General features: G+C 40.5%; 12 protein-coding genes and 1 pseudogene across 17 annotated transcripts; 9 read left to right on the top strand and 4 right to left on the bottom strand.

Moving 5' to 3' along the window:
* Positions 1 to 11138: 11138 nt before the first annotated feature.
* LOC309878239 (cytosolic phospholipase A2 epsilon-like) lies at positions 11139 to 33412 on the top strand (the record flags this gene model as incomplete). The annotated part of the gene is made up of 21 exons (XM_082760517.1): positions 11139 to 11165; positions 11460 to 11543; positions 13757 to 13829; positions 14806 to 14942; positions 16006 to 16137; positions 19221 to 19261; positions 19682 to 19724; positions 20606 to 20669; positions 21261 to 21427; positions 21584 to 21676; positions 22020 to 22057; positions 23473 to 23608; positions 24231 to 24370; positions 25661 to 25883; positions 26558 to 26672; positions 27669 to 27806; positions 28306 to 28413; positions 29195 to 29386; positions 29872 to 30038; positions 30875 to 31055; positions 33092 to 33412. The coding sequence occupies 21 exons, from the start codon at positions 11139 to 11141 to the stop codon at positions 33328 to 33330; spliced, it is 2538 nt and encodes an 845-aa protein (XP_082616643.1). The 3' UTR covers positions 33331 to 33412.
* A 14640-nt stretch (positions 33413 to 48052) lies between these two features.
* LOC309878240 (cytosolic phospholipase A2 epsilon-like) lies at positions 48053 to 78829 on the top strand (the record flags this gene model as incomplete). The annotated part of the gene is made up of 21 exons (XM_082760518.1): positions 48053 to 48079; positions 48539 to 48574; positions 54252 to 54324; positions 57508 to 57644; positions 57934 to 58065; positions 58689 to 58729; positions 65122 to 65164; positions 65659 to 65722; positions 67001 to 67143; positions 67298 to 67387; positions 68054 to 68091; positions 69943 to 70078; positions 71834 to 71970; positions 73148 to 73370; positions 74322 to 74436; positions 75146 to 75283; positions 75554 to 75661; positions 76099 to 76290; positions 76762 to 76931; positions 77634 to 77820; positions 78621 to 78829. 21 exons carry the CDS (start codon positions 48053 to 48055, stop codon positions 78827 to 78829), a joined length of 2439 nt encoding a protein of 812 aa, XP_082616644.1.
* A 3881-nt stretch (positions 78830 to 82710) lies between these two features.
* On the top strand, positions 82711 to 107378 carry LOC309878470 (cytosolic phospholipase A2 epsilon-like; the record flags this gene model as incomplete). The annotated part of the gene is made up of 20 exons (XM_082760994.1): positions 82711 to 82737; positions 84281 to 84353; positions 91862 to 91998; positions 92397 to 92528; positions 93398 to 93438; positions 94285 to 94327; positions 94779 to 94842; positions 95688 to 95848; positions 96035 to 96127; positions 96783 to 96820; positions 97508 to 97664; positions 98156 to 98292; positions 99145 to 99367; positions 100567 to 100681; positions 101338 to 101475; positions 102186 to 102293; positions 103692 to 103883; positions 104366 to 104532; positions 106015 to 106198; positions 107140 to 107378. The coding sequence occupies 20 exons, from the start codon at positions 82711 to 82713 to the stop codon at positions 107376 to 107378; spliced, it is 2469 nt and encodes an 822-aa protein (XP_082617120.1).
* Positions 107379 to 111203: 3825 nt separating this feature from the next.
* LOC309878608 (cytosolic phospholipase A2 epsilon-like) lies at positions 111204 to 140291 on the top strand (the record flags this gene model as incomplete). The annotated part of the gene is made up of 20 exons (XM_082761357.1): positions 111204 to 111230; positions 112458 to 112530; positions 122160 to 122296; positions 125200 to 125331; positions 126359 to 126399; positions 126839 to 126881; positions 127480 to 127543; positions 128356 to 128519; positions 128789 to 128881; positions 129594 to 129631; positions 130088 to 130223; positions 132081 to 132217; positions 132677 to 132899; positions 133445 to 133559; positions 134051 to 134188; positions 136184 to 136291; positions 137371 to 137565; positions 138053 to 138219; positions 139380 to 139566; positions 139755 to 140291. 20 exons carry the CDS (start codon positions 111204 to 111206, stop codon positions 139961 to 139963), a joined length of 2427 nt encoding a protein of 808 aa, XP_082617483.1. The 3' UTR covers positions 139964 to 140291.
* Positions 140292 to 148092: 7801 nt separating this feature from the next.
* Positions 148093 to 179922, top strand: LOC309878607 (cytosolic phospholipase A2 epsilon-like; the record flags this gene model as incomplete). The annotated part of the gene is made up of 21 exons (XM_082761356.1): positions 148093 to 148188; positions 149582 to 149707; positions 157845 to 157917; positions 161530 to 161666; positions 162921 to 163052; positions 164522 to 164562; positions 165479 to 165521; positions 166284 to 166341; positions 166774 to 166940; positions 167059 to 167145; positions 168365 to 168402; positions 170417 to 170564; positions 171430 to 171566; positions 172107 to 172329; positions 172846 to 172960; positions 173915 to 174052; positions 175183 to 175290; positions 176488 to 176679; positions 177475 to 177641; positions 178905 to 179091; positions 179717 to 179922. The coding sequence occupies 21 exons, from the start codon at positions 148093 to 148095 to the stop codon at positions 179920 to 179922; spliced, it is 2619 nt and encodes an 872-aa protein (XP_082617482.1).
* Positions 179923 to 183749: 3827 nt separating this feature from the next.
* Positions 183750 to 201343, top strand: LOC309878606 (cytosolic phospholipase A2 epsilon-like; the record flags this gene model as incomplete). Its single annotated transcript, XM_082761355.1, has 21 exons — positions 183750 to 183776; positions 184423 to 184503; positions 186681 to 186753; positions 188297 to 188433; positions 188821 to 188952; positions 191217 to 191257; positions 191951 to 191993; positions 192405 to 192476; positions 192661 to 192828; positions 192971 to 193057; positions 194074 to 194111; positions 194377 to 194512; positions 195245 to 195381; positions 195806 to 196028; positions 196716 to 196830; positions 197212 to 197349; positions 198129 to 198236; positions 198878 to 199069; positions 199571 to 199737; positions 200114 to 200300; positions 200848 to 201343. 21 exons carry the CDS (start codon positions 183750 to 183752, stop codon positions 201054 to 201056), a joined length of 2511 nt encoding a protein of 836 aa, XP_082617481.1. The 3' UTR covers positions 201057 to 201343.
* Positions 201344 to 207326: 5983 nt separating this feature from the next.
* Positions 207327 to 250019, top strand: LOC309878605 (cytosolic phospholipase A2 epsilon-like; annotated as a pseudogene). Its single transcript, XR_014319584.1, has 23 exons — positions 207327 to 207531; positions 214039 to 214163; positions 214843 to 214944; positions 215304 to 215390; positions 220633 to 220708; positions 231480 to 231616; positions 232257 to 232385; positions 233007 to 233047; positions 233609 to 233651; positions 234046 to 234109; positions 235068 to 235237; positions 235362 to 235460; positions 236063 to 236100; positions 237361 to 237496; positions 238837 to 238973; positions 239362 to 239587; positions 241016 to 241130; positions 241579 to 241716; positions 243544 to 243651; positions 244741 to 244929; positions 245783 to 245949; positions 246499 to 246685; positions 249238 to 250019. The product of XR_014319584.1 is annotated as a cytosolic phospholipase A2 epsilon-like (transcript).
* A 3475-nt stretch (positions 250020 to 253494) lies between these two features.
* EHD4 (EH domain containing 4) lies at positions 253495 to 281274 on the top strand. Its single transcript, XM_082760995.1, has 6 exons — positions 253495 to 254142; positions 259912 to 260088; positions 263530 to 263627; positions 270097 to 270509; positions 273350 to 273514; positions 276070 to 281274. Exons 1-6 carry the CDS (start codon positions 253904 to 253906, stop codon positions 276604 to 276606), a joined length of 1629 nt encoding a protein of 542 aa, XP_082617121.1. The 5' UTR covers positions 253495 to 253903; the 3' UTR covers positions 276607 to 281274.
* An 8460-nt stretch (positions 281275 to 289734) lies between these two features.
* SPTBN5 (spectrin beta, non-erythrocytic 5) lies at positions 289735 to 386094 on the top strand (the record flags this gene model as incomplete). The annotated part of the gene is made up of 67 exons (XM_082761957.1): positions 289735 to 289845; positions 292897 to 293064; positions 294148 to 294264; positions 295120 to 295277; positions 296242 to 296470; positions 299321 to 299952; positions 300869 to 301007; positions 302456 to 302688; positions 303158 to 303311; positions 304111 to 304311; positions 305462 to 305668; positions 306535 to 306726; positions 307515 to 307667; positions 308230 to 308360; positions 310036 to 310287; positions 310980 to 311267; positions 311917 to 312163; positions 312940 to 313079; positions 314294 to 314393; positions 315654 to 315824; positions 315942 to 316106; positions 316887 to 317113; positions 317962 to 318148; positions 318954 to 319154; positions 320472 to 320588; positions 321288 to 321451; positions 322619 to 322751; positions 323558 to 323703; positions 324656 to 324770; positions 326790 to 326900; positions 328036 to 328215; positions 331807 to 332010; positions 333198 to 333347; positions 345711 to 345815; positions 346804 to 346989; positions 351076 to 351231; positions 351816 to 352007; positions 352654 to 352749; positions 354999 to 355117; positions 355852 to 355966; positions 356614 to 356727; positions 358277 to 358398; positions 359032 to 359194; positions 361076 to 361264; positions 362277 to 362354; positions 363847 to 364019; positions 365096 to 365186; positions 365822 to 365968; positions 367261 to 367398; positions 367936 to 368192; positions 368366 to 368552; positions 371517 to 371729; positions 372107 to 372303; positions 372919 to 373123; positions 373841 to 374035; positions 375076 to 375231; positions 375825 to 376042; positions 377033 to 377222; positions 377729 to 377905; positions 378800 to 378904; positions 380233 to 380847; positions 382053 to 382124; positions 383567 to 383653; positions 384012 to 384103; positions 384299 to 384384; positions 384887 to 385022; positions 385791 to 386094. The coding sequence occupies 67 exons, from the start codon at positions 289735 to 289737 to the stop codon at positions 385942 to 385944; spliced, it is 11649 nt and encodes a 3882-aa protein (XP_082618083.1). The 3' UTR covers positions 385945 to 386094.
* A 9311-nt stretch (positions 386095 to 395405) lies between these two features.
* LOC309878265 (cytosolic phospholipase A2 beta-like) lies at positions 395406 to 423501 on the bottom strand. Its single transcript, XM_082760548.1, has 21 exons — positions 423391 to 423501; positions 417082 to 417154; positions 416070 to 416246; positions 415267 to 415403; positions 414407 to 414538; positions 413171 to 413229; positions 411369 to 411411; positions 410093 to 410156; positions 409539 to 409666; positions 409308 to 409418; positions 408269 to 408306; positions 407215 to 407350; positions 406080 to 406216; positions 405612 to 405834; positions 404887 to 405004; positions 403733 to 403870; positions 402432 to 402536; positions 401699 to 401884; positions 398751 to 398917; positions 397870 to 398056; positions 395406 to 396303 (listed from the first exon to the last, which is right to left on the bottom strand). Exons 1-21 carry the CDS (start codon positions 423409 to 423411, stop codon positions 396059 to 396061), a joined length of 2625 nt encoding a protein of 874 aa, XP_082616674.1. The 5' UTR covers positions 423412 to 423501; the 3' UTR covers positions 395406 to 396058.
* A 14358-nt stretch (positions 423502 to 437859) lies between these two features.
* Positions 437860 to 455829, bottom strand: LOC309879070 (acyl-coenzyme A thioesterase 1-like). Of its 3 annotated transcripts, XM_082762372.1 has the most exons (9): positions 455205 to 455826; positions 453512 to 453714; positions 450060 to 452251; positions 445531 to 445717; positions 444872 to 444930; positions 444251 to 444399; positions 442624 to 442747; positions 438440 to 438599; positions 437863 to 438173 (listed from the first exon to the last, which is right to left on the bottom strand). In XM_082762372.1, exons 1-3 carry the CDS (start codon positions 455656 to 455658, stop codon positions 451649 to 451651), a joined length of 1260 nt encoding a protein of 419 aa, XP_082618498.1. In that variant the 5' UTR covers positions 455659 to 455826; the 3' UTR covers positions 437863 to 438173; positions 438440 to 438599; positions 442624 to 442747; positions 444251 to 444399; positions 444872 to 444930; positions 445531 to 445717; positions 450060 to 451648. The 3 variants fall into 3 exon arrangements, with proteins under 3 accessions (XP_082618497.1, XP_082618498.1, XP_082618499.1); XM_082762371.1 differs by having other exon boundaries at positions 437860 to 438599; XM_082762373.1 differs by having other exon boundaries at positions 437864 to 438599; positions 451618 to 452251; positions 455205 to 455829.
* A 361-nt stretch (positions 455830 to 456190) lies between these two features.
* JMJD7 (jumonji domain containing 7) lies at positions 456191 to 464933 on the bottom strand (the record flags this gene model as incomplete). Its single annotated transcript, XM_082762382.1, has 8 exons — positions 456191 to 457140; positions 458830 to 458989; positions 460042 to 460118; positions 461497 to 461592; positions 462300 to 462356; positions 463142 to 463395; positions 464321 to 464474; positions 464867 to 464933. 8 exons carry the CDS (start codon positions 464931 to 464933, stop codon positions 457052 to 457054), a joined length of 954 nt encoding a protein of 317 aa, XP_082618508.1. The 3' UTR covers positions 456191 to 457051.
* Positions 464934 to 465187: 254 nt separating this feature from the next.
* Positions 465188 to 561209, bottom strand: MAPKBP1 (mitogen-activated protein kinase binding protein 1). Of its 3 annotated transcripts, none has more exons than XM_082762368.1 (31): positions 561038 to 561209; positions 560161 to 560503; positions 535280 to 535371; positions 512723 to 512785; positions 512066 to 512123; positions 508867 to 509037; positions 506937 to 507074; positions 505916 to 506098; positions 504678 to 504838; positions 502254 to 502443; positions 501003 to 501149; positions 499895 to 500079; positions 499692 to 499783; positions 499197 to 499322; positions 497359 to 497429; positions 496782 to 496903; positions 495713 to 495788; positions 493940 to 494051; positions 493309 to 493372; positions 490196 to 490321; positions 483857 to 484005; positions 483132 to 483181; positions 482385 to 482621; positions 481260 to 481429; positions 479580 to 479725; positions 478916 to 479086; positions 478035 to 478113; positions 476192 to 476502; positions 474329 to 475390; positions 471025 to 471110; positions 465188 to 470039 (listed from the first exon to the last, which is right to left on the bottom strand). In XM_082762368.1, the coding sequence occupies exons 2-31, from the start codon at positions 560275 to 560277 to the stop codon at positions 469746 to 469748; spliced, it is 5049 nt and encodes a 1682-aa protein (XP_082618494.1). In that variant the 5' UTR covers positions 560278 to 560503; positions 561038 to 561209; the 3' UTR covers positions 465188 to 469745. The 3 variants fall into 3 exon arrangements, with proteins under 3 accessions (XP_082618494.1, XP_082618495.1, XP_082618496.1); XM_082762369.1 differs by having other exon boundaries at positions 474479 to 475390; XM_082762370.1 differs by lacking the exon at positions 471025 to 471110 and having other exon boundaries at positions 465188 to 465681.
* Between the last annotated feature and the right edge of the window lie 6969 nt (positions 561210 to 568178).

Raw genomic sequence — 568178 nt, 5'->3', positions numbered from 1 at the left:
TGAGGAACGGTCCCAAAAAGCACAGCTACACTACACTCTCTGCAGCCCCATGCCTCAGCAAATTGCATGCCAGGTGGCATGGCAGGTCCCATGGCTGTGTGATTGTGTCAGGGTAACACTGCATGGGGCTAGTTAGCTGTGAGCATGCAGAACTGGAAGAACAGAGAAAAAGTGACTTCTGAAACAACAGCAGAGAGGAAATGGAGTTCTAAGCTGAGAATGGTTAGGCTGCTGACATACAAGGGGGAGGTATCTGTTGAAGTGCTTCAGGGTGGGTACCTTCTGGCCTTGTCCTTGGTATACGTCGTAAGTTGTGTCAGCACTGAGCTACTGCTGCAGTTGCCTGGCTCAGGCTGTCAAGGAAACCTCAGCCCCACACTGCTGGCTGCTCTGCACTCCTCCTGGGGTGTTTTCTTTGTGTCCTGAAATTTCATCCTCAGAGTGATTGGATTATACAGTCTGTGCTTCTGTGCTGACATGCAGATATATACATGCTCTTTCATAATCATATATATATTTTTAAACATGTTAAAGAGACAGTGCTCTTTTACATGACGCTGCAATGTCTCTCCACTGCTCTTCCACACAGCAGCACTGGTTACATTTATAATCTTACCGTGTTATAACACAAGACCTTGAAGTACAGGAACAGTAACTTCATTAAACTGTTGCCATAGCAGGCTGCTATATTTACTGGACATGCCATTCAATGATATTACTACTATGCTATTTCCTGCAAATGTCTCAGCAAACCTCTCTGAGATGAACTGTCTCTGACAGAAGGATCTTTAAACTTCAGGGCCAAATACATCAGTTAGAATCAGGGTTAGCAACAGAGGAAAGAGCAGGGAAACCTTCTGTCGCTTAAGTGTAAACTTTGTAGATTTGTACATGCACCCCTGAGACAGCAGTAGCTGCAGATTTACAGTGGAAGACAAAAACATGCGCATTCATTTAAAATCTCTTTGCCAGAGAACAACAGTTGGTGATAAGTGTATTTTTCTGAAAGCTAAATTTCTTGGTAGTTTACGTGGTCTTCCCTGCATAAGGTTCTTGTGTGTGTAGTCACGCCTGTGGTTTTGACTGTTGCACATTTACCCACGATTGCAGTCAAGCTCAGCAGTGCTGTTGGTGTGTGCTGATTATTTTTTTGTTTGTTTTCTTGGTGAACTGGTTATTGGGTTGCTGACCATGGCATTCAAGTCAGCTCAGCTCTGTTAAGACTTGTGTAACGTCCTACAAATCAGAAATCGTGCAGAGAATTCTATGGAGACGAATTCATACCCATGTGGTTGCCTCGTGTGGTTTCATCTATGGGTGTTCATGTAAATACCAGGCTGAGTTTACCTTGAGGGTAAGCACGTAGAGCTGCAAAGCTTGACTAACTAGGTGTGATAACTCGGAGGAGAACGAAAGCTCTTCAGAAAATGATGGATTAATATTCAGATCCCTCTCTCTCTCCCTCTGTCTCTCTCTCTGTTTAAAGTCCTGCAATATCATTAGTAAGTAATAAAATTTTTACGTGCAGCCTTCAGCTTCACAACAAACAACAAATATCATTACATAGCCCCCATGGAATAGAGTGATATAGATTGGATACCTGCACCTTAGCAATATATTTCTTTCAATTTTATGTGATCCCATTGTAAAGGGGCTGACTGTATCTAAACCTAAACTCCAATGCAGCAGTTGTACTACTGTGACATTGTCATTGTCAGGGTTAGTAAACATATTTTAAATGTAAGCTGTGGAAATCGTTTTCCTTTAGTATTCCACCATTTGGACACAAGCTGAAGCTATATAGCAATGGAGATCCCCCTCCTGTTAAAATTATTTCCCAACTCACCAGGTAATTTTGTTGCTGCCAGGAAATTAGGGAAGTTGAAAAGCAGATTTGGAAATTGGAAGCTTGGCTGGAGAATAGCTTCAGAGTAGCTGAGGCTGTATTTTACAAGTGCTTCTTGAATGCTTTGTCTGCAGAAGTTAGCCTGTGTTTTGTAATGAGGAGTTGTATAAAATGACATCTAGACAGCTGTGTTCATTACTTTATTGTGAAGCACAGCAAGTTTAAGCATGCTTTATCTATGAATTTCACCTTGGTCTTTACTGTGGATTCATTACTGAAATTTGCATAGAGAAGTATGTAATGCTTTAAGGGAAAATATAATGCCATAGGTTCATTTAAAATGCCGCAGTAGTAGCTTTAAAGCAACATGTCAAGAAGAAATAGCAATTAAAAAAAAAATCAAGAAAAAGTATTCTGGTTGAACTGTTGCCAGATTAAGATAAGATTATCCTTGATTAGCTTCTCAGTCTGCCTCAAAGACAAGTTTTCTAAATACAAATTACTCACTGAAAATTTGAGATAATTTTTCTTCCTGTATTTTTTTTTTTATCCTGATAGAATGAACACTTTCAGTCTCTAATCATGAATTCTTATTTTTTTACTTCATTATATTTAAGATCCCTTCATAGCCAACTCTTCTACCTTCTGAAAGCTCTTCTATATGGTGAGGCAGTTCATTCACTCATTCTGAGACATTTTCTTCTTCAGAAACAGTAAACAGTAGTGGCAATCATGGTAATTTGTGTGGGACTAGAACAATGATATCATTTTGTGGACATCTTATGGACAGCTCTTAGGGCTCAAGAAGTTAAACCAACTGTATATATATATATATATTTTATCAAGATGAGTCTGAAGAATTGTGTCATGTTCAAGTGTCAGAAGAGAATTAAAACTGGACAAAAACTGCAAACATGTTTCTAGTGCTGTAAGTGATGAGGCAAAAGCACATGGAAGTGCATCAAAGGATGATGACAGGACAAAGAAAAGGGGGGGATGATTTGCAGATATGCTCTCGTTTCTGAATGGAACCAAATTTCATATGGCAGAATAGGAAATGGAGAAGTCACAGATTCCAAGATGTGAGATAAAAACATGAATGAAGTTCTTAGCAGCTTATAAGAGTTGCTGTGGAGAGAGGCTGCAGAAAAGTACCAGATATCCAACTTTCTGCAGGCGCCTTGGTAACAAGGTGAATGATGGATATTTTCACAGTGGCAAAAATGAAAGAAAAGTTTGAGGTGGGTAACTTGAGCACTGCTAAAACTCAGCTGAGAGCTGGTCAGTTGCCAAGAGCCATGTTATATCAGAAAAACCCTTTGGAAAACAAACAGTTTTCTTAGTTACAAAGGATTTCAGTTGTGAGTAGTCTGCTTGAAGTGAATTGCTTTTTGTTCTTTTTCTCTTTGGTCTCTTTTTTCCCGAGACTTACTCATTTCACAGCTCTTGCCACTGAAGTGGTCCTTGTATTGTTGTCCTTCCTTCATGACTTTCAGCCACTTTTCAGACCAAGAACCAGTGGAAATAAGATAGATCATACAGGATATTTAAAATGTAAACAGAGAGAAGACATGGAAAACATTTGGCTAAGTGACATTTACCTTTCAGAAGTAACACTAACTAATACTGACAGTAACACTTCACTAACTGAATCTCCTTTAGGACTATGTCAGAGAAAGCCACCTGGTCCGAGAAAGATCTGGGAAGCACACGAGCATTTGATATGCTACTCCAAGGAGTCATGCTGGAGAGCTAAACAGGGCTTACCTGTATCCTTTAATGATCTTTTGACAATTTTTGTTGAAAATGTTTTTTATGTTGGTGTATGCACACTAGAGGAACACTTGAGAATTTTAATGTTATTAGTGGAAACTATTTCAAGCAATGTATTTTGCAATGTGAATGAGGAAAATGAAAGTAAATGTCAATGTAAGCAAACACTTCTACTGATCATTATCTATTATATTCATATTAACACATAAGGATGTATGTCTGCTCATAAATACAGGTTCTGCACAGGTGCTCATAAATACAACTCCAAATTAGAACTCTTGTGGAATATCTACATCTTGTTGTATTTTACTACACTAGCTATTGGAGAATTGGCAGCTAATTCAGTTTTTTTCTCTCTTTGCTGAATCTGTCTATATATAAACTTTATCCAAAAACTGGGAAGATAATTCATAATTCTTGCTATTTTCACTCTTCATAGGGTTTTTAATACATATCTCTGACAAGTTTCTTCTTCAGGAGGAAATTCAACCTCTATGTTCAGGTTCTATGTCTTTAAGAATTAATTACTAACAACATGCTTGAAAATATCTGAAAATACCCATAAGCAGTATAGGAAGTCAAAAGTAGTTATGGATCCTCCTCTGCTCTGAGTGGCACAGAAGTATATATGCTTATTGTACTTTCTGATGTCAATAACTGTATGCTTATCTGTCTTTAATGTCTATATCTGATTTTTGCCCCTTGCTTTATACAATTAACCTTGATTCGGAGGACAATGGAAAATCCACAAGATGTGTTATGCTAATATTATGAGGCCTTATTATGTGGACCCTTTTTCACTTAAGAATAAGAATAAGATTAAGTTGAAAAAACTTCCTAAGGAATGCTAATTATTTTTCCTGATTCTTTTTTAAAGCATCAGGTCTTACGTGATCGTGTTCTCTGTGCATGCATATTCTCCTTGAACATTTTTTAACCTGTGACTGATCTGAACTTAATTGGTCTTATTTATTAAAGACAAATCCTTAGAAATCCTGTGGAAATAGATAGTTGAATAAAGAATTGAGATTTTTATTATTGACTCCCTCCCTCACAACAACCCCCTAGGAAAGCACTGCAGTATGCTTTCACAGTCTTCTGAAATACTGGTGAATCCACTGTTAAGATACCTTAAGCAATTAACTATAATGTGGAACAGTAGGAAAATATTATTTATTGGCATTATTATTATTATTATTTATTATTATTTGTTATTAATTTCTGACCAATAATCATGAAACTACTTGGTTGATGATACACCTAATTCAGTGGGATTTCTGAGGCCTTTTGTATCTGTTCCTGGTGTTGTGTGCTTTCTCTCCCTACAATCAGCCCTTAGGTGGCACTCTTTCATAGGAGATTACAGCAGCTGTAACAGCACCTGATCTCTCGACACCATCCCCGAGACGCTGCTTTTTGGAGGTCTGACAGTTCTGTTTGTCCAGAGCATGTGATGCAACCTTTTTTTTTTTTTTTTTTTGTGTGTGTTCTTCAGTTCTGTAAAGCTTAAATTGTTTAGGGATGGATGAGAGGATGTTTGCATAACTGATTATTATTATTATTGGTAAGGGGGGCTCTTTCACACGGACTTCATTAGGCAAATTTTGGGTGAACTGAGGCTGAAGTATGATAATCCCTTAACAAATGAACAAGATGGGAGCTTTTGAAATCAGGTCCACTCTTTAGTTTAATGCACCACTCTATAAATTAAATAGAAAGTGCAAAATGTCATGATCTGTTATGATCCCTTAGGAAATAAAGAATACACTAAAAACTAATTATTGCTTAGTGGAATCATGGGAAGAATTCCAGCATTTTGGAAACTCTTTATGACTTTTGCTTCTCTCCTATTCCCCCAAGGGAGAGTTGCAGGACTACTTCAGTTTACGTAAATTTTCCTTAAGTCCTTCTTTTGTGGCACCTAGTCAACTGTGGTAAAAGCTAAATTGCTATAACAAACCAAAGCCTCTCTTTTTCTCCTGTTAGGATGGGATAAAGGTCTATGATGGAGAATCTTTTTATTCCCTTACACAATGAAGGTAGGTACAGACCAATTCTGAGTATTGTGCTGCTGACCGACTGGCAACTCTACTGTCAGAAGACAAACTATACCTTGCAGATGCTGTGTGTTTCATCAGTACCTGTCATCCACTTCTCCTGAAAAAGAGGAAGGAAAGAAGAGAGAGTATCATCTTGTATCATTCCATAAGCACAGCTTTTGAGGTTATTCTTCTCAGAAAACGGTTGCATAGTGGAGAGTTATTTTGAGCCACTGTCTAACTGTCACAAGCAGAGGTGCTGCCAAAACTGATGCCAGCTATGTACCACTTAGAAGTCTAAAATTTTTCTAATAGGACAGTTTTTCTTCTTTTGTAGGAGTGGAGCAGAGCTCTGTATGGGGAGAAGGGGGTGGAAGAAATGATAACTCATTAGCTGCTGCTCCCTGTATAATTATATGATGTGACTTACTCTAAGGATGGTTCAGACAAAATACTTCTAAGTAACTGCATTATCCACAATAACAGATCAGATTCTGTAGGCCTTTTGCATGGCTTTTGCTTGGAAGAGACATAATAAACTGAAGTCAGTGCTCAGAAAACTTGAGTCTTTCCTGTCTGATGTATTTACTTCAGTCTGACATTATAACAAAAGAATTTGTGTGTGTGCGTAATATATAACTTCATTTCAGAAGTGAATAAAAACTTCTCCAATTGAAAACTGTATTTTGCTATACATTATATAAAAAGTCTAGTGTTGGATATCAGGACTGAATTTTATGGATGATTATTGCTCCAGAACAGCTGTCTTTTCATTAGACATTTTGTGGGGCCCTTATCTGAATTGCTCTAATTGTTATCTCCTGGAGAAGTTAGGTGTTCAGTGCTCAAGAACATCTCAAGTCAAACGGGTAACCAAACTAAGTGTGTCCAGTAAAGATGGTCTTCATTATTGAGGTTTGTCTGTGGTTTAGAGTGAAGAAGGCCTGGATGCTATTTAATGCTGAGAACAATTACTGCTCATTTTTCATTCTGTTGATAGAGTATGACACAACTTGTAGGGACTACCATGTTAACGTTGGCAAACAGCTGTTTCCTGAAAACAGGTGAAGTTCCTGTCTTCCCAGTTTAAGCAAATGTCTGTATTTATGTACTGTGTCTGGCAGTAGTGGAGCTAGCACCATACAGGCTGTTATGAAGAAAAGCTGTGTTTTGGACATGTGACTAAAACAGTGTGGATAATACACCAGTGTTTGGGCTGTTGCTGAACAGTGCTTGCATGTTTTGGTGTGTGTGTGTGTGTGTTTTTTTTCTTCTGTCATTCTACTTGTTCCCAGTGACCAGGCTAGGAGTATACAAGAGTTTGTGAGTGATCACAGCCTATACTGCTAGCCCAAACTGGCTGAAGGAGTATTCCATACTGTACAGTGTCATGGTGGGCAATAAAAACTGAGGTAGAGGAAGAAGGCAGTGGGGTTGTCTACCAAGGTAGCTGTTGCTCTGAGACTGATGGGGCATCAATCTGCTTATAGGAATTAGTGAGTGCTTTTGCATTATTTATTTATTTTTCCTCTTTCTTACACTTATTATACTTATTTTATTTCAAGCTCTGAATGTATTTACATTTGCTCTTCACATTCTCTCACCTGTCCCACTGGATGAGGGAGGAAGGGTGAGTAGGTGGCTGTGTAGGTGCTTAGCTGCTGGCTGGGGTCCATAGTTTATTATAATTATGTCAATGTGTCACTTCACAGTATAATTTGTTAGTCAGACGAGAGCAACAAACCCATAGAACCTAGACTATACTTTGCTGTAAGCTTTTTTTTTTTTTTTTCTTCTGGGATTTATCTATAGCAGCCTTATATCTTTTAAGTCCTAATTCTTTCTGCTTGAGAAGTTATGACACTTGCTTTATATGCATAGTGGAGTTCAAGTGTTAAGCCTGCCTGAATATGGCTGCTAATCTCATAATCTTGCTAGTGGGGTCAGACGACAGAAGATCTCAACTGGTCTTAAATCAAATCCTTGCATAAAAAAGTGTTCAAATAAAACAATTGAATAGGTCATTGCTAGGTGTATTTTAATTCTTCGTGGTTGCTACATGTCTACTAGCTGCCCACGTACAGATGTTTTCCAAAATTAAAAACAAAAAACAAACCAACAACTACAAAAGCAACAACAACAAAAACAGGTGGCGGGGTGGAGGTAGGGTGAGGAAAGTAAGCTTCTAGCTATAGGTAACTAACTAATGTGTCAGAGTGGTGGTAGGATGATTATCATAGTCACTGAAGAGAGTCAAACATTTCCAAGGAGCAGTTCAGCTTTTCTCTGCACTACCAGAGAACATTTTAGCCTGTTTATTTCCTTTAACTTGTGATGGTGACTCAGCTGCAATTAGAAATTCATACTCAATACATACTGTAATCAAGTAATAAAAGTGAGTGTCAAATTACTGAAGATGCACTGAAGATGTCTTGGGATTTTTTCTTCTCTTGTCTTAGTGTGATAAATCCCTTGGCCCTAAGGCTGTTAGTCCACATGCCTAATTGCACGCTTGACTGGTTGTGTGGATTTCATCTTGAGAGCCCCTAGCGTGGGTCCATCTTGTTTTCTATGCATTAGAGATAAATAGATGCTGTCTTTTGATCTCAGCTGTGTCTGAACAGAAAATCTTGGGTGCTGTGAGATAGCATTCCCTGAGGGGTGAATGCAGTGACTCTAGGAATTTTTTTTGAGGAAGGTGCTCCTGTGCATCAGTTGTTTTAGTTCACTTCTAATTGTGCTGAAGTACTTATGAAATATTCTGAGGAAAATGAACCAACAAATTTGCAAATAAGGCCCAAATAAGCAATATATGCCTTCTTTCCTACTGATTCATGTGTTAGAACAAAACCTTCATTCTAAAAGGATATTAGCACAATTGTGCTATTTAAGTGCAACAGACACTGTTAAGTCTAACAAGTTTCTTATTAGATTGTTACACAGCAAAGATGTTTCTTATGGTATTTTCTGTATATATCAAAGCAAGAAATGCTGTTTGATGTCTCTTGTTCCTCATCTTTCCCAAACACAAACATACAATTTTCAGAGCATCTGTTTAAAGACTTAATTTCTTGTTGATTTCAGTCACCGTCACTTGGGATTTTGTCATAATTGAGGTCAACAGAGGATTATGACTGATTCAGTTTGGGGCTGTCCTATTTGTGTCAGGTAAATGAAGTCTGATTTTTAGAGTAATTGCCCAGCCACTTTTGCTTTGGAGCTTATAAAGAACAAAAACATTAGTATGCTCAGAAATAAAGTTGTACCCTGTGGTACTCTGCATGTGCAGAACAGATCTCAGACAAAGAGGTCTCTTTAGCTTGTAATCAATAGCACCTTCCTGTCAGAAGGTAGCAGTCTTCCAAGGCTTGTTTTTCCCTTTTGCCTCATACTAGATGTAGAAACCATGTAAAAATTTGGAAATACCACTGATTATCAGTCTCAGACTTCTATACGAGGAAAGTAATTCTGAGCCTGTGTCAAAATTAATCTGGGATCCTGGTGGCAACTGGGAGTAGCCAGCTCTCACAGCTGCCTCCCTAGAGGCTGTTGATCCTCTGCTGACCCTACTGCAAATAGTTTGCTCCTCTGCCACCCCAGGCACTTGTGCTGGAAGTGTGTGACCCAGTTTAGGTACATGTGCGACTTCAGTCCTCATATTGCCAAGCAACTAGTACTGCTGAAGACTTCTGTTGTTATAATGGTACTGTTGTTATAATGGTACATTATCTTGTTTTTTTCTCGTGTGCCTTCTGACTCACCTGCACTACTGTTCATGATACACAGTGCTCCTCAAGAAACTTGTACCATTGCTGGGCTACATCTGCCCATAGTTGCTGGAATAGTTGATATTGCTTAATTTAATTTATCAAGTCCCCACAAGGCATAAATATGGAGATTGCAGTAAGGATAGGAGATATTAATTGGATGGGTGACTCTTAATCTTGAAGAACTGGAGAGAACCCACTGTCATCAAAACGAGCCATAAAATGACTTCAGAGTGTTTTGCATTGGCTGTTGTGTTCAACCTCTTGTTAACAGCATTAGCTGAATCTTTTCCTTTAAATTGATGTGTTGCTTCAAAAGCATTATTATATAATCAAAATGAAATAGTTCTCTGTTGTAAAAAGATTGTGCCACAAAAACAAAACAAAACAAACAACAACAACAACAACAAAACAAACATAAAACTCCAGGAACCAAACAAAAAAAAAACTGGGTGAGAACTCATCACACTTATTTGCATAAATGATAGCACACCCTAAGGCAGAAATTTTTTTTGTTCACTGCCTGATTCTATGAAAAGGAAGACTAATCGTTATTATTGTTTGAGTCTTTGTCTAAGGCAGCTGTCCCTTACAGGACAGTTAGAATAAGACACTTCCATTAGAAATGGTTGCAAGTCAGATTTCTTTTTTTAAATTTCTTTAAGTCCTGCTGCATCAAAAAGTGCTTTCCTATCTGATTTAGGAAACTTGGGAATGTCAAAAAAACAAAAGCAAACAAACATTTATTTCAATTGCAGTTTGTTATTATTTAATAATAGTAATTTAGTGATTTTAAAAATGCTTAATGCAGTAGGTGGCTTCTGTCATATTTTACTGATAGTGCTAGGTACTCTTGTTACTATGAATTAAGTGCTGTAATAAAATAATGTCAAACTATTCTAGTATGAAAAGGAAATCAGACGACAATTTAAACAATGTTTAAATATTTTGAAAAAATGCCACATAGTTATTTGTTCAAGCTTATATGTCTTTCTAACGTAAGTTAATTGAAAGTATTATGTTCACTAAAAAATACATTTCAATGGCAAAAGTTCCATCTGGTTCTGCTCACCCAATAACATTCCTTACATTACGGAAGTAAGAGGAGAAAAAGCTCTAAACTGTTTTCTTTATTTGCCACTGCATACAAGAATCAAGTGAGAATTCATTTTGTAGCTGTGATTTGTAGAGATATTAGCAAAACCCTTGCCGTGACAAGGCTGGCCAAGGTAGAGGTGGGGTGCTGCTGTTCAGAAGTTCAGATTGATTCACTTGATGCTGCCAAAGCACAGGTATGGGTTTTAGGATTAGAGAACTTCTCAACAGATGACAGTAGATGCAATATTCTCTTAGGTCTTCTCTAGTTTGTGAGGGTTGCAACTAGACCAGCATATCTTTCTGTGTGTGGTTATCAAACCTTACAGAGATGAAGAGCTATTTTATTTTGGTATTAGCCAAAGGCGAAGTGTTTGGCCTGTGTCTTCCTTTCCCCTAAATCACTGCAGCGGTAAAAGAAATCTTTATGTGGCAAAGAACAAGTACATAATTTGTGCTTTTGAAATCAGTGGGAGGTGGAGCTATGAGTCAGTCTATACAGCTCTTCTTCCCTGCCTCAGCTGTCTGGAGAATAGTGTGTTCCAGGAACCACCTGCCAGCTGTGAGGCATACAGACTGGACCATTATAGCTTTGCATTTTATGAAGTAGAGGTGCTAATGGGTTCATCAGCCTATTCACCTTTGGTAAGAGAAAATCAGCAGTGGGGTGGGAGGTTCTGTTTGGCTATTTTAGTTGAGGTTGATGAAAAGCAAGTCTTTGGTTTATTTTGGTCCTTAAATGTCAAATAAGTTTGTAGCTGGCAGATTTATTAGAGTAACTAAATAGTTATCACTGGTCAGATGGAGATATGTCATCTTGAGGAGGAGAAAAGACAAACCCCTGTGCTATTGCCCTGGTGAATCTTAGTAGAAACTGAAAACCAGGAATTGTTGACTGGTGGGTTTCCTCACTGGCCCCTCTTGTTTCCTCATCCCCAGGATCAATTCATCCGAGTAAATCCACACAGGAAAATTGGAATCAAGAAGAAGATTCATGGAAGACCATGCAGTGCTGAAGACAAGGTACTGTACAGAGGACAACCTCTAGGCTGCAGGGTATGAACAATGGCTGTAATATGTGGAGTCTTTCATCAGAAGCTACTGTCTGTCCTTGTACTTGACTGTTACTATGAGAGGTGTTATTTTTTAACAGTTAGTTAAGAGAATAGTTATTTCTTCTGTGACTGTGCTCTCTAGAGTGGAAAATATTTACTATGACTTGAGGGTTGGGAAGGTGAGGAAGATGATGAACTCGTGGTTTAGATACTGGGCAAGGAACCGGGAGAGCTAGATTTTAGTCTTGACTTCTCTGTGACACCACAATGTGACGTTAATCATACTTCATAACACCTAAGGCTTTCTTCAGATCATTCTTCTTTTGCTCTATGGAGATGGATTGGCAGATAAAATGCATTATTCAGTGACTGCTGTGAAAATAATTCTGACCCCTAGCTTTTATGAAATTGAGCTAATAAAAGGTGTTGAAAGGAATTTGAACATGGTGCATGCTGAGTATGTAACAATTTATTCCCCTTTCTGAGTAATGGCTAGTTTAAGTGATAGCTATAAAATAAAAATGGGAAACAACATTCCTGAGGGGGAGATGGGGATTTTCCTGCATCTGCTTCTTCGCTGTATTCAATGTAAAATTATGAAACTACCTGCTTGCTAGATCTGGGAGAGCAGTGAACTCGCTACCAGCTAGTACTACAGAATAAGAATTGCTTTTGTTTGTAGTTTTTGTCCTTCAGCTGGTTCATGAATAAGCTTTCTCTAAACTTCTCATTATGTACACTACTAAAACTGAGGATTGAAAAATTAATCCTCTGTATCTAGGATGAAAATTTGAGCTTTCAGAAATACTGATCACCAACTCCTGTCATTTTCTCCACATCCACTTTAGAAACATGGCTGCCAAAAATTCTGTTGAGGTTGATGGATTTCTTCAAAACGTGCTAGTTTTGGTCAAATCATACTTTGTGATACAAAACTATGGGGCTGAGAATTTTCTGATGGGCTATAAATAGCATTTAGGAAAATGACTTACTTTTTAGATGGTTAATCTATACCTGTCAAGAGACTGGTATATCAAAATGAGAGGTATACAAGGAGGTCCTAAGGAAGCAATTTCTCAGAAGTCATGATGCTTTGAAGATTTAATTGCTCCTTTCATTTTAATTGAGCTACTGCTTCTGTATGCAGAGTTTTATTTCTGATGTTCTTCAGGATTGTCTTGTTTTTCCTGTAACCAAGTATAATGTTGTATGCAGCTGCGATGGGGAGTGGGAGGGAGAAGACTAAAAATGGATAGGGCTGTGCAGCCTTCAAGCCATTGCCCTGTAGAGCCCTGTGCTGTTGGATGTCAATATGTTGTTATATGTCAGTGCACTGACACATTAGAGCTGCTTTACAGGGAGCTGGACCTTCAAGTGAAATGGAAGAATGCTTACCCAAGCCTCTGATTTCAGCCTCGTTCCTCCTGATGTAACTGGAAGAGTTCTAGAATCCCATACTGGGTTGTTCATTTCTAGAACCGTTCTCTACCTCATTTATTTGTTTATGTGTTTTTAAGGGTTGTGTATTTTGTTATAATAGCTGTAGTTACGTATCATGCAGCCAGATTGGCTGATAGCAGTGATATTTTGACTGGGGCATTATAAAAAGGAATGTATCTGTACTGCTCTGTAGTAATGTTATGTGGCACATGGGCTGGAGTCCCTACCCGAGGAAGGAGGGCATCCAGTGGTACCTGGGTGAACACATCGGAAAATGCTGTGTTGTAATCTGTTGTGCTTAGTCAGCCTGAAAGCAGAGAAGCAAACTCTATAGTTTAGAAGTAGCTGGACTATATAGGAGCGATTACATAATGTCTTCTTTGTGAAAACTATCTTGTGATATTTCTTACTACTTTGCATTAAAATTAAACTTTAAAACCTGAACCTTCAAAAAGCAAAGCTAAAACAAATAAAACAAGCAAACAAGAAAGAAAAAAACATAAGGTGAGTAAACAAAGCAAGAATCTAATTTTATATCATGTCTAGTCACAAGAAAGAAGTTATGCTCAGAATTTTTTTGCAAATACTTAAGAAGAAAACATATTCACTGCATTAATATATGAGAATGGCCTATGATTACTTATTTTCTAGGTGTCTTCTTTGCAATGTTATAGGAGAGGTTCATTTAATTGTCTGATTGCTTTTCTAATAATTAAGGTATTTTTCTAATTTTTTTTGCAGCCAGAAATACCTCACTTGTGTTGGCTTACTGTAAAAATTATATGTATGCGAAATCTCCGCAAAGCAGACCTGTGTAAGTATCACTGATGGCACGTGTATCTGTTATCATGGGAGTCACTACTGGTGAACTTCAATGCTCTTGTACACCTGTTTGGATTAAAACAGTGTTTGTTTGTTTTTTTTTTGACTGAAGAAGTTATATCTGTTTTCATCATCATTTACACTCAAAATCATTTAGAAAGCAGAAAAAGCCTGCTGAAATTCAAGGAACATTTGGACAGCGCTCTCAAACATGTGGTCTGATTTTTGGGTGGTCCTGTGTGGAGCCAGGAGTTGGACTCAGTGATCCTTGTGGGTTCCTTCCAGCTCAGGGTGTTCTATGAAAAGAACAAATTATATGTCAAGAAAGAAGTAATCCTTCCCTTCACTGGCCGCTATGTGATATTTCCTATTCCCTGACTCTTCAATGCCCCTTTGCCTACAAGTTGCCCATTTTCCTTTGGAAAGGGGGACCTTCATGGAAATATAAGAAAAATCAGTAGCTGTATTTGGTACCATTGTGTTTGTCTCTTCATTGCTATTTGGTTGTGGATATCTTGTCCGTTATAATTAGCAACATGTCAAAAAGACCCCAGAACAATATTATTCATTTTTTGAAGAGCAAAGTTCCAAGGTACAAAATCATACATGCATTTGATTGGAACTTGGCAAGCATTTGAAAGCTGTTATTAAAAAAAAAATAAAAAAAAAAAGGCAAGTCAGAAGATCCAGCACATTTTGTATTGTTAAAACTGAATATTTTTGTTTGTTACCAAATAGTATTGGTAGTTTAAAATATACTTTTGTTTGAAATTGACATAAATTTATACACAGTTAAATTGCTATAAACACAGAATATTTACCTTTGGGTCTAATGAAGTATTTAGGACTACTCAGAGGATATTTTTCTTCACCTGATTGAGTAAAAGATGATAAAAAATAGTACTGCTGTAGTAATTATACATTTTTTATTCTTTTTTTTTTTTGTTTTGTTTTTTTTGTTAACACAGTGAGCCAAACCGATTGCTACGTGAAGCTGTGGCTGCCCACAGCTTCATGCCAGGAAGCCCGGACAAGAACTGTCTCCAACTGCAGGAACCCTGTCTGGAACGAAACTTTCCACTTCATGATACAAAGTGAGGTGAAGGTAAGATCCTACTTCTAAGTAAGCATACAAACCTTGATGTGGACTCTGCTGCCCTGAGTGGACTTTCCAATCCTTCAGGGACTGGACCCCAAGAATTGAATAGGAGGTCTTATAAACTTTTTAAAGGTTTAGTGATATTTTCTTATGAGCAATCCTGAAGGCATTTTCACTCTGTGTTACTGTGAGCTTGTAATACCTGCTTCACATGTGCACACACAGTGAAGCCATTGTGAATTATAAGAGGTACCATGCCTTAATAAAGTTTTAAAACTATTTTTTAATACCAACTATTCCATCACTAAACTGCCACATTTTCAGAAGCCTAATAGGCTGCAAGAAATCAAACCTTACATGTGACAGATAGATTTATAATAGATTCATGCCTTTCCAGTGCTTCAAATAAGTGTAAGCTTGTAAGTGTTTTAGATCATTTGGGATAAAGTTGAGAGCTTTTTTCTTCCCATCCCAGAGCACTTTTTTAAAAAATAAAATTAATGTTTGTAAGGTTAGCAGAAATAGATTATCAGGCAGAGTGTGAGTAGCAAAATCTAGACAGGGAGTCAGTGACATATGGCTTAATAGTGCGGTGTCTCTTCAGGCTGCTATGAGTAACCTGAGCCCAGAGGAAATACAAGGAAAATCAATGTAATTTAAATCTTGGTAAAAGACTTTAAGCTGATGTGCTTTACCTTCCCTTTGTAAAGGGCTAAGTTTGCCCTCTATTATTACTTTCAGCTGATATGCTGACATTTTTAAAGATAGAAATATTGACTTCAAAAAGGTGTTGATGAGCACTGTGTAGTCTCTACTTTTTCCAGCACCATCATGCATATCACTTCTGCTACCTTTATTTTAAGCTCTTGTTCATTGGCAAATCTGATGATTTATCTTTCTAGGGTTGCTCCCTGAGTTTGCAGTCCGAGCTTCAGGAGCTGTGTAGCTGAGTGAAGCCTTTCTGCAGCCAGCTGGGCTCTGTACCATTGCAGAAACATTTCATGCCTTCCCTCTGGGATCTCTAGTCCCCAAGTAGGGCGTTTATGTCCTTCTTTGCCTCTCTCCTCAGAACATCCTGGAGCTGACAGTCTGTGATGAAGATACTTTGACACCAGATGATCAGCTTTTGACTGTTCGCTTTGATGTAGCTAAAATCCAACCTGGAAAAAAGGTTCAACTGAATTTTGTCTTGAATCCAGAGGTGAGAAATGAAAAGATGAATTAAACTGGGTGGGCAGACAAAATAATAATCTTGGACAGAATCTTCTTCTAACATATTAAACCTTGCAGTTACTTAATACAATGTTTAATGTTAGCACAGGAAAACTGTATTAAAAGGACCTTATTAAAGTACAAAGCTAAATGCCTAAGGTTTAGGAGAAGTCAGAAACAGTCTCCCTTCTGCTGTGATTACAATTTGATGCAAAATGGCCTTCCTGTTCTGATTTTTTTTTTTTTTTTGACATTTGAAAATGTTACTGTTCTGTATTAGAAAAGATGGCCATTTATGAAATGCCTTTTTATTTTTTTTTTAGGCATGTCAACAGGGAAAAATGAGGAAACTGATAGCTAGAGATCTTGCTGTTGTTGTGTTGTAGGAGATTGGCAGAACAGGGATGGAGACAAAATTCCCACTTGCCCCCCTTTCTGGGAAGCTGCCTCTTTGGCCAGTAGCTTGTTGGGAGAACCTCCTCTCAGCTTCTTCAGAAACTGTCCTGTTCTTTCAGGCATTATGCTTGATAAATGTCTATATATTCTAATGAAAATATTTTTCCCCTCCTTCTGGTAAAAGACAGCATTTTATTGAAAAATTCTCAGAAAGTGTATTTACAATATTTTTAGATGTAATATTTTATTACATATTTAGATGTAGTCATGTAATATTTTTACATGATTACATATTTCTTTTCAGGCAGCTGAGCCTATTTTCAGCAGAGAATGGATAAGGCTTGATGAGTCACAACCTCCTCAGTGTTTTATTATTTTCTTGTAGGTCAGTGTGTGCCCTGGGAGTTTTCTGTGCTGCATATATTTCAAAGAAAATTGGTTATAGTAAACAGAGGATTAAGAGTTTGTTATGCAGTGTTGGGTGGGTGAAGTAGCTGAAAGGACAGGTAGAGAAATCACACCCATCTGTTGAGAGGGCAAAATATGTACTCAGGTTACTTTCTGCAAAATAAAACACCTTTTCTGCTTGAAGGCTGTGTTGTAACCAAACTTGGGAGCTTTTTCATGTTTCTGACAAGGGGTTGAGTTCACAGCTCCTAGGAATTGTGCATGCACTGTTTCGTTTTAAACCACTGTGCCAAGCTGTCTGGAAAAGGCTCTTGCCTTTATTATATTATCATTGCTTTGGAGGACATGTATTTAGTCTTCTAGAAAGCCAGTCCTTACTAAGCATTTCAATATACCCACTTCAGCATGCTAAGGCCTTCCTTACATAAGCCTGATGTGACTGAGATCATTTGAATGTGTGATTCAAGCTGCGAGTTTGCTCTGAAGTGTGTATGGATCTGGCTTAACTCATTGGCTCAGCAAAATGGAAGCTGGGGAGATAGGGCACAGTGAGCTGTGTCTTGGGAATGTGTTGGTCAAGCTGTCCTTATTCAGACCATAACTTCTACCTGGGTGCCCATGAGACATCACAGATTGTGGTCTGAACATTGATTTTTAGAGCACTTAAGGTTAATTTTTAAAAAATGATTTTAGTATTGAAACATGCTGGGCGACCATAATAATAGTACTGCCACCTCTGCCCATAATGATTTTTCATCTACCAAGCTATCTTAAAAGGAGGGCTGAGGAGAGCGGATGGGTTATGTCAGAACAAAAGGACTGCTTCCTGCTGTGCCTCTTGCTCACTGTGTAGTCTAACAAGTCTTGCCATTTCTTTGCTCCAGGTTTCTCACCCACAAAAATGTGAATGGGAATTGATAGATATACAATTTGTGTGTATGTATATATGTGTATATACAGCAGAATAAGAAGGATGGGAGCGTAAGACAGGCACAATTGGATATATAATATAAGCGAAGTTCTTCTGAACTTTTTTTCTGCTATACTTTGGATGAGGTAGGAACAGACCATCAGCTTGTATAGTATAGACTGGTCACAGTCTGACGCTTGATGAAGTCTATCTTGTATCTGTGTAAGATGACTGCTTCCTAAAATCCATCTTTCAGCCTTCTGTTACAAACTGTTGGAACTGACTTAATTCTCATGAAATGGACACTTTGTGCAAAATGAGTAAGCAGAACAACCTCTGCTAGGTTATGTGTCACAGCTCTAAATCACCTGAAATTTCTGACTTACTGACACAAAGTAGTAACTACAAAAATACTTTTTGCCTTTACTGTAGTGGTGGTTTTATGCTGGCAGTATATTATCAGACTTGGAATGGTTTTCACAGTCTCTTCACAAAGTTAAAATATGCTGTATAGCCAGACTGAAAGGATGTTAGGCAGTAAATATTAGCTCTTCTGAATATGATTTATTTATTTATTTATTTATTTTTACCACATGGAGCTTGTCAGACAGATTTGTATCTTTCACTAATTGGTGTTTTCCTCTCTGTGGGTGATGTAGAAGATATCTCTGATGCATGTTTTTTTTTGCATGGTATTTCCTGCGTTGTCTGTGTCCCATACACAGGAATGACTGATTCAGCAAATGGCTGCAGTTAAGGAATACAGTTATTCAGTCCCTCCCATATGTTGATGTGTTAATTTTTCTTTTCTTACTTTTCACTGCTGTCATACTCTTTCCTCTTCTTTCAACTTGATTTGGCCCTCATGAACTTGTCTCCTTTGTCTCCCTTCACAGCTTCAGTTTTCCCATCCTCTCTTCTTCCCTTAATAGTAATGGTTTTCATTTTCCAAGCTGGTATCTTCCCACACTTCAGTTTTTAAGTTTTATCACCATACTCTGCAAATTCTTCTGTTTTAACCCAGGTACACTGACCACCTGGGTCCATTTATTTTAAGTATTTTCTTCTAAATCATTCACCTCACTTTGTCTGCATTTTGTGTCTTCCACTAATAAATGAACAACATGTTCCATGATACTTGCCTGGGTGAATAGCTAGTTCGCAAACATTAGAGAGGCAGAGAGATATGAAGCAAAAGGGTGTCCAATGAAGGCTCCATCCAGGTACACTATGACACCAAGGTTGTGGGAATAGCAAAACCTTGCAGGACAGGTTTATACAAAATCATTAGTTCTCCATCAAAAGAAAAAAGCTTATTCATTGATTTACCTTAAAAGAAAAATGCATTTTATTTTCAGAATCAGGAAGAACTAGAAGTGGAATTTCTATTGGATTACATGTGAGTAACGTCTAAAAGTTAAAGAAATTGTTATTAGAAGACTTGACGTTTTGGAGTGATAACGTAGCATCAGGGAACTGGCTCCATGTACCTATAATCAAACATCCCAACTTGTCCTCTTCCCAATAGTTCCCTTTGTATCCTGAATCTGGTGAAATCCCTCCTTGGGTGATAGTCACAGTTACCATTTATAGCTGGGGTATGTGTGTTTATTTTGTAACTCAGCCTTGGGAGAGATGATGCTGATCAGGGGAAGTAAGAAAGAGGAGAAGTACCTAAGAGCTGTGGGACTGTGACTTGGCACTTGGCATCTAGAAAAACTGTGCTCTGTCGTTAAAACATTAAGGCAACTGTTTGCATTAGAAAGGTTATCCCACATATACGCACTGCTAAATAAGCCTTTTCATTTTCTTTTTTCAGTCCTGGTGTATCAGAAAAAATAATTACTAATGGCGTACTAGTGGTAAGCTTTTTTATTTTATTTTATTTTATTTTATTTTATTTTATTTTATTTTATTTTATTTTATTTTATTTTATTTTATTTTATTTTATTTTATTTTATTTTATTTTATTTTATTTTATTTTATTTTATTTTATTTTATTTTATTTTATTTTTATTTTTTATGCTTAAGTTCTTATTGTAGAGCAGAACTGAAGGATGTAGTTGGAAGAACTATGCCTCTAGGCATAGCCTTTATTATTTTTCAGGTAAAGATTGTAAAGCTTTATCATGCTTGTAGTGCATTATGTGTTGGGAGAGGCATGGATCACTGAACCATTGAAGGGCTCACTGATGAAATGGCTGTAAACAGAACAAGGAAACCAGAGGAGCAAGTGAATCCAGTGTAATTGCAGAGTTTATCACTGGATGCCAATCTTGGATCCAAAGGCTCTTTTCACACCATGCCCAAAGTGCTGTAAGATGTCTTTGTGCTGCTACTTCCTCCTATGCAGCACTCTTGGGAATTTTCAGCTTCAACCCACAGGTCCTAAAGTACAGGCCCAACCGTTCAGCTGTTCTGCAGAGTTAGTAGGTATCCTTTAGCTCACTCTTCTGTAGACAAGAGTTAAAACTCATCTAGATGGGATGAAAAATTCCTTATCGTAGCAGTTGGGGACTTAATGATATTTCAATGTAATGAGATATATCCTCAGCCATCCCAGTTCCATTGACCACAGAACTGTTTTCATGATTCATAAAAACTGAGAATCAACCAGTGTGACTTCTAATGTTCACAGGACACCATGGCCAAGCCTGCTCTCTCCTTCACAGGACCCCTAGATCCTCAGTGAGGATTCTGAACTGTCTCTGTGATCGGTGATTTTATTGTTTATCTCTTCCAGTCTCGAGAAGTTTCCTGTGTGGAAGTACAAGTGGATGACAAAAAAATCAAGAGCCCTTACACAAGTGAGGTTATTGATTTAAATGGTTTGTCACTGCTTTTTGTGCTACGGAAGATGCAGATGAATCTGGAGTGTATTTGATTCATTTCAGCCTCCTCTGTTTGTATCTGAGCTGCTTGGGGATTGAGTGTTTCCCAAATTACCCACTTAGTAGGAAGAGCCATCTGTAGATGTCATGGCTGTGTAGCTTAAGGGAAACTGTGGAGGTGGCTGAGGAAAAACTCAGAGACATTCCTGCAATGTGATGGAATGGAAATATTGCTGATGAGGACAGAATAAAGAAGAGGGGAGACATAACCATCAAGAGTTGAAAAGACTATGATGGAAGCTCAGGGGATGTGAACACAACCAGTGGCATCCACTGGTCTGGCACAACCTCTCTTTTGCATGGCAAGGGAGAAGCTGAAATGCTGTATGTCCTTTTGGTGCTTATTCAGTCTGGTCCTTGTTCATGCTGATTGAGTAGGATGAACATTATGGGCCAAATTAGTGTTGACTGCAATAAGGCTGAAACTTTATTTGGATTTCTTTCATTTATTGATTTTCAGGGCCAGATGCAGTTAACATTTCTCTGTCCTCTACTTTTTGTTCTTAGGAAGAGATTTCACCTTCACAATGAAAGGATCCTATGAAGAAACCCAGGATGTTTCCACAGGTTCTTGCTGCAGCAAGCGAGACAGTCATACCCCCACCTTCCATTATGTCAAGCACAGTCAACCCCAACTGGATATGGTCTTGCCAAAGGGGCGTTTTTACTGTGGTGTATGTTTTTGTTTATTGACAGTGATTACAGCTAAACTAACTTTTGAGAGAGGCATGATGAGTTAGCTTTTTTTCCTGGTAGATTTGTACCTATGAGTTGTAAATTCTTTTCCTTTTATAACACTTTATTGTTTATTTTTTCCCATTTTAATTTAGCATGGCTCAAATAGGAAGGAAAAGGATGTAAATATTCCCCTTACTATGCCTCTGAATTCTCTGGACTTGGGAGAGAAAGTGACAATAGCGAGAGTGAGTAAACTTTGACAGTGTATGGAATTATTTCAGCAAAGGGTAAGCTATATCTATGTGATACCTAGTCCATTATTAATTTTCTTACTAAAAAAAAAAGTGATAGCTGTGAATATGCTCAGCTTTGCATACAGTTGGATATACAACTGCTATTCAAGGAAAAAGTAACATTACTTCAAATGCATTTTAAAAGCAGGATGTTTGTGTGCTGAAGGCCCGAGAAACAGATCAAAGATTTATCACTAGACTACATATCTGAATAACTGCTGAAACTGTAAACATGTGCCTTTACAAACTTTCAATACTGTTTCAAATTTATGGTGTTTTCGTTCTTGATTCACAGGGTGAATCTTATGAGGTGTCTGTGAAGGAAGGCCATGGGTAAATCTTACTTCTTTTGAATTACTTTGGCCATCTCCTATCCTTTCATATTATGTTTTTTAGCTTAAGGGAAGGTACAGCTTAAAATAGCTTATCATTTTGAAAACAGGAAAAAAACTAATTGATTAATGGAGGTTAAGATATGGGGAAGGGTTAATAAATCTGTGGTTTTGAATTGGTTGGTAAGAGTATAGCATACTCTTACCATATAGATGGTGTGTAATCATGGGATATGATGAGTCACAATGTTTTTCCTAATGTTCATACTTTGTAATGTTGATGCTTACAAATACCTCCGTTTTGTAACCTTTATAATACGTACATACATATAACACGTTTCTGACACTTTTCTAACATCATTATGCATTTACCAATCCTCTGCAGGATGTTTTTCAGTGAAACAAGTGGCCAGTGAGTAAATTCATTTATAGTCTGCCTTGCAGTGGCTTTCTGAAGGGCAACATTACCCCCTACTGATTAGTTCACTACATTGCAAGCAGACATATAAATCGGAAATTTTGCTGAATATTAATTATAACTCACAAAAAGGACAAAATAAACTCTTAGGGGGAAAATATGCTCAAAAAAAAAAACAAACCCAAACAATATCCCCCCCCCCCCAAAAAAAAAAACAAAAACAAAAACCAAAAAACAAACAAACAAAAAAACCAAAAACAGTAGCCATATGAAAATAAAAGTTATTGAATTATTGATGAACATGAGGTTCATAATCATGTACAGTTACAAAGGGAAACATTTAGGAGACATTGTCTATCTCCAGTATTTACAATCCAAATTAGCAGCAGAGATGAGACTAACACTGCATTAGGGTCAGGTTAATGTTTAATTTTTCCTTAGGTGTGTTAAGTTTCAGTAATTGCTAGGTCCACCCTGCTCTTTAGGAAACGTGTAGGAAAATAGCGCAAAGAGGTATCCAGATTTGGTGGCTTAGTGTGAAACAGATGGAATTCGGTTATGTTTCTTGATCTTCATCAGTAGGGAACTTGATTCATTTCACTGGAACAGGCTGCCCAGGGAAGTGGTGGAGTCACCATCCCTGGAAGTCTTCAAAAGACGTTTAGATGTAGAGCTTAGGGATATGGTTTAGTGGAGGGCTGTTAGCGTTAGGTTGGAGGTTGGACTCGATGACCTTGAGGTCTCTTCCAACCTAGAAAATTCTGTGATTCTGTGATTCTGTTTACTCACGATTGCATAAATTCTCCATAGTAAGGCAGAAATACAGGGCCTATGATATCTTGCACTCATTGGTATATATGGATCTTCATGTGCATAGAAATAGCTTTTATTTGAACTGGCTTACTCTTGATGCTGATTTTTTGCTTGATGTCTTGAGAAATAGCTTTAGAAATGTCTTACAGGTAATGTGTCTTCTTTGTTTTGGTCTTGTGCCCTAGCTACAAGAATTTAGATTTACGCTTGGGGTTTGATCTATGTGCAGAGGAAAAGGATTTCATCTGTAAAAGGAAGAAAATAGTTGCTGCTGCTCTGAAAAACATTCTTGAGCTTGATGAAGACCTGAATGAGGATGAGGTATGTGGGACAGTATCCTGGGGACTGGTATTCTGTCTCCTCTTTGAATGCAGTAGATATGTATGTACTTGTACGCCTATGCATTACAACTCCTCCACATTTTTTTTTTTTTTAGTCATACTAAGGTGTATAAACCAGATTCTCATTTGCACTAAGACTATATCCAAGAATTTTTAGCACAGAAGGTGAAAGGATGTCAAGATGTTAGTTATACCTCCTTTTTTCTTTGCCATTCTCAACCCTCCCTTAGGTGTAGGTTAGAGCAGCCTGCCCGCAGGACAAATGAATGGTGTCTGCTCAGTATCCACAAGGGGCTGCAGTGAGAAGCACACTTGATGCTCTGGCCTATACTCAGACCTAGAAAGCTTAATCGTAAGCTTAGGTAGCCATCCTTACAGCTCATGACTTACCGAAACATTACTGATCAGGATGATGCTTTGAGTGTTTCAATGCAAAGTACCACCAACATTTACACAATTCAGACATACACCTAAACACTGTCATGAATAAGCTGAATTGAGTCTAAACCTGATGAAATCAGGATATTGCTGTTACCTTTTCTGCATATGCATCACTTCTCTATTTCATCTGTTAATGAATGACTCTGCCTTTGTATGCTGAGCAGGTGCCAGTGGTGGCAGTTGTGACTACTGCAGGGGGAGTGCGGTCCATGACATCGATGTTTGGCAGCCTTCTGGCTCTCCAGGAATTGGGTGTTTTGGACTGTGCTTCATATGTCAGTGGTTTATCTGCCACAACATGGTAAGGAGAGTTTGTATTTGATGTTGGTGTTAGCAGAACATTAATCCAGTGAAGAACATTGCGTAGTGTCTGGAACAGAGAATGGGGTGTAATGCACATATTTTTTTAATGAAAAATCTGTATGACAAAGCTTATATGTTAGATGCTTATCCATTTTTCATTTTCCAGATTTACCTGGCAGAAAAGATTTCTATATTAAAATGGAGTGGCAGAGATATTTCAGTGTTTCCCTTCATGTGAAAAGAAGTTGTTCATGGCTAACAACAAGGAGCTCAATGGGGCCTGGTAGCCCCAAAAGCTGGCATTTTATTAGTACTGTAAGAATTTGCTTCCTGCAGGAGGACTTCTGATTGCTAGTGCAGACTAATCAGATCTTAATCAAGAATCAGAGAAGATGCTGTAGGTGTGCAAGAAAAGCCATGAAGCAGGAATTCCAGGAAATTGAATCTCCACAAGAACTCAGACCTGACCCAAGTGTGCTTTAGAGCAATCAGGAAGTGAGAGTAGGGAATGACTGTTTTCCCATTCCTTGTGCATCTCTCGGGTTGCCTACGTTGTGTGTAACACATCACAGAAATCCTTTTGTTATGTATTTATCTAGTTCAACTTCTATGCAGCTCTGAAAGGGAGAAATTAAAAGAAAAACCCTGGGGAATGCAGAGTGCAGTACATATGAAGTTGAATGCCTTGCATTGCAAACAGGTGTCTAGGGCTTTAAAACATTTTGTGTCTGGAAGGCTACTGTACAGAGAGAGATGAGACGGAACTGGCAGGGCAGCAGTCAGGATGAGAGAGGATGACTGAAATCTCCCCATACTCTGGGAATGGAACTGAAGAGTTTGGCTCACTGGCACACTGATATATGCCAGGAGTCCCGGTTGAACAGCTTGCTTCATTGAAGGATGGGCTTGTATTTGACCAAGACAATGTTTGCTGCTAAACTGCTTAACATTTCACACAGCTTCTGGAACAGCTGAGGGAACTGGCCTCAGACAGAAGCTGCAGCATGAACCTGGATGGTCAAAGGATAATTCTAGAAAAAGCTTGTGCTAATTCTTGGGTGATCTTTTATTACTCCTTTGATTCTGAGAAGAAAGAAGCTAATATGATTTTGAATACTTCCCTGCAGCAAAATATCATTGTATAGTCTAAATTCTGTTTGAGCTTTTGAAGGTAATAGTTGGAGGGTAAGAACCTCATATAACCTGAAACAAAATGCATATGCGTAATAAAAGCCTGTGAATTTTCATGTTCAATGTTGAAACACAGTATTCTTTTTATCATGAAAAGGACCATGGCAAAGTTGTATGAAGATGCAAATTGGTCACAGAAAGATCTCAGAGGACCAGTTGATGGTATCCGGAAGCATGTGATGAAGAGCAAGCTGCACTGTTTCTCCCTGGATCATCTGAAATACTATGAAAAGGAGCTTTGTGAGAGAAAGCAAGAGGGGCACAAGCTGTCTTTCACAGATTTATGGGGACTCTTCATTGACTCCATGATACATGATGAGGTATTATATATCCATCCCTTTTTCCAGAGGACCTCTAACTTTTCATGGCTAAAATGCTGGAATCAGTTATACCCTGATGTGAAAGGCTCTTAAAACTCCTGAGGGCACTTTCTTTGTCTTTTTAGAAGAAAAATAACATGATAAACCTACAATGTTAGCATCTGGGGGAAATGTCTGAGCACGTAAAAAGTCAGGGTGCTCATGAAATTGACTTTCCTCTTTTAATTTCAGATCAATGACCATTCTAGTAACACACAGAGGAGGGGTAGTGAAGTTCAGAAACAGGAATATATACTCATTCCAGAAAACAATACGGTGGTATTCAGATGGCCCTTGGTGGACTTTGCTCTGAAGCACCTCCAACATAGCTAAATAGCTTTATCTTTCCTTCAATCAAGTCACATGCTAGTGACCAAAGAAACACTCTTGCTACATTTCCCCTCCATCCCAATTCCAAAACAAAACCCCAGAAGTGTAAGCGACAACACTTTGGCAAGGTTTTAAAGTGTCCCAGACAGAAGAACGTGATCACAATTAAGTGGTCAAACAACTGAAGTATATAGAGCAATATCTGCTGAGGTTTAGTTGTTTCGTTGACAGTCTATGCTTAGATACAATATTAAGTCCATGCAGCATGCTCATCTGTTTCAATGACTTCTGTTCTTTATATACAGGAAAACACCTGTAAACTCTCTGATCAGCAGTTGGCAGTGAATCAGGGACAGAATCCACTGCCCATATACCTGTCCCTTAATGTCAAGGATAACTTTAGCACTCTGGATTTTAAAGGTAATGATTATTATACACATTTGTATAGATATAACAAGCTTCTTTTTAAGTTTGAGTGAATGCCAAAAGCTTTTACTGCAAGTCCAAGCTAATAATTTTTTGAAATAATTCCTTTCTTTTTTGTGTTTTCACATCTGGGTTCTGACCTGTATGAAAAACATACATCCTAATAATATGGTAGGGAGATCACAGTGCATAGACACTACTACCCTGCAAGGGGTGGAGAGGCCTTTTGCTGGCAGCCTTGAGAGCAACCACTGATCTTCCTCTCTCTTCCCTGCCTACTCCTCACAGTCCCTTTTACGTGGTGGTTTACTGCGAAGGCAGCAGTAGTTCAAGAGAGTTGTGAAAAGCAGAGGGAAGAAGGCAAGGAAGGGAGGAGAAAAGAAGTGGGAGTGGGAGCAGGAGCCTCTTAGCAGCCAGAGAGATCTAAGGATTTGTGCCAACAGTGGTGGCGCCAACCACTGACTATTTCCATGGCATTTTCTGGCTGAAATGAACTGGAACTGTACCCAGTCATCTGCTTCCAGACAAAATTTGCAGTCCCATTGTGTCCAGCTAAGATTCGGGTGGGTTTTGGTCAGTACAGCTGAGCTTTCCTGAGCTTCAACAAGGCAGTGGCTATCAGGCTAAGAATGAATGGTAGCTGGTGCTGTTACTGACTTGAAAGAATTAAAAATGCTACATCTAATGGACATCCTTAGCAATCAATAGACTTCCAGCCCCATTTTTTTCTTCCTTGTACAGAAACGGACCTGAACCCTTATCAGAATGTTTTTTTTCAATGTGTTAGTGGAGGAGGTGAATTAGATTGGTGAACCCACAAGCTTCACACGCAACACATTGAGGAACACCTGTTTGTTTCAAAATATGGTTGCTTGAACAGGCAGTCACCAATGCTGAAGCTACAGGCCTTATTCTTTAGCTTTTGATTCTTTGATGAGCTGTTCCTTTTGCCTTTGTTCACATAAGTCCTTCTTGATGCCTTATTTGCAGAATGGGTGGAGTTCACGCCTTATGAGGTGGGTTTCCTGAAATATGGGGCCTTTGTTCGTTCAGAGGATTTTGGCAGTGAGTTCTTCATGGGCTACCGGATGAAGAAAATCCCAGAATCCCGGATCTGCTTCTTGGAAGGTGATTTACCATCTCAGAAAAATGTCAAGTTTACAAACACATAGTTGGCTGCAGAGAATTGGCATTTAATAACTACTGGTCTGCAACTAGCAACGCTAGTACCAGATCATGTATCTCATGCAATTTAAACTTTAAGCGAACCAGCCAAAAGTGTCAGAAGAAGAAGCAAACTGCTAAGATGAATGCAATGAATTTGCTGGATTTTTTAGGTTGGAGCATACAGGAACATGTTAGAGCAAAAGAGAAATGAGCTTTTGAAGTATTCAAAATCGCAGTCTGACTCTTATGAGCAACTTGAATTTTTAAAATGGTCTAATCATAATCCAAACATTATATGGAATGGCATGGCATTTGATATTCATACTGGAAATCATACTATTTCATAAGTAAAACAGTGCTCTTTTAAACAACCACAGGGACTGAATCCAACTAGGTCTCCATAGCTGTGCTCTAAAAATTCAAAAGTAATTTTAAGTATGACTTTTTTTAAACTTTCAAGGCACATGGAGTAATATATTTTCCCAGAGTTTTATGGATGCTGTCTACCTCTCCGGTCATTCAGAAGACTTCTGGCACAGATGGACCCGAGACACTGAGCATGAAATTGGTTAGTTATTTGGATTATTTTTTGCCTGCATCTGCATCATCTTCCCACCTCTCTGAAATGTGAAGCCTGATATTCTGGAGGGTTCAGGCTTTGTGCCCTATTTTATTGGGGCCACCAAGTCTCTGGGAGACAAGAAAAAGTAGGAAAGAAACAGTTGTGCTGGAAAAGAGGAAAAGCATTGGTCTGCTCTCTGTGCAGCATCCCTGGGTAGTTCTGTTAGTCATGAGAAGGTTACTACAAGTCCTTTGGGAAGGGCAGGCAGGGAGCAGCAAGGTGACACTGAAACTCACCTCTGCCCAGAACAGTCTGCATGATGGTGCATGCACCCCATCAGACACCCCATCAGCAGGGCCATAGTTGTGGCTGTCTATCCCCTTCACTAAAGTTGACACAGGTGGTATGTTCTGCTTTGTGGGTACAATCTCCATGCTAATTTCTCCGTATTCCAGAGGCTTGAGCTCACCTTTTCCTGTGTGCTTGATAAGCTCTGGCAATCTGCTGAACACAGAATTATTATTATTTTTGTTTGTTTTGTTTATTTTCTCCAAGTTGCATGTTGCTGTAATAACCCTATTCTGTTCATTCGCTGTTGATGATTTGAGCTTGTTCTAATTAGGGAATTTACTGAGCTCAGCTAGTTAATTAGCAGTTCTTTTCATTGTCATTTGCTAAGGTACTCAGACAAACTCTTGATATTAAACAATCATCAATTCAGACTAATTCTTCATTATTATTAGAGACACTAATGCAGACATGGATCCTCTTCTTGTTCTTTCTGCAGAGGAACACCCAGCTCTTCCCAAGAGGTCTCATGAGCAAACAACTTCCTTATCCGTTCCCAAAGGTTGCCTTTCCAATACTCTTCGAGAAATGATGACAGGACGGCCAGTGGTTTCAAACTATCATAATTTCATCAAAGGCTTGCAGCTGCATGACAAGTATTTAGAGAATGAAAGCTTTTGCATGTGGAAAGGTAAGGGCACCTGTTTTTAGATGCAGCTTTGAGGGTGACTGGAGTGCTCTTAGTTGGTGAGGACAAATATTTGATAAGGTTTAGTGTAAAGGCAGATTCTGATTAATACTGTTATAACCAGTTAATTGCATAGCCTGGAAGCTCTCTGTAGAATTAGTTTGCTGAGCCACAGGTGGTTTACTTCTGATCTTATTTCTGTCTTGGAGAAGTCATAGCAGGATTATTTCAGCTCTGTTCCTTCTAGGAAAAGCCATGAAAGAATCATTTATAACTTTCACTGAACAGTCTAATGTATTATTTTGGATGACTCTGAGTCTCAAAACTGCTCACTTTCATTGATCTGAAGGCTGAGATATGGATTCTGAAATGATGTCAAATACCAATATAAATGTAATCTGTCTTTCCTTTCTTTGTTACACTGTTTTGGAAAGAAATCCACTTGCTCTTTCTGTAATGAATTGCTAGTATAAGTTTTTGGCTTTCAGACACAGTGCTTGATTCTTCTCCCAACCAACTGAATGAAATGGGTGACTACCTCAAGCTGGTAGATACAGCTTTCTTCATCAATACCAGCTGCCCACCCATTTTGAGGCCAGAGAGGAAAGTGGATGTCATTTTGCATTTAAATTACAGCGGAGGATCACAGACTCTGGTGATGTTTTGAAATGGTGGTTCTTTATCTGTATGACTCCAGCTAAATTTATCAGAAATATAAATATGTTATTTATTTTTCAGAAAATGTTCAGGTTTTGATTAATTTAAATGATTGTATCAGTGATGTTAGTCAACACTATGACCAAAATGACACAATCATTTTTGGGCCTATTTTCAGTAGCTTTTTGGGGCACACAGAAAGAGACGCACAGATAACCTATTCTGTGTATCTGTGCAGCTTTGTCATTTTGGTACTAAGTGTCTCAATACTTAGTTAACTAACTTTTAAAACGTAATTGGTTAATACTTAATTTTGCTACTTTTTGAATGAAAATTTGGAGTTTCTTTTTTTCTTTCACTTGGTGTTTGCATAAGTTTGTCAGGCTTATGTTTTGCTATCTGAAGAAAAGTGGGGTGTATGATGAAAATTAATGTAATTTATTTGTAGGAGGGCACGACAACATTGATTGTTAAATACACTGAATGCAAACACTCAAGAACCTGTGTTCTGTGAGATACCATGTGTAATCAAAATTTCCTGATCTGAATCAGCTACTGCACACACTAAATCAAAAAAAAAAATAAAAAAAATCCTTAATTTCATATAAATTTCAGAGAACAGTAATTTTACTTTAAACATGTACTTTGTTAGGAAATCAACCACATTTATATCACCCAAATGTATTAAACTCGAGAATATGCTTATTCCAGTGTATAATTGCCCTTATTTGTAAACAGACAATCTATGATTTAGAAGACAAAAATTTCAGTTATGGGCTATGCATGCTTTACTTCAACCTCTGTGTGTTGCACTTCTCCTCTTTGTCAATCCAGCCACTGGACCTCTTCTCAGAATACTGTTTGGAGCAAGGGATCCCCTTCCCCTCCACAGAGCTGAGCCAGGAGGACAGAGAACACCTGAAGGAGTGCTATGTGTTTAAGGACAGCTTAGAGGCACCGATCTTGGTCTATTTTCCACTTGTGTGTGATACCTTCCAAAAATACAAGGCACCAAGTAAGTTAACAGCATTAATCTTTTTTTTTTTTTTTTTTCAATTTTTTTTTGAGGTTGTTCCATCCAAATTATCCATTGAATTAATTTCTTTCTAAAATAAGACTGGAAAGATTCTTGGTTGGCTAAGTCACCATAGTCACAGAGTTGTTGTGATAGATATAACGTTGGCTAGCTAATCAGGGATCGAACAGAAGGGTTTCAAAACTAGAAGCATGAAGAGCTGTAGCTTGAGGCAAAACTCACTGTCTGTCATCTGGATCTGGGACTGTTTGCCTTCTTTTGATAGCTCAAGACAGGAGGCAACTAATAAGTGACATCCACTGACCACAGGATCACAGAATGGTTTGTGTTGGAAGGAACTTTAAAGATCACTTATTTCTAACCTCTTGCCATGGTCAGGGACACCTCCCACCAGACCAGGTTGCTCAAAGCCCCATCCAGCCTGGCCTGGAACACCTCCAGGGATGGGGCATCCACACCACCCACATAGTAAAGAATTTCCTCCTTATATCTAATCTAAACCTGCCTTCGTTCAGTTTAAAGCTATTCCCTCTTGCCCTACCACTACACTCATGACAAAGAGTCCCTCCCTAACTTTTCTCTAGGCCCCCTTTTGGCATTGGAAGGCTGCAGTGAGGTCTCTGCAGAGTTTTTTCTTTTCCAGGCTGAACAACCCCAACTCCCTCAACAAGTCTTCACAGGAGAGGTGCTCCAGCTCTCTGTGTCCTTCTGGACTCGTTCTAACACTCCCATGCCCTTATTGTGCTGGGGGACCCAGAGCTGAATGCAGTGATCCAGGTGGGGTCTCATGAGAACAGAACAAAGGGGGGAGAATCACAGAATTGTCTAGGTTGGAAGAGACCTCAAGATCATCGAGTCCAACCTCTGACCTAACACTAACAAGTCCTCCACTAAACCATATCGCTAAGTTCAACATCTAAATGTCTTTTAAAGACCTCCAGGGATGGTGACTCCACCACTTCCCTGGGCAGCCCATTCCAATGCCGAATAACCCTCTCAGTAAAGTTCTTCCTAATATCCAACCTAAATCACCTCCCTCAGCTAGCTGGCCATTCTTGTTTTAATGCAACCCAAGATGTGGTTGGCTTTCTGGGCTGCAAGTGCACCTTGCTGGCTTCTGTTGAGCTTCTTGTCAACCAACAGCAGTTACCACTACCACTTAACTGTCTTTTATAAAAGAGATGATAAAGGTTTACACTGTTAATGTGATTAGATCCTCTTATTACTTAGTTTACACGGGGAAAAAATTAGATTAGAAAGTGTGGAAAACATAATGGAATAAAGGTTTTGCCAGGGTATTGAGCTGGTGTGATATCTGTCATTTTTGAAAAGCTGTCCGATTATATTCTTTAATTCCACAATAGAATAAATAGTGATTTATTTGTTTCACTAGAAAAATTACTTGTCAAATTCAGTTTGTTTGCTGATTCTTTTGCATGCATCAACTCTAACTTCATTTCCAATTTAGTATGGGCCAGGAAACCTTCCTCAAAAATATAATAAAAATAAATAAATAAATAATATACTGCATTATTGGAAGACCTCATGTAGTTCATCTTCTCTCCTGTTCGCATCTATTTAGAATACTGTAAATCTCAGCAACCTGAGAGGGAGAATTCCCAATCCAGGGGCACTTTAGAGTAATTTTCTACCAGTTGGTAGTTAAAGAGCTGTCATCTGTACATACCCAATGGAAGAGTTAAAAAGACAAAATTCCAAATATGAAAAAATGAAATATTCCCATGGAAAACTGTAATTTTGAGAGGAAAGTGTTTTGCATAATGAAGTTGTTCTGCCAATCAATTCTGGATCAGCTGCAATTGTGTCCAATCAATGAAGTGCTGGATTTCGTTAGTACAGCAGAAGCAGTGTTTATGTGGCAATTAAATCTTTAACCATTTTCTTGAGAGAATTCAGTTTACTGGGGTTATCAGTATGTGTTTTAAACCATTGCATGGAAGGAGTTTCCCATCACAGTAGCCTTGCTGTGTTCAACTTTGCTATGTTTCCTTTAGATGTGGAGCGCAGTCCTGAGGAGATGGAACAGGGAAGAGTAGATGTGTCTAACTCTGTTGCTCCCTATGGCACTGGTTTGCTTACATATACTGAAGAGAATTTCAACAAGCTGTTGAACCTTTGCCACTACAACATCCTGAATAATAAACATTTAATTCTTCAAGCTTTGCAAGCTGCAGTGGAACGAAAGAAGCAATTTAGAAACTGCTCACAACCTCAGTCATCTAAACAGTCTTAAAAGTATATTTTGACAAATCTCATTAGAAGGAGAAATACAGACATCTTGTTAGTGGGCTAGTAAGTATCCAGGGAATGTGAATCCATACAGAATAAAAGTGCATGTTAGCTTGTTTAAAAAAAAAAAAAAAAGGAAAATCATTCATTTTATTTAGTATTGTGTGTCAGGATTAATGCTGGTTCTGATGTTAAAGTTGTAGGCAAATCATGATTAGTTTGTGAAACTTTATCCACTGTTCTAGTGAAAGGGAAGGCACTAATCAACCTTAAGTGTTCCATGTGGATATACAGAAATATAATGATGAGGTTTCTACCTCACAGAGGTCTATTCCAAATTTAATTGCAACTCTTGGTGGTATGTTATCTTTGACCCAGAGACCAAAGCAAAGATCAAGCAAAGCTTTCCTTTGCTCTTAGACATCTGCTTGTGACAGAAGTAAACCAGATACCGAAACCTGCTTGCATCTGGAAAAGGAGGACTTAAGAATGGAACTGCATGTGTTGTCCTCTATTTTCTCAGTAGCCATCTTTCAGGCAGAAGTGTAATCTTCAGTGAATTTACATGTCTGGCTGTCATTGTATTGAGTCTAAATTTTTGATGGACTATGATAGAGTGATCAACATGTGACAAGTAGCCTAATTTTTCTGCCAACTGTATGATAAAAATCATCTGATTGCATCAATTTTTTGCTGAACTTTTGTCTGGACTATTTATTGCCTACTAAGTTGATTTTGAAGCTGAAGATGACAGTTAAGGTTTTGACTCTTAGACTTACTGGGTTTGGAAAAACAGTTAAACAGCCTAGCCTTTGGACGTAATCATAGCTTCATTTATTAATCTTCTCTAAGCTCACATATGTCCGTGATGGCAACAAAACTTGTGATACCAATGTCCTTGACTTCTGCATTATTGTGATGGTCAAGGTGTAACTGCTGCTACATTTTTATTTTACCAACATCCAAAATGCATGGGGGAGTGTTCACAAGATTTTCATGTGTACGTTAGATAAAGGTCTGTTTAAGTAGATATATTTATTGGTCGTTCTGAGATCTTATTTTCTCTTGTGCATAGCAATACACATACTATGTAATAGCTACCATTCAAATACTAAATAACCACGCATAATCTTATTAAAAATGAGTCTTACAGATGCAATCATTGAAGTATGTAATTTTACTACGTTCTACAAACTTAGTTCATCTAGCGGCTTTACCTGGGAAAAAGTTCTTCTTGCTTCTGATATCAAGAAACCGAATACTGAGGGGACAAAAGCAAGCATGAGCTTTACTAATGACCTTTGAGGAAGGAAAAAGAAAAACTGCCACTTCAACAGAACAGTGGAAGAAGAAAAGTTGAAGGAAATTCTTGAGAGCCCAGATGAGGGTTGATAACAACAGTTTTATGAATAAAAATTACCAGTACTTGCAAATACCAAAGTATTTATTCAGTAATGGGGAGTGCAGTGTTTTGCCAATGCTGTATTCCCTATCTATGTTTTCAGTTATTTTTTTCTATACCCCTTTGCAGTCATTCATTGCTCTGGTATGAGTATAAAAAAAAATAAAAAGCGCATCCATATGCCAGCAGTATGGTATGCTGGCACTGCCCTGGGAGAATGGCACCTTGTGTATGCAACTTGTGCAATGGTCAGAAGGTAGTCATCTCTCGGAGATCTTTTTTTCACAGAATCACAGAATTTCTAGGTTGATGGTGAGCACAGATTGCCAATGGGACCACTCAGGGAACTGTTGACAATTGCATTCCCCTGACCGACCCCACACTGAGACTATATGATGTAGGAATAGAAGGTATTTTGAGCAAGTTTGCTGATGACACCAAACTTGGAGGAGTTGTGGACTCGAATGAGGGTGTAAAGGCCTTGCAGAGGGATCTGGATAGGTTGGAGAGCTGGGCGATCACCAACCGCATGAAGTTCAATAAGAGCAAGTGCCGGGTCCTGCACCTGGGACGGGGAAACCCTGGCTGCATGTACAGACTGGGCGATGAGACGCTGGAGAGCAGCCTAGAAGAGAGGGATCTGGGGGTCGTGGTAGACAGCAAGTTGAATATGAGCCAGCAATGTGCCCTGGCAGCCAGGAGGGCCAATCGTGTCCTGGGGTGCATCAAGCACAGCATCGCTAGTAGGTCAAGGGAGGTGATTGTCCCGCTCTACTCTGCGCTGGTGCGGCCTCACCTCGAGTACTGTGTGCAGTTCTGGGCACCACAGTATAAAAAGGACATGAAACTGTTGGAAAGTGTCCAGAGGAGGGCTACGAAGATGGTGAAAGGCCTGGAGGGGAAGACGTACGAGGAACGGCTGAGGTCACTGGGCCTGTTCAGCCTGGAAAAGAGGAGGCTTAGGGGAGACCTCATCACAGTCTACAACTACCTCATAAGGGGGTGTTGAGAGGCAGGAGACCTTTTCTCCATTAACACCAGTGACAGGACCTGCGGGAACAGGGTTAAGCTGAGGCAGGGGAAATTTAGGCTTGACATCAGGAGGGGGTTCTTCACAGAGAGGGTGGTTGCACACTGGAACAAGCTCCCCAGGGAAGTGGTCACTGCACCGAGCCTGTCTGAATTTAAGAAGAGATTGGACTGTGCACTTAGTCACATGGTCTGAACTTTTGGGCAGACCTGTGCGGTGTCAAGAGTTGGACTTGATGATCCTTAAGGGTCCCTTCCAACTCAGGATATTCTATGATTCTATAGTCACCCTGGAAATAAAGAACGGTAAATACCAAAATCTGGTTAAATTTGGAATTGAGAATCTGTTCCAACGAGATCCAAAAGAAACCCCTATGGGATTTTTGGACCGACTCTGAAATGCAATGGAAAACAAAACAAAGCAAACAAAAAACTGGAGAAAAGAGGGGCTAAGTTAGAACAAGGAAAATGGATGCTGCCAGACAGGCAAGAGATATTGCCAAAAGCTTATGCAAAGCAAATATTGGGACGTTTGCATGCACAAACACATTGGGGTACAAAGGCGCTAAGTGATCATTTACTTAAACAATTTGGTTGCATTGGGATTTTTGAAATAGCAAAGCAAATTGTACAAAGTTGCTTAACTTGTCAGAAGATAAATAAGAAAGTGTTTTGACAAGCAGCCACGGGAAGGAGAAAAAACAACTTATAGGCCTTTTGAGAAAGTACAAGTTGATTTAACTGAATTGCCTAAGGTAGGGAGGATAAAATATCTATTGGTAATAGTAGATCATTTAAGACAATGGGTAAAAGCTTATCCTTTAGCACGAGCTGCAGCACAAATGGTGGTAAAAATTCTATTAGAACACCTGATACCTAGATATGGGATAATCCACTACATTGATTCTGATCAGGGCACACACTTTACTTCTAAAATAATAAAATGATTATGTCAATCATTAGGTATTCAGTGGGAATACCATACTCCGTGGCACCCACAAAATTCAGGGAAAGTAGAAAGACTGAATCAAACAATAAAACAACAATTGGCTAAATTAATGATCGAGACACAAATGCCCTGGACAAGATGCTTACCATTGGCACTTTTAAACATAAGGACTAAACCACACAGTGAGACTGGATTATCACCATATGAAATGTTATATGGTATGCCTTCTTCTCGAGGGATGCCTCTAGGGAACAATGTAGTTAAGGATCATAGCATCCAGAAATGTATAATTATTATTGGAAGGAGATTACAAGAGCTAAGAGAAATTGGAATGATGGTTCAAACACCACCTTTAGGATTTGCTATTCATAAAATGCAACCAGGAGACAAGGTCTTAATAAACACGTGGAGGGAAGAATCACTGAACCCCCGACAGGAGGGATCGTATCTTGTTTTACTTACTACCTCACAGCAGAAAGGGGTTGGACCCACGCATCCAGAATAAAAGGACCAGTAACTACTGAAACTTGGAGGGTTGAGTCCGCTCCTGGGGAACTGAAACTCAAGCTACAGAAGAACTAATATTCTGGCAATGAGGCTCTGCATGAATTAAGGATGCCAAATAAAGGGGACAAGCGTAAAGGGAGGAAAGGGAGAAGGCAAGGCTGGAGCAGGACCCTCCACTGCTGTGTGTATGGTCTACCAAGGGAGGCAACCCCTATGGGTATCGACTGCTGAGAGAAAGGGCCTCGACCGGACTTCTCCCACACTAAGGACAGGTTGTCCTGAGAAAATAACATAAGAACCTCTTTTTTAAACCCATATAAAATTGTGATTCGTTTTCCAGGAACTGGATCACCCTGACAGGCTGAATGGGAACACAAACCCAAATCGACCCTGAAAGTGGGCCCAACCCCTTGATTGAAGGCGTTTGCTTATTATGATCCAGCTACGTGGGCAGAAGACGGATCCTGGGGCTATAGGACCCCAATATATATACTTAATAGAATAATTAGGTTACAAGCTGTAATAGAAAGAGTTGTAAATAAAACCGGAGATGCGCTTGGATTAATTGCAAAGCAAAATACCAAGATGAGAACTGCTTTGTATCAAAATTGCTTAGCTTTGGATTATTTACTAGAGAAGGAGAAGTCTGTGGAAAATTTAACCTTAGTAATTGCTGTTTAGAGATTGATGACGAGGGTGTTTCTTCCTAGTAGCTGGTAGAATGCTATGTTCTGGCTTAGGATGAGAAGAGTGCTGATAATATGCTGATGTTTTAATTGTTGCAGAGCAGTGCTTAACACCAAGCCAAGGACGTTTCAGCTTCTCACTCTCTCCTGCCAGCAGGCAGGCTGGGGGTGCAAGAGCTGGGAGGAGGGCCAGAATGCTCGGCGTTAGGCTGGTCATTGGACAGTGGGTGGTGAGCAATTGCATTGTGCATCACTTGTTTGTATCACCTGTTTCATACACATTATTACTAGTAGTACTATTATCTTCACTATTGTCGTCATTATTATTATTATTTTTATCTTTATCTCAACTCACAAGCTTCACTTTCCTGTTTCTCTCTCCCATCCCAGAGAAGGAGGGGGGGAGGTGAGCGAACAGCTGTGTGTTGTTTAGCTGACGCTGGGTTAAACCACAACAGAAGGAAAAGCTGTAAATGAACTTGTAAAAGAAATGAAGAAAATTGCACATGTCCCAGTTCAGATTTCAAATGGAATCGATCTAAGAGGATGAAGGGAGGGGGCTTTATGGGTGGTGATTGGCTTGCTAAAATAAGGATGGTTGTATTGGGGATATGTGGAGGATTGTTAATAATTCCATGTTTAATACCTTGTATTACCAGACTAATACACTCGGTTATACAAGGAATGCAAATATCTGCGGTACCTGTTGACCCAGAACCAGGGAAGGAGAAAACCCATTCCCTGATGATGATGATAAAAAAAAAAAAAAAAAAAAAAGATCCAAAATTGGTATCAATTCGGCAAGTATTGACTTGATTGGAAAGGAAAACATGAATCAATGCCATGAAAAAGGAGGTAGGGGATTGTGAAACATATTCATCTGATTCATGTCAATATGGAACAATGCTAGGGCCACATGGTATGATGAATGTAACCTTCTGTCCTACAGACCCTTGTATAAGCACAGGTCTAAGAAAAACAGAGTGGTTAATGTACATAGTTCTTGTACCTTGCAAAGGAATGTTTTAGCAATTTGTGTCAATAGAGAGCTTGAAGGGAAATGTATTTGTAGGCTTTTCCTTGAAGTCTCTGATATCTGCGGGGGGGGTTCAGAATAGCTGCTAACTATTATGACTATTGCATGGGACACTACGCAAGTCTCTGGTATCTAGCCAGGAGATTAAGGAGATGGGGAAAGCTGAAGAACGACTAAAAGACAAAGCTTGCAGGGGGGGACGCTGCACAAGTCTCTGACATACAGCCAAGTTGGACAAAGGAGAAGGACAAGAGGGAGGAAGACTATGAGCCTTCAGCAAGAGAGACCCCCAGAGAGACCACCGGAGACTGTTACGCATGCTCCAGTAGGAGGGTTTGGATTCCAGAAACTAATTATAATAGCCCTGTGGTTTTTTAGAAGTAGTTATGAATATGTGTTAGCCTAGGAGCATAAAAATCAGCTGCTTGATGTAACTGGTGTGCGTCTTGGTGGAGCAGAGACTCCCGGCACACCCAGCGCTGTTTGTTTACCTCTATTCCTTTAATAAATTGTAACCTTTGATTATAGTCCTGTTTTGAAGACTGAGCCATTTACAACAGTAGTGAGGACTTCCCCCAACCCTTCTCTGTCACATTTAGCTCCCCTCCCTTTCCCCATCAAACCTAGTTTAAAGCCCTGGTAATCAGCCCAGAGAGCTTGCTCCCCAACACACTTGCGCCCCACTTGCCCAGTCCTGGTCCCCAGATTTTTGCGCCAGGAACATGATTCCACAGAGCCTTCAAACCTTTCTGTAGCTTTAAAGATGCTGAAATGGTCCCTGGCTTAAGAAGAACTAATTCCCTGCCTGGCACTAGGAATCGTTGCTTAGGGCTAAAAGCTTAGGCTCTTGTCTGTTAGGTGAACAGCCAGGGAGACTCAGCCTCCCTTCTGTGTTGAGTTCGGTGCTGCCTAGCCTTAACATTTTCAGTACTCAGTAGCGTCCCTCAGGCTCTTGTATTTTGAGAGGGATTGCACTCCCCTTACATCATATGGGAATCCCAGTTTTCTGTCTCAAGGGTGAATGGTGTAAGGCACTTTTAAATCATTGCAGATCGTCGTTGTTGTCCATTGCCATGTAAATTAAGGCCATGCAAGTACCTTCTACTGTTTCTTCTTCCCTTTCAATTGTTGTCTGGTTTCTACCAAATATTACATATTTGGTGAAATGCCTTAAAACAACATTACTTTTTAATTAACTTTTTTTTTTTTTTTTTTTTTCTCTCTAGGTCTGCCAGTAGCTGACAGAGTAGAAAGGTGTGCTTCTCTCTCTTTCTTGTATAGAGTCAGAGGCAATGCCTGATATCCAGCCAAGATCGACAAAGGAGAAAGACAAGGACAAAGCCTGGGAGGAAGACTCCCCCAGAGGGACCACCGGGGACTGATAAGCATGTGCCAGTGGGAGGGTTCGGAATCCGGGAACTAATTATAATAACCCTGTCTTTTCTAGCAGTGGTAATGAACATGTATTAGCCTAGGAGCAGAAAAAGCTGCCACCTGATGTAACGTGTGTGCGTGTTGGAGGAGCCCAGACTCCCCGCGCACCCAGCGCTCTTTACTTGCCTTTTATTAACCCCATAAATAAATCTCATAAAGCTAAGTTGACTTGGAATTTATAACAGTATGATGAAAACTGTTGCACTCCAAGTTGGGAAGGGGAGAGGAAAATGTTCATGTATACGCGAGAATTGTACTCAAACAGCTGATTACACCTTTGCATACACCTTTTAAGGGAAAACTTTAAACCTGAGAAGCAACAGGCAGTTTTCTACGTTTCCTGATATGATAACATGATATATGATATAGGTATGATATCAAAGGATAATATCATACCTATAGTCTGCTGCAGGCTGAAAAGTAGCCTGTGCCTCAAGTACTGTTTTATGCCTTTGCTTTTGTTACTACATGCTGTAAGTCTTCAAAAGGGAAATGAAATCATCCTACCCAGAAGAAACAGCATCCAGAAGACACCTGAGTTGTTAGGGCCTGAATTCTCATTGAAACCAAAGGCAGGGATCTTGCTGACCTGAAGAGGCTTTAATCTCTTACATGCCTTTTGTATTTAATTCATTAGGTCAACTCTAACCACTAAGCCCCTTGTCAGGTTATTTCTATTAGCGATAAGGAGCAGTTGAAACCTTAAACATTGAAACCTAGGTTGATGAGCCTATTCCACAAGGTCTCATGACTCCACACATGTGAAGTGAAATCTGCCAGGTGGGGATCATTTGACCTTTACTATATAGGAAGCACGAGGAGTTATGAGAAGAATTGCCACTCCAGGGGAGTTTGAGGTTCAGGTTACTTAGGGTGCTTTTCTACTGTCCTGGTGAAATAGACTCAGTGTTCCTAAGTAGACTGCTTTTTCTTCGTGTTTTCTACCATCTCTGTGAAATAGTTTTGGACACTCTATGAGCTAGTAACATCGGCAGTGACTACTCAGAACAGGAAAAGCTTGGTGGTGCTACTTCCCTGTGAAGTTGTTCGGCAGTGAGTCAAATTCAGAAGCTGGCAGGTAAGTGTTCCTGGGTTAAAAATTTGATTTGGGTTGGGGAGCTTGAGGACTTCTTTCACCTTGTCTGTTTCCAGAGAACTTACATAAATGGATTCTCAGCTGGTCCCCAGTCCTGGTCCCCAGTCTGAAATAACATCATACTTTGTTATCTGTAAGCAAGTCTTGTGCAATAAGTCAAATTCATTATCTGTTATCTCCTGCCAAGCTTTGCAATATGAGTCAAACCAAACATCTTTCTTCATAATAGCAAGCTATTGTTGGCAGCGACCTCTTCGACTCCTTTTCTATGTTCTAGGATGGTTGTGTCCAAGAGCTCTTTTCTGTTTCTAAGTTGATGAAAATTTTTTCTTTTTCAGCCCTGTAATCTTAACTAGAAAGCCAATTTTTTATCTTTGCTGGACGTTGGCTAGGATAATTTCAACATCTGTTGCACCATTAAGATGGCAATAATTTTCTGTGAGCAATTGCTTTCATAAGTTTAATTTTAAGCAATAATGCTGTGGGATATAAAGAACTTTCTCTATCTTTAAAGTATTTTAAACAGTTTTTCAATAATCCTTTTCACAGTTCCAGGAAGATGTAACAGAGGCAGTGAAATTTGTTCTGGCGTATTCCACTGACTGGTTGTTGCTGGTTGGAACACTTTGAATTAGGCCTTGAGCTTTACTCACCTAAGGTGTGGTGGTGATGCGTTGGTGTGAGTATTTGGCAATAGGTCCAGAAAATTAGGATGGCTTAGAATGAGCTGTGGAAAGGGGGAATCCATTTTAAGAAATCTCGGCCTGCTAAGAAAGCCATTGAAAATATTAGAATGTCCAAATTGCTTATTTTAGCAGCTTGATATTTTGACTTGATGTTTTTGACTTGATATTTTGAGCTTGTTATTTTTGACTGAGGCAAATGCTATTATTTGTGTTGGGGCTAGGCTCCAAAGATACAACATTACACATGAGGTTAACATGTTCCCTGGTATTACCAAATTCAGTGGACTTACCTTAGTGGTTTATGAGTTTTCTTCACAATGGGCTCATTTGACTTGTCTGGAGAAGCAAAAGCCTCTTTTTCTGTCCTGGTAAAACTGGTTTGTGTTGCAGTTCATATTGCAGCAATACCTCAGAGTTCTGCCTGTGATATTATGCTGAAAGGCAGTGTAAAAGTACAGGGGAAGAGATGTTTGTTCAAATGGCTTGCTAACTGCAAATCAAAATTAACAAAAGAGAGAACAAGTTCAGTTACTAGTGTGGGTATTTATTTTTTAAAAGGAGCTGAGGCCCAGTTGTGTATCAGCTGTATTTTTGAAGTGATTCAGCATTGGCAAAATTGTTCTGATCTGCATCCAGATAGATGAACAACAATTTATTTTTTGAAAACACTCATCTGTGACCTGTCACACAAGCTCTGCTAAATGTGATGGCATTCTCCTGGAAACAATTAGCTGTGAATATTTATAGTCTCTGTTGGGACTCAAATATCTCTCAGGCTGACTGTAGATGTAATTAACATCTTAATTAGCTGATGATGTGAGGTGACTGTGATATTCTGAGAATTGGTTCAGGTTCAGATGGGCTGTAGATCTCTCTGTAAAGGTCCTGGTCTATGTGTCTTGCCACACTTATGCTGAAGGAGCTATTGGCTAATTAGCTGATGCCTCACACATGTTGTCTGACAAGGTTAGGGAAAACCTTGTTTGAAGGGTTTCTGAAGTGTAGAATGAAGCTAGGAAGGCCAGATAATCTCAGATTGTCCTGGAGAGAGAGATTCAAATCTACAGAGCATAAGAAGAGTTAGAGATGATGGTCGTGAGCTGCTGCTTTTTGAGACAGGGCTTGGATTTGAAGCTCTTCTGCAAAGAGCTGAAGCCAGGATTACATATATTGGGAATGGCTGGGTCAATACTGATGATTTTTGTATAGTAAAACCACCCAGTTATTTCCTGTGAGTGAGTAGGAGTGAGCTCTTTATCTCTGCAACACATATCAAGGGCATGCAGAATCATTTTTAATCAAGTTTCTCAATAGTGTTTTAAAGGCAGAAGTCCTCCTTCATATGTATCAGTCAGGTGAAATAATTTCTCTTGTCAGTGACTGATTTTTCACCTTTAATTCTGAGCAATTGGAATTCAGAGTTAGATCAAAGTACTCTCCTGCTTACAAATGAGTGATAAATGAATTTTTTTAGACTTTCTTTTCTAAGTTGCACCCATGGTCACTCTAGACCATTTGAAACATTTTAGCAATTTGTTTCAGCAGGTTTGTTTGGTTAAAATAAGATAGATATCAGTACTGAAAGATCTTTGATTTTGGAAAAAGTAAAACTTTAAAAACTTCTAGTTCAAAATAACTATGTTAGAATTTTTTATAAATGTGATTTAAAGAAAAATAGTTTCAGTTGAACAGATTATTTTTGTTACTGATATTTCTAAATTTATTTGTTTGTCTCAAAGATAATATCCTTTGCAAAATTCTGTATTCATTCAGCATCTCTCCAATGTCATGTTTTCAGATTTAGTACAGCTCTCCTCTTGCTTCTGTAAAGGTACAACTCTGACTCCAGGTGTTTCAACTCAGACTTTAGTGTATGATGCTGAAAATCATAGTGACATCTGATTTCTATTTAGTTAACAGACAACCTCCACATCTCTTTTATCATTCAACATCTCTGCAGATCTGTATGCAATGCACCATACAGGTCTTATGATTTCCACCTGACAGAAAAGGAAACAGTAGGCACTGATGGAATGGTTTCTGTAGCCCTTGCTTCAAGGCTATTGTAGAGTTTTGAAGGATAGGTGTGTATAAATATGAAAATATAATGCTGATGCATTAATATGAAAGCTATTTTTTTTTACGCTGTGCAATTGCTTGAAGTTAGAAGAAAGAGCATCTATCCAAAGCTGATTTTTTTCAGAGACTGAAATCTGAGGCCCTGGGGAAGGAGGTGGCACTGTTTATCCATGGTAAATCTTCTCGTGTGCAGAGATTATTGAGCTTAGCTCCATTGTGCAATTGGAATTTGACTTTGGACTGCTTTCTGTCTTGTTTGCTTGGCAAGATGAGGTCTGTATAGGTTTTGCAGCCTACATATATGTGTTTAAAAAAAAAAAAGACTAAAAGGCTGAAGCCAGAGAAGATCACAATCTGTAGACCTGACACTGTATTTATTTGTGAATTTGCATTATTTGTGAATTCTGAATATTTCTTTTCTAATGTAACATCTAGCTGTCATTTTGTAACACCTTCAGCACATTTTAAGATAGTTAACTACCTTTCTTGTTTCATTTAAACACCAGTTTAGGTGTTTAAACACTATTTAAGGCGATTAAATGATGACCAGCTCCCATTGTCATCAAAGAGGTGGTACAATTGTACTTCTCTCTTGCAGCAATATGAAATCCCCCATTAGTCATACATTTCTGTAGTCCTGGATTATCAGAAGGTGACAAACTAGTATATGAGGTAACCATAGCATGCTGGTTGCAGCTGTTATTGCTACCCACAACTTATTGCACTTAAGTTATTCAAATAACTGTATATATGCTGGAGAAGCTGGTGCTTGCCATAAGGCATTCTGGTTAATTTTGCCTCAGATCAACAAGGCATTTTTATTTACTCCACTTTGTCTAAATTAAGACAAATACAAAAGTGTGTGCATGTAGATGTGCACTACAAAGCAGATGAAGAGCAAAGGAAAATTATAACTTCCTTTTTACTTTCTGTAGTATTGCTCGGAGCTTTAAAGACTGCTTTGTGTTTTCTTGTCAGTAATATGGTCTCCGTAGTCTTAAAGATTAAAAAAGAGTGGAAGTAGCATATGTATGAAGAACACTATTGGTTTTATATTAATCACTCTGGAAATGTGATGGTCAAAAAAACCTGTACTGTTCCAATATATGGCTTCTTAGACTTTGAGTAATTCCACACATTAACTGCATGCTTGATGTTTGTCTTTGAAAGTCTCCTTAAGTTGTGGAGGAATTCAAGAAAAATGCAAAACAAACAAAAAAACTACAAGATACTTCAAGGTTTAAGTAGAAAAATTTTTTGAAATCATAATCCTATGGACAGATTTGTAGTTCCCTAAATCAACACTGGAACAAACTACAAAATCACAATTTGTTTGGGCACAGATTGCATAGGCCTTGAAGACACCAGTGATTACCTTTCCCTGAGGACAAATGATCAGCAGTTAAAGCTTTCTTACTGATGACAAGAACTTAATGTTGTTACTGGTGCTATGAGGATTCAGTGTTTAGTTCTTTCATTAACTTAGTGCATGAATGAAAATACTGCTGATCATAATTCTTGGCTTTCAAAGAGTTTTTGAAGTTCTTATCTTCCAAAGCCTTTTTGAGTGTCTGGGAAAAGCAGTGGTTAAGGGAAGGCAACATCAGCAACGAGACTTGGTGGTGGTGATGAGTAGGAGAGTTATTTAGGGGTGTGTTTTGGGTATGGGAATAATGATGCTATTTTGAGAAAGAGAATATTAAGCTGTTCAGGAGGGAAGGTGCAGGGATTCTGGAAAAAAATATCTGATTTGTGAAGTGGTGGTATCCTGTTCGTGGATCTTAAGTGAAGTAAGAGAAAGCAATACTGAGGCAGTCTTGTATTGGCTGTGAAATAGCTGGGATGGTATAATTGACCTGCTGTGTTTCATGGCTAAGAAATGGACCAGGTAATCAATTCTATTTGCATGAGGAGAGGGTAGGGCTCCTCTGAATCCCCCTTTCTCTGGGATAGTATCTGCTGGGACAGCTTGGGGAAATTGAGCTGAATAATCTATCCCCTTTTCATTTAATAAAGAATGTTTTACAGACATTCTAATGGAAGTAGATTCCTACTTTATATTTTTTTTAATATTGGATTTTCTGCAGGAAAATAGCTTTCTTTCTAAAGCTGGACAAACTAGTTTTGCAAGAGCAGAAATAGATGATTCTCAGCTGTGACTGCTCTGCATTAATTTGTTCATAAGCATTTAATACAGATAGAAAGTAATAAAGACAGAAGTTTAGGGAGAAGTTAAGAGAAGTCTGGTGTAAAGATAGTAACACCCATTCAAACTATCTTTTGGTCTTCCATTGAAAGAGCCTTTCAAGTACTGCAGTTTCAGGCTATGAGCCATTGTACTCTGATTCCATTTCTATTGAGAAGGCTGTGCAATGTGAGACTATGGAGCGAGTGGCAGGTTATTAGATGGTGTAGATGGAAACTATCAGGTTTCCACTGTGTGTTTAGGATAAGGCCTTCTGAACATTTGTCACTGGAGCATCAATATAGAAGGAAGAGACTTGTTTGTTACAAGAGGATTTTAGTCTAGCAACTTTCCTTGGACAACGTCCTCTCTTTCTCTGCAGCATTCCTTTGATACTGGCCTCCATGGCACAGGCAAGTACATTAGGGTGGAATCCACTGTAGTTCATGAGGTTACTTTCTTTACCCACATGAAGTGAATTAGTTACTAATATGAATGAGACTGATTTTAAAAATAAATTTGTTACTAAACTTTTCCTCACCATGTGCTCTGTGCCCTACGTGCATCCTCTGATGCAAGAGCGTACTTGCCTCCTCCTGTCATCAAGCACAGAGGAAGGAAAGAGTGTGGCAGAGCTAGAATCGCCTCTTGCACACTCTGAAATCTACCAGTCTGTGCACACATGCTAATTTAGGGTTATTGTAATATGCTGCTCTTACAGGCAATGAGTCAATTCACACCAGAGTAAAAAGGCAGCAGGGAGGGTTTTTTGCTCAGATGTTTCCCCTGTGGTGTCTGTTGGACCTCCTGTGAGAGTGAACACACACAAGAACACTTTAAAGGAAGCTCTGAGGATGAGTGAACTGCTGCGATCTCCAGGCCCATGTGGAAGAGCACAGCCCTCTCCTGCCTGACCTGTCAGCTCCTCTGTTCCACCCACTGCTTATAGCTCCTCCCTTCCCACTCATTGTATTTAAGCTGTAACTGTAAGCTCCTTTGGACAAGGATTCTCTTTTTTTTGTTGTTTCTTCCTACGGGTATACTAAATTTCTAGAAAAACAACACCAAGCACTTGGTGAGGTAACAGACTAGCACAGAGAAGCCCAAATATATTTAGAAAAGACAGTGTCCTGCCAATGAGTTTGCTGTGGCACTGAAGTGAGTTAATCTACCTTGCCAAACTGCATGCTGCTATAGGAGGACTGCCACAGGTACTTGAGTTTAGGGTTTGGAAAGCAGCTGTTGAGACTTCTCCCTAGTACCCTACAGTACTATGGTAGCTGTGATTTGGTTAGTAGCAAGCGCTTCACTTGAGGGTTAGAATTGTATAAATGCAAAACTTCATTAACAGTAGTATTTCCTAGAAAGCAATCCTTGGTCATAAAGTGGTTTCAGTGTCCCCCAAAAACATGACAGTGGGTAGAAATCTGTGTTCTACTGACTCAGCAGAAGTGTTCTAATAGGCTGCAAGAAGCAGGGAGGGGACTGCCTAATGACTGCAAGTAATTAAGGGGTGGGGCGGGACAGCCTGGTCATAAAATCCCTATTTCTCCACCTCTAAACTGCATGAGGAGTTCCTGCCAGCCCATCTGGCTCAGTATCTTTTGTCACTGGACTTACATGCAACTGGGGCTGCAATGGGATCAAATTTAAGTTCAAATGAGGTAAGAATAAAGGCCCACAGTAATCATAAATTGGGTGAAATTGTCTGATTTTTCCAGTTCAATTGGTCATAACAGAACAAGCTGTTTCAGGTGTATGGGCAAGCTAGGAAAAGCAAGTTTGCTCTTCCTTGGATCTCATGGTTGCAAGGAGTGTTTTTTTTTTTTTTTTATACTCTAACCTTATGTAAAACCTTGTGGCATGTATATTTTCAATATAAGTTTTAGGGCTAGCAGTGTTACTTACTGTGCTTGCTTAAAAGAAAAGCTTCAAGTCAAGGTAACAACAAGCTGGCATAGAGTTGTTGTTGTGGGTTTAGTAATCAGTAAAGCACCTAATGACTGTCATTAATACATGTAGCCCTAAGTATGTTTTTGAATGGGAGATGTTTTTAAATGTCAGTCTAAAATAGAAGTTGAACATGTAGTTTTCTTAACTTTGCCTTGTGTTGTTTTTCCTAGACTTTTACGGGCACCTCAGCGACAGCGGAGAGAACGGTAGGTAGTTATTAGTTGGCCCTTCATTAAATGCTGTCCAGTGCCGAATGTAAAGCACTAGAAAAAATGTTGGGAATTCAATGGCTCGGGGGAAAACTGTACTGGCCTATTTACTGAACGTGGAAAGGCTGAGATACAACTTCAGCTCTAGGTGAAATATTGCCTTGGTTTTCAGATGCTTATGATACTGTTGTGCTATATCTGGGCAGGTTTGTACTTCACATGTTTTCATTCTTGAATTCCTGCCCTCTTTCGTATATTGATTTCCTGGCCACTTGCATGGGCATTTTGCCTTCATAAGGAGGCTGTATTTGAGTGGGTCTTTCAGTTGCTCTTAGTGCTCCGGTGTTTCTTGTAGTTTTTCTTTGCATTGTAATGACCTGTTGTAGAACTTGACATTCACTGTGCAATATAGTGATAGAAAACACAACCTCAGAACATGTAAAACTGCAGTAAATGTGTCATGTTTTGTATCTCTGGTCTCATTAGCCTGGTAGTGGGAGGTGAGAGGGAAGAGTAACAGGGTGTTTTTTAGAGATCGAACTGAGGATGGGTACTTCGTGCAGGCAAATAAAAACTTCCTGGGCAGATAGTAGACGTTTATGTTAAGACATACTAGCATAGAGGAAAATATGTCAGAAAAGATGTTAGGAGTCAGCAAATGGGGGCAGTGGCATCAGAACAGGATTGTCTTCAGAAACTTACCGTGGGCTTGATGCTCTTGCCCTGCTCCAGTGATGTGGTGGTTTACCAGATGGGTTTGTTTTGAGCTTTGGTTGCATGTGATTCTAGTGGAAGTTTGTGGTGTTATGGAGGCTCTCCCAAATGATAATTTTGGTCCTTGTCTCATGAATGTTTGCTGTTATTCATGGTATCTGATGCCTGATTTTGCCTGAGAGCCACTTGATGCCTTCTGTGTTCAGTCAAAGAGAAATTATATGGCACGACAAGACTTTGTCTGTGGAGTTTATTCAAGATATAGCTTCTAAAATGATGTTTAGGCTTCTGTGTATAGACTCCCAGTCCCTCTATGTTAGTGTCCTATAAATTGTTATTGTTAGTCCTGTAAACTCAGCCTGTGTTTACAGGATCTTTTTCTTTTTTTTTTAATTTTTTTCCCTAGTGCTTTTTATTTCGTTTATAAGGTGGGAGATCTGTATAGTTCAGTTTGGTTTAGCCATGCTAAATACTTAAAAGACAAAAGTGAACATAGTAAATATGATATAGAGTAGGAGTTTCCTTTCAAGAAGGAAACTGACATCTTTCAGAAGTCTCTTTCAGGAAGAGCCTGACTCTTCAGGGCTCCCAGAGGCAGAAATCAGTAAGGGTCTGACACTTCATCCATCTCCCCTCCCCCCCTTTATTTCACATGATAGGTAGTAGTTGGTAAATATGTAAACATAGTAGGAATGGCAAATATATAAACATAAAATATCTGAGTTGTTTTGTGTCACTTCATAGCTCAGTAAGAAGAACAGCTTTTGTTACTGGTCAGTTTCAGGGCAACCCATGGAATGTCTGATTAAAACTTAAATGGCCATTTAAATTAAAAGGATAATATAAAACATTTGGTGGAAAAATGTAGGTAGTGACCCTAAATTTAGAAACAAAACAAACAAGCAAACAGTAATTTGAGTAACCAAAAAGTTGTTTCTTTGTATCATATCAAAATAATGTAGGCTAACATGTTCTTGACAAAAAGCCATGTTGAACTGTGGAAATATTTAACTCATTTTCTCTTCTGAGTTTTGGATTTGTTCTATTGTGGGTTTTGAGCTGTGGAGTCACAAACAGGAAGAGAATAGGAAAACCACATGAAAAAGTGGCTTCAGACTGCTGGAATTTTTACATAGCTTTTGGAAAAAGCCAGGCCTTGATTCAATGCTGTTCCATTTGTTCTTATTCTGGGATAACCCCAGTGAGCTCCATTGATTTTTAACAAGACCCAGCAATAGGATATTTTAAATTGGGTGGACTAAATACAAAACACACAGTACAAGGAAAGTGTTTCTTATGCATCTGACCTTGCCTGAGGTGGTAGACATAGTAACATAATTAAATGATTCTGTCAAATCCTGCCCACCCTTGAGGCTCCAAAACTCTTTGAAGTTAAAAGGTGCCACAGACCTGACAGAGGTCAGAACCAAGGCAAGAGGTCAGAACCAGACTTTCTGACAGGGCTGAGCATTTTCTTTGTTGGTCTTTACAAGTTTTTAGTTAGTAATGAAGTTTCAATTTCTTTTTTGAAGAGAAAGCTAAAGGAAGAGTACTATGCTCCAAATATATCTGACACACTGTTTTACGTGGATAATTGCCTTTTCACTTGATTTATCTTGGGAATGTTTTATGTGTTTCACTCTAGAATCCCCAAGGAAAAAAAAATCTGTAAAAGACAAAAGTCTTTTGCACTTCTGTAGACATGTAGAAGGAATTTTACTCAAATATAATGCTTTTACAGCCCGGTTAGGTTACTTGTGTTCTTACAGATAAACACTCATGGTTGTGAACAGCTCCATTGACTTCCCAGGGAACAGATATGTAAGGGTTGCACAAATGTGCCACAGGACTTAATTGAACTTTTATCTGACGTAGGATAGTGTGACCAAGTCCTGCTCTTGTAATCTCATATTTGAGTAGCTTCAACAGTGATTATTAAAATACCTGGCTTGTGTTTCCGGTTGATGAGGTAACAATCAGGTCTCAGACTAAATAAATAGAGAAGCCGAAAGTTGAGTCATGTGTAATAGCTGACCTTGGAGGCTTCTGGCCTCAGAATTCACCCAGCCTATGATATGTGGTCATCATTAGATTAAAGGGAAATATTTAAAGGGAAAGATTCAGGAGTTGGAATCAATGATCCTTGCGGGTCCCTTCCAACTCGGGTATTTTATGATTTGGAAGTCATTGTGTGAGAACAGATGATCCAGTTTAAGATATGCCCCTCAGTATTTTTTTTTTTTTCTGTGTGGCTTTGAGGAAGTTGCTGAGATCTAAATGTAACAAAGCATTGAGACACTTAAATTTAGGAGCTATAAGGTCTGATTTCTAACTTTCTGCAGCCCGGAGTGAGGCATTGAGGACTGATTTAATATATTTGGAGAGTTAGGTGCACCAGAAGGGGAACTGTAATAGCTGAGCCGGGAACCATGTAAGTAGGTATGTCCAGCTCATGGGGAAAGCTGAGCACAGGAGCATACATCTTAAATCCTATCTCTGTATGTTACTTAGAGCTGTAGTGAGACACCACTATCTACCCTACCTGACAAGTAATATATAGCCCTTGGGTTTGCTGAAATATCCTGCAACTGACACTTCAGGTGGTGCTTCTAAACTGTGCCCTGTGAAACTGTGCCCTGTAGTATGGTCTGAGCAGGCTGATGTTTCATCAAGTAGAACGAATGTGCCTGTGCCAGTGACTTCTCTGACCCTTCTGCTGGTGGCTCACTGGCCTTCAGCTCTGTCTCTTCAGGTCCCTTGTGGACCTCCAGGGAAGTGGGAGAGGGATACACCAGGGGTTAACCAGGTTGTTTCTCAGAAGCAGTTTTTCATCTCAGCTGCATTTTAGAGAGGTTGAGGGCTTCATTGCTGAGGACAAGGATCTGCTTCATCACATTGTGTTAGGGTATAATGTCATGTCATGGTTCCATTTGGTTAATTTTGTCCAAGTGTTGTGAAACTCTTCAGGATAAGGCTAGTTATGCAGCTGGAAAGACATGCTCTGTCCAAGTGTGTAGTGTGTATGAAGGAGACTGTATGAAGGAGATGGTTAGTTAACATCAGCAAAATAATTTTTACTTTTGCTTCTTGTGAATAATATCAGCACTTCAGATGAAAAGTAATCATGGTTGTGTCAAGACACTTTATATTTATCTTATTAGGGTGTAGTATGAATAGTCTATGAATATAGGCATGAGAGGATTTATGAGGAAATTTAACATTTGCTTACCAGTTGGTATATGTGGAGAGATTACACACACTTTTGGGACACAAAACATCCATTTCTGGTCTAAAATAGAACCAGTATACTCAAAGCTAAATATCAATTTAAAGAAAACGGTGAGATAAATGATTATATACATACACACACACACTGGTTTTAAAAGTAAAAATGGTACAAATGAAACAGATGTTAATATGGAAGGGGAGAGAAACATGTTAAGTAGTTATCCTCCAAGTGAAATGAGGAAAAAGTTTAATTATAGCCTGAGGAATAAGACACATTAATATTGCACACAGAATTGCAGAATGGTTTGGGTTGAAAGGGACCTTAAAAATCATGTAGTTCCAACCCCCCCCCCCCCCCCATTGGACGGGGCACCTCCACTAGACCAGGTTGATCAAAGCCTCATTTATCCTGGTCTTAAACACTTTAAGGGATGGGGCATCCACAGCTTCTCTGGGCAATCTGTCTCAGTGTCTCCCTGAACTCACTACTCTTTGAGTAAAGGATTTCTTTCTGTAAATCAAAACTCTGCCCTCTTCTAGTTTAAAACCATTACTCCTTGTCCTATTGCTACACTCCCTGACAAAGAGTCCTTCCCCAGCTTTCCTGTAGGTCCCCTTTAGGTGCTGGAAGGCTGCAGTGAGGTCTCTGCAGAACATTCTCTTCTGCAGGCTGAATAACCCAGCTCCTTCAGCCTGTCCTCACAGGAGAGATGCTCCAGCCCTCTAGTTGTCCTTGTGGCCCTCTGGACTCATGCTAATACTCCCATGCCCTTCTTGTGCTGTGGGCCCCAGAGCTGAATGCAGTGGTCTCAGGAGAGCAGAGCAGAGGGGGAGAATCACTTCCCTTGCCCTGCTGGCCATGCTTCTTTTGATGCAGCCTAGGATGTGGTTGGCTTTCTGGGCTGCAAGTGCACATTGCTGGCACATGTTTCATCAACCAACACCCCCATGTTCGTCTCTTCAGTGCTGCTCTCAATGCATTCCCTGTCCAGCCTGTATTTGTGCTTAGGGTTGTCCTGGCTCAGATGCAGGACTTTGCACTTTGCCTTGTTGAATCTCATGAGGTTCACACAGGCCTGCCTCTCAAGCCTATCAAAGTCTCTCTGGATGGCATCCCTTCCCTCAGGCGTGTCAACAACAACACAAGATGTTATGAGGTATTAAAAAAAATAGCATTTCTTAGCTTAAGGTGTTTGATAACCAGTAGAGTTGTGAGTTAATTCCCAGGATCGTTTCTGGAAAGAGTTTTGTATCTTTCTGATCGGAATTAGGGCTGAAGATCAGAGCCCTTGTGAGAAATATCTCCAGACTATAAGCTCCATTTCTGGATTTTTAGACTGTGTATGGAAGCTTGTGCTGCTCACTTACATCTACCTGCACAGCTACTGACAGCTACTCTTGTCTCACAGACAGTCTACTATATTGTAAGCCATGTGCGTAGGACCTGAGGATGCTGAGAAGTACGCTTTAGGGGTGTTCACTGTGATAGTTAAAGAGCAGTGTTAGAAAGAACTGATCCTTATCAAACTAAACTCAGCAGCTGCTCTCAACTCATAGGGGTTTGAAGTCTGCTGCTGCTTTAACAGACCTGAAAAAGGTTATGAGCAAAAAAATTCATTTAGTTTTTCAAACTGCTCTGGTTCTTCTAACTTCAGGGTTACAGCATGCGTTATTCTGACTATAGATTACCATACTCATCTCAATGTTGTCTTTTTTTTTAATTGTTGTGCAGAGACCGGTATCTCCTTTCAACTTGCTGACTGTAAAAATACTAAGAGTGAGGAACGTACGGAAGGCAGACTTACGTGAGTACTTATGCGATTGTCAAATACTTCTTACAGTTTCTTAAAGTAAATATTTGGTCATCATTATGGTCTTTAAATTGTGTGCCAATACTGTAAATAAATGTAAAATAAATGTAAATAAAGTAAATCAAAGATGCATAGTCCATAATATTTTCTCCAAAATCTTGCTGAGCATAGCTATAAATTCGTTGTCTTTTGGTACACTCAGTGTCATGCAATATGTCATAGTTTCTTAGGAAACCAACTGTAAATTTCAGTTGATGTAATATACATATATTTTGAGATGTTGTGTGGTGTGCTGGGTCAAGAGTAGGGGGAAAAGTTGTTGGAAGTTGGATTTGGTGGTTGCTGATAGGACTAATGTTGTTGGAAGTTGTGCAACAATTATTTTTGAATGAGTGATTACTATCAGAACAAATCTGTTTCACTCACCTGTGGTATTCTTTGTTACTTAACCCTGCACTTTCCACAGTGTCATAATAGTGAACTTATTTATCGGGTACCTCCTATTTTCCAGCTATAAAAAATTTGCTACAATTTACTGGATTCTCTATTTACTGCTTATATCTTGATGCTTGTTAATCTAGAAGTTAGGGATTATCAATTTTTTTGGTAATTTTTGCCATGTAATTTGAAAATATGATTTGATTAATAAGACACAGCCTTATAAGATGTAGGGTTCTGGGTTTCTTAGAGATTAAAGATATATTTTAATTTTTTTTAAAAGATATGGACTTAGTTGTATGCCCTGCCTCTTTATTTAACAACTACAACAAAAAAACAGATGTTCAAATGCCTAAATGGTGATTTGCATCAACCAAGTATGTGATCCGACTAGGCAGTCACTGCAATTGCATCTGCAACCCTGCATGCACAATTGTGTGTGCATTTGTCTACTCCAGGTTCCGGGCTTATGCTCCGGTTCATTGTGGTTGTCCTTCCCAGGAACAAATTACTCACAATTGCTCCTTACCACTGTGAATAGTATTGCCTTTCTTCATGAAGGCTATTAGTTTGTCTGTCACAACATAATGTCTTATTTCCTTGTGTTCAGGTCCCAAGACTGTATACATGTAGTGTCCTTATTCCCTTAAAATGTACTAAATTCCAAACTTGGGTTTGGCTTTCCAGAGATCTGTTTAAGTGTATTTGGCAGAGAGATTTGAAAACTCTCAAGCCAGAGTATTTTCTCATCTGAAAACTTATTTTTTGAGGAAACTCAGATTATTGTGGGGAAAAGTAAGATTTGTGTCTTTTTGTCTATAGTGGGAAGGATATGGCAAATGGGCTTTACCTGTTCTGAGACATTAAAAAAAAAAAAATGAGAATGTAAACATTTTGGTTAGTTTTCATCAAAGCCTCAGCATTTTCAAGTGCAGGAAAGTATCCCTTTTCTACCTGTTTATAATGGTAACCGTAGGCTTTTTGTTACAATGCTGAGTTAATATTTTCCTTCTGATTTAGCTTTCCTGATTTTCTGATTAAACTGGGGTGTTTCCCATTTCAGTGTTTTTTCATATTTTCTTATTGAAGTACTTGTGCTTAATTTATTGAAGAAAATCTTTCTTCCTGGTGTTCGAGTTTGCCATCACTATATATTTTACTAGTGAAAAATAAACACACTTTAAAAATATTTATCCCCTACTATTGTTACAGAGTAAGACAACTTTAATAGATGTAGATGTAGGCCTGGAAATTAGACTGTTTTGGACCTGACACTGATGCGTTATGGGTCCTGGGCAAGTTATTCAAGTTTTCTCAAGGGACTTGCTTAATCCTTATGTTGCCACTCTGAGGTAATTAATCAGTGTGTGTCAAGATCTTTGAAAATGGAGGCTGTAGTATTAATCACCAAGAACTGTTTCAATCTTCATCTGTCCACACTTGTGCCTCTGATGAAGGTCTTTGGTTTTGCTTTTCTGATCACAACTGGCTAAGGGCACCAACTGGAATTGCTGTCCTTCCCATGGTTGTTACCAAACTTTTTCTGACTGCAGTAGTATGGATTAACTGCATGATAAGGGCACAGCTTGGGAAAAATACACCTGCTAGAACAACCTAATTCTGTAGCTGTTACTAAAAGATAAAGAGGAAATATATGAAGAAAATTGTACATAATATGATGTAATAACACTGCTACAGGTTTGGGGCATGATGCAGGAATTAACTACGGGTTGAATTATTTGACCTCTTCTGACTCACAAGGTTCCTGTGAGAATCAGATGACTGATTAAACATTGCTAACATAAAATTTGGAGAATATGAAATGCATTACAGGTATGAGACCAAGGCCACTGGAGCCTGTATCAAGATTCTGTAAGTCACTTCGTGGTGATTTTCCCTCCAGGTGTAGGGAATACCTCCAGGTGTACGTCAGAATACGGTAGGAGCTAACATCTCTCCTGGTGTTTCCTTTCCCAGACAGGAGCGATGGCAAGATTTTCCAGTTCACAGATAGAGTAGTAGGAAGGAGTAGGATAAACAGTAACTTAACAGTTGTGCTGAAAGAAGAATTCATGAGAAAGACAAAGCTTCTAAAAATTCTCAGATACATTAATATGAAATTGTCACGTTCTGGTTTGTGACAAGGAAATCAAATTTTTCAGTTTTAATGGGGGGAACACTTTTTGGCCTAAATAAAGAAATGAATAAAATTTGTCTTCATTTAAATAAGCAGCTGGGGAGGGCATGCTAGAAGACAAGTCTATTTCCAACCCAGATCAAAGGCTGAGGTGTGTTGCCTGAGCTATAGATTAGCCATCCTAGCTCTGATTTGAGTCTATGTGGGAGAGGGCATATGCTCTTAACTATCCTTGTGTTATGGCAACATTAACCTACGCTCTGCCCCAGTCATTTGGACAATCATGAGTATTGAGTTATATGCAGCATGGATAGATGTGCCTGTACTACATGTGGAGTGCAGTGCTATTTCAAATAAAAAGTAATATTTTAAAAGAAAAATGAGTTTGACTCAAAGTGAAAAGATAAGAATGAGCATGACAAATGTGTGAGGATGTTTGTTTTCCAGTGAGTGCTCTATTGTATTATTTATTCATTAGTCTATGTAATTTAGGAAAAAAATCCCCTACTGTGTTATCTCAAACTTCCTAGTGTTAAAGGTACACATTGCAATAATTCTTTTTCTAGACGCATTGTCACTCTGCTTATCTTTTTGTTATGCAGTCACCCTTTCAGATTGCTATGTGACGCTGTGGTTGCCTACTGCCTCAACTGAGAAGGTTCGGACCAGAACCATCAGGAACAGCAAAAACCCAGTCTGGAATGAAGCTTTCTGCTATAAGATTGACCGACGAGTCAAGGTAATGAAAATAAATGTTTTTCAAATGTTTTTCACTATTCATTATCTGCAGATAGTAAATAGATGATGCAAAACTACAGCAACTACAGTTACATCCTCCTTTGGTATTCTGTTCTAGCTATTTGCTGCTTAATCATTCAGTCTTCAGAAACAGTAAGAAGCAATTAAATTTCCTCTTCTGAAACTGGAGAGGAAAAAGAAATCCTAGTCTTGAGATTTACCTGTCTTATGGAGCACTTTGAAAGATGATATAGAAAGAAGGTTATAAAATTCTTAAACTCTTTTTACAGAATGTACTGGAGCTAAAGGTTTGTGATGAAGACACAATCACCAGGGACGATGAACTCTGCACAGTTCTCTTTGACATAGATAAACTCACCGTAGGACGTACTGTTCGAGTGAAGTTTCAGCTGAATCCACTGGTGAGCAATGGAATCAGTGAGAACAAAAGCAAATTCTGTCATTCCACCTAAGCATATCCTCATAGTGTTTTATTACTAAAAAAAAAAAAAAAATTAAAATCTACTTGAAATGTATTTTCCTGCTATTATAAACAAGAATTAAAATCCCTGTAGCAATGCTCCATGCTAGTTGATTTGCATAAGAACAAATCTATATGTTCAAATTCTAAGCAGCTAGAAGTAATTGTCCTGTTGCCTTCATCCAGAATATATCAGGCACAGTGTGTTGGTTCTTGGTACAAGTTCTGAATTCTCATCCAGTTTGAACTGTCATAACAATAACACAACTGATTCTTTTTGTGGGAATCCAAATCTGAAAAATTGGTGTTTTAGCAGAATAATCAGATCGTACATCTTCATGCTTATATGAGCTCCAGATGTCAAAATAGTAGTTTTAGCAAATGCTTTTTCAGTATCTTGAATATCTTCATTTGGCAACACAATTTCTTTTGCAAAATATTCTTATGTTCAGGGAATTTTCCCAAGTGCAATTATAAATATACATTTTACAAATGATAAGCAACTAGTGTGAGGGAAGCTATGAAGAAAAGTAATATTCCATTCTTCCTTTTCCCTTCTTTCAGGCACGTGAGGAACTGGAGGTGGAGTTCACATTGCAGAACACGTGAGTAAAGTCCTAAATTCTATATAAACTGTTGTATTCAGTGTAAAAAGTCAGGAAAGCTGGTTCATCTGTGACAGCGCTTCTCAAACCTACATTCTCTGAACACAGTATCTAGATATTTTCATTTGAGTCTAGTAAATTGGGATTACAGAATACAGATTTTTAGGTTTTAAATATCTGAAAAAAACATTTTTTTGCCATGTTTGGCTAGTACTTCTGGGGTGACTAATACCTCCTGGACACCTACTTTCTCCAGTCCTCTTTTCCTCATTGGATTACTACATGAAGAAGGACAAGGAGATCTACATTATTCAAGAATCTTTGACCCTTAGAAGAAGAAATGCCAAGCCTTAATATCTTGTCTCTTTTGAGGGGAAGTTGCTTTTCAAATCCACAGAGTTTAAAAAAAAAAAAAAGCTTTCCTATAACTTGATATACTTATCTGGTTACACACAGGGAGATGTGGTAGACTTGATTATCAGTTCCAGCAAGGAGAGGAACTAAATATTCTGCATAAAGAGCAAGTTCACTGTGGGAGGCTGAGGACTGAGGAAACAGGAAAACTGGAGGAGCAGCACTAGCTTCACTTGTTCAGCTTGAAAGCTGGCAGTGGAGCTCAGGTGTTTAGCTGTTTAGGGAACATGTTTGCTTCAGTGAATTTATACTGTGGGGAAATTTAAGCCTGTTGCACCACCTGAAGAGGGAGTCTGAGGCAGGGTTGTATCTATCTCCATAATATGCTTTATGACTGAGGGCAGTTATTTGAAAGGATTTCTGTTATCAGTTTGATCCATGATACTGGACTGAAAGGGTTGTTAAAACTCCCTTAGAGGTGGGAGGTATTGTTGAGACCTTGACCAGGTATTTGGGTCACCTTGGGAGGCTTGTCATAATATCTTGTTGAAGAATTTGAATAGTGTGTTTATTCCTGCTAGAAATTAGGAATTGCTGGAGAAAGAGCAGTATTTCAGTATTACAAATGCAGAAGTCCCTTTTCACAAGAAAAAGGCTATCAGAGATTAAAAAAAAGTCCTAGATTCTCCTATTACAGCTCATGGAAACTCGCCAGTGTGGGTTGGTTGTTGTTTACTGTGTACATAAACAGTCAGAAGGCCCTGCACCAAGACAAATGGTGCCTATCATAACTTGGTGTCATGAAATCAATAATGGCAATGGGGAAGGAGCTGCAGTAGATATCCCACATGGTCTATCCAAGATATTTCTAGTTAGAGGATGACTTGTGAAGTTGGTATATAAAATCATACATGTACTCATGTTAATCCTGTTTTTTTGATAAGGGACATCTGAGCAGGTTTTTTGGCTTGGGTATTGTGCAGGGGTGGATTTGTATATGGGGCAAAAGCTGGAATTCTAGAAGCATGTGAGTGCTGGCTTTGTGTGAAACTATTATTTTGGACCTTGCAGCCAGCTGCATTTTCCCAAAGGCATGTTTTATAGATAAAGTCAGAGATGAACCAATTTCTGCAGTTTGTCAGAGTGAGAATTCTCCTGTTTGGAAGATGATGTTTGGGGCTATGCAAGTAAGAAGGACCCTTGGTAGTCCCAAGGAAGAGGTTTTCAAAAAAGGATTAAAATCATGAATCAGTTGCTACAACAAGAACACTTCTGATTCACTTCTTTATTCAGTGGATTCACTTCTTTATTGAGTATGGTACCTCAGTGACTAATGTACTAATTTTGACCTGGAGAAGGATTTTTTTCCCCCCTCAATGTAGAAAAATGTGATGTCAGCAATAATAAGGGAAAGGGATGGTAGACTAAAATTAGAGAACATGGGGTGCATTTACCTTTGTAAGACTTTTTCAGAGCTCTCTAGTTTGAAATACTGAAATAGCTGAGATGGGTTACCAGAAAGCTATGGACCAAACTGACCTCGTCTGTGTTGAACAAGCTCAGCAGGTTTTGGCAAGAGAACAGAGCCCAGTGGCCAAATTAAGATCTTTGGTGGTCCAGAGAGGGATAAAATGAGATACTAACTTTGAAACAAAAGCTGACTAATTCTCCCATTGAGAAGGACACCCATATTGAGAGTTGACACCAGGAAAAGGAACAGCGTCCAGGAACAACTGTGGACTTACCTTGTGGAGAGACTGAAGTATGTTTGTCACTGTTTTCCTGATGAGATGCTGTAGTACAGTCAGAAATAACAAATGAGACCTTGCTGAACGGAAACTGAGGAGGCTGGGTTCCCCAAATCAAGGTTTAAATCAAGGTTTAACTGTTGAAACTTGAGGGGAAACTGGTGGCTGGTGGGCCAAAACCAATGGAGGGGACACAACAGAGCTTTGAAAGAAAGTACAGAGGAAAAGATCTCTTCAGAAAGGGATCACTGGCTATTTAGTGATTTGAGAACCAAATAGAAGACTGTGTAAGTGCCTCTTCCCATAATTTTTGCAGACACTTTAAACAGCTAAGCTATCCCAAAAGCATTGCTGGTCTGAAGTGTTGACAGAGATTACAGATAATTTTCAGATGGGGATGACCAACTATAGCGATGACAGGAAGTATAGCTTACCATGCAGTGCAGTTTCCACAAATCTGATATTGTGATGAGAACAATGGCAATATGCTTTCATTCTTTTTTTAATATGGCAGTTTATCTTGGAAGTGATTACCATCAGCATATTGTCTGACACTATTTATCTGAAGTAGTTCCTTTCACATCTTAATTCCAGACTACAGGTTACCAATTACAAAAATTGCCGTATTAGCCCATTCTTCCTTTCTAGCACTTCAGATAAACAATATCATACATGAAGTGTAACCCCAGGCCAAGAAAGCTTCCTGGGTTGCACCTACAATAATGGCTTTGTCACTCACTTATTATAGTTTGCCTATTGACCTCACTGCAAAAATTGTGTTTTGGGTTACTTTTATGAAACACTGTTGTAAAAAGTCCCTCATGATACATCATTGATCTTTCTGAAATCGGTTCTGGCGTTCATTCCAGTTATCTTTGGCTTAAAATGTAAGAAAACTTCCACTTTGGTAACTTCGTTTCCACAACTGCGTCATGAATACCTTCTCTAGTTTTGCCTGACTTGCGTCACTGCCTGCAGTACCTGCAAATGCACCCCTCTTTGCTGCCACTACCTGTGGCAGGCACTGAGCCAGACGTTTGATCCTAACAACACAGAGGAAGGCATGCTCCTTCCTCCAAGTGCCTTTTCACCAGCAACCAAGCCAAGGGATTGCAAACACCCGTTTTATGGGCCCATAGCACGAGCCCAGCTGGCGTGAGAGCTGCTGCTCTTGAGCAGCAGTGACAGAAAAGGTAAGGTCATTGTACACAGGTTGCAGATTTGCATATCTTAGTGCTTCTTGTGTTAGTTTGTGGTGATTATTAATGGTAACATGGGCTTTCTCCCTTGTGTTTCAACTGCTAGGGTCCAGCAACAACACGAGCCTTTACGAATTGCTACGGGGACAGGATCCCGCTGGACTAGGTGGCTTCGCTCCCTCAACATCCCTCTCCCCTCTGACTTTTACTGAAGACTTAGGCCTGGTATTAAGTGGCCACAAAGAGACTTCTGATGAACTAAAAGGTACTTTGAATTTCCAAGGAGAGGTCTGAGGGGTGCAGGGTATTTCTGGGTCTGATGATTTTCTTTTTGGCCTATTTCTATTTTCCAGAAACCCTGAGTTGAGGAGGCGCATCTCTAACAGTTCTTAGAAGAATGAAGGACTACTCTTATACAACCTTTCCCATCAGCTCTTCCCTTCTCTTTTATTTTTTTCCAAATGTGAAAGTATTTAAAACAAAACCCACCTAACACAAATAAATGTAAATAGATGTACAAAAAGTTGTATAAAACTTGAATGTTAATTATTGAAATATGGCAAACACATGATTTTTAGAAAATAAAAACCTTTTTTTCTTTCTGTAGTTTGGCTGTGTTGCTTTGAGAAATTTCCCCCCCTCTGCATGTGGGGAACAGCAGCTCATGCCAGCAGTTTGGTTTGGGCACTGCTGACAAAACTCTGAGTGGGCTGAGTCTCAATCCACCAAGCGTTAAGTGTGCTGTTCATATTTGTATTTGTGGCAGGAAGTCACAAGTCCTCAAGGAGTACTTAAAGCAGAAGTTTTAAGTCAAGGAATGCATCCACCGAATAATTTTTGAGGCTAATAGAGTTTTCTTTATTGAAATCATACCATCCTCCATCTGTCAGGTCATCAGAAAAGTAGACAGCAGTGTATGGAAAGCAGTAAAAGAATGGGAATCTGTATCCATGAAAGAACTAAAATATTGTACATAGCTATCCAAAAATCCAGATTCTCAGGTGAAACAGTATGGTTTTATACTCTGAATTGGAGTTGTAATCTCAGAATTCATGTGGCTGTAACTTCCTGACAATGTTGACTGGTTCATTATGAACCAGGTATGACTGAAGGAGGATAAGAGGATGTGATCTGGAGCAGTTGTTGCAGATGCCTGGGATGTGAAATGATTCCCTGGGTCACAAAGTCCACCACAGTCTTAGGTACCTGTTCAACAGATATGCAGTGGGGGAGGCATCCAGGTGTCTGTTCCTGGCTTCCCCTGCTGCAGGCCACAGTGTGTTCCCAGTTCTCTTAACAGAACTGAGATCTGCATTATAAAGACCACAAATCAAAAGCTGTGATAGAGCAGAGAGCAGAAGTGTTAGTATGTGTAATGAGGGCTGTGTGATAGCAGACTGTTAGGGAAACTAACAGATAGTAAGTGTCCTGTGCTTTGAATAGCAGAAGCCTTCAAACTCAAGGTCTAAAAGCTGAAGGCATAATGTGGAGTAACCAACAGATGACAGCAGCTGGGCTTTACAGCTGTGTCCACACAACTGACCTCCTTCCTCCCTGCAGAGGGACTTCTTGTCTGTCAGCACTTAAAGCCTGTGCATCCTTGCTCTTCTTAGGAGTCTCCCGAGCTGTTCTGTGCAACAGTACGTGTTCTTCCCCACCCTGCTTGAAGGGTGGAAGAAGCTTTGGACCTCCTAATTATCAGTCTAACTTTACACTTTGCTGATACCAGTAACTGAAATAATACTGCGCTCTACTGGGTGCTTATCTCCATAGAGGGATATCTTTTGCTATCTTTCCACCTTCATTTTACCAGGATATGTAGGCTGAAATCTGTTAAACTCTTTCTCTGCTTTCCTTAAATTACTTAATGAAGTATTTTAGGATAGTGACACTGTATGACAGGTAATGTTAAAACTTTTTGACTACAAAATAAGTAAGTACAGAAGTTTGGATCTGAGAGAAATCTTGAATGGTAACTAAATCAATTTCCCTACAAACAGGTAGAAACACCTGTGTGAATTCTCTGTCTGATGTTCTTTGAACTCTTAAAATACACTTTCAGTATGGGATGATCCTACAAAATTCTTAAGTAATGTTTTCCAGAGCTTAACTGTTGTTTCTTTCCACTGTAAAGTTTTTCTTGAGTGGTGTTTGCTGCGTTTAGGTATTTTTTTGTCATGTGTTTGTGCTGGTATCTAATAGTTTATGAAAATAATCCAACAAATTTTTTAATTAAGTTATGAATCTGATTTTAAAGGAAACTTATTGAATAGTTTTTGCTGAGATTAAATACACATCTTAACTATATAACTGTGAGACTACAGGATGTATAATAAGTCTGAATAAATGACTCATGCTGTCTATGTCAGATTGAGGAGCTGCTGCTAAATCCATACAATTTTCTGTTTGCGTATTCCCTTAGGACTAATATAAGTTATGAGATATGACAATTTAATAAGATATTAAATTATAAGATAATCTTTAACGAGGAACTGCCTATGTGGTGTGTGCTTTGTTTTATTCTTTGAGGGAAAGATATTTATAAAAATTGGTTTCTGCAGTATATCAACCTACTTCTGCCCTTAAATGGGTAAGTGGAAACACATCTCACATTGTGATATGTTAAAATTTCATGTCTATATTGCAAATCTTCTTATAGAAGTGAATAAAATGTCTCCCACCTTAATGTTTCTGTGGAAATCTGGACAAATTCTTTTTTTTTTAGTATAAAAACTTGGGACAAACTGTATAATGCTTGAAACAATCAGGATAGATGCAACAGTCTCCAGTTCTTCTCAATCTTTATGTTCTGCATCAGTATTCATTACATGTTTTTCTAAAGCAATGATGAAAAAAACACAGCAGTACAAGTTCAGCTTCGTATTCTATTGTGAGAGAAGGATGGGATAGTCTGGTAGAATCTTGTTTGTTAACAGCTTTAAAGAATTTGTAAATGAGAATGAACTTTAAATGTCAAAGTTGATGTGGGATGGGGTGGGTGAGTGAAATGACCTGTGTATTAACTGATAGAATCAAATGTTTATCCAAGTTGTTCCGTGGATAACATTGCATTCTCCACTTTATTTTTCAGTTTGGACTATCCTGATGGCATCATTACTAATGGAGTACTAGTGGTAATGTTTATTTCTTACAGTCTTCCCTATGACTTCATAGTACTTTTAACTTTGGAAACTGAGTTATGCCCCAAAGCCAGTACTGTCAGCCATGTTGTCCTACTGAGAATAAAGGTCTGTAGTGGGTACAAAATTACTCATTAGTACCAATTGTTTATACAGTATGCCCAGAACTAACAATGGTTAATGAAGAAAGTGATAAAACACTCATAAAAAGAGACCAGTATCTCATTACACCTGTTATTTTGAATAGGTCTCATCTTTATCACTTCATTGGCTCTCCAGGTTCAAGCAGTTCATGAATTGTTCCTCTTTACTTTCCAACCTAGAAAAAATACCATGTCAGTATTATCCTTACGTCATCTGAGCAGATAATAATAGATAATAACTATGTTGCCCATTGATCCGCTAGAGGGGTTGGTGAAGGACAGTATGAATAACTTGCAAAGATATTTACACATCTCTTAATCATCATTTATCCTTTCTTATTGCAGGCACGTGAGGTTTCCTGTTTGGAGGTTAGAGTGGATACAGGCAAGCTGAAGCAGCAATCCACAAGTGAGGTTATTGCTTCATTAACCTATTGTTTTTGTGTTGTGATTCAGTTGTCATAACAGATGTTGAAAAACTAATAATCTGTTGTGCATGCTACTCTAGCTGTGTCACGCAACACTTAGCTTTGCCATGCTCAGAAAGATTGTATCTGCTAAATTCAAGTTATTCAAGTATTTGGTTTCCTAGCAGATCTTAAATTGATGCAAAACTAGTGCCATATATACCAGAATTAATTTTTTTTGAGGGGGGAGAGGGGAGGGGAGAAGGTGCATTCTCTCTAGTTATTGTCAGTTCAAAATTAAAATTGTTAACTAAGTTGAATCCTTAAATTATCTTATAATCAAGTTAATATAGGGAAGGCTTATCCTGTATGTTTAATTTGGGGTTGAGTATGCAAACCACTACCAAAACAGGACTTTGCCTGTAAAATATAGCCCTTATAAATATAGCAAAACTCCTCAATAGTCTTTAAGTTCGTTCAGTTAAAACAAACAGCTCATGTAATGGTGCTCATGGGGCAGATCTCAAGAAATCAGTTGTTTTTAGTTAATTCATGAGTGGAAAATTGACCTTTATGAAAAAAATTGTAGCAATGGCTGAGTTGTATGGTAAGAAGATTCAGTCTGAAATGTAGCATGAGGAGGAAAGGCTAGTTGCTTAAAATTATGCAATGATCCTTCAAGGGAACAGTATACTGTGTCTCTGTGAATGCCAACACTTTTCTGTGAAGAAACAGACTTTGCGTTGGCAGGCATTTTTGGTTTTGGTGACACAATTATCATGGAAGAGTAATGGCAGAGGGCATGTGTCAAGTATTTCTGTATGGCTTTGAGTCTGAAATGCCTGCCTAGGAAATATGACACATATATACAAGGTGAAATATAGGAAAGGAAAGGAAATATATACAAGGTGAACCAGAACAGACTGACATCAAATAAATGATTTTTTTAAATTGTGTGAATTATCCAAAGCTTCTTTAAACTGACACACCTTTAAACCTAAATTTTGGTTTTATGTATTTATGAAGAGCATAATGACACACTACAGGACTTCAAAAGTGTGTAATTTCTGTGTATTTATGATTTATACAGATCTACCCAGTGTTTTATATTATTTTTGATCTCTTTTGGCCACACATAGTCTACTTAATCATTGGGGTATAAGAAAGGTCAGACAAAAAGCATACGTGTTAAAGGCATATTTTATTTATCAGTTATGTGTGTTTGCTTGGAATAGTTAAAAAAATAGTTAAAATTCTTTGTTCCCTGCCTTTTTGTTTAGATCAGGAGCTTATGTTTACAGTGAAAGGATCCCATGAAGGAAGCCAGAAGATTTCACTGGGCTCTGACCCTGGTCTTCAGAACATTGTATTTCACTGCGTCATAAATGACCAGACAAGACTGGATATCACATTACCAGAAGAGGTATATTCCCCTTCTGTATGTTGGCATTAACCATAGTGAAATTAGCAGAAGAACTGAGTGTCAACAGTGAAGTCAACTAGCCCTCTTAAGAGGAGAAGTACTAGACAGGATAAACCTTTCACATGTATCCCCACTGTTCTTTACATTGTTTCAGCTGGCAGATAAAAATGAAACACAGAGATATGGGGTCCTTTCTTTCCCTCTGAATTCACTCCCTTTGCAGAAGGAAATAATAGTAGAAGAGGTGAGTTCTGTGAACCTTTTGAAATAAATATTTTCAAATTGTACTTAATTATAACCTGCTAGAGATAAGGTTACTAACTGAGCAAAGTCATTGTGTAAAATTATATGGATACTTATCCAATTTTTTTTTTAAATAAGACCATCCTATTCTCTTTTAAAGGAAGCAGATGGTAGCAATCACTGTAATAATAGTTAAATCTTTGCAAAGCCACATGCCAAAATTAGAATTAGGTGGTTTCAAGGAACAAAAGTGATGGTCATATGCACATGTATTCCAAAATTTCTTTATGCTTATTGGAGGTAATTCCACAATAACTATTAAGCTCATATTCTGGATTGATTTTTTTTTTAATTCAGATGTAGCCTAAATATTGATGTTCAGAGTGGTTTGTGTGTGTGTATATATATATATATTTTTAGTGAGAACTTTTCTGGTTCTTGTGTTTCTTCTAAGTATGAATGCTATGAGTTAGCGTAACATGCAAGTTCATTACTCCAAGCAAGCTTATTAGATAAGAGTGAGTTTGGTTCCAGAACAATATGAATCCTAGTCATATGAACTATTTTTTGAGAAGCTCTTTTCTTACTGAATGAGTCTTGTCTGAGCTTGAAGGAAAGAAACATTTTAAAATTTGGTGGTAATTAACTTTATTTTCTTGATTTCTAGGATCAGTCCTTTGAGGTGTGCTTGACAGCAAGAAAATGGTAAGATAGCCTCTTCTTGTCCTAGTGTGCAGGATTACTGTAAACTATTTTTTTTCTCTAGTCAGTGGAGAGAGGAAAACACCATGTGAGTGCTTTCTCCTGTAGTCAGGTGGTGCCTGAGGTAAGTGCAAATCCATTGTAGTTTCAGGATCATGCAAGTCAATGTGAGTTTGACTCTTTTTTTTCTTTTCAGAGTAAGTTATCTCATTTTATGACTACCATTCTTAGACATGAATAAAATTACACTTTTTGGATATTATTTTTGTTACCACTTTATGCAAATCTGTCTATTGGTACAACGAGTGAAATAGACTCTATCCCTCTTTGACTTTGCAAGCTCACCAAAACAAAACAAAAAAAAATCCAACTCCTAAACAATCAAACTGAAGGGCGGCCTGGCTTCTGCTCCTTCTGTTTCTGAGCAAAATGTGATCTTGGACCTGACCAGCTGCACCTCTACACCTTACAGGAACAGAATGGCAGTAGTGATGGGTGAAATTGAAAAGAATGAGGCTTTATGGTACAGCTGAAGACTCTATATGGTTAACAGCATCCTCACTATTGTGTGACATACACAGGGGAAGCAACTCTGATGTTCAGAGCATGGGAGGAGTCTGTGGAGATAAAATTCAGAGCATAGGACAGAGATCTATTTTATCAATCTCAGCCCATAACAAATCTACTGAAATTTCAATTTTACAGATTATAGAGAGAGCAACTGCACAAAAGAAAGTGCTACTGTTTTTACATCTACACTAAAAAAGTTGCTTGCTTTTTAGGTCAATCAAATCACCTTATTCTGTTCTCAAAATTAAGCTATCATGTACAAATTTTTCTGGAGAACAGAAGATACTGACATTAACCCTTGAAATATTTGTGTTCATGGAATACTAATGAAAGTAATGTTCAAAATAATATTTTGCAGCCACTAGAGGGGGATGTGATACACAAGATTTGGGCAATATTGAGTGCCCTTTTCTGTAATAAGTATATTTGCCTTTTTGAAAAGCACAAAAAACTTAATTGACATTTGTTTGGTATTGTACTTTTTTCCTGCAAAACCTTTGGCTTGTATTTCACACTTCTCAGGGGAGAGAATGCAGTGTGGCTGCCTGTGCAGAAAAATGATGGATATTCTTATGTATTTGTTGTATGAGGCTTACCTAGAAATCTACTCAGCATGCAGGTGAAAGGCATTACAAATCAGTGGAGCTGCAAGTGAGCATATGGATAAGTGCAGGTGAAGCAACCACCCCAAACCAACAAAGGCAGAACACTATGCAAAACTTATGCTCTCCCAAAGGGTCATGTGCACTGCCTAGGATTACTCATCTATTTATCCAACATAAGCAAAGACAGGCAATGCTGCAAAGCTTCCAGTTCTAGCTGGCTCTCATGGGACAGTCTAAGCAGCAAGGTGATGGTGTAGGACTTGTCCTGTGTTTTCAAGCTCTATCAAACTCATTGTTAAGAGCTTCACTTTCAGATAATGTTAGTGAGCAGTCAATACCTGAGAACAGGTGATGCTGGCATCAGTTGAGTTTTTCAGGATGTCGTGGTGACAGAAAGGAATGGATACAGGAAAAATCTCACCTACTTTGTCACTCTTTCTCTAGCTTGTGTGACTTGCCTTTTGTGCTCTCATCCACAAGAAATCTAAGGTGTCTTGGACACTCCTTTTATCTTCACTACTTTTTGCTGCCAATAGAGATGCTCCTTTTCTTCTATTTTTTTGATCAATATGTAGACTTAAAAACAGCTTGTTTGTGGAGTTCACTGACTGACTGCCCTTACAGGTCCTGAAATTGGCTATAACTGATGTGCATTGATTAGTCCTGTTGTCTGTTCCAGCTCAGGAGACCTGGATGTGCGCTTGGGATTTAGTCTGTGCATGGAGGAACAGGACTTCCTGCGGAAAAGGAAGAAATACGTTGCTGCTGCTCTGAAAAAGATTCTTAATTTGGAGGAAGATCTGAAAGAGCATGAGGCAAGCCATACGGTCCCTGGTAGTGATTCTTCTCCAGGGACTGGGGCCTGGCTCACAAACTGAAACATGAAAAACTAAAATAGCTTAATTAATCCTGCTGTTCTAGGCCACGCCCAGCAACCTAGAATAAGAGATTTGCAAGAGAAACCAGTATTCTGGTCTGTGTGGAGATGGCATGATGTGCCTTTACAGACCCAGTTTAACCCATTCCTGTTTATTCCTGGTATTGCTCATGTGTCTCAGGAAGAAAATTTATGGTGAGCAGATACAGAACAGCTGGAGGGTGTTGTTTGGGGAATAGCTTGCTCTAGGTCAGTAGGAGAGGCAAGGCAATATTCATGGCATTCATAAGAGGATTCTGAGATGAGGAAGCTAAATTTTTGCACAGAAACTATAGTTAAAAATACTTCAATTTGTTTCTGCAGCAGAAAAGATGCATTGTTGGGAAAACAACTATCAGAATAAATCTGTCAAGCTGGAAAAAAGAGGGTGAATCTTGTAGCATAGTTGAGCTGTACAGATTACATTGTCAATTAGAAGTTGTTTAGCTTTATCACTATAGGTCATGCTCCTGCTTCCATATTTATGTATAACCTTTGTAACTGCTTAAGCCTGGTTGGACTGTAGAAAATCAAGAAAGTACAAACTCACCAGCTGCAAGAATCTTCGTTAGTTGACAGTTAAAAGGGAATGCTTTTACATAGTGGTCTGAGTTTCCTGAGACATGGTAAGGCCAAAATGGTAAGACCAAAGTTTGTTTTTGAAAAAAGTCTAGTTTTTCTGGCACTGCTACTCATGTATTTAATCTTAAAATTTTGAAAATATCCCAACTCCCTTGTTTACCAACTTAAAAAAAAAAAAATCAGTTCAAAGTTATAATTAGAATTTTAATTTGTGCTGAAAAAGTAAAACCAGAACATATATTCTGATTTCAATGAAGATTTTTCCTCATTATTATTGTATAATCTCCTATATTTTAAGTTCTTACTAAGTTCAGGGTTAGAACAACATCTATTTTTGTTTCTTCTAGTTTTGTAAAAAGGGAGAAATATTTTCTTCGAGTTCTATTAATTGTCTTTAGAATAGTCAATCACCTGATGAAATTAGAAGTTATTACTTTAAAGGTAAAAATAGACATTTCCCATACAACATGTAAGCATCCACACAACTCAAGATGTTAATGGAAGCAAATGGTGTACTAGATTAGGAAAAGATTAAGAGAAGAACAGTCTCTTCAATTGCACTTGGAATTTAGGAAGGAAAAAAAAAAGCCCTGTCGATGATTGTGCCTCAGGACATAAAGTAATGTCTGGCCTGAGGTCAGGAAGGCTTCAGCTATTGTGTGGTTTGGCTGATTACAGGGTGCTGTGCATTCTTCTGAGACACCGATCATTGTTAGAGGCAGAATCACAAATCCCTAATCTGCCCTGCCATGGTAAATCCTGTATTTTTTTTTATGCTGGCTTCTAATAATACACCTTGAGAAGAATTCCAGGGTGATGAGATTGATTTCCAATTATGTATTAAGTAAACAGCCTCCTCCGACCCAATGTGAGTGGGTAAGACATGAGCCTTACCTCTCCAATCAATCAGATGGTGATGATGGAAGCCTTTTGCATCACACCCTTTTTACACAAAGTAATGCCATTGCTTGTTATCAGTGCCTGTAACCTATTATCTGATTTCTGCAGTAAGAGGTTTGTCTCTATTATGTGCATGGCTTTTTCTATCATTTTCCCTTGCTGTGTTGAACAGGTGCCAGTGGTGGCCATCACGACTACTGGGGGAGGGACAAGATCACTGACAGCAATGTATGGCAGCCTACTGGGACTCCAGAAACTCAATCTGTTAGACTGTATTTCCTACATCGGTGGTTTATCGGGTACCACATGGTAAGAATGACCCAAACAAGATATGTTTGTTCTCTGTGCTTGATATTATTGATTGTTTGTACAGCACCATCAACTTATGATGCATTTAGTAAAGCAGAAGATTTCAATTTTCCTGTTTCCACCTAGAACCAAGAAACAAACATACCCAATAAGCAATCAATCATCACATTCATCAGCTGCTTTTTTCACCACATTGACATGGTCTGTGCCTGATATTTAATGTAAATGCTGTATTACCTTTTCATATTTTATTAATTATACCTTAGACTGAACGCAGTGAATTTGTCTTTATACGGGAAATTGAAGAAAGATGGGAAGAAGAATTTATGCCTGCCATTTGCTGGTTAATCTCACTTCCATTTTGGATTTAGAGTGCATCTTCCTCTGGTAAAGGACATTTTTGGGTCTAGTGGAATTAATGTTGTTGAAGATGATCCCGAAAATGACTCTGAGCTACCAGCCTCAGACTGCAGTTATTGTTGTTCATTATGAAGTGCTCTCTTCTCCCAGTGGGTATACAGCAGACAATGTCACATTTAAAATAACTTAAAAGTAGATAACCATGTGGGTTCTAGCTAGATCCACTCCTCTACACTCGTCTGAAAGTGGAGACAATTTTTGCATTGAATTTTGTCAGTCCTTTATACATGTCCAAAACTTAATGGCAGGCTTGTCTAAGTATTCTTTTAGCTTCTCTGTATGCATGTGGAGATCTGAGTGTACCTGTCTGTGATTTTGAGGAGACAGATAAGACTGGTCATACCAGGACCTGAGAACTGCCTAGTCCTCTCACAGACAGGAGTCAGCAGCAGATACCTGGGAAAAAATATTAGACTAGAGCAAACTTGTAGTGGCTGTTTGCTAAAGTGTTTCCCACCTTCCAAAAAAAGGATTTTCTGAGGACTTGTGGAGTCAGTGTATTTAATAGCCGTGGGCAGTTTTTTAGTTCCTTGAATTTCTCAGATTATTCTTGAGCCCGCAAAGTCTTACCATCAAAGCAAGGAAAGCTTGGGAGAGGTTTTGAAATCCTCTTATTTCAAGGGTAAACAAGTGTGTTTAATTTTCAGTTGTGAACCCCCATATGAATTGAAACAGGCAAATAGCTTGCAAAAATGTACTCTGAAGCCAAACAACACAGTTAGTTCTCTTTCATTGTTCCCTTCTAATGTTTATTCAGGACAATGGCAAACCTGTATGAAGATGCTAATTGGTCACAAAAGTATCTGGAAGAGGCGATCAAGGAAGCTCGCAAGCAAGTAACCAAAAACAAGATCTGCTGTTTTAGTCTGGACTGTCTGAAGTACTATTATAATGACCTGATGGAGAGGACTAAGGAGGGACATAACACATCTTTCATAGACCTGTGGGGGCTTGTCATTGAATCCATGCTACATGATAAGGTATTACTCTTTTTTTTTTTTTTTTTTCCCAGAAGCCTGATGAACATCTGTAACTGTAAAGGAGAAAAAATAATTCCTGGGACACTGTTAAATACTACTAATGCAAATAATTAACTTAATGTTTGATTAAATGCTGTATATTGAGGTTCATTATTAAAACACTACTCTCATTTTAAAGTGAGGTTAACCTTGAAGGAGCCATGGCATTTCAAAAGTGTTCTCTCTTCTTGAAAAAGAAAAAAACAAAAACACAAACAACCTTATGAAAAATGTATTTGGAAATGTACCCTAATCACTTTGAACATTAAATATTACAAAACATGACTAGAAGAGGTGCTTAAAAATTAGAAATTATTTACTTCACTCACATAATTGAACATATGCTTTTACAAAGTGCCTTAGTTACAGGCTTTATATAGGGGGATTATTCAAATAGTAGGAAAGGCCATTCTCTAAATATGTTATAAAGGCTTAAGAAAGATTGATAGAAATATCATTACATTTAAAATAGCATAACTTAATAGTTTACTTCTGGTTTATGCTTATCCAAGGAAGTTTTACGTTGTCACGTGTGACTGCAATATATTCTTGCATATGAATATGCTTGAGAATGATATTAAAATCTGATAAAATCTGCTACCTGAAATCCAGCCAAGGAAAGTACCTTACCTTTCACTTAGCCATGTATTTATTCCCGGGAACTGTTTTTTTCCTTGCCAAATCTACACACAACCTCTCCGCATATCTCAAAATCTGAGAACCCATATAGGGGCTGCTGTTTGCAGGATACTTGCCAAGTTTGGAATATACCAAGGCAGATGCACTTCTGAACAGTATAGTGAGATGAAATCAGGAAGGAGAGTCTGGATAAAACTAATAGTTGACGTTATATAATTTCAAGTACAAGTTGTTTGTCACCTCATTCCATTAACCAGTTTTAATTAAAACCAGAAAGACGAACATAGACTCTCCGATCAGCGGCAGGCAGTGGATAATGGTCAGAACCCATTGCCCATCTACGTGGCCATCAACCTCAAGTCCAACTATAGTGCTCAGGCATTCAGAGGTAATGATAATCTAGTTTTCTCATACTTTTGTAATTTAAGTAATCTGAACTAAGACTAATTGGATGTAATCAGCTTCAATAATACAATAGTCCTTTTGTTCTAATCACAAAAAGATCATTTCTAAATGTTGCTAGGAGCAAAAATATATTTATACCAGACGAGATGCTAAACTCACAATTTATCCTGGTCACAGGAACATTTTAATTTAACTTACAATGTTTACACCTACTCCTATTTGGAATAGTTATAGAGAGAACTCTGAATTTTTAGGTCTAGTGGTACAAAAATCACTGTTTCCTCTGCTATTGATTTTCACGATATTTGTTTAATACGAACAGCTGAGTACATGATGCCAGATGAATGTTAGGCTTTCTGCCACTGTTGCCCTAAAGGAACCACGTTATACCTGAGCAATACGCACTTTTGGGCAATATTAACTGCAGAGAATGCTTACAGTTTCATTTAGACCAAGGTTTGTCTGCTGGAGACTGCTGTGTCAAAAGACTTCACAGCCTAGGACTACCCTCCCTTGATGTGAGAGGATCATGTGTTCTCTCAGCATACTGTGAGCAATATAGGTACAGCACTAGCTGGTGAACAGCACGTTATGAGTGACAGTGTCTTTTTAATTTGTACATTGTCACTATTCTGTTTAGCAGTAGTTAACACTTTATTGCCTTTTCACAATCTGGCTGTTGTCTCCATTAGAGTGGTTGGAGTTCACTCCTTATGAAGTCAGTCTCCTGAAATACGGAGCGTCTATTCCTGCAGAACATTTTGGAAGTGAGTTCTTTATGGGAAGGCTAGTGAAGAGGCTTCCAGAGACTCGGATCTGCTACATGCAAGGTGACTATTGCATAGAGGGAAAATTGGTCTACTCAAAAGAGAGCTGGTGCTAGTGAGCACATGGTTTGTGGAGGACAGCCCTGTGAAGACACCAGCAAACAGGTTGAGCAGGTGTGAGATTGCTTTAGTGAGGAGGTACTTAGCAAGTGTGCCCACGAAGATATCTATCCAGACAGAAAGGAAGTATCCAATGACTGAAGGTACGTATCAATTAAAATTCTTCCAAAACTACTCCATCAATCAGTTTATATTCTCTCTTTCACACTACAGGCATGTGGAGTAGTATATTTTCCATAGATGTGATGTATGTCTGGAATTTGGCTGCTGATTCAGAGGACTTCTGGTGTAGGTGGACCAGAGACAGAGTAAAAGATATCGGTGAGATATTTATTTATTTTTAGCACTAGAGTGACTGGCCCCCTAAGTTAGCCAATGTTTACAGCTGAGTGACAGTCACATGTTTTCTGGAGGTTTCCTGTTCAAAGGCCAGTACTGTTTACCTGTGTTTTAGCACTTGGATCTTCTCTGCACCTCACGCTGCTGCAGAGGTGTGCATCATTTGATGAAGCCTAGAGTGTGAGGTTGAGTTTGCCTTGATCTTGCTGCTTGCAGGTAGCTGTCATTTAATTCAGAGCTTAATTCTGAAATTCTGAGTTTGATTTGGGCTCAGTTATAAGTTTCAGGGCTAATAACTACATTTGGTTTACCTTCAGGTTTGGGATGGTGACAACTGTGTTTATTAGTTATTCAGTTTTTAAAAATATTGATTGTTTCAGGAAAGTGTCCTAAACTCAGAACTGCTTCCTTTCTTGCAGAGGAAGAACCCTTTCTGTCCATGAATCCTTACGAGATTGACACATGTCTACTCACTCCCTCATCCACTCTCTCCTCTGCTCTGAGAGATGTCTTAACAGGACGCCCAACAATTGCACAGTATCCCAATTTTATCAGAGGCTTCCAGATGCACAGCAAGTACCTGGAGAGCGATGGATTCTCTACTTGGAAAGGCACAGTAACATAGCGCATCCTTCAGTAACAATTTGGGCAGGTTTAGGCTTGGGAATTCATTTACGATTTCTGATGTGGAGATGAGAAAAAACATGACTGACTTCCTGAAACTCCACTTCTCCCTTCCTTAGATGAAAGAAATGGGAAACAGATTTCAAATGCATTTCATTTTTGTGTTTGTTTGTTTTGGGGGTAAATTTGAACTTGGTTGTCTGGGGATTGTGTTCCAGTGGACAATGCAAGCTCAACCTGAGGAGACAGGAATAACCTATTCTTTAGGGCCAAAGCTGTATGAGGTGTCCAGGAAGGAAGAAACTGTATTGTGTCATTCATTCCTGTAAATCAGTGCTGTTTGTGAGTCATCAAAGGAAGGCAGGGAAAACGGGGGTTCCATTCTTCCATCTTTAACTTTCTGTGAGGAGCAGTCAATCTTGTTTTTCACTTACTGACAAGAAATATTTGTATTTCAGACACAGTGATAGACTCCTTCCCAAATAAGCTGATGGAAACAGCAGATGATGAGCTCTCCCTGGTTGATACGGGATTTTTCATCAATACCAGCTACCCACCACTTTTGAGATCAAAAAGGGAGGTGGATGTCATCCTGCATTTAAATTACAGTGGAGGGTCCCAGACGCTGGTGAGAAAAGTCATGGCATCTGAGATCCTTTTCTGTCATCATTTTTTTCTTCTTCTAATATCAGTCTTAGGGAAAGGGACTGGCTGAAACTGGACTTGATTAATAATGAGAAGTAATATAATTACTGTTGCGTTCTTAGGGAGATTAATATGAAAATAAACATAGGCCTATAGTTAATATAGCTGTTAAAACAAATTGTTTTTTTTTAATGAGATCATAAGGTATGTTGATAATTGTTAATAGGAAGTCATTAGCAAACAATCACAAACCATGCAGAGGACAGAAAGACTGGGAAAGTTGTAAACAATGAAGAAGTCAAGGTGATGAGGAATATCTGGACTGATTGGTTCCTTCTCTGTTCTTTCAGTTTCCTTGCCTTTCCCTTCTGAACCCATTTATAGAACATGTTTAATTGGAACTGTAAAATCAGTCCTCTGGCTTTTGGCTGTATTTGCAAGTTCATATAAAGTGACTGTTTTCTTGTTTTGCCTGAAGCAATGAAGGAAATAAGATAAACTGTAATGTATGCTGTGGTTACAGCCATTTCTCTCTGAAAATTAACATCTTCCCAGGGGAAAATCCGAGCCTTGGAATATTAACATTAGCTGCTGAAGTTGTTTTATTTTTTTATTTTAAAAAAGCCTCAGAAAACTCTCGGTCTCTTTTGATATTTGATTCTTCTTATTTTATTCATTTATCCAGCCTCTGGACCAGATTGCAAAATACATATCGGGGCAAGGAATTCCATTTCCCAAAATTGAGATAAGTGAGGAAGACAGGGAAAACTTGAAGGAATGCTATGTGTTTGAAGATTCTGACAGTCCCCATGCTCCAACAGTGCTCTTTTTTCCCCTAGTAAATGACACCTTCAAGAATTACAAAGCTCCTGGTGAGTCATCTGTGGCTAGCAATTTTAATAAAAAGTCAATTTCCTGGTGTAATTTCATATCTAATATCTCACTACCAATTCTGACCTTCTTTCTAACTTTCTAATGTTGATATTGTCAGTCTCATCACTGACAAAAATAAATACTGTCTCATTACATCTGAACTGTAGGAACTACAGAAGCTCTCCTAATACATCTGAGATTAAAACCGGTGTTTATTCCACAGGATTTTTTAAATATAGCATGAGGGTGAAACTCCCAAAATACATACAGCATAGGTAGCAGGTTATCTACTCTATTGACATACACTTGTTATGCACCACTCTCTGCAAAAAGAAGCAGAACCTTCTGGAAGATTTCAGGGATACTTCCTTCATCACTTCAGAACTGAGTGGACTGAGATCTTTTGTTTTTGTTGTTTTTTATATGAGCTATGATATCTCTCTGAAGGGCCATCATTTCTTCTGATCTTTCAGTGAATGTTATTTCACCCAGTATAAGATGATCGTTTTTTCTCTTGCTTCCTCTTTCCTAGTTTGAGCAGCCAAGACTTTGTTGTCTAATGAGTGGTCTACAAATGCTTCTGCTGATATGTGCTGTTTTCCTTCCCAGACATTTGGGTGTACATCAGGTTTGGACAAGCTCTGAAAAACATGATACTACTGGACCACTTTTACATCCCTCTGGCAAACCCTCTTTTCTCCTCCAAATCTCCATTTTCTGCTATAATTACTTAAATGAATGATAGGAACCACATGCTGCAATAAAACCTGATTGGTGCATCTTGTGGTTTTTCCCTCAGGTGTGGAAAGGAGCCCTGAAGAGATGTCTGAAGGCAAAGTTGATGTCTCCACAATTCTCTCCCCATTTACAACAAGGGAGGTGTGTTTCAGTGAAGAGAATTTTGACAAGCTGGTGAAGCTGACTGATTACAATGTCCTGAATAATGAGAAGTTGATTATTCGGGCCTTGCGCATGGCAGTGGCACGGAGGAAGCAGAGAAACTATTAGCCATCATCTGCTAGTTTTAACCTTTCAAATGCAATATTTCTGGGGTTGTCTGTGATCTTGTGAGATTAACATGTTTGATACTTGACACTTTAATGTGTAGTAGAAAATGTGTCATCCTGAGGACTTGCTGGACTTCAATTCCTCCTATTTAATTGACTGTTCAGATGAACAGATTGTAATTTACAGTGGTTTAATCAAAAACAAGTTTCAAAGCAGCATATTTACATTTAGTTTTGTTACCTTGTTACTTTACCAATGGAGATATATTCCATGTAATTTAACATCATGTTTTCTGAGATAATGAAATATCGTAGCACAATAAAAATGTGAACCAAACCAGTATTCATGTGTGTTTTTCTGTTCAGCAGAACAGCAATCCCTTGAACAGGAGTTTCGCTCATCGATAGCTAATCCATTGTGTTTGTTATTGCTTATCTTAATTATTGACACCCTAAAACTTGTTATCTCTGATGTGATTGTCTACTATAAATTTTTTTAATTCAGCTGGCTTTCTTCACCTGTCTTTGAAAATAAGCTTTTTTCAAGTTACAATCAGTGTTAAAATATACAGACTTTTCACCATCCATTAAAAAATAATAATCAAAACCCACTCTGAATCAGGTCATCTTTGTTTCATATGGTCAAAAGTATTCTTTGAGCTGCTATTCACAGAACCACCTTTATATCAGCCTTAGTAGTAGTCATGTTTCCCAATTTTTCCTCCTCTCATTTTCTTTTAGTAGTTGTTTGCTTTCCTGTCTCACTCATCTTCACCTGCCTTGACTGTTCTTGTCAACTGTCTTCCTTCCAGTGTTCCAGAGGATGCGAAGTGGCTGCTAACTTCTTGCACAGAATATGGCAATGAAAGAAGACCTTTTGAGCAACCTTCCAGACATAGTTTTGCAGCTGTTCGATGCTTTTCTTCAAATGGTCTTTCGCAGAGTTATCCTGAAAGAGTGATTCCTCATTGTCAAAAATTGCAGAGGTTTTCTGGGGAAAGATAGTTGTCATAGGCTCTTTTCTCACAGTTCTGCAATGGCTAGATCACATATTCAGTCTTTCACAATAGCAGCCCTGCACTGTGCAGCTGTGATACACAAAGAGACTGTTCACAGCAGCTCAGGTGATTCTTGGGGTTATCTTCATTTTGATAACGAAAGGGTCTTATTGCTATGAATACAAGACCAAATCTCCAGTATAGTACAGGTGTTGAGATCAGGGGAGAGTCTTTAAGCAGTATGGCCAGCAGGGCTAGGGAAGTGATTGTCCCCCTGTACTCAGCTCTGGTGAGGCTGCACCTCGAGTACTGTGTTCAGTTTTGGGCCCCTTGTTACAAGAAGGACATTGAGGTGCTTGAGTGAGTCCAGGGAAGGGTGACGAAGCTGGTGAGGGGTCTGGAGAACAAGTCCTACGAGGAGCGGCTGAGGGAGCTGGGCTTGTTCAGCCTGGAGAAAAGGAGGCTCAGGGGCGACCTTATTGCTCTCTACAGGTACCTTAAAGGAGGCTATAGCAAGGTGGGGGTTGGTCTGTTCTCCCACGTGCCTGGTGACAGGATGAGAGGGAATGGGCTTAAGTTGCGCCAGGGGAGTTTTAGGTTGGATGTTAGGAAGAACTTCTTTACTGAAAGGGTTGTTAGACATTGGAAAGGGCTGCCCAGGGAAGTGGTGGAATCACCATCCCTGGAGGTCTTTAAAAGACGTTTAGATGTAGAGCTTAGCGATATGGTTTAGTGGGGACTGGTTAGTGTTAGGTCAGAGGTTGGACTCAATGATCTTGAGGTCTCTTCCAACCTAGAAATTCTGTGATTCTGTGATTGATTATGCTCTGAAGTGACAAATTTGTTTATATGTAATCAAATTCTAGGAAATAGGAGAAAAAAATACTTCTGTGCTATGGGAAAAACTGCTGATGGTGCGTCTGGAGCAGTTTGGGTGGTGAAAGAGAAGGACTGGGCCATGTTTTTGACCTATGAGAGTGTTCATTGTGTTCATGCTACTGCAGCACTTTGAACGACACAGTGTAACTGCGTGCAGTACTGCATGTGTAGATTGACATTATTAGTCCTGCATGGTATGAAGCAATGCTAATTATGGTTCAGCTTCAGAACACTAGAATCAGCTCAAGGGATCTGGGTGTTTCCCAGGGTTATCTTTGGTTTGACACTCATGGTTCCTAGGCCTTTTTTGGTGGAAATGAAACTGAGAAGAATGGAAGCTGTTTCTGTCTGTTTTACAAGGAAAACGTGTTCAACAACAGGACAAAAAAAAAAAAAAGAAAAAAAGACAGGCGCATGAGACAGCCTCAGCCACATTAACCCTACTTTTCATAAGAACTAATTAATCCATCTTTTAACTATGACTAATTACTGCACTGACGTAGCTATGCTCCTTCCCATGTCAGCCTTGGGGTATCCCTGCATTATGTCCTGCTGGCTGATACAAAAGCTGGCTTTTTCTTCTTTAAAGGGAGTTCCTCCCGTCCTCAGATCACTCCACAGTTCTTTATCTTCCCAATTTCAGTATCATCTGTTTGAAACAGGGTGCCAAAAATATTTTTTATTTATAAAACCTGCAATAGGCTTAAAACTGAGCTGTTTGCAATCTCTTTAGGAATACTTCCTTTGACTACTGCTTTTTGTGATCTGTTAGTTATCCATCCTTCATCTGTTTAATGTTTGGATGGTGTTTGTTGCACCCAGTTCTTAAGGTAGGGTACCTTTTAAATGTCAGACCTTTTATGACATTTAAGTTATAGCATGTCTGTGAAGTTAAATTTATCAGTCAATTCTCATTCCATTGCAAAGTGAAGTGAAACTATTTTGTGTTCCATTTTTTAATTAAATTTCATAATATCAATGGTAACATATTTTTTCGTTTTTGTCTTCCATCTCGTTATGTCTTGTGTATTCACTTTGTGTGCTCCCTCACTCAGGGACCACCTAATGTGATGCCAACAGTGCCCTGCACAGAGAGGTCTCATAAATGCAGGGACATAAAGAATATGCTAGAACACGAAGCATAATTAACATTAACTTCAAGTGACACCCTAATGTATTCTTTTTGAGATCGTTGGCTTCAACACTTTTAATTTATGTGTGCAAAATTAAAACTTTTGAGAACATGAGTGAACTGTTAAAGCTTTGCCCTTACTATGGAAACTCTTACAGTCTCAACAGCTGATTTGCAAATTTTCATGCACTATTTTTCACTGCAGTAACTGTTTGTCTGAATGAGAACTTCTTGCATAAGACCATCACAGAAGAAGCTGAAATAGGAATTCATAAGCATTCATAGGAATGAAAAATTGTCTTTCAGATCTGCATATAAGCAAATACCCATCTTCTCACTATAGGCAATAAAAAAATTACAATCATTTTGTCTGCACAATGATTTGTTTGGATATCTTTGGCCAAAGAAGCCCTTGACTCTTGGGCAGACAGATGGACAGTGCCTGATGCCAGCTGACTCCGCGCAAGAGGTGGCAGTCTGACAGCCCTCCATAATGCAAAAGCTCCGTGGCCTCCTAAAGAAGGAACAGGGCTGCTCGTAAGAGTACCAAATATTTGTTCAGTGCCCAGAACTCTGAAGGGAAGATCCTTGTTGGGTCTTGATGCCCCTCTGGCCCCTGTTCCCAAGGCTGTCCTGCACTGCCAGAGCTGGGTTGTTTGTGTGTCAGCTGCAGGCACTCACCTGCCAGCAGCGAGGAGGAGGAACTGGGGAATTGCTCAAGTGGCTGGGGTGAGGCGGGCTCTGAGTCAGGCACCCACACACCTGTCTGTCTGCTCCAGGCAGCTTAAAGCACGAGAAGCTGTCTCGTGGTCATTCCTCAGCACCCATCCACTGCTACATTTCACATCTGGCTTGAACGCGGAGAAGACCACGATGGGGGTGTTTTACAGCACAAGCCAGGTAAGAAAAGGGAAGAGGAGGCTCTGGGATGGACTGTGTAGGCAGCCTTGACAGTAGTAGGGATCTTCTGTGGGAAGTGTTGTTGTTCCTGTGTCTTCAGCTCCAAGATCCCTTCTTCAGCACCAGAGCTGAGAGCAATGGGTTTTGTACCCAATTTGAGAGCTTCTGCCTGGGTTTTGTGCCCAATTTGTGTTTTCCCTTGAGGAATGCAAAGGCCCTAATGCTGCTGTAATTTTACTATATTTTGTAAATCTCCAATTAAAAAAAAAAAAAAAGACATCTTTTTATATGTTGCTGTTGTCTTTCAATTCCCTCCAATGGGATTAGGCAAAACAAGCTACCAAGGCAAACCAAAGAGGCATTACTAATGTCAATGACTGCATAGGGAAAGACAAAAAGTTGATATTATGTAAGGAATGAAATATGAGCTCTCTTCGAAATTCTGGGAACTTGGGGGCATGAGGGAATGAATGGTAACACAGAAGGCTTTCGCTGTTGTACAGCTATCTACGTATTTGTTGCAGTGATATTCCCCGCTTTATGGGTAGTGTGCATGAGCACTCTCTTACATATTTGTTACATTGCTACAGAGACTTTATTCTTTGTTCCTATTTTTGTTGTTTGGTGATGGTTCAGAGCATTAATAATGCAGTTTTTTTCTCCTTTTATTCCTTTTAAAAAAAGAGAACACAATTATCTAGGGGATAAACTACCTCACCTTCAGACCCCATACTTTTGATTAAGTACCATGTTTGTCGACTCCTTGCTTTAGATGAGGGAGGATGACAAAATCAAAACAGTTCCCTGGCAGGTTTGTTAAATATCTTTGATAACCACTGATGTTTAGGTGGTTTCACAGGATTTCCAATGACACTTTTCTGTGACCTCTGCATAAGGAAAATCGGATAAACTGAATTATTCTGACATAAATAATTACAGAATAGTTGTTTTCACTGTCCCCTTTTGAGAAATCTGAGATAGGTGCCTGGAAGATATTTCTTATTCTTCATTGTCTGAGAGCCAGCGCTGATTTATGTCAAACATAACGATGGAGCTATATGACTATAAACCACCTGACACGCAGTGTCGTTACATCATGATATCATTACTAATTCCTGCCCTGCTAGATTGTCAACTATTTGTTGTGAAATATAGTAGATATATATGATATATCTGAATTTGCACAGACCAAGATGTGTATCAGCTGTATTAATAACACAGCAAGGTTCACTATCGCTTATTTTTCTGTGGTTGCATTGTAAGAGTTAGTCAGCCACCACAAGTTGAGGGTTTCCACAAGGTTCCTCAGAATGGAAAATGGAGCGCATTGGAGGTTTGGTCTGTGGCTGACTGTGCATTTGAGGTCTTTGGCCACACTTGGCTGTAAATCTGGGAAGACAGAGAAGATGATGCATAAGGAAGAACCTCAGTCTGGAAACATTGTAGATAGTGTTCAAATGTTTCAATACCAACCATCTATGACTATGCCTCTGTTCTTTCTCTCTGCATGCTAATCCCATGCTTTTTGTATGCTGTTCTACAGACAGAACCCTCTCCATGCAACTTGTTCACTGTAAAAATAATACGGATGAAAAATGCCAGGAAAGCAGACCTGTGTGAGTATCTTTATACCTCTGGATTGTCCATGTGCTTATAAAATTACCTGGAAAATTACTAAGTGTCACAAACATCACAGAGTATTTATAAAAGGAGAGGGAAAGACAGTGAAGAGGTTTGACTATGGTATGGTGAAGGTGAAAAACTGTAATTAGAGAATTTTATATATTTTTTATATATAATTTTTATATATCTTTGCCAGTGTAATGTGAGGTCCAGCTGCCAGCTGTAGTTCAGTAGATCTTTTTGCATAGAATGCATAAAACGCAGATTCAAATGCAAAACAAAGAACAGTTATTTAGTCATAAGGAATGATCCAATGAGAAGTTTAGATGGTGGTCACTTCTACGGTTCCTTCTTACAGTAATGTCCAACTTGTCCATAGCACAGATCATTTTATGTGAGCTTAGGACTGGATATTTGACATCTGTCATGGATTCATTTTTCACAGAAAGACTAGTTAAATATTGGAACAGGCTGCTCAGGGAAGTGGTAGAGTCACCATCCCTGGAGGTATTTAAGAGATATGTGGATGTGGTGCCTAGGGACATGGTTTGGTGGTGGTCTTGGTGGTGTTAGGTGATCATTGGACTAGATCATTTTCTGTGTCTTTTCCAACCTAAATAATTCTATGATTCTATGACTGTCCCATTTGATTCAGCTATAGGAGATGTGTGTTTCAAAGCTTAGTTGAGTGCTTGCTCTATTAGCTGTTTTTATTCTTAGTAATGTTTACAAAGTGCCTGGAAGTCAACAGGTATGTAGAACTTCATTAATGCTCCATAAATACCTGAACTGCAAAGCAGAAGAGTAAAAGATGTGAGTAACAATCACCTCCAGTCTGAGGAGATGGCTGATTGTCTTGTGTTCATTCGTTTACACAGATAGGAAAGTCTCAGTCCAGAATATTTCTGTAGGAACCACACGAAGTTAAATTTGTTCAGTTAAAATGATGCAGTACAAGAGATTTGTTTGCACCTTTCCATAGTGATTAGCCTCGAGTTCTGTTGTTCCTCTAGAGCCGAAAGGTATAGGAACAGAAATTTATCACTCATTTTTATTGACGAGAAGTAAGATACTTTCTTTTTGCTGAATGTATGGGGAAGAAGAGTCCCTATGAATTATTTGTATCATGTAGAAAGGAGATCTGAAGTTCAATTAGAGGCCAGACAGAAATCTCTTGCTACAGCTGAAATCTACTTAAAGGTACTGAAGTGTACTCTGAGCTGAAAGAAGTGTGGAAAAATACTGCCCTTAAATATCTCCCCAGATATTAATGTTCTATTAAGCTCTCCACATGAGAATGAGCTTACCAAAACTCCTCTATGTCTTATTCTCATCCAGATCAACACATTTTGTTTTTGTCTTCAAACTATTTTTGTTCTGAAGAGAGTTACCTATGTCTTGCTGCTTTCCTTCCCAATAGTAGAAATATTTAGGGCCTGGACCAGGTACTGAGATGCTTGAGCATTTCTGCTTCCCAGCCAGAGGCATGTTCCCAGCCTGCACCTCTGCCCAGAGGAGTGGTTTGAAGGCAGTAATGCATTCAGAGCATGGCCTGGGGTCTGGAGCTGCACAGGCTCCCCAGGCTAAGGCTGTTTTGCCTTACGCTGTGAAGCCTGTACTGGATGTTGCTTGCAAAAAAAGAGTGACAAGCATTTCACCACCAATATTGCCAAGCTATAATCTGTTTGAAATGGTCATGTAAGTCAAACCATGGATGGCACAAACAAAGCAAATACTGTACTTATAAAGGTGAATTCTTTGTTTGTTGGGTACTTCCACCGGGTAAGGAAAGAGAATCCCTAAAAGAACTGTCCAAGACGTATAAGAGAAATTAGGAATGATATTTTGGTATAGAAGAAATTGCCCTGTGAAGCAGGGCAGCCAGTCTTTTGGTATCCAAACTGGCATACTAGGAGATTTGCAGGTAGGAAGCACAGACAGGCTGTGAGTGTGTCAGTTTGTGAGTCTGAATGGACTGAAGCCTCCATCCAGTGGAAGACAAAGAAACAGGAATGATATGTCTGGTTTTTGGTTGCCTTGACTAGGATTTCATATTATCACTCCTGGAGTTAAGGACTCAACTAGTAATGTTGCCTCCCTTAAATTCAGCTTTTTAACCAGGACACTGTACTTGGAGGATTGCAAACTTTGTACCAGTCATGACACTGCCTTGCATACACTTAATTTCTGAATCTATTTTTGACTGACTGCTGTTTATTTCCAGAATCATTCATTTTTTGTTGAGTGTGAAATTTGTCAATAACATTTTTCTGGAAGGTCTGCTTTTAAGGCTTTCAGCATGTAGTTTGATATACAGACAGACTTGTTTAGGTCACATATTTCAATTGGGTACTCTTGATTATATAAAATAAACACGATTCGAATTTTAAAATATATTAATGTCTGGTTAAAGTTACTGGCAATGTAAAAGCTAGTGCAAATTTCATGTTGGTAACTATATGACTTTCTCTGAGAAGAAGGAAACTAGGAGACTTAAAATGAAAAATGCACAACTCACAAAATTTAGCTTTTTTGTACGTGTATTGCTGTGTAATATTTTAAAGTTTTTTTCAGTCATTGTTACAGTTCCCTAAAGATTAGCTTAGCACAGCCTTAGGGAACCCAGAAGCATGTGGGCATCCATCACCAGCTATGCTGACTTCTTTACAATACCGTTTTCCTAACAGTGATTTTTTTTTTTTTTCTCATTCATCCTTTTCAAGCTCTTTTATATCATTTTCCTTTTCCTGGAAACCTTGCTGTATAGAGGCAGGTGAAAAGTGTCACCTACTTCCAAACTTTAAATCAGCTCTTTCTGCTTCTCTCCAGTTATGCCCATCCTTTTGTTTTGGAGGTGAATCCCATTTTGTTATTTTCTCTCTAAAGATTATTTATTGCATGATTTCTGTACAGTCTTTGTATCACCGTGTTTAATACTCACCTAGTGCTTAGAATTCCTCCCTACTTGGTACTGCACTTTAGTTTCATTGTCATTCTATCTGCTTTATCTTCTAGATAATAAATGGAAATGGGAAAACCAATACACCATAATAGTCTCAAAACTTCACTAATATCTACTACAAAACAGATATTACAACATCCTTAATGGAAGTTCAGTGCATAATATTTTGATCTAAGACTATCTGAATTGCTTCGTTCTAATATTTAACCCTTAATTTATTTCATACATTCTTGTACTATTCCATCTTTTTCCCACTGATTCATCAATGTGTAAATTATATGTCAACACTAATTCCATTTGTGTATTGATGCATCAGTGACATTATTGATATCACCTGTGACTTTAGTGCTTGTTTATGATCTCCACATTCCCTCTTCCCACTGAACACACCCACATCCCCATCAGGCTCATTGGGGTTATTAATATTCCTGGACCAGCTACACTTGCCAGTTCCCAGATTTGGGTGTGGACCTCATCTGCATCCTGACTCCTTAATGGTGTGAGACTTGTATGTACACCAATCCAACACACCCTTAAAAACAGTATTTTTTCTGTAAAGAATTTCAGATTTCATGCTCAGCCTTTTCCAGTCCTTGGGCTTTTTTTTTTTTTTTTTTTTTTCCTGCAGCCATTTCACCTAGGGAGCTCCTCACAGCAGGAGACTATGTATGGCAAAAATTTGGGTGAGTTCAAGGCAGAGACTGGACAAACTCATAGAAGAAAACAAGTGCAATGAAATTTGGCTTAGGAAGTTTCTGAATTTCAAACTGTGAGGGCTAAGGGTATTATGTGATGCTTGCCCTCTAACAAACTTCCTCATACATTCGCGAAATATGGGTCATGGGCTCCTCTGACACTGATGTCTAACCTTCATAAGACCAAAGATCTCTCCCAAAAAAGGGCAAAAGGGCTGAAGAACACGATTTCTGGAGAGAAAAAAAAATAATTAAGTGGAATCAACAGATCAAACTAAAACAAAACAAAATACCTCAGAGTATTAAGGTTAAAAAAAAAAAAAAAAAGTAAAAAAGCAAAACTGTATGGAAATGTTGAGATGAGCATTTTCAAACCATCATTTCCTGCTTCCTGAAAACATCTTAGAGCCCTCAGTGGATGCTGAGGAGCACTGGGCTAACTGGACTGGCATAGAGTTAAAAAATACTCTTCAGCATTTTTTAAGTGCAATAATGATGTTTTCTGAAGTTTAGGAGGCTGGGGAGGGGGCTATTTTTTAGGTTTGATAATTTTGCAAAGTTACATTTTGGGTCTTTTTTTTAATGTAAGGCTTGATATTTTGGATATAATAATTTATAAAATTATGAAGTACATGTATAGTTTATATTTTATGGCATTGCAGTTGCAGTTCTGACATGCATGAAATCAATTCATGGAAAGATCCTTGAGATCCTGCAATGAAACATAGCCAGCGAAATACATTATTGTTTGAGGAACTATGGTCCAATATGATATTTATTAGAGGAACCCACAGACTTCCTCCGGTGTTTGGTTCTTGCACTGTTGTTATAGTTTCATTGTTATTTATTACTTACTTTACCATGATATTTAAGCAGTTGCAATTATGTACTGACAGCCTATTGTTCTAGATGCTGCTTGAAATCTCATTATAAAATAAGGAGATGCGGACTGATAAAGCCCAACAAGGGCCAAGAAAACAGAAAAATTGTTGTTTGGCAAAATCTCAGCAAAGGACAGCTTTATAGAGATGTGAATGAAAATGATAGTTTTATGGATACCTGTAGGGTGTGCCACCCTAATGAAGGGTAGGATGGGAGAGTGTGTGAAAGCTTTTTATTGATGTTTAGCTAGCAGGTGATGGAGATTAATGTTGAATGTTGCCAGGAGGCAGGAAGCATTCTCCCAGGCCTGAATGAATATGGTAAGTCTGTTAAGGGCCTTGGAAAGGTGTTTATTTCCACAGAAGTAACCCATGTCTTTAAAAAATCCCAATTAATTAATTAATGATCTAAAATATCTAAATTTGTACTCTAGATGGTAGCAATGCCACTGTACCCATCCATAGCCAGGTCTCTCTTCTCCCCAGTGCTGGATGAAGAATAATACTTTCCTCAGATGGTAGTGACAGTTTGTATTTCATGAGACAGATGGGTCCAGATGAAGAAAATCCATGATCACGGAGATGATCTGGATAAGCAGCTCAATGTTTGAGACCACATTTAAAAAAAAAAAAAAAAAAAAGAGGGGAGAAAAAAATGGTTAAAATTTTGGCTTAACCTTGTTTGAATGTGAGCTGTTTATGGGAGGAATGAGACTTCAGTTTGAGCCAGAACAGCTGGTGCCCTGCTGTTGTCTAGGGGTACAGCATTGGTACTGAAGCCAATGTTGTTTAGCATTGGTCATGTCACTGTAATGCTTTCTAATGGTAAAGCACAATTAAAATCCAGTCCTGCTGCTATCCTGGAAGCTAATTAGAAACTTAGTGTAATAACTGCATGAAGAGACTGGGCTTTCATAAGCACCTGCTGCCACACCTGCTTTTGGCAGGATATTGCCCCATCGTGATACCACAGCTGCCATCTCAAGCATGTTTCAACAGCTGCTCACATGTCATGGTCAATGGGAGGGACACAGGTTGCTGCTGGGAAGTTCTGACGGGTACATCATGTGTGAGCATCATTGCTGCTGTTCACCTCCTGTAGTCAGTTGGCTTTTAGGCTTACGTACCATACTGACGATTTGTTTGCACATGCCTGGTAATGGGAGCCTTGTATATATACACAGAGTCCCTTTATATAATGCAATGTGGTGTTTTGCTGTGTTATTGATGGGCTTGGGCAGAGTGTTCACACCTATTCGTACTTGCAGCCAGTCAGGCAGAATTGCAGGGTCATTCACAAACTTCAGTGGGTCCTCCTCCCAGAGGGGACAAGATCTGACAGCAGTGTGTAGATCTCAATCTGGAGTTACAAAGCATCAAAAAATGTTTTCATACAGACTTTTCCTCTATAGACATGGAAGTTTGGAAGCTATTAGGACTGTTAGAAACAAAGATGACTTAAGTCTCAAAGGGAATCATCAAAAAAAAAAATAAAATGTCTTTGTTAATTCTTCAGTTACACATAGAGTGCACTAAGGGGCCAAGTCATTTACTCTGTGTTTCCCAAAAGTCAGACCCCCTGATAAAACTAAGTGGGACAATGCTAAATCACAGAATCACAGAATTGTCTTGGTTGGAAGAGACATACATATAGCAATGCTGATGATGGGATTTGCATTTTTGGGCACTACTCCATCATGTTATCTTTGGTACTTGCATAAGTTATTGCTCCTAACAAAAAAAAATAAATATATTTTGTATGGTGGTCATCCTGGACCCTGGAGTGTGAATCCAAAGGATTGCTTATCTCATGATTCACATTTGCATTTTATTGCTTAATGACTATGACAAAAAACATTCACAGGCAGATTATTCTGACTTCATAATGAAAGTGCTCATTGATGATCTAAGCACTGCAGACAGCTGCTGAACACTGTTTCATTCTTAAGCCTTGGTCCTAAATATTCCTCACTTACGAAGGAGCTCATGTGGGAAGCCAAACTTCACAGCTAACCTCTTCATCAGGGAAAGGAAAATGAAAACCATAAAGTTTGCCCCACGTAGCAACTGGGCACATTCAAATTCATAGGTGAACTTTATGACTTGAACACACCCTTAATTGAAACAACAAAGCAAAAGCAATGCAATCTTGTGCAAAGCAGCAGCGTCATCTCAGTATGGTCTGGGAAGCACAGACAAGCTTTTTCATCTGTACATAATATTGCAAATGTCATTACTACTCTGAGGCACAAAGGTGGAGGTGACATTAAAAATATTTTAATAGAGCTTTACTGGCTAAAACTCTCCTTCAGGACAGCTTCTTAAAACAAGTGCTATACCTTCAAACTGCTCAATATTTCCAATTCCTTTCTTCCATGTGCTTATTTTAATCCACAAAGGATTAAATACAATTTATTTCCTCTGAAGGAATATATACATCTTTTATTGAAAGGCTTTGTTGTTGAACTCTCACAGTGTATATGTTCCCTTTAATCTTCCAAAGGGAAGAAGGGAGCCAGAGATAAGGTGTCTCAGCAGAGACCTGTCCTCTGACAGCAGTGGTCCTTCATAAGAACCTTCAGTGCAAATAGCTTCCACTGCCAATGTGTTGGCAGCCAGATGTGCTAGAGGAAGGAAAGGATACTCTGAAAAGTAGACGGGACAGAACTTACAGCCAGAGCTACCCCAGAAACATTAAGGCATGCCCCGTTATTTTCAGGGTTACTTTTCCCACAATGAAAAGAGGTAGCTCTCAAGAAGAAAAAAATGCTAGGATTTCACAAAGAGTGAAGTCAGCTTGGCTGTACAGCATTGACTTGATGGCACCTTATCTAGGATCCCAGCTCACATTCTGCATATTGTGCTTTGTACAGAGCTTAAAAATTCATACAGTGCTACAGCTTACGGGCTACTAAATGTGGCCCACTGGTTCATTGCTTTCATGCTTCCCTTCTCTTCTGCAGTAACCCAGTCTGACTGCTACGTGAGCCTAAGCCTGCCAACAGCCTCAGCGCAGCATTTCTGCACCAAAACGATTCCAAACACGAAGAACCCAACGTGGAATGAGACCTTCCACTTCACGATTCAGAGCCAGGTTAAGGTAGGAACCGCAGCTATCCCTGACAGTTGGCATTTGCCTTCTACCCACCTCCTGATGGTTAGGCTGAAGGCCCAGATGCCCCCTTCCCTGCCTAAAAGTCATTTTTCTTACCAGACATGAAATGGTACCATAGCTTCCCACACTGTGGGTCTTCCTGAGTTTCTTTGTGAAGTATTCATACTGTCTAACTGCAGTTATTTAGCTTTTGACACATGCATAAGACTGTATATTCCTGCATAGTCAATGGAGCCTGTAGAGAATAACTGCAAAACTTCTATTTTATTGTTTCCTTTGCATTCCTTCTTAAACTTCTAACCCGAATTCCTCCAGCTGAACGGAAGTAACTGTAGCATCTTATATTTGTTAAATCTCATACAATCTATTTCTTCTGTTCCCAGAACATTCTGGAGCTGAAAGTTTGTGATGAGGACAACATGACACAAGATGACCACCTCCTTACTGTTTTCTTTGACGTCTCCAAAATCCAGCTTGGAGAAAACATTCAGCTAAGTTTCCAGCTGAATCCACAGGTAGGGATAAAATTTAAAGACAAAGCTAAGGGGACATGGTCAAGCAAGAATGTTGTTTTCTCAGCTTTCATCTCACCTGCCCAGAATAGAGGCCTTTCCTACTGTCGATTTAGTCATCTGAATATGCCCGTCTGTTTCAGGGGTTGGTGCCCAGTTTTGCCTCAGTAATTACAGTAAATTTTGGGTGCTGCTTTTACAGATAGAGTTGGCCGACATTATCATGCTTGTTCGGTTACTCTACTTGATGTCAAAATGTTGAGAGCTTTAGGCTTTCCTTTGCAGTTGGAGCTCATGGTTTTGAGCTGTGACTCATGTCCGACTGATATAAAAAATAGTGGTCTTGACTTCATAACCAAAGTTCATTCTCCAGAACACCCTGGGCTTTGCATGCCCAACTGTGCTGCCATGTTAATGAGCCACCAGGCCCATTCGCTCAGGTTGTGGGTGAGGCTTGGGAGAGAGGCAGGATGATTTGTATGCACCAGAGAAATTCAGTCTTGGTGATGCTGAGAATTAGTGGGGAGCACTGAGAGCTTGTGAGCAGGAAAGGGGAATTGCAGGTGGCCTGTGAAGCAGTGGAGGTGAATCTAAGATTGTGGAAAGGCAGAGAAACTGTCAAGAGATCCTGCAATATGTTTGGCTTACAAAGTGTCAACTAGAAGCCTGCTGATATAATGGCTATGACATCAGAAGTATGTGATATGAAGTATAACAGATAAAACACAAAGAAAATGAAATCTGTGGTGTGTGCAGTTACTAAAGGTGGACACTGGCTTGGAGCCAGTTCCCTGAGAAGCACAGATTCCTGTAGGGTGTTTTTCAGCACAGAGGAATCCACATGCAGTGACTTAATTCATTTTCTTTCCCAGGGAAAAGAGGAGCTGGAGGTTGAATTCACAATGGAGAGCAGGTGAGTCAATCAACAGAAATGCAAGCAAACAAATGTTTCTGATATACAAAACATCTGTTTATGCTTGCAGCCCCTCCTAACACTGTCATAGTCTGAATAAACTAGAGGGAATTTTGTGTGTTCAGGAAATGCTTGTGCATTTAGCAGAGAAGGGGTGAATCCATACCAGGCACCCAGACACTGAAGAGCTAGGACAGGCACTGAGAGGGGCATGGAGATGTCTCCTGGTTGCTGCTGCTTGCCAGGCTGCAGGGGGCACTCTGTGCAGGAGGATGTTTTAAGTTTTACACCCCTCCTGCTCCTTCCTGTGATGTCTGTCCCAGATGTTTGCTTTGTCACAAGAATGTGCAAAAATACTTGGAATCTGAGTTGTGGGAATAGATTTACAAATATTTTTTACCGTGTTTCTATGCTAACTGTACATTTAATGGAGAGAATGTGAAAGAAAATCAGTCCTAGTGCTGCTGTTTGTAAGTTGGATGAATTCACCAGCTTTTCAGTACTGATCGCCCAGCAATATAGGGCAATAGTCTAATTCTGCCATTCCTATACTTTTGTGTCAGAAAATGATCCTGTCTGATGCAGCAAGGAGCTCCTCTGTTCAGCAGCTCTCCATAAATACAGTACCCAGGCTTAATGTTCAGCCTCAGAGAGGCAAATTGGACCAAGTGTCCAGCTAGAATTTCATATGCTGTTTACTCATGTTGCATGTCCAAAGACAGGCTTTTAAAGATAATGAAATAAAATAAAATAAAATAAAATAAAATAAAATAAAATAAAATAAAATAAAATAAACACTGGGAGAGTGCTAGTTGTGAACTGATTGTTTTCCATTTTGTCTTTTAGTCCGGATCCTCCTGAAAACATTATTACTAATGGCGTCTTAGTGGTAATTTTTATTTCCTAACTCTTTCCCTGCTGTATGGCCATGCTTATTGCAGAACCAGGATTAAAGGTGCTGGGCAGTTGCTCCGTAGAGTGGCATGGAGGCATTGGACATGGAGCAGGCAAATGCTGGTGCCAGCAATTCCCACTGGTGACTCTCCCTCTGGGAGAGGCCGCAGCTGCCTCTAGTGCTCGCCTCTGCCCAAATTGAGCAGGACTGGGGTGGAAGATCATCCCCCTTTGCGTGGGAACAACCAAGCTGAGCATTCTCCTTGGGGTGCCCACCCTGCACCCCTTCCCCTGGGCCCTTTTTCCTCATGCCAAATGCTACTTCCCTTGACCTGGTGGAGGGGTGACAGCCTGGCATCAGCCTGGGCATGTGAATAGGGGTTTGGCTGAGGTCAGGCTTGACCAACAGCAAATGCCTTTTCTCTTTCTCTGGTCATTTCTTCCAGTCCCGTGAAGTTTCCTGTCTGGATGTGCAGGTGAATGGTGGCAAGATGAGGAAGGATAGCACAGGTGAGCCTTTGCTGACTTACGGAGAAAATCTGTAGGCTGCTTTATGGTAAAAGTGCTCAGCATTTTACCCTTGAACTCGCTGGTTCAAAATGGTTGACAATGCAAAGCAAAATCTCAGCAATGTCAGTGACTGGAGGGGGCTGTAATTGATCAAAACCACAGAGATAATTGCAGAGTGCAGCCTGATGAGCTTGTTGTCTGGTTTTCCTGCAGAAGACTTTCCCCTATAATAATATCTTGTCAGATGCTTATGACTTTCCAAATTATTTGTGAAGGGTGTTGAAATTTTCTAAGTCCTCAAATGGAGCAAAATCCTGTTTCTGGATTCAGAGAAAAAGAAAATGGGCAGGATGAGGACTGAGCCTCTCTTCCTCAATTTCACTTTTAAACATTTCTTTAGGTGTAACAAAATAAAATGATGAAACATGAGACGCACACAATATATTACCAAAAGTACCTGTTGCACATTTTAAGTAGCACATCGGTATTGTGTTAAGCCTACGCTTGTGGACCTGTGTATTTCCTAAGCAATTTTTAAAACATTGTGCTCTGGCATCTCTCGATGGCTCCAACCTCACATGCTGTGGTGCAAAGAAGGGATACTTTCACACTGCAAACCACATTTTTTGGAAGGACTTAAATTTGAAACACCTTCATAGCCCCCAACATAAATTACTTGCAGTCTGTGGTGAATTTAGTGAGCACTGGTGGAGCTCAGATCCCCACAAGATGGAATATTCTTATAGCTAAGAAGTGTGGACAGACATACACAGTGGTTTTGGGTATTTCAGAAAGCAAGGCCTGTTTGTGAGGATGTGAGGATGTTTTTTCTGTCATCCCTTCAGAGAGGAAGTTTGCACTAACGGTGGATGGCTCATACGAAGGGACCCAGACCCACACACTGAGCTCCTGCCTGTGCCCAACTGCACCAGCCAGGTTCCACTACATCAAATACCACCAGTCAGCGCTGGCTGTGGCGCTGCCGCGGCGGAGGCGGCTCAGCAGGGTACGTGGTCACCCCTAATGGGCAGATGGCTCTTTGCTGTGTGCTTCTTTGGGAACCTCTGAGGTCTGTGTATGCAGGGAATTGGTAAGTGAATGAATGTATGTGAGGCTGGGGAGACTGCTTTTTACTTCTTTTTGTCTTTTGTGTAACTCTCCTCATTATTATTATATTTTTTTTTTTCTCCAGTCTATATCAAGCCAAAATGAAAGGGATATGAACGAGTCTGTGACTGTAGCTCTGAACTTGCTTCCTATACAAGAGAAAATAACAGTAGCACAGGTGAGAAGTGAGTTATTAATAAAACTCCATCCCAATACATACTCATTTTGGTGGGTGATGTGAATTTTACAGTCCAGTGACTTGGATCCAGTCAGGTACAACACATGCTGTAGTTGTAAACTGTGAATAACTGTCAGTGACAGTATAGCTATGCAATATTTATTATTATTATTATTATTATTATTATTATTATTATTAGTTGGCTTTTGTTCTGCATGTGGTTCCAGGCATGCTGTTCAACCCTGTCCTGAGTTGAAACTAATTTATTAAAGGAATATCTAATATGTTTATCAACACTGTATGTGAGCTAACAGTATATGTGACATTTAATACTGATAATTTGCAAAGGAGAAGTCTGAAGCAGAAGGCAAAACAGAACATCCACATGCCTGTGGTTCAGGTGTTCAGCTTTTAATGAGCTTCCTAGAAAACAAAGGGCAAACTATGTGTTCATTTGTGGAAAACTGAGGGGCTATGCTTCTATCCAGCTCAGATTGCACTGGAGCCTGTTACATACCTCATAACCCAGGCCATTCATTGCTTGACCACATACAGCAGCAAAAAGAGTAAAACTCAGCCTATAGATGGTGTGGCAGAGGAATATGCAGGATTAATGACCTGAGCATGCTTACATTGTTTCATTTGCTATTTTCAGGACAAGACGATCGACTTGTATGTAAAGGCAAATGAATGGTAAGTGAGTCTCCAGCAACGCCTTATACTGTAACTGGGAGACATTTGCAAGTACACAAAGCTCATTTGAAATCAGCAGGGGTCATAAAGACTCAGACCTTGGTAAGCAGAGATGTGTTCCACTTCTGGTCTCAGGCTTTTGATTGCCAGGTTCTCCTTAGACAGCGATGGATAACTATATTGCGGGTCCCTTTTCCTCCAAGTTTCTGAGCTGGTACTGCACTTAAGCAAGTAGGTCTCAGTTTGTGTTCACTATTATGCCCACAGATGGAGAGAGTAGTTCTGCACAGAAATAATATTTCTGTATAATACCAACAAAATAAAGACAAGGTGTGGTAGCTGTTTTCCTAGTTAACCATGGTGGCTGTTGACAGCAGTTACCTAGTTACAGGCACATATGGTAGGCACTGCTGAAACTTGAAAAATCAATTATATGAGCAAACAAAACCAGAAACGTGCTGTAGGTACCTCATTCCAATACCACAGCAGTACGTCATGTTCTGCCCTGCATTCCCATTTGCATTCTTTGTAGCAGCTACAGCAATTAGCAGAGGCCTGTCTGTGGTGTCGCTCTTTCTCATTTATTACATTATGTTGTCCATGAACCAGTTTGTAAACATACACACAAGCACAACTGGAGTTGATCACAGCAAGTAGTAATATATAATGTTGGTGCCCTGGTCTCAGGACCCAGGGTCTGTGTTTCAGGCCAAGAAACCTAGATGCCCGCCTGGGGTTTGACCTGTGCGCGGATGAACAGAATTTCCTGCAAAACCGGAGGAGGGTGGTTGCTGCTGCACTGAAGGATGTTCTTCATCTAGAGGAAGACCTGCAAGACCACGAGGTAGCTGGGAAAGGCACTGCTGTGGGATTTTTTTCTCTCTTCTTTCCCTTGGGCCTGGAGATGGCAACAGGAGTGTTTTCTCCCCTCTGTCCAGATGAGGCATGAGGAACTATGTCAGCAGATCCTTCTCCTGGGCCCTGTTTGCATCCAGGGTTATCTGAGCTGGATTGCTCAGCAATCTAGATGAGCAAATTCTCTATTTCCATTTGGCTTTCAAATGATCATTTAAATGAACTTCAAACCATGATTCTTGTTCATCTTTCTTAAAAATCTTTAATGAAGTGCACAGATGTTTAAATATATTCCACAGGGTGGCCAGAAACTCACGTTCCTTATAGCTTACAGAGCAAAATTGCTTTATCTCTAATCCATATGTTTTATTTTACTAGCATCTGGATGTTGCATTTTCACATCTGCCTTCTTTTGATGTGGATGTCCGTTGATGTCACTTTTCCACCTGTGCTTCATGCCCTTTTCTTTGTGTTGAACAGGTGCCGATAGTGGCTGTGACAACAGCAGGGTGTGGAATAAGAGCACTCACTGCCATGTATGGCAGCATTTTGGGTCTTCAAAAGTTGCGTGTTCTGGATTGCATTTCATACATCAGTGGCTCATCTGGCACAACATGGTGAGGAATCATTTTGATACTGTTGTTGAGATACTATGTGAAGCAAAACTCATGCTTTGTCTAGGCTTTGAGATCTCAGCAAGGGTAAAAGGTCATGAGTTACTGCTTCCATATAAGGCCTATGAATGCCAGGGCCTTCATAATAGGCCTTGAAAGGCCTGTTATGCACCACATTTTTCACAGAGTCATCATAGAATCACAGCATATCCTAAGTTAGAAGGGACCCGCAAGGATCATCGAGTCCAACTCCTGGTTCCACACAGAACCACCCCAAAATCAGACCATGTTTCTGAGGGTTTTGTCCAAACACTTTTTGAACTCAGCAGGCTCAGTGCTGTGACTACTGTCTTGGGGAGCCTGTGCCAGTGCCCAACCTCCCTCTTGGTGAAGAATGTCTTCCTAACACCAAGCCTGACCCTTCCCTGTTCCAGCTCCATGCCATTCCCTTAGGTCCTATTGCTGTCCCCAGAGAACAGAGATCAGTGCCTGCCTCTCCACTCCCCCTCAGTGATATTTGGTGTCTCTGAAGTAATTTATCCCTAATTAAAATATGAGACTTTACTGGTAGTGCAGAAATCCTTAATCCAATGCAAAATTATCCTGTATGCTCAGTTACTGTTGGACAGAAACAACATAGACAGCTGGTGCAGCTGTTTGTGTTGGCTTCCAGATCAAGAGGTTATGATTTATTGCCTTTAGATTTGCATTTCTGTTCAAAGTAAGCTCAAAGTAGGGGAGCGACCTATAGCTAAAACAATAAGAAGTGCCCAAAGCTCTGCAAAGTATATCCTCTCAGTTTTAAAGCCATCATCTTCATTTCTTTCCCCTCCCCATCGCATTTCCTGCTTACAGGACCATGACCAAACTGTATGAAGATGCAGATTGGTCACGTAAGGATCTTGGAGAAGTAATTATTGAAGCTCGGAAGCAAGCAACCAAGTGCAAGATGGGTGCTTTTTCCTTGAGAAGTCTGAGGAATTATTACAGAGAGCTGAGCCAAAGGACCCAAGCAGGACATAAGACATCTTTTATTGATCTGTGGGGACTCATGATTGAATCCATGTTAAATGATGGGGTAATGTCTATTCACCTTTCTTCTCATAAATTTGGTGACATGATCTTTATGATTATTACAAGAAAATAAAATCCTAGGAAGAAGTGCCTGGCTAATAACACTATACTTGGTATGCAGGCAGAGTATCTATTTACATTAATAACTTGGAGATGCAGTGTATGTCTACAGTGAAGCCTAAAGTGTGACTAAATGTAACAGAAATGCTTAGACTAGCTCTAAAGTAACTGGCATACTAGTTAACATTTGTAGCTGTCAGGATTCTTAGTTGTTTTTTATAGCCCTACATCTGATGTCTCTGCTGCTGCAATGTTTGCAGTGTTTATACAAGTCACACATTGAATGTACTGCAGATGTACCCCCCTATGTAGTTCCTGAATTAGTGCTAGAGTATAGATCCAGAGCTCCTGAGAGATCTTTGCTGAGGAACTGTCATTTTGCAGTGCCTTTCAGCTGCTTTTGATTTGGTCTCTCAGGACTGCTCCTTTCTAATGCTGTTGTAATGACAAATGCAAAAGTTTCCATGTAAACTTGCAGTCTGATGTTAACTGGAGAAAAAGCTATTTTATTTTAAAATCCCATAAAAAATGGTTTATATTTTGTCCAAGTGAAAAAAGGAAAAAAAAAAAAAAAAAAGTACTGCCCCTTCATATCAGATTTCACAGTGTGTTTCTGGCCTCAGTGCTTCCTAGCAAAATGTGTTAATATTTCATTTGACGTAAGTACACTCAAAATATCAATTTCATGTATAACATAAGCCATTAGTATTGGGCAGCACAGGGAATTTTCCCTCTGGGAATATTAAACTTCAGTATGAGTTTCAATAAAATTCTTGATTAGAACCATCATTAACATGCTGCCTTGAAGAGCTCATGTCAAATAGATGAAGTATATCATAATAGCAGAATTAGCCAGATCTGCCATGTTTGTTTTTTTCACTTACATTTGACAATACAAAGCTAGGAGATCATGTGAAGCACTTCATTACTGGTGCCATACAATGAATATAGAACATAGCTCTTTTTGTTAGTGAGAGTTATTCCTACTCCCATGATTTTCTTGTCCTCTGTTTATTGGACATATGGAAATAAATCTAGGAGGAAATTCAGATAAATAACATCCCATATTTACTGATGTCTTTATGGAACTGATTAGCAAACATTTTTTCTTTTCTTTTCTTTTTTTTTTTTTTTTAAATCCAGAAATGCTACCACAGACTTTCTGATCAACGTCGGGCAGTGAGTCAGGGCCAGAACCCACTGCCCATCTACCTTGCTCTCAATGTCAAGGACAAAGTTGCTACCAAAGATTTTAGAGGTAATGTTTCAATTCTGGGAAAAGAGCTGTGTTTTAACATAGGTATAGATCTTGTAAAGAATGACAGATCATTTTAAATTCTTGCCCAAGGCATAAGTCCTCTTGAGAGATGTAAACACTAGCTAGGAAGCCATAGGGTCGACAGCAACACTTTAAGGTTTTGTAAAATCCCGTCACATTAAGTGTGCACATTTAGACATTAACTTCAGACTGCTAACATGACATAGATCCATGACACTGCCTCATAAACACTATGAATTGTTAAAGAAAGTGATTCACAGAAGGTTTAAGTTCACTTAATGTATATTTTTCATGGCTGGCTAAAGGCAATAAATGCAATAGAAGCCAGACTGAATTCCAGTCCACCTTTCATGAGAAAGCTTCCTGCTTGCTAGATAAAAATAAACTTAAATTTTCTCTTAGCCCTCACTTTATTTTTTTCACAACCTTGTGGAAAGTGCAACAGCGGGTTCAATTGCCTGCTGGACCTGAGAGGCAGCAGTCAGCACAGTTTGCTTTGGGCATGAGCTAAACCAGCCCATTTCCAAGAGCTGACACTTGAAAGGTTCACTCACTGTCTATTGACATTGCCGTTTTTAGTAGCATTTTTTTCCCTTGGTTACTGGAACTAACATTATTGGCATGTGTGTTGGCAGAGTGGGTGGAGTTCACGCCATATGAGGTGGGCTTCCTGAAGTATGGTGCCTTCATTCGTGCAGAGGATTTTGGCAGCGAGTTTTTCATGGGTCGCCTGATGAAGAAGCTCCCTGAGTCCCGGATCTGCTTCATGCAAGGTGACTCACCAACCTGGGGGATTGAAAAAGAATTTCATACAAACACCAATGATTCTGGAAATTAATCAATAGCAAACCATTGTCCTGCGTGTGGTAGCAGAGGTACTGGGTTATGTCAGAAGTGGTTCAGTATCCCAATCAGTTACATTCAGCATGTCTCCTGAAATTCACTCATCTGCCCAGCTAGCTTTATCATTGGGGCTATGAAAATGAAACTAAAAAAGAGAAGTTATGTACCTTTGCAAGTGTGTTTGAAACATCACCATTGACCTTAAAGTGCAAAACTTTTTAAAAGTTGAAAGTCTATGAAACTTTGATAAAGCTGAGGGAAGTAATAAGAAATAAATAGAACATGAGGGAGGGGAATCAGTGAATGAGCTGGTTGAAAATATTTAACTATAGAAAGGAAAAGGAAATGAAAATAGGAAAATAGTGCAGTGTTTGTCAAAACATATGTCGTTCTAGGTAAAACAAGGTGGGAGGAAAATAACAAATTTCTTATGAATTTGTATTCTGAGTCAAGTCTGTCAGTGTATCACTGAAATAGATGTCTAGGCTTATGTAAAAGTTGGAAAGAAATTAATAAAAGAAGAAGTTAGAAAAGTGCTGTGAAAGGAGCAGAAGGCAGGCGATTTATTTATTTATTTATTTTTAAATCAGTTCCTTGTGTTTACCTCACTACTACTCATTATCCATCTCTGACTTCCTAGGAATGTGGAGTAGTATCTTCTCCAAAAACCTCTTGGATGCCTGGCATGCAGCTGATAATTCAGAGGACTTCTGGCACAGATGGACCCAAGACAAAGTGACTGAAATAGGTAAATCTCCAGTGCCTTTTGACTTATGGCCTCCCTCCTCCAGGCCCCTCTGATATGGGACGAAATAACATACCTCTGACACAGTAACTGCACTCACATTTCCCATGTTTTGCATTCATCTGTCAGCCTGGTGCTCTCAGTCTTGGGTTAGGGAAAGTACTGGGAAAATTAAGTGCTTTGATGTTACTGAATAGCCAGTGTTTTGCTTAATCTGAGACTTGCATTAGTGAGATTTGTATTAGAAGGTAAGGCACTATCAGACAGACCTTGATGGAAAGAAGATAAGGATGGCTATATAACATGATCTCTAAAGTGCTGAGTTAAAATACTTCTGGGAAGAATTGCTTCAATCAAAGCCTCATGGCATCTCTATTTGTTGAGCAGCTTGAGTGTTTTTTGTTTTTTTTTCCTTCAGTTTCTGTTCCCTCTGCATTGTGTATACTTCCCTCAAAATCTGACTGAACTGCAAGATTTAGCAGAGGTCCAAGGAAATTAGTGGAGTAGAGCTTTATTATGCCAGCTGAGAAGGGCAGCTCAGAACTGAAAGACCATTCCTTGAAAATACCCATGAACAACTTCATCATTAAAATTCAAGTGAAATCAGTGGTTTCATGTTGAATGGACTCATGTGGCATTTCTGTGGGCTATGTTTATTTTGGGAAAAACAAAACAAAACAACTATATTTGAGTTTATATAAATTGCAAATTTGAGTTGAATTCAGATGTGCAAACCAAACTGAACAAACTGTGTTTTAAGTCAAAACATTTTATTTAAAAATATTCAAGTTTTCTTTTCAAAATAAGCCTAAAATTTCAAATTTAGCCCAATCTAAAACCAGTAACCTTTTCAAATTTATAAGTGAAATGATTTTGCTTGCTTTTTGTTTGCTTGGAAAACTGAATTGTTTTGATGTCTACCAAAATCCTCTTGTTTTATGAGAAAAATGCTACTTCAATCAAATATGACCAATCACAGTTCAGAAAACAAAAGTTTATGTTTTATCAAGCAATTGTCTGGAACTCACTGCAGACCATAAAGCAAAATAACTCTCTACAACTTCCTTGTGAGAGGAAGTGGAGAGGGAGGTGCCAGTCTTTGCTCCCTGGTAACTGATGTCAGGATACATGTGAATGGGAAGAGCTGCACTACAGGACGTTCAGACTAGATATAAGGAAAAAATTATTTACTGTGAGGGTGGTCAAACACTGGAACAAACACTTTTTGCTGATGCTCAGCAACTTTCAGGTCCAGCCTTTAAAAAGGTGAACACAAAGAGCTCTAAATATATTGTTACTACTGTTGTAAAAGTCATTGATCCTTTCTCTTCTTTGCATCTGGTTCACATCTTAATTGTGACTATAATTTAGTTGTGTGTAATTTATGCCATGTACCTCTAGAGGAACAACCAGACTTGCCTGAGAAGCCCTACGAGATGGCTACCTGCATGTTCACTCCTACCAGCGGCCTCTCCACAACTCTCCGGGATATCCTGACGGACCGCCCTGCTGTCTCCAAGTACCACAACTTCCTGAGGGGCTTCCAGATGCACAACGAGTACATCCAGCATGAGCATTTTGCAAAATGGAAAGGTGTAGACAGCACTTCTGCTCATGAGCCATCGTGGCTCATCTGAGCGGGCACAGGGGTTGGAATTCAGATGTGGGATGTTTGTAAATCCTGCAGAAAACAGAATGGAATTTGTGGTCAACTGTTATTCTTTGCTGAAAGAAAAGAGAGGGAAAATGAAGTAACTCCTTACATCCCTCACTTCCAGTAACAGGACTGTTCAGTTTTGGGGTGATTTGGTACTGACAGTCCTTCCTGAGATAAAAATCATTGGGGTGGGACTTTGCATATAGAAAACCTGACGTGGGTTTGGTGCAGCTTATGGGCTTGGAAAGACTGATAAAATGTGAGTAGAGAGGCTGAAGGAAGCTTTAGGATTGTTGCATGACATCCAAAAATGAAGGGAAATTCCTGCATGGGAGAAAAGCTTGCCTTTCTTTTGTTTTCTAACCTGACAGGTGTCTTTCTGCTGTTTGTAAATAACTCCAAATCTGTCACTCTTTAGACACCTCTCTAGACACCTCTCCTAATGACCTGAGAGGCAACTCAGAGCACCTGGAGCTGGTGGACGCAGCTTTCTTCTTTGAAACCAGCTGTCCACCCCTAATGAGACCAGAGAGGAAAGTGGACGTCATCATACACTTAAATTACACAGGTGGATCACAGACCTTGGTGAGAAGTCTCAAAAATTACTTTAATAATGGCTTTTCCTTTACTTTCTTCAGCTTTCAGATAGGTGTCTGTAGAATGTTATCAGTAGAACCTAGTAAAATGGTGTTTCCAAGCCTTAGAAGAAGAATGGAAATTCCCAGAGGGAAGAACAACTCCATTTTTTTCCTCAAATCACTTTTGAAAGAATACTAAATGAAATACTCAGAGATCTCTGCTTCACCAATAAAGTGCAGAGTGGCACAATGAAATTATTATGGTTGAGCTGCAACTTCCATTACAATTTAACATAAGATTTTATAGCACAAATGTAGCTGGAAAAGATTTTTCTGTGATTCATATGTATAATTTATTCTGCATTTTCTTTAAATGTGTAAATTTTTATTTCTCTTTTAATTTTTTAAATGTGGTTTTTAGCTGTCCAAGAACAACCTAGAGAGTCAAGAATTTTGTCTTTTTTTTTTTTTTTTTTTAAATGAATGCATTTTTTCTCCTAATGCAGTGAGCTTGAAGCAAAACATCAAATGCATTTGCTATGTTTGAAAAAATCTGATTATAAAATGGCTATATAGATTTCAGAGATGGTATTTACCACTTAAGAAGACAAATTTAGACTTCCAAATGCATACTTGTAATTGTAAACCTGCTCCTGAAAGGCACCATAGAAAATGTGAAGTTCACTGGTTAAGAATCTGTCGTTATTTTACAAGTGGATGATACTGTCATGCTGCTCTTACACTGTAATGCCACATGAAAATTTTTTGTCTCTGTACTGTAGCTGAAAAAAACACCACATGTAGTAACTCATACTGCATTTCCTTCTGGTAGTCTGAACTCTTTTGGAAATATTTAATTCAGGTAAAAAACGGTGGTGCTTCTGTGTTTTGTCACATAATTTAACAAAGTTTCATCATCACAAATGAGCTTTGTGATAAATGCTTTTAGTGTTATATTTTGAAGTTTAATACTCTTAAAATATGTTAGCTTGAAATTTCATATTATTTCTAAAAATCAAAATTTAAAATGGGGAAGTTGATCTCAAAACCCTGCTAAAATCTATTGAAGTCAATTTACAAATTATAACTGCTATATAGACAGGTAACATGGCTGAAAATCCTTACTGTCTTGGACTGAAAATTTAGCTTTGTTTAGATGAAAATTTTTCTTAGTTCTCCTTTAATTAATGATGCTCTTTAACAATCTTTCATATTACCTGTTCTGTTCCTAAATCATTTCCATTTTAAAGATGTGCTTTGGTACTGATCTAAAATCTTCTTTACCAACTTAATATCACGTGTTTTCCTGCACGTTTATTTTCAAAAAGTTCCTTAGGCAAGAGAAGAACTAGAGACTGCAGGTTCTCACATTATCTCTAACCTTCCAATGCTATCAGGCTATTTTATGCAGCTTAGCATGAATTAAGCAGCAGCCTGATCTTGTGTATCTTTTCCATTTCTTACTCTGCTGCTGTTGGGCACTGACCAGCCTCTAGAGCAGGCTTGCAGTTACTTCTCAGAGCAGGGAATTGCATTTCCCAACATTGAGCTGAAGGATGATGAGAAGAACCTGAAGGAATGCTACATGTTCGATGGTGCAGACACTCCAGGAGCTCCTCTCCTGCTTTATTTTCCACTAGTGAATGACACCTTCCAAAGATGCGTAGCACCTGGTAAGTTAGCATTACCCAGCTGTTTTATTGACCCAATTAACTTCTTTACTTCCTGAGAGTTTCTTCTTTAACCCAATACAAAAATCCTTTGCTTGCTTGCTTTTTCCTACTGGTGAATACATTGCAAAAGGGGATGGCTCAAATTATTTGCAAAATCAGTAAAATCTTGGGCATAATTTTAGTTTGAATCTTGGTGCAGTTCAGTGAAAGAAGAAATGTGTTTCTCAAGTAGAGGAATGGGATCTAATTTCACCTTGTGATTTCCAAAATTTTACTTTAGGGTGTAGAACAAAGCCGAGTTTTCAGATACGTATTTTTATGACGTTCAGATCTAGGAAGAATTATCTTTAGAGTATAGATCTGTGGAGGCCCACTGTGCTTTCTGTTTACACTGTTTAACACGTTGATTGTATATGCTGGGAAATCGAAGCAATAGTACGTAAACTAAGACTTAATAAATGCAGTCACAGTGTTCTTTTGGACCACTGTTTGAGATACTGCCTTTGTTTTTATTATGATTTCCAAGGCTACTAATATTCTGCCTCCTCCTGCCCTGTACATCTCATTATTCCTTTTACCATAAGTATATATTCTACTCAAGAACCCTCATGGTATGACTTGATGACCTGTGAACTCTCAAAAAATGTCATGCCGTGAGTTGGCCAGTAGACGGTGCTGATTGCAATGGAATGTAGTGATACATTTATTTTTTTTTCTCTCTCTCTCTCTCTTTTTTTTTTTTTTTTTTTTTTTTTTTTTTCTTCTTCTTCTCTGTTTTCTAAAAGGGTTTTGTTTAGAAGTACATTTTTAGAGATCGGAGGGCAGCAATTGTCTTCATATCAGCCACATATGTGATCTCTCTAAATTATCCTTGACATAGCCTATCAGAGTACTATAATTTCCTGGGACTATACAAACACCTTCCTCTTTTCCCCTGACAGGCATGGCTCGTAGTGCTGCGGAAATGGAACAGGGCAAGATTGATCTCTCCAGTTTCTGCTCTCCGTACTCAACGAGAGAGGTCTCCCTGAAAGCAGAAGATTTCAACAAACTTCAGAGGCTGACTAATTACAACATAATGAACAATGAGAACATGATTCTTCAGGCCTTGCGCATGGCGGTGGCACGGAAGAAACAAGCTCTGAGCCATCCAGTATCACAAGCACAGGCCTCTGGTTGAACAGCATTTTCCTCTCTTATTAAATATTTATCATGACAGAACAGAATTATATATCAAATGCAATAGCTACTTCACTCTTCTTGGCAGGTGCCATCTCTTTCTAAGTAGCCTTCTCAAAAAAGAAAACTTGAAGTACTGACTTCAGAGCCACATGGTTTGGTTTACTGATATAGCTGCTTTTTTGGTCAGAAGTTTTGATATCAGACAGGCTGGCCTGTTGTTAACACCATCTCATTGTGATGCACAGAATGCAAATTCAGCTGTGTGTGATAGGGAAATAGTTTTAACTTTCTCTCTGTGGTATCTTAATGGTTTGGTTGTTAGTATTTTTTCATCTGCAAAATATTCTGGCATTTCATTGTGACTATTGGTAACAAATCTATGAAGCCCTCTTCAGACACAGAAGTTGGTGATTTTAACATGTAAAAATATTTTATTTGATTTTAATAACTTGAATTAAATGGTGTTCTACCTCATAAAACTTTTGTTGCCCTGATACTTTTTTGTTATGAATTGTCATGAAATATCACATGAATGATACTTAATTTTTCAGACCTGTGATGGGTGATAGATATATAGAGATAGTGACTTTTAGGTCTTCAATGTTCCTTCTTAACAATTAAATCAAACTGATGAATTTGTTTTGAATGGCTACTGCCATTTTCTCCCACAATAAGCTGTATTCTGTCTCAGATCACATGCAGTTATCTCCCTGAAAAGCTATTTTGCTTCAGGATCATCTAGAACTTGTTCAATGTAGTGAGCTGAAATATTATCAAAACAAGTAGCATGTGAGGAGGATTGAAAGGTGTATGATAATTGCATCCACTCAGTCGCACTATTGAAATGGAGTAAGATAACAATATTCTGTTCACTGCATCACAGTTGTTAACCAGCCATAAAATGTAAAATACATCTGCAAGTGCAAATTAAGATACAATTGTCACAGAGTAACCTAGTTATTTGACAAGTACATTGAAGTTCAGTGGCTGAGGGGGAAAAGCTGATTTAAGCACACACAAAAATGTAACAGCTCTCCAACACCAGCGTGATTACCAAAGAACAGATGAAGAGGTGTCCAAAGCATTTCCTGAGAATGCACTAAATGATGTGCGTACACACATGATGAAGGCAACCTGATGAGCAATCCATAAACAAAAAGCAGCACTCCTCTTCAGGCTGTCCAGGAGACTGGTTTGTAACAGAAACAGGAAATGGTTGTGTGTCATTCCGAAGAAGTGAGAGCTTGTCTGCCAAAGCATGGATGTTGATCAACCACCACTGCACCTGCATGTTTATATATAACAGAATAAATATCTTATATTTCTTCCACTTCAGCTAACGAGAAATTTCATAACTAAATCCTCTCCCCCTTTGGGCAATTGTTTAGGTATTATGAAAAAAAAATATATTAACAGTTTTGCTTTAAAAAATAAAAAAAGAAAGAAAGAAAGAAAAGGAAGAAAGGAAGAAAGAAAGAAAGAAAGAAAGAAAAAGCTCAGCTGCTCAGAGAAGGGAATCTACTGAAACACACAACAGTCAAGAACAGTCAAGAAAAGTCCACCATAGAGGGAATTGTAGTTTGTTATGAATTTTTCCTCAGAGGCAAATTACTGGAGAAAGATGAATAGTCTTTAGTCTTTTCTAGAACTGGAGCTGGTTATTTTGGTCCTAGACCCACAAAAAGGGTTGTGAGACATAGACAGTAGCTGGCAGCTGGCCAGCCAGGATGAGAGTCAGAAGAGTCTCTTACCTCCTTGTGCAGCCTGGCCTAAAAGAAGTAGGTAAGAGCTATAGAAGGGTCTTTTCTCTACTCACATTTACCAGCAAGGCATGTAGATATTTTCACTCTTATCTTAAATCCTGTCTGACATTCTATCTGAAAAGCCACTGATAAGCTCAAAATAAAGAACCCAAACTGTCAAAATGGGCATCATGTTTTAATCTTTAATGCCTACCAGGGAGGGTCTCATCATGTTTGTCAGAGTTGTCCTGTTACTGCAAAGATCTGAGTGTTGTATCAGCTCTGCCAAGTCTGCCAAGTCTCCTGGGGTACCCTGGTTCAAATGGTAAGGACCTGCTCACCTGGTTTTACCAGCCTCAGGCTAGTTAGAAAATACATATTCCTTAGAAAAGGGACCTAAGGGTCCCTCCTACAGACTGCTACACCTTCTGCATGTCTATTAACGGAATTTGAGATGTACCCTAAAATATTAGAAAATCTGAACCAAAACAGAAACTGTAGTTTCTTGGACATTGTCATTGTGTTTTCCGTTACTGGATTCTTCCTGTTCTGTATGCTCATGCTAGATGTGTCCCAGGTGCCTGTCCTGGGCCTTACCACTAGGCCTTCTAGCAGAGCCATTTGCATCCAGTGTCCAGGATGGGATCCCTCCAGCTCCATCCATGCCCTCCAGTGCTTACTGTAGGGGACACTCACACTGAGTTTAAGAGATCCTCTGGAGGAGGGGATAGAGGCCTGGACACTGGTCCAGAGTTTTTCTTTCCTTGAACTATTCAAGTCAGACTTTCCCAGGGGAAGGCTCAGGAGACAACAGCTCGACCACTGCAGAAGCTAACAAAACAGTCCAGGCTTACCCACTTCCTGATCAAGTTTCTCAGCTTTGGACAAACAGCCAAGGCTGCTTGTCTGATTCAGCATCTTTTCATGGATTTACTTGGTTTACCTGATTATTGAGCTTGGTAATGCTTATTTCTTACTGTACAGAGCAGGATGATTTGATTTTGGGAATGATTGTTGTAGACAGGCCAATAGAAGAAATTAGGATTTAAGGAATGTTATTATGATGCTGAAGATCTCTTACCAGAAAGAATGCCTTTGGGGGAATGTTGTAGGTACAGGATTGAGTTTTTTTTATTGTGCATTTTCCTGATGTGTGTAGAAGGGGAAGACAGGTGGTGGGTACTACCACCATTTTGTGAGAATACAGCATCAGCTCCAGCAGACATCAAATGGTGATTTCATACCAGATATCTGGGCTTGTTAGTAGTGGGATACATACACAGGTATTTACATATCTGCTGTTGCAGTTTTCTGCCAGAAAAAAAAAAAAAAAAGTGTCATTTTTATATCAATTTAATTACACTGTATCATGTTGAAAACAACTAGACATTAGCATTTAAGATGAATGAATGTATGCCCAAATTTGGAGGAAAATGTTTTTTTTTTTTGTTTTTTTTTTTGTCTTGGTTTACTTTTTTGCTTGTTTGTTTTCTTTTTTTGCTTGTTTGTGAAGGTCCTGAAAGCAGGAAAACATATAATCAAGCTGACCAAGTACACACATGAAAGGGGGGGGAAAATCTACCAGCGTGTAATTCTACCTTAGGAAAGTAAATCAAATTTGGTTGAAATGAAGAATCTTTAAAAGTTTTCTCCACAATACTTTTGACTGTTTATTGAATTACTGCTAAACTGCTGTTTTCCTTCATCCTACACATATCTACTGTTATCTTCTCTGATTTGTGCATTGTTAGACTGCCAGGTTATAGGTATCCATGCAAGTGCTGTGCACTATCACTCCTTAATCTTGATTTGCTAATAGCTCTAAGCATCTTGGTGTGTACAGCATTCCTCCAACACACACCTGTGGTGTTTAGCTATCAAATAAACTCAGCAAATTCCCTCCCCTTCTCTCTTCATACTTTCCCTTTCAGGCAATAAAGAAGGTGGGGCATAGATAAGCCACTTGGTGCTCAACAGGTGCCTCCTTAAAGTTTGCAGAGGTACTTCACGAGTCACTGCCAGCTGTTGCCTGTAACACTAACGTGACAACCATATCTGACTTGTATGCAGCTGGGAGCAAAATGGGATCCTACTGGAGTTCTCGTGAGGTAGGAAATTCAGACCAAAATTCATTACAAGCTGAAGATGACCTGGGGTGAGTTTGTGACTGGGATTCTGGTGTCTAGAATAGGTCTCAGGAGCTGTTAGTCCAACTTTATGCATGTAGTTATTTATGTCAGGCAGACCTATGGCTTTGCTGGTACTAACATCCCTGTGGAGACATTTTTGGTGGTGGAGAGAAAATCAGCTGCACTGGGTGACCCACACAGAGGTTGGGAAGAAGTCTGATGTTTCTCATAGAAATTTGCTGAGGACCTGGGCTGAATCTGTGGTTTGATGTAAGCATGTTGGGATCTTTCTCAGCACAGCATTTGTCAGCTATGAGTATTGTCATTTGCTGTGCCTAGGTAGCTGTGCTAGCAGCCACCTGGTAGTGGTTTACATAGGAGAGTCACAGACTTACAACAGTAGTTAATCACAGACACAAAGACAGAACTAGTTTGACGTTTGTGCATGGCTGACACCCAAGAAAATCTTGGTCTGTGAATTCTTTCTTTTTCTTTTTCTTTTTCCCTTTTCTTCTTCTTTTTTTTTTTTTTTTTTTTTTTTTTACTTTTTTTTTTTTTTTTCCTCCTCTCCTTTGGTGGAACATAGGCAGGGAAAGACACAAAACTCTCTATTGGGCTTCAGAAAGTCTCGTGCTCTGTCCTTTCCTCAGCTCTGAAATTAACTTGCTGTCTGACTATGAATGAGTTACTTAATCATTCTGTGGTTATCTTCATTAGCTCTAAAATGGAAATTACAGAACATTTCTGCATAACAGGGATATGTTAGCAAAAGTGTTCATTGAAACCAATGAAGGGCTCAGAGACCTCCAGTGTGGGACCTCCATGGCTTAACAAACAAGCAGAGTGAAAGTGTAAACAAAGTGGCTAAAGAAACCCTATGAATCTATAGGTTTATCATTTCAAAAGGACAGGAGAGTAATGAACTGAATCTTGCAATGGTCTTCACGTGGGAGAAATGTGCTCAAAGCGTGGTGGAATGGGGCCCCTCATCCTTTCTGCTCTTCCCCCCTGTCCTTAACCACTAAAACAGCCCCATGAGAATGAGTAAAGCTAGAGGCTTCTTAGTGATAAAGGGCAGGAGAACTAGTCTTCCAATTTTGCTGCATGGTGTTAAAAAGTGCAACAAACACTTATGGGAGTGCATGCTTTATGAAGCATAAACCATTTAATGTTTATGCGACTATTTGTTTTGTCATATTTCTGCAGTGTGAAGAATGTCCATGCAGCTCCCTCTCTGTAAAAGTCATAAGGATGAGAAATCTGAGAAAGGCAGATCTGTGTGAGTATCACGGTTTTTCTTTGATAGTAGTTCAGTTCAGAAAGCAGTAAGGCTAACCGAGCACTGTAACATGTATCTGTGTACAAAGTGTCACCATGGTTTCAGATATTGTTCCATATTTGAATATGTGCTATTCTTAAAATACACTCTTTTATAAACAATACCTTTCAGTTTATAGAAGTGTTACACTTAATGGAAATACCAAAAGTCAGCTGTGGTATACTGTGAAGTGTCTTAACTGTTAACAACTAAGTGTCAGTTACAGTGTCTGACGTGCTGTGATACAGGCTGTGCCCCTGCTTCTGGATGAAAATGCCAGCACTGATGATGAGTGGCTGCTACAGGCTGTGGGGTAATATGAGGAGCTCTGCTACCATCTGTCTGTCTTTTGCAGGCAGTAGAAGTACATTCAGGCACATCTATATTTCTATATCTTATTAAAAAAATAAAAAAAGACATTATATGGCTTATTGTCAAACAACTTTTTCTGTGAATGGTTTACTGAAATGCATTTGAAATACCAGGCTTGCAAAGCAAAAACAATATGACTGAAATGTTTCTGGGGGGTTGGTGTAGTGGGTGAGAGTGGAAAAGAAAAAATCTCAGTGGTTGCTCATGTAGGACAAACCAAGCTGATGGGACAACTCAAATCTGTCTCAGAGAGAAGACACAAGGCAGGACTGTAGCAAGAAGGAAGTGAATATGTATCTTTACATAGTAAGTAAACCCAAGTGAACTCAGCAAGAATATTTGCTTCCATGGAGACCACATGGCTTTCCAAAAAAATATTGGACTGGCCTCAAAGGTTTTGCTCACCATTTTAAAAGGCTAGTGTGTGTTGTTAAAGGTCAATAAATGAGAAATTATTCACTGTTAAAAAGCAAACTGAAACTGAGTAAAAAAAAACTTTTTCTTTTTTTTTTTTACTTTATAGATCCATAAGACTAACAGTAGCATCTCTAAATAAAATTACAAATAATTTCAGGTTTAGGATTATTCTTCGCTTATTTATTTTTTTGGAAAATACTTTTTGTGGGAATGTATTTCTCATGTAATTCACAACTTTACTCACGTATTTGTAAGTATTTTAAACATTTCAAACAAAACATATTTTAGGAAAAGCATAAAACAATGGTTGTATTTCCCATTTACAGTTATTTGGTTTATTTACTATTTTTGTATAATTTAAAGTTGTTAAGAGAGAGGGTGTTGGTGACAGAGTTGAAAGAGGGAGCAGAAGTAGTTCAAGCTGAAAAACCTATCTGTGCTTTGATGGAGTCAGTTGGATTAGGCCAAAATGTAGTTTTTGGAAGACCATGTGTCAAAGACAAGTATGCTTTGATTTTCTTGCTCTGTGGCACTGTACAGCTAAAGGAGAGCCCGTGTCCTCCTCTGTGCAGAGGAACTGCTACCCACAGCATCTTTGCCTCCTTAAATCTTGCACAAGTTGTATAATAGAGGATTTGTTTTTATATTACAGGATATCTATGTCAATTAACTATGATCGTGATTGCCTAGGTTTTTCCTTTTGTGTCAAACAAAAGGTCGTATTTGTATGTGGTGTGAGCATAATAACAAGAATTAGGATACTAATGTGTGTTGAAATCTGATATGAGTAAGGCTTACTCATGAATCAGAAGAATTTGCTCCAACATATGTAGGATATCAGGCAGCTACAGTCTAAGTAGTACACATAATTCCCAAGACAATGGCGTCCCAATTTCTGGACATATTTGAGTTTAGCTAAAGTTTTTCTATAAAAAGTTGTAATAATGGTGATACTAGACCAGCCCAAAGGTTCATCTGGTTCTGTAGTCCTCGGAAGTGGCCTACAGCAGATGCTTCTGGACAGGAGAAAACTAAGGCATGCTTTTCATCACACCACTCTCCCACAGATCTCCCAAGAGATCTGTGTCTCACAAGGTCTGGCTCCTGATTCAATGGTATTCTTTGGGGTGTTCTGTATGCTTATATTGCAATTAAATAGTTATGGATATTATTATTATTTCGAATCTTATTTGCCTTGCTTGGGCAGCAGAAATGCCTTCTAGAGAAATCCTAATATTTTCTGGCTGGCCTGAAAAGGCCTTTTCTACATATTATTTAGGACTCTCTCTCACACAAAAAAATTGCACCCTTGCATTTATTCCAGAACTGGCAGACAACTTAACATTAACAGCTGCATAGCTGCAGCTATCTCTTGTTTTTAAACTGTGAAAGCTTTGTGGCTGTCAGAAACGTACCCACTGCTCCAGCAGAATCTGGATTCACTGTCTAGATGGTGCAATTTCTCTGCAGCTGTACAGGATAGTGTGTGGATAAATGTGTTTAACTGCCTGAAGTTTGAACATCTGTCATCCAAACAGGCTGGCTTGAGACACAGGCAAAACAGGGAGCTGCGACACATTCCTAGCAGCAGGTACATGGCCATGCCTGTTTTCTCCTGGCAGAGAAGAGCCAACATTGCTGCTGCTGTTGGGAGAAGAGTTAGCTGTGAACTATAGCCAGCAGGAACCACCAGGTACAGGAGTCACAGGCCGAGGCCCATGGCCTGTCCACATTCCTATATTCCCATCAAAGTGCACAAGGGACAGGAACGGCTGCACTGGATCTGACCAAAGGTCTCTCCTGCTAAAGTCTGAGAGCAGCCAAAGGCAGGTGCCTCAGGAGGAGGATGAGAGTAAGGTGAAACAGTATAGTGTTCTCTCATCCTCCAAGCACTTCAGATGTGGTGATATCCCAGGCCAAACGGCATGTCTATGAATGCAGCAACTCTTCTAGTCTCTTTTTGAGCCTATGTAATCTTTATGTATCAACAACAATCTTTGTCCAGACTGGTTTCCTTGTCACAAAAACCTTTGCTGCTATCTCAATGCTCATCTTTGCAGTGGCAAAATCAGTTTGGCTGTTGCTTCTGAAAGGTTTTGAATTTGTTCTTCCATCCAGTGACTTTCTGTGACCTTCCCTTGTGTTTTTTTTCTGTCAGTTGGTGTGGTGGAGCTTGGATTTCAGAAGCTGCCACCATGTGTAGGAAGAGATCAGTTGTTGCAAAAGTCTTGTTTGTCAAGGGCTTATCCACCAGCCAAGATCTCTAAAAGAGAGAGCTGAGCCTTCATCCTCAAGTCCCTGCATTCATTTCTTCACAGCCCCCTTTGAAGCCACCTCTGTGCAGGACCCTGCATTTCCACCGTATAAGAATTTCTTTCTGGAAAGACTTCTCTGCAAGCCAAGTACAACTGCATTTCAACCTAACAGGAATTAGACCCATACTGTGGAAATTCCCCATTGTTGATATTGTTTTCATTGAGGCTGTTTGCCATACCATGTTTGCTACTTTGCATTTAGCAAAGTCCAAGGTTCCAGAAAGTGTTTCCTGAAATACCTGTGATATTATTTTTTTTATTTTATTTTTAAAATGACAGCCTAATTCTCAATTAGTGTTTTCATTACATAAATTATAAAACTTGTCTTTATATCTTGCTGTAGTGCTAAATCTGTCTTGTTGCTGTGTCATTTCAATAACAAACTCACAATACTGCACTGACCATTGATTTTAAGACTTGAAAGGCAGTATTACTAATTTTTTCCCTATATCATCTAAATCCTGGGTAACCCACCAAAGCAAGACTTTAGTTGCTGTGTTGTCCAAAAGAAGCTCTTTGATAGGAAAAGGAATGACTGAAGACATGCTAAACAAGCTGCATATACTGCTTGTTACCCTTTCCACTGCCTGTATTATGAGTGTGAGAAGCCAGCAGCATCTGTAGTGTGAGGCAGGCAGGCAGATAGTGTGAGCCAGCCAGCACTAATGCCTTAGGGTGAAATCAGTCTTCTGTTAAAATGAATGTGGTCATTGACTTTTGCTGTGGTTGAGGAAAATCCTTGAATGTGGCCCTATGATTAAGAGCATTGCTGCCCCTGTAAGACATCTCATCTAGGTTCCTCATGCTACTAGCCCCTCAGGAGGGCTGTGTTTGCATTGAGAGAAATCCTAAAGGCAACCTAAGATATAATGCTTGACAATAGGTCAGTGCTTGTACCTGAACAAAGACAGAGAAATAGTTATGTAGATAACTACAAAGTTGCAACAAGGCCTGTAAACAGTGATTTTCTAATTGGTTAAGAAACTGAAACAAAAACACATAAAAGAAGCAACTGCTGATCATCAGAAACTCCTCCCTGTGATGTCATACCTGAAGCAAGGCTTTTCTTACTGTAAATGAAAACTGTTCAGATCAGGATCAAGGTCTAATTGCGTAACTACTAATTGCACCTGGCCATCTTCCTGTAGCCATGCTGCCTTCTGTGTACCTTCTGTGTGCAAGAATAGAAAGCTGTTTTGGTGGTTAAAGGTATTATATACAATGTTCCCCCATGACTTGCTGTAGACTAGTGGTGTAGTCTTGGAAAAGGTGTTTTTACTCAGAGCATTAGTTCCTCATCTCTACACTAAGGACTGCAGAATGGGTATTAGGTACCTCACAGGGGCATTAGAAGGATAAACTGTTTAGTGTCTGAAGGACTGGTGAAAGGAGTCAACTTTTGATAAAAGTGTCAGGCTCATCCCTGTCTCAAAAACAAAAGCTGGGAGCAGCTACCATGCTCTAATACTGTACCAGCACGAGTGGTACTGCAGCTGTTGTCTTCCACTGAACAGGGGTGATCTTATGAAAGTCTTTTGTGGTGGTACTACATACTCTTGGTAGACTTCACTATCCTCTTGTTCAGAGGAAATACGTATCTAATGAGCAGTTGAAATGGGCTTTGAAATGTTTTATAATTTTTTAAATCTCTAAACCTGTTTTAAAACAGGTTGTAAGAGGGCGGAGGCAATGGAAATGAACAAGGGAGAAGCTTGGGTGGAGAATAGAGGCTGGAATGAGTAGGTGATAATGGCAGCAATGTAGAACCAAACCATGTTTTTTGACAAGTCACAGGTCTATACAGAGCTTCATGGCCCTTCATTCTTTCTCCAACACTTAGATTGCAGAGCTTTAGGCTGTGGCGCATGACTTTGTTTCAAACATGACAAGCTCATATTTGAGCTTGGAAAGTTCCAGCAAACCTGGATGGACATCTGAGCAAGAGCTGAGATATGTTTTATGAAGTGCTGTGCTTATAGCAAACACAGCACAAGACTAGTGTTCAGTTTCTTTCAAACATATGTAAGCAACTTCAGGGGTTATTAACAGATAATAGCAATGCCATATGTGCTTTGATTTCTGAATATACATTCTGTATTTATAAATTTCTTTGGGCTGAGTTATGTAATGCCTTCTCAGTCCTTATGAAGTTAAGCTGAGCAGTGCCTTTTCCCACGCTTACCATCTCCCACTTCTTCTTAAAAGTTATTGTACCTTGGCATTTTTGATCATCTTTGATAATGATCATATTTTTACTCTGTGTACTTGTTACTATTTTACAGTAGTGTATTTCATTTAAGAACAAAGTATACTTTGTTTGACACTGAACAGTGGCCACAACTAGAATATCAGCAGATTTGTTATAGTACTATTAGTTAGGTGGCACATTCCAAGAAGTTCATAAAGAACGTGAAGATTGTTACACGTATTTACTCATTGCACGACTTGCTTCAAGATATCTGAGATAGTCCTTTGATGAGAAGAAGGTACAACTTCCTACCTTCAGTATTTTAATGTGAAAAATATATTTTTTGTTCAGTGATTACCAACAGATTTTCTTACATACTATTAAAGATCCTGCAGAATCTGTTCTAATTCAGTCCTGGTTGCTCCAGTTTCATCAAGACAACAGTATCTGCAGATCATCCAGCTGTGCATTAAGCAATGTGACTGATACTGTAATCAATGATTCACTCCTTCCCGTACATGCTGAGCAGAGAGCGGCTTTGTTTTATGCATGCGTGCTCTTAGTGCTCCTTCACAGACATGAGATGAAGCATGCTGCTGAGGTGAGCCTTTTGCTAGAAGAGCAATGTGATAGGGCTTGTGGGATGTCAGAGTGCCCGTGGAGGTTTATCCCGAAGACTCTGAAGCAGTGCCAGGGAAAACCTTGCCCTTGAGGACTTTTATCAGTGATGTTCTCTAGAGAGGAGCTTCAGCCAACCTTTTTGCTGAATTGAGGCCGTTGATTACCTTACAGATAAGGGCCAAGAATCTTGAGGTAATTTGCTATTATGTGGGAGGCCAATGTAAAGAAGAGAGGCTAGATTTTATGTGGCAGTGGTAGTCTGCATCACTGAAAAGGCACGTGAGGGTTTCCACATGAGGCTATGGCTTCCCTCCCAGGTAATTTGTCTTGCTGTATCCAGCAAGAGGCAATAAAGTAGTGCTGCAATAGTAGCCAGTGAAGTTGAAAAGAGAGATTCACTCACAAATGTTGGAGATGGTGCTTATATCCTATTCTGCTATAAAATTGACAATCTTTTTGAACATCTGCCTGGCAAAGGTATTCATCTTCTATTTATCCAGGCCCAATCTTTACAACATTTCTCTCCAAAGTTCCCTTTCTGTTCAAGAAGAAAAAGTAGACAGAAAAGGTTTGGGGTGAAAATGTTCTTTGTAAGTCATATACATTCTTAATGTTTTCATTCATTCTTATTCACAGGAAAGTTGCTGTAAACTCCTAGATCAGTTGGGAGTGCTGGAGGATTCCAGCCAGAAGTGTGAACTCATTTAACTGTGAAAATGGGATTAGTTGTAGTCCTATGATAAAAGACAGTCTGGATGCTGTGTGTTTATCAGTGGTTTACTTCGATGTGAAAGAAGCTGACAGTGGCATCTTTGTAGAAAAGATATATACAATGTGAAGACTTGACTGCCAGAAGCAAAGCACATGGTACACATCCAAAGCATAGTATTTACATCAGGATGAACCACTGCTTTGATATAAATTTTTAATCCAGACCTAATGAGGAAATAAACTAAAAACAAACTGTAATTTCTGTCTATGTTATGCCCTGTATGTTCAAAATGTGGTTCATAAAATTGTCTCTCACATTTGCAGTACTTTTGCAAATAATGAGGCCTTTCATCATCCAAATATTATCTGGGAATCTTTCATTTGGGCTTGTGGTACAGTATAAGGATTTCTCTATCACTTCCTTCCCAGACAGTCAAGTCTGGGAGGGAGACTGGTTAGTTGGTTTCCATGTAATACAATTGATCTATATAATAATCATGCCATGATTATTCTGTTTATTGCCTTCCAGCATAAACATGGGCATCACGTGGCAGCAAGCCCTGATTCCATATAATATGTTTGTAGGTTCACCTGGACTGATCCTCTTCTCCTGAAGCAGGATCAAATTTACCTTATCTGATAAATTATCTGAGCAGGAGTACTGTCTGAAATGATTCATAGAAAATTTATAAAAAGGCTCTCGAGAGCTCGCTAGAGCACTTTTAGAGATGGAACAGTTTTCCTACTATGTCTTTTGTTTATTTCCACCTTGCCATGCAGAGACACTGATCATTGTCCTCTTTTTTACACTCATTTGGACACTCCATAACTGATTGTTACCCTCTTCTTTGTCATTCTTTGTTGTTGAATTAGCAAACTCAATTCCTTCAGCTCTTTCTCATATGCTAGGCTGATTAAAACAGTCCTCTTAAATCTGGATATGTTTCATTTCAGTAGGTGGTCACGGTTAAAAGTCTTTAAAGATGGAGGTAGAAAGTGAGTGGAAGAGAACTAGAACCTGGAAGACGCTGGGCATCCACTTATTCTTGTCCACGGCTGGGAGTGTATGCAGACATCTCAGTCTCCTGCACTTACACCTAGCATTATGTATTTGGGATCTGGTCCTAATGTTATATAAATCTATGTTGTGTTTGTAAGTTATCTGAAGTCCAACAGCAGTATAGTTTTGTGACATAATTTGTTATTTTTCATGCAGTGGTCTAGTTGTAATTGCTTGTTTTCATATTCAAATGTCTTTATCTACATTCTTGTCTTCAGCTATGTTGAGACTGAGGCCTCACAGGTTACTAACTGAGCTGCTGTTAGTGTAGATCATCAAGCTGTGGGAGTTTGTTTTGCTCTTATTAATGGTGAGCAGCCGTTTTAAAGACTGGAGTAACTTTTGCTACAGATCTACTGTGTTCAGAGAGGATGACAGATTGAAGAAATTTCCCACCACAGCTCTATCTAGATGCAAGTCAAGAGTGTAGCACTGGTTTCTTTGCTAGAGAAACTATCTAAAGCCCATCTTCTCAAACAAGCTTCTTATCTAGTATGTATGACAAAGAGATTTCCCAGACCACAAGTGAACAAATTCTCAGAAACACACATACCTTCTCCTCTTGCACTGCCTGAGGATGTACCTGTGCAAAGTTAATATTCTCTTTTTCACTTACTAAAAATCAGTGGAAGAATTGTAGAAAATATTGTGGGGAATACAGCTAAAAATGCTTTTATGACCTCATTAACCAATACATTGTTATCTAAAATTATATTACACATATTCAGCATTTAAAATTATAGTAATAAGTTTAAATTATCCTAATATTCCTTAAAAGTAGTATAGAGGTCTGTATTTGTAATGGTGAAGTCTTTTCTTCCCCACTGTGGACAGTAAGGGGGAAATTATCAAATGCATGCTGAAAAACTGGAAGATGTTTCATGTTCAGGTTGTATCAGAAGACTTGAAAGATAAATCATATGTAACATGATTGCAGAAATTGTTTTAAGCAATACCTATTCATTGCCACATGAGTAATACAACACGTTTAAAGAAAGTGTGGAATGAGAACCAAAGACTGACAGAAAGAAAAACATAATTACTGATAAGGTGCTCTTTTCTTGTGGGCCATCTGGTAATAATAATAGTAGTTATTTTTTGTGTGTGATGCTTTTAATCATGGGATGTCAAAGCAAGTTACAAAAGAGGAAATGATCATTATCACTGTTGTATTGATGGGAAAATGCAGATAGAGAAGATTAATTTAAATGGAAGCAATTGCCTGCGATGACCTAGCAGCCTGGAACAGAGCTGGGATTAGAGCCAACATGTCATGAGACCTTTTCCAGCAGGTTACCTGCTTGGTCACACTGCCTCTCAGCATATGTCCCATAGTCCCAAACTATCTCATATTACACCAAATCTGACCTGCTACTGTGATTACAAGATGAGTTCTAGGGGTTGGAGACAATAGAGACAACTGTGGTTGCCCAGCAGACAAATAAAATGTCTGTTGTGTAAACATGAGTACAGAACCTAGGATAGGTAAGAGTGAACAACAGTACAGAGGGAGTGAGTCCTGCCATGCTCTTCACTTCAGGGTCTCAACAAACTGGGGACACATCAATAATGGGTTTGTTAAATAAAAATAGCTCTTTTTTTTTTTTTTTTTTTTTCTCCTCACTAGTTCCTTTTACTAGGATAATTGGATATTAGGATGTATAGATATATTAGGATAGTAGCTTCTCTGAATCTCTGTTAATGACCAGAGTTTCAACCTGCTTGACAGAACAAGTAGTAGCGAGGGTTGTTGAGTAAGGATGTTTAGGAAAAGTAATAAAAACAGTATCTCCTTTTTGCGGCTTACTGTCTATGCAGTGCTATAAGCTTATGTTCTAAGATTTTTATCATAATATGTTAGTTACAACATATCTTTTTTTTTTTTTTTTTTTTTTTTTTAATACAGTTAGTCAAACTGACTGCTATGTAAGCCTGTCCTTGCCTACTGCTTCATCTGAGACTGTCCGGACCAAAACCATCAAGAACTGCAAAGATCCAATCTGGAATGAAACATTTTGCTTCAGGATCCAGAGCCAAGTAAAAGTAAGATACAGAGTGAATTTGTTTTTCTATGTGGACAGAGACCTCATTGTGTGATCTATACATAGGGTACCATAAAAATAGCTATGTGCGAGGGACTGGAGGGATGGTGGGTAAGGGAATGTGCAGTAGCATGCAACAGCAAAATTAAATTTTATTTTTGTGTTGTGTAGAAGACAGATGAGATATTTCACAACTATCAATATAATGTTCTTCTGCTTTTCACTTTTTCTTTCTTTTATTATTTTTCCTTTTTTTTTTTTTTTTTTTTTTTTTGAAGTCACTGCTTTTCAAGAGTAAAGGTGAGAATTTCAGAGTAGACTGAACAGCATAAAAAAAAGACACGTGAACTAAGTAACGAAAGCAAGCCTGAGTGCTTTTTAATTATTATTTCTTTGGAATTACCGCTTTTTTTTTTAAAAAAAAAAAAAAAAAAAAAGGCAAACAAAACAAAATTTTCAAGTTTGCAAAAGACTAGCTAAGTTTTTACCATGGTGATAAATGTGAGAGCTTAAGATAAGCATGAAGAAAGGTTGGCTTATGCCTAGGGCTATCAAACCTTGTTTTAAGACATGCACCTTTCAGTTCCTGGTGCTGCCGACAGAGCAGGTGAAGTGCAGTTCCACCAGGTGCTTGATCAGCAGGCCAGTCCCCCACCTATCTTGATCATCAATGACCAATCATCAATGCCAACAGGATGCTCAGAACAGCTTCACCACAGGTGAGGTGGTGCTGGTCCTGTTTTGTACACTTTTTCAGCTTCAACGTGTCTGCTGATCTGTGGCCTAACTCCAGTGTTTTCCTTGCAGACCTAAAAAAAAGTCCAGCTTCTTTCAAAATACCACTGAGGCACAATTTCACCAAGCCCTTCAGGTTTAACAGGAAGACAGAAGGCAAGGCACGAACATTTTAGCATGAGAACAAACACCCACTGATCTGTACGTCTTGCACCAGAACACTGGCACCTTGCAATGGCCTGTGTCTGACAAGTATTTCAAAATTGCGATACCAGATGTAATAGCCAAAAAAACATGGCAGAGCCAGTGGCTGCTGGAAGCTGCTTTAACTAGTCCTGCAAGTAGGAGTATTTTGGAAGACCTTCCATTTATTCTGCAGTTAAGTTTGTGGCAGGACGTGGCAGTAGCCCCAGCAATTTTTGGTGAGCGGCAGCAGCAGCATGGTAGTGGCTGCTGTCACTTTAGTGTAAACTGCACAAACATCTTCTGGAGATTTTGGACAACAACACATACTGGCATGTCTGCCACTGCTACCTCACTACTGTGTTCAAAAGACCAAGTTAAGGCTCTTGCGGGTTACTCTGCATACACTGGAATTCCTGTGCTCGTTGCCTTCTGAACAGAGCCAGAGTCTGCTGCTCTGCTTATTTTCTTCTCACTTGTCATGTGTATAGCTCAGGTATTCATCTTGCCAAATCATGGGAGCTAGAGCTCAGTAAAATCACACAACACATTGTCACCATGGAATATAAAAACATTTTGATGTTCAGCTGCTTCCTGTCAGGAACCAGTGTGTTTATTGGAAGGGATCTGTTCTGGTGAACTTCAGACAGATTACCACCCATGTGGATGGGCTTCCCCAGGCTGCTGCATGGCCTCCCCACCACCAAGCTGGCAGCCTCCTGTCCCTCTGAGGGTCAAGTTAGGACGGTGTGTCTCTGCCAGCGCTTTCACAAGGCACCTGGTGCCTTCATGTCCTCTGTCAGGAGCAGGAAACCATCCAGAGGCTGTTCTGCCTCCTACACTAGAAAATGTCCACCATTTTAGCCAAATAAGGACAGTCTGCTACAATAATAGATGTATCTATTACTGTAATATATATTTCTGTGATATATCTTTCTCATCCTCTTAAATTATATTCTTCAGCCTGTGAACCTAACTGTTGTGGCTGCTTGTCTCTGCTTCTTGCCAGTCTGTTTTTCTTAGAGAGGTGATGGAAAGAAATTCAGAGCTCCATAGATGACCGTGTCTGCACTGAGGATAGTATTTTCTGTTTGAACCACAGTGTGATGCATTTATACTTGTGCCCTTACAGGACAGCAGCCTTTCTGACAGCAAACTGCAAACTCATGTTTGCTAATACTTGACATCTCTCACTTACCAGCTTCTTACAGAAATGTTAGCTGTCAGTATTTCCCAGAATACTTGGGTTACTAGATCATCTTTCTTTAAGAACATTTGTGTATTGAGTTAGCTTTTGAGTTCATGTGATTTATTCTCAACTTTTAAGGCAATGAAGCTCACGTGATCACTCTTCTTGCGCATGTATTTGTGTGTGAGATTGTGAACCTATCCGTGTGTCTTTGATAAGCATCAAACCCGCTGGCAAATTTCACTTGAATCTGACAGATAAGGAGCAACCTCTGAGATAAGAGGTCCTTGTAATTTTCATGAAAATGAGCTGCCTCAGTTATTGGGGCCTGAATTATTTCCCCATTGGGAAAACAGCTGCTGGCGTTATGTTGCTCACCGCTGTGGGAGGCACCTCTGAGCCAGCTGGCCTGCAGCTGCAAGAAGCCCCTGGTGGAGCTGCGTCCCCTCCAACCAAGCCAGACGATGGGTGGCAGATGTGGGAGAGGAGAAGCTCCCTGCCATGACAGGAAGGATCAGGAGGTTGAGAGGTGCAGGATGAAATCCAGTGGAAATAGGCCTTTGTTCTGCTGCTTCTGTGCATGTTTCTTGCCAATTTAACAAAAACATATCAGTTTCCGCAGATTGCTTGGTAATTAGCTCCATGTGAGATCTGTTTAATAATTGTAGATGAAAAGTTGACCATGCTCTCTCATGTCGCCCTGTTGTCTGTCTTCCTTAAATCGCTAAGCACATCATCTTGTTCCTCCATAAGGTCTCCAAATTGAAATGTTCTTAATCCTCTATGTCTATTCACAGAATGTTCTTGAACTGAAAGTCTATGATGAAAATGAAATCACTAAAGATGACCTCCTCTTCACTGTCCTCTTTGATGTTGCTAAAATACAGCTTGGAGAAACTGTTCACTTGACATTTCGATTAAATCCAGAGGTGAGGAATAAAATACCTGTGGCCACAGAAAGGGAACGTACTTTTGCTATTACCTCCTAAATAACTTACTGTAAAGCAATTGTAGGTGGGAGGATTTATTTCATATTTATTTGTACTTTATTAATCTGAAAAATACCATTCAAACCTAGTTCAATAGAATGCAAAGTGCTCCTTCTGTTGGATATCATGCTGAAGGTTTTTGCTAGCTCTTATAGATTAGCTCTTCTAATAGATTTTGCTGGGGATGGAAGATCCCATCACCACTGAGCAAAGTTTTTCTGTCACAATTTCTTTTCCGAGGACCAGCACTTACGAGTTTTGGCATATGCAGACACAGATGTTGGAGTACTCAGTTAAAAACTGATAGACGGGACTGTAAATTTTTCATGCATTCCCAAATATAACACAAAGATTCATGCTGAGATGTTAAAGCTGGTAGATAGCCATCTGCTGTATTTCATTGCTTTAGTCTGTCTGAATACATATAAGATGACATCAACAAGGATGTTCAATTTAGATGTTTTTGTAGATATGCTGTTTCACTGACTTTTCTTATTGGATAAGTATTGGTATTCAGCTTACACAGAGGTAATATCGGCTGGGAGTCTATAAACTTGTTTAGTAGCTGATCAATGTATTATCCTTGTTATGGGAACCTTTCCCATCAGAAGAATCAAGAATGCCCAGTGCTATCCAAGACTATCAGTCCTCTGATAGCATTACCCAAAAAAAAACAATGCTTTTAGACAGTTTTAAGCCAACACTTCTGGCAGACTTAGGACTGGGGATTCCCTGTGTGACCATTGTACTCTGCCTCAACACTTAATGGACAAGCACAGGCAGTCTGAGGAGGGAGAATACCTTCCAAAATCACTCTAACTCAATTGCTTTCAATCATCTCAGCATACCCTAAAACAGGAAAATTAGATCTTAAGAGCTATTTCAGGAGTCCAAATAGTCATTAACAAGCATAGTTAGCAAGAAAGAAAATTAATTTGAATGCTTAGAATTAATTAATCTTTTACAGACACAAGAGCTGCTGGAGGTTGAATTTGCATCAGAGAGCATGTGAGTAAAATCCATATGGAACTGAAGAACTGTGAAACACGTGCTAGGGTTTAATGTAGTTTAGAATAGCATCATAGCCACATATGGTGTTTATCAAGTTAGCTGCATATTGGCAAAAACACTCTGTTCCTTATCTACCAAGAATCATCTTGGATGCTAATTTATTCTGATATTTCCTGGAGGAGGGAGAAAGATAATAAGAACTACAGCAAGTGTGCTAAATATTTCTTACTATTCATTACTATAAAAAAGTAAGGAAACCGTATTTCAGATATCTTTGCAAACAGCAATAAATAAAAATCAGTGGTGTATTACTGACTGTGCTAGATGAGACAACCTTTAAGGAAAATGTTAAAATGTTATTCCTGCTGTTCATTTAAAGAGTTATTTAGTACATATTGGTTCTGATAGCATTTTTTTTTTTTTTTCTGTCTTTCAGTCCGGTTCCTCCTGAAAGTCTTGTCAATAATGGTGTATTAGTGGTAATTTTAAACTATTTCTCTTCTCTTTCTGTTCATTTTCCTACTAGTGTTGGGAGGGATGAATGTGGGAGGTGCCCCAATATCTCACTGCAGGTAGAGCTGAAGGAGACAGAGGTGAAGGGGGTCAGACACTGGCAGCTGTCTGCCTGTGTGACTCTGTGGAGGAGTATGTATTTGGAAAGAGTGAACACAGTCACTGGGTTTCATTGGCTTACTGCCTCTGTGTCATCCCTTCTGGGAACTGCTCTAGGGACTCTCTCACAGCCATCTGTATCCTGGATGATGTGGATTTGACTGTTCCATCAATTCACCTTCAGGAGTCCTCAGCATGCTCCTGTTCCTTCCTTGGTTATCTCCTCTCCCTTCCCAGCCCTGTCCCTGGAGACAGACCATACTGCCACAGCCATTTCTCTTTCAGCTGAAACGCCAGCACATTGTCAGAGTGCCAAAATCTTTCTCTTACAAGCCTACCAAACACAAGGTGGGCTGTTTTTCAGACCCCAGCAACCTAGGTAGCCAGAAATATATAGCTGTGAAGTGACTCAGGTGTTGCTCATTTTTGGATATTTAACTGTCTCATCGTTCATCCTTTCTGCAGTCTCGTGAAATTTCCTGCTTGGAAGTTCTGGTAGACAATAAACAGATGAAGAAAGAAGCTTCAGGTTAGACTTTAAACTAGAAACAAAAATATGTTTGACTTTTTTAATTAACATCAAAAAATGCAACACAAAAAAAGGAAATGTGGTGACTGGGTTTTAAACTCTGCGAAGTATAAACCATTTGGATATTTCAGAACTATTTTTTTGTCACTTTCTTATCCAGTAATTTCCCTTTTTTGTTCTTACAGGAATCCTAAATGTCCCCATGATAGTAGGATGGGTATCACCTTAGTTTTGTTATGACTTGGGTCAACACTGGCCTTAGCAAAAGTAGTCCAAGCAACTCTTCAAGCATGCTGCATTTCTGTATAGGTCTACCTCTCTCTCTTAAGAACACTACTATGATATAACTGAGATGTAATAACTCAACACAGTATCTTATAATATCATGTAATATTATTGTGTAAATAGTATTGTGTAATAAGCACAGGTGTTGGATGGGTTGTCTGTGTCCATGCTGTGTCTTTTCTATGCTAACTAACTATCAAAACTAGGGTTTGCAAGTAGAGCATGAAACTTATTAGTGCTGTAAAATTGAAGTAAATACATTATTCTGTCTCAGCAGTTTACATTCTGCCCAGTTTTCCTACAGGTTTGAGTTTCCAAAACAGCTAATGCTGTTTTACAATCTCTTTCTTTTGTTTTGATTCGTTTCCTGTAATATTCCCTGTTTGGATAAAGATAGTCTAGGAACTCTTAAGCATTGCTGAATGGCTTGTATATAAAAAGAACAACTTCTAAATGACTGTTTAATGTTCTATTTCTGTGATCATAACCATTATTTTCTCTGTATATATTTCATCCATTTTCTTTAGAAAAAGACTTCTTGTTTTCAGTGAAGGGCTCATATGAAGAGAGACAGACTCTGTCACTGGTCTCTGCCCAGCAACCCAAAAAGCCCCTCATCTTCCATTATATCAAGTACAGTCTGCCAGAGCTGCGCATGGCTCTGGCAGAAAAGAAACCGCCCTTCTGCTTGGTACGTGATCTTCAGGTCGAGTGAGCACAGTAAGCTCATGGTTTTCCATACTTCACTAAGACAAACAGGAAGAATTTGTATTTTAAACAAAAATAATTTTCCGTGATCTTCTGCTCTGGAAGAGCGCTGTATCCATTAAGACACCTAAATAATAGATGTCAACTTGGAAATTGCTGAATGTTAACCCTATTCAAAAAGATAGGTTGGTGACAGTGCTTTTTTGTGGTATATATGTTAAATATTTCTCTACATTAAATTTTATTTTTCAGGGTACCTCATGTGAAGAGAACAGAGATTGCAGTGCATCCCTCATCATTCCTCTGGATTCATTTCCCTTCAAGGAGCAAGTAGCAGTAGCAAAGGTGATTGATACCGCCTCTTTAGAATAAATCAGAAGCTATGGCCCCAAGGTCGATGAGCATAAGTTAACTACACTACCGTGAAGCAGAAGTTTACATAACTAACTGCTAGGCTCCATTATCTGCAAACATTAGAAAACTATGCAAAATAATAAATGGCTGTGCTAGGGTGTGGAGGAATGTAGGAAGGGTAGAGTTCCTTTAAGATGCTATTTAAGATGTCTTTTGGTGATTATTTGAAGGAAAGGACTTGATTAAATAACACTTACTAATTAAAAGTCACACAATAAAGCAGACAATTCTCAGTTTATGGCTTGTTTGAAGATACGTCTGTGATTCTGACAATATGTGATACTCACATCTTGCATTTTTGTCCTATCTTTGTGTTGAAGTTTGCAGGTCCATGCATATGCAAAAAATGAGGCAAGGCAGGGCACACTGGCAGATCTTATGTTGTTTTTTTTTACTGTATACTGCTCTGTGTATCTAAAATGGCCGAAACTTTAGTATAAATAACTTTAATGAAAATACAATGGACTTGGAGAAGTTCTACAAATGGGATGGAATTTCTCATTGTTACAGTTTAGTGGCTCTAACACTGCTCTCAGAATAAGTGAAGGCCTTTAAATCTAACTGAAAAGAGAGGGCACAAAATCATCCCCAATACTTATATTGTGTTGTGTGTTTTTTTCATTATTGTTTTGTTTGTTTTCAGGATGAAATGATCAATTTACATGTGAAGTCAACTGACTGGTAAGAAGTCATTTGGGTTCTGTGGTTGTGAAAAAAAGATCTTTTCTGAATAAAAAAAATCATGGAGCTACGAGTTTAGAAAAATGTTTGTCTCATTTTCCTCGCTTGTAAAGAGTCCAAGATACTTATGTGTATATAAAAATGAAGGTCTTCAGGCAACAAATTCAAAATATTTCACTGTTTATAGTATCATTTTATGGACTGCAATATTTATGTTTGACACTTCTTGAAAAGCAGTGTGGGAAGAAAAAAAAGCACTATTTCTATTTTTTTTCTGTAAGACTTCAAATCCTGGTAACTTAGTCTTTTCTGGTATGCTTTTGTGGGGCCACAATACCATCTTTTTAAAGCATGATTATAAAGTTTATGACTTGTAAGCATAGGTCGAGACCTTAACTGTAAGTGATCATGTACATAGGCTTTTTATATCCTATTTAACTGTGGACTCTGTCTGAGGTCAAGAAACTTAGATGTTCGCTTGGAGTTTGATCTATGTATGGAGGAGAACAATTTCCTGCAGAAACGGAGGAAGTTGGTGGCTTCTGCTCTGAAAAAAGCACTTCATTTAGAACGGGACCTACAAGACCATGAGGTATGAGCAGCACTAATGGGGCTGGACTGTGTTGTGTAACAGAAATGAGTTGTCCGTAGCTGTTTGTATATTGTTCCTTAACCAGCACTGATGTGTTCAGTGCCCCACATATAAACAAGCTTTTTTTTTTTTTTTTTCTGCCTTACTTCTTTTTCATCTGTGAATCCTAGTCCTGGAGAATCATATTTATTTTTTTTTTTAGCTGAGCTTTCAATTACCAAGGCCTCAGATAGGGCATTTTATGCTGTCAGATTTTGAGTGGATAATACCCAACACTTGAAATGATAAGGAACACCATCATTATTCAGTGTTATTTATCACCAGCTGTTTCCAATGGTCACCATTTCAGCTGTACTGTTTCTCTAACAGCACAATGTTATTCAACATTTTTCTCTCATTTCTCCTACTTGGGATTATTGTGTCTAGAAATTGTGCATCAGTCCAGATAACCAAATCCCATAAACTCCCATTTGAAGTGCAAAATAAAAGTGAGTCTCAGAGCATAAGAGCCACAGCCCCTTCAGAAACAAATCTGAATTTCAAACTACGTTTTCCAGTTGGGAATCCAAGTAAAATAAATTTTCTAGTCTCTCAAAATGTCAATTTGATTATTTATTTTTTTTTTATTTTTTCCCCTCTTAGAATGACCTTAGTCTTTTATGTCACTTACTAGAGAAAATATTAGGGTGAAAACAAGAGGAGGCAGCAGGCACAAAATACCTCAGAATTTACCACTCAGTGAGTTAGGGTTTGCATTTGTTCATGTGCATGCCAGCATGGGGATGGTTGGTGTTTCAGAGAGGGAATATGGCTTGTGATCAGGCACTACAGAAATTAAGAATTTTTCATTCTGAGGGTTTCTTTTCACCTGTGCTTTTCTTTTTGCTCAGAACATCTGTGCCAAAGGCATATTAAGCATGATATGACAGTATGTCTTTGGATGCTATAAAGCACAGAATCATTTAGGCTGGAACACATCTCTAAGATTATCAACATGGTGTCCCTGTACACAAACTCATCACACAGTATATCAGTAGATTATTTGTCATTAGCATATTGGTTTGGGAGGTTGGAGGGTGGGTGGGGAGTCTAAGAATAAGATTTTATTTATTTATTTTATTTTATTTTATTATTATTATTTTTTTTTAAGGGGAATCACTTTTAGCTACTAATTTCGGGTTGTCCAACAAGAAAAGGGAATGTTTCCTCATAGTTAAACCCAAATCAGAATAATTTGCTTTGAGCTGAAATGCTCAATTTGGATCAGGTTAAAGAAGCATCACTAAGTATTTCCTTGATGTGATTGCCTGGAAATGTGTATAGGAAATGTCACTTGGCCCCTCTTCTCTCAGTGGATTTTACTTGGAGAAATGTCTTCCTGTATTATAATTTAGTTTTCTATGCAATCAGGCTTTGTGGTTCATCACTGCAATTACATACTGTAGGTACTGTATGGGAAATATAATCCAGAAATTATATTTGACGTACAAGAGAGGATGAGTTTTTCTGGTTCTCAAAATAGACCCCTCAAGAGATAATGTTACATGAAGGGAAAACAGCCTAAGATTGAAATGCCTTGGAAAAAAAAAATGAGCTGTTTCAGTAAGCCGGCATGTAAGAATTTAGAAGCCCAGTCCCTTTAGCTGAAAAATGTCAAAACTACCAAACTGTCCATTATTTTCTTTAAATTTCTGTATGAAATACCAATATCTCTTCTTTCTCTCCACAGTTTGGGGAAATGGTGAGATGTCAGAATTTCTTGGAGAACAGAAATGCTGTGGTTCATTTAGCTGTGACTACATGCGCTCATGAGAACTAAGTTGTTGCTTACCAGCTGCTGTGTTTATGCTTGAACAGGTACCAGTTGTAGCAGTCATGACAACAGGAGGTGGCACCCGGGCACTGACGTCTTTGTTAGGCAACCTGCTGGGTCTTCAGAAGCTGGATCTTTTAGATGCTATTTCATACATCACTGGGTCATCTGGCTCAACATGGTAAGGAGATCCACTCTATAGCTTGCTGTATGAGGTTTATTCTCTTTGTTTTGGTAAAGGAAGGCGTACTTTTTAGCCTCAAGCTTTTTTATTGTCACATTTTAAACACATTTTAAAGCATTTTAGTTTGTTTTTATCACACCAGATTTTTCAATTTCTACCCCCAAATCAACTCTATCTTAAAATCAACTCTATCTTAATTTCCATCTGCCTAATATTTGACAGTTAACTCAGAGTTTAATACATGGATTTAACAAAGTGAAAGAAATTATTTAATCATACATGGTAGATTTCTACGGGTTCTAAATCAAAAAAATCTTTTCTCATTCATAACATACTGCGCCTCAAAAGTGCTTTTGTTGAACCTCAGCTAGTTTGTTTAATGTGGTCCTTAAATCCAAGTCTTAAAAGTGAAAGCATGCATAAAAATGTGATAACATTCTTTTTTCTTTTCCCCAGGACCTTGTCACATTTGTATCAGAGCCCTGACTGGTCACACAAGGATCTCCTTGGACCAATTGGTGAAGTCCGCAGACACATGACCAAATGCAAGCTGAGCTGCTTTTCCCTGGAGAGCTTGAAGTACTATGACCGGGAGCTAAATCTGCGGAAGCAAGAAGGATACCAGATCTCTAGCATTGATTTATGGGGGCTTCTGCTGGAAAAGGCATTAAGCAATGGGGTAGCATGTCTGTATTTTTCATAACAGCTTCTGAATACTGTTGTACAGAAAATGAACCTCCAGGGACAGGTGATAGCATTGTCAGGCAGATGATTTATGCTGACTGACAAAGAGCATTTGACCTCACATACCTCTCAACATATAATTATGAGCCCAAAAGATACTCAGTAGAGCAAGAAACCTGTATCTCCTCATACGTGTATCTGGCCACCTAATACTAGTGTCTTGCCTTTGGTTTCTTTTGCTCTGTTCACCCCTGTGAGAACTTAAATAATCCATGTAAAATAGATGCACTTATTGAGAGGAATGACAGCCCACTGTACCACAAAACATCCTGTAATTCAACTGTAATTAAATAAGCCTTTGTGGGTGTGTAAATGCTTAGATCGTTCTTTGGTTAAAGAAATTGTTTGGACTCAAAATGAATGGAGAGAATAAGAAATTGTAGCTGGAAACAGGTATTTATTTTCCTGTAATCATGCAAGCACATACGCTGTCACAAGGTTTCTTGGTTTTCTCTTTCTCTTTTTCTGGTCAATTCTCAGAAAAACAACCACAAACTCTCAGATGAGCGACAGGCATTGAATCAGGGTCAGAATCCCCTACCTATCTACATGATCCTCAACATCAAAGATGACTACAGCCTTTCAGAGTTTAAAGGTGATGGCAAAACTGAGCTCTATCTGGACTCAGTGTACCTGTATTATCAGTTACTGCATGCCCTGCAGCCCCTTGAACTACTGAACCATAGCATTCATAACCAGTTCCTTTTCATCTTCCATTTTTAGACTTTGTGTCCAGGCTCTGAAAGGAACCCAGCTCCTGTGGGATAGGAGAAATCTGGGGGAGGTTCCTTAGAGCAGCCAAAGCACTCCCAAATCAGAGCCTTAGCTCTCTCTGCACATGGGGTAACTTAGGCTGACCCCTTTTGATATAAACTTTTATTTATGTTTATTTATGAACAAGTTTGGGAAAAATTACTTGAGTGAGTGGCTGAAACTGTCAGAATGATACCATTACCCTCAGGAAGGCCAGACTATGATCGCCTGATAGGGTTTGTCCTGCAGTTGCTTCCCTGCCATTTCAGAGCATTTCCTTCAAGGAAGTATGGAAAGGATTTTGAATTAAATAATAATTTGGTGTCTCTGCAGAATGGGTTGAGTTCACACCTTATGAGGTCGGGTTCTTAAAATATGGTGCCTTCATTCGTGCAGAGGATTTTGGCAGCAAGTTTTTCATGGGTCGCTTGATGAAGAAGCTCCCCGAGTCTCGGATCTGCTTCATGAAAGGTGATGTGCTCTCTTGAGAAACTTTGGATTGTTTAAAGAAGTGCTTAATTTATACAGTCCCTGCATATTGCAACAGTGCTCTGCAACATGCAGGACTGAAATATAATGTAAGACATTTTGTTCTCACCTTTGGGATGCATTCCTTAGGTGAACACTGGAGATAGGCTTTATAAAAAAAAAAAAAAAAAAATTAAAAGGAAATTTCAAATAACACTTCTCACTATTGTGTTTCTTATGAATGCTCATGCTTGAAGTTTCAGGGCATGTTCAATAGGTCATCAGCAGAGTTCCACAAAGAAAACATTTATATTTTGAAACTGGAATATTAACACCAAATTTGTCTATAAATGAGACTATAACAAAAGCAATGTTGTTATGCTGAAGTTATTATATAATATGATAATTCTGAGTAGCATTCCCAAATGTTATTGATATTTTTGCAAGTTTAATAGTATTCTATATTCTTTTAAGTTTTTCTTGCGTGATTAAAGTGGTGAGTTTTGCCATCTTTATTTCAGTAATGTGTGAGTTGCTCCCAGTAAAACATGAAGGACAACTTTGTAGTTTTATGCAATTCTTACTGTTTTTATTTTGTGCAGTGCTAGAATTCTCTACCACACCATTTTGTATGCTAGTTCATGGGAGTGAAGTTGTCTAAGAAGAGTCCTTCTGCTCTTAACTCTGAACAACAGGTGCATTACATGTAAATAAGCATGACACACAACGGGACACCAAGAATACCAGTAAGAAAGGCTTTAGTTATGACTGAAAAGCCCAGTTAAACAACATCATTGTGTTGTATTCCTTATTTGAAGTGCAGAGAAGTTGTGCACCTCAGTGTATGATGCAAAAGGAACCTAGAGTCATATTGGTACTAACATGAGAAAATACCTGGGCATGAGGAAGACTTGTAAGATAGGCAAGTACCAAATCCAGAACCTTAAGGTGCTGGAGATTGGGTTAGAGACCCATTTATGTTTTCCCATTTTCATGTGTTCTTCTGTTAAGTGCCTTGGGCTGACAACCAGAGATAGGAAATAGATCATGGAGCTATGTGGGACTGTGAAGCCTTCTGAGAATATCTTGCCTCCATTGCAGTTTAGCAATGACAGTGTTATCATTGTACCCAAGGTGGCCACGTAGCAAGCACACCCTGCACATCTAGTCTGGGTTGAGCTCTGGGTTCTTGCTCCCAGTACCTTAATTAGGCTGGTGACCCTAAAGCTGTAAGTGCATCTTTAGGAAGGATAGAGTAGAGAGTTAGAGCTATGTTGCCACCTAGTGATGCAATGTAAGTGCCCTCTTGGGATACAATGCTGGTAGTTAAGCATGGCAATTTAAGGATAAAAGTGAGGTGTAATTTGCAGGGAGAGGTAATGTCTTAAGTGCAAGGACAAAAGTGAGAAAAGGACTAAGGACAATGGGAATAAGAAGAGGTATGTGAGGTAGATTAGTCTCACTCAACTGGTGTCAAGAGAAAGTGTACAATGGACACTGAAGGTGTGTTGTTTTAGAGGACTGCTTTGCAGGCCATCCCAAATTGTACTCTAACTACTTGGATCCTGGCTGTTCAGGAGCAAACTCTAAATCTTTAATTATGTATACAGTTGTATATGACATATTTTATAGACCAGACTCTTACTTTATGTGAAATGGCATGGTTTTACTCTCTGAGAGATGCTTATAGGACAGGAATATGCAGGCTAGAAAAAGGTGGCTTGCAAAACATTAGCAATAACTGTATGTGACAATGAATTATGGTGGCTGAAGGCCTGGAACAATGTTTAAAACCATGTAGGTTCCTCTGGAGGGCAAACTGTGAGTTGCTATAAAAGAACTTAGTATTGTTTTTGGTTAGAGTTCAGAAACCTTGTGGCATTCTGAGACTCCTTGCAAGAGCTGAAAAGTTATGTTTTAAATCCTGTGGAAAAAGCAAAGGGATATTTTCCGTTTAAGTATTTCTAATGAGTTACCCTTTTCTCTATCACTGCACAGGCCTGTGGAGCAATGTATTTTCATACAACCTCTTGGATGCCTGGCATTCATCAGATCCTTCAGAAAGGTGCTCACTGAGGTGCACCCAACACAGGGCTGTTGATGTTGGTTGGTTATATTTATTTTTCTACTTTATCTGTTGCTTTACAAATATATAAATGAATATAACATCCAGATACATATAGAAGGAAATCTCTTAATGAAAGCTTTGTAAAGTTAAAGTTTTTTTTTTTTTTTTTTTTTTGTTTGTTTGTTTGTTTGTTTTTGTCACCTGGGGACCGCTATCTACTTGAGTTTACTCTCTAATGTCTGCATTGATCCATAGCAATGTTATTTACATTGGTCACGCTTGCACTGAATCTGTGTAAGTGTTGATTTGCTACCAAATATAAAACTACCAAAGTTTTAAGCAGATAATCTTTGCCAGGGGCCTTTCAGGAAACCTGCATGTTGAAACAAACTCAGTGCTGTGTTCTCTGTCTGCCTTGTCAGATCACACCTTTTTTGTCTGTTCTTGTTGTTAAAGATGTATCAGTTATGTGGAACTCTGTGTCCTATTTAGAGGTGTTGTCTGTATTCCCTGTGTTCAGATGTGATTGATGAGTCTGGTTCACATACTTTTCATCACTTTCTCCAGGGAAGTGTTGCAGAACCCTTCCCCCAGTAAATGCCACAGATGATAGAAAGTCATTGGCCTTCATTCCCAATCTGATAAGGTGTCATTTAGCACAATCCTTTTTTTCTGCTCTTTTCCAGGTGTCTAAATCTTCTGACAGCATTTTTTTTCAAAGCCAGTTTGGACTAGCTTTGAAAGAAACTGGCCTGGATTCTTAGCCTCTATTGATTTTCACAGAGGGAACCCACCTATGACTTCTATCAAACAATAGATCACTTTTTTCCGGCTTTAAGAAGTTTGTTTCTGTTCTCATTCTTCTTTTTTTTTTTTTTTTTTTTTTTTTTTTTTTTTTAAAAAGGAATATACTTTACTGAACATTGATTTTTTTTTTTTTTTTTTTAATTCCTATTCTGATATTTATTTGATTCTATGTTACCAAGTCTTACAAGGATCGTCTATACTTTAGCTGGTATTATAGTATACTATAGTTATATAATTATTTTATTACAATTTTAAGTATTGCAAAGAATACTATCAAAACAATAACTTGTTTATCTCCTCTACCTATCAGAAGGAGACGAGCCTTCTCTACCAGCCAGGAACCATGAGCTAGAGACTTACTTAGTCACCCCTGAATGTGGCATCATGGGCATTGTTCGGGAGGTCCTGTCTGAGCGAGTGATGGTTTCAAAGTTCTACAACTTTCTGAAGGGGTTCCAGATGCACAATGAATACCTTCAGAGCAAAAGCTTTCATATATGGAAAGGTAACCATTTCTGAATATTAATTTCTTCTGGTTAGATGGCTGGTATATTTGTTAGTGAAGACAAGGCAGATGATGAACAGGCTTAATTCTTCACTTTGGAAACAAAAATTTCAAGATAAGTAGTCAAATTTCAAAAGTGAATTTGTAAAACAGCTGTAATTGTGGCACAGCTCTGTTGTTACTAAAATTAAAATGTTTAACAGATACTCTAAAAAGTCCCTTGGTACTTGGGAAGGGCAGCTACTGCTTGTTGGGGATGGAAAGACAGCAGCAGAAGACATAAAGGAGCTCTGTCTTTTTGTTGTGGATAGATCTTTATCTTCTGAGTTAAGACAACTTCAGGAGTGCAGCAGGGTCTTGGAAAAAGTAATGAGTAGAAGTAAAAGAAAAGTAATTTCTTTCATTATTATTTCCTCTTTTATTAGCCAAACAGAAAATATATTACTTCTTTGGAGAATCACTCATCATAAGAAATATTTCCTTTTAGATACTGTACTAGAGAATTTCCCCAACCAGCTGACAGAAACAGCAGAGTTCCTGTGCCTTGCAGACACAGCAGGATACATTGATATAAGCTACCCACCACTCATGAGGCCAGAAAGAAAAGTGGATGTTGTCCTACACTTAAATTATTCTTCTGGATCACAGACGTCGGTGCGATGACCACTTTATTCTCCTCAGTAATGACAACTGTCTTTTCACCCTTTTTAAATCCTAAGGAGTCAGAATAATTTATGTAGAAGAAACTGATATTGGGAGAAAAGGATTATTGGTGTACAGCTCCAGTTTTCTATGTATCTGGGTCTCACACTATTGCTAATATACCACAGCCAGTCCCCTAAGGAGAACAGAAGTAGTACCAGTTTTCTAAATCTTTTATTTTAATTAAGCCTGTGATCAGTGAGCATTCTTATACCTATGTGCTCCTTGAACCTCAATACAGCTGTCTATGTACTCTGTGTGGGGTGTTTCTCTGGGACCGGTATTGACCACTGATGAGCTCATTTAATTTATTGTGATACCTCCTAAAGATATCCACATGCAAATTACAAGTAATTTGTCTCTCTTATACAATGGCTTGATTTTTATTTATTTATTTATTTATTTATTTTTCTAAGTCATGGAGAATAATAATTGTCCTTTATTTGAAACAGCAAGCATGACAAAAATAGCTAACGATCTGAACTATAATCCCTGGTACCAGATGGAGATAGGACAGAACTTCCTGAAGACTAAAGTTTTCATAAATGGCAACCAGATTCAGGAATAAAATTCCCATTTTCAGAAGTGACTTTACCCATCCCAAGATTAAGTTAACATTTCAGTCAATATGACATTTGCTCCCAGATGCCTACATCACTTTATATATCTAAGGCATCTAGGACAGTTAGAGGCTTTTAAATATTTCATGACAAATTAACTAAATTTTGTACTTCTGTGAATTGATGTTTTAAAAATATACCACCTTAAATTCCTCTCCATGCTGCTCATTTCAGGATTTTCTCCAGTAAGGGGCATGTTTCTGTGTCCTAAGTGACTGGGACACTCCTACCCCACAGCTATGAACATGTTATTTATCTTGCAGATAAAGGCTGAGAAAGGGGAGGCAGGACAACAATCAGGAGTGCAAGTTGGAGTCTTGAAATCTTGCTCTGTTGATAACCAAAACTTGATTTCTCATGAAAGAGACAAAGATCAGAAGAAACACTGGCAGTGAAAGCTGCTACCTGATCTTTGTTTAGTGCCTTTGATGGATGTGTTGTGCATTGTGAAGAGGGACAGAATTTCTGACCTTTTTTCCTGTCTGAATGCAGCCTTTGGAAGAAGCCTCCAAGTACTTCTTAAAACAGGGAATCCCATTTCCCAAAATCCACCTGAGTGAAGAGGAAAAGAAAAATCTAAAGGAGTGTTACATTTTTGAAGATGCAGAGACCCCAGAGGCACCAACAGTGGTGTTTTTCCCACTGGTGAATGACACATTCAGAAAATACAAAGAGCCAGGTAAGCTGTGGAACAGAGCTGGTCCTCCTACCACCCACCCACCCACCCTTCAGTGTCATCAGCTGCCATGGCTCCCATGGGGAGGAACGTGGGTGTCAGGGTAGAGAGGAGCAACATTGGTCCCTACCTGGAGAGGAGGATGTATGACCATCTCTATGTCCTATCAATAACTTTTATTGATTTGGCAGGTGTGGAGCGTAGCCCTGCTGAGATGGCAGAGGGCAATGTGGATGTTTCCAGCCTTTTTTCCCCATACTGCATAAACAGCTTTACCTACACAGAGGATCAGTTTGACAAGCTGGTAAAACTGACCAGCTACAACATTCAGAACAACAAGCATCTGATTCTTCAGGCTTTGAGTTCAGCAATAGAGCAGAAACAGCAACACAAAAAATGAATGCTGTCCGGAGTTCAGAAAGATGCCTATATCACTTTTTCTTCCCCTGCAGAAGAATCAAGACCTGTTGATGAATGAATATATGGACTTGGGAAAGTACTAAGACTTATTTTAGCCTGTAGTTCCTCTCCACCAAGTGGCAATCCTGGATAAACTTATCAAAAAGATTAATGATGATTAAGATCTTTTGCTTTATTTAAGCAGGTTTGCACTGCTTGTGATTTATTTTTTTTCATGTGTTTATCTATCTATCTATCTATATATATATGCAGTAAATCAAAGGTTAGGAAATATGGGGCTTATTGATGAGTTTTTTGAATGCATGAATGTGGAACAGCAAAATAACTGTCAAAATTTATTGCACTAGCAAAAGTTGTATGTGATGATAAATGAGATACAGTTGTTTAATTTATTGCAAATTCAATGCAATAGAAAAACGTGTAATAAAAGTGGACAATCTCAAAGAATATGAGAAAACTATATTTTCTTTTAATGTCAGCCTGAAATTTTATTGCATATAGCATGCAAAGCTAAACATAAAAGATATAGAAAAGCTGAGATTTCATGCGTAAAACTGAAGTTTTCCATACTTCTGAATTTATCAGTTTTATTATGCCACTGATATTTGGGTTTGGAAAATCCTCTGGAAGTGACTGCTTCATACCCTGTAGTGAGTCACGAAGTGCTCTTCTGGTGCATGTGTAAGTACCTGACCTGTGGTTGTGTTTTTCCTTAAATACTTATGGTGTTTAGAATATCCATCTCATCATCTACTTCCCATTAGTTTCAACTGGTCTAATAGTATTTCTTGTTATTATGGGATAGAGATTCTGTGAGAATAAAAACACCAAAACTGAGAGACATTCAGATTTTGTGGTAAGAGGACAAACTAACTGTTTTTCACTGATATCCATGGACAGTTCATGGGTGATTACATAACTTTTTGTTAGTCCTTGAATATATACAAGTAACTGTACTGGGTAGGGCTGGAATGTTAACTATACTGGGTCTGGCAGGAATGTTTAGCTGCCTAGCACGGTAAAACCACCACAGTAACAAAGGTTTTGTGCAACTACTATAAATAGCATAAGGTGATTTGTTGAGATTGCTTATTTTCTAGATGGAGACCAAAATAATTATTTGTTTTATGAATTATTTTAATAATGCAAGTACTTGGCAAACCTGTTTAGTTACAACAGAGAAGCTGATCTTACAAAAAAAAACAAAAAACAAAAAAAACAACAACAACAACAAAAAAACAAACAAAAAAAACCAATAAAATAATGCTTATGTCAGTATCAGCTGCACCTTAATTACTTCAAATTTAAATAAAACACAGTAACTTGTCTGTGTCGAAGTAACATGTTAGCGCACACACAAGAATATGAGTGTTCACCTTGAATAAATGCAATCACAGCCAAAATAGAAGATAAATCCTTAATTCAAAATGAAACAAACTTAGAAAAGGTTGAAAAATTCTCTCTTCTCTTGCTGTCATCTTCTGTCTCTCTCTCTTGCTTCAAGCATTCCTCTATGGCTTTTAGCCCTTGTCTTCTTCATTATCCCATATTCACCTCTGATGACCTCAGCCCCCTTAGGGGTGGTGTGTCCTTGCCCCAGCTTCTTTTCCAGGCCCTCACACATCCATGCAATTTGCAGCCCTGGTTTAAATCTCCACGGAGCTGCAGTGACTGTTTACATGGTTGTACTCATCAAGGGTTCCTCTCATTATGATCTCTGCTGCTGAATCACTCAGTCCCTTTCGGCATTGCCTCTTCTCTGTCCTAGCTCCAACTCCCTCTTGGGCTTCCCTGCTTGTCATTACGGCAAATCTATTTGGGGTGACACATATGTTTGCTACTTCTCCCACCTGCCTGTCTTCCAGATGGAGTTTTGGGCATCTTCAAAAGCTGCAAATGAGTTCCCTTCCCTGCCTTCCAAGATCTTTACTGACACCAAGTTTCAAAAGCCTTGCCTCTCTTTTCCCTTTCCTGCCCTTAACTATAGATCCATTGCTTCCCTTGCTGTGTTTTTGTTTGTTGGTTTGAGTATGCCACTAGAGCACCCCCTCCTCTGCTCCACCCTACAGGGGCTGAGCCTGTCCCCAGGTGCCCTTCCTACCCACAGGCGGTCTGGTCTGGCCTGCGCAATTGCTGCTAGTGGTGCTTCTGGTGTAGGTGAAGATCTTGGATGAGAACTGGATCTTCTTGTCAATCTTCCCTTTGCAATCCTCAAACGTCCTTGGCTTGCTTCTTGCAGGTGTACCTCTACAGCTTGCTCCCCTACCTACAGCCACCTGAGTCCCACAGCGAGGTCCTTGTTGTGACCCTGAAATACCTATGTGTTCTATGTTGTTATGGGCCCTGAAGAAGTTCTCACTTAATCCTTCGTCCTGGGGCCGTGGGGGCCTTCACCCAAATACATGTAACAACCCCACAGGCCATGCTTCTGAGCTGGGGTGTAGGACACCAGACCCCTCTTGTCATCTGCAGTTAAGCCCATTGCACAGCCTTGTTGCCCATGACTCATGTGTGCTCCCCTGGCACAGCAGGCCTTGTCTTGGCCTGTAAAGTCATGCAGGCCACTGCAAAATGAGCTGAAATATGTGACAAGGCAGCCTGTCTTTATGTGTCCTTCATGGGGAAAGGAGGGAGCACAGTCATTTGAGACAGCTGGTTTCTTCCTCTCTGAGGTACTACAATAGTAGCCATGGCTCCGGGTGACTGTTCCTCAGCAGTGGCCTGTTCTGACTCCCATCCAGTCAGCGCTCCTGATCCATGCTTAGTAGAGCTGCTTTATGACTTAGGGGCTGGTTAATTTGCTGCTTGCTTTTTATCATTAAATTTATTAATTAATTGAATTGAATGCTTGCAGAAAGTCCTGGTGGTCAGTTCTTCTTGCAAGCCAGTGCAGGAGCTTTGTGTGGCTTTGTCCTCTGGCATTTTATGTTCTGCTTCGCTGCAAATTGGGTGTTTTTTCTGTGTGCAGCCTCTGGGCTGTACTACGGCATTGAAGGAATGCAGGTGACAGCTACAGTTGTGGCATTTAAAAGCACCTTTGGTTTTGCAGGTTGGGAGTGTCCCTTTTTACAGGAAATAGGAGTAATCCCATGAAATCATCCCCTTAAGGCAGGAAACAAACTAGAGGGGGAGATGCTGAAAAAATCCAGGCCTGTGCTGTATTTCAGAGTTAGGCACTAATATCATAAACAAGATTTTTCCCTAAATATTTTAAAAGGCAGAAGTCTTGACAGCTGTGGCAATAGGAATTACATACACTAGCACAGCAACCTTCTTGTAATGAATATGTCCTGCATCTTTTCTGTGTCTGGCTTTTCCTTCTTACCTATTCATTATCTGGAGGTAAGTGAAGGTATTAACATGCAATTGCACCTTTGCCCCAGCCCTTCCGATTATCACAGAGAAGCATCAAGCACTGGGCAGTTCAGGAAGGTGAGTCAGCTTGTAGGAACCTAAGGAAAACAGCAGTGGGATTTCTGAACCCCTTGTGAGGTGTATGAGTACACAGACAGTCCTGTCAGGTGAGCGCTGCTGAGGAAGCAGGATCAAATGGGATTCTCAAGGTACTTGAGCCACTGTGTTGTTTTGTCTGCTGTGGTTGGCAGCACCATTTAATGCTGTTCTGTAACCCATAGAGTAATCAAACACAAAATATAAACTGTCTGAGCGAAGTGAGCAATTTGTTTGTGAGACGACAGGTTGCACCACATAAATGACGGGAAATATTTGCCACAGCGGATGCAAGAGAACAAGGGTGATAGAGCAGGACTCCCTTCTGTGAAACCCTGTGCCAAAACCTGTCCATGTGTAAAACTCTGCTGTGTATGTGCAATTACCCATCGTGTTACTAGAGAGAGTGACAATGCTTCAGAGGAGGCCATCAGGATCTCTTTTCTAACAGGTTTGGTTTCCGTATACCCCCATCATAGTATACTGGTCCACTGGTAGCAATGGGTGACAGCTGTGTCTTTTATGCCAGTGAACACTTGGACCTTTGAGCTCCTCCTGAAAGGCTGTTCTTTGAAAGCGTCCCATCTAAGCCCATCACACCTGTAGCATTCATAAAGTACTTCCCCAACACCCTCTCCACCTTTCATATCAAAACTCTGTAATGTTTTGTCATGCCTCCAATTTCTTGCTCTTTAGGTTCTGAGGTCTCCTTTCCTTTCAGCCCACCATTTCTTATTGTATTTTCTGTATGTGGTCAGGTGTCTCACTGGGATATTATGGCCTGATCCCTGCTATACTAATGCTTGTAGTGTTCCTTCTGGTTCTAAGTATGACCAAACTCCCATCATTCAGACCTAAAACTGAAGTCATGAGAGAAAAAGGAGAAAGAAAACAGATGGGATAAAAGGCAAGGGAGGGAAGACAGGAAGAAGGAAAAAAATATTGGATCATTTGAATGTAAGTGAAAAAGGGAATTATAGTTATGTGGCATTAGGAGAGAGAAAAGAAAGAAAGAAAGATTTTGGAAAGCCAAGAAGTCAGTGAGAAAGGAAATATGGCAGGGAATTGGAGGAAGGGGAAAAAAAAAAAAAAAGGAAATAAGGAGGAAATGCGGAATGAGAAGGGGATGGAGACAGGCATTTTAAAATGGAGATCAAGGTATATCCTTCCTCTGCTTTTTTCAAAGACGTCTTGACAGGCTGTTCCATTAAAAAGCATAACAACTAGAAAACTGTAATCCAGAAAATGTGATGGCATTAAAAACTACTACCACTGAGATTCTGGCTGCTGTGCTGCACAGAGTCCAGATATACAGGCTGTGAGTGCTTGCCAACTTGCAGCTCTCTCTTCTTTTCTCTGCCCTTAACGCACTGGGAAAAGCCAGCCCCTAGCAGTATGACTTTTCCTGCCAGCTGCTGCGTTTTGCACTTTCCCCTCTTTCAACTAATAATCTGTAAATTAGTTGTAAATACATTAAATGTGTGCTCCCCTCCTATTTCCTTTCTCCTGATGTGGTAATGGATCATCCTTTGAGGCTGATTACTATCAGGTAGGGAGCTGCAAATTTCTTCACATAGTATTATGCACTTTTAAATCTTAAGCAATTAATAGTTACTTCTTTAATTTTGCAATTTTTGCTACTCAGCTGGCTGACATCCAAAATTATTTCAACCAGTCTTGAAAGCAAGCCATGCTCCAAATTCCTCCCTGAGCTGTAGTTGTTTTGTTTGCTATCTACTTCGTAAATGTATGATGTGGTTTGTTTTTGAGACTTAACTGATGATATAATATTTCAGAGACCAGGATCTGTGGGAGATGGTATGGGCAAAAATTGCGTGAAAAGGCCTGTAATTTGATACAGATCGAAGTGTTTTGGTTAAATGTGCAGAAAAGCCTTCTGTAAATTCTTAGTGTAGAGCCTCAAAAACTACCTTTCTGGTCATTCTGATCCATGATTGCTGCTGATACAGGAACTGATGGCCACAAACACAAACACACGGCTAGTCTGGGGCATGGGAGGAACTGTCACACCAGTCACACTGCTCCTCTGGAGGTTTCCAGCTCATAAGGAGGTGGCAATCTTGCGTGTAGTCTGAAGAAATATGGAGGATGAACCTCCTCCTGAGTCTTCAGAAGACTTTGGAAACCACTCTTCTAGTTTACTCTGTTCCTGGGAAACCTTCTCCAAGTAGGGAAAATGCCCTTGGATCAGTTAACTACAGACATAGAGGACTTTATCACTGTACAGGTAACTACTGAGGACTGTGTGTTTTCATAAAATTTGAGAGACACAAAATGGAGCATAGGTCTCTGCTTCATATAGGCTACTTTGGTATGTGTAAAAGTGCTAGGTTTTATCCAGTACATCAGTAACTGTAACATGAAAGAAACGTACTCAAGCATTTAACTTTGAGTGCAGTGATATAAAAAAAAATCATTGATGATGCCAGTCTCTTTACTCAGAAAATAATATCTCCCAGTATTAAAACTGTCATGCCCTGATGCATGCAAATGCTGGTGTATAAATGTGATGGATATAAAGCACTATACTTTTATAGTATAATCATCATGTCCTAACAGGAATGTATTATAGCATTCTACAACTGTTTGGCTAAAGACTAGTTTCAAAATTAATTTCCCAGAAGATTTCTTCTTACCTGTGTCAAGGGTAAAGATGTAGACAACAGCAGTGCCCCTCTCTCCAATGAGTTTCCTTTCCTCTCCAAATCTTCCTTCACTGATGATAAAAGTGATTGTCTAAGACACTGCTCCTCCTGTGGGAAGAGGATGTAGCTGAGCCAGAATGGCCATTTGGTTTTGCTCTCCATTTTTTTGCGGAAGTGTTTATGTGTCTGAGAGCTAAGAGTGCTCACAGCTGGTCTTTTTTGTATTTTCAGCTTGTCAGAATGACCCCAGGTAAGGTATGGCAAGCACTCAAGGAAGAGAGTAGCGTGCTGTTTGCTGCCATGACAATTAGAGTTAGATCTCAGGCAGTTTGGTTACCTGGCTTTATCTATCCTCAAATTACGGAAATATGATTTGTAAATGAACAAAATAATTCCACTTGGAGTCTCTGCTCTTCATTCTATAAATTGAGACCGTCCAAATTTGTACAGTCAGATTTTAAATTAAATAACATTAGTTTAGTTGTTAATGCAGCCTCAGAGTTCTCTTCTTTTATGGTGTTGTCTGTGGAGCCAGCCAGGTAGGAGCAGAATAACTTGGTTTCACTGAAGGCCATAGAAATCCTTCCAGATGGTCCTATATGCATATAACTGGGCATTAACTCTACAGACATGGAAGTCTGTATGCAGAATCTGGGTATTCTTATCCACAGGTTTCCTTGCTGAAAGGATTCTGAACTTTCTTAAGATTCATCACCTTTAGAGGGATTTCCAAATGAACATCATCATTTATGCTAATGGTTCTCTGAACTAATCAGCCTTGGGAAAGCTGGCCTGATCTAATAACAAGTATACAAGTATTTTTATTGTCCTGTGGCAGGTCTTCCAAGGTCAGGCAGGTCTTCTTTTCTGGCAAGGCCAAAAAAAAAAAAAAAAAAAAAAAAAAGGAATAATTGTTCTTTGCATGCAGCTGCAAGAGTTCTCCAGGATGCAGCTCAGTCTGTGACCTGAGGCCAGAAGATGCTCCTGCACTTTGTGGGCACAGCTATTTTTCATGCTGGAAATGCAGATGCTATGACACAGCCTACTGTTACTGGAGCTGCTAGTTTGTTATTCATTTGTTTTTCTGTGTTTGAAGGTGGTAATTTCCAGTGGGTATGCCTAGAGATGTTCATGTGCTCTTTTGTTAATGCTCTTTAGTTGAATAAAATCTCTGTAAAATAAAGCTAAAACACTGGATAGTGTATTACATTCACCTATTTACCTTGATACACTTTTCCAGCAGTTGCTGTCTAAAGTTCAGTTGCATTTCTCTGGAAAATGTACCAAAACATAACTCTTACCTGATTTGCACAGTTGTTGCCTATTTCCTTGCTTTTTTTTTTTTTTTTTTTTTTTGTCTAATTTAAGATACTGCTGGATGCAGTAGTCCTGGGTAATGATTGTAGCCATAGGCATTTACCTTGAAATCCTTGCTAACCGTTGCAAATGTCCACCACTTTCTCCCTGCTGTTGCAGACAATCAGGGACACCTCCTCCACACTCCACCCTCATCTCTCCTACCTACAGCTCATTTCTGCAAACCAAAGACCTAGTCTTGGCCTTGCTTCCCAAGGGGCAAGAATCAGGGGCAACCCAGGAGGAGCTGGAAGCAGCTGGCTGGTGCAATAAATAGCCTGTTAAGTGGTGGGGTTGACACTTTTGGGGCAGGGGTGGTGGTGGTGACAGCTCCTGTGGGGTGCAGAACTGTGCCTCTTTGCAGGCATGACAAAAGAGTGGCAGTGATGGAGGGACCCAGGGACAAGTACAGGATGAGAAAGGTGCCCTTGCTTCCTGACTTAAGAAAGGTAACACATCCCTTCCAGCTGCTGTTCTTGTCCTGTAGGAGCCTTCCCTAGAGCAGTCATCCTTGGTGCTCCATCATCTCCAGCAATGGGAGGGGAGACCTTTACTTATAGAGATGAGATGGGTGGGGCCTCAGGTCATTTTATAAAATAACTTGTCATTGACTCCTACAGGAGTAAACCCTGCAAACATGTCTCAGGAACTGCTTCCCGTGGACGTGCCCGAATCGTTCTATTATATGTATCCAGGGAAGACCACGATACCATCAGATACCAAAGCATTGGAGGTAAGATATCAGCTTTAAAAGTTTGTTACAGGCCCAGTTAAGATGTATTTGACAGAAAATAAAACCTGCTTTTATGATTGTATTGATATACATGGTATATTGATATACGTGGTACTGTGCATACTTGCTGTCTGGTGGGACCAGGTGGCAATGCCTCTGCATGAAGGAGTTTTAAGATGAAACATTTTTTCATGGTGATAGCAATGTGGTGGCAAAAATCATCTTGCCCTCCACTGGAGCCAAAGATTTCAGCTTTACAGGCAAAATTAAAGTCTGCCTATCAAGGAGACAGAAAAATTAGAGAAAGTGGAAAAAAATAACAGACAGAGACAATGTTTAGGAGAGTGAATTGTCAGCGTAAACCCAGACCCACTTCCAAATAATATAAATAATAAAAATAAATAAAAAATGATTTCCATGCTTCACATTTTTCAGGAAATAAAAGCCGTTGTGTTCAGTACAGCTTTTTCTTCCAGAATCAGATATAACTCTTATTAAAAACAAAGCATGTGTGCATCAATAACAAAATTTTGATACATTATGATTAACATAAGAACCTCATTTTGTTCTTGTAAAAGAGCTACGGACAGGATAATGCATGTGGAATGGGAAATTAATTTAATTTCCCCATTCCCACTTCGCTCTATTTCCCATTTTGTTTTTCATGGTTTGTGCCATTTCAAGATTTGCATTTAATTTTAACTGAAGTATGTTATATATTTTTCTCTGTGCTCTTTGGGTAAAGACACGTCCCTTCAGGAAGTACTCCGCAAACAGAAACAAAATATATCTGTAGGAACTGTCTCACAGCGGTGTTTTCCTATGAAGCATTTCAGAAATGGGCACTTTACATTTTAGAAGTGTTTTGGGACTTCTGTATCCTGGGGGGGGGAAGGGAAATAAATATTATATTTAAAATTTTGCAATTACAATATGTCTCAAGAATGAGGTGTGAACCCAGAGTAGACTGATTGGGATTATTTTTTTCATCAATATTTATTGACTCCTGAGAGTGAGAGCAGGTTGCCAAAAGATCATATTGAAAGCAAAACAAAACAAAACAAACAAACAAACAACAACAACAACAACAACAAAAAAAAAAAAAAAAACCTTTATTCACTGAATAAATTTAAGGAGTTTTTGGTTATCTTATGACTGAAACTGCTCCTCCTTCATTGACTTGTTGAAAGTGCACCCCTTTACCCCCTGGATTTTGTGCCCGTGTGCACCAAACCATGTGGTGGTTTGTTCATTATGCTGAGCCCTGTGCCACAGCAGGGTGTAACCAACAGCTGTTCTAATTGGGGTTTAAGCATGAGTTATTGCAAGTAGGAATTAATAATCTATCCTGATAATGCTGTTGTTGTTTTAATGTTATCGTTTATTTCTTCAGGATGAAGACGACTCAGACTTGGACTCGGACTCTTTGGATTCTTTTGATTCTTTTGATCCTTTTGGAGGTAGTAGGCCTCAAGAACAAAATGAACGAAGTACTGAACCAGGCAAAGGTGATTTCAAGGTATTACGAATAAGAGAACTTTGAACCAAAAAGAGAAGAATGTTTTGTTTTGCTGAAAGGGGAGAAGGCTCAGGCAAATAAATAATGATGGCAGGAGTTTGAGTGGTACAAGAGAAACATCCCTAAATTTATTGTTTGGATGGTTTTATTCCACTTACATTTATGATTTTCAGAGTTTGCTCATTGTATTTCTCTCTTACCTGTTATTAGAACTATGCAGAGTATCTGCACACTGTTTTCATCCACTTATTTGTAAAGGAAATCCATCGGTGCACTTTCTTTTTCATCAATGCTTTTCATAACTGAAATGGTCAAAAATAACAGTGATTCCTGTTCTGCTGTAATGACTTTTCCAGTGCAACCTCTAATTTAGCAATTTATGGGGAAGTCCTAGATTATCGATCCCTGTCTTTTCACCACTTCTATGCCCCATCAAAAAAAAACTGTAATGGGGAATTTTATGAAAAGAAGGATGTTTGAATGTACTAATTTCAATGAGGGTTCTCATTGTGATACTTTGCCATTTGTGCAGTAAATACAGGCATTGTTTCCTATCTGTCAGGATTAGAGAAGTGTAAATGAAGATATGAATCACATATAACAATGTTTTCCAAAGAACTATCTGATTCTGAGCTAGATAATTTACAGCATTTTGCATTATAATTTATTTAGACACATTATATTGAGACAGAATAAAGCATAAATAGGAACTTTATCTGAAAGTTGAAGTAATATTGTAAATGAGTAGGCAGGTGAGCTTTGCCATATACTAGATATACATGGAGGTAGTCCTTGTAAAATATAGGCAACAAAAACTTTTAAAGCAAATTCACATTCGCATCCCAAGTTTTTTTCTTTCTTTGCATAAGCTACATTTTTCAAAGTTTAGCTTTTCTGTTTACCTAGTATTAGGATTTGTATTAAAAAAATAAAATCAGTCATTTAAAGATTTTACTATATTTTCTCAGGATATATATATAGACCAGTTTGGGGTCTTCTGGGATTTAAATCTTGCAAATATTTAACTTACAATCTCTGTTATCTCCAGTCTATAGGGATACCAATATTTTGAAACATTCATTAGGTGAAGAATTTTCTAGATAGAAAAAAACATGATGAGAAAAAATGAATTGATAAGACTTTAGTACAATGTTTTCTACTTACAACTGATAAGAAACCCAAAGTCATGAAGAGGGAAAGCAGAAAGATTTGAACTCCTGGGCTATAATTACCCATGATAATTATGCATACAACAGGTAACTTCTTGTCTTCATTTCTTAATCCCACACAATGATATGCTTGTTTTTGCATTATCTGCTCAGGATATAGGCTTAGATCAAAGACATTTCAGGGTGGTGAAATTTTGAGGAAGCAGATGTGATAGTAGTGGACCAAAAGAAGCATCTTATGTGTATGGGATCATAAACTTGTAGATCACTATACTGCACCTGTTTCTTACAGAAGGATTATTTTTCACATTTCAAAATTCCAAAAAACATGACAATCCATTGGTGATGGACAGAGTTGTTGTTATTGCATCTGGTTACATGATCACAGTTTTTTCTTCTATGATTAGAACATAGTTCTCTATCCGATGTGCTTGTATGATTATCATTTCATTATTGCAGCATATCATGTGTTTGCACGAAGGACACATCACATGGTCTTATGTAAATGTTATGCTCCAATGTAAGTATTTTATCACTGGAAGACTTAAATGAAGGTTGATGGCTGCTAAGAGGAGTGAACTGTTAAAAATATCTATTACAGCATATTCCAGCAAATGCATGTGCCTTTACGCCAACATGTTGATTTTTATCTGCATTAAGAAATATATATTATACAGGCTTTGACTGGTACTTTGCTCTATGTTAAAGCTGCAGTCAGAATCAGATATGGCGTTGCAGGCATCAGTGCTTATATTAAAATATTTAAGGATTGTAGTAGGTTTCATACAACAATTCATGTGGAGGAAGGGAAGTGAAATAATGGATATTTACTTCTGAATACAACATGAGACATGTCCTAAAGAGGTTAAGATACCTCATACTTTCAGTGAATGATACTTCATTTCACTGCCAGGCAAGGACTCCTTGTTCTTTTAGGGTTTATACTGCTGTGAGAACAGCAGCACTTTACCAGAAGAGGGACAGGTTAAACTCTTCATCCCTGTGCAAAGCAGGAACCCTGGCTTCCACTGGGTTTTGGAGCTGGAAGCAGCTCCTAAGATCATGGGAAAAGTGGGGAGCTTCTTCCCTGCCTCTTATACAGGCTAGATTTAGTTATGAGAAGCAGCAGCATGTGCTGTCACTGAGCTTGGAGGGAATCAGGATCTGAAGCAGGCATGAGGTCCCTGCTGCTGAAATGATGCACTTCAGCATGCCTTCTGCTTCAAAAATAAGACAAAGGAAGCCACTTCCAATTAGCTCTTAGCTTTGAAATAAGGTCTATCTTTGACATTGAAAACGTAAAACATGTCTGCCTGAGACAGACCTCTAGATTCCCCTGACAATCAGTAGTCATACACAGAGATTTTTCAGAGGCTGATGCATGTCCTGTGGTAATGTCTGCCTTAGGATGAGACTCCAGAAATGCCTAACAGCTGTCCAGTGTAAACACCTGTTTTAAAGCTATCTGGAATTACGTGTGACGAGTCTCAATCCTCTGTCAGATGACCCAGTTAATGTCTTTCTCTCATGTTTATTCTGGTTATGAAGAGCAAAACAGGACAAAAGAGCTGTGTCTTTTCACTGATGGCCTATCTTATTCCCCTGGCTAAAATTCTATATGTGGAAATAATCCTGTATGTGTAGTTGAGTGTTTTATGTTTTCAAATGGACCCACTTTTCAAAATTTGAAGAAATCCAACCATTGAGTAAGTGGAAATACTAAAGATGGAGAATGATTTTAAGAGTACTGATGTATCAACTAGCTTGAGTTGTCAGTAAAATAGTAAACCTCCTTAGAAGCTGGGGTCACAGTGCACTGACATGTTGTGCTGATTAGTATTTGAAATCCTACTTTTTTTTTGGAATTACATTTTTAAGCACGGCAACATGTGTACACTCTTATTCCTTGGAAGTATTCAGAAGCCCATGATGGATATGTGTATGAGGAAGTAATGATCTGAAGGACGTAATTCCTGTGGCCAAGTCTACACCTGTCCTGCTTCTGCAGGCACAGGTGAATTTTCCCTGTTGACACCAGTATTATCATGGCTGTATGAATGAAAGGAGTGTTTCTGTCTGGCTGTGAGGGTGTTTGATTCCAACAACATCCAACCAAGACTTCTGTTGAAAAGAAAGTCTGATTAGAAGTTATGTTCCTAAAACATGCAAGAAGCAACTTGTGAAAAACAGCCTGTGGCAGCTGTATTGCTGGCATCTGTCCCCTTGGCACTCCCCAGGCCCCTGTGCAGCCGCAGCGCCAGTGTCTGGAGGAGGCGAAAGAAGGAAGCAATTAGAGCAACTGCTTTTCCGGTGTGGAGCCTGGGTTCCTCAAGAATGAGGAAGAACTTCAGAGACATCACCAAAACCAGCAGCCAGCCACGCTTAACCCAGGCAGCACACCACGGTGGGCTCCCCTGTCATATACCATGGCAGTGGTTGGTGGGGCCTGGCTTGACTGAGTGCATGCACAACCTGAAGAACCCCAAATAAGCCTATAGACATACCCTACAGAAACCTGTGGATACACACTAAAAGAGACCTGATTCACAGATAGCTCAACATGGGCACTTCTTCACACAGCACCAACTCTAGATGCACTGTCAGCAGAACAGTATTTTAGTTCCTTTGATTTGGTCCCTGGCTGCCATCTAGTTAAATTAGCAGCCGGAGATGAAGAAAGGAGTGCCCTGGTGACATCCTGTGCATGATTTCATCTCAGCAGAATGTTTCTCTGTGCCAGGATTGCAAGGGTACGTTAGTAAAGGCAGGGAAGTTATCTTTGCCAGGAAAGGCTGCTGTGCCAGTAGATGACACAGGAATGGATAGAGGTGTTACTATTGGGTGTGCAGGGAAAATGCGTGGGTGGAGAGGAAGCTCTTTTCATGGTTTTCATAGATAACATTTTTTTTTCAGCTTGATATGTAGAAGTGGCCTTTTTCAACTGTTATAAAAGTCAATTTATTTATTTATAAAGGGCAATAATCAAGACTGAGAATGTGTTTTCTGCCCCTTGAAGTTCAAGAGCAAATTCTCCTCTGGGGTCAGTGATGTTGGATGACTGTTTTTTATTTTGGGCAAGCAGCTATCATATTCTGCTAGCTGATCACATATCTATGGTAAACCAGGCAGCTAACACAGAAAAACAAAATATGCATTGATCTGATGTATATTTGACCATACTGTTATGAAACTGTGAGGCTCGGGTAATCTACAGTAGGCATGGTGGAGTAGTGAAATCACAAGCTAGGAAGATGCTGCTAGCAATAGCCCATGTTGGAAGAATCTGTTAGATGAAGAAGTCTAAAGGCTGAAGAAAGGCATGGAGAGAAAAGCAAGTAAAAAAGGTAAAGAAGACTAATCATTCTCTGGTCTCATGGATGCATTAGGAAGAACTGTCATTTTGGAGCTCCATAGCCAACTGCAATGTGACAGGATGTATTATACAGCTAAAATAGTGGAGTATTTACACCAGTGCTTCTTGAGATGGATGCATGCCACACATACCTACATGTGAATATGAGTGTGACTTTAGAGAGGGCTGGGATAGACATAGGGACACACAAATATGTCAGGAATGTAGGCTGCCTGGAATCCCTGGAGTACTCATGACAGAGAAAATTCTGTTTTCAGATTCTTACTAGATTGGATGGGAGAAAGTTGGATCATTTATATGGTGCAGGAATCCTTTATTTCCACCAACACAGTAACTTGGTGCCAAATTTCATACTACAGTATTCTTTCTTTTGAGAAGTGGTGGAAAACTGGAAGAGAGTCTGCTCTATGTTTGGTGAGGCTGCTGTTTGGAAAATCCCAGTAAAACTTTGTTTTCCTGGGAGTACAAATAAACTAGCAGTGTAAGCTTCGCTTATGCACTGGCATCCCAGCATGCTACATTGTTTGCAGTTCTGTTATATGAATATGTACATAAAGCACAATTTGGGAAACACTGAAATGAAGACAGGCTAACAGGCTGACAATCAATGAAACAGTCACAGAGTAGCTAAATCAGTCTTGCTTTTGTTAAAAGCAAAACTATGAGGTTACATTGCTAAATTATGGTTGTCCCAGGCAGGACTCTGCTTGGGGTCTTTCACCATGCAAGGCAATGCTAAAAACCCTTGGTGTGTGGAACAAGGTGACAGAGCAGCAACACTTTTTTGTAAAGAGATCATAGTAAGTTTTAAGTAAACTAGATAACAGAACTTACATCCTTCACTTTATGCATGCGCAGCTGGTATTTTCTTTGTATAATTAGATCCTAAATTATGTTAAGATTGTCACAGTTTAAATACAATTCCTTTGTTTGATAAGTTACTGAAATTAATTAAAATAGCAAATTCTCCAGGGAGCAGTAGAACTAACGAGATCTGACCACATGGTGATTTCAGGTCTCCTTGGTTTTGGTACCAAGGTGGGGCTGCCTGGCTGCTTCCTCTCTGTAGGTGGCTGGCTCATAGCATCTGCTTCTCCCACAGTGCAAGTGCAGCAACTGACTTGTACTGCTTCTATGAAGCCACTGATTCTTTGTGAAACTTCAGAATGTCTATTAGCAAAACCCACATGTCTGAGAACCAATTTCCCCATGTCAAATGGGGAACTTTGGCCAAATTTGACATTAGAAAATCATTACATGGGAACCAGGGAATAGGTGATCAGATGGCAGCAACTGAGTAATGCATCATTTAAAAAAACAAACAAACAAAACAACAACAAAAAAAATCAACCAAACCAGTGTGCTTCCTGAATGTGTCTTATCTAAAAATCTCAAACTACTTTGCAAATATGGAATCAATCAGTTCTTACTCAAGCAAGTGAGCCATTTGCTTGAGGAAGTATAACTGGAACTGATCCATGAGCTGGCAGCACCTTGTGCAATCTCTGAACTCTCCTGAGCAAAACTGTTGCATGTGAACAGCTCCATGCTTATGCAGATCCTACCAAACAATGAGTTTCTGCCTTCTAGGGCATATCCTGGCTCCAAGGTGCCCAGACTCGTTCCTAACAGGTGAGTGTGGTGATCCACCTTTGCTAATTACCCAGCTGAGAAGAAGATAAATAACTGGGTGGAGAACTTTGTTAATATAGCTGTACCTTTTCGGAAATTTGAGCCTGTGTAGAGCATGGAGTAGCTCTGAGGACATACCACTCTATCAGTTATCACTTGCAAATTTGGCAGTTTCTGTTATCTTCCTTGAAACAGAAGGCAGGTGAATTGCTGAGAGTGAATTTCATGAAATAAAAGTACTAAAAAAGGCAGAAAGCAAGGATTTCTTGTGGCACATACAGAAGGGACAGCCAGAACCCTTTTTAAGATCTCAGTGTAACATTTTAACATAACATGATGTGTTATGGAAGACAAGAGAGTTTTAAACACAAGCAGAAAAAGTATTTTGTTGTAACAGAAGAGGGCTAATTGTCTTCCCATCTGAAATTAAAGTCTTTTTTTTTGTTCTGTTCTATTAAAAAATAAAAATAAAAATTGGCAATAGTATACATATTGTTTTAAGCGAGGTTCTTCCAGCCTCTCTTTATCTGCCTTAACATCTATTTTGTCTGCTTGTTTATAGTCATTCTAGGAAGTTTCTGAAGTGCTATAGAAATAGAAGGATGCTCCTACATGAGAGGAAATCGGTTTATAAAAATAGCAGTTGTCAAACAGAATGATTTGGAGGGCTCTGCTGTAACCGCTTATGCAGGTGGAAATGTTTCTAGGAGTGTGAGGAAACGACCATGTGTTACAGTAGCAGGAAATGCTGATTTATTTATTGGCTTTGTTAGAGTAGCCTTTTGCAGACAGGGCTGAGCCAGAGACAGCTTTTTGGAATGAGCCAGCAGGAAATTACCTTCCTTAGGAGAAGGAAATCACGTTATCCTCTAATAATAAATAGGAAGAGGTGCCTGCAGTCACAAAATCTGGAGAGACTTGTTTTATAGAAGATTGTGGCTGAGATATTTAAAGGGGCCAGAATAACTTAAGCACTTTCCTTTTTCAGGGTTTTTGAAGGGGGTGTTAATTTTTATTTTTTCCCAAAGGCAACCAATACCTAACTACTTAAGCCCTTACATTCTCTGGACATAATTCTCAGTCATTAGTTTATGAGGTACTTGTGATTTAGAAAAGCTCAGCTCAGATTATTGCTCTTTTATTTGTTTGTTCATTTTTTATTGTTGTTGTTTGCTTGTTTTTTCTTGGAGAGTTGTAACGAGAAAAAAAAAAAAAAAAAGAGAGAGATTATGAGATGGCTTTCTATGTTTTTGAAGCAGAAGTCAAAAACACCTTTCAGAGCAGTGGTTAGCACCATGCAACAACAGCTGTTCTCCGGAGAGATCTTTTCAGTGCAATGGGACTTCATAGGTGAATACTACAGTGATTGTAACTTTGAGGAAGATTATCAGTATTTTGACAACTACATCATGGTGCTCACCAAATCATTTGTTGTATTCAATAGACTTATTGTAGCTATGTTCTATAGCATTTGCAATCTTTTTGCATACAGTCTCATTTGACATGAATATATTCCTTTCTTGTTTGCTCTAATGAGCCAACCAGCCTCTGAGTGACACAGTATTAAGACAGAATGTATAAAATGTTCAAATAAGGCTTCTTTAATAGCAGAAGCTTTTGACAAATAAAAAGAAACGACACCTGGCTTGGAATGCCTTTAAATTTCAAATTGCTGCAGGCTTGGAACAGTTATAGGAAATACCATTTTGTATTTCTCTGTGTTCTTCAAGCCAACCAAGACCATGGTAAGGCAGGGGGTACCGAGCAGTCTGCTCTAACCCACTACAGTTATCCTTGCACCATGTTTTTACTCTGTGTTGTTGCAGATTTTCATCTGCAGAACACTGAGAAGGTTGACATAATTTTTACTGACTGTATTATTGTTTAGTAGCACTTGATTAGGTTGCAATTTTATTTTTTTTTCTGAAATTTTATTCATACTCTGTTTCCTACCATTCTCCAGATAGAATCATCTCCCTGCTACCTGCTGACTGTGAGGATCATCCGAATGAGAAATCTCCAGCGAGCAGATGCTTGTAAGTATCCCTATTGTTCCTTCAAATAGCTCATTTTCTTGAAAGTACTTAGGAGATAACTGGACACTGTAAACACAAACGTAAACATCAAAAAAGTAAAGTTGATGGCATCACTAGGATATATCTAAACAAATACATTACTTTGGGATGCCTGCTTATTAGATAACTATAAGAATCAAGATCTATTTTATCCTACAAGGATAAGTGGTTAAATGAAAATATGTATTTAGTATGGAAAACAGCATATCCTTCAAAAGAAGGTAAGTGGTATGTCAGAGTACAGGCAAAAAGCTTTCTTTTATAACTATAAAGCAACCTTTTGCAAGTATTTCTAAAATAATCCAGTGTTTATTTAAACTAATTGTTATAAACTAGGTCAGTCCTTGTTGCTTCCTGCTGTTTCACAGAATGTTATTTCAGCGGTATCTGGTTGAAAAGTGAATGCTCTTTTGAGGATAATTACTTTCTCCCACAGAAAGAAAAATTTCTGACATGTACCGATGAAAAAGACCATATTCTTATGCCCACCAGTAAATTGGTAGTTTTTCTAATACATTTATAAAAACTGCAATTCATGAATTTAGATGTTCTTCCAATGTCTCTTGTCAGTTTCTAACAAGCAAAAGTGATACTGAGGGATTGCTAAGTAGACATTGATCAGTGTTGCTGACCCTTGCTGCTGTGCCTGTTCATCCTGTAGCCCAAAGTATACCTCTGTGTGGCTGGTACATATAAAACCTGGAGGAATAGAACAAAACAAAAACCAGCACCAAGCAAGAGAATGAGAGCAAGATCCCCTCTCCAATACTCTGTGGTTGTCTTGTTTTTCTGCAAGGTGTATCAGAGGACTTCCCTGTGTCACAGCTCTGAGTGATATATATTATATATTATATTATATTATATATATTATATTGTATCATTGGGTCACACTCTCTGCACTTGCACCTTCCTCCCTGTCCATGGCTGTGGCGCATGTGTGATGATGCAATAAAAGAGAAAAGTTTCATCAAGGACTTGTTTAAGCTCTTCTGCATGTCAGCTGACAAGATGAAATCACAAATAACCAGGTTGTAGAAGAGGATTGAGCAAGCAGAACTGAAGCAGTATTTTGAATTAAATGCACAGCTAACTAGTTTGCCTGCACCCACTCATATAATTAAAGATTATTTGATATGCTTTGTATCTCAAAGTACAGTTAATATGCAAGAAGGATGAATCACATCAGTAGAACAGAGTACTTTGTAAATCAAGCAGGCATTGATCTCCAGTGATAAACCAAAGTCATGTAGCAGTCATACAGAATTACATTAAAAACATTTTAAAATCATTATCATTACCTCTGGGTGTCGAAACATGAATGCCTGTTTTTGCAATTTCAACATTGTTTGAAGCATTATCTGCATAGGGTTTCCCAGATTAAAAACAAAAAATAAAATAACAGTCCTACAAAATTAAATCAATGCTCCTAAAAAACTTTGAGAGGGATATATTCACTAGGTCCACCACAGATTAGCTTGTTGCTTCTACTCTGTAGAAAGGTGCAAAAGGCCTATTGCCCAGCAGTAAAATGATTAAGAATTTCTGAATGTGCCCCATCCAAGACAGACATGCTTCTTGGAAATGTATAGACTGAATACTGGAGTTGGACAAGTAGTAGACAATTAAAAGTTATGTTTTAAGACAGGAGGCCAGCCTTAAAATCTAGGCACTAAATCAATTCTGTATACAAATGAAATAAAGACAAGCAGCTTTCTTTGCAAGAAAAAGGTGCGGATGAGACAATTTGTCCCTCCTTCAGAGTGGTATTTATGTGCATAAGCAAGGCAAAATGTGCAAGGCAGCCAGGCTGGCAAGGCTGACTAGACCAACCCTCACCAGTGAGACATTTAAGATTAGCAGCCAATGTTTTCAATTTTAGCAGTTTCCTAGCAGCTTGCTGCAAATATGCATCAACTTTGTGCTGCAGTGGTTCTCTGTTGTCTATTAATGAAGCACTTGATGCTGCTTATTGTTCATCTGCACTCATGGGAATTGTGAAGACCTGGGTATGTCTTCCACAACTGAATGCAAGAAGGATATGCATATGAGTAGAGCAGAAAGCAAAGGGTTATAGTATACAGACAAAATATCTGAAATGACATCCCTGACAATCACTGTTCCCACTGTCATCAGTCTGTGAAGCCCACTATGTTGTCTGTGAAGGGGAAAAAGATGCTACTAGGATAATTTCTTTTGCTTCTGCTTGTGGACTTGAACACAGAGTAGACAGGTAGCCCTTACTAAACCTTTTTCTTCCCTTTGTGATTTTGTTCTTTAAGAAAAGGAAGAAACCTGAATGTTGAAGGTGGAATTTCCTCTTGACTAGCACAATCAGCAATAAAGTACAAGGAAGGGGGCTAAGAGAGAAGAGTGGTGGGAAGGTAGAAGTGAGTTAGAGCAGAAGATAATACTCCAGACAGGACAGTTAATCTGCTTTCAGAACCTAATAATACATACGTGTATGTGTATTTTAGTTCAAGATGAGATATAGAAGGTGGGAAAGACCAGGAGAGAGTTAGGGCATGGCAAATATTTTCTAAGCTAACTTCTATCAGAGAAATTTAATTTTTTGACTCTTCAGGAATAAGTTAATTTCTCCTCATTTTTTTTAGAAAAATTACAGCAGTTTTTTTTTATTATTATTATTTCTGTATTATAACATTAAAACAAGTAGAAAAAATAATAAAAATAATAAAATGTCAATTGATGAAGCACAAAACATTATGTAATTTCTCAAGCAATTTCTGAATTTAAGTTCTTCATGCTAACATGGAAAGAAAAGCAGGGAGCTTTTTTGAACAAATACACTTTCAACAACATAAAATGCATCCTCCACACAGTTTGATACACAACAAATGGCTGTAGGGAGACGTTGCAAAACCTCAAGAACAAGGAAAGAAAAGCAGAAGACAAGAAAAAACTCCTGTTGCAGCCCAGCAAGTTTTTGACTTTCTGCATGAGTAGATATGCAAGCTCTGTTCTCCTGACCTACCTGCAGAGTCCTTACCTGCTGCTGCTGAAGGGTACTCTCCATTTATTATCATCACTTATCTCTCTCAAAAGTTCCTTATCAAAGGACACACATTCTCAGAGTTACTTTTTTCATTATGTATCTGCTCATTTTACTGTTAAGAAATGTCTGTGTGAGAGAATGTTTTGTAGTTCTGAAGGCTTCTTCAGTATTTTGGATGAACTGTATGAACATACTCTTTGCACAGAGCACATCATATACTTATGTGTAGGTATTTGAGATGTGCTTTAATTTAGGTGACTTTGAGAAATGGGATGGAATATCCTTCACTAACAGGAAACTCTGATCCTGTTTTATATACATCACTGTCATCCATACCTCACATCAGAAAGAACAGAAAACACCTTCTGTTCTAGGTCATCTTATTGTCTGTGCTTTTTCCCTTTCAAAAGAGTATCTTGAAAAAGAACTATGTAACCTCAGGTGTTTCTGCCTCTAAATAAATCACACTTAGTGTTGGTACAATAAGGTCACCTTTTCAGTCTCATGCAGCACTGCTTACTTTGCCACATTAACAATGCTCTGTCTCTTTTCCTACTCAGTAAGCCAGGCTGATTGTTACGTGTCGTTGTGGTTGCCTACTGCAACAATTGAGAAGTCCCGCACCAAAACCATAAGAAACTCCAATGACCCAGTTTGGAATGAAACCTTCTACTTCAGGATCCAGAGCAAGGTCAAGGTAAGGAGACGGAGTTGTCTGCTTGAAGCGTACTGAAGATGTTTGTGTATGGTGGGTCCTATCTATCCCATGAACCATGCCCAGGAATTGTTTAAGATACAGTATAAGATAAGGGACTGTTCAAATTGTTGATCATTAAAGATGGCTGAGTGCCCATGCCTGGAAACCTTTGATGGTGCTGTTTAAATTGCTTAGAGAGGCATAACCACAGGGTTCAGAGTTAAATTAAAACAGCAAACCTTAGACGTTAAATAAGCAGTAGTAATTCTATAGAGTTTGTTGGAAATGATGTAAACAAGCAGAGGTCTCAGAATTCAGACTTTTTGTAGAACTTCATCCCCACATGGCCTTTTCTTGCAACTAATACACTGTGAAGGGAAACTTCATATCATGCTAAAGCTCGGTGGAACTTATTTGCGCATTAGATCCTACTAATGCACGTATAAGACAAAGGTTTGGTGTGTAACTGGTTTGCCATGCATCTTATGTGCTGCTGAACAGTGTGGAAGTGCAACAGCAGAGAGCACCTGCTTCTGAGATTTCTCCCCAGTATATTTTCTGCAAAATGGATAAGTAAGCTTATCCATCTAAACCCTGGTTTACTGAATGTGAACTTGTGGGCAAACACAGCTTCTCCTGTGTCGTGGAAGCACAGTGTCTGTGCCTCATGGACATGCTACACCACACTCCTGGTGTCTCTCGCCTACCCAGGCAGCTTTATGAACCACATTGAATGAATTAAAAGCTGCTCTTTGCTGTTTGGGACCCTATTGGTCTATCCCTGGTGGGACTGTGTTGGAAGCATACAGTGTTTGTATTTTCAAGTGCCGATCTACAAAAACTGGCTCTTACAGGAGTATAACATGATGAAAAAATATTTTTTATTCAAGATGTTTTCAGTCTGCATAGCCTGATACAGTGTGTATGAATGCTAGCCTAGTGTTACCAGAGGGACAGGGACTGAGCACTTTTTTCAAGTTTTAGGCAAACTAGAGACTCTTACCAGTCAGTGTAAGGTAGATAGAGAATCTGGGAGCTGAATGAGCTGTCATGTAGATATAGCAGATATATTACTCATGTCGGGGCAATTAAGCTGAAATGGGGAAGAATTCATATTCAAATTATAGTATGTTTCTCCCAAGAAAGATTATACTTAATTCCTCAACTTTTGTTCCTACGCACATTCCCAATATTCCTAGAGCCAGTGATGTCCAGACTTTAGAAACTCTAAAACCCCTCTCCTTCTCTTTCCAGAATGTGCTGGAGCTGACAGTGTATGACGAGGATTTTGCCACTCCAGATGACCATCTCCTCTGTGCGCTCTTTGATACTGCTAAACTTCCAATTGATAGAACAGTGCTCCTGTATTTTAAGCCCAGCTCAACGGTGAGACTGTGAGATCAATGCCTGCATGATCGGGCAGAATGGAGTGTAGAGGGCACACTTACCTAAGTTTTCAAGCCTTATCTATAAATTGTAATGTATTTCTGTTTCCTGGCTTATGTGTTGCATTGCTTTGCCCTACTTCCATGTCTCTGGCAAACCATATTGCAGCTCTTCTCTGTGGTATCTTCCACGAAGAAGTCCTTTTTGGCTACAGCTACTTGTCGGCATTAGTTAATATTCTTGGCACAGTGTCCTTGTTTTATTTCCTGTGAATGAACTCAGGGAGTGTCGCACTAATTTGTCACTGATCTAGCAGCTATGTGACTCCATCACTTAAATCAGGTAGGGGTTTAAAATACAGCAACCAAGAAACCAGTGGGGAATTATACAATGATTCCAAAATCTTGGGGTGAGATTTCTGAATCCACTGTGGTTCACTTGCCCCAATAAGGGGTACTTTAATTGCCATTCAAAATATAAATACAAAAAACGTAGTCATAAATCTGGATTGGAGAACCCCTCCTTGTAGTATTTTTATAAATGGTTAAAGAATATATAACTGAAACACTGTGATACGTGGGGGAGAGATCTATCTAACTGTGCTATCTCTGAACAATACCAAGGCTGCACAGCTGCTGCAGAGTGAACAATCTGTAAAGATTTTTTTTCCAGGTAATTCATAGCCACTGCTGTCTGCTCCTTTGATTGCATCTCCTTTTACATCAAAAGCATGCCAGGCAGGAAATCTGAAGGTGCCCCTGTGTGTACCTCAGCAATGTCCTCTGCTGTGCGCTGCAATGTTAACTCAGCCAGTGATAAGTACTAGTGTATTGTGATTAGTGCTGGTTTGTGGCTGTGAATGACTGATTTACCCATCCATAAAATGGGAAAAAGAGTCTTGATTCTCTTTGAGATCTATGGATAAGATCAGTGAAATATCCTGCAACTTCTTGCTGCCATGGGCAGATTGATTCTGGTAACTAAACTAGGTCACTCACCTACCTCATACTTATCAACACTGCCTTACTGTGTGTTGCACAACTGTGACTGAATCACTCAGTAACACCAGTCTCTGTTTACTACATTAACATGATGGTGGAAAGTGCCATTAACTTTCAAGCTAATAGCAAGGACAGGTCATTGTTGAGGAACAATGACAGGAACAGGTAGGGGAAAAAGGCTGAATTGAGACAACAGAGCAAGTTGCAAATTCTTTTACTGGAGCAACTTCACAGTATGAGATAAAAATACAGGTTGTTTTGATATATCTTGTAGCAGGAAGATGTGAAAAAATAATTATTAAACTATCTGGTATGAAATGGTTATTTCAGACCTTCCAGTCTGGTATGTTTATCACAGGCTGTATATTGTATCCAATTACTTCAGTATTGCGTACTGGAGACCCAGTTTTAGACAAGGGAGAAAGCATTACACAGCTACTTCATTTAATTTCTTGTTCTTGTTTCCAGGCCAAGGAGGAGCTAGAAGTTGAATTCAAACTGGAAGCCATGTAAGTGATTGGCTGATTCTTTAAAGAATTAAGAAATCATTAAATGCTAAAACACAGAAACAGCACTAGAAGCCTCACTTTGTGGGATTTCTGTTAAAAAGTGCTAGATTTTTCTTCACTGCTGCAGCCTGCACTGGAGTGAAACACCTGGCTGATCCCACCTTCCAGCTTGTTCTGTATGTAGCTGCTTTCAAAATGCATCTCCTAACATTGTCTCTTCCATCCCCAACATCAGGATGTCTTTTGTGGGATGTTTCAGAAGACTTTCCAAGTGCGTGTGCATGCATGTCTATCCATCTTTTCATGCCTGTTTTTGTATCTGCACTGGACAGGCTTCTGATGCTGGTTAGGTTTCCTTTGTATCTCAGCCTCCTTTGATTTTTCCTACAAATTCTCTTTCTTCCCTTCTCAATACACTGTCAATGTTTGATGCTCTAGTGCAGAGCTTTTCCTCCAGCATGATCTGTGGTTTTTTTTTTTTGTTTGTTTGTTTTTTTTCTTCTGTAATTCATATCCTCCTTCCCTTCAATTGTATTTGCATACAAGCAAATACATAGAGATGGCCTTCCCTACAAGGGTATGCTGGTTTATTAACGTTACCGATAAAAATATATGTACTCTATGTTCTAGTTACAGGAAGAATTTGACTGCCTAGCTGCAGTTTCCATTTTCATTTTTCATGAGATTGCTCTGCAAAAAAGTAGCCATGATGCAAATCACTCATCTTTGGTATTGGGGCAAGTCCCTTCAGAGCAGTGCTCAGTTCAAGCAAGTGTGGGAAGGAGCTTCTTGTGTAGTTGCTGGGGTCCTGCAGGCAGTCATTCTTCTAAATGGGGAAAACGAGCAATGCCATGGACAAAGATAAGTGGGCATATGTTTAATCTAAAAATCCATGTTTTTCTTTTTCTTATCCAAGGTCTGGTCCTCATGAAATCATTGCTACCAATGGAGTCATAGTGGTATGTCTTTTTTCTAAGAATTTTTCTGTAACTATTTCCTTAATACAGAGGAGAAGGAAAAGTGCAGTTAGGGAAACTGTGAACTATAAGATACACAGTATGCCAATTCTTTTTCTTTCACTTGTATCCTATTGTCTTCTGTTTGTCCTCTATTTCAAGATCCCTCTCTTCCCTTCCTCTGGTATGAGTACTGCTTCAAAAATGTACTGCTCCTTATCAAAGCGCAGTCATATGACTGTGAAGCCACTTGCTGATAACCTAACCAGCTCTTTTCCCCCATGGGAGATGAGTCATGCCTGGTGGGTAAGCTCAGCACTAAATAATTAGATTGTGTGAAAGAGAAGCAAATGCCATAAAACAGAACAAACAACAACAACAAACCAACCAACCAAACAAAAAATCCACACCATTAATAGCAATGCTTTTTCAGAAAATGCTTTCTGTTACTGACTCTAGATCTCTCAGCACCACATCTTTTATTTATGGTTTTCCCCATGTAATCTTTTGTACACATGCTATTATCCTGAAAATGCTCCAGATTTTCTTCTTTGATACCTTCCTCTTACTGTGCCAAATCATTTTCACTAGAGGATGCTCTACAAGTCTCTCCAAAGCTTTTCCCTCTTTTTAGAGGCTATTAGACAGAAGTCCAGAAAAGACAGGTGATTAGACACTTCAGGCCATTAGACTTTCCTAAAAGCCAACTGATTGACAGCTCTCGTTAACGGATGATCTTTCTCACTTATTCTCTGTCTTTTACAGTGTCGTGAACTTTGTTGCTTAGAAGTTGAAGTGAATGAGAAGGAGCAGAAAAAATCAAGTAAGGTTATTACTTTAGTATCTATTTAAAATAACCACATGCCTACCTGATGAGAGGATGCCTCTGTCCTGTAATGAATGGTGAAACAAATAGTATTTGCATTATTCAGTGTGATTAACACCAAGCAAATCCATTAGGTTGTTATAATCCTCAGTGACTGCATCTCATACTCCCTTAGGTGAGGAATAGACCAAAAAGGCCTATTAGAACTGACAAAGTTGATATCCTGGTTGTACCTATCAGGAAGACTATTCAGAGTCCACTTTTTAAGAAAATAGTCCCAGCACTTTTTGCACTCCTTTCAGAATGTCTTCCATTCGACAAAGCTGTGGTCTGATCTCTATACCTCTGCTGTCTGCCTTTAATCAAGACTGCACAATTTACCAGTTAAATCATACTGATGTTACTCATGTGCTTTGTTTGCTTTTTTAGAGAAAGAGCTTTCCCTTACTGTGAAAGGTTCCTTTGAAGGGACACAGGATATCATACTGGGCCCTGATGGAGTGGTCAGCCCATCAGGTCCCACCAAGTTCCACTACATCAAGTATGCAGAACCAACGCTGGATGTCATGTTGCCAAAGAAGAGGCGCTACCACCCTGTATGTTGGAAATAGCCTTAATATTGAACTGGCCATGAGTCACATTCTAGGAGGTGGGAGGAGGCAAAGAGGGGTAAACCCATGACTGTTTTGGTCCTAAAGCATGTTGTTTTCCCAGTGGACCTGTAGGTTCAGTACAGAAACAGGCTCCCCAGTGCTGATGCTCAATTCGCTGCCCATGGGAAGGAAAACGACAATTGCAGAGGTGAGCATCACTTCCAAGAACAAAAGGTTGCTCAAGTAGAAATCATTCTTTCTGTGAGCCCCCATAATACTGGTCCACTGGAGTCCCTGTAGATATCTGCTCAGAAGGTTAGAAATATTCTGAATTTTTCTCAGACCTTGAACAAACAGGAGCTCTGTTTCTCTGGTTGTTTTCTCCATGGAAGCAGGTTGTCTCTCCTTTGGTCTCCATTACGTGTGATTAGCAGGAGATGCAGCAACCTGCAAGAATGCCAGAAAGTATGATTCCTTCACTTCACAGGATTTCTCCCTGTTTACCCCAAGACTCATGCTTTTACTTAGTGTCCAGATAGAAATTTGCCCCTTGGAGACAAATTAGGAAATAGTCTATAAATATGCCTTCAGTAGACCATGTACTTCAAAGGACTGTATATAAAAAGTATATTAAAAACAAACAAACAAACAAACAAACAAAAAAAACACAAAACAAAACATTATATATAGTGTCAGAATTTTAAATAATATGATAATATTGCTCAAAATAAACATGTATAATTTTGACTGAAACAAACAGAAGAAAATATTAAGAAATAGAAATAAGAAATATAATAAGAAATAGATCCTTTCTTATAAAATATTGTGTTTCCTCTAAGGAACACCTACATATATCCATATTATGTGGGAAAGTGTCATCCAAATACTAACCGTTAGGCTGTGAAGAAGTCGAACTTCAGATTTTAGTGCCATAAAAACATCCCCTCAGAATGGAACACCTTTTGTCGGTTAATCAACAATATGAAGGTTGTAATAAGGATTTTAAGGCAGGGTGAAATCTTGGCAGTAGTGAGTGCAGAACTGCAGTCTCTTCACTGCAGGACTGGGCAGGATGTCAAAGATTTGCTGATTGTTACAGCATAAAGAATGGGAAGCACACAACAGTGGTATTTCAGGATGCTGCGAAAAGCTCTTGAATAACACACAAAATGGGACCTGCTACATGAGCATTGTGATCCTTTGCACCAAGATTTTTAATGTTTGTGTTTTTTTGTGGCTTGGAAGAATTTGGGATCTGTGTGTAGGAATGTTCCACTGAGGATAAATGAATGAGTATGGGAGTATATATCTTAGACATACAACTTTATCATTGTCAGATATTGTTGGGGTAAGCTCTGACCCCAGGAGAGAAAGGAGAAAAAATAAAAAGAAAAATAAAATAAAAATATACTATTCTTGTTTTTCAGGAGAAAAGATTTGATTTGAATGTGAAAGCAGAAAGATGGTAAGGGATCTTCTGTTCCTAAAGGTTTGAGCTGTTGATTTTCACTTTGTTTTAAGCACATGGAAAGGACACAAGCAGACATCCTCAGTGTGAAAACTAGAATGTACTTTTAAGAAAACATAAAACACACATGTAGTATATTATATATAATTAGTTTTAGGAGACTTTGACTTTTATAAATAAATGTTGATTAACATGTATTTATTTTAGCATTATTACTTAGTCTCTGACCACAGATTGTTTTTGATCAATTTTCATCTCTGAAATTCAGAAAAAGAACAAAATTCAATAACGCAAACAAAAAACAGAATTTAAAACTTGATCAGAAATTATGAATAACAATAAATTATAAACATTGTTTTCCTAATTGTCAGTATTCAGTAACAGTGAACCTTGTATTCTGTAAAGTCCAGCTATTCTGTATATTGAGCAGAAACTAAGGTAGACAATAAGGCTAGTGATTTGACTTCTATAGACACGCTCATTAATACACAGCAGTAAACATGAAGTTTCATTTTATCCATAGCTATATGTAACATACAGAACTGGGCAAGTTGGTCTTTTCATTTTTCGTTTTGTGCCTGTCTATGAAATAAAAGAGAAAGATAATTTAATTTTGAATTAAAAAAGAATTTCCTATCATTTCATTCAGAAAGGCAAGTAGTCAATGACAAGAAAAATGGTGTTACTCCAGGACAGGAAAAAAAAATCCATCTATTTATTTCACATTCTGACAACTTTAAAAGTGTTTTGTTTATATCCTGATATCCAATAGAAACAAACTTTTGCAGCTCCACCTAACTCAGTTCTCTTTGTGTGTGCTCAATTTACAAATATAGCTGTAATCATCTCTTTGTGTGTGCTCAATTTACAAATATAGTTGTAATCATCTGGCTGGTTTTATCTAAATCTGATGGAGGAAGAATCTCATAAATAAATTTCATTACTAGTTTCAGTTAAATTATGGACTTAGTAGAAGAGAAAAGTTCTGTCACTGAAAGTAAGATCAAAATCCTGTTATTTTATGGTCTCTGTCCATGGCTAGCTAGCCAGCCAGAAAGTCCATAGGTAGCTCTGGCCTTGATACACTATGGCAGGTCTATTGCCCATTGCTGAAGTCTTGTAGGACAGGAGTCAGGTTAGTGAGCAGAAAAGCATAAATGCTCAAACGGGAATATATTAAAACAGTGAGTTATTAGGAATTACTTATTAAATTTCAGATTTGATGACAATAAATCTTTTATCAGAAGAACATTGTGCTTTCTGATTTTTGGGTAAAGCTTGCCATGAAATACAGGTGGCAGCACTGACCCGTGAGACACCTTGTGCAAGTGCAGACAGACCAGAACAGCAGGGTTGAGATCCTGCCGCACTAAATTCGGTGACAAATCTCCATCCATCCAGTGGCTGGATGTCACCAAGGTCATCCTTCCAGAGACGGCAGGGCAGGGTTACCTGGCCACCTGCACCTCGTAGATAGATTTTTTTTTTTTTTTTTTTTTTTTTTCTGCAGCCATGCTCACCGCTAGAGGGGGATGCATTCCCACTTGAGTTGCTCAAAATGGGACACTTCCTTCAAGTTGGAAATGCCAACATTTGACAATTTTATTTTAGATTTAGAATGAGAAAACATACGTTGGAATAAAAGTAGATGTCACAGAAGTACATGTCATAAAAGTACATATCAGTACACTTACTTAGGAACGTTTGCACTGATTTTTGAAATTTGTGGTACTTTTAGTTTTCAAATATTCATTTGAATATTTTGTTTCATTTTAAATTGCTGTGCCTTATTTCTTCATTAGTTATTACTAATGGTATATAATGCTACCAGTTAAGCTTACTAATTGAAATATATTTTCTTACTTTTAAAAATACTGAGAATATTCTCTTTCTCCTGTCACATTGCATAACCCTGTGTGAAGGGAAGGGCACTGTAGAGAATCTTTGGTCTAAATCCTAAGATTGGTCTGTGTGTGTTAACATGTAAAATATATATCTGTTTTTACCTTAGTAATTGCTCATGCCGCCAAGATCTGGACATGCGCTTTGGGTTTGACTTATGTTCAGATGAGATGGCTTTCCTGTGCAAAAGGAAGAAATATGTAGCAAGTGCCATGAAAAATGTTTTTCACCTACAACAGGATCTGCAGGATCATGAAGTATGTTGGGGTGGGGATAGGGGGGGAAGAGGGGAATTTGCATTGCTAGTGCCTTTGTGTTCCTTTCTAGATAAGTGGTCAGCAAAACAGGCTGCATGTGTTTGTTGTGTTCTGCATGTGCCTTTTGCTGCCAAGTTCTGTTATTTTGAGAAACAATGGTTGCAGTAGTTGTATCCTATATGACTCCCAAATTTGAAATTTGTCAGATCTGCGGTGTGTTCATTCCTTCCATCCTATTCTATAGCTGGCTTTGTTCAGAAATACAGTGTGCATGTTAAATACATCACATAACAAAGATTTATTCTATTGTTCAAATTTCATCATTTTGTGAGAATTTAGAATAAGCATTTCCATTGAATGCATTTTATAATATCTTTTCTTGCAATTTTTAAATTCCTCAAAGTAAATATCCTGTATTTTAAAGGAACTTCATGATACTGATGAGTAACAACATTGATGAAGGTAGTTTAGCAACACTGTGTGAACTGGGTGTATTTCTTGGTGGGGCTGGCATGTGAATTTTTGAACAGCAGTAGTAGGTGCATGATACAGAACAAAGTGGCAAAGGAATGGAAAATATAGAGAAAATATATTGTTGCCTCCACGGAAGGGTTTTATCTTGTTCCTCTGAGTCCTCACTTTCCCTAAACGAGAGATGACCAAAAACGCAGGTTTGGGTTAGTCTCTAATCCCATGTTTATCCAAAGGGAAGCAGCAGTAGTAGTCGTTGCCATTTTGGAGACTTTCCTTCCTGAAAGGAACCTGTGCCATGAGATCAGGACCCAGACTGGGTACAGTGGCCGGACCCCATGGCAGTCCATTGAGTGCCATCAGTGTAAATGTCCCATCTTTCTCTCTCCGACAGGTCCCTGTTGTAGCTATCATCACGACAGGTGGTGGGCTGAAGTCAATGACAGGACTATATGGCAGTCTCATGGGACTCAAGAAATTAAATCTCCTGGATTGTGTAACATACATCAGTGGGCTGTCTGGCACCACGTGGTAAGGACAGTTTGTGCAGGGCAATGGACTAAGCTCTTTGGGGGTAATGCTCCTGCAGGGATGTACCATCATAGGGTTGCTGGAAACTGCCAAGGAGTCTGCTACACATAATCAGTACCTCCTCCAAAAATAATGGTTCAGTCTTTTTTCATCTTAAAACAATTTTTAGGCCCTCAGAGGATACAGAAAAAAAGAGACAGCTGCTGATGTGAACTGATTTACGATTCTTGAAAACAAACAAAAATAATTATAATTTTCTGCCTAATTTTTGCTTCAAGTTTATATCTGGCAATTGTTTTGCTAATGGTGCTGCCAAGTTTTTTTTTTTTTTTTTTTTTAAATTCAAAAATGTTAATAAGTGTGTGCCATATCTTTCAGGGCCATCTCTAAAAGAACCATAGAAAAATTGGAGAGCTCAATCTGCTGAATGGAACAGCAAAAATAAAGCTGTATGAACATAAATGAATACCTAAAATTCAGAAAATTTGAACTCTTCTTTTGCTCCTTTTAGTTTTTGTTTTCTGTGTTGTCTTTCTCCAGGACTATGGCCAATTTATACAGAGATGCCTACTGGTCTCAGAAGGATCTTGACTCGCATATTGCTGAAGCACAGAAACAAGCAACCAAATGTAAGATGGGCTGCTTTTCTATGGATCGCATGAAGTATTACAATAAGCAGCTATGTCAGCGGAAAGAAGAAGGATACAGGACATCATTTATAGATCTTTGGGGACTCATGATTGAATACTTACTAAATGATGGGGTATGATGTCTATCCCTTTTCTTAGAGAACAACATTTTATTTTATTTTATTTTATTTTATTTTATTTTATTTTATTTTATTTTATTTTATTTTATTTTATTTTATTTTATTTTATTTTATTTTATTTTATTTTATTTTATTTTATTTTATTTTATTTTATTTTATTTTATTTTATTTTATTTTATTTTATTTTTACTTTTAATAAATAGAGAGAAAATTAGCCTGTCAGTTGAGAGGACATACCTCAAAACAGAGTGGAGTTGTCCATGTCAACAAATGCTCAATTTTTTTAATTTTCTTCAGTAGTCTGCCTAAGGAGAAATGCATCCTACATATCAATAAATTAGGTTGTGAATGCAGCCACTTGGAAAGTGCCATTAGGCTCTGACTGGTGTTGAAATAAAATCAGAGGTGATCTCAGGCAAGCCTGCCTGAAGTGCAGATTACCCATACAGAAAGATTTTGAGATGTATCGTTTCCACCTCTCCTCACAAAACCATTTTTCTTCAAAACCAGAAAGACCCCCACAAACTTTCAGAGCAGAGAGAAGCACTGTGTGATGGCCAGAACCCACTGCCCATCTATGTGTCAGTCTGCGTCCGGGACAACTACAGCACTCAGGATTTCAAAGGTAAGGATGATGTTTCAGATCCCATGGGGTTAAAACGGGCAACATGATTCCTATGATTTGATTTGCTCTTCTCTGCTTGCTAACACTTAGAGACAACAGCCCCGGTCTGTTTGCCAATGTCCAGTGATATTTTAAATATGAAGAAAAACCAGATAGTTATGACAAAGATTGGGAAAGCAGCTGATCTACTCCCAACTTTGTCTTTTTCTTCGCTTGTTTTTATGTTTGTTTTGTTGTTGTTGTTTGTTTGTTTTGTTTTGTTTTGTGAGGAGAAGAAAATCAGATTAAATTTTCATGTTTAAGGTGAAAAAAAATGACTCACTTCTGAAGAGAAAGGAAATTATAGCCTATGATCCTTCTGTACCAGACTTTGCTTGCACTGCAGTTATATCAGACAATAGCATCTTATTTGTAGAGGACATCTGAGAAGGTCAATGACTAGTTCTGTCTTCCTTACTACAATACATAAAGAGCATAACTGGTCATTTAAAGCAAAACCATTCTTGAAGAGTTGGGTACCTGTCTTAGTACATACCTGAATTATTCAAGGGAGAGAAATGTATCCTATTCTGTTAACTGTCTTGGTAACTGTGGAGGTACTTTCACTGTGGTATATGTAAGGGCATCATGACTGTGGTATATGCAAGGGCATCATGACTGGTGCAAGCATGTGAGGTGTTTTAGAGCTGGAGCCTTGCCACGTGCCCCATATGTGCCCTGTCCCACTGGCACCACCATCACTGGCCAGACTGCTCGTACCTTCTTGCGACTGAGGAAACCCCATTGCCACCATGTCTGAGCTCAGCTGCCTGGGTTGGAAGGTGGTTGTTCATAAGCAAGGCTTTGCAAAGACAGCAGAGCAAACAGAAGTCAGGCTGGGTTTTGTCCTAGCAGTGTCATACCAAGCAGAGAGACTGGAAGAGCTCACATTGTCCCTTTATGGCTGTATTGCAGAGTGGGTAGAGTTCACCCCTTACGAGGTGGGGTTGCTGAAGTACGGTGCGTTCATCCCTGCAGAGAATTTTGGAAGTGAGTTCTTCATGGGACGCATGTTAAAAAAACTCCCTGAATCCCGGATCTGCTATCTTCAAGGTGATATATTGCATTGTCCTGGCACAGAGGCACTTGGGGGATGGAAACTGAAGATGTGGAGGAGTGTGTCCAATGCTGTTAACCAGTCTGCGGACGTTTCTGGTCAAACATACTTACTGCTGCTGTGTTATCACATGCTGGGAGATGGGGTTTTATTGTAGTTTATCCAAAAGGCTACAGTAAAAGATCTCTCATCCTTTTTAAGTTTCTTATCACTGTCAAGGTATGCTTAATCTTTTAAACATTATCTTACAGATGAGATAGATGAATCCCCTTAATTCTTCCATTGTAAGGCATGTTTCCCACTTATTTTCTACTCTTCTGATTCCTTTCTGAATGCACTCCAATTTGTGAACGTTTTGATGCTGCAGGAAACATGCAGCTGTGTTTCCACTGTGAAGTATAACTTAAGTCCAATGTAGGGAATCTAATCTACTGAAAATGCAAGGTGTTTGGGGTTAAAGATGAAACCAGAAGCAAAAGGTGTCTGAATCCCTTTCATCAATGCCTGAGTTGTACTGATGGGTTGTATGAAAAAGCAATAAAGTTGCTTTGCCAAGGAGTTAAGATGGAGTAGTCAGAATCACAAACAAACCAACAGATAAACACATAGCAGTGCAAGTTTTTGGTTTCAGTCATCTCTTCTCACACTCTTGCTGCTTATAAGCTCCTCAGTTTCAGTACACATGATGTGGTATTAAATAGCCAGCAGCCCCAGGGGATATTGTTAAAATACTACCTCTCCGGTTGGCCCTTTTTACCTGGGCCACTACTGGGAAATTCATTTGCCAAATACTGTATATGTATGCATTACCCAAGTTCTTATTTTGCTCCTTGAATGACTGGGTTTTGCTCCTAGGCCTCTCTCCCACTGTCATCTTCCTTTACTGTGCAGCAGAGCCATGCAGTAGATGAGGCACAAAACTGACAGCAGTATGAACTGAAGTCTTCAGTTAGAGATGATGCAGTAGAAAATTTAGATAAATTTAACAGCCCAAAAGTTCAGAAATACTTGAATTATGGGGAAAAAAAAAAAAAAAAAAAAAAAAGGAATCCAGAAGATCAAAAGAGAAGGAAAAAGGCAGTTTCTTCTTAAATCGTATCCTTACATTCAGTAATTCCGTTTACAGGTATGTGGAGCAGTATATTTTCTGTGAACCTATTGCAAATCTGGGGACTGTCCCACAGTTCAGAAGACTTCTGGAAGAGATGGACCCAGGACAGAATAGATGAAGTTGGTGAGAAATTTTTAGACCTTCCATTTATGGTGACTCAGTCTTTTTGATGTCTTTTGACATCATCCTTTCACCTAGTTTGAAGACAGCAAACTTGGATCCTACTACAAGAAAGCGACTTCCCCTCACATCATAAAGCCTGAAAGGGAGAGAGTAATCAGAGAAATGCTGCTGTAATTATTAAAACGCTACCGACTGAAATTCTGTTTTTAAGAAGAAGCTTTACAGGGGTTACACATTTCACAGGAAATGTTTTGGCATTTCCCATTCTCACTCAGCCATACAGAACCAAGAACTGGTGGCAAAGAATAAAGTTATTTTTACTGCCTGTGCAGGGAATAAGCCTGAATATCAAATAGCTAATCAATATTTCCTGAATTTAGATTTTATTACTCAGTACAGTAACTATTGCATTATTGCAGTATTCATTGTAGCACAAAAATAAACGAGGCCCAGAGGGTATTTTCTGAAGCAATACAGAAACCATAGTTTTATTGCTAAATCATTTAACATGATGGCAGCTATAATTACAGACATCCTTAAAACAAAGAAATATATCTGTGCAGTGAGAAAAACTGCCAAGTCTCTCCTGTTGCACTGTCAGCCAACTGGTCTGGCAAAGTAGGCTGTGATTTTGAGAAACCACACCCAGTGCCATTTCTGCTTTTCACCCACATATGCTTCCATGTAGACACCTTGGAAACTTCCTGTAGTTTCTAAATATGTATGGATTTCTTAGGCCTTCCTGAAATGCTTTTATTCTCCTGGCTAAGCATGTGCTCATGTAGCTGTGGGTGATTATCTGGTAGAAGCTGTCCACCGTTGATACAGACCCCATGGTGCCCTTTTGTTGCCCTTCTGACTGAGTGGGATATGTGCTTCAGTCCCGTTTTCTCCATGCTTGCCTCTGTTTCATGGTATCTTCCCATGTGGATGTGCAACCTTCCTTCTGACTGGAAATTCTCTGAATTGCTTAGTTCCCTCAAAGTGTAGGTTTTCCAGAACTGAAGACTGCTTTTGATTAATTGTCTTTAGCCCAAAATTCAAGACCATCTGCAGAGCTTTGTATAGCAGCCACTCTTCTGCTCTAGAGTGTTAGTGAGCCATCTCAGAAGAAACCCCGAGATCTATTACACATCAGGCCAAACAGAGGTGAAATGAATTAATCAGTCATTCATCCTTGCTTCTCTCCTGCTCCAGATGAAGACCCAGTATTGCCTACGAGGCCTCATGAACTAAGGACTCGCATGTACACTCCTCCTGGGCCCCTGTCCATTGCTCTTCGGGGTGCTTTAACCGACCGCTTTTCAGTTGCCCAGCATCACAATTTCCTGAGGGGCTATCAGCTGCATAACAACTACCTTGAGAATGAGCACTTCTGCCGATGGAAAGGTAATAGGAATGCGTATTTAAGGTGTATCATATCCAGGTGACTTTGGGGTTGAATTTAGGAAAGAAACCCAACAGACTTGAGATGGAAGAAAAAAAAAACACACACTCTTTCAAAAGTGCCTGTTGTTTGTTTGTTTGTTTGTTTGTTTCTGGACGGAGAGAAAAGACTAAGAGTTGTCAAATATTTAAGTTTGTTTTTAAATATTAGTGTATGTTTATGCGGTTTAGCTGAGATGTCTGTGGACCAGACTGAGTGAGCAGACTTGCTACTGACAGAACCAAATTTAAGGTAGGAAAGAGCAAAGAGAACATGGGAGACATCTTAATTCAGCAAGGCTGTGCCTCTATCTTCAAATGCAACTGGAATATCACAGAATATATGATGTATGAGAGAAAGCTTGAAAGGAGTGGGGCTTTGTAGTCCAAATGACAGTGGAACAAGGGGGAAGCATAAACCTATATGTAAAAAAGGACAAGGATATTTTGTACTTCATATCAATGATAGATGAAACATGAAACAATGTTTGAAATGAAGCTATAAAGATTTATTTTAAAGGTTAGATACTGTTTATGGATGCTAATGAGTATGGCATATTACTGGAATAGCTTGGTTGGAAGCTCAATATAGAAGATTTTTAAGAATAATTTGGGTGGCATTTTGAAGTCCCTCCCATGCCTATATGACATTCCTGTATTATGACAATGAAATTAAACCAGGTCTGTGAGATGGTCAGATCCACCTTGCATTTTTTCTCTGTCAAAATACCAAAATATCATTTCTTATTTTCCTTTTAGACACTGTGTTAGACTCACGTCCCAACCAGCTGATGCAAAATCCCAATCACCTGGGTATGATAGATGCTGGATTTTTCATCAACACCAGCAGTCCACCACTTTTAAGGCCACAGAGGGAAGTGGATGTCATCATATATTTAAGTTATACTACTGGATCACATACAACGGTGAGGAGGATCTTGTTACAGTGTGTTGTCTCTCCTTTTGCTTGTCTGTAGCACCGAGAACTACTAGTTATTTCAATTGTTCAGTTTTTAATTACTGTATCCCCTTCTTCAAATGCTAGAGGAGGTTATTGATTTCTTTTTCAATGGAAGGAGAAATTAATCTGCTAAATTCTCTAAATCCTCATTTCAGACTCTTTGATGTCAGTCATTCCTTTAAATAGATCCCTCTTCAGATTATCTTGCTATTAGGAGCCATGGCTTAGAGAAGGACTATGGACGTGGACATAGGAGCCATGGACACCAGAGAAGGACTTTTTGATGGAACTGTTCTTCCAGGGTTATGTTTTTGACTGTAATAATTCTTTCCTATTTCTTCCTGCTTCTCCTGGAATCTCTCTCGCTGACTTATGAATGTACTGCATTATTCAAGAGGATATCAGCACAGTCTCTTCCAGAATGATGGGAAGAGCCTCTAAAGATTTATGCTGTATTGGGCAGATTTCCAGATCCTGCACAGGAATATGCGTAAAAATAAGGAGCGATTTCTTTTAACTTAAAATAGAATACAAAAGGGGCTAAGTGGATAGTCAAGGGCAGATGTTATTTCTGGGCTGGGAAATAAGATATCACTAGGAAAATTCAATTACAGGCATCTTCCTGCAGAAATTCCAGTTTCTTAGAGATAAAACTAATTAGCTGTCTACAAAGCCTTCCAGAAAAAGAGTTTGGGTATTTACACCTCAAAAACTGAGTTTTGTTAGAAATTTAGTATTATTTATTATTTAGGCACTGTATAGCCTAGCACTTCAGAATTTCTCAGTAAAACACTAATCTAAAGGAACACTGCTATAATGCCTGCACAGGCACTGATATAATTGCACATTCAATCTTTATTATCTCCTGGCTTCTAAGCATGTGGTAAGATACCTTAAATGTTTTCTTACTGTGGTTCATTTTTCTGATTAATTCTATGCAATGGGATTTTTCACTTGCTAACACTACATGATTTTACTCTAAGCTTCTAACTGCTTGTGTTTTTACAAAGCAGCATCCTGCATGAATTCTCTAACTCTGAAATTGTGTTTACAGCTTGTGATTAGTATTTTGGTTACAGTATGTGGTATTTCTGTGTATAGCAACCCTTCATAAGAAGGAACCCACTCTCTGGATTTAAATCTCTAAACCTGAATGGTAAATAACTAGTTTTGGACTTCAGGACATCCAAGCTGAATTTTAATGCTGATCATATCTGTGGTACTCTAGTCTCTAGATAAGGCGTGCAAATACTACTCGGAGCAGAAAATCCCATTCCCCAGAATTTCTTTGAGTGATGAAGATAAGAAAAATCTAAAGGAATGCTATATCTTCCAAGATTCAGATATGCCAGGATGTCCCATTGTGATTTTTCTTCCACTTGTGAATGATACTTTCCGAGAGTACAAAGCACCTGGTAAGTTAAAAGTGGTGGCAAAATATTAAATAAACAACAACACTACCCACTTCCCTGACTCAGAAAGAGCCTTATTTCCCTGCTGCTGGCTGTCTTTTCGGCTGGTTTCATCAGGGAGTGCTTTAGCTAATTAGATTTTCTTTCTCCATTCCAGTCAAAGTTGCTATGTCATCTTTGTGGCCCTAAAAGGTTAGACACATCCCTTGTCTTCTGCATGGTGTTTACCTTCACGTCACTCCCATTTGTAACATAAAGTGTTGCTAGCTAGTTAAAAGAAAAAATCATGGGAGAAGTATAGCCCCCTGCATTTGTTCTGTGTTGTCCAGGGATTTAATTCTACGTTTGAGGATGCACATTGTCAAGCGTGAGTGGTAGGGCACCTGGCTTTCAGGCTCAAATCCTGCAATGTCAAGATCAGTCTTCCCCCTCACCCCCAGTGTTATCCCTCAGTTTTCCCTTTTGCCCTCATTGCTTCATGCACACAATGTGCCTTTGACTAGGAGTGGCCTTGAATGACTGAATTATTGGGGCATTTAAACACAGTGACTTCTCTCCTGGAGGAAAGCCCCCCTCTTGGGGGCTTGTTGCATACCTTGCTACAGCAACAACTTATATTTTTCTCCAGGTGTCAAGCGCTGTTGCTCAGAGATGGAAGGAGGACAACTTGATCTGACCAGTCGCTGTTCCCCCTACTGCATGTTCTCGGTCAGATATACTGATGAGAATTACCGTCGGCTGCTGAACCTCAGTGAATACAATATCCTGAATAACTCACAGATGATTATGCAGGCCTTGCAAACAGCAATGCAAAGAAGGCAAAACATGTGCTAATCACACATCTGATTGCCTATGTCTTCTTGGTGGAGTTTTTCATGCTCTAGCACACAGGAAGAATGTAGCTTTTTGAACACTGGCCATTCTGCGCTACAGAAAGAAACTGCCCCAGGTGGCTTAGTGTTTATTTTATTTTATTTTATTTTCATTCCCATGAAGTGGCTTCTTTAGGCAAAGACGTTGCCTGGAAAATCTTTACATATGTTTTATTCCCTAAATTAAGGTTGTCTGTAGAACACTCTTTACCTAAAATCCTTGCTATATTTTTTAAATGGTCTTATTTTAAGCCTAATTTATTATATGACATATAAGAAAAACATTTTCTAACACCAAAGTGCTACAGTAATACAACCCAGCTAACAACTGACAGGCCACAAGAAGGGGGTATGGGTGTCAATGTCTGCTCCCTACAACTTTTCTTCATGGAACACAACATGCATCCAAACCTGGAAAAATGAAGAAAACCTGAGGCATGACTGGAAGCTGGAATCAGATCCCTGAGTTGACTCTATTTTGCAAGTATACTGAAGAGCAGCTGAAGAGGTGGGAAATGTAGTAGGGACAAGTGTGTGCACACAGCCAGCCCTGTGAATCACGTTCATCTCAGAGCAATCTTGGACTGTGAATGCACCACACATAGATTGGAAGGAGCAGTCTACGAGGAAGTATTGTAGGAGTTTTCTTGTTTTGTTTTGTTTTGTTTTTCTCTCTCTTTCTTTTTTCCATTGCAAGATATCAGTGGGGCGCATCAGAATTTCCTTTGAATTTATGTCAGTTTTGATTGTGTTGATATAAAAAAAGTCAAAATTTTATTTTGAATCTTTCAAAATAAAAAAAAAAATGGGATTTTTTTCCCAGTTGAGTTAGTTCTCATACTGAACTTCTTTTCTTAAATGAAAAAGAAATATGTGCTTGAAATGAATATATTTAACTTCCACTAGAGCATAAAAAACAAACAACTTTGTTACGTAACTCAATGGAATTTGTTTAAATAGTTCGGGACGTACCTTTCTTCATATTCCCTTTTATGGAAAGTGTCTTTTCTGAACTCTTGAAAGTGCTGAGGGTGAGCTGTAAAAATTATAAATCTATAACAACCATTGCATTCCAGGAGCAAGTCAAATTGAAAATACACATTTATATTAATAAATTCTGTGTCTTGATGACAACTGAGAAAATTTGGGGAACTGGGGAAAAAAGTCTATTCAGTGAGAAAATCTATCAGCTAAACAAGTTACCTAGATGTCATAATCTGAGGCTGAAATAAACCAGGGAAAAATGCTTGGGTAAGTTGAAACATTTCATATTAATATTTTCCATAACATCTCTGTTTTGAAACATAAGTTCTTTTTAATAGATAGCCTACCTCGTAAGCCCAGGGAACCCAACCTGAAAATAACAAGCTTCATTTATAATCAAATAATGTGTTTGGCTTGGTGCAAAATGACTTTCTGAGGATTCCTATTTTGGCAAGGAAAAATGTCAAACTTATCTTTAAAAATGGGTTCAAAAATGACTTTTTCCAACACTTTTGTCATTTAGGATGTCAAACAAAACTATTTTTTGTGCATATGTAGTGTGATATTGCAAGCCTATAAATCAGAGTGTAAACATTAACATTTAAAACCCTTTGAGTTTTGAACTAATATACACTTATGCCAAGTTTTTTGTTCTATTCTAGTTTCATGAGTCATAATCTAAAATACGGTGCTATATGCTCTGCATATAACCCTGGGAATTGCCTCCACTGGAACCTGAAGTCTCTGGTGTGAAAAAAATAAACACAAGTTTTGGCCATAAATTCACGTCACCTCCAGCTCTTAGGAAATGTTATTTACATGCAAAAATGTTGTGTATACAATATTGGACAATAAAGGCTTGTTTGCAAAATGAAAATTCTGCCTTGCTCCACATATTCAGGCATTTTAGTAATATGCTTCAGGTTCACAATGAGTTCCTTGTTCTAGGAAAGCAAAATTGTTTTTAGCAAAGAGCATCAGTGTGTCCCAAATAATTGCCATGAGCATTGTGAGCAAAAGAATGTCTCAGAGACTACTGCAGGAGTACAAAGAGAGCTATGTCCCTCCCTCCTGCAAGGGCTGTCTCTGATGTGGAACTGCAAATGCAATTTGTGAAAATGGAGGAGTGATTGCACCTTTCCCAAATGTCCTACCAGGCAGCCTCAGTCTTGTGTCACCTCTGCTGACATGCTTTCTGCTGGACACCCCAGTGTTTTTAGGACTACATGGTGCTCCACCAGGCTTCTCCTATTTGGTGTGCCTCATTTTCTGGGGGAAAGTGGGATGGCAGAGCCCTGCTGTCCTCCTCTGAGAGTTTTTTGGCACTGTGGAAGTGACATATTCAGAGCCCCAGTCCTGGTTTTTAGCTTAGATCTCCAGGAAGGTGTCATAATAGGGTATTGCCTTTAACTGTGGCTGAAAGATGCTGATGTTGCCAAGGGTTTTCTATGATCTAATGAAAAATGCATTTCATCAAGCTACCTAATTGCAACTGGCATAGAGAGGAAACACGCCAGGTAGGTAGACACAATCCTCTGCTGTGTTGTGAAACAACATAGCCTATAGCAAAAATTTATTCTACCGAGGTGACTGTGATGACTGGTGATATTTGCATGGGAATGGGCAGCATGGGAATGTGCAGAGGAATTGTGTTGGCTAGTAACAATATTTAACAAGTAAGCCCAGGAATGCTCAGGAAATAGATAACTTTTTGCTCATAGTTAATACACCAGCAGAACAGGGATGCCGAAGGATTCTCTTACCCCAGTGATTTTCCTCTGCTCTAACCTGCTGAAGGTACAACAGCCTTTGATGCTCCCTTTAATCCCTTTCCAGTGAGCTGGGAGCCCTGCTTGTAACATAGGGGTTAGCTGGGTGCTAGCAGAGGCCAACACAGGTGTTCCACTGCAGTGGTGGATTTGTAAGGGAGCCCAGCAGTCCTCCCACTGGTGGTGCAGAAGGCAGTGGGTGGACAGTGCTGAGTTGTGCCTCTGGCTGGCAGGGTTTATTGGGTCAGTCACAGGAGCCAGGTCGCAGCCAGAGTCAGTCTGAACTGGAAAGCAGCACAGAAGTATTTACAGGGGTGGAGCTAAGCTAAGGAAAACCATGGCTTCGGGACTCTTCATCTAAACAGAAGTAATAATAACAAGCCATAGGAAAGGAGGGGAAAGGGATACAACTGCTTGGGGAGAGACCCAACCATGTTGGACCTTGGCAGAGTAGAGACAAAACACCATGTGAGTGTGCCTGCTCTGTACACCTAAGCATGGGAGTGCACAGAGAGGTGATACAGAAACCTTTCAGCTGGCTTTTGCAAACTGTTTAGTATGAGAGCAATGGTATTGTCCTTTTTTTTTTTTTTTTTTTTTTTCTCTTCCTCCTATTAGCTGTTGTATCCTGTCTACTTACTATAACAGATTAACTGCATTTAGGTTATGTACTGTTTCTGCATCTTACTGGGGCTTTGCTAAGTGGAAAGTTCACTGCTCAGGTTAAAGGGCATTGTTGGCCCCTTGGCCAGTGTTGGGCAAAGTCACTCAAACAGCATACTTCCAGCCATTGTACAGAGAGAAGTTTTTATTTTATTTTATTTATACTACCACAAGTTCAGTTTCCTAGCATAAGAAAATGGGAGGGGAATAGCTGGGTTTAAGAAATCAGGCAGAGGTGGGGCTCTGAGTCAGTTTATAAAATAGTTGCTCACCTGCATTTGAGACATTTAAACTATTGGTGCCTCTGGAAGCTGGGAGATGTGAAGTTGCATTGCCAGAGATAACGCTGGACATGTATGTAACAGCAGCCACAATGGAGCCAGGTGGTGTTTTGTCTCAGGTAAGAAGGGTGAGAGAAAACGAGGCATCTGGGACTTCAGCAGGTTATGCTGCATATCGTGTACAGATGGGACTGCGTTCTTGACCTATTAATGACTGTAAGTGACTCTGCACAGGAATATGAAAGTCAGTGCTTCAAGAACTCATTATGGAAATTAAAAATGAGAGCAAGCCATGGAAGGAAAGGGAAACTGCTTGGGGAATAAAAGTTTGATTACTAAAGGAGTATTTTGTATATGTTGGGGTTTTCTTCATTTCAGAAACGTGCCGTATGCAACCTTAGAAAAAAGTATTGAGTAGCATAGGGATGCACTTTAAGGTGAAGAATTAATTACAGGGTGTGTTACTAGAGGCAGGTTTGCTGTTCCTTTAACAGCCAGAGCTAGGAGCAGTCGTCCCTGCCTGTGTGTCATGCAAAGGGTGGACCTTGCTTGGCTGCTACGCCCCTGCCCAGCCTTGGTGGGGCAAGCACAGTGCGGGCAGCGGTGCTGGGCACAGCTGGAAGGATCTTTACCTGCTGAGGGCCCGTGGGCAGCACCAACCGTGGGCTCCCCTTCATTGCTCTGCAGTTGTGAATTCCTAATGAGGATTGCTGATACGAGACAGGATGGTTTTTCCAGGGGTAACGTTGGCCCTTCTTGTTACAGGAGCTGATCACCCAAACTGGTGCGCTAGAAGGAATTATGCGGCTGAATCCTGATGTGGAGCAGTGGACTTTGGCTGCAAAGGTACCATAAAGGAGAATTTTAAAAGAAAACTGTAGAAGAGACTGTTCTGCTGGGTGGAGCCCGGGTGAGAAGAGATAGGTTTCAGTGTCTGCTGAGCAGTCTAATTAGGTCTCATAACCCATCCAGCTGCCTCCACAAAACACCATCCAGCTTATCGTTTTATCACTTTGCTTACACAGTCTTGCTTCACGTTCAAGTCCTGCTGTTGTTTTCTATCCTTGGCAAAGGGAAAATTAATCCTGTTTGGATAAGATTAATAATTTTACAAGGATGGATTTGATTAGGCTTTCTGCTCCATATGTCTTGCCAAAGCATAAGGACAAATTTACTGCCAGAGTAGGTAGCAATAACTGTAAAATCAAACCACTTACTCCCACAAAGAGCATGTCACAATCCTGAAGAGGCTTTTCAACACCTGATTTCCTGGATTAATCTCACTTCTGGCCTCTAAAAAAAAAAAAAGAAAAAAATAAAAATAAATAAATCCCAGCTAAGCATGTTATGTGAAACCTTTGCTCTTGGAAACCATAGGACCAGATGTGCTTAAATAGATTTTTGTGATTTTCCTCTCTAGTTTACTCCATTTAATGATAATTAGGAACAGTGCCTAAGGAATAATAGTTATTAGAGTAATAATTAGGAACAGAGCTGAGTTAAGATGCAGAGCAGCGAGTGTTGTGCTTACAGTTTAAGGAACAACCAATCCTTTCAGCTGCCAATGGAGTTTTCATCTATTCATGATTTATACCTCTGTTGTGCCTAAGCCAAGCTTCGCTGGTTATGGCAGGGTGTCACATGCCTGAGCACTTGGCTCAATCTGTACTCCCTCTCTGCTGCTTTTGTATCAGCACAGGCCACAAGGGTCACTCCAGGGAACCCAGTTCCTTGAACAGTTGAGCCTTTCCAGGAGAATGTCTTCTCCAAAGCCAGCCACTGGCTGCTAGCACTGACCCTTCCTCACTCTTCTTCCTCATTCCAGACTGCAGCCCCTTGCCTGGCATCCCTGGCAGCCCAGTTCCCCTGAGGGGCTCTGTGCTCCCCACTTTGCAGTTGTAACCCACACTTGCCTGCTTTTCAACAGCTGACAGGCAGCTTTGTAAAGTAGCTTTATATAGCAAAAACAAGGTCAGCAATTCTTATAAATCTGCAAAGAAGGCTTTAAAGTAAAGTAAAAACTGACTAAGCAGAAAACTACAGATAGTACAGGACGTATTCTTCAATATCTGCTTTCGCTTTCTGTCACCTTTGCTCTGTCCTCACTGAGCATCAAGGGCTTTCACAGCGCCCTCAACTTTCTGCAATTACTGTACATTTTGGCTATGTTATGAACCTTTTCCACCTGTAGCTCCCTCATTTCTGTAGCTTTGGAATTAGGTTTTAGATATGAATGCAAGTGGATGGTTGTATCCAGAGCTGCTCTTTGGATCCTCAGCTGGGGTTTGACCTCCTTGATTTGTGCACACAGCCAATGGCAATGCAGCTGAACAGCACCAGTGCTGTTGTGGCTTTTCCTGGGACTGAGTGCTTTGGTTACATTAAGGTTACATTTACCGTATTCTTCACTAATCTATTTGTTAATTGCTCCCAGTATGGACAACATATATTTGTTAGCTCTAGCTGCAGTTGGGGCTAAACATTATGGGAGACACCACATGGGCATATATTCCATCAAGCCTATGAATACTGATACGGTACTGGGAGTACTGTATGTTTAAAGAGCAGGAATATGAGAAAATCATATTCTGTAGCCTAGGAGTCCAAATTTGTGTAATAGCTGGATGGGAGCTGATTCCCACAATGATAATTTTATCACTTGCAAAAAGCCCAAAGCAGCTTTTCATTTTCTACCTTTGAAATTCAAAATATCTCCCAAAATGAATCTAAATCATACCACTTTGTGTAGCTGGATTTTAGTTAGAACGCAGAGGAATTCCCTATAATTATTTAAATCTGCATCCTATGCTATAACAGAAGAGAAACCTTTCAGCCTAGTATATGATTTAGATAATACTAGAAAAAACAATGTGCTGACCATTTCTAAATTACCCAGAAAATTCAAGTAAGTTGTTTATGATTTGGGTGTTTGTCTCCTTTGATCATTTCTAACTCATAAATATGCTGTTTTCCTTTAGGATTCACGCTAGTATTTTGTGTGTGGTTTTATATTTTTCTTGCAGACAGAATCATCTCCATGTTACTTACTGACTATAAGAATCATAAGAGCAAGAAATATCCACCAGGCAGATGTCTGTAAGTATTAAGTATTTGTAGTGCTCTTTACAGTGCCTCCTACTTTTCATGGAGTACAAGATAGTCCTGCTCCAAGAAAAAGGGCTTTCTAGGTTTTTTCTTGGATGGGAAAAGTCTCCCACTGGCATGCTTGTGCCAGCAATGAACACAGTGTGTTTCTCTTCTTTGCATTCACCCCATTCTGTGCAGAGATGACTGTATAAGGTCACAGCTGGACCTAGTGCACATATTTCTGTGCATCCCTAAAGGGAACAGGGAAAGCAGCTACTCTGTTAGAAGCAAAAAATGCAGAATGATCTCATATGTTTTCCTCTGGAGAATATTCATCAAACGAAAGACACAAACCAGTTGGAATAACGGAACAAGCACTGAGAGTGGAGTAGTATTATCTCAAAGTTAGCCCGTACTTAAAGCTTCTAAACGGCAGCTAATCCAAAGTACCACACCCTGATTCCCTGAGTACCAGCTTTTGCAGATTAAACACTGTTAGGTGTTGTTACTATTTCTAGGTTCAATTCTGATGGCCTGCAGCTGAAATGTAATAGAAGGTTATAGCTTTACTTAAGCAAAAATCAAGAAGCTTCTTTTTTTTTTTTTTTTTTTTTTTAAGTTCTGTCTGGCTTAAATAGAAGCAATCACTTTGTTTTCTTAACCCTTCCAGGCATGGGGTGATATGGTTGTCCTAAATTACTACTTGGATGAAAGGCTTGGAAAACTACCCTCTGCTATAAACTCTTCATAGTTCATTTTACCCTCCTTCCTATTCATTTGTCCAAGCGTCCTTTGGCCATGTTGGTTAATATATTGGGATGTATTTCTCACTTGCTACACAATTCTCATCTGGTAACATGATAATACTACAGCTTTGACCTTGCAATTTGTTACTAATTACAACAAATCTGGCACTTGACACAAGTACCCTACATCACTAATATCACATCTAATTTCCTTCCAAACCTGCTGACAAAGTCACTGTGGTGTTGCTGAGTAGCAACTTGTATATGTTAATAAACAGACAGTGCAATTTAGCTTCTCTCAAGGCAAGTACTTGTGTCTGAAGTCTGCTCTTCTGCATTTCTGCAGTGCTAAAATTCAAGAGAAACCTCAGTGTTTATTTGTTCTCTGGATCCCCGCTCCACAGTCCAGCTCTCTGGTTCCACCAGAACTGTCCCTTTTGCAAGAGCTAAAACTGGCTCCCAGATTTGAAAGATAAGCAAACTGGTAGCCCATGTGATGGCATGGGGTGCCACAGACTCTTTTTTTTTTTTTTATAGTGGGCTAATCTGACTGACATAGAAGGAGAAAAACCTTTGGTTTAATGCATTTATTATATTTTAATTACATTTATTAATGAGAATAATGATGTCCCTTTCCACATCTTTTTTTCTCCATCCTTATTACCTAAATCATAACATTTGTGTTGGACAAATATGACATCATGTATCACAGTGTCTCTCTTTGAAAGCAAAACTTCATGTTCAAGTCATTTATTCATCTAGAGCAAATTATGACTTTGGATGTGTTTGTGTTTTTTTCCGTACAGTAAGCCAGACTGATTGCTACGTGAGCCTGTGGTTGCCAACTGCCTCAACTGAGAAAATTCAGACAAAAACCATCCAGAATTGCAAAGATCCAGTTTGGAATGAAACCTTCTACTTCAGAATCCAGAGTCAGGTCAAGGTACTGAGCTGGGACTTCACTGTTAACTGTGATCTAGGGAACAACTGCCAAGTTTCATCCTTTTGCAAAGCAGACATATGTAATTTTCCTGTGAGGCAAAGAAATATGCAGACAAATGTGAGAATAAAGCTTACTCTTATGATGTTTATCCATGCCATGAAAGACAAGTATATCATTTAGCCATGGGTAGAATATAACCTTCGAGATGTCTAATTTCTCCTCATGCCTCCTTGTAGGCAGACGTGCATGGAGTTCATTTCCCCTTTTCCTGCTTCCATTCCTTCTCTCTTTCTTTACTTCCTCTGACTCAACACAGAAGCCAAATAAAAAAGGGATCCACTGCTTTAAATGACTCCTGTCATATTTACAATGTGCTTCCCTTCCCAGAATGTGCTGGAGCTGGGGCTGTATGATAAGGATGTAGTTACTCAAGACGATCACCTCTTCACAGTGTATTTCGATATAGCCAAACTTTACCTGGGAGAACAAGTCTTCATGCACTTCAAGCGTGATTCGCAGGTGAGTTCTGAAATAAGATATGGAATTGGTTGAAAAAAGCATTTTATTTTTTTTTGGTCTGCTTTTCTGTCTAAAATGTTATTTGCAATGTCTTTCTTTTTTCCATCTTGTGTATGGTTTGCCCTGTCACATAAAAGGGAGTAGCTTTTCCACTCTGACTTGGAAAAACCTCTTCACTCCTGCATCTGTAGGCATACTGAAGTTTGATGTAGATGTATTTGACCACAGAAACTAACAAACTGTAAATGTCTCTGCAAAATTGCCACCTTATTGAGCCTAGCCCAGCTGAGGATCCTGCAGGAGTGTGTCCACACCAATAACAGTCACATGATGTGTTTGTCATAATTTGTTACTTAACCTAGTAATTAAGAAGTAATAGCTCTGTGATCAGAACCGAATGTTGAACCGGACTTGTGGCTAATTACAGGCAGTGGCGTGGGTGTTTAAATAAGGTGTCCAAGTCACGTCACTCAGCTTTGCAACAAGAAACGTTCCTGTGTTCCTCCTGAGTGTCCAGGGAGGTTCTGAAAGTTGTGTTTGAAACCTTGGGGCCAATGTTGTACAGCCACTTAGGACACACTGGAAGGGCAGGATGCACTGCATGGTGGCAGGGGATACCCATCTTATCAGAAGGCTGGGTGTTGGGACCTTGATCCAGTGCAAGCAGCACTTCTACCACCAAAGCTGAGGTGCTGAGAGATTTGAATATTCACTGCACATCTCTGTGGAGAATCTTCATGTGCTTTCAGTGTTTCCCAGGGAGATCAAAATAACAATAGTTATTAATGTGTAATGAAGTAAAGCCCTGCTGCCTCTCTTAGGTAGGGGTCCCTGCTGGGCACCTTGTGCATGAAGGGATGTTTTGTGCTGTGAGGAACACCTCATACCCTGGGTGGAAAGCATGAGGAAGATGGATGCTTTCTCTGTGTGAGATCACTGGTGCCATGCTCTGCACCAAGCTGATCCACGTGCAAGGCATCAGCTGTTGCACCTATATGTGCAACCTCGGATATCAGCACTTCAAATCCAGCCAGCCCGCATGTTAACCATGGGAGTGGTATTGTCTGATACCAGGAAGGCCAATTAAGTGTTTTGTGAGTCTCTGCTGTTGATTGTTCATCTGCCAGTTGCAGTGGGCCTGTTTCTGAACTTGCTTTGGCCAGAGGGTGAACTACCCCCAACTTGCTCAATTCAGTAGCTTCACTGAATATCACACTTGTCAGGCAGGCTTTGTTGTCTGGGGACACCAGCAAGTGTCACACTTGAGTAACCAAATATCAGGATTGAGCAAACAGAGGTTAACAGATGAAAAGGTGCATCCCGTCTCCCTGTGTGTTCAGCCAGAACCTCTCCTTTTCCACTTCCCTCCTAGTCTTTTGTACATCTGTCATACATCATCCAGTTGATCTTATCTACACACATCCAAACTCTGCTTTGCACTTCATTATCTCTAAATGCCTTATTTGAACGTTTCTTTCTTTGCAAAATATGAGGAGTAGTGCATGGACTTCCACTAGCCCTTGATGGAAATAGAAATATTCTGCTGGTTATAATCTAGCTCATTACAGTCTATGTGATTACAGGTGCCATATCCAAACCTTTCATTACTGCACTTGCACAGCTACAATAGTTAGAAATCATGATCTTCAGGCCTTCATAACATTTTTTCCCTATATATAATGAAACCACAGAGCAGTTGTGGTGGAGTTTAGCTGTCCAGCAGGGAAAAACTACCACACTATATTAAGAACTTTTTGATGCCTTCAGTGTAGTAAGTATTCTTGCCCTCTTAGAGCAGATAAGTAACCTACAGCATGATCTTGTTTCTCTGTTGGTCATTCCTTCTGTCCCCACTTATGCTTTCCTTTCTTCAGTGCCACCTTCTACTGAGGAATTATGCCTTTCTCTCCCACCCACAAAGGAAACCTTAATGTTAGATTTACCTTTGCCCCAGTGCCCTCAACATATTACCAAAGTGGTTGCCCTCTTCCACAGCTGCTTTGCATGTCTCTATTTTCTCTTCTTTCACCAGAAGGATTTGGCTGCTCACCTTAGCAAACCCTCTTTCTCCCTGCTGGCAGATTTGGTGAGAGACAGCAGCCATAAAGAATCTTGAGGCTCAAGACAGGCCAGAGGTGGCATATGCCCGTTTTTTAAATGCTCTGCTAGTCATGAACAATGTATTTACCTACATTATGAGACTTGTATTATGAGAAGTGCCAGTAGACCAGTGCCAAATGCTTTTTCCTTTCTTTATTTTCCAGAGGAAAGAGGAACTAGAGGTGGGATTTGCATTGGATAACATGTGAGTAAACATGAACTGCAACATAATCTGTAGCAAAAGGAAAGAGCAATTCCAAGGCATGGAATAATCTAGCATAATTGCCCAGAGTGCATCATTCCTTGATGATGCTGATGACTAACAAGATTTCCCATGGAATCTGTGGTATGAGCTGATGAACTGGTGCATGCCAGGTGACCTTCCATGAACTTCAGGCAGGCAGGGAGAGTACTCTAAAATCTTTTCTTTGCCTACTTCAATGAATACTATTTAAGAGCAGAATACTGGGACTGCTGTTCTGTAATGTGCTTCCGTTGAGATTTGTAGGGAGATTTGCCTCTATTCAAAGCATAACAGAACATGGAATAATCAGTGGATTTTTGATCTCAGACAAATTGCAATTCTTTAAAAACAGGATTCAGCAAAACTATCTGCAGTCTCATCTTGGGGCTTAGCATAAACTCATCGCACAGTATGGCCCTGCAGTACCCTTTTTTTTTTTTTGCTCAGCCCCAGGACTGGACTAGCTGGTACAATAACTGTGCATTGACGGCACAGTGAGGAAACTCGTGTCACAAGTCTCCCGGATTTTTTTCTTTCAGATCCAATACAGAGCTAAAAATAAGAAAGAAGAAAATGAGAAGAAGGGTGTGGCTCATAAATTAAACTGTAATTATACTGAGTTATTAAAAATGTGTTTTTCTTTCTGTTTCCTAGTTCAGGCCCTCCTGAAACCATCATTACTAATGGAGTACTAGTGGTGAGTGTCATGTTTCGTCATCTTTCTTGTCCTGTTGCCACACTTGTTTCACTTGACTCACAGTCATCAGGCCACTGTACCCTTTGACATAACAAAGCTGGTGCTGAAAGGTGGTGATTTCCCTCATTGTCATCTGCTTCATGGTACATCTCCTTACCTTCTCCCTTCTGCAAGCCCTGTTCCTCCACACCACCACTGCCAGCCTTGCCCTATGTCTGATTTCTCAGAGATTGCTATTCCAGCCAGCATTTGAAATCAAGGTTGTGGTTTAGAAAAAGTTTTATTTGGGATACAGTGCACTGTCTATGTATCTTTTATATCATCATCAGTATGAGCTTGAACTGGAAAGCAGAATCTCAAACTGGAAGATTCCCTGTCGGTGAAGTATTTTGTTGCTCATATTTCTTACAGTCTCGCAAAGTCTGCTGCTTGGAAGTTCAGGTGACTGAGAAGAAGAAGAAAAGTGCGAGGAAATCAAGTGAGGTTACTTCTCCATCAGCTGTTTTTAAATCATGACATGCTAATGTTATGAAGGCAAATGGCTTATTGTAAGACTGAAAAAATCAAATCAAAACAAGAACAGTCTTGCGTTAGGTGTTGTAAGGATTTCTGTTACTGGTTTTGATAACAAAACTGTTATGTCTGTTTCTGTGTCACTTCTCTAGAGAAAGAATTCTCCTTCAAGGTGCAAGGCTCATACGAGGGCACCCAAGGCATTAGGCTGGGACCTGATCTGGTCTTTGGCTCCCCCTATCCTGCCAAATTCCACTATGCCAAATACAAGCAGCCAATGCTGGATGTTACACTACCAGGGAAGAAACCACCTCCCTCCTACGTATGTTATTACTGGACTTCATAAAGCATAGCAGTGGCATGTAGAATAACATGTGCCATAAATAGTAACATTGATTTGCTTCTGTGTATAGAGAGTAACATTGCTTTATATTATAAACCTGAATGTATTTATATCTTTTCAGCACCCTCATTTGTGTGCTACAAACTCAGGCTCTCCAAACATGGAACTTCATTCCCTTCCAAGTGGAAAAAGCATGATATTAGCAGAGGTGAGTGCCTGCTTGTTTGAGGGTTGAGGAGCCCAAGCCTGGAAGTCTGAATCCCCAGTGAACAGTCCCTTGGAGCTCCACCTGCAGGGGTCTCTTCCAGCTCTTCCCTGTCCTTGCCAGTGCATCTCCCTGCCATTGGGAAGGCTGATCTCACTGCAGAACAGCCTGGTGACTCTGCATGGGGCTGGGAGTCCCACCCTCTTAGCACTGGTGTGGGTAATGGGAATCAGGCAAGCAAGGTCTGCAGATCACAGGCCTCAGTTTCTACCTGAGGAAACTGGGAGCTCCTGACCCATTTGATCATTTTGAAATTCTCTGGTGATAACCAGGGTATTTTTAAGGATGAAAGCATGCGAAAAACAATGCCACAATTGAGTACTGGTGGGTCTTTGGGTAATAATGCCAGACTGTGTCTTGTTCTCTCTGAATGGATGTGGGAATACATAGGATGTTGTTACTCCATCTTGACCTTAGTGCTAAATTTGGATAATTTGCTTTTCCTCTTCTCACACGTGTGGGGTACCTGAACTAACAGAGGTAGTGACAGTCTCTTGCTCATGCTGACTGTGCTTTGCAAAGCAGTTTTAGATCCATACTTATAGAAAATCCATTTAGAATCAAAGGAACACAGCTTTTGTAGGGTATAAACTGCAGAAAAAGAGGAATAAATGCTGCTGTGTAAAACTGTAGTGGGGCTGTAACCTGACTGTTTGGCTCTTGATAGCCCAGAAGTAATGTTGGCAGGGGGCTGTAAGGTACAAATTATCATTACCTTCCTCTGTAAACAGCAGTTGGCCTCAGATGTTGCATTCACTACAAAATATTGGGAACTACTGAAGAAAATCTCTGACAATAAACCATTGCAGTAAATTCATATAGCCTGCTGAATTATTCAGCAGAACTTGATTTGTAGCTGCATTGCTAGGACAGCACAAGATAAAACTCTTTTTGAGGCAGCAGGGAGGAGTGCTAAAGCAGGTTATTACGCTTACATTGTTTGCATTCTTGCTTTCCAGGATAAAGGATTTGATTTACATGCGAAGACAGAAGACTGGTAAGAGACTTCGGACAGCAGGCTTCTCTGAATTTATCTGTTGGATTTTATTTTATTTTTTGAAATAGCTGCCTGGAAATTTGGGAATTTACCAGTTCCTCTTTCAATTGTTTCACGTGGCACGGAGTACCTATTTGAGTGTAGGAAAGAATCTTCCTGTAAATGCAGTACTTTGTAAACTTAGTAGATTTATTTGTATTAGAGATTATGAGATTGTCTGCCAGTAATAAAATTCAATATGCTTTTTTCCTGATCTCTGCTCCAGCCCAGACCACCTTGATGTACGTTTAGGGTTTGACCTCTGCGTGCAGGAGAAAGAGTTTCTATTCAAAAGGCAGAAGTGTGTTGCTGCTGCTCTGAAGAAGGTCCTACATCTGGAACAGGATTTGCTGGACCATGAGGTCTGTGTGGTGAACATTCAAAACATCTAATGAACGCCTAGTTTGATATTGAATATTCATTATATTAGTAGCTTGGGTAGCTCAGAGGCACCAAGGGTCAAAGCTGTTTTTTTCTGCATCAGACCTAACCTGGATAAGTTGAAAAATCTGCACTCCCCTCTCCTGGTTGCTTCTCACTGCCATGGCAGTGAAGGGTCCAAATAATGCACCTTACTTTGGTGTACTCTGATTTTCTCCTTTGCTATGTCACTGTTCCAGTCCAGGTGTATTGCTTTTTCTTCCAGTGCTGTTTTCCTTGACAATGAGTTGCAATTTCTAGCTTAAAATTTACCATCAGCCTATGCTTGAAATTTCCCATCAACCTCTTTGGCCTGTGAGATTTCTTTTTAATTCCCGATTTTACAACTGATGCTTTCTCTCTTTTGTGACTTTTGTTTTAAATGGATGCATTTTGTTTTGTTTTATACCAAGCAAGCGTTAAATGCATTAGAGACAAGTGTCACTTATCTGAGTAGAAAAATGTCATTATTTTTATTCCTGTCATCCTTTATAAAATAAATGGTATTTTATGTTTCAGTAGAAATCAGTTAGAAGGCTGTTTGTGACTGGGTGCTTTTGGTGGCATCAGGCTGTCCATAACAGGAGGTCTCTGCTGAGGGCAGGGCATGCAGCTTCTGGTCTGGCTGCAGCCCGCTGCCTGACACCAGCTTTTTCTGTTCATGTGTTGCTCAGACCCCAGTGGTGGCCATCATGACTACAGGAGGAGGGATGAGATCTTTGACCGCACTGTACGGCAGTCTGCGGGGGCTCAAGAAACTTCATGTCCTGGACTGTGCCACATACCTAACTGGCTTGTCTGGTACAACTTGGTAGGTAGGACTGGGCAGCTCTTCATGGCCTTCTTCCTCTAGACACTGATGCACTGAAGTAGGCCAGGGCTGACAGTGGTGGTCCACATATGATACCTGCTCAGTTGTCCTGTTTTTTGTTCTTCCAATGACAGATTAAAATCTTTTAATGGGGGAAAGTCATGTAATTTACAACAGCTTGAAAATTAGTGTTTTTCTAAAAACAACTTATGGAAAATTGCTCAAGACATTTTGTCAGAGATACTGATTGTGACTTTTAAAAGAGATAGCAATAATTTCTTGGGGAGCACACAACTGAAGAGTAGAAGACTTTGCTTAAAATAATATTAAAAAGAACTTAAAATAGAAGCATGAAATGTATTATTGCTTAATCAAACCTTGTTTGTTTGTTTTTTCCTCTCCAATTTATATTTCCTTTTCCTAGGACCATGTCAAACTTGTACAGAGATGCTGACTGGTCACAAAAGGATCTTGATAAGCAAATAAGCGAGGCTCGAAAACATATGACAAAATGCAAAATAAATTCCCTTTCTTTGGAGTACTTGAAGTATTACAAAAAGCAGCTGTGCCAACGGAAAAGAGAGGGCCGCAAAACGTCTTTTATAGATCTCTGGGGGCTTGTCCTGGAATCTTTGTTGCATGATGGGGTACAGTATGTCATAAAGCAGAGTTTACATTGCCTTACATTTTTCTGAAAATTAATTTCTAGAGATGATGTTTTCTTTGTTCTCAGAAAAGTCGTTTGTTACAAGATTGCATGTATGCAAGCACCCAGATAGTTTCAAAACATTTGGTGGCACTCTTTTAGCTATCCATCCACAGTGGAAAACAGCATTCTTGCTTTGAGATTTTGAATATCTTTTTCTGAGAGAAATGCAAAATTAACATTTTGAAAAAAATACATTAAGATTTGTTGGCATATTCTTGTAAATATTTTGTTTAGAAATAGCAAAATTACAGACAGTATCTTAATGCCCATGAAAGGTATTAACAAATGGACATGCAAACTTTTGAAATATGTGTGAGAAGTCTTACATAAACTTGCAGCATAACACATTAAGCTGCTTTATACCTTGAGTATTGGTTTCTGCTCTTGAGCATTTCCTTCCACTTTCATCCTAATGGTCATCAAATAATCTGTCATCCCAGGGCCTGCAGTTATTTCAGTAACAGTGCTCTCAGGAATTTTGGAAAATACAGAACATCTCAGAATTTAACTCCAGCACATGTAATATATTAGAGGCAGGACTTTTATTGCTCTACAAGTTTAGATCCAGAGAAAACATCCTTCTGCTATTTTTTGTCTCAATATAACCGTATTTCTGGAATCACAGAAGGACAACCATAAACTCTCTGATCAGCAACGGGCCATTGATCGTGGTCAGAACCCTTTGCCTATCTATACTGCAGTCAATGTCAAGAACAACTATAGCACTCTGGATTTCAAAGGTAATTATGAGATTTCTGAGAGCCATTTGTCTTTATATTTAAACTGGTCAATCCAGGGACAGTCTCTTTAGGTAGACTAAAAAAAACCTTCTCTGTTAAAGAGCAGAACTTCTTCTGGTATATATTGGCATAATGTCCTTGTGGTAAGGTAGTTTGACCTTCCACACAACAGACTCAAAAATATTCCAAAGACTTTTCCTGTGCACTGGTTTTCATTGTCATCATGCTTATAACTCCTTGCTCTTTGTCTGAAATATTAGAATGAACTGTAGAAATTATTTTCATTTTTACATCCTTTCATTCCCATGTTGACAACTTTCTTATCCACAGTTAAGGGGCTGTAATAAATCATTGTTTTCTTCTTTGCATTCCTTTTCACAGAATGGGTAGAGTTCACCCCTTATGAGGTAGGATTGCAAAAATATGGAGTTTTTGTTCGCTCTGAGGATTTTGGAAGTGAGTTCTTCATGGGTCGGTTAATGAAGAAGCTCCCTGAATCCCGGATCTGCTTCTTAGAGGGTAAGCTTCTGATTTTTTTATTTTATTTTATTTTTTAGTTGTGAGCTATGTAAACTAAGCAGTAAAATAGACATCAGGTGCATGACAGGAATGTAGCTTCACTGGAGATAATAAATATCTCATTAGGAATTAATTCTTAGTATAGTGGATTCAGTTTATTGTAAAAAAGAAAATTTTGAATGACAGACAAATTTTCTTTTTTTAAAGCTAGTTTTCAGTAACAATATAGTACTGCTTCCAGTCCAATAATAAAATCCAGGTCCCCGGGAATCCACTACAAAAAGGTGACCTCCAGAGCAGCTCCAAGCATGTTGCCTCTTGCCTGTTTCACAGGTAGTCAGTAACTTGTGTGCTTCCTATTGTCAGTCTACACGAGTCTTCATGCAGGTTCTTCACTGCATCATGATGTGTTTGAGCATGCTAGGTCACACTCACTCCAGAGAGCCTGCCTTGGCCACACAGTGGCTCAAATGCAGTCTTCTCTTTGACTGGCCACTTGACTTCGGGTGAGAGAGAAACTATACTATTTTAGCCTAATGCATACATTTTTCTTAAGTCACGTGAATTCATAAAAATGTCACCATCCATTAAAATATGTTCATAAGACAAAACTTGCATACCAAAATAAGGCTTAAAAAACAACAGACAAGTTAAAATGATGCAGCATTTATTTAAAACAAGCAAAAGAAAAGCATAACCTTTGTGAATTTTATCTCATGATAACAGTTTTGAGATTCATGATGTGAGAATGCTGGATTTGGAATACTTTTCTTTTACAGGCATATGGAGTAGTTTATTTTCATTGAATGTGTTATACATCTGGAATTTGTCCCACTCATCAGAGGATTTCTGGCACAGGTGGACCCAGGACAAAATGGACAATATAGGTTAGTTATCATACTTCTTCCCTACTGTGTATTTAGTGTTAGATTTAATGTTAGATAAACTGTCATACCCATCTGCTACGTGAAACGTACACTGTATATTTGGCATTTTTTGAAGTGTTTCTTCAAAGGTCACATTGCCTTTCTGAAGGAATCATTTTCAAAGTCTCATATGGTGAAGCATAAAGAAAAAATCTTCAGTCCTGTGTATGTATTTATTGAGGGCTAAACACTGATTTGGCAGAAGAGTAAAATGTTTGGGATTAATGAGACTGATCTGTAGATTATTAATAAAGCAAAAGGATGTTGACTACCTTAAGCAGGAGCTACTGTAATGCAAACAAGTAAACAGTTATCCTTTTCCAAAGCCTGCCTTCAGTCTGTTCCATGAGAATGTCTGATACAGATTTTTATTGATGCTGGGTCTTGTTTTATGTCCAAATCTGGACTGTGTAAAGAAATGATATTTGCTGGCAAGAGTAGCATTTCATTTTCTTTTTCTACTTTGTCATTTGTGCTCATCAAATCTCTTCATCCCAGGCTTTTTAAGTAAAGAAAACACTTATTTTTATTCCTTATTTTTGATATTTTGGAGGGTTACCTTGCTCTAGGCAGGTAAAATTTAACCATCTCTCACTGTGCAGAGGAAGAACCTCTTCTACCGCTGAAGCCCCACGAGCTGAAGACTCGCCTATTCACCCCCGCTGGCCCCCTCAGCAGCGTTATCCGAGACGCTCTCACTGACCGCTTCTCTGTTGCCCAGGAGCACAACTTTCTGAAAGGCTTTCAGATGCATAATGACTATCTGGAGAACAAGCATTTCCGCAGATGGAAAGGTGAAGACAGCTAAGAAAAGCAGGGGAGGACCTGTGTGCCCAAGAAGAGAATTAACAAACAAAACAAAATGAAGACAGATTTCATATTAAACCCATTTTTCATGGCTAGAGTCCATGTTTGGGCAGAATCGCTATTAAATCAGTCAGTTGTGGCACACTGGGATGTAGCTTGGTACAGCTGAGCTCCACGCCAAGAATGCCAGCAGCACACACCTTGTGAGGTTGGGACACCAGGATCTGATGGTGGTCCTTGCTTCCTCTGGTTGAAGACATGACACACTTGGTGGTAGGCAAAAGAAACACCTCCATTTTATGTTGCTAATGCAGGTCCATCGCTGCATGTGGCTGGGGTTGGGAAAGCAGAAGAGAAGGGATATGACAAATCCCCCTTCCCAGAAGACAGTCACCAGTTAGGGCTCTGCAGTTGTGGTCTAAGAGCAGAAAACAGGTTAACCAGTTTTGACCAATTGCACTTACAATCATATATATATTTCTTTTTAGATACGGTGTTAGACACATTTCCCAACCAGCTGACACAATCAGAAGAATACTTGTCTCTAGTAGATACAGGATTTTTCATCAATACAAGCGTCATGCCACTTCTAAAACCAGAGAGAAAGGTGGACGTCATTCTGCATTTAAATTACAGTGCAGGATCACAGATACTGGTGAGATAAACTGAAGCAGTCTCTATTTCTTCTTCAACTACTGCATATCTAGAATCTTTTAACACTTAGATGCTTTCTATATTGCTTCTAGTGGAAGTCTTAACCACTAGTACTTTTAGCTTAATTCTGCAATGCAATGCTCCATTTATAGGTTGTACATATTCTCATTTGTTTTTCCTGTACAATATGACTGTTCTGTGCTAAGAACTCAGGGAAAACAAATACCTTCTCTCTGCTTTTACAGTGCTTTGCCATGGGGGTTTTAGAGCTCTCTCACAACCAGCTTGGAAAATGTCCGCTTTGGTACTGGACTCCAAAGAAATTCTGAGTCTTTCTTCTTCTTTAAGTCTTGGTATTGCTCTGTTCATTGATCCAGGCTCTGGACCAGACCTGCAAGTACTGTTCAGAACAGGGCATCCTATTTCCAAAGGTGGACTTGAGTGAAGAAGACAGGAAAAACCTGAAGGAATGTTACCTCTTTGAAGGCACTGAGACTCCGGGAGCACCAGTACTGTTATTTTTTCCACTAATTAATGATACCTTCCAAAAATACAAAGCACCAGGTAAGGAATCAAGCATGTTTAAAAAAAAAAAAAAAAAAAAAAAAAAAAAAAGTTGATGGTCAGTCTATTAAGGGAGTATATTTAATATTCCAACTCCTAAACTTCACAGTTGACTCATTTCAATAAATCAAACCTCTCTGTTGCTGAAGGTTACTTTTTTTTTTTTTTAACCCAAGGCAGATTTACTGCCTTGGCTGCACTATTTCAATCCCCAAGCTGGTTAGTTTGCAGGTCATATTGATATATCTACATGAACAGAGAGACAGCTCACAACTGCAGTATAGACCCATATAAGAGTAATAATTACCATTTTTCTGCCATCATCATATGAAGCAGATAATATCCACTTGAGCCAGGGATTGAGCTGGCAGTTTGAAAAAGAATTATTAGTTTAAACAAACAAACCAACATTCACACAAGAACAATTTCTATTATGAACTCATTCTGTGATGGGGTATCTCCTTTCCCTGCTCTGTTGTGAGCTTACTTGCTTATGACCAGTGTAATTCCCATCTGTCACCGGTGATTTGTCACCTCTTTCGCTTAGGTCAGAAGCGCTCTGAGTCAGAGATGGAAGATGGCAAAGTTGATATCTATGGCCGCTGTTCCCCTTATTCAACATATTCAGTCACATATACTGAGAAGGCATATGACCGTCTGGTTCAGCTGGGTGAATACAACATCCTGAATAATGAGGACCTCATTATGCAGGCCCTGCACACAGCAGTGGAAAGGAAAAGACAGAAGAGGAAATAATGGCAGAAAAGAGATGATGCTTTTGTACTCCGTTGTGACCCCCTGAGAGACTGAGACTCCCTTACAATTGACCAGCAGGCTTCAAGGGATTCCTGCTCAGATGAAGAGGAGACTGAAGAGACACTTTATTTCCCAAAGAATTTCACAGCAACAATTCATTGCAATTGAGCTATGTGGAGAACAGTTAGTTACATGGTGTACAATATGGAGAATCAGGTGGAAGAATGTACAAAGATGATCATGAGTATGGTGCTAGAAGCCTTGAGAAACAATCTGAAATGCTTAGGTCTAACGTGTTCAGGGCACACCACATTAAAGGCATATTTTATTAACACAACTTGTGCTTTGTGTTTGTGAGGTGGTGGTGAGGCCAGAAGCAGCCTGTGGGCAGGTCTGTGGCACAAGGTAGAGAAGTGTCTAAAGAGAGGCACACATCACCCCTGAGGGTGGCTTTGGACAGAGGCAGAGGAGGCATGGGCCATGAGTATGAGATCAATGAAGAAAGCAAAACAATTTTTTGATGAAGGGTTCCACTGCTCGACCATCAAGCTTCTCTGTGCTCTTCCTCCTTGCTTCTTAGCTACGCCTCCTTCCTTCCTGCTCCTGGTGTGAGGGGTGGTAGCACAGCAAGCAGAAATACAGGCTGAACAGAGTAACACTCTGCTGGCTTTAATCCCCCTGAAAATTAAAGAAAATACGTGCAGGCCTTTGAATTTGTCAGCTCTGTCTGTCCTCACTGTTGGCTGGATCTGTCATGTGCTCAGCAAAGGAGAGAAGTAGCCTTATGGGATGTAAAAAAAATGCAAACCCAGATCACAGATTCATAGCAATCTGACACTGCAGGTGAATTTCTGTGCTAACATGTAAATTAACCTACTTTGAATAAGTTCTTTGAAGGTAACCCATGCTTTAGGATGAATTAATAACATAAAACACAATAGTACTTCACAGACTGAATGAGTTATGTTTCTCCTGGAGCACCCAACTTCTTAGTTTCTAGAAGACATTTTATAAAAGAAATTTCCTAGGTCTTTATTAGATCTCTTTCATCAAACAAAGTAATATTGAGGGCCATAATAAAAATAGGACCAATGGGTGATGTTTATAACATGTAAAAAAAATCACAAAATATGTTTGATTTTTTTTTTTTTTGCCTGTTGACATATGATTTTTTTTTTTTTAATTGTGTAGTATTTTGAGAAGATTAGTTTGGAAGGTAAAAACACAGCTTCTTTACACAGAGCTTTTGATTCTGCCAGACCACCTATTATGAATTATCAATGACTTTTCAACCAGACCAATTTTGAATACATAAATATATTAGCAAACAAGTCAATTATGTGTTTAATTGCTTCCCCCTCATAACTTAACCATTCATAATCCATCTTTTCTCTGTTGCCATTTATGGCTAATTTTTACCGCACTTAATGAAAAGGTTTGTTGAGTTTCTCAGTGTGTAACAGTACATACAGCAGCTACAATGTGCAGCCTACTAAAAGTACCTGTTCAATGTTAAAATTCTTTGGATTGCAGAAGGACTCAATATTGGGTTTACATGGAAAGTATTGGGTTTACATGTAAAGGTTTTGGTTGTGTGGCCTGGGTGGCTTCCAGCCATATTTCAAGACTCATGTGCAGGATGTTATCTTTACTTTCCAAACAAGTAGATAAAGGCACATGCAGCATTGCTTGGCTGAGTTACATCACTCTGAAGCTTTAAACAGAATCATAAGAACCTGAAAGAGGGAGCAGGACTCATTGTTCCTGTAATGACATGCCATCCAAGGACAAAAGGGCTCTGTGCAACTCCCTGCTTTAAAACACAGGGTAGAAGGAGTGTCAGAGAGTGGGACAGAGCCATCAAGTGCTGCCTTGCTCTTCTAATGGGACTTCTCTGAATACAGTCAAGCTTTTATTTCTGTACTTCTGAAAAGCTGGAGCAGCAACATTGTGGTTTGTCTAGGTAAATCCTCAAAAGACAGTTTTGTGGGTTATGAATGGGTTTAAGCTCTCGGCTCTTCTTTGGTTCACCTTTACTCCTCTGGAATGAAACTCTGACAGTTAGTCGTCTTCTAGTCAGGCTGGGTGGATCCTCTTGTCTTTGCAATCCTTGTTTGTAAGTCCATAATATTAAGTCTTTAGCAAAACTTTGAGTTTTCTAGGGCATGATTTTGCCAGTGTGGTTTGCTAAATGGGCCTACCAGCTTGTACTCATTTAAACAATTCATTTTATAACACTTTACAACGCTTTTCAATTGTTTAGCTCCACTTGGCTTCTGCTAGGCTGTGGAAGAATGAAGTAAAACAATGAATACAGTTTTGTATTTGTACAGGAATATTCATATTATTTCTTCCCGTAGATTTATAGACAGAGCCGTAAGTACCATCAGATCATGTTGTCTGACTTGTCAGATGTCAGAGCTGGTACCTGCCATTAACACTTCACTGTTAATCCTGATCACCTGTGGCTAACTGAAGCCTTTATTGAAGGAAAATAACCTCTCTTCTTTTAAAGGTATCAGGAATGATGGTGTCACCACATCTCATCGAATTATCTTTTAATGGGTGATCATCTGAAAACAGTATACACCATGGGTTTGTTCTCATTTAGTTTAGCCAGAGTCTAGGCATTAGTTCTTATTAAAGCTTTTTCTAGTAGCTTAAAAGCCATTGCATAACCATTGTTTTTTCATTGGGATCAAGTTTATAAAACATGCCCAGGTTACATTACAAGCTTCTTTTTTAAAACAATTAGATTCAGCCTTTTAAGTTCTCACTATAAAAAGTCTTTATTTGTTATATCCAACCATAACTCTATTTTTGCACTCCCTCCAACTCTTCACAGACCCTTTATCCAGTGCAGATTCTAGTACCTTTCCCACAAATGCTGTAGAATGAGATGAACAGCACCTTGTTATTCTTATATTCTTACATATAAATGACTTCCTGGGTTATACATACAGAATCCAGCTGTCCTCATTTGCCACTAGAGACTTCTGCTGAGTTGTTTATCTTCTATAAGCTGGTGAATTACTGTTTTCTAAACTACAGTCTTCCCTTTCGTAAGGGGGAGTAAATTGTAGCATACATTTGTCATTCCTGTACTCATAACTTCACACTTCAGTGCATCAGAATTAACTATGGTTAATCAGGCCAGTTTATCAAGAAGGTCTGATTGTTCTCTTTGATTGCTCTGTCTTCAGTATTACTCAGCACTCCATTAATCTTTGTTCTACTGCAAATTTGCCCAGTCAGGATGTCATGCTTATTTCCAAATCACTCGTGAATATATTGAAGACAGTTTGAGACTGTTAAACTCTTAAAAATTCTTCAGGCCCAACAAACAAACAAACTTTTTTCAGTGATGTTTCTCACTGAGGACTAATTATGAAATCAGCTAACAAATTCTTAACCTTGGTAATACATACTTTTTTCAATCTTTGCATAACAAAATCTTTGTGCAATAAACTATAGAGATACAGCATAGAACTATTATATCAGTTTCTTCTTCTTCTTCTTCTTCTTAAAAAAAAAAAAAAAAAAAAAGTTTTGCATTGAAAAGCTTCCAGAAGGTAGCTCAGGGCTTAGCAAATCTGCTAATGGTAATCCCAGAAAGGTTTATTATTTTTCATGCAATCACATTGCATCACCAGTTTACTAGCTCATGCACCGTACTGGTGGAACACCCTGTAGTTTTTTCACCTTCCTTTACAGTCTTATTGCACTCTGGTCACTGAAGGAGAGATCCAGTACCCTGGTTTGCAAAATCAATGCATTCATAGGAATTTTTCACTTTGGCTTTGGCAGTATGCTGGCATCACATGCAGTACATACCTAAGATAAGGAAATTAAAGAAGAATTTCTATGCATTATTCAAATAAAAGTTAGACTTACACAAAGCTTAATAGAAATCACAGAATGGCCAAGGTTGGCAGGGACTTCTGAGGATCATCTAGTCCAACCCCAAAACAGATTTACAAAAATAAAAAGAAACGCACAGTTAGGCCTACCTTTATTAAGATCAGCTCTCAACAGCTTCTCTCTCCTTTTATTTCATAGCTCTGAACTTTTTAAGCTGTTTACCAAACCATATGGCTTGATATTCAGTTCTTATACAAGCCAGATAGGTCCCTTATTTCTGCCTTAATGGAAAGGGTTTGAGACATCATTTTTAGTGCAAATAGGTGTCCTTATACATACATACACACACATGTATGGAATCTGACTGGGTGGAACCATCTCCTGTCCAGACAGTAAACAGTACTACTTAATGACTGTCCTAAGGCTAACCCATACATCATCGACCCTTTTTTTGGGGAAAACACTCCCTTGTGTGATGCAGTGCAGTCTTCAGTGTATAATTGCTTTATATGCTGAAAATTGTATTTCATATAAAGAATACATCAACATATGTTACACAAAACATATGAAGACTAAATGAGAAAAATATATGTTATTTAAAACTAGCTCTTGATTGAAAATAAGCATCACTGTTCACTGTTTCAGGGATGATGATGTATTCAGCATGTATAACTGCCAGCCTGTATTTTGAGGAATACCAAGAGAACCCAGAGTGGTAATATATGATAACCGATTTTCATTTAATCAGATATCATGCCCACTATTCCACGTTTACCAGGGCAACCAATCTAATAGCACCCTATAACCACCTCTTGCTACTTTTGAAAACTTGCACAACATTCAGTTTCTTCCACTGTTCTGCTGCTCTCCAGTATCCCAAAACTTAAAATAGAGGAACTGTGGACAGTCAGGAATCTTCCTAGACCACAATTTTAGAACTAATTGGTATGAATGATCTCTGTTTAGTCTTAATATATGTCACTTAGTGGCTATGTGTCACAAAGCAGTTCATCATATTTGTTGATGGAACTTGTTAAGTTTCTTTTCTTCCCAACATAGAACAAAAGTGTTTTATTAGCATTCCTGCTTTAGCTGCAGTTAGTAATCATTTCAGTATCTATATGAAGTAATGAGTCTAGACCTCTGATGAGATTTTGCTTTTTCCATGTATACACGTCTTTTATATTTACAAATATGTTTATTATTGTTAACCATACAAATCATGTTTTTTCTATACTTAATGACTTATGATCTACTTTGAATTTCCCGTGTGTTGTGCATTTCTCTTTGACACCCAGCTGCTGCTTTCTTACCACTTCTGAAAGAGGCTGGGCTTTCAGCCAAAATTGTGAAATTAGGATAGCTCGTATCATGCTGCTGAGATTTCCTCAACTGCAGCAGGAGAAGATAGTTGTGCCCCTAAGACATCTAATTCTGCTAGCCCACCCTGACTCTTCCCACTGGTTTGCAGCACACAGCTGGAATGCTGAGCCTCCAAAGCAATAGGGATTCCTCCTTGTCAATCACACAGTTTTTTTTTATCAACAGCATGTCTGACCTTGTTATCATTCTGTATTTTTGGATATATAAGGAATAATTTGTTTTCCTTTTACCTCATATCTCTCCAACATATTCTAAATGAGTAGGCTTCAGTAATTACACCATATAGGGTCAAAATATCAAAAACATGTGAAAATTGCATGTAATATCTGTTTAGATGGACTGCTTTACTAACATGTGGCTCCCCTACATTTATTACAGTGAAGATTCATCAATGCCCGACCCCACAAATCTATCTTTCTTTAATTTGTGTTTTCTTGATTTGACTTAAGAGTCATGGTTGTCTTTGATGTCCTTAGGTTATAGCACAATATCATTTTGCAATGGTGATTTATCTCAGCATGTAATAGGATGTACTTATATAGTTGCCTATCTCGATCTCCTGGAGACTGTTTCTTTCCTTACGCATTTCTGAAACACTTCCTTAAGATGTTTTGCAATTGCTTCTTTAAAGTCTTTCCATGTGGAGCTGTTAACATAGTTTAATCTTTTTGATCAGCCCTTTTGTGAGTAAGTTGCCACACTAGATTCCTGCACAGGTTTGTATTTTGTTCAGCGGGAGCACGTGGAATGATAGCTGGACTCTTTTGCCTGCCTGCCCTGAATTCTTCCACACTTGGCTCCCCAGCCAGCTGTGGAGACTTTTAGGACACCCTGAGAAAAGGCTTTGTTTTGTTAGCAGCTGTGTGGTGTCAGGCATGTAGCATCACTGAGAGCACATCCCATGCACCGCTGGCACAAATAGTGGATGATAGCTCATTCTTAGATGAAAACATAGATGGAATGACTGTGTGACTCCCATCAGAGTCTGGACCTGTTAAACACTGCTTACATGACCTACCAGGTGCCATGAAAAAGCTGGTACTCCATGCTCTTGGTGACAACACACTGTATATAGGACAAGAAACAGCACTATACACGCATCTTCAGATTGCACAAGGGGTCACAAGGCTTGAAGTCAACATGGCAATGGTAAAATTTTTGTGCCTTTGTCACAAGAATGTCGACTGGGAATTTCAGTGGGATGAAGTGAGTGCATCACTGGGAATTTCAGGTGAGATGAAGTGAGTGCATCACCAAACACTTTGCTTCCTCTTCAGTCTGTGGGTGAGACAGAAAGTGTTCCCAGAGCTTGACACCCTTGCCTTGGCTGGGTATGCCTCCCCCAGGGAACTCCTTTTGCCATAGCTTGTGCTTTTTCCCAGGCTGCAGTACACTCAGGGGCTCACAGCTGAAGGAGGAGAGGAATGAATCTTTTAGGGCAGAGTCTCTTGGTTGTTTCTGTCCCTCTCAGTTCTTTAGGATGGCATTTATTCCCTTGCGGTACTGCATCAGATGTGGGCCTTGATCTCACAGTGCACTGGTACTGTCATATCCTCTTCTGTAACAGAAAAATGACAGAAAAGTTAGGAATTTGGTCATGCAAAAACTTGAGCCATTGCCATGTGGAGAAAAGCAGTCTCCTGCTGTGTGGTGAAACACTCCGCCTATGTCAGTCTGGGCTGAAACCACAAAGTAGTCAGAAAGCTGCCATGCTGGCCTTTACACTGAGGAAGTAAAGGGGAGTCCATTTAGCAATAGGGAAAGCTTTGAGAAACTGCCAAAACCAGGAACAGACCTTTCACCTGCATCGGGGTCCCCGATCCAGCCTAGGATTCTCAAACCAGAGTCCTCATGATAAATCACCTTTCTCTCTCTGTAGTCAGAAAATGGACTGGGAAACAACAGCTTTATGTATGGACTAGGTTCTTGTAAGTACTTTGTCTCCTGGAGCTAACTGAAGTAGTCACTGAAAATTTGATGTTGACAATAGCATATAATGTCTGATACATTAGCCAAGAAGAGGAGGACTCAAAGGCATCAGGTGAGGTGCTAGGTCAGTATTGGGATACCAAGACACAATTAACTTACCACAGCTGAAAATGGTTAGAAACCCTTTACTTCAGGATAAATGGTGTTAGCTGTTACAATACCTTTTGCTGCTTGATGGGAGACTTTGGTGATACTGGTGAGAACTAGGCTCCTACTTAGAGCACACCTTAAAAAAAGGAAGACTAACAACTTTATATTTTAGTTCAGTAGTGAAGGGTGTTGCACGTGTCAGCTATAGCAGAAAATAGATTACGTTTTCCATAAGAAAAGGGGAAAAAAATTTTTTTGAAGACTAAAGAATGTTACAAATCTGTGTTACTGCCAGTATTTGTCCAGGACGTTAATACTTGTCAAACTGTTCCTGAATTATATGCGAGTCTGAATTTTCTATGAGTCTAGCAAAGTCAGTACACATAATACAACAAATGTCTATAGCCAATATTCATCCTGAGAATGAACATGTAGAGCTCTCCTAAAAGCTGGATAATGCTGGTAGATTAAAACATCCCTTTTTCTGGTGATCTGACCTTATTGTCCAAATTTCATCAAGCCGTTTCAATCTTTCTTTTTTAATGTAGTCATATTTGAATCATGAATATATATATATATGTACTTATGGTGACCAATTGTTGTGGTTCCGCTCGAGTGGGCAGCCAAGCCCCACCACAGCCACTCTCTCACTCCCCCTCCTCAAAGAGGAATGGAGAGAAAATATGATGAAAAGGTCTCAAAGGTTGAGATAAGGACGAGAAGATCATGCAGTAATTATTGTAATGGGCAAAACAGACTCGGCACAGGGAGATAGTAAGATTTATTGCTTATTACTAACAAGCTAGATAAGTGAGAAACAAAGGAAAGAAACCAAAAGCACCTTCCACCCCCATCCACCCTCTTCCACCTCCTCCCCCCGGGCGGCACAGGGGAATGGGGATTATGGTCAGTCTACAGCACTTCTCTGCCGCTCCTTCTTGGTCACTCTTGTCCCCTGTGCTGGGAGGTCCCACCCACGGGATACAGTCCTTGATGAACTGATCCGGCATGGGCTTCCCACAGGCAGCAGCTCTTTCAGAACTGCTCCAGATATGGGTCCGTACCACGGGGTCCATCCCTCAGGAGCAAACTGCTCCAACCAGGCTCCCCCACGGGCAGCAGCTCCTGCCAGGTCACCTGCTCCTGCGTGGGCTCCTCTCCATGGGCTACAGGTCCGGCCCGGAATCTGCTCCAGCAGGGGTCTTCCACAGGCGGCAGCCTCTGTCAGTGCAGGGCCACCTGCTCCACCGTGGTCTCCTCCACGGGCTGCAGTGTGGAACCCTGCTCCACCATGGTACTCCATGGGCTGCAGGGGGACATCCTGCTTCACCATGGTCCTCACCACAGGCCGCAGGGGACTTCTGCTCCGGCGCCTGGAGCACCTCTCCCCCTCCTTCTTCACTGACCTTGGTGCCTGCAAGGCTGTTCCTCACTCGTCTCACTCTCCCAGCTGCTGTGTGGTGCAGCGTTGTTTTTTTTCCCCTGTCTTAAATATGCTCTCACAGAGGTGCAAACCAACATCGCTTATTGGCTTGGCTCTGGTCAGCAGTGGGGCCCTTACCAAACATGGGGCAGCTTCTAGATCCTTCACACAAGCCACACCTATGGCCCCCTGCTACCAAAACCTTGCCACGTAAACCCACTACACCAATTTATCTTATTGAATAAAAAGTATATGGTTGCCAACAGCAATGATGTTGATCAGGCAGAGTTTCACATTCATTAACATATTTGAGCCTGATTCTTGTTCTTATTTGGCATTGTTTTCATAAAGGTTTTTCCTGATTTCTAATATGAACTTGAATTTTTGCTTTTACTCAGATTGCATTAGTAATTTTGGCATGCCTGAAGCTTCATATCATTATGAGTCACAGGAGCTGCAGTTTCCTGTATCCCTGGGGAGTAGAAGATGGCTGCTTCTAGCAAAGATAAGCATCAGGAATAAAACAGAAGGGTTTTTTTGGGAAGCTGAATCCGTTTGTTCTACTGTATTCAGAAAGGTTGCCCAGGAAATTTGAGGGAAAGGTGTGCTGAAGCAAGAGGGGCTGGTGACATTGCTATGGTATGATGTGAAAGAGTAAATAGGGATGATACATAAAAGGGAGTATGTAGGCTACAGAGGAGCTGGAAAGGATGTAAAAGATGTTGAAGCACGTTACTGGGAGAATGAGAAAGGGCAAAAGAAAACACACAATCTAGCTGATTTTTTTTTTCTTAGCTGAGTTTAATAATCTTTGAATAATTAACTCTGATTCAATTCATGTGTTTGAGCAGTAATATTATAATTGGCCTAGCTCAGTCATTGGTTGTAGTTTTAAACTGTGCTGATGGTAGTCTAAGACACCATCAGACTGGTTAGGAAAAAGGGAAAATACAGGAAAGAGCCTCAAATGACAACTACCTTGAGGCAGATAAATGTTGGCTGCTCTGCATCTTGCCAGGAGCTCACAAGCTGACTGACGGGCCCTGGAACTGCTGTGAGCATGAGTACTGAAGGGTGGCCTGGCTCCTTGAGCTGCATTAAATCTAACATCTGTCCCCTGGGGCTATGCCCCAGAAGTGGTGAGTGCATTACCTTTGGGTTCTAGGTTGTAACACTCCTGTCCTTTCTGTCATTCTCTTTGTAATTCCCCATTTGCCCCAAACATGTCTCAGATGTTCATGGGGCAGCTGTTAAGCTTCCTCAGATTGTGGCCTGGGTTACTACAGGAAACCAGACTTCATAATCCCCCTCAATATCCCCTGGCCATTACCTACAGCTGCACAGCCTGGTCTCTGCTAACATTAAAGCTGTTCCTGAAATGAGGTGGGAAGGGGATCTTGGAGCTACCACAAATCTACCACATGATCCTTTAAATGATTAATATAATTACTATTATTATTATTTAAAACTTAACAATTTTAAAAATCCAGAAGTCCTTAAAATTGTAAAATTTTAAAATTTAAAAATGATCACAGGGGCCTTAGGCCATCCCATACTCAAACATGGAGGGAAGTTGGTACTCAAGACAAAAAACTTAGTGGTACGTGCAGCATTCTCCACTACCTGGTTATCATAAAACCTCTTGTTATGCCAATGAACCTGGAAGAAGATTTTTCATTTACAAGCTGATAGAGCTTTTGCCTAAGGGTGTTTTGCAGCTTCACCTTGCAACACTGAATCATGTGTTAACACAGATGGAGTTCCTCAATGTCTGCTTCTCTAAGTATCAATAGCTTTGGAAATGAGTGATTGAAGAGGATATGTTGATTGCTCAGGGTGGAATTAATCTCACGTATATTTAGCTATTCGGAAGCTAGGTGATCTGGATGCTTTTCCAGTCAAAGGAGAGAGAAGAACATAATGTAGATGGGCTTAGTCACTGCCTGGAGATACAGTACTTGCTTTTTTTTTCTCCATTCAGTACATAGGGAGCACAGACAACAGGCTTTAACTAGAAGTTTAACTTGTAGATGACCAGATTTAGGTACGGTAGAGACTATCCTCAGTGCGTGCCTTGTGAAAAGGTCATGCTTGTTTCTAAAAGAATTGTACTTCATAGCAAAAGGGAGTTTGAACTTTGAACAAATTTAGGAAATTCAGTACTAGCACCAGCTTTGAGTCAAAGGTACATTTGGCTGCATCTGACTTGAGCTTAAAGAAGAGGTATTTCATATATGGAAGGCCTGAGTCAGGAAAGATAAGTTAGTTGTTAGGCAACAACAACCCTTAGTCATGCTCCTAGGGGATTCTGGAGGTTTTTATCCCCTTCATGTCCTGTTCCCTTAAAACCAAAGGTGCAATCTGACACATAAATGAAAACCACCTTTCAAGCAAAAGCCCCGCCCATTAGCTTACACATATTGCAGAAACAAGACCTGGAGCTAATAACCTTTGTGGGGTACAGTTACAGAAATTGTTGCTAATGTTCCAGTGGCTCTATCCTGATATGATGGCTGTTCTGTGTACTTCAATCAGGAACACAGACTGTAGAACAAATTGAAAAACTGTATACTTCTGTGTGTACATTTGCCTTTCTCTCAAATTTTTCTGGTCATCGTTTTTACAGGGAGAAAAACAAGGCAGAAGATTTTGGCATTTCTTCCTATCTAGAGAGGTGATGGGTGTAAACGCTCATGTGAAGCAAAGCATGAGCCAGGGAGTAGGAGAGGCTCTGGATCACTGCTTTGAAAATCTTCTACTCAAGGGCTTATAAGGGCACTTGTTTATTTTGTTTATTTTATTTCGTTTATTGCTGTAGTTTATCTATTGTTTATCTGTTTATCTGTTGGAACAGGCTGCCCAGGGAAGTGGTGGAGTCACCATCCCTGGAAGTCTTTAAAAGACGTTTAGATGTATGGTTTAGTGGGGACTGTTAGCATTAGGTCAGAGGTTGGACTCGATGATCTTGAGGTCTCTTCCAACCTAGAAATTCTGTGATTAATTTCAGTTTCAATTAAGCAGTTCCTGTTCCATCTAAAAGTTTCAATATGATAAAGGTGAGAAAATAACTTCATAGAAAAAAAAATCCCTTGTACCATGTAATCAAAAAAAAAAAAAAAAGTAGTTCCTTAATAATATATACACATTAGAAAATGCAGGCATAAAATTAAACCTAAGAAATCAAATTTTGCAACTATGTAATACTGCAGGGAAGATGATCAAACTGTCTTACTTGTTCTCCTTGTAACACCAGCTTTTCATCTGAATTCCTTTGTGCATATAGGAAGTGCCTGCAACAAGACTGCTGGAAGTGACTAGGTTTGTGTCTAGTTTCTGTCAGCCCTGGTTCTTGTACAACACTTATTACCACAGCCAGAGTGGCTGTGATTTCATACTTATGCAGGTGTCTAATAGGAAGCATCATGCTTTGTCATCCTATTAATCTCAAGTTGTTTCATAAGCTCTAATTTTAATCTTTTGAGTGGATTTTCAATATAAATGTATGTGTACCTAATGATGCTTGCATAATGGATTAGAAAATTTAATCACCAAGCTTCCTCGGTGTGTGCTGAATACATGCAGATCCTAACTACACAAAAGGTTCATAAAATGAAGAGGTTCAGTCCATTAAACTCCAATAATCTCCTAGTAAGGCCCAGTTGGCTGGTGATTTGGATATGGTTGCTCAGAAATGTGAATTTCCTTTGCATAAGGAAAAAACAGATGAACAAAACTGGACTGAACAAAAGAAAAATGAAGCATCCTGCTTTCCTAAGACATGAAATTTAGTTTTCTGAAATACTTCAAGATTTTTTTAAGGTGAAATATTTAAGTCTCATTTAAACTTTCTGAGATGCATTTTATATTAAGTATAAAATGCAGAAATAAGTAAGGCATTTCAAATGGAAGTGTGATACATTATGTTTTAGGTATCACAGAAATGTTGCTTATCAAATTTCTCCCTTCTTTCATTTCTTTTGAAGTGGAAAGCTATTAAAACATACAAGTATACAAATCATGATGCAACTGTACTTTTATAGTGGAAAAATATTACTTCAGGAAAATTGCTTATGTATGAAAATATTAAGAATTTTCTCTGATGATTCCCATCTTCCCCTACTCCCTCACTGTGTGTCCTCAGGAAGGACTGTGTCCTCCCACACTGCCCTTAAGTGTATGTCTTCTCAATACATTGTTCTTGTGTGTGTTTTGTTTTGTTTTTTTCTTTTCTTCCAGAGCTGTATGCCTCTTCAGGATTGCATCTCAGCTCCAAATCACAGGATCACAGACTAAATCTGTTCCTGGTTAGCTCCTCTCTATCCTACCAGAGGGAGTGAGGAACCTCTGTCAGGTAAAGAGAGGTAAAAGAGCTGTGTAATGAGGAAGGAGATGTGTGAGGAACAAGGAACACAAATGGTGCTGAATACAAGTGGGTTAAGAGGGCAAGTCACTCAAAAGATCTGTCTCTAGGTCTCCATCCTCTTCCTAGTAAGCAGCTTAGTAACAGTTATCCACAGCTCACTGTTTCATGGTCATTTCTGTAAGTCCTTAAATAAGGTACTATGTGAATTATATTGCCAATCAAAAAGTCCCCTGGCATTTTTTAACCAAAAAGTTGTCCTGCTACCTTGTGACTTCTCTCCTTCCATCTCTCTGTGGAGGCAATAATGCACAGCATTTTTCAGGGTCTTTTTATGAAGATTCTAGTTAGAAATGTCTCTTAGGCTGGTATGGTCATTGTTTTTAGATTAACACTGTAAAGTTTCCTCTCACAGGTTGAGGTCATCAGTCAGATTTTTACTGTTAATACATTTCATCAAGCCCTAAAGTGAGAATACTTTCGTCTCAGCACACTCTGTTCAGTCACAAGAGCTGCAGATGAATGTTTGCACCTTACAACAAACTTACTCTTAGGACAAATAATGTGGGTGGAAATTTTTCCTGTTTCAGAAATCATGGAGGGGTGGAGCTCTGACTCAAGGTAATAAAACACCTGTTCAGCAACTTCTGACACTCTTCAAGGCTGTAAATATGTTTCAGGAGACTCTGGAAACTGTGGAACCTAATATTCATGTGTCATTTGCAGCACCTGCTTTTAATGCAGCAGTGATTTCAATGGCATCAACATCTGCCTTTTCTCAGGTAAGTGGAAAACAGAACAAACCGGGCAGGAGTCTCTGAGGATTTGATTCAGATTTGTCCCCAGAATACAGGCAGCTCAAGTCCTTCCTTATCAGTAGGACATAAGTCTCCAAGGAAGCAAGATTGTGCTTCCTTGGTTATTTACAGCTGTGAGGATCTGGAGTAAAAACCTTTCCATGTAGTGCAGAAATAGCTGCTACCCTCCTGGCATGTTTCTTCTGTCTGCCACCTTGCTGATGTGAATGATGAGGCAGTGTATATTGCCCATTCCACATTGTAATTCAACATGAAGGAGTTGAAATAAGTGGAAAAATAGATTTTACTATATTTTTGATTCTTTGTCCTTCTTCTCTCAACAGCATCCCAGCAGCAAATCAAACCCATTGAAAAATGAAGAAAGAAAATGGGTGATGCAGGCTATGGCACAGAGTGACGTTCATGCCAAGGTACTAACTTCAACAAATTAATAATAGGACAAAAAACTTTATTTTTTGAGAAGGACAGGGCTTTTTTTCTTCTATATTTGGTTCTTATCAGAGATTTACATGCTTATTTAGAAATACGAACATTTCATGGAAGAAAACTTTCCTTAGTTGAAACATCAGCATTACATTCCTTTATCTATTTATAAAAAGTGTATTTTTACATGGTTTTATTCCTTAGAGAAATTCCATAGGGAAAATGTACTCAATCTGCTGTTAAAATGGGACTGAGTTTGGCCTTCTTTTAATACTCTATTGACTTTAATGGAGTTATAGCCCTGCATGAATGGAGAATGTTGCCAGTGTCAGCAAGTCAGAATTTAACTGTCCTTTGGGTTTTCATCGTTAATGCCAGTTTCCAGGAAAAGAAAATAATAATCAGAATATAGAAATGGTGTCTAAATATCACCGAGGTGTGAAATTTGATGTAAATGGTGAAGTAGCATAACCAATACTGACATTGCATTGATATGTTCGGAATTTGCTCTCTGTGTGTATGCTAAAGATCATAAAGGGAATGCACTAAAGCAGGAAAAGCAGCTATTCAGGAGAGCAATGACCCAATCTCAGTTGCATTTCTGTAATGATTTGCTATATTTATACTGATGTGTTTTTGTTTTGAAATACCCATAGATAAAGGCATCCAGTCCTCTTTTACCACTGATGTAGTTATATGTATATTAGGTTGTTAGACTTCAGCACACTTTTGAATATATGTAAAGTAACAGAAAAAAAAAATTGTGGTCACAGGCCCCTGCATGTGGGGGTCATGTGACCCTTTCTACTGCTTGAATTAATTGTTCTTGCAATACTTTTTCCTTATCGAGTCAACCTCCAAAAGTTCTTTTGCTCCCTACAAGTGTTTAACAACAAAGACATTCTCAGGCACTCTTTATTTGACTGCTGGCTCTTGAACATGTCTTCTATCCCCTGTAATGAAGCTTGGCAGCAACCTGGCATTAAAAACAGGCTTGTGTGAGCTGGCCAATTTCTGCCTCTTACTGGCATTGGGTTCCCTGGGCAGCTTTTGTTTTTTCTCTTGATTTTTGTAATCTAAATTTGCCATCTCTGAGAAGAGGATGAACATTAATGGAGAGGTATTATAAAGGACAACATGTTTTTTTAATGTTAATTCTCAACATTTGTCTGAGTATTTGTTTCAGTTTGAGAGGACTTCTTATCACACAGTTATATGTTGAATAGATACTGGACTGGTTTAGAAAAACATGCCCAGGGGCTGCTGCACAAAATTTAGCTCTGTTCACTATTCACAGCACAAAGTTAAAAATCCCCCACTGCTAAAGTATCTGGAAAATGTATCAACTTTGTGACACACACCTCACCCACCACCCCCTTCAGATTTTAAAATGAATGAGAGCATGAAGAGAGCATGTCCGTAGCTGTTTCTGGGAGCCCTGAGTTGATAGTTTGCCTTCTAGCACCTTAGTCATGAATACAGGAAAGATGAAACATGCTAAAAGAAGACCATAAATAGCTGTGAGTAAGACAATCAATAATAACAGTAAATCTAGCAAATTTATCACTATTACCTGTTAGTGCATTGTCTTAGACCTCTACAGAATAATTTGCTGTTTCTAAAAATGCAAAAATTGATCAACAAATTATCGGGTTAAAAAGACTAGATGTTGGCTTACCTGTAAATGCACAGAAAACAAACAGTAATGCAGGCAAGAAACCAGTAAGCATAATCTCAACTTCATATCAGGAATTGCTCCTGGCTTAATATAGAAAGTTGTGCTGAAAGTGGCTATTTATGATAATAAGTCACTCATAAATAGTTGATTACATTACCAACTCCCTGAATCATTTTTTTTTATTGTAACATGAATGATAATCATCAGCAGCAACCAAAGATACTTGATCACTTCTCTGAGGTTCACATCACTAGCTCTTTCCTCTTGTTAATTCCTTGAATCTTTTTTTTTTCTTTCCCAATCTCCTATTTGTGCTGTATATGCATGACTGTATGCTGGGTATGCTCTGACTGACAAAGCCTGTATCTTGCTGTTTCACAGGACTGAGATTGCTCAGCTGATACAGTGAGATTTTTCTGTGACACAGGCTACCTACCTCCTCTTGTGCAGTGTTTCCATACACAGATCATTGGCTTTTCTCTTATGCAGTACCCGCTCAGAGGTCTCCTTCTGGAAGACAAATAATTCATAATTTTCTTCCTTCTCTTGGAACGAGCAATCCTCCTATGACACCAAATATCCCCATCCACATTCTTATTGTGACTCCATATGAAATGAGGTGTTTGAACCCTTGCACAGTCTTTGATGCTATCTAATCTTTGCAGCATTTTACTTTTCATGGAAATGCTTAATACATCTTCATAGATGTATGTTCTGTTTATTGTTTTCTTCCTAATATAATTCTCCCATATGCTAGCTCTTCTATCAGTCTATCTTCATTATGTGCACAATATGAAGTCCCTGTGGAGCGTTCTTCACATAACATCTCTTCTAGTCCACTGCAATGATGTGTGCATGACACTCAGGAATGAGCATATGACTTTTTGATGTAGACATGTCTTCATACAATCCATATTTGTCTCTTTCACTCTATTCTTTATAAATAGTCATGGTAATTTATATGCATCCGACAGCCTATAAAAACATGAGTTCCAAAATGCTAGTTGAAGGGCTGATGCCACAAGTTTATGCTAAAGGAAGCTAAGAGAGCACCAATGCTAGATGTTCTAGTGTTTCCCTTCACTCTCATTTCTTTCTCTTGAAATATATCTGCTGAAGCTTTTATTTATTTCCCTAGTTTGAAAACTCTTTTTCAGAAAGGTATTGAAACAAATGGACAAACCAAATGAGTCAGCCAGTTTCATTAAAAACCAGACCTAAGAATAGTCTTCAGGTGAGAAGACGGGTATTCCTAGTTGATGGAAAAGGAGCAGTCCAGCTGAGTAGTGTGGAGCTGTTTCAGCCCAATTTCTGATAATGCTGAGATCTTTACTCCCTGGTTTAAAACAAACAGCACTATAAAATATGAGCACCCTATTTAGGACAATTTATCAATTTCCTATTTAGTTTTGGTATAAACCCAGCCAGAAGCTAAGTAAGTGCATGTATATCTTCCACTCCTAGTAGCCTGATAACAAGAATGTGTTTTTTCAGCACTTCATGGCCCTCTTGATATTTTGGGTGTGCTGATTCTGTACATCACAGCAAAAATTATCAGGATTTTAACAAGTCAATTTACTAAACCTTCAACTTACTTTCTGAAGTCAAGATTGCTGGTTATAAGCTTGAGCTCATAGGCAAAGCTTTATGGTTATTTTAAGCATTTGTTAATTTTTCATCAAATTACCCAGCATTTTTTTCAAAAAGTCATTTTTGCCATTTCAGGGGATAACTTCATAGCTAGACTATTTCTGTAATTTTTTTGAAAATCCTTTTTATGACCTTCATGTCTTCCATCTTTCTAGGGATGGAAATGCTTATATTAAACTAATTTTTTTTCATGATGAATTCCTCATGATCCAATGCTTTACACACTTCGGCTAATGTACTGTTTTGTCTCACTGATTTCTTATGCTTTGACCTTTTAAGCAGTCTTTGACTTCTATCACAGTAGCAGCAGTAAATGTGCTTTCTCTCATTTCGCTTGAGAGTTTCTCCCTGTTGTTTTAATTAATGTTTATCAGTTAATAGATGACACCTAATTATTTCATCAGCTTCCACCACCACTCCTCCATTTTCTCTTCAGATAATCTTTTCAAACTTCTGGTCATTAGCTTTCACAACAGCTTCTTTCTTTTGTTCCCTATTGTTTTTTTGAAGTGACTTTATTAAGAATTACTGATCTGTTTGTCTTCAGCAATTATCTAAATTACTTGTAGTGAATATCAGTGACTACCTTCAAGCCTCCATAAAGTGGCTACCTTTTTCTTGACTTTGATACATACTGAGCCTACAGTATTGTTTGGAGGAATATCTTTCTGAAATTTTACAAGTCTCCTTGTAGTTAGTTTGGTCTGTTTATAACCTCCACCAGCCCTTGCTATTAGAACTGAAAGCTAATACCTCCTTATTCCCAAATCAACCTCACTGTAATGCCAAAAATTGTATTTCTATTGATGCTTTACTTGGTCAAATAAATCACTGTTATCTTGTAATCTTGACTGTCTCAAAGTCACTTTTTAATGTATGCTTTATTCTATTTATATCTTTCTCTCTCTGGAGGTGCACAATCCAGAATCTGCGGATAATATCTTTGTATATAGTTAAATCCTCCTTATGGATGGTAGCAGTCAGGCCTGGGGATTTGACAGTCATCAAAAGATGGTTATCTTTTCTGAAGATGTAAATCCCTAAAGCACATGTGAGTGGCACAACTTTTATAGACCCAGTTGGTTAGGCCTAATATTTTCAGCCGGAAATTGGAGTTAACCTTCTCTGAGCTGGCCTGTAGTCACAACCATGTGTTTTGTTATATTTTGAATCATAGAATCATTAAGATCATCTAACCCAGTTGTTCACCATTAACGGGATAGCTGTCCATCCGTTAATGGGATAATTGCATCTGGTAAGGAAAACTTGTATTCCCACAAAGCAATCTAGGAATGTTTCTCAGAATGTATGGGTTGTCCTGGTGGCCCAATACTTTAATACTCTCTCTAAGGAACTAATGCATGTTTAAGCAGCCTTGCATCATGAAACTGATCCTCCCTTTTAAAAATAAAGAGAATCTTAAAAACAAAAGTCTCTCTTCCCTGCCCGCACATACACCACATCCTCCTCCTTCCAAGAACTGCATTTAAAAGCAGAAATTTCTGTATCAGATTTGATTCTAAGTAGAGCACAACACAGGCTCAATAGTTCATCAAAATTAGGGCATCTTTGATTCATGGATTCACTGAGTTTTGTATTGTTGTATTGGATGCAAGCAAACACTTGTATGATTTTGTCTATCTGGCTAACTGAACTTTCTCAGCTTATCTACTCTTAACATTCTTATTCACCCTTTCCTTCCACAGTTTCTGTATGGATCTTTAGGTGACTGCAGACGGGGAATTGGTGAAGAAAGTGTTTTGTTGCCTACTTTATTAGTGCTGTAATACCAATTAGAAAAGAGGACTTCAGCAGAACCTGGGTTTCTTCAGTTTGGGATGTGTGTATTTATTGTAATGAGAACCAAGCTTTAAACCACATCTTCGTTATCTTTTTTTCAGCAGGAAGAAATATCACCTTACTCCCTGCTCACTGTAAGAATAATAAAGATGAGAAATGCTCATCAGGCAGACTTCTGTAAGTACCAGATTCTTTATACTGATATTATACACATCTAAAATTACTGAATCTCTGTTGGTGCTAGCTACTACACAAATGCAAACCACAGAGGTCATACTATCTAAGAATTCACAATCAAAGTCAAATTCTGCCACAGATTATCTATTTCCACTTTCAGAGTTTTTTGGTTTTTTTTTTTTGTTTGTTTTTTTGTTTTTTTTTTTTTTTGTTTTTTTGTTTTTTTTTATGTTGCCGTGTTGTCTTTTTTGTTGTTTTTAATTTAGCAACAGGTCAATAATGACAGGTTGCGTATCGATTAAAACTTGAAGACTGGCATGTCAACAAAGCATAGAATTCTACATTGCTTTTCTGACATGTTGGCTATTTCAGAGAGATGAAGACATTTTAACGCTAGTTTTAACACCCGGGTGTTTACATCATATGTCTATAACAAATGAGTAGAATACAGGTCTGAAATACTTAAACATCTTTCACTCTCAACTCTGGTGGGATTTCTCAGAGCACGTCTCCGAAGTCCAGTGAAGCTGCATTGTGTATATGTCCCAGGCATCATGACATCAGCCATGATGTTATGAATATTTCTGACTTCAGCCCTACACTGAAAGATGTATAACAGAAATCTGTTGGGGACTGAAGTCCAATGCACTTTATAACTTACAAGCAAAGTATTCTGAAAACGTGTGGTATTTGTCCAGCCCTTACTGGGTGCTCTACTTCCACAGAGTTTTTTCTCTCTGCAGAGTTTTCTCCTGCAATTTCTATGCCAGCCTCATGAACTTGGCAGGTCACTAACAACCACAGCTTTGCATATTCCCTTACCATACTGTTCTTCCTCCTCTTGCTGTGCATTCTTTGCTTTTTGGAGATGGGTCTGAAGAGTTCACTAACATCACAGCCTTTCCACTGCTCAGCATCTTGTATAACATGTTACCTCACTGTGTCTTCCTACATTTTAACTTTTTTAGTACAGTCTGAAGATCCATCAAAGTAAAAAGTAATTTATAATTACCATTTGCACACAGCAAGGTCAATTATTTACACTGCTTCAGAATGTGATGGCTTTGGTAACTGCACCAAAGCTATCACAGGAACTGGCCGTACACTGCATGTAAAGGACTCTCAGATTGCCTTGATATATTCCTTGAAGTTAGAAACTCTGACAATATCTGTGATAGTCACAACTTTTCCAAGTAAATAAGATCAGGTGTCTATGCTGCCAGTAAACCAGGCAACTCTGCTCCAGGTTACTATGGCCTGGAAACCCTAGCAGCTTTTGCTTCAGAAGACTCCTTGATCCTGTCCTCTAGTGATGAGTCTGGTCCAAAGATAAAATCCATCTCTAAAGATCCTCCTCCTCATGAGGCAGTAGGTCATCAGACAAGACTTCAAGGAAGGCTAAGTACATGGCAGGATGACTTTTTTTCTCCAAGTGCTACTTGACTTCCCCTAGTTAATTCAAGGATAGCAGCATGTTCACACCAAATATTACCACTTGTTTTTAACTTCATCTTTGAAGGAACAATGTTGTACAAAGATTTGTCACCATGTTTTTGTATTTCGTTCACTTTGGAGTTTCAAGAATTTCAAGAACATGGACGTTACTGTTGTCGATCTTCCATCCAAATAGAAGGAAGTGTTTGATTTGTATGGTCTGTAATTCTGGGTTGCAGAGAATAGAATATCATAGGATAGCAAGGAAAGTGTAATTAATGTCTGTACTTTTTCAAAGTTATAAAAACACTGCACGTTTGCAAGACCTTACCTTTATTCCTTTGAAGTGATAATTTATTTTCTTTTACAATCACCCTTGTAATGGCAAGGGAATGACAAGATAAGAACCATGATTCACCAGATTATGCAAAGAGAGTGTATAAAGTAAGATTATGCTGTGTTCTCAGAAACTAGTTTTACTATACTGACCTTGTCCTCCATCCTGAGGACCGTAGGATTTCAGAGAAAAATCTTGCATGATGAGATGAAGACATTTAGGAAATTCCCATTATCACCTAAAGTATACCAGAAGTAGGGATCAAGATGTGTGAGCTCGGTTTTTAACTTTGCCAATAGACATCCTGAATAAGTGTAGGCAAGTCACTTGAACACTCTGTGCCTATACTTCCCTGTCCATAAAATATGGATAACAAAATGTGCTCTCACAGGCATTTTGTCCACCTTGTAAGTCTTAGAAACAGTGAGAAATATCTCTGGATCCTTTTGTAAATTACCTTTTTTTAAAAATAAAAATATTTAGAGACCAGTATGTGACAAAAAGGAACTTCCTAAATTTTCTGTCAATAATTCGTCAGCTACTGCACAGCTCTGGGTGTGTTTCTTATGTAAAATGGACCACTGTAAGCCAGCATGCAGTTGAACAAGGAAGGCAAAACAATATTAAATAGCTCCCTGTTGATTGAGCAGCAACCTGCCTGTGCTCGCAAAGAATTTGAAGTCTCCCAAGGGAAACTGTATGTGACCATGTAATTTAAATTCTTTGGTATAATGCAGATAGATACCTTATAATTTTTGAGATCTTGACTTGGAAGTCATATTGATGTCCTTTTGATTTAATGTTTTGTTTTTATAATTTAAAAGTATTTTGAAGCATCAGAAAATTAAGCTGCATAAGCTATTGTATACTGATGAGAATTACAAAATGAGGCTGTTTACCTAAGCCTCATCTCAATGATATGATCTTTTCCCCTGGAAAACTGAATAAGTAACTGGTACAGAAACTCTCATGCTGTGAGATATCAGTGGAAGGCTGAAAATTTTTATCATGATGTATTTCAGATTTCCCTAGATTGTCATCTTTCAATTACCAAATCCAGGAACAAATTACCTTTCCAACAAAGTTCAGCAGCTTCTGTGATGCTTTTTCTGCCAGTCTTTCTAACTACACACAGTTACCAGCTTGCTCAATTTTCTGTTCACCTCTGCTTAGCTAAAACATGCTCTTTCCTTGATTTTTCGCTGTTCACAAGTATAGTCATGCCAGGCTCTTAAGTCATCAGAGTTTTTATTTATTTATTTATTTTGAGTTGCCAAATCTTTGCTTCAGGGAACACCAATTTCTATGTACTTCCACTGATGTTCTTTGCTATTGCAAGCACCCAACTTCATCCTATGTGTTTATCAAACGTGCATCTTGAAATCTGAGGGATGTGTGTTACATAAGCCTGGGAGGGAGTCTTAGCTTATCCTGAGATCTGTTGCTACACCTTTGCCTTTAGACAGCACATGCTGGTGTATCTGGGCAATGATTTCACCTGTTTACGCACAAAGACAAATCTAAAGGAAAAAGAAAGCAGCCCGCTCCTTCTCAATGGATCGATTATCTCTTTTCATGTATGTGCTGTTGCTTCACCACTTTTGTGGGCTCCTCTATACTTAGTTAATGCTCAGCTGTGACGTTAGCTTCTTAATTCATGCAACTGGTTTCTGGCTTGTTTTATGCAGATGTTCTTAACAGACGTGAGGTAATTAGTTTTCACTGTATTCCTAGCTGACTTTTATGTCAATTCATAATAATGGGTTAAATTGAAACACAAATTCCTGGGACTCCTTGAGAGGTGCTAAGTTAAGATCACTTCTACTTATCCTGCTGACCTGTCAACACCAGGCTCTAATATTCGTATGCAGTTATGCTAGGTTAGTGGTGGGCAGTTCAGGAAACAATATAGATTAAGTTTGTCAGACCTTACAGTCTGGTACCTGCTTTGCAATGGGATTCCCCTCCTTAGCCCAAGGATTGCAGACAGTCTTGGGCAAAAGAATGAAGGGGGGACGTTCACTTGTTCTTCCTCAGGTGAAAGTGGGCAGCATGGAAACTGAGTCCACCCAACAGGGGGAAGCAGTGAAGGAAGCCACCAAAAACATTTCACTTCAGGGAGGGAAAGGCAGATGTTTTACATGAGCCCCAGAGACTTTTACAAAAATTCTTATTTCCCAACTCTATCAATGGCATCGCTTCTCCTAGGGAATTCCCCACAGTTAAGGGGAATATCTGGAAACAGTGCATTAGCTGCTTTCCTGATTGCTAATGTCTCATCCAATGACTGTGTTTGCCAGAAGGATAAGGAGCTAGGCAGTTGGAGAGGAGGAGTGTTGTGGCTCATGTTCTCTAACACCCTAAAGCTGCTTTCTGAAACAGATGAGTTACTGGGTGTCCATGCAGAGCTGTCCCTAAGCTCCCAGCCTGGTCTGCCTTCCCTGTCGTGAACATTTACTTGTTTTACAGTATCTGTTAAAGCACACAGCTGGATCTGACCCTCCTAATCCACTCCGGTAGACACAGTTGTTGAGGGCTCATCTGGCACACCTGAAGCCCTAACATTAAAAGAGGGGAAGAGGCTTAAGGTGCTTTGAGTGGAAGTAGATCTCTCCCAGGTCCTTGGGCAGTGCTTGTAACACAGACCTGCAGTGATGTGGCCCTCCTCACTATGATTTAGTACAACGTGAAAGATGAAAACCCTCTTGGACTCCACTGGATTTCATGCAACCTTGAAAAAAGAGGTCTCTGTGACAGCCAGGTCTCTTAACCATGCCCAATAACTTGGGTATTGGCTGATAGAGCAGGCCAAGAGCTGATCTTTGTTGCTGGAGAACACAATCAAGCTCATTAATGCAGCATGGGTGGAGAGAGGAGGTGTCAAGTCTGGTTTAACGTAATCAACCTTATCAGTGTTAAGTGTCTGCAATTCCACCTGAACTGCAGAGGTGAATTTGAGCTGTCCGTAATAAGAAGATACTTGGCATGATTTTCAGATTGCCAGATGATTTCTTCCCAGAGACAGCACCTTTTCTGCTGAGTATGGTCCTACTGGCTCAAGAGGCTATGGTTAGGTGGGTTCTATGACATGGCTGTCAGAGCTGAGGTAGGCCAAGGTGAAATCTTGGGTGGGTTGAAACGTGATTGTGTTTATCAGTTATCTTTTCTAACTATAGAAATCAGGTGCATGTGTAAGCAGGAACAAAGCATGTTGCAGCTAAATGCCTCCTTAAAAAGCTGGAAGTGATCCTGTGTCTTGCTTCATGTTTGTGCTGAAGGCCATGTTTATGTTTCTCAGCTGTAAGAGGATACCTGTTCGCCTGAGCTGGGGGGTCAGAACAATTGTGATGCTCCTTTAACCTTCCTCTTGTTTTTGGATCTTCATTTCATTTTTTCACCTTTGGATAAAGAGAGACTTTGCATGTTTTAAAATGAGGAACTCAGAACTGTTCTTCTCTTCTGTAACTGTTTTGTGGAAGCCCTTGTATTATCCATTCTGGAACGGTACCCCTGCAGTCACAGTGCCTCCAAATCAAAGTGGTTATTTTTGCGAAGGAAAATAACCAAATGCAGGCAAATCAGGGTGAATATGCTTGGTGCAGGTGACACTTATGCCCCACAAATGTAAGTGGTGCCAGTGGTGCAGGAGGCAGAAGTGACCCAGGGTGCAAAAGCCTTGCTCTGTGATCATGGCAGGTACTGCACCCAGGAAGCAAATCCTGACTTGTCACTTGTCTTATATGCCTGTGCAGGGTGTAAGGCCAGTTCACGTGGGGACTCTGTCCATTTCTGGTAAAGTACTGATAAAGTATGGTAGATCTGTGAGCCTTTTTAACTTCCATAGGCAAGCTGCAGAGAATAATAGTACACTTACAGATGAGTGTTGCATCTGGATACTTGGAGAGACAGAGTTCAGTTCAAATCAGCTTTTAGACGGATGAAAGTTGGAAGTAACTTCTTAACGTTGTTTGCATTATACGATGTTGGTGAGGGAAAATGTCCCTGGAGACCATGTCTGCCAATTGAGAAATGTGTGTGGCTGTCTTCCTCCTTTCAGGTGAATTGCAGTGAACTAGATTCAAAGGAAAACAGTCTGTGCCCATGCAATTCACTAGGAGTAATCTTTTTTTTTTTTTTTTTTTTTTTTTTTTTTTTGCAATTGTCATTGTGGTAACAGGACAGATGTGATTTTGTAGGTTGTTTACCGTTCTTGCAAGACTGGATATTCTTAAATGCTTTGGTCTTCTATGCTCTAATTTTCTTACTTGCCATAGAAATGAATGATTTTAGCATGTGATGGTTAATTTTGAGAATGTATCATAGGACTGTACTTTCACAGTGCAGCAAACAGCTGGTTGTGGTTCTGAACATCCAGGTTCAGTTCTGAATGTTTAGCCCATTTTTAGCATGAAGACAGAGTTGAGAAATAGTCCGCCAGCACACAAATGCAACTGAATCAGAAGTTGAAAATGGGGAGAGGATAAAAATGACACTCAGTAGTGACATCTGAAGAGACCATGAGTTCAGATGTCTCAATATGCCCATGGGGTGATATTATGTCATCAGGGAATGAATTTGCAACATGTGCACTGACATAAGAGTTTGGTATGGCATGAAATTGCTAATGGTGCCCAGCAGTATAAAGTTACATTAAAATAGAGCATGAAGAAAATGCAGATATAATTTCTTTTATTAGCTCATAGGTAGCAATAAATAAACTGGAAGATTTTTTTTAGCTATTTTGTATGTTTTTTCAAGGATAAGGGGGAGCAAAAAATCTTGTTAATCAAGTTTTCCCGAGTAACGAGGGTATCATAGTCTTCATCAACCATCCTGCTATCCTGTTATTTTTGTTGGTCTCAAAGTTTCCATAACAGCTTAGTTTGACTTTGTGCAAATTGCCACTTCTACAGAAATACATAAGCTCAGTTAATGTCACATCATGGGGATTAGTTAGTATTGTCTGTGCAATTCAAGGAAAACAAAGAAAATGACAGGAATTTGGTGGGAAACAACAGCATATGACCACCAGTAGGGACTGTAGATAAACCGTGGCACAGACTAATGTGGCACAGTTCCCTTTGTCCATGGGAAGAGAATGTGCTCTGTCCTAGTTCCTTCACCTCACCTTCAAGGTTAAATCTGTACTCAATAGTTACTAACAATTATACATAATTTGTCTGTGACCGGCTGAACATAATCACACACAGAATTAGAGTAGCTGAGGTAGGAAGGTGCCTTTGGACATCATCCAGTCAAACCCTCTGCCCTAAGTAGAGTCAGCTAGAGCAGGTTACCCAGACCTAAGTTCTATTGGTTTTGAACATCTCTAAGGATGGAGACTCCATAACCTCTCTGGGTAACCTATTCCATTGCTTGATGACCCTCACAATAAAAGAAATAAACAAACCTTTTCATTGTGTTTAATTGGGATTTCTTATATTTCAGTTCATGCCCCTTGTCTCTCACCTTTCACTGGGCACTTCTGAGAAGAGTCCGAATCTGACTTCTTCACTCCTCTTATCCCCATCAGGTATTTTTATAAGTTAAGATCCTGCTGAGCTTTTTCTGTTCCAGGCTAAAGAGTCCCAGCTGCCTCAGCCTCTCCACGTACATCAGAGGCCCCAGTTCCATGATCTTCTCTGTAGTCTTTTTCTGGGCTCACTCCAGTGTGTTCATATTTCTTAGGAAGATCAGAAGTGTACTCAGAACTCTAGATGTAGACTTAACAGTGCAGAGTAGAGAGGAAGGATCACCTCCCTCCATCTGCTGAAAACACTCCTTCTAATGCAGCCCAGAATGATCTTGGTGTTGTCTGCCACAAGGACGCAGTGTTGGCTTATATTCAACTTGATATCCACCAGGACCCCTAGCTCCTTCTCTGCAGACCTTTATTCTAGCCATTTGGCCCCTCAGCCTGCCCTGGTGCATGAGGTTGTTCCCATTCACGTCAAGGACCTGGCTTTTCCCTTGACGAACTTCATGAGGTTCCTGTTGGTCCAGTTCTCCAGCCTGTTCAGGTCCCTCTGAATGACAGCACAGCCATCTAGTGTGTCAGCCACTCCTCCCAGTTGTGTATCATCTGCATAATCCATCCTATCATCCACATTGTTAATGAAGATTTTAAACACTATCGGCTGCAGAATCAGCCCCTGGGGTACACCTCTAGTGACTGGCCTCCAGATGGACTTTGTGCTGATGATCACAATTCTTTGAGCCTGGCAGTTCAGCCAGTTATTAATTCATCTCACTGCCTGTTTATATAGCCCACATTCCTATAGTTTGTCAAAGAATCATCAATAGCTTATTTTAAGTAAATATTTATGAAAACAACACTTACATGGAAAAATAAGTTCAGAAAGTAGCTTCATGAAAATGTTTTGTTGGAGGAAATGTTTCTGGAATTTACAGATTTACTGATGAAACAATAACAAAAGAGATTCATAAATGTTGAGGCAGTTCATTTGTGCTTAGCTCAGACTTAGCATTGTCAGCTTTCTCAGTTTTATCATAAGTCTTATTTTATACATTGTATGGTTGAAAGCTCAAATTTAAAAAGAGATAGAGCATCTCAATTCTCATTAAGAAGAAGAAGAGAAAGGAACTGGCCTTTGCAGTTACAGCAAAAATACTGTAATGTGTCCTTACTGTACCCTGCAATGACCAGAAACAAAAAGGAGAAAAATGCCTCAGATCAGTGTAGCATTTCTGAAGTACATTGCATCTCAACTACTTTAATGATTTCAGGGAGGCTGGACTTGTATTTTTGGAATGCTTAACAGCAGCAGTGATAAGGTGTTAATGAGATGAGTGAAGGTCTGGATGGCCTGAAGTCATGTTCAGATCTAGGCTTTTGTACAGGCTTCCTATGTGCTCTTGAGAAACTGTAGATCAGACCTGTATCAGGATGAGTACATGGCTTGGCAGGCCATCAGACAGCCCAGTAAGGGGAGCTATTTCAGTGTATCAGACAGATTGGTAATTACAGCCCTCCAGCATGTTGTAAATAGAATCCTACACTGATCATTGCCAAAGTCAATATTAGTATCCTTTCACTTCAACTATGCAAAAAACTGCAATGCTGAAATATTGTCTGTGGAATTGAATTAGGTTCAAAGACAGAAAGGCAACTTATGTCCTTTGCAGGAAAATCACCTGGCATTTTCAAGAAAATCCTTTAGATTCAGTGTAAAGTGTTACCTAACTATCTCCCCACCAGAGAGACATCATCCTTTAGGGATGTCCCAGCACTCCTCTAGTGGCCTCTGGGTTACAAGTGATACCTTAAATCTACGCAAAATATCCCAAAGCAGTATATCTGATATTACGAACACAGAAACTAGGACTAACTCTTAACTTTGGACATGATACATTTTGCCTGTAATTTTGACTGTATCACAGACTGAGAGAGAACACCTCAAACTACTTGCCTGTACTTCTCCTCCCACACATCATGTCTCTGCCAGCTTCAGAGGGTTGAGTGATTTACAGCACTTTATCAGAGGGGAGGCAATGGCCTCTCTTGAGGAACTTACTCAAGACTTGGTCTGTGTTTACAGAAGCTAAGTATTTTTCTTTCTGCCTATGGAATAGGTAGCTCTAGTGATTGCTGTGGGACCAGAATTCTCCCCTTCTCCTCTTTTCTCACCAAAGCTTTTGTTTACACCACAGAGTTGGTCAGCCTTTCCTGGAAAAGTTCCTGTCCAAGATCAAAGAATCTCTTTGGTGTTTGCTTGGCTCATGATCTATGGGATCTGATCCCTTATATTAAATGCACACTCTCTCCCTTCATCTACAAGCTCCAAAGTCTTTCTGCCTCTTCGTTTTTCTCTGGGAAAAAAGGTGGAGTAGTAACTGTTATGCAGGTCTTCCAGGCATTAGCAAACACCAGGAAAAGAACCTGGTGGCTACCTAATGACCTACTGAAGTATGTAAATGTAGGTCTCTCCCTTCTCACCCCACCTAAGGAGACAATACACTAGGTGGGAGGGATAATTAATTTTTCCATTATAAATGGTTAATAGCTATGTAGGCCTGGCATTTATTATCTGAATCAGACTGAAACTCTGATTCTTTTAAGATTTCTCACAATTCTAGTGCAGATACAGAAGTGAGAATTCAGGAAGACAATTTTTTAGATCATATTCTAATTTTTTTCATGCTCTACACACAAGGATTGCATATCAAAATATTTGCATGCATTAAGTCCCTACAAATATTTACAAAGTAAAGTAGGTAAAGTTAGGAAAAGCCAGCATTAAGTTTGTTTCTGCTATGTGAGCACATAGGGTCTCCCCAGCTTCCTCAGTTGGTTCCTTTGCTGGTACCTACTTCTGTTGCTGTTTCACCATTTCAGCTGACATTAATTTCTTTGCATCCTGCTAGTGCCAGGCTGGCCTATTCAGTGCTGGTACCCTCAAACATCTCGCTGGATGAGCAATGGTCTGCTCTTGCCATTCAGACAACTCATATCCAGTTCCTCTCAAAGTCTGGGGCTCTGCTCCATCAGTCACACCACTGAGTCTGAGATGGGCTATGCAGGGTGTGGAGATTTTTGCTTTTGAGATCTAGCAAACACTTGAAAGTATTCACATTTTTTCAAAGGTTGATAGTGTGGCCAAATGCAGACAGCTTTCTAGGTGGCAAATTTCTTTTCCTGCCAAACTTCCAGAGAGCAATGTTGATAAGGGGCAATATAAGATTTCTGGCTATTTATATTATTGTATCCACTGTCTAGAATTGTTTGTTGTTGTTGTTGTTTTTTGTTTTTTAAATGTGAGACTGATCATAGTTAGTCAAATATTCTGCTTATTAAAATAATGCGATGAACAACAAATTGTTTTTATCTAGCTGTGTGATTCCTATCTTACTCAATTGGCTTATGTATATTAGGAAGTACTGGACATCTCTTATCCATGTTTGAACTACAGAACATTTCTATGCCTCCATCTCGTGTGTCATGCTTCCACTGCCAGGTATTTTGTGTCTGTGTTTCCTCAGTAAGCCAATCTGATTGCTACGTGAGCCTCTGGTTGCCAACCGCTTCAGATGACAAATTCCAAACCAAAACCATCAGGAACTGCAGAAATCCTGTGTGGAATGAAACGTTCTACTTCCGGATACAAAGAAAAGTCAAGGTATCATAAACTCTCTTTGTCTCATCTGCCTGTAGTAGCAAGCTGGAGTGAAACATTTTTTGCTTTTGCTGGAATCTACTTCCCTCCTAACAGATACTTATTATTTTTATATCAGTACTGTCAGCCAGACCTCCTTGCAAAAGCTGATGGGACTAATGACAGAGTCCTCTTTCAGTGAGAGGATGCGAAATAGAGATATTAAAGCCAGGAAGCTAACTGGTAATTACACTACTCCCAAATAGCTATGAGCAAAGCTGGCTAAAAGTGGAGGACCACAGAAAGGTGGCCTTGAAAGGTATTAGTATGAAGTGACGACTACTGCTCCTGTTGGTATGGGGCAAAGTAGGGTTTCAGGCTGTTCGTATTACTTCCTAAAAGATTACAGTTTTGGTGAGAGTTACTTCCAACCAGAAATGATGACCCAAAAGAAATCTCATTTCAGCTTTAATTGATGAGACTAGAAGCTGCTATTTATAAAGGAGATTGCGGTCTTTATCTTATTATTCCTTGTGACAGTTGGTCATCTTTTCTATTTCCTCACTCTAAAGCAGATGCTGAACCTGGAATAGCTGCAGAATGTCATACTTCTGGAGGATGTTCTAAGGAATTGTAGCTTTTTTTTTTTTTTTTCCCCCCCCAGAATATCCTGGAAATCACTGTTTCTGATGACGACTTCATTCATGATGATGACCAAGCAATTATTCTTTTTGATGTAGCTAAAATCTCCCTTGGGAAAACTGTATTTATGGCATTCCCACTAAATCCAGAGGTAAGAATTAAGTCAGAAGTTAACCAGAGGGGAAAGAACGTGACATCTAGACATACTAGAAATGTGCTGTCTTTTCTGTCTCTTAAAACCAGGAACAGATTCCAAGTAGAATAACAAAATTACTTAAAATCTGGGAAATTGTACACTGGCATATATTCTGGCCAAATGCCCCAAATCAGATGCAGTTTTAGGGAAGCTTTGCACTTTGACTAAACTGACAAAAAACAACAGAGTTTATCTAATCATCACAAAGATTATAAAAAGAAAAACAATCCAAGGACAGCAAAACCAGGCCTGTTTCCACAATATTTTTCTAAACACTAACTAAGTCTTTGCATGGCGTGCTCAGTGTGTGGTAGCTGGCAGACAAAGTGTGAAAAATGAAGGTTTAGCAGGGAGACTTGTAAACATCCTTTGTTCTGCTACTGCAGCTGAGATCTTTTCCTTGGGGAAGAAAAAGCTGCCTCTGTTCTCTAATGCTGACAATAGCAAGCAAGAAACAGAATGTTGTTACTTATTAAAGAATAAAGGAAACTGTGCTTGCAAAACTGAAGGCCGCGTTGCAAACCTCTGCACATACTAACTGAGACTGTTTCTTTCTTTTTTTTCTTTCATTTTCAGAGGAGGGAGGAGCTAGAAGTTGAGTTTCTGTTGGAAAGCATGTGAGTAAAACCCCATTATTATGGGAGCAGCAGCTCAGAGAGGGGTGCATCAATGCAGATAATGTTCTGTATACCCAGTATCATCTCAAAAGACAGAGCTTTCCTTTTTCCAGACTCATTGTGTGTATCAGCAAGATGCTGTAAGAAAGGAAAACGCCATGATGTAGAGAATGATTTCATGATATTTAATTCCATAACTTTCTTTTGAAAGTGGTATTTACATAGTTCAAAGTTGGCTTTCGGTCAACTAAGTCTATAGATTTACTGGAGTCTACAGATTCTCTGGGCAGCTTATGAATGAGGATATTATTGCTACCTAATCTGGGACACGTGTTAGTAAGGCCGTTACAGGCACTTTCCAAGTGCTTTATTGCAATTGAATTATTTCTTGTAGGTTAGCTATGTGGCCTGTAGAGAAAATGTGAGAGTACTTCTAAAAATGATAGAAAGAAGCAAGTAAAAATAAAGTGTTCAAGAGCGAAAAATACACGTATGTCCTGTTTAAAACAATATCCTGATTTATCATTTATAATATACATACTATTTGTTTTTGTTTTCTAGCCGAGATCCTCCTGAAACCATCACCACAAATGGGGCAATAGTGGTAAAACATAAAATATTGCTTGTTTTGTTCTCTTGCCATTCCTTACCTTAGCTGACTATGATGGTAGTGCAAGAAACATTGTAAGTTGTCATTCTTCAGTGACACTCCTTCCCTTAGGAGATTTATTTTCCCTTAGAGGAGTCTTCAGATTACTATCATTTCCTCTTGTTTTTTGTTTTTTTTTTGCACCCACGGAAAATTACAGTGTGCTGAGCGTAGCAACTTCTTCCCATGTAACAGTGAAGTTAAATCTCTCTTTCACTGTGTCTGGAATAAGCCTCCAGCAGGTTCAGTGCATGCATTCAACAAATGACCCCTCCAACACTTGCCAGCCCTGGTAGTGAGATGGCTGGATGAGTAATCTGTTTCTTTGTCCTGGTCATGTTTGTTGCAGTGTCGTGAACTAGCCTGCTTGGAAGTTGAGTTGGAGAGCAGGATAAAAAAGAAGCATTTTTCAGGTAAGCTTGCTAATTCATTAACTGAATATTAGTGATTTTACCCTCTCTAACGGTGCCTAGTAATTGCATCATCTAAATGCTAAAGCTTTAACTGACCACATCTAAAGCGATCTGCAAAATCTTTGCAATAGGGAACGCTGCCAGTGCTGCAGCAGATGTAGGTTCATGGTTCTGACTGCACAGGGAGCCTTGTGCCAGACACCAGATGCCTGTACAGAGGGCATCTAGGCCCCAAGCTGAGATCCTGAAAATCTGTGCTGTAGTACTGCTAATCCCTGAAGAAGCTTATTTCCTTGGTCACGATAGTCCATGACCTTAACTTTCCTCAGAACCTCTGACAGTTCAACTTCTGCACGTGCACAGAAACACCTCATTTTTTGCAGGGGTTAGCCGCTCAGCAGCTGGCTCACACCTGACCCTGGTCAAGATCCAGAATCTAGAAGTTCCTCTACCCACCTCCCCTGAGGGTCTGGATCTGGTAGGCAATCTCAGAGCATGCATAACATACTCCGACAGGATTAGCTGATCTCTTCAGATAAATATGGCCATCTACTGCAGAACGTGATCTTATTTTAGGGGACTGAGATCTTCTGTTGCTTCTTACTTGGCCTGGGATGAGGATGGTTTACAGAGGAAGGTACCTCGCTGTGTTTACTGTGTCATGATGCAGCTGCAATAGAAGTGCAGCAGTCTAAAACTCGCTGCCATTCACATCACATTCATGTCCAGCTTTTTGTTCGGCCCCCTATAAAGATAAAACCACCTGTAGTGTTTGGGTCTTGGATAGCTTTCAGATGTCAGCTTTCTAAGTATGTAGGAAGAGTAGAAGGGGATTGTTCAAATCTACATTTTTTTTCCTTTTTCCCTTTCTCTCTCTTTTTTTTTTTTTTTTTTTTTTTTTTTTTTTTTTTTTGCAACTAAAGGTAACTTTTGTGTGTGTTTTATCTCATTGTTTTAGAGAATGAGCTAATGTTTACAGTGAGAGGATCGTTTGAAGAAACCCAGAGAGTTTCACTGGGTTGTGGCTCCTGCTCCCCTATCCCAGATCCCACTTTCTTCCACTATGCTAAATACAAGCAGCCCTCACTGGATGTCACACTCACAAAGAAGAGGAGGCTTCCCAGCTGTGTACGTTACCTCTGAATGTGGTAGTCAACACAGACAGTGCTGTAAACTGAACTTTATGTGTAGGTAGGCAGCAAGAGAAGAATATTTCTGTCTTAACCAAAAGGACCTTCGTGCTCCTTTTCAGTGTGCTTGTGTGTCATGTGGAGCAAGGAGGAGCAGAAGAAGCATCCCCCTGACTCTCCCTCTGAAGTCTCTCCCCTCCGAGCGGGAAGTAGTCGGTGAGGTATGTCTGCTGGCCCTTGGGGCTCCTTCAAAAACTTCCAAAAATTGTTGCTAGTTCCATAGGTAAAGAAACTGAAGACCACCTCTCTGATACAGAATCAGTTGTTTTCTAACCACCCTTGTGTATAGTGTGATGCACAATTAAGTAAATTGTTTGGAGCAAAATGAAATATGAAATCCAGGAGACAAGGAGGAAGAAAAATGCCTGAGCTGCTGTTCACCCTCCTTGTATGGTTCATGTTCTTACCCAGGCTGAGGTCACTGGGTGCCACTGGGACCGGGGTGTGAGGCTTAGCCCCCCAGGAGGCAGACCAAACAGCCTGTTCAGCCATGCTTTGGGGATGCGCAGCCTCTCAGGCTTCTCCTGGTATCTCACATTGTTTTGTGAAACACCGCAGTTTCTAGACCAATGTTTAATGGTGGAGCCTTTCAGGGAGGTGTACTGCTGCAGCTCTTCTCTTATTTGTGTAGTTAAGCTTACTAAGTTCAGAGCTTTGTAGATATAACAATGACCTAAAATAACTATGTCTCATTCTGATCAGGGAAAACAGCCTATTTTAAACAAAATACCAATATTCATTATTTTACCTTTCTCATTTTCAGCACAGAAAATTTGATTTCCACTTTAAGCTGAAAAAGTGGTAAGATATCTTATTTGTCTTTATAGATTCGTAGAATCATTTAGGTCAGAAAAGACCTGTGAGATCATCAAGTCCAATCATCACATAATACTACCAAGTCCACAACTAAGCCATGTCCCTTTGCATTTGGAAAGTTGTCAGTCAAATTGCAATCCTTTTGTTACTGCCACATGTGCCTTGAATGCTGGCTTGTTTTCATTTCAGACTATGTAATGAAACAGACCTAGTACACAATACAGAGATTTTCAGGCCCTGTAATTTCATGTAATGGGACTATACAAACGAAGGAAAGGTTTTATCAAGAACACAAATCTTCTGTTGATATCTTACTGTAATCCAAGTTATTCACTAAGGCCCACTGTAGGCACTCACTGAAACCTCTAGAAATTATTTCCAAATGCTGATTTGCAAGAAAAGCATCATTTCAAAACTAATAGAAAGAAATCGCTTCTGTTCCCCAAGCAGAGACCGGGGAACTAGAAGACGAAAGCCAGAGTACCTGGTTGACCCTAGGTTATGAAAAAAATTGACACAATAAATGTAACTATGTATATTTTAAGCATCTATTCAAAGAGATAAATGCAAATTAACTCAATCAAATGATTGCTTATTTTTAAACAAAGAAAATGCATTATGTATGTTTAAAGCCTTAGTAAACTTCAGAGGATGAATGTGTTATGTTTTCTAGAAGCTTCTTTTCTCTTGCAAATTCAGGTGCATCTTCTATCATGCTGTTTTCAGCGTATATTCTATGAGACAGACATACCATTTACAGTTGTCATTTAAAGGTCTCTCCCTTACCCCACCTATGAAAGATTTTCATAGCAGCTTCCAAACTCTTACTGCACTACTTATAAATACTCATAAGTGACTTTAAACACCCCCACGAAAAATGAACTTGAAAGTCCTTGCTTCACAGGCATCAGTGGACGTTTGCACAACTTTGAAAACGCGTTTGAAAGCCACCTTTAAAATACTGCCCTCTTCAGGCTTTTGGCTTCATGTCTGCAATGGAGCAATTTTATTAGTTGGTAGCTGTATCTAATTTCAGGCATCTTCAGTAAGGAGGGGTGGGGAAGCCTCCTCAATCCAAAGGAAGATTTACTGTCATTCTCTAGGAACGAACTCAAACATTTCATCCTTTCCTATTCTGCATTGTATAGATGTGATGGTGAAGCATATGTAGTTCTGAAGTAGAAACAATTCAATTACTGAATTAGACTATAAGCATGATATGTGGTACCTGATGCTGTGTTCCAGCCAGGAAGACTTAGACATACGCCTGGGCTTTGACCTGTGTGCACAGGAACAGGATTTCATTTGCAAAAGGAAGAAGGTTGTTGCAGCAGCTCTGAAGGACATTCTTCAGTTGGAGGAGGACTTGCAGGATGATGAGGTAGATGACTTCTCCACAGCTGGGTGTCAAAATGTAACATTTGTGTTCAATTTTCACTATTTCCAGGAGATCGGGAAGTTTCTTATGCAAGCTATAGCTGGCTTTGTTATTCTAGAGAAGAAATGAGTACTCGTTGGCAATATCAATTAAAAAAAAATAACAAAAACAAAAAAACATGTAGCCTTGTTCCTACAGGATCCATCTCTGTATTGAATAGCAGTCCACAGAATGATGCAGAGGTGGGCTAGGTGCTTTAAGGACTGAAGCCAAACCTTTTAGGATTCACAATCATCTCTGCCAGTCCTAACCCATTGATTCAGCAGTTCTCCTCACAATTCAAACTGGGTTTTGTATTGTTATGCATTTTGTGCTGGCATCTGGCATCTAGGTTCCTGTTGTGTGAGCAGAGCATGCTGCTTGTCTAACTTTAACATCTGCTGCAGCTAGAGCATACACTTGATAAATGGGAGTGATAGAAGAGTGCCTAAGACAGGGAAAAATCAGGCTTCTCTTTCTCTTTTTTAATGATAGCACCAAGACTGCATTGCAAAGCCTGAACTCGCATGCAGAGATGGCAAGTTTTCCTTGTTTTGCCCCAAACTGAGCTCAGCAATTTTTTTCACAGCTGGACCTTTCACACACAAGACATTGCTTTTAAATGCCAGCACCAAGCTGACATTTCCTTCCCCTCAGATGCAGAGGCACACATACTTCCCTGCAGAACCCAGAGTCTCCTGATTTGTGAACTCACTCCAGTGCGTGGTGTCTGTCTTTACTGTTAATTGAGCTAATTCATATTTGAAGGTTAAACTTAAGACTACCAGACCTTGAATTTCTGTATCATCACAGGAAAAACAGTATTTACAATTCAATTGTATACCTAGTATTTTGTGTGCATACATGGTAGGAAGGGTGAATATGGCTCCTCTTTCCTGTGCTATTGGTTTTACAACAGAGCACTGAAATTTTGATGTCTGAGGTCATGGTTTTCATGTCCTGTTGCACAAGACAATCACGGAGTGGTTTAGGGTGGTGGGGACCTCTGGAGGCCATCTGGTCCAACCCCTCTACTCAAGCAGGGACACCCAGAGCAGATTGCCCAGCAGTACATGCAGGCATCTTTTGAAGGTCTCCAATGATGGAGACTCCACAATCTCTCTGGGCATCTATGCTCCACCTATGCCCCATTATAAATTCAAGCCTTGCTTGTCCCTGCCGACCAATGGCATGCAGCATCCTTATTACTTTATCAGTGTTGTAATACTCTCTTTTCTAAGCACTGGCATATATCTCCTTTCCCCCACCACCTCATTAAATGCATGTGTTTTGGGATTGAACAGGTACCTTTGGTGGCAATCATGACAACGGGTGGTGGAACCAGAGCTCTGACAGCCATGTACGCTCACCTTCAGAGTGTGCAGGAACTGAATGTCTTGGACTGTGTCTCATACATCACTGGTTTATCTGGCACAACATGGTAAGGCCAACATTTGCAAAGTTTTCATACGAGTTTTCTATACATGTTGTCGAGAAGTGATCCAAAGAGTCAGAGTGGTGAGACGTTAGTTGGAGCCTTGTTAAATATCTAGTGGTTTTCTGCAAAATCAGAAGCCGTCATAATATTTTTGGCCAGTATCAAGAAAGGGCTTTCATTTTACTGCTGTGATTTTTTTTCCTCATTTCCTTCATTGGGTATTTGCTAGCATCTGGAATTAAAGCAGTCCTGATTAAAAATGTGGATGGTACCACACACACGTGTGCTTTGTGATGTAAATCAAGTCATTTTACAAAACCCTTCACTACTTTCCAAAGCTCAGCTTCAGAATTCACACTTTTCCTTCTGTTTCTTTATTTACTTTTTTTAGGACCATGGCAAACTTGTATGAGGATCCTGACTGGTCCCAAAAGGACCTTAAGGAAACACTCAATGATGTCCGAAGACATGTGCTTAAAAATAAGTTCTTTACTTGTTTTGCCCCGGATCGTCTGAAATACTACTTGAAAGAGTTGTGCCAGCGGAAAGAGGAAGGACATCAGATAAGTTTCACAGACCTATGGGGACTCATCATTGAAACCATGTTTCATGAAAAGGTACAAAAGAAGTGCTTTTCTCTTCAGATTTGCATACGTAGAAAATACATCAGTGAGGGCAGACTGTAAATCACGGTGTGTCTGAGGTTGGAATGGACCTCTTGAGGTCATCTGTTCCAACGCCTCTGCTTGAGCAGGGTCAGCTATAGAGAAAGTTGCTAAGGACTTTGTCCAGTCAAATTTTGAATGTCTGTGTAGGTGGAGGCTCCAAAACACCTTTGGGCAATGCATGCCAGTGTCTGACCACCCTTACAGAAAAGGAAGGGGAAGTTGATTGGTTGGTTGGTTTTCAGATAAATGCAAAATTATGTGCCTTGACAGCATCATTCTTTGTGTTTGCTGACTGTATTACATAACCTTAACATCACACCTGGAACATATAGGGTGACAATAAAGATAAATAATGGAAAATGAACAACTTTAAAGTGAATTCACATGTAAATATTTAAATGAAAATCCTGCTGTCCTTGTTAAAAAGCACTATGCGGTGTGACAAGGCAAAGAAAAATTGCAAATGAAAATTAAATAAAGTATCTGAGTCATAAGTGGTATTGCTTCACCTTGTAACCATTTCCACCAAGAGGCAAAATACTGATTTATCTAGTATTCATGAATATTTCCTTCCTGTTTATAATTTGAAAACTACTCCCACCATATTATGAATAACCCCACCATATCCAAATTTCAACCACACAGCACAGTGGGACAGACTTTGTAAGGGTGTGGGTTCAGCAAGGACAGTTAGTGTCCCTGCAGTGCCACAGCCCTGACTCCTGGACTGGCATCAGCTGAGGGAAGACCGGTGGCCTTGATGGCACAGTCATCCCTCCAAGGGCTGTTCCAGCAAGGAGAGAACACCTGCAGCTCTTGCAAGGGCCCCTTTCAGGAGGAGCTGAGGTCAGCTCCTTCTCAAGCCTTGGCACCGCTCCCAAACCATCCTGCTATTTCTACCCTCTCTAACCACGCGAATTGTTCCGCAGCAGAAGCAGTAAGGGTCAAGCCATGCTGAACATTAACTCTGACTGAGCTTTGGCTCTGTCAGAGGTCTGAGGAAAAGAGGATTTTCTGGGCTGTAAGGACAGAGGTTACTCCTTCTGAATGAAATAGTCCATGCCAAGAATGCTTTTCAAATATTTCTAGTATTTTTTTCTGGAATAAATAACATGAATAACAACATTTTCTTCCTACTTCTGAAATATCATACTTTTTTCAGCATATGAACTTAAAGTATTCATATCACAAGGACTATTTGTGTGCTGCAGTGCTGAGGCAGAGGAGGGTCAGAGATAGGGATCACAGCATCTCTCTGAATTAAACTGGTGGGGCACATCCTAGTCAGAGTCTCTTTGTCAGAGCCCAGGCTTAGGCGAGGTGGGAGGCTCTTTGTGTCATCTGACTGTCCTCAGCTATTGTCCTTCTTCAAAACAGGAGGACTGCCATAAGCTCACAGATCAGCAGCAGGCACTAAATCAGGGTCAGAATCCCCTGCCCATCTACCTCTCTCTCAATGTGAAGGATAAAATCAGCGACCAGGACTTTAGAGGTAATAATACTCCTGAATTGCATTTAACTTTTAATCTTGGTAGGGTTCCCTTTAGGACTAGGTAAATAGATCGATTCAATGCACAAATCCTCTAAAGGGCCAATCCACCTAAGAGTTGATTTTTAATAGTTAAATTTTTGAAGGCCTTAGTATATCCATCTGTATACAGGATCAAAACCAGGATGGTGGAGGATATTAACATGAAATTACCTGCTAAGTGTTTCTGTAGAAAGTGTCAGAAATCTAAACTTTGCAGACACGTTTAGATGTAAGGGGACAATTCACTCTTTGTATTCAACACTGTGAAATGAAGAGTGAATAAAATGGCTGTTTCAAAGTGTGGTACTTTGGAAACCAGTATGTCTTAAATTGGCTAGTATCAGGTTTTATTCAACTATTTTGAGCCTATACTGCTGTAATCATTCTGTTGTGTGCTTTTTCGTTTCAGAATGGGTAGAATTCACTCCTTATGAGGTAGGGTTCCTGAAATATGGTGCCTTCATTCGTGCAGAAGATTTTGGTAGTGAGTTCTTCATGGGTCATCTGATGAAGAAAATCCCAGAATCCAGAATCTGCTTTTTGGAAGGTGATTTGTCAATCTAGGGAAACATAATGCAATTTATTATAGTCCATCCTGAGCAAATCCCTCTTCTGAAGTGAAACACAGGGGTTTTTTTTATTATTATTATTTTGTCTGCTAAAAAATATGGTAAAATATTAGAATTGTTAATAGGTCATCATCTGCATTTTCTCTGCAATTCTTTTCAGCTGAACAGATTTATTTGATGTCATATAATGTTATGTTTACTGACGAGGCCTTCGTAATATTTATGTGTCTTTGACAGCATCAAATGTTGTGTAACATTGCAGTAAATTCAAATCACAAGTCTGTTTTTAGACTGAGACTCTAAAATACAGTCTTTTATCCAAAATGTTGCAGCTGCAGCAAACACTGATTAATACTCTAGGATAGCACTTCCATTTTGGATTGGCAGCAGGTCCTAATAGATAGCATTTTTCTGTCTTGCAAGAGAACAATAAAATTAGTAAGAAATATATTTTTTTTCTTTGCAAAAGCAATCTCTTGCCTCATTGGTCTTCTGACTTCTATCAGTTGCATAAAGGAAGTTTCAGGGGTTTTTGGAGAAGTTAATATTTTTTTTTTATTATTTTTTTTTTTACCTGTGTGGAGATTTCACTAGAGTTCACAGTGAGGCACAAGAAAGCAGTTTGCAGCTTAAAACCTCCTGTTCCCTGAAGAAGTCAAACAAAGTGCCCAAAACTCCTCTTCTGTGGTCAGAAATGTCAGCAGGTCACTAGCTCCCTTTGAATGTGTCTCCCCTTAGCACTCCATTCATCGCTCCTGTAGAGCAGTGCTGGGACTTTTCTACCCCAATTCCCTGCCAGTGACCCGGAGTCCCCTCATTCAGCAAGTGTTATTTACTCCCATGACACAGTTATTCCAAAGCTTTTCAGCAAATGAAGCAAATTATTTCGCACCCTGACCCCTGAACAGAGCAGAGACTGACTTAGGTAGGTCCTGCAGCTCTTCCGTGCACGGCTGAGCCCATTCTTCTGCCCACAAGCTGCTATTACTGTGGTCAGGCTATAACCAAGTTGCTCAGGTGTAGCTTTTTCCATCCTTCACTCAAATTTTCCCCAAACTGCTATGTTTAGTTCCACAATTTGGAGGGTACAGGGACATGCCATTGCACACCCACCACATGTAATCACAGTGGTTGTTTTCTTAGCCTGAAAGATTGCAGATAGATAGCAGCCTGGAGTGCCCTTAAGTTCACTACTTGATTTATGTATTTTTTTAACCATTTAATGTAAATTAGTAGAGGGAAGAACTTAAGAATATAGCCCAAACACACCCCACCCTCCAAACCAGAGGAGGAATCAAAAGTTTCATACATTTACAGTTCCTATTTTCAAAACCTTCAAGTCAGCCTCCTCGTTCTGAGGGAGATTGCTACAGGAATCTTGAATGTTTTCTGTCTGGCAGACCTTCATGATAACTGCATACCTGTAACAGGGCTATGCCCCTAATAAGTAAAACCTTTAGAATTATCAATACTGGGAATTTGGGAATAGTAAATGTTGAGGGCAAGTAAAAATATTAGATTTACTTGACACAATGTTATTTGCCATATAACAAAAACGAAGGTGTTAGCAGATAGACTGAAAATACTACCAGTCCTGCTCGTATATACCAATAATTTGAATTCTTTACATACACTATGTGTTCATATACTGATACAGAAAGATAGTCCCTTTTTATTTGCCCACAAGGATAATGTAATAAGAAAAGTTTGCTGGAGAATGAAGAAGGTAACGAGGATCATTATGAATGAAAATGCTTCTAGGTCTTTACTGGTTTTCTTTCTACCAAATATATTCTATACCACAGGGATCTGGAGCAGTGTATTTTCTTTGAATCTTATGGATGCTTGGTATATATCTGTTCATTCTGAAGACTTCTGGCACAAATGGACCCAAGACAAAATTACTAACATAGGTGGGTTACTTTTATACAATAATGTTGTTTCTGTTTCTCTCTCTCTCTCTCTTTTTTTTTTTTTTTTTTTTTTTTTTTTTTTTTTTTCTCTCCTATGTGCTGCTGTTCTCTCGCTGAATTTTTCAAAGCCGTTGTGGAGTTCCCTCTTCTGGGCTTTTTGTAATCCATATGAAAAAACAGGAGGAAATTCATGCTATGTATTACCGCACAGTAATCATTTTAGTTGTGTGAGGAAAAGAATCCATGGGATCTGTCACAGGAAAAAAGGGGGAAATGGCCTTCATACAAGCTATTTTCAGAGCACAGGGGTAAAACTGGGGAAAAAATGTCCCTATATAATAAGAGAGCCTGGAGGCCTCCCCTAGTGATCCACAGGATTACATTTTGTCTCTTTAAACCTGGACTGTGGAATGAAGCTTCACAAAAAGAAAAGAAAGCACTATTCTTTTCTGTCTGGAGTCTACAAAGCACAAAGACAAACTTAAGTACTATTGTAGGTCATTCAAAATGACTCATAAGGATGAGATCTGCAAAACTTGCTACCAAATTAAGAAAGATCTGCAGGGTAGGATTTCAAGGGGAAATGTATAATAAACATACTCTAGAGGGGGAAAAAAAAAAAAAAGGATGAAAAGGAAGAGGAATGTAGCAAAAATGGTGATTTATTTTATCTTGCACTTGTAGGGGTTGTTTTCTGATTGTTAAAACAAGGAGCTTTTATTTGCTAGTAAGATACATTGTGTTTATGCCTATTTTATTTGTGTGGTGGAGAGATTATCTGTAATATGAAGTAGCAAAGGACGACAGGGTAAATGCAGGATGCAGTAACAGGTAAAATCAAAGAAAAGCAAAGTAATTTATAGTAGAAGAAATTGATTCATTTACAATACAAACAAGACTTTTACCACTATGGACTGAGAATAAATGAATTTTTTCAAACTTAGCTGAAAACTGAGATTTGTGGAAATCATGGTAACAAAGAGAGCAAGAAGTCAAAGTTTTCCCAAACGTGTTAAAGCAGATTATGATTGCATAGATTGACCTCCACAGTGATAGCACATAAAAGAACTGTTATCCTTTCTTTTGCAGATGATGAAACCCTATTCCCTACAAGACCAAATGAGCTGGAGACTCGAGTGGTTTGTCCCACTGGCAGCTTTTCAGACATCTTCCGAGATGTCGTCATGTTACGTCCAGCAGCTTCAGAAATCCCTAACTTCCTAAAGGGCCTCCAGATGAACAACAACTACCTAGAGAGCCAGTTTTCTACATGGAAAGGTATGGTAACAACATCCTGGTTTTAGGCATATTTTGAACTATCCTTTAAAAATGAAATGATGCTGAAGGGATTATTAAACTGGCTTTTAGTTATGTTCCCATTCTCTGATAATATTTAAAACTGTCACTGAAAAAGGTGAATTTAGTCAGTAGGAGAGGCTTCAAAAATAAGTTCCTAAAAAATTCATGAAGACTAGCAACTGATAGGCCCTGATCAGTCAATCAGCATACATCTGCTGCCAGCCAGCCAGCTACACATTTATGGCATAGTTCTGGTGCCATCATACGATGTCTCTTGCCCAGACAGTACTCAAGGGGTATTTGATGGAGCCTTGTTTCAAGTTATCTTCTTACCTGTAAGCAAGATATAATGTTTATAACGGTATTCTCTGTTGCACCATTAGGAATCTGTACTGGGTCTCGTACCAGATCTTCTGTGTTCCACAAGGAGCTGTGGCTGCCTACCTTAACACCTTTGTGCCTGTTCTCACAGCATCAAACATTTTCAGTATTCAGCCTGTTGAGACAGTGAGATGTTATTTTAATTTTTCCCCTATTAAAGAATTTATCCTCATCGGTCACACACAAAAATAAGGGATGGAGTTAATTCTGTTCTCCTGACCCTCAAGTTAACCCCTTTTACTTACATGAAAGCAAAAGAAATTGCAAAGTAAATAGTGGAAATAGGAAGTCAGATGAAGAATCCAGAAATGACTGTACAGTAGCTATCAGCTATGGGTCAGAAACATACAAAAAGCTAATTCTCCTTTTGGCAATAATTGATTTTCTTCAGCATACAGATGCATCTCTTGTATTGAGCTCCTCCCCTCAAAAACTAATCCTTCTTCTCTAGACTGTGAGCTTGACTCTCGGCCCAACCACCTGACAGGAGCAACAGACTACCTCATCTTGATTGATACAGCATTTGCCTTTGCCACCAGTTACCCACCACTTACAAGACCAGAAAGGAAAATGGATGTAATTTTGCATTTCAACTACAGCTCAGGTTCCCAGACAGGGGTGAGCCTTGTACATTCTTCTTTACTGATATCTCTGCTTCATCATTCAGTTCCCAGAATGGCCAATCCTCTACTCATAGAAACTCTTTTTTCAGTATCTGTGCAGCACTAATAAGCTAACATTTTGCCAGGGTCACATGCATTTATTGAGTAGTACTTTATTATCAGTAAGTAGGCATTTATTAAACTGAATCTGCCCATTTTATAAGTAAATGTATTCTTGTTGATCTGCAGTCAGTTAGATGTAGAATGGATACAGCTAAACACATTTAAATTTTTAATTATTTCAACTACTGTAACACCTAATCTGAAAAGCAGAGGGTGATTCAGACCACCTGCTACTTGGCCTTCCAGAGCTTGGTTTCACATACAATCTACAACACCTAAATTAGGTACATGCCATAATCTACCAGAACTTGGCCCTTACTCCACAAGCAATCCCAGCAAAATTGGGTTTGGACAAATTCAAAGTGTTCCCAGTATGTTCTGATGTGTTTTTTGTTTTTTTTTTTGTTTTGTTTTATTTTGTTTTCCTATTATGGCAAACCAGCCTCTGAAAGAAGCCTCTAAGTACTTTGCAAACCAAGGAATTCCTTTCCCTACTGAGGTGCCAGATGATCAGGAAACACCAAATCTGAAGGAATGCTACATCCTTGGTGACAAGGAGAGTCCAGAGACCCCTATTGTGATATTTTTCCCTCTAGTAAATGACACCTTCAGAGACTACAAAGCACCTGGTAAGTTTACAGCAATTCATCATATCATCAGAGGCTGTAGGCTTCTATTTTTTCTTTTTTACTTTACAATATCTGTTGTTCAGACCATCCTGTAAACACTTGCAGATTCAGACTCCCTTTTCTTAGATTTGAACCATATCAGGGGGATTAAAATACATAATTTTTCCTCAACAGTAGAGCAGCAGCTGGGATCAGCCTTGAGCATAAATGCCCCTCTTCAGGTTTGGGGTTTTTGTGTGTGTGGATTTTTTTGGTTTTTCATGGGTAGGTTCTAGAGATAAACAGTGAAAAGTATACTCTGTTTATCTGCGATGGCAGAAATTAGCAGTGCTATTTCCTCTCAAACCTCTCATCCTTTCCTGTTAGAGAACGCTCTTGGGAATCTAAGGATTTCATTGTTTAAAATCATTTCCAGGCTTACTGTTACACAGATAACCTTGAAAACAAAAGTGTGAACTGGTGAAGCGATGAAAATATAGCACTGAGACATGCAGACAGTTTCTGTTTGCTTCAGTGGGTTCTACTTTGAAACTTAAGAGAGTTTAAAGAGCAACATTGCCGGTCACTTCAAAACAGACAAATACTAAATTCTGGTACCGTATGCCAGACCTACATACTACCCCTGTTGGTGCCAAAAGTCTCAGTTACTGCTTCTCCAGATGCTAAAATCCCTAATTCATGGTATGAGAACACTTACTTTTTAATCACTTCAAGGCCCCACAGTATACTGAAAACCAAAAGATAGATGGACACCTGAGAGGTTAGTTCCTGCAGTTGCCCTTTGTAGGAAGAATTAGAAAAAGAGAAAAGGAGAAAGAACTAAAGCAGGATTATCTCTGTTGAATAACTTCTCTGTAAACTCTGTGAGGGAGTTTACCTCCCCTCTCAGCTCAATAATTAGCAGAACCTAAGGATGTTGTTCCTAACTCTGCTACCTACCTGTATGTCAGATGGTGTACAGGTGCTATATGGCAACATAAATCATCAGAGAGTCTCAAAAGGGGTTTTAGTAGGTGTGTAGGTGTTTGCAAAGACCTGCATGAGATATGTACACTTATATGCATAAATTTGAAGCAAGCCTGACTGTTTCAGTTGGTGGCTGCAAGCTGAGACTAAATGGAGAGAACAGGTCCTTATCTGGCCATCACACTTCAAGTCTTAGCTGAGCTGAGAAGGGCTTGACATGTCACAGAGTCACAGAATGTCAGGGATTGGAAGGGACCTTGAAAGATCATAGCAGCTGAGATCAGCTGTTGTTCTGACTTATGGTGACTTATTAAGATGCTAAAAAAATAAGGGAGGAGATGTGCATTTTATATCTTCTGCATCCATAAATTTTTTGAGATTTGTGATCCCCGGATAAGTTGTGGATATTTTTCTCCCAATACCAACAGCCCACTGCAGAGGTCCCTACAAATATTTGCTCTGTGAGATCTTGCAAATAAAGTTCTGCACTGCATTCTGCATTAGCTTTGGATCTGCTCTCTACTGCTAAGTGAATTAAAATAAGTTAATGGAATTTTTTCCATTAACTTATTTTTCAAATTATCATATGTGATGGGTCTAGCATTTGAAGAGATGATGCTTGTGAGACTACTTGCCTAATTATTTTGCTTCGGTCAGTGATATGTGTGTTGATAATACTGGGGTAATGAAATGGGCATGAAAAGTGTCCCTGCCAAAATTCAGTGATTCAGGGACTACTAGGTTCAGTCTCATTTCTGACCTTACATAAGGCCTGTAGTTTTTTTTATAGTAGCAGGTAGCTCAAGGAAATTATGGTAAACATTCATGCCATCTGCTTCTGGGTTATATCCAGATAAGGGCTCAGTGAAGTCTCTGAGTTTAGACAATAGAATAGTTTTTTAGGTCTGTTTTCTGTATCTTTTACAAATTCTTCCCAGTATGCAACAAGAGTCATTGTAGCAGATTGTGCTGGGTTGAAGATAATCTGTAAGGTCATTGAAAAGGGAGAACTGCCTTTGGAAAGTTTGAACCACAGAGTTGCACATATTTACAGCAGTAAGGGAAATAATAAGATGTGGAGACAAAGAAGGAACAGAAAGTTGCTTGGAAAGAAACTCTGCTGCAATGAAGTCCTTGCTGCAGTTACCTGCTTTGGGAGAAGGTGAGGAAAGAGGGAAAGAGTAAATGCAATTTTCTTGCCCCCTTGGCTAGAAATGTAAGGTGCTGCGATGTCTGGGAGGTGGCAGTAAGGGGAGGCTGGGGGTGCATCAGCACTGAGGGTGACCTGGGGACCAGGCTGCTGGCTAACCCTAGGGCTGGAGGATGATACAGGGTGGAATGCAGCCTCCCACCCTGTGCTCAAAAGAGGAGCTACTGTGCTTGTTATCCTTGTCCTAGCAATTCCACGAGTACCCAGAACAACCCCTGCTCCCCTCACCACCACCAGCTTCTCCACACCCTGCTGCTAATCAAATATCCCAACAATAAAATACCTCTGAAGTGATCAATAGTGTGTTCATGCCCAAGAAACACCCTGACCCTAATCGCTTTTTTGCTTGTTAACCAAGTCCCTGTTTGTCATTTAGGGATGAAACGTAGTCCCTCAGAGATGGCAGAGGGTGATGTTGATGTTGCCAATACCTGTGGTCCATACTACATAAACAATCTGAGTTATTCAGAGGAAGATTTTGACAAGCTGGTGAACCTAAGTTACTACAATGTCCAGAATAATAAAGACTTGATTATTCAGGCTTTGCGTACAGCAGTGGAGAGGAAAAAGCAGCAAAAGAAACAACAACCACTGCAGAAACCACCTGGTGGTGAGGGTGTGTGTGTGCCCAAGAGACAGGGATCCCAGCATCTAGCCAACAGCACAGCCCTAGGGAATATGAAATAAAATATCTACGAGTCCTGTTAATGAAGAAGAAAAATCACAAGGATCTTGATTAGAAAGAGAAAAGCTAAAGAATGCTAAGAATGCTTTGTTTGTCATCAGAAATGCTAGAGCCTGTCTGCCAGTGAAGGAAATAAACACAGAAGGCAGAGCTTTTCCTTAATAAATTAATGTGCTTCCCGCGTTGACAACTCCAGGAGAGTGGCTAGGTGAAGCTGCGCCATGCTCTTAATTGCAGAAGTGACCTTTCAGGCCAAGGCTGAAATCTGTGGATTGTGAGGAAGTTGATGCTGGCAGTGTTTGTGTTCTACCTGTGCTATAAAAAGAGAGGATTGTAAATCCAGAATTGTAACAGAAAACAAAATCCATTGTTTCAAAGTGAAAACCAAGAAGACGGCTATTTGTAAGCTAAGGATTCTTTATGTGAATGTAAATAAATATTAAACTTTATATAATAAAATACTTTTTTTTTTTTTTTGAGTCAGAGTTAACAGAAATAAACGTTTGGTGTTTTTGCAGCAAATATATGTTAGAGCAATTTCTTTTAGGAGTTTCTTCCTGTACCAGAAAGATGACTTGAACAACATGCAAACTTAGCACATAGCTGCTGAAAAAGTACTGAAGAAGAAATAACACTTGCTCCAGACCTAGATGTGAAGTTTCCCAGGATCCTGGGATCATTTGAGTTTAAGGATCATTTAAGGACTATTTCTACAGCAACTGACTGATTTATTTCAATAGACCAGATGTAAGTGTTACTGATATATATTGAAGATTTAAAAGTTTAAACTTTTTTGAGACATTACATTTGAAAAGACATGAGAAACATAGGCACAGCTGACCTAAAATTGTATTCTTAATGTTATCCAAATGTGATTTTTTTTAACTTGTTGCAGAGTAATCCAGTGGAAGTAAGCAGACTATTAACTTTCAGCTTTCTTTGATGGTTTGATTGTCCTATTAACATGGTTCTTTCATATGAGCAGTCTGTTTTCCTGAAGCAGATATAGCAGGTCTAATACCATTTAGATAAGGAGCTGGAACCTCATCTGAACTCTATAAAGTGCTCATCCACCTGTGGGAAGTGGGAATCAGGCTCTCCTGGAGCACAGAGAAAGACATTATTCTGTGTGGAGAGAGTCCAGGAACTTTAATTTATCTGCAAAACAAAATACAAGCCATTTATAAACCTCTCCATTATATTATGCAGGAATATATTTGAGAGGAATATGCAGAATGGGAGAAAGAGAGGAAGAGTTCATTTGATTATTGAGCAAAACAGATAGAGCATCTCTGATGGGTGAGAGAGAGGCATGAGATTCTAATTGCCTAAGTTCAGTGTTGCTCTGTTCTCAATGCTGAACACAATTGCAGTGCTGTGCTTTGACAGATGGAATCCCAGGTCTCTGTTTATCCTTTTTCTAATGTAAGTTTAACTGCTATTCAATGTTATTGAATTATTTATTCAATGTTATTGATTGACATGTACCTACCAGCCTGCAGCCCCTTGGTATGTTTCCTACAGGCTTTCTTGATCATCTGTTCTGCTGTCGTTTATTTTAGCAAGAGATCCTGTTGTTGTGAGTTGAAAATGGAAGTCTTAGAAATCCCTCTGCCCTCAAAGTCTTCCCCAGGTGGTGCACAGAAATGTAACCCTTCTGTCTCCCACTTAGGTCAGTGCACAATTACCTCTCAAAGTTTGCTGCAGGAGCCTGCACAGCTCCTGTATGGGCTCTGTGCCAGGGTTTTCCTCCTATGGAAACCAAGGAGTGAAGGTGGCAGTCATGCTGATGCATGCTGGCTTTCATCGCAATATTGGACTGGACGTAGCCAAAGGGCACAGCCAGACCTGGGAATCTGGAAGCACTCCCAGTTACCCATATACAGTTGGAGCTTTATTGTCTGAAGGGCAAATTCTCTCGCTGACAGCAGGAAGCATCTAGGCAGGAAGTCTGAAGACAAGCAGAGCTAGATGTGTGAGTGCAAACACCTCCTGGCCCTTCCTGCAGCTTTCCAGCTGCCACGAAAGGGTCACAGAGAACAATGGACACTTTGCCCCATTTCAAAAAGTATACAGCGGGACTGAAATGATAATTCATGGCTCTGAGTTCCCTATATTCAACAAGAATATAGAGGAGAATGACAGGGGTAAACAAAGGGGTAATTATCTGTCTTTTAAAACAGGACCCAAGGGGAAAAAGCAAAACTGGTAAGCCACAGACTCTAAGTTAACAATGTAAAGTAGTCCTTCACACACCATGTCAGTATGCTATAGACTGTTTTGTCTCTGGATATTGCTGTTGATAAATGTTTATGTGGGTTCAAAAAAAAAATTTTTTTTTTGATTGTGCATTCACTGGGCAATCTTTAAGGGCTAAAAAAATACAGGGGCTCTGCATCTGCCTCAGCCCTGCACTGAATCACCAGTTCGCAGAGGCTGGGAGGATAGCCTGAGAAAGTATTGCAACACTCTTGCCCTTTTTCTGTGATGCTCTCCAGTCACCAAATGCTGTCTGCTATAAAAGACTAGTGAGTAGGTGGCCTGACCCCAGACCTAGGTTTTCCACAGCTCAGATATTTTTGAAAATAATAAACGCTCTGGAGTATTTGGAACTGCTGAAAATGTGGTGACACAAGAGTGGTTTAAGAGAAATTACTACACCATGTTAGCAACACACAATATTGCTCTTTGCCCCATAATGCTGACAGTTAAATAGACTGCTTTACACCCAGCCACAAACCATTTGAAGAGGGAAATCACCCTCTGTCCAGAAATACTGAGAAAACAGACAAAAAAAAAAAAAAAAAAAAAGCAGTTAATAGAAGCCTGAATGCATCAATGAATTCAATCCTTCATGTGAACGCAAGTGTCCTGGCATCTACCATTTCAGTTCATCTTATGGAAACCAAAAGGTTACTTGTAATGATGTCAGCTGAAAGAGACCAGAGGTAACAAGGGGAAGATGGAAGTGCACTGATAGCAATTACATTTAGCAACCTAGGGGGAAAAGTCATAAAAATGAGAGGAATACAAAACCAAAATACAAAAAAAGGGTATTTCAAGAAATGAGGAAGCTGGCCAACATGCCCTACACAAAGTGGTATAAAATCTTTAGACTCAGCATGGAAATTGCAACAAAGCATTGCAAAACACATGCACAGCCCTAAATAAAATGTGAAGCAAGGAGCCAAGAAAAGGCAGGGTGGCTGAGCAGTATTAAAGCCTAACCTCTCTTCTTTGAGGAACAGTGTGGGGAGGAAGCAGACAGGGAAAGGGCACATCTAAACCTGCTGGTGCATTTACAAAAGAGCAAGAGCACACAGAGAGAAGGTAATATTCATGATGGAAATTAGAAGGAAGGGAGGTAAATAGCTAAAAATGTGACTTAGGAGGCGTCCAGCAAAAAGGGGTTGAGATTGTAAGGATATTGCAAAAGATGCAATGAGGTAAGACTGCGACACAAAAATTGTATTTCCAACAGTGTGTTTACAGACTCAGCAATTTTTATTTATTTATTTTTTTAACTGGGAGACCAAGCTTTCATTTTTTAAGTAGAGAGAGAACATATTAATTTTACTAATGTAAAATTGATGAACTAATACTATGAATGTACTAGTGCAAATCACTAATATAAAAAATGAATTTATGTAAAATGAAAAACTAACAGTGTCTGAGCGAGCATGCTATCACATTCCGTTAAAATCTATTGCAAAATTGATGGAAAAGGTGCTCCACCCTTCAGGCTACGCATATTACCGAGGGTAAAACTAATGGCCAGATACATTACGCACGTCCCCCAGCCAACCATGAGCGCTATAGGAGGAATTTCCCCTGCGTTTAAAATAGCTGCCGAGCGCAGTGCGCGCCCCGCAGCCCTCCCGGGGCCGTCAGCACCCAAACTCGCCAAGCATGCGGGCGGCTCCGCCTTGCGCTCCCGGGGACCCAGCTGAACCCTGCGGGGAAGAGGGGCGGCAGATATAATAAATAAAAAAATAAGAGGCGGCTTTGGGACCAAGCTGTTTCTGAAAAATAATAATAAATAAGTAATAAAAACATAATAACAAGAAAATAAAAGATACCCAGATACCTCCACTCCAAATAAATAAATGAAAATATATATATATATTTTATTATTGGAGGGGAGGGAATAGCAAGCTGGGAGCCCCTTGGTGGACGTCTCTGCTTGCAGGTGCTGTGGGTTGCGGCCACCCCCCCGCGGCACCGGCACCGCCCCGCCGGCGGGGCAGGGCCGTGGACGGGGAGGAGCGGGGCTCGGCACGGCTCAGTACGGCTCGGCTCGGCGCGGGTCTGTTTGGCTCAGCACGGCTCGGCACGGCACGGAGCTGGCAGCAGCGGGATGTTCAGCTGGCTGGGCAAGCAGGGCGGCGGGCGGGAGCGCGGCGGCGGAGGCGGCGATGTGGTGCAGACGGTGACCGGGGGGCTGCGGGACCTCTACCTCCGCAAGCTGCTGCCGCTGGAGGAGCACTACCGCTTCCATGACTTCCACTCGCCCGCCCTGGAGGAGGCCGATTTCGAGAACAAGCCCATGGTGCTGCTGGTGGGGCAGTACAGCACCGGCAAGACCACCTTCATCCGGTAGGTGGCGGACCCCCAGGGGTGCCCCCCCCCACACACACACCCGGCGATGGGTGCTGCTGCACCTCGGGGTGCCTGAGGGGCTGTGCTGAGGATGGGGGCGGCTTCTGGGGCTGAGTCTCAGCTGCTGTATATTGCTCTTACTTCCTGCTTCAGATCCTTCTCTCGATTTCATGTTCTGCCGGGAAAGCGTAACCTCGCTGTCTACTTCCTGTTAACTTTGTATTATTTTTTTTTCTTTCTAAATTATTTCGGAGGAAAAGAGGCTACTGTCATCACCGGCCGTGCAACCTTATGTCCGCCCCTTCTTTCCTTAAAGAAATTTAATACTTAGGTTGCATGTGGGAACAGGAGAAACACAACAGCGTTCATGCTGCGTCCTCAGAGATCTCTTTTCCCCTCACACTCCTGTTCAATTGTGTTGAAGAGGAAACATCACTAATTGTAAATTGTACAAATGTTTCATTTCTAATTCCGAAGGTTCCTGGCAGCCTTGCTATGGCACTTCTCCTTTTCCAGTGCAGAGGACTCCCTTCCTCACACCCCATCAAGGAGCAGTGTTTCCCTTTACTCACCTTTTCAGATGTTTGCAGAGCCTGTCACGTTTCGTGCCTGCTTTGCAGCCAGCTGGCCGCAGGCTTGAGGTTCACCTTGCTTCTTTGCTGGTGGTTTCTGACTTCTGCTAACATGCCAGATGGGCTTGCTCAGAGCAGTGTGCTAAAAATAGATATAGGGCTGTAATTAAGAGAAACTTGGTTTCGGGATCCCCATTGGTAGCTGAAAGGAGGTATGTGTTTGTGGAGTGGGTGGTTTGAATCTTTTTCATGTTTCTCAACCCGTGCTGACTGATTCATTTTCTTCTTTACTTGTATTCAAATTCTAGCAGCCCTGGTAGGCTGGGTGTATTTCCAGGTAAGTGATCTTACCTGGATTAGGGACAAAGGAAGGCGAGGGCATGGGTAATGTGGGACAGAGTGGTCCGGAACAGAGATGTCCCAGAACCTGTTCTGCCTGTCAGCTGACTTGCTGTGTCATTTGCAGTTTATAGGAAAATTTTTTCCCCTCTGGTTTGCCTTGGATGTGAAATCACATTCTTGATTTATGGATGTTTGATGTTCTGTCCTTTGCAGCTGCCCATATTTGACTGAACATAGCTCAGTATTGCACTCAGGAGCACTAATAGGCCTTGCACTGCTTCACAAGTACTTCGGGTGCTGTTGCTTTGTGTGTAACTTGTTACCTCTTTAATTGTAAAATACAGAATAATAGGGCTGATCGACACTAATGGATGGTCTGCAAGAAGAAAGAAATATCATTCATTACAACTATTTCCCACCTTTTCGGTGTTATTTCCCAGGGAAGTGAGACTTCAGTGGTCTCTGCTGGGAGTAAATATCTGGACGCATTTTGAACCCTCTGGTGAACATCAACTAAGTTTGACTGATATAAACGTTAAAGATATCTTATGCTTTTTATCGAAATATCTGACTGAATGGAAGAAGCAACTTCTACTGTGATGTGCCCTCCTTTTCACCCAGACACCCCTTTCTCCTGTCCCCAGTTTACATAGATCGCAGTGTGGTATAATCCCTTACTAGGTATTGGAGAATTTGGGAATTCACAGGAATTGACCATTGAGACCCTGTCTGTAATAAAAGAGTTGATATTGCTTCTAAAGAACCACAGTCACCATTAACACCTTCCCCAGGGAAGCCAGATAAATATTCATTACATCAGGGTTTGCTGTAGGTAATAACTGTAGATAATCATTGGCTGCATTAGCATGAGAAAACTCTCCATTCAACATGGACAGCAACTTATGCCAACGGTGTAAAGGTTATGTCACAGTGACTGATATTCAAAATCCAGTTTAGAGGAAAGGGAGAAAAAAAAGGCAATGAAATGAGAAGTGAAATTGTGTATGTAAAATAAAGCGAAGACTTATAAAAGAAGAAATACTGTAGTGGCCAGGTCAGCCACAAATTAATTTCCTCCATTGTAGGCTGATTTCCCATGTGTTTTTTGTTTTTTTTTTTGTTTGGTTGGTTTTTGTTTGGTTGTTTATAAAAAAAAAAAAAAAACATACTCTCTCAAGATTGTTAAAATTCATGGTTTATAACTGATAGGTTTTTCTAGAAGGTAGTTAGACTATATCTTTTTTTCCTTTTTTTTTTTTTCTTTCCAGTAGCCTTTTGGCAAGGAAACATTATTTTAAACCTTAATTAAAACTGCTTTTTGTTTCACGCTTCTTCATTTCATAGTCAGGAGGACACACTAAATCTATTTTTGTGTTTACTATCATGTTTATATGTGAACCTACAAATCTGTTTAGCTGATGAGTATTCATTTGAGATTAACTTTTTGAGGCTACCTAGCACGAGATAATTTGATTTAGAAATTACCGTGAGAACTTCACATTTTCATAGCTCTGACACATCCACATCCACCCAGTTCCTTCCACTTAGTCTTCATGGAAAACACTGATCTAGTAATGACTGAATGCCCTGAGGGATTAGGATAGAAAAATAAACACTTCCAGGTTTCTGTCAGCCTTTCTGGTTTTTCACTCGGTGCTGTTGTTACTGGTTGCTCCCTGAACAATGCAGTGGAACTGGCCAGTTTTGCTGTCTAAGACGTAGTGCGCTAATGCTGTTTCATTTAAGTATCTAACAATGCCAACAACTCAAGTGTATTGAGGCCCAAATGGCAATACTTATATGATTGTTTTTTTAATAGGGTGGGAGGATGGGTGAGAGCCAAGTGCTTATCTTACATGTAAGCTGCTTGGCATTGTACCTGCGCAGCTTCTGTAATACTCCCAACTTCTCATGGCTGCTTTAGAGGAAGAAGTGGTGAAAGGAGGGGCAGGAGAAGAGAACTGCAGTGTATCAGAGACGGGATCATCAGTGCACATTTATAATCACCACATTCTTTAATCTACAAGTGTAAGAGACTAAGTGATGAGTTTTTTGTTTTATTTTTTTATTATTATTTTAACATATCAAGATGAGGAAAAACAGAAGTGAATTCCTCAGCTCGCCAGATCGTGCTTTTACTTTGTTCAGAGGTATTACTCAGAGGTTAAAACAGTAAACTTCCTTCTATTTAACTCAGCTGGAGCTGAGTTTTGTGAAAGCTCCCTTTTATATCTGTAATATCTAGAGCCTGCTAATGGTGTGCAATCAATTGTATGGCAAGAATGGACCACATCATTTTTTTTGTCGGCTCTTTCTTAATTTCTTTGGGTCTGTAGAACTTCTTTGTTACTAGCACTGTGTATAAGTCTTATTCAAGGTATTTGGAACAGAATTATTGCATTATAGCAAACATCTTCTGTTAGTTTTGTAACGTTTAAAAAAAAAAAAGCAAGGAGGATTTGTGGTAGCATGTAGTGTGGAGGTGGACAGCCTTAGGAAAGGAGACTTAGCTTGTCTCTCCATACATCACATTGCATCCTTGCCCAGTGTTGGTCTGTCCACCTAGGCTGTGTTCATGTGTTAGTATGGCTTAACTGAAGCATGCAGGCTTCAGATGATTATCAGTATCCGCAACTGTGAGTAATCTTTGTAAACCAGTTTCCTGTAGTTGGGCTATAGGTCTGGCAAAGGGATGTAGATGAATGTTTGCTAGCAAAGCAGAAAGTTTATAGCCCAGGTAAAAATAAAGGGTGAAGAGCAAGTCCCTTGAGTCAACAGGATGTCTGCTGTTTGATCTAGACTGTCTTTGGGACAAATGCTATTTTTAAGCATTCTTCCTGTGAATCTTTTTGAACTCCCTCTCCGCTGAAAATTCCTGAGAAGGGTAAGTGGTCACAGATGCTAAAAATCCAGGTAGCTTCCTGTGCTAATATAACACTACAAAAACATTTGCAGTTTTTCAGTTTACAGAAGGTTGGTCTTCCCTTTTATGTGGCTAAGTGAAACCGATATTTTCATAACAAGAGGAAGTGTGATATAGCTTGTACAACCAGCACTCAAGATCTGGGGTATCTTTTTGGCTGTTCTGGTTCTTGACATGTGACTGAGAGGGTGTCTTAATGGAAAATACCTGCCTTACCAAGTGCTTGCAGTCTCTGAATAGCTGCAGCAGGCCCAGCGCTCTGGCTCTTGGGTGGGACTCAGTATTTGGAAGGAGCTCTTGCCTTCCTGCATTGTTATCTCTGAAAGCCTGGCTTTTAAAGCTGCATCCGTGAAGTTAACTTGGAAGTATCATTGCAAGTCAGTAGCGCTTTATTCAAATTTGTTCTATGTCTATCATTTGAATTTGCAGGTAATATGAATTTGCATTGTTCAAGTTCTGAGCTGAAAATACAATGTTGGGAATCCTTAAGGGTGCTTAATACTTTGAACTCCTTGTAAACTCTCCAAGTGTTGCATGTGGCCATGAGATCATTTTTTTTAATCATATAAAAGGAAACTGCCATTGAAGTGCCATCACCAATGCATGCCAGGTTCATGAGCTTTTCTGATGGGTAACAGTGATACTGTGGATACTTTGTAGTATGTATTTTGCAGGAAGAGCAGCCTGGAAGTCCTCTCAAGCCAATGAAAACTTATGAAACTTAAACAATGGTAGAACAGTTATAGTACTGTTAGATTAAGGTCCAGACCAAACCTATTACTTAAAGGCCGGTGTTAATCTAGACATGCTCAAAACTGTGACTGGTGCTGTCATTGGATGTGGGACCAGCACTGACAATTTACGCTTAGTATTTCAAGGTGATAATTTTTAAGATGGTACTGTTGAGAATGAGGACAGTAGTACTCATACATTCACATTAAAACTAAGCAGGATTGTTTGGTCCTGTTTGTGAAAAGTGGAAAATGTGAGAGTGTAGGCCTGGGCTTGGCAGATAGGCTTGTGGCTTCTCTTGCTTCTCATTTGCCATCCAGGAAGGTATGCAGGTAGGCTTTAAGTACGTATTCTGTTTCCAGTAAGCTCTAGCATTTAAATATGTGCATCCTTCATCTGAGATCTTGCCAGTCAAGACTTGATGTATCAGACTTGGCCCAATGGGCATGTGCAGTCTGTGTCTCAGCAGATTGCTCAGAGGGGGGTGCATGATGGCTTCTGTTTGTACAACACCTCCTGATTTGGTGCATGTGGGATGTATGTTATCTTTAGCTATGGAGTTCTGTGGGTCTAACTTGTTTTACCCTGTGTATCAGAAAGTAATTGTTAACTAAAATAAATAAAACTGAATAAAAGCTCCTTTTCCTCAGTCTCAAATAGAAGTAACTGTATTGTCTCCTAACTGTATTATCTCTGCTGTAGAAAGGTGAGTTCAAGGTAGTAAAAAAGAGGATGTTGCAACTGAGTTCATTGAATGGTTATGTCTGTCAGCAAGCTGATGTTGCTCATGTGCTGTGTTTCAGACCACTCCCTTTCAGTGCTAGCAGCACTTGTATGGGATTGCAAACATGGACAAAAAACAGCAGTGTCTTGTAGCATAACCTACAGCACTGTGATCATTGGTAGAAGCATCCATGCATCCATTTGAGTGGCTCAGGTGTTGCAGGTGAGGGAATACTTTGCACCATATTTTTGTAAAGTGACTGACTTGATCCTTGTATCTAGCTGTTGTGAAAAACTGGCATTCCCCCCCCCCCCTTTTTTTTCCCTAGCTAATAGAAACAGTGAAATGCAGAGAAAACTTTATGATTCTAGTGTGTGGGTGTCCTTGGGAATTTTCAAGGGCATTGGAGTTATTTACTTTTCTCCTAGCTCTCCATCATATAGTCTCTTACTTTACATATTCTCCGTCTCTAGATACCTGCTTGAACAAGACTTCCCAGGCATGCGGATTGGTCCAGAGCCTACCACAGATTCTTTTATTGCTGTGATGTATGGAGAGTCAGAAGGAAGTGTTCCTGGAAATGCCCTGGTTGTTGATCCTAAGAAGCCATTCCGCAAACTCAGCCGTTTTGGAAATGCTTTCCTGAACAGGTGAGATCTGGTTGGTTGCTGTCTTTTGATTTTAAGTCTGAATTTCTACTTGATACCGCCTTCAAACATCAGTGCTGTTTACTAAGTCTTTTCTGCTGTATTCATATTGAACAGCATGAAATAAGTATTCAAGTACAAGCAGAAGCAGTGACAGTTCAAGTGAATTAAAAAAAAAAAAAAGGCAGTATGAAGTCGCATTAGCATACAGCTGACTCTTTTTTTTTTTTTTTTTTAAGGCATTATGCTAGCTGGAACTCAAGATCAGTTTGGGCACAAGTTTCCCTACTCAATAAAACTCATATGGAAGTACTGTTGTTTAAAACCTACCATCCAAAATAAAAAATCTATTTCCTTTGGTGCTGTCCTGTTCCTCTGCGCTAGTCCCTTATACACTAGAGGTTTTCGAGTAGCTCTTCAAAATTGTGAATTGCAGAGAGATGTAAAAAGGCCTGAAAGAATGGAGAATATTTGAATATGGCTTTTGAAGGAAAAAAAAATATATTCAAGCTGTTAAGTGCTTCGTTTTGGTCATTTTCAAGCAGTCCAGTAAAAAGTTTGAAAACCAGATGGTTTTCAAGCAGTGCAGTAGACCAGGATGATTGTTTCTGGATACCTGCTGTGTATTTGCAAAAACAGGCAGAGTTGTTAAGGAGCTGTGAACATTGCGGTAAGTAGCTTAACGTGCAGTTGGAAATACTTATTTCCATTTTGAAGTTATTAATAACTTTGGCATTGTGTGAGCAATCACCTTGTTTTCTTCCTGTATTTGATGGTGATTTGAGATGGAGGCCTGCTTTTGCTAGCCAATTAATCTAAATTGGTTCTCTTTTAACAATAAGTTTTCCTGTTTGACCGATAAGCACTGACATATGTGTTAAAAGTTCATCATGTAAGGTCTTATCTCTTGCTGTGCATATCCACAGAAGAAAGTTTATGTTTATAGCTACTTATGGCTGGCTTGGCTACCAGTTTGCTGAGAGATAATGTACTGTGGGAAGCTGCAGTCAGGTCCTACTTTAATACTTCTGGGGCCCCCTTCCTGTGAGGTGTATTAGCTAAGTTCAGTCTTCCAGATCACTATTCTTTCTTACCCCACCATTGTATCCTAGGCTATCTATGAAAACAGCTAACATAATTATCCTGTAAATAGTATTTTTCCATAACAAACAAGTACTTACACTGAACATGTAATAATCCTATGTGTTTGGTTTGGATGTAAGAGTTACGTAATGATTTTTTAAATGATTTCTCAATCCTAATGTTTTGTTTCATGAATAAGCCTAAGGTAGTACTTTTACATGGCTATGGACACTTAACAAAGCCAAATGTCCTTTTCATCTAAATGTAACGTGAGAGAAGACAGCGTCTGAGGTAATGGAGAAACTGAAATACAAACAAGAACACAGTAGCACAATGAAGACTTGTACTTACTAATTAGCTTCATCAACTTACTGATACTATCTTGCCGCTTTTTCTGTGACCTCTTCTTATTCCCCTCCCTTGTATCTGACTGATTCTGGTAGATGTCTCTGCAAGGCTCCTGACTGTAGAAATTTGTCTTTTATTTTTCCGGTGTACTTGTAAGGGTTGAGAGGGAGGGGGACAGGACCTATGTGTGCCTTTGGATTCTGACTAAAGTAAGTGAAAAAAGAACATTGCAGTATACCAGAAGGTTATGGAGAAAATTACTACCACTGAGGAGAAACACATGGTCCCCCTTTAATCTAATGGGTGTCTGAATGGATGCAAAAGGGAGAAGTTCTTGGTTGGATAAACTCTAGATTTTCCAAAGGTAATCTTAAGGAAAAAACAAACAAACAAACAAAATCAACAGGTGATTGGTGATTGCAAAGTTGTTGATTTTATTTTTGCAAAAAATGTAACTTTAATGTTTCCAAGGATAGCCTAATATTGCTGGTTTTCTTTAATAATAGTCTTATAATAATATGAAAAGCATGAAAGCATCAATGTGCTGCAAGAAGATAGTCAACTCACTCAGCTAAACTATTTTTGTAAAACTTTTTTTTATTGGGAAAAATATATGTTGTTTAAGTAGTTTTGCTTTTTATGATGTAGCACTTGAAATCACACCTTATGCAGCTTATGTAAGAAATGATATTTCAGAGCCAAATCTCAGTGTCAAAACCAGATATTCAAATACAAGTAACATTAATGTTTTAAGTTGTCAGAAATACTAGTTTGACCTAAGATTATTGACCCACCTGTTGTCTTCAGATAATGGATATATTCAAAAAGCTACAAACAGTTAATTGTGGTTTGAGTTTATCCTTTTATTTCATCTCTCTGTCTTATGTATTTTCTTCCTTTTCCACTAATGACTTCTGTCAAGTCTGCTGTGTGTTTCCATCTCTGAGGCCTGTTAGCTCCCTGTTTTCTTGCATGGCCTTTTCCAGCTGTCTGCATTTGGGCGATGCCTGCATCAAAATACTACAGCATTGTTCAGCTGAAATAATGGTGCTCCTCTTCCTGTAAGATAGCTTCAGACACATCTCAGTGATACTAAACTGGGCTTTCTTTGAGATAGTGATAAGAAAAAAAAAAAAACAGAGATGAAAACTCAGTCATCAGAATCTTGCAAATTTGTGAAAGCTACTTCATGTTGTTCATGTTAGTGATATATGCTTTTGTAATGGTTGTTGTTGTCAAATGTATTTTCTTTGTCACTTTTGTGCATCCACTGTGCTTCCACAAAATGTTTGGTTTAACACAATGTGTCCTTTAGGCAAATTTTAGGAAAATTTTAAAAATCACTACTTTATTCAATAGTACCTCACTGTTACATTTTTAACTAAATTTCTGGGGATGATAGCTTTTTATGTTGGCCACTGGCGTTTTGCAAGCTTTGCAGATGCTAGGTTGCACAGTGTTCTTGTCGGTATGGTCTTCAATCACTACCTGGTAAGAAGATTAAACTCTTATGCAAATCTTTTAAAGGCAGTTTGTAATGAAGTGAAGTAAAGTTTTTTTTCAATCACGAATTATCCCAGAAGCATCAGAGTTTGGAGTGCAGGTTTGGCTAGCCAGTAACTAGAAGTTAAGCTTTTTTTTTTTTTTCTTTTTAGAATGGTGCATATGTGGCCCATTTTGTCAGCTCTTGCAACATTTGGAATTTTATCATCACTTAGATAATACAGTTCGTATGGTTCTGAGTTTTGCATGGCTTTCCACTGTTTTCCTTTTGTTTTGATGTGTGTTTTTTTAAGAAGCCCTCCAGTTTTCTTTTTTGGCCGCCATACATGTTTAAAAACAAAATGGCATTCATTAAGGACTTCAAAAACTTTTTTCCTTTTTTTTTTTTAATTTCACTTCAGTCTTTCTAAAAGCTAATACATAAAGAGGGCAAGGGACAATATACATGTGAGCTAGAGCTCATGCTAATGTTTTGGTTTTTGTTTTTTTTTTTCCCCTCCTTGCCTGCAGATTCCTGTGTTCTCAATTGCCTAACCAGGTGCTGAAGAGTATCAGCATTATTGACAGCCCAGGCATCCTCTCTGGAGAGAAACAGCGCATCAGCAGAGGTGAGTTGCAGGAGCTGAAAATAACTGAGCACACTGACTATCAAAAATGGTCTTAAATCTCCTCCTTCTGCTTCTCTGTTTTGGATTCCAGCTCCCTTTCTCCTCCACCAAAAAAAAAAAAAAAGTCTTTCTCCTTCTCCACTTGAAGGGAAAGTAATGCTTGGCAGCATTCAAGTACCTGCTGTCCCTTCCTTAACAGTATGGAAGTGAACATGAAATATGCAGAAAACTGAGGCATCGTGTTAATCAGACAGTGAAAAAGCAAGCACTTGTGTGACAAAATTCAGTGCTGACAGGGATTGTCAAGGAAGTTCTAACCTTGCTGTGTGGGACAGGGTTGTGTTTCACTCTGGGGTTAGGTTTCACTGGTAGTTGTGTGTTGCTTAAAAGACTGTGGATCTTCACTGCCATCTAGAATTGCTCTTGTGACTTAACAGAATATACAGCTGTCGTTTCTTTATTGTTCTGAAACTCTATTTCTTGATGGTATTTGCCTTATCAAGTGTTTTTATGGCCTAATTGACCTGCCCTTACATACAGTAGACTTTCACCTAGACAGTGCTGAGTCATAACCTTAAGCTTTCCTTATCTGTTAACAAGGTTTTAACTTGACTAGTTTGCGTTTCACCAAGGTGTTTTTCAATGTGTTAGGGATTTTTCTTGAATACGTATCTTGGTATAGTTCTGATATCAAAAATGTGATTCTGCTGTATGATGTTGAGCTTTAACCAGTATGGCTGTACCAATATGGTACAACCACAAGGCTTTAGGAGACCAACTTTCAGTGCTCTGTTCTCTGTACCCCAAGTTTGCAGGGCAATTGCTGCTGAGGTTTAAGGTTTCATATAGTTAGATGCCAGTGTTCCTGGTGTACCTGCAAGTTGCTGTATAGAGCTATTGCACGGACTTACTATACACTGTTATGATTAGGCAATACTGTGCTCACCCATGTTTGAAATATTTCATAGGTACGTTTCCTGTATATGAATTCCAGATTTCTTATGCAGTTCGAAAACAGGTGGTTTTATAGAGAGCAAACTTGATGTATCCTGTGATGCTGCACTGCAGGGCCTGTCTGAATGGCTTTTGGAATGACTTCAACATACGCTACAAGCCTAATTTAGTACGTTTTGAAGTTTGAGTTGTTCAGAGGCCCTGTTTAAATCACTGTGTACAAACGTAAGCAGGATTCTACAAGATGTTTTCTGTTTTACTTAAATGTTTCTCCACTAGAGAAAGTTTTGTTCCGAACTATAACAAGGTGACAGCTTGTAGGCTTCACTGTTGGAGCTGTCATTTCCTTTCACTGGAGGTGATTAGATGTAAACATGGGGAGTCTTTACTTGCCAGGAAAGGTCTAAATATACTGGGTGATTCTTTAGCAGAATTTCTTTTCTGACAGCTTAAGATTTTGTATTTCAAAATTTTACATTTTTTTTTGTTTAAATTTTCAGTATATTTCTATTTCATTTTAGACTTGAGTTTTTCTTATGAAACTTAATGCTGTTTTCTAAGGGATATATGTAAGGTGAGATTTTTTCATAATGCAGTAATGGAATGTGACATGAAATAACACCCAATAAATATTATTAGTTGCTTTCTATTCTGCATATTGCTGGTGTCTATTCTTATCTGAGTCTTTCAGTTACATTTCTAGAGAATTAGTGGAAATTTACAGGACCTCAGCTTTCACTCCTTTCCTAGTAAAAGACTGGAAGAAAGTAAAGGCACTCTGCAGTAATGCAGAGCTTCCTGGGTGTTTTATTTAGAGCTCTGTAAAGCTGGCAAGGTGTCCATAGATGAAGGAGCTGATCATTTTCTAAAGGAGCAAAAATGTACACTTAGGACAATATTCAAAGCTGTCTTTCTTCTGACACACCTTTCCTGCTCCTGTTGTCAGTGGGAGAATGTGCCAGAGGCTTCCTGCCCGTCAGCTCACTGCCTGCGTAAGTGGCTCGACAGGAATGTGCAAATGCGTGCTGGCATTGTCCCCTCAGACAATAGCTGTCCCTGTGCTGCTGCTGCCCTGTGAGTGCACCAGAAGGTTCAGCAGCATCACTGGTGACATTCACAAAGTAGATTGCAGACATAAACGTGTGTGTGGTCTGCAAGGTTTGGAAGGAATGATGAGTGTGAGGAGAGGAGGAAGGTGAAGCAATGGCTAGCAGGGTATGGGGAGGAACTGATTTGAGAAAGGGAGGAGAATTTGATTCGTGACTGTTGGAATGACTGTAGGATTAAATAAATTATTCAGAAAATGTGGTGACCTTTCTTCTTGCATTGTTCAAGGACCACGCCTTGATAATTTTACTGCAAATGTCAATATAAATGCCTGGTGACAGGAAAGGAAATGTACATTCCTCTTTCCCCTGGGAAGCTGACTGCTACTGAACCTGAAGGCAAGGGTTTAAAGAAACATGGGGAAAAAGATCAGAAAAAATGCAGAACATTGCTCACCTTGCATTTTTTTAGAACCAGAGTTATTAAGCACTGTTAATTTTCTCAGTTTAGTCAGGCTTGTGAAAATGTTGTTGGGAATTATGAAAGGTGACGTACATAGTTCTAGTATTGTGTCAGGCTTTTCTTTCCAGTGAGGCACTGTCTGTTCTCTTTAGGACTATGCTGCCAACAAGAGTGCAGTAAAAGTGTCATATGAGAGTGCTGGATTGAGACAGGTTTTCATTGACATAACTGGAACCTTACCCCAGGATTGGAGTGTTTAAAAAGAATATTTTAAAAATGCTTCTTTGTGTAGGACCAAGCTGCATTTGAAAGAGTGAGACAGTTTAGATGCTTGCCTGTTGCACAACAAGAAAAGAACAGCAAACTTTGGGGGGTGGGAATAGCTGTTCTTGTCCAGGTCCCAAATGTGTGTGTTCGTAGCCTTTTTTTTTATAGTTGTTTTTGTGGTAGTTGTACTGCACCAGTGGGTGGGATCGCTCCACACTCTGTCCACCCCTGCTTCATGAACTAAGTGAGTAATTGTTCTCTGGACTTGGCAGCTCCTCATTGCAGCACTCATCCAAGAGGTAGCTCACTGCTGCAGTAACACCAGCCCCAGGGGTGGAAGAAGTGGACAGTCTGCCTGTCCCTCCTTGCAGAGAATGGGTGGAACCCATCAAGTCTCCCTGATTATTTTCTGAATTGCAGATTTGGGAGATGGTATTAGGGCAAGTTGGAAATTATTTACCTTAGACCCCAAAGGTAAAGTCTATCATTTGTCTAAATCTTTATTATTGACTGACGCAGAAAATAGACCCGCGCTTGTAAAGATGATTGCATAGTTTTATCTTTGAGTAGAGCTGGTGGCTGTCATGTGCTGGACTGGTACTTTGCCCTGGGCCAGTAACACATGAGAGTTCATAATCATTGTTCTCATCAGTGGTTGCAGAGCTGGTAACCTTGCACAGTCTCTCATCAGCTTTTTCATATTATTGTTTTCATTGTTTTCTTTTGCTCTCGTCTGGCTCCCTGTTGAGCCCTTTACTGATGCCCAACCTTTGTGCCTGTGCTGGAGGCAATGGCTGCCTCCTTCCTTGCAGCTCAGGATGAGCTCACAGAGTTCTTCAGTGCTGCTGGTGGATTGCTGCTCTTCGTCCTTTAGCTGAGTATGAGGGTGACTTGTGACTTTCTAATATGTACTTGTAAACAGACTTCATAACTACTGAGACAGATAGTAGCTGACAGTAGTTGTGGAGACAAACCCTTGAAGAAGTAGCAACAGTAGGGCAGCAAAAGGCTGAGAAGCATCAACACCGATTTATTTTTTTTTTGGTCATGTTTTCCATACTCATCTGTGTTGAACTAGTACTGCTCAATTTTGAAAATCCAACTCCATGCATGTACACTGCATGTGACAGGATCCTAAGTGCATTGTGACCCAGTGCTCTTCTATGCTTCCTTTAAAGAGCATTGCTTTGACTGATGGAATAGATGCTGTGTTGCACTCTCAGTGGGAACAGGACAGAAAAATCATGAAGTCAACCATGTGGAAACCCTTGGCTGAAATATTGAAGTATATATTGCTGCCCTATAGTTCAGATACACTCTTAATACTCTAACTGCTGAATCTATGAAAATGGATTCACTTGTAATTGCAAGTTTTCATTAAAATTAATAGATTGTCAGATCTTAGTTATTAAATTGTCTTTTTCTTACAAATTTTAAGCAAGCAGGTTTTTCTTCCCAAACCAAATGCTTCATTAATTTTTATTTCATTCATATTAAAAGAAATGTGTTTGTTTACATATTCTTACTGAATATGCAAGTTGTTTGTAGTTCAAAATCCATCAAATGCATGGTGGGAATTTATATATTTATTTATTTAGCCAGCCTTTTAAGTCCACTTTGTACCATTAGTGGGAAACTTACTAGAATTTAACTAGTTTCATTTTGCAATTTTACATATTTAATTTCAAGCAGATTTCCTTCTATATGTATGAAGTCCAGAACAGGTTGTTGCATAGTTCAGATATGTGCAGTGATGCTACTGTGTTGTACAGAGAAGTGGCATAAGACTTTTTTCTCCCTTTCTTTACTGCTAAATTTTTACAGAGATAAATTATAGTGATTTTAATAAAATTATGTTAAGTGAGAAGAGCTCTCTTCCAGCTGTGTTTTGTGCAGCTCTCCTCCTTGCCCCCTACTTTTCATCTCTTGGTCATCTCTTCTAGACCTGGTCGCAGAAAAGAATGTAGAAAATCTGGATAGGACAGGGGTTTTGCACTTCTTACAAAGCATTTCTTTTAATGGGAAAGGTGGTGGTTTTGTTGTTGGTAGTGGTGGTGGTGTTTAGCCAGTTAATAAGTCTGACCTGCATCCTTTTGAGTCCTAATAATACCTTATTACCATTGCCTTCACCTTTCTGTTTGATGTGACTGTGCTGGATTTTAGTGGCAGTTGGTGGGAAGACAGGTAACTGGGGACATTTTCGTACTGTTAACTAGAAATTCCAGATTTCATTTCATATGCTAATTGTCATTTATAAACAAAAGATTTAAGGCTGAATTTTTTCCTATGTTGATAAGCATGTAGAAGTATGCTTCATAAGAAATCTGGAATTCCCCATTTTCCCCATTTTTCTCCTTGTTTTCTAATAGAGCCTCACTAGGGCCAACAGAAAAAGCTGATTTGCTTTTGGGTTAAAGACCAACAACTTGAAGGTATAGTGAATAATGACTTGACTGAGCCAGCATCGTTTTAAGCAAAGCTAAGCAACTTCACAATGTCCCCTTATTCTTTTTTTGAAACAACGTAAAAGATACCGGGCAGAATGAGGAGTGGAGAAGAGGAGTTTTGCTTGTGTCTGGACAAGAAACATGGAGTATTCAGCTAATTGGCTCATGTATGAGTGGTTTAAGTGATTTTGTTAGCTGGGGGAGTGCAGGTCTGAAGGCTCATATTACATGGTTCAGAAATGACCAACGATGCCCTGGAGAGTTCACTGGTGATAACTGAGCTTTCTTTGTTGTCAGTGCTTAAATATGGAGACAGAAGTGTAGTTTCTATTTGGGTTACTTTACAACAGTCCTTGCATTTTGACTGCTGCCTCTTTTAGTTTGTGTCTCTTTCTGAGAGGAAAAATAGGGCCAGAATATCATCTCCCAGTCAAACCTTGCTATTCTTTACTCAAACAAGATGAGTCATGTGCATGCCAAGCCCAATGCCACATCATTTGTGGTGACTCTTTGCAGATTAAATGTGTCACTTCTGAATAAGAATTTCCTGAATACTGTTTGCTGTGTGAATTAGGTTACCTTCTGCATTTAAAAAAGCATTCAGACAGGTCCTACAAAAAGACTTTTCCTCAGAACATCAAAACGTCTCTTTCAGATGATCAGAAAGGTCTTGTGTTCTCTAATCTGTCACATCCTCAAAGCCATCAGCAACACGGACTCATTACTGGTAAATTGCATTCCCAAGTTTGCTGTGGCAGAAATAACAGCAAGTGTTGCAATGCAAAGAGATAAGAGTTTGGAAATGGTTTTATAATCCAAAAAATTTTGGTTGCTGATTTAGACTGGGGTGCTGCATTTGCAGCCTGTTATTACAGGCACACAGAGCTACCAAAGTGGCCAGTGTTAACAGTGAGAAGAGAGATTCTGGTAAGAGCCCCACAAAGCTTCTTAGCTTGCTCTCAGTGCTGAAGTCAGAACCCTCGGAAGAGGCAAACATGGGTGTGAGATGATATTTCACAGCAACGTGAAAGATAACAATGTAGATAATGGGTGGCAAGGTTCAGGAAAATCAAGGTCAGTAACCAAAATAAAAGGTGTTAATAATGAGACCTGTTTAAGGGCATGTAGGATACAGTTGTATTGACCTGTCCACAGATACTCTTCTCCAGGTGGTCTGTCTCCCCTTCTCCCCTCGGCAGATGCTATGATCCCCTTGTTCTGCACCCCCATCCCTACCTTCTGAGACTCACTGCTCCCAACAGGAGAACTGTAATAGTGCGTTCTTTCCTCAGGCTATGACTTCTGCCAAGTCCTTCAGTGGTTTGCAGAGAGGGTCGACCGCATCATCCTCCTCTTTGATGCCCATAAGCTGGATATATCTGATGAGTTTTCAGAGGCTATAAAGTCATTCCGGGGCCAGGATGACAAGATTCGAGTGGTACTTAATAAGGCTGACCAGGTGGACACACAGCAGCTGATGAGGGTCTACGGTGCACTCATGTGGTCCTTGGGAAAGGTGATCAACACTCCAGAGGTGCTGAGGGTCTACATTGGCTCCTTCTGGTCCCATCCTCTCCGAAACACAGAGAATCGAAGACTCTTTGAGGCAGAGGCCCAGGATCTTTTCCAGGACATCCAGAGTCTCCCGCAGAAGGCCGCAGTGCGGAAGCTCAACGATCTCATTAAGAGGGCGAGACTTGCAAAGGTAAGAAAAGATGCCAAGTTAATCAAATGAGTGATCTCTTCTGTCTTTTTCAGTGTGTCCTTTCTCACCTTTCCCAATCTTTCCACTCATAAAATGTGTGGTTTTCAGTAAATGGATTGTATTGTCAGATTTATATGGAAGAGGTCATAGAAGAAAATGGGAGGAAATAAAGACTTGTACTGGGATGCCTCCCTTACTTAGAGAAAGGCATCAGATCTTCTCAGGCCATTAGAACTATTGTTTGCTGAGAGGGGAGGTGTACAATTTTTTACGCTGCACAGTAAGGTTAACTTAATGCTGCTTTTTGAAGATAAACCTTTTTTTTTTTTTTTTTTTGTCACGTTCCTGGTGTTATGGTATTAAAAACTGCTATTAACTCAATCTGTTTTGTGTACATTTGTCAGCTTTTTATTTTCCTTCATTACAATTATTTTGGAAATGGAAAGGTATCTGATCGTTTTTAGGTGTTTTTATGTAACATAAAATAAAAACAGATAAAGGTGAATACAAAATACAGTACTCAAGGGGCTTGCTTATCAGTCAGCTCTGGAAGGGGAATAAACTGTTTATCTGCAGGACAGCAGCAATGTAATTCTTACAGCGTCACACTTCTGTCTTCTGCACTGAACTTTAAGTACTGAGTCAAAATTACAGCATTGTGTAGTATTTTTGTCCAATGTCTATACCTCTCTGCTCTGAATCCCTTCTAAAACATATGCAGCAACCCAAACCAAAAGAAAACTGTTAACTTGCCGTCAAATTTGGGTATTTTTGTTGTTGCTTGTTTGTGTGGTTTTTTTTTGTTGTTTTTTTAGTCCTGTGAGTCACTATCCCATTCTGATGAGAATTATTCTTATCTTTAAGAAACATATGTGCTCATTTGCAGGCCTTACACATGTGAAACTGTCAGTGCTTGTGAACTATAAACGTACTTTTCTGGTTTTGCTAGAAGAATTATTTTAAATATAAGACTATAAAATCACTTAAGATTATTTGTAAACTCTATTAGAAATATACCCGTTTCATAATTTCTGTCATTCTGGAGGACGTTCACATCTGCCCTATCAGAAAATTTCATGGATTTATGCAGAAACTATGCTTCTTTATGCTGTCTGTTTTTATGTGCTCTGTAGAAATTTGAGTATATTTGTAATTAAAATGCATGCATCCTCTTTAGATAGGAGGAAGTGGTGTTGAATGTGGATGGTCCATTTTTGCTTAGCTACTGTTCTGTTAAGTCAAATGTGAAAGTTTGGATCTTAAGACATTCAAAGAAATATTGGTTACACCATTTCTAGTGAATAGTGAATATATCTTCTTTTTTTTTTTTTTTACCCAGTAAGCTTCTAAATGAGTAAGTAAAGGAATGTGACCACACTTTCCTTGCATAGGTTATGTGTAAGGTTTTTCCAGAATAAAATAAGGCATGTTCTGTGGTATTTTGATGGTAGTTAATTATTGTATACATCACCATATCTGCATAATCATGTTTTTCTACTGCTTCTCTTTTGTGGTAATCTCTTTACCCATTACTCAGAATTTCACCTTTTTTTTTGTATTCTATGGTACAATAATGATAGACATTCTTAATTTTATATTTTGTGTGTGTGTGTGAAAACTGTGTCTGGGAAACAGTTGCATCTTTTTGTTTGTTTTTTTAAATAAAGAAGGGTTTGAGTTCTTTAATAGACTCATCCTGTTACAGAGGTCATTTGACTTCGGTGGTCCTTCCTGGGTCAGAGCTGAAGAAGGCATGTTAATTACTTCAAGTTGTAATGGATATATGTGCATTGCTTCTAAAAGAAGCCTGACCTAGCGCTTCCCTCCCTTGTGCAGCATAAGTATCTGTGCCTACACAATGAATGGAATAAATTAATTCACCCCAGTGAGAGCAAATACAGCCCACAGTTTCTGTCCTGGACCAGCTCACTTGCTGTGTGGCCACACAGATCCCTTTTGCTGGTGAAAGGCAGTGGGAGGGTGGCAAGGGAAGAGATGAATGGTTTGAGGATAAGGGTGGAAGGAGGGTACACGGGCAGGGTGGATACTTTGATGGCAGTGTCGGTTTATCTTGATCACAGCAGATGAAAAAATCAAAGAGGGCTGCAAGTATTGATGTGTTTTAGGGCTTGTCATCCTAAATGAATGCCTTCCCTAATATGCTGGAATGGCTCTACTTTTCTCCCAAGGCTTTGCAGAGCAGCCAAGGCATGCTGTTACTATAGCATACTAACTGCTTTATCATCCTTTTGTGGCTACATAAATATAGACTATGTGCTCACTCCTCTGGTAGGAAAAAGGTAGGAATGCCTTGTCACTTCAGTTAGATAGCCCTGCCACTTAACATGCTGGGATTACTCAAGCCATTATCCCATTGTTTCCATCAATAACTGGCAAGACAAGTAGAGTCGCAATTCTCCACCACTGAGACAGAGAGACTAGTACAGCTGATTTTTTCTGCATGATCCAGATATGTAAGTGACAGGACAGCATTTTAGGACCTTACTTTTGCTCTCACTGTTAGTACCAATACAGTAGTGTACAATGCTCCTTCTTAAACTGTGCTTTTTTTTCTTCCCAACTGCGTTTTTTTTTTTTTAATGCAGTTGCTTTCTCTCAGCTTCTCAAAGGACTACTGAAAGCAGCAAAAGTTAGTTGACACCTCTTTCTGTTAATATGAGGTTCCACAAACAATTGTTGGTAATATGTTGTCCTTCAAATGACTTACTCTTTGAGATGAGTTTATTCATTCTGCTTCTTTTTATGACCTGGGTGAAGAACACTAATGTTGTTAAGCTTATATGAGCAGTAGTATTGATTTAAACTTTGCTTCTTCTTAGGTACATGCTTATATCATCAGCTACCTGAAAAAAGAAATGCCCTCTGTTTTTGGAAAAGAGAACAAGAAGAAGGAACTGATCAGCAGGTTACCTGAGATCTATGGCCAGCTGCAAAGAGAATATCATATCTCAGCAGGAGACTTCCCTGAAGTCAAAAAAATGCAGGTAAAACTATAGATTACAGTTCCACTGAAATAATACTAATTTTCTGACATGATTGACAAATCAGAAAAGACAGAACAGAGAGACTCAGCATTCTAGTTTGGAGTCTTTGGGCAAATGGCAGAAGAGCAGAAGTGACAGCCACTGGTGTTAGCATGACTTGGAAGCAGTGAAGATGATTGGTAATTTCCTTAATGTGTGTGTGTGCATCCCCAGAAGACTGCAGAAATTGCCATAAGGAATCTGACCTGTTCTTTTACTCAATATTTGATTCCTATTAGCAGATAGTACTAAATGTTTTAAAAGATGGTACAAATAAAATGTTAGAGGGCTCGTATGGGCTAAGCTGTTTCTTGATCTGCGTCCTAAATGTGGGTATTTATATCACTTCTGTAATTCTGTCAGATATTTGGGTAGGTGAAGATGCCCATAGTCACACATCAGTCATATTTACCCTTCTCTGTTCTTGCTCTTAGTGATGCTGTTTGCCATTGAGTAACAAAGGCAATAGGTTACCTGAAAAGTCCAGCTTTAAGCTCTCGCTTCTGAAAACCCTGATTTTCTTTTTTTTTTTTTTTTTTTTTCCCCCATCCTTTAGAGATGTATTCTGTGAAGAAAAATTAGTTCTCAATTTATACTTTTATTGTTAAGTTTTTAATATCTCTTACCTCTTGTTTCTTTTTTGAACTCTGAAAATCTTACTACCTGCTTTTTGTCACTTTCTTTAGGGAACGACAGCCGTGCTGTGTTAGCCATGCTTTTCAATTTATTCCTCAAGCCTCAATTTGCAATCTTTCGATCTCAGATCATAGGCTTCTTGAATGATATTTGAATTAGAAGATATCTGATCTTCCAAGTCGATGTACTTGAGAGATCAGGAACATGCAGTTTGGTTTGACCTTGGCTAGTCAAGCATGTGATGGAGAATGTTTTTTCAGATTGATATTTGTACATTATTCTGACAATTTATGTGGTATCTTCACACTGCTAATCGTAAAGAGTGATGACTAGCTGTTTTCATTAACCTAACCTGTCTATAGGGATGCACATGTTTATTTTACAGATTAAAATATTTAACTTAGGGATCAATTGTCTGTATGAGACAGTATTTTGTAGATTTAGTATAAGATCTGTTATATCTAGATTTTCACAAGCAGGATTGTTGAGGAAGGGTTCATGAACTTAGGTTTTAGAAGGATTTGCATGGAAAAAGTGCAGGTTTTTTTCTTTACTTTGCCTCTTCTGTTTGTGATAGGAAAAGAGAGAATGAGTGACTTGTCAGTTTGGGTATTGAAACAAAATTTGCACAGAACTTTCAAACTAATAATGTATATCACTAAGCCTCAGCAGCAGATGGCAGCAAATATATACAAGAGAGATCATTCACTTCCGTACTGAGGAAAAAACAGATAGCAAACTTGACCTTTAGTTTCCAAGTTATTGTATATCATAAACTTAGGCTGATGAGTTGCTGTAAATCAGGTGATTGTGCATAAACTTCACCTGAACGGAGTGATTGTTGTTTGTTGGCAATATTTCCTTTAAGAAATGCAAAGTTCTTTGTGCATGAGTGAAGCAATTTGTAGTTCACGTTTCTTGGTTTGTATCATTACAGTTCTGTTATGTAGGGAGGCAGCTCCCTGAGATAGATGGGACTTGTCAAAGCAGTTTAACACTGTTTTCTTTTTGTTTTTGTTTTGTCTGTTTCTACTGTAACTCTTCTTTCCTGGATAGCCTTTTGCATTTAGAAATCAATAAATAATTGCCTAAACAAAATTTAATTTTTATTTTTTCTGACGTAAAACATGCTTGGGTCTGTGTTGAAATAGCACATATCACCTAGTTAAAAATCTCACTGAGATTAGTAGGAGTGTATGCACAAGTTGATAACTCTATAAATTACTTGATGACTTCTGGCAGCACTGCTATAAAAATGTTGCTGTTGTTACCCCAGCTCAGTGGTTTTTTAATTATTATTGGTAAAGGACATTGCTTCATGACCTAGTTACAAACAAGAAGTTTAATCTGTAAAATGAGATGAGACCTGCAAACTCTTGAATGTATTTGCTAATTTTAAACACTTGCAGAAGGGCTAGCAGGACTAAGGCCCTATTTGCCTACTTTCTTTGATGTTTGGAATAAAATCATCAAATGGAAAGTTGTTAGGTAACACCAACTGCCATGTTCTTATGCACTGCCATTTGGAAAACTGTTGTAAATTCGATTGAATAGAGGAACACTGTTGCAAAATTGTCTTGGTATATTTGATCAATGTATTTGGTGTGATATGTAAGTATCCACCTTGCTTCTCCTTCAAGAGAAATTTGAGTTTCAGTTTTGGGATCTATTTCAAAAGATTATTTTCGTTTGAAGCCCCTTCCTTAACTAATGTAACACCAGACTGATCTAGTGGTAGGTTTCCCTGATCATGGCAGGGGAGTTGAAATTAAATGATCTTTAAGATCCCTTCCAACCCAAACCATTCTGTGATTCTAACCTTTTCAGTGTATTGGAAGTTTTTCTAACAGCTGTCACTGAAATGTTTATATCTTTGACAGGAACAGTTGGAGACTTGTGACTTCACTAAATTTCACTCTTTGAAACCAAAGCTTATTGAAGCTGTGGATAATATGTTGGCAAACAAGATTGCCTCCCTGATGAGCCTGATCAGCCAGGAAGAAAGCAATATGCCCACAGAGTTGGTTCACGGTGGGGCATTTGATGGCACCATGGCAGGACCTTTTGGCCAGGGATATGGAGAAGGTGCAAAGGAAGGAGCTGATGAAGAAGAATGGGTTGTTGCCAAAGATAAACCTGCTTATGATGAGATTTTCTACACTTTGTCACCAATCAATGGCAAAATATCTGGGATCAATGCAAAGAAAGAGATGGTAACTTCCAAACTACCCAACAGTGTCTTGGGGAAGATCTGGAAACTCGCAGATTGTGATGGTGATGGGATGTTGGATGATGAGGAATTTGCATTAGCAAAACATCTCATCAAGATAAAACTGGATGGATATGAACTGCCTGGCACACTGCCTTCCCACCTGGTGCCACCATCTCACAGGAAACCTTTGCAGACAGCGGAGTGAAAAATATTAGAAGAGGATTTTGGATGTCTTTCAATGAATGTGTTGAAACTACCAAAATTTGAGTTTAGGCTTAAATCTTTAAACCTCACAGCCCATTTCACGCAAGTTACTGAAATTAGAAGCATAGTAGCAGGGAAACATTTGTGTAGTAGTCCCTGCTGACCTTCACTGAGACATGCTTATCACAAGTGCCTTGTATAAACCTATCATAATGCGTGGATGGTAAGGTGAAAATGTTTCTGTAGTGTTGCTTCCATATCTTACTGCCTCTACAGCCATAAAGCAGAAAAAAAATGTATGAAATCACTGATCTTCACCAAACCTAAGCACTTAGCAACCACGGGTTACTCCAAACTATTTATTTTATTTAGTGCAAGGAAGCTCTAAATGTTATATTCACCGCCTATGAGAGGAACATTTTCTACACTGAAAGCATACTTTAGTCATCAAGTGAATGTCAACATTTCTATAGGTTAAGAAAAAGCAGATATAAAAAAGAAATTTAAATTTGTTCTATATTTTTGTTGTTCTTATTTAATTTGGGAGTAGAGAAAGACTAAAGTTGTGGCGAGAATATTAAGTGCTCAGAATATGAGCAGACTTGTTTATGAGCAGACTTATTTTAAAACTCTGGTGCTTATAGCTAGAAAGTACAAAATATTAAAATGATTCTTTCAGTCTGTCATCACTGTCTTATCTGAAGAGCTGCTGCACTGTATACTCAGTATTATCTTTAAAAGAACTGAATCTCCTTTGTTCCTTGGATTTGGTGTTTCTTTTGAGGTTTCAGTTTAGCTGCGCTGCAAATTCCTGAATTTTTCAAAGTCGAAGCAGAATGTTTTCATACGCTTAATGAAAAAAAAAAGTTTCCATTGAAATAAAGCCTCATATAATGTTCAGAAAAGGTGCATTGTTGAAATTCAGCATCTTCAAAGCATGTTGAATTGTCTTGAGAAATTTTCATGGGTATTTAATTTTTATTTACTGTTAATTATACAGGTATCTATGTTATCTTATACTTTTCTTTTTAAAGAAAGGTTTTTTAGCTCTTTGTTTTGCCAACAGGTAGCTGACAACCACTGAAGAGAGATTTGATTGATATGGTAGCAGATTTGAAAGTTGGGGTCACCAACAGAAATCTTTACATATGACTGAAATAAGTCATAGACTGGTCCCTTCAAATATTATTCCTTTATTTAAAAAAAAAAAAAAAATGATCATTAATCATCATTTTTCTAATGACAAAATCAAATGTTGAACCCATTGGCTTACTGCTGTTTCCAACTGACTTTACAAGTACCTTAAAAGAAGGTAATTTTACCTTAAAAGAAGGTATATTTTTGGTCCTGTGAACCTGTCTTTTGGGGAGGGCCACTTCTTTTCTGAAATCAAACTTGGCAGTCAGTCAGTGTAGGTCTGTGTATGTGAGCAAGTATTGACTTGTACTCCATTTGTACTATGAAATGCCCTACATATCAAAGGTACTGTAACTTCAGGCACTTTTTCTTTGAGACTCAGTAAGTGTTAGCAGTAGTGCCTTCTGAGACAGAGCAAGCGAAAAAATGTTTTAGCATCTTTGCAGTGGGGGTAGGGAGGGAAGTAATTTGAGTGTTGTCTCTGAGTTAAGACTTCAGTCACATTTACGTGTTCGGATATGTAGGTGATCTAAGAAGAGCCTCAACTTTTTCTTCGAATTGTGTGTTTTTTAGGTTGTCAGTTGGTTTTCATACTTCAAATCTTTCTGGACCTCTTATCTTTCTGCATCTTTTCTATTCTGATGTGAAATTACCATGAACTTTGCTAGGACTCTTCCATGTGAAAACAATGAAGCTATTTTAAGTAGTGACATAAGAACACCTTCACCTTGCCAGGCTTCCGGGCCTGTGTCAAGGATATCCAGGCATAGTTAATCAGTCTTGAGGACTTGCTTGCTTTGTCTTACTCTTATTTTTTTCTCTTATAATTTAAGTGTAACAACTTTATTTCTGTTAGACCTATGATAGGGGCCAAATTAGCCTTAGCGCATCTCTGTGCACTTCTGTAGAGCTGTGAAACTTGACCAGGAGTCTACCTGTGTGACTGCATGTCTGCAGAGTAACTGATTCTCTAAGTAATTTATTTTTAGTTGAACAAAAAGTATTATATAGACTTCACAAGAGGTGTTAAAAAATAAGGCTGTTTATTTGTGGGTAGTTTCTGTAGTCAGTGACAAGTTTGTACACTAATGACAAACCAGAATAGCTTTGCAAAGAAAGCCACCAGAAGAAAGAAAACTTGTGTGTTGTGCCTAATGTAGAGTGGGCAAAGCTGAGAGGATCTTGGAAGCTGCTGATCTTCCAACTTTGTTGTATTTACCTTGCTCTTCTTCTGAACAGGGTTCCAGGGTGGGCCTGTGTTTGAATTCCCACCATGTGTAGCTTCCAGGACTGATGCTCCAAATGTTTTGGAGCCATGTGATCCCATGCCAGTAGAAATATCCTCCTGTAGAGGACAGGAGCAGGATAGTTTCTCAGTGATTTATATTTTTTTCTAGTTTTACCGGTAGTAAAATGGAGAATACAGCCTTTTTTTCAGACTCCGTAAGAATGTGCTAACTTGGACTTAGAGGGGACAAATTGAAATGCATTATTTTGATAAGTTAAATATTTTCTTTAGATATAGTTGAAATGTTTTGCTCTTTTCCTGCAAGACTTGAAGGGGAAAGGGAATCCACAAAGCATGTATAAGAGTAGAGGTGAATTCACTGTTGATGTGGAGGAATAGAAGCATTTCAGGACCAGCATGCAATGAATGCATATCTAGATATGTGGTGCAGTGCACTGGAATGTTAAGAGGTCATAATTAGCTGATAGAAATTCAAGTACATTTCATATGGACTTTAAACTGCAGTTTCATGTGCAGCTAAACTAATCTAGTAGAGTGCTGTTGCTCAGGGGAAGCAATCTGGATAATGCTCTGCTGAGTTAGTGAGACAACATGTAAGGAGCATGAGGAGAGAAGGGAGCAGGATTACCTTCTCATGAAATTGTGCTGTGGGTAGTTACTGGGAACAGCAGTGTGAAGTAATCTTTTTTTTGTTCATTTGATGTTGTTATTAATCTCTGCTCAACAAAGAACAAGATCTTGGATTAGTTGGCAGTTTTATGCCAAGGATTTTGATTACATTTGCTGAAGGATCATTCAAAACTGTCAAGAATTCATTCTGTGAAATTAGTGCTCGTTGGTGTAGTCTGCTGCTGTAAACCAAAGTAGACACTGCTGCTTTTACGTCTTCTCTAGCTGTTCCGCAACAGTTTTAATTCCCAACTGAAATTTTGTTCACACAGAAATCAATTAGATTTTTGTTTGGAAGAAAAAATGTGAGACAACTGTTCAAAACCACACTACAGGACAGCAAGACCCTTTCAAAACTGTGACAGGTTGAAAATGGAGAGTTTACAAAGATCTTTAGGTCAGGATGAGGTCCTTCTCCTTTGTTAAGAATGGTGTAAACTTTCATGGAATTTGGTGTCAAAGCAGTGGTATCCAGTCCCTGATTTTTCAACATTACTTATCTCCAGTACTTGAAGGGCACACTATTTTTCTTCCCACCTTCTTCCCTTCACCATATGCACTCAGTTTGATGGCTCTTTGTATTGTTGGAATTCAAGCAGAGAATTTGAAGTGTATGTTTTCTTGGGAATGTGTAACTTAGCATGGAGAGAATGAAAATGAATTTTTTTGTACTTCACATACTCACCTTTTCTAATACTTTTGTTGAATACTGTGTTTTCCCTTTTAAAGGCACTCAATTTATCTTTGAGGGAGTTTGATCTGTGCAGAGCGCTTCACTTTGTCCAGTTAGGCAAACAAAGCTGTAAGTTCATTATTGTTGCACTTTTTATTACACAATAAATTCCTTGCAGATACTGTAATATATTTTAATATGCTTTGTAATCATTTTTAGAAAGTGGTGATAAAAACTGCTGATTTAATAAACTAATATTGAACTACCTGACATTTTTGCTTGTAATTTTCTTTCTGAAAGTGAATTCAGTGACAAGAATTTTTTTTTTCAATTCTTCTACTTAAGGCTCATAAGCATAGTAGCTTTTTGGGAAGTTGTTTTTTTTCTCACCTCAGTTTATGCATCTACAATAGGTTATGGCTATTCCCCTTCTGTGTCCTTGAACTTGTTGCTGAAAATACTGCCAGCACCAAGGCTTGATTCCAGAATCTAAATTTATATTTTAAAAGGAAAAATAAAAATAAATAACTCCAGCACTTCTCTGTATAAGCTTTTTATAGCAGAGTGCAATTTCAAAGTTTCTCAATATCTAAGCATGGAATTTTCTTAAAGTCCAAGTATGGAAGATAAATCAACATAGAGGTAATTTCCTGTGCAGATTCAAAGCTTTAAACTTGAGATGTGAGAGGCATTTCTTTTAACTTAAAGGGGGACACTCACCTGGAAAAATAACAATAGATTGAATAGTCTAGCAAAAGTACTTTGCCATATGCTTTTCCAAAAAAAAAATAAAAAAAAAATCAATGACATCTTTCATGCTGTGCTACCTACTGCTTATAAATGACTAATGATATCAGCAGAATATTCACTTTAATATTGTGCTTAAATTAATTCCACCTACATCTCTTCTTCCCCTGTATACAAATTATTTATTTGAAGCATCTCCAGAGATGCATCTGCGTCACCGGGATGCTACAGTTCAGCTACTACTCCTAAGTTGCTGTAAGTTAAAGGGTTTTGTGGGTTGCAGTGTTAGCAAGCTATGCTATTATGCTTGTGGTGGGCATGCCTTATGTCACGTGGAGGAATGTTTCATGTGCAAACAATATGTTGTGTGTTCCTTGAGGCTACACTGCTGTTGAATTGCAGTGGTTCATTTCAGCTGTTCCTTTTGAAAGTCAGAAACACTTTAGAGAAGATGATATTTAATGGAGTTTGGAGGTAGGTTTTTTGTGTTGCTTATTTTGTGGGTTCTTTTTTTTTTGGGGGGGGGGGAGGCAGACAGTAGTATGGTATATTTCATACTCAGTATCCAAGATATTTCATACTTTGAAAAAATTACTGCACACTACATAGTTGGATGTTCTCTTCTAATCCTCAGTTTATATTTGGACAAGAAAAGTGGGTGGATGCCTACACTGTCATTTTGATAGTAAGTTTTGCAGTAGTTGTTACTTATCATATTTGGCACCCTTTAAGTGTGAAATATTTCTATTTCTGCCTACTGTATCATTTAATTTCTCCAAACCCTGTTTTTAGCTCCTACTTTTGGTGTATTTATAAGCGCTTTGGAGTAGACACTACTTTATTCTGAGGTTCTCTCATCCAAGGCTATATTATGCTTCAAGTAATAACTGTGAGCAAGGAAGATCTTTAGAAACTTTGGCCTGTAGGCTAGGCTGCTTCATTTATGTAGTGAATCCTAGGAAAAAGAGTTGGCTGTCTTGCTCTGCTTAGACAGATGGACAAATATACCTATTCTGGAGAAAGGTGCTTCCCTTTGCTCCCTATTCATGGCAATGAGTGTCTGGAAATAAATGCCCAAATCCAGCAAACACCTCTAATTCAATAAAACACAGCCAAGAGGAGGTGTGTGTGGTTTTTGCAATTATATTGAGCTTGTTTTGATCTCTGAAGGAAAAGTATCTTCTCCCATGGAAATCGTGATATTCTGAGATGGGTTCATCTCCCTTTCCCTACAAGACTGCAGGCTAGCACAGATTTGTACCTAGTGATAGACTGTGGATTCACAGGTACTTTGTCTGGTCCCTTGAACACTGGAAACTCCTTAACACTAGGTGTGACTTGTTATCCTGTCTGTTCTGTTCTCCATGATATAGCTTGTCCACGTTCTTTCCAAGGTGTTGCTTGCTCAGCGTCTCACATTCCACTCCAGCCTGGAGCTCTGCAGATTTCTAGCTCATTCTGCAGTCCTAGAATTAAATGAATTAGCTACACCTATTGCTATTGTACAGAGGCATTGGATATTACCTATCTATCACCTATTTATCAGATAATGCATTTCAGATGCACTGTGAGATTCTGTGTCTGATCATCATTTCTTATAAACATTTTAACCAAGGAACTATTGAAAGATGCTCCTGATGCTTACTGATTTCCAATTTCTGATCACTCTGTATTTTGTTTGAAAATACATTCATTTTTTGTCAAGTCTGGAGGGGGAAGGGGGTAGGGCTAAATTGTGAAGTTCTAGACTTCACAATTTCGACCTACAATGGACAGTAATTGCAATTTTTCTTCATTTTGCACTACCCTGTCTTACCTCTTATTAAGTAAAATATTCACTCTTAAAAATTTTAACTGTTTATACAATTCTACATTTTTGCCAGCTATGTTCAATTATTCAGTGTGACTTGGTGGCCTTCACAATGAAACTGGGACACATGGTCTGGGAGGGAGCTGTGATTATAATTGGCTGCTTAGGGTGATGGGGGACCAAAACCTGAGAGCACACCATGACATAATCCATTCCTGTGAGTAGGATGCAGTACTCTGGCACTAACGTTGGTAAGCACCAATCTGCACATACAGCTCACAATTTTGTTTCATTGCTAAATGCTTTACCACTCCAATATATAAATAGACCCCTAAAATAGAGCTGTAAAGGGGAAGAATTTTTGCCATTCTTCCTGCAGTGGTCTTCCATAGTAGCAATGAGTAACAATGGAAAAATCTGAACCACAAGGATAAAAATGTACTACTCAGATCTGGGATTACCAACACAGAGACTTCTAAGATCATTTTAAGTATGTTCAAAAAGTTAAGGTTATTCTGTCACTTGAAACCCTTTATCTATGTTTGTGTGAAATGGAAAGAGAATTAAAGTCGTCTGTCCCATGTGCACATCCCACAAAGCCTTTGAAGCTCTTATGTTAACTGTTTGAGGTTCAGAAACAGAAGGAAAATTTCAAGATAATATAAACAGCTCCAAGGAGAAAATGCCTTTAATTCATGACTAAACAAGCAAATGTATATTTTCTCTCTTTCAAAAAGATGACTGAATTTCTTCATGCCAGGAAAAATAAATCCATCTGATTTTGCTTTAAGCTGTCCTCTTTTTCAAATGCAGCAAGGGGCTCCAGTTCCTACAGATGATGTAATTCGACTGTTCTGCTTGAGTTCTGCTCCCCGTTGATGTCATGTAGCCTCTAGCCAACTATTCAAAAAAGAAAAGCCACTTCTAGTTTAGACTAGAGCATGGGGAGGCTGAGGCTTATAATAAGCCTGCATCCCGGGATGTCGGTTTAGATCCCTGCAGGCGAAGCTCAGCTTTCGGAGAAGCTGGGGCTCCATCCGCGGGGGCCCTGCCCGCGGGTGGGTGGCACGTGGGGCAGCCGGTGGCAGCAACACAGGAAGGCAGGTAGGTGGGGACGGCAGGGGGGCACTCCAGGGACCGGTGAGTTGGTGCCCCGTGCAGAGAGGAGCTGGGAGAAATATTTGGCTATTTAGGTTCAGCCAAGAGGCCTGTAAGTTCAGCTGAGAGGCCTGTAAAAACAGAGAAGCTGTATGGACTCGCGCCTCTCCTATGCTGCTTTTGACTAACTCTGTATCTTTTCCTCAGCCTTGATATCCCAAATAAGCGAGCAGCTTCTTGCAATAATTGCTTCCTCTAGTGTTCTTGGTGTTCAAAAAGTAGCTCTTTGTGGTAATTCAAGACGTAGTCAGGAAATACTCCGGGTTCACAGTGCATACCACTAGTGTCTACACTGCCTCAACAGGGATGAATTTCAGCTGTGGGCTGGAGCATTGCTGGGCCATCTCCAAGCCTCTTGGGTGGCCGTGCGTTAAAGTCATGCCAGGCAGCAGGCGAGGCTCTCACGGTAGACATGAGGAGAGTTGGGATTGTTCTTCTCTTTCCACCTATGCTGCAAATACATGCTCCTGATGGTTCTTCAGAAAGAAATGGAATATATGAAAGCAGCGTATTGTGTATTTGTCTTTAGAAGAGACAGTGCAACTGTGTGGGGGCAGTGGTAAGAAACCATCCCTGTTCCCCCATGTGCCTTGGCAAGGGGAGGGCTGCCTGGGTGCAGCGGGCTTCTGGCTCCTGCTTGCACTTACTTACCACACTGTGGTCTGCTAGGCTGGCCTGAGGGCTCCCTTCCTGCTCCACAGTCAAGGCCCAGATGTTTGTTGTGTGGAGATTTTTACATGTGGGAGCAACATTGCTTGAGACGCTGTGGGGGGCAGAGGGCCGAGCTGTCATAGTCCTCCACACGTGTTTGTACTTATTTTCTTTGAGATTTGGGGAACCTTCTCCTCAGTGGATCTCAAATGGGATTTTTCACATGTCCTCAGGGACATGTGTACTCAAAGCATGTCTGATGGAGGGTGACAGGCTGAGCCATACCTTTCATCTCAGCCAAGTGAACAAGCTCAAGTCTTCAGTGGACTGCTGAGAGCCTGGTACACTGACAGGCTTATTTGGTCACAGGACTCAGCTGTGAATGACCTTATGTAGGGACACATGAGCACACTAAAGCATCTGTACTCACCTATGCCGATGTATTTCCCTCCAGCCCAGACCCCAGCAGAATCCTTCATCCCAGTGGACATGGACAGTGGTGCTGGGAAGCCAAAGCTGCCGTCTGGGAAACAGAGCTCAGGAGGTGTCTGCAGGCTTGGGGCTCTGCTGTCCATATGTCTGTCCTCATGGCAAACAGGCTTGGGTCAGGGGTGGGAGTGGAAGCAGTGAACTCCATGCCTGCAACCCTGTGACGGTCGCTTTTGCAATGGGGGTTTAAACATTTGTCCCCCTCTCGGAGAGGGACTGAAAATTGGCAGATGGCTTGTGGGGCATGGAGGAAGACTATATTTCAAAAAGCGAATGAACTTTCAGATAGGTCAAAAGGAAGTTTCTCATCCCTCTGTGTTTTAGACAGTGGTGCCAGAAGTGGGGCAGTAGTGGGGTAGGGCTGGAGACTGAGGAGCCTTGGGGCTGCAAGCGATGCTGCTTCCGTGTGAGGTCTGTTTGATCTTCATGGTCTCCTCTTCTGTCTTAAGCAGAACAAGATCATGGGCAGAAAACAAAGGGTGCTGAAAAAAACTAACGTCTTATGTCTTCTGGAAAGCTGCTGCTGCTTTCCAGAAGGGAATCTCGCATCAGGGCACTTCCTTTTAAGAAACAAGGAAATGTTTCTGCCAACATGGAAAACACTCAAAATAGGGCAAGGCTTTGGGCCCCTGTCCTTCTTCCTGGGTTCAGTAGCAAGGCTTCACTCCACTGCAAAGGCAGCAAGAGAGGCTCATAATTAGTCTAAAGGGTTGATTTTTTGTTTGTTTCTTTTTAGGAATGAGCCCATTTGAGTAATGAAGAAAATGCCACATGTTCCAACAGTGAGTGCTCCCCCACCTCCACCTCAAACGTGGCCTGCACTTGAGCTGCCCTTGGCCTGTCCCTCTTCATCTGTCCCTCCAGGAACTGCACACAAACATCTTTGTACCCTTTCTCTTACCTTGTTAGGATATAAATAACTGAGGAAAAGGCTTTATCATTGTTGTGTAAATGTCCACCATTTTAACTCTGAACTGTGTGTGGAGAAAGAGAGAGCGAGAATGGAAAGTCAGGAGTTAGTGAAATTTTATAGCAGATCTTTGATTGTCTTGCCTTGTCTTGTCATAAAAAGCAAAGCCAGCGTTTCACACGTTTAATCATTAGATAATAATTAACTTGCAATGGGGAGAAATGTCTGCATCCAAACATTCACCTATGGGTTCTCTGCCTTCTATTTGACAAGAGCAAGGACCAGACATTTTCTCAACACAGAGAACCTGGCCAGCCTCTACCAGGCTTAAGCTTGTAGCCTAACCTTTACAAGAACATAGGTGTAACTGAAAGCAAAACAGAAAAGAGAAATGCAAAATTATAACCAGGCAATGAGCTTACAGAAGAGATGGAAACAGCTGTTAAATTTATATCCTCTTTCTCCTGTGATCCTATTCCTATTTAATGGTTAATGAGAATGAGATTGTATTAACTGGCTGGTAAAGAGAAGTCCAGAAATTTGTAAGGAATATTTTGAATAATACCTATAATATATGCATTCCATTTTTATTTTTAGCTGATTTAAGTGACACTGTGTACACCATTTCTCTAGGCTACGTATGAAGATACGGCTTTTGTTGATCAGGTTTTATCTGTACTGAGTTTTGGGGGGCTTGTTTGTTAATTCTTATGTGTTTCCTGCCCTTGCTTTGGATGCTAACAAAATTACGCTTGCCAGAAGGGAAAAGGCTGATATTCCCATACCTCATCTCAGCTGGACATCTTCAGTTACAGCTTCTGATTTCAGATGCCTGCCCATTTTCTAGCTGTGATCCCCAACAGCAACCCTTCAGTTCCCAGCAATAATGTCAGGTTAATGTGTCCTGTGCTTGTGCAACCTTGTCTGTGACAGCAAGGACTCATTTACTGGAACCATTTTCCCTGTTGTTACTTGTGGTAAAGTCCATCAGTAGGAAACTTTACAAGCATCTCTTTGTGCAGCTAGTTTGCTCCCAGTTTGCCCTGCCAGCAACAGGTAACTGTGCACATGAACTTCCTCAAAGGGGTGACTGGCAAATTCATAACTCTTCACAATTTCACCTTCTTGTTTGCTTTAGCCCATATAAACCACTTGGGAATTGCTCTGTTCTTTGTACCTTTTTCTGTGCTTTCATTTTCAGACTTCATTGTCAGGTTCAATTTCCCAGGCAAGAATTCATTTAGAAAAGTGGCTTGTGATCAGAGCTTTCAATGAAACTGTGAAAGACTAGATGTTTTTTACCAAAGCATCAACATGGTGGATGACTATTTTCACTATGTTATTAGCAATTTTGGTTCTGTTCTTATCCAATTCTTGTGCTCAGAAATAATCTAAAGCCTGGGATAAGCTTTACTCATTGGGTTCTAACAGGTTATTTCCTTCAGATCAGGTGAAAGGTTCGTAAGGAGATCATAAATACTTGGTCTCCGTTCCTGAATGCAAAGGTCACTTTGCATGACAACACTGAGCTGAATGTAAGAGTACAAGTGGATCTAGAACTGAAAGTCATTCTCCAGAATGACCAACTGCCGAATGTGAGAAAGACGTTCCTCCAAACCTCAGTAAGTCCAGACTTTTTGTACATTCTTTGATCTTTTTTTCTTATAATGTATCATTACAGTTAGATTTAGTTTTTAGCACTGCCTTTATATCTGGCAAACACAGATATTCTATTATAGATCTGTCTTCACGTAAATATTTACCGATGTTGGGAGCATTTATAACAGAATTTAATAAAACAGGTGAACTGTCTTATAGGTCAGTAGCTGAACAAGTAAGTTTCCTTTCCACCTAAATGAAATCTGTTCAGTCATTGTCCAGGGTAACTGCAAAGCCTGGGTAACAACTCTTTTATGAAAAAAAAAAGGAGATCACAAAGATTTTGAGAACCATTTGGGAAATTCAGAAATGGTATTATTATGTAGGTTTATTATGTGGGGGTGGGTTAATATCACCCCGTGGACACGGAAAGGCAATTCTTTGCATATCTGCTCTCCCATTGGAGAAGGTGGGCTGTGCGGAACTAGCCCAAAGGATCAGAGAGTATTGTGAGGATCTTCTTTATAGTTCCATTTTAAAGTTTGCGAAGTTCTTCCTTTCATAAGGCTTTCCTCTACGGTCATATGTGTTGCTGCTAAACTGCCAGGCTTCAATGCAGTCCCTGTTCTGAGAAGTCAAGCAATGGGGGTTAAGAAAGGAGAAAAAGAAAAATTGTCTGCACTTCCCACAACTTTCCATCTTGTAAAATTGCTAAGTTCTTCACATTTATTTGAGCATGGAAAACTATCATGCAGGCAGCTTTCCTATTTTCTGTGGTGCTGTTATTTCCCTGTTGAGGTCTGCTTACAGTAGGGCAAATGATGTTTTTTCAGTATTTTATATTTTATGAATTAAAAGGACACAGAGCAGCTCAGAACTGGGTCTCTGCAAAGCATATACAGAACCTCAGGGAAGCAGGTCACTCTCCGCAGTTTGTCACAGGTTTTAATTTTTCATTCCCTTCTCTCTTTGCAGTGGGGTGACAGCAGCAGACACGTCTCTCCTCTTCCACCGTTACAGCAGGTTTCTTGGTTTTGCAGCTAGATTGATATCCAGGTAATATTATAATTATGCCTTTAGTCCAAGGAGATTAGTGGCATATGGTCACAAAAGATGTCTGTATCTATGGGTCTTGGACTGATTTTTTGCAATGACTTCTTAACAGTGAGGTCACCACTGTTACAGATTCACCCCGTAAACAAAACAACTCTGACTGAGTTGTTCAGTTAAGCTGAAATCTGGCGTATTGCATTACAGACTCTAAAAGGGAAAACTCCTGCACTTTCTAATCTTCCTGAATATTCAGCTTGGGTGCTGTGGTGAATTTTTTCAGTGATATGGATGTGGCAGACAAGTCTGTGACAGCCTGGGGAAGAGCAATAATAATCCCTAACTCCTGACCCAGGGCCTGTCAGTGTGATTACGTACCTGTGTCACCATCCTTTCAATGAAAGACATGCAAAAATTGAACTTTTAAGAGGAAAAAAACAAGTTGGTTCTATTTCTTTTCAGAACAACTACTTGATCTCTTCTAGAATACTGTGATCTGAAAGCCAACAGCATGCCTGCCAGTCTTCCAAGAGCGTAACATACTTTCAAGCAGTGCTTTAGGTGATTTGCAGATCCCTCTTTTCTAACAGGGTCTAAGATCAATTCTCAGTCATATGCTTTCTGCACGCTCCAGGAAGGTACTAATGACTTTCAGATCATGGTGCTTCTTATGGGATCAAGTGGCTGGGGAGAGACTGAAAGAAAAAGGGAAAGCTGCGTAAATACATCTCATTTTCATCCAGAAAGTAGAGATGCATTCCAAAAGGGAGAACTCTAGTAAGTAAAAATAAAGTTGGGTGAAAATAAAGTGCAAAGTACAAGCAAGAGGAAATTAAGGTATTATGCTGGGTGTGGTATTGAATCTTGTACCTGTCAGGGCTAGGTTCCCTGTATATGTATTGGGCACATTATTGTTGTTTGTAGCTGGCCAGGCAGATCTCTTCAGTACTGACCACCTCACTGGAGTTTCTGACTTCCTAGGCCACCATGGATAGTGAATATGAAAAGGATCACATCAAGAAGCTGCAGGAGCAGCGTATGTTCATGCAAAAGAAAACCTTCACCAACTGGATGAACAATGTCTTCTTCAGGAATAACGTAAGTAGCTACTATGCTTCTATGCTTTTCTCGTGTTTGTGCGTGTGTGTGTTTGCTTGTTTGTTTTTAATTATTTCACCCACTGTAGTTTTATCTTATTTTTGCATACCCTTCCTTAGTGTCACCATTACACATGTACACAAGCAAGAAAGGCTTTGACTAACCAGAGTGCTTCAGCCTTTATCTTCCACCTCACATCCATCTTCATTGTCCACGCTACCTGTCTTCCCTGAAATTCAAGTTTACTTCTGTAGACTGTATACCTATAAACCTGTAATGACCTATTAAGACCCAAAATGGTCTTAGACTAAAAGAGGATAGATTTAGATTAGACGCTAAGAAGAAATTTTTCACTATAAGGATCGCGAGGCACTGGAATATGTTGGCAAGAGAAGTTGTGAATGCTCCATCCCTGGAGGTTTTCAGGACCAGGTTGGATGGGGCCTTGGCTAACCTGATCTAGTGGGTAGCATCCCTGCCTATGGCAGGGGGGTTGTAACTAGATGATCTTAAAGGTCCCTTCCAACCTAAGCCATTCTATGAATGATGTCACTTTTGTGACACACAATTTATCTGGCTGATCTTCCCAGAGGAAGATCTTTATTTGTTCTTGTTCTTCTGAAAAGTTAAGTATCTACAAATGTTTGGATTTCCCTAAACAATACCTCATTTTAAATTGACTAAGCAAAATTTAAGGAGTTTCTGTGCTGCCTGAGACTTCTGCATAGAGGTCAGTCCAGCCTGAGCTGCTGCTCAGTTCTGAAAAAGTTACTTTAGGTCTAGCAGCTTCAGAAATAGGACTGTGCAATTACAGATCAGTGTGCTTTCTGTAAGTAAAAAAGAAAGCACTTCCAGAAAGCATCAGAGGTAGCATATAGTTTACTTGTATGTGTGCAAGGTAATCCAACATATTCCAAAAATCACCAGATTTACTGCAGATTAACTAATTTCAGGCACAAACAACGTAGCTATGTCACAGTATGGAATCATCATCCGAGAACAATACACTTTTCTAGAGTCCATTGTTGATATTAATGAAAATGGACATTGGAGACACCAAGCAGGACCGGGCCTCTTTTAGCCATTCTAGCTTATGACTATTGTACAATGTTTCAGTATTATTTGATGCATTTTTTTTCAGTGTAATGTTTTAACTTGTTGATTTGTGCAAAGGCAGCCTTAGAGCACAACAAACTTTTAAAATATTTTTGTTCTTATTCTGAGAAAGGAACTGCAAAACATGTTCTTGTTTTGCTACCTGCAGAAAATTAAGCTTTTATGATGTAGGAAATTATTTCTATATAGCTAAAAATTGATGTATATATTTTGTAATTTTAAAAACATGTTCAAGTTCAAAGATTAAAATGTCAGTCATAACTTCCTGCACAGTACTTGACTGTGTATCATAAAAGCATGCAAAGAAAATTCTGTGAGAGCTTTGCAAACCATATACGGTAAGAAGTGATGCAGAAACTGAGAGCTTATCAAGGTCTTCTCAGCAATGTAGTAACCTCGTCAACACACACTTTAATGATCCTTGATAGGATCATACTACAGGACACTGTAGTATTCTCAGTCACACTGTTGACTACTTCAAGTCTGGTGTTAAGAATAGTACTGGACTGAATTTTTTAAGCATTCTGTGATTTATTTTTTTTGTGGAGACATGCAACAAAGCTACTACAACTGTTGCTGAGTGTGGCATAAAGGAGGTATAGGAAGACATAAATTAAAGTGGAACTATTCTTCATGAATAGAAGTGCCACAGAATATAACAGCTTTAACTTTTGTTATGGTAATATACCACAGGCAGAATTTTAAGATTATTTAATATAGAAAAAAAAAAGTAAAGATGGCAGCTAAACAGGGAGTTCTTTATGGAGATAGTCAGAGAAAGTTGTCAGTTCTTGTTCCACACAAAGTATAGACTTTTTAAAGTCTCTCTAAGCTGCTTTTACACTTGCAGTGATTTCTGGAAAAAAAAAAAAAGAAAAAAGAAAAAAAAAATCTTTTCAACTGATTGGTAATTGGCCAAGAGTGATATACATCTCTATGTTACTCATCTCTTATTTCCCTTACATCTAACTGCTCTGAATTTGGAAAAAAAAAAAAAAAAAAATTACTAAACTTCAGAAATATTTTCTCTCTCGCTCTTTTTTGGGGGGAGATGAAAAGATTATTTACCGTGATTTCAGAATCACAGTAAGTTATTGCTGGGTGTGTGGCATGGTTTTAATGTCACTTCTTGATGGCTAGTGGCATGAAGCCAAAAGGGAACGCCCAAGGCAAGCTCTTGTTAGATCAGAGTACACATGATGTCATGTTGTATCACCTAAGCATTGGGTGACCTTACTACTGGTAGCAATGAAATACATTTTTATACGAGATCTTATTATTTTGCTTAGTAATTGTGCCAAGTGTGAGACGCTAAATATAGAGACTTGAGGTGGTAGTGCGGATTTAAGCAGGTATTAACAGACTATTAAGATTATGGATTGTAATATGAGTCATAGAATAAAGCAAACCTGTTATATCTTCTGATTTCCTTTATTCTGCTTCACTTAATTTGGGGATTATTAGCTCAAATTTGAAATGAAATGCATTGCTCAGAATAAAAAGCTGAAAGTATTCATTTCAATTGAAACAAAAAATGTCAGCACTTCAAAATGTTTAATTTATAAAATTATGAACTTTTTAGTATTTTTCAAAATCTGCTTTTTTTTTTATTTGCTCAATTGTGTTTTGGTTTAGTTTGTTGGTTTTGGTTTGTTTGTTTGTTTTGTTTGTTTTGCTTTGTGTTGTTTTTTTTGTTTGTCTTTGTTTTTGTTTTTGTTTTTTTACTTCAGCCTACTTTCAGAAATAATGTCAGTCCTTCTGCAAATCCATTGTTTTGTGAATTAAGAGCCACCACTTATCTATCCTTCACGTATATGCAGTGACACACAGCAGACTTGGTGAAACAACAAGATGTTGTTTGTTTATTATTAAAAGTTGAGATTATGTGGGCCAAATGTGCAGCCAGAGTTGATATTGTGTGACTGGTCTTTTCAGGTAAATGTTGAGATAGAAAATATTTACATAGACCTCAAGGATGGCATCTATCTCATGAAACTCCTGGAGTTGCTTTCTGGAGAAACTTTGCCCAAACCAAACCGGGGAAAGATGAGAGTGCATTTTCTAGAGAACAACAGCAAAGCCATTACATTTCTTAAATCTAAGGTAAGTTGATACTGATATTGATATTATAGATGACAAAAGTTTACACATGTTACTAATTAGTCTAATGTTCATATTTATTTCCTTCTCTAATACAGAATGTTCTTTGAATACAGGCCAGGTTTTATTAAAAGAAAAAAATGTCATCAGATTTTTAGTTGTATGAGTAACGTGACTTAGAAATATCTAGAGTTCCTCCAAAACAAGTCACTCCTAAATGGAAATGTATTACATTTTGAAATGCAGATTTTAAACTTCTCATAAGAAAACTGGGAAAAATACATACAAATATTCATTTTCACATTAGAAAAGATGTATTTTCTCAGACTCACATTTTCTGATGGAAGTATTAGCCATGTGAAAAGAATGTGGACCAGTTTTAATATTGAATAGTGGAAAGCTATAAGACAAGAAGAAAATGGACTGGCAAATAAGAATATGTGACTGTAAGAAGGAGACCAGGGCTGCTGGGAGAAAAAGTCATAGGAAACACAAAGCCACAGGGGACAAGGAGGAGTTTACTGTGCTAGTGAAACTATCTGTTTTACTCATATAATTACATCACTTTTCTTCTGTTATTATTATGTATTTATTGGGGTTTTAGAAATAGAAGCTGTTTTATCCCGAAAGTCCAAACCTTATTTCCCTGGTAAGTGAAGGAGAGTTGCGGGCTGTAAAGAGTGGAACAAAGCAACCAATGAACATTTTTGTTCCTCTAGCAAAGACGGTGACTGGTCTCATACTTGGGCAGCTTCTCAAAATAGTCCCTACTGAACTCAGATAATTCTCTGAAGCTTGAGTAATTCTTGGTCACCTGTCTGCAATTTCTGAATATATTTAAAATATTTCTCAGCAGCCTTTTTCTTCTCAGTCAACTTAAAATATTTCATTATTTACTTTTTAAAGTAAATGTTATGTTTTCCCAGATGTTGGGGCAGAGCAAACATCGTTAAACACAAAGCTACCTGGTGTAAAAATTGGGAATTCAGAGCTCTGATTTGAACAGCTTCAGCAAGTCATTGCAGTAGTTTTACATATTCCAGCTGTGCTTAGTTCAATGCCTAACAGATATTGGTTTATTATTAGGTACAAGTGAAAGTAATCGGTCCTGAGAATATTGTAGATGGTGACAGAACCTTAATCCTGGGACTCATCTGGATCATTATACTTCGATTTCAGATTTCATCTATCAGACTTGACAAGGTAAAACAAGGTCTTCATCTTTTTTGTCTGGTTAGAGTAATGCAGAAACTTTGTAGAGCTTAAGGCCGGAAAGGACTATTTTGATGATGTTTCTTGTTCATTTTGATCATGCAGATCTTATAATATTACCCACTTACTTGCCAGCAATTTGTAAAAATAATTGAATCTATTTCAGTTTCTCAAAGAGGCAGAAAACTAACTTGGAGATATATAGGATATTCATGTTCATCACTCATTTGTGAAAATTGGGTACAATTTTCACTGGATTTCACTTTTTACTGGATTTGACTCCAGAAAGAATTTATCTGATGACAGTTACGTCTATATATGAGCTTGGGGCTGGTCCTTTTCTCTTTCTCTCAGGAAAATTATTACTGTTTTATTCTTTTTAAGAAAAAGTAGTTATTTAACATGTACTCTTAAGTACATGAGAGATAAAATCCTATGAAGACATTGTGAAATCAAAGTTAATGATTTCTAATAGATCTGAATACATTATTTTTTTCTGAATTTCCAATCAAAGCTAAGAAAGAAAATAAACTCTGTCTTGCTTTTTATTTGACTTTTATAAACCTTACAGAAGAATAAAAAAATAAAATTAAATACCTTCATTTTACATTATAATTTAGGAGTTCACTCAATTAACTTTTCCTTTGATAGAAAACTCCTACTTTCATTTTAAATCATTCTACCCTCATGTCAGTTACAGTCTGGAAGTCATGACTGTTAGAGGGGATTTCCAAGTAGGACAGAAGTAATACAAAGTGACCTTTGTTGGAAATGTAAGAGTAAAACCACTGATGCCACTTTCATATATTGTTCAAACTGATTTTCTTTTCCCTGTTGTCTTCACAGGAAGAATTTGGAGGCAGAGCTGATCATCTCTTCGCCAATGAAGCCTTACTAATCTGGTGTCAGCATAAAACTGCCAGCTATCCCAATGTAAATGTGAAGGACTTCTCTAAAAGCTGGAGCGATGGGTTGGCCTTCAATGCGCTCATTCATGCCCACAGGTAAAATCTGAGTTCAAGATGATTTGTTCTTTGTGTCTTGTTCTGGCACAAGTTGTCTGAAGGGACAACTGTCTGTATTATATGTATTTGTCGAGAAAGTGTAAAATTCTCTCCTTGCCCTTACTCACTGAAAACTCTTTTTTTTAAAGCAAATACACTGCCTCTGAGGGAAGGAGGGAGGAAGGAAGGACCAAAAGCTCCTGATTGGCTGCTTATTTTGATGGAAGTAAAATAGAATTTCTAAGGGAATATCACACTTCTGAACAATGTTGCCCACTCACATTGCTCATTTTCAAAAGTTGTTATTTTAGAGACTGTTTTTATTGTATAACTTCGAAGGGACCTTAAAGATTGTATAATTCCAACCACCCTGTCACGTGGCAACCATCCTACCACACCTCCCACTAGACCATGTTGCCCAAGGCCCCATCCAACCTGGCCTTAAATGCTTCCACAGCTTCTCTGGACAACCTGTTCCAGTGCCTCACCACCCTCATAATAAAGAATTTCTTCTTAATATCTAATCTAAATCTACCTTTTTTTTTCTTTCTTTTTCCTTTTTTTTTTTTTTTTTAATTTTAGTTTAAAACTGCTTTTCACTAACAGTTCTGCTCCATCTTCTAACAGAATGCCATGTTGTTTCCCTGAAACTTACCCAGCTGGGAGTCATCTCCCTGTTCAGAATTGCTAGTCTAGTGGGCATTGTTTTTCACCCATCAGTGAGCATGAGAAATAAGTGAAGGTCAGAGATTTGCTGGGAGTGGTATTTCAGTTTCATAAAGGAGAAATTTTTTCCTGCTGTGTAGATGAGATATGATTCTCCTTAATAAAGCTTAGGGTCAGACAGATTAATTTCAGCATTTCTATCACATTCCTTAGTCTAATAAACAGTTTATGGCTTATTGTCTGAAATAACTTAAAGCAAACAAATCTCTCTTCTCTCTCTGTTCTTCTCCATCCCCAGGCCTGATCTTATCCAGTATAGCTCACTGCGGCAGGACCAACCCATCAAAAACCTGAACAATGCTTTCAACGTTGCTGAGAAAGTGTTAGGGATCAGCAAACTGCTTGATGCTGAGGACGTGGCAGTACCCTATCCAGATGAGAGATCCATCATGACTTATGTGTCACTCTATTACCACTACTTCTCCAGAATGAAACAAGGCCAGACAATCCAAAAGCGACTTGCCAAAGTAAGTGCATTTCTATCTTCAGAAATTAAAAGCGAAATACATAGAGTTGTATATGTGTTGGAAATGTTTTTTTACTGCAAGCTCAGCTTCAGGATAATTTGAACTGAATCAAATTGCATAGCCATTTCAAAGACCTTCTATTGTCACTTGAATCATGAGGAGCATCTGTAGGCTCTGATTTCTAAAGGAATTGAAATTATCTCACTGGAAATGGATCCCGTTTTTGACTTCACCGTTTGTTTGAGAGCTGTTGTGCCTCTAACGCACCTGAAGCCATATAAATCTCACTAATCTTGGGAGAATTACAGCTAGACAAAAGCAGAGTCAGTCAAGAATTTTCTAATTTAATAGGAAAGATGATTCCTTATTCTGTGAGAATACCCTGAATTTCTATTTCCTGTGAAAATTCTCATCCTTTCTTCCTAACTCCTTAGTCAGGTCCAAAGCGCAAAGAGGTAAAAAATGAGCAAGCACAAAAGAAGGGAGAAATCTCCTAGGGGGAAAAAAAAAAAAAAAAAAAAGCAAACCACAGCTAAAATATGTATATATATTTTAATCAGTTTCATTATACATTTAGTCTTACATAGGACTATGAGTTACATTAAAACCACTTGCATCCTGCTAATGGAAAACTGAAGGAAGTTTGAGTAGATCTTGGCCAAAATATTGTTATTGTTCATTGAAGATCAGTTTCCTAGGAGATAATTTCTTTTCCACCTTCAGAATTTCTTCCTACCTTTGTTTGTTTGTTTGTTTTGTTTTTTCAAATATACAAACAGCCCACAGAAAACTTGTACACTCAGGTTGGGGCCTACACATATAACTGGACTTAACTAACTTCCTGTACAGTTAAGGGGGAATATCTTGCTCAGTGGGAGGCGCAAAACTGGGACATCCCTGGTGGTGACAAGGCAAAAACCTTTAGTGAAGCAGAGCTTGCTCGTCTAAGTGGTGTGGAACAAGAATAAGATAATCCTGAAATATGTATCAGTAACAGTGATGTTCTCTAGAGAAGTTTGAGATGGGAGCCAGACTTTGAATTTAATTAAACAAAGATTGGGTATAAGTGAGAAGAGTGGGATTAGACTGGACTCCATCTGAAACTCTGCTTTTTGGCTAGACTTAACAGATTTTGCCTCTTATGTGTTATTATGTCTAAGGGCAAACACAGCAATAATATTTTTTACTCTGTCCTTTTTTAGCTTTTGTTGCGCTCCATTTTTTTTTCCACTTTGTATAGGTATATTCATTCTTTTCTGTCTTTCTGCTTATATACTTTTTTCTGTTTCTTTCAGTATTTTTAGTCTGTCTCTAATATTGCTCTCCTGTCTTCCTGCATTTTTTACACACGCAAGCATAGAGAAGGAGAGCAAAGCAGATGGTAATCTCCTCATGTCCTTAGTCCCTTCAAATATGCAGCTCTGAATTTACTAATAGGATTGGGGAGGGAAGCCTGAATGTGTCAAGGAAGCCTTTGAGCTGAGGCTAAGTGGGTGACCAGGATGGCGGAGAGAATCACCCTGGGGAGATGAATCTGCTTTCTCCCACCCACGTGAGGTGACCATGCAATTACTGGGATCTTTCAGCAAGAACTGGGTACGATGGCAGAAAATACAGAAGGGAGCCCTGACACCATGGGCTACTTTTCCTTCGCTCAAGGTTGGTGCTGTTTTACTCCTCTTCCAGCACTGCGATGTTTATTCATCGCCAAGTGCATTTTCTGTCAGGTAAAAGCAGATTACCAGTTGCAAGGCATGGGTCTTTGCTCAGTGCCATCTCTTTTATTAATTTGCCTGCTTGGGGTGGGCAGGCTCAGGCAGATGACAGAGGCAGATGACATTGTTCAGCATTAGCCCTGATGCCTGCAGGGAGGCTACTGAGTTAGAGTGAGAAAAAAATATAAAGTAAAAATACAAAGATGGAAAAATGTGTAAAATGGAAAGAAAGGGTGAATTATTCCTAACACTTTTTATTTCACTATGGATTTAATGTTTGCTACATGGATAGCATTTACCTGAAGTTGAGATAAATGCAAACCAGACCACAGACGAAAGAGAGAAATGTCATGAACTTGAAAAATTACTGTTGAATCAGAGTTAACATCTTTACCAACCCCTGTTCAGCTATGATAAATTCTGTTTCTCTGATAATTATATAAAGCAAGATAGCTCCAACAGAAGAGATTGAGAAGGACCTGTTTGACCACAGGCTGCTTGTTGACATGTGAGAGAACCAAGATCTTGTCAGATGGTCTTCCCCACACAAGGTGGTTGAGCCTTAAGAGGAGGTGATTGGATATTGACAGATAAAATAAGATTGTTTTATTTTTATGAAAGAGAATTTTATAGAAGATCTTAATTCTGTTCCATTGTGAAACAAAAAATCTGAACCTTCAGTATGGGATTCTTGCTTTCTGGTCAGCACACATAGGAACTGCTGACAGTCTCCATGCACATGTTCTTAATTCCAAAATTATCGTTTTCTTAAATAAAGACTGAAATAAGATGTTAAATAATATTTATTTATCTGTGTCATTGGATAAATTGGAAGGGGTCATTCTAGGATTTCACCTGGCCTCAGGCATGACAGCTATTACCACCTTGGTGATATACCTACTACTACTGGAAGGCATCCCTGCCTATGGCAGGGGATGGGAAGTAGATTAAGGTCCCTTTCAACCCAAACCATTCTATGATTGTTATAAAAATGCAACGACTGTGGCAATCTGCTTGTTAAATGTTACCTCCCTGACGCATATTGCAGTATTTGGAAGAAGATGCTGCATTCTACTTACCCATCTTGTTTTATTCTGCTTCTTATGTGATTTGTATATTTATGTTCCCATTACAGATTGTGTTCCTCCTAAAGGAGATAGATGACTTGAAGCTTCTGTATGAGCAGATGGTCTCTGACCTCCTGAAATGGATTAAACAGAAGGTGATTGAGCTGGATGACCGTCATTTCCCCAACTCTCTTCAGGAGATGTGGCTACTCATGGCTAACTTCAAGACCTTCCGCACTGTGGAGAAACCTCCCAAGTATCAGGAGAAAGGCATGATTGAAGCTCATCTCTTCAACATCAGGACCAAGCAGAGAGCCAACAACCAACGACCATACCTGCCCCCAGAGGGGAGGACACTGCAGGATGTGGAAAAGCACTGGATTATCCTGGAAAAGGCAGAGCACAACCGGGGAAAAGCACTGCAGAAGGAGATGCTGAGGCTAGAGAAGCTAGAACAGCTAGCCCAGAGGTTCCTGAAGAAAGCAGCCCTACGTGAGTCCTACTTGGAAGACATGAGGAAAGTGATCGGGAAGCAGGACTTCTGGCCAGAGAGTGCAGACAGGATGGAAGCTGCCAGTAAGAAGCTGGAAGCCATTGTGGCAGATGTACTTCCCAGGAGGGAACGCTTCACAGCTTTGGCTGAAATGGCCAGAGTCATCAGCCAGGAGAACTATCACAGCAAAGATCAGATCCTGAAGAAGTGAGTTTTGGTCATGAGACCATGTAATGGTGAAGGTTGAAATTCGTTGAATTTTTGTGGTGTGAAGGAGAAAGACATATTGTAGCTATGAATGATAGCTCTGCTCCTCATGGGTAGAACTGGCAGGAACTTCTACCTGTGAACAGTTTCAGCAGATAAAATAAATGCTTTCTTCTCCCCTCCTCTCCCCCAAAATCTCAGACTGATTTGTAATGAAAAATGGTTTTAAGGTTTTTCCACCAGTATATGACAATATTTGCTCTTCCAAAAATCCTATATTCCATAAAAAATATTTGTGGGTATACTATTATTTTTTTTTCTCCAAATCAACACATTTCGTTTTTAGTCTGTGTTTTAGGAGACAGAGGTTAGTTCAATCTTCCCAAACTGACTCCAGTTCTCAAGTCTTGAGAAATTATGGCTTCTCTGATTATCGGTATATCCTGATTTTGGACTAGTTAAAAATATTATAAAAATAACTTTTCTTCTGGTTTTTCACTGCTTTTCCAAGATCAGAAAAATTCGGAAGCTAGTGGGAAAACTAAGAAAAACAGTTATAAAAGAGTAAAGCAAACTCCTTCTTAGAGGAGATTGTGACTTATGACATGGTTTAGATTACATTTTTACTTTAGGCAACCATTTAAAAAGCACTTTTTTTTTCCAAGCCTCTCCATTGTATCAGACAAAAGCAATGTCAGGTGTGAGAAACCATAAGCATCGATTTCTAAATTTAAAAAGTCAATGACAATTGATATGCTAGACAGAATTTCTCCTCGTGGCCACACTAATTAGATAACAAAGTCATTTTGACCTATTTTGTGGTTGTGGCCCATCCTCCTCCACCAGGGAATTTTTTTGCATGCTGCCAAGAGCGTTTGATCCAAGCAGGTCAGTCATTTCTCTCCTTCCCTTATAGGCAAAGCAGCATTTCAAAGCAATGGGAGGATCTTCTGGATCAGCTGCAAAAACGACAACACTCCCTGAATACAATGCAGGAGATTCTGGGCCTTCTGAGGGACATTGATGCTATTACAGAAGAACTGAAGGAGCTGCAGGTACTGATCCCTCTCCAACAGCACACAACTGACACCGTTACCAGTGTGTGCCCCTGAAAAAAAAAAAAAAAATTGTATTGCAGGGGCTGCTGTGGACTACAGTACTCACTTTCTGGTACCAACATAAAATAAGTCAATCATTTATAGAAAATACACCATTTTTACATGGGTGTCTAACTGTGAATTTCATCATTGCTGGTACCTACATGAGAAAAAAACAGTCTTTGTTACAGGGACTCTCTCTAATCAGAAAGCCAGATGTGGTATTGCTAGGAGTGCACTACAGGTTCAAATTATGTAGTAAAATAAAGATGGTACATCTCTCACCTAAATTTAGAAGTCTGAAGGTAAAAGAGGGGAAAAAAAATAGCCTCCTGTTTCCATTCCAGGTAATTCCAGTGAATTATCTTCTGGAAATACCTCCAGTGATTAGAGAGGTGGGAACTAGCTCAGGCATATGTCTGGGTTTTAGGTACCTAAACTTATAAGAGAGAAAAATTCTACTGCAAATGCACAGTGATTGTTGTTAGCAAGAATTTCCAAGTATTACTAGGGTGTCAGAGCCCCAGATCTTCTCTTTAGCATAGGAAATAACTTGTTTCATATTGATTTTGTAACGGCAGACAGCATATATACATTCTTTGGTCTTGCCTTGTTTTACTTAAACACAGAAAAATTCCGAGAACTGAAGGATGTGTTGTACCTAAATTGAAAGAATCAACAGGTTATATGAAGTTGTGCATTTCAAATTAAAGATAAGAAATATCCATAAGTTATGAATCTGTCTGTCCTAATGTTAGTCAGCAAAGAACATCTAATGATGATAATGTTGTTGGAACCATGCTGGCCTGAAGATATGAAATGAAAGATTGGTAAAGAAATGTAACACCCTACATTGGACTAATTGATGCAATTAGAAAGAGGACAGACTTTAAAGCATGCAATTCCTTCACCAAGCCCAAATAAAATACAATGAAATAATTACTATTTTCATTATTTAGAAAGCAAAGTCAAGTAAGTTTCTCAAACAAAAAAGCCCTGCATTCGAAATATACCATTAAATGGGTTATTGCAGAATTCTCCAAATACAGATTGTGAATCAGTCTGCATAGGGATGGGTGTATAGGAAAGGGCTATTCTTGTGCACAAGATTTCTGAGACCTTAAGTGCCAACAGAAATAACTTAGATGTAAAAATAGATACTTACTTGAAAAGACTATTGCTAAAGTAGATGATAGAAACTCTGAATTCTTGCCATTATCTTGTGAAATTGAAAGAAAAGTATGATTCTTCTAATTAGGCAGCTTTTCAGCTTTACATAACTGACATTGTTCTTTTACATTTAGAAGCTATCAGAGTCAACAGGAAACTTTGAACTGATTTCTTTTTGTCCTGAGCCCTTGGATGCATTCTCTGCCAATGCCTTTTGTTTCTCACTTTGTTTGCAGGCACTTGTGAATTCCCAGGACTGTGGGAAGCAACTTCTAGAAGTAGTAGATTTGCTGCAAAAGCACAATTTGGTTGACTCGCAGATCTCTTCCTATGATGACAGATTGACACACATCACTCAAAGGACAGCAGAAATCAGCAAGGACAGCACAGTTAAACCAGAAGTGCTTTATGCAAAAGTTCAGATGCTTCGTCAGCTGTATCAGAACCTTATAGCTCTGAGTAAAACACGGTAGGACTCTGCTTATGGCTCTCCTCTTCCTGATCAGGATGGTCAATCAGTCCCCCTTAATCAGAAGACACAGCTTCCTCACATTTGAATTTTTTTTCATTTCTCCATTTATAAAGACATAACACAAGCAACTTAAATGTTTTTCATTACAGCTGACTGAAAGAGATGACTCACTATTATAGATAAAGAATAGATTCATTCTCAGCATTTCTTTTGACTTACTTTGTGTAGTTGGATTATCATGTGGTTATCTCCTCATCTCCTAGAGGAAGAAGGAAATTTTATTTTGTTTCCCATGTTTTCATGCATGAATAGATTAAGCTATGACAAAAAGAAGTTAGAGACATTCAAATTTTCTGTTTTCAAAGTTCTGAAGCTTTTTGATTATGCTATTCTGTACCATTTTCTCCTTATTCTGATTTAGAATCCTAATTCTGACTTAGATATACTGTTTGTTTCTTTGTTTCAGAAAATCTCAGCTAGAAGAGGCTTTGAAGCTATTTGAGTTCTTCCGTGACTGCAAAGAGGAAGAATCATGGATTTCTGAGAAATGGAAGCTAGCAAGAACAACAACATTAGGGAAAGATGTCAGCCAGATTACTGCTTCCATTCAGAAGCACAAGGTATCTTATTCTGCTAGTAGTGTCTTTTCTTTGTATATAGCACAATTTCAGAACATCTATGTTCTTCAGTCAGTGCAGCACTTATAAGAAAACTATCAAATCACTTGTTATCTCAAGTGTCATGACCAGTGTCTGGAACTTAAAAAAAAGAAAAAAAAAAAAAAAAAAAACACTTTTTTTGTTTTTCCCAATCACTTTTCCTAGCCAGGAGAGATATGAGGAAAGAAAGAAATGGTGTAAAAAGAAAAGACTGATCACTAATAACAGCAGTTAGGATGGGAGCCCCATGGATAGCATTGTGTAAACTGTGTAGAAACAACTACTTTTCCTAAAAGCTTGCTGTGGACTAATGTCACAAGTTTAGCTATATGAGCTACTGCCTTTTTCTCACAACGAATTATTGTAAACAAGTGGAGAGACCTTGTTTGTCACTCAAGTGGACTTGAGTGACAAAACTGAAACAGGAGCCTATTTGGTAGTTTTAATGTGTGTGTGCATCTGTTTATGTATTTGCTGCTTCTGAAGGGCATAAGACACCTGAACTGGTGGACCACAAACAAATATCTCCTTCAGAGAAGACTGTATATCAAACTTGCCTTTGCAAAAAGTTAGATTACTTGTGTGTGAGAAGCAGGGGTCAATCATCTTAGGGTTCAGGGAAAAGTCATAGGCACAGCTAAGACATAGGGCTCTTGCAAGCATATGTATTGTAGTAGGTGAGAATAGGAACCCCCCTTTTTGTTCTCAGCTGGTGGTGAGTGAATGAGTTGAGCTCACTTGTCTCCTAACACTCTGCTAGGCTCTCGAAGCAGAATGCAACTCCCACAGGGCCATTTGTGCAGATGTAATGAGGAGGGGCTGGGAGCTGAGCCAGAAGAATCCTGCACGTGAGGATGACATCCTGAGACAGACAGACAACCTCCAAAAGTTGTGGCAGCAGCTCCAAGATGAAGTGGCTAATCGCAAAAGCCGCCTGCAGGCAGCAGCTCTCATCAAACAGGTAAGCAGGTCTTTGCTTATGGGAGACACAGATGTGGTTTGGTTCTGCCCCGCGTCACTGCATACAGGGCAACAGTGCAAGGAAGTCTTCAGGTGTCACTCAGTCATCAGAAAGAGATTTCCAGCAGTTCAATCTTGTCCCTCCTGCAAGCCAGCTAGGCAGGGGATTTGAGTGGTTTGTGCCTAGCGGAGTACTGTGTCTGGGGGTTGCTCTCAATTAAAAACTCTAATGGAAATATCTTGCATAATATTGCTGGTGTACAATATTTTTTGAAGGTGGGATCTGGTAGCTGTGTGACATTTTTTCTAAATTGAAAAAAAAAAAAAAAAATCAACCCACACAGAAAATCTAAACAGAACAAGCACACCATAAGGCTTGGATCAACCATGATTTTTTTTCAAAGCCTGGGAAACATCTCACTGTGACTTTCTGATCTACACAGGTCTTTTACATATGCAGACATTCACACACCTGCAGATAGGTAGCTCTTATACAATCAGCATTCACAGATCACATTACAGAATCTCAGGTATTCTTATTATTGTCCCTTTCCCACATCTTTTCCTCGGTCTGTTGCTTGAACAAAGCTTAACAGCTCTGTTCTTGATGAAGTCTAAATTGTCTCCTCTATCTAGTAAATTTAACATCATTATTGTGTTTTACTTCTTTCTTTTCCCTTCACTACTATGGTTTTTATTTTGTTGTTTGGCCATCTTATGGGGGAAAAAAAGATTTTGCTGTAGGCTGAGTTCATTGTTCATTGCTGGTTAATTTTTAGAGCCTTCAGAAATGAATATTTTGGAATTATGAGGTGTCTACCGATGTTGTACATTCCAGCTTTCTTTCAACACTGCCATTAAACAGCATAAACCTTTAGTTAGGTTTCTTTAAAGAGTTATAGAAGGCAATGTTTGAACCTATTTACTCACCGTGATTCTCTGAACTGTCTGTACTTGATATAATAAAGAACATCGATGACTTAAAGCTTTAGAGCCAACTTATTTATAGCTGTCACAACACCTGGTGGTAACCATATAGCTATAGACCTAATGTCATTTCTGCCTTATTTATTATTTTCAAAAGAGAAGGGAGTTGATTATGATACCTTCAGGATGAAACCATGTGCTTTCTAATTCTGTGTTCCCTTCAGTACTTTGCTGACATTGATGAAGCAAATTCATGGTTGCGAGAAAGGCAACCCCTTCTGGCCAGCAAGGACTATGGAAAAGACGAATCGAGTGCTGAAGCACTGCTGCATCGTCACTTGCGCCTGGAAAAGGAGATTACAGCCTATTCCACAGAGATGAGACGTCTGAAAGAGCAGGCTGATATTGCAGCAAAGCAAGCACCAGCTGCAGTAAGTAGATGAGGGGTCATGTCATATTTTGTTCATTTGTTTTATAATTATTAAAGCTGGCTAGAAATGTCACACAGAATATTTTTCAATTGAAAAAAAAACTGTCCTAATGTTATATATTTTCAGTAAGGCATCAATTTCAACAGAATTTTATTTTCTAAACAAAGAGAATAAAACTTTGTTAAGTTTGCATTGTTGCATTTCAGGATGGAATAGGTTATGTTTTAAAATTATCTTGTCTGTGATAGTTTTATAATTTTATATTATGGAAATTATATATATATTTTTTAATTCAGTAGAAATATTGAATTGGAATTGAAGCAAATTTTTAGATTTCAAACAAGTTCATTGACCAGTCTTAGCCTACCTCATTAATGTTCTGTGAAATGCTAGAAATATGCTCATCTGTATAATTATTTCCCTCCACTGCTCTACACAGATCCCATCTCACCCTTTATTCCAATAACAGTATTCATTTCAGCTAGCTTCAAAAAGTATTAAAAATTTTATATAAAAAAAAAAAAAAGACATTAGGATGCAGATTCTTTGGTTTGTTAGCAGTTTTTAAAGTTAAGAAAACCCATTGTTGATGCGGGCACAAAATGAGAATTTTTAGTCAGAATATTTTCAACTGACCTAAATTAAACTTCTTTAAATAAATTCTAAATGTCTTTCGGTTATTTGGTTAATTATTTCAAAATAATAAATAAAAAAGGAAACATTCAAACAAATACTGGAAATGTTTTGTTTAGAAGGTCTGAATGTTGTGGTCTGAACTAGCAAGTCCGAATTTTCCTTCTACGTGAATTTTTTTATCCAAATCATAAATATTCGTCCACTTGATTCTGTTATATTTTCCTTAACAGATGGTTAAGACAGAAGCCCCAAGTGACTTGAATCAAAAGACAACTAAGCTACCATTCAGTCGAACCTGGGCTACATCTGAAACTGCATTTCCTGGAAGCTCCAGTACAGATGTTCATTTTGTTCCAGAGAACATCTGGAAGACCCAAGATGAAATAGACTTACTTTATGAAAACCTACAGAACATGGCTGAGGTACAACATTTCCATTAATGTTATGTGTTTCATTAAAATAGCCAAGTCCAAAGCAATGCAAAGTGAGGTTAGGTGCTGTGCCAGCTGCTGCTCTTCAGTTACAATACTATGCCTCAATCAGGAACAATGCAGCTGCTATTCAGGGTGGAACTTGCAGGGTTGAGATTATCACTGAAGTTTTGTATCAAACTGCATGAGAGCCTGTGTATTCACTTTATTCAGGCAAACTTCCCATTTACCTTCCAGTCTTCAAATGTTTCTGAAGAGTGGATCCTTCTGTGTATTTTCTTCCTAATATTTGCTTGCTGCAGCTGATAGCCTGTACCTGACTGGGGGGGGGGGAGAAATAAAAGAAGATAAAAAAACTCCTAAATCTTTGGGCTGTCACAATGCTGAAAAATGTAAACAAATGTAATCTGAATTCTCCATATTCTCCTTTCATTAACTTTCACTCCTACCTGCTACACTCCTGCCCAACAAACCAGCAAAAACATGTTGTATGGGGTGAATCTTCAGTCAGTAGCAAGAAGCACAGTGGTCTTGCTGCCTGTCCAGGGCTGAGCACACTAACTGTTTCTCTTAAACTTATAAATCACTGTTGCTCTGGTAAGAAGTATTGTGAGTTTAAGGTAACACGTTCTATTCTCTGTCAGCAGTGTCTGTCACTAAACATCAAAACTAACAAGCTGCCACCTGTGTATTGTAGTTTATTTACATGCAAGGAACTTTTTCCTTCAAAAGACAAAGTAGTTGTTATAGCAACACCTAATCTTTCATCTGTTTTACAGGACAGGAAAAAGGCTCTGGAGGAGATGATCGGATATTACCGCTTCTGTAGCTCCTGCGAAGCATTTCAGTCATGGATGAAAGAAAAAGAGAACATTTTTCGGACTCTTCAGCCTCAAGCAGACAATGTGGAAGTCATGCAACAGAAATATCAGGTATCCCTTTTTGCTGCTTGCAGATGACCCCTTTTAAATCAGACTGACCTTGAGAGAATGGATAGACATCAGAAGTGAAGTTTTGAGAGTTCTTCATTTGTTGCAACTTACAGGGTTGTGCATAGATCAGATATTCCTTTGGTATAAATTAGGTCAAGCTTATTGAAGCTGATGCAATTATGTCTAACTTTTCCTGTGGACATGATATCATATTAAAATATCATTGTGTAAAAGGTTTCTTTCTGTGGTTTCTGTTATGGCACTTAAAGAAAAATGCCATGTCAAGAAAAAATCCTATTTGCACTTTCATCCCTGTGGGGTGGGACATACGTGCATAGACATAGTGTGCACACCAGGAGGAGTCAGAAGGACTATAGGGGAACTGCATGTGCAGGTTTGTATTGTGTCAGTAGGCAGGTAAATGAACAGCAAGGTGGAGATGTCACCTGTCAAAGTAGAAGATGAATGCCTACAAAAAATGATTGAGAACTGTGTCCATAGAATTGGAAAAAAAAAAAAAGAAACACTTCAAGTTCTTCTTCTTGTACCTTTTCTGTTTTAGAGTTTTTTAACAGAACTGGCTGCAGGGAAAGGTCAACTGGGAGAAATTGAAAACTTAGCTGCTAAATATGGAAAGAGCAGTCCTGGCAAATCTGCTGAAATCCAGGTTTGGTTGCAAGAGATCAATAACAGGTAAAGGTGCTACTGGGAAAATGGGAAAATGCAGAATGTCAGCTGGTGGCAATTGGAGAGCTGACCTTTTCATGCCTAATCTGAACTGCATTGAGATTTCCAGCATGATAGATTTTTAACTCCCAGAACTATCCTGAGGGGAGAGTTTTGTATGTAGCTGAAGTTTGCTGAGTTTGGTTCCAGCTGTCACCAACAGCATGGGAATGGGACAAAAGGGGCAGGTGCTGCTTACCTGGGGCCAGCAGTCTGGGGCTCCCCAGAGCCAGGGCCCATCAGGTACAGGGGAAGCTTGTAGTCCTAATGGTGACAGGAGAGGCTTCAGTCAGGATGGGAAATTCATCTTTGGTGAGGGCTGAGGGCCTTGGTCAGCAGGGTCATGCCTGGGCTGGGACAGGGCAGTGATGCAGCCAGGCTGTAGCTTGTACCCAACCCTGCAGCATCAGCCTCTGAGGAGAGCAGCAACCTAGGGCTGGGGTCAGCCCTGGCATCTCTCCCTTCACTGTCAAGTCTGTCCCTGCAACCACCAACAGGACAGGGCCCTTGGGTCCAGCAGCCAAACCCCAATGGGGGAATAAGAGGCCCTTGGGCTTGCATGCTAGCCTCTCCTCACAGCATGGCCATCCCCACGCCTTGCACAGACCTTCACTGGGGCAGCCTGCTCAGGACTGCCCTGGGCATGGCCAGGGCACGTGGGTTCCAGGCCAGATCAGAGTCCCCACAGGGATGTTTCAGGGGGACACATTGCTCCATGGACCAGGTCTCACAGCAACAGCTCATGGCTGAAACAGCCTGAGCTGACTGTCTGTACATCCTATGGGATGGGGAGCAAGGAGACAAGGGGATGGGGATAGGAGAGGGGCCCTGGCAGTCAGGGCCAGTCCCATAGGGAGGCAAACAGGGAAGACCCAGGATGGTAGCCAGGGTCAGATGTGAGTCCCAGCTGTCCCCACTGTCACTAGCAGGAAGAGGGCAGGCCTTGGCTGCACTAGCTGTAGGCTGGTCCCAAGCCCAATGTCATACATCCAGGACTGGGGGGTTTGCCCCTGACATTGAGATATTTAAACTGCAGCATTTTGCATGTCTGTGGCAGGGAAAGCACAATGCAAATCCATTCTCAGGTAACAGTAGTGGATTCAAACAGTTCTATTTATATTGTACTGCAGCAACTGATTTGATTAATTGGTTGGGGTGAGGGTGCCCTTCGCAAATATTGAAAGGAACAGTAAATCCTGTTTTGTCTTCACCATGTATGTTTGGTACCTGTTGTATACATGTTCCTGTACATCCACCCACCTGGAACTGTGAGGCACAGCCAGGTCCCAGTTTTAACCAGTGCTGCTTATTTGCATCATGTTAAGTGTTTCTGGTCACCTGAACAGGATTCCCTTGTTTGAGATGTCACTGTGATGAACTCTGAGTTTTCTGGGGAGCACTGTTGTTCACATCCTCAGCCCACTTAAGTTCTGATGAAGTCTGTTACATAAGACTTCAACGAATAGAAGAAGGATATATGCTTACTTCCTTGCTTTCTGAATTCAACTCAGAAACAAATCTCACTCTGGCTAAAATTTTGCATAAGAAAGGCTACACATTGAATCTGTTTTTTAGGTGGTGGCATGTCCTGAGGTAGTGGCTGAGGCTACATGCAAGTAATTGAGTTCTCTCTCTCTCCAAGGTGGGAATGCATGGAATTGCTGAAAGAGGAGAAGGGATCAGAACTGATTGGAGTGGCTGATGTAAAGACATTTCTTCAGGACTGTCAGGGCATCGGAGCACTACTACAAAACAAGATGGTACAGCTCAGGGATCTGGAACCAGGGAACTCACCTGCTGGGCTGGAGTCAAACAAGCGCAAACTGTCTGCAGTTGAGAGAGAGGTCCTGGTGATGGAGAGGAAAATTGAGTACTTGAGGAGTGTTGCAAAATCGTAAGGAAACTGCTCTTTGTTTCTATATTCCTTGTTAATTTTCTAAGATAATGTTGTAAATGATGGCTATGAAGAGAATGAGCAGCCTGTGAAGTTTCCCTTGGAATTTCTTTATAGTATTATTTCTATATTATTTTATATATATTGTTTCTATAGTATTATAATATAGTATATATTTCTTGAGTATGCCTGTGTGATTGATACAGTGTTTGTTTCCAGGCTTTGCTGTTGTAGAAGGAATCTGTAAAAACCACAGGATTGTTTGTGGCTCTGTCAAATTGCCTCTACTAATGGGAATTAATTCCACATTTTGTACTTGTTATCATTTAGGTCCTGAAAGACAGTGATCAGGGGAGTGAAGTAAAGATAACAGAGAATTGTGCACTAGGGTTTGAATTTGAAATAGGAATTTAACGATGTTTAGTTCTTTGAGTCTTCTTTACATTCACAATGGAATGAGTTAATTGAACCATGAGAATGTTACCAGAGTCTTTCAAGAGGCTGTACTTTATTCAGTACACCATTTTCACACCAATATTTCTTTCTAGTTTAGAGTATTTGGTGCCTTTGCTGACATTCTTTTTAACAGAAATGTAAATATTCAAATCTATTACTTTTTAAAGAGCCTTGTCTCAAGCTTTAAATGCTCGAAGCTGTTCATCCAATTAAATGTATTTGATTTCTTGCTGTAGCATTAAAGACACCAACCCCGCAGAGAGCAAGGCCATCACAGAGCAGGTGGAGAACATGGAGAGGCTTTTGACAAAGCTCAAGTTGGAGATCCAAAATAAGCGGGATGTTCTGCAGCAGGCTCAAAATCAACAGTCCTTCCTGCAAGACAGCCGCAGGCTTCTGCTGTGGGGAGAAGGCATCAGGGAGAAACTGAGCAGTGAAGAAATGGGTGTGGATGTGGCTTCTGCAGAGCAATTGCTGAGGGAACATCAGGACCTTCTGAAAGAAATTAAGTCTCAGAAGGAAAGGTAAAGAGATTCTATCAGGCTGGGCAGAGTGGAGTGATGTTACAACAGTACTGTGAAGATGAAACTTGTCTGTTGTGTATATAAATTGTGCATGAAAATTACGCTGTTTTTTTAAATGCTCATGAAACTTAATGTCAAAAGGAGATGGCTGAACACAAAATCCAGTTATTTTTTGCATTCTTATACTGATGGCAAGAAGAGTGAGATGTCTATTTGGAGTAGTGTTTCACAAGTTCTCCTGACACTGGAATAATGCCACCTGCACTTTATTTCATTTCACCCAGTTCTTCTCTTCCTAGGCCTTATGTTTCCAGTTGCTATCATCTTCAGTTCTGTTACTCTGTATCATTATAAAGTTTCAGATACAGAGCTGGCTCTTCTTGTCCATTTAATGGGAAAGCCTATTTCTATGGGGTTTCAAATCAAATAGGGAAATCCTTCCTACCACCTCTAGCCTGTATCCCTGAGCAAACAACTACATGCACTTTGTAGTGTACAATAATGGCTAGCAGGGAAAGAGCAAGTGGGATTGAGGAAAGCTTAGTGTCTAGGTACTGCTGAAAGAAAAATCAGCTATAGTAGAAAAGAATTCATATGCCCTCATGCAGTGAGTTATCACTTTTCTTTCTTTTTCTTTGTCACTGGGAAGATTTGTGCAACTGGAAGAGCTTGGGCGCAAAGTAATCCAAGAACTACCCAGTAATAGCAGGACCAAAGATGTCCTACAATACATGGAGAGGCTTGCCCAGGAGAACAAAGAGCTGGAAAAGATGTGGGAGCAGCGACAGAAAAAGCTGCAGGATGGCTTGGAATTGCAGAAGTTCAACAGGGAAGGAGACCGTATCAATGCTGCCCTCTCTAGCCATGAGGCCTTTCTCCGGGGAGATGACCTTGGGGTATGTACGGCAGCTGATTTTGTTTCTTCCTAATTCCTCTCCCCATCCAGGGAGTCGCAACAATTTTCTTAATTAAATCAGCTTCCTCATTCTTATGGTTATGGCATTTTCATACACTGAAACTCGACTTTCAGGTCTTATTCATGTTCTTATGTTTGTATTCATCATAATGAAAAGGAGACACATTGTCTCAAAAACATTTTTAAAAATAGCTAGAGTTGTAATCTATTGCTGTGTTTGCATGTCAGATGATTCAAAAACAGTTCAGTGACCGGTTTGGTGTCGAATGCTAAAAAAAAGGTTTTGAGCTTGAACATAATTAGTTTTTTTCATTGAAATAAAAAACTCAGTTTAGAAAAAAATACGTTTTTTCTTTTCAATAATTATGTTAAAAATGTTAAACCAAATGAAGGTAAAAACCAAATGCAGATAATATTCACAAGATCAGTGAAGGAGAATTTTATTCTCCCTCACTGGAGATTTTATTCATTATGGCTATGCTGGCATATACATGTAGATGCAGAATACAGATTTTCTTAAGAGGTGAAAAGGAACCATAATGTAGGAACAAATATAAGATGGAGAAACAGATATGATACAAGCCTAAACACATCTGCTGCTTGTTTATAGCCCTGAACGTGTTATGCATGTGCTAAATGTACAGTGTCCATCTGTCTGAAAGAGAAAGGGGATAGTAAGGTCCTTTTTTTTTCATTGCTACAGAAACAACATACGACCTAGAAAAAAAATGTTCAATATTTCTTTCTTAAATGCAGGACCATGTAGATGCTGTTCGAAGCCTGCTGAAACAACATCGTGAATTTGAACAAGTGCTAATGGCGCTGAAGAGACGAGTTGAAGCACTTAATGAAAATGGGGTGAACCTAATAGAAAGCGGGCACTTTGCATCTCACGCGTGAGTCCAGACTCCTCCTTCCTTTTTATTCCAAGGGGGGTTTAGAAAAGACAGGGATTCCACAGGAAGGATTTAGTTTTAATAAATTATCCAGTATGATTAGAGTGAAATGAAAATCTTTCTCTAAGACAGGATTCAGACTCCAAGGACAAAGGGCAATGGCTTTAAACTAAATAGGTTAGATTTAGGTTAGATGTTAGGAGGAAATTCTTTACTATTAGGGTGGTGAGATACTGGCACAGGTTGCCTGGAGAAGCTGTGGATGTCCCATCCCTGGATGGGACATCAAGGCCAGGTTGGATGGGGCTTTGAGCAGCCTGGTCTAGTGGAAGGTGATCCAGCCCATGGCAGGGGGGTTGGAACATGGTAGTTTTTTTAGGTCCTGCCAAGCCAAGCCATTCTATGATTCGATGTTTACAGACTGTGATTTGCTGGATGAGGGCAGGGAAAGGGGAGTATTTTAGAAAGATATAAGCTTCCTGTTCTCTCAGAACAAATAAGTGAAATGTTCTAGGTTAAAAATGGCATTTTACAGAACACTAGGGTAATTCTTCTTTTATCATAAACTATGTATAGTGTTAAAACTGCTTTAACATAATCACATTAAATGCTTGCATATTTCATTTTTTCTTTCACTTATCAGTATCAGATATGTTTATAATGTATACAGTATGCTTGCTGTTAAAAATTTACAAATGTCTTCACAAGGAGATAAATCATCAGGAACAGCTCCTTTGTGTTGTTGTGGAAGCTCAAGTGTCATCTGTAATTCCTTTACTGTGATAGACCCACTAAAATCTAGTAAAGGGAACTCTGCATAAAAAAGGAATTAGAAATTGAGGGTCAGAATGGACCTCTTAGGTCAAACAGACTGTGGTTTTGTGATCACAAGTGATAATTTCTTGAAAATTTCTTCCACAAATTCATAAAACTGCTCTTAAAACCAGATTTCTTGCCAAATCTACTACCATTAGAAGGCCATTCCAGAGCATCATTGCACAGCTATACAAAAGGAAGATCCAGAGCAGTTGGCAAGCATTAGCTATTTTCCAGATGAGTTGTACATGGTCGTAGGACAGGGTCATATATCACTTCCTCCTGTCAACGGATGTGTTGAACTAGATTCCAGTCATATTACACTAATGAATACAGTATAGCCATGGGCATCTATATGACTACTACTACTACATTGGACTTGTTATTTTTCTTGGTAGTATTGAAGAGAGAATGGCTACGCTCCGACGAAGATGGGAACGGTTGGTACAAAGCAATGCTGAGAGAAAACAAAGGTTGTTGGATTCCCTGCAACTGCAGGTAAAATGACTGAATCTGCAGATTTAGTCAGGCATGCATGAAGTAATTTCACCCCTTGGCTTAGTAGGAGACATATCTCAAACTGTTGAGCATTCCTACTGCAGCTCACTTTCCACTTTCTCTTTGGTTATGAGACAGAGAATTTCACTATCCAGGGAAGAAGTGATGCACTGGTGATAGATCTTCCAAAGCTATAACCAGAGCAAAATACAAAAGCAAAAATTGAGACATTGAATGCAAAATATCACCAGAATATTGTACCTACTGGATAGGTTTATACTACTCATTACTTAATATACTTCTGAGCCTTAATCATTTGGCAAAAATTAACATTTTACTCTAGATTAATGTAATTAGGGAGAATGTTTAAAGAAAGTGTTACTCATAACCGTCAATGGATGACTTCTGGCTCACATTCTGAATTCCTAGTGACAATTTTTCTTCAGAGTTGAGGTCAGGTTTTGCTACTGCAGTGTTACCTGTGCTTGTTCTCTTGTGCTTAATTAGTCATGTTGTGTTACAGTTAGAGAAGCATCAGGAACGAGATTAACTTTTTATTTTTTGCATTTTAATTTTGTTTTGATCAGGTCTTCATCATTATTTATTGCCTTTATTTGCTACACATGCAAAGAAGGACTTCACTTCAGGGATTTGATTTTCCAGGACACTTGATTGTGGCTTTCTGTTGTAAATGCAAATTTGGCAAGTTCCCTCTATGTTCCTTAGACTCTGTTCACAAAAATTTTTCACTCAGAGGGTTTATAAATAAATGAACAAACATTAAATATGATTATTACTCTTCCTATAAGGTGCCCTATGTGAAAATACCTACCAAAAGTACACAATACATAATTGGGACTCACCACTTTATGCTGGCTATATATCTTATTTACACTAACAGTACTTTTGGCAAGAACTTGGCTTCTAGTGCTGAGACACAAAGTTATATGGGAGGGTTACGCCACATATCGTTAAAATAGTGTGTAAAAAAATGCAAACCTTTGCTGACAATAGAATTCAACAGATTAGTATGTAATGTAAAAAGGGACTAAGAGATATTACTCTGAGGGCTTAAGAACTCAGTAGTTCAATGTCATAACTCCTTAATTAAGAGTGCTGATTATGTAGAACAACTTGCATATGAAAATACAACACATTTCCTAACTCTTGGAAAAATCAGGGCTTGATCCTAATGGCAAGGATGGCAAACTCACACAAAACCAGAAATTAAATCTATTTAATCCTATTTGTTTCTGTAAGGAGTTTAATCGTGATGCTGCTGAGCTTTTGATATGGATGGAAGAGAAGTACAAGATAGCATCAGACGAATCGTATCGTGATCCAACAAATGTTTTACGCAAACTGAAGTGGCATGAGGCTGCTGAGAAGGAAATGATGGCTAATGAGAAGCATTTTGCAACACTAATAAAGGTGAAGGCAGTTTTGGAGCTAAGTCTTCCATCTTGTACCAAACTTCATAGAAGTTGATCTTCTCAAAAATAAATAAATAAATAAATAAATAAAATAAATTGTGCTGTGTTTCTCCAGAAAGGAAATCAGATGGTTCAAGATGGCCATTATGCTGCAGTTTCTATACAGAACAAGATGTCAGAGCTACAAAAGAAGTGGAAGGAACTGTATGGCAAGATGACAGAGCGAGGTGACAAGCTGAGACAAGCTGGGCAGCAAGAACAGCTCATGGAACTGCTCCAGGTCAGGAGGTGGTGGGATGCAGAGGGGAGGGGTGGCCTAGAAACCTGGTTTCACTGTTGATATGGAGTGATTCTCACAAAAAAAAAGAGCAGAATACCCTCCAGGTAAAAGTATATTTTAAGGTGTTTGGACATCAGACAGATCACTGGACTTTGCCTACAGTCTCGAGAGAGAAGACCCCAATATAAGGCCAGTCAAGCACACTAAAGCTAAGAGTAGGACAACAGTGCCAGCATGGCACCAAGATGCAAAGCTGCTGAGCTCTGGCTCAGCACTGCACCTATGTGACTATTGAATACTGAGAAACAAATCAAAAGTCTCTGCAAGATTAAACTCTATGCAAACATTCTGGCTTGCTTGGAGTCGGTTTGAGGCATGGCACTACATTAAATAAGTAATCCAGGCAAATTGTATGAGAGGAACAATATGCTGTGAAGCTGTTTACAGATACTAATATTTAATGAAACTGTTGTTGTATAGAAATCAAAAGCTAAAATTTGAAGCCTTTGAAGTTTGTTTTATGCAATGTCACTGAAGATGGTTCAAAGAGATGATTTTGTAATCATGTACTTTAGTGGCTGGGAAAGAAAAGTACACCAAAATAGAGAGCAAAGCAAAGTATTCCCAGGAGGTGCCTCTTACAGACACCTGGCATCGTGTTACCAAGAAAGAACATACGAATTTAAAAATTGTATCCAGGAAGCTGTCATGGGAATAGCTGAGTGAAAGAAAATGGTGTTGCAAGGTCATTATGAGTGTGCAGTAACCTTTTCCCGGTAGGATGCCAAAAAGAAGATAGAGAAAATTGAGAAGGTTCTTCAGGAATCAGAGACAGGCCATGATCTGCGCTCCAGCCGTGATCTACTCAAGCAGCACAGACAGCTAGAAAATGAGACACATGAGCTGGCAGAGAAAATGAACTCTATTGTGTCTCATGCGAGGAAAATGGCCACCAATCACTTTGACTCCCAGAGGATTCTGGAGGAAACACAGAAATACCTGAAAAGGTGAGGTGCCATTCTCTTTCTGTTTCCACCCCTTGTGACATAGCATTTTTTGTTCCGCATTCTAGAAGATGCCTTTCTGTTGATTAAGTTTAAGCTATATTCAGGAATTATTTTTCCTACTGTTTCTGCCACAATAGTGCTTTGGTCTGTACCTGCACAGCTGCCTGTTGACTCACCTCAATATTTATTGCTGGAACTTACTTCTTGTCTGCTGCCCTCCTACTCTGGTCCACTGGTTACCTATAGGTCATCCAGCTGCTTGCTAAGAGGTGCAGTGATCCAGTATTCAGTAGTGGCTAGCTTCCTTAAAACATCACAACACAAGGCTATGGCTTCAAAAGCGTAAATCTTCTTTCCCTCTACTGGAGTGTGTTGTTATCATATAAGACTAAACTAAAAAGCGGACTTAAATTCTCTTTCTTCCAAAGAGCACTACTTAAATGGTTGGAAATTGAGGCATGGATTGTGTGTTAACTGTATTCCCCTCTAGATGTAGGCTTACGAAGTGGAAGATTAGAGTGTTGTTAATTGTCCACTAGCACTATATATTGCAGCTGCATGATCCATGCATGGCTATATTACTACAAAGCCTTATCAACAGTATCACAGCTTCATACAGTCCTGGTCCCATTTCCTCTGCCCTCATATCAAATCTCTTCCATACTTGCCAAAAGTAGCCTTCTGGAGAAGGGGTTCTTGTATGTACAGCCAGTACTATCCATTGAAGTTTAATTGCAGAGGTAGGTGTCCAGTGTTCTGTAATCATCCCTGTGGTATAATAGGCTAATTCCCTTTGCAAAACTGGGATAAAGCTTTTTTTAATGTATATTTTCATGGATGACCCCTAGGTTTGAGTCTTTACAAGCACCTCTTAACGAGAGACGTAAGTTGCTGGAAGCTGCAGTGGATCTTTACGAGTTCTACCATTACCATGACATGGAGATGAATTGGATTAATGAGCGTTTGCCTATTGCCCATTCTACCAACTGTGGGAAATCTTTGGATGTTGCTCAAAGCCTGTTGCAAAAACACAAGGTAACTCCTTTAATCAAGTGTATTATAGCATGTTGGCACATTGGACTTCAACTTGGTCTGCACCTGCAGTGTTCTCCTTTACTTCCAGGAAAGGCTGTTGCAAGCAAAATGTAGTGGCATGCTCTTGCTGAAGTATGATTTCAGCACATTGAGACAAGTCAGCAATGTGGTGATGATTTCCAGAACAAGGAATTCCTGTAGGATCTACAAAAATTGTCATATTTTACAGTATTCCAATTCTGAGAAACTTTATAACTCTTCCCATTAAAAGTGGATAAAAGCTAGTGTACCTCACACTAAATAGAGAGTTTTTTGCTTTGTGCAGTGGTCTTAGTAGAATATTTTAACTCTCATATACTCACACTATTTTAGTTCTATACTTAACTGCACTCATTGTACATGCAATGTCATCTTGAGGTAGGTGCATGGTAGATCCCGTAGGAGAGCCTAAAACATGGAAAGGAGAAAGGGTAGAATCAGGGCAGAGCACTGGGCCAAGGACTTTGGTGAGTAATGCTGAGGTTGGAAGGAAGTTAAAAATGCCTTCTGTCACCTTGCAGATCCTATCTCCTCCCTCAACAGCAATACTAACAGCAGAATATTATACAAACAGGAATAAGACTGGCAGCTCAGGCTGCAGCTGTTGTAGAAACCAAAAGTCCTTGTGCTCACTGGCATAGATAATTGCTACACTGTGCTGACCATCACCAGCTGCCAGTTTTGTTTATGACTAGGAGAACAGAAATGTCTGTGTCATCACATGCCCTTCCTTTCTTCCTCGATTTTCTTTTTTTCTCATTCCCAGGAATTACAGGCAGAAGTGAATGCTCACAAGCAGCAAGTCCAGCGGGTCCTGGATAAAGGAAGGACAATGATTGTGGGCCAGCATCCATCAGCTCAGAAAATAAGTGAGAAATGCCAGGAACTTGTGACTGCCTGGCAGGGCCTGGAGAAAGCCTGTGAGGAAAGGATGAAGCAGCTGCAGCACTCAGTTGGCTTCCAGGAGGTATAAATTACAGCAGAGTTCTCAAAGAGTAGCTTTTTCAGAGAAACAAGAGGACTAAAGTTTTGAAGTGAATTACAAACCAGCTTCAGTATCTCCCTTTACCGAGCCTGGAATTCACTTAAGCTACTTGGGGTGAGACTCAATGGAATGGAGGGCTGGGCTGCACAGCTGAGTGCAGCCTCCAGTCCAGAGTTGGTGCTCTAAAGGTTTAGCTTGGGCTCTGTACCCATCCCTTATGGTTGAGTGTAAGACACACATTTTTCCTAATAGTAGCTCCTTTCTCAATGTCTTTATACAGCATCAGGCTTTGACTTAAGTAATGCAAAGGAAATCTGAAAAGAATCGATCTAACCTGTGCCTGTTGTAGGCAACAAAATGACATTGAAAAACTGATAAAGCTCTTCCTTTCAGAACAAGTTAGGAATTCTATTATTTCAACATATTATTTCAACAAGATATTGGACCATACATTTAATCTGCTTAAAAAAGAGATTGCATGCAAATATTTATCTGGATAATCCAAACATTGTCATCAGTGGATCATTTGAAGTGCAGTTACACAGATGACACAGGTGGTTTTGTAGACAAACTGCATTTGCACAGAGCTCACAGGCTCATCTAAAGTACGCTCCCTGGAGAATCTGATCATCTGGCTCTTATTTCCTCCACCTGTGAAAAGAGCTGCCAATACTGTAGGCTTAATGAAGCCTGATTTTTATAGGTGATTTGAACTTCTCAGAAAGTGGGAGGAGAAATATCACACTGTTAGTAGTTAGCACCTACCCTTAATAAAAGATGAGTCAAATAAAAATGTCAATGTGAAGAAAGAACAGTAAGACAACTAGAAACTTATTGCCAGAGCTTTGATGTCTGGAAAGGACCTTAGTTATCTTGCACAGAAATCTTCCATCTGTGGCCTCCTTCATATGATTTGACGGAGCAACATATATATATTGTTGCTCTGATAGTATATATAAAATCCTTATAAGAGGTTGCAATTAGAACCATTTTTAGAATCAGGTTCCATTTGCCATTTAGAAAGCATTTTTTTTCAGGGGGTTTGCAAAGTTAACGAAGTCTTCCTTGGCTTCACTGCTTAATAGGAATAAAACCCAGCTTCTTCCAAGAATCCTGCAACTTAGTCTGGTTCATGCAAAATAGTAGTTCTTGGGATTAAATAGTCTTTGTTATTCAATATCACATTGCAGTAGACCTTACTGTAGTAAGGTCTCCATTTCAAATTTACTAGATCAAAAAATGATATGAGTATTATGGAAGTTGAAGTAGATGTTAATTTGCTTTCTCTTTAACTGATAGTTTCTAATGAATACTTCAGACCTGGAGACTTGGATAGCAGAAAAACGTCCACTTGTGACCAGCAAGGACTATGGTAAAGATGAAGATGGAACACTGAAACTCCTCAAGAAAAATAAGGTATTTCAAAAGTGTTTTTAGTAATTCTTGAAGAATTAAACAAGAAATGTTCAATGTTTGTGAATGTGGATAAGTGAAAGAACTGAGTTCCTATGTTGCTTTGAGAAGGAATTTCCACTCTGAGGTTTGAATTTATGCATCCATTGACAAACAAGTTTAACAGAGCTAGGATCTCCTTTGTATTGCATACTCTGAGAGTCTCGTGTGTAGTATATAGATGTTATGGGATGAAAGAAACACACTTTAGTGATGAATGAACAGTAGTTTGGCAAAAAAAGAGTGATAAATATTCTCATCTTATTTTTCTGAAGCCAAACTAACTGTGATCTGATATCTGCTTTTCAGTCTGAACATATGCATGAAGAAGCTTTTTTTTTTTTTTTTTTTTTTTCTTTCTCCTAGAATCAAAGATACAGATTGGGTGTTATTATTCCAGGAATACTTTGTTTTAAAATGTATCAGAAATTTCTAATTGTTTCTATTTATCCAATTTGTTTGATTTTATGTACTTTTTTTTTTTTCCAAAAAAATATTGAGAGCAAATTGTCTGAAATCGTTCAAGTCATGGAAATGTCACATACTTCCAGAAAGTTTTTCTTCTGTTTTAATGTCTCATTGATTATACCATAGGCTGGTGCAAAATTTAAAGCAGTAGAACTCTTGAACAAGTTGCTCTCATTCCACTCTTCTCTCTGCCAGGCACTGCAGCATGAGATTGCTGTTTACCAAAACCTGCTGAAAGAACTAAGTGAAAGCGCCCAAAATCTTCCTCTTGTGGGCTCTATCCAGCATGTTGAGGTTGATGCACCAAAGCAGCAAGTCCACGCAAGACTGCAGGAGTTGCAGGAACTAGCAGCAGCAAGGTATGAACTAGAAAATATGCAACTGACTCTAATCTAAATTGCCCCCTAGATCCTAGGTTTGATTCAAAGCCTGTTGAAGTCAATAAAGAATATTTCCAGTTACTTTGCTAGAATTTTGATCATATCTATCAACTCTCCTTTTTCTAATTGCATGCAAGGAATTGCTTATTTCTGTATTTGAATTCTGTGCACCTATGAGCTTTTTATTGTTACTAAGCAAAAGTGCTACGTTTTGTTTAAGGACTTTCACTGCATAGTAATGCACAGTCCACAGTAATGTTGATGTTTTACCTGTTGTTTCTATTTTGTTTACAAATTAAAAAGTAGAAGCATGAATAGAAATTCCTGTGAATTAGACATTCAGAGAAATAAATTTTATTTCTCTGAAATAGAAATAATAAAATATTTGAGTATGTTGAATGCAGAAATGTTCTGTGTTGTTTCATGCTTAACATTAATCTGGGTCTCATGGTGCCTTATTGGTGCTCTGGTTTGTACCTCCTGTCTGCATTTCCCTTGGTGGGATGGATACTCTGAGTGGGCTCCATCTCTTGTGATGAACATTTGTGATTCAAACAGAGGGAAGCCAGGTTCACCTTTGCTTGAATATTTGCACAATGAAAGGCAGTGTTAACAGATGGAAAATTAGATTTTTGTTTGCTGTGTAAGGCCTGTAGTATGTCAGGCTGTATTATAAGATACTCTAGGCAATCATAAATATGCAGCAAGTTGCAGCAGTTTTGCTGCATATGTAATGTGAGCTGAATTACATAGAATGTCTTTCATAGCACTTGCCTTCCTGGTGCACCAACTTTAGTTAGATTTCCTTCTCATTTTCATAAGTAACACAACCATCTTTAGAAAGACAGGTTCAAAAAAAAAGGTATTCTCATTTAAAAACAAACAAAACTGAACAGGGAGAGAGCTCAGCAAGGTACTGCACTCTTCTGAAAACTTCAGCCAGTGAGTCTGACCTGGCTGACAGCTGTCATCCTACAATTATCCTTTCCAGTTGTGAGAAACAAAGTCAGCTCTTTTATTAGAGACAGTGAATTTTGTTGATGAGACGCTTTGGGTATTAGAGGGAAGAGAGTTATTTATTGCCCTCCACTTTTTATTCCCACCATCTAATTGTATTGTCTTGTCCTTGTCTTGTTCCCCCAACAGAGGGAAAAAGCTGGAGGAGACTCTTGTCTTGCATGAGTTCATACGGGAATATGGAGATCTGCAGGACTGGATCACTCAGCAGAAACAAGCAGCAAGCTCTGAAGACTATGGAAATAATTATGAGCATGTCTTGGTGAGTTTTTTGAGCAACAATCTAAAAACAAGCAAAATGTATGCAGTCAGACTTTAAAAAGATTCTAAGGCTGTCCTTGAAAATGCAAAAGACAAAGAAAGAATTAAGTATAAATCACTAGGAGACAGGAAATGAAAAGGTTGAAGGGTGAGTGGGAAGGACTGACTGGTTATGACAGGCAGACAACACTGCTAGTACTTGCATCCTGTTACCTGAACTACATGAAACAACTGCACAGTAAAATGCCAAAGGGAAACCTATTTTTAATAACCATATATTTAAATGTGGTATACATTACGGATTTTTTCATTACAAGTGCTAATGAATGGATATCTACAGCTATGCCTTTTCATATGGCAGAAACTAGTATAAACTCAGCCCACTAGAAGTCAATAGCCATTTGTAATCTTAATTTTTAACATTTATTTCAAAATATGTTGTGTCCTAAGTCTTAAACTTGGACTACATTATTCACTTGAAGTATTAAATAAGCTTATGCATTCATGAAGTAAAAGTGTATTATTTATTGAAATTCATTGTACATTGAAAACGTTTATTGCTATCCCTGGTAATCATGTTTCTGACTTGTATCTGCATCACAGACTTCATGTTTTGCTAACAATCTGTAGCTCCTCATGGTCTTTGGTAAAATCTCTGGTAATATCCAGTCATTGATATCCTCCTCTGCAGTTTCTCTCTCTCTGAATATGGTCAGCTCATTACTTGTTTCTGTGACAGCTGAGTGGATATGTTTTGGAAAAAACAACTCTCAAAATACCTTTGTTGTTGTTGTTTTCCTTCAAAAGCAACTTTGTGCCAAATATAACACATTCCAACACCAATTGGAAGCAGCTGGGAAAAGAGTTGTGACTTGCCAGCAGCTGGCAGAAAGCTTGCTAAACTCTGGGCATTCTGAGTCCCGTGAAATCCGTCAGAAGCAGAAAGAACTAAGGTAGGAGACTTGTGTTAACTCTATAATGCTTTGTCCTTTCAGTTCACTCTTGAGAATGAAGTGAGAAGAAATAAGAAAAAGGCACATCCACCCAGTTCTCTAATTGTAAAATAAGTAGTTTGCTCACTTGACAGAGAATGGTTGCCATGCTTCATTTAAAAATAAGCTACTATAATTCAGACATTATCTATTTGCTGATTTGCCTTCTCACAAACTGCATTGGAGATGCTTTGCAAACAAGGGATGAGTGAACTTCCTTTGCCCTTTGAAACAGGATCACCTAAGTGTAGGGCTGGGTGTTCAGTTGAATCTTTATTGCTTTTAACTTTTGAGCTTGAATCCCATAACTGCTCTGCAGCTGTTAAGATGTTCTGAGCCCATTATGTTTGGCATTGGTCCAAGCTGGCCCAAAGGAAAAAGATGAACAAGTAGTTGGGTCTGATTCAGTCCTCCAAATCCTGCTGTGTCAGTTGTAGAACTGAGCATGGTACTAAGCCCTGGCAGTAGAAATCAAAAGAGAACCTGATTCAGTCATCCATTCGGCATCCAGGTTGGTGTGGCAGTTTTAGGGAGGCAGCTTCATGTAGTTGAGGAGCTGTTGTATGCATCTTTAGAGCTTCATGCATGTGCTTCATTCAGGAGTTTTTCTTCCCACTATCTTTCTCCCCTTCTCCCATATCGCTGCAAAAGACTGTAGCATATAAAACCTGAAGAGCATATTGAAGAGGGGTGCCCTTATGTAGGCATCAATTTAAGTGCCTGGAGCAGATAGGAGGACATGGGAAGAGTAGCATGACAAAGTAGGATGCCAAAATCACTTCAACAGAATTTAATAGCAGGACTGAAAAAATAAGAGGAGAACTTGTTCTTAGTCTTTCTTCAGACCATGAATCTTCTTTACTTTGAGCTTTCATGTCTTACATGTGTTCTTTTTCCCCTTGTTCCTTCCTAGGAATTCCTGGGAGGAGCTGTTGGAAATTACCAGATTACGAGGTGAGCGGCTGAAAGACGCCGAGGTGGTTCACAAGTGTTACCAAGATCTGACAGATGCTCTGGCCCATATTGAGGTAAAAAATATTGGTGAAGTCTCTCATAACAAATAACAAGAACATACATTTCAGCTTAGTTTGTATTCTTAAGATTCTCAGCATGCTTACTGCTGCCTTCTAAAAATATCTGTAAGAAAACTGTTTGATTACTCAAAGTGTTCAAAAATAATTCTTGGGTAATTTTTAAGCACCTGACTGGTCACCTTAGGAGAAACACTGGTGAAATTGAGTACATCTATAGTTGCAGGTCTGTGGGAGAAGCCGAGAAGACCAATGCTTGAAGTTGTCTCTCATTGCAACGCATATAGTAATGTTGTTTTCAGTCATCAAGCCTGACTAAGAAACAGTTTACTGCCTCACTGTTCTTCTTTGTACACCATTGTAGCTTTACGTGCTGAAGAAAGAACTCTCCAGTGGAAAAGGCATTGGTCTGGTTTACAGCAACATTAACTTGGAAGGATGTCAGGCAGTCATGTGACAACGCAAAGATATGGCAAAAATGAGTTCTTTTATTCTTGTTCTAGTGGCCAGTACTGGTAATAATTTTAGACTCCCAGTATGAAAATGAGGAGGGGGGCAGGCAAAGTCCCAATGAAAATCTTCAGACCTCTGTTTTATCTGAGAATCCTAAAGAATTTCTGGAGAGAAACCACATCCTTGCTGTACTGAGAGGTGTGGTTTCCCTAATGCGGGTGGGTGTAGGAGGGGGCAATCCAACAGAGCTTCCACTGTTCACAAGGTAACAGAGCTTTGCTGGGTTAAGTGCAGTCGATTTTCCACTTGCTTGTACTGGCAAAGGCTACCCTATTCAACAATGTTATTCCTGTTTTCTTTCCCTGTTATGAATGGAAAATCAAATATAATGTATTCTCCTATATACCAGCTGAGGTTTTCCGAGCCTTGCATGTATTTAACTGTAATAATGAAGTAGTTAATTCTGTAGCTGTAACAAGTGACGGTTCAGGAACACTCCAGAAACCAACTCCTGGTTTATCCCTATTCTGGATTTGGCCCAGGTAAACAGTATGCACTTCTTGTGTCACACCCTGTTAATAAACTTCATTGCTGAGAGGGAGAAAAATTCAGTCATGCCCATCCATTCCTCTGTTCCCTGCTCAGATGCCTAGCGGGGAATGCCTTTCCTTGTAGGAATATAGTAGTAGAAGACCTCTCTTAGGTGACCAACTGCCGTGCTGTCAATAGGCAACTACAACATGCATCTCCTTTTACAGCTCCTTACCAGTACACATTGTTGGTACCCCAAACAAGCCTGTGATTCTGTTACAGAAATTCACTTCTCCAGTGGTTAGAAATGTTCTTCTAATTTGCATCTAAATGGACCTGGAGCAAGTTTTCAACCATTTTATTCTAGTGACAGCATTGTCCACCAGCTGAAATGCATTTTTTTGTTGTTGTTGTTTTTCTTTGCTTGAAGCATTTCCAGTGCATGTCTGTGTAACAACTAAATCCTCCCCGAGAACCTTTGTTAAGCTAAAGAAATGCTTAAGTCTCCTCTTGTGTGATGATCATGCAGTTTCTCTCGTATTTAAAATAATCCTTCTTTGCATGTATTCAATTTTTAACTTATCTTTCCTGGATGAGTATAACTGAATTTTTATCTGAAGATGGTTCACAGATAGACCACCTGTGTCCCAAAGAATGGCCCGAAACTACCATCTGTCAATGCTACTTTAAGAACTCACTATATGTCTCTGCAGTGGCTATTCAAGATTGATTCACAACCCCAAGCCTGTAAGACATTCTCTTGTATTGCTTGACCAAGGAAGGACTTGAACCTTCATCTCTCACAGTGAAGCTGAGTAGCATAATCACTGAGATGCTTACCAGTGAGTTACTAGGACAGATGTGCTAGGACAGAACCCTAATGGTTTCCTTTTACAGTTCTCGTAAAAGTAACCCAGAAGGGTAATCCTTATCAGTGCAGTATGCATACACAGAGTAACTGAAGTAGACCTCTATGTGTTTTACCTATAAGTAGTAACTAACAAAGCTTGCTTTGATTTTAATCCTTGCTAGGAGAAGTCCAAAAGTATTCCAGATGGTATTGCTAAGGATATGAGAGGTGTGCAAACCCAGCTCCGGAACCATGTGGCACTGGAGCATGAGCTCCTTGGGAATGAACAGCAGGTAAGAAAGAAATCTGTGGCCTTTACTGTGTATCCAAAATCCAGGTTTCCAAGACAATCATAACATAACAAGTACTTACATTTATGAACTTATCTATAAAAGCCTGGCAAACCCTAAGGCCCTTTCTCAGAGCCTCCCGCTTCTTTAATATGTTCAAAGTCTGTAGGCAATGATAAAGTAGGTCATTTAAAACCTTACAAATAAGGGACAAATTATAGCAAGTGCTGACTGTTGCAGTGATTCACAAGGATGTTTTTGATGCTATTTGAAATGTATGATTATACCAAGCTTTATGATGTGTACCACCTTGTTCAAAGCATTCCAGGTGATTACAGGGGAAAATCCAGAATCTGTTTAATAAGTAGAGAGACTGATTGAACACAGAATGTGTTAATTGACTATAGAGGATTACAGAAAGAAGGACGGGGCAACAGTCTGAAAATTTCAGCAAGTTTAGTGGGTTAGGAGCGGGAATGTGAGAAAGAAAAGAAGGATAAGGCTTGTTGCACAAATTTATGAAAAATTTCAGCTCATGTTGCTTAAAAATCTTCCTTGTATCTAGGTGACTTGCATAGCTTTAACTATACCAATGAAATTAGTATACATTTCTATTTATCCCTTTGTTTTGCAAATGTAATGCTGTAGTTAACACAGCGTGTGTTATACTGAGATTACTGAAGTAGCTATCCCAGCATCACTGGCCGCATCTCTTGGCCATGCTGCAGATAATGCTAAAATTGGTACCACCAGCTGCTTCTTAATTTTAAAGGTAAAAGAGCATGAGATGAGCATGAACAGAATGTAGTTACAGTTAATCTATACTGTCATGGTATAGGTATCTATTATTTGCATTGCTCATATATTAACTATGATTAAAAAAAAAAAAAAAAAAAAGAGAGAGTGAATGTATCTGTCTAATTGAAAAATCACAGTTGTGATGAGCCATAGCAAACACTGGATGTCACTGTTATTCCACAGAACTGAAGCTAGGGATACTTCTGTTCAACATGAGAAAATTTAGGTCAGAGAATGTGGCTTGAATTGTAATTTAATGTATAATTAACAAATCCCTTATCACAATTTTCCTAGTATTGGAACTCTCTTTCCTACCCTCTTCTTTCTTCTCTCTGTATAGCTGCAGGAGCTGATCCATTCTGCAGATCATGTGCTGACCCGTTGCTCAAAGAAGCAGGTAGCTGACCTGAAGGCAAAGCAGCAGGCAATAGTGACCAACTGGAAGGCTCTGAAATCTAAAGTGGAACTGCGTAAGAAACTTCTGGAAAAAGCACACAAGCTTTACCAATTTCAGGCACTAGTAAGCACTTCTATCTTTTGTCCCTTTGTACATGGGGAAGACTGCCGTCAACGTGTCAATCATGGGTACACTAGTAAGTTATTGGTACAGGTATTACAGTGCCAGCTCCCAAAACAGCAAGGTTGTCCTCTTTAATTAAATACCATATATGATATGGGGAAAAAAAGCCAATCCTTTTTCATATTAATGCTGGATATTCTGTTCCTGTCTTCATATGGGGGTGAAGGAATTGCTAATGTAGATTTCTAGAATACTTTTGCTTTCCCCATATTCTTGAACCATTCCAGGTGTAACATTGATGTCAATTAAAGCTGCCTTTGGCAATTTGCATTCTGTTTCCATGTTTGCTGGAAAGCAGAGAATAACCTGGATAAGTTCACTTTGACAAAACTTCACATAAATTCATTTTATGATTGTGAGCTGGGATTAAGACTACTATGAGACTGGACTTGATGCTTTTGTTAACACAAGAGGTTTCTGCACACAAAGTTAATCCACTTTAAATCTCTTAAAAGTGTTGAAAACCAGCATTACCTGTCCTATTTCATCCACGAATACATTGTGTGGTTAGAGGATTAGAGATAAAGGATGCACTTTTGGAACTCTTTTTTTTTTTTTTTTCTTGAGGATTTTTTTCTTTGTTTTTTAACCATTATGACTTCATTATCCTGTGCAGAACTGTCAAGGAAGAGATAAAATGAATAAGACTTAAGAAAAATTACAATAGCTCTACTGATGTAGTTGAAAGGCTTATTTGTCCATCATCATCTTTCTGATAGTGACCTAGGGAAGACAGTAAGAACAAGGCAAACTTCTACTAATATGCATTCTGGGAGCATCCTGATCAGGAGGTGGACCTTAATGGATTTATTCATTAAAATAGAGCTACTCAAAGTTCACTTTGGTATTGATTTCTTTCATAATTAATGTCATAAACTTACTCATTCACTTCCAATACAAAATATCCTATAGGTAGGGGTACTCTGTTATTGCTGGAACCACACAAAATACAAACACTTTTAATTTAAATTTTGCCTGAAATCTGTGATGAATCCTATCTGAATGGCAAACCTATAACCTATTTCTTACTCTGGCAAAGTGTGTCCTTTCATCATGCATTCTTAACCCTGTATCAGTGAGTATACTTAAAAAAATATACAAATCCATCACTGTTTAACAGAGAAGGCTACAAAATGACAAAACCAGGTGACTACACTTCTAGTGACGTGCCTAGAGCTATGCCTCAGGTATCTCCCTGTCTCTTTGTTGTCAGTCTGCTGGCAAGAAATACTCCTGATGCTCTCAATTTTCACATTTCCCAGCAATAATTCCTGAGGAAATGAAGAGCTGATTTGGCAAATTTGGTGGTCTCATCCTTCTGTCTAGATGTGACAAGGCAGGATCATGTAGCCATTTATAATGGCTCTAAGAGTCACAGCAGCAATAAAGGGTAGGTTAGTGCAGCTCTACTGTAGAACAGTCCCCCAAATAATTGAGCACATAGAGGCATCTTTGCTGCCTTTCCTCTTCCGGCTGTGCCAAGAGGTCAACAAGCTTTGATAATGTTAGGGACAGCTGGCCAGTTTTTGTCATTGATATTTTTTTATTGATATATTTCATACACAGTCCATGGGGCTTTTTCTTTATGAAGTTGTACATAGATTAAAAAGCAGATCATAAATCAAGTTTTTCCATGGAGTAAGAGTTCTGCATAATCATCTACTGTACCTCCTTACATCCCATCAAGTATGATCTTGCTCTGATTAAAGAGCAAAGCTGGTCCTTACTGACAGCATACAGTAACAGCAGGAGGGCATCAAATCTTACAAGAAACTCTGTCAAGGAATCAGAATTCAGATGTAGACTCAAAGTGTTTCTGAATGGTCTAAGGCTTCTCTTCTGAGATCTGTGTTAGGATTTGCACAGTGTCAGTCACTCTCTGCTTAGGAGTTTCCTGTGGACTGATGCTGTGTCTATCCTTAAATATTGCTGGCATTGCTAGTCCAATAATGTCTAGTTGGCTCTTGACTAGTTCATTTGCATTAAGTATTCTGAGATGTGTGGATTTTTTTTCAAAATGCTTAGCTTAGATCTCAAAGAGTCTTAGACATTTGCACTGTGCCAAGTGCACTGTCAGCGTGTTCAGTGACGTTGAGCTGTGCATGAATTACAGTTCTGTAAGTCAAAATGACACCAACATGTGCACTATGTGGGCCCCTTCGAAAGGACCGTAGTCACTAGGAAGTCATGGAGTATAGGTGTTCCCTGGCTTTAGGTAAAGATCTTGGCTTAAAGCCTAAATTTTCAGAATCCCCAATTTGGCCAAGTTCAATTTTGTGGTACTTTTCTGAAACTATTTCCTTCCTGTGTGGGTGCTTCCCTACCAGCTTTGAGCTGTACCTGATTTTAATGATAGAGATAAAATCCATTGGTAAAATGGAATAGGCAAGAAGCCATTTCCATTATGTATTTTACTTCAGTGGAAAAGCCAGCAACTATTCACAAGCGAAATTTTTAGCTCTAAAAGAGCGTTTTCCTTCAGAACTTCCTGTCTGTAACAGTCTTCTAAAATACACTGAGAAACTAAAAGACCATTTACCACCTAAGAATCAAATCAACTAATCCAAACACAAATTAGAATGAAACTTAAACTAAATCATTCCATACAATCTACCATACAGCTCCTTTCATTCCTGTTTTGTTTTTTTTTAATGAAGTGATACGTAAAGGCACAGCATCTGTTACAGAGTCAAATGAGATACCAAAAGAAAGTGGGCTGATGAAAGTGCTATAAATCAAGTACAAAAAAAAAGCTCACCAAAAATGTCAAATTATTTTTACTTGTACAAGTTTTGTCAGTTGCAATCCAAATATAGTTCTCAGGGGTTTGTTAAAGAATTTTCTTGGTCATAATTACTTCAGCTGAATAGTTCAGATATTTTAAGATACCAAAAATGTGTTTATTGGTTCATCATATTTTGAATGTAAACTAGCACTATATCCTTTTTCCTTCCAGAATTGAGTTCCTATTTGAATCTGTTGTAGTTCCACAAGCCAGGAGCTAAATCTGCATACCTGATATGCATAAATATTTTTTTCTGAAATGTAACATGCCTTTTTTTCACCTTTATTAATGTGCTCCTTCTGTTTTTCACTTGAAAATTCTAATTCTCTCTTTTATTTTTGAATATGTTTACTATCTGAGTTTTGAATGGACTTGTATTAGCCCATTAATAAATAAATTTTATTTATTAAATGCGAGAATAAATAATAATAAAAGCGAGAAATGCTTAAGAAATGATAGACTGAAGGGCAATAAATGTTATAATGTTGTCACTGATGTGATACAATACAGTATGATTATGATGTTACAAATCATTTCTTTTAATACGGTACATAGAAATTACTACAGTCATTTTATCCTCCCTTGCTGAAGTTCATAGCAGTGTTATAAGTCCTAATTAAATATTTTCTTTAATTTCTGTAATTTTATTACATTTTATTCACTTATAATGATCAGGCTATGATTTTCTTGTCTGATAACCCAAGCTTGAGATCTAACCTCAACTTTCACATTTTCTTGGATTCCAGGTGTGGGACTATTTCTCATGGACAGCAGAAATAATAAGGGAAATGAGAGCCAAGGAGACTATTCGGGACCTATCTACTAGCAGCCTGAGACTTACCCAGCATCAACAGCTACTGTCAGAGATTGAAGCACGAGAAGAGAAGTATAACCATGTTGTACAGCTAGGACAGTCACTCTTGCAGGATGAGGAAATAGGATCAAAAGAGGTAATTGAAACTCCTTTGAGTTCAAAGTCAAACACATTCAGCTGCTCAACACAACTGTAACTATCATTCTGTACTATACAGTACTGTAAGCAAATGCATGTATGCACTCACATATATTAATATGCATGACCTACATTTGCCATAGTGTGTTAATTATGTTGGGCAAAGAAACATCTGTTCCATTTTCTACCTTACCAGTAGATGAGTACTAACATCTCCCGAGGGCCCACCACAGCAAAGCTGGGCTTACTGAAGAAGCTTGGTATGTTCTGAGCAGTGGAGATAAATCTACACACTTCCCAAACTGGGTTTTCACACAAATACTGTTTCATATCACAGTTCTAAATCCATACCAGACAGACTAGACAAAGACCTGTCAAACAAAAAATGAAAATAAGCATATCAGAGAGTTAAAACAGTTGGAATATTTTCTGTAGTAGCATTTATGCTGGTGTATTAACTCCCCTGACATAAAAAATGGAAATCAAAATGCTCATTTACTCATTACAGACAGCTTCTAAAATTCTCATAATATTATTTCTACTAGATTATTTCTCCCAAGCAATTCAATAACATCACTTGAATATCCTCAGCAGACTATGGAGTTCATGCAGATTATTCTTCCATCTGACAAATCCTGAAAATTCATGGAATGCTGCAATGTATAACTGTAGTAACTAGGAATCTAGTTTGCCTGTAGACAAAATGCAGAGATAATCATTTATATAAGATCTGTGGATATACAGAGTTTGAAAGCTGAAAAATTCTAAGGTTGAGATATATATTAGCAGAATATAGAATAATATGTTATATACACAATTTATTTAATTATCTGTCCTATCCCAATTTGAAGGGCTATAATTGCACTGTTATGACTAAAGATAAGGGAGAAGTAGGATTTGATTCCAGAAGGTACACTTGAGAAACAGTCACCTTTGTTTCTTCTTGGCTTGTACTACTATGTATGCTGTAACAGTCATTCCTATGTTCCTGAGATGAGGCACCTATCCGATTATCTCTCTGCCCAAATACAAGTGCTGGAACTTGTTCAACTTTTCTTTGTTTGATAACTTTGGTGCAATTTTAGGAGTTTATCCAACACTCCACTTGATCCTTTTTCTACCATTTTACCCTCCTCCATGGGGTATAAAGACCAACATGAGTCTTTCTTTGGAAATTGTTTTCAGATTCAGCAGAAGCTACAGTCTCTGTTGGAAGAGAAGGAGAATGTATACAGTGAGTGGAAACAGAAGAAGAAGTGGCTGGAGAAAGTACATCAAGAACAAATGTTCTACAAGGATTGGAATCACCTGGACAAGCTTCTGAACTCACAAGAGGTATGTGAATTGTAAACTTGAAACAAGAAGTTAGACTTGGCTTTCAAACTCTTCCAGACTAAAAGAGACATTATTGTGCCACTTAAAATTCTACCACTTAAAATTCTTGGGTCTGTGTATAGACAAGACACTGTTTGTTGTTACTTGCATTATGGTATCTGGAGACTAGCAATTTACCAAGAAGCCCCTTTCTTATGGGGTGGGGAATAGAAACAAAAATATAGTCCTTCCCTCAAAGCTAACTAATTGCAAATAAATGTCAGAGCTAACATATAAGACAGAAGAGGGAGACAACGGTCCAGTATTAGTCAGCTTTGGAGAGATCTTAGTATACCAACTGCTTAATCACTGGGAGATTGTTTTGTAGGCTGCAGGAAAAAAAAGGGAGGGGGGGGGAATTGTAAAGAGGGTCTGAAAAAGGACAAAAAAGATTGCTTTGCAGGTGTTGCTGGAAACCTCCTCTCAGGCTGAAAGTGCTGGGGAAACGTAACTAATTCAAAATGGATGTTGACAGAGTTAATCCAGGAACAGGAAGGAACTGACTTCTCAGTCTGCAAGGGAGTTGATAACAGTGTGGAGAACAACTATGAAAGAATTTGACCATGAGGAATAGTAGTTTCTGTTTGATGTAGTAGAGAAAGATGAACTAGTGAGAAAAGGCCTCTCATGAAAAGAGGGTTGATATAGTTAATGCAAAGCCAGCAAGATATTCTTTGTATGATCATTTTGCTGCTCTTGAAGTGAAGTATATTTCTCACCAATATTCAAGTGTCTTTCCTCTTTCTTGAACTTCCCTGGCTTCATGGGAGCTATCTAAATAGTTTCATCTAGAGTTCTGACGTTTGTTGTTACAAAACTGGGAGCGCAGAAATCAAGTGTCCTTTCCAGTCACTCCGTGCAAATTCATTAGTTGATAGATTGCTGTAACTGTGTTGAAACTTGGCTTACAAATGATATTGATGTGATGAAGGTTGCCAAACTGAAGGGTTGAAGCAAAGCTGAAGGAGTTTGTATCTCAACATCATTTCTTATTCCAGACAAATCATTCTTAGTTCTACAAGACCACTTGCAGCATAAAATAGTGTTTTTCTGTTTCTGCTGAATTTTCTCTGATTCCCACCAGTGCTTTGCCACTGACACTAAACCGTTTGGAAAATTGCACTGAACTGTGCCATGCCCATTCTTAACCCTTTGGGGCACATGAGCTTGGAGCCGCCTTCTGTTTCTTGTTGCTTGTAGGAACTACATATCTTTATGATTCCCTACAAGTGGCATGCTTGGCAAATACATTCTGCATTCTGAGTTTGTGCTGGGATGTGAAAGCAAGAGAATTTAACCTATCTTCAGGTTCCTGAAATAAAATAATACATAGTTCTGTCAAGTAAAAATGTTTAGTTGTTACTTAATTAACAAATGGCACTATTTGTATTATATCTCTCTCAATTCCCTTCCAAGCAGTGACATGACATTGCTAAACTCCTATATGGGCAGCATCCTCAGGAAAAAAGTAAACTCCATAAAATTTTGGCACCTGCATTCTTTCTCTTATCGTGAAACATGATCAGCTAGCATGCAGAGGCACTGTGACTATGGCATCTGCTTTGCTGTACATACCTCAGAGGTAAATACATACCATAACTGCTATGGGCTAGTGTTTCTTCTCACCCTCAGTCAAGAGTCCTGATTGTGAAAGACTATATTACACTTACATTAAAAGGGTTGCACCTGGCAATTTCAGTATGCTCCCAGCATCATCTGTACAGGTAACCTACAGTTCACATTACTTTTTTGTTCAGGTGAATTTACTGTTGCTGTATGCTGTGAGGTAGACTGACACAAAAAAAGGGTTTTCATCATAGACTGGGTAAATTCTCATGGTGGGATCAGCCACAGTCTGACTCTACCACAAGTTTCTTCAGCCAAAGCAAAGCCTGAGAATGAAGACTGTGACCTTGAGAAACATAATGGGCAGCTTTGGTGTCAGAATATTTCTCTAGTAGCATTTTCTCTAAGAAATTCCAAGCATCTGGGTACTCAGTTGTTCTCATTGTGGGTAAATGCTCAAAAAGTAGAGCAGTTAAGGTGTGGATGGGCTGTCCCTCCCAGCATCCCTTTGCACAGACAGCATTTTGTGGTCATGGAGAATGACAAGAAAATAAACATAGAGGCATGATGACAAACTGGTCTCGTCTGTGCAGGTGTAGAGAATAGGGGAGCCACAATCATTGTATGCTCCTTATGTTCCTTCCACTACTCTCTGCAACCAATTTTAAAAATAATAAAAAAAAATAAAAAAAGAATGCTGAGGTTGGAAAGAATGCGCTAGCTATGGAAAGAAGACTCATAAATGCTTTTGTTTATCATTTCTGTTTATATTTAATCCTCTGGAGATTACAACTGATTGAAGAACTATTGCTTTTGTGAGAGGTACGTGCATGACAAGAATTACAGTTGCATGCTGACAGAGTTACTGGTCTAAAACAGAAAAGTAAGTCGCAGCGGCATACACCATATACACAAATGTCTCTGAAATTGAAATTAGTGACCAAGTATCTACCTGAAGTTTACAAGGGAAATTTCAGAACACCATGGATTCCTAAACTGGTAATCTGGGTATCACAGTCAGCCATATGTCTCCTTCACTGACTCTGTCCCTACTATCACCAAGCTATTGCAGTGTCTAGAAGAGACTTTTATGGTTTGGTCCTTAGATTTAGCCCAGAAAATGTGTAAGTGCAGTTAGGTGGGAATAGGAAATACTGAATTTGTTCATCTCCAAAGATGCAAACGAAGAGATCCTCAATGAGCTGTGAGCATTCAGGATGAGTTTCAACACACACTACTCCTGGATGCGCTAATTAGGCCAATATTGTGAACAGCTTTCCTTTCAGGAATTATTTTCTTCCATCATGATGACTCATTCCTGTCATGTCCATTCTTGCCATCTTGGTTTTTTAGGCAGCTGCCCAGGAACATCAGCTTGCCTCCAAACCGGGGAGTATTAGTGAAAGCACATCTAAACCATACTTCACAAATTCCACTGCTCCCTGCTCATTTTGAATCACATTTTGCTGACTTTAAGTCAGTTTTACTGCTTTGAGACCTGGAAATATTGGTGATCACCTCAAAGTCCAGGGTAGTGTCAATCCACAGTGAGTATAAATACAGCGGGATGCAAGGTTAGGAAATTGCACTGATGAAAAGCCAGGGACTACAAGTTGGCATACAAATTAAACTGTATCTTTTGAAGAATTTATGGAATGGAACCAGTAAAGAAAATTATTGCAAGAAGAGGACCATTTTCTGTTTTTTGTGGAGGAACAGAAAGGAATTGCCTTCTGGATTCTACTCCTTCTACTCCTTCCTTAATATGCAGTGCATCAGCCTGGCCCTGAAACGAAATACCAATGCTATTTTGATTCATATACAGCTGAAATTCCTGTATTTCTTTTATTCTCTCGTCCCTCTGTGTCATAATTCTTCAAACAGGTTATTCCTGAGCTGCCAAACTCCCATCTGAATGAGGGAGGAATATCAAGAACTACAAAGCTGTCTTTTGCAGGTGCTGCCATCTACCTCATGGATCAATAAATACAATTGGACAGTGAACTGAGGTCTTTCAGCTCACGCTTTGTATTTTACTTCTCTGCATTTGAAGAACAATTGGAAGGGGAATCTATTATGTTTGGACAGAGCTCTGTTACTACTATATGGAGTTAAATTATGGCTGCATAGTGACGCAGACTTGCTCCCTAGGGAGATAGGCAGGAGGGTAGGAAAGGAGCCCTTTCAAATGTGGTTTCAAAAAGTATTCAGCCAAGACATCAATTGAAAACTCCCAAACCACTTTCCCAATGGGAATTTTGTCATTTGATGCTTTGAGAATGGACAGCAGCAAACATGCATTCAAAAATAATTCCCATCAGGCAAAGAAATGTAAGCAATCTCTCCACCCCTTGTGTTTCTTCTGACTGCTATGTTCAAGGCAACACTCATGTCAAGTCACATGCATTTTGCTGTTGTACATCTGCAAAATGTGTGTATAGAGCAGCTCCTGTCATCCCATAATTACTGGATCCTGTTTTCCCAGAACTTCATGTGCCTTAGACCAAGTCTCTCCCAGCAGCAAGGAACAGGGGAAGAAAGAAGGCAACAGAGGAGTGTTTAAGAACTGCTACTGAGAACTGCTCTCTCATTCGCTGTCTGTGCCAGTGTGACAGGTTTGACTTCATGCCAGCATCTTATATTACATCCAAGTTACTTAAACCTTCGAAGGATTTCTGCAGAATTTAGTCTAGGATTGTTTTATGCTAAAGAAAATAGAGCACATGTGGAGAAAATTAGGCAAACATCTATCTTTTTTTATTCATTTTTGTTATTAATTCAGTTGTGCCATTGCATGGAACTGTTGTAGGAAACTCTCCTAAAACCTGCAAACTGAGATCTTGCCATTCGGAGTGCAGACGAGCAACAGCCGAAAAAGAGAAGGAAGTAAAAAATCATTTTTGCTTTGAGCAGAAGCAGCGTCCTGTATGTTCTGTGCCTTTCTAATCTTTTCACAGCAGCAGATGCATTGCTCAGGTTAGCTGCTTTCCTTTTTTTTTTTTTTTTTTCATGGATGAAATAACAGCAAATTCACAGGCTGTCTCTGGCAAGCATTTTTGGCTCCCTCCTACTCTGTCTGCAGTCTCACTGTCAGAACACTCAGGGAGCAGAGCCTCATGCTCCGTAATTTATCTTTCTGCCCATCCCACTCTCATATCACTTTGCAGACGTGATAGGTGGTGGTAGCAGTACTAGAAGAGCTATGTGGTTTTATTTTGAATGTGGATTTTTTTTAATCATATTTTTTTTCCTGGAGAATGTTTATTAACCTCTCATTCCTTTGCTTCAGAAGAAGAATGGAAAGTTCCAGTACCAAAGGAAAAAGGATTAGGAGTTTCTTTTAAAAACAGGGGGAAAGGCAAACTTTTGTGGCTTTGGTTTTGCATCATTTAGGACTAAGCTGCAGAATGTCATGCAGGGACTGCAAACTTTCATCTGCACCCGTCTATGTCTCCACTGCAGAAGTGATTCTGTCTTCCAGCAGAATGACCCCACCTCCTCCTTTTGAATCTACTGTGCGGGACAGGCCTTTCCAAAAGATGCCAGCATCAGCTTGGCATCCTCCCACTGGTCAATCAGTTGCAGAGATGGCTCCAGGAAGTGCCAGCTCATCACCAAGCAGTGCGTCATCACCGAGCAGTGTGTCTTCTGGAGCTTATTGTTCAAGGCTAGATGTTGTCCTGGCACACACAGACCGGAGAAAAGATTTTGGGAACACCACTCACGGTGTTGATCCTTCTGATAAGACATCCAGGTTTTCCAGTCCTCCCAGAGACCCTCAGAGCCGTGGATATGGGGGTTCTGGCACTTGGTCAACACCTGCATCTTACAAGCAATATTCAGAAAGAGATAGAAGTGTTCATCCTGAAAAAGACAATCCCTTGAAGCTTGCTGTATCTTTGCCCTCTGATGTTCTTTCCTGCAAAGCTCCACCAAGCTGGACATCACGCCTAGATGTTGATCTGTCTGCTATTCCAGCTGTTTCAACACTCCACAGCAAAAATCGGCATGCGTCCTTGGAACCTTGTGATTCTCTCCCACTTCAACAAGGCTGCAGTCAGTGTAACATCCAAATGCCAGACCTCCATGCTTCAATGAAACTTTACATTTCAACTTGCAGCTTGACAGTAAAGCCTTTTCGAGCAGATTCCCGTGGAAGCAATCACATTCATTCAAGTCTTCTCATGCCACAATTAGAGAAGGTGCCTGAGACAGCGGCAGGTCTCCCAACAGGATCCCAGAAACCAAAACCAGTCTTCCCTTCAGGTGGGTCTCCAGCCCTTCAAATCACAAGGTTTCATGTGACTTCCTCTAAGTACCCTGGCTTTCCCCAGGAGTCTGTCTCCAGAGATATCTGGCTGTCCCCTGCTGCACTGACTGGAAGAGAAAATCCAGCTCATGGGAATGAGGTCACAAGCAACGACTTAGATCCAGAGCTGATTGTCTTTCAGAACCACCCTTCATCAAGGCCAGAGTTTGGGAAGACGCCATGTGATGGGCTAACACCTGCTCACCACAAGGTTTCCAAAATCACCCTAATACTTGCCACCCCTTGGACTGCAATGCCTATCCAGGTGGTAAGAGAATTTAGAAGAAGCCCAAGTCCAACAATCTTCATCAGAACACATGATTCAGATATAGCTGGTCCACCTCTTCACCCTGTGGGGATTGGGGCTGACCTCTCTTTATCAGTGAATCCAGTTTGCTGTTCAGGATTGCTTTCCACCCAGCAGCACTGGGCAAGATCTGGTTTGAGGCCTTCCCAGGAAACATGCACCCTAAAAAGCGTATGTCCTGATGACCTTTTGACAAACATACCAGCTCACACAGCATCCTCATCTCACAGGCACACAGAGGGTTCGTGGTGTCCATCTATTGCTGTCAACATTGCGTCCTTTGAATCTGGGAGGAGAGTGGTGAAGATTTCCATTCCATTCTAGGAACATTTGCAAACATATGTTTTAAGTTGCGTTAATCAAGGCCATGCAGATTCCTTCACATATGCTTCCTGCACTGTTCCTACTACCTGTAAGATGACTTAAGGGGCAATCAGAAAGCTAATCCTGTTCCGCTGTCACCAAGGCTGCAGTTGCTGCTTGATCCATCCTAAATGAAGCTGAGTGTTCTGATCTGATCCAGCACTTAACAAGTGTTTCCTTTTAACCAGTTGGGTACTGCTGTCAACTTAACATGCACAATGCTGTGAATGTACTTACAAGTTTTGCATAATTGGGCTATAGTGCTCAGCGCTTTGAAGGTTCAAGACTTTAGAGCCAAGAACTGGTTTTCCTTTCTGCTGGTCAGTCTAGGACCTGGGACAAATCCTCAGTGTAGTTTTGCTTACATTATTCTGTTACACTTTTTATTTTCTCATTTGTCATATTGTGCTGTATTTCTAAATGGTTAATTCATGGGCTTGTAAACTTTTAATGTAATCCTTGTTTTTAAAAGCCAGTATATTTAAGTGTGCAGGAAGAAATCAATTTTCCCTTTGAAAAAGAGAGATACCTCCCTTTCCTGAGGGAAAAGAGAGGAATTTAGTTTCCATTGCTTGTCAAATTTGGACGTCCCAGCAAAGTCTCTAGTGGTGAAACTAAGGGGATTTTAAGAGGAATTTAATCTGCCTTTGGACAAATGTATTGTAAGTAAATATTTTAATGATAATGTTGTAAGGGCATGGGATTCTGGTCTAACACCTACTGCTTACAGGATAGGGGCAGAGCTTGGGAATTTTGATGCATGGGATAGGTCAGAGGATGTAACTGTAGAGCACTTAAGGGAAAACAAACACTGACTGGTCTCTGTATTCCTCCCATATACCTTTCCAATACCAGATAATTATATTCTCATGCAGAATCCCTGGAAGTCTTCAAAAGACGCTTAGATGTAGAGCTTAGGGATATGGTTTAGTGGAGGGCTGTTAGCGTTAGGTTGGAGGTTGGACTCGATGACCTTGAGGTCTCTTCCAACCTAGAAATTCTGTGATATAATAGATAGCATGCGGGGGGGGGGGGGGGGGGGGGGGGGAGAGGGGGAGGGGAGAGAGATAAAATTAAATACATTTAAAATTAGAATTTTGCATCTGTATTGTGAAATAAGAGGCCAACAAAACAATGATGTCAGTATGATAGAAAAGGTGCATGTATTTTTTTTTTTTATAAACAACTTGGTGTGTTTTGTTCCACTTATAGCAAATTATCATACTACAAACATAACTTTTCCTGGAACAAAGCATAGTGTGCCTAGTCATGAGCTCTATGTTATCTCAGTATTAAATACATGTATTTACTTTGCTAAAATAATTGTAACAATTTTTTTCTTTTTGTTTTGTATTTACTTTTATCAGAAGAACATCAAATCAAACCTTGTTGTTGTCATATGTCTGGGCAGAGTTTGGACTTGATTACACACTTGAAGTGAAAGCATTTAAGTCTGGGAGTAATTCTGGCCTTCACTGCATGCTTAGAGATGAAAAATATTCAGTGGAGTTCCAGCAACCTCAGCAGCAAGCCCAGGGCAGGCAGTGGGGAGCAAAATATGTTAAGCTTGTAATACTGTGAAGAGCAGAAGTAGGAGAAGGGAGTGGATTCACACAAATACTTAAAATAGTTTTTTCTTCTAGAGACATAAAAATGACATTTCTTGGAAGACAGATTTCTTACAGGACCACGTCAGCTTCCATTGTGTCTATATGAATGTGAAGTTGTGCCATCCTGAGAGCAGAGTCATCCTGATAACTGAAATGTTTCATTTAGTATTTCTCTAAAAGGTAGAGCAGACCTGTGCTATCACATAAGAGTGTATATGGTACTATTTTATTTAAAAGGAACATCTGTTTTGAGATGCACTTTACATTTAGTTCTGTGTTAACTCATACAGAAGAGGTCTTATCGTGACAGCATGGCTGAATCTCTGCAGTTAGCTCAGAAATAGTGAAAAACTCCATTTGAAATAGAGTTAAAACCTCCATTTCTGTCCTTCACATTGTTAATAATTTGGCTATTTGTTACATGTTCTGTTTCAAATCTCAGAAATAGCCAAGTCCATTTTGTGGTTTTAAGTGTCTTTGCAAGTCTTCACTTAAAAATGAGTCCATTATATAGCAAGTGGACAAGTCTTCAGTGTTTTTTGTGGCTGACAGTTAAATTCCTGATGATGGGCTATGATTCATAATGGAAACAAACTTGAAAGAAAGTTTTTACCTGCTGTGTACTGTGGGAGACCTTGGTAGGTTACCTGAGGAGAGCTATGTGGTGTTTTTGTATTTGAAATTAACACATCACATTGAAAGCAGGAGTTTGGGGACCTGTCTCAGGCCATTCCCTGTGCCAAAAAGTGATGTAATTGGCCAAGGGCCAACATCATGGTGTGGGAGCCAGTTTTCATGCTGCTTTCAGATTGGTATAACAAATGCTTAAATGAAAAGTATTGCAGTTCTGATTCTAGCAACTGCTAGAGTAAGATTTCTGTTTAAAGGACAAATGGAAGCATTTTATCTCATCAGTTTGCCAGGTAGCAGTGCTTGTGCTGCTGGGGTTGATTTCTTCTAAGCACATTGTCATAGCCTCTCCTGCAATGCACGCAGCCATTTTTCTTTTGCAACGTTTTTCAGTATTAAAATCTGGGTTCTCGGGCATATTTGCATGAGCTTCTACTGTAGGGGCCTGGTATGAAGTTTTCAGAAGACAGAAGCATTTTTTCCACTGCTGTAACAGCCCAGGGAATGGGGCTTTGAATGCTCAGTATTATTTGTGTACAGTGATTTTCAGTAGGAGCAAAGCACTGAGCACTCCAGTGGCAGCTGATTATGACTCACTGTCCCACACCCCTGATCTCAAATGCCTCAGTTCTCCTTTCCAAGGAAAGTAACCATCTTTACCAGTAGATGTCCCTTGTCTTTTTTTCCCACCACAGATTATAAAAGCAGAAAAACTAATGACTATTCTTTCATGTATCACAAAGTTTGCAGTTTCTGCTAACAGTTACTAAATAAAGGTCCTGAACTGATATGTGGAAAATTAAGAGAATTTTCTTTCTCTTCAGGCAAATCTTTTTTTGACAAAAAATGATAGATAATTCACAAAATCTGAAAGAGAGACTACAGTGCCTTTAGCTTTTAAAACACAAATGTAGAGAAGTAGTATGTGCCTCTATACTTATATACAGAAAACAGGAATAAGTAGATTCCATAGATAGCTGTTTTTTTGTGTTGTTTTTTTTTTTTTCCTCAGTGTAAAAGTAGATGTTAATTATGTGTGAAAAATGGATGTTAATTATAAGTGGCTTAATACAGCAGTAGAACAAACAGACCTAGAGTCTGCATGTGGGGGGGGGGGTTCTTCCAACAAGAGCAAAATAAACTTTAAAAACACTAAAAAAAAAAAAAAAAAATCTGTAACAATTTCCTACACCTGATGAGTAGGATAGATCAGAAGATTTAAGTTTGAATCACAAAATATCTGTCTTCTGGTGGGATTTGTATTTAATAGAGAAGTATTATTGATAATGTATTTCTTTATGCATTCTGCTGATTTATGCACCAGACTTATTAAAAATGTAGGCCAGTTTTAAGTGGCCTTCCCCTCTTCCTGGAAGTGATGACTGTGATGAGATTTGCTTACCTGTCTTCTGGTACTTCAAGTGGATTAGTACAGAGTAGTTTGAACATCTGGTCAAGCATGATATTCTTCAGCGTATTTTTCTGTATGTGCAAAATATTCCTCTCATTAAGTCCCAAAAATGAACCAGGAAGTCAGGCCAAGTCTAGCTGTCAGTTCTCTAAGCCACAGTTCCCAAGGAGAATGAAGTGGTGGTGACGATAACAAGGTCCATCAACCAGCTGGAGGTCACAGTGACAAGGCAAGGTAATGAGAGCAGTCTGGGCCATCCATAAGGGCCAGCCTCAGGCCTCCCTTCAGTGCAGCTCTGGAAGGGCTGGGGCCAGGGCTGAGCTTCAGTGGGGCCCCCAGGTGGGAGCAGGGGGACATCCAGAGGGTTCCTCTGTGTTTTGTGTCACAGATTTGCCTGTGTTCTTTAACAGTCCTCTTTTGAAAATACTACCCGTTGTGTTGTTTCGCTCATTCTGTTCTGTTTCTTTCTGTGCTACTTAATTTTTTCACGCTACATCGCTGATCTCAAATCTTTCTTCCACCTCTGCACTTTACCCAGGTAGTTACTGGTTGGAATTTCTCATCTTTTTCCAAATATTTATAATTCCATTAGCTCACAGAATGGATCACATGGTGCCTTGTCCAAACTGAAAAATGCAGTCCCCTGTAGGAGACTGAATTTCAAAATTCTGTTCATTTGTGTTCACTACACTATAAACCTTGTCCAAAAACAATTTTTATGTCTCATTAGAGCATACAATTGTTTTTTGCTGTTGTTTTTGTTTGTTATTTTTCTTGCCGTTGTCTCACAGTTAAATAAGGGAAGTAATTGTGGGCAATTAAGTCCACAGGAAAAAACATACATGCTTAATGACCTGCAGAATATCTTTTTTTTTTTTTTTTTTTTTTTTTTTGTTACCAATACATAAATACATTGTTTTTTCTTTTGCATCTGACAAAATATTAACTAGTGACACAATGCATGTAGTAATTGTGTAATCAATTTTCTTAGCACCAGGAAGGAGTTAACAAACACCATGGTGCATTAGAGATGTACATGGATTAATACAAAATGTCCTAATAGTGTTAAAAGGGAATAGAGCAGAAGTCAGTTTCTTTAAAACTGCCTTTCATCTTTTATTCTTAGATCTTCTTATGTTAGAATTTGACAGGATAGACAGTAAATAAAATTAGTGCAGACAAGTTGGAGAAAAGTCCTGAAAAAATAACTAATGTAATGCATTTGGTAGAGGTGCAAGTTATGATATTTTTTCATGAATAATCAGCTGAATAAATACAGGATGGAGACAAGCTGGTCTGATAGGAGTTCTTCTGAAAAGGTTCTGGAAACTTATAATAGATTACAAGGTGAACTTGAGTTCAAGGTATTGAGTAAAGGATAAGCACCATACGCAGATGCATGAGGATGATTACAGCTTGAAAGGCAACAGCAGTTCTCTTCTGCCTTCACTACCTTCACTATGGCAGCCTCAGCCAAGTATTGCATAAAGTTGTAGGAACAACATTTCAGAATAAATGGAAAAGGAGAAAACCCAGAGGAGAGCAATGAGAATAATCAGAAGTCAAGAAGACAGCCTTTGTGGAACAATTGATCTGATCAGGGTGGCTTTATACTAGAGAAGATAGAAATCCAAGTATTCAAATAGCCTACAAATATGTGCAAGACTGAAGCAAATGTAAAAGGAATCATTTACTTTCTGTGATGAAGAGGGCAGAATGTAATAAGGTGAGGTGTTAGCAATGCATTTTCAGGTTAGATATTTGGAAAATCTTGTTAATAGGAAAGGTAATGAAACAGTGGAATAAATTGCCAAGGGAGACCGGAAAGTCTCTGCTGTTGGATGTCTCCTAAGAAGAAGCCATACAGACATCTATCAGACATGCTTTGGATTACAAGAATGGCTTAGACATCTTGAATCCACTGCCAGCCTGTGGTTTAGTGATCATGGTAAGCAGTGACTGGTCGCTTTACTTAGTTGGGCCTGCTATTGTATTTCTTGCTCAAGACCATGAAGCTCTACTATTTCATTTCCAATTATCAACTGTAGAGCTAATACCTCCTCTCACATTTGTGAATTGAGACTGTGATATTTAATCCACTGAGAAAAATATTAAACGTTTTTTATAGGTTTATTTGAAAAGCAGTGACTTCGGAAGCTCTGTAGATGAAGTAGAGCAACTGATTAGAAAACATGAGGCTTTCGAGAAGCTACTGGCATCACAGGATGAGAAGGTACAGTAACCAAACATGAATATTCTACTAATCAATGAGCTGGAATAATTGTGTGTTTGTTTTTTGTTTTGTTTTTAAATATGGCAACAGGTTAAATTGATGAACAGGTGTGATATGCCTGATATACTCAAGCCAGAGAAAAAATAGGGAATCTTACTGAAATAAGAGGCAGAGGAGTGGAGAAAAATATTAAACCATCCATGCCCAAATCCTGTCTATATTGTCTTGAAGTAGACAGGAAAACCACTTAGTAAATCAAATACTGGGACGTACCAGAGCAGATATTTTAAGCAGACCATACTGCGTGTTATGGATATCAGAAGTTTCTGCCTTTTTTCACAGAAAAACAGTGGCTTTTAAAGCAAGTAAAATACAATATTTCAAACTGGATGGTTTGACTTATTATTCAAATACATATTTGTTATGTAATATCTGTACCAAATTGTCTACCTTCTTTGCATCTATGGAAAAGATGCTGAATTGTTCACCCATACATAAAAGAATCTGCCTGGCAGTTGGCCAGCAGCTGTAATTCATCCATGCTAAGGCTAAACTCTCAAGCCTGGGGCTGTGCCTGGCTTCCCCAGATGGAATGAGCTCCCAGCCCTGTGCCAACTCCCTTCTAGGCTAATTGTTCATGTTGAGAGCTATCTCCCAACACCTGATTTCCACAAAGTAATAAAACCTAAGCATCCATGAGGGTCAGGCTTGCTCCATCACTCCTTGCACCATTTTATTAATGGGAAGGACTCCTATAGCGACAGTTTTTTTCATCTTTGTAGCCATGATGTGTTACAGAGAGCGATAACAAGGAAGTCGTAGATGTGTCATAGTACCAGGAGAGGTTGGGGGGAAATGCTGGTAAGCCTGTCCCTGACATTCTTGGATCTTTCCAGCAAAAAATACAATCTTTTAGGTATAGAAAGGAGCCTGTTTTGGTTTGTTTGTTTCAAACATAAATGTGACTTCAGATTTGTTGTCTTCTCAGATTATGTCTCTTCAAGAACAGGCAAGCAGGCTAGAAAAGGATGGTGGGCTGGATGGGCTACAGATACAGCACAAACTAAACACCATTCTTGTGAGGAAGCAACAGATCAAGGATCTCTCGCAGAGCCGGAGAGACAAGCTGCAGACTGCTCTTCTTCTAGCACTTTTCTACCAGAACTTGGCAGAGGTAAGAGGGATTTAGACTGGTATGAGGATTGAAGGAAGGGAAACAGCCTACCACTGTTGAATGAAGTGTTTGTTGTTGCCAGAGATTAGATGAATTGATAATCTGCTCTGGTATGGCAACTGATTGTACTGCCATGCTTTCAAGCAAAGGGGTAGGTGAGCTAATAACATTGCTGTTACTATACCATCATCGTGGAATTGTGCCGTTAGATCCACTTTACACATCAGGAGCTTTGCTGAAATAAAGCTCATGGAAAGGTAACTTCCAGCATATGTTTCCTTTGGTAGGAAAGAAAGGGATATCAGAGTAAATACAAAGTGGAAACCAGTATGGCAAGGGCACCAACCTTTACTAGTGGATGCTCACTGAAGGCCTTCGAAACAGTGCTGTAAGTGAGCATGGTTCTTCAGCTCCTGTAGGCTGGTCTGCAGAATATGTTAGTCTCTGTCTCCTGTTCTGGCCTTAGTGCTGTAACCAAGTAGCTCGACTCCTGGCACCACTGTTGGAAAAACATAACAGGTCAGTCTTTTAAAGGGCAGCACAATGTGTATGACTGAAAAATGTGCTAGCATCCAGTGTGCTGGCATAAACAACAGCGGACAGACCCAGAGGGACACTTACAAACACCCCTTCTGCCTCTTTATCTTTTAGAACATCCTCCATGTTTTATACAAAAACTGCTGGTACCTGTCACCTCCCAGCCCACAAAAAAGGCACATGTCCTGACAGTTCAAATTAGGATTGTTACCAAAGGCCTGTAACACATTTGCTGCTGACAACCAAATTAAAAACAAATGAATAAAAAAGTCATCTAAGGAATAAATGGCTGCTAAATTCCATTTGTAGCACAATATATTTGGCACATTATATCTTGCCATTTAGCACAATATATCTCACCATAATAATAAAATACTTAAATACCCTCTTTGGTTACACTAAAGAGCCAGAGTTGCACTCTGCTTTTTAAAATAAACTTCATCAGGAATTATTTACACAGTCAAATATTAACCTGTATTACTTGGTCATACCTTTCCTATCACATGAACCACCAGCTGGTCCACCTTGTGGACTAGCAGAGGGGAGTCGATGAACTGGACAACGCATTGCACAATGCTAATATTTTCAAAAGAGCAATGTACCTCTGATGGGAAGGTCACATAACTGCAAACACCCTTTCTGGTGGAGAAATTGTGGCTGCCCTCCTAGAGATACAATCAACCCTTTGGCTAGGAATACTTCTTCATTGCTTCCCATCTCTCTGTAATTGTCAACAGCGCTTGGGCTGGGGTCCTCCTTCATTCTGTTTTCTTGAATCACACGCTTCTAGCACAGCGTCTGTCTTGTATAGTGAGGAGTATTTCCCTTTTCTCAGCCAATTACTCCACATTAATTCAGCCAAGAGTTCTGTAGGGAGTTTTTGCTCTCAAGCCACTTGTTTAGTCCACCGATCTAAATTCATTGCCTACCACTGTAGAATGTGAATGCCACCAAGGAATTAAAAAAAAAAATGTGGTAATATCTCCCTTCCTCTTTGGTGAGTAGAATGGAATGTTTAACTTGATTGTAGTGATGTTCTGGGTGTGTATGGGTTCATTTATGAGCATAGTCCCCAAAGGAAAGTTAAATTGCAGAGAAGAGTTTTGAATATAGTTGAGAAATCAATGAGGTCATTGCTTATTTTTACTTTTTGGGAGAAGAAGTCCCATAACTCAGATCCCACTCCCCCAGAAATTCTCCCTCCTGCAGTCATCTGAAGTAATTTCTGTTGATCAGACTATTTTTTTTTATTTATTTATTTTTCTGTCAGCAGAAAGTAATGATCGTTGTCATGGTTAAAAGTCTCCTAGTTACTTTCTAGAAGGAATTACACAGGCAGCTCACAGGGTAGGACACACCGTCCTAGAAACTGTCACTCTTGTAGTCCCGCAGAAGTTAGACTTCTAGACTATCCTAGACTGTCCTAGACAATAGGACAGTCAATCCTATACACCTCAGTCTTAACATAGAAGGCAAATGAGCAGATTGCTACTTAGAAATATATGTATTTATGTAAGTTGTTGCAGAGGAAAGATCATAAAGCTGGAAGTCTTGACTTCTAAAGTCATCTCTGAATTTTAAAGTTGACTCTGAAACTTGCTCATTATATTAGTGGCACTTAAATTGCTTTCCCTTTTGCCCTCTGTACAAGAGAATAAATAACATTTACTTATTTGTTTCAGAGGAGTGAGAAAGAATTATAAATGCTTGGAACATGCACAGCTCTGTATATATTTTGAATATTTCTGTTATTAAAAATCAGTGTAATTTACAGTTTGTCCTTTTGAGATTACAGCAACTGATGTTTTGAAAATGTAGATTTCTAAATCGGTAGCGGACACACTTTTTTTTTTTCTGAGTCCCATAGAAATAAGGGTGTTCCCATGTACCTACACTGAGTATTACACTGGTCTCACTGTCCTTGTCTTCAATAAAGTGAAAATGTTTGTCCAGTCAACCATAACGCATTTCATAGAAAGGTATTGGAAAAACAGATCAGCCTTGCTTTACATCTGAATATGGACTTGGAGCCAGGAGAAAGATCTCTCGCTCACTAGAGCCATCCTAAGTAAGCCTGAGAACAAATCAAGTCACCAAGAATGCAAATGTGATTTTTAAAGTTTTGTACAGTCTGCCATTAAGCCCTTATTACAAAAAAAAAGTAGGAGAGAAATCACCCTTTGCTTGGCAGTATACAGGGGATCCACTGGTTTCTCAGTCTAACTGCATGGATGAGCCTCTCCCATTTAACAGAGAAGTCAGTTAAATTGACCTTAAAGTGTTAATGTGTGGCTGGGTAATGGGAGAAGGCCCTAGCTTGTGGGGAGGGTGTCAGAAATGAAAACAGCAGATGACAGTTTGCTGTCCCAGGCAACCTTGACATAAGGAATAGGGCTGCTGTGTGAATCTCTAAATGTACTTCGGAGGGAAATGTTTTCTGGAGAGTGTGCTGCTAGTGAAAGCTATTTCTGTTATTGTTTATAGAATTTCGGCAGCTGAAACAACACTTCAAATCATTAATTAACTGAGAAAATCTTCCAGTTTTCAGTTCTTGCATGTGTGTAGAGCATTTCCACAAGGACAGCCAAGACACTTTGAAACTGATGAAGCTGGCTTCAATTTGCTGTTCTTCTGTAGTCAAAACATTCGGGTACTTCAGTGGTCTGAGGACAGTGGGATCAGTTACAGTGCATGTCAAGTGTTCAGCTATGCGCTTTGATGGATAGAAAATATTTCTGTCAGTGCTAATGCTGAAGTTTAGCTAACTTAAAAAAAAAAAAAAAATGCAGTAAGGTCACTACCCTGTTGTCCATTTTATTCTGCATACATTTAAATCCCCTAAAAAAGAATTCCCTAAGAGAAGCATGTAACCTGTGCATTATTAGTCCTCGTGATCCACCTGATGGTCTGAATCTGATGTTCCTGACTAGAATATTTTGAATTTTATGAAGTATAAAAACAAATAGACTTGTATTTGCTTTCAAACAAACTAACTAGTGCTTCGACACATCAGGAAAGCTTAATTGCTTCACATCTTCCATTTAGGTCTCAGAACATCTCTGAGATCACGGGAATTTTAGCACTGTTTTGTAGGCAAGACACGGAATTTACAAGAATCTTAATCTAGTTTATAGGTAGGTCAATGACAAAGATGGGAGATGAAACTCAGAGCCCTAAATCGAAGGCCCAGTTGTCACAAGCTCATTCTAAATACGTCTACCATGTTAAGATTGCATATCTTCTCAAGGATCCTCTGTGTCTAATCTAGAATATTGACTAATATATTTATGGCTTGTGATAAAATTTGGGGTATGCAAGGAATTTTTTCACTATTATGGTCAGATAAAAATTATTTTCATTCCTACCTGCTTTTATTTCCTGTCAAGTAGAATAGTTCGGGAACTGGAAAGCTATAGTGTCTGTCAGCTCCCAGCTCAATCTTCCTAGCCCAGACATAGGCAGCTGCATTGAATAATGACATATCTTGGGAGGAGGCCCCAGGATGGCATGTAGTTGACATGATAACTCAGGTGTTTCACGCTGCTGCAGGCAGAAAACTGGATCAGTGAGCGCATGCAGAAACTAGAGGATCCTTCCATACAAGACCCCAGCAATCTGCAGGACAAAATGAAGCTTCTGCAGAAACATCAAGTCTTTGAGGCAGAGATTCTAGCGAATGAAGAAATCATCACAGCTGTTAATAAGGTAACTCTCGCACTCTGCTAGTGTTTTTACAGATTACTGCAGGTTATCTAAGATGGAATGAGAAAGAAGAGTAACTTGTTCACCAGCTCTTTATCAATTTTTCTACATGTGAGAAGAACCCAGTTTCTATGCCATGGAAATAGAATGCCATTAATTTACAACAGAGAGGTTTCTTAATTTCTCTCTCTAAGGGACTTAGGGACTTCCATCTTTTCTTATTGTCCAAATAGAAAGATATCACCAACTTCTTCCTTGCCTGGGGTGATTACTCCTATAAAAGGTAAATAGGATTTCATTCCCAGTAGCTGAACATACTCATTGATACTGGAGAAATCACACAGTTGGAGGGCACAATCATCTGTAATAGCTCCCTTTGGCAGGCAAATACTTAAATCTATTGTTCTTGATTCCCTCCAGACATAAGGCATTATTGAGCTTTATAATTTGAGACCTGAGAAATTGCATTAGTAATTGGTTGTGCAGGTTAGGAAAGTGAGAGTCCTTCTAGAAAAGTTATGTAACATGGTAATTGTATCAAAAATTAATAGTAACCATCATTTCTAACCCCTCTCTTGAATGTGAAGAAAGGAGAAGCCCTGGTATCAAAAGGCCACCCAAAATCAGGGGAGATCCGTCACCAAGTCCGCATGCTTCAGGAGTGTTGGGAGAAGTTGAAGAGAGCTGTTGCTGCCCGTGGAAAGATGCTGGAGGATAGCCGGGATTTCCTGGAATTTCTCCAGAAAGTGAACCAGGTGGAAGCCTGGATCAGGGAGAAGGTAAATGAACTCCAGTACTTAACCCAAGCAGTGCACTACAGTCTTGCTATCTTGCAATGAATGTGTGATAGATGTCTCATCTTCCAGGACATTTTCTTCGTGCCTTTTGCATGAGAGAATCATGATGTGCTCTACAGGCAATATGGAGGGAATAATCCAACAGGTTCTAAAAACATTCTGGAATGTTTCTGTGCCAGAGTTGATTGGACAGTATTAGCACATCTTCTCATGTAAAATGTGCACATAAAGAAATTGTGATTGTTGGTGGTGGTCTTGTGTGTCTCTGTCGAAATGGAATTCTAAAAGCACACTAGAATAGAAGGGACTTGAAGCATTTGGCAACTGGCATTGAGTTTCATTGTGTATCAAATCTGAAAGTTTCTTTTTGTAATAGTGAAAGAAGAGCCACTTTATCCACCAAGTTTTCTTTCAGAGGCTGTTTCATAATCAGTAAGAGATTGGAAAAGGAGTTGGGAATAAGTCTCATCATTATTCAAAAATCAAAAGAGTACAACTTCAGAAGTTGTACGTCAATGATTTATAGAGAACATCACAGAACTTAACTGCATCAGCATAAGCACTGGGATGTATTGTGTTTTTGTATTCTTATCCTGAATGTTTGCCTGTCTGCTGCTTCTTTCCCCAGGAAGTCATGATTAACATAGGTGATGTGGGAAATGACTACGAGCACTGCCTGCAGCTCATGAAAAAGCTGAATGAGTTCCGTGGAGCGACATCAGGGGTAAGAAGTGTTTTCCATGCCTGCTTCCACATTCCTTGTAAGGCTTGAAGCAGCAGTTAACTTTTCAACCCAGCAACATATCCAGGTAGTAAATACAGTTCCAGTACCCTAAGGAGATGAAAGATCGGGGAGGTAGGTAGCATTACCACTTTATAAGCTATTGAAATGGATACTGGTTTCCATCATTGTGCCTTCTGCTTTGATGTTGTCTAAACAGAGCCATCAGGTGCTTGTGATGCAACCTAAAATTTTGGATTGCATTATGTTGCTGAACAGCTGTCTGTGCGAGTCTGAATTAAGTTTTGAGCAAATTTCCAGTTTGCTTCATGTGGTATGCAATTCATAGTGAGTTCCACCCAAAGGTGGATTTAAAATGGTTGTTTCAGCAATGTTTGAATCTGAAGTCTGATACAAGCCTTCTGTGAACAAGCCCTTAAAAGCAATTTGACCACTTTTTTCCATTTCCCTCCTTTATTTCTCCATTCCCCTCCTTGCTTCCTCCTCTGAGGAAGGTCTGGAAGGAGACCTGTTAGGACTTCATGACTGAGGTTTACTCTATTGTTCTCTCTTAATCTTCTCTTTATCCTGTTTGCCTGTTATCCTAGTTGCCAGTTACTGTAACGGCAGCTCCCATCTTCTCTGTCACCTTCTGCTATTAGGCAACAGAAAATCCTCTTCTACACAAAAGAAAAGCATAGATATGCCTGGCATCTGGGAGAAAACCTTGAGCTTCCCCTTCCAGAGCCTGGCAGGATTTCCTGTGGCAGTGTATTAGTACTGGATCTGGGCGGAAAGCCAAAATACTCAAAATTCAGTACTACAGAATCAGGGAAGTGAAGGGCCTTCATTGGCCCTTCAGTCCTCATCAGCTGAACCGTGAGTTAGGGGAGGGAGCAAGAGTTGTGCTACAGGTTGTATGAGTCAAAAAGAAGGATGGTGAAAGAGACAGAAACAGCATGGTACCCTAGTCAGCATAAGACTGAAGAAATAAATCTTTCCTTTGACTAAGGCAGAGCTTCTGCCAGCTTGTAGCCACTGCTCCTGTACTACTTTAAACATGGTTCTTAACAGAAAAAGCTGAGACTGATATTGTCATAGCTGGTGCTTGATTATACCATGCTTTATAGGGTGACATGAAGAGAAGCAGGCTGGTCCTGGCACAGTGTGTACATCCATCCAGTCTAGGTTCCCCAACTAGACAAATGTGAGGGTAGGATGGTGATCAACTATCCCATGCTGATGGCTGCCAAATTTTCTACTCATGTTCTGAATACTATGCTGCTAGCTCCCAGAAGAGGAGACTGCAAGGGTTCTGAAAAAGTAATATGTCTGTCTTCTGGTTTCTATTGTTTACTTTGTGGCTGTGTATAATACTGAAATACATGTGGAAATGTGCATGTTGGTATGGATATAGCATAAATAAAATACAAATGGAGTAAATACTTCAATAAAAATTTGCTGGTATGTGGCAGCTGTGCTTCTACTACACCAGTGATTAATGTCTCCCCACTAAGCCTGTGATTTACTAGTCTTACAAAAATAAAGAATGTTTTTGAATCCTGGAGCAGTGTTCAGTGTTGACCATCCATCATGCACCAGAAGAATTATCGACTACAGTTCAGAGTATTTGTGCAAATATTATCCTTTCTATGGTGCATATGCTACACTGGAAGCAAGTTGCCTGAAAGGTTAAGCATACCTTTTAAAATACAGTGGTGTTGCTTTAGAAGAAAAAGCAGTGACACACCTTACAACCTGATTTATGGGTTGTCTAGGTTTCTCAGGGCTGTATAGTTTTTAAGGAACTTCTGAACAGAAGCCTATCTAGGGAAAAAAAAAGTGAGGAACTAAAAGCCACTTACCTTTTAGACAGAAGAACAATCTGCCAGATATCAGCTGTTTCACGGCAGCCACCTATGTAACTAACAGCTGTAGCTGTGTTTCCTCAACAGATGAGCCCCTGCTAGAATGCCTGTCTTAGAAATGAAGCTCTGAGAGTTCTTATCTAGACCTAGATCATTGCTGATTCTATGTATTGTCATTACACAGTGTATCATTATTAGTGTTCTTCCTTGCTGGCACTGCCTACTCACTTGGGACTGATAACAACAGCACGATATAAGAGCTATCTGAAATTTCTGGTAACAAGGCATACATCTTGCTTGTTGCTGTTATTGTTGTTTTGCATGTGTCAGACTCATTCACAAGCGTTTTGAACACATACCTTGGTTCCTTTTCTTGCTTTGAAGGAGACAACAGTAGATGATGCTCACATCAAGGATATCAATGCCCTGGCCATGAAACTGGAGAGACAAAACAAGGAAGAGACAAGGACAATATATCAGCGCCGGAAACAGCTCAATGAAAAGTGAGTATGCCTTTAAATGTTCAGTGTAAAGCAATAACAGAAAGAGAAGATAAGGTATATTAGGCAGGCTGGAATTTCTATATGCAATTTCTTTAGTGTCGTGACTACCAAACTTCAGGCACTGAAGCTGCCTTTCAGAACTCTAGGAGCAGTTAGCCAGAAGGATTTCTGATCCAGCAGAGCCAAAGTCATGTGTCTAGCCTTGGAGACAGACATACTATTTCAGACTATGTATTTCAGACACACTTTACAGACTATGTCCATGAAAACTAACTTCCCTGTGCACTGGTGAAGAAGCGTATTGCTTCTTGAGCAACCTGACCTAGTGGAAGGTGTCCCTGCCCATGGCAAGAGGGTTGGAATTGGATGATAACTTTAAGGTCCCTTCCAATCCAAACCATTCTATGATTCTGCTACTTCACAGTCCACTAGCTAAGAACCAAAAGTGTGAAGGTAGGGCTTGTAAGGTTATTGAGAGTTTAAGGAAACTGCATCAGGACTTTTTAGCTTTTAACCTGTATCCCATCCTGAAAACTTGGAACAAATACAACCAGATAGTTTTGTCAGACTAGTGCTTTACCTCTATGCTGTGTCCCTTGTTGTGAGAAACTGGGGGTCAGTACACACTGTAGCTCAGAAATCTAGTCTTTTACTTAGTTCTGAGCTTCACAAAACTCAGTTGTGCAAATTCTCACCTGTGAAATACACCCCTAAAATATTCTTTCCAATAAAAGGTGGAACAGTTTCCGTGGTAACCTGAGTGCATACAGGAAGAAGTTAGAGGGAGCTCTAGAGATTCATGCCTTAATCAGAGAAATCGATGATATCACAGAGAGAATTACTGAGAAGGTGAGTTCTCAGATTTACATTAATTGATATGGGAAAATGGAGGTAAAAATGCCTATTCTGGATTGTAATTTTGAGATTAATAGAAGAAAAAGGCTATATGATGATTTCTACTAATGATTTCATGGATGTAACTGAAGCTGTTTATTGAACTGTAAGTCAGTAGCCAAATATGTAATACAACTCCTTCAAGTTACAAGACCGTTGGTTTGAAATTTTTATAACAATTTCTACAAATATACTTCTTCATTGTCAAGAATTCCATTTCTGCTAGGGTTCTGAGAATATTTTTTTTTTTCCATATTTCATGAAATGCACAGTTATGCAAATTTGTACTCCACAACTTAAATATTGGGCTATTTTCATCTATGAGAAAAGAAGAGAAAATAAAGATTAAGAAACACGGGGAAGCACTACTGCCTTTGTTTTACATGTGAGTGCTCAGTGGCAGGATTGAGAGTATTCAAAGTTCTTTTTCCATCTCTTTAAAGAGCACAGACATACAGTGCTATGTTAATACTTAAAAAGACAATAAGAACATTCAGATAACAATAAAAAGAAGGGAAGAAAGAAACAATTTGAAATAATTAAGATATGACCCTTTTGCTTTGTATCATCTTTACCATTTACACATCCCCCTGTCCCTCCAGAGTGTACTGATACAAGCACTGGATTATGGGAAAGATGTAGAAAGTGTGGAAAATCTTATTCGAAGACATGAAGAGATGGAGAGGGAAATCAACGTTATTAAGTCCAAAATGGAGGTAAGAAGTGGAAAAGTACAGAGGATACTACAAAAAAAAAGTTCCCTTTTGCTTTTTGGGAATAGAGTGCAAACATCAATGTGATTGTTCAGATCTATGAGTATGAGCAAACAGTACATATGGCAGAGCACACAGATTTATTCTCAGTGTAAAATATTGTGCCAATTAATTGTACTTTACGCTGTATGAGATGCCATTCTTCATGATCGACCAAATCTAAGAAGAGAAGTCCCTTGTTAACATATTAGTTGATTCGCCGACTCTCCTCTACAAGCCAGATTGGATCGTCTTTTGGAAAGCATGGAATCCAAATTTAGCTCTCCATCTTTCTCCCAGTTTCTGGACTGACTTGAACCAAAATCCTGACTCTGGTTTTGTTTAAAACTAAAATGCAAAACTACAGTGCACATAGTTTTCTGATATAGCTGTCAAACCCAAGAATCTTAGGCTATAATTCCCTCTGTAATCTATAATCAGCTCTTGCCTTTGAAAAATGCCCACTTTGCATGGTTTAGGACTCATCTGAGTATTAAATATGGGTCTGAGTTCCTATATAATTATATATTTTTTTTAAAAAAGAATGTTTTCAGCTGAACTGCAATAGCAGAAATAATATACAACACCTCACCGTTTTCACTGTTGACCAGAGTAGTAAGGCTTTTCATAAGGAACATATTTTTGTGAAATTTCTCTAAATCTTTTCTTCACTATAGTATGCAAATGGTGACGATATGTGTGATACCTTCACACATTGTGACTTTCTTAGCTAATTCTCATATGAAATGTGGGTGATTGCCAGTGAGCATTCCACAGATAGCATCAGTAAAGCTGTAGGGGGGAGTTCTGCATGGAAACACAGAAAGATGAGGAAGTTTTTTAATGCTGCCAGAAATACCATTTACAAAGTATATCTGTGCTTTTCCTGTGGATTAAAAACAGCCTGGCATATTCTCCTTTCTGCCTAATTAAAATTCTATAGCACTATCAAATTGATGAAAATGAAGAAGAAAGATAACTTTAAACCTATTTCGGTGAGTGTTCTTTACTGTTTATCAGGCTGTGTTAATGAAAGCAGCATCAACCAGAAGTCCACATAGAAAGTGGTGTTTTGATGCAGCTGTTAGCTGAAATAGATACAAGAGATTTTTGAGTCCTTTGCTGAAAGGCAAATCTGGTTGCTTCTTTGTGCTCTATCTCCGTGGCTCCAGTTACCTATCTTAGTTAGATTAGGCTACCAGAGGTTATGATTAGCATTTCATTTTCCTCTGTGTTTATCACCATTCTGCAAAACTGCTTTCTTAATTGTAAAGTAGCATTTGTGGGTGTTTTGCAACATACAGTTATCTTTCCTTACTTGGATGATTGCTTGGAATTGTGTATGTTTTTTTTCTGCATATAAGAAATCTCTTTGTATATTTTGCTATTGTAATCTAAGTACCCACTTTTGAAAACTGGGATTTTAAAATGAACTACTTGTCCTGAAAGGCAATCTCAGGAACAAACATAAGCTTTTTGGCATAAATTCACCCCACTATAAATCTCCTCCCAGCCATTGGAATTGGAATCTTTCCGCCTTTCCACAAGGAATCCATCCATAAATGACAAACTGACTATGAAGCAACAGGAGATGAAAAACAACTGGCTACGACTCCAGGGACAGGCCAAACAAAGGTAAAGACTTCTAGTGGTCTGAATATCTCTTAGCAGGAGCAAAACTATTCCCTGGGGTCACAATTCTACTTTCCAGGGACTTTTCCAAAAGTTTTTGAGGGTCCATTACAAAGCATATACAGGCAGCTAAGACACCTGCATTGGAACAAGGATGACTTTGTACAGCAGAAGTTCCACAGATGTGACTTTGGGAAAGCTGGTCCAATGAGTTCCTAGCTTATTCCACTAAAATAACGCTACTAAAATGACTCCTATCTATCAGATTAAATCTGTCTTGAAGCCTTTTTGGAAGACTTATTTTTGGATGATTCTAGAAGGTATTTTCTTGAATCTCTCCAAAACAAGAAAGGCTTAGGCCTGAGTTGGAATTGTTTCTGGAAACAACAGCTATGAATGTTTTCACTTTTCTCTTCCTAATGAACTGAGGTAGAAAATAAGGTGAGTTTATTGTCTCTAAGGCAGCAGTCATCACCTGTGGTTTTGGTTTAGCGTGAAGAAAGTTAGGAGCTGCAAGGAAAAGCTAGAAGTCTTGAATTCACTTGAGTTGCTTTCTCATAGGATACCTTGCTCTGCAAATGGGGAGGGGACAGGAACTAGACAACTCTGTGTTGGCTAAAGCACATTCCATTGCAGGAAGGAAAAGCTGGCGGCCTCGTATCAATTGCAGAAGTTTAACTTCGAGATGAAGGAAATGCTAGATTGGATCCAAAACATCAGAGGTTTAATGGAAGCAGGAGGACTTCCTAAAAGTCTAAATGAAGTTGAAAGCATGATTGAGGAGCATCAGCAGAGAAAGGCAAGTATCATTCTTGCTTTCAATTGAATATACTGGGAATTCTTCCTTACAGAAATTAAATGCTGCAGACAGCAAGATTGTACTGCATGTGTCTGTCAATATTATGGTAAGACAGTTTTCAGTAACAGGTTAGTGACAGAAGTCACCTAAGAACTCACAGAACTCTATCCCGTGAGCTATTTAACAGTTGATAGGTCTGTAAAAAGTACCAAAATTTCCTCTCACCTCTTCTGCTGTCCAAACCTGTAGGTTAAAAGCTGATTCAGTCTCAGTGCTGATCTCTTTACTCAGGTTACTTAAAAGTTAATTGCAATCTAGCTTTGAGCTAGATTTTGTGATGCAAACTCCATTTGCCTCAGAGGAAAATAAAACCAGCATTGACTCACATGGGGCAGTAAATTACCATTGGATGGTACTACGTTTTCAGTTATGAAACATTTCATGTCCCAGTACAAATTACCACACAATCATTTGCAGACTGATTTGGCTAAAATTTTTGGTGGATTTTCTAAAAGGAGTGCTATTGTTAATTAACCTTAGAAAAAATGTTACTTCACTTTTTCACAAGCATCATTGCTACCTTCCAGCTTTTGTGTTATATTTTCTTTGCAGTTATGTTACCTTTTCTAAAAGGCATGTTCCCAGAATCATGTCTAATATTAATGATGAAAATCCAGTGCTTTGTGGGTCCCATCACTAGCATAATTAGTTTGTAGAATCTATTTCATTTTTCAAACCTGAATTTAGTATCAAATACCTGATGCACCCTCCTCTTTCAGTCTTCTTTTTATTAACAATTATTTCTCATGTCACAGACTCAGCAATTTTAGAAACAATAGAAAACACTTGAGGAAAAAAAAAAACAAAGCACTGATGAAATGTATTCTAAATTTAGGTAGTAGCAAGATCTAGGTCTTTAATATCTGTTAGTAAAGGAATCCCTTTTTTCTAAAGAGAGAGTCACACAGTAAAAGGCAGAATCCAGGGAATGTATTCTTTTGCACAGGGTTGACTAAACTAAAATTATAGGCATGACAAGAAAAATGGATTTATTTCTTATTCAGGTTAGTGGCTCAAACTATAGTCCTTAGGGGAGACTGCAGTTGAACACCAGGTACTAATCTAAGTTTTTTTTAAAAAAAAAAAAAAAAAAAGTACGTTACAGCCGTGTAGCACCATCACCACTCTCAAAAAAATCCCCAAAAGGAACTGTTCTAATTTCAGACATTTAGTAGTCCATGCCATAATTTTTAAGATGGTTTATGAGTTAATGTATTAATTCAGTACATGGTTATTTTTATTTTCAAATGGTTTCCATCAGGAATTCCATACTCAATTCATAGGTCTCATAGTTGCTTTTAATGCTTTCACCTCAGGGATTCAGTATACAGGCATAACTCATTCCTCAGACCAGGTGAAAAAGTTAAATATTTAATTTTATCACCATGAAATGAAGTAGAACAGTGTCTTTAATGTAATAATCTGATGCCAATTTATTTGGCAGGAGGACAAAAATTCTAGATACTGTTTGTCTCATAAGAACCACCTTTATGTAGGAAGACTCAGTGGGGTATACAGTATTATAGGTGTTCAAAACTGTTTTCATTTACGTGACTATTTTCCGATCTGTTTCTAATTTAATCCCAATTTTGATTTGCAGGAGACCAGTTGTTCCTAGAGCAATAAAGTCATTTATTGTCCACATTTATTTTCTCTTAGGCAATTCTGTACTCTTTCAGTAACATAGCTCAAACATGAATGATTTTCCATACAAATATTAGTGTTGGAAAGTTACAGTCTATATTCTTCCCCTTAAGGCCTGTATTCTGAATACTTGGCTTTCCATAAACCCTTGACATCAACCTTAGTAATATATTTTAGGAGGAGATTGAAGCACGAGTGGAAAGATTCAACTCTCTCAGTAACTATGGTCAACAACTTGCCAGTTCTGGTCACTATGCAACCCCTGAGATTCACCAGTCCCTTTCCAGACTACAGCAAGCCTGGTCTGAACTGATCAAAGCATGGCAGGAGCAATATGTAAAACTGTTTCAGGCACAAGATTTACAGGTGAGTAAAATGACATTCTACAGGGAATGCACATCCCAGTGACAACTTTCCTTGGTATAAACAGCACATTTATAACATGAGATTACCATCTATTGGGGATGAAATTATAATACCCAGTGTTTAACACTGGTTTCTAGAAGGCTTCTGAAGGCACAGGATTTTTATTATATGTTTAAATTTCATCTTTACAAATCAAAAAAAGAAATTTATATGGAACATGTGCTCATCTGCTTTTCAGAAGTTAAAAAACTTGGCAAAATTAGGTCAAACATTTATGTAGTTGAAAAAAGGCATGTACTAAAAATAGAATGTCACTATCCTACTAAATTCAATAACCTCCCCCAAAACATGGGTGGAGTCTTGTATTTTTAAAGAATTATTTGAAGAAAAATATAGCATGGACAAAATAATGTATTTTTCCCTGGCCTTTTTTCTAACATAAGAACTGTCTTGGCTGCAGTTTTCCAGAAACACATCCCTGAAATAATCATCTCACTTTACAAAATTTCTGCCCAAATAACTTGTTGGCAAAAGTTAGAAATAACTGAAACAGAGATCTTACAATGGGTAGATGTCAAGTACCTTAAATAACAGCTTGTCCTACTAGTCCCATCTAAAAAGCTTCATATATATGAGAACTCAGACCATATGGTAAGGGCTGCTTTTAAGCTTCTTTATGTATTACATTCTACTTAACTTCAGGCCATGTTACAGTACTGTTTGCTGGCCAGTTACCTTACACAGCACTCTCCCTACGGTATTAGCAAACATGCTACAATTACTTGTATTGTATCCAATGTCTTAGACAAACAGTCATATTATAAAAGAGAAGTCTACAATAATAGTTGTTACGCGCATGGTTTTGGCAGCATCTAATGCTTATTGCCATCCAGCATCCAGTGCTGTGTGGTTAATTTTTGCAATTGCCCTAGCAGTTTAGGGTTTTTTTTCAGTATACTCTGCCCAAGTCTACTTTACACCATGTTTATGACTGCTTTTTTTTCCTATACAGAAATTCTATGGCTATGTGGAACAGACTGAGAGCTGGCTCAGCAGCAAAGAGGCTTTCCTAGCCAATGAAGACTTAGGGGTAGGTGCTCCAAGAAATGATAATGTTCTTAGGCATCAGGCTGGAACTGGGAGCTGTGAAGTATGATGATGTGCTCAGAACCTTCCATCTTCTGAAGTTACTGTTTGGTCTTGATGATCTGGGATCAAATTTCCTTCCTCAATACTTTACACAGGATGGGTTGCTCAGCCCCAAGAGTAATTAACCAGTCTGACTGCTCCTATTGCAGAAAGAAAATAGACTGTGTTTCTCTTACTGAATATATCTGGCCCAAATAAATTTACTAGCGTTGTGCAGGTTGTCACCCCTGTCACTGCTGACATACCTAGTGTAACTCTAAATTAGATTCTTCAGGTACCAGTAACAGTGCAATAACTGGAACTACAGACTAAGGCATGGGGTGCAAATGCAATAACTGGAACTACAGACTAAGGCATGGGGTGCAAAAACCATGCAGGATGCTGGATATAAACTGTGATGTTTTACTCAGTACCTTGTATAGGTACCAAATCAGCTGTCTGTGCAGAAGCTACAATTACATCTCAGAGTTCAGTGTAGACATAATTAGTACAAATGGTAAAAAAAAAAAAAAAAAAAAAAAAGCATGTAACGCTATTGGCTGGTGTCTGTCTCTGTAAGTTTCAGCCTGGAGGTATGTATTTACAGTCCCTCCATTGAAGTATAAGAGACTTAGAAGGAGCCACCCATTTTTCCAGTCATATTTATCTCAGCAATGCAAAGAAAGTACTCAGTAATTTCTATTCCAATGACTTGTGTAAGCACCCAGAAGTTTAGATGTTTTTCTGACCCATTTGACATGACCTTTGAGACAATGTTTCTTCCGGAGCTTTATAGCTTTCTCTAGAGCAGAGATAAAGCAGAGTTTATTAAAGTAACAACATTTTGACACTGATTCTAAAATTAAAAGTGCAAGGGGGTGCTAAAAAAAAAAAAAAAAAAAAAAAAAAAAAGAGCTCTTGAAGCTTTGGACACACAAATGTTACAGGAAGTTAGAATGTGTTTGTCTCTAGATTAACTGTAATGGCAGACACCAGTCCTCAGATTCAAATCTGGATCTAAGCTCTTCCAAATTCCATGATCTGAAACTGAAGCTCTAATTTCAATCTCTTTCTGTGACATTTTTTCACATAACTTTGATGTCAGTTTGGCATCCCATATTTGCTGTCAAAAATAGCATCCGTCACAAGATTGATTTATGAGTAGGTGATCAGCTTTATCTTCCAAGAAGCGTGAGATGCTCTATGAAGCACAACAGTAAGCAGAAGCAGCAAAGCATCCAGTGTTTTGTTCAGTTTTGACCCTGAAATGATAGTCTCAGACCATGCATGGAACATTTAGGCCCCAAGATTCCATGCCAAAAAAATTCAAAGGCCAATACATTTTCTTGACAGCTTGCAAATGTGGGGTAAATGCCATTTAGCTTCTGCATTATCAGTGGTAGATGGAATAACTTTGACTGAAAGCAGCTTCTCTTTGTTGAAATTTCATCCAGGACTCATTGTCTAGTGTGGAGAGCCTACAGCGGAAACACATGCAGTTTGAAAAATCCCTGGAAACTCAGATGGAGAAAATTGATGAGATGGCTTCGTTTGCTCAGCAGCTAATTCAGAACAAGCACTATGACTCAGACAACATCACCAACAGATGCCAGGCCGTTCTGAGGAGGTGAAGTAAAACCCTTCCCATGTCTGCCACCCTTCTCGTTTGCAATGAAATTCTTCCAATGTGACTCTAATATATCCAAATGTTGTAAGAGAACCATAAACTAGTTTGCATTTACTTGACTTTCCACTGCAATCTGTGATCTTGCAAAACTGGCTTGAGACTAGTTAATGTTTAGTAAGAGGCTTCCAAAATAAAGTTAGGCAGAAGGGGGATGAGATTCAGAAAAAGGCAGTATTCCTGTAATTCTGTACCCTGGCTGGGCCATAGGGACAGTGCTGCAGACAACACACGGAGGCCTGCTGTGCCATTAAATATTTCATTGTCATTAAATACCATTGAGAAAGGTCATTTCATACACAACTGCTTTTTCACTGCTCTAGTGGGTTGATCTGAAAGCCCTGCTCAAATTATCTTTTTAGGGCATTTTGCAGTTCTTTCTGATTAGATCTTGGCCTTTTGTATGAATTACTTTATTTTTCCTGGCATGTTGCGTAGTGTTCATCTTAAACAAATACTAGCATTGGAAGTAGTTATGTTCATTTCTATGGTAGATGAAGAGATGTATGTAAAATTTACAGAAAGAAATAAGAAATCCTTTACAGTGAAAGCAAGCACAGAAAATTATTAATATGATCAAACTATTTCATGCCTGTCTTGACATGAATAAAGTGCTGCAGGTCCACATTTGGAAGAAAGATGAAAGGATGTCGTAGCTTTGGCTTGTCAGATATTTTCAGTGACAAATACCATTATACCCATAGGCTTTCCATATAGAAACCAGCTGACCTTATGTTCAGTTGTCCCCTGAAAGGCAGTAATGTGATTCCTAGATGCAGGTATCATACACACAGAATTTGTGCATACTTTAAACATATTTATCTGCTAGTAATCAAATTCCTACAGTGTCCTGAGCATCTTCTCTGACAGTCTGAATCATAGAAGGCTGCATATTATGGACAGTTCTCTCTTAGACACCAAGTGTTAGATCATGTGTTTTTTAGAGATAAAAATCAAAAGCCAGTATACTATCTAAATCACTCTGTGGCTTTTTCCTCACACATCTGTCTTCCTTTCAGAAAAGAGAAACTGCTGGAGAATGCTGCTGCTCGCAGACATCTGCTAGAGGAATCAAGGCTTCTGCAGAAGTTTCTGAAGAATTCCTATGAGGTACAATTACACAGGATTCACGGTATTCTGGTTCTTAAAACATACTGTGCTGCATAGGTCTGAATCCCTGAAGGGATTTACTGAGAGAAAAATCAAGGAACCAAGTCTGGAATTAGATTATATTGGAAAATATGAAGATAAGAGTGAAGGAATATTTTTCACTTTTCAAGTCACAGCTTCCCTCCATTTGGAGCACAGCAAAATCTGTAAGAAATAGGTGCTTAATACAAAATGTGCCATTATATCATAATTCATGGGAAGAGACATGTAAGTCCTTTTCTTGTGAGATATAGATGGTAGGGTAGAAATAGGGAGGTAATTGCCCTTTCTTCTGTATATACACATCTGTGCACACACACTTTCTCACTCTATAGGAAATATCTCGTGGAGGCAGATCCATTTCCAGATGACTGGAAAACAGAGGTATAGGAAAACAGATGCTGGTAAACAGAGGTGTAGGAGTTACCTCATCGTGAAAAACATGAGGAGCTTAGGGAAGCAGAATCACAGAAGGGCAACTTGTTTGTGTCCCCACTCACTAATCCTGTGTTTTATACATGCTAGAGGAGAGCCTGGCAGGTTGGAACTGAGACATACTGAAGTTCTTTACTATTTCTGTTCTTTCCCCTCCGAAGGTGGCTGCCTGGATCAATGAGAAGAACAGCATTGCCCAGGATGATAGCTGGAAGGATCCAAGCAATCTACAGACCAAACTTCAGAAGCACCAGGCTTTCCAAGCAGAGATCATGGCCAATAGGAATCGCCTGGACTCCATCAAATCTGTGAGTGAATCGTAGAATCATGAAGGTTGGAAAGGACCTCTAAGATCATCTAGTCCAACCTTTAAACTAGTACTAAAGTCCACCACTAAACCATGCTACTAAGTTCTAAATCTACACGTTTCTTGAAGACCTCCAAGGATGGTGACCTCCAGAAGCTGGTTGATGGCAAGGCTGGGCAGCTAGTGTGAAAGACTATAAGCAGACTGAGTTAGAGATCTCGAACAAGCAAGGGGAAATCATTGTCCCCCTCACTGATATTGTTCATTCTGTCTTTGAGGAGGTTGGGAAGCTTGTTCGTTTGGTCTGTCAAAAAATTTGTGTGCCCACAGGGTTCTTTCAACTTATCTGTTAGTGTTTAATGTGGGTTTGTTATCTATATTCACTGTGCATGCAACGGAAGGAGATAGGTGCTCTCGAGTGATTCATTCCACTGACTTTAGAAACTTCTCTCTGGTGTGAATCACACTTTGGAGGTATATCTGTTTCTTTCCAGCAGGGAACCTAGGTGATTGGATGCACAACTTCAACAAGTCAGATAAGCTGTATCCAACAGAAAAGATCAAGACAAGTTTTCAAGTGTTGCCTTTGCAGAGGCATGCTAGTAGAAGAGATATGAGGGAAGTCTGACAAGCTTTGTCAGATACTTGGCAGAAGCTGCGATCAGATGATAAGTTTGGAAGGACAGACTGTTACATGTTTATTAACCTTATTCTCAGCACAGTGCTTACTAGCTGTATTTTGCAAGAGATAACTAAGCATTAAAGGTAGAGTTCCTCATCATACTCACCTGTGTCCAGTATTGCAGAATCCTTTATGTTTAGACAACACAGACATGATAGGGGGACTAAAGGGTGAAACTACATCCATCTAAACTAGAGATTTTACTATCTCATGCAGTGGTTCACTTTTTTAGCATGCAAGAAAGGGAAAAGAAAGGGCTAGGTGGCTGGACAATCTCAAGCAATGATCATGGAATATGGCACATCATAAAAAAAAAAAATCATGGTTGCAAACTAGGATCCCTGCCAGCTTTTAAGCAATGTAGCTGTTGCATAATGAAAATTCTCTTTACCCTTTAGATGTCTTTTAATATTCTTCTGGCATTTCAAATAATTTTAGAGGTTATTACCTTTATCTCTTTTTCTTCATCTCTGCATCCTCCTTATGTCAGAAAGCGATGGCTGCAGCTGTCCTTTTACATAGCTGTGCCAGTAGACTTTGTTTGTTGAGGCAAAGGTGATACATTGTGATATATTCAGCAAAGGAAGAAAACTTGGTTCTCTCTGCTGTAGGAAGGGGAGAAGATGCTCCGTGAGAAGCACTACGCCCCTGAGGCCATTCAGTCTAGGCTACAAGAAATGGAAGAGCTATGGGAGGAACTGCTAGCAAGCTGCCAAGAGAAACGGGCCAAGCTGCAGGATACATACAAGGTAATGCAGGGGTGCCATTGGTTGGGTCTTTGTGTCATTTCCAGAGGTAGCATGGCTGCCTTGCTACACAATCTTACGTATGACTGAGTCACTTCAGATAATCACTTGATTCATCGAGACCATCAGAGCAAAGAAACTAGCAAGTGTGGACTGAACAAATGGAACTGGGGGAAGAACTGGGGATCTCTTGTGAGGGGAAAGGATTTGTAGGCTGTGTTCCTTTCTGCTGCCAGTTTAGACCAGGATTTAGATCACTGATTCTGTGAAATGGCACCCTTTTAAGGTACTGTGTCCATCGTTTGTATTTGTGCAACACAACACAAGTAAGATTAGCTCTTGGTGTTCTCTGCCTCTGTATCTGTATTCACTGTGACTGAATCCTCTTCATTTGGGCTGCCATCATTATCTGGGAAAAGGTCACCGAGCACTGGGAAGTTTTTCTGCATTTATATGTGATTCTTACCTAGAGGGGCTGAAATTGTATGTTGTATTATATATCCTAACAGTTTAATTGGACTTTGTCCTGCTTGTCCCCAGGCCCTTCATTTTCAGCGGAGTATAGAGGATGTGGAAAAATGGTTGGAAGATGTGGAAAATGAGTTGAAAGCACCATATAGTAGCAATGATCTGGTGGTTCTGAACAGTCATCTGAAGAAACAAGAGGAACTGGAGGAAGACATTGCTGGCCATAGGGACCGACTACAAGAACTTGTGAACACAGCTCAGGAGTTCCAGCAGCAGAAACATTTCCTTGCCGATGAGCTAGAAGATAGAGTGGATCAGCTGGTGCAGAGGTGTGTTAGTGCCTGGCCTGTCTCCTGCTATTGTTTACCTATTTTTCTCAGCCTTCTTCTTCCGTGCATCGTTTTTTTTTTTTTTTCTTTCTCTATATCATTCTGAAAAGAACCTTTTGCATTCGTCCTGTACTACTCTGCAGTCCTCATTAGGTTCTCTTTAAAATTTGCAGATACAAAAGTCTACGTGATCCTCTGCATGAGAGACGTGGGAATTTGGAGGCAAGCAGACTTCAATACCAGTTCTTACAAGATGTTGATGAGGAGTTAGCTTGGGTTCATGAGAAACTCCCCATGGCATCCTCCAAGGATTATGGCCAATCCCTTGCAACTGTTCAGAGTCTACAGGAGAAGCACCAGGTAACATCATAAAGAACCATGCTCAATCTTTAGAAGCAAAGAGAGAAAATTGGAATTCAGTTTGCCTCTGACAAACTTGATCTGCTGTGCTTTGACTCGCAGGATTCATGATGCCAGGGATAACTTCTATCCTTGGCTGGTAATAGTGATATTTTTTTGAAGGCTATGTCTATGACACAGCAGCATGTGGGATTCCATGCTTATCATTGCAGAGCTGTAGGGACCATACTGTATGCTTTTCTGTGGACACATTGGCACTTTCTGCAAACTGAGTTCAAAAACTGGCCGTTACAATGTGAACTAGATTTTGTGAACTGTTGTGCATACTAGCATAGCCTCTTTGAGTAACAGATGTCCTAATAAATATGCTAAGAAGCTTGTTAAGTACATCCAGGCAAACTCATTGCTCAGATGTCTGAGGATGAGCTCACAGAAAAACATCTCCTCCCCACCACCACTTCCCAGCTCCTTCTCCTGTGGAGGGAGGGAGTTAACAGGATGATAAGATCCTTAGCTGACCTTCTTCCCAGTGGTAACTTTCAAGATAGCTGCTGAGTTATTTCACAACGTTTAGATGGGCCATCAGAGACAGCAGTGCCTGGAATGCTGTCATCTCAAATACTGTTAAAACAGCAACTACCTTTCTAATCGTTTTTGAGTAAGGAGCATTGTCTCTTGCAAACACGAGGTGGAGAGGAAAAAAAAAAAAAACTGCTAAAAGTTTCCAGCAGCTATTGGTATTTAATATTAGCAAATGACAGCCCATTTAAGTGCTAGTTCAAGTGCCAGTGGGGAAAATCTGCAGTAGCACTGGGGAAGACAGAAGATCTTACAAGGAGGAAGTGTGCATGTATGTATAAATAAATATTGTAGGCACAGGCATTTGGTGCAATCTGCATGTCTAGAAATAAAACTCTGAACTTTAAAAAAAAAAAAAAAAAAAAAAAAAATTGGAATGCCCCCAGGGTAAAAGGTCAAGACTGGTACAGGTGGCATACTAGAGCAAGGATGAAGTCTCTTTAAAAGTAGATTTATCCTAGGTGTACTCACAGTTTAATGAAGAACTGTAAAATGTTTTAAATGTGTCTGCCAGAACATTCCGGTCTAAGACCTGTGGGTATATTCTGAATTGCTTGAACCTTCTTAGTATCTGATGTAAGTTTTCATATTTGTAAAAATTATGCATTTAAGCGAGATGCAATTGGTGACTCTACAATTAGACAGTAAGAGCAAAGGCTTGTTTCATCATGATTACAAGTATGCATGTTGCTATGTGGGTAATTACTCCTGAATATTATGGGTTTATTTACCTGTTAGGGAAGTAGGCTAGGTTTATGGAAGGAAGGAATGTTTGAGCTGTTTTAATTTGAGAAAATATTTGGGGTAACTTAGGGAACAGTGGAGGTTATGCTTTAGGCTGCAATTCTTTGTGTTAATTGGCCAGGTCTCAAAATATTTCAATAAACTTTGAGAATGAGAGATACAAACCATAATACCATTGTATAACAAAAGGCCATTTTGCTTTGTATTCTCCTGGAAGCAAGATTAAAATCTAGGCTTTAAATCTGAATCTTTTAGTAGTTAGTCTCTAAACATTTATTTATTTTTTATTGTTGGTTTACAGGCAAACAAATGTCAGAGGTAACATATTAGTCAAAAATTAAATGTGCTGTTAGTTCCACCCTCTATTGTTTGTCTTATTGAGCTTGATTTGTAAAATCAGTCATTGGTTTGTTACCAAAAAAGTGATAGTGCATGAAATGTTCCAGTGTAAAAAAAAAAAAAAAAAAATTACTGTTCTGTGTGCATTTGCACACAAGTATAACATACATAACATAGCTGCTTGGTTTGGAAAACAAAGTTTCCACTCACTTCCCCACCACCCCTTTTTAAAAATTCCTTTTGATATAAGTGCAGTGCTGTGAATACGTATTCCTAAATGTTCAACTGCAAAGTTGTTCTTCACACTGCTAGCTTATTATTAACGCACAGTACATGATGTTTTATAATGTTTGCCATTGGATTCTGTTCTGCTGGGGTCAAATATGGTGTCACTTTTCAACAACATAGTGGCTGTCTTGAAATTAATAGGGGGAAGTTAAAGGCAAGATTAGAATCAGAGCTGCTTGCAGCCAAGCCTGATACTTAAGTTGAAAGAGCAGCTCCTCTCCCCACAGGACATCTCTTCTACATTACCACAACACTGCACTCTGACTCTGAAACCACCTGCTTTATAGCTGAGAAAATCAATAGAACAATTATAGAATGCTGGGGTTTGCTTTGTGTTCAAGGTGCTCGGGCTTAGTTAGCCATAGAATGAACGTCCTTTCACAGAAAAATTGAAGGCATGGTCCTTGCCCACCAAAGATCATATGAAGGGGTATACAGAAGTATACATATGGTTTTGAAAATCTACTAGTCTTCAAATGTTAATTTCAAATAGTCTTTGAGAGCTGGTTCAGGTAATTTTTCTTCTTTCCTTGTCCTCTTTCTTGGCTGTCCGTTACTATGCATTTCAGTAGTGCTCACAATGGCTGTTAGGTAAAGCTGCATCTTCTAGAAAGGTCCTGGGAAATGATTTATACTGCTCAGCATATACATAAATCATTTGTTCTTTAGACATGTTTTAATTCAAGAAATGTGGTGTAATGTGAGTGAAAGTGGGTATATTTCAGTGGAATGTACAGGTAAGAGGTTTGTAGTTAGAATCTCTTCCCTCCACACTCTGAGGTGGGTACATGACAAGGTCCAAATTTTGTGGCTAAACTTGCTTTCTTTTATTGCTCCTTCACCCAGAAAAACTCTTCCACTCCCATTCAGAGTATTCAATCAGACTTTGCACATCTGACCCTTCTTTGTGTTTAGAAAACAGATTTATAATGGAATTGCACAATTACATTATCTGATAGAAAAATCTCCATGGCTCTCATTTTTGTCTGTCATTTTACTCTTTACTTTTTCCAGAATTTAGAGAATGAGATAAGCAGTCGGGATGCTTTGACCAAAGCAGTGCTCAGTACAGGGCAGAAGCTGGTGAGGGGAGGCCACTCAGCCTCTCACAAGATTATGGAACATATGAAGGAGCTTGAGACTTCTGTAGAAAACTTGAAGGCAGAGGCTCAAGAGAGGAGACAGCGGCTCATGCAGTCATACGAGGCTCATCGGTTCCTGACTGAGGTAGGGATGGTTTGTAAGAAACTTCTTTTCGTCTTTATTTGCTTAAAAAGAGAGATACTTGTATTGCTGAGTGGCTGCAAGTGCTGAGATAGGAGCAGAATTCATACTGTTCTCATTTTTCATATCTGGTAAATGTGGATACTATAGAAAACTAACAGTTGCTTTTGCCACATAACTGCAATTATGCATAAATAAGTAACCATAAGTATTGGGTTCTGCGTACGTATTTTTTGAAATAACATCTGCTAGATCAGAAGGCATCTAAGCTGCTTTTTGTTTTGACTGATGTGACTCTTTGGGTACCAGTGCTTTCCAGTTTTCTTTGTCTTTACATAAATTGCAGTTGTACATAAGCTCATCCCTGTATTTTTATACAGCTACTGGAGGTGGAGGCCTGGCTGGCAGAGAGGAGCTTCATTCTGGAGACCTCTGATTATGGAAAGAATGAAGAATCCACCCAAGCTTTACTTCGTAAACTTGAAGCCACCAAGCTGGACATGGAGGGTTTCAGGCCCCGGATTGAGAAAGTGCAGGAGACAGGTGCTCGCTTAATAAACAGCAACAACCCAGAGAGGTAGGAATGCAAAAACAGGCTTCTGCTCCAGGTCTAACAAAAATTTCTTTACAGAAGCTAAATATGGAAAAGTTCGTCCTTTAGTAGCTGTTTGGCTTATTCAGAAATACAATTTAAAATTTAATACAATTTACATCAATCCCTCCTTCACCACCATTACACACTTTAAGCCCCCCAAAACGGTTGATGATCATTTTAATGTTTTCATAACTGTTGTTTTTTCAACAACAGGCCAATTAGTACCAATCACTATCTTTGTCCACTATCTACTCTAAGGAACTGTCATCTAGTTCTCAGCTGAACTCTGATTATGTGTAACCATAAAGGTTCAGCAAGCACTGTGCTTGAGAAAGGAAATGGACGTTCTTGATAGTTCATTGTTTTTCATTTCCAATTTGCTTTTGTGTCTGGGGAGAAGGAAAAGAGCGGTGATTCATGTAAGATACTTTAATTTCCTTAACTAGTTGGTTTTCATGTGTTGGTGTAACTCACTCCATGACAGTGTCTGATCTCTTCTGTATTTTGAAAGTATTGCAAATCCAACCTATCAGAAAAGACAGTGTTCAAAAAGAGAAGTAAAACAAAGACATACCTTCTGATTCTTGTTTTTTGCAGTCCAGCCATACTTTCAAAGCTCCAGAGGATCCTAGGAGACTATCAGTCTCTCCTACAGAAGGCTGAGACCCAGAGAAAATGCCTGCAAGAACAATTCCAGCTGTATCAGTTTGAAAGAGAATTCCAGCTGGTGGATGCCTGGCTTTCCAGTAAACAGTCTATAGCAGAGTCCGATGACTATGGGCAGGACTTAGATGGTGTTGAGGTAAAAGAAAGTAAAAGGTGTTGCATGCATTGTGTGGCAAAGCAGGAATATATTTGCTAAAAAATTGTTGTGTAGCTGCTGAACATGAAACATGTTAGAGTGACAAAAACTAAGCAAACCAGCGTTCTCTGCAGTAAGGACTCAGACTGGTTGCTATCTGCTTATGAAGGGCTTTCAGTGGTAACATCCTCCAGTAGAAAAAATAGGTGCATCAGAAAGTTGGCTTTTTCATGGGCTAAGTGGCAGACAGAACATTTCACTTCTGGCGCTGTTTTAAATGTGACAGGACCTCATAATGTGGCCATAGTTTGCAACTATTTCAGTGGAAAATCCTGGGATGGAGCATTCACAGCTCTAGTTCCACATGGTACAGAAGGATATAGTTTCCTCAGTTCACTGAATTAATGCTTTCAACAGCTGTTTCATTTGTGTACAGGCTAAAGAGATTGTTTCCTAGCTTTTTGATTTGGGGATGATCTGTCAGGATGAGGGTGATTTTTCTCTGCCACATAAGATGTTACACGATCAAGACAAATGGTGCTTTCTTCTGACTCCAGATCATCTGGGTTTATCAACTGATTTGCATTTACAGTCTGCAATGCATAGCGTTTGTGTTACACAGTACAAAGAAAATGATTTCTTCTGCCTCTTTAGGCAGGAAGGAAGAGGCAGGAAGAAATTCTTGTATCTAAGTCTGTGTCCCCATTTATCCTATAGGTGCAGGAGAAGAAGTTTAAAGATTTTGTAAATGAAGTAAAACCTATGGGACATTCCAAAGTTCTCTCCTTAAATGATTTAGCAGCTAAACTAGAGAAGGATGGACACAGCAAGACAGACGTTATCCAGAAGAGAACAAAGCAAATCAATGAGATGTGGGAGAAACTATGCCATGCCATCCAGACAAGGACAGAGGTAGGAAATGCATGAATAGCTGGGACATTGATTTCCCTTCATTTTCACACGTCCTTCTTCTGTTTCTTCATTTCCTTCTTGATCCATTTCCATTTATAGCCACTGCTTACCCTACTGTTCCTGGCAAGGCTTATACATGAAAGATACTTATTAGCCTAAAGACATTCCATTTTCCTAAATTCACTACTAGCTCCAGTTTCCTTAAAAACTAAGGCAGCCTAGTGGTTTACCACCACTTACAGGAAGCTAGCTCTGGCACTTATTGGACTTTTTTTTTTTTTTTTTTTGAACCACTTCAACTCATTAAATGAGAGGAAAACTGCCAATATATTTTCTTCTGGGTTAGTGAGTTGTTGAAGTCAAAGAATGGGAATGGGAGGGAAGGTGACGGGGAACCCAGAGCCAAAACCCTTACCTTTTGGCAGCAGTTAGCTGTTAAATCAGCTCACTCCATTTTGTGAAACTACAGTCACAGATGTATTTAGAAAAGCAGAAATTGAATTCAACATTTTAATTTGGTTCAAGGAGAACATTAATGTCAGATGTCTTCAAGTGTTTTTACTACTGTTACGTACATATTTCAAATATGAAATAGTTTATGCCCACTGTTGTCTGCTAGCAGCAGTTAATGCATGACAATTGTTAATATAAAGTTTAAATTTAAAATAGTTTTAGAATAAATCTCATTTCAGAAGAACTAATTTTCACCCAACTCGCCTTATTTCACTGGAGCTTGGGTCTCTATTCAAAGCCAGTTTTCTAGGACACTTTCTATAGTTGAGAGAGGTACCTTTTAGAGGGCAATTGGTGCTCTCTGTCTTGATTGTTCATCTTACATGGGGTTAAATTGCTCTTTGGATACCTCTGTTTCTTTACGTTGAAAAAGAGAACTTGGGGAAATTATATGACTTAATGGGAAGGTGTTTCACTCCTGCTCTTGTTCGATCTGTACTCCATTAGGACATGATATCAGGGTTGCCTACTTTTGCACTGCAGACATGATATATTGTATTGCAATTAACGTTTTTTCTTTATTTCAGCATCTAAGAGCAGCCCAGCAAGTTCACCAGTATGATCACGATGTAGATGAAGTAAAGGGCTGGATGCAGGAGAAGGAGGCAGTGGTGGACATAGATGATTATGGATATGATCTTCCAGGTGTACAAACACTTCTCAGCCAGCTTGAGGGAGTCGAGGTAAGGGGATCTGTTATGAAGCAGTAGAAGAAAAGTGTAAATAAATTACAAGAAATGAAACAAAAAGAGAAGAAAATAATAATAAAATTACAAAAGAAAAAAAAGAAAAAACAGGAGATTGATGCCTGATTTGAAATCATCTCATCTACCTTGTTGGCAAGCCAGCAAAAGATACATTTATTCCACCTTATAATATCCTTTTTGCTTCAAAGAAGGGGGCCCTTTTCTTCCTGTTTTTACCATGGTGATATTACTACTTCTGCTTCTCAGGATAATCTTCTTTCTTAAAGTATATTCCAGATTGTTATTGTAATTGCAAAGGTGTCATTTGAACTGCAATAAGACACTCTGGCTCCACACTTAACAACATAAACAGTGTGTCTGTCTCATCTAAAGAAGGTTTTTTGATGTTTGATGAGGAATGTTGAAAGGTACTAGGAGGATATTGAGAGGAAAAATCTGGATGAAGGCATGCTTCCAGCCTCTCTGTTGCCAGTGGATAGGAAAGATAAGATATGCACCATCTTTAAAATCTGCTTTTGATAGATGTAATTAAGGACTTGGTCTTACAATCCATTCTTTCTCTGTTCCAGAGAGATCTAGGAGCCATCATGAAAGAGCTGGAACGGATTCGGGGAGAGGCTTGGCACCTCAGCCGCACATACCCTCAACTCAAGGAAAACATTATGGAGAGACTCACAGAAGTGGATGAGTGCTGGGAAAACCTGGACAAGAAGTTTCTGGAGAGAAAGGCGAGACTAAGCCAGGCAGAACAAGTCCAGCTGTACTTCAGTGACTGCAGGGAGCTGATGTATGTGTTGGCTCTTTGAGTTTGGCTGTGGGCCTTATTTCTGGTCTTTCCTTTGTGGGGTTTTCTAAATTACACCTTTTGGTTATTTGATTCCTGTCCCAGGTATTCTACAGCTTGCTTGCAAATTTCTTGGAATAATAATACACAGGATCTTCTCAACAGCACTTCCCAGAATATACCACACATGAAAGGTGACTGTGCCACTCCACTTCAGCACAGTGTGCACGACAAGCCCACATCTGTAGTCTGTTTCTTAGACAGTCTTGGAGAATTCAGTCACTCTGGATAGTTTTAATTCCAATTAAAAAAACACCTTTGATTTTGTAGGACTATGGGGGAGTCTGCTAGATATTCAAGTAATTTATTCACCTGTACAGACACCAGTGAGCACTTTTATTAGAGTCAAAGCAACTACGTTAAAGGTTAACCTTCTAAAATAGGTTAGCACTTGCTCAAATGCTGGAATTGTTTTGCACACATTTATTTAACCTTATTGCCCATATGCATATACTCTCCTGTCCATTCTCATGAGGTGTCAGTTTGTTGCAAGAATTCAATTGCTGGGAAATTCCACTATTTTTTTCTTCTTCTTTTTAAATCTGAATTTGAATGAAACGCCAAATGTTAAAAGCACCTACAAAGCATATCTTTAAAAAAATTAGTTAAACGTCTCACATTGTTTAAATCTGCAGTTGCAGGAGTTCCTTCTAAGCATTTGAATGTTCAGCGCTCCAGTATGTATAGATGTTGCAGCTGCCTGTGTTGTAACAGGCTATGTATTGAAACAGCACTGGAATTATTATAAAAGGTTATAAAAATCCATAAATGTGTGAGCAAACCTACATCAATACATTTACATATTCATGTCTTTCTTAAGCAAATAAGTCTGTGTATTTGTGTCCAGAGTCATGGGATGTGTGCATTCCCAATAGACTGAGTTTCCAATAGACTCATATTTCTTCCATTTCTACCCTTTTGACTGTTTTGTAGGGCTTGGGCCAATGAGATGCATGCATTAGTAATATCTGAGGAACTAGCAAATGATGTCCTGGGAGCTGAGCTGCTTATCAAGCGTCATGAGGAATACAAACGTGAGATAGAGAAGCAGTGGCTAAAATTTGAAGAAATGCAGCGGGCAGGAGATGACCTAATGAAGAATGGACATTTCATGTCTGTGGAGGTGTGTTGATGAGTTAAATGTTTTACAAGTGAGAGTGAACAAAGAAGGCTTATTAAATAGGCAGGATTTGCAGCTTTGTTTGTTTTTCAAAACAGAAAAACTAAGTGGGACAATTGTATGTATTTCTCTCTTACAAACATTGTGGACTTCATGTTACATGTGGAAAAGAAAAGCGCCTTATAAAATTCTTCCTTGTTCCTCCAAAAACTGATTTTGAATCTAACCATAAAACAATAATCACTGACTATGTGGGGGGAGTAGGGAGATATTGCTATTCCACAGAAAAGATAAACCACATAAATAAGATTTTGGCATCTAGCTACGCAAAAACTAGGATAAAATACATCACAATGCCATCAGCTATAGCGTGGGGTGAGGTCTCTGAGTACAAAGTTATCTAGAGGTCATCTTCTGGATCACGAAGGCAGATTACATTCTAGTTGACTGTCAAACAAAAGTCTGATTGGATCCTTCACCTCCTGGCATTTCCAATGTTCTTTTTCTAGATTGAAGAAAAACTGCTAGAGCTGTCAGAGCTGATGAAGAAGGTAAAGGAGAGCTGGAACATGAGGAAAGAGTTGTATGAAGAAAACTGGGAGATTCAATTGCTCCGCAGAGAGCTAGAACAAGCAGAAGCATGGCTGACTGCCAAGGAGGGCTTTCTTTCAGATCCTAGCTATGGGGTGAGTAAGGACAGCACAACACTACTGAAATGGACCTACAGACTGTTTGGAGCATGTTTCAGCTCAGGTCTGAAATAAATCATAATTAAACAGTAATGCAGCCTTCAGATTACAGGGGGGCAGAAGCTTGGTCCTTTTACAGACGTGAGCCTTGGACAGGTGCTGCAGTTTACATGGTGGTAGGTTTCAGGAGGTGATGGCTTCCAGGGGCTGCTAGAAGGCTGAGGAGAATTCCATCCCATTTCTTCACATAAAAAGAGATATTGCAGATGGTTCCACCTTCTCCCCATCATGGTGTGAGAACCTTCTTTGAAAGGAAATAGTGTGTGTTTTGTTTTTTTCCCCACCTTTTGTTGGGGCAGTAGAATGTTTTGCATAGACAGCTTGATGGTTAGCTTGTAAGTTTCTATTCTGTAGAATAAATAGAATTCTATAGACCAGCATCCACGTGTGTGTTTTTTTTCAATTTCAATTGATTATCTTATGATGGTTTTGAAGATAGGAAAACATTCTCACAAAATCAGATATTGGAACACAAGGACAGAGCAAGGCACAGGTTTAAGGCACATGTTGTCATTAGGGTAGGAATAAGTTTTGTGTCTAGTTCAAGCTGAAATCTAAGTACTTAATCTGCACGTAAGCATGGCTTCAATGGAAAAAGAAGAGGGTTGATATTTGAATTCTTTTTTTCATGTACAGCAGACTGCAAGCTACAAGCCATTTTTGTGTAAACTATGATTTTTCACACGCTATTAGGACTTCAGACGTTCAGTTGAAATAATTTTAGAATTATCATTTGGCTAAATGGAATGGGTAAATCTGAAAATCTCAGGCTTACTATTTCTGATGGACTTGATTTTGGACTTCTGTATCTGTTAATTTTTTTCCACTCAGGATTCTGTGTCTGAAGTAGAGGAACTATTGAAGAAACACCATGATTTTGAGAAGATGCTTGCAGCTCAGGAGGAGAAATTTGCTCAGCTCAGCAGGAAAACTAAGGTGAGAAGTAGAAGGCTGATGAGCTGTATATGACAGGATGATCTGGGTCCTTAGATGTTAGAATCATAGAATAGCTTGGGTTAGAAGGGACCTTAAAGATCATCTAGTTCCATCCCCCTTCCTGTGGGCAGGGATACCTTCCACAAGACCGAGTTGCTCAACGTGCCATCCAACCTGACCTTGAACACCTCTGGGAATGGGGCATCCACAACCTCCCTGGGCAACCTGTTCCAGTGCCTCACCATCCAGAATTTCCTCCCAACATCAAACCTAAACCTCGCCTCTTTTAGTTTAAAAATGTTCCCTCTTGTACTATCACTATCTGCCCATACGAGAAGTTGTTCTGCATCTTTCTTTATAAGCCCCCTTTAATTAATAAAAAGGACAGAATAAAGTCTCCCCAGAGCCTTTTCTTCTTCAGGCTGAACATCCACAACTGTCTCAGCTGTTCTGTGTAGGAGAGGTACTCCAGCCCTCTGATCATCCTCACAGTCCTCCTTAGGGCCACAGCTCCACATCTTTCTTGTGCTGAAGGCCCCAGACATGGATGCAGTACTCCAGGTGGTGTCTTTTCATACAACGTGTTGCTGTATGAAAAATGGGGTTTCTCACACAACAAAGATAGAGATTTTGATTCACTCAGAATTTCAGTAGGGAGCTGCAATCACCCGGCAGTGGTGGAGGAAAACTAAGGGCTGAAAATAAAGGGAGACAAAGGCAAAGACAGGCCTTTTTCTTTCTGGCATCAGAGTTCTACAGTAGATTGTGTTAGGTAACAAAAATATTCAGTCAACATCCCAGATTCTATCTCAGTGGATTTTTAAATCATTTTCCTGAAATAACCAGCAAAACACAGCTTTAATGTTTGGCATTAGGCTAAAAATGTGCTTAGTTGAGTCTGCCTTTTGCTCAGTACTTTTCCAGATTGGCTGAATGGTCCACCTCTCTAAAACCTTCCATGAGAACACCCCTGGATAATCATTGCTTCTACAGCAAGTTTAAAGAAGCAGTGGCACAGAAGAAAGTCACTATTTCTCTAGATGTTATTAAAGTCATAACCTCTAGACAACTTAGTAAGGGCAGGGAGTCTCTGGTTTTGAGATTAGCTACCATAAGCATCCACAGTTTAAGGAACAAAATAATGCTCGGGGCATAGCAATGAAATTCAGTTCACATGCTAAGAATGCCAATTCACAGTCCTTAAAATCTAGTGCCGGGAGAGAGTGTATTTGAAAACTATTCTTGCTTAAAATAAAAGCTTCTTAAGTAAGTACCCACAAGTGCACTTACACAGGTGATTTCAAAAATGGAATACTTGTGTCCTACAGAGGGAGATGAATCTTCTGAAACAAACGGATACAGAAGAGAGTGAGCAGAAAGATAAAAGCAAAATTGTACGGGTTCCCTCTCTGAAGAGGAAATCATCTGACAAAAGGAATCCACCACCAAAAGTGATAGAGATAAGGAGCACAAAGGAACTGCAACCCGTGCCCTTACCAGTCCAGTCCTGGAGGGCTCCACTTGAAACTATTTTTTCCCCAGTTGAAAAGACTCCGGGGGCATTCCAACAATTCACTGCTGGGGGAGTCCCTGATGTGCTGAGCAGCAACAAAACAGAAGTGAAACCTGAGAGGAGATTCAGTGAGATTATCACTCCACCTACACCAAAGATGGTGGTCCCACAAGCTACATCTTTGGAAAGTTACAGTTCTTTAACCTCTCCTTTATCTCCTACTCCCATAAGCCAGCAACGTAGCAGTAGTTTGTCAGAATCGTATGCCATAGGCCTTTTATCACCTCAAGAAAAGAGTGCTAAAGGCTTCTCCTTCGACCTGCAAACAAAATTATTGTCAACGCCACCTAAACCTGACCAAACACCACTAGACAAATCACCAAGCTTACTGCTGTCTAGGTCCTCCTGGGAGACAGAGACTGCATCTTCGGTAAGTCCCAGTGATTCTTGACTGCTAATCTGTGCTAGTTAAAGTAAAGAAATACAGAAAGTTCTGCAAGGAAGTCACAAGAAGCACTATATAGTGGGTATTTCAGTGGATTCACTCATGGATCCAAACATGAAGAGACATTTTATGTGCCATTGCAGTCAATACTCTTTCCAAAAATATAGTTGAATTAAGCAGATACATACAACTTAAAAGTGTTTTTAATTTGCTCAGCTTTATAGCCTAGGGCCTGACACCTGTAATGATTTCTGGTTTTCTTCCCCAAATTAGAGGACACGTAGCAAAACACTGAAAAAGAGATGTAGGAGATGCTGCCTCATAGAGAGGCAAAACTGATGGTTTACCCCTGCTGTCTTGCCTCTCTATGTGGTGCTTAGTGTCCACTGAGTTTAGAAATCAGAGAGAGGCAGGACTTAGTGGCATCTTTGCCAAAAGCTGATCACCCAGCACAAGACTCGAACCAGTAGCTCCTGTTTGTTTGCTCATCCAGGCAGGAAATGCACTGTTAGCTCATAGACAAGTAAAAATTCCCCTGAAAAAATGTGTTTGTCACATACCTGAGTGTACCAGTACAACACTCTACATTGGTGTAACTCAGCGTTATTGCAGGGGTATAATGAATACTTTGCCAATTTAAGTTGTAAATTGTGTTTAATAATATACAAATAATGTTCAAAGGTAAGAAAATTTACTTTTCTGTAATTTTTTTTTTTTTTAATCATGCTATCACAGTCAAACCCTTGAATGACTCTTGATCACATAACATTTGGATGGCAAATAGAGCAGTTGTATTGTAAGAATGTTGTATCTGTCCCTTGTAATCAATATGAAAATACCCTTTATTCTGAATAATAATAATGGTAATTTACACCTCCAAACGGAATAGTGTTCAAGGTAAGTGAGTGATTGGATTTCAAGAGGAACCTTTAATTATTATACTGTGATAGAGTAAATTCCATATGTAGGGTAAATTGTTTAAGAGGGACATGAATTCTCTTCATTTAGGTACTAAGTCAGACATGTGACTGCAAACTAGAGAGGATTTCTAGCTAGGCCACAAACATTAAGGCTAGAGGAACTAGAGTTCAGTTTCTCAGTGTGGAATTTACCTAGAAAAAGCTTCAAAAGTTGCTAACATGTTTAAGGGCTTTTTAAATGTTTAACAGCAATGTTCTTGTGTGTCTCAGGTTTCTACAAGTCTCCAGCACATGGAGGGATTCCTAGAAAAGAGAGACCAGCTTCTTCCAGGAAGACAACAGGTAGAAGAAAATGCCCTTACGCTGGGTTAATTCATCTTTGCTTGAGTTACAGTCCAGATCTGGTCAGACTTCAGGATAAAGCCATGCTGAAGGGGAGAGCAGGACTACAGGTTTAATTCAGTAACTACTAAAGAAGTGTCCATCTCAGCAGTGGACTGATCAGTGACTTTAGCAGTACTTGATAAAGTCCTTAACAGAAAGAGAGAATGAATTTTTTGCCTGTATTAGGAATCATACAGAACAGGGTCTGTCTACATGTGATGGATTTATAAACCGGAACTTTGGCTGTACAAACATGTTAAGCATGTCCCCCTTCAACAAGTTTCAAGACCCTGTTTGTTGGTAAAGGAAGTCCCCACTCCCATAGTTTCAGTGATTGAAACTTCTAACTGTACTAGAAGAGAATTAAGGCTCATCTTTAGAAGACATGCTTTGTTTAATCCAAGGTTGAATGAGACTGAAACATGAATTTTTATCCTGGGAAAAAAAAAAAATATATCAGGTCAGTAGAATATGGTCATAACAGGACAGGAACTTTTCTAATATTCAACACCTGTTGATGTAATATTCAACAATGTAGATATCTGAGTGTTTGCATGTAAGCAGGTTGTCTCGGGTTGTCTGACCCATAGAATATTTCCTAGGAAACCTTAAATGTGAAAGGTCTCTTTGAAAAACTGAAGCTGATATGGATTCCATCATCTGGAAGAGATATTTTGTTATTCCAGTCCTTTGGATATGCTGAATTTAGTCTGCTCTGATACTGAACTTCCATCTTACCAAAAAAACTCTGACATATCTTCCTCAGCATGTTTTCCTTCATTTCCTCTGAATCACCAAATTAGTCAACTTGATTTACTGGCAAAACAAAATAAGAATATGTACGAGTAAAAGGATCTTTAATCCCGAAAGGTCTCAAGACACTAGACTGACCTTGCACTGGTACACAGGTGGGAATGGAAATGGCAGTTGCTTTTGCACAGTGTTCAGTAGCATTCTGCAGGGGATAGTTTAGAAGATGAAGAAAAATTTGGCAACCATGTTAGAGTGAAACCACAGGCTTACCAAAACTAGATGGTGACCAGCAGGCACAGGCTGGTTCCACTTGGAAAAAAGTGGAGCTTTTAGTGACCAGAAATAGAAACAACTTTGATAGCACTTCCTCCAAGTTATTGCTGGCAGCAGCATGGTGTAGAGCATGCTTGCACCATGTTACATCATTTGTTCAGTCCTGACTCACAAAGAGCCCCTTACTGAATCATTCACACCAGAAACTACAACAGACTTCATTTTTCTAGGAGATAATCATGACTAACAGAGCTTCTGTTATCATAATCTGGGCAGCTCCTGGCCTACTGTGGAAGTTTCCCACAAAAGATTTCACTACTGCAATTAAATATATAGCTAATCATTGGATTTTATTATCATTTTTATTCTTGTAGCCGGGCTCGAGGTCTTGGAAAACCTTCTATGCAAAACTTGATGGACTAAAGCTTGATATCTATAATGATGAAGAAGAAGCATCTAAGGTAATTTCTTTTTTTGAACCTTTCTGATAAAACATATGTTACATTTGCTTCATTTTGAGATTAGGGGTAACTGGTTCTCTTTAAAATGTCAGTTAGGTCAAATTCTATGAGACTGAATAATAAGCTTTCATAAGTTTTCAAACATTCTTTCAGTTAAGAATCTCATTCTAGTATCTGCCTTCAAGATATAAAGCAATAGTCCATTGTTCCTCTGTGGTTCTTCCTATTCAGTGAGCCTGACCATGAAGTTAGAAGCAGGAAAAGATAGTAGGGTGTGTAGTCAGCATGCAAGTTGGTATAGAGTTGAATCATAGGATAAAAGGCAAACATATTTTGTTATGATTTCATCCTCCTTCAGAATATATCCGCGTTCCAGTCCCTCAGCATTGCTGGTGCCAAATGTGAGAGGCTGACAAATTACATCAGGAAAGAGAATACCTTCATGTTACGGTAAGTCTTATGGAGATGTGCACTAATAGAAATCTACATAGCTATCCTGTCTGGTTACCCCTGCCTACAGTCACCTAACACTGTATGTTGCTAGAAGACATCAATGCTGTGTCTTACAATGCTTGCCTCAGTCACAAGGACAGAAAGTAAAAGGTAGGACTAACTAGAATGTCTCTTCTACTATCGTTTTTACAGGCTGATAGATGGGGCAGAGTATTACTTTGCAGCACCTTCTCAGATGCTGATGGAAAACTGGCTGAAGTCACTACAGAATAATATAGGTACGTTCTCATTGCCCTCGGGATTGAACCATGTTTTTAGCAAGTGATGGTGAGAGAAAAAGAATGAGAAGGTGTCCTTAATGTGAGGCATTTTGAGCCTTACATTTTGCCTCTGTTAGACAGCAGGGCACAAGTAACTGCCACCTTGCGATGCAATGACCTGGTAGGTGACTTGGAGAATGCCCAGGGTGTCTTGCATAGCAGCCTGTCAGCTGTACTGCAGCCAGCGTCAGGTTATTGCCAGAGAGGGGCATTGCCCAACACCTCCATCCATCCTTTAAATAAAGGATGTTTTGGATCTTAATCAACAGCTTTTTCTCTGAAGCTAGCTCTTTTTCTGGACCCCTCACTAGGCAGTGGCATAGTGGAAAGGAAGCCAGGGCACCACAATTGTAATGGTTTTTGGAGATAACTGGTATGGACCCAGAAATTGTTACAGACACCAAACTCTGCCTCTAACACTACTTTGAAATGTTTTTATCTCTGTTCTTTGACTGCGTAGAACACAGAAACAGACCAGGTTCCACAGCAATGGTAAGGCCTTTTGCTCCAAGCACAGAGACCTCCCAGACAAGACTGTGGAACCTTCCAGACAGAGACTCTGCTGAAAGTCTAACCAGCAAAAGTGCACTCCTGAGGTAAGGGCTCTCTGCTGAAAGGCTGAACAGACATCATCACTGTTTGTACTGAGATAGTTTATAAAGAAGAGAGTACCCAGTGATCAAAAAGTCCTGCTCCTCTGTCATTAATGCAGTAGAATATTCTTGAGTATGACCCTGCCTCAATTCATTTTTGTCATTTATGATTGCTACAGCCAGTTTTCAAAACTGGGCTTCAGTGAAGACAGCTGATCCTGTCTGTGATTGACAACTTAAATTTGGGAAACCCAGAGGAATTCTTTTTATTGCTTACTGAAGGCACCAAAGTTACTGAAATGGATTGTCTAATCTGAAGATTGCATTATGTATTTGTTCCGTGGAGAGAAACTTGTTCCAATACATGAGGGAAATAGAGCAAAAAACTGAAAGAGGTGCCTTGGATTTCTTCTTGGAATATTCTCTCCAGCAGGGTCTGAAAGAAACCCAGACTCCTACATTAAGGAACCAAATCAGTTGCCTAAAGTTACGCTGTTTGAATACTTTCCTCAAAGGCCTTTTTGAGAATCCAGATACAGGCACTGAAAACACAGTAACAGCCAAATTAGGAAACTTGGCCTGTAGTATATAAATCAGTTTGTCGCATTTGGAGTCAGTAAAAATCTTCCAGGCTATAATGTGAAACCCTGGTCCCTCTGGCAGGTTGATTTTTGCTGCTGAGGTAAGTGCCTAACAAGTTCTTAAATATGCACAGTGACTTAAACTCATACAGATTGTCCCTGATTTTCTGGTGATGTTTGTTGTTCATAGGAGAACACCTTCTTTCAAAATCAAACGGGAGAAAGAGTCTGCAGAATTTTTCAGAGATTTGAAGGAAGATGGAACTGCAGTGGCACAAGCCTCCACAACCACCCTGAGCCTAGAACAAAGTGGTAATAAAACAAAGCTGCCTCCAACTTTATGAGAACCTGAAAGAAAAATAACATTTGCCTCAATGAATACCAGACCCTTCACCATTATATCGTAACTTCTGGAAATGTATTCATAAGTTTTAATTTAATCACTACCCTTCGAACTTACTTTAATTATGTATTAAATCTGGTCAAACCATTAAACATAATTAAACACAGCTGCATCTGGTATACTTTTGTGGATACGACAACTCTGTCACTTACCATATTACCTAAGTGATACATTCTCCAAGTTACCTAATGGAAAAGCAGAGGGAGGTTTAAGCCAGACTCACACGAAGTGACTTTGCAAGAGGGCAATGGGGAACCATGAGCAGAGCACAAGGTGCAAGCTGTCCATGAACAGCAGCCACCTGCAAGTAGCTTCAGAGATACCAATGGAAAAGTTTTAAGCTGTTTTTATGGTCTGTACATCACAAAAGCAGTAGTCTTAAGGGGAATGCTTTTTTATGTAGTTCTTACAGTGTTTCATAGTCTCCACAATCTTTCACTTTACAATACCAACCATAACCAACTATTCCCTAAATATTTGCCAGGAAAATAATTCTGTAGTTACTCATCAAACTAAAATCATGCATGAACAATCAGCCTTTCCTTACGAAAAGAGAGGAAAAGGGGGATAGCAAGGAGGAAGTCTAGGACCACCAAACACTGCTCTCAAAAAAGACCAAAATCAGCATTTATTTTACATTTACCACTGGAAGGCTGGATTGAGTAGGAAGTGTATAAGGTAGTCTTTTGGGGAAATGTAGGTGAAGGACAAAATCATACTATAGTACATTATCTGTAGGAAGTCTTATCTTGTTCTCATTACATTATTGGCCTTTTTCACTCTTAAATTCTTAAAAGTGAACAGTATGTCAGGTGTACACAAATTACCAAATGTTTATCCCCACAGTGCATACAGTTAAGTCCCAGCATAGCACAGCTGCAGCAGTAGTGTCATAAAGCCTGGTGACCACATCAGCAAGTCTGTTCTTTTTAGCAAGCAGCATAATTTTCCGGAAAGATGTTGCTCCTTGGGCTAACAGAAGTGTCAGTGGGACAGGCCCTCTGGAGGTCTGTAGTGCAATGTCTTAATCAAAGCTGACTGATTGTGAATACCAGATCAGGTCAGAGGCACATTCTGCACCTGTTTTTCACTTCTCTTTGTTCAACTGCATGAGATTTCTGTCAGTTTAGTCCTCAAGTTTTCTGAAAGTCCTGGACTGAAGATCCGCCATCTGTCATGTTCACCACTCCACATGTTTTTTAGTATTGTCCACAATTGTACTGAGGGTGTCCACTCACATTGTGCCCATCACCGATGAATTTGTAGAGCAACATTAGTCAGTACTGAACCCCAGGATACTCCATTTGTAACCAGCCAATGCCTAGAAGTAGAGCTATTAATTGTTGACACTGTAGAGGGCAGCTCAGCCAGTTTTCAACCCACCTAACAGTCTGTTCATCCTGCAAGAACTCCAAGGTTCCAAAATGAGAATGCTCAAAGAGACAAGGGAAAAGCCTTACTAAAAGTTGAGTATATTACACCTAGCTGTCCCCTTGGGAAAGCTGCTCTGAGTGTGCCTGATTGCCGCCTTCTCTTCCATGTCCTTGGAACAAAGTCCAGGAGGACTTGCTGCATCTTAGCAGGGGCTGTGGTGAGGGTGTTTGAGGGTGACTGGTCTCATCATAAATAAATAAATAGATATGGAACACTTCATTATTTTCCATATCATTCATCATTCGTCACTAGATTTTCCCACACGTTTATCACACTAATGGTCCCACACAGAACCACTGTGATGTCATTGATTTCTACACAGCTGAAAAAAAATGTAGCTACAGAATTTAGGAATTTCTGCAACACCACAAATCTGGGCTTTGTCTGAGTGGCAAACCTCCCAGGACAGAAACTCTGGCCATCAGATGAGCACCTCTGTCCCACACTGGATGCCATCTCCTGTCAATAATGCTCTTTACTTCCTTGATCATATGTCAAATAAGAAAATGGAATTTAAGTAACAAAGAGCACTCTGAGCCTTCACACAGCTACTGTGACTCTCCCCTTTCATTTTTCTGTTGGACAGGCTGTTAGCCCTAAGGGAAGGTCATCACAGTGCCTAGCAGTCAAAGCAAAGATAAGGAACTGGAACAAAACAATGAAAACTAGTGCTAGGAAATTGCTGGATTAAGTATATAGGTGCAGTGAACTGAATCTTGTCCTACAGGGGATGAGACAGAACCATCCTGACGGAAAGACACACAAACACCCACACACTTGTGTGAGATGCTTATGATCCAAGCTCCCCATCCCAACAGCAAAGCTGTTTTGCTAGTTCCTTCTCAGTGCCTAAAACTGAGGACCAGGGTGTAAAGGCAAGGACCCACACTTGTACACTGACTCCAGCTAAACAAGACATAGAATTTGATGGAAAAGTAGAGAAAATTTAAAAAAAAAAAAAGTTTTTAGTGTAAAATAAGAGCATAATCTGAGGGTATTTTCCGGATAAAATAATCTCTTTCCTTTAAAAATGCTTTGTGGTGCTGGATACATTATGACAAGTCAAAAGCATATCTGGGGAGGTGGGGAAAGAGGGGGGGATGATCTTACAATCACGAAGGAAGCAATTTTCAGACAAGACGTCACCATTTTCTGAAATTGCACTGTGGCAATCCAGGTGTCCATTGCTGCGGGCCTGTAGAAGACTTCAGTCTTTAAATTGTTGGAGCTTGATATTGACAAATGAAAGGAATTAGATGCTGTCAGGTCTGTGCCTCTCTCCCAGGGATCATCAGTCACGGCAAACTGCATCAGTCACGCCAAATTGCATTACTGGGGTCTTAGATGAGATCTGATTAAGAATGATTCCCAATCTCCATAGATGAAAGATAATTGCACTTAATGCTTTGTCTCATCTTACAATGGTTTAATGCCCTGGTTTTTGCCTTGAGGTGCTGATGTAAAGAACCCATTGAATTGGCTGTGCACAGTTAGGACAGCATCAGTCCTGACTGGCACTGCAAAATCTCAGCAGCTGAACGTACGCATTAGCCTCACTCTGTGAGCCAAGAAAATCCCTTGGCAGCCACCTGCGTGTCACTCCCAGGAAGCAGACAAATGAGAGAGCAGTCATTTCCTAATGAAATGAACTTTTCAGGGTTTGCCAGAATCTTGCAGGGAAGACATTCAACTTTTCAAAAGTGATTCACCTACTAGAAATGCAAAGTGCCATGGGATTAAATAATTGAGTGTAAACCTCTCATTCTGCACCTGACAATATACCAGTCCACTTCATTCTCTGACAGTGTAAATGATTTTCAACATTAAAAAATGGAAATGATCATCATATCTGATTGGGCTGTAGCTTTGGGGGTTAGCAAGCATGACGTTTCAACATGAAAGCAGCACATTTGCAAAAACTATTTTGCTAAACTATAAATTTTGCTAAACTATAAATTTTGCTAAAGTATAAATTGTTTCAAAGGTGTTGCATTTACCACTATAATGGTCAAATAGAGGTAAGCATCTCTTGTTGTTTGCCAGAGAGATGGGAGGGGAGGACTTGGAAAAAGCAGATCATAACCTGGGAAGCCTGTCATTATTATATGTAAGCATTTATTGCATTATTGCAAATATTAAATGAAGAATAGGCAGGGTTTGGTTTTCCTGTTATCCACACCCACAGATAAACTGGAGCTCACTAGTAATTACAGGGGCAATTTTAAAGCATTTTATAGTGTAGTGTAGCTCTCTCAATGCTTTTCCTAGTAGGACAGATGTAGTGGCCTGCTGATTTCACAGGCTGGATTGCTCAGCCCTCATGCTTTTACTGATTCTGGCTTCCCAAAGCAGAAGCCTCACGTGCCATATGATCCCAAATGAGGACTCCATCTGCCTCTGCACAGCTCTTGTTTCCTCCTCCCTATAAACCTGCATTTCAAGTCCTGTGTCCTTACCTGATCACTTAACTCCTGGCACTGCGAGGTGCACTGAGGAGGCAGCTTAGGGAGGCAAAGCCATTGCTTCCCGCAAGGCTTAAGCTGCTGTTGCTCAATAAGCCTCTAGTAACTGCCAACAGTAACTGAGGCTCTTAAACTGAGATGCGTGTGAGACATTTCAACATTGTTTATCCCAGAGAAGCTTTCCCAGCAGATGCCCCAAAGAGGGTGAGAGGAGATACACACCGTGATGTACGTCAGCAGTGGGAGGACCTCCCTCCAGATGCACTGGAAAGAAGGGAGCAGTGTGCTCATTCTGAGCATTGGAGATAAAATTACCAGTGTTGTTGTGACCATATGTCTTCCGTCAGTGCTGACTGCCAGGAATGGGCTAGGAACAAACTGAAAAAATGTCATGTAGTTATCTGAGGCACGAAGATCAGTTTGGCTTGCTAATCTTAACCTGATTGTGCTCTGTCCTTTGATACCTCTCTCCATTTTCCTCCTGCAAATAACCTTTGCCATCAGGAACTGATTGGTACCCCATAAATGTGGATTATTTCTATATTTTCTTTTAACAATGTCATTGCCATTACTAAAACTGCGGCTTCCGTATTCACCTGGCTTTGTCAAAGTTCTGCCTGGATTTGGCATTCTATAAATATATACTGGTTAGTGGGTTATCATTGCATGAAGTTACAGTTTTATGCTACTTTTATTACTCATATCAATTACTTAGTAGTGAATTCTTGAAACAAAAAGCTAAAATCCTTGCCCAAAGTATCTTGCAGCCTTTACTAGAATATATGGGCAATAACATTAAGAGAATGGGTCACATAGGATGGTAACTGAATTCTTCCACTGCAGGACTGTAAGAAGTTGTATGACATTTCTGTGGGGGATGGCTCTTGCCTTCTCTCCTCTGGTATTGGACGTTAAATAGTTCTCAGGCTTTAGTAAAAAAAAAAAAAAAACACTTCTGTCGTTGAATATGGTGCAATGTAGGTGTGCCATGGCTTAAATATAAATTGCGCATTTCTGTCAGGTAAATGTAGGCCAATTCCAGTCCTGGGCTCTCACAAAAAAAGCACAGTTAATGGTAACTTTGGTTCTGGGTGTGCCATGTAGGTTGGAAGTGAGGCAGCATAGTGCCAGGGTGGAGGAAAGACAGGAGATACAGGCTCGGTTCTTTCAAGGACTGATGTGCAAAGTGGTGTCAAGCAAGCACTGCTCCTATAACCCAAACTAAAACCCTACTGAATCTACTTCAAAGTTTATAACTATCATGTTTCTCCCCAGAACACCTCTAAATGTGTAGGGAAGCTGGGTGACCACTGCAGCAGGCTCTGCCGACCACCCTGGTGCCCCAATTCCTGCCCGGGCCCAGCCAGGACCCTGAAGGCCGCTGCGTGGAGGACTCCATTTTGCGCAGGCCAGTGCTGGGGCGGGCTAGCACCAGTACTGGAGCACAGCACCAAACCCATTAAACAAGCTAATAGTGAGAATTTAACATGATCAACTGCTTATACACTGCGTTAGACACATTTGGTTGTTTTGGAAGGAGGAGGTTTTGGACCTGCAATGAATATTTGCTACCACAAAACTAGCTTGCCATTACACCAGGGCTGCTAAGGTCATTTGTCTATTACGAGGCCCTATCTGAAGGGTGTGTTAGTGGCATGCTGTACCTGGAAATTTTCACCAGCTGTGGACAGTAAATCACTCCTTTATTTTCAAGATGGGAGGATTTACCAATCAGTGTGGTGTTTAGAAACCTAGCTCCTCCCCAGAGCAGGGGCACCACTGCTGGTGCTCTCCGCCAGGGAAATGTCCAAGCTTGGAAGAAAAGCCTCTGGCACAGGACAGCTGATGGCTTTGTGTTTTCTTTTTCTATGCCTCAGCCTGGATATACAATAAGATGATTCAGCTGCAAGTCTCATCTTCATGTACTTTAAATTCTTATGGCTAAGAGGTATAATAAATAATACAGGAAAGCGGCAAGCCTGCAGTTGAAGCTGGGCATGGATTTTTGACCACAGACTAAACACTGCCATGGTTGGAGAGCAAGTTTCAGCTCTCTGAGTCTGAAATAGTGTTTTAACCTGTCAGTATAAAGCATGGTTGATCTGAGAGGGAGAGGCTCAGTGTGCCTCAAAATGGTGTGCTGATGAGACCATTCACCTGAGAGACAAACTCAAGTCCTGCTGCACTGGGCTGAGCCCAGGCTCCTGAGGCTAATGAAGGTGTGAAACCTGTAGCACGGGGCTTGCTGGATTTTACACTCCGCTTCTTAAGGTACGCTGTAATCGTGAGGAATAGTGTCTTGTTGATATTTTTTTCCCTATTTATTGCTGTTTCTGAGTAACCTAGTGCAAGCAGGGGGAAAAAATGCACCCAGGACAGTACAGTGGCTAGGTTTCTTCCATGCAAAGTGAAAGCTAAAGTTTCAATTCCTTAGCTGCTCCAACAAGAACTTCAGGCTTGGTCCTTTTTTAGCCTTTCTGAGGCGTTGCCTGCTCTTTGCTGCAGTCTTCTTTTTCTTGACTAACTTTCCAGCGGGAGGGTTGGAGCATAGTACCAGGTTTATGTACGTACTTTTTATGTGCATGCAACATCTAGAGTTTACATTTCTGTTCTGACTGATTCCGATCAGCCATTTGCAGCCAACAAGGTGATCTAATCATCATTTTTTTTGGCCTGTCTGGCTCTCTCAGCTGCTGTACCTCTGCTGGAGCTGTTTCCAGTCACAAAAAAATACAGCAGATGAAAGTAATGGAAAAGAGATGAGTTTTCACTTAGAGTGAGTTGATAACTTTTAGCTGTTTTTACCAAAGAAGACTTTTCTTTAACTGACTTAGGCTATTGAAGCTCAACATTTAACTGATAACAGTAAAGTTCAGTGAAAGTCAGACTTCTGTCCCCATTTAACTCAAATCACCAAGAGTGAAATAGTGCCGGGTCTTGGCTGTGGCTCAGTGCAGCTGTGTTCCTACCCTGGCCTGTGCCATTCTGCTTGAGGGTTTATTTGCCACAGGAGGTAGAGATTTCCACTTTTTTCCAGCCTCTCAATGCCTTTGGAAGCCAGAACATCTTCTCTCTGATTTTTCTAACCAATCTTGAAGCCATTAAATGCCCTGCAAAACGCTCAGCAGAGGTGCCTAGCGTAAGTGGCGCTAAAGCAACTGAGAAGAATCGTGTCTTTAAGTGCATAAAGACTTCCATGGGTCTGGTGCTCTTTTGCAATATTGTATTTTTAATGAATATATTATTAAACAGTTAAAAGACATAATTTCTATAAAGAGTAGCTAGCAGTTATAAGAATAAACTTTTGTTTCCTTTGTGTTTGGCAGCTGAGAGCAAGCTCTGTGTTTCTGGGGGTTTTCCAGCCGAATGTTCATCTGAGAGCAGTGATCTGGGGTACATTTTGGATGAGGATGTTGCATGCATGAATTCATCTTGAGCAGTTAAATAAACATAAGTCCAGAACAGCACGGACCTGTTTATAAGCAAGCCACATGCCTTTTCATGGCGAGACGCAGACAGGCATTCTCCTCATTGTGCCTGCTCTGGTTTTCATGTGCTCTGGTCAAGCAGATCTTTGACAGAATGTGGCACAAGGACTGGGGATGAGGAACAAACGCACAGCATTTGGGGAACAAACACACAACATCTCAGTGGTCCGTTCCCTTAGACTCCATGTGCACTGTAAAGAACAGGACAAAGGAGCAGACCCAAGCACAGGTCACTGACCAGCTGCACGTTGCTGTAAGGATGCTCTGTAGTTTTGTGGTTTTTCAGGCTGTCTAAATTAGCGTGCTCTGAAACACAGCCCAGCTGTGGTCAGGGGGACAGCCTGTGCCAGCCACCACATCCTAACAGGCTGTGTGGACGAGTGTGCCAGGTCCGCATCCCACCACACTGCAGAGTCCTCAGTCTTCACCCTCACAGACACCCTCCAGGGCCTCCTGCCACACATACTCAGGCCAGCAACGTAATCCTTCAGCTTCATGCTACAATTCAAAAAAAAAACCTTGTTCAGGTAACCTGCTGGGTTACCAGAATAGCCTGTGTGGAGGATTTTTTAGGTCTCTTTCACATTTTAAGGTAAATTTCTGTTTGTGTTAGCAGCCCTATGCATACACCTGTTGTGCCCCAGTTATGAAGCATTTAAAGAAACCTAATTTTGTCTGCGCATCCGAGATGTGTTGCTGCTAGGTACGTGCTGTCAAGGTTCCTGAGCAAGAGGGATTGCTCCCTGCCCCAGTGCAGAGAGGACAAGGAGCTGGGCAGTGCTGTCGATGGTGTCACCCACTCCTTGTCCAACTGTCCCGCTCCCACTGCCTGGCTGAGGTGAGCAGGGGCTTTGTATACCTGGCATACTGAGCCACGACGTGCTCCTGTGCAAAGGTCACAGATCCTGCTTGTAGCAACAAACCTGCTGCCATCTTATTTTTCAGCTCAAAAGAGCTCTTTATTTCTTTCTTGCAGCCAGTATCTGGTGAGTTCTTTTCTTCTCATAGTCTGTACAGTTGCACTCACAGCTGTTACAACTCCTCAGGTTTTGCATGGTACTCAACTTAATAAATAAGCATTGTACAAGGAATAGCTCTGAGGCTTATTCACTGCCTTTATGCGCAGCAGAAGACAGCATTTAGTAGATACTGGGTTCAGACAATGAACAGCTTTTGTAAATGCTCTTCCTCTGAGCCTGGATACTGTCTTCATGTGCTAAAAAGGCAGACCCCCTGCTTCTCTTTGTTTAATTTTTCATTTTAAGTACAACTTATTCTAGATATCAAGTAAATTTCCAATATAGAAGAAATGTGCAAGATTTTCCTAGGAAATCGTTTCCATCTCCATGAATCTGCTGTGCTTGGATTAAATATGCCAGAAACAGGTCCAAATCCTCCAGTGCTATGAAATACGGTAACTTCTCAGACTTCTGTGGAGCTCTGTTTTGTATTGCTCAGCATCCTTCCCTACCATTTTTTAATATAGTGGAGGGCTATAAAGTTATTCCAAGCTCCTAGTTCAAGGCAACGTCTCTCACCGTACTCCAAAGCAAATAAAAACCAGGCATCATTTTTCCAAATATTTTCTTCCAGCAAAGACGTGTGAAAAATATTTTTTTAATTATTATTTTTATTTGTGCTCTGTTTTACTATAGCACCTATTAAAAATACCTTGCCTGTGATGTTAGGGATTGAAGACTGTAAAGTTGGAAAAAAAATCTTCTGGGTGTGAAATAGAATGACTATACACTCTTTTACATCCTACACTCAGTTCACACACATAAGGAACACTAGCTTATGTCTTGGTCATTATTATTAAATTAAGTGTACTTGTGTCTATGGTAACTACCCTCCCTGAATTTCTGGTATCAAAAGCTCTTGATATTTTAATTCATAAAGGCTCTACCCGTATAAATTAATATAATCACTCATGCCTTATGCAGAATTTTTCCTCCAGCCAAAACTCAAAGAATAACTCGCCCTCTGCAGCTCATGTCCTCTCTCCTTGAAATGTAACTGCCCCCCTCGGGACAGTCTGGAGCAGCATTTCTGTGCCAAACTCTTGCAGGGGAATGGAATAAAGGAATAACTTCTAGATCAGCAAGGGGAATCAGCCAGACAGAATGTAATGGTCCACGTTGCAGTTTGGCTATTATTCACAGGTATATATGACTCTTTGGCCTGACTTCAGAGCTGAGCCCACCAATTCAGTGCAAATTCTAATACTCAGCCTATCTGAAAATCTGGACATTACTGAATGCAAATGGCCAGGACTTGGTTTGTAATGAATCATTCCAAAGACAATGATAATGGGCTCAGGATTGAGGGAACAGGCACATGTAAAGAACTATCACTATCACCACCACCATTTTTTATAAGATTGGGAAGTTCCTGGAAGGTCTCTGCTAACCAGGACCCTCCATTCTTATCAAGTAAAACCAGAGTGGGAGTCTCTTATGGTCTGAAAACTTAGGGGAGGAAGGTTAAATAAACCCTTTTGAAAGCTAGGAACTTGAACAAGGCAAGATGAGAAATGTACAGGTTTCCTCAATTTCCTGCAAATAATGAACACTGTGATGTGTTGTAATGTGACTGTGACATGTTATGTGATTGTTGTGTGTTGTAATGTGACCATCGTAGCCTTCAGTAGGGAAAAGTACAAAAATTCAGCCTATGCATATTCAGCTCCAGAGTGGCTGGGGAGATTCCCAGTCCTGCCACTTCTTTTCCGTTCCACGGCGCTCTGGATTGCCTGGAGGAGCAGGTCTCTGTTGTTGAGGATGTTGTATTTACTTAGGTTCACGAGTTTGTCAAAATTTTCAGAGGAGTAGATTAGCCTAATGAGGTAATAGGGTGAGCAGCTGTTCTCCAGATTTACTTTGCCTTCTTCCATCTCTGAGTGACTGCGCTTTACCCCTGCAAAGGAAGAGAAAAGCCACCACCGTGAGCTGAATCTGGAACAGAACACCCCTGGTGTTGGAGGGGACTGATCTAGTTAGCAGAACCAGCTGTTAAAAACAGCCTCCAGGAGACTACACCCCACCACGCCTTGCAAGAGCCATTCCTGGTCAGCTGTCAAACAGTGTGGAGGTGCAGAGGGATCTGAGCTCCCCACGTCAGCCTCTCATCTTTCAGCACCTCTTCTCAACCTCAGCTCAGCCAGATCCCTTGCTGCTGCCAACATCCATCATCCCTGTTGTGGCAATCTTCTTGCTTAAAAGCAAGACACCCTAATTACCTCCACTAAGAAGCCCAGCAGCCTCATATTTATGCTTTTACAAATGTTTACCATTATACTTTCTTTCTTTTTTACCTAACTCCTTGAAGTCTGAATCAAATATGCCCCAACCACAAATGTGCTGTAAGATGACAGTCAGTGGGGCTACAAATGGACTGCCCAGGCATCCCCTACAATGTCTACTAGAACCACGTGAAAGCGGCACATGAACTTTGCTTGACACACAGCAGGCTTTAGTCTAACCCAGTGGTTTCTTGGCAGTGGGATGTCAGGGTGCTGGGCCCAGACTGTCAGTAGAAGTGGTTGTACTAAAAATGTCCAAGCTTTACTTCATGGAACCTCCTGATATTCAGAGAGCTGCATTATCTGTGCTGTCCACATCCATGTACACCCACATCTGCTCCAAGCACAGAAAAGCACAGTCTATAGTGTCATTGTAAATGGGCACTTCACAAGCCAATTCTTTTTCTTTTCTAGAACGTAGTTAAAAGCAGGAAAAACAAATATCCACATTCCACAAGGTGTCTCTCAGCCATCTGGAAATGAAAAGCTCCCCTGTTAAACTTAAAATCTACGCAAACAAGTTGCCAAGGACCCTCCTCCCCCAGCCACCCACATCAGCTGCTGGCTGTCAGCTTGATCGATGAATCACTGGCTGCTGGGAGACATGCAGGTGAGCGACACAGCTCACAGATTTGGGCCTGGAGCACTGAGAAGCTGCAGCAGCTGTTTTGCTCTGCATACTCTCATCTATCTTTCATTCAGAGTGCCTCTGAAACACTCACCTGTTTTACCTGCTAGACACTGTTCAGTAGCCTTACCTGATGGCACATTGCCATTTGGACCAGCTCCAGCTCCACCTAACGAGCCCAGTTTCCTCTGCTGGGCACCTCCTCTGTTTGTCTGCAGAGTTTCTGAATGTGATTTTGTTGGAGTATTTGTTAACATACACGCTCTCTGAGCATTCAGTGGTAAATATCATAGCAGCAAAGGAGCTTTACTTAACCTGGTTTGCTGCTATTCCTATCTTTCCCCAAACGTTCCCTCAGAGACAGACATTTTGCTGTGGTCCCAGAACCACAATATAGTTTTGGGTAAAGCTGTAAGGAGAGGGGTAGGAGACCAGGTAGTCTCACTCACACAAAGGCCATGCTCTCTCATAAAATTATTGCTAGAGAAGACAAATAAGATCAGTACTGTGGAAAGACAAATGACCCAAATTCAACTAAAATGGCTGAGCTTACCAGGCTCCTTGAATTCCTTAAAGGTGTCATTCACCAGGGGAAAATGAATTACTATGGGTGCTCTGGGGTCCTCTGGATCCGAAAACACGTAACATTCCTTTGGGTTTTTCTCCTCTTCTTCACTTAGCTCCACTTTGGGGAAAGGGATTTTTTGTATCTTGCAATATTTATATGTCATCTCCAATTGCTGTGGATACAGAATGCCAATGCCTTAAAGCCAACTCTAGGACAAGAATCAGGTTTACTGATGCATCATAGAAATACTGTGGCAACTTAATTTATTCCCTAGAATTATGCTGCAATGAATGCATAGACCAAAATAGCCACAGAATAACCCTACTTTTTGCCACCACACACCACAAGTCAGAAAACACTTCTCACCCTATAAAGTTTTTTACAGTTAGAGGAAATGACCACACTTAGAATTTGAGTATATGATCAAGACTTAAAGAGCAGCTTACTTCAAAGTTTTAATAAAGCAAGGATTTGCATATTCTGTCCTGTTGATCAATTCCCATGCCCCCCACCACACAAAAAAAACATGCAAAGGGGAATAATTTTCCTGACTACCCATGTGGACCTGCAGAAGCCCTGAAATATGTGATTAAAACTAAATAAACATGGTACATACACTACAATCTAGAGCAACCAACCTCATACAGTCCTCTCCCACAGAACACCAACTAACTCTATTACTCACCTCAGAATCTAACCCTTCTGGTATGAGGATCCCTTCTATGCCTTTCTCATTTAGTCATTTCTGAAGTAGATGGTCACTGTGTAATTTGAGCATTATCTATGAATTTGGCTATTAAATCTCACAGCTTTACAAGAAGAGTTTAACCAGGGCTGGAAGGAACAGAGCACATTAATCTTCTCACCTTGAACACATTCCCCAAACCATAATCAAGTGAGATAATGACGTCTACATTCCTTTCTGGCCTGAAAAGTGCTGCACCACTGGTGTTAATGAAATAGCCAACATCTATCAGGCAAAGATATTTCTGCAGCGGTGTCAGATTGTTAGGGAAAGAGTCCAGCACAGTGTCTGAAAAACATTTTGAATATAGTTAGCAGTTCATTGGTAGGAAAGAAGGAGTCAGTAATTCTGGCTTGCTACACAGTAAGGGCAGCCCCTTGGTTGCCCTCAAGACCAGGCTCACCTCCCTCCATAATGCGACCCCACAATCGTGGCCTCACAAAGGCAGGCTGTGAGGCAGCCAGGCAGAGGGCAGGTGAGACACAGACTCCGCTGGCCTCACAGCTGCTCTGGGGATTGATTTTTCACAGAATACAGACTTTTGCCGATTTTTTTCCCCTGCTAAGAACTGGGAAAAATGCAAACAACAAAAATAATTTCACAGTGTACCAACAAATCTAACAAATGCAGTACCTCTCTGCTCTTATGCATTGCTCTTTATTGCTTTTGCATTCTCTGGTGTAGACTCCTGTCCCTGGGTGAAAACTCTGACTTCAGCTTGCTTTCAGTGACCTCTCATATTAATTTTCTTAGCTGAAAAAACACCAGATCATGCATGCACCATCTCCTACCATCAGCTTAAAATACTGCTCGAATTAATTAAACCTCACATTAACTCAAAACACAGCAAAAAGTGGATTATCCTAGCTGGCGTGTTGAGATCTAAAGCCAGTTTCTAACAGCTAGATTCTCGTTTCTCTGCCAGGAACCCCACCAGCCACCCTGTAGACAGCAAGTCCCCTATTGTTCTCCTGGTATCATTTCTATTTCCATAGAATAAAAATTTTTTGCCATGGTTTTAAATATCAAAATAGTGTTTAAAGAGATTTCTTCAAGTTCAGAAAATGAGGCAGCAAAGCCCTGAGCAGACCCCTCAATCCCTGAAACATCTGTGCTTAGGTATGCTCAAAAAAATGTTGATTTCAGAAATACTGCAGGTAAGTTCCAGCATCTCACTTCTTTCAGCCGCTCTGCTGCCCTGGCCTCATTCTGTAGTGTTGATTTAAACCGAGTAGAATAAATCCAGCTTGTTCCATAGCCTGGAATGTTTGACAGCATCTTGAAGTAATAACTCATATTTTTCCATTCCCTTGGTGTCAGATCTTTACAAAATTATTTGCTTATTTTAGCATTCATGGCTGATAGGAATTCACAAATTCTGCTGTAAAGAGAGACGTTTGCATGCAGTCCCTTTTTAGCTCTAATTGGCCCGGTGAATATTTTTAGTTGAAATTACAGTGCCTCAATTTTCTTATCATGGAGATGGAACTGTGCAGTATTTATGGCTGGATAAGTGAATTAGAGCTAGGCTTTTCCTTGGGAGAGTCCCTACCTCCATTTCATACTCAAAAAGAGGCTTTGAAGAAGCTCTTCCTCAGGAATTCCCTCAAAAGCACAAACCCTACCGTAAATGTATTACAATGATTCCCTACTATGAGTTCTCAAATTTATCACCACAAAAATGAGGCTTTTCACAAGCCATTTAAAGTGTTGTTTTAATATGTCAGTTAACCTGAACTGCAGGGAAGTATTTCAACAGAACTATATTCTGGAGACCTCTCCTATCATGAGGCTACCATTTCTGCCCACAGAGCTGGCATTTACTCCTGCGCCTGTTCTAGAGATGGATCCAGCTCTGGTTTTAGCTTGGTCTCATGCAGGTAGACAAAAAACAATACATCATCTACTGTTGTTTCCCACTCCAGACTTTTATTTTCCCTTTTCCCACTCCAGACTTTGGCCTTCCACTTATTTTACTTTATTCGGAGAATATCTGCCCTGAGGTAATCTTTAGTTTTCCTCTTCCTTCAAATCCTCCTTGAAATCTGCTTCTACCTGTTTGCCTTTACAAAACTGCTAGTTGGTAAATGTAAGGACCTTTTTCTTAATGCTTGCTGACTGACAATTGTATCCTTAATCCGCCTTCTTAAAGTACTTGCTCGCTTCCTTCTCTCACTCACCCTTCTTATGCACTTGTTTTCTTAGAGTAGACTCTTCTAGGACAAAGACTTCTTGCTTACTGAACATGCTGAAAGCACTTGGCACTCTGTGGGCTCTGCCTTAATCCACAAAAAACTCCACACCTCTTGCTATTGTCAGCAAGCTTCAGGAAGCAATGGCAGCCAGACATAAACAGTGTTGTAACTTGCATGAAACAGAGGAGACAAAACACAAATTGCCAAAGAGAAGGACTTAGAGGAGGCAGAGCACACGTGTTTTCTTGCTGAAGTCAGATTAGCCTGACGCGTGTGGGGTCCTCCCATGCTGATATCTGCCCATGGAATAAATGCAAACGAGGATGCTGGGATTACAGGAAGATTTGTGGTACACAAAAGCTCAGCTCCATTACCTTTCACACAACATTTCATAGTTTTTGAGGTAAAAATATTATGACTGCTTACTTTGCCCTCCTGCAGAGCACAGGCCATAGGAAATTACTGTTCCATTTATACATCAAGTCTAGGTATCATGTTTGTTTAATATATTCAGTCAAAACCTATGTGACTCCACACAATTACCTGCTGGTTTATGCCCCTAATGTTACCTCTGTTTCTTTACCTCAAGAGTCTATTCTTTTTTTTGATTCTTTTGACTATTAAACCTATGCAGAATGACAAATTTCCTGTAGAAGAACATGCTGTGACTCAAATTACAGATCTCTTCAGCAGGTGGCCCATGGACTAGTTCATGATAACCAGTTAACCCTGAAGAAAGAGATAAAACCAAATTCCATCTCAGAAGACTTCCAAATCCTGAGAAAGTATCTCTAAATGTGAGATTTCCAAAGTCTAAAAAAAAAAAATCTGAGATGTTACCTGCACACTGCAGCTAACTCTTTGTTGCAGTTACCTTTCCATTCAATAAATTTTTTCTGATGGGCATAATCCTTATGAAATTCTAAGCCTCTCAGGAAGTTATGGGACTTTCCCAGTAGTGGACGCTTGGTCATAATGTCCTGAAACATTTCATACAACTTCCCTGACAAACAAGATGGAGGCTCGATGATAGTGGTATCCTCCTCAGGGGAATGTTTTTCTGAAATAGAGAAGGAAACGTGAGAAAAAAACATAAGCAATCTGTTTTGCTAGACACATTTGCAGGCTAGCTGTCCTCGCTGTCTTTCTGTGTGTCTCTTCCTTTCCTGTTTCTTGCAGTCTACTGAAAAATATATGCCCATTTAAACACAGAGATAGTTGTCTTTGCTTAAAGCAAGCATGCATTATTTTCTTTTATATACTTTCTTTGTACTTTTGACTAAAAACATAAGCCACCCTCCTCATTTACAGTCACAGGAGTCACTTAACAGACAATGAGCAAATTCTAAATGAAAAACATTTGCAACGAGCATGAAGTGTGCCCCTGAGTTAATGAAATAGAAAAAGAAATAGAAACAAATGAAATCATTCTGATACAGCTGAAAATCATAATGGAAGATCTACAGCTATGCAACACAAGATGCACTGGTTTAGGGAGAATGTGAGAGATTATTCACAAACAGTTGTAATAGTATAACTTCCTCAATCCTCTCCTTAATAGTAAGCATGGTCTGATGAAAAACAAGTATTGATTTGGAAACTCTTACCTATATCTACCATATCTTTGGCCCATCGTTCCCAGAATTCATTTGAATTTGAGGACCAGTATAAGCCATCCAGCAAATTCCTAGTAAAAATGTTTGTCCAAAGACCTGCAAATCAAAACAATTGGGAAAAGTACTTCACTAACATGTTAACCACTATTTCATCTTTTTTTATTACAAGTATCAATGCTACATATTTTTGCCAGATATGAATTCACTCCATTATGGTGCAGCTTATGTAGTAGGTCTCAGTGAGCTCAACCTTAATGATGACAACAATTCAGTGTTCTTCCTCAAGAGATAACTACTCCCAACCATTCACTGTATAGTTCAGCATAACAAAATACAAGGTATCAGTCACCCAAACTATGTTTTAGAGTGCTTACTGTGTACTTGTGAAAGAAATAAATTATAAGACTGGGGAATCACAGTGCAGCCATATAACCATAAGGTCTTTCTTTAAAATGATTTATTCTTTAAGTTGATCTAAGGCCTGTTTTTCTCTTTCAGGCATGTTTTGTTTCTGTGGAGTTCAACTAGTACAGGAATCAAAATAAAATTATCTCTGTATGTGAGTGTGCTTTTAGAAATGAAAGACCTATCCTCTGTAATAAGCCCCATGCCAGGTATTCATGTGAGGAACAAATTCAATCTCTAGCAGACTTCACAGTGAGAGAAATATGATTTTTGTCTCCAGTGGACTCTTGCTTTTGGTATCAAAAAGTGCAGTTCTGACAAGGCTTTCAAATCTACCTGGGGGAGATGGATTCCTCTGACTAGCTGCTTTTCCCCTTTTCTTTGTCTTTAGAGGCAGAACAGCCAGTCAAAGAAATTGGTGAAGGTTAAAAGGGATTCCTTCATCCTCGTGGGCAGGGAATATTACTGGAGATAGACGACAATTCTCAACCCACAAAGCTTAGATGGTACTTCCCTTTGTGGCTTGTTCTAGATGAATTATATTTTATTTTCAGCTCTTTCCAATTCCACAATGCACTGCCTAGAAAGAGGCGGAAGAGATGATGACTGGGTAGAGGAGGAAATCTTACAGTTTCCTCAACTTGCCTTCTCCACCTTCTTGTTTCACTCAGAATATGGGAAGGGGAACCCTGCCACACATGTCCCACACTTGCCCAGGGAAAAAGAGAAGACCGGAGAAAAGAAACTGTACAAGGAGTAGAAAGTGTTCAGAAGGGGTAAAAAGCCTGTTGAGCAGACCTGCTGGCAAGGGCTGTTGTACACAGACCAGTGGCTAGAACCATAATTTCTACCATATTGTGATTAACTATACTGCATTGCTAGGTCACCTTCCAGATAGCAGATCCGAGATTCCGGCAGCTTCTTCACTCGCCTTCCCATGAAGAACTCGCTGTCAAAAAATTCTGAACGAATGGAGGCTCCATATTTTGGTATGGCCACCTCATAAGGAGAGAACTCTGTCCACTCTACAAAAGAGTTGACATATGCCACGTTTACTGTCATACAGAATAAGAAAACAAAACCTAGGCCTGTGGATAAAGCTATCTTCAAGTTACATGAACTTTGCTGGTCTCAGCAGCTCTGTACTACTAGTAGCTTGTACTGCAAACTGTCTAGTTCCCTAAAAACTGAGATGTGATTCACATACAAAAGGAACTAGCTTTTTCTCCTCAGAAAAAGTCTAACAATAACTTCAGAAACCTAGATTTATATTTATAAAGATTCTGCGATCCCACTTGTCTCTAACTCAAGATCATCAAATGTACACCATGTAAGTGTGATCCAACCTTCAAGGAATGACCGGCATGAAACCTCTGCTAAACCAAACCTGTCAGACTACATGAAAGCAGCCTGAAGACACATCAACTCAGAATTAGAAAGTAACACAGCGTGGACGTGGCCACACAGTTTCCTGACTCAAGCTGTCCTGTATACGTATTCCCGTAGAACAGTAATCATGAACCTAACCTCATGTAAGTACTAAATGGTTTTTCTTTCCAGTATCTGCTCGCTTCAGTACCTCTTGCTGAATATAGTCTGTATCTAAAGAGTGTCACAACATGCCAATCACTGTAATCATACTCCACTCTAGAGATTTAGGTAAGTGCCAGTTACATTTCTCAGCACCTCTTCAAAATAAGGAACCATGATAGCCATTTTAAAGGTGTGAAACTAAGGCACAAAAAGATTATACAATTTGCTTCCACTCACTCACAATGTATTTGGCAAAAATAGAGCTTCATTCCAGATCTTCAGAAATGCCTTGTTTGTGCCTGAGGGTGTTATCCTGCAGATCTGCTTTTTCTAATCAACACCCAGCAATTCACAAGAAAGACAAACATTTTATTAAAAGATGAATCCTGAGTTGGGGCAACCAACAGAGGCATTCCTCCTGCATTCCCTTTCTAAACACATACACTCCCTCCCTACAAATTCTCTTTAGTCCCTACTCAGAGTCAGAAGAAACTCTAAGAATACTTACCTCTAAATTTGAAAGTACTGTACTTCTCCTCCTTGACATTGAGGACTGCATAGAAAGGCAGTGGGTTTTGTCCATGCTCCAATGCCTTGCGCTGGTCTGTGAGTTTGTATTTTCTTGGCTAATCAAACAGATAAAAATCACAGTAAACCTCTGGAAAAGCATAAGGCAAAACCACTGACAATCTACATGAGTACTGATAGACTACAGGTGTTTTATTACCCAGAGGAATCTGTGGGTCACATTTTCTTGAAAGACCTTTTCTTTCATGTTCCTTTCATTTTCCTTCCTGGTTGCCTTTTTGATATCTACTGACCTGTACATTAATATCTAAGTGCCTTGACTGTCTATGTCCAACAGATCTTTACTAAGGCTCAGACTAATGTTCACAAGAGGGCAGGTTACTCTAGCTCTTAAGTGTCCAACTAGAAACATTAAAACACCTGACTGCTGGGGGGGGTTGCTCAGTTCTTTCTTAAAATTGCGAACTGAAATTGCTATCCATTGGGCACCCCACTTCAGAGGCACCGACAAACCACCAGCTACTCTGGAAAATCCTGGCTATAGGATCCTTTGTCATTATTTACAAATCATACTGGAATGCCTCAGTTGCTCTGGATTTGTTCCTCTCATTATGTCATGCAAACAAAGAGGGAAGTGCCAGAGAAAACAAGTGGACATTTCTCAAATTTGTGGCAGGACAAGGTACGTGGCAGTGTGTAACATACCCGTTCGTGTAAGAACATTTCCTGAACAAGTGACCACAATGTTGTAAAAGATGAGACATGTCCAGCTTTTGCCCTTTCAGCAAGTTCCTTGTGATAATACTTCAAATGTTCCATAGACATAAGGTTGAGTTTACATTTTGTCACTTGTTCTTTTACTGCTCTGAGCGGCTCCTCCAGAGTCTTCTGTGACCAATCTGCATGCTCATATAAGTCTGCTAGGGTCCTAAAGAACAAAAATGCGAGAGAATCATCCATTTAATAATGAAAAATACTGTATTTACCCAGACACTTTCACCAAAGCAGAGAACTAGCTAGCTTAAACTGAAGTTATGATAGAGAGCCAACTTTACCAGGGAATTATGTTCACTTCTAAATAATGTAAGACTTTGAAATAAATGCATCTCTCTCATTATGTGGAAATGTGGTGTCATAGTCATTCCAAATACAAATCATATCTTCTGTACTCACCATGTTGAGCCAGAAGCCCCAGTGACATAGGTAACACAGTCCAACAGATTTAGCTTCTGAAGAGCCAAGAGGTGGCCAAACATAGCTGACATTGCTCTGAGGCCTCCGCCAGTTGCCATAACAGCTATTACTGGGACCTGTTCAAAACATAAATATTATCTTCAGAAAGTTACTCACTTGCCTACTTGGAAAAGCCTAATTGCAGCTCCTCGAATTTCTTCAGCAGACTTTATTGCAGAACAGTGAAATCAATGTTCAGTCAGTCTTTACCAGTACTTTATTTAAATTAACTTCCAGATACTCAGAGGGTTTTCATAATCTCAAAGCTTGGATGAGTTTGGAAACTGTTAAAATTCAGTGATTTTAACCCTTCTTCCTCTCTTTTTTCGTTATAATTGGAATTGCTATGATTTATAACAGATAATTATATGATTTAACTATAAATAATAAGAGTTCAGTAAACATAATTAAGAATGGATTCAAGGAAGTCCTGAACAGAGTTCAGGAAAAAGATATTAAGCAAACAAAATGATTCTTTGGACAGTGTTCATTCAACAAATAAAATTCCATCAAGAAAATAAATGTTCACTTTAAAATTCACCCTGGATCTTGGCAACAAACCATGCTTCAGCTGGAGCTTGTTAGAAAATGTTCTTTCTCCATTCTGAATAATTTTGACTTTTTGTGAAAAGTGATTGGAAAATGAAAAAAATATATAAGCCTAAAGAAGGGACATTACGGTGACTTCACAAATTTCCACAGGAGGTGAATTTCAAACACTCCTGTTTTCCTACTTATTTTGGATTGTCTGGTTGTCTGTGTTGTGTCTCACAGAACATACCAATGCCTCATATTGTGCTGACCTGCCGCATCACACAGTTGGAAACTCTGACCTTGAAGACAGATATATTCTGTCCTTAGGAATTTGGCCAAATGAAGAGAATGGAGGCCTGAATAGCTGAGCTGAAATTTTAGATGAGTATGGGATATGCCACTCCAAGGACTTCAGTTATGCTGCCATTCAAATCAATGGGTTTGTCATCAATGTGCAAAAACTACTAGAAGGTTTGTGGGGAGTTGTGCCAATCCAAATTCAATAGGTCCACAGCCCATGCTCAGATTCCAGCTCACAGACCTCATGTCCATGTAGATCTCTTTCCAAATGAAGAACCCTTTTCAGGGCACTGGCAACCACTCTCTTCCTTTTTTGCAAGAATTCCTGCTCTTCTCGGCATAGATCATATCCTAAGCGCACATCTAATTTTTCCGTGCTGCAACATAAATAAGTCCAGAGGCACAGGATTAGTGTTAAAAATGCACATGGATCTATTTTCAGCAACTGCAGTCTATTAAACATCATAAAGAATCACAATTCACTGTTCAGATTTACAGGCAGAAATGAAGATCTCATTTGCAAATAAATTAAATGTTTCACTTCTACACAGTCTCATTATTTTCTGATATTTCAGCATGTCTTACTGCCAGATTAGGACAGCAGATATGGAAAAGAGAAAGGATTATTTGTGTCCTCCAGTAGCTTTGTTAGTTGAATACTTTCTATGTTTCCTTAAAAGAATTTCTGAGCAAAAGGTCATTAGAACCTAACAAGGTCTTTCGTGGGGATTTAAACCATTGATTTCTACAGAAACAGTAGAATGAAGAAGGTATTCAAATGATTTTGTTTTTATTTTTTATATGTCTCATTATTTTACAGCATAACGTTTCATCTTCCCTAGCTTATGCTTGTTTCTATTGATAATACCATGTTTACAAATCTATTTTCTTAAGAAAATATGTCTGGTTTGAATAGCATATAGGATTTGGATGTTTAAATCAAGTCAAATCCCCTTCTCCCTCTGCCTTCTTCCTGCTTACTTGTCCCTTTTGAAGAAATCTCCAATCTCAGTCTTCGGTTCTTTGACGCAAAGGACATCTGACTAAGTTCCTCACTGTTTGAAATTCTCATTTATTTATTTGTTTGTTTATTTATTTTGCATTTTAACATGACTGTTGCCCCAAATCAATTTACTTTTGCTCTGTTGTGGTGACTCTTTCATGGTGACTTAACTGTCAAGGTATTTTGCCCTTAGTCTTGTGCATTCCTTATATCTAAATGAAGGATACTCTGCTCTAGAATTCATTGTTCAAAGAGTAATAAAACTTGTAGAGAAACAAAACAGTCCCCTTACCAATCATTTAGTTGGAGGTACAGCTGCAATGGCACATTCTGTAAACAAAGAAACATGAGCAGGAATGTGAATGACTGTGAAAATAAAGTTTAGAGATCCAGATTTTCAATGACTCCTGAAATGCCTCCCCACTACCACCACCCTTCAGTCTTTTAGAAATTGTAGCAGGAATGGGAAGGTAAGCAAATAAAAACCAAACATATTATATAGAGATGCTAGAGAGGCAGGAGGTATTGAAGTGGTTACCTGACCAGACTGTGAAACAGGACTGCTACTCACTGTCACCCCATGAACCAGCCTAGCCCAGCAGCAGTATCACACTGCCATTCTCTCATTCTTGAGAATTAAGAACAGTATCCAGCTAAAGACAGTGTTAGGGAGAAGAAATACAAGTTACCACATCCTTTCCAAAAGCTACTGGATGTAGGGCAATCAACTGTGAAACAGACATTCATTCTCCCATCTCTGTAGGAGAAATGTTTCCAAGTAATTCTTTTCCTCCTGTATTTGCTTCCCATTTGCTGCACCGTGTGAAAAAGGATGTCTGGCTGTTGTTAACAGATTCATCTGGTCACACAGCAGTGTCATTCCTGCTTTTAAAGCAACTCAAAGTTGTACCTGTCCACCAGTTACCATCAATACTGTTGTACATACAGGAATGTGCAAAATCGTTCTCTGAGGGTAAGATTCAACTCGTCTAACTTTAGCCACCTAAAACATAGGTATATAGATGGAGCTAACCACCCAGGCTTGATACAGACAGTAGAGACAGTATTGAACATTCTCCTTTAACTGTGTAACAACAGAAGAGGTTGGTCTTTTATTACATTTAAACTTTGAACTTAGGCATCTAGAAATGGCCAGGATGAATCCCCAATTACTGATTTTACAGACAGAAAAATGATATTTCTTATATTTGCATCTTGTCTTCTCACCCAGACTTACCAATTGAATTATTTTTCCAATTGATATTATGTTAAATAATGATGGTGACTTTAGTCGTCTCTCCAAAAGGTCATATAAACGGTGAGGTACTTACATGTCTTACAGGGAGGGTTACTTTCACTTTGTGTCCAACAGGGAGAAATTTCAGTGGTACTGTTAAGGTGTCACTTAAATTGTTTCTGTCATCTTCCTTATCAGAAACTTTCTGCAGAGAACAAAAAAAAAAATGTATTTTACTCACAGCAGGGCAGCAGTTCTCCACTGTTTTGGTGACACTGAAAATAAGCAAACAGTATGGGAATTGGCTTGGTGCAATGCACATTACCTGCAGCCTGGCTTTTAGAACTGGTTCCCAAGCCTTCACACAATGGAAGTAGAAAGTATCTGTGTCCTCTGTAGCTTTCTGTGTTCCTTCATGAGATGCAGGCACCGTAAGCACGAGATTTTTACCCTCTAGTGAAAACAGATTTGTTTAGAGAGTATTACCACTGTTCAGGCAAAAGAGCTAACAAAGTTTGCTGCAGACATTCTCTGTGGTAAATCCTCCGTAAGTTCCTACACTGACAAGTCTTCTACAACACAGAAACTGGTTGGTACTCCCGCATCTATCCCAAAACTTGGCGTGCTCCCAGAGTCAGCACTCTCTCATACCTCTACCAGTAAAATTTACTGTGCCCAAATTTGATAGCTTCAAGGAATTGGAGATCGGAGATCACAGAATTCAGAGTTACAACTGGAGGCAGTTCAGGGACTTTCACTGCACTGCATTTTATTGTCTTTAGAAGGTTAATAGTAGTCTTTGTAACCTGAAGTGCCTCCATCTGGATCTGAATGCTTATGATTTGGTTGTGTCCTCACTTCACAGGGATATCTGCATACCTTTCAAATATTTCCTGCTTTCATTACTGTCCACTTGCACTTCCAAGCACCAAACTTCACGTGACTGTAAAAGACAGTTTGAAAAGTTTGAAAAGTTTGAAAATAGCAAATGCCGTATCTGCAGCAAATAGCAAACCATCATGCAGCCATCTAGTAGCTACAATATAGGGCTAACCTGAACTGGTCTCAGTGCTGGCAGCAATCTAGCTGTACAAGAAGAAATTCAGAGCTCATTGTTTCAGAACAGTAGCCCAGTTATAATGCTTTACAACTAGCTTGTCCATACAGTGGTGCATTGACAGAGGTGATTATACCCATTGAAGTTATCCCCAAATTGTGAATCTCTGTACTACACACTGTTGCCCAAACTCAGGTACACATATATATGATAATTACTTAGGAAGGGTGGGAGGAAACCACCTGATGATGAGTTTTAGTGTATCATGGCCATGATTCGTCTACAAGGCATCTTCTTGTTGGTTCTGATCATGGATTTATTCCACCCTACCCGCCACCTGAGTCATTACAGTTCACCCTTAATAACTCAAGCCAGGACGGTTTTCCAAGCCATTTCAGGAACAACACATGCCAATCATTACAGCTCTTATGCCTCACACAGAAAATGAGGGGGAAAGAACAGAATATGTATTACTTTGCCACATGGGTATTAAAGGCTAGCATCTGGAAATCATACGCATGCCTGGAGTGGTTGGCATGAGGTGCTTTGTACTCCTTTGCTGCTGGGCCAGCCCAAGGAGATAGGTAATGGACCACATGCTGACTAATACCGCAAGAGGACTCTGTTTCAACAATTAAAATAGCTGTTCATTAAAAAACTCATTTCCTATAAAGCTGCTACATTAGATAACCTTCCTGTCATAAGCACATTGACTACTTATTGATGTCTTCTTCTATAGACTCATCCCTTTCAAACCTTTGTTCTTCCTGCCAAATGTCACGCTATATTACATGAAACTCATTTCACTTTGAATGCCAACCAATACAGGATGCTGAAACATTAGCAAACCATAACTGTTTAAAATACTGATATATGAGAACTTCAAGAAACACAGTTTCTCTTTTTGCATGGAGTGGACAACATTTATATCATAACAAAGGGGAATTGTTACACATTTTTCTTTTATACCGTGGACCGTGCTCGTATCAGTAACAGTAGCTTCTGCTCTCCCTGCAAAATACCAGATGGCCAGAGGCAAAAGTAGAAAAATAAATGAAGGAAAAGTCACTCCAAACTAAATTCATATTTGAACCTTACCACTAGGACATCATTGGTAATGACATACTCTGGAGGACCAGGACTAAAAAGACAGAAGCAAAAAAAAAAAAAAAAAAAAAAAAAAAAAAAAAAAGATGTGTGAGTACCTAGTATTTTATTTTTTTTAATAGCAGTTTTACAATCTTTTCTGCTTAAAATTGCATATCATTACATTAGTGTCATAATTTGTTTTCTGAAAGGTGTAATGTATGATCATCTGCTAAGTATATGAACCAAAATGCAGTTGCTAAACAAGAAGACAGGAGAGCCCATAAAAATAATAATTCTTAAAACTACAGAAGAAAAAGGTGTTGGTCTACGTGGAATCATGTCCTGCCCCTAACAAATGGCCACATGGTTTGGGGAAAGCAAAGACTACTATTAATGTACTCTCCAAATACTTATTAGGACAGATATTTCTGTCTGATCCAGATTATAATGTACAACTGGTCACCAAAGAACGGCAAATAAGGATTAGCTCACATCATATGTATGACTGGAAAACATACAGCTAAGTAATATAAAGTCTTTGTTCCAGATATTTTACCTTGTAAATCCTAGGTTTGTCGCTGAATGGAAGTAGTTATTTAATCCCATGAGTAACCTATAGATTCTACTAACATAATCTCTAATTAAGGCTAATGCTCCAATGGCACTATGTTACACACATTCGTAAGTGCTTCCATAGATCTGAAAGGACCATTGAAGCTATGTAGTATGTAATCTTTGACTTTCTGCAAAGTCCAGGACATTTTACCAAGCAGCATGTCAAGCACTATAACTTCTATTTCAGCAGTAGAATGTATTTACATATAAATAACTAGGTTTCACTTCCAAGGGTGGAGAATTCCCCACATGCTTTGTAACTTGAACTGTGAAAAATGTTCTTCTTATTTCTAGTCTGAATCTGCTCAGTCCAGTTTCCAGACACTTCATCTCATTCTGTGCTTTTTGTACATCTGGCTGTGATTGCTTCCACATTTGCAGGGGATGCTTGCACCATCACTTAAGGTGTCTTCCACAGATAAATTAAATGGATTTTCTGAGCTACACTGTGTTAACCAAGAATGCCAGACGTTTTTTCTGCACCTATTCCATTTTTAAGACTAAGAAGCCCTATTCACAGTTTCTTCTTCTAATCATGAAGTTAGTCAGTTTTAAACAGACTATATTATATTTTTTGTAATGTTAAAAACTGGACAGATAATGCTGTTTAGTTTGTTTTTTTGTTTTGTTTTGTTTTTCAGTCAAATCTGTGATAGCATTTAAAAGAGAGAGAAAATTTATCTTATGGGATTTGTTCTCTTCCAATGTTGATTACCAATTTGAGGAGGAGGGCCTTAATTTTACTATTTGTTAATTGCATGTTTTTTCAGTTTAACTATGCTACCACCTAATGATTTTTCTATTGCTGTCTACATCATTCTATGTAGATTTTGTGGTAATAATACATGTTTTCTGGTCTTTTAGAAAAACTAAAGTGTTCAAGGCATTGTTATATGAGTATTAACAGCTTGGAAAGGACCTCTCCTACGTCTTGTATGCATCTTGTGCACAACTTATTGAATCCTGCCAATGTTACTACATTTCCATGATCAGGATTTAGGTATCAAATATAAGGTAAGACTTGTAAAAGATACACTGAAAGATAGAAGTAGCTGAGAAAGCTAAGGTTAAAAAAAGAAATTGAAACAGCAATCTCAGCTCACTGCTGTAAGGAAGAGCTGGACGAATTTTGTCTTTCTCTGAGATATTATACTGCATGACAGAACTAAACCTTTCAGCTTTGGAATTTTACTCACATTTTTTCCATCCAGAATTCCACTTCCAAACTTTCCCATTTCTTAGAGCACCTCTCTTTCTAAAAGGAAAAGGATAAAATACATGTGGATTATTGGAGGCTGCAAGAGTTCTAGTAGAGACACATCAGAAAAGTGTTTCACTTCCATGGCTGATATCTCTTCTGCTAACGTTACCAAAAAAGCTATGAATGCAATGGAAACCACAGTCTCAGGAAAGGCAAGTAAGATTAATGTTCTCCCATCATTGGATATGTAGTAATATACATCCTTCCAAAGATACAATCAGAGAGGAAAAGCTCAGCTGAAACAGAAATATATCTTTCAGTAAAGACGGTCTGCCTGGGAGAAAAATATTGAAGCCCAGCAACAAATGTCACTAATTCCAGTGTCGTTTATATGTACAAATCATTTAAATCACATTCACATTGAATTCAGCAGAGATGAAGTGGGCAAGAGCGCTCCAGACTGAGGAAGTTATTGAATCATGTTATTTCCCAGTGACTCGGACAGAAATGGCTGAGAAATGGCCACCAGCCTGCAGAGTCACTAGGAGGATCCCTGTTAACAGCTTTCAGCATTTGGGAAGTAGCTGTTCTTGTAGGTATGGACTGTCTCCTTCCTGTAATAAGCATGTAGCAGTTCTTCAGCCACAACTCATGGAGATGTCACAAAGCTATCCCAGTTTTGTTCCCTGGAAAACTCTCTCTCATGGGCTCCTTAACAGAATACCAAAGATGTTAATAGAACAGGCATGCCTTCATTACAGGCTATGGAAATCTGAATCAACTAGAGGAAACCCAGCATGAACCCAAACAGGAGAAGCCTGAAAGAATCATTTAATTCAACTGGTTAGTGGATTGTCTTCAAGTTTTTAGTAAGAAGTTGTAATTTAAGAGGAAATGTCCTCTAAGCATGGGAAAAGTGGAATAAAGCTGAAAAGTAAGAAAGTTATTTGTGGGATTATAAAAGATGAATACGACTGTATTTACAGATGCTAGTTATTATCACTTTTTTGTCTGCACAGAGACAGTTGCATGGGAGAGAAGCAGCTTCATTTTCTGAATCTGTTAAAAGAGATTAATGAAGTCATAAAAATCCAGCACAATGATACCTGATTTGATGAGATATTGGTAATGATATCAATACGTGAGGATATCTGTTTCTGCAGACCCAAACCTACCTAACACAGAAGCCAAAATGGAAAGTAAGATCTGTCCATGTATTTTCAGTCCTTACCTCTGATTTCAAAGCAAATGTCTCACGGACTCTCTCTCCAGGTCTGACTCTAGCAACATTAAAAAGAACTGTGAACTGCATGTCATCTTTCGTAAGTGGATCTTCATCACACACTGCCAATTCTAAAACATTCTGGTAGTAGAAGAAAATAAATATGAACTTACTGAGCTGCTGTTTAAAAAAAAAAAATAATAAGAAAAGAAAAGAAATGATTACAGACTTTTGCTACTGATTTACTAGCACTGTGCTTTCTTTCAGGAGTCTGCTAATGTGGAACTCAATCACTAAATCCAACATTGGGAAACTTATAATTGAATAGAAGACAACTACTAACAGAGAGCTCCTACTATTCCAAGACAAAAAAGATGCTCAGTGCTCTGTGCCACTCTCTGATAACCTGTCCAAAGAAAACTATTCAGTTTCTTCGTTCCCAAAGTTCTCTTAACTGCATAGCTTAGGGTACGATTAATATCATCAGTTGAAGTCATCACAGTGCAACTTTGCTCTCTAAACCACAGCAACTCCTCTACCCTTCCCTTACAATCAGTGGAGGGAATGCTTTTTCTGTATTAACCATCCAAAATAGCCCAGAGATGAGGCATGCTACAGCAGTACTTATTTCTCTCAGGTGACAACAAGGGGAATCTAGACTAGCTCAGATATAGGTGTATATATCACAGATGTCTACAACTATCTGAAGGGAACACCACTCCATATGTCTGCTGTTTTGTGCTAATGAGTCAGTTGCAAATTCTGTTACTCAAGCATGTTTTTAAGTTATTTTGTACATTTGACCCACAGGGGTGAAATGTGAGGACTCCCAGCTATTCAAAATAGTAAAATCTCTGTTTTTTCACTACCTCAACTTCTCTCTGGATCCTAAAGTAGAAAGTCTCATTCCAGACAGGGTTGTCAGAATTCTTGATGGTTTTGGTCTGGAGCTTTTCATTTGAAGCAGATGGCAGCCACAAGCGCACATAGCAGTCTGATGCAGTCACTGCAGCAGAAAACAATTAAAATCCCAATGCCAATATTATAGATGAAAAGTAGGGCAAGGCCATGATTCTGGGGATTAATAAATACTTTTTTTTTTCTTCTTTTTTTTTTTATTAATAAGTACAGACATCATTGGTTAGAGGCAACCAAGAAAAACATCTTAGTATACTACCTAATTCCTGGGTAACTACAAGTTGCAAATACACACATGCACACATGCACACACAAGATACACTAAGAGCAGTGTTTCCTGTGTGAAGACAAAGAGGCAGAAAAGAGCCCACTGACCATTCATCAGGCATATTCCCTACCATTCCAGTCAACTGTGTTTAAAAAGAAGTTTAGCTGAAAGCAATGCTAGTTCCAAAAAGGTCTATTAGGACTATTACAGGAAAAGAGAACACGTATTACAGAGAAGACGAGATGAGACTGGCTTGCTGTCTCACAAGACAGACACACAGAGGGGACATGCCTGATGTCTAGAAGTGTTAGCTACCAAGTAAGAAGACCTGTTGCAGCTAAAGGCTGGTGTGGGTCCAAGAATCAAGGACATGAGTAAGTCAGAAATCTTCTCATTTCTACCCTAAACCTATTCTTCATTATTAGTGCAGTCAGTGCCTGGAGCAGCCATCCTTTGGGAAGAGCCAGGGTGGGAAAGTTCATTTACTTTGTGGAGCTTGACATCGGTGTGAAAAGAAATCTCCGAGATGGTGTCTTTCAGAGCTGGAGTCTGGACTTGACTGAAGATGTCTACTGCAGCCCGAGATGCCTAAATACTTCAGACTGGTATCAAGCAGTGAATAACAATGCCCCGCAAGGTTTTGGCAGGAAAGTGGAACTGTCCCTTCAATAGAGTAGATAGAACAGGTCATTGAAACTCTTAGAAATACAGGTCACGCTATCACTTTTCTAGTGTCCACCTCTGGACGTCGCTACATGGTATTTGAAGTAGAGTGAGAGTGTGAGAAAAGGCAGCTCAAGGTTCTTCTACTGGCTGAGGAACACAAAAGACACTGCAAAAAAACGACAGCCTGAATGGCTCATCCATCAGACACCTTGAGAAGGAGCCATAGGAAGCTGTGAGGGTGAGATAATGAGTAAAAGAATGTTGAATACAAAAGTACATGGAAAAAAATCTGTTTTGCCTGCATGTTCAGCATGTACTTAGGGCTGATCTGCAGAGGCTCTCCTTAGCCAGAAACTAGCAACATTATTTAACATGAAATACTCCAAATGACTCTGTATTGTAGAAGGCCTGAAATTCTCTAATTTACTTTTGACTATGGTGTATAATCAATCCATTTCAATAAATGGTTCCTAAATATATGTCCTGTGTGGCAAAACGCCTGCCCATGATATGATGTATGTTCACTAAGAACATCAAAACCAAACAACTCCAAGCAGATTTACAGATTGCAGTGCCCTCACATGGTCTACCTTCTCTTACTGGTCCAGAAGGTTCACCTGGGAGTCTTGGACTTTACCATTTCTCTGAAATGCCACTAGATATGACCTTCAAAGTAATGATGGCATAGGCATTTGATCTAATTATAGCCCTGGCATTAATATTTCTATTGCTCTGCTTTACGTACTTTATTTATATACCTTCAGAACTTAGGAACGTTGCTCACTGTGTAAACTCTACAGGTGACTAAAAGCACATGCAAACCACAACTCACACAGGTCTCTTGATTTGATGTTCCTGGCTTGTACGATTCTTACAGAGAGCATGTAGATGGGACAAATCTTCATCTGCAGAGAAAACAAATGCAATTAGTTTCATCGACTCATAATATAAAAATCCTATGTATTTGGAGTAGTACAGGGGACTGTCTGTCCTTGCTGTTTGCCTGTTTGAAGTGAGGGGACCACCCTCCTGTAGAAGTACACCATGCTAAGATGAAAGCATGGTTACACACTGGGCTGTTTGCTAAGTAGCCTGAGTAAGTGAAGACAGAAAAAAAAAAAAGAAGACAGGAACTCAGACAACGCTACAGAAAGCTTCTGTAGTCACCCTAGAGGTGTCTCTTTTCAAACAACCTGGTGCAGGCATGGCCATGGTGATGGTTGTACTGCCAACTTGCAGAGGACCTTGTGCCACAGATGGATCAAAACTGGGCTTTTGGAAGGCAATAATAGAAACACACCTGCCTGCCTGGTCTTGCGACAGTGCTAACACTGGACCTGGACTCAAAGTGCTTTAAAGTCTTCAAATTTTGTATCCCAGCTAGGACTACATCTGCATGATGCTCCTAAGTAGGCCAACTTCACCAAAAGGCATCTAGAGGAATGTACTACAGACTTTAAGTGACTGGATCATAGGCCCAGCTGAGGCTCTTCAGATGAAGAAAAAATGCCCTGCTTTGGAGGCATAATACCACAGAATCCCACATCATTAGGTGTCTTGAATACACCTAATGGAAATGGGACCATTGTTCTTCCAGACATGAGATTTATTTCTGTCATAGGCAACGTGTCATTGTAATGTTTATTTCAATTTACTTTTTCCTAACTCTAACAGAGAATTAAGCTTCCCAGCCTAAGCTACTCAGAAAATATTCAGCACATTTAAAAGATATTCTGATAATCCTGAATGAACACACATGCAGAGACAATAATAATTTTAATTAAGGAAAGTATTTCCTTCTTTTTTCAAATTGGAACATTTCTTTTTGATTTTATTTTCAGTGTTTTATCTTCTTTTTTTTTTTTTCATACTAGCTTGGCACGTCAGCAATAATAAGCATAAACAACAACCAGCCCTGCTAATATAACTAATAAATTAAAACAAGACCACACGATGATGGAAGTATTCCATTAGTTTTAATGGCAGTTTAAGTTACATACTGACTGAAACATCCTATCTATTTGTCTAAACCAGAGTATCCCACTGCACTCTAAGAAATAATGTGACAGTACTATTTTGAAAGCTAGCACCATGATTAGTTTTCTTGACACTGAAAAAATGATTACCTTCAGAGATACTAGGAGCTGGGGAAGGGGGAACCCCTCCATAGAAGCAGTCACTACACGACCTGAAATTCTTTTACAATGGGGTGGAGACTATTGGCTATTTTTATTAGAAATGAGACTTGCTTTCCTTCAGCTTCATTCAATTTTGTTTAGACGTAAATGATGTTAAATCAGATGCACACTATTTTAACTGTGAATTAGCACATTCAAATAAAGGCTTAACATTAAATATTATGATGCCAATTTTAAAGTTACATCCTTTAAAAAAAAATCAGGTTGATATTCAAGAGTCACCCAAGCAGAGAAACCTTGTTGGTAAACCTACAAAATCACAAATTACACTGTCTCTTGGATTCTTAACAGTTGAGTGAAACACCTTTTGTATAAAAATGCAAGACATTTACTCTTGTGGAACAAGAAACATTCCTATTATATTTTCCTCCAATTTAAAACTGAAATATTTTAAACATTCTGAGTTTAACACATTATAGACATTACAAGGTCCAGTGAGGACACTTCCAAATTACTCCAGTTGCCACTGAAATAATTTGACTTTAATTTTCCCATGCAAATAGTTATTTAATATGGAAGTACCAACTGGAACGCTCAGTCAGCATTCCTAGTAGGTTTCATTAACATGAAATATTGGATTCTGTAGCCAATTACAGGGCTGACTGTTTTTAATTAATATGTTAATTCTATGTTGTTTTGTAATCAACTTCCCCTTGCTCAATAGAAGCCCAAATCATTCTCAGAGTTTGCCTTCACTGAGAGAAATGGATGTTCGTATATAATTTGCTCTGAACTTTGTGTGATGAAAATTTCATAATTTCTTTAAAAAAAAGGTGCATCTGCAGTTCATTATCAGAATAGTCTCAGTTGTAATAGGTGTCATGCTTTTTCACCTTCTCCCACTAGAGCCAGAGAGCCTCCTGCCTCCTTCCTTTCCCTTCCAACAGCAAGCAGTTCGCTTTTAAATGACAACATCTGCCTGCCAAAGGAAACATCATCAAAGATGACTATCCATTACTTCAGATTTGGTGCAGGATTGTCCTTATGTTGTTGTAGGGGAAAAGATAAACAGGTTGAGACAGGTAAAGGTGGCCATGACAAACCCTATGGGCTGTGAAAATTCCCTGGGGAACCCCAAAGCCATCCTGCTCCCAAGGCTGCAGTTACTCCAGCCTGCAGTAACCGTTCAGATTCGGGCTAATTCTCTTTTTCATCAGAAAAAGGCTGAGCTCATTTTCTTCTGCAATGGTCCAGAGCAGCCTACTGTGTTCTGATTTGGGTGGTCTATAATAACATCTTTGCCCAAAAGTGCTGGCACTCCAGAACACCCTTGTAAAGAAAAATCCGTGTGGTTAGAGATACCATTTGTGATTTCCATAAAATGAGACACAATGAGTAATACTGTGATTAATGCAAATTGATAAGCACAGGCATAATATTCAGACAGCTCTTGACAGTCTTGCAGCTCTACTGATCTTGCTCCTTTCAGTTCACTTCCTTGTCGGAAACACATTTTCCGGTATAGGCACACAGAGAGTAACTAATCCCCTCTGGAAACATTCAGAGTCAAATGTAGCTTCCCAGAAGCACATCATTCTATTTTTGCCTAGAAATACAACCATCTTTACTTGCTGGAAAATTATAGTGCCACACTGAGGCTATGATAGAGTGCAGGAGTCAGCTACCTGTGTATGTTTGCATCCTAGACCGTAACACTCCAGACCAATAAATAGTGACATGTCCAGACTCACAAAAAGTAGGCTAAAAAGTGCACATGCACAAAAAAAAATCTTTCCATTTGATAGCATTTAGCATTAAACTACACTGAAAAGCAAGAAAAGCAAGAGAAAAAAAAAGCAAGAAAAGCATTAAACTACTCTGAAAGCAAGTTTTGGGGGAGCAATTTCAGGTCTAAAATAGAGAAAAGGTGATAAACAGGAGGTAAAATTAGCATGGAAGAGTTGCTACAGTTGCACGAAACATTAGACAAACTGAAAATTCACATCCGTTGCCAACCTCTCAATGATTGTAATAATATACATTTGCTGGCCTACTGTCTGGCTTCCAGAGAATAGTCATATGCCTGTCAGCTTCAGGAGGACACGTAATTAGCCTACTCTCCTGTTTACAGGTAGTTAGTCACTTCAGGGTTTCATGCCAAAAAGACAACTTTGACAGTATATGAGCTTCTCAAAGCTCATTAATAAGAAGTCTGCTGAGACTGTCTTTGGATGGCAGTGAAAGAAGCAAAACCTATTGAGAGCTCCACATCCCTGATTCCACTCCATATTGCCCCACCATGCTGCTCCATGAACAAGGCCTCATGGCTACCTTCACTAGGAAATCGTTCTTCTGGAGGAGTCGTTTCTGCAGAGCCTGGCAACCTGGGAACCTCCTCCCATCACCACATGTTGGAAGTCTGACTGGCACCTCACTATTGCACTTCCCCTGCCCCAAAACTAAGTAGTTCCCTGAGCAGAGCTACCACCATGGAGTAACAACAGGTTATATGAAGAGTTTTCTATGAGGAGTTTGCTCCCTGTCTTTTGGCATTCTGCAAATAGCTTTAGGGTTATCGCCCAGCTTTATCAGTATCTTTTAGGCATAACTAATTACCTGCTTTCACGCATCACTTTTTCTTTCCCCAGTGGCATACTAGAAGCAGTACAATGTGTTATGTAGAAGAACTCACAACAAACATAATCATTCAGCATATGCTAATCATTTATTTTAATTTAGATACTGATGATTTGGTTCAAATACAATTTGGAGACAATCTATTAAATTAAGGTTAAAGCTATAAGCTTAAAAAAAAAAAAAAGCTTCATGACCTTCATTGACCCGCCTGGTTCCAAAACACTCTCTTCCATATAGACCCTTAATAGCCAATGTGGGCTGAGTTTATTAGCCACTCTATCAATGAAAATACTGCTTGTAGTTTGCTCTTCTACCCAGATGCCTATTTCCATTAAAATTAGAGGAATGCAAAATTTTGTTGGGACAACCAACTAACCAAAGAAATACGCAAAACTAGGAGAGGGGATAGAAAGAACAAATATAAACACGTAAGCCTCATTTTCCTTGGGAATTACAATTATCCAAAATCTCATCATTGGATGTTGAACCGTTGATAAGTAAATCTAATTTGCTTTATGAACATCTACTGTAATTTAATGTTATCACTGATTAAGTGTTTGAAGAGTCATTGTAGATTTGGTATGCGTCCCCTCTTCATACTCTCTCAGTCATCTCTTTACATGTATAAGTGGGTTGCTCGAGGTGTGGTATTGGCAGAATTTCTGACTCTTACCACAGAAAAAATTATTTCCTAGTTCATAAAATAAAACTCCTAAAGACCATTTATTCTTGTCTGAGCAAAAGAAAAAACCCTGTTATGAAAGTTAAAAACATCCCCTGCAAGTTCCAAATGAATATTTTTCATCTTGGTAGCATATTTAAATGGTAAAAACCTAACTGGGAGACATTTATTAGGCCTTCCTAGATAGCATGAAGTATCCACACTTTCCAGACAATTTAAATTTTTAATTTAAAAGAAAAATAAACCCACAAAACCACTAGGGTCTGATTTCTTTCTCTGTTTACCCATTTAAATATACTGAAAAATGCATTTGCCTGACAGCTACCTACAGTACTGAATGAATATTCTTCCTTGGGAATAGAAGCTTTCTGACCTGAAGCTATGCTTGAACTCTAACATTTTGGCAGTGTTGCCTATCAAGCAGGATTATGTCTAAACTCAGAGAACAGCAGTTGCAGCATTAGGGTTAAATGCAAGAACCTTCTCTGTGATAGAGACTTTCTAAGTAAATTTTTATCTACGCTATCTACCTGTCTTTCAGATCCAGTGTTATTTTATTAGATACAAAATAGATACTTAAAATTGAGAGATAATATTTATATCTTAGATAGATATATAGCTCTGGATCTAACAGGTAGGTAGACAGAGTAAATACAAATTTTATCCAGAGAGTACTTTACATTTATAGTTTATATTCTTTGCTCTGAGCACCAGATGTTTGAATATTTTTATCATAGCATTCAGTCTGTCTATTTAAGCTACTGACAACTGAATCTTTAACTTCACCTGCAAATATTACTGCCTATAGCAAATATTCCTTAATCTTAACAATTAATGATTCTCCTCTTAACGATTAATGACTCTCCATGCGCTATATCACCTAACATTGTTTTCCATTATATCTAAACCCCAGGAATGCCCATATTCATTTTATATGCTGTAAAATTTGACATAGGGTTTGATTTGCAAAGAATGTTTCGTTTGCAAATTATTCACATTTTCCATTTCAGACATGGCATCCACTACCTTTTAAAGATACACGGGAACATAACTCTCAGCCGATAATTCCGTTCATTTATACAAAAAACTATCAGCTAAAATCTCTGAATGGAACTTACTATTGGAAAACTCAAGTCCAAACAAGAAATACTTCCACTAGAATCACACTCGCTGTAAACACGAAAGATAGCTAAATCAGCTCATTAGAACTCTCCCCTGCAGCTAAAGTAATATAAATTGTGCTTTGTTGCTAGAAAAAGGTGTTTGGTTTTTGTGGGTTTTGGTTTTTGTTTTTGTTTTCAGCTTGGGCAAGCAATGAACATGTGCTATCCTGAGAAAAGCATGCAGTAGGACTAAAGCACTTTCGTTTTGCAGTGAGGTAAACTCAAGGCCAGCCCTTTTCCTTCCTGGTGTTCATTCCAGCATGTACACCTTAAGATAGAAGAAAAGAAACGCATTTTCACCTTGTTTTTGCTTAAGCTAGCTCATGTATTAATTATGGAGAGGTAAAAGAGGAAAATAGGAAATTTACAAAGCTCAAGATAACCCTGCTACATCACACCAGAATCAGATTTCCTTTGCATCTCAACAAACACAGAAGGAGAGTTTGCTCGCGAGAGCTGGAACCAGAGTTCCCAATAACAAGGCGTCGGGTCACAGCAGAGTGGACCTGCAGTTCTCTTACCTTGGCTGGTGGGCTCCCCATGGCACGTAAGATGGCGACAGCAGCAGAAAACCCAATTTGGATAACAGATTTGTCAGCTGACAAACACGCTCTCAGCTTGTTGTTGCTGCTGAAACAACCTGAAGGACACATATAATTTATACAGGCACTGAGCTCCACCCTCTGCCTCCTCTGTGTGGAGAAGAGATTCTGCCTACGTCTGACGGGGAGATCTGCAATGTCAGAGGTGAGAGGAAAGCTGCAGTAATCACATCTTTGCTTGTCACTTTATTACCTCTTATGATTTGTTATTGCCCCAATACTGTCCTGAAAGGTTTATGGGTAGATTCTGCCATGTTCAGAAAGTCTCCCTTTGCCCCCATTTCTTCCATCTAGTCAGTAGCTGAATTTTCTGTATCTTTTAAATTGTTCCACAAAATATTCCATGAAAAAAAAAAAAAATGAAGGGAGAAGACAGCCAAAATTCATCTATTAAAATTTCTGTTGGGAGACCAATCCATTTCTGAAGGGCCCTTTTCAACTCTTCCTACAGCAGGGACTTGTTTTAATATATTATTGGGAATTGTTCTGCAAACTAGTAAATCAAGCCTCCTTTTTTGAAGTACCTAGTGGATGGTTACCTGGCCAGCACAGTGGTGCTGGTGAAACTGAGGTAAATATTGGCAGGGAAAGGGAAAGCTGTGTACATCTTCTGGCCTTTACCCCTTTACAAGCTTCTTATAAAAAGGACGTGCCAACTTGACATCTCCCAGCTTCTTATCCTACTCCCCCATCAGCTTACTGGTGACAGTGGTGGGTCCTGAAGCACCCTCAAGAGATGCCTCAGATACAGCTTCCTCCACCTCTCCCATTCCTCCTGTGGACTGCTGATAGACAGCCCTTGGGCTGCCTGTCAGGGCACTGCTCCAAGCAATCAGTTTGGCTGTACCATAATCCACATTTGCAATTTCATGGTGGATGTCCTGCAGATCCAAGCTGGGAAAACGCCTGGGGGACACCATAAGCTTGCAGTAAATGCATGCTCACCTGAACACAGTAATATCAGTCACAAGAAGAGATAGGACCAGACTTCACTAAACAAACAGTAGACACCAAATAATGATGGAAGGGGAGAGGGTCAAGAGTTAATTTTCATGAAATAGCAGCTATGAGTTTGGTTTGGGGCAAGATAAGAAAAAAATGAACTGTAACCTAAATAACTGTTTAAGAAAAATAGGTTTAGGAAAAATAGATTCACCTGAAATCTTTGACATTATTTACTACCTGGAATTCACATATGTAACGTCAGTCATGTTCAAACCACTTTTTAAATCATTCCACTGAATAAATAAATTAATTAATTAAAAAAAAAAAAAAAAAGATTACAAAAAGTCACCAATTTAAAATCAGTTCTAGTCAGATGCTCCTGGAGTTATGCAAGTTATAACCAACACCTCAAACTGACTTTTCAGGACTGCTGTGACTGGCAATGTAGCCACTATGCTAGACCTCAGGACTGGATGCAGGACTGATTACCCAAGCAGCAGAGTGGGAGCTTGAGTACTTGGTTGGGGTGACATCTTTGAAATACCAGAAAGAAAGATATCTGAAATAATGGTCTGTTGTGCATGTACAGCAAATCAACAGGCAGCTCCAAAGCTCTCAGGAAAATAAGCAAAACTCATCAGAAAGCAACTTGGGGTTCAGATCAATTAACCATGCAAGTCTTGTGCCCCTGCAGTAACACTTTAGATAGCTTCACCTGGGCATGTGTACTGCAGCAGTCATGACTGCAGTGCGAACAAAATTCTCTATACTTCCTCAGACACAAGAATCTGTAGCATCCCCTTTCCAAAGATTATAAAAAAAGTGAAGGAAAAGAGAGAAAGATCTATTATCCAGAAAGGAGTTTTGGTTTTCCTCCTCCATAGTGCTGCTCCAGCTTTGATCACAGTTTCTGCTGCTGTAATTGAATTGAGAGACCAAAATAGTAGGCTGACAAATTTACCTCCTAGAGAGAAGGCAAATGGAAAAACAGCCAGAGAAAAGTGAACTCTGCTCAAAAAGGGGTATGTCTGCCTGGAAACGGAGCAACACATTAAAAACAGAACAGCTGCAGCAGGGAGACCCAGGCCTTAATGGAACAGGAAAGAAGAAAAAAAAAATCTCCTAAATGTCTTCAAATCAAGGTGCAAAAGTTATTTTGGAGAGCTATGGAACTAATTTTTCCAATAGCCCCTCCAAGAAGTTAATGTTTCCAGTAAATCAGCAAGGCCAAAATGCATAAAACATTTTGTGTTGCTTGTCAACAAGCACACTGACAAGTACCACGTCCATTTCCTCCTGGACATGGGGGAGATGGGCTATGTGATGTCAGGCCTTACTACAGACACAAAAAATGTACAGGATGGGGAAAGCAAGACAAAGAAAGTCAACTGCATAAAGAAGGAAGAACAAATCTAAAAGGTTATATCCAGAGCAAAGTGGGCACAGCACAAATAGTAGACAGCAGAAGTGAAAACGCTTCATATACAACCTGTTGGCACTCGGATCACGCATACAAGAGACCATATGAAACAGAATCAGAATGGAAGGAATGCAGACCTATGTTGTTCCCAGTATGCAAGAAATAAAAGCTAATAAATATAATGTTCAGCTTCCTGCAACTTTTCCAGTGGGCTGCTCACTGAGCCCCTTGTAAGAAGCTACTCACAGTCACAGCTAGACTGTCAGAAACCAAGCTGTAGAATGATAGCAACTCAAAATGGCTCTGATTTGGATTATCCTACTGCTGGTGTAAACTTAAAAGATAATTGGGACAGAGCTTACACAAGGTACTGAAGCTTCACTGAATGTTTTTCATTATTTATCCTAGCAATGGCAACAGCAGAGCAAAATTTCTCATGAGAACATCTCAGCTTTGGTGTACAAAAAATACCTTCAGCAGAGCACCGCCTCCATAGTCCTTCAGTGTTGATCATAACTGCATCTCAAGCAAGGATGGCAATTACTGAGACTCTCTCCTACAAAAAAATGTCTCTTATGATTATGCTTGAGAACATTTCTTTATTCATCTCATTAAAGCTGTTAAGTAGAGATAAGTGGTGGATCTTCCTCGGGCTAGCTGCTGTCACACCACCAAGGAGACGGAGGTGGAAGAACATAGCTTTGTGGAGACTTCTTGTTGTACCAGACAGTGGCAGTGTGAGATGACAGCCACTTTCTCCTTGCCTCATAAATCAGCTCCTGCCTTGTTCAGCTCAGTGGCTGGGTTAGGAAAATTATAATACTCTGAAGAAATAATTGTTTATAGTCAAAGTAACAAAATAAATTCAAAATGTTGTCAGAAATTGGGGAAAAATACTTTTTTTTTTTTCTCAAGCTCATCCCCAAACTATTTCTTTCATATAGTGGTTAATTAACCACTATAAGAAATAATTTGCACAAAAAGTCCTCTTATTAAAATATATCTCTGTTTTTCAACTCAACATTGCCATGTGAAACTAGAAGCTAAAGCAAAGCTTCAGAAATGCCAGACTTTGAGATAATTCAAGACTGGAAAGTTTAATTTTGAAATACAAGCTAAGTTTCACTGTTCCTTCCTCCCACAATTCTGTTTGAGCAAAACAACACACCTCATCAGAAGTTATTTCAGATCTTTGAATGCTTTCCAACCATCCATTTTCATCACACCTAATGCTAATTAGAACAAAATACCAGGTTGTCTTTCTGAACAGCAGTCAGGTGATAGCAGCATTAATAAATGAACAGTCTTTCTGGCCATCAAGATCTAAACCTGTTTCAGAAAAGTAAAAGGTGCTATATCCTTTTACCCATCTCCTGAACCACTGCAATTTTAAATAAAGATATCATACAGTAAAACCAGTATCTCTGGCTCTTTATCTTGACCATGGTAAGAGAACTAATAATTTCCTTAGATATTTTGCAGGTGTGGGTGTACATATGGTGAGATGGTGATCTTTGTAGCTTCAAGATGGGAGGAAATTGATTATTATTTATCTGGGGTATCTGAGGACAGGAATGCTATCTTTCCAAGATACGTCAATATAAAACCACACGTTGAAATCCACTGTGTTTAAGTTTAGAAATTGTTCTTTTGTTTTAAACCAAGTTATTACAGAGCATCTAATTGAAATAATTGAGTAAGATATTTCAATGTAATTCCACTCAAGCCAGTTTCTGAGACCTTTATCTTCAGATCTCATTCAAATAGTCTGACACTGATGTCAGTATGAAATTGCTTGAGTAAAGACCGCAGAAGAGTTAGGTAAGCATTACACTTCACCACTTAGCTGACAGGAAGAACTGACTTATGTTTATGGTATTTAGTTTCAAATCATCAAGAGAAGGGTTTCTTTTCTAGTTGCTACCAGCCCCTTCTATTTTTTGAATAGTCACTTTTTCAGAATCAGGGCAATAACACTTATTTTCTCCTACTGACTTTCAACCTATATGACTGCAAGTTCTTTGGGACAAGACAAGACACTAAGGAAATGTTTGCTACTTAATGTTATTATACTGGCCAAGAGTAATTAAAAACCAAAGATTACTGTGATCTTATGACACACATAGCACTACTTCCTTTCTAACCCTGCTGCTGTGTCAAATCCTTATTAAGTCCTGTACGTGAATTTTTTCAAGGTTCTACCTTTACCCAAGTGCCGCCCATAGACGTTGGCTCAGAAAGGGCTAGAAGATATACAAGGACTAATTTAAAATAACATGCAAGTCATCAAAGGTTCAGCTCAATCCTGGCACTAATTACCCTCCAATAGCCCTCCAAAATTAACAAGACTAACGACAAAAGCAGGTATCCTCAGTCTGTCATTCTGTAGGTTAGTACAGGTAATGGCTAGACCTTTTAAATACAGCTGGCAGCAGCCAAACTATGTCCTAGGTTAACTAGTCCAGATGACTTTAGTGACATGCAAATGTAGGAAAAACACCCTAATCTGAGTTTAGAGACAGGGCAAAGAAACAGTAACAGCCAATTCAGGGTGATCTGAATAGATTAAAGTGTATCACCACTAACTTTGGAAACAACTGCAAAGCCCTTTGTAGCAAGCACACTGTTCACAAAGAAGTCGGTACTGGCACAGAATCCTTGGTAAACATTGGAAAATGTTCAAGTCATAGAAATATCGGAGAGTGAGGTTTTGTTTTGCAATAAAACTTGCTTAAGAGCTAGTTAGCACCAAAAGAGCAGGTCTGTCTCCCATCCCAGTCTGGAGCTTACAGAGTTCTACCCCTGTCCCAGTGTAAGCTCTGGTACCCTTCTGGCCAAATGCTAAGGTCATTTAAGGAGATGAAGCAATAGAAAATTACGTCTTTTTTTTTTTTTCCTGAGAAGTTACTGCCCTTTCTTAGTGGCATGCAGGCATTACCTCAGCTTAACTGGAACATAAAAACTCACCTTAAGTTCAGTAGTGGGAATCTGATCATGGGCAAATAACATAGTCCACGAGATCTGCCTAAAGCATCAAAATTCACAGGAAAATTAGTATCAGAGGTGGAAAAGACATTAGACGATTCAGTGCATGCCCCTGCAAGTAGATCATTACAATTTATTGCCCCCAGTCTCAGAAAGTCATGGGCCTTTCACTACTGCTTTGGGTGGTTCTTCCGAGGTTACTGCAAGGTTGTTAAAACTGCAAAGTGAATTTTCCCCTTCCTTTACTTATGTTCATCATTGTATCTTATTTATTTATTTATTTATTACTAAATTTCTATACATCAACCACACTGTGGGAGCAATTTAAAACAGAATAACCAGAGTTTGACTGAAAATACTAGAGCCATTAGAGTTTATGAGCCTTGCAAGCTTATTCACAGCAATAAAGATCCCTTTGACTCACTTCTGGTGGACTGCAACTTCTAAGAGCAGAAGGCTACTTACTTCATGGGGACTTATGGACTTTACAGAGTCATGGGGATTTAATACAGAAGCTCCTTCTGCATTGATCCTTATCCCTAGAGAAAATATTTCAAAGACAAAAATTAGATGTGTGGCTGTTCCTCCAGTCCACTTGTGCCATTCTTGTCACAAAAAGAAGTCAGAAAGTTTTCCTAATATTGCAACTGGGGATTCACTTTGCTGAGATTATTACCCTCAGCTTTATGAAAGCTGCTTTCTGTCACCTGCTCCCCTTAGCCCAGCACAGAAGGCAGATCACTGTGTAGATAGAGTCTGGCACTTGAAACATGATGAGCTTCTCAGTTCATGTTAGGAAAGCTACTCTACCCCGTGCCAAGGCAGAGTCATTCATGGAGCCCGATACTATCTCTGAATGTCTTTATGCATGCATATTACGTCTGCTTTAATTTTTCTGTTTCAGCAGCACATAAAACTTAACACTTGATTGCAACTTTAAATACTGTCATTCTAGTGGAAAACTAATTTTCACAGGCCCAGCTCTTTTTTAATTTCTTAATTCGTGTAATACTGTGGGACTTCTGAAGCTCCTGAGAGTTTTGTACATTGCTTTTTGAAAGCTGAGAACCCAGAATACTTCTGAGCTCCTACCAAAATCAATAGAAATTTATAGCCTCAGAGAATTAGGGTGTTTTTAACATTAGGCCTCCAACATTCATGGCTTATGTGGCAGGTGAGACATGATACGGCCAACATGCCAGAAAACTTTTGTGTAGATCATGACTTACTGAGACTGTTCAGAGCAGAAAATTAACATAAGCTACCTAAACTGCCTCCTTTCCCAAATGATCCAGAACTATGTGCCAAAGGTCCAAAATTAGGTCTCCTTGCCTTAGCCAGGGAGGGCTCACATTGGAAGAGATAAACTGACTCAAAGATTCTAGCTTCCAGGGGCAGAGATATGATAGAAGGCTAGATTTCAGATGGTGACCTCTCCCATAAATACCTCCAGGAATCAAGCCTCACCCACAGCCTATCAATGCAACGGAGCACAAACCAGTAATGGTGCTGCCTTTGCAACAAGAGCAGCTTGTATCCTACAATCTCTCCCAATGCAATAGATATGTTGCAAAGCAGCAGAGACCCTCACCTTGTATGATTCAAACCCACTAATTGCTGGTCTTCCTTTCTGTGTACTCACACACATACTGACTGCATTTGTCAGCCAAGTACTGGCAAGCAAGTTGTGAACCGCAAAAAGCCAAAATGTCCCGTGACTTGCCTGTACCAGTGCCGGGAACTGGAATGTTCATCTCTCAGAGGAAACCATGTTGGCACACCTCCCCTCACCCTTCCCCAAAAGGTTTCATTCCCATATATAGAAATAATATATTTTGAAACATTTCTGGGCTGATGCCTCAGTTCCCATGCCAGGACTCTGCCTACATTGCTGTTTCACTGCTATGTGGGTGGCCAGGCAGTCACCTGGGTGGGCTAAGATCTTTGAAGCTACAGGATCTGGCAAGGTGGAATTGGTCAATAACTGAAGGACTTCAAATGGGCAGCTCACTCAATTGCTGACCAACCTAGGGGATAGCTCCTGGTAACTGGGAGAAGCCAGCAGCATCATGGCATCACACAATGGTGGGCAGGCAGTGGAACAGGCCAGGTGGGTCCAGCAGATTTACGAAAGCATGACAACTTTCCAAGCAGGTTTCCATCAAGCTGGAGAACCAGCCAACCCAGCAATACAAAATCCAATCAACATTTTCAAAAGAATAAGCGTTGCATCAGAAAATGTATGATCAGCTCTATTCATCGAACATCACTTCCTCTCGCATGCTAAAACTGTGAATGGGAAGTACCTGGCTGTTGTTAACACACCTCATATTTCTTCCTCCTCCTCAGACTTGATACACAAGCGGCTGACAACATGGACAGATATGTGGAGCACAGAATGGATTGTGCAACAGCTGCGTGCTCTTGCTTACAGGAAAAAGAGGAGAGAGGAAATGAGAAATAAAAATGGTAATGCTCCCCCCACACTCCATTTGAATACTCCTCAGCTCTGTCCTAAATTCCCCACGCATCTTAGACAAGTTAGCAAGCAATTTGTACAGTGAAATGAAAGTAGCAACAACTGGTTCACCTGACACTTGGGAAATTGGAGCAACTCAGAGGACAGACAAACTAGAAATACAAAGAAAAATGATCATGATTCTGAATTACAGAATATTACAGGTCCTTCCTCTGAACAATTATCATTCAAAAACATCCTTTTTAGACACCTCCCATGTATGAATCCAAACACTGTATACTGATGTCCTGAGAAATTTAGTGTATTCCCCAGAAAGTGTCAGTACCATAGGAGACATCACTTTGTAGATGGTCCATAGAGCACCAAAACATCCAGCAAGAGTGTGGGTCAGAAATGTGTCCCACCCTCTACATTCATATTTGAAGATGCTTTTTGTACCACACAGAACATTGTCCAGACTTATGTGGCTCTGAATCAAATTAAATGAATGCTTGTATTACATTATTACAGATGCAGCTAAATGTTGTTCACTTGTCCCCAGCAAAACAACCTTCAAGTCTGTGTGGAATAACCTGGGAGTCACAAAGTTAATTAGTAGTTTTACCTGGCACCAGGGACAGTCTGTAAGAAGTTGTGACCAGGGCAGTTTAATTTTAATTCAATATACTACTCATGTACTATAAAGCGTATGCTAATAACTTAAACAGAATATATTATGGCATCCATTACAAAACCACAAAGCAAAGGTAGTGTAAAGCTATTTGATGCTTTCCTAAACGTGAACAGAATTCCACAGTTGTCTATTAACTGCCTCTTTTATACCTAACATTTTGAAAGAAGTGTACAGGTGAACCCATGCCAACCCATTTCAAGCTCTAGAGACAGGAACATGTGTTTGGTTGTGATCATTCCAGCTTCACTGCCTTCCTCCTCACACGTGTAATCATCACTATTATGTGGCCTGTCTGTGTTAGGACAGCATTTAACACAAAACATGCTGATGACAGAGCATCTCTGCATTTCTACTGCTACCTGTGTGATGCCAACCACAAGAAAAATTCTCATCTCTTACAAAATGTCTCTCAGTCCCTCACTTCTCCAGATTATCTAGGGGAGCTAGTTAAAATTCAGCCCCAAACCGACCTACAATAAAATTCTGAAACTTCAAAGTTGTCTGCATTTGGAACAAGAAGTGCTGAAAAGATTCACAGACGTCTTCCTGATCTGCAGCTACTTATAATTCATCAGTAGTTTTTGTGGTTAGACAGTATCAGCCTTTCTACTGTCCATTTAGCAGCTATCGCATGCATTTAAAGAGTTAAAAGTTTTGATCCTCTTAGATACTTGCATGTGTTTATCTCATGAATAGTCTAACTGATATTAGTAGGATAATTCACAGTTATAATTCACTTTCCACCTCAGGTGCATAAGTGTTTGATGAATTGGAGCACAACTAAACAATAGACAAAGGAGTATCACAGAAATCATTATTCCAGACTCCCCCCCCCACGCCCCCAACAAAATCACAACACATCACATTCTATTAGTTGGCTTAATTATTGTTTAATGCCTGTCCTTTCACTTCTATTTTCTCATTTGTGTTGGTGTTTGCGTTGGTGTTCATGTAACCTCTTTAGATTGCTTTTCTTTTTTTTTTTTTTTTTTTTTTTTTTTCTGAGCAACAGCTTATCTGGGAGCTTTTATTGCTTTTAGCAAATGGGGCTCACTTCTCTTTTGACTTTTCTCAGTGTCATAAATGACAATAAATTCTATTTCTGATCCTTGAAACCTGTGCTATAGCTAAACTATGTATTTTCCCTCCTACACCTTCCTTTCACATTGTGACCCCTGACTTTTCTCAGCCTCCACACCACATTTCCCTCCCACATGATCACTAAATTTAAACTAAGACTGGATGATTGTCTTTTATGTGCAGCTCAGTCAAACAAGTAGGAGCTTGGTTCAGAAATTACAGAGATAAATACATGCGTTGTATAGGTCAGACTAAATAACCAGCTATGGTTATGGCTATGGCCACAGCTTTAAAAATGCCTTTTTCTTCCTTCCACGCACCAGCCTTTCTTTCTATCTCAACATATATCAGGAGTCTGTGGTTTACTGGTATCCACAGGCAGTGATGGTGAATGTGCTTTATGAGAAAGGTTTCACACAGAGACAAGCTGTTCCCATTATTTCAAGGAGTCTCTCTCTGTAGTCTAACACTGTCAGAATCCCAATGCCCTCATATGTAGTGCAACTCCTCAACAAATAGGGAGTGACAGAACTGCCCAGGAGATACATGGCACAGGACAACGTATAAAAGCTGTCTCAGAAGAGGCCTGGGTTCCAGGGCCTGGGGTTCGTAAGGCCATGAGGGCAGGAAACACATTCCCTTCCCCTCCTTCACTCCTTTCTACCCTGAGCAAGCATTGTGAAGGGAGTTCCTGGAGACAAAACTAGATGGATTTCCTGAGCCAGTTTCCACTTCTTTATTCCAATTTCTATTGTTCAGGCACTAGCCCTTCATTTGCATCTCATCCGTGTCAGTGGGTTTCAGCCTTTCCTGTTTATTGTTGGTACACCATCAAGGCAGCAGTGCCATTAGGATAATTACAGTACTTTAGGATAGAACTCCCTCGCACACTACCAGGAGACATTTTGCACCTCGATAACGAGGTCATCAGTTTCCAAGATTCATAGAACAAAGACAAATTGTTTTGGTAACATGCCAGATTTACTCCCAAGATGGCCTGGACACCTTTTCCTGCAGTAGATCTCATCTGCTTTTCTGCATTACTGTTCATTGCTACTTTCTGCTTCAGGCTCTTCTTCCCCCAGGATGAACCATACCAGGCTTTAGTCTTTGCAGAAGCTCCCATACTCAGGGGCACCACTGGTATGGAGGCGAATGGAGAATTCCTTTGGTTAAGCTAATTAGAGAAGCAATGAGAGGGCAAAAAGAGAGGAATCACAGGCCAAAATCATATCAAAGTAAGTATTCTTAAGTGAACATTAATGAACTTAGTAACTACTAAGTTGTTGTTACATTGCAAATAAGATGAAATACAATTTATACTGTTACAAAGGTGTTCCTGGCCCCTAGTAAAAAATCAGTATTGAAACTATCACTGAGATGCACACATGATTCTCAACAGCTATGAAGACAGTAAGCTTCATACAAAGCACGGCGGCTGACTTAGGAAAAGCACTGTGAATACCTAATGTCCAAGCAATAAAAAAGCGCCCTGCACTGTACATGGGTGACAAGTCATTGCTAGAGTCAGTCATTTCTCCTCTCCATGAATTTTTAAGCTAGCCTACACAAATTGTCAGGGTGTTAGTGTAAGGCCTGCTGCTCCAGGCTCCCTCACCATTTTACAGAATAAACAGTACACACCAACACTTACTGCTACGTGAGATTCTGCAGTCTTTCAATACCCTGACCCATATATCATCTTCTTGGCTAAAGCTCATGCTGTGTCTGTACACGAGCATTTCACTTAGTTGTTGCTATAGCTGTACATTATGAAATTTCTTAAGTATCCAATATATCAGCTTTTGGCACAGCTCTTTTGAGCAGGTGTGTTGTGCAAAGTATCTGTCAGGACCAGCATGCATTAAACAGCATTTTGCAGGTCCCAGGAGCTGCAGTTTATATTGCTCTGAGCTTTGTAAGGCCAAGTTTCCTCTGGTCAGTACAGCCAAAGAATGTTCTGCATACACAGAAGGAGAAGAGAAGAAGGACTATAACTAAAATGTAGGATGAGTTCAGCACCACTGAATTTTTAAATCTCACGCTCGCATCCATTTAAGATAAAATTTTCCATACAAGCTTGCTCCCAAATGCAGACATCTGGAGAAGAAGTACTTCTGAGCTAAAAACATTTCTGATACATTCCAGGAGGACAGAAGGAACAGACACTTTATATAAAATATTTTCCTAACATACTCCTATAGCAAAGCTTCTGTGACCTTGTCATTTTTGCTTCGACAATGTCAGGTGGCTGCGATACTTTGGTAATTTAGAATTGCTAGAGAGTTTGTTACTAGGGGATTTGCTGCCACATAGTGACACCATGTGGCCAGTTGCTTAGCCCAGAAACTACACGTCAACGGAAAGGATAATGTAGAATTTCCTCATTTTTCTTTTGCTTAATTCAATTTAGCTTAGGGATGCTCAGATGCAACTAGACTGAATGGTGAGAGTAAACTTGGGCAGAACAATTTTCATCTGAATAGGTACACAAAAACTGGTAGATACCAGTTACTTATAGAACTATGATTCTGCTTTCTCAAAAAAGTGCACCTGAAAGGTGTGCCTATCTGTGGTTTAATTCTGCAGTGATGCCATAAAGAATTGCAATGAATTTTGGAAATTGATTTATTCTTGCCTTGTTCTCATGGTTTATTTGCATTCCAAGGGACTACAGATGCCTCCATTTATTCTTACACACATTTCTGAGGAGAGCATTTAAATTCACAAGTGGGAATACTGATGCTAGAAATGTTCTGAGTGGAAGTTATCACTCTGCATTACATAATGTGGTGACTGATGTGATGAATCATCTCTCCCTAGCACAGTTTGTTTTTTCCAAATCAAGCACTGCACATTCAAAATGTACAGCTCATGAAGAAGGGTAAGTAAAAGCAGCTTCACTTGAAAGAGAGAGATAGAGGCATGGAAATGATCAGGTGAAAACGCAATACAGATCACTTATAAACAAGAAGAATAATACATAAATAAACTCTTAATGGAGAACATATGTTCACTCAGGCCTACAAAAAATATATAACGTTCAGTAAGAAATGTGTATTTGGGGCAGGGTTCGGAATGTGTTGCTCTCAAGAGCAGGAAGGAAGGGAAAACCTAACAAACATAACTCTTGGTTGCATAGGCTTTGCAAAGTTAATGTTCCATAACTGCTGCTTTTTTTTTTTTTTTTTTTTGTATTGATTAGTTAAATAACACGCTGGTGTAATTTTTTGTTCAGTGTTAAACTCCAGGTGGACAGTTTATTTCAACACTATCAAAGTGCAGCTGAATTTAAATGAAATAGGTTAGTTTGGAAAGCAGTATAGTAAGATTTTGACCTGCATAGATAATAATTTACAGCTTGGGAAGAACAAGCTAGACACAGGACTTCCAGCTTGTTCAAAATAGGAAGCTGAGCTGAGGAAGTTTTACTGACCTGACCTCTCAACTTCCATCACCGTGACTAGTGAGATTATGCTGCCCTCTTGTGACATGCAAGTTTTTCTTCCCTACAGTGACAGCAACATTCCCCCTAGACTGGGACAGTGTACATGTTTCCCTCGTATAAACGTGCAACAACATGCTTTAAGCAGCTGAGCTCTCTTTTGTAGGTGGACCCATGTTTTCCTTCCTTAGCTGACTTACTCATGATCTGCACCCTTCAGTGACACTTCCACTACTAACAGAAATGCTGTCCACGGGCAGGACTGGGTAGAGACTGGAGGCAGCCCTGCAGAGGGGGTGAAACCCACAGTTTAAAGGAGTAGGGTTTTGTAATAAAGGCTACAGAATGTTCCTATACTGCCAAGAGAATCATTCACATTGGAAAGTAAAACACACACTTAGCATTTGCATATGACAATATATAGTAAAAAAAAAGACATACTGTTTACATCTGGGAAGAAGAATGATCATAACTGATTACAGTTTTGCACATTGATGATAAAGTTTTTCTCTCTGGCTTCCCAAGTGTAAAGCTTGTATGTTTATGATAATTTTTTTTTTGCTTAAAAAATTGTGTTACAATTGGCTTTGTTCTGAATCTAAAGGAGGTTGTTCCATCTGGTCAAATGATACACAACAGCTGTATTTCAAAGTGGTCATGCTGTTCCCTTGAAGCTACAGACTTCAGACTGCTTACACGGCATTTTGCAGTACCTGGTAAAAAGCTTAGTATGGCTGCAATCACATTGAAAACAAGTTCAGAAACTCTGTTAGAAACTCTGTTAGCATCCTCCCATTCCTTCGTGATAGCTCAACTGGACGTGCTTCCATCCATGTTCATTCCCAAGATACTTCAGAAGTGAAAGACCTAGAATTAAACATTGAAATGTTGACTATCTGAAATGCACATACAAAGAAGGATTTGCAGGTGCAAGCAGGCTTGAGCTCTGAGCTAACCAGGCAGCTGCTCTGAGCTGGGATACATGTTCAGGATAGCCCACGGAAGGCATGCATAGCTGAAAGGTTCCCTCAACACATCTGACTGGAGAGAAATCATCAGTCCTTCTCCACTACCAAAGCCTCAAACATCATTTTACACCCAAATCACTGACATATTTTCCCTCTAATCCTTCTATGCTGAAGTAAAACAAAGCATTCTGCATTCAGACTCTGACTAGAGCTTCCAGGACATATATATATATATATTTTCTTCAGGACATGGCATAGCAGAATGAGGATTCCCACTTAGCAGCTAAAGGTTATGTTTGCCTGTTCCTGAGGAAGCCAATTTTATTTCATTGACTTTAAATGGAACCTCAAATCTTGTGACAGTGGGGACTTTAGACTTCCTTATAATATGATTATAACTAAAATATTCAGGGAAATACACAGCCAGCTGAACATCTCTGTGAGACTTATTGGTGTATTTCAACAATCATAATAATGATTCTTACTGCTGTGGCAGTGCAAAGCTCCAGGCAGATTTACAGCTAATACATTTACAAAGTTAAGTCAAGAAAGAAAATGAAGTGTAAAGTCATGTAGTTACAGTCCCTCTCAGTAAGTCTGTGATGACAGGTGTAGACCTTCCTTAACATCATCATTTGTTCCTTCGGAGGTCAAGGAAGGTGTCACAAATTTCTTTCTTTCCAAATTGATTTTCTTTTCCAGTGTTCCTGCAATGAATGCAATTTGCTATGGTCATGTGAGGAACAGAGTCATTTACATTCTGCTGCAAGTTAGCTAAGATCCATCTGATGTGGCACATCACATGTACTATTGTTTCTGCAACTGAAGATGCTTTTTTCTCTGGAGAGCCACATTCTGACCTCCTCTTCAAAGCTGAAAGTGAATTCCAGTTCTCATGACTAACTGCTATGTCTGCTTTGTAAAAACACAATATACCATTTAGGTAAGCAGTCAAAGAATTAAATCATCTCACATCAAAGTCTGTTTTTAATATGCTGTATCCAAGTGATATAATGGAGTCCATTCTTCTCCCTTCCTTTCCAGCCAGCACCGACTGATACTAATGAAACATGCAGCATCAACTGGACATCGTTTCAAGTCTGCTGGAGCTGAATGTAGATGTTGATGACCACCTGGGGAATAAATATTCCTTTCATCAGCACATACACGCAGTCAATATACTCCTAGATAAATAAGTATAAATATACTTCTACTGATCTTTGGCTGTCCCCATATCTTTCATTACTCTCTCTTTTACAGCCACCTTCTTCCATAGCTAAGAAAGTATTTGATCTTTCTGCTGTATTTTGATGAAGTCTGTTCTTGCACAAAAGGTCAGCTGAAGGCCACAGTATCCATAAAACTCCAAAGCAAGCAGCCTTTAGACGACAGCCAGAACAGAGTTTCAGTGGTAAACAGTGGCTGCACCTAATCACTACACAGAGAAATGCCCTTAACCCCAGCATAACCTCCCATTGCTCCATCAGTGACTACATACCTATCTGGTAAAACATGATTTTAGAATATGGAAGGAGGAAAAATGAACATCCATACTCACTCGTAAGATACCAATCACTCTAGAACCCATCTAATATTTGTGTATGTGTAAAATCCCATGAATTTTAATTGGGAACTTTTTGGTATGTGATATTTCGTTTTACAGTAGTCTTGCAGTGAAAAATCCTGGAGACAGTGTTCAGGACTACACCTGGTGAGTTGAAATAAGAAACCTTTAAAGCAGACGGATAATGGTGAAGAGGCCCTGCATTTCCACTGAAAGAGGAGGAAGACCCACTTATAAGAACAGGAGGAATTCTGTTGTCAGAAAACCTCTAGGAATACAGACTATGCTCAAGGCTTGATGGTGTTTTTTGTGAGATGATAGTAAGGCAAAAACACAATGTATATCCATAGCTGGCAAGGACACATCCTCCCTCTCAAGAAGGCAAACTTCACCTGCATATGAAAATACTCACGTGTTAGTGATAAAGGTAAAAAAGTGTCCTATTTCCCTGCAGGAACCATTGCCATAGCAGCACTTGCATCTCCTTGTTCTGAAGGCCCAGCTCCAAACATACATGTTCTTTGTTTTTGGATAAATTCCACCTCTGCAACAACAGTTTGTGCAGGGCCTGCTACTTCTTCCTCGTTTCACAGGGAAGTCTTAAGAGATACCATAAGAACTGAGTAAGCCCCTCTGCCCTGGAGCGAATACAGTCTTTAAATATTTCTTATATATAGTATCCTTTCTGTAATAGTAGGATAGAGAGTTTAAAATGACTACCACCACTCCTCTTCCTTCTCTGGTACAATCTCCCAGAACAGATTCAGGTTGCTGCAGCAGCCCAGACAGCCAACAGGCTCACGAAGACTGAAGCCTATACAGGCATTAACTGAAGTATGTTGTAGTCTGAGAAGCTACTAATTGGACTAAAGTCTGGGAGCTGATAGTACCTTTCTTTTCCATGTACTTTATCATAATGATCTGAAATACAGATGCATTATAATCAGAGATACAAAACTCATTTTTATTAACTTTGCCAACAATGAGAACTCAAAATAAAGTTGGCATTCTTCAAATGAAAGGCATGAGGAAAGAAAGAAAGATAGAATTCAAAAACCTAGCAGAGTGAAAAAGGCTAAAGTGGAGGAGAATAAAACAAAGGATCAATGGACGCAGGAAGGATAAACATCAGAAGTTCAGGCCTCTGGCTACCCGGGAGGCAGCAGCAGAAGAGCATGGTGGTTTGGTCTGTGACTCTTCCCTGAAAGTGAATAAGGTGCTGTGCCTGGCCTGCAGGAGGTCAGAGCTGTTGGAGGCTGCTGCAGAATTACCAGCCAAGCAAACAGTGCTGGGAGATCTAAGCTGATCAAAACATCTCTTTTTTCAGTGAAACATTTTTTTGGATGATGAATGGCTTTTGAGAAACCAGAGCTTTTCTTTTCTCTCTTTCTGCTGAAAAGACTGTTTGACCTGACACTATCACTTCCAGAGGCATGAAAACAATGGAAACATGCTAAAAACAGAAACTTTCAGTTTTCACACATCTTTAATGAAAACCTAAAACACACAAAGAAAAATCTTGCTGAGAGAAAAGCATTCCTGATCATCTCTGCATGGAACCTTACACTGGAGAACCAGGGTCCACAGCAAGGACACAGACCTCTCCTGATTCCCAAGAGAACTGCATTTCTGCCCAGAGCATACTAAGTCACCTCTCAGCTAGAACTTCCCTGACTGTGATGAGTGCATGTGTTGACCCATAGAGAAATCACCCCGCTACTTTTCAGAGGCCCTTGTCTTCCAGAAATGCCACCTCATAAGGAGAATTTTGCACCATTCTACAGACAGAATAACAGGAAAGCAACTGAGACATGCAGAGGCATTAGTCAAGTCGTGACTGTATGTACAATAATTTAGCCTGAACAGCTGGCTAGGAGGTCATAAAAGAAATGTGTTTTACTACATGAGTGCTAAATGAAATGATTCTTTTGCCAAAGTTGGCTAAGAACAGTCATGGAGCGTACACAGGATTTATGAGACTAACCTCTGGATTCTTTCCTGAGCCCAGGAAATTGCATTCCTTTGAGGTCTGAGCTGACATTCATCAACAATGCAAAATTATGCTCTTTTTTGGGGAGCAGAAAAGGAAGGTAGAAGCACTGGAAAGCCAGTCTTACATGGAGAAATTAAAGGAGTAAAGAGAATAATAAATTACTCTCTAAAAAGTTCTACTCTAATCAACCCAGAGGAAGGGAGAAGTTGCACGTGCAAAGGACAGGGAGCAAATGTCTCCCTCATGTTCTTAGAAAGTCAAACTAATTTTTTCTTAAATTTGTAAAATAGCAGGTAGAGTGGTATTACCTGCTTCAGCCCATTGCTGTCCTACAGTGCTTGCTATATGGCTAGGCAGGCAGACACAATGATGAAGAAAAAATACCCAGAGAACAAATGGAACAGAAAATGAAACAGAGAGAACAGCTCTGGCCTGAGTACAACTTGAACTCTGCTTAGGAACTACTAGCATCTCCCAAAACCAAAGCATCTCCCAAAACCAAAGCTTTGTCTCAGGTTTTAAAAGGTGAAAAGGCCACTTAAGGAGGGGAATGGGGCTTTTTTCAAGCAATTTTTTTGTTAGTGGACCATGGTTCCTTAGGCTATGCAAAATGCACTTAGCCAGAGACAACTAAGAAAAGGAAAAAAGTTAATGTTTATTTCTGGTCCTCCTCACCCCTATCTTCTGAGCACAACATTCTAGATACAGAAAGGGGAAACACACAGCACAACAAGAGCGATGTATCCTAAAGAAACTAAATTAGCAAAAAGACTAACTTCACATTATATGATGTGTCAGGTTTTGGCTGATAAAAGAAAGGTTTCACCTCATGAAAAGACCGAATTTCAAAATGTGCTGTTCTGATGTAGAATAAAAATCAAGACTTTTTTTTCTGAACCCAACCATGCCACTATAAACAACCTGCTGATCAGAATAATAGTTTGGGAAGTGGGAAAATTTGATCAAGCGGAAGCATAAGTCTCAGCCTTCTAAACCCCATGGAGATCCCCAACTGTTAGCTTAACGGCAATTTCAAGGAGACTTTTACCTCCTTTCTTTAAGAGGATAAAACAGAGTTATGCAATTAAGGGCTAATCTTTTGTTCAGTGTGAGAAATAATGATTTTTTTTTTAAATACCTTTTTTACCTCAAGACACTCCAGTAACTAGAGAACAAAGGACCTTGTTATTTTCACGTCTGATTAGAGACTGAAAAAAATGAAGTAGATTTGTTCTCCTGGTTGCTACATCAACCTCAAAGTGAGAGACCTCTCTTGAGAGAATTTCTACAGCCTGCCACTAGAGCTTCAGTGATGGAAAGCAGTTATTACCTCTTCAGAAAAGCACTAGTTGTCAGCTTCCCAAGACAATAACAGTACTAATAATAACTGAATGCACAACCACTTAGTTATTAAAGTATACAAAATACAGATTTCAATCACTTGTTTCTAAGTAGGTATTGTGTCTTGCAGTAGCCAGTAATGCTGACACTCATTGTCCTACAGAGAATAAAAGGATTCGTGTCACAGCTGAGCAATTGGTACCTTGTAATCATACTTGTTCTCCTAATCCCAGACTAGCAGTGGTTACCATACACTCACCTCAGGCACCGCACAGTGAAACTGGCCATCTGGTCGGGATCTGGGCCATCTTGCTTTCACTTGTATATATATTGTATATATATGTCTTCTGGCAGAAGGAGATTTCTGCTGGAAACCTTACATTCTACAAAAAAACAAACATATAAGTAATTACAAAACACATTTTTTTAATCTTCTGTTCTTACTTTTCTTTCCACTCTCCATTCCCTCCCTCCTTCCTAATAGACATTTGTATATATCCCTACCCACCTGTCTACACAATCACACACTTCCTTTTATCAAGGGGAGAAATTTAGGGAGTATTGCAAAAACACTTGGTTATGAAAGTATACAAAATAAAGATTTTGGTTACCTTTATTTATTTTTTTTTTCTTTAGAAATGTGCAATATATATATCTATTTTAGTTGATTTTTGATTTTGCCTAGCTGAGTTATGATACTGATTTTGGGTATTGCACACACTGAAATTCCACTGCATGTTCTAGACTAGAGTCAAATATCTCTACATATTTTCCCATATTTTTTCATACTTTTTACTAGTAGAAACTAGTTTTAAAAAGCCATTGTGAGATAGTAGCAGGCAGCAGGGCTTCTAATGGATCACTTCAAAGAAATCAAAACCCTTAAGCTGCACAATACTTGTTTTCACAGAGCTGAAGGATGATGATACAATGTTGATGATAAGAAGTTTTGGAAATTATTTGAAAGAATGTAAAACAGTACATCAGTGTGGTGGTTTTACCGTGCTGGGCAGCTAAACCCCACAACCGCTCTCTCACTCGGAGGGGGAGAAGTAAAGCAAAGAACAACTCACGGGTTGAGATAAGGATAATTTAATTAAAGGGAAATAATTATAATAATTAAATAAAGACTACCATGAACTAAACAACTTAACTAAGGGGAAAATAAAAGGGAAAGGGGAAAAAGGGAGGAAAACAAACAAACAAAATAAATGAAAGCTATATGGAAGTGCAGAGGAAAGAAATTACTCTCTACTTCCCACAAATGAGCGATGATTGACCACGTCCTTGAAGCAAGGCCTCAACGCACGCAGCCGGTGTTCGAGAGGAGGACCGACGTCTTCTCAACGAGAGCCCACCCCTCCCCTCTTCTTCCTGTTTCCACCTTTTATTGCTGAGTGTGACACCACATGGTATGGAATATCCCTTTGATTGGTTTAGGTCAGCTGCCCTAGTGATGTTTCTCTCCTCACTTTTTGCCCACCCCCTAGGAGGGTTAGAGAAAGGCCCAATGCTGTGCCACTGCTGCTCAGCAGTAGACACAACACTGGTGTGATAACACTGCTGTTCCAGCTACAAGTACAGAGTACGGCACTGAATGGGCTGCTGCCGGGAAAGTTAACATTCCAGCCAGACCCAGTACAATCAGTGACTACAAGCTGAAGGCATTAGCCTTTAACTGATCACAAGAGCGATGAACACTCCTCTGAGGTAACTGAGACTGAAGAGAATCAGTCTTACAGGATATGCAACAGCAATGCTACCACAGCAATCATAATCAGCTTCATTGCGGTTACATTTTTACAGAATGACTTTCATGGTAAGTTTTGATTTTAAAAGGTCAAACCTTGTCCATGATAAAATCTAGGAGTGTTTGAAATAACTACCCTCCTTTTCCTGTGGGAATGCTCCTGACTTGACAAATCAAATGTCCAGATTTTTCTGTAGGATATCCTTTTGCACCTTCTTCATATTTATTTTTTTTAATAAGGTGATGTAAGTCATTTATGGGGAGTCTTGGACTGTAATAGCTCATCTGCAGAGAAGGAGAGAAGGGTACAAATAAGACAAGACACAAAGAGAAGCATCAGACCAGCAGTCAGCCTCAAACCCAATTTTCTCAAGCTTCACCTTTTTGCACTGTTCCAGTACAAGCCAACTAAAGCTACGCTGTGGCAGTTACAACATGTTAGAAATCTCCATAACTGAATTATAGCACTATGGCTTCTTACTGTCAATTCCTTTTCAATATCAGGAACAGCTAACAAGTTAATTTATCATAATCATTGTTTGGAATCTTACATCATAATGTTCAGTTACAGCTAATATGACTGAATGAAATTAGATATCATGTAACTTCAAAATAAATAAATAAATAAATATTTAATGAAAAGTTGCAGGAAAAAAATAACCAGACATATTGACTTATCAACATGTCTCTCCTTACTGTTCCCCATGCAGCTATTCCCTTACAGTTTTGGTTACCAGAGATGGAAGTCACTGCTCACCCAGTCATGGTCCTCCAACTCTGAGCTCCAGACAGCCCAAGATATGTTACTGTTAAATACTGAAACAAACAAACAAACAAAAAATACATTAAATGCCTCTGCCTTTTTCTCTTCCTTATTTGTTAGATGACCGTTGTCTCCAAGTATCAGTACAGTGTTTTCATTTGACCTCCTCTTGCTTTGGACATACTTGAAAAAAGCCTTTTTTGTTGTCTGACACCACAGTGGACAATGTCAACACAAGTTGGGCTTTGGCTTTTCTCATTTTCTCCCTGCAGAGGTGAGCTGCTGCTCTGTACTCTCACTGTGAAGCCAGACCTTTCTTCCAGTGGTCATATATTTTCTTTTTCCACCCTAAGAGTTTTTTTTCCACAGGCAGAGTTCTCTGTTCAGCCAGGCAGGTCTTCTGCCTTGTTTGCTTTACTTGCAACACAGTGGGATTGCCTGCTTCAGGGCTTTTAAAAGGTGGTTTTTGAAAAGCAACTACCCCTCATGGACCCCCAAATCCTCTAACTACACCACAAAGACTTATTTTTATCTGCATAAATTGTACCCCAATTGAGAGAAGAAGCCCCTCTGTATATGAATTGCCAATTACAAACTTCATTTGACAGATGAAAAGATGCCCTTATCAGCAAATAAGGACCTTTGAAACATACCTTTCAGTGGAGAACGACATAATCATGCTCCACTTCCAACAGACAGCACACACTCCGCTGGAACATCCCCGAAGATAAAGCAGCGTGTTCTCTCTGTAGCTCTTGACAGCAGCCCAGGGCTGCATGCTGGGGATTTAACGGAGGGTTTACTGAGAGTTGGTGTCCACTTGATGTAACAACCAGGTCTCTGTCAAGTCAGAAAAATACCAAAAATATTTAATTTCTTCTCATTTAGACACTGCTACTTCTATCACAAGAAAGAGGAATGCCCCAGGTGCTGCATGGAAGGACCAAGAGCTTGCTCCTGACTTAATACCACATGACTTGTGTACAGTTCAGCTGCTCCTAAACCACTCTTGCCCCAGACTGAAAAGGATTATTCCTCTTGTGCACATCATCTAGAAATTCCCATCTTCAATAATATCAGTATCATGTAAGTTCCCCTGGAAATAAAAGACACCTTGATTAAATCCTTGACGTGACAGATGGCCAAGATAGGTCTGTCTCCACACTAGAAACAGGTGAGAATCTGCTGAGCATTTTGAGGTTCTAATCAAAGGCACCTTAACACTGACTTATGGTGTGTTATATGAAAATAAGAAAAAGCTCCTAACCCTCACAAGAAACAAATGACAAGGTGTCATAAGGAAAATCAAAACCTCTTCCTCTGCTTTGCTCATGTTTGCTCTCTTTGCACCAGGTGATTATTGCATTTTCTAATCATTCATTATCACTGCACATGAGCAAGCCCTATTTTTTCCTTCACAGTTGCTGAGGTTTCTTTTCACCTATTGCTTTGCAGTAAAGTGTAGGATTTAGGAACAAGTAGGTGGGATTATGTGCCAGAGCATGAACAGGGGGAAGTAGCTGGAGTGTCCTTTGTCTACTGAAGCAGAACTTGGTGTGAGACTTCTGAAAATCTGAAACAGAACTCCATTACAAAAGCAAACAAATTCACAGTAATCAAAATATAAAAAATAAATAACCACATACAAACAAACATACAAACAAGAACTGATTTCTCTGCTTCGGCCCAGAAGACCATCTAGCCCAGCATCCTGGCTCTGCCAGTGGTCAAAAAAGATGTCCACAGAAGAGTGTAGGAACAGGACAAGTCTGTTGTGGTAATTCTCCAGAACCCTCTTCCAGGCTCATATAAGTTGTGGTTCTGGGTCTCTGAAGCACTGGTGTGATGGCAAGTCACACAGAGTGGGTTTGTTTGTGCAGCATTTAATCAGAGTGCGGGACCATTCTCAACGCATTCACAGTCTTTATAAAATCAAAGATGCTTTGAGGACCAATGGGAAACACAGTTGAAGTGGTTGAAGTAAAGGACGGATATGTTTTTATCTAACTGAGGATTTAAATCTAGCACTAGCAGTATTCTGTCAGTAGCACAAAGGAGCACAGAAGCTTGGCATTTGTGTCACACTCAGTGCTTGGCAGGGAGTGATGGCTGGTAGCAGGCCAAATGCAGTGAGTCCAGCTCACATGGTCATTCCCAAATTCTGCAGTGTCAAGGTCTGACCTCAAAGGCAGTGCTTCCTACTTGAATTTTTAGCCTTAGCATCCAGAATTTGTGAACAGAGGCAGCTCAACCAGTGCACATATTTATTAATCTAACAGCAACCTAACCTGCATAGGAGATTCTCACAGAGCACCAGAGATAGCAGACTGAAAGATTTGTCCTTTTATCTCACTCCAAGACAAACTGCATCACTTTTATGCATCTTGATGTACAAATTGAGCTGTCAGCTGTGTACTTCTCTGATGTCACACAGGAAGGGAACCTAGTCTTCCTGGGACTGCTGGCATTTTGCAGCTTCTGTCAACAGAAATGTAAAGTTGAGCAGGCTGGCCATGAACAAGAATGCTCTACAGATAGCTGTGTTCTGCTGGTGTGCCTAATGGCTTCTCCGGTGTTTTGTTCTTGCTCGGTTGTAACAGTTTGTCTTTTGAGACAACACTTGGCTCTTTACCTAGCCTTGGCTGTTCTGTGACCTACTGGCTCCAATGACAAGATCAAACCAGCTGATTACTGCAGCAGAATTTAGAATCAGCTGGATCAGTTATTGCAAACAGAACCAAAAGCTCTGCTAGAGTTACTCAGTTATCTTGGATTGGCAGAGTGCCACAGCAACCCCAAAAGGCTCACCTGATACCCCAGTGCATGTTCCTGCTACTTCTTCCTCTGAACGAACTAAACATTTTAATCTCCTTTTTTTTGTTTGTTTGTTTGGTTGATTTTGTTTTTTGTTTGTTTGTTTGTTTGTTTGCTTCATTTTGTTTTTGTTTTTTTGCAGGATCAGGTTTCTGATCAGCAAGCAGGAAAACAGCATAGCTGTCCCTTTGGGCAGCAAGACGTTCTTCAACAGCCTGGAACAGGAAACCACAAGTTTTAACTAAAGTGACTTTAATGTAGACATAAATTTAGTCTAAATGTAGGTGTTAAATGTTCAGTGGCTTAAGACACTGAAAAGATATAAGCCTAAATTAACAGAATGCAACTCATTTAATTATTTTCTCTAAGTGGTAGCTAGAGTCAGGGCACAGACATTTTTATGTTTAATGTACATTTTGCACAGCCAATTTTTAAAGACTGAAAAAACAGTGAGTTTTAGAATCCCTGTATTTTGTCTGGACAATGATAAATGACAATGATGTTTTACAGAAATTGCTGCAGAGAGCGTTAGTTCATTGGAAGCATTAATTTTCCTTCTAGCCAAGCTTCAGTCAGAATATCGCCCTTTCTGCACTGAATACTACACTTGGCTCAGATTCCATTTCCAAATGACATACATAAAGCACTAAAAAGTGCAGAATGGTGATTTTTTTTTTTTTTCTGAAATGGTAGAATTGTAAATTTCTTAGCAAAATACTATCATTGCCAAACTTTTGATTTTTGTCATTAAATGGTGGTCCTATCCTAGAGTTTGATAACACATGACCTGGTAATGTATTCGAGAACTGGGCAAGCTTTGAATTTAAAAAAAAAAATAAAGTCCCTGATCGTCTTTAGGCTACCAAACACAGAGGACAGAAACTGTCTTGTGACAGCAGGATGGGGAAAGAGCACTTCTAATTACACCTCACATATTCTCAACTTTCACTTCAAACCTTCTGCCCTGAGGCCATGGAAGAAGCTTGCTTGCAGAAGCCATCCAGCATCCCTGCTTCTCCCAGGTCAGAAGCTCCTGCTGTTACAGGAGCACATTTGCACTGAAATCTCCTTGTTCTGTGCGGATCCTAGCAAAATGCCACTGAAGTCTCAAATAGCCACTACTGCAGAGACACAGGACTTGATGTATAGGTACCTTCTCAAAGATATTTCACCTCTCCTGTATCAGCTTACATGTGAGAAGATTGCCTCTCAGTTTCTGAGGAGCCATGTCACAAATTCTTCTTATTAAGATATGCAGTGCTAAATGAAAGGACTGATAAAAGCATCAAGCCAAGATCTTTTGGTTCAGGCTAGTTTTTTGATCTGCTATTTCATCTGAAGCACTTTTCAATTACAAGCAGAGTACAAGTACAGCTTTCCCCGTCCCCTTTTTATTACTTTTATCAGTTGTGCTTGGCATGGTCTCTTTTGCAGCTGAAGATCTATTAACTTTAATTAAATTGTAACTTTCACATTGTTCTTGAATAATGTCTGTCATCTGTAACCCTGGAGAAACTACACAAAGCCGCCTGACTTTACAGGCTGTGATTAGTACAATCTTTGCCACTACCTTGGAAAAATGTCGTCTTAGCCCCACTCGTCTAACTCACCCCTTCAGCAGAAGAAATGTTAACAATTCAAAGCTCTGTCACTGCAGAACATGCTCAAGAACAAGCAGAAGCATTGTATTGAAATTAGGCCATTTCCAATTACTTGATGTTAGTCTCCTTCCAGCTTCCATTTCCTGAAGATAAGTTTCAAAACCAAGTTTCTAAAGAGGCCAGCTGATTTAAAATGAATACCCCATGCAACTGCGTTGGCTGACCTATTTTCTTGTTTGTATATGGCACAGAGCTGCTCAGCTAAATCAGCTTTTTCAGTCCTTCTTGCTGCTTAATCAGCCTTTTCGACCTTTCTTGCCAGCTGCCATCCAAGTGGTAAATAAATGGGCTTCAACTGGACAGCAAAGCTTTCATTTCAGACCAACAAAGAGGTTTTATGCGGTGCTGTCATCGCTGGGATCACCCCGCAGCTCCCTCCCTCCCCTTGTTGCAGCAATGATTTGCTTGAATGTGACTGCTGAAACCAGCAACGTAACAGACTATAAGCAAGCATCACTGACCCATTGTTCCTTTGCTGGCCCAAAGTATTTTTCCTTTTACCTGCAGTTTCCTATAGTTAAAGGAAATCTATTTTCTCAGAAGCTCACAATATTCTAATTCAAAACACAGGTCTGTAAACTGCCCATTGAAGGCTGAGAAAGTTCGTCCTCATCTCAGAAGGGATTAAAATAGTGTGTTGTCCCAGAAAACACACTGTACTGCATAAGTCTCGCTGTGTTCAGTAAAAACAGAACAAAATTATTCACCTTCTAGAGAATCTGGCAGTACAGCAGCCCGAGTCGGAGACAAATCTGGATGGACAACCCAGGGTTTTCTGACAGCTTTAATAAAACAGACAGATGAGGGAAAAGAAAATGTCCCTTACCCAAACTGAACTGCTCAAATGTGTTTGATTTCCCTTGGTGCTACACATTGCTCTTCTGTCAGGTCCCACCCACTCACCAAACATTTACAACCAGCACAATTTGTGCAGGACACAAGGCACACAGAGCACAAAGAGAGATGAAGAGGTAATAACATAAATCCTGATGGACCCCCACCTCCTGGGGTCAGAATGGGAGCTTTGACTGCTTCAGGAGGCAAATTTGCTCAGCTGATACCATTCGATCTCTGGAAAATGTCATCAAGCTGCTGTCTGCTGGTACCCTGCAATTGCAAGAGGTACATCCCAGCTGTCCTCACCATGTGTGGGCCTCAGCAGAGGGCAGGTTAATGTGCATTTCACCAGGAGGCAGCATCAGTCCTCTCTTTGGTGTGGCATTTCCTAGCTGCCAGTGAGCCCACAGCTCTCTGATGTAGCAGGAAGACAGCGCAGACACTCCGCTCCACAGGGCTCCTGGGAACTCAGCAGCAGCCATGGCATTATTCTTCCTCCCCAAAACAAGGATAAACTAAGCTTCAAGTTTCAAAAGCGGGTACTTAACACATCTGCATCACCCCCATCTTGAGCACTGTGCAGAACCCTTCTGCAAACTCCCCCATTCTTGTTCCTGACAAGAGGTGAGGACTCCTGTACAGAAACTCTTCAGCCAGGTGAAGGGATAGTTTGTGACTGCACCAGATTGCTGCCTGTGCATTTAGAGGCATACAGACAGTCTTCAAAGACTTCATTCAGATGATTTCAAGTAAAGTGTACATACACACATACACGTTGTATTTATTGAGTAGCACAGTGCAAACTTCCATCTGACATGTAAGGTAGCTGGAGTCAGCAGGAGATACAACCAGTGTAACCAGGGTAAGATTAATTTCTTCTGGGTTTTGAAGTACCAGAAATAAACATTCTCACTGCACTTCAGAATAAGTCAGAAGAGTGCCTCTTTATTCAGTTCACATCAGAACTGTAGCATCTTTTTTACTAAGGAATGTGAGAAAATGACATACCAAGAAGAAAGGTGAATAAATGTACTGATGTATTGCCCTGAGAAACCACTGTTTATATTTAGGGTAATTAAAGGTGTAATACTGAATAATTCAATGAAGGTCTCTGCCTTTGAGAGTATTTCCTGCTACCAAGGGAGAAGGCTGGAGGCTGAAAGCAAAGACAGCTTGGCACAAACACAGTCTGCATGACAGGATGGTGGGCTCTCACTGATGGCTCCAGCACAGACAGATCAGATGGCACCAGTCTACAGTGTAGCTGGGGACAGATGACACGTAAAATTCAACTCAAAAACAGAAAATTATTTGAGAAATGAAAACATACAATTATGCAACAATGGTGTTTAGAGAGAGGTAGGCTAGGAAGCTTTGAATAGTTTCCCAGGATTCTGGCCCTAATACAGTGAGAAATTAAATACGAACCCTGCCACCGTAGCTGACAGCGACACTTCTACTACAGATTGCTCTTAGGAGTATCCGAGTCCATCAAGTGTTGCCAGAAAAAAGCCTGTATCCTGTGCCACGCATCTTCTTGGGCTTTGGCGTGCTCCTTCCATTGTCCTCCCCACTGCACAAACAGCCCAAGCACTTTGTGGATGGACGCCTGGCACAGAGGCAGGTATGGTGGCTCCAGGAGGTGCCCTGCTCCAGAATAGGAGCAAAACTCCACCTTCCGTCCACAGTGCCGAAGGCGCTGAACAGCGTCCTGGCAATAGAGGTCACTCTTCCAGTTCGTGTCATCCAGCCCTGACAAGAAGAGGAACTTGGCCAAGGACCTCTCCATGGGAATGCGACAGTGCCACGTTGCGGGGTCCCTGTGATCATCTAGGATTTCTGAAAAATCTACTAGGTCAGACTCCTTACTGGTCTTTATCCTCCCCAGATCGTATGGGTGGGGAGGAATAGTGAAGCCATCCCCCCGCAGGGGAATGAAAGAATTAAAACCACTTCCAGATATGCTGACAGCTGCCTTGATGCCAGGTAGGAAGGTGGCCATGGAAAGGGCTAGGTCAGCTCCTTTAGACAAGCCCAAAACGCCAATCCCCGTATCCTTCACCTGAAACACAGTTATGGAACAACCATTACCAACTACTCATATCCTGGGCTGACATAACACCTCCCCCCTCTTCTGCTTCCTTATTCCTTGTATGATTAAAATCTTTTTACCCTTTTTCTGTTCATGTTCTCTCTCCCCCATATTGGTCCCTTTGCTGAACCTCCACAAGAATGAGCATGAATTCTGCAACTCCTCAGCATTTCTTCCCCTGTAGCACTTTTTCTTCCTGAAGAACTCCATAGACAAAGCCTTGTGCTTCTTCTGCATCCTGGCTTGACACTTTCTCTCAGTACTGTACATTTTATTGCTCTTGCCTCCAAAAGCTCATCCCAGCTTGCTCTCTTCAAGCCCCTTGTGGAAAACCAATTTTTCATGGGTTTACATGCATCGGTTTTCTTTCTTACCATTGTTTTTTCATACTCTCCTACAGCTGACCTGTTATCTTCTGTTTTGTCTTGGAACACAAGGCACTTGGGGCCGAGTAAGCCTAATTGTTTAAATCAACTTATTTATAGTGAGGGCTCTTCACACCAAATTCACATTGTAATGTGCATCTTGTAAGATACTCTGGAAGTTTTACAGCTCGATGAGGAACAACACCAACAGTTATGAAACAGCCATTATCAACTACTCATATCCTGGGCTTACGGGATCAACTTTGTGAAATTAAAATCACATTAAGTAGCGTTGCATTCAAAGCTTAAATTATATTTAGTTTCTCTTGGTCTCTATTGGCTTAAGTATTATGATATATTGCCATAAAAGTGTTTTTTCATCCCACATACATATCCTAATACCGCCCCAGCTTCTTAAAACATGGCATGCTCTCCAGTACTGTAACTGTTAAGATATCCTGCTGTTACAGCATTTTATTACCGTCCTGTGAAACTTACTCAGAATTAGAAACCTCTCTGAAATAGTAGAAAAAGACATTTATTTTTATTTATTTATTTATTTTAAGATCTTGTGCTTAAGAAGTTGCACTTCTAGTCTGGGAACTGCTTTGACATAAATATTATACAAATACTCATTTGCACAACACTTCATGGACTGTCATAAGGTGCTATGCAAAACTTTTATCCAACTACTTGCAAAATTGGAGTTGAGGCACATTATTTTCCACCTCAGATCACACTGTCTGAACATGCTCTCTCCTTTTACATCTCACAAACTTAGCTGCTTTCAGTGATATGTAGCATTTCACGTTAGGAAATTAGAGAGTTGCTTCTAGTAGGAAAAGTACCATTATTTATCTCCTACCTGCTTCTGCTTCTGCAAAAAGTGTACAGCCTCCTCAAAATAATCCAGTTCAAGAATCTCTGGCATAGCAGGCAGATCTTCAAAGGCCATGTAAGCCAGAGCCAGAGTCACAAAGCCCCTGCTAGCCAGAAGACTTGCTCTGTATTCAACAAGACCTCCTCCAGATCCATACAAATCGATAAGTCCGGGGAATGGTCCTGGTCCTGCAGTGAGAGATAAATATACATACACGATCACAAAGAAAACTTTCTAGAGTTGCTTTTTCAGTAGCACCCCCTCAACGCACATCCAGACTGTAGATATCAAAAGGAAATCATCCTCTGAAGCTTTACACATGCAGGTTCTCATTCTGAGGCACACACTCAATGTAACTGGACTATTTTTCCCAGCCTAATTAACTGAGATGATTATAAAGAAATTACTATTCCCTCTCCTGTATGATTGTCTCCTATACGGATTATCCCAAGCATTTCTGTGAGCAGCACAGAGTATGAAACCTAGTTTCCACAGTCCCTCTCCATTAGTCAGCTCTCTGCTGTGTAATTATGAAGATGAGTTCACCTTACAGCACCTCTCTCCCCGTAAGAACACTAATTTGGATATTTCTTCTCCTGCCTAGGAATTTATTATAGGAAGTTTGTATTTTGTGCATTGTTCTCCCACCACCAGTTTCAGCTGAAATTGGCCTAGATGTTGTCAGGCCATTGGGGACTGACTTAAGTGCAGTATCAATCACTATGTGCATTCTTTTAGTAACCGTGCTAGCAGCTTTTCCAAGCAGGGAATGCCTGACTTAATGCATCAACAAATGCCATTACTACGTGCACAAATTCAGGCTTCAGCCTGATCTGGGTAACCACCTCTGGGCTTCTCAGTTCTCCTTCCACAGCTGTATAATTTCCATTTCCTGCTGCTGCTCTGCCCATTCTTACCACCAGATACAGCTGAAATTTTCTGTAACAAAATTTGGTGTCACAGCAGCTACAAAGGACTTTTTATTTGCTCCAGAGCAAGATACTCACATTAAAGTACTGCTGAAGGAAAACAAACAGTTCAGGACTCGGAGCCTTACTCAGGATCCAGTCTCATCCTTGTCTCTATACAGAACTTTGCAAATGTGATGTCTGTGGAAGGCTTTGCCTTCCCTGTTTGTCCCCCTTCTTTTTAACTATCGCGTGCAGTTCAGCTGCTCAGCTGAGCAGGAACAGACTTCTTCCTTTGGCTTCCTAAGCCAAACAGAGAGAAAGTGACACAAGTCCAGAGTCCGTGGCAGCTGCTGGAGCAGCCCAGACCTGCTGTGACCCCAGCCCATGGCTCCCACCTCACCTCTTCACTCCTCACCTTAGAGCTCTGGCCAAAACCAGGGGCCTCTGCCCTCCCAGCTTGTCAGAAGAGCTGGGAAATAAGCACACTTTTCCCCAAGACCCTCAGCCAGGAAAGGTCCTGTTCCCTGCTCAGCTGAAGCCAGGAGATGCCTTGCATTGCTGCTGCTGCCCTCATTGCACCCCCTGCCTATGCAACGCCCAGGCAAGGCTTGTGACTGCCCTGCGCTGCTGGGGGGATGGCAGCGGCTGGACACGGTGCCAGCTGAGGGAATCATAATGTGGGCTGTGTGCCAGCTTGCTGATGGGCTGCAGTGCCCAATGTACGATGCAACTCACACCTGGAAATCCAGAACGGGATTAAAACTCACCAGGAGGGAGGAAGAGAGTTGCTTTAAGCCGACCTTCTCTGACTGGAATCCTCTTCACTCCCTCTGCTAAAAAACTTCGCTCATGGGTGCATTTTCCCAGCAACCGGCTCATGTCCCCGTGGCCCTCATACACCTCCAAGTCCACGCAGAAAGGGGTCAGGACGTTCCTCTTTGCCAGCCGCTTATAGGGCGTTTTGGAGCGCAGAGACCACAGCAGCCCCATAGGCTCCACTCCCGAGTAGCTGCCCCCCAGTGCTGGGGAGCGGGTCAGGTCGAGCTCCCCGCTGCTCCCAGCCCTGTAGCGAGCGTGGGCTTGGAAGAGCTCCCCACCCTCGTCCACCAGGCAGGCTCTGAGGGTGACCTCCTGGTGCGGCAGGAGACCTGTCACGCAGATCTGCACGGGGTCGTCGAACAGACACCTGGGGGAGGGCAGAACCGTCACCTGCACCGCCATCGAGCTCTGCTGGCGGGGAGCGGAGGCTGCTGGTGTTTGGCGAGACGCCGGCTGTGTCAAACGGGAACGGCAAGAGCCCGGCGCTTCTCACGCTTAAAATCTCTGCCAAAGTCCAGGGGGAAGCACCGGGACTGCTTCCTCCAGCCAGCAAGCACGGGCTGCTGGGAGATGTAGTTCGGGTACACCACACCAAACACCTCGTCTCAGGTGTCCTACAAAAACACAACTGGCTTGCAAGGACAGGAGTTGTCATTTGCTGCTGCTGTGCACTTTTATTTCTGGTCATATAAAGGCTAAATCCCTGAACCTCGAGTGGCAGAAAGAGATACTCACATGGCCTTTACCCCACACCATGGAAAGTTCAGCTTCAATCACAGAATGGGCTCAGGCGCCTTTGTCAAGGCACGGTAAGCACAAGCAAACTGGAAAATCTGGAGCAACACATTTTAATCTAGCCATGAAACAAAGCCTGTCTAATTCCTGTTCAGTTTGCAGTACTTTTTGAACAAGAACCACACGGTGAAATGATGTTTTAGGTTGCATCTGTATTTCTTAATTAAAAAAAAAAACTTTTTTCTTCAGAATTGTCAAACTTATCTAAAGGGTATCTGCATTTTCCCGATTAATACATGTACTGGTGACGTGCAGGTTGACCGAAGACATGGCAAAGCAACTCGAAAACCACCACTGAGGATGTAAGAAAATGCAGCTACATTTAAATACAATGGTGAACAGAAACTGGTAATAAAAACGTGTAGCTTAACAGGGAGCACAGCCACCACTGACCTTCGCACGTCCTTCTAGATGTTCTCCATGCATCACATCATTTGAGCAATGTCAGAAATTAGTACAGAAGTAAGCTTTTAAACTGACCTTTTATTGCAGAAGTTGCAACTTCTCACCACCAAAACACCACAGCAACTGAACTTAGTGATCACAACCGGTCAGGATTTTTGCCTTAAGCTGGATGTACGCGTTGGACTGAGGCAGCCCGATGCATGGGTGGCAGAGCAGATTCTTCCTTTGGCTTGTTACAAAAACTATCTGTAGACCTGAACAAATGTCATGGCTTCTGTTTTGGGACTTCCAAAACCCGGATTGCCACCTTTCAAATTTTATTCTGTTCACCATCACTGGGACAATATGCAAAGTCCTAAAAATGCTGATATCACATCTTCTACTTACAAGCTGAAAAATCCGGCCAATTGACCCAAGACTCTGAAATCAAGCAAAATAGCCATGGGCTGTTTTGACAGATGTTTTGACAGATGTTGTTGAAGATAATTCAGTGTTCAGTTCTTTTCACTCGAATCAGGTCTGTATTCCAGTCACAGATGCTGCTGACTGCATCACATCAGGGAGAAAGATTGCCAGCTCGAGTCTCCCACCTCTGCTATAACACTTTCACAGCTTTTGTGAGACAATCTAGCAGTTGATAATAGCTGTACTTTAGGTCATATTCCATGTCATACCAATAATTCACTGAGGAGAGAAAAAAAAAAAAAAAAGGCATTCCTAAAGCTGCAATGTAATGATTTACAAACGTTCACAGAATGTTTCAGGCAGCTCAGCTAGTACAGGCGTTTCCCTGTTAGTGACTGAACTTTGGATTGAGTAAAATGTTGACTACAGCCAAAGGTAACGTGAGCAAACATTAGAGTTCTTTGCTGCCGATGCAACTCTGTCAACTCAAACTATCTCCTCTTCAGATTCTGTCCTTGGGACTCCTTGGTGCAGAAACCGGCAAAATGTATAGGAACATGAAATGTCTCCTTCTAATTAGGCCACAGATACCAAACACTTCAAAGTTTAGTATCTGGATAGGAACCTCCCTTTCTCTGAGTGTGTGACAGATGGCAAACTCACCACTTAATCAAAATGGTGAGTAGTTAGGCAGTGCTTTATTTCTGAATCTCAATTTAAATTTGGTGTAACATCCGTTAAAAAACATACATATATATTAAGTCAAGCAGTATATAATGTTTTACTAATGCTTCTTGTAGGAGGGCATACGCTAGTTTCCAACACCCACCGGACCAGACCCAGAAAATACTGATTTTCAAGTGCATACAGAATGCAGTGCAGTTAACAAAAGGCTGAATAAACAGAGCAACCCTTTAGTGTTTCTGCTAGACAGAGAAAAAACAGTGGCTGGGGCTTTGCAACTGGAAACAACTCTACTTTTTCTGTCGTTGAGGACAGATATAGCAGTACTGGGAAAAGAGAACTGAAAATACTGGTTTGTAGCTAACAGGACTTTTTATCACACTGTTGCCAATACTGAAAAAATGGTTTGCAATATTTGCAGTGTAACACAAATACTAATGCTGTTATTCAAAATACTTTATTTACTCTGTCTGGGCAGGCAGGATTAATGCAGGTGAAGGACAGTGAAAAAACTTCTGCAAACCTTGCAAAATTAAGAGGACATAATGATAACACTCTGCACTACTTCCCATCCCTACCCCTCCACCTGCACCAAATAAGCAATGCTTGAAATTCTCGAATTTTCCTGGGGAAGCAGAAAAATAAAAAGCGAGATGATGATGCATCCTACAAAGAAAGAGATGGAAGACTTCTGATAAACTCAGGGGAGCAGTAACACAAGCATAGGCTTATTAACAAGGTAAAAGACTGGGTCAGAGAGAATTCCAGCTCACATAACAACAGAATAGCTTCCACGTTGTGTTTACATCCACGCCTAAAACTAGCGTTTCTGGTTTCCTTTTCTTCACCCAAATCCTTTTTGCTGATATGCTAATATCATGCACTACATGCAGTTTAATTGTGAAAGGTATGTAAATGACCTGCTTGCAGTTATCAGACTAGGCAGACAAACTACTGAGCTTCCTACCATAAACAAAATCTGGATCATGATCACTGAATTAGCTATTCTTCTCCTCATCTGACAACTACAAATGTATTTTTCCTGATACATCCCTGACTCTTGTTGACAATCATATGAATTACATGCAAAACAGTCTGCAAGAAGATAGCCCCATGGAAAAGAACAGGATCAGCATCTGTAGATACTCATATTTTCTCTTGAAGGGAGTTAGATGACATTAAAGGGACCTTTGGCCACAGTTATGCTTTGCTATGGGATCTCGTATCTGCATACACCCAGTGCAATTAATTCAAAAATATACCTGGAAATCTTGTGTATTTTACCTGCTATACAGCCGTGTGATTGCTGAACATGGTGGAACCAAAGAGAAGGGAGGTATAACATCTCACCAGCTTTCACTGTACACTTCAAAGATTTTGCCTGAGCATATTCTGGATACCTTTCTAGATCTGGGTTTAAAGGGTCCACAGGGATCCAGGGCACCTGAAAGCAAAAGAGTATGTATATGGTACTGACCATGGCAAGCATTTCCAGCAAGCTTCCAGGAAAACAACTGACAACCAAACTTACTAGTTACAAAATACGTGTTTTGCCTAGCAAAACATTACACATGCTACACAGTTTTCCACACTCAACTGAGAATAGGTCAACGATACAAAAACTTGCTTTCTTCAGTGAAGCATTTCTAATTAGGGAAAAGCTGCTAAATGTCAGCCATCAAATTTCACTCTCATGGCATACTTTCAAAACGTCTTTTGAAATTTTAGAAATTCCTTTCTTCTTCTAAAGCGCTCTGATCTACTTTGATTCCTGTCAACTAAACACCCTCCTTCCTGCTGGAACATCCCTGTTGCCTGCATTAATTTCTTCTTTGCCCTAGAGAGTTACAAACCTCAGCACTCCACCTTACTGTATGTATGACAAGAATGCTCCTTTTAGATTCTATGAGCAGCACTCTGTAAACAGAGAAAAAAACCCAGGCTCCAGTTCAGCTGTAGCATTAATCACACATTGCACAGGCAAAAAGAGAGAGATTATATACAAAAGGGTGCTGAGTTTTTGTAAAGTGACTTCAGATTTATATATTTAAATCAAATAAATATTGCTAGAACTAAGAGAACACAATTTATTCATTGAGACAGGCATGTTTTCTTGCACTGGGTGATACTGCTGTAAAGCAAAATACCTCCCTGAGTAGAGGGCTAGAAAAGGTGAACGCAGAGAACTGTATTAAATCTTTTTTTTTTTTTGTTATTCATTCATTTAAAAATCCTTTACTGGATCCATTTAAGTTTGGTGTAAGAGCGATAGCTTATGACATCAGTGGTTTCAGGTATGCAGTAATTTTATTATTTTTTTGTGTGTGGAAGCTGGGCATTCTTTGCAAATAGTAACGTAGAAGTGAAATATCTGGGAATTCTTTCCAGTAATGTGGGATTTCTAAATATTCATCAAAAAGCTTGGTTTAAGAGCTCAGCAGTGTGCAAAACTAGCTTTACTTTTCACATTGACTGTGTTCTTTATATCATTTTTACCTTATCTGCAGTCTTCTCATCCACAATTTCAAAAGAGCCATCTTCTGATACGTGGTAAATTGCTGGCTGATAGAGCTCTGGAACCACAGAAAGAATTAAATGGCACAACACAGAGTAGTACTCAGAGAAACTAATGGAAGGACATGTCACACTTTCACTAGGTGACAGAAAAATTAAGACAAAACCATTTTCAATTTTCTGCCTTTCTCTTTGTTCATTGCAATTTTTATCTAGTTTCTGGTTTGTCTTATTTTAAGTCAGCCAGAATACTGAGCTGCCTTTCTGTTTAGAATTCCAACCTTTTTTTCTCACAGAAATTATTCTATTCTCTTCCTCAAAACCTATTTTCCTCCTGGTCCTATTTTGTTCCAGTAACTATTTTGTTTCCCTTTCAGAAGTCATAAACACATCCCTGACTTACCCAGCATTCTATATTCTGTCCTTTCTTCTTAGGTCAGTCTAGCTAGATAGCCTTTTCCAGAGCTGTTAATAACTTGTGGCTAGCCTTTCACTTCTAATTTCACCCTATAGGGCTTATCACCTGCTTTAGACACTTTCAGAAAAGCTGCATGTTTTTCTTCCATTGCTTCAGCAAATGTGCTTTTGTAACTGCTTGAGAGCGTCTCCCTCCATTAACCTGATGTTCAGAAAGACAGAGTCACCCTTTTACTATACACTACAAAATGTAAGCATTATCTGGGTTCAATGCTTTAACAGTCACTTCTTTTACAAGGTATGAATCATGTGACGTGTTTCAATGTTGCAAACAAAATAAAAACAGTATAATTACAACATTAGAGCTGCGCTTGTACCTAGGTAAAATTACGTTAGTGTCATATAGCACTCTACATTCAGCCGATCTGAAGATTTGAAAATCAAAGAATGGGAAAAAAATATTAGGCACGGAGTTAAGCTGTCAATTGTCTAGATGACTTTTGTAACAGAACAAATGACTACTGCGTACCCAAGAAAACAACAAGAAGAAAGAGAAAACAGGCAAAGTAATGCTGTCATAAGAATCTCTTTGTTCATTTATGTCGCTTTCAGAGATTCTGTTAGTAACTTAAATATTTCATTAAATTACAACTTGCTTTTCAGTTTCCTGGCTTTTTTTTTTCCCTAAAGAAAAGAACGATCAGGCAGAATTCAAACCTGTTAAACATCAAAGATGGCAAGCTACGTAGTGACAAGATACAAATAATTTAAACATTCTAAAGCCAAAGAGATTGCCATGGGTGTCATTGAACCTATTATTTTTATAGGGCAGGAAAACCTGCCCTCAGAATAATGTTTGCATTACAAAACCATGTGCTGCATGCAATAGGAGATTTCTGTGTGCAGTGGAAAAAACAAAACTGCATAAACATGTTATCTCTGCCCCCATTTTCATGTCTTTCAGCATTTAATATCTTCCCCTTCCAGCCTCCAGACGTATACACATAGTAAATTATGTACCATATGGGATGAAGGGACGGTCACTCGGTGGATGCAGTAGGAAATGTTTCTCTCCAGATATCACACAGTACAAGTTCTCATAATGATCTTTATGTACTAAGATTTAGAAAAAAAGAGATGTAAAAGAGAGAAAAAGAAAATCAATGTTGTTTCCTTCGCTAACCTCCAAAACTACAGTAAACTGAAAGTATCAGCTTGTCTTCTAATTAGCAGGCTGCTTCCTCCTCTCGTGGCCAGTGGGAGTGGAAACCAGCAATATGATGTAGCAAACATACTCAGCCAATCAAGTTCCAAAATCACTTTATCAGTAATACACAAACACAGGTTACAAAAACGTGATGACATCCAGGATAGATGCTATCAGCCAACTGGTATGAAATCAACTGATTGGCACTTGAGAGCGGGCGGGATTTCTGGCTCTCAAATGCTCTTACAAAATCTGAAGTTCAGAATGGCCAAGCAAAGCACACCCTGTCTCAATTTCATATATTCTCTACTGCGCTGTATGAGAAGGTTACGTGTGGGACAACATCCTGTGGCCTGCCATGGATGGGCCTGGTTTGATTTACACCTAAGCTGGCCTCAACATCGACAGGACAGAAATCATCTGTCATGCCTGATGCAACATCCTGAAGATGCACCCAGAGACAGAGCAGCGAGAGGCTGCAGAAGAGCAGTTGAAAGAATGCATGTCAAAGTAAAAGAGAAAACATATCATTCTACTGAGCCACTAACTCAAATCAATTCTGCTTAAACTTGTGCTGAAAGCACAGAAAAGACTTACAGCGCCATACTATACCTACAAGATGTCACAGCAGCTGATTCCCCGAGCCAGAAATTCACAGCATCAGGCTTCTTCCCTGAATGGTTAGAGAGATGTTTTCAACAAAAAGGGAATTTGAAGCATCATGTCTAAAAGAATTTTAAGTATTTTTTTGGCAAACTGGTTTATTTCTATCTTTTAGCTACTTTCCTAACTATGACAGTTCCCATTATAAATAGCACTCTGTGAGCAACAGTAGCTTCTGCTCAGGAAGCTACTGTAGCACCCATCAGGCTTCACTACCCAGAGCCAAACCGAGGGTTACAGCCTTCATTTTCATGTCCTGAATCCCTAAGATTTAGCTCACAGAGAAATTGCAGCACATTTATGTTTAGTTGCAAAAAGAACATGAGCTCATAGTAAACTAACATTTGAAGGAAATGTATCCTGGAAAATAGAAACCAACTTAAATGGAACAGAGTTTAAGAGAAACAAACACCTGGAATGATACAAAAGTGAGGTTGTGTGTTCGCTCATTTCTTATAACTTTGGTAGCAACAGCACAAATTCAAGTCCAAATGTGACTCTAAACCAGAAAAAAAAAGCCACTCCATGGAAAGAGGTGCTGTACAGCACTACCACCATAATGCTTCATTGTGATGGTGACAAAACACAAGTAAGTTGCTTATTTTGGAGTAATGCAACCCCCAAACTAAGATTACTCTATGATTATTTCACCAGTTTTCCTTTCTAAGGGGATGAAACCAAACTGAGCAGTGGTAACCAGCAAAAGAACCATGTACGTGGCATGATTCGTGGCATGGTTGTTTTAAAGTTACATACAAAATATTTTACTCAATGCAGGAGAAACAGAAAGTTTACCGAGTGCCTCACTCATCCATGGTATGTCAGGCTGCACATCACAGACAAGTTCAGGGAACTCCTCGGTGAGGTTTGAACATTGCTTCTGCACATAGAATACGTTGGGAGAGGTCACTTTCTTCTCCACAATGTCCAGAAAGTCCATGAAAGGCATTTGGCGCTCCTCTGGCATGACAAAACGGTCCTGAAACACCGCATCTGCATAACCATTTGGTGTTACTGCCACACTCACTACCTTGGGACCTACTACCTCCCTGCAAAATAAATCAAATGTTTATAGCCAGACCTGTAATTGGCTCACGTATTGGATGCTGGTTACTTTAAGAACAACATGCTTCATGGGCAGCAAAAATAAGAAGCCTGGCTTTCCGTAGCTGCCTATATTTTGACAAGATTTTCTAGTGTCTGTTAAGGACTCTGCTTCAGTTGCTCCTTGCATTCAAGGCAACAGGAGTGTCTTTTGCCTCTCTGAATTCTCTCATCTCTACAAGCTGAGTTCATGAAGTATCTCCCTTTTCCTCAAAGACAGAAAGAGGGCCCTCTAGCCACTTCTCATGAATTGTGCCAGAGCCTGATATTCTCAGGACCACTCAATCCAGCCAAAGCTGCATGGCCTTATGTTCAAAAGCTATTGAGAAAGCATAGACGGGGACTGACAGATATACGTTTTGAGACTAATAGCCCATACTTCAATAAGAAATTTAGTTTAAAAAAACACGTATTTTAGGTCCAACCAAGAATTGCCTCAAAAAATAACTTGCTTTTCTAAAATTCAGACATTGTTAAAATGTTCCATTATTTCTTTTAATAAGCAGGATGCACTTGGTCACAAACAAGTCAGTCTGGTTTTACAGTGCTACAGCCCCACTCTAACTGAGGGGATATGGGATGGAGCACACGTCAGGACACTGGGAACGGACTCAGTTTTGACAACGTGAGTCTACTGGCTGTATGCAGTCAAAATATTCACCCTTCTACAGAATCTGAACTGCTCAGGGTAGGATGTTCACAGGATGAAATTTATACTTGAGTTTTGGACGTTGTGTAAAGTACTGAACACCTTCATGCAGATGCACAGGGGAATCTGAGATAATCTCACGAGTAAAAACATTAACAAAGGGCCTTTCAGTGCGGTCAACTTAAACTGAACATGAGTCATGCTCAAAAGCTCATTCCTACCTAAGGTATGCCGAGGTCCATTTCTTCAGAGCTGGCCAGTGGCTGATGGCATTCTGAATTATGCAGGGCTTGTTTGGACTCACCCACTCTCGATAAAACTCCAGCGGGGATGGAGGCCTATCCAGATACGGCACAGACTCCGTCCACCCCAACTCTGTCCAGGCAAACGAGAAGCAGTTTTACCCCACGTCCCGAGTGAAGCGCCCTGTATTAGAGCTCTAAGTGGCTTTAAACCCCAAACCACCGGTGGTCACTGACAGCAAGGCTCTCAGACTCCCTAAATCGCTCCGTTAAAGCCCTGACCTTGTTTCAGAGCGCTTCAGTGCCAGGGGCAGGCAGCCACCTGCCTTGCTTTGCCGCTTTACGCATCGCAAGTCAACCCCAAAGCAGCATTTTCATCAGGGGCTGACGGCGCCCGGGCCAGGCATGGCAGCCCCATGCGGTTGCGCCGCCAGCCCCGCGGCCTCCCCCTGCTCCCCGCCGGGCTCCCCCCGCTCCCCAGCGCCTCTGCCCGGAGCCATGAGGCCGCCCGGGCCCGGCGCTCACCGCGGGCCTCCCCCGGGAAGGCGGCCAGGCAGCCCCTGACGGCCCGCAGCGCCGCGCCCTCCGCCATGGCCGCGCCACCTCCCTCACGGCCCCGCCCGGCCCCGCGCTCCGCCCCCGGTCCCGGCCCCCCGAGGAGGAGTCCCCGGCCTCGGCTGAGGGGGAAAAAAAAAAAAAAAAAAAAAAGAGTCCGGAGGTGCTGCCCGTTGAGGAATGGCTGTACCAAATGCTCACGTTTTTATTGAAACGGTTTAAGACACGGAGTACAAAGGAATACAGAGTTAAAAACAGCTCCCGCAACGGGGGGGGGGGGGGAGGGGGAAAGCCTCACAGTGCAAAAAAAATAAAAATAAAAATAAAGAAAAACAAAAAGAAAAACCGAACAACTTTTTATTTTTTTTCAAATTTAAAAAAAAAAAAAATAAAGACATTTTAAAGGATTATTTTACTTGGAGGCAAAAGTATAAAAACACATTTATAAATAAAGCAAGAGGGCTGTTGTTGTTCATTGAAGGAGAAGGGTAGTGTTGAAGACCACAGGTAGAGCTGTCCGGTGCCTGGGGCATACACAAGACATGCAGGGTGGACATGGCTTATTCCTAAAGTTGCTGCCCCGCACATTTCCGATCCCTCGGTACAGCAGGTCACCCGCACGAACACAGAGCCCAGTGCCCGCTGTTCTCTACACCCCTCAGCCTGAAACACGGGGCGTGCTTGTCTTACCACACAGGACAGCCTGCTCGCTCAGGGGCCACACAAGACCTGCTTCTATTATTTTCTTGAGGTTTTCATCATTTAGTATCCTGGATGTTGCACATCTGGGGACAGGGAAGGGGGGAGATGACACCATATACATGCATGAATTTTACCAATGGTGTTTAAATACCTGTATTTTTTCCTTATATATAATTATATACATATCCTTTCTTTAAAAAAATTAAGTTTGTATGTTTCTACTCCTGTAGGGAAACACCCCAGTTCTCTGAGGTGTGATGAATTCTCCAAAATGGGGGATTTTGGCAAGGATGCTCTAAAGCCTACCCCAACCATCACCTGGGAGAGCTGACAGAAAGGAGAAGACAACCTGAGAGAGGAGGTGGAGGAAACGCACCAACATCGCACATCACCTGGGTGCTACTGAGGGAAAGGAGGAAGGCCTCAGCGACCCACGCCAGGAATGACACTGAGTTTGCTGCTCTTCCTCCTGCACCACTTCAGAGGGCCTAAGAACAAACCAAGGGGTCCTGCAGGCAAAGTGACACTATTTACAATCAAGATGGGGCTGGGGAGAACACAGCACTGTTCTCATTTTGACCAGGAATGTTGGGTATAAGGGAGAATGGGTAGATCTAAATTCTTTTTTTTTCTTTTTTTATAGGCTATGTTAAACAATTAACTTGGTTTAATACAGGTGCCTGGTTGTACCCGTGCTAACACCCACACAAACCAGTAAGAGGGATTCCAAAGCAGTAAAAGGGATAGACTCAAGTTTATTACCTCCTCCCATAAGCCTTTTCACTTCCCAGGCAACTACCACTCACTCACTTTTTCTCTACTTGGCCTAATGGACAGCCTGTAGTGAACCATACTCACAAGGTGCAACAAAATGTAACACATTTATGCTCTCTTTTTGCTGTAAACTAGAATTTTTTGGGATATTTCCTACTGCCAGCAATAGGAAGTTACCAGGGAAGAGTCAGTTGCATCTGTCTCAAACAGCAGCACTATCTCGTCACGCCTCTAAGCAACAAACTTGTGGCACTAGCATCTCCTTTACAGGACTTCCACTACCCAGTTCTTAACTGCCAAACCTTGGGCAAGCAGCTGACAATTTTGCCTTTTAATATGCAGTTACTTAGAGGACAGCAAGCAAAGAAACAAGAGGCCCAATAGGGCATCTTTAAAAAAACATCTTTCAATTCATTCTTCAATTACTGATCACCACCTCAGTCCTAAATCTACTTTCCTGAAGCCTTTCTGTACTATGTCTTTCATGGTTATTGGCCAAATGATGTTCCTCAGGCCAAGACTCTCTACTTCTACTTTGTTTTCCTGAATGTCCTACACATACTATTCTAATTTAAACTATACAATCATCCTCCAGCTGATCTACTTGCCCAACTCTTTTATCATCATTCTGAATAATTTACCTCTGGTTTCCTGCATGCAGCCATGACCCCCAAGCAAAATCCACTCCAGGAAACAAAACCCACTTTGATCAGCCTAAAAATCAAATTTGCTCCACGTCTCATTTCCAAGGAGCTTTGTTTTGTAACTCTATGCCAGCTTCACTGGCTGTTGCTCTGTGCCTCGATGTGAATTTCATTCCAGCCTCTGGCTCTCCCTGACCCTTTTTGTCACTACGTCGTAGTTGAAATAATAAAATGGAATAAAATTGCACAAGGAAGTAATATAAAGGACCCTCAAACCATTATCTCCAGTACCAAAAGATACCTGGGTTGAAGGGACTGCTATTTTACCTGAGTGTCTTGTGGCCCCAGTACAGCAAGAAATTTCTTGCATACTAGGACATACATGTTCACAGTCTGAAAGTGGAGGAACTAATCACCTTAAAAGCAAGCTTGGCCCACACTAACTCTGTCACAGACCCACAACTGCCACCATTCCACTCACAGCATCTCCAGCACAACTTTTCACTTGAGGAAACTGCCAGAAATTTCGTCTACTTTTCAACTTGTCTTTACAAACCTCTCTTGCACAACTGATTCAGAAGAGCGCAATGCTGGGACAGGACTAGAAGACAACACTTTTAAAGTTTCAGTACAAGCCCATGGAAGGAAAGGTTAGCAAGGACACCTGAAACATTTGATGAAGCAGATCTACGTTACAGGCAGAAAAAGCTGGAAAGCCCTGAAAGTGCTTGCCATGCTGCCATGTCCTGAAACATTCAGCAGTGGTGATCAGCCAGAAAACCTGTCAGCGGGAGAGCAAGAACTGCAGATAATTCATCCCTAGAGTATATTGAAGAAATAGGTCACCAGTCTGGCTGTCCCAGTAGAAAAAGGCTGCAATGCAGATCCCCAGTCACAGAAAGGACATAAAACAAAGCAAGACAACAGAGTGCATTTCAGAGAGCCACAGGATTTCAAAAAGATGCCAACCAGGACAGTAAAACAAAAGAAGATTGCTTTGGGCCCTTAACCTATGGAACAAAGTGACTGGCTACCTTTAGTGACTTCCAGATGCTGGCATTCTCTCACCCACTTGGAAGCTTCTTCTTGCATTAGTTTTATAAAATGGGATTACACTACTCTGCCTTAAAATAAATAAAAGTCTGAAGATGGAGGAAGAAATAAAGCGTTTTGTGCATCTGCCTCTGTTGTGAAAAGGAATGGGAATAAGGGGGAAGGTGCTGAAGAGTTTTTATTGGTTTTAATATTTTGTTTGTTTGTTTGTTTGTTTGTTTTTCTTAGCTTATCATTGACTAGTAAAGTATCACTGGACATTTTTAAGCCATAACAAACACAGGTCAGCATAGGTTTAGAGAAGCTCCACGGGGTGACAAGAGAATTGCACACACAAATGCAAAGAAGATTTTCTATTTATGTCAAGAAATTAATGAAAAGAGTCTGGGGGAGGAGGTAGGGGAATGGTAGAAAACACATTCAAAAATATCTTAGTTCAAAGTTCTAGGGAAACCATTTTCTGCAGGTAGGAGAAATAGATTTACAAAAGGAAAGAGAATCCCAGTTTTCTTGGGATGTAAGTACCGTTTTCCTGTCAAGCAAGAAAACATTTTTCCATCAAGACAGTGAAATCAACAAATGATATGAATGAGCAGTTGCACTGAAGATCTCTCAAATCCAGAGTTATGCTGTATGATATGGAAACCAGGTTTTCAATGTCACTTCTCAGCAAATAAATCATAACCCCAAATTTCCCAGTCATGGTAATATCAAAGTTGATATCCAATTCCTAATCGTGAAAGCTGGCTGAAACAAACTTTCATATTTGTATTTAAATCTTTTTAAAACGTCGTCAGGAAAAAAAGGCTGCAGTACATGAATATCAACATAATGTCAAATTCCAGATTAAAAATATCACTAATGACTTCATTAAGCAAACTCCAAAGCTTGGTCTAAGGGTTGCAAAGTCTTACCCCCTGGAGGTGAACACAGATAACAACACAGTATGGGGACTGTCTTGTGAAACAAGAGAAAAGCAGAGTAGTCAAGACAACAGTAAGATTACTCTAGGTAACAAGCTATGGCAGGAAAAGAAAGAACAGAAAGACAAGATCTAAGCAGAAACAGTTCATTAATTGCACAGACACTCCAGCCTGTCTCCCTGTTGGGGATTTATAATACAGAGATTGTGTCTCGCTGGGATATGGCAAGGGATTGACATTTTTTGTTAAAGAATAAAAGTAATAGTCACAAATGTGACATAGAGTAACAGTCAGAAAAAAATAAATTAATAAATAAACCCATAAAAAGTCTGCTTCTTGATTCTCCTGAAGCCTTGGAGAAGAAGGGAGTGGCTTCACTGGAACTCCTTTACATTTAGTCAGCAGTTCAGAATTGCTTGGATAAACGGGATTTTCTTTGTTTCTTTAGGTGCCAAACATCCTGATCTCCTGGCTATGGAGAAATTTCCAGGCAATTTCTCCAAACTCCTCTTTCAAAACTTTGTCTAGAGACAGGAATTTGAAGACGATTGGGAAAAAAAATATTAAAATTGTGGCCAGCACATTGCTAAGAATTACAGCAAGTCTGTTGTAGGGGCCTGCGGAAATCAATTTCTAAAGGTCTCCCCACCAGCTCTAGACCAGCACAATGATCGCATCAGTCTGAAGATCTCTCTGTGGTCCTTCTCTTGGGATTATTCCTGTGTATTCACAAGCACCTGAAAGACACTGCTTTTAAAGTTTTTTGTCCATCCGTCGTTCCACAGCTTGTAGCAATAGCTCTGAGTACTGTTCCAGCAAAGCTAGTGTCTGCTCATCTCCCAGACTCTTGGGACTTGGTAGATTGGCACCAGATCCATCATTTAGTGGCCTAGTGGTATCTTGAGACTGTGCCAGTACCTCTGCGACCTTTGGAAGCTCTTCCTCATCCTTCAGGGAATCCAATTCTTTCTTCATTAAGGAGAATGCTTCTGTCAGGAGGCCTGCTATTTTATCTTTGTCAGTAGAAGACTCTGTATCATTTAACACCTGAAAATAAAGAGGCAAAAGAAAAGAAAAAAGAACGCATTGGGTTTTGGATAGAGCACAAAGTAACCAGTTTCAGCCCTTTACAGTAGTGAAGCCATGAAGAAGATTAACAGACCACGTAACTGTCCTTTTCTTCAACATTTGAGACTGCCAATTTAGTCATACATGTATGCATCCAATACAGCTAGTCATACAAGCAACAGAGGCATTACTCCAATATGACAGAGGTGGAAAGTATATTTTTGGGTAGCGACCCCTTTATACTGGGCCTAAACAGGTACTGTTTCCCAGTTACAGCACAGGGCCACAGCCTCTTCTTTCTGTCTGCCAGATGCAGCTGGTCACAGGAATGCAGAGGTCACAGAGCTAATGCAAGCACTGCGACTGTAGCTGCAGAAGAACACATGGCAGAAGCTCACTGTGGAAATCTCACACTTCGTACAACTTGACAGATCAGTGCAAAGCAAAGAAAACAAGATCCGTTGTAATACTCTACATGTAACGATGGTCTAGCAGTAAGGGGGACAGGCAAGTGGATGCATGTTCCTTCTCACAGCTGGATTCCCACGATAATTTGCTAATAGTTTTCCCAGGCATCAAAGACAGAGAACAGAAGGTGATAATAAAATTTAAAGTTCATACAATATTCTATATCTCTGAAGCGTGGTATAAATATTAACTAATTCCCTAATACCCCTTTGAAAAGGAGCGTACTGTTATCTTCAGCTTACAAATAGGAAGAACAATCTGTAAAGTTAATTGATTTGCTCAGAATACTGTAGCAAGCCATTGGAAAATGCGGCGGTTGGAAATCAGGAGTTCCTGCCTCCCAGCTCAAGCTTAGGTGCAGAGAAGTAAACCAGGCAGCTTCTGCCACTGAACACACAGTCAAGAGAATACTTTGAGCATGCAAGCACATATATTCAGTGCTTGTGGACTGTACAGTCAACCTGCTAAAATAGAGCCTGTGTCTGAGGTCACTCACCATGCGGTAAAGATGAATGGCTTTGCGCATACTGTCCTGGAGCTCTGATACCACATGCTCACACTGCTCTACGCTGATGCACGATTCTGAAGGGGAGGAAAAAATAAAAGCCCACACTAAGGCACAGACACTCCAATATCTGAGATCTCACAGCTGGGTAAGAAAACGTTTCTTAACACATATTCAAAAGATCACATGCACACATTTCTCATTCAATTTCTAGGGATGGTTTGAGTCAATCATTGGATGCAGTTCTATATTGGTTCATATTAGCTAGAGATGCTTATTGGATAAAGTTCTATGTGAACTTTCCTTCGTATTAACTAGAGATGCTTCTTGCTTCAAACATTCCTGTTTTTCTAATGTTTAGCCTCTACAAAGTCAATAATGGTTTCTGTTGGATCATACAATGTTGTTATGATCAAGGATAGTCAAAAATCACCCATGTTATTCTCATTTATAGTTAAATTCAAGTTTGAAAGAAGCCTTCCAGTGACAATATGGACTGATCTGAGGTGCCTCTAATTTGGCCTCCACCTAGTCAGAAACTTACACACTCTTCTTCACGTATTGTTTTGCACAGCATACAATGAAGAACTGTGAGGATGAAGGATTATACTAAATTATAACAGTGTTCTCTAGTGAGGACTAAGGTCCAAAGGAGTGCTGACTAACAAACCCAGTCATAACAGTATTGCATTGCTGAACACCCCAGGATACTGGTACACCATTTTCATAACCTGAAAATAAAAGCAAGCAACACAGCTTTCTTCCAGTGCTCACTGGACACTAATTCCAAAGCATCAGAGCCAAAGGCCTGCAGTGCTTTCATAAAATAAACACTTCCATGAGTTAGACATAAATCATGAACAAAGACATTGACAGACACACACAAGCTGCAGTTATCTTCAATTTACAAAGGCCTGGACAAAGGGCATTTGACTTCCTTTAGTTACCCTAAAAACTGAACTTTGTCACACTAGCACAGTTATTTCTGCACTTCCATGAAGGTCATCTTTGAATAGGCTGCAGGGAACCTTAGCTAGTTTTATGAATACATCTAAAAGATGTATAAATAAGCACTGCTAGAAGAACAACCATTTATGTATACATAAATACACTTGAAAAAACAAAAAGGGACACGAGCAAACCCTTCCATCTACATTCTTCATTCCTGAATCACCCAACCTGGTAGAGCACAGTGGGTTTCTGTTCAATCCAAGATTTTTGCCTCCTTCTCTCCCCCCTTCCCCCTCCCCCTTTTTTTTAACCCAGTTCTTTCTTCTCATTATTGTTGCTGTATTTCTGCTCTACTCATTCTTTCATGCTGGTCTCCAGTTCTGTGAGATGCCAGTCTGGAGAAAGGTCACAAATATAATATCAAGGCTTGAGTAACAGACGTTTTCTGCCTCTTGGGTGTGCAGAGCACAGCTCTTCAGAAAGCAGCAGGGAATATTAAACACAGCAACAGTATTCAGCACATCTTCAGCATTTTAACTGTAGATTTCAAAATGCTTCAATAAAAACAATTAAGTCTCCTTAACAGTAGATGTTATACAAGCAGGAAAAAAGGACAGAAAAATTAAGTGGAATCCAAAAGTCCCAGAGCAAGTCAGAAGCAGAACAGGTCTCTGACTGTCAGCCCTGCAGTCCTAGTCTACACTGCCACATTATGATCCACAGAAGACACAGCAATAGCCAGCTCTGATCTAAACAGCTTTTCCAGCATTTACCACTACAAATTTGGGAAAAGTGATCTCCAAGAAGGTAAAGGCTGACAACTATCCACTGACAGGAAAAAAATTTTGTCGATCAACTGTGCTAAACCATACTAACTCACTAAATAATGATACTGAAATATCCTGTCAGGGAATATTGTGTACTGGGAGCTGCTTATATATATGTATATATACAGACTTGCTGTTTCTCTGCACTATCTGTGCTAACTCTGCAAACAGAGGTTCCTATTAACTGACCAAAAATCATGTGATATCTCACTCGATTCCCAAGTCTGGAAGAAAAAACTCAGCATAAAAAGTACAAACAAATGGACTGTTATTGCCTGGCTGTGGAGATGATTCCACAGCTCCAGGCTGCACCTCTGTTGGAGGAAACCTCACCTCTGCAGGGGTTAGGGTTTGGAAGTTTCAGACACAATCACTGTTCAAAAGAGCAATTACCCTTTGGTGTAGTAACAGTAGGTCCCTCAGACAAAAAATAACATCTCCTGTTTTGCATACCAGTTCTTCAATCTTGGGCATTCAATCCCTCTAGAAATGCAGAAAGAAAAACTGCAGCAAACCCAGAACGTCTCTCTGCAATGCTTAGGTGCAGAAATATTGTACTTCACCATTGCAATGAATGGTGGGACAGCCTGACACTACAGAAGGTAATTGATCAAAGGATAATAGAGGTATTCTTCTCAGACATGAATAATAACAACATAGCAAAAGGGATTACAAAACTGTGCGCTGCCTGGTCCCCTGAATGTATAATGTATCAGAACAGTGGTTAACATCCAGTTTCATATTGCACAACTCAGCTGAGTAATTTGGGAAGTCATATTTCCTTTCAGGTTGTGACACAAAAGAAAAACCTCTGGAAACCGCAGCCTTGGAGGGTAGGATTTTTGCTTCAGTTTGAAGTTACCTACTAGCTTTCATATGATTGATATACCTTAAACCAGAGCCTGTAACAGATCCAAGAGCTCTTTCAGCTGGTAAAATAGTTCCCCAGATAGTACCTTTTTCTCCGAATTAGAGATAATTCAAAAACTAATCCTTGTTCTTGATGCTCATACCCAAAGGCCTAGGCCTGCATGTGCACTGCATGCCTAGCTTGCAGATGTCCTCAAAATGATAGCAGCACACATTTTCTCGCTCTCACAGGTGGTTAGAGCAAGGAACTTGCCTTGGCCAAGCCTTATCTCACATAGCAAAACTGCATGTAAACCACCCTGGGCCCTGCACATTTGCACATGTTAACCAAGTGAGGACCAAGCCGCCTGGACTAACTTCACTGTCACTTATTATCTCAGTAGGTCCAGCTGATACATACTGACCTGCACCTTCATCTGCTGGTTGGAGAGGCAAAGGTGATATAACTTACATGCACTGAGGGAAATTCACAACATGTCAGTTTTCAAGACTGACCAAAAAAGGTTAGAACCACGAGGTGCAATTGTTCAAGGAGGTCTACCTCCTCGTATCTTAGATTCAGCTAAAATCTAACTTGAGACATAAGACCCATAGAAAATGGAAATTAAAGACTCAGAAAAAGATGTCAGGCTGAAGAAGTGTCTCACCATTGAGGGGATGGCTTATGGAACGAGACAGGTGCAGACAGGACGAGACAGGCCAGAAGCTGGACGTAAAGAAATGTGATGGGATCGTGAAGCGGTTCACAAAGACAGGAGACAGAAGGGGGAAGATAAGAGATGGGTATCCATGCACACCTGAGACCTGTGCCGAGGCAGTTACAGATGTAGGAGACCTCGGCCTGATGGGGTCTAGTGGGCAAAGTCCGGGTTGGTTGTCTAGCACACAGCCAATGCCGGTGATCCTCTCCCTGCACCTGGGCAGCGTGCTTTCAGGAGACTTCAGGTGCCGGACCTCTGAAAACTCCCTCAGTTTTAGGTTTGTGACCCCTGGCTCATCCTGGCAACCTGTCCTTGAGACTGGACTCTCCATTGGGCTCTCCTTAATGAGTCCTGCTGAGTTCTCTCTACCAGGAACCAGAGACCCAGCGGTTTGATTCTCCCTTTTGGAGGTTCGGACCTCAGGAAAAGAGGGTTTCTTTTTACAGGCCCCTGCAGGTGACTGCGGAGACTGTGGCTCAAGCAGGGTTTTGGTTTTGGTAGTGGGTGAGAAGGAGGCCAGTGTGGGTCTATCAGGCAATGGCTTAGGAATGTCAAGAATCAGGTGTGCTCGGTTTGATGATGCCAACTTGCTGTGAAAGGACTTGGGAGATGAACAGTTTACAACTGGCTGAAGCGCTGGCTTCACTGGAACATTTTCTTTCGCTGGTAACTTAATCTTCTCAGCATCTGTTGTGGGACTGAGCTGTGTCTTCTCTGGCACCGGAGGACTTGTCCTCCCTTCAGTCGACATTTCAGTGGAGTAACCAAGGTACAGATTTTCCCCTACAGATACGCTCCTTGACATCTTAGCCCGAAAGCTGGTTGTGGGGTTCATGTAGGACTTTGGTTTTGCAGTCCGGACATCTTTGGCCAGCAGAGCACCAGATCCATCCATCTTCAACAGACTGGCTGATAACACCCTGCAATTGTTAGGTCTGGTATCCTTCTCAACCACCATCAGAGTCTGAGGACGCTGCTTGGCAGAAGATATCACTCCAGGACCCTTATCTGTGAAAATTAAACAGACAAACATACCAAAAATAGAAAAGGGCCTGCAGTGAATTCCAAAATTGGAAAGTAATGGGGTTGCTTCAGCTTATGTGACTCAGCTCAGCCCAGGGAAGAGATGTTCAAAACCACTACTTCAGGTTAATATTACCAAGCCTCAACAGCTTTCTTTTTTCCCCCATCCCTCATACTGCTAACAGACTGCAGCTTACCTGATGAGAGACCAGTTCTTAAAGCATAGAGATGGAAGACCTCAGACCAGTATGATCATTAACTGAAAGGCCAGAGGAAGCAGGTAAAGACTGTCAGTCCTCTAATCCACTCACATATACACGGTGTTGCGGTGACAAGGTGTATTTTTTTAAAACAAACATAGTGCTTATTTATGGCTCATGAGTTGATTTTTTCAAAACTGGAGTTCTTTCACACAGAGTGCATAGATACAGTAAGCTCCCTCTTACTGCACTCTCCTTCCCTCTTTCTCCCTCCCCATGCTGGGGAGCTTCACTCTTGACCTGGAGCACCTACCCATGGCAAGAGAGGATTTCTTTGCAGTCCTTTTCACCTTTGGAATTTCTCCTCCCACAGGTGCCAGACAAATATCAGAAACTGATAAATAGGAGACCAGCATCTGTATTACAAATTGAAAATATTTTCCCTTGATGGGCTAAGAATTAAAAGAGATGTAAAGCCCACAGCTCAGAACACAGAAAGACGTTAGCTTAATTTAAATCTCTACTCAAACTCAAGGCTCCCCATTTCATTTCTGAGTTTATACTATCATTCAATCCGTCTCCTTACCCTCATGAACAAGGTCGTGAACTGACTGTGCCTTTCTCATCACTGCATTCACAGGGCCTTCTGGAAAGGATGCAATAACCCGTCCAGGAGCCATACCAGCCCTGCCAGCCTCTGAAGTTGATTTGCGTTTTTTCTGGACATAAGCAGCCCGGTGTGAATTTATACTCTCCAGGAGGTGGTTGTTCTCCAAAGCATCACCAGGATGGCTGCTGCCATTTTTCAGCAGGTCTGGAGTAAATCCATTGGTCTGGGTTGGAGGTGCAATGGGCTTTGAATCCAATATCAGATTCGATGAAGAGAGTGACAAACGTCTAGAGAATGCAATAAAGAAATCTTAATTAAAACGAGTATATTGCCCTGGACAAACAAGCACGTGCATTTAGCCAGTTTCTGTGTGATAAAGAGCCCTTTCCTTTCCTATATGGATTTTTCAAGTCAAAATCACCCTAGGCTGTTACCAGTTTGTTCTACCTATCCCTGGAGGCATTGGTCTTCATGCATTCCACCTTAAACTACCCAATCACAAATAGCACTGGGTCACTGCTTCAGGAAGGGACTTTGCAAAAGGTAAAGGCAAAAGAACAGGAAAAGTTCCAGGCAGAGGGAAGACTGGGTAAGGTCAGATCATGTCTCTTCTCTCAGCTCACCTTACTAACAAAACCTTTTACATTCTAAGATACCCGAAGAGAAACTAATTACACTTTCACAACCTTATCAAAGTATAATTACTACGAAAGCTGGTCAGTATCTTCGAGAGAAAAGCTTTATTGCCTCCTCCTCTTCCCTTCAGACAATCAGTGGGCTTACCTCAGAAATGAGGCAACTTTCAATCTGAGGTGTTTGACGGTCAAACAGATTAAAAGTCCACAAGTTTTCATAACCTAAAACTATTTTTCTTATTACACCTCTAGAGTTGCCAGCAACTTCCTTCACTCACCATTGCAAGTCTCCAGAAGCTTGCACAATAACTAACCACTGGCTTTCTTCCCAAACGTGAGGTCCCAATGCTACATAGACCTTATAAGAGGCACTCCTGACAGCAGCAACAACTGCATGTGAATACAGCAATCAAAAAAATTTTCTTAACACAGTCTAGACATAGCTGGTGAACCACAGAGGTACCTAAATCTGCACTATTCTATACAATAAAATTAAATTAATTTGAGACAAGATTTCAGGTTGTCATTTTGGAATAATACAGGAGAATTTGTTTTAAATATTTATGTACCCAAATCAACTAGAATATTTACACAGTCACCACCCTTTTCTTCTTCTCTTTCTCTTTTTTTCTTTTTTTTTTTTTTTTTTTAAACACCATGGGAAACAGCTTGGAAAGGCTTTTTGAGGTGCTTTGGGATTGAGGATTTTTTGGAAGAATAATATAATAATATTCCCATGGCGCTTTGTCTGAGACACCAGGGCACCCTGTGAAGGCATGGGACCAAGAAATGAGGCTCGGTAAGAAAGGACTGTAAAACAAAGGAAAAGTTTACAAGCCTATTTTCATTGTCCAAGCTGAATGAAATGCAAAAGAATAAACAGAATATAAATAGTGAAGAGTAAGTTAAACAACCGCGATTCCTTCAGCTTAATCAATCAAGGCATTAATTACAAAACAGTTAATCACATTTTCAAAAGAGGAAAAATAACAAAATAACAGTGTTGCTTTAGGAAGAAGCAGATCAGCTCAAGTGTCACAGGATGGCCTGTCCGAACCACAAGGGTCTGCAAGCAACCTGCTGGGTGCAGAAGCCTGCTTGCTATTTTGGCCCAGGGCCTAGCACAAGACCTCACACTAGTAAAAGTAGACAGACAGACACACTTAGAACAAGCAGAGCCATACCTGAGAGCCGGGGACTGGGAAAGAAAGCGAGAGGAAATGCTGAGGTTTTCAGTTCTTTCCAGACTCCTACAAGAACCACCTAAAAATTTTGGTTAAAGCGGAGAGAAAAAAGGAGCAATTTAGTTACAGAACAAACAAACATTCTGGCATTCATTTTCTGTTCACAGAGACTATTGAATGTGTCCTCCTCATATCCAAGGGGAAATTTTGAGCTAAAACAACAAAGAATTAAGTAATTTCATTGCCTTTTCTGTTCTTCTTAGATTACTCTGCCTTACATTGCTAATTTCCCTAAGGGTATGCCTCTTCCTTTTTCTCTTCCCTTTGTGTCCTATCCTGCCTGTAAGACTGTGAGGCATTGGCATCAAGCAGAAAACAAACCAATCAAAGGAGGAAAACAAAAAAAGATATTGCTATGTGCAACCATTATCAATTCTAGCAAGATACGCTTTGTTCTGGAGCTGGTCGATAAAGACTAGCCAGCTCCTTTGCCACTCTGATGTCTCTTCTTATTCTCTCCCTCCACCCAGCATTTCAGCCTTTTCTTTTGTGGCATTTGTTTTGCCTTAACATACCACTAGAGGCCACTACATGTCACCTATGGGGACACACACACAGAGTCAATACATTCAAATACAACAGAAAAAAATGGTGCTAGAACAAGAGAAAGGCTTTTCAGGATTCCAGGGACAATAACTAACCAAAACCAACATAGACTCTAATCTGATTCACACAAACTTACACACAAACCAACAGACTTATCAGCTGTTTCTAATCTTCAAGCATCTCTACACTAATTCCCTATTTCCTCCTCTTTATACATTTATACCCAGCAGAAATTCCTCTCAGAGAAAGTTCCCCCAGTAAGCAGAGAGCTGTACCTTTTCCATCAGTGCTGCCCAGGGTCCCAAAATGCTGCTTAAGGAACTTTTCCTGATCAGGTATCTGAGGAATTTCTCCTTCTGGAATGCTGGTACCCACATCCTCCTCTCCTTCTTCTCCCTCCAGGTCTGAGATGCCATCCACACTTAGGGGCTCAGTGCTTTCAGAATCTGGAAAAAGGTAAAAACAAAAACAAAGCACAAACAAAAACTGTAACAGCATGATCACAGTGACCTCAGTCACGTTAAAAAAGATATTCAGCAAAGATGCTAAATTAAACAACTTAAACCTAAAATGTTACAGCTCAAGTCAGTCAGCATTAAGTGTAATTATCTAATTATCCCCCAACAGCACAGCCTATGGGATAACCAATATTAAATCAATATAAAATCTGCCTCCCTAGCTAGGAGGGCAGAACAAAGTAAAAGGTTTGCAAGGAAAGTACAATTCAACCAATTCCTGCTTCTACAGTGGCTTCACTGAAGTGCCTGCTCAGATAAGCCTGAATCTTTACAGCAACGCTAGCAAGACTAGCTAGTACCTCATGAAGAGGATCAGCTACTACAGATCGGGAGCACAAACAATGAACGTGGACAGCATAGCCCTATCAAGTTCCTGCAGTGATCCGCATCAGATATAAACTATAATATCTTTGCATCTTACCTTCATTTGGATGGTCTGGGCTGGACAGACGACTGCTGCTGTAATCTACAGAGCAGGCACTATCAGGACTGTGTTTGTCTGGGCATCCATTGGTCTGATAATTTCTATTTAGCTTCCCATGAGGCAATGCTTTTACCTGGAACTCACTACAAGAGAGACAGGAAAGATACAGTGCTAGAAGAAATTTGTTTTACATGTAAAGGAGCATAGTCTAATAAGGCCTTACCTGTGTTAATAACACCTTTGATTACAAAAGTAAGACTTTAAAGAGAAAAATAAGTTGATTTCTTTTATCATTATACAGTACATTTTTTGCATTTCATTAAGCTTGGACAGTGAAGTCTCAAGGGGACTGTCTGACTTCCTGGGTGTTGTTAATTTCCCATGACTACAAGGCACCAGCACTGCACTGCCTGGCTTGATTTCCAGCACAGCTGAAGAACAAACAAAGTGGTCTACTCAATTAAAAAAGGACTAAAATCAGGCCTATACCCACACGATGCAAACTACAATTTGCCACAGATTTGAGCCCAAAAGCAGTATTTTTTCCATGTTTACAACCTGCTTCTTTGAGCCATTTCACTGCTGCAAAACAGTGAAGATCCCGGATTTGAGCAAGACTAATTCACTGATGAGTATCAAAAAATATAGTGTTGCAGGACAGGGTTCCTGATTTCTTTTGTGAATTCTCAAGTTTTATTTTGTCAAGACACAAGCACTGTTCTTTTTGCCTGATGCCTGAGGATGCAGAATTCACTCAATGGAACTGCATGGCAAGTACAGCTTGCAAAAATGAGCAAACTTCAAGATATTTCCAGTCTGTATCCAACATCACCAGAATGCCTCCCTTTCTTACATGTTGGAACAGTACATGGGTCTGTCCATAATGCTATAATAATACAGATTAAAATGTGAATTAAGAGAAACTGGGAATAAGCTTGCAGTTCCAACTGCAAACTCTTGGTGTGCACTGTTTTATAGAAGCCTGTCTAAAGCTATCAATCCACTCTTTTTAACAGAGAAGGAGGAGACGGAGGAAATTGAACAGTTATTAGCATCAGGTTAAGAAGCAAAAGGAAAAATATGATTGAGGAAGGAAAAAATTTAGCATAGAATAAAACAGAAAATTCAGTAAGGTAAAACTAAAACAGAAGAAATAGCAGAGGAAGAAGAAAGGTCTCCACTGTCTACAGTGTCCTTGTAAATTCTAACTCATGCAACTCATTATATTTCTCACAACAGCAACATCACATACCACATTTGTTAAATTCTTGCCCAATTAGGTTTGGAATTGTCCCAAATAATAGCATCCTGTCTTTTGTCTTGGGCAGACATTTCACTGCCATGCATACGTCACTGTTGGGTGCTTTTCCAGCTTCCAAATTTTCTCTTGTTTATTTCAACCCAGAGGAGGGAGAAAGCAAAAGGCTGCTCCCAAATCGTTTATTCAACAAAATACTGGAGGAGGCTGTTAATGTGCAGTATCCTCAGAGGAAAGATTATTTTAATGGTGCCCTTTTAGTTTCACCTTCCTTTAGCATCAGGCTGGCATAAAACTCTCAACTAAATATGCCTGGCATCAATCAAGTCGACTCATCCAAGTTACCACACAAGCTGCAAGCAAACTAAACCAGAAATATCTAAGCCATGCATAGCAGAGAGCTTATTTTTATTTTTGACCTGCTAGGGTCTGTGGGATGGATTTCGTCTTGCTCAGGGTAGATTACACACTCCTCGCTTTCAGATGGTTCCAGTTCCTGAGAGAAAATCCCCTCTTCACAAGACACGAGCCGAATCACTTGGGGCCGCACACAAGACCTGTTGTCTTGGGGAGCTATTGAGCTTCCAACCTGGTTAAAAAAATACATAAAATTAGATATTACCAATGTTTTTCCTTCAGGTCAGCAGCTGCTGTGCAGACCTAGAAAGTACACACTACAACACAGAAAGAATATAATCAGAAATCTGAGATTAGAAAACAGCACTTCTGTATCTCTCCTCTTCCTCAACTAGTAAGCTTGACTGCTATAGTTTCCTATTTTGTTTTTCATTTGCAATCCCCTAAAATTCTCTAGTGAAGTACTAGATTCCCCAAACCTCTCTGTCCACGCATGAAAAATATAAGCCACCTGTCAACAGGTTATGTTAATTTTTGCAGGCTGATCAGCCATAGTTTAGAGAAATCCGTGGGCCACAGCTGAAAATCATTGGCTTACTTGCACACAGTAAACCCAATCTTCTCCTCAGTCATGCAGTTATAAAGCAAGGAAAAACACGGCTACCTTCAGCACAGACTGCTACTAGAAAACAGGTATTAATCTTCTGAGGTATTAGCACACATTACTTGCTGTGACCCATAGACACAGAGATCTTGTCTGTGTTTTAAAGCTCACAATAATCTAGCACAACCCACAACTAAGGGCCTCATTGAGGCTCATGTGGCTCATTGAGCCACATTTCAGTTGCTGCTAGAGTGGAGAAACAGTACTCCATCAAAGTGAGGTAACAAGAAATCAGGCACATATACCTGTAATGCCAAGCTCAGTTTCTCAGGTTATTTTATCCTTTACTAATCAAGGAGCAAAGGGAAAATACGAGTCCTTCCCCCACCTTTGGAAAGAAACCATAATCCCACACGAGCTCTGCTTTGAGTATTAACTACAAAAGAGTTAGCTAAGCAGCCTTCTCAGAAGGTAAAGATATAACGGATATTATCAAGCAGTAATAAATATAGGTAATAATAAACAGAGGCAGGACAGATACACTCAGAATAAATTCACCTCCTCAAAGAAGTACCACCCTTACTTTGTTGATGTGCACAGGTAGATCTGCCTGTTCTTCTCTATCATCCCCATTGCTGTTTTGAGACAGCGAATCTCGACTTGGAGATCGGGAAACGGAGAAGGACTCCAGCTGACGTAAGTCAAGCATGGATTTCACAGTCATCTCTATGTTGCTGGTTGGCTGGGACCAGCGCCCACGTTGCCGGGGCATCTTGCTCATTGGTGCCTCCGAACGCTGGATTGCCGCTATCTCCTTGGCCTGAAGGAAATTAAAAGACAGTCTTAGGGAATCAGCTCTGCTGATTGAAAAACAAGAGAGAAAATATAAGACCCATAGCAAAATACAATTATATCTGCCTCTATAAAAGATGTTCATCAGCTTAAAATTCCTCCCCTAATTATAAAGGCATCAAGGTAAAACAATAGTTTTGTTGCAGCTTCTTGCATGACTGAACATTAAGATACCTTGCTCAGATCCTGGTATATAGTAAGCTTCAACCCTACATGATATTCAGGACAGAAATGAAGGGGACAAAAGCATAACATCTGATGGAACAATATAGAAGTAGAGATCTCAAGTGAAAACATCTCTTAACTAGGCTCTATTTTGCCACCCCCAAATCATTCTTCACTGATGGGCTTCTCAATAGTTTCCCACTGAAGCTGCACCTTTCCCAGTATTGAAAATGAGACGTTTTCAATCTCCATGTGAATTTCTTTTCCAGTTTCCCTATGATGAGAAATACAATTGGAGGATTTAACAACTCACCCTCCTCATTTCCCAATGGGAAAGGCTTCTTGAGAGGGTAAGGTCTGGATCTGGAAAGGGAAAAAGATAGATACCTAGTTGTCATCCTTGGACAACAGTCCAGCTTTTTGAAAAATCTCTTACCTCATCTTTCCCCCAAGGCAGCTTTCCTACACATTTTGAACCCACACACCACGGTCAGCATGGTTTCTCATGAACTGCCAAATCATTGTATCATTTTTTAAAATTTTTTTAAACACAGTTTCATACAGGTTTTTCACTGACTCAGTGGAACACTTGCCACAGTGCAGTAGCCCATCAAAGGCTTGGAAAAAAACCCTGCTCCAATACACTGTAGCATCTATAGTAAAAATGTCTCAAATAGGTAACGGTAGTTTGTACTGCAAGTTTTATCATGCATCCTTAGAACCTTCCATGAGATCTCTTTTGATTCTGTGAACTTGTAATAACCTGTAGAACCAAGCCCATGGGATTAATACAAAAACTGTTTGGCCAGCTGGAACTAGCAAGACACTTGGCAATTTAACAACGGAACACCAAAATACACCTCTGTTTAGATGTCAGAATGGGCAACATTGCCCAGTGGTGCTGATCTATCTGCTTCTGTTTCGGTCTCTTTCTGCACATACCTTGCTGTAACTAAGCCCTAAGTATCTTGTCTCTTCCCCCCTACACATTCATGTAATTTTTCTCTATATCTGCCCATGCCCTGCTCCCATTTATACCTGAGTCTCTCTCAGTGTTGCAGTTGGACTGAATATGGAAAGATTGCAGCCCACTTAACTCGTCTTCATCATTCCCTTCATCTTCACCATCCTTGTCACTGTCTGATGAAAGTGCAGGCACAGAGGATAGGGCAGAGATGGACTCGTGTCTGGGAGGCAGAAATTGGAAGAAGTGTTACAGTCGTTCTCAAGAACAGCCCAACATTTCAAATCCTACACCAGGCAGTTCTCCACCTTATTCTCTCCTGCACAGAGAACACTCAGCAGGCTGCCTCAACTCTCCCAGACAGCCCTAGATAGACCCACCCCTGAGAAACAGGACAAGTTAAACCCTGCACAGTGGTGTGCAGAGCCTTCCATGGAAACCATCTCTTACATGTAGAATGATGACAGAAATCAGAACAAAAGGAAACGAGCCAGAGCAAGTCGAGTGGAATGAAACTTGGCCTTCCATTTCAGACCCAGACAATCCAAAAGGTCAGGATGGTAGAGCATATTTGAAAGGCAAGTATTTCTCCCACCCTTAAGCACTTCCTCTCTGGAACTATTTTACACATCATAAATGCCAGAGAGATTTATTCCCTGCTTGACAGCAATTGGATATATGGCAAATTATTATATAAGAGACAGGTTTGCATCAAGGACTGCACCATGAAGAACCTCCATGAACAGCCCCCACACCATAAGAGTGCCATGCTGCACTTTTTAGCTTCAAGGCACAAGGAATAATGTAAAAGAAAATTTGGGCAGATCTTTAATCAAAGTAGATCAAACAAGCATTCCCACAGAAACCTCAGAGGCACTCCAAGCACAGAACTCCCCGGTAACAACTCAGAACACTTACCAGCACCAACCTATTTTTTTTCCCCTCTTCCCCTTCCTCCCCTCATCCCTTCAGACAAAAGACCCAAATGATTTAACCCACTTTGGACAATAATTGAAGAAATGAAGAATCCCTAAAAAAAATTTGAGTAGCACCCACTCCATGGCCTTGAGCTACAGTGCCAAGCTCATCATTAGTGACGCTTATAGGATACCAGTTGTGGGTGTTGAGTGCCAAGCATTATTCATGAGGTAAAAATAGCTCATCCACCAAATACAGATCATTCCTGGCCAGGAACCAAGTTCTCCTGCAGCTGACAGATAGCAGGCAGTATTAAAACATGACAAGAAGTAGTTAAGGTATTTTAATCTTTTCCCACATAGTGGCGAACTTTCATTTCCATTTTATTAGGAGTGACTGAGCGATAATTACCCAATCCTTTCAGATGAGTTATAGGATGTTCTGGCAAAAAGAATAAGAACAAAACTGACAGCATAGCCAGTTGACTTGTCCAGTGAAACAGTTTCATGTTGGCTGCACTTATCTATTTCTGACATTTGATTATGTCATTTTCCATCTTTTCTACAGTCTTCTTGAGTGTCCACTTTGTCATTCTCATGGTCTTGTGTCTGAGCAGGGAAACCCCAATGAAGCTCAAGCACCACAGTATGACAAGATTTATCCTGTGAGGTATAATATATCTATATATCACAGGCATTATTAACTTTTATCAGTAACTCAGCATCCTTCTGCTTGTGTCCACCATGGTTGTTTGAGGAGATCATCAAGGAAGAAGGGTTGGATTAGACCTCTTAGCATCTAACTGATTGGTCGCTTTACTATGAGTAAGTGTTACGGCAAGGCAAAGTTACTTGTTTGCTAAATTCCTGCATGTATTGTTATTGGTGTAAATGGAGAAGGGAGGATTACTATCAACGCGTTTTATGTTACAAATAGATGGCCTCTATCCATCTGATAGGGACTGAAAAACTTAGCAAGGGGGAAAAAAGGAAAAAAAAAATGTAGTATTTTCCAGCATCCTCAAAGAAGCTGAGTAAGTGAATGTAAAACATATTTTGGAAGTTGGATGGACTTCTTTTTTACCTTTTTTTACTTTTTTTGTAAGTGCCAAGCAAATTATGAAGTCAGATGTATCCAATACAAATGTACGGTTGTCTCACATTACACAGCAAAAATTCAAGCCCCCTTCTACATCCTCCATTTTACAACTCTCTTTTGCTTTTCAAATTCAGTCCTGTGACGCAAATGCAGATAACTGAATGGGGTTTTCAGAAGCATCTTGGGCCCACTGACTTCAGAGATACTTCTGAAAATGAAACCTAGGTTCACAAGGTCTTGAGTGTTTTAACTCTTCTGCTTGCCCAAGTCAATCCTTCAATTTGGACTTTATTTCTTTCTCCACATCCATCTACGTACACTGGATTTTCTTCTAAACACATTCCACACATCCTCAACACTCTTCCTCAGTTCTTGTTCATGCTTGGATGAAAGTCAGAGTAATATAGGTTGAGGTTTCAAGCATGGGAGTTGCTTCTGAATGAGCACCACATGAGAGCATTCTGACATGGAAGGAAGAAGACTTCTGAGGTTTTGCTGAATTCCTGTTGAGAACAGGTTCAGTCAACCCCAACAAAGCATCATTACACCTGAATGAATGTTTCAGAGTAGCTATTCCGGAACAGCATGTACAGACATGTCCATGGCCTTATTACATGTGCGACTCAGTGCAGCGATTTTAATTGTCCGTGCTCTTGGCTTCCTTTGCTAAGGAACTATCCCCTCCTAGTACCATGCCTAGGTTTTGTTCTGTGGGGATGGGCAGAGTCAGTTGCACTTCAAAGTTTCCAATTTCTGAAGGGTCGGCCAGTACAGGGTCAATGGCAGGGAAGGACCTTCAGTTAGAAAGTCTTCAGGACATATAATATAGTAGACTTCGAAGTGCTACATCTATGTACGGAGCTCTAGTATTAAGACAACTGATGTTAGACTACTCTGTATTCTTTTACATGTCCTCAGTTTAACCTTTCTTTCTTTTCTTAAAACAACACAACAAAACACGAGAATGTCAACTATCCTTTCAACAGATATGTTATCAGCATTCCCACTCTGATCTTGTGCTACTTAAACTGTCAGCTCTGAGAGTCTATTTATGAAACCTTAACATCCTATGTGGTAGGGTACACTAGCTGATTCCATCCTCTGCCAAATGCCTAAGGGTTTTAAAATCAAAGTTACCCTGCTTTTCCTGACAGAAAGATCACAGTGCTGCTGACTTCAGAGCTTCCGTGGTGTTAAAACCTCAGCAGCCCAGCACAGACTCAGGCACCACTTTTGATTTGGCATCAAAAACCTGCCCCTTTATGAGCCCTGGAAAAGGCACAGCTTTCCTGGACTGGACCAAAGCCTCACTGAAAATTTGATAAGGAGCTCCTCTTTCCAAATATACCCAAGGGCACACAGTATTTCTTTGTCTAAAATTACTGTGTGTTTGCCAATGTAATTCAGATAACATTTCCATCTTCTGCTATTTATACCAGAGCTTCAGTGAAAGTCACAGAAAAAGCGACTTTTAAAATTAAAAAATATAAATGCTCAGCTAAAACTAGACTAATTGCTGTAAACATTCCACAGTAAAATCAATTTAAAACTTCCCTTCCAAAATTTTGAGACAAGCTTTTCTAAACAATAAACGCATACTTGGATCAAAATCAAAAGTTGAATTAAAAGGCCTCTACATGACTCCTCAGCTGAAAACACAAATGTCTCAAAACCAAAATGTACCAGCAATATCAGCTGAGTAAGTTCTTTATCCCAAACAATCAAAGCTCCACATGTTCAGCAGATAAGAGAAAAGCACACATCAGCAATTCTCACAACCAGAGGCAGAACTAGAAGGCTATCAAGGGCACTATGGAGAATGGTGGGTCATACAGGTCTGATCAGGTCCAAAATAACGTAATGTCTCATAAGGCGAGTCAGAGAAATCCTTCAGAGGAGAAGCTTTAGTATCTCTAGAAGTTTTTGGATGTATTAAAAAGGCTAAGACTCAGTTTGGAAAGAAGGTTGGATGGGGAGAGTTTATGACAGAGGATTACAAAACCCTGGGGATGACACGTATCTGGATGCAGAACTACACTTCACCAAAACTCACAATATTCAGAACCAGGGAGCTTTCAATGAACTAGCAGAAGTGTGGTTTAAAATAGAGAAAAAAGTCTTTCTTTCCATAGACAATAGTGAACTCCTGGAACTTGTCACCATGGGAGGGTGCAGAGGCAGAGAATATTACAGAGTTCAAAAAGGATTTATACAAATTCGGTGGACAATGGCTCCATGACCAAAGACTAAAAGGAACAGGCATACTCCTAACATCCCAGATGCAACAACTGAGCATAAGGCGAGTGCACCACAAAGGTGCAAGGATCAGTGTCTCACTGAACAGCACTTCCACAGACAGAGACAGAACACTGAACTTTGTGGAACACTGGATTGACCCAGAAAGGCATTTTCTACGTGTTTGCATTCCAGATGTTATTCACTTGGGCTAATCCCTGCCCTGTCAGTTGCAGCTGGATAGAGACAGCACTGTTGTGAATTAGAAATCTCCTGCTCCCCACTGCCACCTCAGCTCAGTTTTGTTTCCCTGGTAATATTTTGGTTATTCGTTTTGTCATACTCTCATATTATGGAACTATAGAATGCATTACTACCCACACCAAATTCTAGTAATACCATTCTTGAGAAAATCTAGTACAACAATGACATATCACCAGGCAGGGATCTTTCTTAATATTATTGTGACTCCTTTTGAGACAACAATTTTATATCTTAAGGTATAAACTAACTCTCTACTGCAACCTACACATACAGACTTTGGAAACACAACCAGAACAGCTCTAGGGCATCTAGAAAACCAATCTCGCTAAAGTTCATTAGTTTCTCTTCTCCCACCTCAGTAATGCTGGTCCAATAGGCTCTTCTTCCATATTCAGTCCCAATCCAAAATGCTCTGGAGTTATGTCTTTGCTGAAATCCAGTGACCACAGCGGTCGATCAAAACTGAAAACAAGCTTTCAAAGCTGACCAAACAAGAAGATTCCAGGCTTGCAAGGAGGTAACCAAACAAGTTTAATAAAGTGCTGGGGTTGGCGTGGCACTAACACCGCCCTTCAGCAAGCGTCTGTGATGGAAACAAGTATCACCTAATGCGGAAGAGAACTGGGATTATCTGTCACAGGCTGAGCCTCAGTAGGGTAAGGCGGCAGCTGCTGGAATAATGGAGAGTCTGCTATAAAAAGCACATTGCTTGACAGCTCCAGAATTTTGGCTAGAAAAAGGCTTCATGAGTTCTCCTAGTATCGTTACTGAAAGCACTTATTAGGCAAGAGTTGTTTCAAGAATGAACAGATCAAGACCTTCCCAAATGAAACTATGCAGACAGACTTGTTCAAATGTTACTCGCTCCCAAAGGGAGCAGGAAGCTCCTTGTGATACTCTAACGACCAGTGTGGTAAGTTCTCCAAAGCTTTGGCACTTCTATATCCAGAAATCAATTTGTAGCCATTCGGAGGAGGAAAACTGTGGTACATAGCATCAAAAAGCTCTGTTTTTCTTTTTTCTTTTTTTTTTTTTTCCTTTTTTCTCCCCCCTCCACTTTGATCCCACATCAGCTTTGCCAGGAGCCTTTCCTATGTTGCTTTTGGTCAAGTGAGTCTCAGCTATTTACTAACTGTAGAGAATCCAAAGACATTACCCTAATAATTCATAATTTCCTCTCCCTCTTGTTCTACATGAAACTAGTGTCTGTGTTTAAGAACAACTTTTTAAAGAAAGGTCACCAGATAAATTTAGATCTATTTAGTTTGTAGACTGTGGCAGTTTTTAGTTATGTTGCTCACCAAGCAAAAATAATAATATGATTTGTCTGGCAAGAACTTCTCATGGAAATTATTTTTATATTTATAATTAAAGGTGACTTTCTTCAAAGCCTCCTGAAAATAGTTAACAAAGAAATGATACAACTGTAAGAACTTTTCACAATTATGATCAACATGGCAAACTCATGCAGCTCACAGGTTTATGTCAGTACTGCCACTGAAGAAAATCACCTTTAAATTGCATTTAGCCTAGATCCACCAAGTTTTATTCATGAAGGAACAAGGCTTCCTTGGTGTGATGCTGTGTACCAATCTCAGTACTAGACTGCTTGTAAAAAGCTTTTGACCACATTATTAAACTAAAATAAGACACAAGGGACATTACATACATATTGCAATCAGTGAAGCAACAGCAGGTAAGCCTGTCTGGAATACCACAGTCAGGGTTGTATATCCAAAGAAGAGGCACAAAAATCATGGCAAAAACAACAGAAGAGTAAGAGAACTTTTAGAAGACACTGTGAGTGAAAACAGCAAAAACTTTCCAGTTGAACCCCAGTGCCACACTTTTCATTTTAAATCCTACAAAGCCAGCTCTTCTCAGTCTACTCTGCTCACCTCATGAGTCCAGCTGTCTTATGTGGAGGTGACTTTTCTGCCTGCTTTCCTCTCTGTTTCATGTCAGATAGTCGCTGCCGCATGTTGATGGTCATTTCTGAGCTCAGACGCCAGATGAAGATGCAGCTGAAAGAGGGAAAGATAAGGCTTGGTTTAAGTCTCAGCTCGTTTTATTAACATTATCGATTTCATTTGCAAAGGCAAACAAGAGACCTTCTAAACTGTGGTGGGGAGAGACAAACACAGGAACAGCTTAATGGAAACTCAATCCCATCACAAGCCTCATGACAAAAATGTAAAGCCTGCCTGGCAAAGACTCCTTGTGAACTAGAGCAACTGCACAGACATTTGCACGGGCTCACGTCTTGTCCTGTACCTCTATTCCCCTACCTAACCAGCTGCTGAAGGAAATATCATAACAAGTTACTCCATAGCCAGCAGGATAAATGAAGTCTGGCTCTCTACAGATGTGTTTTACATCCTCTTAGCATCAATTAAGCTGCAGGCTCTGATTGCACCTTCCCCTATGGGCAAGATTTTCCTAAAGTCTCTCCCTCCATCTCATTGATTCTCTGTGGTGTACTAACAGTTAAGCTTATGCAGTCATTCTTTTTACAACCAGGGTAGTTCTTCTATTTTTCTATTCTGACTCTCCCCAGGAAACTTCTAAGGAATGTGATGGAATTTGGTCAATGGATGTTTAAAAAAAGTGTTTAAGAAAGGGAAACAAAGTGTCATCTCACTGGTTTCATTTTCTTCAGAAATCCAGCTTAAAAAAAAAAAATTCCTCATCACATTAGAGAATACTGTAACTCATCTTCAGCTACTAGACAATAAAGCAACCAGTATTTTCTTTAAAATACAACCTCAGTGCTAACTAATTCTTTTCATCTCACCCATCTTTCCTGTCTAGCTGGGTGTATTTACGCTGATGTAGAAACAGGGGTGGTGTTTTTGCTATCACTTATAACATCAGGCTTGCTACTTTGGAATCCAAAGAGTATTTAATCAAGTTCTTCAAGATCTGTCAGTGTCACCCTATTCATCAGTACTCCAATACACAAAGGAATTTTCAATGAGGGGCTTTCCCCTCCTTCCTTGCTAGTTTGTAAAAATTCATTTCCTCTACTATTTTGAACTGTGATCATGAATTTTGGTTTCCTGGACCAGAGGCAAACACCAAAAGCACCAGGATCTTGAATGCCTGCATCTTCTACATTATTATTTTTTTGTTTGTTTCATGAAAGGACATTTTTAAAAGTTTCTTTTTCATGCCACACCAAAAGGAAACAAACAACAACAACAAAACACCATTTCACAAAAAACTGACAAATCACTTCTTGGCCCCAGTCCCTGAGCTTTGTCACACACGAGTGGAACATCACTCCCAGCTACTCAAGTCGCACACAGACACAGAAGCTTCCCATCACCAGTGAATACGTTGTCATCCTTCTCCCCAGCTTTTTAGCCAAGAGAAAGTTGTGAGGCACTGCATCTGGGAACTATGGCAACCTAAGGCAGCCAGCTGTGTCTCCTCCAAAAGCATCTCTCCTGAACATAACAGCAACTATAATCTGCTGCTGAGACAACACTGAAAAGCGGCAAAGAAAATTCGGCAAGCAAATCTAGCTTGTTCATTTACCCCGCCCCCACAGCAATCAAACCTAGAGATAAGCAGCAAACAGCATGAATTTGTAAATGCATTAAATACATTAGCATTCGACAAAAAGCTCTGCATAAGTATGCTTCCACCTACCCCTTTGGGTTTTTTTCTGTTGTTTTTATTTTATTTTATTTTTGAACGTGCAGTATTTTTCTCCCAATCCTTGTGCCCCTCATCTCCATTGTTCTCTTCCCAGTTTCATTCTTTGCACATGCTGCAGCGTGTGATCAGGCTATTTTCCCTGTTCTCCTTCGTAAAAGGCACTTTCTCTGCTCCTTACAGCTAAGTTCTACATGAATCCCTTCCTCACTTCTCAACCTCCTCCTCCACACCCTTGGTGAAGAAAATGACACTCTCTTATGTCAACAAGGGAACATTGCGCTAAATCACATGCAGCACTGGCTACCTCAAAGCTTCCACGTTTCTGGAATTTATCAGAAATTCACAACAAAAGGGGTCTTTATTCTGCAACTTTTCCTTTAATCTATTTACACACATGAAAGATAAAAGGAAAGACAAATTTACTTTTTACTGAAACAAGTAACAACTCCATGCAATTTAAGGTGATATATTTTACATTTTGTAACAATTGACTCTCTAGAACTCTGTTTACAGTTCAGTTGTTTTATTAATAGAAGAGAGAGAGAGAAAGAGAGAATCTGGGTTGCAAAGGCCTTGAAATGGCACTCCAGGAAGCCTTGTTTCTTAAAGGAAAATCTTATTAGTTTCAGCTGATTTAAGCATTCACTGATTCCAGAAGCAAAAGGTCTGCTCACCTCTACAATCATTACATTTGGCATATATTCTGCTTTTCCCTTAGGCTCAGTCTGGTTATTATTTAATGTTTTCATGAGCTGATTTGGCTCAATAATCAGCAGGAACCTTAGCTGGGGAGCCAGGGGCTGCTGATTTAGTGACCTGAACCAGCTTAGTGAGGTTCAGCTGCACCACAACTGACTTAGGGGAGCAGGGAAAAGGACCATATGGACAGGAGTGGGAAGACTGGGGACAGGCCTTTCCTTTTTGCTGCTAGACAGGCCCGTTCACATGGTGAAACCTCACACATGGGGGTACCGTAAGAGTATGTGGCGCCGCTGTTCAGAATATCACAAACCATGTGGCGCCGCTGTTCAGAATATCACAAACTCCATTACACTGCATTATGCTACGGACCTGAGAGTGGTAAAGTAAGAGGTCACATCCCTGTTTCCTTTCCAGCAGGGAATAATAGTACCTACATTCAGAAAACCACAAGAAAAACGTTTCACATAGATGTCTTGCTCTATGGAAGCATCATTTCTGCCAGAGCACATTTCAGATTTAGAACGCCTTGAAGTTTCTTTGGACTTCATAAGACATTCCTCATGAAATAAATCTACCTTCCTTCTGGAGAAACATTAAATTTAGTGTAAAATTGTATGAGCTGGTATCACAAACAAATCCCCCTTACCTGTCACCAGAAACAGAGATCAGATGTTTGCAGTCATTACTGAATTTCATCCCAGTTACAATTTCTGTGTGAAATAAAGCATAATCAATAAACCTTCTTTTAATTATTTCTAAGAGTAGAACAGATCATTAGCCAAATAGAATTTGAATTGCTGTGCTGAACACAGACTGATTAAAGCCAAACACTTCACAGATCGATATGCCCCAATTACCATAACCACCTAAGATTAGAAAGGCTATGCCATGGCAAAATAAGCAGACAGACTGAAGTCTCTTCTTGTCTATAACAGAATAACCCCTGCATTACAGGAGCTGAGAGTATATCATAAAGAAATTTAGCATACACTGAAAAAACACAAACTATCTTACACAGTCCATTAACTGTGCAAACAAATATGTGGCCTGACAGGCACACATGTGCATTTGCTTATGTTTTCCAATGCGAAATGCAGTCTGAAAAAAGTTTGAAATGAAATAAACTATGACAATTTCACCCAAATATAACCTAGTCCAAAATACCCACTGGGTAAACTTTGGTGGAGAGGAACCCTCAGAAAGCTTCAACTAGTATCAGACGGTAATATTACAGTCATCAGCAGAAAAATGTGTTTCCACAAGTTTACATGCCCTACCTGAGTGCCCGTACATGGTTGCAACACACTCGCCAGAATAGAAATCAAAGATGGAGAGGTTCTTGTCAGAACAACTGGTGGCAATATAAAGCCCAGAGGGATCAGTTTGCACCTGTTTAGGAGGTAAGAGAAAAACAAAATAGAAAAATCAAAATAAATAAATAAAACCAGAGCTGCCAGACTTTAGTGAAAATTTCAGACTCCAATCCTGAGGAGAGAAACTAACTGAGAAAAAGCATCTTTGATGATGATGTGGTCAAATCTCCTGCATTCACAGCTTCGTTGTTTTTTTGTTTAGTTTTGTTTTAAATATACACCAGCACTACACAGCAAATATAGCTACTGTCAGCAAATGCCATGCTTTGTGCTTTGCAGAACTTCGAGGAATCAAGAGTGAAAATGTCTGGTTTTTGAAGAAGCCACTACGCTAAAATAACAATAGCTTTTTTTCTATAATGTTTATTTTGTTGCTGTATCTTTTGCTTCAGATGTCACTGTTTGGGTTCTATTTGCTAAACTTCTATGTATGTTATGACCTCACAACAACATACCAAAAAAGTTTAAATTCCAGAGGCAACTATAATCCCTTGGTTACATAACTGTCCTAAAAACAAACAAAATAATTGAGATTCCCCACTTGAGATACACATGGAAAATAAAGGATAGTAAAAACAAAAAAATGCAGCTTCCAGCAACACTTCACGGTTTGTACTCTGAGAAAGATATAATCAGACACCTGAGCTTACCATCAATTTTTCATTTTCATTACTATGGCTTATAAAAACTGGATAGGAATATAATAGACACAGAGAATGAAAACTTGTTTCTCTTTGTAAAAAAGAAGAGGTGACACTGAACAAAGCTGTTTGCTTTCCACTCCTTTTTTTAACCCAGTTATTTACATCCATCAGTAATACTGCTAAGCCTGTGCAGCTGAACAGAAATATTTGTTCTAGAAAGTATAAAAATATGAAAACGTAAAAATGAGTGAAAACAAAAACAGTGAAGAAGCTTGTTTGGTAACTTAAGCAGAAAGATACTTTGATTTTGTCAATCGGTCTTCCCCCTTTAAAGACATGAATGTAACACTTCCACACACCAATGTGCTAGCATCAATATTAATACTAAATCTTAAACAAGGGAAGCACAGGAAAGTGGCAGAAGCAGGCAAGTTACCCCAAAGCCTGGATACACTCAGCAGCTGTGAAACATGAAAGACTCTGTCTAAACAAAAGTGCTGGGTTTGTCCAGCCCTCCAAGGCTCAGAGAACTTGAGCTTTCCAGAGCAGATGCTACTTAATTTTACCAACTTGTAAAGCCTTGAACTTGCACTTGCCCTCCAGTAATGACATTTCTCAACTCTGATCAACAGGCATCTCCACCTAAAAATCCTATCAACAACAATCAAGAAGGCCAGAATGAGCTCTCTGGAGCAAAAAATTAAAGGACTGAAGTAAGGAGACTAAAGTATTTCCTGATGGACATTGTTGCAGTTCTGCTTGCTTTTGCAGCATGGGACTATGTCTCACAGGGGACAGAGAGAAATTATCTGTAAATTACTTTTTTAAAAAAATTACTTTACTGTCCCTTACGGATGGAGGTAGGAGGAAGCAACAGCAGGATAAGGATAAGCAAAGTAGAGAGCAAGAAAAAAAAAAACAAAAAAACAAAAAAACAACATTGTGTTCAGATTCATATTTCATTTTCTAAGCTCTAATCTACACTCAGAAGAGTAGGAAAAAGGAAAAGGGAAGAAGAAAGAAAACAACTTACTTTAATGAGGGTGCCGTCTTCACCTTGGGATCCCTTGTAAAGCTTCTTCTGCTTTCCACTGCTTATGTTGAAAACCCTGGGGGGAACATTTCACATGAGATACAGGGAACAGGGCCTAACCACAGAAAGTAGAGCTGCAGTCTCTACAAACTATAACCACCAATCAATTAAATGGTTTAAGAAACAACCTTGAAAGTAATGTAAGGACCTAAGACTGGATGATAAAATATCAAGCAGATTATCTGATTTAAAATTCATGTTTGATTCTCAATCAAGAACAAGTATAGTATGCTGGCACTGAAGGGAAGTAGAAAGGGAGGGAGCAAACCTTGCTATGCCTTGTTATGGTTCTTAATGGTTATGTAGCAGGAACAGCTCATAATAAGCTCCAGCCAGTCCACCCTTACTATAAAAATACCTGTGGTTTCTTCATATTAAAAGAAAGGTTTAAGAGAGCAAGACCCTTCATTTACATGAGAATGCAAAAACAAATGACATTGAGCAGTGGCATTGAGCTATGTCCAGAATTCTCAGCATGTCATCCAGATACTACAAGAGACACACAACTACAGAGATTCTCCTTTGCTTTGAAGGCAGAAGCAGACAGGCTGGAGAAATCGATAAAAAGGGAGCAGAGAATGGGCTCCACTTGCGAAAAGACAGCCACAACTAGTTCAGTTCTCCTGCAGTCCCAGCTACTTCACATTACCTCAAAGCTTCTCAATGGACATACTTTTAAAAGTAAAAGTTACCATAGTGCAGAAGTTCTTGCCTCACAGCTCAATAATATGCCAAGGAAGGCACACTTTCTCCAGTAGAAAGGCTTTGCTCTGCAGGGCAAGCCAGCGAGAAGCCGAGAATCCAAGGGACATTACTATATAACTACACTTGTTTGGTTGTTATCAGCAAGGGAAAAAGCAGAGTTCAACCTCAGAGTTTGAGGTGAGACCTCAAATCACTCTGAAAGTGCTGTGGCAAAGAATCAAGAAACAATGATGGGGCTCAGATTGCTCTGGCCAACTCATTTATGATTGCAAGAATATTTTCAAGACAAGAGGTGAAAACTAACCTGATATTACGATCCTGGCAACCAATAGCTGCGTATTTCCAGCTGGGATCCACATCCATGTCATACAGAGTGGTCTTCCTAACAATGTGATGTGTTCGGGTAAATTGAACCCCTTCTCCTGTCTAAGCAAGCAAGTCAAAATCAAGTAGTTAACCCATTATTAAAAACTTCTAAATTCAGACGCTCTCACACAGCCAGCACAAACCAACACTTCCCCCTAACCAGGTGTGCTGGGAGCAGCTGGGACTGGAGGCACAGCAAACTCCTCCCTCCAGCCCATACTCTTTCACTCTTCACAATACTCTTTCATACTCTTCACAATAGCTGGGACAGCAGAAGAAAAGCAGATATCCTGACAGTTCTCTACTTTGAATCTTGCTGAGAGAGGTCAGGCTGGGAGCCCTGCATGCTTCACAGAAATAGTTCTCTGAATGTAATCTCTTGTATTGAGACAGAGTGGGAGACACTGAGGCTGAAACAGCAACAAGCACTTGCAGAATTCTGATATTGCTCTTTAAAGTACTTCTTTTTTGAAGAGATTATTAAAAAAACACACAGCAAGCTGCAATAACTTTACCTTCTGTGCAGTGCGGAAATAGATGCTCTTGTCTGCTCCACAGCTGATCATTCTCACTTTCCCATCATTGGCTGGAACAAAAGGCAGGAGACGATCAAAAGATAAATAGAGATACAAGGTGGAGGAAATGCTTCAACTTATACCACTGCTCATTTATTCCAGATCTGATTAACTAAAACCGACTCCTACCTTAGCAGTATGACACTGCAGCACTACAGAAGCCCTTTCTCGGGGACAAAATCTGATAATGCTCAAAGTGCATGACATCTTAACACAGAGGACTTATGCAACAGATTAGGATGTAATTCTGTCTTTTCCCCCAGTAACATGTTCATGTTCTTATTTTCTGTGTGCCACAGTACTCTGTGGCAATATGACAAGATGAAGGCGGGTCACACTTCAGCTTGTAAGCTGAAAATGGACAATAGGCAATTTTCCATCCTCAAAATCAGTCACATATTTCTTGCTGCCCTTTCTTACTGAAGGGTCAGGATTTCCTTCTTCCCTTAACACTGTTTTGTAACCAATCTATTTCTTCATCAAAGCAGCACCTGAAAAAAATCAATGGAATGAAAATGGATACAATATCACACACTTGAGCTGCACCCACTTACAGCAGGACTGCTTTTAGCTCATAGACTAGCACAATGGCCTGAGCTGCCAGGGCTTTCAGTGTGCCTCCCCCATCTCCTAGTTCAGCTGGCTGCATTCAAGACAGCTCATTGTAAGACAGAGCTGTCAGAGAACTTTTGCTGGCCTTGGAGCCACTTGAGAAAAAGCTTGAAGCACCTCAACAGAGGCTCCCTGAAAGTGCTCCCTGAAGTTTTAGCAAGGTCCTTTTACTTGAGACTTCCATTTGAGAGCTACTTTCAAGGTCAGGTTCTCATCCTTGAACCCCAACTGAGCAATGCTGCAGCAGCACTGCAACCACACCTACACCTGGCCATGTACCCCACTGATCCAAACCCTGGCCCACACACTCAGCTTCCTGATTTGAACTCGAACTTGCCATGCTTCTATAGATTTGCCTAGCAATCGCTGAACTGGGACCAACCTTGCACACCAACTCCAGACTGACCCTGACTTGCTGATTTGTCTTCCTGGCTTGTTCTTGGACCTGTCTCATCACTATGGATTTGTCTGGTGCTCTGGACTGCTAGCTGAATCTATTTACTGTCACTGGACTTAGTCTGCTCCACCCTGTTTAGGTACTGTAGGACTTTCCCATTGCCAGTGAGGCCACTAGCTCTGCCAGCCTTCCTGTCACCCTTGACTACGGGCTCCTCTTCCCCTGCAGATCAGCCAGTCCTTGTTGCTCACTGACAACAGCACACCACACTGCACTGATGTCTTTGACCACCAGAAGCAACAGTGCTGGGGATGCAGTGTGCTCCATTATCATGAATGCAAAACTTCACACTGGTTTGCAATGACAAATTTACTTGTGACTGGTTAATCCCAAAATATTTTTCTGGGGTTTAAGTTTTTTTTTTTTTAGGATGACTGTTCCACAGTAGTCCTTACTAAGAAAAGGGTATAACCATCTGACATCGGTTAAAGGGAGTAAATCATTATAGAAAACAGATTTCTAAAGAAATTCTTGGGGATTCAATCAGGAGAAGTTTTTTCAATGAAGAAAGAGAAGGAAAAAAGAGATGGGAAAGAGAGGCACCTTCTGCTAGGACTATAGCTACAGATGACAAAAAAAGCATCAGCAACTTCAGCCTGACCTACTTTTAGTATTTAAGCAGTTCAATTTATTTCACAGACACAACTATGTCCACTGGGACAACAGCTGTGTTTAAATCCAACGTTGAAGGGAGGTTGCAATTATCTACCTGCAAACTTCACAGCAGTAATGGAAGAAGAATGCTCATCCAGGGTCTGCTGCAGGCTGTAGTCCTTTCCAGCATCCAAGACATGAATCAATCTATCCCGACTGGCTGAGGCTAAGAGCTTTAACCCTGTAAGAAAGTTAAAAAGAGGGCAAGACCATTACTGAAAATCCAGTTGCTCTTCCAGTCACCATTTTAAAACAGCTTCTTAATTCATCTTAGAAACAAAACATACTGTAGCAAACTGCAGGGATGGACACTAAGAAATGCCCTCGAATTTCATACCACAATAGCAGACAGAACAAGTTTCAATCTTAACCTACAATATTCCAAGGAACAGTACACGAAAGATGCCTTTTTCAAAGTCTCAGTCTACTAGCCCAGTGCTATAAGCCTGCTCCCAAATCCGTTGAAGTTTCTGACATACCATGGCTGGACATTCTGACTTGCTCAACACTACATTCATATGCAAAAGGGAAGGACCTCCAGTGCATTTACCTGTGTCAGGTTTGGAGTACTCCAGACATAGGATCTCAGAGTCATGGGCTTCCACCTTCAGCATTTCCTGCAGAGACTGCAACTCATATATCCTAAGACATAACACGGCTGATTTTAGTATGCTTAATAAAACCAGCAAAATCTGGTTTTGATTCTCATGCCTGCCCAGCCCTCACCCTGCACAAGAAGTTACATGGGATTACCTGAGAGTGCCTATCCTGTCCCCTGAGGCCAGGTGCTCCCCACTGGGACTCACGCAGACAGTGCGTATCCCCACCTTCGTGTCCATCACTTGTGTGTCAGCTTTGTCTGCAGTTCCTCCTGAGTTGTAATCTGTGTCCAGAAGTACCTGAGTGTTGTCATCTACATAGATGATTTTCATCAAGTCCTGGGAATACAATAAACCCAGAAAAATATTAACTAGATACAAAATATTAAAGTGAAGTTAGAAACATGGCTCCTGGCCCACATATAAACTTCACTGGCAGTAATTCTGTAATTGGTGGTAACTTTTAGCTAGGAGCAAACATTCAGTCCCTTCATATTGCAGCATGAAAGTTTCACAGCTGTGTTTCACAACCACCATTTGCAAAAGATTACCCTTTAGGCTGGAAACTATTAGCATCTCCTGCACAACAAAAAAGCTCTGGGATTAGTGATTACAATGTAGTAGAGGACACAGCGGGAACCTGAAAGACTTCTGAGCATCATCCAAGTCAGCCCATGCCTTTTGAGAGGAGTTCAAAAGAAGGAGCTTTTTCCACCATGAGCACATTGCTGAGAACAGGCAGGTCAGGGCTGCTGTGCCCAAAGATCTTCCAACACAACTGACAGCAGAAGCAAATGTCCATAAGCAATCACTGTACTGGATGAGTATCCTCACCCTTAGTATAGATGAAGTGAGGGTAAAATTTTCCTCATTAATTCTCTCAAGTCTCTGCCTCATTTAATAGACCTTTCCCAAATGAATCTCCAAGTGGTTACACAATACAGAGATTGGGAAAAATAAAAGCAGCCCTCCTGAAGCACATGACATGAACTGTTTTGGAAAAGACTAAGCTTGGTGAATCCTTGGGTGATTTATGGAAAAAACAATAGTACCCAGGGCCATTTCAGACAAGCTGTCTTTACATCTGTTATTCCCATTACGTTTCTTCAGGTCGATAGATTTTACTAGACTTGTGCTCTACTTCCAGAGAACCCTGTCTTGAGTTAGAGGTCCAGAGAAGTCTGGGCCTTAACTTGGGAATACTTATGCATAAAAAAGAGCAACCCCAAGAGCAAGGAGGTGACCAAACCCTGGGATCTTACATTGCTGAGGATGTTGCGGTGCAGTGCTGTGCCATGAATGTTGGAGCTCTCAGTGTTCCACAGACGAATGGTGTTGTCAGAGGAGCAGGTGATGAAAGAACCAGGGGGGAGGCATGACTGATTGTTGTCCTTCACCTCTGGATACATCTAAAGGCAGGTAAAAGCAACCTCTGAATGAATGTGTCCTGCACTGGCATCCTAGATACCAGAAGCAAGTTTCAAAACAGAGTAAAAGGAAAGAGCTGTCCTCTCTGCTTTGTAAAGGTGAGAGCCAGACAGGAGTTCTCCTAAGGAAACCCTGTTTCTAAACCACAGCTTCATATTCACTTCAAACAAATGCTGACTGAGCTTCCCTGAATGTAGAACATCCCTTTAAGAAGCCTGCAATAAGCCAGCATTCTTTGCTCCTAATGGTTCAAAGAGCACCTCAAAGACCATGCAACAACACTGCACTGTTGTCTGAGAATTTCAAGTACTATTGTGGATTTATAAACCATGAGGAAAGGGACATAAGTGATTAATAAATAAAAAAGAGTCCTCAACCTCTTCACACTTCCTTTCCACTTTTCCTCTTCCTTATAACTGTTAGGATATACATCAACATATTATCAATTGCATTTTTTCCTATATCTCCTTATCCTTCCCTCTCAAGGGAACTACAACTTCCCTCTCAAAGTCAACTAGACAGACTGGAAGACAATAACCACTTGGGAAGCTAATGCAGGATGTACTGGTAAATAGGTTAATGAAGACCTGAGCTGAGATCTTATCACTTGTTTCATTCCTTTGCCTTTGGAGCACTTGCTCACCACAGACCTCAAACGCCTTTTTCTGAGGTCAGCAGTAAACACGTGTATTGGTGAAAGAAGCTCTTCCATCCAGCTTTATCTTTTTCTGTCCCTTCCGTCACCTCTCACCTTTTAGTGGTGATATTAATATTTTTTTCCCAGTAACACACTGCAATTAAAACATTTGGTCAGCACCTGCAGTGCAGCCAAAGGACTGCCTCCAGCTCCAACCCAAGGCCCATAACAACCACAGTAACCACAGAAAGAAAATTGAGTCAACTCTTTCTCTCCACTTTAAGTGAGAGATATTCAAATATATATATATATATATATATATATATATATATATATATATATTCAAATATACAAATATTCAAATTTGGCAGCTCTTCAGATGACTTCCCCAACCACCACTCACAACCCAGACTTGTATCTGTGGACAATGTTCCCTGTCTATCTTTACCTCAACGTTCCACACACAGGAAGAGTGGTACAAAGCAGAGTACACCTTGCCCACTTTCTTCGGGTCTTTGACATCCCACACATACAGGCTGTGGTCATTGTATACACAGGAGAGCCACTGGTTGGTGGGGTCAAACGTCAAGGCAATGGTGTCCGGATACTTCGCATCAGCCATACCGGAAAAAAGACGACTGCAAAGAGAGAACAACAACCTGCTTAACTTGGGCTCTCCTGGGGTCTGAGCAAGGAGGTCGAGCATGGGCGCTCAGATTTGCTGCAGGGATCTGGTTCGATGAAAAATACAGTATGGAGTACACAGGTAGAGTGAGTAGCTGGCTGGGAAGGCCTGTCAGTTGAACAAGCAAAGTCCCAAGGGAAAAAAGAAAATCCCATAGCAAAAGGCATTCTCCTTACCATTCAACGCAGAGTCCCACCACAGACAGGCATTTTGCTCTCCCTGAATGACCACCAGAGACAACACTTGATCATCACTGGAGGTCATCATCATTTACCACTGCATAACCAAGCGGTAAAATCCAAGTCAAGCAATCTCAAAAGAAAGGGGAAGATGGAGGAATAACTTTTGATGTGTGCTACCTTCTGTTTACTGATTGCAGGAACTGCTCTTGTGCAGCACCAAGGGGAAGCATGCTGCTACTTAAAATACAGAAGCACAACAGCACAATGAACAAGGGAATGATTCATTTCAGCTGCCACTTGTCTGACATGCTTCCCTTCCACCCCTGCCCAGCACAAAGGCCAGCTTGGGGCTGCTTGGAGCACTCGTGAGATCACAGAATCACAGAATTGAGGGGGTTGGAAGGGACCTCAAAAGATCATCAGGTCCAACCCCCCTGCCAAAGCAGGTTCCTTAGATGGGCAACTGCAGATGGGCACAGTCCTTTCTAGGCAGGCAGGTTCTCTGAAGCAAACTTAAATACAGAGGGATTCTGTAGAAGAAGGAAACACTCTTTTTCCCAGGTTGTAACACGATTGTGCCAATGTGAACCCTGTATTTCCTCAACAGGGGTCTTCCATTAAGTGCTGCTGCCATACACATAGAGAAGGAGCTATTCTCTTGATCTGAGGTGAACACACCCATCTCACAATGCTGCTAACGGTACTGAATAATGTACCAAAGTGTTAGGGTGTTGAGATCAGGCAATTTAAAAGGACTGATGGAGATGCAGGGATGAGGGCCAAAATGAATCCAAGTACACTGGACAATTGGAGCCATGCTTCTCCAAGTGAAAAACTTTGAGGGCTAAGAGTGCAGCCCAGACCCTATCAAAAAATCAAGTCATGAATACAGTTGTGGGCAGTTGTGGACAACCAGCATCCCACAGAAAGGCTCTGGCATTTGTGGGAATATAAAGATTCCTGTGTTTTCAAGCTTTTTGGAAGTAATAAAAAAAATGTTAAGATTGTAATCAACCTTAAAAATGCATGTTTAAGAATCACATGAATGTTTCTACTTGACTGATGGATGAGAGCAGCAGACAGTACTTTTAAATGGTCTGTGTATGCAATTGCTTGGCTTAGCACCACCAGAAACCAGTAAAACTTTAAACTGAAATAGTTCTTTTTCCAGCTTCATTATTGGATTATCATTCCACAGATACTCTGGAGAAGGGCTATGCAATGTACTGTTTGAACTTTTTACCTCAAGTTCCCAATAGAAGTTTAGAGAAAACATGCTGAGACACTCAAGAAAAAAAAAAAAATAGTATCTCTCTGTAGATGCTGGAACTCCAGATATCCACTAGAACGAAAGCTGGTGGATTCATACACCTTTGGATTCCTTTCCCCACTAGGAACAGCAGTGGAAAAGAGGCAACAGAAGAAAACTGGGAAACTGTCCATCTCAGAAGGTGAGAAATTGAGAGCCAAGGCAGAAGATACTGGGGCAATGGAGGAAAACAAGACAACAAAGTACAAGATTGAGGGAAGAGAAATCCTGAGGGAAATAGTAGGAGATTCGGGTTGATAAAAGATTGCAACAGAGCCTTTGAAAAGATACCATACAAAAGCCTGGGCATCTGTTAACAATGTAAGTTGCTACAGAGAGTCTTCAGCCCTTACACCAGCAATAACCAAAAAATGTGCCACGGGTACAGAAGCAACTGAAGTGTGCCGCAGCATCCCGAACCCTCTCTGCCTGCTTGCTCAGAGTAAACCAAAATCAAAAAGCCACCAGACAGGAGCAATTCCATGGAGATGAGGAAGAAGACGTGCTGTGTAATCTAGCAACCAGCTTTGGGCTTTAGCCCAGCCATGCCAGGCAACGCTGTTAGAACTTGGGGAGATCAGCCATACACTGCCAATTCTAGTCCATAAAAAGAGCACAATCCAGATGGCAAAAGCCTGGGTAACAGTTTTAACCCACACAAGCCTCCCCTGCCCCCTTCAATCCTCTCCACAGTACCTGGCCTCAGTCACACTTGCGATGTCTGTTCCCAGGAAATGCGGCTTCGGCAGCGTGGTGACAAAGTGAAGGTTCAGAGGGTTAAAAATCCGCACAGTGCCATCAGCGCAGCCACAGAAGATGTAATCATGATTCACGGAGATGCAGTTTGCCACAGTGGTCTGAAGAGGACAGAGTACAAGGCTTGTGAGCAATGCACTTTCACTGCAAAGGTCACCAAACACACAACAGAGAGAGAGAACAGCAAATTGACAGACAAAGGAATCATGGTCAGAGAAGTGAAGTGAACTCAAGCCCTCTGGGACTAAGAAAAAGGCTAAAAATCCAGATTTCTTTCCTGAGGAGCTTCCACCTGAATCATATTCTGAACATAGTTTTTTGTTCCTCTGTTACATTCAGTATCACTATCAGGCAAGCAGCACCTCTCCCTGTACTAGTGCACCAATACATTACCTGTCCAAGGGGACAAGAAAAAAAAAAAAGAAAAAAATGTTCTCCCCCCTTCCAATGGGATCTCTACAAATGGCAGAAAATGGTAAAAATGGACTGTGACAATACAGGGATGAGTTCAATGCAAAACTGTTTTCCAACTTACTGTGAAGCTGTCTGTATTCTGAGCGAGAGTGAAAGGCAGAGTTTAGAGAAGAAAGGAAAGAAAAGAAGAGGCATTTCACTTGAGAGAAAGCATGGAAAGATTTTTGCCTTGGTTTTAATGCATTGGATTCTTTCAGGTGAGCATCTTACATCCAAGTGACATGAAAATAAGCCCAGTAAAATTTCAACTACAGGCCAACCTGGTATTTTAGAATAGCCAAACCCACTACCTACTACCTAGGGAACCTGTATGTGAGACACACAAGCCAGGTTAGATGCTGCAGAGGGGGTAGAAATCAGAATCCTTCAAATACTCCTACTTATGCAGGCCAACTAAGGAAGGACAACACAGGAGTTGCCAAAGCTACTTTAGGACATTGCTTGTCCAGAAGGGCAGTTACTGTAACACTTTTATTAATCATTGAGACTTGAGAATGAAAAAGTCTCAATGATTAATAAAATCCCTCTGCCAAGAAGCAGTGCCATTTTGTCCGGCTTTCCAGCTGGAGTAAGTCACAAAGTGGCAGAGGCCCAATGACTCTTACTGCTGGTGGCCAGCTTGTGCTGAGTGCCCTTTGTTATTTGTTGTTCCTGCTCTGCTTCAGCAGGCATGAATATTACAGGACAGACAGAACAAAACTCACCCTCAGTTCCACCCACTTGTCCAACAGTCTCTTTTCATTGAATTCACACAGCAGGCCTGAGGATGTGATACAGAAGGTGCTGTCAGCTTTTTTGCCCCTTCCACATGCCACGTCTGCAAAGAAGTTGTTCCTTAACTCTCCAAGCAATCCTGAGCGACCTAGCAAAGGTACTGTAGCATTGACCTACCAATAAAAAAAATAGTTTGTTAGAAACAGTGAGGCACTCCAGGCAGACAGACTTATTTTTAAGAACAACAAGCCTTAAGTGCTGAAGAACCTCAAAGAAAGGGAACTGCAAACAACCTACAAGGAAACGTAGTGACACATTTTACTTGCTGCAGACCCACTGGTTGCATAGTGTACTGAGACCATCAATGGAACAGAATATGACTAGTGTCACCAAAGATCAGCATAAAAAACATACAACCCAGAGACAGCAGAACCCCCCACAGGAAAACCCACCTTTTTTCATGGCCAATCTGTGATTTATACCAAACGCCAACAGGTGGTCCACGCATGAAGTAGGACCACCTGTTCATAAGCACTCAAAAAAATGAGCATACATGGATTCTGTCCCCCAGAGAAGACGAGGACAGCTAAAAGGTTAAACGCTTTAGCTGAAACTTCAGAAATAACACTCACAACCTCTTGAGATGCTCATACCAATATCAAACAGCTCTCCCTACTTCTGTGCTGCAAGGAGCTCAATAACTGCAGCTCTTTTCTATTTTTTCTCCTTTGGAATATGTGACTACTAAAGAACAAGCATGATTGGATGCAGCCCCAGCAGCCATGCGTCTGCTTCAGCACAGGGTAAAACAAGCACATGGTGCCTCTGCAGCATGCATTTGCTACCATCCTACAGGGAGATTAAAACCTGAGAGCCAGGTGTGGAGGGCTGCTCCTGAACCCCAGCAAAATCAAAGAATTCCCAGTTCCCACAGCTTACTGAGGCAAAATCCACCCTGCCATAAGACAGAAGTGCTTGTTCACAGCTTGACCTCAATACGCTCTTTCTCACCTTGGAGGTTTTGCTATCATCCAGGTACCAGAACTTGATGTGCCGATTTCCAGCAGTGACGAAGTAACTGCAGTCCTCTGAGAATGACACAGCTGTCACCTTACTCGAGACTTTGTTGGCTGCCACTACAATGTTTTTCTGGAAACATAATCATTTAGATAGCTTAATTTCTTTGCTCAGAAGAAAAGGAAACTCATTTCAGTTACAGGCATATTCTCATTACAAGTGCTGCAGCAGGGAAAAGATGAGACCCAAACCTATTCACTCTTGAATACAACCTCCCCAGCAGAAGCTGGGAGCACTGATTTGGCAGATAGCACATTTATATTCAATTCCACATCCGCATTATCTGGGACTGAGAAATCAGCAGTCACTACTGACTGCAGGAACTGGCATCTGAGCCTCGACTCGCTGGTTGCACAATCACAGGGAGCTCAAAGCAAACCCATTTCCCTTTCTAAACAGAAAGGCACACTGTAGGCGAGCACAAGGAGGAGCTCTCCCAGCCTCCAGGCAGCAGTGTAGGTAAGGCACTCAAGATAAGGAACCGATATTTTCCATAAGGAAAACAGCACTGGTTCCTCCATAAATTCTCCCTTCTGTTTAAAGGCAGAAAGCTTTATAGAAAGACCCAGAACACAAAAAGCCCACGCCTGTACTAGAAGATACAAAGCAAAATTTGCTGCACCTCTCTGTGCATTTCAAAAGGTCAAAAGTTTAGGAAAACGAAAAGAAAATGGACTGTGGCAATGATAGGGACACAGAAAGGGAATGGACATTGTCCAAGCAGAACAGGCAGACAACAGGAGCTCATTGTCCCCAGGACCAGCTCTCAGTTTTCCTCCTCCCCATCTTTCCCCAGGGAGGAGTGGTAGAAGTTTGAATTTTTAAAAAATATATATTTTTTAATTTTTTTTTCACAAAGCCACCTATATGCAGTCCCCCACATGCTTTGCATTATGTTAATCTTGGAGTTTCTACTTTCATTCGCATAACTTGAAAGAACCAGAAGACTGAGCACTCAATTTCCAACCCTGACACACATGCTTAAAGCATCACCACGCAGGTCAGCCATACAAAATAATAGAAAGGCCAAACTTCAGCTCATGTAAGAGAACTAAATTAAGGCATAGGAAATGTGATGAAGAGGGTAACAAACTAAATAAGTGGACTTATAAGCTGCATCACATGAAATTTAACAGATTCACTAAAGTGTGTTTTTTAAAATACATCTTTTAGAGAGGTTTACTGCACCTGAAGAGGTTGCAGGAGCTGATCCAAAACATAAATGCTTAGCTTTTACTAATGCAGAAGGCTCTAAGCCTGTCTGTAAATGTGTGTTTTTTTTGTTGTTTTGTTTTCAATATAAACAACACATACTTGAATGTTTTTTAATGGATAAGACAAAGGCATTATTTCCACAGAATGTTGCTTCAACCCAATGGCAGACAGCGTGGCCTCCATCACCTTTCTTTAAATTCCCATTCCAAATCATCAAGGAAGGAATTGAAGCAATACAGATGCTGACACAACAAAAGCAAAATGAGCCAAGGGCATCCACTACACCAACAAAGAATCCCTGGTTGATGAGAGTTTCCTTCCTCAACCTCATAAATCAGCTTTCTAACAAACCTCTAAAAAAGCACGAGGCTTTGACAAAGTTTCAGAGCCCAGGCTTTCCTGACAGGACAGCAAGATGTCACGCGTCTCCAAGGCTGGTGAATATCCCTACACTGAAGTGATTTAGACCATCCCTAAGGGACCATAGCTTTCTCTCATGTCCAAGCTTGTCTGCATCTATAAGTGTCAAAAAAAAACAAACACAGAAAAGGGCAGAAAGCAAGGCAGAACTGAAATAGCTTAATGACAGACTGCCCACTCTTTTTAATTTAACAACTCTGTGGTCCATTCAACCTCCTGAAGAACTTACCTTCCACGACCACACGTTGACAATCATGTCATGCTGGTACCCCACTGACACAATGTACTTGGAGCTGGGGGAGAATGCCACGCAGGCCACCCCGTACTTGTGCTCCTGCAGCTCGGCCACCTGGGTTCTCTCAGCGACATCCCACACCCGCACAGCCGGCATGTGTCCGCTCTGGAGGGGAGAAGAACACACACAGAACAGGAAACATAACTCCTGAGGGCGGTTCTGACAGATTCAAGCATACATAAGTGGGGGGGCTTGGAAAAAGATGTGTAGTTGCTGGAATCACAGCAGGGTGAGGTGAGACTTGAGTTCCTTTCAAATCTTTAAAGCCCAAGTTGAGGCTGCCAACCTAATGAGCATATGCATTTCAACAGGTGTCTGAAGGTGCTAAGACTACCTCCCTTGCTTTAATCCTTTTCTTACCCTCCTCAGAGAACACCCAAAGATTATAACACTACCTTTCATGTACATCCCTGATATATGTGAAGGGAATTCACAGCCAGTTTCTGAAAAGGATTACGTGACATTGCATCTCTGGACTCAGTGCAATGAAAGGCCCTAACACTACATGGACATTGGAGATCCCAAACGAGGTCATGCCATACAAAAACATGATGTGACTGTTCAATTATCACACACTACTTCAGGGAGGCATATCGGAGACTAACAGTACCATTTCTGTCACAAGGGTAACACGTGAATGCATGCTGCCTGAAAGAACATGGGCAAGGCAGTACCAGAGAAAGGCATTGAGAGAATAATGTCCTTTGTTTTTATGTTTGTTCTCAAAAGAAAGAGAAGCTCACAGACTTCAGAAATGCCAAGTCAGCACCTTCTGCCAGACAATTCCATTTTTTTTCCTTAGTTATTTGTTATTAATGCAAAATAAAACAAGAAGCAGAAGATGAGCTGAAATGTTGGCCAAGAATGTGCCTGATGAGCAAATCCTAGTCAAAAGCCTCTCATGATTTCACGTTGTAATCTGTCAAAACGGTAGCTTGCCTGATAACATTTCCATGGCAACATGGCAAAATGGTACCTTTCCTGAGCAGGGTTAAGTCATTTGACTGTGTGGGAGAGGCAACTCCGATCACAAGAAGGAGAAATCAAATCCTTAGCAACTCAGAACTGTGAATGTTTAATTGTCTTGTCCGAAAGCTTTGCCAAGCAACTGCTTGTAGCCCAGAAGGGTGCTATGGTCAGATTTTGCTGCAGTTAGTGCAGTTCTCCTGCACAGCAGAGCTCAGGTCTCAAGCTGGCTGTCAAGATGCTACAGTGAGCTAAATCAGCTGCTCTTTCAAGCAATTACTGTACTTAAACAAATGCATATGTGTGTATATAAATATATATACATATTTCCTAACATCTTAGCATAAACCTGTGGACCTTAAGAAATTGAATTCATATTCAGTCATATAGTAAATGTTCACCAAAAGCAAGCAATGCGTCATCCCCACGCATGAGCAATTTATGCCTCCATAGGGAGAAAAAAAAAATTAATTTTCCTTTGTATTGAAATATTCAAAAGACATTTGATGTGTATAGCATGCCAAGGACAAATCTCAGTGCTCTCCTTCCTGAAAAGCCAGTCGTGCAGGAAGCTAAGTTGCTAAGAGGCAGAATTAGCATGAGGCTGCTAAAAGCGAGTTTGACAAAGTGAACTCAGTAAGCATTTCCCTGGGGGACCACCCACAGGACCAAGCAAGAAGAGGAAGAGGCTGCTGACACCGGCAGGGGACACCACTCCACCAAGTTCGAACTCAAATGTCAGGCATGTGGGAGGATACAAAAAGAGAAATGGCCTTACAGTAGGGCAAGAGGAGACATGTTTTGCAACAAGGCACAAAAAAAAAAAAAAAAACACACCAACTTTCAAGTATAACTGGAAAAGCTTTTTTTTTTTTTTTTTTTTTGTTTTGTTTTGTTTTTTGTTTAATCAAAACTTGCCCTTTGTCCCAGTGAAGTATCAAACTGGAAAGCTTGGGTTGTCAGTAAGAACAATATCCATTTCATTTTTCACCTCTTTTCCTACCTCACATGGAAAGAATAGAGCAGCAGAGAGGTACAAAAAGAGAGCTTTCTGTTGTTTTTTTTTAAATTTATTTACTTACATACACATAAAAGAAAATTACATATAAAATTATAAGTTGTTTATTTTTAAAAACTTCTAGAATATAAGGAGCAATTAAAAACAAATTACAGTATAAAATCTTGTGCTTTCACTAAAAAGTTAACAACAAAATCTGATGGAAAATCCATGTTTTTCTGTTTTTTTGTGTGTGTGTCAAGGTAGCCTCCATCCCAAAACACTACTGTTTCTATCGCTGGCCTGATCCATGCAGGATTCAGGCTAGGGAGCTACCCAGTGGCATGACAACTGCATCACAGTGACTGCTCCAGGGCCCTCTGGAGTGAACAGCCTCCTTCTTGACAGGGCTGTGATATACTTCTCTGTGGCTGAAGCTCAGGAGGGGACATGTTTCACACATGCTCACTCCCCATGTCTTACAGAGGCACAGAGACTAATGATAACTTATTATTAATCACACACAAGAGCAAACTGAGCCCAACCATAAGGGGGACAGGCAACATTTCTGTGGATTTCTAACATCCAGCAATTCCAAACTCATGACACACAGTCCATGTTCTGAACTTCTCATGCACAATAGACATGCGGTGGAGTCATCCTTATTCTCCCCCTTAGGCATGTTTGAAAAGAAGAAGTAATTGTCGCCCCCAGCCAAACATACAATGCCAAACCACAGGCACCAGCATCTTCTGTCACTATTCCTAAAGCTTCAATCCACATGCACTTTTCACTTTTTCCACAACACTATTCAGCTTCAGCTACTTCCTGAAATCCTGAAGGAACAATGATAAACTCTGTCAAAGGACCATCCAAGTACTCTTCACTAGGCTAGAGTAGAGCCATGCTGTGTGCTCTTTCACTTATTTTCACCCTATCTTCAGGTCACAGAAGCCACTCCAGACGATCTGTCCCACAAGCCAATGAAAGAAAACACACTAAGAAACTGCAAGCAGGAATCCAGAGCCACCCATAATCCAGCTGGTCCACCCAAAGGTACAACACTAAAAGAGATTTCTGTGTAAAGGCAACTCACTGGCTTGTTTTTTATAACACTCTCTACCATGCTTCAAAATGTGCTGGACAAGGTGTGTCTCCTCTCACACTTACCTCTCCTGTAACCAAATATTTTCCATCTGGAGAGAAAGCAAGTGCTGTAATTGTTTTCCTAAAACAGAGAAAATGACACTCAGAAACATTTCCAACATGTGATTTCATTTCAATACATCATGACTGGGGAGTAGGCTGGGACAAACTGGAAAGAGGCTCAAATCACATGTAATAGCCTGACATAATAGTTTTCTTTTACCAGACGTCTTAACACTTGCCCTGGTGATTCCCTGGTGCTTAAGTCTCTAGCAGCATGCCTACAGCACTGGAAAAGCTCCAGAAGTCAAGGTTTATCTTCATATTTATGTCTTTATTCCAGATGCAGGACCACGTCCCAGTCCTGGCTCCAATAATGAGGAAATAGTTTCAGGTTAAAAAAAATAATCGTAAAGATACCATGGAGTTCTTGCAAGAGTCCTCCCATGTCATGCCTGCTAAAGTTCCTCATGAGGCCATAACGTTTCTGAGCCATTGCCTCATCAATAACAGCACCCCACATTAGAAGGAGCTAGAGTCAAGCCAGCAGGCAGCCTCTCCCCGAGGCAATCCTCACTGAGAGGGGATTTAGCTGGAGCAACAATTCCCACTTTGTTCAAGCCATAAAAACCTTGAAATTCATCTCCCACAGAAAGCAAGAAAGCTTGAAACTTCACTCACCTGGAACTGTTCAGAATATGGTGTTGCTTATTTTTTCTAGGGTTGAACAGCACAACAACACACCTAGGTGCAGGAAACAGAAGAACAACGTAAGTATTTGTATAAAGAAAAAAAAAAAAAAAAAAAAAAGCACCATCCTTGCTGGCAGAGCAGCAGCATGAGCAGCCCCAAAAAGCTGTTCCATACGCCAACCTCATAGGCTGAGCTGTGCTTAACTGGAAAGTGGAAAGGAAGAATTGTAAGTCTCTCCCATGTTGAGGTACACCGTGTGCTAGTATCATAAATAATTGTCTTTTGCATCTGCGAGCCCTGAGTCTCTGATTCCTCAAGCTGGATGGAAAGATTAATCATGAAAGTCTAGGCAATGGCCCTAATGGATTAGGTTCCCTGCCATAAACATGACCCTATGTACTGAGCACCAAACCATCACGTCTAGACCAGTGCAAAGATGTCAGGATGAAGGAAAGAGGTGCTCTTTCAGAAAAGCCCCGGGTTGGGATGAGGAGCTGCACCTTGTCCATAACACTAGAGAGGACAGAAAGCTGTTGAGTATAGCATGAGAGGTGGCTGGCCAGTTCAGAAGGGGAAAACCATGATGCCAAAACTCATTGACCTGAGGGACATATCTGAATAAACAACTTGCTTAGGGACTCTGCATAAATCTCTATTACTTGCTTCTGCAGCTCATCTGAAACTCCTGGTAAGCAATAGGTTGCTCCATCAGGAGCAAACCAGTCACTGGCTGGGAGGGGTGTGAAGGAGAAGAGGCTCCTCTTCCCCACAGATCTTTCCAATAGCTTGTTGCCTTGGTGTCTCAGCCCACCACAAGCAGCCTGGAGCATTCCCAGGCCCCGCATCTTCCCCACTCTCCACAAACACTTAGCACAATTTCAAAAATCCTCACGTAACAGCATTTGTCTTGGCTTGTAGAACAGAGCAGTAGCCAGTGGATATGAAAAAAAACAAAACACCCCCACACACAAGGCCCTTCCTGCTCCCGCCTAAAAGCATAAAAGAAAGGGAAAATTGGCCTCAGGCAGAACAGCAATTGCTCTAATGACTTGGTGCCCTATCTCTCACTTCACCTCTAAAATAGAAATCGTGGCTTTTGTCTCTCGCTCTGTATGTGCACGCTGCCAGAGCTTGGAGGCCCGGCTCCTCCTGCTGCAGCGGTGCCAGCAGAGCACTGAAGGATGCCTCAGCCCCGCTGCCAGCAGCCCTCACTGCTGGGGACTTCACTCACATCACCGTCACGCTGGGGTTCACCCACGACGTGTGCCAGGCCACAGACAGCAGTCACAGGAGAAACACGGCAGGGAGAAGTTGTAGAGCTGGCCTGAAGCAGCCAAGCAGAAAGGCAAAAGCTGGGCCATCGCAGGAGCCAACTTTTGATGCAGGCTGCAAACCTGTGCCTGGGCAGCACGGCGCTGTGCTCACCAGCACCGGGTCCTCCTGGCCCCTCTCCGTGCTGCTGGCAGTGCTCAGGGCGAGCAGCGCTGCAGGCACGGCTCGGGTTTGACAGGGCCTCACCTGGGCTGGCAGGTGTGCATTTTGAGATGGAAAAGAGAAGAGGAAGGAGCACTGACACACCAAGGCCTCACGCTCACAGCCCTTGGCTGAAGCTACCATGCTCCACTAACATCACTAGCTCGAAGCAGACACTGTCAGAGGGTACCAAAGCCTGAACCTCCACATCACCAACCAGTCACAAGAAATGCCCCCCAGTCAGACTGTTCTACATTTCCACCCATGCCCCACACTAAAGTCATAAAAGCACCAAACTTTCCTAACGGTTAAGTCAGACAGCCATGACCGGAGACACAAACTTGTGGAGGAGCAGTGAAAGTGTAAAGCAGGAGCCCATTCAGGCTGGGACTGAGCCTTCCACTCTTTTTACCCTGCAGAACCAAACTGGGAAGTTTCAAGTCAAAGCTATGCTATTTATTTCTGAAGGATTAGTGTAAAGAAGCAGGTGGTTTGTGATCCATTAACGAGTCAGGGGAGGTTAAGCCTTGCAAATCACAAGATATGAAATAGGAAGTTAGCAGATGTGAGAATCCATCTAATCCCAAGCCTTCCGCTAAGCAGAAAAGCAAAGTCAAACTCCATTCTGTGAAGTTGGATATGTTTAATGGACCAAAATCCTGCTGGGTTATAACAGTGACGATTTTTGCTCACAATAAGCTTCAAAGAAAGCATTAGAAAGAATCAAGGAAAGACACAACATCCTGTCAGATACCTTCCTATGCATCCTGCACAAAAAAAAAAAGGGCTTCAGAGAAGTGAACGCAGTCTAAAAACACAGGAAAGATGCAAAAAACAAGCCACGGTCTTCAAACCAGGCAAGCAAACAAACCACTTCCTAGAATAGTATAGTGAAACACTAAGGGCTTTGCCCTGAGTAACTTACACAGCAGAGCCTTTGACCACTTACAATTATGAGTTTTAGTTTGAATGTGCTCCAGAGCTGGCTGTCTCCCTGCCAGCCTGCCTTCCTGCTGGCTTCCTCGCCCCTTCTTAGCTCCCAGCAAAGACCAGGCCCCATGGGGGAGGTGAGGACCCCCAGCTCACCCACGAACTGCCAAAGCACCGCAGCAGCCACACAGGCGCTAGTCCCACAGCAGCAGGCACAGGCATGGATATTTTAACTCTGTCCTAACACACCTATGTCAGATTCACTGAGTCAGACTCATAATGAACAAGCCCTATCTGGAAGGGAAAAAGAAAAATTCAGTGACTCCTTACGAGTCTGCAAGCATTGATTTATGCCACAAAAAGGTCACTTTAACCCATATGTTTACAGAAACAAGATTGCAAGTGCTTATATTGAGTTGTAAACCATATTTGCTAATATATTATGGCCTTGTATACCAGTAAAGTTATTTGGCTAGGCTCAACTAGTCTTTTCAGCTTGCTTTCTTAAATGAGCTGCTACTCAACAAAAGCTACCCCACTGCTCTGCTGGTTTTCCACCATCACCCTCCCGTCTGCCATACACAGGAGCAATGACGATGCCAGGCAGCTCCAAGAGATGCTTGTTCAGCAGGATGGCAGCCACGAGCCACACACCTCACGGCAGGGCACAGGCACTGTTCTGGGAGTCAGCAGCACCTGACTTGGAAAACTGGCTCCGTCTCAAAATGCACAGGAAGGCGTGTAGTCGTGGAGAGCACATCTCAAAGCATAGAAGTTAACTACTTTCACCATTTTAACCACTTCTGAGAGTTCAGGGCAACCTCGATGCCTGCTCAGACACTTGCAGCTCAGCTCGGCATGGCAGCTCCTCCACCCCACGCAGCCAGCAAGTGATTCTTCAGCAGAACCTGCAGCAGTTCCCCAAACGAGGTAGCTCAGAGCCCATGGGGATGCTGGGTGTGCTGTTTTAGCAAGGTAAATTGGTCTAGCAAAATACAGGGAATGGGGACAGGGAATGGTCAGATCTTTGACCCACCTATTCAATGCTTCCTCCAACTTCATTATGGCTACCAAGCCCTCAGGAGACTCAAAGTACCTACTCCTTTCCGTTTATATTGGCTTTAATCTTAGTTAAAATAATAAAAATAATTACCATGGAAAATTGCATATAAGAGCATACACCCATCTATCCGCCCTACACTTTTGTCTGCTGCTTTATAGGGCCGCATTCAGCATTTTACAGCCAGAGGGGTGGAAAGGACGCAAGGGATGAGAGCATTCAGCTTTTTGTTCCTAGCCTCCCACTGTGGATGCAAACCAAGCAAAGTACTTCAGACATGCACTGTATAATGGTCACATCACCTCTCTGCCCGCCCCACCCCTTCTCCAAACTGAAGCTGTCAAAACAAACTCAAGTTCTCAAGACGCTTTTGTCTGAAGAGAACTTTTTCAATGCTAGTGCCAACACGAAAACTAACACCAGCTTCAAAAGCACCTCACATGGGACCTACAAACACCACTGACCTAGTGCTCTCGAGCTGTTTAGAAGGTCAGCATTGTTAACAACCCTGTTTCAGCACAAACTCTACCTTCTCTGCAGCTGCAGGCAGGGCTCAATGACATCAGCATCTTTTCATCCACGAATACATCCTGATTCCCAAGACATTTACAGAAAATATTCACTGCCATACAGATTGCTGCTGTACAAACCATCTATCAGCCAGCTGAGATCAAGTGTCCTGTTTGTTTGCATGCCGGTTCCTGCAGGGCCATTGGCAATTGCACACATATTTCAGGAATTATTTCTAGGTCTATGATGTCACCCACAACCTTCAAGCAACACCTTCCTGATGCAAGCAGCTTTTAAAGACAAATTGGCTGTGGCTTCCCTCCCAGGTCTCCTCTTCCCTGTGGGGCACCCAGGTAACTTCAAACACAAAGGACAGAATCGGCTGTCACAGCTACATCAAGGATTTTTGGAGACAGCTCCATCAGGGAGCCCATGTGGGTCAGGCAGCCAGGAAGCAGGGAAAGGCCCCTGGCAGAGTTTTCCAAGCCTCCATGAAGGCGCAGCCCTATCTTGCACACGCACAACTGTGCACCATATATGCAGATAAAAAGCTGGTGTTGTTTCAAAGGGGGAAAAGAGGAGGGGAAGGAGTGTCCGAACAGTTCCCATTGGCTCCTGCAAAAGGAAAAAAAGCCCAAAGTATAAAAAAGAAGCAATTTCCCCAAGCTAAATATAGGAGCAGGAATGGAGAGGAATCGGACGTCAGTATCACATTTACATGAAGCATCTGACTCACTAAGTCAGCAGCAGCGGGTCACTCCGTGCCCCCCCCTTTTACTTCTGCCTCTCCTCCTCCCAGCTTCACTCCTGTTGTTGCCCGAATCCTAGTTCCTGAACATCTCCTCATTGCCCTCCTTGCACATCCCTCCAGTCTCAGCTGCCTTCCTCCACCCACTGTCTTCCTCACCCTTCTTCAGCAAGCTAGTGTCAAACAGATCTCTGCACAATTCAGTTTTCTCCGTCCCTTCCCTCTGCAGGACATCCACCCCTCCAGGAAAACCAGAAGTCAGCGATTGCCTTCCTTTCCCAAGTTATCCCTCAACCAGCATTGCCCTGTCTTGCAGGACACAGGACCAGAGGCCGAATTCATGGGTGCAATCCTCCTCTCCTAAGTGTATATAGTTTATGCTGGAAATTGGCTACTCCCCCCGGCCAACAGTTTCCTTTCATGCTGCTGCAAGGATAAATGAAAAGAGCAAACAGTCCCATCCCTTCAAAATGAGTCCATTTCTCACTTTCTGGCTCATACTCTGCTCTCTTCCCCAGACCCAAAGCTATTCAAATGAGACTGCAACAGCTTCCTACGCACAAAATGCATGAAAAAGAAAAAAGGCATTGATAAGAACAAAATCTTTTTTACACTGTGCTGGTTGCCAAGGGAAGCTTGATCAGAGTGAAGCAGCGTCTACAAAAGCTGGTGTTAATTTTCTGTGTTGCAATACTTCCTGCCAAAAAGCTTCTTTAATTCGTAGCCAATACTGAGAGTGGGTTAACAGCGATGAGAGAGGATGTGCACATTGACTGTGTAACTGAATAGGTATTTTCATGCAAGCTATATTAATTAAATGCATTCTGAGAAGAAAGGCGTATCTGTTGAGAGGTTAAGAGTTGGGTATCGTTGCCTGAGAATAAAAGGCTTCAGAGCTCCCTGCACCACACCATGACCAAGAAGACTGGAAGAGCAGCAGCCAGAGATGCAGAGAAATTCATGCTTCAGAAACAAACACAGGCTAATGGAAAGACACAACTGCTGACCAAGAAACCCGCTGTAAAAAAAAAAAAAAAAAAAAAAAAAAAAGTGATCAATAAATACAAGCACTGCCAGGCTAAGAGAGTAGGAATTTCTAGTTGCCAACCTGGGACACATCTGTTCTGCTAAAAAGGCTGGGTGGCACCCCAAACCTGTGGGACTGGGAACTAAAACACAGCACAAAAATGGCTCTGCTCCAAAAAAGCACAAGAATGGCCACACCAGATCAAACTCAGGTCCAGTATCTTGCCTCCAACAGCAGCCAAAAGCACAGGCCTAGGGAAGAACACAGAAGACTATAAAGATACTTTCCAGACTGCTCTTCGAGCCTCCAAGAATTTGGCAATCAGAGCTACCTTAAGCCAGTGGGAGAAAGATTCTTGGTTTTAACCCATCTACCAGCATCAGCACAGCCTCAGCCAAACTGACTTTTAGCTCCCCCCTGCACAAGTCTCTCGTGTATTTAAACCAACCAGTAAAAAAGTAGAGCTTAGTGCCTTCAGGTTTCTCCTCTTCAAAATCTCTGACAAAAATGGGAGAAATCATTGGGGGAGCCTACAAAACAGCACTGGTCCCCACAGCTTCCTCTGCCACACAGCCAGCACAGGGCATTTCTTGCCACAGGTCTTCTCCATCACACGTAATGGAAGCAGGAAATCCGATGAAAATCTGGTTGCACCCACACACACATAGAGAGGGAAAGCAACGGAATACGGTCAGCCCAGAAGGTAGAGCAGACCTGACAAGAAGGATTTGTAGAAATAACCCTCAAAGGGACAAAGGCAGCCTCAGCTCCCCTGCCACCCAGCCTCTCCTGAACTCACACCAGTCATTACTGATAGCCCAGCCTGGACGTGTCTGAGGGAACACAAGATGAAGGAGCCTAATGCCTCTGCCCAGTGCCACTGGCTTTGCATAACCACAGGACAGTGCTCTGATTGCCGTCCTCAGCAGCAATCTGGTAACACCAGCGCCAGCTCACTTCCCAGTCATCCTCCAATGCACTAAGAAGGGCAAAGCGAGCAGGAGGACAACTGCTGCATCCCCTGCTATGGCAGTCTCCAAGTGCTCGTCCAAAAAAACCTGTGCCTAGGGGATCTGCTGGCCTCCACAGAAAGAGGCCACGAGGGGACAGAGCTGGGTGCTCCTGCCTTTCACACTGCCAGTGCAGGTTCCTGCTGTGCATGGTGAGCCACTTCCACTGGCAGCTCTCAGCAGCCCCTCCACATCTACCAGACTGCTTCTTTAAAACAACCAGCTACGTGTCTGGCCTTCAGCTGCAGGTGGCAGGAAACAGATACACAGATTTGAAAATATACCCAAGATACTGTAAAATAAGATGTCCAAAACCTCAGGGCATTAGTGGTTAAAAAGATCTAAAATGGAGGAGAGGTTGTGTTTGCCGATCCAGGCCCCTCTTATTCCATAAAAAAGACAGCGCTGAAGTTTCAGCTCTAACAAGAACACCTGGAGGGCTGAAGGAGTCCTGCCTGCCTCATACCAGAGGAAGGGCAGTACCTCCCATTAGCCCTGGCCACAATTATTTCCAACTGGTGCTACTGATCTCTCTTCAGTGTATCCTCATCCCCTTGGAACAATCCCATGTGGAAAACTCAACACACAAACCTCCAAGGCTAGGTTATTTCAAGGTCTTTTTCTAAGGGGCAGGGTGGAATAGTTTTAAGTCTGGCAACCTTCTAACACTGGCCAAGCATAAGCACAGGGTGATGATTCAGGAAAACAAAGCCAGGCTCCACGCTTCACACAAAATGGATGCAGGGCCACGATGGGTGGCCAGGTCCTGCCTCCCACGTGTAAGCCACACTCAACTCCCCAGCAGCCACGCTAGAGCCAGAGACTCAACAAAAGTGCTCTCACGGGGAGTAGAGCTGGGCCACATGGCCACTGTGAAAGATCTGGACAAGAAACCTGTGCGGGGGAAACAGAGGGGTGAAACAAGCTCAGAGGAAAACCTAGACTAAGTCTAAAGCAGTGCATTAACCGGGAATTGTTAGAGTTGCAAGGAAGATGAAAATGACTCAAATTAATTGTTGCGGCTCATGGCTGCGTGGTCACCAGTGATTCAGCAGGAACTTCAGCTTCAAAACATCCTCGTTCACTTCAATGCTCCAAAGCCAGGAGAGGAAGAAAAACCTCCCGGATTAGAATCGTGCTGCTTAGGAGCCTGGATAAAACCCTCTTCCAGCAGGCCTGAGGACAGGCCACCTCCTCTGCTGAACATCCCTTCTCCTCCTCCTGCCCGTAGCAGCGGGAGGCGGAACAACAAAGCCAGGCAAAGCAGCAGCCACACGTACACACACTGATGTGTGTGTCAGCCAGCACGTCTGAGTAGCTTCAAAGGACATACGGCACAGATGACACATGCATGTGCACCCCTACATACTCCTTCACCTGTACATACGTGTATATATACACGTGGCTCATGACTGACTATAAAGCAGAGTCCACATTCCTCCTCCTCCCTCCAAAACCACTCACTTCCCTCCAGGCGGGTGAGCGATGCCAGCAGAACACCTACACGAACTTTTAAATTGACTGGGCTGGGAGTAGGAGTTGCAGAATTGTGTTTTATTTCAGTGCTCTTGGCAAACACCCACTGAACGCTGCAAAGCAGCAGCAGCCCCGGGGGCTAGAGCAATGAGCAACTGATGACAGGAAGGCTAGAGGAATAAAAGGCTCCCTGAGAGTTCATGACAAGGAATTGTGCTGATCGGTTAGGCAGGAGAGACTGAGAAGCAGAAGAAAATGGAGCCTTGAGCAGAACCTGGCTGGTCCCAGGTACTACTAAGATGATTGAAGCAACCAACCAGAACATAGCTGGAGACCTGAGGAGCTTTCACCGGGGCACTGAATGCAACTTCTTCCAGGATGGATGCTCTGGAATCACAGCACACTGAGTTGTTGTTCATGTTCGAGAAAGGGCTTGTCTCCATACACTGAGGGCTTCCAGAGTTACAGCTGCCACAGGCACATCAACAAGCAGAGGAGAACAGCTCTCAGTCCTTACAGAGCAGCCAAGACACCTGCTTCAGGGATCTCCTGCTCCCCAGCCATGCTCCACCCTCCCTCCTCTAACTCCCAAGAGCCAGTCCCTCTTCCATCAGCAGCTGGCCGACAGCCCCAGATTTGTCTTCTATAGCACAAGTGAAAAACCCGAGGTGCCAAACCCCTGTGTTTGGGGGAGGAGGATGAACAGCAAGAAGCTGCAAATGATGTAGCCCTGTAACACGGTATTGCCATTCTCAGCACCAGGCTGTGAGCTTTGCACTGAGCCTGAAAGCCCTCAGGCTTGTGGCGCTTGCTCTGTCTGAACTTTTCTTGACCTGCCTACAGCTTTGTTTCGCTTGGGTCAGCTGTGACAGCAGTTTCTCTAACTGGCCAGGTGTCTGTGGCTCATTTGTTTTACTGCTGTTTACCTTTGTGTGATACAGCCACAGTTTTATATAAATAACAGTAACAAGCAGATACTTTATGTAGAATGAGATATTTACAACCAACACAGGGATGTAGTGGAGAGAAACACAGGCACGGTGTGATAGCTGAGGCCTTCAGAAGCGGAGAGGCGACGCTGCACAGGGCAGTAGAGGCGTGGGGTGATAAGAGGTGAGGCACGGGCTTGGCAGCAGAGACCCCACGGCTCTGGGCAGCTCACCAAGGGTCAGCAAAAGTAATACAGACCTGGGGTGGACAAAACTGGAGGAACAAAGAAACAATATCGAACATGCATAAAAGACACCATACAAAGTGAATTCAGAAGTAACATGGAGCTGCAGACCAGCTAGAAAAGAGAAAGGTGTAAAGCATGTTAGCAAATATATTTAAAAAATCACCCCAAGTGGACCCTGGAGTGAGGAAGAAGCAGTCAGCCACAGCCACATCACATTCCTCCCCGTGAAGGACTACAAAGGCTGAACACTTACTGTCTTCCCCTCTAGCTACTGCCTTTGAAGATCCAGAGGAAGCACACAAGGGTGAGCACACCACGCACAAGGGACAGAAATGAAGAAATGTGTTACAGTTTGAGCTGTATTACCCCCATTACGGAGACTTTCTGTATAGAAGTATTCTAATGCATTATTCTTCTCTTTCTCATGTAACAGTTAGTGGTAGATTAATACTGGTCCCTGAATTACAGTTCTGAGATTTCAGTTATACTAACAATAAGTTATTGCCTTTTTGACTTACACACACACACACGTGTATATAAGGGGTGTTTCCTTGTTGTTACACTCAACATGCTTATAGGTAAAGTCCAAAGACAATGCCTAGAAGAAGATGAAAGAAAATGTACAGATCTAGGGGAAGAGGAAACGGTCAAAGACAAGAGAAGAAAAGAAGAAAGCTTTGTTTTTAATAAAAAGTAAATAGTCGTTCAGAGGGGAAGACAAGAACAACACAGATCTGGAAAAGCAAAGTGTACAAGCAAATTACTGGAGAATCGTGAAATCTGCCACCAAGCCGTGCGCAGGTTCAGCTCTCCGGCCCAACTGCACACTGCAAAAGGCTGGCAGCTCCCCCTGAGGCACCTTCCTGGGAGCAAGCAGCTCCCTGAAGAGATGCACAGCCCCAGCTGGCATTACACGAGAGCAGCTAGATTTACACTGCAGGTCTGCACTGACTTCCCTGTAAGTGCAGTCCCTACCATGCCACAAAGCCTTGAAAGCTGAAGTTTCTTCCTTTTAAATCAAGTCGCAGAGGAAAACCACATCCCACTTGCAGACAACTGGCCAACACCTCTGTTTCCAGCAGCAAGCACAGCCAGAGGATTCCCTCACCATGCCAGAGCAGCTCCTGGGCACCACGGAGAAAGCTCAATGCAGCAAACTCATCAGCTGGGGCAGACGAACGTGGCAGCTCCTGGCAGCTGCCTCAGGGCTGTAATTGCGTTACCACTAGCATTCAGCACAGCCAATATTACAGTGGCATCGATCACGAGAGCAAAACAAGGAGTAATGCAATTTAACTCCCCTCTGGTCTCATCTAATTAACCCTCTGGAGGAAGCAGGCAGCAGCAGGGCTGTCTCGCAGCCCCCTGCCCATCGTCCCCCTGCCAGGAGGCTGTGGCGGGCAGCAACGCGCTGTGGCAGGCCCCTGGGGCAGCCAACAACCCAGCGCTGCTCTCGCCTGCATTCCTGAGCAGGCACAGCAAAAGCTCCGCTGCAGCGGAAAAACTGGAGCAGCTTTTCCCTCTGAATGCTTCGGTAAGCATAATTCCAGCAGTATCTACATAGGAGCGGCGGAGACGAAATGACCCAGCTTCTTTGACAGCGTGGCGTTAAGGAATTGCCTGCTCCCAGCAGTCAGCTGCTGTAGCCCTGGCAAGGGAGCCTCCTGCCAACTCTGCCCGCTCCAGAGCCCTCCAAGCCCAGGCTGCTGGAAGAGGGGGCAGGAGTTTGCCAGGACCCATGCTCCAAGGCCCAAAAGCTCAGGGCTCGCTTCCCCAAGCAGGCACAGCTCAGATGTTCTCAGCTTGACAAAACTCAGTTCTGCCTGCGTTGTGTTTTGCAGGAGCCCTGTGACAGCTGGGGCTTTAATGGAGGATGAGCATTTACCTCTGCTTTGCCTGTAGCTCAGATAATATAGAGTACTTTAACCACACTCAGATTTTTCTTCAGAATAGCTAATGAGCAGTAGTTATCACAAGGCCTGAAAAGACAGTTTTCCTGGAAGGAGAAGCAACCACGATAAGATCCCTCTGCTTCCTCATACACCTCTCCCGCGTCACAGAAATGCGGCACAGATGGAGTGCATGGAGCAGCACTGTCCCAGCGTGCTGACCGACACTGGAATTTGGACAAGGAATTAGCTAATGCCAGCCCTGCCAGGCCCTGGCTGCCAGCAGAAGCAGCGGGCAGTGCCTGCAGCAGGCTGGGGCACTGGGCACACGCTGCGGGGTGCAGCCGCCAGCGCTGGCCCGCGGGGAGTGCCAGGTCCTGTGTCTGGTTCCTAAGCAATACTCACTGCACTCGTGGGCATGCTCACAATGAACAAAATACACTTCTTGGCACTTCTTAGCCATCCTGTCGAGCAGGATGCTGCTTCACTTTTAACTTCTTGCCTTTCTGACACGGCTGAAACCTGAGACCATCCCCAGTGCCAGGGCTTCCAGGAAGAGGGAAACGAGCACTCCCCCTTGTTCACACCTGGCGAGGTACTTGGTACTTTGGACTCCACGTACTTCTTTCAAGTTAAACTCCACAATTTGTGTAAAGGTTGCCAGGAGACACGGAGCTTGTTTTGAGATTCTTAGAGAGGGTGGAGCTCAGCCGAGGCGGTTGGTATCTCATTTTCATCCCAGACTTTGCCGTTCAGTCCCCGTTCCCCCCCCCTCGCTCTTATGCAAGCTTAGGACTTGGCTCACAAGCCCGTCCTGTTGCCGCACCAAGGCGCTGGTTGCTGGGAGGTTGGGCTGCTCCAGGGGCACGGAGCAGGTAGGGAGGCACGCAGGTTGCTACCTGCAGGCACACAGCTCTCAGCCTGCCCCCTCCTTTCTCAGGACATGACAAACCCCAGGGGCTTGCAGGGCATCGAGCTAAAAAAAGGCCTGCGTGTTCCCAAGTAGCCAAGCTTTGCAACTGCTCCTCTTCCTTATCCCAAGGACACGTGATAGATTGCCAAATCAGTCAAAGCTTCCCACTTGCAGAGCTCTACCAGAGCTGTCCTTAAATAAAGCAGGCATGTTTGCTCTCTCGCTGTAATTTCTTTGCGCATAAACTGTGAATGACCCTCACTACGGGACTGCTTGGTTAATGAGATCAAAGCACGAAGTAACAAACTGCCCATCCACAGGGGATTCATTTCTAGCTTGCCTCCCAGTTTAAAATTCAAATGTAATTAGCACATTTTGGTGCATGGTGAAAGAGTGAGGCCAACCAATGTTTCTGTTGATAAATAAGGGAGGCTGAAGTCAAATATGATGAATAAAATCATTAAAAGAGCAGCTGTTGTAGCTACTCTGAGAGGCACAGTAACACTCTTATGTTGAGGGGACACCAATACTTACCCTGGAATTAAGATGGATGCAGGAGCAAATACGTATTATATAGATCTCCTTGATACAGCTTGTCAGGCAGCCCGCACAGCAGCAAACCCGCAGGACTCCTCCACGCTGCCCTACCTTTCCCTGCTCACTGCCTCTGGAATCCAGCACAGGAAAGCTTCAAGGGCAGTGAAGTGCTTTTTCTTTGTCACAAGAATTTTCATTGCAGTCTTGCAAAGATAAAAGTGTTCCCACTTCCCTTCTCTCACTTTCTTCATCACTAGCGTTTTTGGCAGCAGCCAGAACCCACATTCTAACAGAAACTTTCTTCTGGCCCCCCGACACAGGCACAGGGCTGAAGCTCCCCCCCCAGACTTGCCCTACCCACACTACCCACCTTTACCTAGGGCTCTCTCACACCACCACAGCATCATGCACAGAAGAAAACCTCTCCCCAGGATTTTCCCCTCCCCAGCATTTCCGTCACTGGACATGAGAGCACAATCACACAGTGGTTTTTTTATTTTTAATAATCAAAGAAATGGCAAATAAATACACTCTCGTGTTCTCTCATGTGATGTTGGGAGAAGTGCATCCAAACTAGCAAGGGCAAGGACTGTTGTACAGCACAGCACCTTTCAGTTATCTGTTTAATACCTAGCTCCTATTATCTACAGCTCTATAAAGGAGGAAAAAAAAAAAAGGTACTTTTATTTTTAGAAAAAGGTGCAAGCTGGGAGAAGCAAAGAGATTTAAAGGAGATTTTCTCTACTAACCAGCCCCACAGCAGACCAAAAAGAGCATATTGCAGAACTGAGAAAATTTGGTCTGCCTCTTCTCTACTGCAGACTTTTCCAGAAATGTTCAAGTCTTTCAAACAAACTCTCACTTTCATCCCGAATACAAAACAATATTTTCCTGCTCCCAACCTCTAATTTTCAAGGCAGGGAAGAGAAGGAATTAAGAGAGTTACTGTCTCAGCTCAAAGCAGGGTTGCCTACCAGGAGCAAGGAACTGTTCATACACAATTTATTCAGGGAAAAGGTAGCTGCTCCTGCTCCTTCACTCCCTCCCCAGAGAATTGTTGGTGAATGAATAAGAAACCTATCCCAAAGAGTTTCATTACAAGTGGAACATTCTTTCAAAAATAAAATCTATATTCAGTCTCAACACCAAAACCATCTGGCAACCCTAACAGGTGAAGGCTTTCTATCAGGGCTTTGAGAGTTTTGGTTTGGATTGTTTGTGGGTGGCTGGTGAAACCTCTGCTACCAAGAGTCACCAGACCTCAGCTGTTGAGTCCCCGAGCCTGGTGAGCGTGGGTATCACTGGTCAGCAGGGAGGTTCCTCTCACTGAAAGCACTGCAGGAAGAAGGGCAGATTGCTGCTCTCTCAGCACTTCAGGGGTTCCTGCAGTCACATAGGAATGTAAGCAGCATGGATGTGTGCTGTGCTGAGCACAGCTGCACTCTGCAAGCCCTTTTTGGTGCCTGGCAGAAAGGAGGAAGCATGTAAACACAGATAAGCACAGGCTCACCCCGACGGGACGGGAGCAGAGTCGATGCACAAAGGGAACACTTCGGAAGAAAAGATTTGTAGCACGTGGCTTCTGTGCAAGGACAGGGATAAGCAGGCATGTTGGTACCTGGCAGCTTGAGGGAAAATGCCATGCCAGAACTCCTGCTGCCAGAGCCTTGAATAGTAACTGGGACAGTGTCACATTTCAGCTCTGTTTGTCCCGAGGCTCTAACAGCTGGCTGTTTGGTGCACTTGGTGCACATGACAGAACAGTGATCCAGCTTGTGGTAACTGGAAGGCTAGACTGGTGTGTGGCACTCTGGAGAAATACCCTTTCCCTCCAAAGATTTTAAGAGGTAAACCATATCCCTGTGTCATCACTCTGAAGGATCTCCTGTTACTGGAGAAGGGAGGGAGGGAGGGATGGATGCTTGCAGGACAGCGAAACCTCATGGTATTCACTTTTGGCACAGAAAAAAAAAAATTGTGTTGTTTGGTTGTAAAGGCCCAACTCAAACCCAGCTGCAGTCACAGCTCTTCAGTTCAAGTTATTTTTAACAATCTAAACAAAGGGGATTTTCTTATCTTCCTCTCTGGGTCCACAAGCACAACTCTGCCAGCTGGAAAGCCTCCCCAGATGGCATGTGCAACCACAGTATCCTCATAGAAGAAGCGCATTAACAACAGCCCAGATTCCTGGGAAACAGGGAGGAGGAAAAAGGTCTAACCCTTGGAAGATGACTGTACCATTTTTAAAAGGACAAAATAAGCTGCCTCTAGTTTGGCAAAAGCAGATGAAATCTGCCTTGAACCACAGACTTCTTGTTTTAGGATAGGTTTCTACAATCTTTACAATACTGCAGGATCCTCCTTTAGAAGTGAACGCACAAAGGCAGCTCAGAAATTCTTCAGAAGTCTGAGTGAAGTAAAATTGAAGGAGCCAGCACCAGCAGGACTGCATTTATCTACTGGCCATCCAGCAGTTCAAGTATCTTAGTGTCCCTGTACCAACCCCAAGCTGCACATGGGATAGGGTTCAATAGCATTACCATTTACACTAGGGAAAAATGAGTGGAGAGCTGTACCTGCACAAAGCTGCAGAGCTTTGCACAAACTGCACACATATGAAAGGTCCATACGGACAAAGGGTCCATAAAGAAGCAGATCCCTTCTGTGCACCTCTAGCTTTCTATAGCCCACTGCTACTGAAGCATCCAAGCAAAGTGATCTGTTAGTTAAGATAAAAAGTGCTCTGAAGAAAGGCAGGAATGCTTGTCACCTTAGGATTTCATTGTTCCACGTAGCCACCAATTCTAACCTGGCCACAATGTTTGTAAGTCTTGAGAAGATCCCAATTCAAAACAGAATTTCACTTTGGTCACCAGCAGTCCTCTACTAGATCTGCTTCTCACACTTCATTTCAGTACATAAGGTGTCGAAATGCTTCCACTTTACAGAGAAAAGAAAAAGAGCGCAGCAGCATCTTCATCATGCCTTGGAATGTTACGCAATGTCCATCTTTAATGTTACTCTTTCATTGTGGGTTTTATGCAACTTAAGGTAAAGGAAAATTCTTCTAAATGGATTACTGCACAACATAATAAATTATCTATATAATGATGGAAAATGATGAGCAAGACATTCCAAGAGGCTCCACATGTGGATATCTGGAAACCACTTAGCCTTATAGCTTGTCTACTGGAATTGGAGAGAGGTATTTGGGAGCAAACCAACAACCACTTCTGGAAAATAAATAAATAAATAAATGAAGTCCTCACTCGTCAGCTTCCAGTGGGATTTTACCACTCAATTATGTGAGAGCTCCACACATGCTAAGCAGACTCCTGGATGGATTAAAAGCGATTCACTCATTTCCTGCTGTGCTCCTCCCCTTCCTCCCTTTGCTGTGACACAGACCCTTGTCACTGCCCTGCTGCTGCAGGACCTGGCATTCACCTCCTTGGATCTGTGGACCGGGAGCAGGGGTGTTGTGACTCAGGAGGGCTGACGGAGTTCAACAGTGAATCTGCCGGGGATGAGGGGTGGAGCAGGGTGAAACAAAGTGAAATGAGAACAAGAGATGGTGGCTCAATGCTGCTGCGGCACAGGTTGGCACAGGAGACGCTGCTGCCCTGCTGTCCAACATGCATGGAACAGCAGCAGTAAAACAAAATTTGACTCAGACAGCCATGCAGTTTTCTGATGGTGAACACATCGTACCAGTACTCAGGTCTGGGTATTAGTTGTCCTATCTTAAAAACACAAGGCGATAAAGCGGAAGCAAAAAGTCTAGCTCTTAGACATGACTTCGTGGCAAATAGCAGCAGGAAAAGAGAGTGAGTATCTTCATCTTAAGTTTGATCATTTAGTTCCTGCTTTTATTGTCCCCTCTTCCCATTTGCAAACAAGGGTAAATCATTAGGAAATGGTTACAGAACATGGGGGTGCCCAATTCCCATGTTCAGAAAATGTACTGCACATGCACAGAGCTAGTCAGGGGGCTGCATCTGCACTGGCAGCAGTCGATTCTGAGAGAAACCCAAAGAAACTGTCTCCTCTCACTGTCTCAGAGAGGAGTGACTGTATTAAACTTGCATGGGACTTTAGAGGTTCAGCTGATGAAGAGCCATGGCAGAGCTGAAGGTTGAGGATCGTCAACTCATCGCATGCACTCTGTATCAAATACAGATTTCCCCAGCAGGAAGACTAAGTTAAAAAAAAATAAAAAAAATGAATTCTATCAGAAGAGCTCAGAATTGATGAGCTAGAGAGCGGCCTAAGCTGGCCAGAACATGAGAGTGTTAGTTAGACACTGTATGCTGAACAGCACAAAGCACTACTTTCCTGCTCCTACAGAGGAAACAGCACAGGCTGTTCTCCCCTGCAGACAGGTATCTCACATGAGGACAAGGTTCTCAACCAGCTGTCATGACCAACTGCGAGCCAAGGAAAGAGGAATAAAGAGAAGCAAAATAAAATCAGCCACACCAGCCTACAAGGCTCAAAAAGCAACAAACACACCCCCCAAAAATAGATAAGCTGCCTTAAGCTATCTAAGTAGCTGGTGTGGAATTTAAATGGATAGATATTTTCCCCTTTCAAAAGGTTTGTTTTTTCTTCCCCCCTTTTTAATGCTAGTCATCAGTAACCTCAGAGGATTTTCTAAGCTTTGTTTCCATTCTTGTTTCTAGGAGACAGAACCTCAACTAGCTACTGGGGGGGGGGGGGGGGGGAGAGAAAGAAAGAATAAACCAAAATGAAAGAAGGACAGAGAAAAAGAGAAGTGGAAAACAAACTGGGAAAAAAAAATGGACAGAGCACCAGGCTTGCCACAAGAAACAAAAATATTCAACACATTTCTGTCCCCCCTCACTCCTCCCACAAAGCTGACTTTCTCACTCACTGCATAACCCTACCAGAGATCAAATTAGGCAACTTTGGGTTTATTATACTTGTCAGCATAAGAACAGGCAAGCATGGGCAGCAGATATAAGACCTTAGGGGAGGGGAGGAGGTAATTTTCTCTTGTATGTTGTGTTGTCTCCCAAGACAACAGCCTTATATGAAAGTGGTGGCCTAAAATATCTGGAGCACTCTGTGCCTTTAGCCTTTCTGGCAGGCATGAAGAAAAAAAGCTTCCTATAACACAAGCATCACACTAAAACAATACCAGAGCAGCAAAGCTGCCACTGGAGGAGTGAAAACCTCATTAGGGTCAAAGAAGAGAAAGGATAAAAGGTTCAAAAGCCAGTGAGAAGAAAAAGAATATAATAAAGTAACATTCAGCTCTTTGGCACCAATGTGTAGCTGGAATGAGCTCAGATTGCATTGGGAACTGCTACTTTCAGGAGATTCAAAAACACCAGGAAAGAGAAAATCCATAAAAGCATTGTATTTTAAAAAATTATTTTAGACAAACCAGAGACCAGAGTAAGATCCTGTTCAAAGAACACCAAAGCTTGTAATACACAAGTCCTCATTCAAACAAGCATTTATATGCCCGGTTTGGATAAATTGGGATGCCTGTGGCAACTGTTTTGATCTCAGCCAAATGAACCTAGGCATGTTGAAAGAGTTCTTAGGAAAACAGAGATGTTACGTAAATTCACCTTTTGGGGGTACGACAGATTGGAGGAGTAAAGCTTCTGAATGTCGGGATTACAAAACCTCACTAGATGAGCAGAAGGCTGAGGAAATCACTGGAGCACAGCTGAAGATGACCAAGTTGCAAGGACAGGTCATGGTCCTCAGTCTGCAAAATCAGCCTCATGTAAGAAGTTATAGTGTCCAGCAAATTCAAACAAATAGGAACAAAAATAAATAAAACCAATGAACTAGTTATGTCAGGATTCCTGCAAATCACCCAGGTGAGATAAATCCACTAGAAATAAGAATGGGAAGGGAAAAAGTGTAACAAACTGAACCTGTATCAGCTTGTAAGGTCTGCACCCATACCTCTCTCACGTTCTGACTTCTTAACAAATGCTAGGTTAAGCTAGCGACAGGAGATCGTCTTGACTGTAGCAAATCACATCAACATCACAAAACAGGCTAGCTGTGGCACAAAAGCAGCAAGTCATAAAAGCCACCAAATTCTTACAAAATATCTGGCATATTCCATAGGTTTCCTGCCCAGACCAAGAGATGCTACCACCAACAAGTGTGAACACGAATCCCTCTGTAAAGCCCTAAGGAATCACATAGCCTTTTAATTATCCAAAAGAATCCCCAGGTGTCCTCAAGCTTGATTACATTCGTGCTTGGCATGCACCAGCTCATAAGAGATCACTGTTAATAGAACTCATTTATCTTCAGCTATCCAAGAGTCCAAAACATCTCATTTTACCGCACTTGCTTTCTTCTCTCTCTCCTTCTCATTATCAAGTGTGAATAAATTCAGTGTCAGAAAAGATTCAGAGGAAGAGGCAATACACTGGAATATATCTGCATGTCTCTGAAGAGTTCGAGCATAAAGGATGCTGTCAAGCACACATGCAGAACTCAAAATGTCTTTAGTTTAACTATATAAAATGCTTTAAGAAAAAAAGAACCTCACACACACCCCCCCACACGCACCGTGGTAAGAGGAAGAAAAAAATGGCCTTGTAAGACTCAACTAGTAAAATCCATTTCAATACACTGCAGAAAAACTAGGAGAAAGCAATCAAACTGTGGTTTGTTCAGCTGTATTTACCTTCAGGACTCTCTCAGAAGTCCACGTGAGGGTCCTTTGGAAGCTCTTTGGCTTCACCATTGATACAGCTCCAAGGCTGACATGGCTCCCCTCATCACAGCTAATGAGTGTTAACAAGGAACAGAAACCTTGCTCCCAGGCTCTCCTGACAAAGGAGTGCATGCACTGGGCAGAAGAGAACAGGGCAGGCAGGACAGTCTGTAGTCAGCCCAGCTTAGAAGTTCCTTTGACCAGATGAATCTTACCCAGCCGAGACTGCAGCCTCACCATCTCTGGTTCCTGAAAGGCTTTGGCATAACAACCAAACCAGCCTATTCATAGTTAGGACCATTGGCTGATGGCATTGCAAGGCTGCTCTCAATGGTCTTTAAAAGGTCACGGAAACTGGGACAGGTTTCTGAATACTGGAAGAAGGCCAATTTCATTCCCATCTTCAAGAAGCACAAGAAGTAAGATGTCGGAAACTACAGGCAGGTCAGCCTTGCCTCAATCTCTTTGAAGGTGATGGGACAACTAATCTTAGAAACCATTTGCAACCACATGAAGGACAAGAACATGATAAAGAGTAGTTAATATGGATTTATGAAGGGAAAATCATGCATGCTTAACCAACGTGATAACCTTCTACAGTGAGGTGACTAACCTGGCAGGTGAGTGGGGAGTAGTGGACGTTGTTTACCTGAACTTTAATAAAGCCTTTTACACAGTTTCTCATAACGATATTAGAGACAAGCTGACAAAATACAGGCTAGGTAAGTACACAGTGAGGTGGACTGAAAACTGGATGGATGTCCAGGCCCAGAGGGTTGTGATCAGCAGCACTAAGTCCAGTTGGGGCAAACCCCTAGAGGTATACCCCAGGAGTTGCTCCTGGGGCCGTTACTGTTTCATCTCCTTATTAATGACCTGGAGGACAGGGCAGAGTGCACCCTCAGCAAGTTCACAGCTGATACAAAATTGAAAGGAGTGGCTGACACCAAATGGCTGTGCCACCATTCCAAGCAACCTGGACGTGCTGGAGAATTGGGCCAACAGGAACCTTATGAAGGTCAACAAAAGGTAACTCCAAGTCCTGAGGAATAACCTCAGGCACCAGTACATGCTGGAAGCTGACTGGGTGTAAGGCAGCTCTGAAGAAAATTTTGGGGTCCTTGGGAACAATAAGCTGATCATGAGACAGCAATGAACCATTGTGACAAAGAAAGCCAACAAACAGCCTTCTGGGCTGCGCTAGGAAAAGCACTGCCAGCAGATCAAGGGAAGAGATCTTTCCCCTCTACTCAACACTGGCAAGTCCAAATCTGGGCTATGCGTCCAGTTCTGGGCTTTCCCATACAGGAAAAATCCAGACTTGCTGGAACAAGGCCAGCATAGGGCCACAAAGATAACTGTGGGATTGAAGAACCTTTTGTATAAGAGGTGGCTATTCAGCCTGGAGAATAAGGCTCGGGGGGACTTTATCAATGTGTGTAAACATCAGATTAGATTGAATGAAGAAGAGGGAGCCAGACTTTCCTCAGTAGCGCCCACAGAGGGAGCAAGAGGCAATGGGCAGAAGTGAAAATACATGACATTCTATTTGAAAACAAGAAAAGAAAGAAAAAGTCCACTGTGTAAGTATCCAGCACGAGAAACAAGCTGTCCAGAGAGGTTATGGTGCCTTCATCTGAGGAAATATTCAAAAGCTGCCTGGACCTGGTGCTGGAGAACCCGCTGTAGCTGGCTCTCCTTGAGCAGGGGCTTGGCTGAGATGATCTCAAGAGGTCACTTCCAACCACAGCAATTCTGTGAACTAGAATATTGGCCAGGAAGGGCAAGAATTTCTGGGCAGTTTTATTGACCCCACCTCTTATTTCAGCAAGATACACAGAAACCTCAAGTGTAGCTAGCCAGTTTCTTGAGTGACTGAAAACATCATCCATAATTCTCGTGGAAGTTCCTTTCTTCTAATTTCAGCTTTCATATTTAAGAGTATGCCTATGCATTGCTATCTGGAGATACCACCCTCTCTCTTCTCCCGTAGCTTGTTCATCGGCAGAATAAACTAGCTCAGAGGAAGAGACAAGCTCGTATGGACTCCAGCAATCCAGTTTAGAGCCAGTTGGAACATCTTCACATGGCACCACATCGGGCAGCAAAGACTTTTCTTGAAAGGTCACTCTTTTGTCTACCCAATCTATTTCCACTGCAGTATCGTATCTTCCCATCTCAGTCATAGTCGCCTCCCATCTCAATAGTTGTGCCTTTACCAGCAAGGTAAATATTGTACTGAAAACATTTTTCCTCCCTTGCTTTTTCAAAATACCCTCTAAGACATCAGCCTGCCTCTCTCACAGTACTTTTACATTTTTTCAGGTGCTACCTTTTTTCGGATGAATCCCATTCCGCAGATCAGCAACTCTGACGTGCTCTGCTCCTCCATAGGCATACGCTCTCTGAGTAGGCTCCACCTTCAGCAAGATCAGGATCTGGCCCGGGATGTCTCTGATTTTGCTAAACATGCAACTAACAAAGCTACCTCCCCAGCCCTCAGCTATCTCGCTCTAGGCATCTTTTTTTGCTGTCCACCAGTGTCTCCATCTAGATCTCTCTATTTACACTTGGACCACGGTTGATAGATGGGTTGCACTCCAGAGAACCCCCAAGCAAGGGGCTGTCAGCCTGAGTTCTTTCTCCGCATTTGGATGAGAAACATAGCAAGTTCTGAATTGTAGGGCGTGTACAAGGCGGCTTTTGTCAATTCACATAAAGCATCACCTGCTCCATTAGGTACTCACTGGCTTGAGCATCCTACTGAGTTATGTGCAAGGTCAGCATACTACAGAGCATAGTTAAAAAGCCCACAATGTATTTAATACCTAGCTTAGAGCAAGAGGTGGGAAAGGGATTCCATAAATGGGATACCATTAAAACTCATCAGGTAAAATGCAGTCCTTCTCCCTTGCTAATTACACTAGCAGTGCTAATGCTCATCATTCTCCTGTGCTGAGAGACTACAGAATGGTAAATAGTCTCCCCGTCGAAGGCCATCCTGGAAACACCCTGGATCTTTATGCTGATTTATCAGTCCTGGTTAATCTTAGCTTTGAAGAATGTAGTTTGTGACTCACCCTGCTGGATAAGCAACGAGGCCAGTTCTGGGGTCGCAGGCTAATCCTCTGCCTCCCGACACAGTTATCCCCAACACCTTCTCCAAGGTCACCTAGTGCATGTGAAAAAGAAAACAAGAAATACTATGAGATATGAGTGCAGTTCAAATGGACCCATAAACAGATGCTGATGGTGTGGCACTGTATAATGGCACTGAGAAGAATCGTAGCTCCCAGAAATTCAGAGCTCCTATAAATTCACTGACAAGCACCCAGGCGCAGAACAAGTGTTTAACCCTCCTCTATCTTCAACATCGGCACAGTAAAATACTGCCGGGGTACAGAGAAGGAGTTATGCACCCACTGATTATTGTGTCTGTGCCAGAGCACTGCCAAATATTGCAGAGGACTGCATGCAGCAATTAGTACAGAGCAAGAAGCTGGGGTGCACATTCACTGCCCTGCAATTCCCATCCTCTCAGCACGAGCAGCAAACCACTTTCGTCACAGTTATCTTCCTGGACATCTTTTCCAGGTTGCCCCACTCTCTTTATCTCCTCCATCCAGTGGTAGGTGGTTCAGTGTGGTCCCAGTCCCATATTCATAGGAGCTGAAGAGTCATTTTTTTCCCACATAGCTTGAACTAGAAACCACATCCATTGGACAAACACATCCCTCCCCAGGAATCTCAAGAGACAGAGCAGCTCACATTATCGGGTTCACAAGCCCATATACCAATGGCCCACTCAAGAGACAACAATCCAAAATGCTTGCTTTCTCCCCGAGCAAAAATCCCAACTATTTCAAGAGAAGAAATGAAATGCAACTGGGAAGAGCTACTTGAAAGACAGAAATTCAGAGTCAGGCCTTTATGGCAAGAAGCCAGGAATGGCAAAACCAAAAGCTGGGGGGGGATAGGGAGGACTAAGACATTTCAGGGAGCACGCTGGCAGAGGAAGCATCAGAATTCAGCACTCTCCCAAAGCAAAAGGCTGCAGCGAGATTACACTGCACAAAGTCTGGTCTGTGACATGAAAGGACCCAGCCTCTGAGCAAAAAGCAATTTTCAGCCTTGGGATTGTTCTGACAGACGCGAAAGTATTCTCTTTCCTTTACATTTGCACAGCTTGATTTTATTTATTATATATTTTATGCATACATTCCTCCTCAGAACTGCTGTCCCTGCCAAATTCATGGATTTTACTGGGTCACAGCCTTCTGTTTTTAATTATCATCATCTAAGTTATATTTGGTTAAGGCCTTAAGGCATGGACGCGGCATAAGAAGTCCCCATTGTAATAATTACTGCAATCATTAATGGCTGCCCTGCAGACCAGCATCTTGCATTTACACCAACGTGGAGCAAAAAAGGTAGGGGCAGGGCGGGCTTCCCCACGCTGCCCTGACAACGCAGCTTACCAGCCCTGAAGAGTTCGGCTGTAGAGTGAAGAAACGAGGTCTCACTGAGCCCATGGCTCAAGTTACTGGAGAAGGTGGTAAAAGCAACCCCATGTGGAGCCACCCTGCTTCAACAGGTAAAGCAGGGCCGAGGCGCCACCAGCTCGCTTAAAATGAGCCATCTGTGCTTCAGTGGCTTCCAATTTGGGCTGGCTTCAAACCAGTGACACGGAAAGTGCAAGATTTCATGTCCTGCCCTCTGGAGCAACTCAGTCTTTTTTTTCCCTTTTAGTAATGACATACCCCAGATACTTTCAGATAGTGTAAGAAAACACCAAATTGCCTCCTTTCCTCACAAAATGAGCATCTCTGGAACCACGGCTTTTATAAAATTCCACTGAATTTTTGCTTAGCATTAGAACATACAATTAAAAATGCATTTACAAATTCGCCAGTAAAGCAAGGAAATAGTTTTGTTTCAGTTTAATGTTCCTTAAAAAGGGGGGGGGGGGGGGGAAGAGAAAAGGAGGCCAGTGGGATATCTACTCTTCCAGGTTTGTTTCAATACGTCAACACATTCGTTGTTCGAGTAGCTTCCTAAGTGCACAGAAGGAAGAATTTGCTGAGATTCCAGCTCATGCTGTCAGCTCCCAACCCATCACACGAAGAGAAGTTTGAATTCCCATAGAAACCACGTACTTGACAGTGAAGGAGGAAGTGGGAGAGATACATGCCATTCAAGTGCTCCCATCTAGATAAGGCACCAATTACTCGATGCTGTCAGCAAACAGCAAATTTAGCAATGCTGCGCTCACGCTGCTCAGCGCAGGCTTTAGCTCAGGCTTGCTGTAACTGCAGCTGTCCTAAAAGGCGCTACATGATCTTGGCTATGCAGCTAATAGCGCTCAGCAGCAGGTCAGCAACCTACTTTCTCCAACAGGTTTATTTTTCCTCTGCCAGGACACACATTCAACACCCCCAGTGCCACCTTATGCTGCCGCTGAGCTGATCTCACAGCTTCCTGCTCCCAAGGGAGGGGACAGTTCCTTCCTCCCTCATCCCCCTTGTCCCAACAACCCCCTCCCTTGCCGGCGTTTCCCTCGCACCAGCACTGACACAGCAACTGCCTCTCCAGCAAGCAGCCTGAAAGGCAGCCCTGTGTGCCTTCCAGATGCTGTTACAACACCTCAGCATGTGTAGTAATAATCCTTAGGTATTAAAAACAACTTGTCTTTAAGAGTAGGATGAACACATTTAAAAATGGGTCTTATGAAACTTGTGAGCTCTACTCCCACCTCTCTGTCCACAAGGCACCACAGCTTTATCTCCATGACCAGCCTCCAGTCTAGTTGCCATAAGGGAAAGAGTTGAGTCACATGTCACAAAGCTTGATAGAAGACTAAAAAAAAATTCTGGGAGAAAAAAACAACAGGTAGCAATGCAGTGTAAACTGGATTCCTTCTGACTTGCCAGCCAAAACAAATAAATAATTAGTATAGCTAATTAGGACAGGGGTACACCAACATTTACTTCCAAATCTCAAATTAAGATTTGTCAGCAAAGGGTAAACTTGTCGATACAGGTCTGATATTACCCCACTTGTGAAGTTATGGCAAAATGAGGCAGGAACTCACTTTGTCACGTAGCAAGCAGTCTCCCAATCCCACACAGCCACTGCCATTCCCATAACGTCACCCAGGTGGTTCTTCAGCATGTCCCGGGCAGAACGAAATTCCCTGACCTCTTTCCAAGTGTGATCTGAGCTAACCACGGGACTGGAGGGTCTCACTGCAGACGGGGGAAGCGGGTGTGTCTGTTACCAATAGCTCCCACATTGGGCCACTTTGCTGCCCACAATCGTCAGATATGTCCCTGCTTGCTCGGGTCATCCCATCCAATAAGTGGGCCAGCTCACCACCCTCGCCCAAGCCAGGAAACAATTGCAAGACTAAACCTGTAATTTTGTGCCCCTAAATTAAAGGCCCAGAAAGGCTGGCTATCCACATTTGTTACTTCATTCTGAGGCCTCTATTAATAGTATTTGGCACTTTCACAGTTCTCTAAGTGATTTGCAAGTGTTATTGAACTGAACCACACACAACATTCTCCTGGAGTTCACTTTGCATTGAAATTATCTACTTATTGACCACCTCGTCTCCACTTCTTTAAGGTCAACTTTTTAACATTTGGAGGCTCAGTACACACCCTTAGTCACCAAGAGTAGAAAACAGAACTTCAGGTACGGAGCAAACACCTGTCTTGCAAAACCTGACGTTCATCCATCTCACAGACAAATCTAAATTCAGCTGCTCAGAGTTGCACAAGTGGGCAAATAAATTTTAGTGCCTAAGCAGATCACTTACTCTGTTCCTTCCAGTTCAGATCCAAACATCATCAGAGAGCTCCTACATCCCCACTGCCTCTGGTAGGATCAGACGAGCAGAGTCCTGATCTGCAGCTACCAGAAGGTGTTTGATACAGCCAGGCCTCCTGGTAGAGGAGGAGAAGCCTTGAGGCAGTGCAATCCCCGCTGGATCTCCAGGCACATCTGAGAGCAGCTGTTGTTTCCCTCAGACACGGTCCCTCACAGTATGAGTGGAAGCCCACACACACCTGTGACAGAGCCATGCCACCTCTGCCTTCCTTTAGGAAAGGCTGCTCTAAATTAGCCCCTGCCAGTTTTGCTCGTCTTTTCAGGAAACAAGACACTTGAGCAGCTGCTCCCAGCTCTCAGAGCGTGAGTTTCTTACTTGTTTGAGCTCTTCCTGCTGTTTTGGGGAACTTGAAAGACTAACCACAAGCAATTGTTTCCACATGTTACAAGGACAACACAGAAATCCTTTAGGGATCAGCTCAGTGCTCCCCGTCCCGCTCTTCCCCTCCCTGCACACACTCTCCTCTTTCCCGCAGTTCGCACCCCTTTGGGACCATCCACAAGCAAAGCCCCACAAGGTGCACGGGAGGCAGACACCGTGGCCTGAACACCCAGACGTTTCTAGAGAGCAGTAGCTGTAAAGAACTCGCTCTTTGAAACACGCCCATCTAGCACAGTAATCATTTCCAGGCAAATGGATGCCACAGAGGGCAATCCAGTCACGGCGAGCATACTGCCTGCCTGATCAGGCTCACAGGCTCTGTGACATGGTTTTTGCTCCTGCTGCCAGCCTGCCACCACTCCTCCACGCCTGCTTGCCCACCAGCACTGTCCTGCAGTCCAGCTTCACCTCAAAGAAAGGTATGAAAAGAAACTTTTCAAGAGAAAACCATTTTTAACAGCAGACAGCCCTCCCAGGGTTTCACCTGTAGGCTGAGTGATGCCGTTACCCCCTCGCTCTCCCCAGGCCAGAAGCAAAAGACTGAGCAGGAATTGAGTAGTATCTCAGTCCCTCTTTCCCACAGCCATATGCTGAGAGCAAAGTACAGTTTTCTGACTTGATGACTTTGCTTCCCTGCCTTCTACTACTGTACACACCCTCTTCTGGGCCCAAAACCTCACCATTCTCTACATACACAATTTATTTAAGCATGGAAATAAAGAAACAAAGCTTCTTTGAGAGGATACATGCAACCCTCGGGTGCACGAAAAGGCCACCGGGGAGAGAAAAAATGGTGGTACTGTACGGGGCTGCCCACACACCCAAATGCCTACAGCATTAGGCAGGAGGCTACGGCTTGGGAAAACCACATCCCATGAGCAGATGCATCTGCTCAGGACTTCATGGATAGGCCATCTTGGATCAAACACTGGTTCCTGTTTCCATTTGCAGCCATATGCGAAAGAGTTAGAAAGAACAGTATTATAAACAAATGCATGGAGAAAAATGAAGTGCAGAGAAAGGAAATTTGAGTCTCTCACACCTCCTGTCAATCTCCCACTTGACAATTATTCTCAGTTTTTAACCTATTTCAATAGAGTTCTCTACCATGAAATCATCCCACTGTGTCTTTAAAAGCTTAGCATTCACACCGTCTTTTGGCAAGGAGCTTCACCAGCCTGTTACGTGCTGCAAGAACCACTGTCTCTTCTTGCCTGTGTTAAACCTGACTCCTGTGAATGTTACTTGATGCCTCGTAGTTCTTGTACTGGAAGAGAGAGTGAACAGTGCATCTATCATCTTTAGGTCAGTCTGATGCTCTCTCTTCCAAGAGGAGTCTTGACTTACTCATTGGTTCTCCTTCATTATCATTGGTCAGCTCCAATACCCTTCTTTGAGATTCTTTTCAAGTCCACTATATCCTTCCTAAGACAAAAGACGAAACACCAAGACTACATACAGCTTCCAACTGTGAGCATGCCAAGCATTTACAGAGCAGATCAATACCGTCTCCCGTTTTGTTCTCTGTTCTTTTCTCCCATTAATGCCTAACACTTGATCTACCTTTCTGATATCTAAGGCTGCTTACAGGCAACAGCCCAGAGGTCATCCAGCTCCACAAAGTCATAGATAAGAACTCCAGATGCTTTCTTTGCACTTGGAAATGTAACCCCCATTCTCTTCTCTGCTCCTTTACAGAAAGAGAAATCTATCCTTGAATCGACATTTGGGTTTCAACTCCCCCCTTCCCATCCATGCCTTTGTGAGCATTTATTTATGAAGAACATCTTCAAAGAGAGCTCTTGTGGCACAATTATTCCGTTCCACTCCAGAACGGCTCCTTCAATAAATGTCCACAAGCAGACGAGCCCTATTTCACAAGTCCTCCCATGGGCCCGTGCATAACAGTTAACATTTCAATCCATTTCATTAACTAATAGCACTGAGTCAGCACAAAAAGACAACATCCATCAGAGTTCCCATCTCATCCACTGCATCATCTGCCTGCCCTCATCCCTCTCCTGACTGAGCGTGGCCATACATGTATTAATAATGTATGTGCAAGAAGCTCCTGAGAAAGCAGTGGACACAGAAACCCCAGAGGTGTGTAACCCATGAGGATTACTCTGGAAAGCCTTCCCTAGCACATCACAGCGGCCATCAGGGGATCAGTTACCACCTTGATGGAGGAGTGGCTGCATAATCACCTGTTCTTTTCCTCTAGAAGAACACTTTTCGGGCTAGGCTTGAGACCCCAGTATTCTTCAGCCCTGGCAATACACTGACACAGAGAGCTCCAAAATCAGGCCCAAGTTTCACAACAGCATGGTGGTTTTCACATCCAACTCCCTGTATTGTGGTCCCAACATTTTCAGCCCTGCTGCACAGCCGCCGGCGTATTTTCCCTGCTGCACCACAGCAAAGCTCTATCACTGCACCCCGGCACCCGATACGTGAAAATGCATTGTAGCTGTACATTGTCAGCGTCAGCACTTAAGAAATAGCTGTCTATTTCTTACATAAGTGAAATTTGATACAGAGTGCCAAATCTCACAGCTGGCCCTGCTCATAGATCTCCCTGCAGCCCCTGAGCCCCACCACAAAAAAGCACGTTTAACCTCCAGGGACCAGCACACACGTCGTAGGCTCTAATCTACTGTCTGAACACGCTGTCTGATCTCCTGTTACTGCTGCAGAAAAACAAAGGCTTCAAGTTTTACATTTAGCTCTACTGTGCCTCGTTTGGCACATTAAACGCAGAACGCTAATTACAGTATACTGTTCTACTTAAGGGGCTGTCAGCATTTCCACTGTAAAGCCTTCATTTCAGGGCTTTATACCACAGCTGTGAAATATTCGTTTTGCACTTGAGCTTGACATGCAAAGGTCTGGCTTTGGCCCAGGTTCTTCTGCCTGTTTGTTTTTTGGGAGTCGGGGTTTTTGTTTTCGGTCTGGCAGAGGGAAGGCTGAAGATGGGTGGATGGAATTAAATGCAGGGGATGTTTGACTTACAAGAACGCACAAACAATAAAACCACCCAGCTCCACAGTTGGTTTCTCTCCCTCACCTACCCAAGCCCCCCCTCCCACTTCAGTCTGTGTGCATAGAATATGCACATTCTTTTTTACAATAATTTATAAAAATAAAATAAAAGGCTTTTCTGTCCTCTCCAGCCTCGGCATCCAGTGCTTGCAAAAAGTACTGTCTTGGCAAGCCTGGAGACTGAAAATATTCCACCTGCAAAAGCAACAGCAATAAGACAAGCTCCAACACACGACCAATTCCGGACGCCTCTGCCTTGGCAGACCAGGCTCCACGTCTCTTGCATTAAGTCTCACAAGCCTTACTCATGGCCACTACTGCAGGTTCATACCATTGCCTAAATGACCTTCTAGGAACTATTCCAAGACCTTCAGACAGATTTCATGCAATCCGCCACCGTGACCTGCTGCAACACTTCAAGTTGAGCATAGGCTGGAAGCAGCATCCATAGGGTGAAAGGACTCAGAGATACATCTGATCACTGAACAAGATCTCGTATTTTAATTTAAAGAAAAAAAATTAAAAAAGACAAGAACATCATTGCCTGTAACAAGCAGTTGCCATTTCTAGGAAATGTTGATTTCCCAAATAATCACTTTGAGGACAACGGGGAATGATCTTCCACAACACAACCTATGACTGATGCACCTTGGCGGAAGAGTGGCAAGGGTAGAAACTGACTTGCCAGAGGGTTCTGACTCACTGAGTTACATGAGGTATTACATGGGTGAACCTGCACAGAAGCGGAGCTGGGAAGGGGTGGGTTTCTCACAGAAATGCTGCGCCTCGGTTCCAGTGGCTCTGCCTGGTGGCACTACAGTGGTTGCGCAGGGTCGAGCACGCACATTTGTTAGAAATGATCCAGTTGAGAGAACAGGGAACAAAATGGCAACAGAGGTGGAAGAAAAGGAACGTGAGCAACCCAGGGTCCCTGCGGGATGTCTTTCTACACGTGCCTGCACACAGCGTGCGTGCGTTTGTCCATCTCTCCACACTCTCTCTTGCCTGCTCTCCCCTCCTGGCCTCCCCACTGTGCTGGCTGCTTCCAGCCCAATTCCAGCTGTCAGGACTACATTCCTGACCCGTCAGCCCCAGCTGTCGGGGGCTACGTGCTGAATCTGCACTCTGCCTTCTTCTTCGTGCACCTGGAGTAAGGCAGTCCTGGGGAGGCCATAAATGCTGTTGCATAGCCCTGGGGAACCAGGTGGAACACTGTTAAAAGCACCTCCACCAGCAGCCATAGCGAGGGAGCTCAGAACAGACAGCAACGCACGTGCAAGCACCCCTGTGTCCTGCAAAAGAGGATACACACAGTTAATTTTCTACCAGTTTCTGCAGCATGACCTAGTTATCATTAAATAATTGTCTTCTGTTCCTTCACTCCACACCAGCTTGATCCCTCAAGTTTGCCTTCCTATTGTAATACCCACAACAAAATCCAATTTATTTCAAAATATTGCAGGGATGAGGAAAGGCACACGTAACCTTACCAAACCTAGCTAGAGACACGGCAAAGGGGCAACTTCTCCCATTCAGGCAGCATCCTCACCATAAAAGCCAACTCAGACTTTCCTGACAGTTCACAAAACCTTCAGAGATACAAATGTGGTAAAGGGACAAGGTGTAGAGCGTGTGCAAATTGCCCACCTTTGTCAAAGTTGTGATGACGCTATTTGGACTTTGGTGTGGGGAATTCTTTTTGCTGATGCAAGGGAAAACTGTGTGCAGAACGTATGCTTTAAAAAAGAGAAAGCAACATCAAACAGGCTACAGGTTTGCTGGTACATAAAGAGTCAATCCTGATTTATTCCAGACTAAGTGTCTACACATGGAGTCGATCTGGCCAGCTCCACGGGTAGGCAAGTCCTATGGGAAACAGAGAGATGCGTCCTGTGTGGGCAGGCTTCAAAGAAGCCATTCCTCAAGTTCTCGGGACCTGGACTTGTACAGGATCACTTCTTTACAAGGAACAGATTTTTTTCCAATTTGCAATTTACTTCTTCATACAGCAAAGAGAGCACGTAAAATATCATACTTGATGTAGGGGGTAATTTTGCCCTCCCACACAGGCCATTTGTCCAGTGATTTTTCCTTCATGGTAGAAAAAGGAACCAATTCACCTTCCCCAGCATGGAAAAATATCTGTAAGAGGATTAAGTACAAGCAAGGACTTGCAGTGCTCCCCTAGTCTGTCCCAGCAGTGTAGATCAAAGGAAGGCACTTCTGACTGTGTGGCAGTGTTATATATTGGTCTCCTCCAAATCCATGCACAGGGCCTGAATATAGGCAAAGAAAGTGCTTCAGTGAGGGGAAGAAGTTGAAAAAAAAAGTTTAAATACAGCTCCCTCGGGCAACGTTTCAGTTACTCATATAAGGGTTTGAAATCAAGCAGGAACAAACGGTTCTCCAAGCGTAAGGGTCACCGTTTATCATCGTTAATCATCACTTCCCAGATAGGAAAGGCTCTCTCCACAGTCATTTTCCCCTCCGTTTTGCACAGGCTTTAGCACTCACGAGAAGCGAGACACCAGAACGAGGGAAAGAGCCAAACAGGGATGCAGGCAAGAGCTGGCAGGAGTCCTCCTGCTACGGCCCTGCCAAAGTCCCTCCCCGCAGCCCCAGCCCCAAGCGGGGCTGCTCCTAAACACAAGCAGCCGGGAGTTCAAAGCCCACGGCCTCGCTGCGGGCACAGGCACCCGCAGCAGCTCCGCATACCTTCTGACTCCAGAGAAGCTAAACACACGGGCCGTAACACAGCGTTTCTAATGCTGATACCGCCGTGGTGCGGAGCTCAGTCCTAAATCACCTCGTGCTGAGCTCTATAAACAACACATACGTTCAAACTAAACATGGACACGGGACAGATACGCTGAAAGGGAGGGCTCAGAAAGCCTTCCTCACAGTTAACCCTGCCGAGTGAAAGCAGAGCAGGAAAGCTATGTAAGAAAAGTACCAGGCTGAGGTTCCTGTCCCCGACTTCCTTCATTTCTTCTCCCTGGCACTTACTTTTGGTATAAACGGATCAGTGTCCTGTTTGTCCAAGGCTGTAGGGGTGGGGGGGGGGAGGCTTGGTGGTGGAGCTCGCTCCCACAAGAGTAGGAACTTCAGAGACAGAACTAAATAGGGTGAAGGAAAGCATTTTAATCAGCTTGCCTGAAGTGACACTCATAATTCATTTGTGATTTCTTTACTCACTCATAACACCCCATGCCAAATCAATTTATTTTTGTCCTTCATCACTGATTTACACGGGAGTTCTGCCTAAAAAGTCACCCACTGTCATTTCTGACTTGGCACTCTGAACCTGCTCTGTATCCACCCAGCCCCCATTGGCACAAAGGAGACGTCGCAGATCTTCCAGAGAAGAGGACAGCTTTAAGCAGCACTTAACTCCCTGGGAAAGACTTAAAGAGATTCTCTGTACACAAAAGCCTGACCTTTTTATGCCCCAATACCTTGCCCAGAGCAGATATCTGTGTCCTCCACATGAGGTCAGAGAGCTCGCCTCTCACCACACCTGAAAGCTCCCGCTGGCAGCACCTGAATGCCTGCAGGACCAGCCACCTTGTCCTCCCACACACATCTCCCTAAGACTGCGGTGACTCCACGGGGGAAAGTAAATACTTACACGCTCAGGAGATTAGAAAATGATTTTGTTGTAAGCCGATTTAAATTATACTAAAAAAAAATACTAACATAATTTAAAAGATACTAAGGTTGGACTAAATACAACAGGAGCACACGGCATTTGTCACACAGACAGCATCCCCAAAGAAGGAGGCACGTGGTAAGGAGAGGAGTAATTGTTCTTTCCCTAAACATTTTCTGAAGTATTTATTGTTGTTTCACATTTCTTGAGACAAGTCCCAGTGAATATGAAGGCCTCCTATGCTCACAGCAGGTAGCAACATGTATTCTCACACAGCTTGCAATCTATAAACAGATATAAGAGGGCTGGATGGAGAAACACACACACAGTCTGAGGTGAAACGTCTTGATAATGGTCATGTAACAAACAAGTGGCAGAGCTGAGAAAAACCTTACCTCCCTCCCAAATTCCAGCAGTTATCTACTGCTTGGACCAGGCTACAGCACTGCTGTATCTCACTCCTGCTTGAGGCTAGGGACGAGAATTTTAATGAATGCTTAAAACTGAATCGAAGCAACATAAGAGATTATTTTTCCTCCAGACCAACCAGGATATACAGCAGCAGCCACCCAAGCTCCCCCCGCCACCACTCGCTGCCCAGCTCTCTCCAATCCCTTCCTCCATTCCCTGCCCTCCCTCTGCCCTGAGGAATAAGCCTCTTACACAAGGGCCTTTATCATCAGCTGCCCTTTGTGCACCCTAGAATTAAGGAGCTCTTTGCGTCCGCCAGTCAACGTGTCTACTGAGCACCCAAGAGATTTCTCCTGCCAGCCAGAAAGGAGACGATGGCCTCCAGGAGAAACAATATGTATGAACACGTGCTGAAGACTGAGAAAACAAACTGAAGAGAACAGCACGAGCACGGATTTCCATCGCTTCCTCAACAACCCTGTTGCCACCGCCTTCCTTCCCAGCACAGCTGGAGAGGTCTCCAGCAGTCAGTCATACAGCGACCCCGGTACTGCACCTGCTGCTCAGCCACCTCATGGGTATCTCCTGCAAACTCTCACGTGTTCCCCAGGTCTCACCTGCCTCAACACTGAAGATCCAACCTGCCTCTGAAGGCCTTTGGGGAAATACCCCAAGAATAAGCAAGTAAGAGAAGTGACAGATGTAAAAATTGGCAAGAGACACGTTGGGAACTTTGTTTCACTGCAGGGCCCGCTTGCTTCCGCATGTGTTTCCCATGAATTAGGAAATAGGATTTTCAAGCCCAGGACCACACCACTACGGGGAGCTGCTCAGGCAGGGCTGCAGAGGAGCACCCTATTGGTGAAGCTTCAGGTTCCCACCGTACCAATTTCCCTCAGAGCACCACCACAGGGCCAGCTTTCTGCTTCAAAGACGCAAGCTGGTGCTACAGGAGAGGCAACCGTCACTGAGTCACACCTATCTCAGACACAGAACTTGGGTTTGTCTTTCCCAAAGAATAAAATTTGCTGCAGATTTTATGGACTAGACCCAACACCCAGAAGGTCTGAATAACTTCCCCTGCAATTTAGCAGCAAGAAACACCATCCTATCCTCGCTCTCCCTTGTGCACAGAGAGGCCAGAAGTTATAAGGATACCTAGAAAGCAATCCTAAACAAACACATTAAATCGTTTGTTCAGTACACTTTGCCTTTCCTACATACTCTGCCCTCAAATCACTTCTGCCTGTGATTTTCCCCAAGTGCCTGGTTGGTTTCCTTTCCTGAATGAAACCAAGCCTGTAAATGAGAGGCACAGCAGTCCAACACAAGCTCACTTGTTTGAGGGGTTAAAGGTGACCGAACAAAAAGAAAAAGGGAGCAGGCTGCCACCTCAGTGCAGAAAACCCAGAAACATGAGAAATAACATTGGCAAAGCAGGTCTCCTTTATCCTATACTTGATGCTTACAAGCATGTGTAGCTGGCAGAATTATCAAATGTGAGAACTGAGGAAGTGAAATGACACTCAGAGGAAGCAATTTTTATCCACAGGCTTAAAACCCGCTTTGTTTGTGTTGCCACCTAGCTCCTGCCATGCTTCTAGAAAACAAACCATTAAAAATACCACCATTTCTTTACAGTCCTTGTCTCGAAATTCAGAAAGCCACAGATCTAGGCACACAACCAACTCCTGTTTCTCCAACGCTGCACAGAGTAACTTCTGTTTTTATATGTTTAGTTCTTAGCAAAATTTTCTGCCATAAAAGCAGAACATAAAAAAAAAAGAGCTCATTGAACTCCTGTCTTAGCAAAGTGTCAATGCTCCCGATTCACAATTTTCCACTCAAAAGTTTTAGATGCATTTACCTACTTGGAAGCATTTAGCAGCATTCATCTTTGCGAGAAATAGTTGAGTGACACACGTAGCTCAGAAATACCTGAACTACAGGCCCTAAGTATGTTTGTCTAAGGGTAATGAGAAGCAGATGAGCACTTGAAGGACAGGCAGAAAGACCCAACAGCAAAGCAATGTTTAGAGTCAGAACATTCCCCTTGATTATCATTTGTAGTGAGCCACTCTGCCTACGTAAACCCTGCTCAAACTGAAGGCTCATGTCCTGCAGGGAAAAAAAAGAAAAAAAATAAAAAGACAGCTATAAAGTCTCTGTGCAGCTTCTCCCCATTCCTTGCTGGCTGCACTGCAGTAAGGTAGCAGGCTACAGCTGGAGAGGGGCTTTGCTCTCCCCCCTGCTCAGAGCTGAGCCCCCCTGTGAAGCCAGGCTGCAGCTCCCACCGCTGGGCAGAAAAGAGGGGTAGGATGAAATGGGGGCTGAGCACCACTCGGAGTTTTAAGAATGCAGCTGGTGATTCTGACTTTCAAAAACAAAACAAAACCCTGCAGCACAGCAGAATGGATTGAATGTAAAGACTTGTTTGCAGACCACTATACCCTGAAATCATAGCCACGTCCACAATCTTGCTTCTCTTCTTTGGTATCAGTCGTTTTAAGTAAGGACTATACTTCTAGCTGCAAACCTTGTTTCTCTTATCTCCTTCGACCATCACAGGCTTGATATCTACAATAAAGCACTTAAAAGAGAGCATTATGGAAGGATCAGTTTACAAATTAGCCAAGACAAACAAGCACTTACACTTTAAAGACGGAATTAACACCAGCCATGAGCAAAGACTAAAACCTGCTGCTCAGGGCTTATCAGCACTTTCTGCTATTTCTATAGAGGTCACTTCCTACGTTTCTTTTGGGTGAGATAAAAATCTATTACTGACAGAAAACACCGCAGACAGCGGTACAGGCAGCCCTGCTGACTGAGCAAAGACTTCCACCAACCAATTTTGTACAAAGAACCAGAAAAGGACTTCAAAAGTGCAGAAGTTGTTTCACTTACAAATGCTGCCTGGGAAAAGTCCCAAGCCTTCACAAGGGTTCAAAAGATGACAGCAGCATCCTGGTGCACCTGTGGAAGTGACATCACTTCAACACGCTGTCCCCTACAACATGTCACACAACACAAGGACCGGGGCAAACAGAAGCCCTACATGTGCCCAGACCATGTCTCCAACAGCAAGAGCAGGGAGATGTCTGCCAGAAAGAGTTAAAGAAAACTCAGCACTAGTTTTGGAGTCACAAGAACACAGGAGGCTGTCACAGAACAACCCTGTGGCCCTGGGGATCAGGTCACCACACACCAAAGCCTAAGGGATTTCTGACGGGCGACCAACCACAAGAGAGAAGAGCTGGGCAGCCACCAAGGAGGAACCCAGTGCTCCAGACCCAAGTTTCTCATGCTTCATGCTCTTCCCTGAAGCCTAGCCCCATGACATTTTCTCGTTGCTTTCAGCCTCCTTCCCCATTTTTTTCAGCTGAGATGGAGCAAAGGGAACTCCCCCCGAGCCAGCTCTAGGGAAGGGAAGCCCTGGTGCTACCCCTTTCTCCTATTTATACCAACAACATTACTGCCACAGTTCAAATACATTTTATATATAGCTCTGTGGCTTAGTTCCAGGCAGAAGTAACTCAATGCTGGTGTACATGTGTTTAGAGCACAGCAATTGGAAAGAATGTCCCATGAACGCTGTCAGCTTGGCTGTTTCACTGTGCCCAGAACAGACTCTACCAGGGCAGAAACACAAGCCGGGTAGGAAAATAAAAATAACGATAATAATAATAATTAGAAAACCAAGAAAATTATGCAGCAAGAAATTAGGTGAGCCCCTTGCCAACTCACAGCAGTGACGGGCTCCCACCGCAGCCCCAGCAGATGTATAGCTGTAAGTTAATAGCCCACTCGTACCACAGCGGGATGCCGTGCCTGCCTGCCAAGGGACCACGCAGAGGTGACCCGGGCGTGTGACAGCGCAAGGGCAGACACGCACAGAGCATCTGCCAGCGGCCCCTTGCATTTTAATGTAACCTTAGAAACTAGCGGGCTGCACCACAGTCAGCAGCTCTACGTGCAAACCCTGCTCGGAGTAGGAATATCTGTAGCGCTGCCGTATTTTAATGAACCCGAATTGAGCCCAACGCCCACAGGCTCGTGGCCTGGAGCACGGAAGGCACGGACTGCAGCTGGAGCGGGGTGCCAGCGGCACGCAGGCGAGGGAGGCGCCCGCTACAAGCCAAGGGGACACAGATCCCGGTGCTAGACCCTGCTCTTACCTGGCCCCTGGGCAGCAGCCCACAGGGAGCCTTCCTGAACACACCAGGTCAGCATCTCATGTGGAACTGGCTGGGTAGAAAGGAGGAAACCAGTTCCACATTTTGGGGATGATGATGGGGGTATCAAAGAAAAATGGAATAACACAGAACATCTCCGGTTAACTGCTCACTTGGGGAATGGGGGAAAAACCAGTCTCTGCTCCAAACTTCACAGGACTTGTTAGCAGCATAGCCAGGGAATATAGATTAGCAAAGCACAGCTGAGATGGTCTAAACAACATCATAAAGACAACTGCATGATATACATATAAGGCATGCAGACATCTCATGTGCATGAGATGAATCATACACAGACGCTGATCTTGCCACCAGCCGCAGAGGTGCTTATCTCCCCATGCACTGGGCGAAGCAGAACTGCTCACACTCGTACTACCACACACACAAGTACATGCATTTTTTAAACCTTCAAGGTCATTGCCACTGTAAAAACATTACACAAAGTTGTGCAAGACTTTGCGTACGTTACAGCTGTAACACAACATCAGTGCCACTCTCTAAAGGGGGGTCAGTTACTGTCTAACAGGCACATTAAGTAAAGTAACATACGCTCAACCCAAAGAGAGTATGTTCTTCCTATTAAACACACACACGTAGCAAAATAGAAACACACTCATACTGTCATCCAACCAGGCCCCAGCATTTAAATATCCCCTACAACGCAAAATCCTGCTTGGCAGCTGTTTACAGTACTTTCTTTTCTGGGGATCTAAGGAAAGGCATCCAAATGAAATCGCACCAGAGAGCAGGAGGGCAGGACTCGGGACAGAACCCAGGCAGACAGACCTGGAAGTAAATCCCTCTGCCAGAGTGGTGGCCGCAACCCAAAGACAGCATTCCCCCAGCTCCCCAGCAAGGGAAATCACCCACATTTTGTAACGGATTTGTAACGCCCTTCCTCCTGCCTGAACTGCTTCTGCAGCTTATGCTGATCACTGATGATTTACAGCTCTGCCATCGCCTCAGCATGAGAACTCCCCAACTCAGAATAAGCCCACACGCTACACAAACACGCTTCAGGCCCACAGCTCCTGTCCCCACAACCCGGGGCAGGAACAGCAGCTCCTCTCTGCCTGCAGACTTCCAGGATTGTTTACACAGCCTCCTCCCCTCCTCGGCAAGGGCTGCCGGCTAAGGCGGGCCGGGTTGCTCCTCCCAGTACAACAGGCCGTAAGTGCCAGAAAAAACTACCAGCAGAAAGAAAAGAGTTTCTGTTGCTTGCCAACAAACCTCTAGGCGGTAGGTGATGAGTATTCCCAATTGTTTTAAACCTCTGGAAAGTCCTGGCAGCAAAATTAAATGCTTTATTACAACAAGCACTCTACTCTTCCCAGTGGAACATCCCAGGGCTCTCTGCAGACAGCAGCATTTCGTCACTCCTGGTTACCTTAGGAACTCCCCAGGTTTCAGGCGCCTTGTAAAACCCTTCTCTTTTGCAAAAGAAAAGAGGCAAGTTTTCCTAAGATGACAGAGACGGTTCGTTTCCCCTGTCAGAGATGCTGAGCTGGAAGCTGCCCAGTACACCTCACGCCACCACATCCCCTGCCCCAGAGGGCGGCGTTATCACCCAGGGCAACGTGGTGCTGCCTTCCTGCCTTGACGTTCAGCCTGAAACCTGGGCCACCAGGGCTGCACGCGAGACTGCCACCACCAAGGCCCACTCTGTGCGACACGGGCGGTGGGCACGTTCCGTCTGCCTAGCCCTGGGGCTCGGCGTGCCGGCTGTGCCCCCCGCTGCTGCGTTTTAGGGACGCGGCGCGGGCTGAGCGCAGGGCGCCGCCGGGCAGGGGCCGCACCGCGGCGCGCCAAAAACCATTGGGGGCGGGGCCAAGCCGGCGGGGCCCCGCCCTCCCCCGGCGCGGATTGGCCGGGAGGCGTCTCCACGGCGCCAGGCCCCGCCCCTTTGGCGGGAGCTGCCCGCTTGGGCCGCACGGGCACGGCGCTGAGCGCCCGGCTGCGAAGCGGCAGCGCTGGGGCACGGCTGCTGCACGCACACCTTCCCCCTCGGCCAGAAGTCTCCTAGCAGTTACCTCGCATTCGCCTTCTCGACCCGTTGTGAACTTCAATGCTGTATTTCGGAGAACGAGCAGGACTGGCTTTTATTGCTGCTGGCCTGGAAACACGAAATATCCCAGCGGTTCGTAGCCTTCTCTATAGTACTATTTCCAATCAGTAACTAACAACAGTCCTGATCTCCTGGGACATCAGCAGAATTACAAGGCTTACTGGGGTTTCCACAGCTTTAATTCAGATGGTTCTTAATCTGCTTGAGCCTGTTGGAAAGCCATCATCACCAGAGCTACTGAAATCGTTAGCGACAACAGAACCAAATCAGCATTCACAGCAGCGTGGTTTGGGGACTTTTAAGCAAATAATCCTAAATGAACACACGGTCCTCAAGTGGGAGAAGTGAGAAACATCCTTGGTAATCTGCAAGAGGCTGGGCTTTGCGGCTAAGGCTGAGATTCGGCCTCAGAGGATCAGGATTCAATTTCTACTTCTGCTTCAGACTTCCTGTGGGAGTTTGGAGTCACGTCTGTGTAGGAAAAGCACATTCCCTACCCTACCTTTTTATCCTTTTTTTTTTTCTTTTTTTTTTTTAAACCTAAGTCTCCTTTGGACTGGGTCTACTTCATCATATCTGTCCCATGCTGGCTGAAGCAAGATAAAGACAGGATGCTCCTGCAGTCTACGGTCATACAAACACAGCCAGCGACCCACCTTTGCACTAATATTTCTGAAGACAGATCACAGAGCACAAATCAGCAGTTACAACAGCCACAGGCCTCAGCCGTATTTTCCTTGCACAACAAGCGGACACGCTCAGGACAAGGCTAAACAGCGCTGTGGTGAAAGGGAACAGGGAGATTTTCTGACCTGCAGTAGCCACTGTTTGGTGGGCACAGCCTCAGCAGAGCCACAGGGTTTCAGGCACAGGGAGCAGCCCATGTGTGGAGCTGGAATCCAGAGATTCCAGAAATGCCCGGCTGCACCTGCACACAAATCCTCAGAAGCTTCCAACTGTGCGGAGGAGACAGGTACATCAGACAGAAGGAGAAGCCTCAAGTGTCTGATGCCAGGTTTGGCACTAGGTAATTATTCAGACCTTAGCTGGGCTCACTCAGTGCTAATATGAGGGCTCCGCTCCTGCTAAGTGCCATTTGAGTGCCATGTAAGCACCACTCCCTGCCCCAAACATCAAGACAAGAGACTTGTACCAAAAGCCAAAGACTACCTACCGCATGGTATTTGCTTCCAGACTCATGGATAAAACCATACCAAGGCTAACCAAGCAACCTGATCGACAGGATGCCCTACCTGCTCAGCTCTGCGCGGCCACCAAAATGCTGACCACCAGTTTGCCAGCTGGAAATGGAGGTAGTGTCCTGCTGCTGTTTTCCACCAAACAAAGGAGGGTGACAAAAATACACATTTGTGCCTGTGTTGTTTTACAGGCGTCTGCAGACCCTTGATGAGACACAAGCAGATAGTGCTCCAACCTGGCCTGGCTCCCAACCAACACGTCAACTGTTATTCCCTGAAACCAGCCATGCGATACACCCCAGACAGCAAAACACACCACCACGCACAGGCAGCAAAACAGACGGTACGTGCTGGAGGAGGTCTCTTTGCACCGTGTCTGTGGATGTCTTTCCTCACCACAGTGAAGCACCCCACAGGGAAGACCAGCCCCGAGCAGCAAGCAGCAAACCCATCACCTGATGTGCTGCTGCCCAGCCTGGAGCTCTGCCACCTTACTGTCCCAGCCGCGTCTTGGGCAAACACACCGTGTGCCACTGCCTGCTGCAGTGCAACAGCTCGCAAGCAAAAGGGGGCTGTCAATCTGTATGTGCACGGCTTATCCAGCACAGCAGGGACAGAATAAAACCTGCTTACTGCTCTCTGCAGCCAGGTTAGGTTTCTAAGTCCCACATGCCTTCTCAGAATACTCTGCTCATCTGAAGGAGAAGAACAACATGCAATTCAAGACCTCTGAAGCTCTGAGACCATCCAGCACGTGACTGCCTGGGGGAAGCAATAGCCACGTAAACCCTCTAAGCAAGTGACCTGATTTGTGTTACTCATGCTAGCTGCACCCCAGCTGTCAGCAAACCATTGCTCCCACCCCGCTGTGTGGGGGGCTCCCTGCTGTCCCTCACGGTAAAGGCAGCGTGCTATCTAGGGGTGGCCAGAAGGGCGAGATCTTTCCAGCAATCTTGTCGCAAGTTTGGCAGAAAGGGTCACAGTGGTTCGTGATACAATTGCAGGCTATAAAATCAAACACGTTGAGTTGCTAGAAGCTTTTGTGTCCATCCCCCTGAACCAGAAGCAAATGGTGCTGCAACCCAGGAGCAGAAACGCGTTGGCTTTGACAGGCCTTGTGGCTATACGCCACATTTAACATTCACAGCAGGCTCTAGCCCAGGCCAGGAGACCTAGCCAGATCACCCTGTAATTGCAGGACAAGGCATAACGTGCACAGAGCAACGAGGGGAGTGAGGAAAACCTGTGCGTGTAATTGTTAAGCAAACACAGGGCCATCTTGAGCACCGTGTATTCGAGGGTGAAGTGGAAGGGACCAGAGCAATGCAGTAGGAAAGGATTCAGCCCCCAAACTGTGACACACTCATTGTTTCACTGATACCATCCACACATACAGACATGCCACTGATATGCGGGTCATCTGGCCATGGAGAGCCTCATCAGCCTTTGTCCTCTGCTTTAAGAGACACCGTTATAAGCCTGACCAGGGACAGCCAGGAAATCCCTTCTGTCTCCAGACTGCAGCCCCTAAGCTGTTGGGTGTGTTCAGAGTGAGCAGTACAGAACTGCCAAAGAGATCCCTGGCTATCAGCTGGGGCCACACAACACTCACGGATACCGAAGCAGAGCAGGCACAGCAGCAGCAGGCCCAACCTGGGCTGGAAGTTTCCTCTCAGCTGTGCCACTGGCTGCAGCAGTCCCCAAGGAAGCCAGCAGGCTCTGCTGCTGTGGGACCACATTGTTCCCAAAGACTTACAAAGAACTGTGCCCTGCAACAAGCCTCAGCTGCACCTTAAACAATTTAATAAGAGGTGATGATTTTTGAAGCACACGTATCTCTGAATCAAACTTGTGTTTTGGTTCTGTTCCAGTTCAAACTCAACAGCTCTCTGCTGATCCAGTTAGGACCAGCAGCATCTGAAGTGATTCATGTTGGAAGCTCTAACGTTTTCAGACCAAAAGGACTGCGTACCGAAGGCAGGCAGCTACAGGCAGGCCAGAAGTATCACTCCACTCCACTACATCCAGTGTGGCTTGCGGTCCTAGCACAGCTCTGCAGCTTCCCAAGGGACTAAGGAGCTGGAAAACTGGGCTGGGAATGGGCTCTCAAGCTTCCACAGAACTGCTTTCCTCATAACTTGTGCCCATGCACATCCTGCTCAGAGAGGCACACGTCTGGGCCAACCACTCCTCCCCAGAGGACAGGAACCCCTGTCCCACCAGGAACAACACAGGGCTCGTTTTCTGAACAAAAACTTTAAAAAGGTTTTGCAGAGCCACCCGGTCCAACCCAGCACCATGCAGCAGCAACAAGCGTTCGTTCCAGCTGCACATGTTTGCACGATGTTTGACGAGGGGGAGACCAGAACACACCAGTCCCTGTGCTGAACGGCATCCTGCTGGGGAACGTCAGGTTTTAGTCAAGGCGCTGTTGTGAACTGGCAACGTGAAATATTTCTAGCTCAGAAAAAACAGCAGAGATCAAAGAAACAAGCTGCAAATTCCAAGTGCATTTCTGTCTCTCTGGTTTACGCTTTTAAAGAGAAGTCTGTATGCAGATTTTGTAGCGATTTGTTTCTACAGTGACATTGTGGATCTGGTTTACTGAGGAACACACACAGACAAAAAAGATGCTTATACTTACAGGAGTAGAGCTTAACAATATGAACATTCCCTGCAGGAGCTTTACCTGCTCAGGTATATTACTTCTGTAAGCAGAGCAAGATTTCTGGTGCAGGGTGCAAACAGCAAGCGGGGCATTACAGCAACAGCAGATGGCTCAGGCCTGTCGTGCTTCCCTGCTGTCCAGTGCCTCGCATGCAACACAACGAATGCAGCTTCAAAGGCACTCACTTCCCCGTTTTAAACTCCTTCTCCCTGCTGGAATCACAAGCATGGCGACCAGATGCAGAGCTGGGTTTCTGGTAGGGCTAGTAATCCTCTAGAAATTGAACGTAGGCCAACCAACTTATCTGAGGAAATTTTAGCTTCCAGCCTCCACACTGACATGTTGCAATCCTGACAATCAACAGGCCTAGAGGTAAGTCACTGCACTCTAAGTCTGTATTGGTTCAACACAAAAAAGGGAGTGTTTTTGTGGAGAGGATACAAAAAGTGGATTACCACACCAGAAAACCAAAAAAAAAAAAATATTCTAAACACAGAGCTAGTCACACAGCAACAAAAATCAAGACTCCCACAAAACAGAAGTTGTTTTCAAAATGCAGCAGCAAAACCAAACACTACATCCAATTTGTCAACAAGCTTTCCTTAAAGAGCTCCTGTTCCTTCCCTTTATATATTTATTTATTAAAACATCCGTGGTTGTGTGATCTCCTGTAGAGATCTCCTTGGGGGAAGCACGGTAGAACCATGCATTAATTATAGGCAAGAAATAAGTCCCATTGAAAGTCTCAAAACAAGTTCTCTCTTAGAGCTTCCAAGTCACACATGGCATGTCCTGCGCAGCCCTCACGCTCCGTATCTCTGCTTACCCACACTCCCCCTTCCAGGGCGAAGCACAAACAGGTCTCTGCACAGCCAGCCTCCCACAGCCTGCTCCTTGCAGCCCAGCAGCTGCTTCGCTGGAAGGAGCCAATTTCCACAGAGCTTCTCGTCAGCAGGACAAACTGCCCGAGGGGTCTGTCCCTGACCGCTGAGACTGCCTGTCAGGCCTTGCACAGCCCAAGGGCTCTTTGTGAAAGAGCAGGGACACTTACCACACATTGGGGAATAAAAGAGAAAAAAAATAATTACAGCTTAGAAAAGTCAAGGTAGTGCCACTGAGGGTGCTTGTCCACCTTAAATTGAGTGGCTGGTTGCAGAAAGAGCCTGACTCTGAGGAACCACAGAGCTGCAGAGAGCCTGCTCTTCACCTATGCCCATGTGCACAAAGCACGTATCGCCTTTCACGCATTAATCAAAGGCAGCAGTCCTGCTCCATCCTAGGCACCCAAGCAGCATTCAGAGGTGACCAGCCAGAGCCCTAAGTTTCACAGACCCTGCCATACTCCCAGGCTCACCCAATTCACATGGCTGAAGCCACACGCACCTCTCAGAGCGGGCACTTCTCAAAAAGTCCAAGAGCCAAAATCGCCTGGAAAAGCCCTTCCTGCAGGTCAGCAGAGATCCCTCAGGAGCACTGCGTGTGATGCTCAGGTTTCAGTCCCCAGGATTTACACTTGTGCTAAACAGCAGACTCAGAGGATCTGTTTCCTGCTATTTTGGAAAAGGAGAGCTGCTTCTCACCTTGGAAGGCTGAAGAACACACACAGCAGAGGGAACATCTCCATGGATTTCAAACAGGGGAAGCTGTTGTTGGATCTTTGGTAAAGCGCCCGCTCTTGTTTGCCTTGCCTACCTCCCAGCTGTGCCACCAAAGGCAGGCCGTAAGTCATCTGAGAGAAATTCAGAGCAGACTGCTTTGGAAAACCACCAGCAGCCCCTAACTCCTCATCACAGCAAATTGCTTCTACCAGCAAGCTTCTCTGTGTCTCACTGATTAACTGCTCTCACTAATAAGATACACAAAAGGCAGCCCTCAAACCCTAATTTGATGGTGTGGCAAGAATCCATGATGTCCCCAGGGGATCAGGCAGCCCTGACTGTACACCGGGAAACAGCACAAGGGACACAATGGAGCTCTCCTAAAAGGCACATGGCAAGGTTAAAAAGACAGGTATCAGGGAAGACCCGGGGTTTGCAGCAGCAGGTCCTGGTTGTGAAACAGAGCGGGTAGAACTCAGCCTTTTTTCCACAGGGAAAAAAAGAATCCAATGTCCACGGTACCTGGTGGCACAGGTGGCCCTGGGCTGTTTCATCAGGTCTCCGTGGAACACAGGTCAGAGAGAGACATGCAGCACACGTCCCTGGCAGTGCCCAGGCTGCACTAAGTGCAGTACCTGCACGCACATGCACACGAAAAGATCATGCACAAGCACCAAGGACTCTCCTCAAGACAACTCTGAGGAAGCAGAGCAGGTTTTTCTCTTTCATGACAAGAGAGGAGCATTGTGTTCCTTGGTACACAGGGAACCTCCGACCTAAACCAGAGCTTCAAGAGCAGGATTTCATGCTGGGACAGGCCATTTAAATAAAGAGCCATTTATTCCCCCTGCAGTTTTACACACATGTTCCTCACTGCAGCACTCAAGCACTACTGTTTTGAGATAAACGAATGCGCTTTGCATTCATGGTTTACAAGCACTTCTTATTTATTACTGAGTCTTCACAAGGGGTGGGACTAACCTCGCAATTTACGGAGCCGGAGCTATACAGACGCTGAGTGATTTGCCCAGGGTTACAAGTGAATCAGTGGCAGGGACACAACCAGGTGCCCTGACTCAGAGGCGCCTGCTCTGAGCACAAGGCAATGCCACCCAGCTCCTCTTCTCCCTGCAGCTGGGGAGAAGTCAGCCTCCTCTCCTCATGACACCAGCCAATTCCCGGTGAGTGACTGTCTGTCAGGAATCCTCTGCAATGCCGAGAGGAACGAGGAATTTTTCAGGTTGAACCAACTACACCCAGACAAGGCATCTCCTAGAGAAGGGAGAGCTCAGTCTGAAGCACACAGAGAAGGGAAGATGGAGGAAAGCTGTGGAATGCAACCCCTGTCTGAACGGCCACCTCAGAGACACGAACCACATTTTCCACCTTTCAGACCATCCCACCCTTCCCCAGGTGCTCACAGAGCACTCCCCTGTGGGGCCGACAGCCATCGCTTACACAGAAAAACAGGTCTTTGTGGATCATTAGTTGCCTGTAACACTGGGTAGCAGTTGGAAACGTGGAGGAAGAAAAAGCATTATGTTCCTCCTGTCAGTCATCCATAACATCTCCATATGCCAGAATGAGCAAAACCCCAAAAGCTTTCCAATACAGTATCTTCAGACTGGGTACCTCCAGCCACATACACCACAAGCAGAGTGCGTTTTGAAAGGGAGATGCTGGCTTTAGCAAGAATTTGCAATACAGTAAGGATCTCAACTAAAAGACGATTCTGTGGTCACACCTGGCCTCCCAAAGCACAATTTTCTGTACAGAAGGCAACAAAGTCAAGACATTCTGGCAGCACTACACCACACTCACCTTACTGCCGATATCTTCACGCTTGTTCCCAGGCTTGCTTCTTCTCAGCTTAATGGAAGGGGAGCGAAGCAGGTTTTTGATCCGACTTGTTATTGTAGACCCTTCAACCGACATCATCTCCAGGTATCAGGAGGGTATTACACCCCGTGCAAACCGTGCCTGGGGAACGAGCCCAGGTTTGAGGCAGAAACACCGAGGCGCTCAGCTTTGCTCACGCTTGTTCACACATCTCTGAGGGATTCTGCTCGGGGACTCCACTCCTGTTACACTGCAAAGCTATTCACAGAGGCTGGCAGGCTTTCCTTTTGCAGATTCCAGAGGATCAAATCAGCAGTAATCTAAACTGAAAGATGCACCCAGGGGTCAGTACAACATTCACAATCATTTTTCCAAGCTTCGCTCTTTACGAGAAACGCCAAACGCGAGATTTAATAATAAAGATGGATGCAGCGTTATTTATTCTCAGAAGCTGCCATAAAAACCACCCTTCTTTTACCACCATTTAGCAGCTCTGAATCAACTCGGCTCGGATCTAGCAACCCGATCTTCCTACGCTTCAGCATCAGCTCTTACAACAACCGCAAGAATCACCGGGGTCCCTCCAGCCCCGCAGCCGGCAAGCACAGCGCGGCGCCCGCTCCTCGCAGCCCCGGCACCAGCACGAGGGAGCCCTTCGACTCCCACGGCCCCGGCGGACACGCAGGCAGAAGGGGCGACACCCGGCGGGGCGGGCAGGGCGCGTTCCGCAGCCCCACTGCACAGCCAGGGGCTGCCCCCCGCCACCGCCACCGCGGGGCTGCGGCCGGCCCCTGCCCCTCGGCACGGGGGTGCCTCAGGGGCCGCCCCGGCCCCGCTCCCGGCCCCTCACCGCCCCTACCTGCCGCCCAGCCGCCGCTCTGCCGGCGAGCGCGGCGCCCCGCAGCGCCTGCCCATGCGGCCTCCCCCGAGGAGGGGCCGCCTGGCGGGGCCGCCCCCGCGGCCGGGCGGGGAGGGGCGGGGGCCGTTCCCTCAGCGGCGGCGGCGGCGCCGGGCCTCAGGCAGCAGCGGGGGGCGGCCGCCCCCGGGAGCCCAGCGCCGCCCGGCCGTGCTACGGCGCCTCGCGCGGGTCAAGCGGCGGCGGCAGCAGCGGCGGAGCTGGGGGGCGCGCGCCCCTGGCGGCTGTTAGCGGGCGGCCGTTAACGGGCGCGGGGAGCTCGCGCCGCCCCCTCACGGGCGCCGTGAGGCGGCGAGGCGGGGATGGGGGGCGGGGGGTTCGGCAGGTGGTGTCCGAGGGGTCACAGAATTACACAGAATCACAGAATTTCTAGGTTGGGAGAGACCTCAAGATCATCGAGTCCAACCTCTGACCTAACGCTAACAGTCCCCACTAAACCATTTCCCTAAGCTCTACATCTAAACGTCTTTTAAAGACCTCCAGGGATGGTGACTCCACCACTCCCCTGGGCAGCCCGTTCCAATGTCTAACAACCCTTTCGGTAAAGAAGTTCTTCCTAACATCTAACCTAAAACTCCCCTGGCACAACTTTAGCCCATTCCCCCTCGTCCTGTCACCAGGCACGTGGGAGAACAGGCCAACCCCCACCTTGCTACAGCCTCCTTTAAGGTATCTGTAGAGAGCGATAAGGTCGCCCCTGAGCCTCCTTTTCTCCAGGCTGAACTCTGGGGGAGTTTAGAGGCTGGCCTGAAGGCAGGGAAGGAAAGCGGCGTTTGTGAGGGTCCAACCTATGAAAAAAACCTGCCGTCACCCCCTTGTTTAGCACAGCCATGGGTTGGAAAAGGCCCTCAACATCAGTCCAACTGCCATCTTACACTGCCAAGTCCCTCACTAATGCACCACGTCCACGAGTCTCTCAAACACCTCCAGGGATGGCGGCTGCCCTTCTCAGTCCATCCTCAGAGCGCCCTGCGGGCTCCTTGCTGCTTGCTCCCCAATTTCCCCTCAGTGATGACCATCCCGTCTTCCACAACTGACTCAAACCCAGAGTACTCGCTGCAACTGGGGGTGACCGTTCCAAAAACATAGCCCATGAAAATCTTCTCCCATTAAAATCTTCTGTGTTCTGAAAGTTCAGGCACAGCTTTCCCATGGTGGTCAACCCACACAGGCCATGGTCTTGCCCTTTGAGGTGACCACAGCGGCCCTGACACTGCCAGCGTCACAGCTTGTGACTACGTGACCCCACACTGCCTGTTTTTCAGGAAAAGGTTGTTTTCCATTCAAAGAGGGATTTTGAACAGCCAGGATTAAGATCTTAAGGCTTGGCTGGTCAGAAAGCTGCGTATATTGAAGGAAACACCCAGAGGCATAACACAGGACATCTTTCCAATCTCTGTGAGCTCTAGTCATGCCACAGTAACCTGCAAGAAGTGTGTTTAAAATGTCAGTTTCTAATCTTCATTAGTCTTTAGTCTCCATATATAGGTGCCCTAAAGAAATCCACACCTATGAGTCAAAAAGCAGCGTGGTTCCAGGCTTTCAGAAATATACCACATTTTTTTGATTTACAATTAAATTGCAAGTCAGCAGTGTCACAATTATTTTTTTAAATAAAAGTAATTGAAGTCTGTGGGAGATAGGAACAAAAGTATCTTAGCTTCCACGCCCAAACATGGTCTGCAGCCCAAGAAGAGGCACTTAAGAGGATTCTTTCAGAAAATGTGGGTGTTGTCCGTTCCTACCTATTGCCACTTTGCTGGAAAGCAGTGCCCTGTTGCACAGGGTGAGTAGGGATTCATGAAGGAAAACAGAGTTGGTGGAAAAAAAAAGGAAAAAAAAAAAAGAAAAGAAAAAAAAAAAAGTAAAATCCCTCTTCTATAAAGATTACATGGGTGCTTAGTTTTATCCAGACTGGGATCAGTTCTACAGAGTGGAACCACTCGTGCTGGATGCAGAGTTAAAAACATGCACCATCCTGTACACCACGGAGACCTGATACTGCACAGGGGGGAGAAAGCAGTTGATAGTTCTTAAATTTCTGCTGTTCAACAGTAAAACATCAGAGTCATCACATTTGTGAGAAACATGCATACATTTGGGAATGAACTGAGGGATGTCTTTGAAAACAAGGGACAGCTGAGATGTCTGCTTGGGAGACGCTGTTTTAATGCAGCTAGCGTTGTTCTCTTGAAAGCTGAGCGCAGCATAATGTGATTTGTGATTACAATTCTTTGTGTCTGTGAAGCGACTGAGGAGACAGACTATGTCTGAAACATCACTGGACTTCGAAATTCACTGAAAAGGAACTGGGACAGGCAACTGATGCTTCTGATTTTCTGAGTAAAGTTTACCCCCTTTGTAATTATTAGGTAAAATGGAATGACATGTCACAGTTCCTCCAGTTCATTTTAAAGAGAAAGGTCTTACCAATGATTTTAAAGAAACTTTTTCTACAGTTTTATTAATATAAACATTTTAAAAATCTATTATTACAAGCAGGAATCACCAGCTTCCTCTAAGCATTTTAATATAAGTCCTATTCCACACTTACTTCAACATTAGAAGGGCCTGAGTTTCCAATTGTAACATCACATTTATGAAAAATGAGTGCAAAATGTGTTAACTCTACAACTATCAAAGTGTTAGCTTGGGTGAAAATGGAGTAGATGATGCTAACCTTCTTGGCTTCAGTTCTCCCTGTCACCTTATCCTCCAGGAAATACCAAATAACTCAAAATGGAAAGAAAAAACTTCTACTTTCTGTAGCGCCCACTCCCAAGGTCAGCACCTTGACTGAGATCAGTTGATGATAAGAGGAGGCAGCAGGATTTTAAGCTTCACTCTAAGGTCATGAGTTCTTCCCTTCCAGAAGAGCCAATCTACCATGAATAAATTATATAATTTGCCTTTGGCATTTACTCTTCAGTGATGCTCTTAACATAGTCTTCTGAGGTGTGCCATAAATAATGAGAGAGACCAGATGCCTCGTAAATGAAATGCCCTATTTTTAAGCACTAGGTAATTAGCTATCTGGAAACGCTTTCCTCTGTTGCAGAAATCCTCTGTGTTTTCTAAGAAATAACATCTTGCAAATAATCCCATAAGCCTTCTGTAGGGCTCAAAGCAAAAGGAACATTTTCTAAGTGACTTTAATCAGAACGATTTTCCTTCTCAAAAATGCCTTGATAAAAAGGCGTGTAAAAGAAAATGTGAAGCAACAGAGCAGAAGTGCTCCGTGAGCCCTCTTAATGTTAAAACCTTTCCTTGAACTTGTTCCCCGAGCTCTTCCCACCACCAGCAGTCAGGCAGGGAACGTGAGGTGACTCTGCAGCTGACCCTGCTGATGTGATGAAGACACTCATGGTCCCACCGCTGTCTTTGCTGAGCACTGCGTGAGCTCTGCATAACGGGGGCAGCTAGGTGCCACGTGCCTCCAAGCCCCTGCTGCATCGCTACCACACTGCAGCTATGACCCAGCGTGGTTGCCTGATCAGCTTGCTTTTGCCTTATTTTAAACTGATTTCTTTCTCAGAGAAACAGACCTGAGACAGCATTTCTTATTTTTTAGATTCCAGCAGACAATCCTGTTACTAGAAGGAGCTCCAAATTGGAAGTCGTGGCAGGTGGCATGAGGAACTGAAGCCTGTTTGGAGACCAGGTGTCTTAGTCAAGGATTGGCATCACACCAATGCAAATGAAGGGCTCCCAAACAGCACAGAGCAGAGGCTGAGTTTGCTCACGTGTGTCTGCTAAAATTGTGTGGACAGATTTTGCTCCACACCATCACTGCCTCTATCCTGAGCAGCTTTCCCTCTGGTTTAGCAAAGGCCAAGTGAAGAGCAGAGCACATATTTTGTAGCACAGATTTTGAAATCCCTGGGAGGAAGAGCATTCAGTCTTCTGTAAGAGCTGTTGACACCTCCACCTCCACGGGACCATGGCGCTGGTTTCCAGTTAGGCTATTGTCTACCATCTTAGCCTCACATGATGTTGACTCTGCAGGGTCATAAATTCTTTCTGCACCTGGTGAGTTATTAGAAGAGCAAACAGCAGGCACTCAGGTGGGGAGGGAGGGTGGAGGAGGGAAGGTAAACAGCTTAGGTCTACTCCAGAATAGAAATAAATACGTAAGACAATAGGAAGGTAAGGGGCAAAAGAGGAAAAGCAGCTACTGTGTTGTATATAGAAGATGTTTTAGATGTGATTTTCCTCCAGCTAGGAAAATGACTGCAAACTTCATAATCATTTCATTACTAACCTCTTACTCAGCAATGAGTTTGCCCGGACAAAGCACACAAGATCCTTCACAGGAAATACAAAAGTCTTCTAAACAAAATGTATGGCGTGCCAGGTGGTGAACCCCAACCAGAGTCAGTTGCTTTTGTTGACTTGTTCTCCCCCATTGGTCTTTGTCCCTTCCTCTCCTTTATGGTCACAGCTAAAAGGGACAAGCAAAATGAGTTTCTGGAAGTTATTTCCAACCCAATCTTGGGTCTTTTAGTCTGGGTCTTGGTGCCTGACTTGAAATGTTTAGTTTCCAACCAACAGCTACACAGGAACTAGGGAAAATACGGGAGTAAGAACAAAATGTGTTGTATGGAAAGCCCAAGCGAAGATAGGGAGATGTTACTTAGAAAAGGCTTGTAACACCAAGGGTGGGTAATTACTGTAGTGAAATTAAAGGTGCACAGATGTATTTGGAAATACCAAGTACAGCCAAGCCTTTTTTTTTTTTTTTTTTTTTTTTTTTTCCAAATTAGAAAAATGAGATCTAAATTGAAGGAAAATATTATGAATCCATTTAAATTTTAACTCAGGTGAACAAGTCCACTTATGTCTCACTCCTGTATCTCAAGGGATCAACTATGCCCATGTCCTCATTTAAAAATGCTCTTAATGTAATTAGCGAAGCACATACATGTGTCTGCTCAGCTGTCGAGCCATGCATCTGCCCTGTGCTGACTCACCTGGTGCCTGAGGCACGCATGCATCCGGTGCATAGCAAGCTCTGGAGCTTGCCGTGAAGTAATAAATGTGATAGAAAACAGCCTGGGCCAGGTGACTGGCGGCTGGAGGAATGGGCACAGGACCTCAGCAGCACGTGCTCCGAGCTGTCCCCGTGCGAGAATCACTGCTGTGGGGAATGCAGTGCCGCAGCTGCTGGCTGGGAACATGTGCTTCAGTCTTGCCTGACCTCTGTTTTACTGAGGGATCAGCAAGGACCTTAGGGTTGGGCAGAGACAAAACCAGCCAGGTACAGATAAAAAGAGGGGTCTCTCTCCTTGCCCAGTTAGGTGCCCAGGGCTGGAAGGCACACACAGAGATGGGATGTTGGATACAGGCAAGGGGCACCCAGAGCTGAAAACCACATTGTAGGAAAGCATTTGACTGAGCTGGTGGATGCCAAGTCTTTGTTCCCTTTTGTAGGAGTTATATTTGTTCCATTGTTCTCCTTAATTACTGCTCCCTGGAAATGTGAAGCACAGGATGAATTTACCATTGAACTCCTTGAGGAGCGATAACGGCTTCCCTTAGGGCAGTCACCTTGTACCCTTCCCAGTTTGGGACCCTGAAATATTTCGCAGCAGAGCTGCTGACACCTACACACTTCATCCTGTTGGCAATGGGGATCAGGGTGTTTGAGGGAGGTAGCCCGGAACAACCACGCCTCACAAGCACCTTGAAAGCACTTGCAAGCGCTCCCTGAGCTGCCTTTCTGCTCTAAGGGCCTGTTTCCTGGAGGAAGGTTGGGTCTGGTTAGGTTGCGTTGAGTCAGGTGAGGTAAGAGAGAGCTCCTGACAGCTACAGGCACAGAATGGGATCGTGGGATAGATTTTCCTGAGCATGTCCAAACACAGATCAGGACACAATCTTCCTTCTCTTGTCCTCCCCCTGGCAGGATAAGCAGAGCATACAAACAATGCCATTTTCACTCCAGGGCTGTTCTGCAGGAGGGGAAATATATATATATTAAAAAAAAAAAAAAAAAAAAAAGGTGCTGTTCTTTTCCAGGTCTGCCCTGAGGCTTGAGGGGAAGAGGTCCTGCAGCTTCCCAAGGGTTGGACACCACGTAGGAAGGAGGCCCCTGCATGGCTTGGCCATCACCTCCCTGGATGTTCCTGTGTTCAGAGACCAGTTCTGCACAGCTCCACAGCGAGCCCGCGGGGACCTGGAAGGAGAGAACGTGCAAACCCCTCCTGTGCTGAGCTGCGCACCCCCACCGCCTGCCGCCAGCGGTATGTAGGTCACTGGTGCCATCGTCTGCCCCTGAGCCCCGTCTGCTCCTGCTTTACCACTTTGTTCACAATTAGCTCGCGTTTTTGTAATTGACCTAAATAAGCCTGTTTGTTTCATTATCCTTCATCCCATGCTTTGTATTTCCAGAGAGCAGTCATTAAGGAGAACAATGCACTGCAAATATCTTCTGCAAGTCCGCAGTAGATGGTGCCCTGGCTGGAGATAGTTTTGCTCTTGGTGATGCTCAGCAAGCTGACAGAGCAGACCAAAACTCAGCCAGCACTGGGCTTTGCCCTGAGAAGAAGGCAGCGCGATGGATCGTTGAGACTGAACGTGCTGTACAGCTGCCTGGCCTCCACAGATGCTTTTTACTGTTACCTGCGATTAGCAAAATTAAGGAACTACAGCAGAACTGTAAGCAAGCAAGCAAAAACAAAAAAATCCATCTGACGGTAAGCAATATCAAAGCGTTATATTGCAAGCTGCAAAACCCACCTGCTTGTATCAGTTTTCCACAGCTGCTCATTATGTCTCCTACAGCCACACTTAGCACAGCAGTGATGTTCTGAGTTTCCTCTCATGACATGCCCATGTCCTCCCTGTTAGATGCTTTTATTTTTTTATTTTTTTAATTTTTCACAAACAGGCTGTCGGGTCCAGCTGAGCTGCTGCTCTGCCAGCAGATGCAGTGGGACACAGACACTTCTCCACTTTAGGAGTTCCCCCCAGGCAGGCTTTGGCACCACAGAAAGAGCACGACCCCAGTGCATTTGGTATCCAAACAAATGACACTGCATCTCCTTGAGTTTTTCCAGACCTCGTGCCAGCCCAGCCCTACCTAGAA

Source organism: Aythya marila (genome assembly GCF_965140915.1).
Source record: "Aythya marila genome assembly, chromosome: 5".
In the NCBI taxonomy this organism is placed as follows: Eukaryota; Metazoa; Chordata; class Aves; order Anseriformes; family Anatidae; genus Aythya; species Aythya marila.
Note: the sequence above shows the minus strand (reverse complement) of the source record. Positions and strands in the feature narration are given on the sequence as shown.

What these genes read in the sequence shown, in the direction of transcription:
- EHD4 (XM_082760995.1), top strand. Translation starts at nt 253,904, where the DNA reads ATGTTCAGCTGGCTGGGCAAGCAGGGCGGCGGGCGGGAGCGCGGCGGC. An exon ending in GAAACAGCGCATCAGCAGAG is followed by an intron (nt 263,628 to 270,096) that starts GTGAGTTGCAGG and finishes TTCTTTCCTCAG; the next exon opens with GCTATGACTTCTGCCAAGTC. An exon ending in CTGAAGTCAAAAAAATGCAG is followed by an intron (nt 273,515 to 276,069) that starts GTAAAACTATAG and finishes TATCTTTGACAG; the next exon opens with GAACAGTTGGAGACTTGTGA.
- LOC309878265 (XM_082760548.1), bottom strand. Translation starts at nt 423,411, where the DNA reads ATGGGGAGCCCACCAGCCAAG. An exon ending in TGGGGAGCCCACCAGCCAAG is followed by an intron (nt 417,155 to 423,390) that starts GTAAGAGAACTG and finishes TTTTCTCTGCAG; the next exon opens with ATGAAGATTTGTCCCATCTA. An exon ending in GAATTCTGGATGGAAAAAAT is followed by an intron (nt 411,412 to 413,170) that starts GTGAGTAAAATT and finishes CTGTCTTTTTAG; the next exon opens with TCCTGGTCCTCCAGAGTATG.
- LOC309879070 (XM_082762373.1), bottom strand. Translation starts at nt 455,658, where the DNA reads ATGGCGGTGCAGGTGACGGTTCTGCCCTCCCCCAGGTGTCTGTTCGAC. An exon ending in AACTCTCTTCCTCCCTCCTG is followed by an intron (nt 453,715 to 455,204) that starts GTGAGTTTTAAT and finishes CTCTCACTGCAG; the next exon opens with GACCAGGACCATTCCCCGGA. An exon ending in TTTTGCAGAAGCAGAAGCAG is followed by an intron (nt 452,252 to 453,511) that starts GTAGGAGATAAA and finishes ACTGTGTTTCAG; the next exon opens with GTGAAGGATACGGGGATTGG.
- MAPKBP1 (XM_082762368.1), bottom strand. Translation starts at nt 560,277, where the DNA reads ATGATGTCGGTTGAAGGGTCTACAATAACAAGTCGGATCAAAAACCTG. An exon ending in TACCTGTGCACATCAACAAA is followed by an intron (nt 481,430 to 482,384) that starts GTAAGGGTGGTA and finishes TTTTTTAACCAG; the next exon opens with GTTGGAAGCTCAATAGCTCC. An exon ending in CCCAGACCATCCAAATGAAG is followed by an intron (nt 479,087 to 479,579) that starts GTAAGATGCAAA and finishes ACCTTTTTCCAG; the next exon opens with ATTCTGAAAGCACTGAGCCC.